Here is a 406,842-nt window from a genome sequence, read left to right on the forward strand (position 1 = left end):
ATGTTGGTGAATAATTGCCATCATATTTGTTGTATAAGGCCATGATGAGTATTATCCAAATTGCTAATAATTAATTGGAAAAGTGCGAGAAACAGACCCTTTCACGGAATATTTCATCCTACCTCATGGGTACTGTTTCATGAGAAGATCAAAGGCTCAAATTTAACCACATATATGCGGGGTCCACCAATTCATATGCGGGGTCCATCAATTTTTTTAAAATCAACTGCCCAAATCTTGTGGGAGCACTGCCCCATAGATAGCATCGACAGAACCCATTTCACCACCATATATACCCCACTGCCAACTCATCGAACATATCCCAAACCAAACACGGTCAAAAATAAGAAACAATGATTTGTCGTCATAAACAAACCAAAAGTGGTTTTTATATTTTGCCTAATTAAACAGCCGGCAAGTCCGAAGCGGTTTCAGATTTATAATAATAATAAATCAATTATTTTTTTCAATAAATATAATTGATAATGAATTTCAAATCTCGATTATTTGTATTTTGAATCATTTTAGGTTGTGGTTGGATTAGAAAAATTGATTTGGACTGAAGAATTTGAATTAAAAGAGATTTGAAAAATAGATTTGAAATGATGTTTTCATTATATTATTTTTAACTTTCATTCAATATAAATTTATTCAAACCATTAAAGAAATTTAAAATTTTTAGATCTTAAATTCATATTTCAAAATCTTTCTTTCCAATGCAACCTTGAATATTTTGTTCAGGCAACGAGAATTTCTCAACCTGCAATACTCACGCCTTCTATGTTAGACGTTTAATATCTATATCATTAATTAATATCAATATTTTACTCAATCAATTAGTTATATTTTTAATTAGTAATCAATTAATAGAGGAAAAGGCATCCGAACAAATGTTTTTCTTTACAATTGTTGACAGCTCATTCGTTTGATTCTTGCAATTTCTTTCGCTTACAAGAGAATCAGCTCTTTTGCTTCCCGATTCTTTCTTTTCTCTTTTGTAAATTCGTTCATTTCCCTATCAGTCGCGGATGGCGGTGTCGCAGGATAACTTCCCGGCCAGAAAACGGCGGCCCTCGGCGGGCGCGTTCGTCTCGCCCGGTTACTCCGATCAGAAGCTTCTCCGCTCGCTCTTTCTTCTCTCTCAGGAAGTCTCATCTCTCCAGCCCCTCAAAGTCCTCCTCAACACAAGCTCCGCCTCCGTTATCAGAAAATCTCGACTCATTTCCATCGTTTTTGAGGACCTTGTTTCTACTCATGTAAATATTCTCTCTCCTTCTGCTGCTTTGTGCTTCGAGGAATTGTATATCGTTCTGCAACGGATGAAAATATTGGTCGAGGATTGCTCCAGCTGCAGCAAGATGTGGTTGCTGACGCAAATTCACTCCATATCCATTTCTTTTCATCAATTGATAACTGAATTCTCCACGCTTCTCGATATTTTCCCTTCCAAAGAGATGAAATTGAACGAGGATGTCCAAGAATTGCTCGATTTGATCACAAAACAGTGTTCAGATCAAGCAGCAGATTGTGTGGATTGCGGCGCTGAAGATCTTAGAGCCGAGGTTCTGAACATGCTGGAAAATATCAAAAAAGAGATCGTTCCGGATTATCGCAACCTCTCCGAGATTTTCAAAGCATTGAACTTGAACGACTCCACAAGTTGCAGCAACGAAATCGAGAACCTCGAGGATGAAGTTCAGAACCAAAGGGGACGACAAGTCAAAGGCGGACGTTATCGCGTTGATAGGACTCGTACGCTACGCAAAGTGCGTCTTGTACGGCGCCTCGACGCCGAGAAACAGCCGGATGCGGCGGCAGGCCACGGGCGAGGTGAATATCCCGGCGGATTTCAGGTGCCCGATCTCTCTGGATTTGATGAGGGATCCGGTCGTGGTGTCCACAGGGCAGACTTACGATAGGGCCTCGATATGCCAGTGGATCGAATCAGGACACGACACGTGTCCAAAGACAGGTCAGACCCTCACCCACACCCAGCTCATCCCCAATTTAGCTTTGAAGAATTTGATAGCGATGTGGTGCCGGGACCAGAGGATCCCGTTTGAGTCAACAGAGAATATCAACGCCACGCCTAACGGCGTCTTCCTCAACAAAACCGCGTTGGAGGCTGTTAAGATGACTGTTTCCTTTCTGGTCAACAACTTAACGGCGTCACAGACGACGGAGTCAATCAATCGCGTGGTTCACGAGTTGCGTGTATTGGCCAAGACCGACTCGGATAGTCGGGCATGCATTGCCGAAGCTGGAGCCCTCCCTCTGCTGGTCTTGTTGTTGGGCTCGGAGCATCCTAACCTGCAAGTCAACACCATTACTACGATTCTGAACCTCTCTATACTGGAGGCGAACAAAACGAGGATCATGGAGACCGACGGACTCCTCAACGGTGTGATAGAGGTGTTGAGGTCTGGTGCCACATGGGAGGCCAAGGGGAATGCGGCGGCAACTATTTTCAGCTTGACTGGCGTGCATGCGCATCGGAAGAAGCTGGGGAAGAAGACAAGGGTTGTGAAGTCCCTGCTCGATTTGGCCAGATTGGGTCCGACTTCTCCTAAGAGGGATGCCATGATGGCTATCTTGAATTTGGCGGCAGATAGGGAGGCGGTTGGCAAGTTGATTGAGGGAGGAGTGGTGGATATAATGGGAGGAGAGCAGCCGGAGTCGCTGTTGGAAACGGCGGTGGCAGTGCTCGAGGTGGTGATGAAGAGGGGCGGATTGCTGGCGGTGGCTGCGGCTTACCATGGAAACTTGGTGAAAAGGTTGACGACAGTGTTGAGAGAAGGGTCAGATAGAGCCAGAGAAAGTGCTGCGGCTACACTTGTGATTATTTGCAGGAGAGGGGGGTCAGAGATGGTGGCGGAGGTGGCGGCCATTTCGGGAATAGAGAGGGTTGTTTGGGAAATAATGGGGAGTGGAACGGAGCGAGGAAGAAGAAAGGCAGCTACTTTGTTGAGGGTTCTACGGCGGTGGGCGGCTGGACTGGTCGGAGAGCAACTCAACAATCAACAGCACTCTACAATTGTGGATACGAATTTAACAAGGATAGTGGTGCCAGCATAAAATTTCACTGTACTTTTCCGTTTTTGTTTTTTTAAAAAATATAGTTTTAGATTGAAACATTCATTATTTCTTCCAAGTTCATTTACCAAATGAAATTCTTTATTGAATTTGTGATTGTTTTGAATCCAGCAGTGTAAACCAACTTCAAGTTGCTATCATGATGTAATCAGATAATCAAAAGTAGCTTCTTTGCCCGTAAAGGCTCCTCCTTTGAAATTGCATTAGTACAACAAAACAAATCCGAATAAAAGGAGAAATGCCACAGTTCAGATCCTCATCAGAGAACGAAATGGGAACTCTTTGCTAATATTTTTGGAGTTTTCTTATGTTTCTAGTTTAGATGGTATTGGTTGGGCATGAGTATTTTATATTTTGTGATATGGAGGGCAAGAAATTCTAAACAACATGGATCAAGTTCAACAGTCGAGTGTTGATCGGTTAGAGAAAAAAATATCCCTAAATTTTTGAAGTCATGAGAATCTGAAAGTCCGGCCAGCTCGGAATTGCTCAAGTGTATATATATCAAGAAGTTAGGAAATCACTAGTGAGACAAATGATAATTCCGTGGTGCATAATTTGATGGACTACTCGAACAGGAAGAGAAGACAAATTGTGCAAAAAGAATTTTGCAGAATTAGGAAAAAGATCACCTTAAAAGATTATAATTCCCCACAAAGATCTCTCGGCCGTTTGACAAGGAGGATTCCCTAATATTCTCATTTTTGGAAGAGATATTGGGTTTGAGTCTCATTTATGTGGGTGTATGTCTACTTATTAGGAGTTGGTTGTAATTGGTTATTTGATGGCATTTTTGAATAATTTGTGATGAATGGTACTCTATTAGTCGGTTGGTATACAAATATTGAACATGGTAAATGTAACAACTAAAAAAATTGATGTTCGTTAATTCTAAAAATGTAGGTTTTTTTTTTCCCTAAAAAAATAGTCAATGTAAGGCTTTTTTTCCCAGTTATTTTGTTCCTTTTAAGATTGGACATTGACGGGGGATTTGATGGTTCGCGAAATCAGTTGCGAAGGGACAGTAGTTCGAGATTCACAGGGTTTGTTTTGGGTGCTAAGGCTTCCATTATAAGGTACCCAGACTCGGTTAAAGGTGCAGAGTTGACAGCTTATTAGATTCAGTATGGACTTCTGCGTGCAACATGAGTTTACCAATGTTTGCATCTTTTCGAATTCTCGTTAGATGGTTCAAACATTAACACTCCGTGTCAAGAATCTTGGACCTGATGACCTTTTAATCTTGGATTTCGGATCACTTCTGGACTCCACAAATTTCCTTCCTTAAAACACATCAGAAGGTCGGCAAATGGAGATAATCACTTCATGATATCCGCATACATTTGTATTATCATGTGGTAAAGCAACCTCCTTTCGTGTTCTCTAAACTAAACATAAGGATATATGGTTTCTTAATTTGATTAGATTGGTTACAATCATCGAGTTACTTAAAAAAAATTTCAAATCTCCAAGAAGCTTAAGAATATTCACTTAGTGAAAGAGAGAAATGGCAAGAAGAATAGAGTGAAGTGGGAGTAATACGGCCATGTACACGATTATTTACATATAGCTATGTTTGTCTTACTAACAATCCATTTTGCATTTGTTTTATATTAGTCAGTTGGTTATAAATATTTAAGTTCAGTTTGGACAAGTTATTATAAAAGTGTTTTTTACAAAAAATTTATAAAAAATTTTAAAATTTATTTTAAGAATAAATATTCGTTGAGACGACTATTCTATTAATAAAATATTTTTATAGTTTGATATTATTAAAAGTTGTTTGTATATCTTTTTATCTATTATATAAAAAGTAGGTCTCTTGTGAGATAATTTTATGAATCTTTATCTGTGAGATGGATCAACTCTACCGATTTTCACGATAAAAAGTAATACTCTTAACATAAAAATTAATATATTTTCATGGATGACTCAAATAAGAGATCCGTCTCACAAAATACGACCCGTGAAACCATCTCACACAAGTTTTTGACTTAATTGTAATTTTTCTTCTTGTTTGCGGATTGGGATTGAGATGTTTTTTCTTTTTCTTTGTACTTTCTATTTGTTCGTGATTGATTTTCTTTTCTTTTTCTTTTTTCATTTAATTCACAATTAAATGTAAAAAAATTTAAACATACAGATTCTCATTTAAAATGTTGAAAACAAAAAATCGTAATTTAAAATAATTTTGTTACAACTATCTATAAAATAAATATGAGAACTTCATAAATCACATATATAAACACCTTGTGGTGATGATTGAATTTTTATGCTGACAGTAACCCTTCAAACTCGTTGTACTAAAAAATTATATCAGCACACGGGGCATCAATATTTCTTTAGAAATAACAAAAACTCGTGTGAGATGGTCTTAAGGGTCGTATTTTGTGAGACAGATCTCTTATTTGGGTCATCCATGAAAAAATATTATTATTTTTGTTAAGAGTATTACTTTTTATTGTGAATACCGGTATGATTGACCCGTCTCACATATAATGATTCGTGAGACCGTCTTACAAGAGACATGATCTTAGAAAAAGTTGAAGGTTTATATCTAATTAAGGAAATATGCATGAGACAAAAACCTATTCATCCTTTCCAAAATCTCGTTGAAGATTTACATCTAATCTAGGTATATATGAGACACAGGTGCAAACTTATTCATCCTTTCAAGAATCCCGCTCGCTTTCCTCTTCGCCCTTGAAGTTCCTGTTTGTGAAACCTAAGTGAAAATTTCACATGCATTGTCGAACCCCCTAATCTCCCACAACTTTCTCATGGACAGCGATCCTACCCTGCAAATAGATCAGTGCATGGATTGGCATGTTGCACGAGGGTCTTCGGTGAGATTGCCCTGCAAAAAAGGTATTAAGAAAAGACGATCCTAAGAAAAAATGTTGTAGAAACAAATGAAATTGTGTAAAGGGAGTTAATCAAACCTTATGGGCATCGATCCTAAGACTGCATCACTGCAGTCAACCAAAACTGATAAACGGCAAGAGAAGCTGGGGCCAATAAATGACATCGAACCTAGAATTACCAACAAGAGAGCAATTTTTTTTAACTCATCCACCAAATTATATGCAAAATAAAAATTAAAAAAAAGATACTAATATGGGAAAATGACATTATGGAATTGAAACAATGAAGTTTAAAGATAATCGAGTTGAAAGTTAAGACCATCAATATCAAATGAACTTAATTACTTGCCACCAGAAGATTAAAAAATTAAGACAATAAGGATTTATCGACAAACATCTGAAGTGCCTAAGGAGTAAGTTATCCATGATCGGCGAACCGAAACTAGCGGAAAAAATATCGCCAAACAAGCTTAAAACTGATTTCTAGCAAGTTAACATGTAATAGATTTTTCGATTTCAGAATAGTAATGGCCCAAGGATATTCCGACTGAGGCGTGAATTGATAAATCACCGTAAAGGCCAAACTTCTGTAACAAGTTTATACCTCAATGTGATTTCGAAAGGCAATTACCTGTTTATAATATGACACACGTTTGACCAATTTTGACATGCCTTTTAATTTAAAAACACCAAAAACCATTATTATTTGTTCTTAAAAAACTGAGCTTGAAAAGCGCATTATTTAAATTATTTGCATTAAATTTTAATAAAATCTTGTCCAAACACAGAGTGTTTTTTTACTTGTAAAATACTAAATATAATTTTAAATTGTGTTTAAACATAATTTTAGGCACTTCAATTAATTTGAGCAAGCTCTTGTGATATTATATTGTGGCCTTTGAGATATTGATTGGGTTAATTGGTACGATGATGATACTGTGACGCTACAGATTCGAGATTATCTCCATTGTACTAAAACGAATCTTTCCAACATATTTATGTCGTCATTCACACACACTAGGAAACTTCTCAGGGTTATCCATCCCAAAATTGCCCAAAGTCAATCATACTTAACTTTCGAATTCTTATGTGACGAACTCCTGAAAAGAAGATACAAATTCTTGATATGTGTAGTATCTATAACATCTTTTAATCACTTTTCAACTACACAGTTTCATACTTGAACGATTTTGAAATCTTTCTCATTTTGATGTGAATTGGTTCATTCATGTTTCCTTCACCTAGAAGTCTGCTAGGAGTCGCTAATTGTCTGTGCAACCTCATGGCACCGACGATCATCCCCGCTCTCTTCGACCCCGGGGATCGGATCACTATACCCACCAGCTTCCGCTTGGTTCATCCTCGAATCACACCGTACTAAGAGATGTTGGCTCTTTTCGGGAGCTCATTACATAAAAACTCCAAAGTGAAGCGTGCTTAATTTGAGATAATTTTCAGATGGATGACCTCTTATGAGTTCCTAGAGTGCGTGTGAGTGAGGATACAAATACGCTGGTGAAACTCATCTTAATACAATAGAAAGAATCTTCGAATCTGGAAATACACTTGTTCTTTGTGATCTCTTTCCAGTTTTATCTCTAAAGTTGCAAACAAAATATCAAACTATTGTTTAACCATCGTTTTCAATTATTATTTAAGATCGTTTTAAGAATGTGCATGACTCAACAAGATTTAACATTCAAAGAGATTATAAAGAACAGGTGTTCATATGGTTTTATATATATATATATATAAATTCAAATTATTTTGTTCGATATTTCAGAATTAACTTTAATATTTTATTAGTTCAATATAATAATATATTAAATAAATATATTTCAAATTTTTATTTTTAACTTTCCAAGAACATTTTTAATTATTCGAGTAACCCTTAAAATCCCGATAATAATGATAGCCATTTGCTTTCTTAATTTGTATGGACACTTTTTCTTCATTCGTGGACCCCAAAATGTCCCACTTCTCTATTTATTCTCTCACCAATTCTTCAGCAACTCTCGAGCAAAATCAAAAGTTTCTTCCATTCTCAAATTTTATCGGGTTCCTTTTTTTATCTGGAAAGAAAGCATACTTCATATTTTTCTGCTATGGGTAATTACAGATTCAAATTATCAGACTTGATACCAAATTCCTGGCTCTACAAGCTCAAAGAGATGAACAAAACAAGAAAAAACCAGCACAAAATCCAAAACAGAAAGCACACACCACCGTCATCTTTGTCATCATCATCAACTAGCGCAGGAGTTGCAGAGCCCCAACCCCACCAATCTGATCAAAGGAAATCCTATTATTTCACAAGGTACCTCAAGAACCAAAACTTATCAGTAGAACCGCCGAGAAAGTCATCCAGAAGAAGAAGAAGAAGCACCAAGAGGAATCGGTCGCCACGGAGGCTAGTTTCTTCGTCTGTTTCTGCCGGTTGCAGCTGCCGTGCAACTATAGAATCAGTATGGACTAAGCCGCCGGAAGCCTACTCAAATTCTCTTCTAAGTCGAACTTCCACCTCGGACGACGACTCCATCTTGCCCGAATACGGCTCGGACCGCGGGCTGATGACCCCCGACACATTTGACGGCATGATTTCTTGGTCGAACTCCTGTAAATGCGGTGCTGACAACGACATGGAAAGTATCAACGACAACGACAAGAGACCCTTCCAGAATGAATTTGGCGCAGTTTCAGAGCAGAAACGTCTCCCTCCAATCATCACGAGCAAAGAAGACCCGACCATGATTCAGAGAACCTCAGCTGAATTTTCGGAGGAGAATGCGTATGGGTCCCTGTCTGTTAAGGTTGTCAAAGAAGACACTTTAACGTCCAATAGTTCCAAAGATCATCATCATCAGCCCAAGAAAAGTAGTGCGAGTCATCCAATCCGACGATATTCGCCTAATTCACCCTCAAATGGCGTCAAACTCCGCACGAATTCTCCGCGAATAGCTAACCGTCGGATTAATCTTGGCCGTAAGAGCGTGAGTTCGAATTCAAGTCCGGGTTCACGATGCAGCGTGGCGGAGAGTTTTGCTGTGATGAAATCCTCTAAAGATCCTGGGAGAGATTTCAGGGAATCAATGGTGGAGATGATCGTGGAGAATAATATCAGAGCCTCCAGCGATTTGGAAGAGCTTCTTGCTTGCTATCTGTTGTTGAATTCTAATGAATATCACGATCTCATCATCAACGTATTCAAGCAAATTTGGTTTGATTTTCTCCATCTTCGTCTCAAGAAGTAATTTTTCTTTTTTTTTTCTTTAACTTGTTGTTTAGAGGTCAATATGTAAATATCATATAATTCAATTGAATAATATATATATATATATATATATATATATATATTATATTTGCAAGATAAATTTAAAGGAACAAGTTTCTCATATATATATAAAGTTGATTTCTTTTTGCCGTTGCCGACAGGTAAACTTGGACATTAATATTGAACTTGTACCTGATTTATTTGATTTGTTAATGCATGCACCATTTCTTTAATCTTTTCTGTTTCCAAATAAATTATTCATTAGATTGTTATCAGTGGCCGGTAGGTCACGTTAATTATGTTGTCTAAAATTGCAAAAAACATTTCAGTACTATCTTTCAAAATATCTAACACCCCCATACATAAAATCATTTAATCTAAAACTTCATTTATTTTTAAATTTGACACTGAAACGCTCTATCAAAATTGAAGAGTTAAAGCTATATACATATATATCACATTAAATTCAATAATATTTCATGTATAGATGATGCCTCATCGAGAAAAATAAGCATATATATCTTTGAAAAATAAGCATATATATCTTTTATAATACTATATATATATATATATTTAAAAAAATAAAATTATGTTGATTACTTTTTTTGTTTGACAACAAAACTTTTAATTTTATTGAGATAGATCAATAGTTTCAAGATTTATTAACCATCAAAAAACTCGTCATTCATCCACATAAAAGATGAATTGTAATAAGAAGAACAATAAGCAATGTTACGAGCTACATTATTAGCCAGTCTATTCTCATGAATAAAATCCGCAACTACGGGTTCTTTTACGAGGTCTATGATTTCTGAAACACGTAGACCTGCATAACCAATATTGTCTTTCAGTCTTTATTAGAGTTCGTCACTGTTTGCACCGTCAATAAAAAATATGTTGTTACTTGAACATCATGAAACAGTTTATCATATAATATCTTGATACCTTCTTAGATGGTTTCACCTATAAAAATTTACATCACACGGGAATCTTATCTTAGTAAAATTTTAACATATATGACTTTTGATTCAAATTTCAAAATAAATGAAGTTTTTACCTCATTAATCTGTTCCGTACTTTTTACACAAGAAACAATCTATCCAACTGAATATTCCTTCTTCTTTGGATTTTATCTAAATATTCTAAAAGACTATAATATTAGCTTTTATTTTTGTTCCATATTTAATTTAGAAAATTTGGATTTCATAAATGTTTCGAAAATGTTTCAATAATATTTGGATTATCAAAAGTTGAAACAACGAGTTTTGTTTTTTTTTTGAAAATATTTTAGTATTTTCTCTTAATATTTTTTAATTAGAATGAAACGTGAATTATCAGTTTATGCACTAATATAATTAGCCTTTGCATAAAAACCAATATAAAGATTTGAAATATAAGTGTCCACTGATTTAAATTTTTATGTGTATGAAAAGAAGATATCCTTTCAAGGACAAGGTTCAATTTCAGTATTATGCAATTTCTCCAAGTACTATATATTATATATATAATATTTGAGCATGCTTTGGTTGTACATATGCTTTTAAATGATAAGATAAAGTATAGAGAAAAGCCTGTGATTGTGGGAAAAAAGGGAAAAAAACATATGCATAAAAGAAAATTTTCTATTGTGAAAAAAGATTGAGGAAGATTCAAAGTTGAATTGGTGCAAGTTTTATAGATGTAATTTTATTTGAAATTTGTGTGCTAATAATAAAGAAGCCTTTTGGACTTTGTTGTACACTTTGTGTAAAAGCTAAATGAATGGTACTGACTCTATATATATTTTACATTTTTGAATATCCAAAGTCAGTACCATTCATTATATTATATATATAAAAGTTGGAAATAAGAATAGGGCTATGGGGGCTATTATTTGAAAATTGGATGTCTTCTCTTACAGGGAAAAACGATGGATTAATTAATTCAGGTTAACTATAGATGAGAGTCTTATCGAGTTAGCTACTGTCCCAGTTATAAATGAAATTTAAGATGGTATGATTACATGTCTTCAGATCTCAAATTTATAATCTTTTGAAGGGCCCGTGGACCTAGATTCTGTGGGGATCTCGTCTGTTCCTTGTCCATCAGTTTTTTTTTTTTTTTTTAAATTTGTCATATTTTGCCACTTAATTTTCTGTTTTTTCAACATACTTTCCTGCCAACACTACACTTAAAATAGACATCTTGTACATTCTCAAACAATTTTAATAAAAAATTTGAGAAACTACTTGTCCTTTTCCAGACAACGCACAAAAGATATATGTTACACCCTTAGACCGAGGTTAGTCAATACCGACAATATTCAACAATCACATAATCTCTAAACAATAAGTCTCGTAATTCAGCATAAACCAAAACCAGTATATTTCATCATTAACTCAAAATATTCTTGTCTTACAGCGATAAATTCTAAAATGAAATAAAATGTGCGGAAACGTTGTACAACGTGAATCAAAACTTAGGAAGAACGTCATAAGCGAGAAATCTTCATATCTCGAAACTTCATCACCAACCTCGAAGCATGTCTTATTCATCGCCATCTACTTGATTTTCGTTCTTATCTAGGGAGAGATGTAAGGGGTGAGTGAGCAAGGGGGCCGATCGATTACCACAAGTACATATAAAGATAATTTAAAATCCATATTGCAAACAAATTTTCAAAACGTAGTATATCATACAAGATCAGAATCGAAATCGAAATGTGAAACATAGATTATCAGACAATTCAGAACAGAACAAATCAGAACAAACGAAAACACTGTTATTCATCTCTTTTTCCATGGTCAAATTGTCCAACATATATGTTAGTCCTCTAAGGGGTGAGACCAGAACACAGTTTTATATCCATTGATGGAGGCCGATAGAACACAGTTTTATACCCACTATAGAATTCACAATCGTCGTTTCATAACCCACTTGAATCATAACAGTGCACCACAGAGTCAGATGTATCAAACAACACTTATCGGAATTTTTGAATGAACTTAGCAGAATCAAAGAACATCGGAAATAGAATGAACATATCGTACATCGACGAGATTATTATGAAATATATAATAGAATTTGTGGGAAATGATTTGACACACATACAAGCATTTCATGAAATACTTATACATAGTTTAAATTACAAAGAAATACATATTAAAAGCCCACTTAATTGAAAGATTGTTCCAAAAATCTTGGAATGAACAAGTTGGAGTTTGAAACTGAAAAACCAGTCATCTTGAAAAAATGTTTATGACTAATTGAACCGTTGGATCGATCTAAATTTTGGATATGTTGCTCAAAACACGTGTATGTGTATTTTGAACGGTGGAGATCGGATTTGAAAATGTAAAATATTGAGTAAAACTTTCTAAAATTGGGCAGAATTTTTGGTATTCGAATTTTACAACTTTTGGAGATAAATTTTGATATTGTTTTGGTGTAATTTCACTCATTCTTTTGCCACATTTATAGACATCAATGTGACTTTATACCTTCCCCCTTCATGCCAAATATTGCATGATTTATTGCAAGTAATTTATTCTCCTCCATGCCAAAGGTTGCATGCACTACAACAAAAATGACTTTTCGCAGCGCGCAAATTCTCTTTCCGCGGCACACATTGCACGCTGCGAAGTTGCAAGCTGTTGAAAGTTCAAGATTATCTGCAGCGTACATGTGCACGCTGTTCATACTATTATCAACGGCGTGCATATGTACGCCGTTAATACAACTATCCGCAGCATGCAATGTAGCCGTTAATATTCAAAAAACACTAAATATTAGCGACGGTTTTTGACAAAACCCTCGCTAATTGGCGGCGTTTCATAACCGAAGACACCGTCGCTAAAGTAGCGATGATGTATAATCCGTCGCTAAATTAACGACGATATTTAAATTTAGCGACGGTTTCGCGACAATTGAAAAACCGTCGCTAAAGTTTGCGTAAAAATAAAAAAAAATTACTTTTATAATTTAATAAATTTTAAAAAAACTATAATACAACTATGATAAATTGACTGATGATCTTAGCTAACACTTAAAAAATTAATCAAAAATTAAAACAAAAAAATGTACCTAAATCGAAATTAAAATCGTATAAAAGAGAAAAATTTTAAGTTTTGTGAAGTGGTGTGGAGGAAATGACATGCAACAACAAACATTAGCTTTTGAATAAACGATAAACATTCAATTCTAAAAGTATTATAATATACAAAGTCACATGTTCGATTTTCACGAGTTATAAGAAGTAACTAATGTGACTTAGAGGCATATTGAAAAGACCATGTCTGTTTTGTACAAGTATGTATGACCAAGAACCAGCTTTAACTCACCCGGCCACACATATGTATAGATGACTTAGATTCTTCCAACTTGTACAATATCGGATGAACATTGAAACTGACGCTAGTTGTACTAGTGTAGATTTATTTTTACAATTTTTCAATTTCTGGTTTTAATCCCTTAAGTTTTCTAATTTTGATATATTAACTTTTAATTTTCCATCATTTTGGTTCAATTGATGATCGATCATTGGGAATACAATATTTGTTTATATTTTAATTATTATCTCCCCACTAGAGTTAATTGTTGGAACTCATGAATAAATGCAAAATTACAAATTGAATGCTGAAATTACCCAAGAAGCAAGGTATTCACAAAGTAAGAAATCTTGGAGGTGGTGTTTGTAGATTTGAGTGGGGTACTTGATGGAAACTAGTCAACTCTATACATATATCCATCGCTTTCCCAAACATTAAAACACAAAAAATATTTAGTGTTGTCGAGTGGAATCAAATAATCCCATGTCATCCTGATAATGCTCATTGCATACAAGTCTAAATTAGTTTATATATAATGCTTTTTGCCCCTTAAATCTTAAAAAAAGATTATTCTTCTTCAATTATTGTACCCTCTATCACACACAGTAACAATTGTCAAAGTATAATGATTGTGTTGCTCCAAATAATTTAATACATAATGTAAATTGTAAGGCCTTGTAAATAAAACTTTTACAATCAATTTTTTTTTTTTTTTAAAAGAACGATTTTTCTTTTTAATTAGTGTAATATTGTCTGTAGTTAAAAGCTTAGCCAAGTTGCATGGAGGAGCATTTATGGTAGCACCAGTACCCAGCTTAATTCACTGAATGAGATGAGAGATTGGGTGATGTACCCATTGCCTAACTACCAATAATAATAACTAGTCAATCTCCACATTACAATGATTGAAAAAACCAAAGTTACTTTGTGCTAAAAAAATAAAGTTCTAGTCTAAATTTGTGATGTTAAAATAATAATTCATAAGAAAACTTCAATGTTCAGGTACCACTCCACTAGCAGAAAAGTTCACTTCTAGAGAAGGTCACCTGATTTTCTGGCAAAATTTGGTGAGTTATCATCTTCTTGGTTCACCGTAATGGTCGCGAGGATATCGTGGAGTTTACTGTTCTAATTTCATGCAAATCTCGTGAAATGGTCGGGATTATATTTAAAAATAAAAAAAATTAGAAATTCTGTAAAGTATTTAATGAGAAATAAGATGTTCCATTCTGTGACAGCCAAAAAATTGGTGATATTTCAGTAAAAAAGATATTATCAGCCTAGAACTTGGCCTGGACAGCTGCCATACCGTTCGGGATTCTGCAGGAATTCGTCATGCATTACGCTATAAGAAATCATCAATCACAATAAACACGCACTCATCTAGCTAGGTAAGGAATTTCAGGGATATATTTGTAGTATTAAAACATATCTAAAAATGATTGTACGTGCTAGAGAAATTCAGGTGCTGGATTCACTGGACACAAATTAATGAAGAAGAGTTAGCTCAAAGTTAGAAGCCCAGCTGCTCTGTATGAGTTTCACGTTCACTTAAAGTTTTGGATTATTCCTAGTAAGGATTGCCACAACTTTTAGGTTAAACTCTAAAAGTGGATTTGTCATAAAAACAAAACCTTTATTACAAAATGTGTAACATTCTACATGTTTGGTGTATGCCCAACGTTGGCACGTCTAGCGAACTGAAGCAACTTTTTAAGGTTCAAACTCGAATATCACACCACACGACAAATCAAAAACAACAAAAAATCATCACACTGAGAATCTTAATGGGAATATCACCATTTGAATTCCCTCGTCCTGCTTTCCCAGCCACGGCTCCTTCCACCACGATCAACTGGCTCATGGTAACCGATATGCTCGATCGCCCCCACGGTCTTGAATGAGCGCCGCCTGCTCATCTCCTCCACCAGTGTTTGATGCAACAGTTGGGTACGCATATTCATCAGTGATTCGGCCCTCAGCATTTTCTGCCGGTGCTTGGAGCTACAATCCACCTCATTATATGTGTTCCAGTTTCTGGCCCTACTCCCAGCTTCAGGGCAAAATCTTGTGCTTTGTTGGGCCTTTTTGTGAGAGATTGATATATGATCATCCTCATTTTCTGAGCAGTACTTTATATTCGAGTAGTTATAAGAGTAAGATGAGCTGTGAGAGCTGGCATCATCATGATATTTCGACTCCTCTGCATTAAGATGACATCTAGAAGTCAGATAAACGAATATAATTCTATACTTGTAAGCTAAAGGAATGGAAACAAATGAAATTGCCATGCCTTTAAGCCAATCATGGAATGCACTTGTTGTCTCATATTGGATGGGAGGAAGACCTGGCAGGGAGACCTGGGAGGAAGATTGGGATGAGGACGAGTAAAAAGGATGGAGGGGAGTGCTATTTTCGTCACAATCATCATTATAATTGAAACTATGCTGCTCATGGATTTGAGCTGAGATGGAATCTTTCCAGGATGGGACCAACGCAGAAATTTCTTTATCAATCATATCAGCAATCTCAAATGGCTCCCAATCAGTTATCTCTAATTCCTTTACCATTTCTATGGCAACATCCAATGGAGTGTCGCTTGTAGTGTCGAACGGGAAGTTTATATTTCTAGCCAGACCTGTGAAATTCATGCCACAAAGTAGTGTTAACTTGGGAAGTATAATTCAAGGTGATTAAGCGGAATCTAAAGTTTTAATCAGAAACAGTGCAATATACCATCTTTATCCGAAATCTGTACATCGAGAAATATGGTATCATCTGCGGAATTCATAGTCCCCTCGATCGTCATGTCATTGTTCTTCGTACCAACACCCGATGGCTGTTTCAGATCCTGGGCTTTTCCGCTCACTGAAACCTTCTGAGCAGGAATCTTCATGGCTGGAAGTTCCTCTTCCTCTTCAGTTGAAAGAAAGGGATCCATTAAGAGTTGGCTCGCAGATGGTCTATCGGGAGCTTTCTCCAAGCATCTCCCAACAAATCTCTGAGCTTCCTCATCTTCAATCTGATAAAATGCACTGGGCAGCTTTCCCTATTCCCACAAGGCATAACAAGTCATGCGAGCTACCGATAAATTGACCATTTGAATCAAATCATAGCTTACCGAAGTGACTTTCTTGTAAATTTGAGCAGGGTTGGAGCACTCGCTGTATGGATAATCAGAAGTAAGCATTTCAAGAACACATAGACCGAAAGAGTAAACGTCAACCAGCTCATCATAGTCCTCTTCATATAATTCTGGTGCCATAAACTCAGGTGTACCTGATGGTTTTCATAAAAATCATATTATATATTAGTATAATTTCTTCACCAATTTAAGTTTCACTTTAAGTATAAACTGTAACGAGAAAAGACGGAAAGAATTGCCTATGACACTGTGGGCATGGTTTGATCCTTTTAGTATGGCCGCGAGCCCCAGATCACCAATCTTAACCTGACCAAGATGTCCATTCACAAAGATGTTGTCGCATTTGAGATCCCTATGAATCACTGGAGGATCATGACTGTGCAAATACTCAAGCCCCTCGAGGATCTGGCGAGCCCAATCCTTAATTGCATGAATATTCACTCGCTTATATCTCTTCCTATATCTGCATCCCAACATGTTGAAAAAGTTATTAGCTCATAAAAAGGCAGAAGACTATACTACTATATCATTTCAAAAAAAAGATTGATGCGTGATATTACTCTCTGAGGGAGCCGGATGTGAACATTTCAGTAATGAAGTTGAAAGTTCTTCGATCAACATCGATCCAGGAAGCACAAAATTTCATTATAGAGTTGTGATTGAGATTCTTGAGAAGGTGGACTTCAGAGTAAAGCCTCTGTAACTCCTCAGGTGACTTAGAAACATTATCAAGTTTCACTTGATTCCATGCTACTTCTATCCCAAGAAACTCATCGAAGCCCCTATACACGGTCTTCATTGCTCCTTTACCAAGAACATCCTTAAACTGAAAAGATTGTAAAAAAATCAGCATATGAGTGATACATAGATCCTGATCTTCAACGACAATGTTTCGAAATCATAACGATTGCTTGTGCTGGAAAAGGCTCTACACCACATAACTGAGGTATACTAATGCTTAACTTTCTAACATCTGAGTGACCGAACTTGTCATATTATATGTCAAGAACTATATATCTCTTCGTTCAGCTAATCACTTTTAGCCGTTGAGAATTCGATCGCCAAAACTTGCTTAATTTGGAGTATAAAAAGGTCTATTGAGATTGAAGAAATTCTCACATGAGTAAATTAGCCATCTAAGAAGTGTCTGTATTTTTACAAGTACCCATTTTTGTTTTAGCCTCAGCAAACCATGAAATAACAGGAGGACACCTTATATAAGGCAAAATAAAACCAACGGAGAAAAGATCAGAAGTTGCGAAAACTTACTCGACCATATCTTTCAGACGGATCCATCTCTACGTAGCACATCTTCATATTTTCTTCGTCGACAAGCACCCTAACTTTATACATGATCGCGTAATTTAAATATTCGAAGTTGTGATTCCTTATGATACTACTACGGACGTTCTAGCTAGTTCTACACACGCACGTACTTGAATTTCTTGAAATATTAATGAATGACACAGAAATATATTAACTAAAGAGACGCTAGATCCGCGGTTTTCCTTCGTGATTTTCATATGAGAAGACACCAAACAAGAGCCAGAAGAGCCTTGAGTAATCAATCCTCAGCATGATCCAACCCGTTGCCATAACCGAGCGGGGAGATTGGTATTTGTGATCCGAAATCATTTTCGACGAGATATTATGCAAAGGCAACTGTTGTAGGTGGAGATGATGGATGAAAAGGAGAATAATTTTTATCAGTGGAACAAATTTTCAGAGGCTGCAATGATGAGAAAGTGGGGTATTCCTGAATTTGAAGAATCGGTGTCCAAGGTTTTTGATCTCCATCGATCACACAATGACTTGTGTTCTTGTGTTTGTTTGATGCAAGCTGGAAGAAGACTTGTATTCCTTCTTGATTAACTTTCTGGAGTCGAATGAGTAATTTATACACGAAAGGGCATCGCTGCAAATTGGATATATATATATACAAATACAGTATGTTGTTTAAAATGTCCATTGGGAACCCATAATGGATGTGCATAAGCAAAACCAAATATATTATCGAATGAAAATGACAACATATTTGACTTTCCAGCTGTTGAATTTCGTTAAAAAAAAATAATCATGATGCAACAAAGCCAATCAATATTAGAGTAGGTATATCTCACGAATCTTTGTCTGTGAGATGGGTCAACCCTACCAATATTCACAATAAAAAATAATACTCTTAGCATAAAAAACAATATTTTTTCATGGATGACCCAAATAAGAGATCTGTCTCACAAAATACGATCCGTAAGACCGTCTCACACAAGTTTTTGTCTCAATATTATTAGGATTGTTCACTGGATTGGATGATATTCAAATGGGTTTGGATTTTTAATATTTGATATCCGCAATCAATGGAGTAAGGGAAAATGGCTTCTAGTTTGTTTTACCCCTTGGAGGTTGTTGACCTTTTCCGAATATTATACTAGCGATCACAATTGCATGGGTTCATCGAAGCTTAAAGTGAATCATTTTGGACCTCAGATTAAGTATTTTTATACTTCTTTAATTGTAAAGCCTATATTTCATCGGCAATCTAAAATAGCAAGAAAAAAGTCAACTATGTGAAAGCTTCAAATCTACTTTCAACTCAAAATCGTGTATCACAAGCATAAATGTGTTGAGCAAATTTAATTCGGAAATTTCATTTTCCAAATGGGAGAGTGCATATATGGATTATGATACGCTACACTCGAAGTAGGTAAAATATTAGACATTAGATCATTCGAATTTATGTCGATTTTAATGAATATATGAGTGACTCGTATTATCTAATAACATTGGAACAAAGAAGAATCACTCCTGATATAATATACTAACTATGTATATATGGCTCTAACACAATAGAAAATATCTCTCGTCTCTAAACAAAACTCTTAAGGTATCATTTGGTTTGTGGCATGAGACAAATAGTATGGAGATAAATAATATTTTTTAATAATAAAATATATACAAATGATAGTTAATATAATGTTTGATTTGATTGATTAATTTGATTAAATTTGAGATAATGTGATATTACTGTTTTGTCATTTTGAAAATATTAATAAAATATTTATAATATTATTTATTAAGGGTAATATTGTAATTTCAATTCAATGATTTGATTGGTTTGAGATAAATAATGGTTATTTGATTAATGTAGTATAAATGATTGATAGATGGATAAATAATATGGTATACCAGATCAGATTGAATAAAAATATGAATAAAAATATTGATAAATAATATAACGAACTAGATTAGAGATGTCAAAATGTAACCTGTAGATGGATTTATTGACAATTAACCCGCCGTAACGACGACCGAAATTAGTTAGATCTGTCAGGTCGGACGGTCATGTCAAATATGTTATTGAACTTTCATATAAATAAATTTAATTAAAATGACCCAATGGGTTTAGGCCCATGATTGAAGCCCAAATATTGTATTTAGTTGTCACACCATTCGAAATAGCAAATTTCCCCAAATCACTGACTGAACTGTAGCCTGAAAATTGCAGAATGGCCGTCCCAATGGTGATGGTGGTTATGCTCTTACTAAGTTCTGCGACTACGATTTCATTCGCTTATCGGCCGGGAGACATCGTTCCGATGAGTCGGAAGTGGCAGTACCACTCTGTATGTCGTTCTCTGTTTGGTTGAGGTGTGAATTGATTTATCAAGTATTGTCACTTCATTTATCCACGGTTTTTGGATGCAAAAAATTGTAGGAGAGAACGATGTGGCATGATATGATCGGGAGGCATTGCCCAATCTTCGCTGTTAATCGGGAGGTAATTTAATTTTCATTGATTTTACCTATATTTTGCTAGGTTTAATTTATTTCTTACTTTATTTCGCTTTTGGATTCTTTTACATGGTTTATGAAATCGGAGTTCATTTCGGTGCACAGGCGTTGATTCCGCTACCTAAGCCGACGGGATACACTGGAGCTGATCCGTACAAAATGTGTGCCATATGTGGTTTTATTATTTCGCTTTTGTTGTTCCATTGGGTGTTTTGTTGTTCCTTAAATAAATGACTGTTGCCATCGCTTCCCAAGCTGCTAAATTAGTACCTTTTTTGCTGACAATTAATTAGCTAGACCTTAATTGTATACCCTTGTGGCATACGTGAGTAAATGTATAGTTCTTTTAACGTGATTCTGAGGCGGATGTGTTACTCTGGCACGCCCAAATTTTCAATGGCATATCTCCTGGATATCTACTGTACATGTGAGGTGGTGTGAGAAACTGTCTATAGGAAAACTTTGAGATATCAATGTGCAATGGTGATGTTTTTTGGTTTTGAACTTTGACATCGAGTTTAATTTATATTGCCAATTGGCGACATTATGTTTACGTTATTTGTACAGGTTATTGTATTTATTTGAATGATGATTGATGTGCAGATCATTTCAAGTTGGAAGAGAAAAATTTCATATTCCATGGCTTTTTGTTATTAATCGCAAGAGCTCAGAGGTCCCAATGATCGAGATGCATTTGGTAAGGCATCTGTTCAAATAAATATTGTTTATATGGCTTGAAACTGATCAGCATATCCATGCCATATGGAGCTTGACAGTTTGTTGTCTTTATCTGCTAGTTTTTAACTCAGAGCACCTTAGTCTTGTTGAAAATTATTGTACAAGATTACCATAATTTTAAGTATTAATTGGCATGAAGTATTAAAAAACCTAAAGAAAATTAGCTCTACTGTTGAGTTAAGAGACTGGTGCTAGAACCCACAAACAGTTGGAAGAACCACATCTAACAGAATAGAAACTTTCAAATATTAATCTAAATTAAGTTTTAAACAACTACTGGAAAATAACTTTGCCATTGAATTAGTATACTGGTTGTAGAACCAACAGATAAAAATCAAATGTGGCAGTCAACTTCAAATACTTGACTGGTAAGAGTCTAAATTCTAGTGGTTGGTCTAAACACAGAAGCAAAATAGTAACATTGAGATGGTGGTGAAACAAGCCAAGTGAAATAGGCAATACTTCTCAACTATGGTTTAGTAGAGAACCAAATATGGTTCTTCGGTTTCTTAAACCCAGTTCAGTAGAGGTTAAATGTATTTTAATCTTGTAAAATAAGTAAACAATACCGAGGCTTGTGTGTTACAACAAATTGGTCATTTACATGATGGTGCCTTTTAATGGGACACAAAACTAAAAATTAGTAACAATTAAGCACAAATTGTTACATCAGGAGAACATAACGCATAGGGAAGCAAGGCAGCAACTTCAGGGATAACCTACAATGAGATTATTCCCATCAATAGCCCCACTAATTCCAAATTCAAAGGCATTTAGAGCCCATTGTCTCCTAGTGGACATGAACTAACAATTCTCCACTGCCATAAATACTATAAACATTGGATGAAGCGTCAACTCTATGAATAGCAATCAAATTCAATTACGAAATCGAATGGTTCAAATCATATCCTTGATTTATTTCTCAATTCAATCACAGCCCCTCCCATATCTTATGGAATTCAAACTACAATTTTCATGCACACAAGTCTAATTTTCATTAAGTTTGTATGCTTTACGTTTATTTATGAGTTTATTAGGTTGGTTTGAATGTGATTGAAAGTTGTATTCATGTTTCCCAGAGGTATTCCGGGGGAGATTTGCATGGTGTCACCGCTAAAGTCGTTGATATGCCTAACCACTGTATGTTTTACTTAACCGGCATAGTTTCATCCCTTGTCTATTAATCTTTGCTGGTTTTTGCGATAATGATGACTAGTACCATTTTGAAGTGCAAAACTGTTAAGAAGTAATTATATTAAATATCTGGATGTAATATCAGCAAAATATTTATTATATTCTGTTAAATATGCTCGCTAGGTCTAGACTCTAGAGGGCTCTTTGTGACCATTGTAGTTTCTGTCAATGCCATCGAATCAGCGTGTTTTATTATTCCAAACAAATGTAATTTCATGGATATTACAAAGCTTTTCATCATTAAAATAATATGAAAGAAGGAAGATGGAACTCTTTAATATCACCTCATTATGTATGGACAAAATCATCCTAGGGAGTTGTTGTTCTATACTTGTCCAATACTAATTAATGCTCTTCTTGAAAAATGACCTCTTCATGTAATTTAGGTTTTTTGGTTTCAAGTCTCACATTTTCAGGTCATATACTTTAGTCTTAACATATTGGGACTTGTTCTTTTCCCTGTCTTCTAAGCCTCATAAAGCATGTTGCAGTAACATTAGATGGTGATAATGATGTCATGTAATCATCATATGCTTAATATGATAATTTTGGTTGCTTGGCAATAAATTTGTTTGATTGAACCATGTTTATCTATAGTTTTATTTATATTGCGTTGTCTATGAGTCTCAAGCAAATAGCTTGATAGTTCTAGGAAAAATATCTCACGTATCCTAACATTGAACAGATGTAGAACTTCATCCGGATATCCGTAAGCAATTTTGGGATCAGCAACAATGGCCAAAACATATTCTCGTGAGATACACATGGTAAGTTTCTGTTTGTCAATTGGCTCGTATTTATGGATGATGTTATCAGGCATAAGGTGGTGGTAAATATAGAATCTGTAAAAATGATAATTCTAGTATGATGATAGCTGCCTACGGATTATGCTAATGAGTTCGATTTAGTCAGCTTTTCATGCCGACACCTACTTGCTTTGCTTTTATTGTGTGGTAGATGTTCTGAAACTGACAATCGATTTTATTTGACGGAAAATATTCGCTCTCGTTCCAATTTTGATATCTGTGATTTGGCTAATTTGTATGTCAGATAACTTTAAATTGTGGCATGTAGATATTTTGCAACACTCAAATCAGTGTTTCGTAATAAAGTGAGAAATTGTTCCTTGATAAGTTTAGAGAATTTCATAGATTTATATTAAAGAAGGTAATTATTTCTTGCTGGAATCTGCTGTCCTCTACTGTAAATGTTGTGTATTACTCATTTCCTTTTTTCTTTTTTGGTATCACAACGGAATATTTTTTCTGATTTCAGGGAAGAGCAATCCGAAATAGATGTGACTTCTGGATTCTATGTTCTGTTTGGATCAGGTACATAGCATTCCCTTGAAATGGATGTGCTACTTGCTAGTCATACTAAGGTTAAGATGGTTTTGAGTTTTGAGGTGCTGTTTGAATATATCTTTCCTTGATGTGAATATGATCATGATCAAGTTGAGTGTCATTCCACATTTACTGTAGCATTTCGTTGGTACTTTCTTATTTACCATGGATGCTGAAAGTATGTTACCATCATGTCTCTAAAACTCTCAATTTCTTTGCAACCAGGGGTGATACTTGCTTTTATTCTTGCAATCTATGTATTACAATCTTCTCGGGATAAATTCGCCAGGTGAATATCACGATACTCATTCTATAATCTTTATCCATCAGTTACTATAAGATTAAAAAAGGTTCCGGGATGCTTGAACTTGAGATTGGTCTTGGCCACACACCTTATATGCTGATTGTTCGAATGCTACTCATAGGTTTGTTAAGGAGACAGTAGCTGAGAGCAGCATGCCTGCCGGGGGTGTTGCTAAAGTTGAATGACCTTTTTTATGACACTTGCAAATCTGTAACAAGTGAAGGGTATGAATAGTGGGAAAAGTCGGGAACCAGCTAAAAGAAGACTTTGTAGTGCGTCAAATATCGGTATCTTTTCGCTCAAAACACGTGTATCACCGCGTTTATTATGGTCTGTTGATTCCCAGCGCTTGTAGTTGATTAAAACGTCAATGAAGTCATACTCAGAATCAGGAATGAATGTATGATATTTTGACCTGATTGATAGCAATTGAATCGAGCCTTAAAAGTACTCTGCTAAATTATGAAAAGATATTGTAAGAATATGTACATCTTTTTCAGTATATTCTATAGTGGAGAATGGATTTCATGCGTACCTTTGTGATTTTGAGGCAATCCACATTATTCTATAATTTGATATCAGTTTCCTAATTTGGGCATCTTAAACTCGCGTTAATTCCCCATAGAGTGGAAAAACTCTCTTATTGTTATGTGCGCTAATTTTAAAGCAGTAATCATAAAATGCACGTTTTTGTTTTTGTTTTTGTTGCAAGATATATTTTTCGTCATAATAATATATGGTGGGAGTGACTGACATAACCATCAATAATAATTAATTTAAATTAACATATTTCCTAAAATTTAGAAAGACACGTTAGGTTTTCAAGGAACGTAATTCCTTTTATCCTTTCTGTGTGTCCAGAAATCGTTAAACATACCATACATTTATCTAGGCCAATTCCAAATTTAATAAGGAAAATGCTGCGTATATAATAAAAATTACAAATTGGATTATAAAGTGCATTTGAAATTATGAAATTATATTCATATTTTATTTGAAAAAATCTTTCAAAAATACAATAATTTTATCATTTCAAATACAATTTGTAATTTCTTTTGTACATGTAGCATGACCCGTTTAATCATTATCCAAATCCAAAACTAAAAAAAAAAAAGAGGTTTCCTTACGCATTTCCTTGACCAAATGGAATGTAGATATCTCGAATAATTCGAACATTACTGTATATATGCAAGAATATCTAATATATATGTCCTAGATTTAATCATTATGAAATATTCCTTATCCAACGTCCACAACAGTTATAAATTAACTGTAAGTCTTTCATTGCAAACTCATAATATATAGAACAACACACAAGCTAGCCTTATATTTTAATTCGAATAATGGAGTCTTTGATGAATGATAAGGTAACTATTCGTGTTCTTATGTTTCCATGGCTTGCTTATGGTCACTTATCTCCGTACCTAGAATTAGCCAAACGGCTTGCTGACAGAAATTTCTTCATTTATTTGTGTTCAACTCCTGCAAATCTAAGCTCCATAAAGAGCAAAATTAGTGAAAAACTTGCTCTCAAAATTCAACTGATTGAATTGCATTTGCCTGTTTTACCCAATCTTCCCGCGAGTTATCACACTACAAATGGCCTCCCACCCCATCTGATGCCAGTCCTCAAAAATGCCTTTGAGATGTCAACCTTAAAATTTTCGTTTATTCTCAAAACTGTCAAGCCTGATCTGTTGATATACGATTTTCTTCAACCATGGGCTCCTCTAGCTGCTGCAGCTATTAAAATCCCTGCGGTTGAGTTTATTACCAGCAGTGCCACGATGACTGCCTTCATGTTTCACTTTTTCAAGACACCAGATGTCGAGTTTCCGTTCCCTTCGATATTTTATCGTGATTATGAGTTTGTTCATCGCGCCAAGTTGCTGGAGTCGACGGTGGATGAGCAAGTGAAAGAGATTGCCTTTCAAGGGATTGAGAGATCGAATGGGATTGTTTTGGTGAAAGGTTTCGAAGAAGTTGAAGGAAGATACATTGATTATCTTTCTAAGTTGCTTGGGAAGAAAGTTGTTCCTGTGGGCGCTTTGGTTTCTGACCCTAGTGTTGAAGTGGATGAGACGTCCGAAGTTATGGATTGGCTGGACCAGAAAGGTGAGAAATCCACAGTTTTTGTTTCTTTTGGTAGTGAATATTTTCTGAAAAATGATGATATGAACGAACTTGCTCATGGTTTAGAGCTGAGCAAAGTGAATTTCATATGGGTCGTAAGGTTTCCTAAAGGAGAAAAAATCGAACTCGAAGAATCTCTACCAGAAGGGTTCTTGGGGAGGGTTAAAGGAAGGGGTTTGGTGGTTAGGGGATGGGCTCCACAGAACAAAATCTTGGGGCATGAGAACATTGGCGGATTTATTAGCCATTGCGGATGCAGTTCAATACTAGAAGGCATGTATTTTGGGGTTCCAGTCATAGCCATGCCAATGCACCTTGACCAACCTATCAATGCTAGGCTAATTGAAGAATTAGGCATTGGATCAGAGGTCGTGAGAAACAAATTCGGGAGGCTCGACAGGGCTGCAGTGGCGGCGGCCATACAGAAAGTGGTCGTGGATAGTGGCGGAGAATCTATTCGGACAAACGCGAGAGCGTTGAGCGACAAAATGAGAATGAAGAGGGATGCGGAGATTGATGACGTTGTCCGTGAGTTTGAGAAACTTTGTTCCGACAGTAAACGTGTGTCGCAGTGCTGATAATGCTAGCTGTTTTTACGTAATGTTCGATTTTATGTTTTTAGATATGTAAGATCGAATGTTTTTGGCTTGTTTAGGTTTGTAGCATGCATGCATGGCATGCAATGGAACCATCGAATTTCAGTCGTCACAAATAAATTATGTAATTCCCTTTGAGACGTCTAAATATATATTAATTAATACTCAGAAATTAGTTACTTACCATCAATTGCATTTCATGTCGAGTCTTGAATGGAAAACTAATTTTGGTCGCTTGTTTTGATTCGCAAGTACGAACTTGACTAATTATTAGCCTATATGTGGAAATTAGCAACTTGAAAAGTTATTAATCAAAAACTAAATCAAAGTATCTAATTGGATTACAAGGGGAATCTTGTATTTGTATATCAAAATAGAAATATTTATATGGTATGGTAAATTTAATTATATACTTATAAACCAATCTTCAACCGCACTCTAAGATAATGAACGATTCTCGATTTATGAACCACCCAAATTAAATGCGGGAAAAAAATTATTTGGGTAATTGTTAATTAAACCATATGAAATTGCTTAATCACTTCCAAATCCAAAAATTTATTATATATTAACACGAAAGAGAACATATTTTTTTCCTTCCTGATTTTCAATAAAAATATTTTCCGAGCTTTTGGGTTTGTGCCCAGACATGGTACAACATAATCAATATCAAAACCAAAATTAAGACAATCTTCCCAGAAACATAAATGATCAGCAAGAGCTAGAGCCAGAAGCTTATGTCACAAAATCCAGAATGAGATTCTATCGACTTTTTAAAAATATTTCCATCCTTCCATGAAAATGTCAAAAAACCAACTTTATTATTGTAAAGATTATGATATATATTTTAAAAGATCGAATATTAATATTCAATCTTGTTTGATAGTGGTTTCACAAGTCTGGAAAAAATATTGTTGTAATAAATAATAAGATTATGATATTATTTTATTATTATTTGGTAATTGAATATATATGTATGATAAAATAATAAGATTTGATTGTGGTTTCACAAGTCTGGAAAAAAATATTGTTATATAAGTTAAAAGAAAATCAGTCTATGGGAAAAAAAATATGACAAAATGAGGTATGGTATACCCGGAGTAACATTTCACATATTTTTAATTGATTATCCCGTGAATCCCGTATATTTTTATTTTGAATCGATAATTATCTAGTGAACCTCGCATATTTTTATTTTGAGTTCAGACGATCAATCTAACACATAGGAATCTTGTTACTCCAGATGAAGCTCAGACTCAACTAACAAAATGCTCCGAGTAATGTTGATGTTTCTCTACAATAATGATCATGACTAGTACGTTATGTCCTGTTAAATATGTTCATATTGCTATTTAATATAACTGGCTTTTGTAGCTGTTGGTAAAAGTTGAACATTTGCTTCAATTGTGGGCTTTAGCAACGAAATCTTTTTATTGAATATCTCCATCCACTAAAAAATAAAGATACAATATTAATAAAATTATTCCCCACCAAAATAACGTGATAATATCACAAGGAATAACATAAATTAAAGTTTCTCGTTTTTAAATTTTTTTTCCAACGACTATTCGATCTCAATTTTTCGGGAGATCTACTATTGAATTTGATTATTAAATGTTGTTGCATGATATGATCGAGGAGGAGATGATTATTTATAATGCATGCTACAAGAAAAACATGGATTAGAGACCGATAAATCAGTCTCTATGCGGTTTCTAAAGCAAAATAGAGACCGATTAATGATTGATTTGGTTGGTATCAATAACCTTGGTCGCTAAATGCGAGAGAACGATATGATTAATCGTTCTCTAAATTAACGACCACATTTACTTCATCGGTTTCTAAAATAGATTTGGTTTCTTAAGTGTTTTTGGTTCAATTTAAAAAAAAAATATATTTTAAAATATCCATGGATTGGATTTCCATTTGGGTATTTGCAAAAAACCAACTACTTTGAGTTGACAATTAAAACAATATTATTTAATATTAAAAATTTATATTTCTTATTTAAAAATATTTTTTATTATTAATATCAATACTCATATATCATTTATCAAGAACAATAGTTTATTTTTGAACTTGAAAATATTTTTATTGAATTGATTTTTAACAAATGAAAACATGTAATGTTTATGAAGAGAAAATTTAAAAATAAAGTTATCAAATTTTATAAATTAGGTTTTTAGTATTAAAAAGAATAAAGTTTTTCAAGAAAATGAAATATTTATAAAAAAATTTAATATAAAATATTTTTAATTGATTTTTAAGTGTGTGTAAGGCCCGAGAATTTGATCACCATAATCTGATATGATTTGTGGATAATTGAGATGTGATTATAGACAGAACGGATCAGACCGGGGAAGCCGGAAAGAAGTTGGAATTATGTGTGAGGAAAAGACCTCGCACATATGCGCCCGGCGGAAAAGACCTCGCGCATATGCGCCACCCCGCCGGGCGCATATGCGCGAGGCAGGCAGAGAACCTCACGCATATGCGCGACATGGATCCGCGCATGTGCGCGAGGGTACCCGAGAGTTGTGAAGAATGGTAAGGGACCTCGCGCATATGCGCCGAATGAGGGCGCGCATATGCGCGATTTACCGTGAAGACACGCGCCGAGACATATTGTCTCGCGCATATGCGCCGAGTGATGTCGCGCATATGCGCGAGACGTGCTGCACATAGAAGCAGCCACCTAGCCTTCACATGCATGATATATATATCAAAATCGAAATTTGGCATTCAGAATTTAGAAAACGGAAAAAGGCCGAGGAAAGTTTGCCAGAAATCCTTACGCCATTATATTTCGATCCGTCCGTTAGATTTTCAATCCGACCTCGGTATCGTGTTTCTATTGACGAGAGCTTCAACTGGACGTAAGTTTTATTGAATTCTGATATCGTTTGAAATTATGATATTGCCAGAATCAGATATGATTGGCATATGCTGTTCTTGACATAGTAGAAATCGTATAATTGAAGTCAGATCGAAGAACGGACTTTTTATATAATTGTTATGATTTTTCAGAACTAATATGATCGAGATTGTACAGATTTGATATTATGGCCTGTTATTATTGAAGATTATGATTTGTATTGATATCGATTATGAGTTGTGGTATTATATCTGTAATGTTGAGATTGACGGGGTTATCAAGACTGTATTGTTATGCCGTCGAAACATCAGTAGATTGATTTTAATCAGATTCAGTATTGATTGAGATTGTATCATGATATCGTTGATATGGATCAGATTATGTTTGATTTGAGTATTGATCAGAACAGGTTTTGAATTGAGTTATACATTGATACAGTGTATTCGATATTGTTATTGCCAGATTGATTTGACAGGCAGTGAGTTTGAGACTTCGACAGAGTCAGATCGACAGAACGAAGCGAAAGGTATAAATTGATGTTGATGCGGGATTGCACAACTCGAGTTAGATTTGACTTGAGTTTCCCAAAATCACATACTTTACCTTATTGCATTGATAATTGCAATTGAATGAGATTGATATCTTTGGTCTACTGATTTATGTATTGAGTCATAGGCGGATGCGCCTAGTCGTAGTCTATTGATCTCGTGACAGAGGTGCCCGATAGTGATGGAATCGTCATTGGGCCATTGCACATTGTCACAGAGGTTTGACAGATATGCCAGGGCGATGTGCCTAGTCTGTGGATGATTCGCCAAGACGCCGGATGTTTGGTTATATCGAAGTGAATAGAATTGGAGTTTCTTCTATTACTGATATTCGATATGGAAAGAGCCAAAGTCCGTGAATAAGAACGTACCACCACCCCGATCGGGAGTGTAGGTGGGTGTATGTTCTTACTCCGATCGGGATCCTTAGATTAGGATGAGTCGAGTCAAAGTCTAAGAATCACGGAGTGTGATTCAGAGTTTGTATTGATTCATGTTTCTGATTTTGATACATGTTATGAATATTTGTTTCATGCTGTTATAATGGTTTATATAAAATGCATGTATACATGATTTATACTGGGAATGCAATTCTCACCGGAGTTATCCGGCTGTTGTCTTGTTTGTATGTGTGCTTGACAACAGGTGGGACATGATCAGGATCAGGAAGAGGATGATAGATTATAGTTAGCGTGGAGATCCGGGCCCAGAAGCAGAATAGGATTCAGCACTGGATGTATAGTCGTTGAACCTAGTTGAGAGAGAGACATGTAGTACATGACTTGTACTTTGATATTGATATGTATATCAGATAAATTACTATTACGTTTCCGTATTTATATTTTAAAAAGAAAAAAATTTAGTCCCAACTTTCTTAATTGTTATATTGACATTAATAATGATTAAGACATGAATTAGCGTCCGGGTCCCCACAGTGTGTGTATATATATATAATATAAGTGTGAATTAATAGTATAGATTTTTAAATAAATAATATTTTATAAAATTTGAAAATATCATATAAATTTATTAGCAAAAATAATATTATTTATTTTTTTATAACTCAAATCCCATTAAATCTCACCAATTTTGTAAGTTTTTCCTTAGTTAAATTAAATCTTGTAAAATACTAATCTCATTTTGAACTTTAATTGTTGGGTACAATAACTATTTCTGCTGACTAGAACAATCGAAACGTAGTGCTTTAGTAGTTGTATGATTTAAAATATTTGAGTTGCACCATTACCATCATATATAGCTTTTGGTAAAACAACAAGTGTCCGGTCCTATAATTAGTATCAGAGTCAATGTCACGGGTTCGATTCTCATTGATTGCAAGGAATGTAATTTTTGGGATGAAGATTGTTGAGTGCAATAATCGCCCATGGTTAAAACAATCGAAACGTGGTGCTTGAGCTGCTGTACGGTTTAAAATATTTGAGTTGCACCATTATAACCAACTATAATTTATGGTAAAATGATATGCGCTCGGTCTAACATTAATATTGCCAAATACAAAAGATATTTTCAATTCCAAATTCAATCAAACCTCATGCTACCAAACACAATGAAATCCCTGTGAGATGATCATTTTAATTATGAGCAGGTCTCTTGTGAGATGATCATTTTAATTATGAGCAGGTCTCTTGTGAGACGATCTCACGAATCTTTATCTGTGAGACATGTCAACCCTACTGATAGTTACAATAATATTCTTAGCATAAAAAGTAATACTTTTTCATGGATGACCCAAATAAGATATCTGACTCATAAAATACGACCCGTGAGACCGTCTCACACAAATTTTTGCCTTTAATTATACATATACTAGTTACTATTATAGACTTTTCACCAACTTCATCTGAAACTTTTAACCGGAAGACAATATATAACTTTGATAATTCAATGGTATATTTGGATTGAAATATTTCAAATCAAATCAATTTGATTCTTTGAATGAATTTATAAGGGTATATTTCAAATCCATAATTAGTTGAATTTAATTAAATCAAAATCATTACCCAAATTAAATCTTTCTTTTAATCAAATCATTTTATCCAAATACAGCCATGTGTGTGAGGGTTGATGTGTTAATTAAGCCAAGTGCAATCCTCTCCTACACTTCCTCCTACATTTCCTCCTACACATTTAAATTTAGTAAATTAATATGTTATATTTGCTATTACTCAAATTAAACATTATATCTCTCTCACTTCTTGCTTTATAATATCTAGTATTTATGGAAATATTGTGAGATAATAAATATTGTTTCTTTAAATAAATTTTATTTTATTTAAAATTTATTCACACTATAATAATATTCGTGCTTTTAAATACACATGTATATTCGTACATACATTCATAATAAAAAAATTAGAAACATAGATTAAAATTTAAGATATAATTTTTTTTGACTAAACTAACTTCTATTCCAATTAAACTTATAATATTAGAACTATGCATAATGGATATCGAATTTTAAATTTGTTATTAAAATTTCTTAAATTAAATTTTTTTGCGGAAAAATCTTCATACATCAAATTAAATTCAAAAAAATATCAAATTTCAACATCTAGAATATCATTACCCATTGTATGCTTACTAACATCAATTAAATTATCTTAGAGGAAAAAAATTAAATTCAAACATGTGGAAAAACCAAAGATATAAAATGAATGAATACCACATGTCCGATTATCGATTTTTTAAATCACAATAACTTGGTTAATCCATGAATTATTAACATAAATATAAAATATAATTTCAAAAATGCCTTTATCCTAATAATAATATAATAAATAAAACACATCAGCAATTCCGATGTTCAATATCCTATTTTTCGGGCCAGTATTGGTATTTATCTTGGTTGCCAGCATCTTCTTCGTCCATGCATGCATCAAATTTCCATTATGATTATTGCAACTAAACTTATAATAAAATTAAATATTATAAGAAATATTTATTGATTTTAAATTTGTTATGAATATTTCTTAAATTAACAATTTTGCTGGAAAAAAACTCATCATGCATCAAATTTCAATTCTATTACAATAGTATCAAATTTCAACTTCAATAATATCACTACCAATTTTACGATTAATAAAATCAACTAAATTATTTTAGACGAAACATAATAAATTCAACATATGTTTAAAAAAAGGTATAAAGTATATGTTACCAAATTTAAGAGTTTAATTATTTCTTATAATACTTTATTGTAAGTTTGATTGCAATAGAAGTTAATTTAGTTAAAATTTTGATATCTTAATTTTACTTTTTATTCATAGTATATTATGACAAAAACTTGTGTGAGACGGTCTCACGGATCGTATTTTGTGAAACAGATTTCTTATTTGAGTCATCTATGAAAAAATATTACTTTTTATGCTAAAATTATTATTTTTTATTCTGAATATCGGTAGGGTTGACTCGTCTCACGGATAAATATTCGTAAGGCCGTCTCACAAGAGAACTACTCTAATATTATTATATCTCAATACTCCTGTATTATAAAAAACGAAAAAGTGAAAGAGATATTAGTGATTAATAAGAATAATAATTAATATGAAATATTAGTAACTAAATTTAAATATGTAGGAGAGGGGACTGCAATTGGTGTTAAGCCATTTACGTGAGAGTGAAACATTGGTACCAAATAGAAAAGAGGTGTGTGTGCTCAATTTAATAAATATAAGTAATCATATTTAATGGGATGTCCACCTGAGATGTTGGCCATATAATTTGATAAACTTCCTTTTTTGCTATGGTTTACTTTTAATTTTATATATGTAAGGGGAAATTAAATAAAAGCTTTATCAGATGTGGTAAAAGAAACAACCAAAAGTACATATTGCTTGTGATCACCACTTCATCTCATCATCATCACACCTTTAATTAACTATTTATTAATCATATCTTTTTATTTACTTTTGTGCACTTGTTACCCCATATATATATATATATATATATATATATATATATATATATATATATATAGACACACACACAGAGAGAGAGACACACACATACACATATATGTGTGTATATCATTCCGGTATGAGATCAGTTCATTCATGTTCTTTTCACCTAGAAGTCTGTTAGGAGCCGCTCATTGTTGTTGCAACCTCACGGCATCGACGATCACTTCTTACCCTCTTCGGCCCTGGGCATCACAATAGTGCAACTCAAATCGTTTACATTGTAAAACAGCTTAAATCATGTCATGGTTCGATCACTCTGCTCAACAAAGACAATTATTGTACTACAACAATATATATACAACCAAGTACAAAAAACTTTTTTTTTGGGAAATAAAAAAACGAACGAAAAGCAACATACATAATAATAATAGTAATAGAGATGCGATTATTATATGAACATTAATATATGAAAGTTCAATCGATTATATAAGGGTACCTTTCAAAATTAATTGGTCTCTTGCTTTGGTACAAGTACTTGATTATTCAGATTATATAATGGCCAACTAACTAGTGCATGCAACATAAGATAGTTAGTAATTTGTCGAGATTTAAAAAAAAAAAAAAACCATGAAGCAGAAGAATAAAACTGGTGACTAATGGAAATTAACATCATAGATTAGTGTAATCCAGCATGCATGTGGTGAAATTGTAATTGGATTACGAGGAGAATCTTGTCACGATGTAAAATTTATTTGACTCCTCAAGTACCCCATTAACCATTTTTAATTTAAACTCTTTAATCCACACTTATCAACACCCCAAAAGCCGCCTTTCAAGAAATTATTGCAAGAGTTAATTTGTACCTAATTTTCCCATTTCAAGGGATATGACATTTTCGTGGAAGATTGAAAAATTAAAATGTCAGAAATCTCTGTTTATATGAAAAATATTTTATATTATTTGATCACGTGCAGATTAAGATTATTACCACTTAGTAATGAGGAGAGAAACATTTTTTTAGTAATTCACACAGATGAATAATGGTCGAGTCTGATGATATCTGGTAATTGTATACAGCTGATTAAATAATAAAATAAATTGTATATATGCAGCACATTTGATATTACAACTAGGTCTTGCCACACTTGACAAAATTTCCCTAATTTATTTATTGATGTCTGATTTATTTAATTTTGAAGTGATCGATAATGGCTCTTTCCCCAGTTTTCATGGCCAACCACCACCATTATCTAATATTTTGACCTCTTGGATGACAAGAATCAATTATTTGCTGCATTAGATCATATATATTTGTGATTGATTATCGGCTAATTAATATTTTTTTATAATTTTAGAAATTTTTAAATAATTTTTTTATATATCTCATTCTATTTGTTGTTTAGGATTCCATTTTATTTTGATACTATAAAATCTATTTATAAAACAAAATATATACAAAGTGATGATGACTGTATCCGAACTTAAGAGTCCAACAAGATTTAAAAAAAGAAAAACAAGTAATTATATCTCCACGATTATGACGAAGTTTTGTTATAACATAATCTTGAATCTCCAACTGATGAGGGAGTTTTGTCACAACAGAACTTTGAATATGAACTCGAACATCGTTCTAAACTTGAGATTTTAGTATCATATAAGTTATAATCAATCGACTGAGAAGGATGCAGTTAAATAACGATTTATGAATTGTTTTCCCGACGAAAAAACTAAATAGCAAATTATTAAGCGGCAAGGTGGAAATTCTTTTTAATTTTTATATATATATATATAGATTTGCTTTTTCCATGTATATACCAGATTGGCGTGCGTGTACATACATAATATAATATATAAAAGTTGTAGTGTTTGTTTTTTTTTTTTCCTTTTGACGTACTTGGAATAAATCATCTCGCCAAACTCGAGAATTGGTGGATCTTAATCTCTTTGTCTTTCCTTAATATAACTATAAAATATTAATTATAATTTAAAAAACATAATTATATATATACTAACATAATATACATAATATAAGCAATGGCGACAATTTCCAATAAAGTATTTGCCCACGACTTTCAATTCTCCTTGTTTTACTTCACACGCACATATATATATATACACATATTCTCTTGCAATGTATTGACTTTCCTTGTACTGACTAAATTTTTTGCATGCATGCAAGAATTCGTTTTATAATTAATAATTATGGAACTTTTAAAATTATTATTATAAACGGGCAATTAATTAAAAATATAGCTACCTAGCTAATTAATTATAGTGTTAATATTTCCCAGGCAAATTAGCAGGAGCCAAATTAATCTTGCAAGGATCCATGAGAAGTCTTCAATAAGTGACCGCAGCAGACATATTCTTTTAGATATATAAATAAATAAATAAATAAATTATAATTAGTGCTGGTCCCAAAAAAGGGAAGAGGTAGAGCTAGGACCCTGCTATGTTATCATAATCAAGATTAATATTTACCCAGAAAACTCAATCCCCTTCTTTTTTTTCAGTTTCTTTGAGGTGTTAGAGGGCATTAATTTACATATATATTTTGTTTCATGATTAACATGCCCTGATTACTAGTAAGTAATATATATATGTTCCACTTGCAATTCATAAATTTTATTAATTAGCATGATTTATTCGTCATTGTGCATGTAGGCTAGCTACTAAGCAAGAAGACAAACGAGGTTGTAAGTAGTTAAAACCAGAAACAAATACTGATCTACATTATTCTATCAGACAGGTGAATTAATATATTCCATATATACCGACAAGGGAAAACTGTGTTTGCAAGAAAAAAAAACTACCTTTTAAGTTCATTATGTGATTAGGAAAAAGAAAAGAAAAGTAAATTAAACCTGCCAATGGGTTAAAATCCTTCGCCTATATATACGCATATATCACTTATACTCTGTGGTGCCATGGCTGAGAAAATAGAACGACTGATGGTTTCCATGAGTAGTGACTGGATTTGCAGACATTAAGGTTGGCCACATTATTTATGTATTTGATTTGTACGTATAACTAATTAAAATATTTACCATTTGCATGATAGTTTAATCAGAATTAACAATAACTACAAACGTTTTAATAAATAGTAGTATATATATATTCAGAAGTTTGTATTGTAGTTCAATTTCACGTTTAATTTGTTGATCTGTGTATGCAATGAGACAGATAGCTAGGTAGCTAGACAGCCATGTGCAAAATGAATGAATCTTCAGAAATCCAACTCCATGATCTTGGTAGTGCTCCTGATGAAACGAGAAATAAAGCGAGAGACAACGAACAAAATAATCATCATTTTTTCAGACAATTGCACTGGAATGAGGTATGTTATATGCACATCATCCTTTTGCCTTTTTCGTTTTCCATCACTAAGAACATATATATAAAGATGCGTATGAGTACGTAGTACCGATTGGTTTCTGTCAAAAATTTCTGCTCCGTTCATCATATATAAGCTAGCGACTACCGATAATCTATCCGAAATATATATATACTTTCATTATCAAATGCATAATGATGAATATTATATTTGATATACACGAATTAACAGATCCATTAGTGGGAAGTGGCTTCTGGGAGAGACCAAGACCTGGTTTTGCATTTTATGGCATTGTGTTTTGACTTTTTGTGGTTAACATCTATCAGATCCTGATTTTGATGGTTTGGCGGTGCCGAAATACTCCATCTCCAAAAAAAGTAGATGGCGACATTTATATTTAAGTCTCTTTCAAGCACGCTAATGTGACACATGCATAAGCTTTAATTTAACTTGTAAATTTCTTTTAGTTTTCAATTCATGCATCACATATATTAACTTAGTGATCCACACGAGCACCATATTCTTCATTAATAATATATTTTGATGTATTAATTCTCCTTACCCTCTCTCTCTCTTTTCTTGCATTGACATGTTTATTTTAAAATATTTAAGCTGTATCATCTAGATAAAAAATCAAGACAATAACATGATTTATAATTAAGTTGAACATGTAGATGGGGAAAACATTTATATGAACTGGATCCATATGAAATGGGCCGTTTGGTTCAATTATATTGCCTTACTTGGCTTTGTTTGCAAATGCGCAGGTAGTAGAAGAGCTCATAACACTGGGGAAGATAGCTTGTCCAGTGGCGCTAACAACTATGCTCTACTTCTCCAAAACCATAATCTCCATGGTTTTCTTGGGCCACATGGACAAGCAAGAACTAGCAGGTGGCTCATTAGCCCTCGGCTTCGCCAATGTAACCGGTTTTTCAGTCCTCAAAGGCCTCTGCTCTGGCATGGACCCCATCTGCTGCCAAGCCTTCGGTGCCAGGCGTTGGCCAATTCTTAGCCAAACATACATCAAAACAGTACTGCTCCTCCTCCTTGCCACCATCCCTATGGCTGTGCTATGGCTAAACGTCGAACCCGTATTCCAGAGCCTTGGCCAAGATCGTGTCATCGGCAAAATCGCCAAAACTTTCCTCCTTTTCTCTTTCCCCGAACTGTTAAGTCACGCTAATCTAAATCCTCTTCGCACATTTTTAAGAACTCAGGGGTTAAACACACCGAACACCATCATTGCCACATGCGTCTCCATCCTTCATTTGCCTATAACATATTTTCTTGTCACCTATTTGAATTTGAGAGTTAAGGGTATCGCATTAGCCTCGGTTGTATACTCAGTGAACATGAACATCGGCTTACTAGTATACCTGTTATTCTCTAAAGTGGCGATAAAACCATGGAGAGACGCAACATTTGGCTCGATTTTCCACAACTGGGGACCGTTACTGCGCCTGGCTTTACCGAGCGTGTGTCAGGTATGTCTGGAATGGTGGTGGTATGAAATAATCCTCTTTCTCAGCGGCTTGCTCACGAACCCGGAATCGGCAGTGGCTGCTATGGGAATCTTAATCCAAACTACAGGCATAGTGTACGTTTTCCCCTTCTCCCTCAGCCTGAGCATATCACAGCGCGTAGGCCAGGAGCTGGGAGCCGCCCAGCCAGCTCGTGCTCAGCTGGCATCCATGGTTGGAATCTTGGTGGGTCTGGCCTATGGACTCTTGGCATTCGGGCTGAGTTGGGCGCTGAGGTCATTATGGGGAAAGCTATACACCAGAGAGCCGCAGGTTTTGGCTTTAATTTCGGCCGTCCTTCCTATCCTGGGGCTGGCGGAAATAGGAAATGCTTCTCAGACGGCAGCTTGTGGAACATTGACGGGTTCGGCCCGACCGAAACTTGGCGTGCGGATAAACATAGCGTCGTTTTACCTGGTGGGGTTGCCATGTTCGGCCATATTTGCATTCAAACTGAAGATAGGGTTTGCAGGGCTTTGGCTGGGGCTAGTGGCAGCTCAAGCTACATGTATATTGATGATGCTTTATAGTTTAGCTAAGACGGATTGGAAGCACGAAGCAAAGAGGGCGGAGGAGCTGACAAGTTCAGTCGTCGATAAGGAGGATTCCGCCGGGACGAACCTGGTTCCGTAGCTAGGATAATTAATTAATTAATTTGTTCTTCTCTTTACTAGGAAATTAATATGGAGTGTAAATGATTTTTGTCAACGAAATTGAATTTGATGCATCCTTCTTTCAAAAAAAAAAAAAAACCATGAAAAAAAATGGATAAATATACTAACGTTTTGGCTTCTGAAATTCGCACGACCAAACACACTTGGTTATTTTTAATTTTGTATTTATATATTAGTATTTGAATATATGTATACATGCTAACTTACAGGTTTTATAATTTAAATTTTATGTATACATTGATTGCTTTGGAGTATTCGGTATACTCGCACATATTGGTATACTTGGAATGAAATATGGAGAATTTCATTTTTTAAATCTATATATCTTTGCGATTTAAATTTTTTATATTGTTAGATTTTTTGAAAACAAATTAAATGTAAAAGAAATCTAACTAGGAACAAAATTTGACTGTAATTAAGATATAATCTCCTAAACAAGTAAATACACTAAAAATACAAGAAAAGAAAACAAAAATAACACTGAAAATTGAAGAATAAACTTCTGACGACATGACTATATATTTACAAAGCATAAGAAATTCACACACACACAAAAAAAAAAAACACAAAAACAAAAAATACATTAAAAGTTGCTTGAAAAAGGACTGAAAACGATAAAAAAAAAATATATATTTGAAAATAGAACTTGAAAGATGAAATTTAAAAATGGTAGAGTTGTTGATAAGTTGTTCTTCTGTGCCAGTTCTCTTCTCGTTTTTTTTGGATGCTTGGATGTTTTTTCCACTTCTAAGCAACTGGCAACTATCATTCCTTACGACGTCGTCTGTCAGCATGATTCGAATTATATATCTCGTTAAATCCTCATTTTATACTCACATCTTAAATCACATTTTATCACTTTTTTTTAATCAAATTTAAAATACAGTTTTGTTCTATCTTTATATCATATCATAAAAAATAAAAATGTTAATATTTTATTGAGTAATTTATTAACTATAATTTTTAATCAATATTTTATTTACCCACTTTAAAATAATATTAAATAATTTTTCCTCACAGCTTAAAGCTCATTACAACTTATAAGATATAAGAGTTTATAAGCTGTTTTAAATAAGTTTAGTCAAACACACTCTAGATCTAGGGAAAATAACTTATTTGTTTGACGAGGGAATAATTTGTTACAATTGAGTATAGAACTTGAGACATCGCCTCAAACATAGGATTTTGTACATAAACATCGGCAAAAATAATATTTTTGGTTCATTAACTTCTTCAATCCTAGATTTCATCCACGAAGTATTCATAGTTTTTTGTTGGGTTATTAACTTTAATTTTTCTTCTTTAATCTCATTTTGTCGGAATGTTGACTTAAGTGTCATATTTGTGTCAAGTCAACATTATTTCCACGTCGGATAAATAAACAAAGTTGAAAAAAAAAATAAAAGACTAAAACTAAAATTAGACAGTTCAATTATTCAAAATCGTAAATATATAAGACCAAAACTGTAAATTTTTTCTTTATATCAAACATAAATAATTTCCTTATATATCAAAAAGAGAAATTTGAGGCATTGTGTGTTTGGTTGGAGAAACCAACCAACTAAAAGTACTTTTTAAGTGCTTTTCTTAATAAGTATAGTATTTGGTAACAATTTTTTTTAATAACACTTATTTAAGTTTTTTTAAATTAAAATCCGAAATTTTTTATTTTTTGACTTCTGCTTCTATTTCTATTAAAAATATAAGCAATATAACTTTTTAGTATTTATCAAAACGTAAAAAAATAGAGCACTTTTAAAAATGAGGCTTCTTTACTTTTTTAAAAAAAAAATAAAATTACAACTATCGTATCCAAAAACTCGCACTATTTCAAATTTGAAATAACTGATAATATAATTTTCTTTAATTGGGCCCAGTAAATGACAGAAGCTTGAATTTAATTCTAGTTCAAAAATGTTGGCCTAATACAAAAGCCCCAAATTATTTATTTATTAAGAAGGAAAGGAAAATCAAAATCATCAGTTCATACCTATTTAATGTGACGGCCCGAGCTTTCTCGACCCAACAAATTACTTCGGCCCAAGACCATATAAAATTATACCCGAGCTTTCTCGACCAACAAATTACTTCGGCCCAAGCCCATCTAAAATTATACTCCATCTTTAATATATTAAAATGTTCATCACATCATTATGTTTCTCTACCTCCAAAAAAATATCTACGCTCCAAAAACTCTCTCAAAACAAAAATTATAGAGACACGTGAGGAAGCAACTTGAATGTTCAATTGGATTGATGAATTTGATTTTTATTGAGAGATTTGATTTGGACAAACATTTAAGATATGCATTTCAAATTATATCTATCTTGGACGTATTTGAAATCCACCAAAATTATTATTAAAATTGCACGATTTGATATAAAGTGGATCTGAATTTACTTCGATTCTAGCCATCCAAGCAATGTTGCATTTAGATTTACGGATTTAAATCCATTATCGAATGAATTTCAAATCTCAAAAAAATTATTTTTTGAATAATTGTCGTTGATTTTAAACTCATCATTATCGAGTCATTTCAAATCTTTTCTTCAAAGTACTCAAATCCAAATTATCTAATTCAAAACGCAACCTTGAGAATTCAAAAAGACATGACCTAACGAAAACTTTGCAATACTGCATTAATTAAATGCAAAATTAATTATTAAATAAGCATTTATGGGTTAATAAATAAGTTTTAAATAACTGTTCGATAAATAGTTTTTAATAAGTTCAGCAAAGAGTAGTTGAGCGATCAAACGTCGTCTTGTACGTCTAAATGATTAATTTATATGATTTGTGACGAAGGAAACCAAAATCAAACAATTCTTAAAAAAAATTATAGTAAAGATGATGTCTTAAAATTCAAATTATATTGAATGGTGTTGTTTGGCAACTTTAGAAGCAAACAATATAATTGCTAAAAATAATAATTCGAGTTCCCTAGAAGAAATTAAACTAGCTATAGGCTCTACTCATGATTTTTTGAAATTTTTCTTGTAATGGGGTGGGTGGAATCCATCAATTCTCCATTTATGTGAATTGTAATTTATTAAACACAAATAATTAGGTAGCTTAGTGGTTATTTTTGTCAATTAAAAAGTGTACAACTCAGTGCATTGTTAACATTTATTGATTTAGATTTTATATTTTCTTTTTATTATTTTATTCTATCTAGAATATTTTTATATATCATTAAATAATTTATTTTCTTTTTATGACACGCATGTCAATATATACCCATAAAAAAAGTTAACAATGTTCGATGATCATTTTCTCGTGCCACATCAACAAATAAAACCAAAGTTAGTACATGAAAATTAATGGACAGAACAAATACAATAATAATAATAATAATAATAATAATGACAATAAATGCATAAATATTTGACAAAGAAAGGGAGCGACACGGTTTAGCAGATGGAAGCTCAGACAAATAGACAGATGATGCACATGGCCACGGGGGCATAGTCAAAAAAGGGCAGCAAGAAAATGTTGCCATTATTAATAATTAATTACTACATCCATGCAGGCATGACTTTGTCACTATATAAATGACTTCTCACCAAATTCTTGTACCCTTCTTTTTTGTTAAAGAAATATAGTTCGTTCACAAATCACTGATCTTACTATTATGATTGTCAGCATTAAATCCACTCCAACGACCAACTAATTGGTTAATAATCACCGCCTATTAGTAACTTTTTCGGCTATAAAAACAGCATTCCATGGCAAGCTAAATTATTAAACTACGCTTCTAGCTATCAATATCATAACACATAGATTATTATTTCAATGGCAGGGTTTACTAAGGCAGTGTGCATGCTAGTCTTGGCCACCGTAATGCTGGTGGCAGTGGCTCCCCGTGGAGAGGCGGCGATAGGATGTGGCACAGTTGTTTCGGACCTGACTCCATGCCTCCCTTATGTAACCAACCAAGGACCTCTAGGGGGCTGCTGCGGTGGGATTAAAACCCTCTACAGATCCGCCGGGACCACACCGGACCGCCAAAGCGTGTGCGGCTGCCTCAAATCCCTAGCAGGGTCCTACTCTATCAACCTCGACAAGGCCGCCGGGCTCCCTGGACTTTGTGGAGTCAACATTCCATACAAGATCAGCCCTTCCACTGATTGCTCCAAGTCTGTACTACCACCACATAATACCTATTTTGCTTTGGTTCTTGATGATGTCTACACGTAAATGAATATTAGGGTATTAATTACTTAATTTATGTTTGTGTTTGCAGGGTGCGTTGAAGTTGACCCGAAGGTTTGCGATTTCTGTGGCAAGCAAATGGATGGACCTATATATATAATATTTATGTTTTAACCTTAAATAATAAACAAAAGAGTCTTTATTCAAATTATCTTGCTGGCCGTGGCCCCTGCTTTAAACCAAGTCAGTGAAATCAATGGATGTTGATCTCTTTTATCTTTCAATATTATGATCAGATTTTTTTATAGTACTTGATCTAAGTTCTAAATCCAAATATATAACTTTGGTTGGTAAGAAATGTTGACTAGCTAGGATTCAGACGATATGAACAAGTTGATCAAACTTAATCCTAGGTATATTTTGTTCGGATTAACCAATTTGATCGATCATGATCCACATTAGACAAGGTAACTAATTATCTACATAGACCTTCAAATTTGAGATAAATTAACATTATAGCCTCTTGGACCATGGGAAAATCTGTTATCTTAAGGAAACTTTTTGAATAATACAGTTAAATTTTTTTTTTCCCGAACTTTTAGTTTAATTTTAATATTTGTCACCGTATATATATAACAACGTCGAAGATATATAGTCACGATTTAATGTATCAAGCTGTTGATTGTGTCGTGATGATTCGACAATATATAAGATGTGCATACAACCTAGTTATCTTATTTTAATGAAGTACTCTCTGTAATAAATATTATCAATAGATAAATGTAAACTTATTCATATAGCTAATTTGTATTATTTAACATATATGCATATATTTTTAAATAGATTTTTATAAAAATGACTTAGCATTTGAATATATGTGTATAAACATGCATATACAAATATAAATCAGTATACACGAAATATTATAATAAAAATATAATTACTAAGTATTTTTTTAAAAAAAATTAACCATTATACTAGGAAAATCCTGGTAAAAAAACAAGTGTCAAAACATGGAGAGAACGTCATACACAATATTTATCCATAAATTAACCTCTTAGTACGCAATGTGAGGTTTGTTTTTTTCCCCGAATTAAAGTGGAAAAATCAGGAACTGGTTATTGAAAAAGATTAGAGAGAAATAGGGAATAATTAAGGGAAAACATAGAACACATAAAAAAAAAAGGTTATAAATCCGAAAGAGTATCTAGAAAATCCTTAAGAAGTCCACAAGAAATTTTGTTATGCAGATATATGTATATACATTTTAAGTCAGCATTATTTAATTTGCCTCAAGATAGCAAGAACACTGTCACTATTTTTGGTGGTCGCTCAAGTGAATGGTGTTCAATCATTTCCAAAATAAATAAATAAATTTTGCAGTATTCATTCAGAAATTTCAAAAAATTTCTAACATAAAATTTTTAGATAATGCGATGTACACATTCTGTAAGGAAATAAATCACATGCATGTAGATTTTTTTCAAATGATTTTAGAATGATCAAATAATGCATATTTCTTAAGAAAAATTATATAATAATGATGCAATAATGTTAAATGAACTAGCTAGCTTTGCTTGTTGAGTACTGGTATGATCGATTCATTAAGGAATTCCAATGGAAGGAAAAGCATGAATAAATCATCTCCTTCTAACTAGGATGCCATAAACCTCTCCCGCATGAAGTAAACATTTCTCGTACTTAAAAAAAACTTCAACACACAATGACCTACTAATGTACAAGACGTACGTGGACTGGAGCATCCACTTGCATTCCTTGGTACACACACTCGAAAATTTCTTTCTCACGCTCCACTTTTAGTACTATTTACTAGCGTATTGATACGCACATTTATATTAAAAAAATTTGTCAAATAATTTGTGCGAAAAATCTAGAGTTTATATTAAAATTTTAAAAAAAATTACAATGATTTTTTTATATTATTGGTGATATGATCATTTAAAAATATAGATACAAATTATTAAAAAAAATTTATTGAGATAGGGTAGTTGACTACAAATTTACTAAAATAGGTGACACGATACTTGACAAAAAAATGTACGCCAAGAGAATATTTTACGTGAAACCATACCATTTACACACCATGAAGATGCTGGAAAATGACTACAACTTGAATCAAAGCAAGGGAATATCCGGATTAGTGGCTTTCTCTTCATTCAATGTCCTACCTTCCTCGTGCCCTTGAAGAGTAGTGGAAAGACCATGGTCTTCCTGTGCGGTCTCCCCAGGTGAAATTGCTTGTTGCTCTGAGTTCACTAACCTAGCAAGACCATTCTGTCTCAGGTATGTGTCCAAAGGCAAGCTTGCTTCGTGAAGCAAACTCATCATGCTGGTGCGGGATGGTGCTGCTGCATGTTCTTTGCCTGGACAGCAATTCAAGTCCAATCCTCCTCCATTCAGAACTTCTGCATATTCTTGAGATTGACCATCGCTCTGGCAACTGAAAAGTGGTTCACTTTTTGATCTTCCATTATCAAGTTGAGATATCACGTGACTAGGGATGCTATCAACCTCTACTTCGTCCTTATCAGCAGATGCAAACTGATTCCTCTGAGCAATTTCTGCTTCAAGCTCTGACTGGCGTTTTTTCTTGCGCATCATCAAGGTCTTGAAGCGTCGTTTGACTGTCAAGCAGACATTGCAAACGCATGTGGGCTTGTGTTTCCCTTTCCCGCTAGGAGGCTGTATGCACACAATGCACGAACACCCTGGACGATGCCTAGGGTGTTTTGTGGTAGTTGCTGCAACATAAGTTGGCTCGCTATCACCATCAACACCTGCAGCATTAGCTAGAGCTCCCAGGTCCTCGGATGCATCTGCCTGCGGTGATTTCAGGCTTGCTGCAAGTCTTTGTTTCTTGAACTCTACATGAGACAATAATTTTTCTGTTTGTAAGAAATTCTTTTAGTAAACAAAGTAAAATTAACAATATGCCTCGCACAGTTTTTCTAGCAGCACTTAGAATACAAGCATGTGTACATGCACACAACAAGCAACTTCAGTGATAGGCCAAAAGGCCAGAGAAACAAAAAGGGTGTTGTGCATTAACACATGTATCAATTAGATCAGTACTTGTGAACATTCCAAAAGCCATCACCCGTCCCTCCTTTCTTTTAAAATTCTTGGGCCAAAACAGGAAAGATAATATAGCATCTCAAAAGCAGCCTGTTTGTTTAAGATCGTGGACATAAATACAATACCCTTGTTCATTCTGAAAAGACTTTCAAGTTCCCTGAAGCCTAATTCATCTGGTGCAGCACATGAGCATCTGACCCAAAAAAAAGGAAGTCCCATCATAAATTTCTGATTATCGCAATCAGAAAAATTAAAGCCTTCTTAATTTCTGTTAAATAAAGATCAGAAAACCCCACCAACCTGGTCAGATCTTGTACATTGTCCTTACATGTCCATTTGGAAGAGAGGAGGAAATCAACAGACAGTTTTCTCCATTTAAAGCAGCTATCACACTGAGCCCACTGCTCGTGCTCCCTGGATAGATCATTCAAACCTTTAGATCCACAGAAAAACCGAGTGCAATTTCAAATATCAAAACGGTAAAACCACACCTGAAGCAGTAGTTCAGATTTCAGCATGCTTAACTACATTATTGCTAATTCAATATATGTTGGTTGTTACGCACTTACGGGGGCTCCAAAGATCAGAAGCCTTCAGTCCAACAAATAATACCTCATTCAATTTTTGTTCGTAACAAATTTCATGAGCAAATTACTCTTGATAATTTTTGTTCGATGGACCGAACTATGTCAAGTAGTTATTACAACACCTTCGTCCTTACATTGCTATTATTAATCTACGATTTATTGGGATCTGACTTATGCAAACTCTTGGGTTAATGAAACAAGGTCGTACCAAGTCTGCCGAAAAAGGATAAAAAAAAAGAAAGAAAGAAAAAAACACGTGCGCGCACACACATGCAAAGAATATCGAAAACATCTTACCCAGATACACGAACAATGAAAATACTCCTCTTCCCAAAAACAGGTGGTTCCTGATAGTTGGCATCAATATAATCAAACCTGAGATTCTCAACCATGAGGACTAATAACTTGAAATTTGGAAGGTGTAAAGAATATTCTTACTTCAAATTCTTCAAATTCGTGGTCCTCAACCGTGATCGTGCTAGGTGTCACGCTAGGTGGTGGACATAGCATATCCTGTACCTCTTCCCATGACAGTTTTAACTCCATAGCATCATGGCCATCAATTAGCAGCCTCTTACTCTTCAATCCAATATTTCTGTTTCTTTTGCGCTCAGGAAACAGCTGTGTCTGGGGCAACAGATTATCTCCCAACATGGATTCATTATTCTCAGTATTGTAGGCATGCATTGACAACATAGCCACTGAAGAGTTCTTGCTTCCTTTCAACGGACAAAGAAGGCTAGAATAGCCACTCATTATGTTTGGATTTTCAGCTGCAGTTAAAGGAGGATCACTTTGAAAAGGACCCCTATTCATCTGAGATATATATGAATCCTGCTAGGTTAGCATCACATATTTCAAAATATCAATTCCATGAAAATCACCATCTACCATATAAAATTAAAAGAAAGAACTTTTGAGATTATATTTTTAGTATTCCCGAAGATAAAGAAATATAGATAGCTAGCTACCTGCTGTGCTAGAATATTGTTCGATGCTTTACGGAACCCCATCAAAAGTTTTCCTTCTGGTTCGATCCGACTGAAAGTTACTGACAAGATATACCATAACAAGATGAGAAACTGTAAAGTAATTTTTCATTGTGACCATAGTTAACAAGAGAAATTAGATGTATTCACAAATTTCAGGACTGCAACATTGATCTCAACAAAATAAATCTACAATGGCACGTTCAACGATAAGATACATAACTTACATGTGTTTCAAAAGGAATTTTATATTTTTTAAAATACCTGTATCTCCAGCTTGTAATTGCATTGACTGGATGCAAGGAGTCACACCCTCTAAAACATACATTCTGCTATTATTATTTGGCCAAAATCGGAATTGGAATACCCATTCATTGCCCTTCACATCCTGGATTCTCAGAGGAAGCCCCTCTGGTTGAGATATTAGTGGAAAATATGCCTGAACAAAACATGAAAATTAATTGGTAACAGATAAAATAATAAAATATAATTATCCAAATACAATGATTCTTTGATCTCTCTTTTTTGTTTTATCAATTTTTCTTTTTTCATTTTCTTTTTTCCTTTGTGGGGTTCTGAGATGACAACTATATAATCATATTCACAAATGAATTAACTCTGATCATTGCCCTTTAACATAGTAATGTAACATTAAAACATTAAGTAACCAACTTACTTCAGCACAGGCTTTAGGCAGAACCAAACGGCCAATTCGACCAGCATCACTGGCACTTAAAACCTTTTCAAATAATGGAACAACAGTAGAATTTGAGCTTCAAAACGTGTAAAAAATTAAGGAAATGGACAGCTTAAGAAGATGTCTGTTGTTTGACTAAGCTTAATATAAGTGTTTTAAAGAATTGGTTTCCAGTAAAACTTTTTATCTCTAAGGATACTCTCCAGATATTTGCTGCAGCTCCAGATCTGTTATTCGAGGCCAGTAACGAGGAAGCAATTGATTTTTAACTCGTCCTTCCACCGGTGGTCTTGCCACACGTAATTGTGAAATACTACCGGAGCTTTTTTCTATTCCTGCTGCAAAAACGGAAGTTGGAAGGCTGGGTGAGAGATGGAAAGGCTTAGACACCTGCTTCAAGGGAGTAATCGAGGTACAAAACTCCCTTTCTTCAGCAATCAACCGAGGTAATGGATTTGAGTTCGATGAAGCAGACAAGCCAATACTCAAGTTTGTTTGAATCATACATTCTTGAAATGCTTCAAAATCCTTTGGCAGGTCAGCAGATGATATATTAAAACTTGATAATGTTTCATGCCTTATTTCTCCACGACGAGGAAAATATTCTTCCGGTTTCATAGCAGTTGTATCGACATTTTGGGATGGGGGCAAGTGCTCTAAGCAGAAGTTTTTGTCATCATCACCAGAATGTTTAGATGGTATCTTGTCCATGCATTGATTAATACCAGCAGTGGAAAGGGCACATACTTTAGTTTTTTCTTGACATGGTGTCTGCATAAAGGTTTGGAAGAATCAGAGATTACACAGATCTCTATAGAAGGAACTAAAAAGCTTCACATAGTTAAGCATTTGAAGTTTTATCATTGTTTGATACCTCATAATACAAACTAACCAAATACTTGACTTTGTAAAATGATAATCCATAAATTACTGTTATCCTAAAAAAACTACAAAAGTATGGGATTTATGAATATTTTTATTTCTTATGATATTTAAAAAGACCAACCATAATAAAAAATTTAAAGAAAATATATCCAAAGAGATAAAAAAAATGGCTCAGTATCAAGGACCTCCAAGCTGCTTAATATTCCGCCTATTGTAGAGAATATGGTTTTAGTTTAAGATTTTATTTTGAGAAAAAAAATATTGCCCTCACCGAATAAACACTCCAAAAACAAATATTGAATAAACAGAGAGTTGTCAGGTGCTCCAGAAAAATGTTAAAAGGATAAAGCATTGAATGTACAGTGTTCACATTTTAAGCATTCAGATAATAATCTTACATACGGAAGCTCGGAACTCTTGGTGCAGCCTATACAAGTTACACCACCGGTGTCAAGTGCTTCCAGCAAAGAACTAGAAGCAATGCATCCACAATGAAGACGCTGCCAACACAAAACAGTTCACTTCTATCAATAAAAAAATAAACAGGAGTGTCACCCAAGCAATCCACCAGCTCACCTTCCCACACACACTGCACTCTCGCCAACCAGTGTCCTCTGAGTGGAACATTTCACAGAAGATTAACTGTTTATAGGCATCCCTGTGGTCAACCCATGTAATAGTGCATAATGAGTTTATCAAGTTTTATAAATGTTACTGTAGAATTAAAAATGCAAATCTACCAGGTGGCATTCATTTAATATCACTTGTATTTATTCTGCAATTTTTTCCTTTCCACATAATTGTAGATAGTGGCACCATGGTTTTTGTGTGATTTGTCAAACTAAACAAGATGGTAACCCATCCCGGGAGGGTCGTGTCTTGAAATGTTTATCATCAACATTAACCCACGATCAGAATTCAGATGATGACTCAGATAAGAAATTATCGTGAGGAGTGCAGAAGTATATCAAAGGCCAAAGCTTGTATTCACTCCATAGCATCAGATAATGTTTTCAAAAGAATAATCTAAAGGAGGAATATTGTTTAGTCGCAACTTGTTTTACAACGAAACATTACTGAGAAGCTTAGTTGATTCACAATGGCTAGCCTATCATATGACGTATGATGAGTCTATATTCGAAGAGTTGGATGTAACTCAATCTTCTAAAGCCGGGATCGGGAATGGAGAAAGTATTGAGGTAAAAGGGAAAGGTGTGTTACCCATTAAGCATGATACTGGTGCAAAATTTATTTATGACCTTTAATTTGAGCCTTAAATAATCCTTAGTATTGGGCAATTGCTCGAGAAGGATTACTAGGTTGTTTCAAAGATAGAAGTTTGAAACGTAAGATGTAGATGGAAGTAATCTTTTTTGCATTAAACTTCAGAAAAGTTTTTTTCTCTGAATTGGCAACAAAGTAACTCTTGTTCATCGGCCAAATTGGAAGGTAAATCTGAGTTCTGTCACAAAAGGTTGGGTGTTAGTTGTGCAGAATTTATCCAACATCGAAGAAATGAGTGCATTTTTTAAATGTATCAGCAGAGCAAGCAGTCCAGCTTGCCATTTACAAAGGAAATACATGGAGATCAACAGAAAAATTGCAATTGGGTCATAAAGATGTTTTTGGCCAATGAAGGCACCTTTCATAATAGTAGCATGTTGTTTATTAAATCACTATAGAAAGAGTCTCAATCTGGATACTAGCCTTCAACCACTGGGTACAAAAGGGGTGCAAATAACTCCAAGTGGTTTGCAACAATGAGTAAGGATGAGTATGGTTGAAAATAACTCACATTAGGACACTATTTAATAGATTACATCATTAAAAAATATTGAAGTAAATATTGGAGTTTGCAGAAAAAGTAGCAAGGAGAAGTATTTAATATTTTAATTGCATGCAACTCTATGTAGATACTAAAAAATGGCAACACACAGTGTCGGATACTCCTTGAATGTGAACACAAACGGACATAGTTTGGATTCGACTGGTGAACATTCGAAAGTAAGATCAATATAAACATACGGACATTGTATCCAACACAATGGATAAACGGGTGGATATGACGGCTATTTTATAACTCCAAAGTCCGTGATATGGATGTTTCATAATATTTAAGGATATGGTAGGGGCCTTTTCGCAAGTGTCTAAAAATCAGATTTTTGTTAATTAAAATTTATTGAATACACATACACGCAAACACACATACACACACACACATATATATAGATGTATATAGTTGAAGTTATTAGCTAAGGCAAATCGAACTTATAATATGAGATAAATATTATGTCTCTAATTGTATGATTAATTTTTATTATTAAACCCAAATTATTTTTTCATAATCTTGATTGTCATCTTTGTTATTTTCTTGTTCATTTCAAATTTGAAAATTCAATCAATATTGTTAATTAGTAAGCTTTGTTTTCTCTTTGAAAACTGTATTTAATGAAGATCGATGTCAGACTTTTAGTGGTTTTAATTATTATCAAAACAAGGAGTGAAAATTATTTCCCATCATTTGCATTTGATCTACACTTCTTTTCTTTCCAGTTTCCGCGCCATTCTTCATTGCTGCATCATTGCACTTGTTCTTAGCCACAAATTATGATTTGTTGAAACCAACAGATAAGGAAAAAGTTTTCGGCTTATCAGTAAAGTGAACGTGATTCAGAAAATAGGAAAGATATCATTCATTTGGTTTATAAAAATAAGTTCTTGAGCAACCCAAAACATCCAAAAGTTCAATAAATGAAATTTGCTCCCAATCAATTGCTAAAAATTATGATTATGGTGGTGATATGCGTAAACTGAAAAAGTAGTTCAAATATTCATGAGAATAAAGAGAGGCCGAGTTACGTTCATACCCACAATTATCACAGAGTGTTGCCAATTCACCAGATCGCAAAGACCAGCCCTTTTTCCACACCAGTGAGTTTGACGAAGCACAGGCCCCATTCATGCACACCCTATCCTCCATTTTCCACACTTGAAAGAGGCAATAAAGAATCCAAGAATGAGTACGTTGCAAAATAAGCACACAAAAAATATATAAGACACACACGTATAGACCATAAATGAAAAGAAAAGAGGTGAAGGGGGAACTTACCAACTTAGAGCAGGGAAAAAGAAATCATTTTGCGCGACAAGTAGAGGAATGGGTTGAGCTTTTGGACGCCGGAGAGCAGCGGCAGCGGAGACTCGTTGGGTTAAGAAAAGGTTGATGGAGCAAAGAGAGGCTTTGTGAATTGTGGGGGATCAATGGGTTATACTCCATACAGTACATATGAATTAAATGTCAAATCCCTTCATATACTAAATTCTTGATTTTACCTCCTAATGTTAATGATTTTTTTTAGCCTAAAAAAAATATTATTAAATATAATTATTGATGAATGTGAGAGTGGAATGGTGGCGCCCACTGGCCACTACTCTTCTCAACTAAGATTCCAATGATGTCCCAGAATTGTGAAGTCCTGTTAGTGTTTGGTGCACGCTCGCTTTTATGTTCGGTTTTGAAGCAATCAATCATATCATTACGTTGCTTTCTTTGTTGGTTTTATTTCTTAATGTAATTGATCAATTGCAGCTGACGTTCCATACGCTTCACGATGACGTCATCGTTGGCAAACTTGTGGAAAGTTGGCTTAACAATAATAATCCCAGCCGGCCAGCAGGCAGTAGGTTCATGTACACTTGATGGGCGAAAATTTCATTGCCGGTTTCCTTTTAGGCACCACCCATCTTTTCAATGCCGCACCATAAACATAGCAAGCATCGAAAGACCGATCTTGTCCATTCAACTCACTAATCACTACATCATAATGATTAGCACAAGGCTTGTGCAGCTGCATCAAAACAAATTATGCCTTGTCAACATCTCTAGTACCAAGGTGAATGTCCGAGGAGATTGTCCAATCTTGACCATCTCAGTCAAAATCTTGAAAGCTATGTCCAACTTCTTTCCATTGTTCAAGGATTCAACCACCAGATCATACGCACAAGGATAAATAGTGTATGGGCCATTCCTCATTTCATCAAACAAATCAGACGCTTGTTTCACCAGCTCTCTCTCTTCCGGAGAACGTCTGCATACCCCCCTCAACAAGGTGTTCATCAACCTCTCATCGGCTCTAAAACCAATTTCAATCATTTCCCTATGGACCCCCCAAATCTGCTCTAATCTTTCCCCATTTAATCAATCCATGGAACAGTGTGCTATAGCTTATGTAGTCCGGCCTGCAGGTTTCTCTCCTTCATTCGCTCCAACAAGACAATAACACTTAAAGGCCTTCGTTCTTTGAAGAAGCCATTCAACGGTGTTAAAAGTAACCACATTGGCAGTCAAGTCCATTTGTAGAGCTTCATCCAGCAATTCCAATGCCTCATTTGACCTGCCCACTTTACACAAACCATTCATCACTGCAGTGTAGGGTATAAATATCCAGTCTGAAAGAAGATCTTTTGAAGTTCGTCAGCAAGTCATAAGCTTCTTCTACTTTCCCAACATAGCACAACCCTTTGAATAAGCAATTGTATGTATTTGTTGTTTAATACGGCTGATAAGAAATAGATCAGTATGTATACCTTAAATAATAAATATTTATGAAATTAGAGCTTAGTTCAACTGATTTTACACGAAATTATCTAAGTAATCGAAATTCCCCAACTCCCTAGATTTTCATCATATTATAAAAATAGCCTGTGAACTCCGAAAATTTTCTTTAATTTTTTAATAATGAAAGCTTTCACTTGATATGTTAAAAAAAATTATATTTTTTTCATGATGTTATTATCAATTTCCAGTTTGGAAAAAAATATATTCAAATGTGTGGACATGAAAAATTACATTTACTAATAAAATCATGCCCCAATTCATACTTAGGAAAATTTTAATAAATATTGAAAATCTAAATATTTTTTTAGCTGGAGTAATTATAAAGCAGTGAGTAGTCACCAGTTCATTTGTTCATTTCATTTGTTTGTTTCGAACAATGAACTCAATCCCAGGAATTCAACAGCTGGAGGTCGAGATCGAAAGATGTCGCAAAAAAATCATAGAACTGTGCGGACAAATCGATTCCATCAAATAATTTCTAGTTCGACACGACAATATTGTTGCCTTCAGCTACGATGGTTTGGAGTTTTCCTTCACCATCCCTGGATTCAATGGAATGTTGTACACTTCGTTTTCAGTAAGCAAAGAAGAACTTGCAACTTTTTAACCATGAGAAATGTATAATTACTGAGTTTGGTCCATTTTTTGCCACGCTTGACGATGCTGGAAAGGATGCTGCTCGAGAGGATGCTGCAATTGAGTAGGTACTTCTTATATCTAGTAGGTTCTTACGTATTTATATTCTACAAAATATAAGTGTATTATAGAATAATCTAAATCTTACATCAATTCTTCACATCTTGCTAGATTGTCCCAAAAAGTCAGAAGTTTCTAGACCCAAACTTTTCCATAACCTTCTAAGTCATTCCACAGTGAACTTAGAATGTTTAAATTTTGTTCACGATGTTCGAAGAACTTTTGCACGAACCTAAAGCCTTCAAATTTTTATGCCTTTTCAACTTCTATGGAATATTCTTTCGACTTCAAAGAAATGCTATAGCACTCAAGAAGATTATGTATGTCGCCAAGCCTCTACGACACATTTCCTTCCTAAAATCTTTGTGTATTGCACGTTGAAACTGTTGGGTCGTAACATTCTCTCCCACTTAATTTGACGTCTCCCTCGTTGCCTTGGAACACCGGGTCGCTGGAACACTGCAAGTCTTCACCTTCCAAGTCCAATGTAGTTCGGTAGTTGGGTTTCTAATTAAACAATTTCAATAATAATTATAATTATAATGTATTTAAATACATCTAGACTTAGAGATGTAAATATTTCCCAAATCAAATACATCCCAATTAATATTCCATATTTTGATTATTTTTTAAAAATAATTAATTAATCGATAAAGCATATCCTCCAGTTATTTTTTTTTTGTTTAAATAGAGAAGGTGATTTCAAACCAGGCTCCGTGTGTAGTTTAAGTATAATTAAGGGGTTATTTTTGTGTTTAACACGATTATTTAGCTTTTCCAGATTACGGGTCTCAAGTGGCTTCCGCTTCGAGGGGTATCGTCAGATTTTACGTAGTCAAGTCTCGTGAATAGCTTGTGAACAGAGTCTTGAGCGTAATCACACGTTATTCTTTTTATTTTGTTTTTCGTCGATATATATTTTTCAAATCGTCTTGGTCTTTTTTGTTTTTTTCTCTTTTGTTTGTGTAAGCTCAAATTTTGGAGTGGATTTGCGACAAACTACCATCGTTTTGGGTGTCCCGCGATATCTATGATTTGAATCTCGTTGATCAGTGTTAAGATTCTATTTTGCATTAAGAAATGTTTTGATTTGTGTTGTGTCAACGGAAAACAAGCGGAGTCTTCAAAAAGAAGTAAAAGGGTTGCTCGGATTCATATTTCTTGATCTGGGTCAACCGACCAATTTTGTTCCATGCTTTCCTGATTGAAGGGAAAATAAGATGAGGGAATTCTTTGGACTTTTGGTGTGTGTTTGGTTTGTTCTTCTTGGGTCTTGCCTGGGAAGATTTGTTGTGGAGAAGAACAACTTGAAGGTGACATCACCAGACTCATTGAAAGACGTGTACGAAAGTGCGATAGGGAATTTTGGGGTGCCTCAATATGGTGGGACATTGGTAGGTTCTGTGTTCTATCCAAAATCTAATCAGAAAGCATGCACGAGTTTTGAAGATGCGGGTATTTCATTGAAGAATAAGCCTGGCGGCATTCCTATCTTCCTTCTTGCTGACAGAGGAGGTAAAATTCATTTATTTCTTTTTCTTTTTTATGCAAAAGGTAAATTGAGTTTCATTTTCTAGCTTTTTTCACCTTATGTTATTATTTTCTTGTGATTGCTAGTTGTAGAGAGAAGAAATTCTACATGCGTTTCCTGTTAGTAAGCTCTAAAAGTTAATAATGATGCTCGTTAGATTATATGTTCTAACCATAGGTGACATCGGAAGAATATCATGGTTTTGTATTTTCCAAGCAAAAGATGGTTGGTGCACTTGTATTGTCTACTTGATTACATGCATTTTGTTATATTTGATATTTTTCGGCTACCAATTCTCTAATAATCTTCACGTTGAAGATAATTTAAGCACAACCAGGCCAGTTTGTTCCAGCATTCCTTGTTAAGAGTTCATCTCAATGACTTGATAAGGAGAAGTACAAATTCTCTGTGGAATCTCCCAAGGATAAAATTTAGAAGTTGGCTATTGATCCATTGTGCTTGTTATAAAGAGAATTTTAGGGCTGTAAGTCCTGAGTTTCTCTTAAGCTATTCCCCTTTATCTTATGCCATATGTTTGTATTTTTCTTACATATATGTGCTTAGGTTTTAATCATGTCTGTTCGTTTTTATAATACATTCTTATGCTATTAGGTGTTAATCTGGGTAGTTCTCTAGCTGTTATGATAAAATCTCGCTTACTAGCATTCTAAAATATTGTTACCTCACCTCCATTCGGTATATAATCTTTATTTATTTTCTGGCAGATTGTTATTTTACATTGAAAGCATGGAATGCTCAGAATGGTGGAGCTGCGGCTATTCTCGTTACAGATGACAGGGTTGAGCCTCTTATCACAATGGATACTCCTGAAAAAGAGGATGCTAAGGCAGATTATCTACAAAACATCAGTATCCCATCAGCGCTTATTAGCAAGGGTCTTGGGGACAAAATAAAAAATGAATTATCTAAAGGACAAATGGTCAGTATAAACCTTGATTGGAGGGAGGCTCTGCCACATCCTGACGAGCGTGTTGAATATGAGCTCTGGACGAATAGTAATGATGAGTGTGGTCCCAAGTGTGAAAGTCAGTTAGATTTTGTGAGAAACTTTAAAGGGGCTGCCGAGATTCTTGAACAGAAAGGCTACACACAGTTTACTCCTCATTATATCACTTGGTATTGTCCTGAGGCATTTATTTTGAGCAAACAGTGCAAGTCCCAGTGTATCAATCACGGTAGGTATTGTGCACCAGATCCTGAGCAAGATTTTAGCAAGGGATACGATGGTAAGGATGTCGTTGTGCAAAATCTACGTCAAGCCTGCTTCTTTAAGGTGGCAAATGAAAATGGAAAGCCATGGCAATGGTGGGACTACGTTACTGATTTTTCAATTCGATGTCCTATGAAAGAGAAGAAGTATACTAAAGAGTGTGCTGATCAAGTAATCAGATCACTTGGTAGGTCAATTTATTTTTGTGCAACTTATCTTTGGAAGAAATTTTAATGTTATATGTATTCAAAATGCACTAATAGACAACCGGGGCTATGTAAAGGTGACAGTTACTATATGGCACTTTTTGACAGTTACTATATAGCACATTTTATTTTTCACCCATATAGAATTGCTTTTTATTTTTTTCTGAGAATATTATGAACATGTTAATATCTTCTCCTGTGCGAGCTTATAATCTGCTGTTTATGTGTATTTTATTCATTATCATCCTGGAGGTCTTTAATGTAAGCAGCCTATTGTTTATAATTGTTGTATGTTGTATAATCATCTTAATGTCAATGGCCTGAAGTCTTTGGCATATTCGTGACTCTTGATCATGAATTAATCATCATCACGACACAGGAAACCCCTTCTGTTTCTGATTGATGTGGTTTTTACTAGGATTACGGACTTGGCTAACATTCTGTCACTGTTTTTTATGTATTTGATGGGAGAGTTGGATGAATGACCTTATACAAATTTGAATTTAGAAAAATAACCACCGTTTGTTAAAATATCACTGCAAAATGAGTTCCATGTGTTTTTTTTAAAGGTCGTTTTTTTAAATAAACATAACGGGAAGGTTAGAAATTTAAATGCCCCGTATTTGATTACCGACTTTGAGCTAGTGAAACTTTTTTTAGTGATGGAGGTTCTGCCTGTTCTTCATCGACTCTCAATTGTGGCCCCTGTCTTCTGAAAATTGCCTTGTAGTTTCATCTTTTACATACTTTAGTTAATGTCATAAATAAGTCTCCATGTTTTACAAACCCAGGCTACTACTTGCTCAATGACTAATGGTTTCTCCACAGGAGTTGATGTTAAAAAGATTGATGAATGTATTGGAGATACTGAAGCAGATGTTGATAACCTAATACTAAAAGCAGAACAGGAAGCACAGGTTTAATTTCTTAAAACCCTTGATATATTTTATAGCATTTTGGTGAGAGTTTAAATTTGAGCTATTAACCGATGATGCATTTCATTCTCAGATAGGGAAGGGTTTACGAGGAGATGTTACTATCTTGCCAACTCTTGTTGTGAACAACAAACAATATAGAGGTGAGAACTTTTAAGTTAAAACCCCCTGCTTCCTGAGTCATACCAAAGAAAAATAGGAATTTTCATGTAACCAAGTTTGATCTTCAGGCAAGCTGGACAAAGGAGCGGTTTTAAAGGCCATTTGTTCGGGTTTTGAGGAAACTACAGAACCTGCCATTTGTTTAACTAAAGGTCATTGTTTCTACTCAATTTCCCAAATTTTTTCGGGAATATGTTCTGTATAAATCCTCTATCAGTTAAGTATGTAAGATTTTGAAACATTTACCCTAATTGTACCGCAAATATTCCCTTTCTTACTATCTACGTGCTAAAGTTGCAATTTAATGTGTTCTTTTGGGGCAGATATGGAAACAAACGAGTGCTTGGAGAAAAATGGTGGATGCTGGGAGGATAAGACTGCTAATATTACTGCATGCAGGGTAGTCACATTTTTTAGAAGTTTCATCTTTCGACTGTTAGTTGTTGTCTGATTGGCATAAAAATTTCTTACAGGATACGTTCCGGGGAAGGGTGTGTGAGTGTCCCATTGTGCAGGGAGTGAAGTTTGTTGGTGATGGTTATACTCACTGTGAAGGTAATTATTACTGCCCTTTACATCCTGTCCACTGCCCTTTAGGTCACTGTAACCATCTAATCTGTGCACTCTTTTTTTAGTTATCATTTTGAGCCTTTATTTTTACACAAATGTTTCTTTCACAGTCAGTTTTCAATATCAATTATACCCATTGATAATAGAGATGAAAAACTCTTCTATTTAATTTCATTTGTTATCATATATTAGAATTTATTTTTAGTTTTCCTGTGTTGCTTTTAACTTCTGTTATGCATTCATAGTATTTTTGTCTTGGTCTCACAGCTTCTGGACCATTGAGATGTGAAATAAATAATGGAGGGTGTTGGAAGGGAAGCAAAGGTGGGAGGACTTACTCCGCATGTGTGGTGAGTTGACTGACACCCAACAGTCAAATGGTTCTTTTCTTCTGCGTTTTATTTATTTATTTTGTTTTTTTTTTTGGGGGGGGGGGGGGAGGGGGGGGTGATTCTATCCTATTTTTCTAGTTCGTTTTAGGGCACAGTGTGGCAAAAAGTTAAATGTTTGATCACAATTTTCAGGATGACCATTCAAAAGGTTGCAAGTGCCCACCAGGATTCAGGGGTAATGGCGTTAATAATTGTGAAGGTAAAAAACATACTAACATGGAGGAACCGTCCGCAATTTTATTTCAGAGACTAAGTTGGGTTGTTTGGTTTAGACATTGATGAATGCCAGGAAAAGTTGGCGTGCCAATGTGCAGACTGCAAATGCACAAACACCTGGGGAAGTTATGAATGCAGTTGCCGTGGGAACTCGCTGTACATACTTGAGCTTGACACATGTATAAGTAAGTAGTTCATACATGCAACAAAAGTTGAAATGCTTGTGATGCTTAATGATCATAGTATTTTTAGCAGGTAAAGATGGTAGTAGCGAAGTTAGGTGGGGCTTTGTGTGGTTTGTGATGATGGTTTTGGTTGTGGCTGGAGTTGGAGGATATGCAGTGTACCATTACAGGATCCGGGTATGTGTATTGATTTACTACCTAAGTTTGGTACTTGTTTCTTACTTTCTGATTGAATGAAACATTATTTACGCAGAGATACATGGACTCAGAGATCCGGGCTATCATGGCGCAGTATATGCCATTGGATAATCAAGGGAATAATGATGTTTAGAAATTCATTACAATTTATTTATTTGTTTGTCAAAAGGTCTTGTCCAATATGTTGATGTAGCATTTTCTTACATATGGAAACTGAAACCATAGGTACTGGTCAAAAGAATATAACTGAAACTGTGATTCTTACTGGCTTCAACTCTATCTGTCTGGATGTTGTTCAGCAAAGGCATTGACTGTATTCAATACAACACCATCTATTTTACATTTGATTCTTAAGATTTAGAAACCGTATGCAGGCAGGAACATAAACCTTCTGTCCTTACCAAAACGGGATATCTGTCTGTATTTGCTAGCCGAGTAGTTTTTACAATACTGACATAATTATATTTACAAATATCATAGGGGTTATTTTTCACCAACGTCTACATCCATTTCCAATCAAGGAAAATTTTCTCGAAACCAACTGAGCTCTAGGACTCAGGGCTATAATTTGTGTTCAATTAGGAAAACTCGTGTATGCACCGGATAAAACTTCGATCTAATTTAGTAGTCTGCAAATCACGTCTGTCAAGTAAACCATACTGGACATGGAAACTTGTGTGATATAGTTGCCCGAGAAAATGTGGTTGAAAGAATCAAATTCATGACAATTTGTCAAATATTCACTTAGTCCATCAACCTGAGCATCCTGACTCGAATATTATTTTGTTTTTTGGTCTCTGCAGTTTTTAGCTACAGGGACGTCTTGGTCTTATTACCTTATTTCTATGTTTATTATATTATTTTTCGAAAGAGAAATAAATGGACAAAAACTACCTGCATGGCCATGCCACTACAATATTAACTAAACCACTGAAGTCTGTATAGTAACAGTAGTACTAAATAAATGCATATTGAATGAATCATTATTCTTCGACCCAACACGCGTTAGATGGTTTCAAAAAGTTGGCACCAACAGCCATTTGTGCAATAAATTAAAATTTGAAAATCAAATTTTAGCAATTGCAGCTCTTATTTTCGCTGTTTTTAAGTGATTGCTTGTCTTATGGGTTCTCCAGTGTGGGGGCAATATGCTGCTAACAAGTGCTTCCGAATTATGACTTTCTTGATTCTTGTGGACTGAACACGCATCATCATAAAAATATGTTAAGTTACATTATTGTCAAGAATCTGTAGGCTTCCAAATTGGTGGCAATGGAAAAAATGGAATCTGCGATTTCTAAGAGGTTTGGTGATGAACAAAGCACATTGCTAGACCAATACGAGAGGCTGTCCTTTGAATTGCAACTCAACCAAGCCATGCTGGGGCGGAGCCTGTCGAAGTCACGATGCCTAGCGCAGCCACAACACATGGGAAAGCATGCGAAACCAGTGAGACGTGGTTGGAGTTCGGGTTTTCAGGAGGCAATAAGAAAGTTGTTGAGACCAATATTTCATGGTAAACATGGAGCGAGAAAAGATGGTGCAGATCCAAGGACCCCAGGATTTGGTGATCAGTGGGCACGTACTCTTCAGGAGTAGCAAACTGCTAGCTGTACTAAACTTTCAGATTTTTTGCATACTAATGTTGGAGCTTCATATATGTAACAGAATCGGGATTTACATCTACTGCCCCTGCTTGCCAGTTTCTGAACATGTTGGATGTTGTGTTATTAGCTTGGCCTTTTAATTTTGAGAATAAAAAATTTGACTTGAATTCCAAGGCTGTGGTATACATCTATCTATCTGAACCTTCATCCTTGATAATTAGTCATGAACAACCTGCTTTCTCCTCCATTCTCTTAGTCGAATACCCGTTTCCCACTCATCAACAATCAACCCCTCTCGTAAAAAAAAAAAAAAAAAAACAATCAACCCCTTGTCTCTGACATCTATTCTTGCAAGTGTACCAGAGTCAATGATTTTCTTGATACTGCTTCTTCATAAATCCTTGAAGCTATCGAGATTTTCCCAAGAAGTGGAGGATTGCCAACAACCTTAACCAACTTTAATCGGATGCTTATGTCTTTCATTACGTTGGATAAGTTTGAAATGGCATTGAAACTGATGTCCGAGTTACTACCTTTGGGTTAGCTACAGATAATTGGACTTGTTCAATTCTGGTATGCCTTTACCGTAAGCTTAACGAACCGATGGAGGCCAAAATTTTCTGGAGCGCATGTTGGAAGATGGGTTGGAACCCACTATCGCTACTTTCACTACATTGAAAAATTCATTTTGTAAAATCGGAAGATTTCTAGATGCCTTGTAAGTGTTTGACGCTTTGGAATGGCTGGATGAAGCTCTACAAATGGACTTCCAACTGTGGTTACTTACAACACTTCGTTGAATGGCTCTTCTTCAAAGAAGGAATATTGGCTTGTTGAAGCGAATGTAGGAGAGAAATTGCAGGTCGGACTACAAAAGCCATAACACACAGTTCAATGAATTAAGTTAATTGCATCACAATTCGAATCTTATTTGATAATGGCGCACTGCGGACGACACCATTCCACTCGCACATTCATCAATGAATGATATAATAATACTACTAATTTCATTCATTAGTATTATTATGTTAATAATAATTATGATAATTTGAATCAAGAATATAGCATACAGGAATATATAGATAGGAACAAAATAGATACCGCCCAAAAAAAAGGTTTCAGCGGCAATTCAAAATGAAGAAATACCGAACACAAGAAAAGTAACTTCATTTACAAAACCATCGCAACTGTATGACATCCATGTACCATGTAACATCGGATTCTCTGAAGTTAATAAAAAATAAGAAAAAAATGGTCGCTATGGACATCCAGAAGCCTTCAACACTGGATCAACGTACACTTGACGCCGATGATCTCTGGTTGCTTTCTTGTCGATCAGTTTCTTCCATCGACAGCGTAGACGAACATATTTTTGGAGGTAGAGCCAAGGGCCGTGCAGACAGCCTAGTAAGAGAAGTAGATGCTGCAATTGTCGGGGGTGGAGAGATATTTGATGTTGGAGCTGGAGTAATAATACCATTCAGGCTAGGTGATCTTGACATGTATTTCCCACTTACTGCTCTTGGTTCTTGCAGAGGGAACCGAGAGGTATACTTCATGTCTTGGATGGTTTTGAGATGCTCCACAATTGTTCTCATGGTTGGCCTCTCTGACGGATCAACTTGGAGACATCGTTGAGCAACATCAGCCACTATCCGAGCAGCTTTGAGCGGGTAACGACCCTTAAGTTGCGGATCCATGATTAGAGACAATCTACAGTTATCTGCCAGGAAAGGTCGACTCCATTTGACTAAATTTCTCTCCTCCTTCGAATGCCTACTGTCAAGGTTTTTCTTGCCGGTGAGCAATTCAAGAAGCACAATTCCAAAACTCCAAACATTGCTCTTCGGGGTTAGCAACCCTCGTTCGAGTGTCTCCATTGAAAGATTTGCCATAGCCTGAACAAATATTGATTTCGGCAAGGTGACGATTTTGAGGGGCATAAGGAGATGAGTCAGAAAAACAGCCCCACCCACAACAGTGCATACTAAATTATATATCATACAGAAAGCACTAAATTATATATCATACAGAAAGAGGCATGAGAATTATGTTACAAAGCACATGCAAAAAAACACTTACGACTGAGCTACTGGATATGTCTGTTTCTGGAATATGGCCAAGGCAACCATATCCAGAAAGCTTTGCACTAAAATCTTTGTCAATCTGAACATGTACTGTTGAAAATTCATGGAACATTGCCTGTTCAGAAGCCAGATACAAGTTAATGAAAAATCTCAGTGCAAACCAAAACCAGTGCCAGCAACAAGAAACAATCAAATAATATACTGTACTCGAACTATACAGGCGTTTATTAAAATTTAAATGGTTTAGATAATCTTGATTACCTGAAAGGGCCCTTCCTCATGCAGAAAGGTAAGACCTTGTGCAGCAGAAAAAGCCACTTTCATTCTGCTGTTCCAGTCAATAGGTGGACCATCAGATCTTCCATATAGAATCCTATCCAAGCTTCCGTAGAATAACCTTTCATACACCAACATCCTGTGATCAGAGCCTTCGCGTGCATAAAAACCAACCAATTTACAGAGGAAAGGATGCTGCAACGATGCCAGGCTATTCACATCATTGACAAATTCCTTCCAACCCTGAAAAAGCAAAATCAAGTTAACTCAAAATTACCCAAGATGTTAGAAGTATCTTTAAACTGATATTGTGCAGAATCAGGTAGAACTAAAGTTAAAATGGGATAAGAGGTTAGTTAGAAACTTAGAATTCAATGAGTCATTACTTAGATGAAACAGAAAGACATGTCCTTGTATCAAAAAGAGAGAGACGCATGTCCTAAAAACCAGAAATGGCAAGCATGGACGCAAACAGTATATATAAACTTCAGTGTGGAAGAACTGTAATGAAGCGCCAAAAGTTCACCATTTATGCAACAGTAATTATCAGAATATATGAACTTTAGTAAGGAAGGACAACAGCCAATGAAGCACCATAAGTTCACCCACTTATGTAACACTAATTATATCCCATAATGAGATGATGACTTGTAAGAAAGATCAAATAGAGATGCTGAACCACCAATTCAAAATATCAGCACAGATATGAACGAAATTTAACCTGGTTGGAAGACTGAAGTCGAGTAACTGTGGCTTCAAACTTCCTTGAACCTGAAATATCATCCCCAAACGAAGCTCGATAAATGACAGAAGAGAGACCCTCAGACATGCATCTCTCCGGAGAGAAGTTGTGACAAGCTGATGCAATTTCATCATATGAGAAGTTAATAAGCAATCCTTTACCCGGTAGGGTTAGAGGAACTGTAGGAGGTAGGGGAAGTGGTCCAGATGTATCAAGTAGGCCACTGTTATTTATCATCTTAAAACTTGATGTAGTCTTCAGAACATTAGTGCCATTGGGTGATGGAAGAGGAAGTGGTTGAGGAGTGGGAGAATTATATTCTTTAATTGATCCAATGCGACTGGTGGGCTGCTCTTGTTCCTCACATTCAGCAGATGTTAGTGCTTCTTGTTCTGTAGCATCAAGACTTGAAGGGGCCGACAATGCCCGTGTTCTACTACTGCTAATAGCATTATTTGACGGGCTTGGTTTTACTCTATTTCTAAAGCTGGGTGGTGCAGACTGCAAAGATCGTGTCTCAGTTTGGGGTTCAGGTAACATAGTTGGTGAATGCTCCTGAGGCTTCACACGTTTGATATAGATAGTCTGCTCAGATTTTTTTTTCTTACTCTTAAGTACAGTAAAACATCCCATATTGAACGTGAAAAGATCCAGATTTGAACCAGGTACGATCAGTTCCTGCAAACAACAATAAAGACAAATTATTATACAACAAAACTGTAACACGACGGATTCAGTATCATAATCCTTGCATAACTAAAAAAATCTTAGGGAAACCAAAACCATTTTGAACTAGAAAATGGTGGGGTGGGGGTGCTCCCCCAGCTGAGTCCCAACTTTTATACCATATTGCCTCAGGGTCAAAAACTACTGATTTCCCAGGTACAAGTCCACTCAATTGTCACATATCATTAAAGCCTAAATTAGGGAAATCTAACAGCTGATGCTATTTTCCTCCTCCTCTAATGGTATCCAAGTAAATGCCTAAAAAAACAGGACAACACATCGACAGGGTAGAAATATCATACACAATAAACATAGCCAGGATTTATAATTAAAAAAAATTCCATGTTGAAGTTCCGCCTTTAGTTTGACGAAATCCAATCACATAACATACAGTTGTCGAAGCATAAATAAACAAAGTCGGATCCAATAATTCCTCATGTTTAAACAAAAAGAGATGAATCACTACTGATTTAACCAAAATATGTCTCCTAATAGCTTTTTCAACATTTTATTGCAGACTCCCAATTCATTCAACATAGGCAAGATCACATACCTGATGGCGCAATCAAGCTCAACCTTCAATGTTTCAAGGTTAGATTTGATATTTGCAGGTTTTCACATATCAATACCAAATAGTGGCGAAAAAATTCAATCTTGATATCAATGAATAAAATTTTGGTGAGAAATGAGAACTCTAGGGGAGAGTCAAATTAACAAAAAAAGAAGAAAGGCAATGGGAGATTTTTTTTTGAGAGATAAATACTTACTATTAATTTTATTTTATTAAAATAATAGTATAAACACTAATCAAAAAATAGATAAATAGACAACACATATAAATAATAAATAAAAGAATATATGTAAATATAAGCAGATAAGCAATTGTCAAACGTAAACCCAAGGGGTGTGTAATAATTAATTACTAGCGCACGAAGCACACACGTTGCATGAGTGGAATATAATGTGCGGATATAATGTATGCATATGTAATAAATTTTTAGTTTTATATTGCTTGGATTATGTTAAGATCCCCATGGACGTATCGTGCACTAATGTCAGAATATTTTCCTAAATATTTGACATTATTTCTCCATAACATAGACTTTCAATAAAACCACAAATCAAATACACACAACACAACGCATATTATGTAGATATAAACTTTACCAAAATAAATACAAAGACATCACAGAGTTTCGTTTCTCTTGACATCCAGCATAAATGAAAGTGTTGTTTTGTGCTTTCAACACCTGAATCGTCACCTATACTTTAGAGCCTGCTCAATACCGATGCGTATTTCATGTGCACCACGGCGAAACAATTGACCCTCTATCTAAAAAACCTCTAATAAAAAAAGTCACGAAAATCCAATTAGTTTTGCACATAAACAATTCTTTCAATTTTCTGATCTATATCTTTCTCAACAGAAAACAAATTAAGATGACGGTGAAAATTTGGTGCCCGAAAAGGATGTGGTCGAAGGGTCCTTTAGAAGACTGAAAACTCAAGATTTCGTAACTATCGCAACTTTATTACGGGAACCCAACACGGATAAAAATAATTTGCAGAAATCTTGCCTCACCTCATAACAAAAGGACGTTGAACTGATGGTGACGGAGGTGCGGCGGCTGTCGTCGTTACTCCCAATTGTCTATTTTTTCATAGATTGGGGCAGAACAAAAAACACAACAAAATTCTAAGTTGGAGCCTAAAATGAAAGTAAGCTGAATATTGAAACAATCGCCGACATACCTATGTGTTCGAAGGCGGAGCGACGTGAATGGAGCGAATCAGAGGTGGTCAGATTACCATGGGTAGATGAGAGATTGCGGGGAAAAATGGAGTACCGGGGGTCAGCATTCGGCGGATTTGATTCGAACGAGTAAAATTGAATTACTCGAGATGTGTTTTATTTTTTATTTTTTTACAGATTGATCGGATCGGATCCGATCGGTAAACGAAATAACCCGACAATTGAAAATATTGTTAAAAAATTTCAAGTTTTAATTAAAAAATTTAATCAATTATTTGTTAAAATAAAATATTTTTACTTAACTTTCTATAGCCTAATTCTTTTAATTATAATTGCAGAGTATTATTTACATTCAAAAAATATTAATAACACTTCATTTATCAAATTATTATATTATTAGATTGTCGTAATAGTATCTTTCCTTATATAATGAAATCTCAATTTATCTTAAAAGAACCTCAATTAAAATAATTTTGTATGGCAATAACTAATATTTTACTTTTTATAAAAGTTTTTCACGATATTTTATCATATTTAAATTAAAAGAACAAAAAAATTTATTTTAATCTTAAAATATTTAAATTTGTCCCAAATTTAATATGAATATACAAAATATTGGACCATTTTTCGCACATAAATATATGAAATACGTGATTAAAAAATTGAGTAGGTCTCTTGTGAGACGGTCTCATAAATCTTTATCTGCTAGACGTATCAACCCTACTGATATTCACAATAAAAAGTAATGCCCTTAGCATAAAAAGTAATAATTTTTTATGGATGACTCAAATAAGGTATCTGTCTCACAAAATACGATCCGTGAGACCGTCTCACACAAGTTTTTGCCTAAAAAATTTTGATTTACCAAAAATTATTTAATTTTGTTATAAAATTCAAAATATCTTAAAACATAGGACTAAAATTAAGATTCTGTTGTGAAAAAGTAAAAATTTATGGTAAAAAGTAAAAGTCTCAGACTCTCAAAATTTACCAAACTACACACTTTATAATATTTTTCTCTCTACTCAATTGTGATTTTCTTCACAAATGAGAGATCTATTTATAGGAAATCTTTACAAATAATCCAAAAATAAAATACATCATTACCTACATCATCACACACTAATTTTCAATATTTACAACTCTTATTTTCAACATTCAAATATTCAATACACACATTTTAAATATATTTTTCAACACTCCCCCTTGTGATGATGATCATAATGATTGTCTTCATTACGTGTTTTTATACTGCCTCGTTAAAAATCTTACTAGGAAAAACCCATTGGGATAAAAACCATAGCAAGGGAAAAAGAGTGCGGTCACGTAAACCCCCCCTCATTTTGACACGAACAATTCTTCACAAATTTCGTAGATTGTGCATCCCAATATTATATATATGCTTTCTGAATATTGACGTAGGAAGCGCCTTTGTGAAGAGATCTGATGAATTTTCACTTGTTTGAATGTGACGAACATCAATACATTTATTCTTCTCAAGCTCCTTGGTGAATGCGAAGAACTTAGGAGGAATATGTTTAGTTCTGTCGCTTTTTATGTATCCTTCTTTCATTTGAGCAACACATGCAGCATTATCTTCATATAGTATCACAGGCTTCTCGTCGAATGATAATCCGCATGAGATTTGGATATGTTGGGTCAATGATTTTAACCACACACATTCACGACTTGCTTCATGTAGTGCAATAATCTCGGCATGATTTGATGAAGTTGTTACGAGCGTTTGTTTCTGTGAACGCCAAGAAATTGCAGTGCCTCCACGAGTAAAAACATATCCAGTTTGGGAACGTGCCTTGTGTGGATCAGATAAGTATCCAGCATCAGCATAACCAATTATACTTGGATTAGCATCTTTTGAATACAAAAGTCCCAAGTCTGTCGTTCCTCGTAGATAACGGAATATATGTTTAATTCCGTTCCAGTGTCTCTTTGTTGGATATGTGCTAAATCTTGCCAACAAATTTACGGCAAAAGATATATCAGGCCTTGTACAATTTGTAAGATACATAAGGGCACCGATAGCACTTAGATATGGTACTTCTGAACTAAGAATATCTTCATCATCTTCACATGGTCGGAATGGATCCTTTTTTATGTTTAATGATCTAACAACCATTGGAGTACTTAAAGGATTTGATTTATCCATACTAAAACGTTTAAGGATCTTTTCTGTATAATTTGTCTGGTGAACAAACATTTCACATTCTTTTTGTTCAATTTGTAAACCCAGACAATATTTGGTTTTTCCAAGATCCTTCATTTCAAATTCTTCCTTCAAGTATGACACAACTTCTTGAATTTCCTTATTCGTTCCAATGATGTTTAATCATCAACATATACAGCAATAATTACGCATCCGGATGTTGTTTTCTTAATGAAAACACAAGGGCATATTGAATTATTTACATATCCCTTTTTCATCAAGTGATCACTTGGTCGATTATACCACATTCGACCAGATTGCTTTAACCCATATAATGATCTTTGTAATTTCAAAGAATAACATTCTCTGGGTTTTGAACTTTGTGCTTCAGGCATCTTAAATCCTTCAGGGATTTTCATATATATATTACTATCAAGTGATCCATATAAGTAAGCTGTAACAACATCCATAAGACGCATTTCTAAATTTTCAGATACCGCCAAGCTAATCAAATACCGAAACGTAATTGCATCCATCACGGGAGAATACGTTTCTTCATAATCAATTTCAGGCCTTTGAGAAAAACCTTGTGCAACAAGTCGAGCTTTATATCTCACTATTTCATTTTTCTCATTTCGCTTTCGAATAAAAACACATTTGTATCCAACAGGTTTTACACCTTCAGGTGTAAGGACTATAGGTCCAAAAACATTACGTTTATTTAGCGAATCCAATTCAACCTGGATGGCTTCTTTTCATTTTATCCAATCCTGCCGATTTTTACATTCACCAAAAGATTTTGGTTCATGATCTTCATTATCATTTATGATGTCGATTGCCACATTATAAGAAAATATATCATCAATTTCTTCTATATCTTTTCGGTTCCATATTTTTCCAGTATTAATGTAATTGATAGAGATTTCATGATTCTCGTCAGTTTGTGGTTCTGACAGAATATTTTCATCATCATGTGTTTTTTCAGGAACACCATTCTCTATTTTGTGATCATCATGTGTTTCTTCAGGAACATCATTCTTTATTTTGTGATCATCGTGTTTCTCTATAAATTTTCTTTTTCGAGGATTTTTATCCTTGGAACCGACTGGCCTTCAACGCTTCAGGCGTTTAATGACATCATAAGTATCTTCAATTTGTTTCTTTGAAATTTCAATTCAAGCAGGGGCATTTGCAGCATGTATATATGATTTAGTTACCCCTTTTGTGTCAGCAAATGCATCTGGTATTTGATTGACTATTCTTTGCAAGTGTACAATTTGTTGTACATCTTTTTCACATTGTTTTGTTCTTGGATCCAGATGTAACAATGATGATACATGTCATGTAATTTCCTTTTCGGTATGTTTCTGTTCTCCCCCTAACATTGGGAAGATTTCCTCGTTAAAATGACAATTAGCAAAACGTGCTGTGAACACGTCGCCTGTCTGAGGTTCAAGATATCGAATGATTGATGGACTATCATAACCGATATAAATTCCAACCTTTCTTTGAGATCCCATTTTCTTTCGTTGCGGTGGTGCAATAGGCACATACATCATACATCCAAAAATTCTCATATGAGAAATGTCTGGTTCTTTACCAAATGCAAGCTGCAATGGGGAGTATTTGTGATATGCACTTGGTCTGATGCGAATTAATGAAGCAGCGTGTAAAATTGCATGTCCCCATATAGAAATAGGGAGCTTTGTTTTCATAATCATTGGTCTAGCAATCATTTGCAGACGTTTAATCAATGATTCAGCCAATCCATTCTGTGTATGTATATGAGCAACATGATGCTCAACAATGATTCCCATAGACATACAATAATCATTGAAAGTTTGGGAAGTAAATTCACCAGCATTATCAAGTCTAATTTTCTTGATTGTATAATCGGGAAATTGATTCCTCAATTTTATTATTTGAGCAAGTAATCTTGCAAATGCAACATTTCGAGTTGACAATAAACATACATGTGACCATCTGCTGGAGGCATCAATCAATACCATAAAGTATCTGAATGGTCCACATGGTGGATGGGTTGGTCCACAAATATCACCCTGAATACGTTCAAGAAACATTGGTGATTCAGTTTGGATTTTGGCTGGTGATAGTCTTATAATAAGTTTTCCAAGAGAACATGTTTTACATTGAAACTTATTATTCTGAAAGATCTTCTGGTCTTTCAGCGGATGACCATGTGTATTTTCTATAATTCTTCGCATCATTGTTGAACCAGGATGTCCCAATCGATCATGCCAATTGGTTAATATTGAAGAATTATCAACTACCATGTTTGATTCAATCGGACTTATATGTGTATAATGCAATCCAGTAGGGAGCATTGGTAGTTTTTCAATCACATATTTCTTTCCTGATTTATATGTGATAAGACACATATATTTCTTATTCCCTTCATTCATTGTTTGAGTATCATACCCATGGGAATATATATCATTAAAACTCAACAAATTTCTTTTCGATTGTGGTGAATATAAAGCATCATTGATCAAAAATTTTGTACCATTAGGTAACAAAAATTGTGCTTGACCACATCCTTTAATCAAGTCTACAGGACCTGATATTGTATTCACCGTTGTTTTTGTTGGTTTTAGTTCCAAGAAATATCTTTTATCTCGGAGGATAGTGTGCGTTGTACCACTATCGTGTATGCAAATTTCAGCTTTGCTCATAGCATTTTCCATTTTTTGAACTTCAAAAAATATGCAATGAAATAAAATTACTAGCAATATATATTTAAATATAACACATATCATAATTATACAATAAAATATTATATGGATACATGAAAAATAAATTATTGTACATTTATATTCTACCACTATATTGTTCATTTTCAGAGAAATCATTGAGGAAATCTGCAGCATCAATATTGTTCATTTATATCCCACCAACATATTGATCATTTCCAGAGAAATCATTCATAAAATCACCAGCATCAAAATGAGTTGAATCACTCAAATGGTCACTGCGTTCAGTGAAGTTGGTCTCTTTTTCTTTCCCCTTTAATGATTCTTTATAAAGTTTACAAAAGTGCTCAGGGGCTCGACAAATTTTGGACCAATGTCCTGGAGTACCACATCTGAAACAAGAACTTTCATATCTTTTTGAGTGATTCTCATTAACACTTGTATTCTCATGATGCCTTTTCTGTGGATGGTTTGGGACGCTCTTTTGAGATGAATTATAAAAATAACTATCTTTATTGTTTTCAAAACCACGGCCTCGACCACGACCACGGCCAATTCCACGTCCACGTCCACGACCTCGACCTCGACCTCGACCAAAACCTTGTCTTTGAATTTGATTTTGGTTTCCAGGTTTAAATTCATTTTTACTTACAGCATTTACTTCTAGAAATGCTGTTGATCCAGTGGGTCGGGACTGATGATTTCTCATTAATAGCTCGTTGTTTTTTCTGCCACAAGAAGACAGGCGATGAGTTCAGAATATCTCGCAAATCCACGTACTCTATATTGTTGCTGTAGAGTAATATTTGATGCATGAAACGTGGAAAATAATTTTTCAAGCATTTCCGATTCTGTGACCTCTTGTCCACAAAATTTTAGCTGCGAGATTATTCGTTACATCGCTGAATTATAATCGCCGACTTTATTAAAATCTTGGAATCTTAACATATTCCATTCATCACGGGCGGTCGGAAGTATAACTTCCCTTATATGTTCAAATCTTTCTTTCAATCCTTTTCACAAAGCCATGAGATCTTTTTCAATTAAATATTCACATTTCAATCCCTCGTCGAGATGTCGACGCAAAAATATAATGGCTTTTGCCTTTTCTTGTGATGTCGATATGCCATTTTCTTTTATTGTCTCACTTAGACCCAATGACTCAAGATGCATTTCTACATCGAGAGTCCATGGCATATAATTTTTTCCCGTGATGTCGAGCGCAACAAATTCGAGCTTTGTCAAATTTGACATGGTGGTACTAAAAAAAATTACGATGCATTTTATTAGTTAATGAATATTGCAATACAAAGTAATGGATAAACAACAAGTACAAGCATTTGTAAAAATAAAGAAAACACACGAGGAGGATATTCTCCGATAAATAAAAGACTCGTGAGTATGATAACCAAAATAATTAAAAATAACCTTGAGAAAGCCATCTTCTTTTTTCTTCGAAAATTTAGTGAAGAATAATTTTTAGAGAAGAAGAGAAAGTTGGAGTGATTGAATGTGTTTATGAGATCATATTTATAGGGCAAAAACTAGCCGTTTTGTTACCGTTTATGACCGTTGGTGTATAAAAAAATAAAGGTATGTATTTGTATAATTTTATGGTAATAATATGGTGTATATAATATTAGACATATTTAAATAATTATGTATATCATATCATATTATTATAATGATGTGTCATAATATATTTTATTTAAAAATCTTATAGTCTTTTATACTTGTCGTATCCCTTACCGGGAGTGTGGGATGTCGTCTTAACATCCTCCCAGGATTTATAACAAGTTTTTGAAAAAAAAAATTTTATTATTAATAATAACATTATATTATATATTAAATATATACACAATAAATAAATAACAGTAAAATAAATATTATTACTTTTGTTACCTTTTTCTTCTGTTTGGAGCTTGGAAAAGGATGGAGGACTTTTAGAGCTTCGTGCTGATAACGTGTTGTGAAAAAGTAAAAATTTATGGTAAAAAGTAAAAATCTCAAACTCTCAAAATTTACCAAACTACACACTTTATAATATTTTTCTCTCTATTCAATTGTGATTTTCTTTACAAATGAGAGATCTATTTATAGAAAATCTTTACAAATAATCCAAAAATAAAATACATCATTACCTACATCATCACACACTAATTTTCAATATTTACAACTCTTATTTTCAACATTCAAATATTCAATACACACATTTTAAATATATTTTTCAACAATTTCTATGTTATTTTATATTTTGTAATATATCCCCCAATGATTAACAAAATAATTTATATAATATAATTACTTTACTTATGTTATGTAGATAATTAGTAATTTTATTTTGCTTTTTTATTTTGAAAACTGTAAATACATGCACAAATATATTAACTCCAAATTCGATAAAAAAAATTAAAAAACTAATTTTTTACAACTTTTTAAATATATTATGATTAACTAAAATTTAATTTTTATAATTTTTAATATTTTTTTTTACATTTAAGGACTAACAAATTTAAATATAATTTTTTGAGTAATTAACATTTTAGATAGTAATTTTTGGAATTTTCCATTGAAATTATTAATAAATTTACTAAAAATAAAATCAATCAATTAAAGGTATCATTGTCAATTTTTATTGTCAAAGTTGAAGAAGAGTGCACTTAACAAACAAAAAGTGAAATGTAAATTTCACTTCTCAGTATAACTGTTAAGAGTTAAAATGTTATTTAAGAGTTGGATTTGATAATTAAAAAATATATTATTTGATATAAAAAAATCTATATCACCCAATTTTTAAATACCTTGATCGTTAATAACATTTATGTAAATACTTACAGAAGAATAAATTATTATGATCTAGTAGATATTTTAAAAGGAGTGAATAAACTCTTGTCAATTAGTATAAGACTTTTCTCTAGTTTCTTTTGGGTTAGCAACCAAAAGTGTTTGAGTAAGTATCTTGTGAGACGGTCTCACGAATCTTTATCTGTGAGACGGATCAACCCTACCGATATTCACAATAAAAATAATATTTTTTCATGGATGACCCAAATAAGAGATATGTCTCACAAAATACTACACATGAGACCGTCTTACACAAGTTTTTGTCAAAGTATTTTTATTAATCATGACCGATTAGTTGAACTACTTAAATGTGATATTAAGTGTGGAAATCGGTTCAAACAAATGCGACGCAACATATTACTCACACTGAAGGCTGATTACATAATAACAGTTTATGAATTTGAATTATTTAAGATATTGTTATGGAAGTTCGAATACAAATATTTTTAAGTCTCTATTTCTTTCGATTTTTGTAAAAATTTACTAAAATATTTTATTTATACAAACTCAACTTAATTGAAGTCACACTTTCAAATGAGACTGCCAGCAAAACTTCTATTCAACAAGCCAAAAATAAGAATTCAATTACTGTTATAAATTTAGTAGAGAGAATGAGAGAAAAACAAGTCCACCTTATTACAACTAAACACCTCTATTTATAATGTAGAGAGGTTAGTCTATAAAAGGAACATTACAATCAAATCAATCACCTAAATATCATATATATATATAACACTCCCCCTTAGATGATTGATGGAGAATCCAATGTTGTCTCGTTAAAACCTTGTCAGTAAAACCAAGTGGAAAAAACCCGAACGAAGGAAAAAGAGTACAACAACTAATACTCCCCCTGATTTCAATCACCGAAGATCTGTTAATTGATGCATCCCTATCTTGTACACCAATTTCTTGAATGTTGATGTTGGTAACGCTTTTGTGAATAAATCAGCTACATTGTCACTATAAACGAATTTGTTGTACATCAATATCACCTTTCTTCTGAAGTTCGTGTGTGTAGAAAAACTTTGGCGAAATATGTTTCGTTCGATCACCTTTGATATATCCTCCTTTTAGTTATGCGATGTAAGCAGCATTATCTTCAAATATAGTTGTCGGGCTATCTTTCATTGTTGGTAACCCGCATGATCTTTGAATATGTTGGGTTACGGACCTCAACCACATGCATTCTCGGCTTGCTTCATGCATTTCAATGATCTCAGAGTGATTAGATGATGTCGCTGTTAAAGTTTGCTTTGTCGACTTCCATGAAATAGCAGTGCCCCCTCGTGTAAACACATAACCTGTTTGGGATTTGGCTTGATGTGGATCTGAAAGATAGCCTACATCTGCATATCCTATTAAAGATAAATTTGATTTTTTCGAATAAAACAATCTCATATTAGTTGTACCACGAAGGTAACGAAATATGTGTTTCGCACCATTCCAATATCTTCGGGTTGGAGAAGAACTATATCTTGCTAGGAGATTAACAGAAAATGCTATATCTGGTCGAGTGCAATTTGCAAGATATGACAATCCACCAATTGCACTAAGATATGGTACTTCAGGACCAATGATTTTTTCTCCATGTTCAAATGGGCGGAAAGGATTTTTATTAGCGTCGAGTGATCGGACGACCTTTGGTGATGCTAATGAGTGTGCTTTGTCCATGTAAAAGCATTTTAATATCTTTTCTGTGTATGAAGATTGATGAACAAACATTCCTTCGGATAAATGTTCAATTTGCAATCCAAGACATAACTTTGTTTTTCCCAAGTCTTTCATCTCAATTTCACTTTTTAAATAATTGGCAGTTTTGGTGAGCTCTTCAGCAGTTCCTATAAGATTTAAATCATCGACATATACTGCCACGATTGCAAAACCCTCATCCATTCTTTTTGTAAAAACACATGGGCAAATAACATCATTTGTATAACCTTCTTGTAGTAGAGACTTGCTAAGACGATTGTACCACATGCGTCCAGATTGTTTTAATCCATATAATGATTTTTGCAATTTTATTGAGAACATGGTCTTGGGGGTTGTATCACTTGCTTCTAGTGGTTTAAATCCTTCAGGGATTTTTATGTATATATCGTTATCAAGTGAACCATATAAATATGCAGTGACCACATCCATTAGTCGCATGTCCAAATTTTCTGATACAGCCAAGTTAATCAAAAATCGAAAAGTGGTGGCATCCATCACAGGTGAGTATGTTTCCTCATAGTCGATTCCAGGTCTTTGAGAAAAACCTTGAGCTACAAGTCTGAATTTGTATCTTACAATTTCATCATTTTCATTCCTTTTTCGTACAAACACCCATTTGTATCCTACAGGGACTACATTTTTAGGTGTTTAAACTACGGGTCCGAACACTTTACGTTTTTCTAGAGAATCTAATTCAGCTTGTATAGCTTCCTTCCATTTCGGCCAGTCATTTCTTTGTTGACAATCTTTAACAGATTGTGGTTCGGGGTCATTAACACCTTGCGTGATATCAAGGGCCACATTAAGAGTGAAAACATTGTCAATGTTTGTTTTTCTCCGATCCCATATTTTACGAGATATCAAATAATTTGTTTTCATGAGTAGCGGTCTTGCAATTAAATGCAATCTTTTAATAAATGATTCTGCAAGGCCATTCTGTGTATGAACATGAGCAACTGAATGCTCAACTGAGATCCCAATTGATATACAAAAATCATCAAATGCTTGTGATTTGAATTCAACAGCATTATCAAGACGAATTGTCTTGATTGGGTGATCAGGGAATTGGGCTCGTAATTTAATAATTTGACCAAGTAGCTTTGAAAAAGCTATATTTCGAGTTGCAAGCAAACTAACATGTGACCACCTAGTTGAGGCATCAATTAATACCATGAAGTATCAAAATGGTCCACATGATGGGTGTATAGGCCCACAAATATTCCCATGGATTCTTTCCAAGAATGTTGGAATTTCAATATCAATCTTCGTTGGGGAAGGTCTTATAATGAGTTTGCCTTGTGAACATGCCACACATGAAGAGTCATTATTTAAAATAATCTTTTGGTTCTTTAGGGGATGTCCACGAGTATTATTTATTATTCTTTGCATCATTGAACTCCCAGGGTTACCAAGTCAGTCGTGCCATAATATGAAATTTTTCTTGTCAACAAACTTCGTGTTTGTGACTGTATTTGCCTCAATTGCTTTAATTATTGTGCAATACATTCCAGAGGAAAGTGCACGTAATCTTTCTTTTATTTGCTTCTGGCCGCATATAATAGATGTAATACAAAGGTATTCAACATTGTTTGCATTCAATGTTTCAATATGATATCCATTTCGGCGGATATCTTTAAAGCTAAGAAAATTTCTATTGGATTTGCTAGCATATAAAGCATTTTCAATATATAGGCTTGTCTCATTTGGTAAAATGAATTTTTCCTTTCCATGGTCTTCAATAATTTTTGATGCACCCGATATTGTTATAACATTATTTTCAGCTAATGTTAATTCTAAAAAATACCTTTTGCTTTTAAGGATGGTGTGTGTTGTACCACTATCAGCTAGACAAACGTCTGGATATTCCCTCATTAATCTAAAAATAAATGCATAATAAAGTAAGTTATAACTCTAAGATCCATAAAATAAAATTGTAGTTAAACAAGGTCCTCAAAGTAGTTATCACTTATTACAACTCAAGAAAAACCTTAAACCAAGATATAATAATGCAGACATTCTAGAAAAAAACATAGATAATTAAAAACATTGAGCTAAGACAAGAAAAAAATACTAGAATCAGAATTTGATCAATCTATATTTTCTAACACACCACCCCCAATCAAATGATCAATACTCTCATCCGGTTGTGCAAAGAAATCAGAGACATCTAAATGAGTTATATCGACAGGGCCACCATCATCAGCAAAATTTGTCTCTATTTTTCCTTTTCCTTTGATTGAATTTTGGTAAAGATCTACAAGATGCTTTGCCGTACGACAGGTACAAGACCAATGCCCCTCCGTTCCACATTTGAAACACTTATCTTCATATTCTTTTGGTTTTCCAACTGATTCTTCATTATTCGATTTCCACGGCTGGTGGTTTGTTTTCTGTCTCTTTCCATCATGTTGCTGATAATTTTTCCTTTGACCATTGCCACGTCCGCGTCCACGCCCACGCTCTCTTCCATAATGAGGGATTTGGGTTGAGTTGACATTCACTTCAGGGAATGCTATTTCATTTGCTTCAGGAAATGGTGTAGAGCCGGTTGGGCGCATTTGATGATTTTTCATCAGTAGTTCATTGTTCTGTTCAGCAACTAGTAGACATGAAATAAGCTCAGAGTATTTGTTAAATCCATGTTCACTTTATTGCTGCTGCAGGAGCACATTTGATGCGTGGAAAGTAGAGAATGTTTTTTCAAGTAGATCTTGATCAGAAATATTTTCTCCACAAAGTTTGAGCTTGGAACAAATCTTGAATAATGCAGAATTATAGTCGCTTACAGATTTGAAATCTTGCAGGCGAAGGTGGATCTATTCGTAGCGGGCTCTTGGGAGAACTATAGTTCTCTGATGGTCAAACCTTTCTTTAAGATTTTTCCAAAGTTCTTGCGGGTTATTCACAGTGAGATACTCGGCTTTCAATCCATCATCGAGATGGTGACGAAGGAAAATGAGTGATTTTGCAAGATCCTGCAGGGATTCGTTGTTTGTTTCTTTTATCGTATCTCCAAGATTTTTAGAAATAAGATGAAACTCAGCATCCAAAATCCATGACAAATAGTTTTTTCCACTGATGTCAACTGCTTCGAATTCGAGTGGTAATATTTGCCATAGCAACTGTTAAATGAAGAAATTTAAGAAAATTAATAACGAATGAAATTTTAGAGACATTTTTTTTGGTATAATATTAAAAATGTTATATAATATCACAAAATTTAATCATGTCCATATTTAGAAACAGATTTGATAGATATATTAACATATTCAATTATAGTAAAAGCATTTATCAAGGAAAACAATTAATCAATATTTTTCAAAACCATGTAAAATCCTAACTAGTACTAATATTGCAATATAAAATCCAACAATAATTAACTTATTAAGTGCAATAAGTCACTAATCAATTAGTATATACGTAGAGCTGAGAAAAAAAATAATAATAATTAAGAATCCATCACGTTAATGGTGAAAATGTAAAAGCATATAAAGTAAATGTATTTCTAATTTGTATTTAGTCAATATTCTTCAGGAATGTAAATTGAAGATCTTGGATAATATTCTTCAGGACTATTGATAGATATAAGATCTTGAATAATATTCTTCAGGAATATTGGTAAATTTAAGATCTTGTAACTATCACGATTATCAACATAAAAATATGTAGTGCTGCTTTAAGAACACCAACATAAAATAAGAATTTGTGCTTCTTCAAGAGCATCAATATAAACATAAAATATTGTTCTACTTCTGGAGCATTAATATAAAACTAAAATTATTATCATAAGATCATATTTGATATTTCGAGAGCACCAGTATGAAATCTACATATTGTGCTTCATCGAGAGCATACATACGAAAGAAAAATAATTAATGAGTTTACCTTTGAAGAACACTCGTGCTGATAACGTGTTATAAATTTAGTAGAGAGAATGAGAGAAAAACAAGTCCACGTTATTACAACTAAACACCTCTATTTATAATGTAGAGAGGTTAGTCTATAGAACATTATAATCAATTTATAGCTTTTAAGTTGTGGCTCCGATAAACTCCCTGAAATAAAGAGAGTAAAAGAAGAGCTTTTAATGAAATCTTTTCCATGCATGACTGAAGAACGTTTTTCTCATAGTTCCAATACTATTTGTATTTATGTTTTGTTTATTGGATTTTGTACCATTATTTATCTTAACAACAACATTCATTTTTAAATTTTCCCCTCAACCCATCGAATACAATTATAGTTCTGATATGATGTTAACTCATTGTTAAAAACTTAAAACAGCTATGATGCCCGAGGTCAAAGAGAGGGCTGTGGTGATCGTCTCATGAAGTTACATGGACAATGAGCGGTTTTTAGCAAGTTTTTAGGCGAAGGGGAACATGAATGAACATATCTTACGCCGAAATGAGAGGGATTCTAAAACTGTACATATATGAGATTATTTAGTTGAGAAGCGCTTAAAAGATTTGATATGAATTACTCATATCAACAATATGTATTTTTTCATAAGAATACTAAAGTTATGCGTGCTTGACTTTAAACAATTCTAGGATAGGTGATCTCCGAAAAGATTCTCAAGGTTCGTGTGAGTGAGGACATAAATACACTAAAAAGATATATATTGGTACAGTGGAGACAATTGTCGAATCTAAAACGTTACAAGCGAAATTAATGCAGATTTGCTCTAAACAATGGTAAAAGTTATTGATGTAACCTTGCTGAAATGGATGAGCCGGGTAAGAGGCTCCAACAGATCAAATCAGTAATTTATAGTGTTTGGAGATTTGAGTGAAGGTAATGGCTTGGATTAACACCTGCAAACAAGAAAGTATTTCGTGAATGGGCGCCGGAGGGATGTCCGGCGTAGTCACTCCGATGCTAAAGTCATCAAGTGGAAGATGAACACAAGCAATATTCGAGAGAAAATATGTAAGTGCTTAAGAGTTCAAAGATTTAAAAATCTATAAATGACATCAATACCTGCTATTTATAGTAAAAGAATGAGGTAGGTACCTCGATTCTCGTGCCACCTACTAAGTATGGCAAGTCGGCTGCCCATACTTGTAGCTTCTGATGACTTATAGGACACTCCAAGCTCAAGTGGTTCTGGCAGATTAGACGGCATGTACCAATCATACTCGAGTATGGTGCAATTTTCAAGGTGGCCCGGGTAGTAGGGTACCCGGTTTTTTGCTCGAGAGCCCGGGCTATGAGGGATTACCCGAGAAGAAGTGAAGTGCCCGGGTCCTGCGGAAAGTGCACGGCCTGGTGGCTCTGTTCTGGACTATCCAGTAATAAACCGGGTTAAAGACAACCCGATCTTTTCAGCAGGTATTGATGTCATTTATAGATTTTGAAATCTTTGAACTCTTGAGCACTTACATATTTTCTCTCGAATATTGCTTGTGTTCATCTTCCACTTGCTGACTTTAGCATCGAAGTGGCTACGCCGGACATCCCTCCGGCGCCCATTCACGAGTTACTTTCTTGTTTGCAGGTGTTAATCCATGCCATTACCTTCACTCAAATCTCCAAACACTATAAATTACTGATTTGATCTGTTGGAACCTCTTATCCGGCTCATCCATTTCAGCAAGGTCTCTAAACATTTGGGATTTATTTGGGTAAGGACTTGTTCAATCTTGTATTTCAATAAAAATGAGATCAGAGGTCTTAATTTTTGCGACGATTGTTGTTTTGAACCATGTCAGAAATGAAGGCCATCGAAAGGATATCCTATATTTAGTCACTCCTATATTTAGTCACCATAAACTTGATCAGTTGTGGACCCTCGATCTTACTCCGAATTTCTTGGAACAATCAAGAAACAAGTTTATTCGATTACCAACAAACGAGCCCGATTCCTTCTCTACGCTTGCTTAATTTTCTCAAAATACATTAATTATCATTCGTCTCATGGTTGGGATCATCCTCGTTCAGGTCCCGTGACATGGGAGATCAAACTCCACCACAGACGCCCACCTCGTCCTCCTCCTCGTCCTCCGCCGCACCACCGCCCCAGGCTTTAACTCTCCTCCAGCCCTCTTCCAAGAAGACAACCAAGCCCGTCAAAGTATTCCGCGTCTTCCGCTCCGTCTTCAGATCTTTCCCCATCATAACCCCTGCCTGCAAACTACCTTCCCTGCCCGGTGGCCGCCTCCCAGACACACGCGCCACCGCTGGAGCTCGAGTCACCGGAACTCTCTTCGGATACAGAAAAGGCCGCGTCAGCCTCTCCATTCAAGAGAACCCCCGGACTCTACCCACGCTGGTATTGGAGCTGGCAATGCAGACCCAGGTTCTGCAGAAAGAGATGAGCCTGGGCATGGTTCGCATCGCCTTGGAATGCGAGAAACGGGCGGAGAAAGACAAGACGAAGCTGGTGGACGAGCCTCTGTGGACGATGTTTTGCAACGGGAAGAAGATTGGGTACGGCGTGAAGCGGGAAGCGACGGAAGAGGACTTGCATGTGATGGAGGTGCTGAAGGCGGTGTCGATGGGGGCGGGGGTGCTGCCCGGGCGGTCGGAGGTGGAGGGGCCCGACGGGGAGATGGCGTACATGCGGGCTCATTTTGAGAGAGTGGTGGGATCCAAGGATTCGGAGACGCTATATATGTTGAGCCCAGATGGAAATAATGGACCTGAATTGAGTATTTTTTTTGTAAGGATATAATGAATTTATAATATATATATATATGTATAATAAAATTAATATTAGGTTTTTCATTTCTAACTTGGAAATGATAATTAGTTTGTCCATATAGATGAATATTTAATTCCATTTGGGATGATTTAAAATTCGAGTTAATAAATTTGTAGCACAAAAGTAGATGCATGATTTTCAAGGTTTACACTAAGCTGTGGCTCTTCCTTGCATTTGACAAAGAACACTTTAATTATACTGAAGCTGCTACTCCTGAAGCTAGAGCATTCATTTTCTTTCCTCTGACATTTGTGAGCAATAACCTGTATAAAAAGCCTCTAGGTCCATTTACAAAAAATAAGCCACCATTTCCCTGATTTTCACACACACTCGAGAATTTACTTGAACTGCACCAAATAATCATCCTTTGAGATTTGTATAGACGTTTCTTCTTATATTTATCGAAAAAATGTTTCATTGTCAAGAGATACTCGTGGAAGATCAAAAAAATCAATGTGTTTTCCCATGTTTTCTAAAGTTATATTTATATTTTGGAGTGTTTTTGAGACTATCAACTATATACAAATCTTCATACATTGCTTCCAAGTATGAATTACATAACAATTTCACATCAGTTGGTTCACAACACACCAAAATTGGTGCAAACAATCTTGTGAGGCTTGGAAAGCAACAACTTCATTCAAACATTCAAAATTACTTGGTCAGATTCAAGTAATCCCCTTGATTGTGCCCTTTGATGGATATAAGATTTAAGGTTCGGAGAGCCGCGTATTAAGTGACGACAATGTATAGCAATGTTGGATCTACCAATTTCCTATGGTGTTGCCAATTTCACTTTTTTGACTCTAGGTTTATTCTTATTTTCTTAAAACTTTATGTTTGAATATGAAAAATATAAAAACAAAAAGAATTGAGAACTAAATGACATGAACTTTGAGTCTAAGTGAAAAAAGTCACAAAGAAAAAATATTTTTTAAAATTTTCAATAGTCACGGAGATCTGCCACTACTAAAGAAATTAAAATTTAACTTAATAAAAACTCTAATTTTTTTTCATTTTATAATTTATTTTTAAAATTTAATGTAAAATACATAAGAATTATTTTTACTAATTTTTAGAATTTTTAATACGAAAACAATGAATTAAAATAAAATTTAAAATTAGGTTTTAGTTTTATGACAAATGTTTTCACTTCACGTCAATACATAAAAAAGATAAAAGGTAATTCAACTCAATAATAGAGATCGAAATTGGCTTAGCTGACCAATTAATCCAATAAGTCGAAGACAAAATTTTTTTAAAAAAATGGTTTTGGTTTCATAAGAGATGTCCCCAGTTAACGTTAATATATAAAAAGGCAAAACTTACATTCAACTCAATAATAGAGATTGAAATTGGCTTGATTGACAATTTAATCCACTAAGTCCAAGACAAATAAATTTTTTCATAAAAAAAATACTTGAATTGAGGGGCTACACTTGGTATGTACAGGGCCCCGGTCCTAATAATATTTGAGCCTGAGTCTAATTTTTAAAAAGAAGCATCTGAATCATAATGTATGTTTATTTTTTTTTAGTTCAATAGCAATTTTTCAAATTAAATCAATACGTTAAAGACAATATAAAAATTAAATGAATAAAAATATCAAACATGTCCAAAATGATCACTAAAAAACAACTCGCCTAACAGTTTTAGAGCTAAAAATACTAATCAAGTCTGTATAATCAAGTTGTCCAGTAATTTCTTTCTCAATCGATAACATAACTAATTTATTCAATCTTTATTGTGACTTGATTGATCGGAGAAAAGTTTTGATGATCTTTAACTTTGAGAAACTTCGCTCTATACTTGCTACTGTGATCAGGACAGTCAACAAGATTTTATAAGTAATATGAGCATTTGAGATTAAATGCAATCATTATTCATATGAGTATCACATAAAAACACGTTGATGATCAAGCGCAAACAATCTTTAGCCACATTAATAGTTTGAATGAATCTCTCACTTTTTACACAACTAAATAACTGGGAAATGCTGTCTTACTCACCAACCGAATTCAACATCAAATATACATATCAGTTATAGCCAATCATCACATTCTTGATACGCCCCACATACACATTTTCAACCTTTCACTTTTGAATTTTGATCTTAGCTCGACCTGATATGGTGAACGAATGGACTGATTCAATGAGGCCATTAGGGATTTCAATTTTTCATCTCGTTATACTTTATATATATTGATATTTGAAATTTTGAATACATATTTTAAGAAATATTTGGGTTTTTTTTATGCACTCTCAAGCAAAGTTTCATAACAGGAGATTTCATGATTTGAAAACTTCCTTGTGTATGTATTACAAAAGCAAAAACAAAAGGAAAGTCTCAAATCTTGAATCTCCGCCTCAGAAAGAGTGAATAAATACAAGTGATTTTTTTAATAATAAAATTCATGTTTCGGCCGCATTAATTCTTCACAAACTGGATTTTTCATTTCGCTTCCATAGATGCATATGTGGGGGCTATCTAGTATTATATATAATAATTTTTTTAAAAAATTTTTGGGCCCTAAAAAAGGATGGGCTTGAGTCATTAGACTCATTTGACTCCAAATAAGCACGGTCCTGAGTACGTATAAATACGCAAGAATCCAACCATCTAAGCTGTACACCAACTTATTTGCTTACTATGTTTATTATCATTGTAACACTAAAATTTTAAAAAAAATTTGGCCCCCAGGTCTCCACATAGATCCGCCCCTGTTTGTGCCGATTCTTTGAAGGTAAAGCAACGATTTCCATTAACAATTAGCAAATAGTCAAAAGAAGCAGGTTCTCTTAAATGACTTAGTAGAAGAATAGTATATCTCTCGGATTTGCGGCATTTACATGACCATTAACTTTTCTTTTGTTCCTCTCGTATCAACATTTTCTTTGGTTGTCCCAAAAATAATATTCAGGAAACTCCGAGTACAAGAATGTTCTTGCCTTTACACTAACTGAGCAAGAATGAAAAAATTCAGTTAACATTGTTTTTTAGTTGAGTTCTTGTCGCAAAACATAAATCTAAAAGCTTGTTCCTTCATAAAGTAACAAAATGCTTGTTCGACAAATTTAGTGCTAAACTAATGACAGCTGGAGACATTTCATCCAGTTTAAACTCAAAAATTCGCCACAATGCAATTCGATAATCCAAATTAAATCATCCAAGTTCTTTCACTTTGAATATTGTCTTACCAAAGATACCTTTTTTTTAATATTGGCTCATTTCATGCAGGGTATATGTACTTTCGGAGAAATTTATATTTTTAGTCATGTATATTTGTTGCATTACGATTTTAGTCCTCTGTGTTATCAAATTTTAGTTTAGTTCATTTTTTTTATTTTATGCAGTTTTAGTCTTTTTTTTATCGAGAAATGCCGATGTGTCATTTCGCATGTCAACGCGAAGTGTCAGGTCGGAAAATTTTTTAAAAAAATTGAAGTTAATATCTTGTATTGTTATAGATGATTTATTGTTGTAGATGACTATTCTTATTTAGTTAGATTTGTCATCGAAATAAAATATGTAAATTTTTTTATTATATTATTTTTCCTTATAAATAGGATGATTGAGTTTAATAAAAATTGCACATAAATATTGAATCTTATGAATTCTCTCTATTCATTATAGATCTATTTTCTTATATGTTTTATAACACATTACAAGCACGACGTTGTAACCAGTTGAGAATTAAAACAAATCTCGTTATGTTGATGCTCATGAAGTAGCATAATGTATTGTAAATACTCAATTTTAAATATATTTATTGGTGCTCCGGAAGTAGAAAAATTACAATTATTGATACTTTAGTGTCCATGAAATATTATGATGTTGATGACTTTAAAGTAGCATAAAATTATTTTATGTTGAGAGTTCAAAGATATTGATGATTAAGATCTAATATACTGAGGATCTAAAGAGACTCCTGATTAAAATATGAATATTAAGAATCCAAATAGATACATGATAAAGATCTGATATGAGATCTAAAATCTATAAATATTATTGAATGATATAGATCTAATATCAAATAAAAAATAATAGTAAAAAGATGCAAGATTTTAGATTTGTTTATATTCGTGAAAAGTATTAATATAAGATCTAATATCCTATTATCATCTACAATTATATTTTTTCAAATTCAAATTATTTCGATGAAGCTAATGATATTTACCAAATTCTTAAGAGAACAATAAAAAAAAGTTAAAATAAAAATTAGCAAATTAAATATCGTAGAAGAATTTAAAAAAATGTTATAAATAATGACAAAAACTTGTGTGAGACGGTCTCACGGATCGTATTTTGTGATACAGATCTCTTATTTGGGTGATCCATGAAAAAATATTACTTTTTATTGTGAATATCGGTAGGGTTGACACGTCTCACAGATAAAGATTCGTGAGACCGTCTCATAAGAGACCTACTCATAAATAATTTCTTTCAACGCCATTTTCCTACAAAAATATCATAAATTCTTTATAAGATATGAAAATTTTCCCATGGGTTCGAGATCCCGCAGATAAGACTCGAAATGAGACGAGTTCGAAGGGGTGTTATCGGGTGTGGGTATGGGATGTTATTAGCCAACTCCATCTCCGAATCTGTCACGATGATGATGCTGATGATGATGATGATGATAATAATAATAATAATAATAAAATAACATTTCTACTTACTAAACCATAAATTATTAATATCATCATATGTGTATTGTTTAAGTTATATTAATATTTATTTATGTAACTGAATTTTTGTACCAATATTGTTCAAATAAAATTAAAGATGTTTTTGATCAACTCAATGAGCATTTGAAGTTGTGTTGGGGACGAGGATGATGATTTAATCTATGTGAGATCGGGATTGAGACTTCTCTATTAGATAAAACCGAGAATGGGGATGTTGATATAATATGGGGCCGAAGATGGGGATGACAAACCCACCCTACTCCGCCTCGCCCCTCTTTGTTCCGTTATCATTTATACTAATAGTTTTCTTCATTTCATTTAACTATCATTATTGAATAAAATAATATTATAATCAATATACATATGTATTGTAATTATGATATATATTATATTTTAATCGAAAAGCCATCATCTCCGAACCCGAAAATCCCCAATCTCGATTATTTAATCTGGTCTAAAAAATATCTCCACAACTTATTTCATTCAAACAAGGTATTAGATCTTTCAGTGGGTTCAGATGTAATTATCATCCCTAACTATCATGAGGATGGTACCCGCATGACAGATCCAATAGCCCATAATTGTTTGACAAAAACTTGTGTGAGACGGTCTCACGGGTTATATTTTGTTATACGGTCTCACGGGTCATATTTTGTGAGACAGATCTCTTATTTGAGTCATCCATGAAAAAATATTACTTCTTATGGTAATAGTATTAATTTTTATTGTGAATAGTGGTAGGGTTGACGCGTCTCACAGATAAAGATTCGTGAGACCGTTTCACAAGAGACCTACTCTTATTATTTTACATGTGGGTTCATATATTTTTTTTAGTAGACCTCATAGGCAACAATAATTTTGGATAATTGGATTCTATCATTTACCCTCATAATAATACGAAATAATCCAGAATATTGGTAAATTTATTCAGAAAGTTGATTAGAATTAATTTGGTTCGGAGCTAAAAGAGGACACATGAAAGTTCATATGTTAAGTGGGATAATACATGCATGTGATTTGCTTAAAGATAATACATGAATGCGATTCAAATATTTGATTTTATCAGATTTGATTTGAATTAAAGAGTTTCAGGCATTTCAAACACCTGATCAAACTTGGATGGATTAGTTTCAAGCTTAGAGTTTGAAACATGGCAAGATATTGAATACTAAGGTTTTTTGATATAGATCCATTCGCCCACCAAACATAATACTTTTATTTTTAAAAATTATTTTCATCACTCATTCAACATAACTGAAAATTAAAGAGATTGTACGTTTATTTGAGAAAAAGCCCTCAAAAGCTTTATAAAGAAAGGATATATATCACGATTAATCTCTTGTGTTACACGATACGTGTGTATAATATAATATTATATAAGAAAGATTTTTTGATTAATTATAATTTTACATCTAAATAATATATAAATAAACTGAAAAGGTATTTATCCTATTTATAATAGTCAGTTGAGAAAAAGATCAATAAAAAAAATTTGAGTAGGTCTCTTGTGAGACGGTCTCACGAATCTTATTTGTGAGACGCGTCAACCCTATAATAAAAACATATATCTTACTCAAAATGCATAATAATTGAGTAATTAATATTATTTGACTAATAAAAACATATATCTTACTCAAAATGCATAATGATTGAGTAATTAATATTAATCACGTATAATTAATAATTGAATTTTTTTCACTAGTAATTTGTAAGTATTATTAATTTAAAAAAGAAGGGAAAAAGTAAATTGAAGGAAGATCAAGAAAAGGACATAAAATAGTATTGCTACAAAAGATAAAGAAATGAGCATTATAGTTGCCCCTTGCATGTTGACACATTGTGGATAGTGATGGTTATCTGATATTTATATAATATAATACTACTTTTTAAAACTAGTATGCATATTGGGTTGGTGATTGAATGATATGGTCCACGTTGAGGGCGCACCCATCCGAGTATATGCATTTTAACGATATATATATATATATACCCTGTGTTTGATGACATGAAACTCCACTACCTAGCTAGCTCGTCCAGTATATGCATATATATATGTGTGTGTGTAGAGCTGCTACCTATATTGGCAATTATGGGCGGTTGGAATATTAATGTTTACCTGGATACGATAATAGTTCCATCCAGTTTGTTTTTCACCATCGGATACCATGCCTATCTGTGGCATCAGTTCAGGCACAAGCCCATTATCACCTCAATCGGCCTCAACATGGTGAAAAGAAAGGGTTGGATGAGGGAACTGAACGAGGGCGATGATAAAAAGGGTATGCTGGTTGTCCAAACACTGAGAAACACGCTCATGTACTCCATTCTCACCTCCACCATCACCATACTCATCATCCTCTCTCTCGCCGCTCTAACTAGCAACGCCTTCAACGCCAAAGACATCTACTTGATGGGGTCACATGAGTCGAGTCGGATCATGGTGCTCAAGTTTGGTTTGGCCTCCATATTCTTGGTTGCCAGTTTCTTGTGCAGCTCTATGGCGGTGGGTTACTTGGTGGATGCAAATTTCTTGATGAACGCGATAGGCATAGGAGTGGAGTGCTCCAAGTCTGGGGTAGTGCTGGAGAGGGGATTCATGCTAGCGGTGGTTGGGAACAGGGTGCTGTGTATTGCTTTTCCATTGTTGTTGTGGATGTTTGGACCCTTGCCGGTGGCTGTCTCCTCAGCGGCGCTTGTTTGGGGGCTTTATGACCTGGATTTTCCTGCTGCTCATAAACTGATGCCACACTCCTCCTCGACCACTTATGCATAAATACGTGCTTTAACCATCTGATTAATGAATATATATTACTTCTATCTGCATGTGCTACATCTATCAAAAAGGTTTCACCCATAGACCATTTCATCCATAGACCATTATGTATATGTAATATTTCAATCAGTGAGTGTGTGCTCTCTATAATTACTATATATCACCATGCTATGCACTTAGGGAGGTTAGATTGTAACATCTCCTGTGATCCATTCCTAATCTTGATTTAGGCTGGATGAAGATCAATGAACCCTCTGCTATTTTCCCTCAATTTCTCCAGAAAAGCAAAAATTATATTATTTTCGGTTCATCTGTAATCATGCTATTAGATAGAGTTATAAAAGGCAGATTTTGCCATGGGATCTGATTTGGTTGGTAAAAGAAAAGAAGCATACAGCATAGATCATATTTCAAAAAAATCTGAGTTGAATCATAGCATATACATGTAACCAGCCACACATATTTTCTAATATCGTTTAACCGCGTTAATTCATTAATTATATCATCAAAGTATTTATACAGCCGAATTGGTACAACTTAGTAACTTCAAAGATTTTCAATACAACACTGATTCACACATAATGGCACCAATGTAATCTTTTATTATTGTTTTTTTTTTTTTTTTGCTGATATATGCATATATTATAGAAACATTTAGAAACATTGTGCTGATAAACTCATAGGAAATCAGCCAACTACACATAATTAGCATTTAAATATGATCTCCACAGCCATATATATTACACCATGCTGCTGCTGCGTATATATTCTAATATATGTCAAATAACTTCTTCACCTCTACATAGGTAGCCCCTCTTCTCGGATCGCTCTAAATAATTCCTTCATAGAGCGCAAGAATATCATCAAAAATCATATTGTTGGTCTCTGTGGCAGTAGCACAAGAATACACATCCCCCGCATAATCTGATGCTGATGACGAAATAGCTATGAAATTATTGTCAATGCATCTGAGCTGGTCGGGGGAAGTATCGAGTACAACGGATGAAGAGGATGATGTTTCTGACTTGCTAGTGTTTTCTCGTTTGATCATAGACGACAAGAGTGAATCGAAACTCCATGTGATGGAATTAGAATCGGTGTCCATGATAATTTGATTGGGTGAGTTGAATGAGCAGGTATGATGAGCAAGGTATGTTGTCTTGAATAAGGGAAATGGATCGTCTTGAATTTTCTGAACTTGTTTAGTAGCTTGGCATCCCTGGTCAAACTTGTGGGTGCATCTGTAGTAGTTTCTGCGATCAAACACAAAAATAATTAGTACTCACCAGTCTCAAAAAATCAAGTCTTGCTCTGAATTCAATATTACCTACCTGGGATGCTTGGCATTGAGTATAACCTTTTGACCATATTTCCTCCACGCGTGACCGTCTTCAACCAAGCTAGTGGTCTCTTTAATCAGTATTTCCGAAGTTTTCCTGAACCAACACAAGATAAATCAAAATCTTTAATTTGTCCAACTAAGTTCAATGCAAACAGCTAATTGTTACCTTCTCTTATAACATCCTCTCCGATCTTTATGTATGGGTAATGTTTCCGATTTCAGTGGTAGTTGGGAAGTCGGGAGTATGGAAAGGGAGTGAGTGAAGGAGTGGAGGATTTTTTCAACCAAACAGGCTCGCACTGGCACTGGATGTGTCGTCTCGGAGCATGGCCAACAGTTGATCTGCATACCGGCGACCTTGACTCAGCTCCTCCATCACTCGTTCGTTGCCTTTATCCAAACTTACACTTGCTGCTGCCTCCATCTATCTATGTACTGTCGATCGATGTATCTTCTTCCAACAACAAAATCCAAGGATAACGTTTTACTCAATAATTTATATATATAGCAAGAAGGAATGTACTTTTGGGTGTAAAATTACTAAACAAATTCAAGGAAACATCAAGGAAATTCATGTAGATGGAGTCCCACGCGCATAACTGGATTCGGAGTCACGCGCACAACCAGAAGAAATTTTATATTTCTCGTAATGAGGCGTGGGAAAGTAAACATGTTTGAGGAGCGTGGCCTGGTTTTCTTGCGCATTGGTGATTACGTACAACTGCCTTGTCATTCTCTACGTCATTCCATGTGCCACTTCAAATCTGACCCTTCACTATAGATTCTGCTCTATCCAACGTTCCAAATATTTATTCATTTAAAGACAATTTGGCACTATATCAATCAACAAGATCAGGAAGCAACGCAGGTAACGGAGTAAGATTAATAAGAATATCGGGGGCAGGTCACAAGACTTGGGGCGTGTTCAAACTTCACACTCATTCATGCCTTTGTTTTACCTTATATTATTATAAAATGATGTGCTTTATTTTTGGGCAAAACTTGTGTTACGGAGACGGATCTCTTATTTAAGTCATGCATAAAAAAATATTATTTTTTATTTTAAAAATATTACTTTTTATTGTAGATATTGATAGGTTTGACCAGTCTCACAGATAAAAATTTGTGAGACCGTCTCACAGAAGACCTACTCCTATTTTTGCTCCACGTGTTAACATGGAATGCACTTGATCAAATTAACAAAACTTAACACCTCCCAAACTTTCTTCTAATCTTCTTGGTAATGGGCACACTCTTTCTTTCTAGCCATCCTCTTCACTTACTTTTTTAAAAACATTTTTACATGAAAAAACAAAACAAAACAAAACAAAACAGAAGAGAGAAAAAGATCCACGGCTTCTCAATTCACTGCTGATATAACAAATACAACTCTTCTCAACAAATTTACCCTTCTTTTTCTTCACTTGGCCGATAAAACACCTCAGATATTACGAACTTCTTATAAAAGTGATTGAAAATCACTACATATTCTTTACATAAACTAGTGTACACTTTGATATATCTCTCCCTTCTCTCGGCATCTCATAATTTTTCTCACACAACCACAATTGTTGAGTGATATTCAGCTATTAATCACATCTAGTAGGAATCTTGCAGAAGAACCAGCCAGCAGGCTTATTTCCGTTGACTTCAATCTCCCTTTACGATTAACACAGCCTGGCTGTGAGGTCATACTTCCTCTCCCTCTTTGCTCCGGTTAAATTAGCATAATATCCAATCCACCTTTTTTGCTTGTTCCACTACTTTTCTTTCCACATGTGGGTAAACAGTGCGCCAATAATCTGAAGCATTTAAAAGAAAAAGCTTCAAGGATCCATGGGAGAAAATCCAGAAATAGTTATGATGTGTCCAAGAACATTCGAATCTTTGCTTCTGCAGGATAAGTCAGCCAAGTATGCATTATAGATCAATCCACAAGCTACGTAAGTGGTAATAAATTTCACATGTACCACATAAAATTTAAATGATATTTGTAGTGTTTACACAAAATTCATTCTGAAAAGATTCAACGTTCTATTATCGAATGTTCCTTTTCATTGTAAAACTCTATCAACATCAGCCACTTCATCAAAATCAATCCCAAAGTTATACACAGATCTTGAAAAATCACAATTTATATAGTAGAAATTTATCAAGTTGCTCAATCATGATTGGACAATTCATTCAAAAGCATTTGGACATTAACCCTAGCAGTAAAAGAACCCTATAACACTTGGTTACCATGGCCAAATCAGGTATCATCTAATTCAAACAATTATAAAAAAAATATTTCAAGTAGTGAAGAACCTAAGAATGGCTGATAAAAGAACAGCTCATGCAACAAACTGCGAGCCATATCCAACAGCCATCACGGCCACGACTGCTAGCAAATCCATGGGATATAAAAACTGAAAACCCAAACATGGAACCCGACGATCAAGAACAAGACAACATGATCCAAGACCCAATCAATTCACGGGCGTCAAAAGTATAAGGTCATAAGTACGTTACACATGCCATTGTCTATAAGTATCCACGAGCTATTAACAGAATATGATAGATACTAGTGGATCGCCACCTTGTGTTGAATATGCACATCATGAGATGAGCCGTGTCAATAACACAGAAGGGAAACCATGAACTTACAATTGGGTGGCAATGCCCAATGGAAGATGCATCTGGAAAAAGTTGAAAAACTTAAGGTTTGTTGAAATAGAATAAAGTAACCGGTCAGCTTCAAACTACACCAACCTATGATTCAAAAAACCTTTGCCGCTTTCTCAATATTTCAGCCTCTCTAGCAATTTGGATATCTGAAGGCCAAAAAATCTGATGGAAAACTTTGAAAACAAATCGAGGGAGCAATCCTATAACTGTTATAAGCAAAATGGAGAGCCAATAAGTTGGTGACTTTCCCAGGTTGTATATTGTACTGCACAAAACCGAGAAAAATTCCAGTTATGAACAATAGAGAAACAATGAAACATAACAAAAATGTCTGATTTCAACAAACTAAATCACTTTGCAAACTAACCCATAATTAGGCAAGACGGGAATAGAATCAAGCACCACCATGCAACCATATGTTACAATTATTGATCCCCACGTGGCCATATGAGTGATAACTACCCAGCGTTTAATATCCATTGCCAAATGCACATTGACTAAGATTACAACAGCAATTGTCCACAAGCTGCCCATGCTCCAAATGTCAATGGTGCTCTCTTCATAGGTGAACAATGGGATATAGAAGAGAACAAGGCTCTGCCATAGCGTGTCCACCATTGTAATCCAGAAGAGGAACATATTGTAGCTCTCTTGTCGATGACCCGCAGCGTAAAGTTTTGGATATTTAAGTAATGTCTTGTGACTTAAATCCTTGTCAAGAATACCAACAACTATAGTAGGTACTGAAGTATATATAACAGAATAAAAAACACTACTCCAGTCTGTCAGTGCAGATGTAGTTGAGAAGGCTGTACACAATATATACCTGAAATTTAATTTTAATAAAGAAAGGCATTAGTTCGAAAGAATACGCCACAATACAATTAAGTGAAAAATTACAATGCAAAATCGAAACCGAACAAGAGATTGTCATTTTTCATCAGCATTGCCAATGTGTGATTAACATGTACACGGGGTCAAATATTGCTAAGGAAAAACGATAGTACTATCATTAGTCACTACAAAATACCGTGACCTATGCTGCTGTACATTCAACTCTACTTTTTATTGATGAGCACAGAGAATTTGAAAGCCTTTATGGGAAATAGACAAACTCACAGCAGCTAATGCAAAATATTAAGGCCAAGAATGATAAGCATACCAGAAAAGCATCAATACGAAAACAGCATTGCGATAGAAGTTATATAGGACCAGATAACCAATTCGCTGATAATTCCAGTGTCCATGCACCAAAAGCAGTCTTTTCAAAAATCTGAATTGTCCCATAGCAAAATCTGATGCCATCACTGCTTGTCGACCTTCTTGACCACAAATTCCGACACCAACATCCGCCATTTGAATCATTGAAACATCATTAGCCCCTGCAGATACATTGTACATCAATTGTAAGCAAAAGTAACCTAAAAACCCTTATTTAAAGATGCAATTTGCAAAGAGCCTACACACACACCACTTTTTTAGGGTATGAACATAATTCACATTAGAAAGAATCTGCACAGTCAGGATACAAAGGTTTCTGGGGATTAACCTGGAAAAACAAATGCAATCATCTCCTCCCACACCCAACCTCCCAAAAGAAAGAGACCAAACGAAAACTGCATTATTATATCTTTAATTTTACATGAATTCAGTGAACTTACTCACCATCACCTATGGCTAGTGTCATGTCATCGGTGCGGCCTTTAATCATGTCAACAATTCCAGCCTTCTGCAACGGTGCAACGCGACAACACAGCACTACCCTACACAAGGTTGCAAGGTCGAATAGCTGTTACAAAATACAAAGAAATTTGTGAGAAGCAGGGTGAGTGAGTAGAGGACAAAGCATTCTCACAGTCAAAGATCAAAATGGGCCATTCAATAACCAAATTTTAGCAATCATACGAGCAAAACTAAATCAAGAGACCAAAGAAAACAAAGAAAATCAAATTACAACAAAGATAGAGATGATGCATGCATGCCTCGGACTCCAGATCTTTCTCTAATATGTACACCAGACTATTCCCATCAATAACAAGTGCCAGCGGTCTGGAAGTAGGTCCATCTTCCTGTCCTGCATGCAGCTGTGGTGAAGCTGACTTTGTATTAGAAGGGATTTCAAGATAATCAATTTCGGCACTTTTCTTCCGTTTAGGAATCTGATCGCTACAACTTGCGGACTTCAGAAAATATCCGTCCCTAGCATCACACAGAAGTTTTTTGCATTCATCCTCTGAATTTCCATTTATGATTATCTGGTGCATATCCGTGGTCAAGAGTCTGCAAGAAAGACCAATAGATATCGCTGTCTCCTGCTTATCCCCAGTGAGAACCCACACCTTTATTCCAGCTTGCCGCAGGGACTCAATGGCTTCTGGTACTCCCTCTTGTAATTTGTCCTCAATGGCTGTGGCCCCAAGCAGGGTCAAGTCACGTTCAATAAGAGCTGCAGTTTGGCGCAATTTTATTGATCTGTCAGTTAAAGATGTGCTAGCATCTTCATACATGCATTGCCACTCCGCAAGTTGTTCATCCGTAAGGTCTCGAGCAGCAACAACAAGAGTGCGCAAACCTTCAGCAGAATATTCATTCAAGTGAGATTGTGTTGTGCATATTACAGGATCATCACTGGCGTGGCTCTGCTTTAAAATGCTAAACATAGAAGTATCTGCCCCTTTCACCAATACTTTTACAGTATCATTTGGAAATCTAATAACCACAGACATCCTTTTACGCACACTATCAAATTCATGCAGACCCAAAACATCCAACCTGCATTAGAAGTGTATACATTTGAGTATTCAAAGTAACTTCAAATTTGATAGAAAAGGTAATGCCGGGGTTTACTATTTTAGATTACATATTGAAGAATATAGCAGTTGATTCAACTTGATATCCTTAAAAAATTCAACTGAAATGGATGGTGTGTATGCGTTAAAGGAAAAAATAAAATAAATAACATATGCTGCAAAAGAGGAGACGGTCGTCCATAATAACAGCACACATCACTCGGAAATAAAATTCCAATGAGACCTACACTTTCTCGAAGTAAAGAGAGCCTTCTAACCTCAATTTCTCACCATTGGCATCAATGACAATATGCCCAGATGTACGTTCAAAAAGTGTATACCCATAAGCTGACGCCGCAGCAACCAGAGCCTGTTCATCTGGAGATTCGCCTTGATATTCGACAGATTTATGACTGTCACCTGGTGTGCAGTCCAGACCACTTGAAGGGCATTCAGATACAATAGGAATCACTGTATTACAGGCTGCCAGAGTCAGAAAGAAGTCATGTGCTGCAATCTTTTCTTCTCCATATAGATCTTTGTACAACAGTTTCACGAGTTCAGAGTTTGGAAAGATCTCAGATTTTAGCCTCCATTTTTGTTTATAAAACTTGGCATCTTCCCCTGCAGAGGTATGTCAACCATTAGCATATATATACAATTGTATATATAGTCACTTGATAGATGTGATAAAAAAATCAAAGCATTATTCCACCTCAGTCATTGCAAACATTGTCAGGCACGCATACGTATACAGGTATTTAAGGAAAGCAATATATTAAGTACATCACTATTGCAGATATTGAAGGTTGAAGAAAGCTGTATAAATTCAGTAAAAGCTATAGTTGTTAAAAGCATGCAGTGTGTGGGGTCTAGGACCAATCTTTATGTTTACAACTCGGCACCCTTTAAAAGCCCTTCTCCTACACGAATGAACGAATGTAGGCTATGTGAATTCATGGTGATACAGTCATTCACATTTCCTGTAGTCTTGAACATCAATAAATTCTGAGAGCCTGATTTAATGTATAGGAGAATCAACCACCAGCTTTAATTATAAAACCTGGAAAGTTGCACTTAGATATATACACATTCAGACGCATGTGAATGACCTGAAAAGCAAAATGCTTATAACAATTTGATATATCATGATGTGTTCTATACATATAAATTCAAGCAGATTCATGGCGTATACTGATACCACATTTTGCAAGCTTAACTATTGGGGGCAACGAATTCAAACTTACGGTATTACCTCCATTCCTAGAATGCAACAAAAAAAACACAGCAATATTTTTTAAAGTACTTAATCCTCTGGAGCGTCAAAAAAAATTGAACAGAGCCACAATATTATAATTTTTACTATTATTATCATCAAAAAGTGAAACAGGACTTGACTTATACCTTCAACACCTGATGGGCCAGTCAACGAGAGTCTGCAATCATAATTCTTTCCCCAAATGCTAGCTTTTTTGAATTCCATCTTGTTTTCTGTCAGTGTACCAGTCTTGTCCGAAAATACATATCTTATTTGTCCCAAATCCTCATTAATATTCAAGGATCTACACTGAAACTTGGAATTAGTACTGCTGTCGTACATATCCCTGTCACCGATCATAAAATATGATTGTCCCAACCGAACAAGCTCCATGGTGATATATAGAGATATTGGGATCATTATTTGGAAAACAATAATAGAGCTTAAGAATGAGAAAAAGGTTTCCATAGGAATTCCATAATATTTGTATTTTTTTCCAACTTTTCCCTTCTCAAAGTAACTTTTCCTGTAGTAAGGCAATGTATCAAGCTCGGGCTCATGACGCTTTAGCCATAAACCCATCCCAAAGGCTACAACGAGGCACATGATCAAGAGGAAAACAGATAACCATAAAGTCTCCCTGTTCATGTAGGTTTCCAGTCTACTTCGTTTAGAAGGAGTCATTGCGCTATTTAGCATAGCTTTTGTCTCCTGTCCAGCATAAACCACAACGCCAACAGCCCATTCTGTATTCTTGAGCTGACAACCACGCAAAATGATGTTTGATTGGCTGAGGGAAAACCTATGCCCTTTCAACTCCATGTTCGCGGTGAATTCATAAATGTTTCGGTTTGGCTGCTCACATCTGACAATCCCTGATATTGTTGACCCTTCAAGTACCAAATTGTTAGTTTCTTGCCGAGCATACCTTGTCTTCAAATTTGACTCGCCATCTAAATTCATCGTCAGTATATAAGCAATTCCACTAGGATCACTTGTGCTCAGCAACACCATATCGCAGGGAATAGACTCATCAGAATGGATCTTTATTACATCCCCAGCCTGTATTTTTTTCCACCTTTTGGGATAGTACTTATCAGATTTCAGCACTAGAGCCTCCCGGTTGTTCTCATTCCTATCTGACCTGTGTCTTCGCCAATCTTCATAACCATCTTTTACAGCTGTGACAGTGAGTACAAAAAGAAGCGGGAAAAGGGAAACCGTTCTCCCAAAGACAGCAAGAGGGGGAAGTTGGTTCAAAGCAGCAATGGCTAGAAAGTACAAATAAGCAACTCGATGGAACTGAATAAAAAGATTCTTAGGCAAAAAATTAAGGAATGTATATTTACTGGTCCGGATCTCATTCCCGGAAAAATCATCCTTTTCATTCGTCTTTATTGGATCATTGACATGGATCAACCTGGGGTTATCATGATGATTTATACTCTCAGCAAGCTGCATGCTTATCTGAAGGAATCTTTCAGACCTTCGTGACTTGTTCAAGTTGTCCTGCACCCGAGAAGAAGCACCAGAAACTTCCAGGGCACTAATATCAAGCCATGAATCCGCTACACCACCCCATGACACAAGGCCTTTCCTCTTGCGTCGGGGGCATTGCAAATGAAGCTCCGCCGACCGATATTCCTTTCTTTTAGGCCAGAAAGCAGAACCTTCACGCGAGTTCCTTGCAACAGTAGTAGTTACAGTATCTTCCACCACCTCCTTCAGATCATACAGATTGTTATCTAGTGTTTCGTCAGCAATAGAAGAAGAGATTGATGCGTTATGGCGCAGGCATCCCAATGAGCTGATAGTCAAGGAAGAGTGACGGTTATGGTGAATGGGGTGAGGCTGTGGAGCAGAAAGGGGTCCAGATTGAGACAACAGCGGCTTGCCAGAAGACATAAAGAATCCACCAATGCGAAAAACACATTGGAGAATGGCATAGCTAATCCTTAAGCAAAACAACTGCCGAACTTATCAAACACAATTGGTACCACCCCCAAGAGTATATGTAAATCTATACCTTTTCTCAACCCAAGGAGTATATGCCCCGCCCAAACCAACAGTCAGAAAACGAGGTGCCCAATTGAAGGTCTGCTCACCGAATAATTTTTTCCTCTAAATATTAGCCAACATCAGGAAGATGATAAAAATACAATAAGCCGCACTACCTAATGTTCTCCACCAAAATAATTAATCTTGAAACCCCAGCAGAAAAAAGACTGTACCTTTTGGCCTTCAAACATATAAAAAAAAATCTTTTCGCCTTCAAACAGAAAGAACACCTACAAATGCGTGATTGCTCCAGGAGAAACCAAAAACGTCCAAGAAATGCCAGAACTGCAAAAAACAGAGACACAACACAAAGCCAAATCTGAATCAAGACTTATATATTGGTCGGCCAAATAAATGCGAGCGATATGAAATGACATTGGTGATTGAAGATGGGAAATTGAAAGCAGAGAGAGAGGAGGGTCTCCCTCATTTGTTTACCGTCTCGGAAAAGGCTAATCGATGTCAGATTAGATTCAGATCTGCTGCCTGCCTTCTACCCCCGTTTTTGGGCTTTTTCTATCCATCCAACAACAACAATTCTATGAAAATACAAAACAAATTGCCGATTAATGAACAAAATTTGAACGTGTAATTGATGATGTTGACACAAAGAGAGAGAGAGACGAGTGGAAGAGCACGACTTTTGGCTTTCCTTCTTTTTTATTATTACAAGAGCTCGGTAACTAATATTATTTTTGCTGTGAAAAAATAAAAATTTATGGTAAAAAGTAAAAATCTCAAACTCTCAAAATTTATCAAACTACACATTTTATAATATTTTTCTCTCTACTCAATTGTGATTTTCTTCACAAATGAGAGATCTATTTATAGGAAATCTTTACAAATAATCCAAAAATAAAATACATCATTACCTACATCATCACACACTAATTTTCAATATTTACAACTCTTATTTTCAACATTCAAATATTCAACATTCAAATATTCAATACACACATTTTAAATATTATTTTCCAATACTCCCCCTTGTGATGATGATCATGATACGATGATGTCTTCATTACGTGTTTTTGTACTACCTCGTTAAAAACCTTACTTGGAAAAACCCATTGGGATAAAAACCATAGTAAGGAAAAAAGAGTGCAGTCACCTAAACTCTCCCTGATGTTGACATGAACAATTCTTCACAAATTTCGTAGATTGCACATCCCAATATTATATATGTGCTTTCTGAATATTGACGTAGGAAGTGCCTTCGTGAAGAGATCTGATGAGTTTTCACTTGATTGAATGTGAAGAACATCAATACATCTATTCTTCTCAAGCTCCTTGGTGAATGCGAAGAACTTAGGAGGAATATGTTTAGTTCTGTCGCTTTTTATGTATCCTTCTTTCATTTGAGCAACACATGCAGCATTATCTTCATATAGTATCACAGGCTTCTCATCAGATGATAATCCGCATGAAATTTGGATATGTTGGGTCATTGATTTTAACCACACACATTCACGACTTGCTTCATGTAGTGCAATAATCTCGGCATGATTTGATGAAGTTGTTACGAGCGTTTGTTTCTGAGAACGCCAAGATATTGCAGTGCCTCCACGAGTAAATACATATCCAGTTTGGGAACGTGCCTTGTGTGGATCAGATATGTATCCAGCATCAGCATAACCAATTATACTTGGATTAGCATCTTTTGAATACAAAAGTCCCAAGTCTGTCGTTCCTCGTAGATAACGGAATATATGTTTAATTCCGTTCCAGTGTCTCTTTGTTGGATATGTGCTAAATCTTGCCAACAGATTCACGGCAAAAGATATATCAGGTCTTGTACAATTTGTAAGGTACATAAGGGCACCGATGGCACTTAGATATGGTACTTCTGGACCAAGAATATCTTCATCATCTTCACATGGACGGAATGGATCCTTTTCTATGTTTAATGATCTAACAACCATTGGAGTACTTAAAGGATTTGCTTTATCCATATTAAAACGTTTAAGGATCTTTTCTGTATAATTTGTCTGGTGAACAAACATTCCACATTCTTTTTGTTCAATTTGTAAACCCAGACAATACTTGGTTTTTCCAAGATCCTTCATTTCAAATTCTTCCTTCAAGTATGACACAACTTCTTGAATTTCTTTATTCGTTCCAATGATGTTTAAATCATCAACATATACAGCAATAATTACGCATCCGGATGTTGTTTTCTTAATGAAAACACAAGGGCATATTGAATTATTTACATATCCCTTTTTCATCAAGTGATCACTTAGTCGATTATACCACATTCGACCTGATTGCTTTAACCCATATAATGATCTTTGTAATTTCACAGAATAACATTCCATGGGTTTTGAACTTTGTGCTTCAGGCATCTTAAATCTTTCAGGGATTTTCATATATATATTACTATCAAGTGATCCATATAAGTAAGTTGTAACAACATCCATAAGACGCATTTCTAAATTTTCAGATACCGCCAAGCTAATCAAATACCGAAACGTAATTGCATCCATCACAGGAGAATACGTTTCTTCATAATCAATTACAGGCCTTTGAGAAAAACCTTGTGCAACAAGTCGAGCTTTATATCTTACTATTTCATTTTTCTCATTTCGCTTTCGAATAAAAACTCATTTGTATCCAACAGGTTTTACACCTTCAGGTGTAAGGACTATAGGTCCAAAAACATTACGTTTATTTAGCGAATTTAATTCAACCTGGATGGCATCTTTCCATTTTATCCAATCCTGCCGATTTTTACATTCACCAAAAGATTTTGGTTCATGATCTTCGTTATCATTTATGATGTCGATTGCCACATTATAAGAAAATATATCATCAATTTCATCTATATCTTTTCGGTTCCATATTTTTCCAGTATTAATATAATTGATAGAGATTTCATGATTCTCGTCAGTTTGTTGTTCTGACAGAACATTTTCATCATCATGTGTTTCTTCAGGAACACCATTCTCTATTTTGTGATCATCATGTGTTTCTTCAGAAACGTCATTCTTTATTTTGTGATCATCGTGTTTCTCTATGAATTTTCTTTTTCGAGGATTTTTATCCTTGGAACCGACTGGCCTTCCACGCTTCAAGCGTTTAATGACATCATGAGTATCTTCCATTTGTTTCTTTGGAATTTCAATTCGAGTAGGGGCATTTGCAGCATGTATATATGATTTAGTTACCCCTTTTGTGTCAGCAAATGCATCTGGTATTTGATTTGCTATTCTTTGCAAGTGTACAATTTGTTGTACATCTTTTTCACATTGTTTTGTTCTTAGATCCAGATGTAACAATGATGATACATACCATGTAATTTCCTTTTCGGTATGTTTCTGTTCTCCCCCTAACATTGGGAAGATTTTCTCATTAAAATGACAATCAGCAAAACGTGCTGTGAACACGTCGCCTGTCTGAGGTTCAAGATATCGAATGATTGATGGACTATCATAACCGATATAAATTCCAACCTTTCTTTGAGGTCCCATTTTCTTTCGTTGCGGTGGTGCAATAGGCACATACACCATACATCCAAAAATTCTCAGATGAGAAATGTCTGGTTCTTTACCAAATGCAAGCTGCAATGGGGAGTATTTATGATATGCACTTGGTCTGATGCGAATTAATGAAGCAGCGTGTAAAATTGCATGTCCCCATATAGAAATAGGGAGCTTTGTTTTCATAATCATTGGTCTAGCAATCATTTGCAGACGTTTAATCAATGGTTCAGCCAATCCATTCTGTGTATGTACATGAGCAACATGATGCTCAACAATGATTCCCATAGACATACAATAATCATTGAAAGTTTGGGAAGTAAATTCACCAGCATTATCAAGTCTAATTTTCTTGATTGTATAATCGGGAAATTGATTCATCAATTTTATTATTTGAGCAAGTAGTCTTGCAAATGCAACATTTCGAGTTGATAATAAACATACATGTGACCATCTGCTGGAGGCATCAATCAATACCATAAAGTATCTGAATGGTCCACATGGTGGATGGATTGGTCCACAAATATCACCCTGAATACGTTCAAGAAACATTGGTGATTCAGTTTGGATTTTGCCTGGTGATGGTCTTATAATAATTTTTCCAAGAGAACATGCTTTACATTGAAACTTATTATTCTGAAAGATCTTCTGGTCTTTCAGTGGATGACCATGTGTATTTTCTATAATTCTTCGCATCATTGTTGAACCAGGTTGTCCCAATCGATCATGCCAATTGGTTAATATCGAAGAATTATCAACTACCATGTTTGATTCAATGAGACTTATATGTGTATAATGCAATCCAGTAGGGAGCATTGGTAGTTTTTCAATCACATATTTCTTTCCTGATTTATATGTGATAAGACACATATATTTCTCATTCCCTTCATTCATTGTTTGAGTATCATACCCATGGGAATATATATCATTAAAACTCAACAAATTTCTTTTCGATTGTGGTGAATATAAAGCATCATTGATCAAAAATTTTGTACCATTAGGTAACAAAAATTGTGCTTTACCACATCCTTTAATCAAGTCTACAGGACCTGATATTGTATTCACCGTTGTTTTTGTTGGTTTTAGTTCCAAGAAATATCTTTTATCTCTGAGGATAGTGTGCGTTGTACCACTATCGGGTATGCAAACTTCAGCTTTGCTCATAGTATTTTCCATATTTGAACTTCAAAAAAATATGCAATGAAATAAATTACTTGCAATATATATTTAAATATAACACAAATCATAATTATACAATAAAACATTATTCTATGAATACATGAAAAATAGATTATTGTACATTTATATTCTACCATTATATTGTTCATTTTCAGAGAAATCGTTGAGAAAATCTACAGCATCAATATTGTTCATTTCTATCCCACCAACATATTGATCATTTCCAGAGAAATCATTCATAAAATCACCAGCATCAAAATGAGTTGAATCACTCAAACGGTCACTGCGTTCAGTGAAGTTGGTCTCCTTTTCTTTCCCCTTTAATGATTCTTTATAAAGTTTATAAAGGTGCTCAGGGGCTCGACAAACTTTGGACCAATGTCCTGGAGTACCACATCTGTAACAAGAACTTTCATATCTTTTTGAGTGCTTCTCATTAACACTTGTATTCTCATGATGCATTTTCTGTGGATGGTTTGGGACGTTCTTTTGAGATGAGTTATAAAAATAACTATCTCGATTATTTTCAAAACCACGGCCTTGACCACGACCACGGCCAATTCCACGTCCACGTCCACGTCCACGACCTCGACCTCGACCTCGACCAAAACCTTGTCTTTGAATTTGATTTTGGTTTCCTAGGTTTAAATTCATTTTTACTTACAGCATTTACTTCTGGAAATGCTGTTGATCCAGTGGGTCGGGACTGATGATTTCTCATTAATAGCTCGTTGTTTTTTTCCGCCACAAGAAGACAGGCGATGAGTTCAGAATATCTCGCGAATCCACGTACTCTATATTGTTGCTGTAGAGTAATATTTGATGCATGAAACGTGGAAAATGTTTTTTCAAGCATCTCAGATTCTGTGACCTCATGTCCACAAAATTTTAATTGCGAGATTATTCTATACATCGCCGAATTGTAATCACTGACTTTTTTAAAGTCTTGGAATCTCAATGTATTCCATTCATCCCGGGCGGTCGGAAGTATAACTTCTCTTATATGTTCGAATCTTTCTTTTAATCCCTTCCACAAAGCCATGAGATTTTTTTCAGTCAGATATTCACATTTCAATCCATCGTCGAGATGTCGACGCAAAAATATCATGGCTCTTGCCTTTTCTTGTGACGTGCATATACCATTTTCTTTAATGGTCTCGCTTAGACCCAATGACTCAAGATGCATTTCTACATCTAGAGTCCATGGCATATAATTCTTTCCCGTGATGTCGAGCGCAACAAATTCGAGCTTTGTTAAATTTGACATGGTGGTACTAAAAAAAATTACGATGCATTTTATTAGTTAATAATTATTGCAATACAAAGTAACGGATAAACAACAAGTACAAGTATTTGTAAAAATAAAGAAAACGCACGAGGAGGATATTCTCCGATAAATACAAGACTCGTGAGTATGACAACCAAAATAATTAAAAATATCCTTGAGAAAGCCATCTTCTTTTTTCTTCGAAAAATTTGATGATGAATAATTTTTAGAGAAGAAGAGAAAGTTGGAGTGATGGAATGTGTTTGTGAGATCATATTTATAGGGCAAAAACTAGCCGTTTTTTACCATTTATGACCGTTGGGGTACAAAAAAATAAAGGTATGTATTTGTATAATTTTATGGTAATAATATGATATATATAATATTAGACATGTTTAAATAATTATGTATATCATATCATAATATTATAATGAGTGTCATAATTTATTTTGTTTAAAAACCTTATAGGCTTTTATACTTGTCGTATCCCTTACCGGGAGTGTGGGATGTCGTCTTAACATCCTCCCAGGATTTATAACAAGTTTATGAAAAATTTATTTTTATTATTTCTAATAATAACATTATATTGTATATTAAATAAATACACAATAAATAAATAACAGTAAAATAAATATAATTATTTTTGTTACCTTTTTCTTCTGTTTGGAGCTTGGAAAAGTATGTAGGACTTTTAGAGCTTCGTGCTGATAACGTGTTGTGAAAAAGTAAAAATTTATGGTAAAAAGTAAAAATCTCAAACTCTCAAAATTTACCAAACTACACACTTTATAATATTTTTCTCTCTACTCAATTGTGATTTTCTTCACAAATGAGAGATCTATTTATAGGAAATCTTTACAAATAATCCAAAAATAAAATACATCATTACCTACATCATCACACACTAATTTTCAATATTTACAACTCTTATTTTCAACATTCAAATATTCAACGTTCAAATATTCAATACACACATTTTAAATATTATTTTCCAATAATTTTTAATTTCTTCTTTTGTCTCTCTATCTCTAACCACCAATCAATATACAAAACTAACAGACAAATATTCATTTCTCTTTTATAATTTTATTTCTTCCTATTTAATTCAACTATATTTCTCATACCAGAATAATAAAAAATTAAATTTCCAAAAAATAATATTTATCTTTCCAAAATGACCCAATTCATAAGTTAATAAAATATTATATAGTTCTACACATATCTTCTTTTAATCTATCCCTAATTATTTTCATAATTAAATTGATTAAAGATATGATAGCTATATTTTATTCTAAATTACTATTACTAACTTAAGTTTAGTTCGATTGCGCTCGTCTACGCACATTATAAAAATATTTTTTTACATATTTTTAAGTTTTATTGGTAATACAAATACAAAGTTCACAAATAATCTTCCCAGAAAATATAATTTGTTTAAATGGTAATAGAATAATTTTTCAATTTCAAACTTATTATTGTTTAATTTGACAAAATTATTTTTATCTATTCAAGGGCATTTTGGTGAATTAAAATGATATATCTTTATGTTTTGGATTTTTCGGCAATAATTAATTATTACAACGGGTTTGTAAGGCAAAACAAAAATTACTTGGGATTTTCACCAAAAAATCAAATATAAATATGTGGAGTGTAATTGCCCGCATGCATGCATGCATAAATTTAATCATCCCGCTGCATATGTATATGATCGTGCCTTCTATGGCATCCCCATCGGCATTTCCAGGAGCACAAGGAATTGAAGGTCTTCAACCTGGTGGACTGAATAGATATGATATTCGAAGTTGAAGGGGACTTGGAAAGAACGACTGCATATCCATCGTCCATGTAATCCGTTCTCTCCGGAAACAGCTGCCACAAAAGGCTTCCTCCGCCACCGCCCCCCTTCTTGGAGGAGTTCACCAGTGTCTTGTACACGCTACTAATCAGGGTGTCCCTATAACTTGCGTTGTAGCCTGGATCTTTTGTCGACACTCCAAACTCAGAGAACAGGACCGGCATGCCTAGGAAGGTCTCAGCATCATCGATGTGAGATTGCATCCAAGATTTTGTAAATTCGATGTGTGCATCAGTTATTGATTGAGAAATCCTTGATCATGCAATAGAATTAATTAATTCAAAAATTAATGCATACTTCATTACTTTGTTTATTGCTTGGAAAAACTCTTACCAAGAATCTGGATAGATGTGAACAGAAGCAAAATCAACCCCAAGAACTTGATGATTGCGGATGAAGTCAGTGCCAACTTGTTGAGCATAGGTATTTGGGTTATTTTGAACCTTATGAGGTGTCGATGGACCGTAGAACCCTTCGAGTCCAATCTCTACCAAATGCTTTGGATCAATGCTTTTCACATACACTGTCATTTCTTCTATCCAACTCTATAATCAACTTTTAACCAAAATGTTATATACCTGGGAGGCATGCGTATAACTAAATGGAAGGATCAACAGCACACAATTTCATTATGAATTGCCAATATCATGCATGCTTCAACAGATTACTCATAACAATTAGTTCAAAACTGAAACTAGACCTGCAACTTATTTCCTGAGGGGTCTGATTCACACCGCGGTTCGTTCATCAGTTCCCAAGCAAATATAGTAGGATCATCCTTGTACGTTATGTTGGTTATGGTATTTACTCTGTTTAGAACTGCCTGTACATACATACATACATATATATATATATAAGAGCGGAGGAGCTAGAGCCAACGAAACACGGGAACAACAATACAATTCTTTCATGCAGTTTAATTACCTTAACATGGGATTTGTAATAGTTTCTGATAGTTGGATGGGAAAAGAAGTCATCGTCGGAAGTCAAATTAAGGCCAGCTGCAAGACCCCATTTCACATACTGCGGTTTTCCACCGTATGCTTCCCAGTTGTTAACTAAGGATAATATCAGTCTTATCTTATACTTCTTTGCCTCACTTATAACAAAATCCAAGCCCTGTAATAGTTAGTGAAGAATCAAATACAGAAACATCGTTATACGAATCCAGAAATTAAAAATGATGATTGGGTCACCTTGAAAACTTGCTCGTCATAAATAGACGGGGACTTCTGAAGAGCTCTCCATTGTCCGTCATTGAAAGCCCAGGTCCTGCACACCGTTAGCCCAACAGATGAGGCCTGTTGAAATACCTCACTCACCTTTCCTCTAGTTGATTCATCCGCTGAAAAAACCATTAACCAGTAAGTGTTGAATCCATTAACATAAAATGGTTTCCCATCAACCGTGAATTGGTTCCCGTTTCTCTGCACCATACTCCATGCATCTTCACGCATATCACATAACCTGATCACCATAAATTCTTTGCTAAGATTTATCCTCATATATATATGTATATAATCAAGCAGAAACTATACGAAACTTGGGCTACCAACCCGGGGTCTGTAAAGCCACAATAGGATGATAAAACATTCCCTGCAGTAGTGAATTCCTCCATAATTAGCTCGGCATGAATATGTTGAAATATTGAGTAATTAAGAAGCATTGAGATAACGAAGAGCGTCACTGGATAAATGGATTTATCGAGAGGACTATATCTAAAATCCATCGTTTTTACAAATATTTGGAGCCAGCCCATTAAACTTAATTAACTCAAGCTAGCTACAAATAAATATAATTGGGAAGAAACTTCATGATTCATAGATGCTTAAGATAGAGAATTGAGTTGAGTTACCTTCAAAGCAAAGATGACCCCACATCCTCACCAAATTTCTTCTCTTACTTCCAAACACAGATATGAATATGGATATACATGTCACGCTCTCATTATAGAACATGGTATCGGCGATACATAATCTGATAAATTTCTAATAAAACTTTCAAAGCACATTAAACTCATAATACAGAAACTTGCAAAACCAGTCTTTCACTTCATCAAAACAAAAGCATCTCCTGTTACAAATGAAATACGTTCCAAATGATTTCTTGGAAACTTCTCTCTTTTGAAAAACAAGATATATATATCATCAAAACCATAATAAAATAACACAAGCGAGACCTGAGACGAGACATAAGACGTTGTATATGGAATGGGGCTAGCCCGGTCTAGCCTACACGTACATATATAGGTACGCCCTGGAAGGGTGTTGAGTTTCATCCTCAACTTGGATAGATGTTAGCTCAGCTAGTCAAAATAAACTTATTACTATCTTAATTAACATCCCATGCATTCTCCAATATATATTTCTGGAGGTCGGGGTACTTGGTATATTTTAGTCTGTAAAATTGATTAATCTAGCTAGTAATGGTCTTGGATTACACAGAAGAGTTGGTCAATAGCTGGATTTTTTTTTCATTGTCGATTATCTATATTCGGACCTGATACAAGGCACATGATGCCATTGCCTCATGCCCAAATCCAAGCAGAGACGGTTTTAGCCTACTTTTTCTTCGAGAGTCAAATCTGATATCAAAAACCTTCTTGATCCGAAGAAAAAAATTAAGAAACGTGCAACAGCCAATCCTCTACTTAAACCCATATGTCTCCTATTTTATTGAAAATACTAGCCACACTTGAAATTTTGGTAAAAAACCATTAAGTTTTAATAAACTGTTGATTTTTTGCACTCGGAAATTTATAGTACATTAGATAGATAAATTTCAAGAAATTAAAGTGATTTGAGATGAGTATATCCACTTATCGCGTAGTTTTGTCATCCATTATTAGTCTTCATATACATGCACACACATACATAAACTAATGTAACATCTTTTTGTTAAATTTTTTGTCATTTTTAGTTTTGTGATTTCTTATAATAATTTTTTAAATAGTAAGAGTTGTATAATTATTTAAAATTTCAAAAATCAGGATAAAAGATAAAGAAATATTTTAGCAATTTTAAAACTTATGGAAAGTAGATATGATAGTTATAAAGGAATGCATGAAGCTACCGAAATATATTTTTATAAAATAAAAATATTTTTAATAGGGTATTTTTGGTATTTTAAAAAATCATCAATACACAAATTTAGTTATCATAAGCTCATCAATCTTAATAATAACTAGTACATCGATGTACGCATTGCGTGCTTGTATAATATTTTTTATAATTCATTTGATTTATATTTAAATGAGAATCAAAATTAATTATAAGAATTAACGAGGGGTTACACTACAATTACTATAGAAAACAATTTTGGTGAATTTGTCCTTGATGGAGGGCAAAAATGGATATACATATTTTGGTCTCTTTCCTTGACGGTTTCTATCATGTGCTCGACTTTTATAAAATAGAATAGGATATAATAATATATGCATGGTATAGTATAGTATATAGTAGGTCTCTTGTGAAACGATCTCACAAATCTTTATCTATGAGACGGGTCAATCCTACCGATATTCACAATAAAAACTAATATTCTTAGCATAAAAAAAAATTCATGGATGACCCAAATAAGATATCTGTCTCACAAAATACGACACGTGAGACCGCCTCACACAAGTTTTTGCCTATAATATATATATATATATATATATATATATATATATGTGTGTGTGTGTGTGTGTGTGTGTGTGTGTGTTGGAGATCACATAGTGCATGGGTGACATATATACAAGTATATTGTGACATTGTGTATATTATCAATTACTATTGGTACATAGAGAACAAGGTGTGATTGATAACTTGAGCATCTAAGGAGTCAACCATTTCCCCAGACACAGCTAAATCGATATTGAAAACTGGAATATAATCACAAAACTTCATAATATAATTTGCAACGATAGGATGCCTCGCTCATTTTCTGTATGTCGTTTTTTTTTTTTTGTTTACCTCGTGTGGCTATTTTAATACATGAATTATTCCAAGACCTGTCAGAATTCGTCAATTCTGCTTTTTTTTCTTTTTCAGGTGGCAAATTCGGGTTTCTTTTTTTTACATTTAAGAATATTTGTGCCTAAATGTGAAACCGAAAGCAAAAAAAAAAAAAAAAAAAATGGTCGTGCGGTACGTGCTAGTACTGTATCGCCTTAGTCGAAACTTGCAGTAATTACTGTCTATTGGATTATACCTAGGACTTGGATGATATGGACAAAAAAGTTTCCTGAATTAGTCCAAAAAAGCGGTCTACTTGATTCATATTTAATCTAAGAGTAATCTCTTGTAAGAAGATCTAACGAAATCTCAGAAAATATGATCTGTGAGACCGTCTCACACAAGTTTTCGTATTTATCAAAATAGAACAAACCAAAATTTGTCATGTACAATAACATAACGAACACTAATTTAATGCTACCGTAAGTTGACATTTAATCGGGGAGAGAAAATTATTGGAGATGATTATGAACATCCAAGTAATAATTATTCAAACCCTCGTATTTAATAAATGTATTCATTAATTACAAAAATATAACATTCGGATGATATTAATATCAATATAATACAAGTGTGTCATTAAATTAGTACTAATCAAATGCGCACTGATTACTCGAACAATTAAATAAAGAGGAGTGTGGGCAGCACCAAAAAATAAAAATAAAATAAATTGACATAAACTCTCTAGTACTACCTCAACAAATAATGATGGGATAACTAATCCATGTACTCAGCAAAATGATTAATTATTAATTCATTATTCTTTATTTCGAGAAAAGTCAATCCTAAGATAAATATATGAATTAAAAATAAGGTTTTCATTTCTCTTTCGTTTGTTCCAAGAAATAAATAAATAAAATGGGATTATATATAATATAATATAATAAACCCATGGACAAACTTATGAATGGTCAGCCGCAGCAGTTGTCAAAGACCTTTGGACTTGGTAATTAGTGAGTATATACTAATCATGCAGAAGTCATTGAATTTGAACGATGCTTAATATTTACGCCTCAGGAAACCTTCAACTTTTTATTTATTTTTTTGGTGATAAGACTGTTTTCATTAATTAAATCGCCAAGTTGTTGCAGAATATATTTTGGTAATTGCCGACCTGAATTGGGAGTCAATTGTCGATTCCTTGGATGGAAGCAATTGTTGATCCAGTACTTCTGTTTGTCTGTTTGTTTGTTTTTCTTCTTTATTATCTGCATAAGCACCAAATTACCTTTTCACATTCGGCACACTTTTAACAATTGTTTATTATTTATAATAATTGATTTCCTCAAATCTTTTGACTAGCTCCCCAAGTCCCACTGGCATATATATATATATATATATATATATATATATATACACACACCACTTGGACTTCAATATAATAATCTGACTAGGAAATAAAAATAACTCGTATCGTTTGTTCTTTTTTCATCAATCACAATGAAGTAGAATTCCGTTTTCAGATTGTGTGAACGTACAGTTATGCGAATGGATGAGAAAACGGTATGGGTTGTGGGGATATTTCTTACTATCTCATTATGTTGGTGGTCTTCTCCACTTGCCTATGGGCAAGTTACTGATCCAAATGAAGGTTATGATTTGTTTTGCTCTGATTGTCTTTGCCATTCTATTCTAGTTAACTTCATATAAACTAAGCCTGCCTCTGATCCGCTGCAGTGACTGCGTTACTAGGAGTTCGTCGTAAATTGAACGACCGCTTCAAGTATCTAAATTGGAGCCAGAAGCACGATCCATGTAACTCACATTGGACTGGGGTGAAATGCTTTCTTAATCAAACTGATGGTTTCATGCACGTCCAAGAACTGTACGTGGTTAATTTTATTTTCTTCTTGATTTTTTATCCCTTTAATTAGTTACTATATATCAACTTTGAAAGTGTTCTACTTTCAAGGATCTCTTGTAACAATTTTCACGTTACTGCTTAACTATATCAGGTTTAAAATGTTAAATGACTGATAACATTTTTTAGTCTAATTTTATGATTGCCTGTAATTTTAATAATCAGAAAATCGGCACATGGAAAAAGATAAAAAAGAGTTGTTAAAAAAAATTGCAACTGCGTGTTTATATTTGAGTTCTTGATTATAGGTTTCGTTACCCTCCCTCTGATCTCCCGAATATGTAACTTTCAGGCGCTTGATGAGATTGAATCTCTCTGGAACATTAGCTCCAGAGCTTGGGCTGCTACAGAATACAAAAATTTTGTTAGTCCGTTCTCCACCACTTGTATTTGTTTGTTTTATGTTCTTAATAAATTGTTTGTGCCTAGCTAGCACCGTTCACTCATCACTCATCAGTGCTAAATTCATTGACATTACAAGCGATGTTTGCATGTACCAGGGACTTCATGTGGAACAATATTAGAGGAAGCATACCAAAGGAGATTGGCAATATCAAGGCACTACAGCTCCTGTATGTTTTATTTCAAATTTCATGTATCTTTGATTGTCCATCCTTCAGTAAAAATGAACTCCCAAAACTTAAAGCTAGCAACCCGGTCTATTGTTCTCCAGTTTACAATACACAAGAATTAAAGAACCAACCACGTTCTGATTCCTGCCCCTGCCCCAGAAAGAAAATTTAAAAAAAGATGTAGATGAGACCCATGATAATTTGAAACTACGCAAGCAAGTTCCTCTTCACATCATTTAAACGTCGATCCAGCCAAAACAGTACTATTATGAATTCAATATGCGTGTTTCTGTGGCTTTTCTTAACTATGATGAATCCCTTTTTATTGCATTTTATTTTATTTTTAGCCCAAGAGACATGATACAACTAATGTCTGCATTTTAGGCTTCTAAGTGGGAATCAAATATCTGGTCCTTTACCGGATGAACTTGGTTATCTTCCCAACTTGACAAAGTTTCAGTTAGACTTGAACTTCATATCTGGACCTATCCCCAAGTCATTTGCAAAATTGGACAAAGTTCAGCATTTGTAAGTATATTTTCTTATTCAACTCAGAGGATGTGATTTTGTAACATGCCTACTCTCCACACTTACCGCTATAGGTGACTTGTTTAGCCACATGAACGACAATAATTTCAGCGGTCAGCTTCCACAAGAGCTTTCTACGCTTCCTCTACTAAAACACGTGTAAGCCCTTCACACATTTCATCCATGCTATCCATATACATCATTAGATATATGCTCACAGATTGATTTTATGGGTTATGATGTTGACAGCCTGCTAGATAATAACAATCTATCTGGGTATCTTCCGCCGCAGTTTGCACTAATGCGTAGCCTCACGATTCTGTATGTCATCTTCTGCTTCTGATATACAGAGCAGCATGACCTAATTAATTTCTTATTGACTTCAATTTTTATTTTATTGCAGTCAACTTGATAATAACAACTTTGCTGGAAGCGTGATTCCAGATTCTTACAGCAACATGACCAAGCTCAGGAAGTTGTATGTCCTTTCCTTTAAAAAAAACAAAAAAAAATCATTATCATGAAATTTTTTGATGAAGTCTTCTCCTCCATGATGATATATAACAAGTAACAAACATCATGCCCTTGTGTATGCTTGCATCACTAGCTCGTTCATCCTGAATGTAGATGTTATTTTGCTATTCTGATACATGGAAAATTTCATTATACGTCTTAGTCTCGAATCTTTCAAAATTTTTGTAGTTTTAGTCATTTTATTTGCAATTTTAGTCTTTTTTAAATGTGGAGTTCTATTATAGTGTCAAACACATCTACAATAGTCAGTTAGCACTCCCACAAAAAATGACTAAAATTGCACAAAAAAAAGAAAAAAACAAATATAGGAGACTTAAATGACAAAAATCACAATGAAGCAAACATAAAATTATAATATTTCCTTTTGATACAGGTGAGTTTGCAAATAGATCATTATACATATTTATTTCTTAATGTATAAAAACTGGCCTGTTAACCGGAATCAATGCATTCTTGAAGTGGAGCAGCAAACCAATCTCTACTTGCCAAGGTTATACAAGATTATTACCCGGCCTCACTGACAAGGGCTTGTTAATTTCATTTCATTTTAACAGGAGTCTAAGGAACTGTAGTCTGCAAGGAACAATACCTGATCTTACCGCCATGAGAAATCTTCTTTACTTGTATGTCTGTAAGTTTCCCTTAGAAATATTATTTTGAGTAGGAGTCTTTGTATTTGCTGCATGCATGGAGCTATAAAGATTTATGCATTGTTGGGTACCAATACAGTATAATAAACTAAGCTTCAAAACTATGATGAAATTGTAATATATACATGGTAAGAAAGAAACTAAATGCATATGGTACATTAAATGAGCATGTGACATTAGCCTTCGCGCCATATGAATGAAATTGCAATTGTCTTGTGTTTCTGAAAGACCAAGAAATTCGCTTTACACCAATATAATATGCATCTCGTTGTGTTTTTCCTGTTATCAATTGATCTAGCCTAGTCACTATTAATGTAGCCAATTAGGTTGTTTACATTTTCTTTAGCACATTTGATGTCATCTACTCTTGTTCCTTGCATATAACGTACGTACTATTCGCTTGGCAGGATCAAAATGACTTTGACTGTATCCATTAAAGGATTTACAACAGAATATTATGTTTTGATTCATATAATTTTCACATTTCCATTATTTCATTTTGTCAAATTGCACATATGTCAAAATTTTTAATTTAATTCAATTGATTTTTTTTATTAAATAGACGATATGCATTCGATTCATCAATATAACCAATAAAAGCACGTTTTCACTCTTAGTCATTTTTCACCTGAATGCCTATGTGGTGTCGACATATCCCTAAGATGATAACTTCTTTAGTTTGCAAGTCATACGTTACATATTTGTCCACCATGAATAAGCCGACTTAGACTACTTCATGTGGGATTTGGTCGCGGCTTAGTAGCTTTTTCAATCTCAAATATTAATTTGATTGTATAAGATTACCAGTTCTTCAAATTATCGAAAATCTTTACCATTTTAGAAGAAACTTTTTGAAAAACTCAATTTTTTTTATTTCTATTAAAATTCAAGATAATTTGACATATGATCTATAGTTCTTTTAGTCCCTCTAGTTAATGGAGTTTGTTTTACAGGGATCTTAGCATTAATAAACTTACTGGAGAGATACCCTCAAATAGGCTATCGGATGGTATCATTACCATGTGAGTAACTCCTAAATGCTCCCTCTTGATGTGAGTGACTAGCTAATTTGTGACATAACCTTTTATATTTTCAGTATTCTGTCGAAGAACGAGCTTAACGGGTCGATTTCTTCCAATTTATCTGGGTTTTCCAATCTCCAGAAATTGTAAGGAAATTATCTACTATGATTCTCCCAAAGTATGTATGTAGTATTCATTTACAAATTATGTTTATTCACATTATCTCTGATCATCTTGTTTTAATATAGGTATCTGGATCACAATTCATTGAGTGGATCTCTGCCAACCACTATTTGGAAGAATATAACCTTCAGTTCAGAAACAAAACTTGATATGTATGTCAAAAACCTTTCTGAGTCTTTAATTTCAATGTGGTTTAATCGAAAACTTTGACATGGTATATATGTATGTGTTAAATTCTATCCCCAAATGAGTTGTGCCATGTCCATTTATTCATCTAGACAGTCACTCTCTAAAGTTTCACCATCTCTAAGGTTTCCCTGCTACTACATAAAAAATGCTACATTAACCTTATCTAGTTTTAATTTGTTGTTTCTTGCAGAAATTTTGAAGATAATTTACTGTCCGATATTTCAGGCATCCTTGATGTTCCTTCAAACGTTACACTTCGGTATGTCTAATTCGTGCTCAAATATTTATGTCACATAAGGATCAGTTCCTCCTATGAACAGTAATTGCATTATATTTTATGAGCAAGGGTAAGGAGCAATATCATAACTCTTATCTCGACTAAACCAAGACAAAACATTTTACCCAACAGATATAAAATTGTTTTCCAAATATGTAATTTTTTATAACTACAATTTAACTTGGGTGGATAACCACCTACACCTACCATACTGCGAAGCTTAGTAGTTTAACTCAGTTGTTAAGCCAATTTGACTGTCTCAAGTTTCTCCTTGAACAAATTTCATTTGAAATTAGAGAATATCTCAAAATTTGGTATGTTAGTTTTTTTCCCTATTTCTTTTGACTGATGACTCCACAATCAAATTTTAGGCTTAATGGAAATCCTGTTTGTGATATTGCAAACAAACAAAACATCAGCCTGTTTTGTGGAACTGGTTATGGAACTGATGCAAGGACAGAGTACTTGAAGAAGCCAGTGTTAACTTGTAAACCCGAGGATTGTCCCAATTACTATAAATATGCACCAACTTTACCAAATAAATGCTTCTGTGCAGCACCTTTCGGTGTCGAACTACGACTCAGAAGTCCTAGCATATCCATTTTCCTTCCATATCGTGAACAATTTCATTACTTCATATCATCTAATGTGTATCCAAAACCAAATCAATCATTGCATCTGTACCAGCTTTATGTTGACTCCGTCCAGTGGGAACCAGGTCCAAGGCTAAGAATTTCCCTGCTCTTCTTTCCCGAGGACACCAATGATTCTAATATATATGCCTTTAGTTCAGATGAGATTCTAGCAATAGCAGAGACATTTGCGACCTTCACCATACCGGGAAACGACACGTTCGGCCCTTATGATTTACTTGGTTTCACTGCCGAGGGTCCTTATTCTGATGGTAAGTAGTTTTTGAAAGTTAAAGCATTTTTTATTTACCATGGTTGTGTGACTTCAGAATCAACATAACTAACTGAAAAGGCGAGGGGTGACAATTTAGATTTTCTGTAACCTGACCATATATTTTCAATATTTTGATATACTGATAACTCTTTGGAGTACAGTGTTACTTCCTTCTCTTAGCCGTGGGGGCCTACGTAAAGGAGTGTTGGCTGGAATTGTGGTGGGATCTATATTGGGTGCAAGTGTCGTGCTTGTGGGCATACTGCTTGTCTATCGAAAACTGCATCCTAGGATGCAAGTCGAAGTTGGCAAAAAGGAACCACGTGAGTCTACTTTTACCTTCGTTACAACCATATTCCCTCCAACATTTGCGGCTACTATTATGATCCTTTAAAATGAGAGCAGTATTAGTTCTGGATTTGAGGAAGTCCCAAGTTCTCAATGAAACTGCAATGCTCATTGTTCCAGTTCATCTTAAATACCTGGAAACATAATTAATATTTGTATGCAGATCCAAAACTTCCAATGAAAATGGATGGAATTAAGGCGTTTAGTTTCGAGGATTTGCAACTGGCAACAAACAGTTTTAGCGTTAGTGCTCAAATTGGTCAAGGAGGGTACGGAAAGGTCTACAAAGGGGCTTTAGCAGATAGTGCAGTTGTGGCAATAAAGCGTGCACAACAAGGTTCCTTACAAGGTGATAAAGAATTTTACACTGAAATCGAAATGCTTTCACGATTACATCATCGGAATCTGGTTTCACTGGTTGGATATTGCGATGAAAAAGAAGAGCAGGTAAGACTCAATATCACCGCTATTCGGTCCAATATATATATCTTGGTACACCCTCAGTTTACACATACCATGATACATATTCTGAGTCTGTTGTCCTTTTCAGATGTTAGTGTATGAGTTCATGCCCAATGGCTCGTTACATGACCTACTATCTGGTAACTGATTTTTGGTGCACTTAGTTGATTGTCTTTAGTGCTTCTCATCTTGAGTTTTATAGGGCTTTAATTTATGTTGATGTTTTAATCATATATGTATAAAAAAAAATCAGACGAGAATGAGTAATTATCATGTATGAAATTTCTTGAAAGTTGTTGTAGTTAATTAATTGTTTTGTTAACAGCTAAATACAGAACATCTCTCGGTTTTGGGACAAGATTGCACATTGCTTTAGGTGCTTCCAGGGGCATTCTATACCTTCATACGGAAGCTGATCCACCTATTATTCACCGTGATATCAAGGCAAACAATATACTGTTGGATTCCAAGTTGACTGCCAAAGTATCTGATTTCGGGATTTCAAGGCTTGCGCCTGCGTCATGTGATGAAGGAGATACAACTGCACATGTATCCACCAACGTTAAAGGAACACCAGTAAGACAAATAGACTAACAATTTCCGGATTCGATTTAACTTTCGAAATTCTCAAATACATAATTGTGAAACAAAAAACCATGGTAACCATGGTACATTTCAGAAATCATAAAAATTCAAGATATTGTAGCACAAATGCGTAACAATATTATTTTTTAATATCATGTGATTGGCTCTTGATTTTGAAGGTAAGTTTACACGTATTGGGTAGAACAAATTATGGAGCAATATAGTTTTACTGGAGTGATGTTTCTGTAGAATCTCATGTCTTGAGGCTTTGATAACTGTCGTACGCTTAAAAGATGCATTAGTTCACAACTCTAGATTATTCCATAGAAAAACTGAAGTTTGATGTTGCAGGGTTATGTGGATCCAGAATACTTCCTGACACACAAGTTGACGGAGAAAAGCGATGTATATAGCCTTGGAATTGTATTCCTGGAGCTCTTAACAGGGATGCAGCCTATATCTCATGGAAGAAACATTGTCAGAGAGGTACCAAAGCCTTTATTTATGCTGTTATTAGTTGTTGTCCATCCATAACACTTCCAGGAAATGAACGAGAAAAGATGGAATACTTAAACATGTATATTTTTTAAACAAGGATTTGATTAGCTTTTTAATAGGTTGCTTGCGGTTATTTATCAGGTCAATGCAGCGTGTCAAAGTGGGATGATGTTTTCCATCATCGACAGGAGTATGGGGCAATACCCTTCCGAGTGTGCGAAGAAATTCATGGCTTTAGCCCTCCGATGCTCTTTGGATGAGACCAAGGATAGGCCATTAATGCTGGAAATTGTAAGGGAGCTGGAAAACATATTTGCAATGCTTCCGGAATCTGACAGCCCGGCCTTGGAATTGAACTTAAATATGTCGAGCTCTGGAACTTCATCTACCTCAATTCCAACCTTGTCAGATCGGAGGAGCACTTATGGCACTATGGATCTGATCCCTGGAAGTGACCTTGTTAGCGGTGTCATTTCTACCATTAAGCCTCGCTGATGCCAGACTTGTGAATCTGTCTGTCCACATGTGTGTATCTATATATCTCGTGCATTGATAGACCGCATTAGGCTCATCAACTACAAAACTGCCACCGCCTCGAAATGTGTGGTCGTTGTCATCAATCATTAAAGTCATCTTTTACTGAAAATTGTCTTGGAAGATGGCATACATGTTTTGGTTTCCCTCTTGTAACTCGTTAAAGTTTGGATCTTAGTATAGTAATTTTTTTTCACTTGTAGTTTTTTCTTGTGAATGTTGACGTTGGGCAGGAAACATCAGCAATGTCAGACACCAGATCATTAATCAGCAATATCCGATTCCCTCCATTGTATTACACATATAAGAATGGCTACTGGTGTTTTTTAAATATGGTTGTGGTTTGCTACGATGAATGTGTGTAATAATTGCTAAAACATCTAATGAATTAACGTCAAATAATGCAACTTGGTAACATAAAAGCGATTCTGAGATTGAGGAATGCATTATAGCATGTGTTTCTGAATAAAACTACATATTGGAACTATGCTGAGAAATGATGGTATACAAATAAATTGCTAACTGCGTATGATGACCCAACGCTCCATAAAACGAGTCCAGTGCGCATTTTGTTTTGTCCTTTTTTTTTCCTAATTAATTCACCCACCTATACTACTCCCAAGTCTACTACTACTAATTGTAGATTTATAAAATCCTTGCATCTGCTGCAGCCTTGCTTTCAAAAAGGGAATGTCGAATGTGAATCGGGAGGTTAATGGCGTGCATGTATTCTTGTTAAAAATTATCTCATCTTTACCCCATACTGATGCACTGCTTTTCTTGTTTCTTGACTGATCAGCATCAACATTCTTTATATTTCTTGTGTGATGATTCTCTAAAGCTAATATTACTGGCCGCCGCGGTTGATCATCTTTGGCACCATCTTTGAAACTATCAGCTGAAGGACGCTTAATGGCTGAACAGGAATCACCGCTGATGATAATTTCATTTCTCGGTACCACACCACATTCTTCTTCTTTTTGTAATTTATTATTCGACTCTTTGAAATATTTGTCAGCTTTGTCTTCTCCCTTGTTATTAGTATTATTATTCGTTGTTATTATATCAATATTGTGGCAGAAGGTTGCTAATCTTGGTCGACCTTGCCCTTCTTTTTCAATTCTTTTACTCATTGTTCTGCGGAAGGGACAACCACCCAATGATGTTCCAAATGCATTGGAATCCGCATGGTTAGAAGTTACTGAAATAATTTCATCATCTCCTCCCAACGCTAGCTTCCTCTTTGCAACCATTTGCGCCACCGGCCCCAATTGTTTCGCGAATGACATCAGACTATTCTTGTAGCTATAATCACCATGCTCGTTCAACTACATAAGTAGAATTATTTACACAAGAATCAAATCAAAATTCAGCATCATGAAGTTTGTTGATGCACGCATAAAATTAAAAGAAAAACATAAGTTATTTCGAGAATCCTAACCATCATCAGTGGTTTACAGTTGGTATAACAGGCAGAATGATCACTAATCTCATTGTGCAAGGCGGATGATTTCCAAGACAAATATGTGCGACGCCTATCCGTTGCTCCTCCTTCGCGTGAATTGGATACTCTCCTACGACCTACATGCACAAAATCTTAATGATCTACAAAATTTAAATAACGTGTTGACATCTACTAAATGTACGAACTTTACCTGTCGAGAAATTTGTTGGGATCTTCCTTTTCTTCTTCCCTTTCTTCTCGGTGCTGCTACATATTACCCGGCCTTCAGAAACAGTGGACATTGTTAAAGCTCCCTTTAAAGCAGAAGACACATCACTACCCGATGTTTTGGCAATGTGACATCTTGTTGAATTCTTTGAATCGTGACTCTTCACAGCTTTTCTCATTGATCTTCTTCTCCCCCCCGAAAATTCCAAAACAAAGTTTTCAGGATTTGTTTTAAGAACATGAAAAACCTTCTTAGCTAATTCATGTATTGCGCTGGCCTGCATATCATAGATATATACACAGATTAGCCTACGCAAAATGGAGAAAATATTGACATTAATTGCTGTCAAAAGATTGTACACACTAACTTACCTGTCTGAAATATATGGTGGCTGAGGAATTGAAATGCATTGCATTTTTTGGTATCAAAAACGCATCATGCTGCAACGTTACATAGCGGGAAACCATTAATAATAAAATGCTCTAAGAACACGATTTATTATATCGAGTATCTTACTATTGATTCAATCAGGGTAATGGAAACTGGAAAATTATATACTTAGGAGGGAAGAAGCCGGCGAATTAACCTCGAATTGTTCAAGGTTTTGGTACATTCCTTCATGGAGTTTAGCCCTCATTGTGCCAAAGTCCATAGGCTCTTTAATGATTTCATAGTAATCCTCAGCCTTATTAAAAAATATATATAATAATTTGGGTTAGTTATTCAGATTATATAATTATTGAATGAAGTTCACACATCTATATCAACATATATACTCTATCACACCAGCTAGGTATTGAACATACCTCATCCGGGTCAACTGGTTCAGCAAATATTTCGTATCTGTCTCTCCTAAATTAAACAAATGAGGAAGACACTTCAAATTTAAGAGAAATATTTCCTCAATGTAGTCACTCGTATGTAAAAAAAATAGTAACCTCTGTAGCGTATCAAGAACGAGCTCGAGTATATGCTTGGCTGGCATTGTGGATGATTTACCTGTGAAATGGATACATAAGTGATTTCAATTGGTATACTAGTTCATAATCTTTTTAATCTGAGTATCACAACTTATCAAAAGTTAGGTGTACATGTACATAGAAACCAACCATTTGAAATCGCACCATCAACATCAATTGTACAGCTTCTCCATTCTGTTGATACAATCATCAAACAAAATTATACTCCACATTTCCATATATATATATAGACAAGTATGTTCGTGTGCATACGTATATTGATCAAGTGGCGACTGACCACATTCGATGGTTGAGAGATTGTGTTCATGACTCTGTGGGTTGTCTCTACCCTGCATTCACAATGTTTATACAGGTATGAATCCAGAGCAAGCACGCTGTATTGCCAATTGTAAATATATATCATGCACGAAAAAGAACCTTCCAAACTTGTTTGGCCAATTTGAAAGTGGAATGAAGAGAAGCAAGTTGGTGGTGATGATCGTCATCAAATTTTGGTCTCTTGATTCTGCTTCTCAGGGTTCTTCTCTCTTCCCCATCAACTTCAAGGGACAAGATTTGCATGCTTTCGCTCGATCTCCTCGCCGACCTGTTTTCTTTAGTTGTGCTGCATAAGCCCATATAACCACCCTACTGTTACGAATAAAGTTGGCATAATTGCATTGCAACCAAGAACAAAAATCAAGAAATTGAAAGAACCAAATATATTTTGCAGATAGAACATGGATCGATATAATATAAGCATGTGTGTGTGTCTACATGTGCATTGAACTTTATATAGGAAGAACAAGGCAAGAAACTAAATTCAGGAGGATGATTCAGAAGAGGAATTTGGATGATGGAATTGATCACCAATATACGTATTTAATACCTCCGGTTAAGAAATTTGTGATCACGTATTTACTACCTCCAATTCTTAATTAATTAGTCCGACCATTTTCTATTTAAAAGCATATTTCGATTTAGATTAATGTGCTACTTAAGAATTGTGTTTCACGTTTAAATTATGATGAATTCCATATTTTTTTTATATAAAAAAAATATTTAGCTAGCCAGAAGCTAGCATTAATACATATTTGATTTAAGATATTATTAAAACCATGTTATAATTATGTCATTCAGTACCCAAAACATTTTTCTATAATTAACTTTGGTTTTTATTTATATTGGCCAATTTATTTTTAGCATTTACTTATTGTATAATATTATCATTATATTTAAATATTTTTAACAATGACTAATTTGGTTATTAATATAATACATTAAATATGATTATTGCATTACATTCAAGTGCATTATCAGTTTCTTGTCTCCATATCACTTGCAGACAGTCTATGCAGAGAGTGATTATGACAAAAATATAAAAGAAAATATTGTCTTCAATAAAGTTTTTCTTGTTTAATTCTTAGGTTATTAATTATATCTTAAAAAGTATTATTTTATATTAGTTCATAGTTATATCATTATTTTTTAGAATTCCTATCCTAATTTATTCATCTTTTTTAATTGCTCATTTAGTCATCTTATTATTATATATAAATGATAGTTTCACTAAGTATTATTTTATGGTAATTATTATTATTATAATTCTCATTCTAAATTTTATCATATTAAATAAACATTTTTTATGTCTTTCTTTTCTTTTATCTTCATTCAATATATAATATTTTTAATTATTATTATCATTGCTAATAATAATTGTACATACTATCAATTATATGAGAGAGTAATCATCTTTCATAAAACATTTTTAAGGCTTTTAATTGGAATTAGGGTGAAAATTAAAGAGAATGTTTAAATGATCGATAGTAATGGTATATTGTAAATTGCATAATTAATTGAGGAAGAGAAAAAAGAAATTGTTATGATGGTGAAATACAAATAATCGATTGGTTGAGCATAAATATTTTTAATTATTATTGTCATTACTAATGATAATTTTACTATCATATGAGAATAGTAATAATCTTTTATAATTTTTAAAAAATTTAATTTAATTTTATAATCTAACAAGAATTAGGGTGAGAAACTAAAGATGATGTATAAATTATGGTAAACGTATAATGAAAAGTTGCATAATTATTTTAGATTATTGACCAACTCAAACAAAAAAATAGCTATTAATACAACTTTATTGGGGAAAAAAAAAAAACAATGAATGGGGGAAGTTAAAAGGTTGAGAACCATTAATGATAATTTTAAATGGCTTTAAAAAATATTATTATTAATCAAACCAGATATAAATGGGATGATTACCAGTCCACATTAATTGGTAAAGAAAACAACTATGTTAAGGTTATTTTATCTTTAACAATTGGAAAATATTTTCACTATTCATACTTTTATAGATATATAATATATAATATAATATAAATACTAGAAAAAATCAAGTTATTTTGATACGAATTAACTACCCAAATGAATTAATATAATATATATTTTATTTATTTTGTTTCAACGTTATTATAACAGATGTAGTTGTACATAAACATTAACACGTTAAATTTTTATACATAAGACATACATGACATGTTTTAAAACATATAATTGTTTTAAATCCTCTTTCATTTATAATAACTCGATCTTTTTATATGTTTCTTATTTTTATATATTATTTTTTCATTATATGAAATCGTCTTTTCATCGTCTTTATTTTAAATGTTTGTAATTTTTTTATATCAATCATTTGTATTTTTTTGAATGTTATATTTTCATCATTTTCATTTTCATTTTACATTTTTTTTTGGTTGCTCTATCATCATTTTGGATGTTGAATCATGTCCTTTTGTTTGAATATTTTTCCTTTTTTGAAAATTTGCAGTGATTTGTCAATGGCTTCATGAATGATATGAGAGATTTTGTTATGAGTTTCAATGCTTTTGGTAATTTTGAATAAAAAAATATTTCTTCTATGTTTTCTAGAGACATGTTCTTCATCTGTCTAATCTCGAAGAATTGCTGCACCTTGCTTAAGTCATCGCATGATTACCACCGAGAGTGCGCTAAAGTGGTATATGAAGGCTGGCAGAAGCACCTTGCGTCTGTGCTTCTAGCACAGAAATGCTAGAAACTCAAAAAAAATTAAGACAGTGAAGCAAGTTTGGATAGGTTTTTTATTAGAATTTAATTGCATATGCTTTGTTGATTATATAAAATATATTGTCACGATATACCTTTCAGAATTTAAGGGTGTTGATAGTTTGACTTGATACTAATCGCCTCTTGATATGCCTAATATATTTTTACATACCTGTTTTTATTAGTGTACTTGTTCAACTGATAAAAAAAATTACTGATTAGCTGATAGCTATATTGCACCATAATTCAATGGGCGTGACAGTAATTGATTTAGCTCTGCTGTTTGACGTTGAAATAATAAAATAGGAAGGAACTACAGATTTCCTTCCATGCCTTGCAATTGTAAGGCCAGTTAGATGGACTTGCCACAAGTAAGCATAATGATCACACAACCACACGTAGTGCATAAATCAGATCTATTTACATAAAGCAAGATCAAATGATGAAGATGATAGTAGTCTCCTCAACAATAAAATAATACAGTGTATTATAATTAACAGATATAGTAATGAAGTTGAAAATGTCACCAAGATGATGAAATCTTTCCAAGAGTGCTAATAAACTCATATAGAAATCAATCAAGCAAAGATGAAGATGACCTTTAACACTTTCATAAGGAAAACACTTCAGAATTGAGATTTATCCAAGCTGTCAAAGTATGGGTGATCAAGAGCAGCTTTTGCTGAAATCCTGTCAGCTGGATCATATGTAAGCATCTTCTGCATAAGCCCAAACAAGATATGAACACCCATGTCACAATTTTTATTAAAAGAATAACGGTCAAACCATGATGGATATGCTTAAAAAGAATATAAAATCAATTCAAAGGACTGAGTGTGATGAATCATGAATTGCTCCAGTTTTTCAAGCAAAGCAATCATAAAGATATATGAGAAGCTTCGAGCACTTCCATCATTTGTCTTAGACCAAAGACACCCAAGCATGCATGCACAAAATACAAGAAAAGCTGGAAGTTCAAGAAACTCAAAGATCATGTCACTATGACCTTCAATATTATTGGAAAGTTGAAAGGAATCTGTGTAATTTACTAATTTATATACTAACACAAAATTTAAGTCACCAGCACTTCAAGGATAAGGAATTTACCGATAAAAGGTCAACACCATCAGGTCCCAGTGAGGGAACGGCACGGGCCAAGTTCTGAGGTTCCCATTGTGGATACACATGCCAATCTCGCAGTGACCTAACTCCTGGCCACTGGTTCTCAGTTGGTGTCCCCAACAACCTGCACGATGCCACTATCCTAAGTCAATTAAAACTTTTATGAAACGATTTGATGGTGACCAGTTTGTGATTTTTTATTGAAAGATCTTTAGGTCTAGATTGAAGAAATGTCCATAGGCAAAATATTTTTTTAACACATGCATTTCATGTGTGTTCCTTCGGTCACCAAATAGAACAGTTATGTGATGGTTAGATTACAACATAAATACTATAATGCATTGAACTAGCTGCGACTAGTTTAATAACCAAAGGGCCATAATATAGCAAATCAGCTCCCAAAATTAACTAGAACTTTGATTTCTTTATTTCCTTACTTATAGTGGGTAGTGAAATTTTAATGGGTTTTGCCAGCTTTCCAAGGGACAGAGAGAGGATGATACTTCTTACATGAATATTCTTCTTGATTTCGAGGACATTTTGATCGAAGGAACTTGGTTATTTATCTTGTAAAAAAACATTTAAATTATATGAGATTGAAATCCTTTGAATCTGACATTTGTTATGATTTTGTTATTGTTCTTTATCTTATCAAGGAAATGTTATTTATATCAACTGACTGGACCTGCCGATCCAGTGGAGGAGAAAGAAACCAGGACAACAACAAGAAACGAGGCTAAAAAATAATCCAGAGAGGAGGCGCTGGTGAACGTGGAGAGGGATAAAAAACACATGATCAATTACATAAAATTGAAGAAACAAAAGAGACCATGCATCAATCCATCACTTACCAGCTGGGAATGAAAACATTAATGGAGTGTCCCATCTGATCAAGGAACATGGGACAAGATAACCAAAGCACAGGAAAGGAGGATTTCATTCAAATAGGAAGAGGAGGATCAAGCAACCAAAAGGTGAAGGAAGATGAGGCAGCCGAGTGAAGATCGTCGGCTGGGCAGCAACAAAGTGAGGCAATCCGTACGGAGGGTGGAGCTACCAAGCTTTGAGGGATAGTACTTTGAAATTCAGGAAATTAGGATGGACAATAGAGTCCAATTGTGATATGTATGGAAGAGGAGTTGTACACGGGTGTTGATGGGTTAAGATGAGGATACCAGATATAACATGGGATGGATTTGCTCCGAAATTCATAAGATGATACAGGTCCCAAAAACTTCCACCCTATGAACATAGGATTCACCCCAGCAAGGAGATCAAATGGTGCAGGATGTAAACAATTTGAGTTGTTGATGGCCATGCTTGGGGGATTGTGGGAGGAGAAAGTATTAGGATATTTGTTAGTGAGTTAATTATGTGTTGAGGATGAAAACTCATGGACCAAACTTACAGCCCACAACATCAATACCTGGGCAAATCCTTGCGCATCACAATTTTGGCTAAGAACGAGGATTAACCCACGTAATGATGCCAGATCGATTGAGGAAAAAGTGTCAATAATGGGATATTGGATGCAGAGTCGGATTGAAGGTTGCTCAATTCCCCTTACATTCTGCGAGGAGATGCAGCCATCCTCGAACTATGAAGATGGGGATAACTATGGGAGGAACACCTCCATTATTGATGGCAGATAGTAGCTCAAGCCACAACTTTATTTCAGAGAAGTCAGTCAGAAGCATGGGATTAAAGGTGATTGACGGAGAGGATTCTAGGTCAGATTAGGGTATGGACAATCAAATAATGCCCAGAGGGTCATCTGGGAGTTTAGGATGGATTAAGGGGACTGTGAATCAAGGTTGATGCATATTATTTTGGGTTGGGGCGTGAATCTTATTTTAGAGGTAGCATAGTTGCAAACATTAGGGGAAGTTAGGGTGAATTGAGGAAGGAAGGATGAGCATAGAACTTTTGAAGACAGGCGAGCGGAATAACAGCGAGATTCTTCATTTACTTAAGCACCCACCTCACTCTGCTCAATCTCTAAGACAAATGATGAGAAGTTTGTAAAATGGTTGGGAGATGAATTCAGAAGGCTCGGCAAGGGTAGAGGGTGAAGTATGTGCCACCGAAGCACATGCGGAATCTTGAGGAATTGCTAGGGGAATTCAAGGAAGTGTTTAAAAACACAAATGGAATATGACCCATGAAGAGAACTGGTCATGCAATTAATATTAAGGGAAAGAGCAGGTGCGTATGAGGCCATATATATATATACTTATTGATGAAAAGATGAGACTGTTTAGCTAAACGGGGAAATGTTAGCAGCATGTATAATACACCAAAGTTCCAGCCCAAACTCGATCCCTGCAATCCTATTTAAAGAAAAGATAAGAGTTGGAGGTCATGTGGAGATAACAAAGAACTGAATGATGTCACAATGCCGAAAAAATACCTTATTTCGGTCGTTAATGAACTACAGAACAAACTACACGGAGTTTTGTGTCTTTTCTAAGAGACTTATGGTTTGAATTCCATTACATAACAGCGTGACAAAAGGATGTGTCAAAAACAGCGCTTTGTACTCATGATGGCATTATGGTTTCCTATTCATGCCATTAAGACTCATCAATGCTTCCTATTCCATTGAAAGAATAAGAGTGTGAGAGAATGGCTTGTGCCATGCTCATTCAAACGAGTGTAGGGACCTTGACAAACAGGTGTAATATGAACTGCTAGCTTGCAATTGAACAAATTAGATTAAACTGAGTCCACAAGTTATACCCGTTCACTTAGAAACTACAGGTACGAGCCGATATTCATTCCATTATATGCAACTGCATTTACATACATTTTTCTTTCTTTTTTCTCTCTCGTATCTATAAAGAGGGATCATAGTTTTAGTTCTTTGTAATTAGTGGATGAGTTTTATATTCCCTAAATATGATGTAGCACAACAATCTCAACTTTAAACGACATTCTGCGCAAACTACAGTAATCATTTCCAAATTGCATCCAATATTTTCAAGCTTTGATAATTCTAAAATTAAGTAAAATGTACCTAAAGATATGCAACAGTTGTTGAAACTCGGAATCTCCAGGAAACAAAGCTTGTCGTCTGACCATCTCAGCTGCAAAAGGAAAAAAAAAAACCCAAGTGAAGAAACTTGGCTAAACACAAGCTGTTTCGTGTGCAAGTAAAGAAAGGAAGACTTTCTCACCGAAAATACACCCAACAGACCACATATCAACAGCAGTAGAGTAATTAGTTGATCCGAGGAGGACCTCAGGAGCTCTATACCATAGAGTAACGATCTCGTGAGTGTAGCTCTTGAGAGGTACAGTAAATGCCCTTCCAAGACCGAGATCGGCGATCTTAAGAACGCCTTTGTCTTTATCAAGAAGCAGATTTTGGGGCTTGAGGTCACGGTGAAGAACTCCGTGACTATGGCAGTGAGAGACGCCCTTGCATAGCTGGTAGAGGAAGCTCTGAACCAATTGTTGGGGGAGCGGCCTGGGGTTGGGGCCTTTGCGGTGGGAATCGATGAACTTCTTGAGGTCGGTGTCGAGATACTCGAAAACCAGATAGAGAAGGGGCTTTCCGTTCTTGTTATCAACGTGCTCCACGCAGAGCAAACGCACCACATAGAGGGATTGGGACAGCATCTGAAGGAGGGACACCTCTCGAAGTGCGGTCGGCGGAACCCCCTCTTCATCCATCTCCAGCCGCGTTTTCTTCAACGCCACCACCTGCCCCGTCGCCTTCTCTTTGGCCTTGTACACCTTCCCGTACGTCCCTTCCCCTACCTTCTCAAGCTTTTCGTACTTGTCCATTCGGGAAGATCTCTATCTCTATCTCTATCTCGCTTTCTTTTTCATTTTTTATCGGAGTTTTCCCGCTTCAACCTTTAAATTTTGAATTTAGTGGGACAGAGCAGAGCCTCAACTTTCTGCCCCACCCTAGCTGTGACCCCAATTCAATTATTCCACACAACACATCATCCCTCCCTCAATTTCAGATTCACCCCCTTCATTTTTCAAATATAATTTTTTTGTTATTTAAGTAATATATTAAAAAATTATACTAATTAGAAAATACAATATAATCAAAAATCAATTTCTCCCAATTCTTATATCGTTATTTATCTTATTTTTATATATCCAGTTTTCTACCGATCAGTTCTAAGCTCTTATCATTTTGCATTATTTTGTCTTTATAATCGATCAGTTTACTTCTTCGCTACAAACAAAAAATTGAACGATTTAAAATATATGAAGAAAATTTTGGGTTTTTATTTTTTAGTTTGGAGAGGTTTAAGAATATTGGTGATGATAGTTTGTTGACATATGGTGAAAATTTTGAAATATCTTTATGTCATACTGACAATGTTGATATTGTTTATTCACGGAGTTAACCATTTTAAAAGTCTTCTATACCTATTGAAACAAAATAAATAAATAAAAAAACAATTAATATGTCATCGGAAGAAAATTGATGACGATTATCCAAATTCTTATGTTGTTTACAATATATTGTCGACTATATCAATTACAGTTGCATCGGCGAAAAAAGTTTCTTTAAATTAAAATTGACCAAGATTTATCTCTGATCAACTATATCGAAATAAAGATTAAATATACTGATTATGTTATCAATTCAAGAAAATGCTCCAACATCTTGATTATGCAAAAATTGTTGATACATTTGTTGATAAAATGACAACACGAGTATTATTTAGATCATTTTAGCCTTATATTTATGATTAATCACGTTATAATTTTTTAGCATATATATAATTTGTTTTTATAATTGAGTTAATACTATGAAGTCCTCTTTAACTTACAAAATTCGATTAGTACATCGAGAATACTTTTTTCAAATTAATTTTTTTGTCTAAAAACTAAATATTAATATTGTGCTAGCTATCTTGCAACGAGTTTACCATTGTTTGAATTTATCGATTATTATTACGAAGTCTTATATGATATTTTTTGTTCTTTCGTAGAGCTATCGCTTCTATTTAATATCAATTCAATTCCTACGTTGAATGAGAATAACTTCAAGGATTGGAAGGAATTGTCCTGAGGTGCATGGACTTGGACCTTGCGCTAAAGATTGAACAACCCGCTACTCTTATAGATAAAAGTTCCATTGAGCAAAAACTTCGAGAAGTGGGAGCATTCAAATCGCACGAGTATAATGATAATGAGACGAGGAATTCCGGAAACTTTCAGGGGCACTATATCTTATATGGTTATCACTGCCAACGAGTTTCTCAAGGAAATCGATAAAGGATTGGTCAAGAATGATAAGGTTGAAAGTAGGATGCTTTTGGCGAGCATGATTTCATTAATGTATGAGGGCAAAAACATCATAAGAGAGTACATTATGAATATGTTTTATTTTGCTTCAAATCATTTATCAAAGATTTGTTCGTGAATTTGTTTTTTTTTTTCTCTTCATGTACAGCTCAGTCATTTTAAGGTTAGTTATAACTTTCAAAAAGAGGAATAGACTCTAAATGAGCTCATTCTATATTATGATATGGATTCTTGTTGGATGTGCTATATTTTGGAAAAGTGCTGAGCAGACACTCATAACCTCTTCCACATGGCAGCAATATTCATAGCACATCACCAGACATCCAAATATAGAATATGATTGCGAAATTTTGTCATGTGGCTGCAGGTTATGGATGATGTTGAAAGACTATAAGATATTTTGTGATAATAATTTAGAAGTCGTGTTCTCCAATAATAATAGGAATTTGTCAAAATTGAAAAACATCGACATTAAATTCGTTGTTGTTAAAAGAATGTTGTTGTTAAAATAATGGTATAGAGTGACTAACTGTTTATAAAACATTTTGGAACAAATTCAATTATTACGTACCTGGTTACTAAGTTTAACACTCACAGTGTTTCGTGAGCATGTTATTCGAATGGGTGTAGAGATTCCTCAAGATGTTCAGTCTCAAGGAAGTTTATACATTAAATGCTCATATTAATTATTATGTGATTTGGAACTTCGGTAAAGTAAATTTTGGTTTATTTACACTTTGTTATGATATTTGACCTCGTTAGGTATCGTTGGGTTCGTGGTATGAGACAAATAGTATGGACATAGGTAATATTTTTTAATAATAAAATATATAAAAATGATAGTTAATATAATGTTTGATTTGATCGATTAAATTTGAGATAACGTAATATTTCCGTCTTGTCATTTTGAAAAATTAATAAAATATTTATAATATTATTTATTAAGGGTGATATTGTAATTTCAATTCAATGATTTGATTGATGTGAAGTAAATGATTGATGATTCGATTGATGTAAGATAAATGATTGATAGATGGATAAATAATATGGTGCACCAAACATGATATTAGATTTGATAAAAATACGGATAAATAATATAGCGAACCAAACGGTACCAAAGTTTAAGGTATGACCAATTGAAAATAGACATGTTACATAACGTTGCATATAATTTGAATATCACACGTCCATATTTGATCTATGTCGTTCAATATATTTGTATTTGTGACGATTGAAAGGTTTAGTTGCACTTTAATTATTTTCTAAAAGAGACTGTTTTTTGAAAATAGAAAAGAACGTGGACTTGAGGCAACATATGAATGTGTTTATGAGATTCAAGGAAAAAATAATTTTAAATGTATTTTTATCGGTCCAGTGGAATGTAAGATAAATTTGATTATTTAATAAGAATTTTTTTTAATTGCAAATATTATTATGTACTGTCAGAATATTTCGGGTAATTTGAGCATCTAATATTATTGGATTATTTTAAAAATCTGTATGAATTTAAATTATAATATCATAATAAAATTATTTCTGAAAATAATATAAACATAGAATGAGTAAGTTTCTTGTTAGACGATCTCACGAATCTTTATTAGTGAGACGGATCAACACTACCGATATTCACAATAAAAAATAATACCATTAACATAAAAAATAATATTTTTAATGGATGACCCAAATAATAGATCTGTATCATAAAATACAACCCGTAAAATCATTATATACAGATTTTCGTCGACGTGCATACGTGAAGATGTGGAAGTACTAAAGGACACTCCATCAACACAATTATAGAGGCATCTACCACTGTTTCACCTATCTTCGCAATTTAAGGACACCTCCCCAAAGTCCCTAATCAATGGGATAAAGTTCCCTGAAAAGGAAATTGCCACGTGTATTTCCAATTCAATTCAATATTTAAAGTAAGAGAATTGAGATCCATACCAGCACCGAACGGTATTTTATGACATACAAAAACTTATGAGAAAAGATTTAATAAATTTATTTTGCTGAGACAAATCTTCAGTTTGATAAATATAGACCTAATTAACCTGTATAACGAATGTCAGATCGTCTCACAAGAAAATAGCGTGACATGAACCTAATCATGAAACTCGAATGACTAAAAGAAAAATATATAATTATTTGGCCTCTGACATTTGACTCGAACTGTTGACGCATGAGCCTGCATTTTTCAATTATCTAGTATCATGTAAATGAGATTTGGTTGAACAACCAATAATCCTCCTATCAATCACAGAGAGCACACCTCAAATGTTAATTATCATATTTGTTAAATAATATTGTTCATACCGAGTATGTTTTTAATCATAAATTTAAAAATTTTATTGCATGAACGGAAATCAGAAAAATAAAGTTTGATATAAAAAAGGAAAATAAACACACGGGAAAATGTATGGATAATGTTTAACAGACCAAAGTCTAAACTGTCCTTGCCTCTCTTTTCCTAGTCTTCGGCCCAAAAAAAAAAAAAAACGAAAAAGGCAAATTAATTCAACAATTAAACGCACAGTTTCCCTCTCATACTACTTCCAAAGATAGAATTTAACATGCGTCGTCATATACTAACATTTTTAATTATTGAATTTACTTGTTCTACAACTTCTAAGACTCCAAGTAAGTCAGAATAAAGATAATTTTACAACTGCAAGAACTATCTTGAACATCTGTAGAAGTTCACAGGCCACAGCAGCTGATAGCACATATTTATCAAAGTAACCGACAATCTGAAAATGGTAAAATTAGATCCACAAGTACCACAACCACCAGCAAAAATTACCGGATAGTGGCAAAAATAGATGGTTTCATGCGTTTACCTCCACTATTGTCAAGTCAATCAGTCACCCAAAACATAAGATTTATCTTCATAATACCTTCTCTCACTTTCAGCCTTTTTCTCATTTCGTCTCTGCGCAATAACAAGCCAGCTTCTTGTCACGTGAATTTGTTAAAGAATCAGATTTCATAGAACTCTCTCATCTCTTGAAACAATATCAGAAATAAAACCTGGTATGCCTCATGATTTGATACAATCCTCTTGATTATTGTGCTAGTCGTAATGTCCAGAGGACTTTCCAAGAGCTTGAAAATACCAAGGCCGTTTGGGACAGAATAAGGATTCCTCTTCTCCTATAAATTCAGCGACCATGAATAACTTTTGGTAACTAACATTATACCGCCAGATATCAATAGACTACAACACAACTATACCTTCTGAAAATCATTATCCTCTGCTACAGTTCCATGCACAACCAACGAGATATCGAAGGTGGTTATCTACAGCAACAAGAATTTCGAATGAGATTGAAACTGAAACAAGCGTGCATGCTAGGAACATTTGTGATCAGGATTTGATTACACGGAGATATTTTTACCCTCCCCGTCTTTCCTACCCCCAACATTTTTTTGGGGAAAAAAATGAACAAATATCCCTTGTAAACACATGCACATGCACATAACTTTGACGTGAATTCATGGTAACCACAATTGGCGGAAGTGGTTAAGCCATTCATTTTCTTTCATGCAGCACACTTCATGACATGAAAACAAAAGCTTAAGCAAAACTATAACTGTTGACTAGCAAAACGGTAAGCTAGGTCAACAACATTCTTCGAGTCGAATTTTACCCAACTGTTCATAATTTCTGTAATGCCCTAACAATCCAAGCTCATAATTAGACTGTTTATCATATGCTTATGCGCAAAAACTGGCTCAGGTCAACCTGAAAAACAATCATAGGTTAAAAGTATCTCTTGGGTGTAATTACTTTGCCAAACTGAGTAATCAAACAAACTCGAAACAAAAAGCACGAAAACCTACTTTGACACTAACAGATGAGACACCAAGGAGAAAGCAAGACAGCGTACACTATGAGAAACCGGACAAGATCATGCAACACATTGTATTCAGACGCCTGAGATGTGAATTGGTTAGATGAGAAATTTACTGCAGCAGATGTCACATTCAAAGTCTTGGACAAGATCCAGCCACGACATGAAAACGTCGAGGAGACCACCCAAGTCATGTCAGCTTCAACACTAACAAACCGAGCGCCAAACAGCCGGGCAGTTGGACTCAGAATTTATTTCTATAAATAATGGCTTCAACTTTCACTAGCATATGAAAAAAAATTTCTTCTTTACCTCATATATTTCCTTTGAGGGCCTTCCGGGATGTCTTTTAGTACTTTTTGCAGGTTCTGCCGTGCTTCTGCCCGGGACCTTGTAGCGGTTATAAGGTAGGGGGTCAAAGCATCCAGGAAGTAACCTGCCTTTTCTTTGAGCTTTGTTATTTTTGGTATAAGCGTGCACTAGTCTTAGTAATACTCTTGTAGGTGCGTGTTTGGGTTTAGTAATACTCCTGTAAGTGTGCACTATGCCTAATTTGTCGTATTCGTACTTATTTGGCTTTTATCTGTCCGATTGTAGCATTTATTTGGTTCATTTTCATAGTGCGCAACGTTGACAGCATATTGGAAAAGAAATGAATAAAAAGAAAAGTCAAAAAAGAAAACGGCACGTAGAGTCACTCTCGAGATTACACCATCGAAATTGGAGGATAAAAGTGAGCAAGAATCGAAGCACAGTCCCACGTATAGGGTCGTGAATGCCATGTTTAGAGAGGAAAACTGAAGTGTAAATTAAGAAGCCAACAAAGAGGCGAGCACAACGTCGGGATACATGGTTGGTGTTGTCAAGAGATAGAACTTAGAAGCACGGAATGGTTTCGTGTGTTGTGTCATGTAATGCATGAAAGAGAAAAATGTGAAGAAAACAATGAAGCAAGAATTTGGAGAAGCACGACTTCATGCAATACTTCGTGTGAGGACCATATATCATGTAAGAATCGATGAAAGAACTATCAGTGGTATGCACGCTGCATCGTTTAGCGCTCCTTGTCCAAACTGTGTGTTGTACGCACATCGAGATATTAAACAATGAATGGAACACAAAGAAAGGAGCAAGATTAGAGATGAACAAGCTAGCATCGTGGGCCGGCTTGTCCAAACTGTGTGTGCACATTAAGATAGTAAAGAATGAATGAAACACAAAGGAGCAAGGGTGGAGATGTCAGAACGGGCTAGTGGGTCGCATAGTTTTTAATGGCAAGAGGCGCAGCCAGGCGCACCCCACGCGCCTCGGTAACCATCCAGGCGCGCTGAAGCGCTCGTATTTGGCCAGGTGAAAGGCCAGCATGAGGTGTAGAAAAGCGCCCGTCATGAAAATTGTCTGCCAGCTTGTGGTTTGGTTATCAATAAACCAAAGTCCAACCAGTTTTGAAGCCCAATTACTAAACCCGTAACTATTTATTTAATAAAAAACCTGAAATACATGTTTCTATGTGCCAGATTTTTTATCTCCCTGCCTTACTCAAACTTCGAACTCTTAAGTATACGCAGTGGAAAATCAGCAAAATTAAGCGCAAGTTTGGTTTCTCACTTTCTACCGATTCCAATCAAGCAGCAGGCCCCCGTTATTGTTCTTTTTCTTTTTTTTTCCCCAACTCCTCTAAAGCCAAATGATAAAGTTGAGGAGGATGACGAGGGGTTTTTTCCTTAGCATATTATGCACTTATGATGTACAAATGAATTTTAAATGTTTGAATATTCTTTATGATTTAAACTACATTATTTATTAATGTAAATATATTTAAATTCAGGTAATATTGTAGTAATCACTTTATATATGTGGATTCTCAAAATTTATGTCAAATACATTTACTTATATATGTGGATTCTCAAGCTCTTGGTACAAGGGAATGAGGTGGAATTAGAATGGGCATTCCTAACTCATTCCATATACACATACTCGCCCATTCCCATAGCAATGACTATTCTCTAGTTCATTGGAATCGTCATTCCACCCATGTTAGATGGGTATAGCTATTCTCCCTCTCTATTTTTCTATTTTACAAAATTGTTCTCTTTCTTCTATTTACTGTAACCTACCTAAAACCTTGGCATATTGTCGTTTTAATGATGATGAATTGATGATAATAATTATAATAATAAAAATATAATTATTACAATCAATAATAATCATTATTGTTTAATGATGTAGAAACTAATTAAATAATAATAATGATAAGAAATAAAATGATAATTTAATAATCATTGTAATAATAATAATAATAATAATAATTAATAATTAATAAATAAATATGTAACAATAAATAAACAATTATTTAATAATAATAATAATTTATTTCATAATAATTATTTTAAATAAATAAAATAGTAATAAAAATCTCATTATATAAATTTATTGGCAAAGTTTTTTTGGTTTTACAAAATAACTATTTTTTAAAGCATTTGATACAATTTTAAGGAGAAAAAAAGGTAATAACTTTAAAATTATATTTTAAATAATTCATCATCTTTTAAGTTTATTGTGATTTTATCCTATTACATACAGACAATTTTTCTCCACATTAAGTATAGTAGAAAAATATTAAAATATTATTTTGAAAAGGAGAAACATTAAAATATTAGATTAACACATATGAATTTCTATTCATTCATTGCACACAAAAGATTGCTAGTATTGATAATAATTTCTTAAATAATTATTATTTAAAATTTTTTAATTAAAAAGTGATTTAGGTATTAAAAATAATTCTATTCGATTTTTCGTTTCTTGTCACACTGATCATAAGAATGGTATAATCTTACCATTCCATCCTTGTCTCTATTCTATTCCAAAGACGATTCTATTTTTATCTTATCCCATTACAACATAATAATCATGGTGGCCTCAATGTTTTCTTTAGAAGACCCTTGCCTTCTTATTAACCTTGAATCAACATTAGACACGAAAGAGTATAATACTTTAATTTAAAATCACTATTTATCAACATTATGATAAACCATACTGACCATATCTTTAGAAACCTCCCACGGAGCACCAATTATGACCTCATCCGCATAGCGACAAGCCAAAACACTTAAGCTTCGTTCGTGTAGATTCATAATTGGACGGTGTGCTCCTCTTTTTGAACTGCAGAATGTAACAGTAGTAATATGTCAAATATACCCTCCAGTTGCATAAGAAAAATGACAGTTTTTTTTAATATGGCTTCAGTCAACGACCAAAAATGAAGACAACAAAGAAAATCGGGATTGTGTATAACAATCAATGTATCATTTGCCTCAAAACAATATTCATTAGATTAATAAGTACTAGGGAGATCAGTTAAGATTCAGAATTTAACTTTAGCAGCTCCCTGAAACCCTAAAACATTGACGAAGTCATGACCCAAGACAAATCTACGCAGACCAAAGAATGGATTTAGTTCTCAGACTTTCCACTAAATCTGAAATTTTCCATTGACGCGTTAGACAGAAAACTTCAAATAAAGCTGAAAAGGTCGATACCAATTTTCTCCAGCATTAAAAAATAAAGGTTAAAGCCAGATGACACGCTCAACCTGCATCAAAATATACACATCCACACCACATTTTGAGGCCACGAGATATAATGACGATGAGACTAATGACGCAATCAATGGTGACCAGATCCAGTCATCATAAATCACCTAGCTGGTATTAATTTTAATATGCTGAGAACGAATCCATTCTATTGTTTTGGAAAAAAAACATGCCAGGAACATGAAGAAAAACTTATAATGGAAAAAGGTCAGAAGTTTGTGGAAAACCTTTAAACAGAAAATAGAAATAGCCATGTTGATCAGTTGAAGCTAGCCATTCAAAAGATCATGTATCTAGAGCAAATTAAGTGTTCTTACTACCAGCAACCTCGTATCTCTAGAAAGAAAGATCAGGGAAATATTGATGTGAAATGGAACATTGATGTCCTGACAAAGATAAAGAAATGAACAGGTGCTTTCATTGGGAGGAAATAAAGGTAATTCAGGGAAATCTGATACAAAGGAATCTCTAAGTAAGTAGACAAAACACGATCAGCCAAGTACATTCGCCCTGGAATGTTGATTTTCATAGAATGGCATGATAACATTGTGTTGAGCTATTGCGTGATAAAATAGCCTTGAGCTATAGCGTGCCCAGTCGTAAGGCACAAAACATCATGAATATAGTGAAAATCATGGGACAGAAAATCTGTACGGGCCTAGGGCTTTAGTGATTTAATGGACCGGGTAATTACAAAATAATAATAAGTGAATCTAGAAGCCAAGGGAGAGAGTGTGTCTTGCAAGTGAGAGAGGGGGATAAAATGTGAGAAGAGGGTTGTTATGTCATTCAGTTTTCATATTTTGTGAGAAGAGGGAAATCTCTGGGTTTGTCGATCTTCCTATCAATTCATATGATTTCAGCATCAATTTCGTGTTCTTGTTTGGTTCTTGTGTATCTTTTTGTGTTAATAATAACAAAATCACATTCACTCGAGGAAAAGGAAAATTGGGAAAGGTAAAAATAAAAAGCATCTGAGAAAAGTTTCCACCTGACAGTTTGGTCAGTATGGATACCAACAAGCAGAAAGTCACCAAGCCCCCGGGCAATCCTAAGTATCTGTAAATATGAGCATACAGAGTAAACAAAGAAAAACCTTGGCAAGGAAACCATCACTTTTACCAGAATTTATACATTATGGTAGGCATGAACGGACGATATGAAATTTTCTAAAAGCATAAACAAACTCTTCAAGCACATAGAAGAAAACTCATAAGATATAACCACTAGACGGAAAATAAATAGCCACAAGTGTCAGCCATAAAAAACTAACGAGGATGCATGCTCATTTCACAATTGTTTCCCACAACAGAAAGACAACAAAACGGGTTATAACAATTACCCACCTCCACATGTCCAGCATGGAATAGATCAAATGCACCGTCTATATAAACTATACGAGCATCTTGTCCAGGCCCCTAAAAAATAAAAAATTTTAAACTTCAGATATTAAGCAACATGGTTCAACATTTCAATAAGAGTAGAACTATATATCCTGCAACAGAACAGGAAGACACGTGTTGTTAGCTTAAAATAAGGATCTCAACATTAGTCCAGGTTAAATTCAAAGGTAGAAATGAATGCAGCGGGGAAATTAAATGGATGAAGCAAATTGTGCAAAAGAATCCACAGCAGAATTATGAGCTACCTTTTTCAGTTATAATTTGGGTGAGTCTAGTATTAATATCCATATAATATCCTGATACAACAGGTAAGCCACAGCTTAGTCCAAACTGGCTAATGGATAACACCAATTAGACTGAAAGTTTTGCTTTCTTGGAGCTTATGCAAGAAAAGGCAAAGATAGTAGGATAAGGAAAATGGCACCATAAAGTTTTTTTTTGTCTTTATGGACAGAGAAAAGCTAGAATGGCTGAAGATGAAGAAAAGTTACTGCTTGCTCAAAGAAAGAATTTTTGAATGATTTTAGTACTATAGAGAACCTCGTAAATAGCTAGAGCTACGGTTCTTTGGATACTTTTCAGAATGATCCAGCAAATGTGTACAGATACAAAGCATCATTCAGTATACATGGAAGGCACTCCTTGGTGATTTATGGTACCTTTCCATTGGAAAATTGGACAATCCTGCGAGATGTAGGCAAAAAATGTGATATTCTTGTTCCACTACCAGACCCACCATCTTCAGATTTGTGGCTATGACCATGGCTGAATTGTCTTTGCAGAGAAGAGTGGTTATGACCGTCACCAGTTGACCTCTCTCTCACACAGAGAAGCATACGACCTATTATGCAAAACCACAAAAAAATACTTTAATTTGTAGACAATTACATGAATAACATCCAGGAGTCGAATGTTAAGTTTTACAATTGACCAAAAAATATAATGTTACAGGATCTGTCTCCAAACACTAGCGGTAAAAGAGCTTCTGCTGAAGAAGTGATATCATTGTGTGAAAATAATTTTTCTTGGAAAAACACTATATGAAATAAACCATCCAGCATGCTCTTAATTCCATTAATCTATCTATCTATATATACATAGAGATAGATATATATATATATATATACATAGATATATATATATATATATACATAGATATATATATATATATTCGGAAATATATTAATGAATAGTCACATCACATGCCACTAAATCAATGAGAATTTGCAAGAACGGACCAACAATATCAGTACTTGAGACCCCTTCAGTACGCTTAATCTGTTTATATCGTCCAACCTTCTTGGCAAGGGCATAAGCATCAGTCCCATCTGGAAGAATGCAGGGATCATCCCCATGGATAATATAATCTATATTGTACTCATCAAACAGTTTTCTCATGAAATCTTCAGTGATAGCATAGGGAGCATCAGGAATAACTTCGTCCACCCATTTTACAGCACTTACCATGATCATCCTATGACAAGTAAAATCACAAAAGCGCAGATGTTAGCTGGTTTGAAAAGATGCATCGCAGGAGGCTACTCGGAGAGATTGACAAACAAAAGTAATGGGACTGACTTAATGAGCTGACGAAATAAAGGAAGTAACACAGTGATCTAAGGAAGATGAAAAAAGTGTAGCAATAATGGATGTAGACAACCCATAACTAATTTCTAGTACAAAGCAATCAAGCTACCATGAAGAACAATCACATGAGTAACGATGAATAAGTCCACAGCATAGCTAACCAGCTACTCATGATTAGTCGCGTTTTAAGCTACACTTGATCCTAAGACCTAGGAACAAAGCCTTGTACACGTGAGGGTAAGATGCTTGGTGTATAGAAATTCATCCCATCATGACGCGGAGCAAAAACAGAATCGATAATCAAACAAGGCAAGAAATTCAATGTGTATGCAAATAGTGTAAATATAAGACAAATTATCGATAAAAGATAAGCAGCCAATCCAACGCCAGTATGTAATGAGAGGAAAAGGAAGAGGGTCTGAGCTCAGACCTCTCACTAAGAGGCGTGACTGGAGGGCCTTTGTTGGCAATAATTTCAGCATCGCTTACAACGCCGACGACCAACTGATCGCCGAGGGCTCGAGCCTGACGAAGGGCGTTGCAGTGGCCGTAATGCATCATGTCGAAGCACCCATCCATATACACCCTTATCGGCTTCTTCTTCCTGTTCTTCGGCAGGGCAAAGTTAAAACCTAGAAATGAGACCCCAATTACCAGCCCTCCAATTAGCCAAGATGCCAGAATCCGCGAGCTCGGCTGGCCATTCTCCCTCTCCGACACCATTTCTCCACTTGTCTAATCAAAACACAATAACCATTCACCAGCCAACAAAAACCCTAATTTTTAAGTCTTCCACGACAACCCATACGATTTCTCCTCTCTGTTATCATACCATCGGGGATGACATAAGAAATCTCGACTTTTTTGCCATAAAAATATACTAATTGCAGAGACATGGAAGAAAAAGAACAATTCTTGAGATTTGTGGCGGAAGAAAAGTACCAACTCTTGAGATCGGGGGTGGTGAGGCAATATATGAGAAAAAAGAAGAATTTCGAGGATCAAAATGATAATAATAAACAACAACTAGTAAATAAACAACAACAACAAACATGAAACACTTACCGTGTGGATCGTATATTTTCTCTTCCCAGTCAATGACTTTATTATATTATTTATATTATATTGTATAATTTAAAAGTCTGATTAAAAATATCTACAAAATTATAGACAAAATTAATGCGTTTTAAAAATTATTATTATTATATATTGTATCAAAACAATATAGAACGTCTTCAAAATCAATGACATATATGTTGCTATATATAAATTCTTCTTGTCAAAGACATAAGATAATGTATAAACAAACCGAATCAAGTCGTATAGGTTCAAAATTTGAAGTTTGAATTCAGCTCAAAATAGATTTATTTAAATTCGAGCTCGATTCGAAATTCAAAACTTTTGATTATTTTGTTCGAGCTCGGCTCGAAAGATTCAAACATATTCGCGAGTTATTCGAACTTTAGCTCGAAATATGTTTATATAATATATAATTATATATCAAGGCTCGTGACAGCTCTCGAACAATATAACGATATAATACAGGCTCGGCTTCAACTTGAAAAAAGTTTGAACATATTCGAGTTCTCGAGTACGGGAAATTCAAATACAAATCGAAAATTTTTTTCGAGTCAATTCGAAAAGTTCGTGAATCGGTTCATTTATACATCTACATAGACCTATATAAACTTCGTGTTTTCTCATTCTAAATCAATGATATATGTTACTAGTCAAGACCTATTGTATCTTGAAGCTTAATTCTCGTAAACAGAAAGGATTTTTTGACAGAGAAAGAAAATTGCGCTGAAAAAATAGTCGACATTTTATTTAAAAAGAAAAATAGTTGAAATTTTTCCCATCCCGGCATAATTCTGAAAAAAACTTCCGACGATTTTGATATAAATTTTGTACTCTAAAATCCTTTTTATTTTAATTTTTTTATTATTATGCAAAATATGATGTATTGAGGTGTATTTGTTCTGCATAAGTGAGTATGTTAAAAGTTTTATACATATATTTTTATTTTAAGATATTATTTATTTCAAATTTAGTATTTATTGACTAAGTTATAAAATTATTAGAACACATTTTATATGAATTCATTTCACCCTTAATGTCAATATAATATGCTATATACTTTTCCGTGATTATACATATGCTTCAAACAAAATTTCACCTAGCATTAGATTTTTGTAGCGACGCCCCTGGATCGAATGACCCAAGCTATCGTCCGCACCTTTGAAAGGACATGGATTAGGAATTCTAGAGCTTAAAATTGTTTTACCCCATGTAGCGATCTGTACCATGTCGCCTACAAATCAAAACTTAATGACATGAAATTAGCTTACTTAAACAAATAACAATGGAAACTTAAAATCGTAAAATTGTACCACGTACCCATCTAAGTCTAAAATATTACTTACATGTTATACAATTAAATCGGATAAAAAGCTAAAACAACATAAATTAACCTCATCTTTTTAACCATGTTGTGGCTCTCTGCCTGCTCTCGCCGGGTCTGTCCAACCTAAGACACGTCCAGTGGAATGGAGTGTCGAAAAAGTAAAAATCGAGGGCGTGAGCAATGAATGATATGTTTAGCCTGGAGATGACAAGGTGTGTGATACGATGCAACATGAGGTGGCTCCCATACCAAAATTAATCATGGAGACAAGGCAATGAGAAGTTTGTCGTCGAAATTCAAACATAAATTATATTATGAATAGACAAAATATTGGACGATTTTTTGACGAAAATATATGAAATAATGTATAAAAAAATTTTGATATACCAAAAAGTTATTTAAGTTTGACATAAAATTAAAAAGATCTTAAAATGTAAGACTAAAATTAAGATTTCTTATATTCTGTAATACCTCTTCCAGTGATTAACAACATAATTTCTATTAATATAAAGATATTATTTAAACTTTACTTATGTTATGTAGATAAATACCAAATATTAATTTATGTTTATTTTGTTTTTTTATTTTGAAAACTGCTAATACACAAAATATCAACTCCAAATTTGTAAATATTTTTTTTATTTTAAACTAATTTTTAATACTTTTTAAAGATATTATGATTAATTAATTTTTTTAATTTTTTTTAAGTTAGAACAAATAATTAAAAAGACATGGAATATTAGTAATAAGAACTGAACATAAAAATTTTCGGATATTTGAATATACAAGTAAAATTTAGTTTTTAATATTTATTTTTACATTTAATGATAATAACAAATTTAACTATAATTTTTTGAGTAATTAACATTCTAGATAGTTATTTTAGGAATTGATGATTGAAATTATTAATAAATTTACTAAAAAGAAAACCAATTTATTAAAGAGCATCATTGTCAATTTTTAGTGTAAAAGTTGAAAATGAAAGTACGTTTTCACAAAAAATGTTGTGTAAATAAAATTCCCATATAATATCATATATATATATATATATACATATATAGATAGATATGTGGATTATATATGTAGATAGATATATGGATTATGGGTACGGTTCAGAATGGGAGGGTCCTTATGGGCGGGCGAGTTCACAAAAAAGAAATAACGCCCACTTTCTTCGCCAACTGCAGTTCTAAGCAAGCATCACATCTCCCCAACTTGGGGGGATGTTACAAATCAGGTTTATGGCCGAGAATGGTAGGTATCCAATGGAGAATTGGGTAACAAAATTTAAATGGACTTGTTTTTTCGAAGTTAATGACATAACATACGAGTGGGTAAACACAAATTGTAAAAATACGCAAATGTCATTTCATTTACTGGATCAACTAATATTTTTCATTGTTGCACGTGCAATTTTCTAGTGAACATAAAATAATCACGCAACAAAATGTAAATTTTGTGTCAATTTGGTTTTCTCCTCTTGTTTGTTTTGGAACCCTTTACTTGCTTATTTCTCTTCCCCTCACTCAGCTTCTCAATCTTACTTTTACTTGATCTTACGCTAAAATGACCACCAGACAGAGCCTTTCCACCTCCATTTTGCAAGGCAGTCTCGAAATCAACTTCTTTATCTACAATTGCATACTGTTGTAGATGTTCAGGGTTCAGCATACCATCTGCCTTTGCTTTCATCTCATCCTGGATACAGTACGAGGTAAGACCGAAACAAAAACGTTAAAAAATTCGAATTGAAGAATAGTAACAAGAAGGTCCACAAACCTCAACTTGTTTCGATGCAGCATTGAGATCTTCTTCCACGGAAACTGGATGAGGTTCCATGGCAATCTGAAAACCAAACACACATCAGTAACATAAGTTCTTTCTTGCAAACAGTAGTTTAGTAGTAAACTTACATCTCTCAAGTGAGGAACACTACAATGAATCTCGTTTGATGCCAAATCACGTAAGAATTTGTAAAACTTCTTCATTACTTTCATGTACAACGACATTATTTGCTGCCTCTCTATCTCCATCTCCGCCTATAAACCAAAATGAGTAACAGAAACGGTAATTAGATCATTATCTCTATGAGATTAAGAAATTCAGAGGCCAAAATGTTGATGAACAGTTTCATGTCGACGCCATGCTTTGGAACCAGATGTTCCGCCCACATCAATACATCTTTCGGCCCTATAAAATTGCGGGAATACTAGGGCAAAATATAAATCATAAAGCTAAATATGAACAGCTCTAAAAACTCATGAATTGGATGTAATTCTGCTTCCTAGAGTGGAGATTCTGCTGAGTTCAGAAAAATTTCATTGGACACAGATGCAAGTCACCAAAACCAAATTGAAAAATGACAAGTATACCTCAATGCAGGAAATATCTTTTCCCTGCAAACCGATGCAGAGCAGAACAGAAGCCTGGGCATATGACAAAGTGATTGGCATCTTCTTCCAGAAGTATGCACGGGCAAGATCGTCTACAAATGCTGCAGTCTGCCATATGCATGATAATAGGCAAATCACACTGGTAACTCAAAAAGCAATGACATCGTAAAGGGACATAGACTCCTAATAGTCGGTTTTATATTCAGATATTCAGCCAGATAATATAGTGGTAACCAAAAATTGTGATCAACTCCGAAAATATAGAAGGTGCAAAAAGATTCTATCATGGAAAAACTAAAGAAAACAACTGATTTTAATGATTGATAGTCAGAGATTAACTCACTGATACATGATAATAAAAATTTCATAAAAGTAAACCATATCCGTAAACTTTTTCTTGAAGTGACCATGTCAAAATTGTTATAAAATTCAATGTGAAAGTCAAAACACAGGATGCTGTATATATTCTTATTAATTATTCATAATATAATTAAGAAAAGGTTCTAATCGTTCAAACGAAAAGCCATAGGAAATATACAATCAATTAATAAAATTTCCTCGAGACTACTGACTGCTATACTCCTTCAATCATTTAAATAAGATCCTACCATGCGATAGTCTACAAGATTATTAGTGTATGCTTCCAGGCGTTCCATAGCAAGGGGTGATATGATCCCACTAATTGAATTTAAAAATCCACTGGACGAGGACAAATCCACCTCTGAGAACTTTATCTTCGGGTCCAAGACACTGGCAAAAAATCCAGCAGCGTTAGAATATTGAATTACGATTTAGATGAACACCAGAACCATACCTCATGGCAAGTTTGTATTCCATTCGACGAAATGTACGAGCCAACAATTTAGTGAAGTCCTTCCTGAATTCTGAGAACTTAAAAATGATCATTATTCTCGTCCAAACAGATCAACTTCTAATTTGAAATAAAAAGGTTTGTCTTAAAAAATGCAACAGAGCAAACCTTCAGAAAATGGACTGAAAAAGCCCAAAGAATCAGATCCACTTGTTTCAAAGTCATCATTATTTAATGGTTTCAGAACCATGCAGGAGTGTTCACCAGTCACATTATTCTGTTGAATGAAGTGTCAGAAAATATGCTCGTATCTTAGAACATTTAGAAAGTAATAAAAGAATAAAACAAAAATCAAGGGTTGATTCCTTATAGAGAAGTTACCATCTTACCGGAACTGGGCTAATGTAGAACGGAGCAAAATTATGTTTCTTCCAAAAGCCAAAAAGGTCCAGAGTAAGCCCAAACGAGACACCAAGATAATGGAGCTTTTCTGGCCGTCGTTCACGGAGAGCTACAAGCAGTGGAGGAAGGTCGGTTCTTGGGTTTATATTTTCTTCCAGCAACGAGGCCTGCAGTCAATGACTTGTAGAAATTACAACAAAGACAATAAATAAATATTCCCGGCCATAAATTCAACGAGACTGAATGAACAAATGAAACATCACATCCTCAACATCACAACTTCATATTATAACAGAAGGCATTGATTTAACAGTTTCTGCCGCACTTAAGTTGCAATTCTCATGCTTCTCTCTTTTCCCCATTAGAAATTTAATTTGTGTCAACTAAAACAACTTCATTTTAGCAATGAGAGTGTGGAGACTGAAATTTATCCTCAAGTCTTTGGAATCAACTTGAAAAAACAAGAGGCCCACTATCATAGCAAAACAGCAAACCGATCACAATCCCGCAAAAACATTTGATAAGATGTACGAGATCCTCACCAGAAAAAGAAACAAAAAGAATTAAAAGTCAAATAACCAAAAAAAAAAAAGAGAGAAGGAAAGGAATGGAATTGTGAAGGAGACCTTCTCTGCAGCATCAATGATTCTGACTGGGGAATTCTCTGTGAGTTCCTCAACTTCTAATTCAGATATTGGAGTCAGCTGGCCCTCAAAATACCTATAAGCAATACATATATAATCATTACATCCAATATCCAGGTAAATGAATCATTACAGACAATTGGCAGCTCATTCTACGACGCTTGCGCGAGGGATAGAAAAGTGTATTAAACATACCTTCTAAAGACAAAATTACTTAACCGAGGAGATGAAGATATGAATTTACCTCACTACATTTCGATATAAACTTGTAAATAAAAGGCAAAACGAAAAACTAAAATCAACAAAAACCAATATCCTTATCTGTATTCTTTTAAACATATAGGTAGTTTGGCATGTTCAAAGCTACTAATAATAACCCTCAAACAGCATTGAGGAATGCAAGTCTTTATAAATATAAAGGTGCCTCATTTTCACATTTGCAGAAATAAGCAAATTATGAATTATGTACGGACATTTTAACGCAGTTATTGCTATTTAGAAAAAGGGAAAAAACACTAGAGGTAAGTTTAAAGTAGCTGCATCAGCAGTTTGGAGGTTCCTATGCAGATAAATCGACTACAGAGACCAGACCCCAGACACAGTCATCATAACATCGGTTTCAGGAAATTTTGTTGTGGAAAGTCCATAAATGCAAGAGATGGACTAGAAAACGAACAAATTTAGTTAGAATTCACAAAACCTAGAGGACTCAACAGAACATTTTAGACGATATATTTATATTGATCTTATTACGAGTTGTTGGCTGTCACAAACCGCATATTCTCCTAAATCACAGTACATGAAAACGCAAACATAACCCCCAACCCACCTACACGGACAACCTAGAACTTCCATCTTCATCAAAGAAACCAAACAAAGCAATCAACCAAATAGAAAATGAAAGAACACCAGCATGATGAATTAATATTCTTTCTTAGGGGCTCGAGAATCTTTATCATTAAAAATGAGTGGTAATAAGTGAATACTTTAAGAACACGTACGTAGAATGAGGTTTCTGTTATACAATGCATAAACAGGACAGAAACTGATGCATAAACAAGATGATCATGCCTCAGTTTTGTTTGATTCATTGGTGGACTACACAGCTTAAAAGTAATGCATCCAGTACAAAGTAATTATAAAGACCTACATGGGTAGAATAATAGTTTTGGAAGAATATGAACATACCTAACTAAAAGTTCAACAGCTGTAGAGCCATATTTAAGCTGCAGCAATTGAAATATGTTATTGATGAAGAGGGTATACAAATACTTCATATGTATCAGAGCACTCCAGTATTACCCTCATTGCACTTGGATGTGTGGCAATGCGTACAATACGAGCACCTGAAAGACTGGGAAAATCTGTGTTCCGAAACTGCTCACAAAATTTCCACGGAATTTGATCTCCGAAGGGCTGATGACCCTCACTTAAGCTTTTAACCACAGATTTACGAGAAATTTCTCCCTCAAGAGAGACCTACAGATTGTATTAACATGCAAATACTTTACCATCAGCATAAACAAGACCATCATTGTTTTGTAAAAAGTAGATCTCGTCGTGTTGTTAAAGAAGGCCCAGGTTTCTTTAATCATCTACAATATAATTTTAAAAACCGAAAACTGTATCTTAGGATTATTATTGCTCATATATTAGTGAAAGATGGCTAGTGGATAGAGAGTGCAACCGATGGAATTTTCAGAATCGAAAAAAGATTGCATTTTGATAATCAAATTGCAACAACTAGGCTAAAGACTGGATTAAGGAAAAACCAGGTTCCAAACCTGTCATTCTACTATAATTCATATAAAAGTCCATCACAAAAACTTGAAAAAGCACAGAAGTTGTCTACATTGGGAAGCACAGAAGTTGTCCAGCAGGCTAGATATAGAACATTTATTCATAAAATGAACTTCATAATTAAATAAGAGCATCTAGAACTAAAGGTCATGAACACATTTTTTAAGGTGGTAGCTTATAAAGGAATTCAGACCTGGACTACACACAGAATATCAGGAAGATGGTTTTGGGACTCATCAATGGGACCTGCAAATATGATCAGTAAATATACAGCTGGAGGCAAGTAGGTAAAAAGTACCAAAAAAATATACCAAGTAGCACAAATAAGTGATGTGCAGGAGCATCAGCCATCAATTGCAAATCATTGGGAGAATTCTTGTAGTGTGAAGCAACATACAGAGCCATCATTCGCTGCATAAATGGTCATAAATCAAACTTAACCACCAGTTAGATAAATACATAAAAAAGGAACTCATTAGCATCATCATCATCAAATAACCAATCAATGGAAAGCTTTTATCCCACTAGATGTGGCCGGGCTATATGGAAGGAGAGGTCCGTGCATAAAAAATTGCCAAGGTTTTATAATTACCTGCAAAAATAATTCACTGTCCTTATGATAGGAGAACAATGTATCTCGATTGACATAGTAGAGATCGCATTCGCCAGGTGAGGGTAGCCTGATAAAGAAAGAAGAGACCTCAGTGGAGATTAATGTTTAGCTTCTCTTTTGAATAAAATGTTGAAAATAAAATTGCAACCTGTTAATATTAGGGATGGATTTTGTAGCATCAAGACATAGTAAACCATGAAGCCATGATTCAATTGGATCACTGGAAGCATATCTGATAGATTCACTCAATTCAATCTTTTTGAAAAGCCGACCTAAAAATAATGACAAGCCAGCCTAAAGATGAAGTTACTGGTACTTGACCAAGTTGACCAAGCAAAGTTTTACAGTAAAATTCATAAGATAAACACATCACTGAGGCTTCCCCACAGAAAGGATAAAAAGCTAGAATGGATATATAACTAAAGTTGTTGCAGCATTCTAGAATCTATCCAATGAAGAAAACCAACAAAGCAGAGAACAGTGATGAAGCAGGTTTAATTGTATCTTTCTGGAAGCAATAATGTAAGATTTGTTACATACTCAAAGAAAATTGATAACACGGCCATCCTAATGCTCAGCTTTACTATTTATCCCATATTTCTATATCATACCCACTCACATATGCCTACTACTACATCAAGAATTGCTACAAGTACACATTCAGATATAAGCCTCTGCGGTGACCTTATTTTTCTAGAAGTGACACGAGTTCTTTTGTATGCAGACCGATTTGACTTAAATATGGGACTTACACACTAGGTTCTGGGATTAAAGTACGGAATGTTCTCACATGCTAGCACCATATTTGACTTAAAGCTGGGAATTGAAGCTTTATCATACAAAACATTCTCATACGCGCATATCTATGAGCGTATATCACATGCAAGATGCAAACGAGCAGCGTTTATTGTCATGCCTCCAATGTTGAGTAGAATTGAATGGATATATATACACCACTTAGGAATGTAATTACTTTGTTTGGATGACAATTGACAAACTCCTAGCAAGGAATTTGATAGATGTGAGATTTTGGGTGGGTCCCAAATATTTCTCGATCTCACAAAGGGCACATTCCCAAGGAATACTTTTTTTTACAGACAACTTACCATTATGCATTCATATCTTGGGTAACGCTGGTTTAAAGTGAGGTAATCCAATCGGCTTTGATGCATGTAAGAGTTAGCAAAAAGTAAACTATAGGGATTTAGTTATGTTTACAAAGCAAGCAACTTAGGTTAATGGGTCAAAATATGCCAGGCAGCAAAATTAGCAAAATTGCTTCACACCACACTCTTTGGCCCTACCCCTGAATTATCCACTAATAGGTCTTTCACAATCAGACCCGCCTATACAGTAACGATATTTAATTATGAAAATTAGCTGGGTAGCCGACCCTTGTAGTCCGTTAAACAAGTCATGTAAATTTGTGCATGCATGTTTACCGTCACTAATCAGTATTAAAAATAAAGATCATATGACATGAAATAAAAAACTACAACTAGTAAAACTCCAAATGCAAGTGTCTCTTTTATGCTAGGAAAGAAAATAAGAACTTAAAACACCTGAGACAACAGACTCCGTGCTCTTATTTGACATCTGACTTTGTTGCTCCAGTTGCTGCAGAAGTTTTAGAGATAATGACCGTCCTGTACCTTCATAGCTTAAAAAGAAGGAAATCAGAAGAAAACATCAAATGACAGCATTTAGTTATGAAAATAATGATTCCTTCAAGAAATCTACAATTCCAACCAATGAGGGCACTCATGTTATAGAGTATTAACAGAATCCGCAAAAGAGCGTCTTTTACCCATTGACAGTAGATGAAAGGAATACAAGATAAGGACCAAGCAAGGACTTCACAACTGGTAATGGGATAGCTGCTGCTTCATCAACCACCAACAATTCAACTTGGGAGAGCTTCTCATGTTCATGTGGTTGAATATACTGCACAAACATTGGGATGCAACTTATTTCTCCAAATTTCTTCATTCAAAAGTATACAATGGCATTCTTAACCTATCATTTCAATTATTTGGTATAAAAAATAGCTTCAAAGAACCTCTAACCAATTAATTAATGCACTTTAAAGCAACCTTCATGTTCTCTTTTGAGTAGGTAACAAAAGAAGAACAAAAAGTTTTTCTTATTCCTTCCACGTGAATACTTTAATCAATCAATGATGGAGAGATCTCTCTCTTACACAAATCATTCCTCAATAAATGAAGAGTTGGTCAATGACTAAAAAAATGATATATTACTCATCTGATAGCCCAGAAAAAAAAAAGCATAGCAAAATAAAGTTTGTGAGAAAAGTCCTTGAAGCATGGTTAAACTTAATACTGTTGTCCGTAAAGGAAAAAAAAACTACAAAATCTACTAACCTGAATTGTTTGTCTGTGTTGTTTGTAGATATTGATTCGCACAGTGGCTTTCTTGAAATCGGGATTTGCACTTTTCACCATGTCATAATTTAAGTGTTCCTACAAATCGAGAACAATATGTTTCAGCCAAATAATGAATATTGTTCCTGCAACTTTTTATAATAAGAGGAAACTCTATAAGATTTTATTTGATTAAAAATACTTTATAACACTCAATACTAAAAAACACAAACTTCTCACACAAAATCACTAAACACATTTGACAATTCAAAAACACAAAAGTCCTTACCACAATTTCATACGAACGCATGCTAAAAGTGACTAGCTTTGACACAAAAATTAAAGCATGAATCCAAAGGATGACGGGGAAATTTTCAGCACGTAAAAAATAACCTGGAAATAGTCGAGCCTAACAAGGAATTTGTGTCGAACAACCGCTTAAATAAAAAACACTGATTTGTTTTCATTCACCTCGCACAAGAAGAGGAACGGACCATACCTTGTAATCAAGTAAATCAAATCCCTTGCTTATAAACTCAAACAATGTTTTCAGGTTCTCTGGGCTTGGTGCGGTTACATAAATATTTGAATACCTATTATGGAAAATATTTAATCAGCAAGCAGAGAAGCTAAAAAAGTAGAGGAATAAGGTTAAAGCTTGCATGCAATGTCCTGCATTACCCAGTAGCAACCGCTCCAGCAATTGCCAGACCAAGAGCAGCAGACTTCCCACGGCCACGAGCAGCAAGCAAAGCTACCGTTTTCCGAAGGCTCTTGTCCAAAATTGCATCAAGGAAAGTAATTACAGCTTTTCCCTAAGTAAACAAATAGAGTTCTTCAAAATCAGAACATGAAAAAAATAATAGTTCATTCTACCAAGCAACCTTTACCTGATCCAACGTGCAGCATTTTCTAATCAGAGGACCCACAGGAAAATCATCATTGAGTTCTTCTTTCAAATTCTTCAATTCTCTTTCAGCTTCTGAAAGCCCCTCGGAATCCTTGCAAAGTCAACAGAAAATAGCCAATCATACGTAAAGCATTCCAGACATATTTTGGTTTACTAACAGCAAAAAAAATATAATCCACAAAGCAGAAGTCCCGTAGCTCAAAAAGGATTTGCAATAAGTGTGGCAAGTACTTCAAGTGTATACATTATTTACAAACAGTAGTTCTCCCTCCAGTATTTTACACACTACAAAATAATGTATATTGAAATTGGAAAACTGAGAGATGCTGCTTAGCTTCATTGTAAGCAATAAACATGGTGTAATATTGCTCCACCTGGTAGAACTTAAGACTACCCTAGAAATAAAGAAGCTCACCTCTCGAACTGCAACTGGGGCAATTGTTTTCATATGCGAAGAAATTGGTAGGATGTTGAGTTCATCATCCATGACAACACAAGCTTCGCACGAAGCAACTGAAAGCAAGAAACGTTCATTAAAACGCCCAGTAGCCTGATTATGAGATTCTGTACGAAACCTTTCGTGAACATCCTGAGACAGTAAAGCCCAATAAGCACAAAAGACAATATTAAATGGAAAAAAATCATCTTATCTTATCTTCAAAGCAAAATTTGTATCATCAGAATTCAGAATTATCCTCCATTGAAACTATCATATGATATAATTAAGAGTTGAGTTGACATTACCATAACCATAGTGTACAGACTAGTGAGTGAGGAAAGAGAGCGCAGAAGCAATACTATCAATCCACCACCTTCAACAGTTTCGATAGTCCTTGCTAGAAGGTTTGGTGTCAAAGCTTCAAAATCCTTACAGGACATAAAGAGTGCTAAGTAAATATTCCAGATGGATAATGAACGCTCATAGCAAATGCTGTAAAACTAACAAGTATTAGGCAACTAAAAAATTCATGTTTTACCTGTAATACACACATGCCAAAAGTGTTCCCCAGAATTCTCTCAGAATCTCTGTACAAGCAATAGGTTATTCCTCCCGTTTCAACAAAAAGCGTGAATGGATCAACTTTCTCAGGATCCAGCTGCCCCCTTTGCACTAGCTTCTTTCTTTGTTTGGCTCGCTTTTTTTGGTGGCTACAGTACCAAATATCGTAATATAGTGAAACAAATTTCTCTTCTCAGAAAACAAGATACTGTTACAGATTCAGATTTGTACAAAATTATAAATAACAAAAGTAAAAATCATGAAATATATGGAGAGGCATCAAGTAAAATAGAGGGGTATAATTTTTATCATTCTTTATAAATAATTTTTTCTCCTTTCCATATCCCCTAATCTACACAAAATGGACGGAAGTATGCCACTAAGTAACGGTGTGATACATCGAAAGTTGACATCATCAACAACAATGTAAACTTCATCGCCAAGTGATGTTTGGGTAAAATCATAACAGCTTGAAATCCAACGTTTAATCCTATATCATAAAGACATAAATTGAATTTCCAATGCATAACTTCTAATTTGCATATTGCTAATACTTGAAAAAGAAAAGGAACCTGCTAAGCTCCAGCTTGTCCTTGTAGCACCACAGAACACTCGGCCTCGACTTAACCACTGATTTGCTCAGCATGTAATGCAAATTCGCTATCTGTTTCAAGAAGAAAATTTGATGATAAATTTCAGGTCACCTTCTCCAAAAATGATCAGATTATGCATGAAAATGTGTTTATACGTTTTTATACCTGGTCACGAGACTTGTCACCAATTATGACAAGCATAGAGCGGTGTCGGGACTTGACTCCATTTTCTATCAAAGTTCTGATGCGTTCGTCGACTTTTTTCCTCATCTTTCCTTTATTTCTGCTTCTTCCACTTATTTGAAAACACTAGCGGTAAAGAAAGAGAATTTGAACGGATAATTCATCAAGTGCTCGAGGAAAGTGGGGAAAATATGAAACGAGTCGGCGGCGGCGGCGTCTAGCGGACGATATTCTGAGCTGAGCGGCGGGCCTCAGTTCTCTGTCCAATTTATAGTCATTTGGGCCCAATGCTAAATATTATGGAAGATCAACTCCAATAGGCCCAGAATTTCGGCCCGTTATCAAACCAATCATCTTTCTTGTCCTATTTTACAACCCTTTTTTTTCTATTTATGTATTATTAGTTTATATTTACTTTAATTGCTTTTGAATAATTTTGTATTTGCATTGATCTGGTTTTATTGGCCTTTTATTTTAACTTCCCTTAAGTAGGACATTGCACGACTTTTGCATGACTTGATTATGTGCTTGCATGCTTGATGTTTATTGGGAGTCCTATTACCAACGAGATATGTGGTTTGGCTTTTAGTACAAAAATAACTACATTATGGCAGTGTTTGATAGAGGTGATAAGGTGGGTTTATTAATTTTTAACATACCTTATCCCTCGTTTGGTACGATTTTTATTTAATCAAATCAATCACTCTTATGAATGATTAGGTTATATTAACTGGGATAAATTAATCACTCCTCACCCCTTAGAATTATCTATCATACTTTTAATACATCCTATTTTTCCAATTTTATACTTCTCCTAAATCCAAACTCATCATCATTTCCTCCACCGACCGCCGGACGACCACCCCCACTGCCGGCCGACCACCGCAGACCGCCGCCGATCGTTGCCGACCGCCGACCCCGCCAACCACCATTGCCGATAGCCGAACCACCGCCACAAAACTGGAAGAGCAATTTTGTCAATTTATCAAAAAATTATTATTTATCTCATTATTAACAATCATATCAAACATAATATTATTTTATCATTATCTACTTCAATCATTTTTTTAATCATTTCTCTCTTAATCATTTCATTATTTTATACTCCATACCAAACATAGTCTTTATAATACTAATATCTCAATTTTCCACTGCATTGTATAACATAGAAAATTAGTTTAACGGATCATATGCAGTTGTAATTGAATAATTAAAAAGTAATGTGTATATATATATATATATATATAATTTGTAATTATTATCCACTACACTATATAACTACATGATTTTAAAGTAAAATTTTAAGGTGTAAAATGAATTTATAGATAATAGTACTTCTGTTTACAGCTTAAAAAGGATAATGGTTCTTCCACCGTCGATGCTCTACCATCCATTCCATGCCCGCTTCATTTTCCCAACGCTCGAACTCTCCGTTCTACACGCAACCAATGAATACAAGCCACGACTGTACAGCCCACCGGCTTTCTTCATCGCCAAATCATTCGGTTTTCTTCCGAGTCACCGCCTTTTCTGCCATACAAATCTATTGATCCGAGGCACAAATTTTCGTTGTTGTTCCACTTCAGCTGCCATGGACGAGAGTACGAGTCCGGTGAGAATAGTGGCTCTTGTCGGCGAAGGTAGCGTAAGCCCGCTTAAATCCACACCTTGGTCGGACGTCATGCTCCACACAGTGAGTGTGTCTTTCAATACTAATTTGAACTTGGTAGAGGATCGCTTGGGTTGGATCACGTTCGATGATTTAGTTTTATTACACTTTCCTCTCGGATTGGATGACATTTTCAAAGTTGAATGCTTATTCATGAATAGTAAACCATCTCTATCTTTAAAGGCTTTGAATGATTTTACCTGTGTTAAATGAAATTTGCAATCAAGTTGATAATTCTTGGAGCAATTGATCAAATGGGCTTTCGTGCATGGTTTTTTATTCTCTGTCCTCTTGTATATCAGAGTCTTGCGAAACTGTTCGAATAAGTTCTGATTTTCTCTAATTTAACGTCTTATGTGAATGATCATCGATCATGCTTCAACAGCTTAAATGATGAATCACCAATGCCTCGAGAATCAAGTACTTAGAGAAGCGTTATTCAATTTAAGTTTTTTGAATGTCAACTTCTCCAATCTATAATTTTGCATTTCTTTGGTATTTTTTTGAAGTTTTCTTTGGTCTTATATTTACTAATGCTATAATGCATCAATTGCCCATTGATTTCAAGACTGATTATTGCATTTTATGCATCTATTAGTGATCTTATTTTGTTGGCTGGGAGTGGTGAATGTGAGACCTCTAGATTTTTCTAATTAATTCTGTATCCCCAGGCTGAAAGATTGCAATGGATTGATGAAGGGTTTGAAATGCTTGTTTTCACGGATAACTTTAATCAAGCGAGTTATGAGTTCATAGGGATGAAAATAGATCATGCAAATATTTTGATGATTGTTGCTGTAGTGGATCAAGAATCGGTTGAATGGATCCAAGCCAATTGTCAACAGGTCTCAAATGTCATATGTTTTGATTCATCTCCTGCTTTGACAAACAAGTTAGGGGGATATCTTGTCCAAACTGAGGCAAAAAGAAGTATATTCAGATTTTTATCATTGCCTCCACAACGAGAACTGAAGAAATCAGAGGAAGTTGTTCGAACTGTGTTTGAGGCCTGGGATAGGCATAATGCTGATGATATACGGTTCTGTCTGCTAGTTATAATAAATGCTTATATAAGGCCAGTTTCGACCCTGAAGAATCTCAGAGCAAAAGGCTTTTCGACATTGAATTGCATGGTGAAAAATTGTGGGCCTCAAATATTGAATTGTCTGTTGGATCCAAATTGTAGGAAAGCTCTTCAATGCTTGAATCAATGTAGTCCAGTGGACCAAGTATGCAACTATTGTTGCATTGCTTCATACGAGAGTCCTAAACTCGAAGAATTTTCCTTATGTGTACTGCAGAAGCATAACTGTCTTCAATTGGATGCCAAGATTCCAGAGAAACCTCATGTGATGCCAATGGTTCGGTTTCGAGGGGAGGATTTGAGTCATGAAATAAGTGAAGATCTTCTTGTGGGTTGGTTAGGGAGGTTGGGTTGGAGTTGGCGTGTTGTTGCTGGACAAAACCCCGCTTACGATCAGTTCCCATGCCAGTACCAGTTATTCTACCGGGGAAAGGCAAGAGGGTCATTTTGGTATGAACCAGTTTTTCAAGTGAAAACACTTGGAGGGGCTTTGGTGTGGAGACGAAGAAAATACCGTGTTAAACGAGGAAAGATACCTGGGACATTTTACTTCAGTGTATTGGATAATGGAGTGGTTTCAAATGAATTTTGGACGATAGTGGATGTGACAGATGATTTTACTTGGGGTCTGTTTCACTACCATGGAGCTGCTCGAGTTGCGGGACAGTCGTACAGTGGGGCAGTTCTTGTCAGCCCAGATGGCACATACCCAGACGAGAGTCAGAGGCATCGATTGGAGTCTGCGTTTGATAGATGTAGAATCAAGGAGTGGGAGCTATATTTTGTTGATAATTCTTGTTGTCAAAATCCACCTTTAGGCCCGCACGAGGGTTAATGTTTGCATCATAAGTTGGAAAGATTTATTCCTTGAGATTCTTGGAAAAGAAGCCAAACCTATCGTTACTCCAAATCCATAACAACATACTTGACGTTTCTTCAATGTCAAACTGTGGGATAGGATCTAAAGCTGATTACAATATGGTTGACATGAACTACTCCCAATGTCTATAAAAATATCTAAAACCACGAGAAATTGTGGGTTCGATCAACAAGACTGCGGGGTTTTTTAAGCTTGTGAAATCCAAAATATCAGAATATGAAATTCATGTACCCACGCATAAAAATAGAAATAAGATCAATCTTTTTTTTCTTATGACAACTATACGTTCTTCAGCCGATATTTTAGTACTCATATTTCCGTACTGAAATATTTCTGGTCTCTAATACATTTCAACGTGACATTTTCGGCTGTTAAATTTTCTAAAAATGTCACATTTTTAGTTCCTACCGTTATTTTTAATTACAAAATTAACGGACAAAGACTAAAACATAGTGATAAAATTCACTGTTTATAATATAAATCCATTTGTTTTGCCATTTCAACAAAATTTCGTAATCATGGAATTTTAACATAGTAAAAAACCATAGTAATTAATATTATGATATTTCAATATAACATTTATAGTCCCTAAGTTCTAAAAAATATTATGGTGGTTTTTTTTTACTAAATACAACATTAAAATATATAAAACTATCGTAATTAAATAAATAATTAAAATTTGGCATCTATACATACAAATTTTCTATTTTCTTTATAAATTTAAACAAATGATTTTTTTAGAAAATAAAATGATCAATTATTTTAAAAAAAGATGAATCAATTACTATTTCTAAAAATAAAAACTCTCTTTTTCAAGTAATGGTGAACCGGTCCATGGGGACCCAGATTTTTTAAATAACACGCAGGGGTCTCCGCCAGGCGCCAACATAAACGGAGTTTTGCGTTTGTACCTTATTTTTTTCAAAAAACCCTAAATTCTCTATCAGGAGCGAACAATGACTGGTTTCTCTGGCAGAAAATCTACCGTGAAATCCGTTAGACAACAGAAAAGAAAGATTGTTGAGGTTGGAAGAAAGCAAGACGAAGGTCCTGCAAAAAAATCTGCGAATATAACTGGTCGGCGGTATCATGAAGCCACAGGTTTGGAAGCTTACTTGCATTTTTTTTTTTAATTTGACTGTCTTCTGCAAAGATGATAGCCCTGTTCCACCCAGCAAGATACGACTCAACATGTTGCCGGTACACTGGCTTAAAGCATTGAATTAATCGAAAGCCTATCACTTGCTAGGAGGTTATGGATTCAAGCTGAATCTATCTAACGAACCAATAAAATAGGGCTTAGCGTCTTAAGGTGCATGTATGCCATTAAATTTCGGCTTATTTCCTTATTACTTATGTTGGTAATTTTGTGGTTGCAACAATGATTTAAAAAAATAGTGACTGCCTCTTCGACTTTTTCATTCTCTTTGTATTGCATCTGTGACTGCATTGTGGTCGATTACAACAAGTTTCCAATTTAAAAACAAAACTGTTGCGTTGGTTCGTGTAAATATATCAGTCCGTATCCTTTTACATTTTGAGACCCAAAGCAATTTCTACTAAAGTTTTAAAAATAATTGCTATCTGTCTTCTTGAGTTTGCAGATGTTTTCACCCTATTTCTCTTCACCCAATTTCCACAGGAAACCAAAGCATGAATCAGTTAGCTAGTTAAAGGATTTCATATGGTTATTTCTGTATTGCAGAAAGTATAGGGATTACTAAATTGCAGCCTCCGGCTCAATTGCAGATCCCATCTGCAAAGATTAAACTGCAGCTTTTCCCAATAAATGAAAGTACTCGCTTGGGATTAGAGGAGGTATGATTGTCAACTCCATAAGGGCAAGTTGTTGCTTGCCTCAAAACATTTGTTAAAATTGTGTTGTTGCATGGTGTCATTTTGTCACAGCATGGCTACAATCCATTTCTAGAACTCACTCTAAGTGCTCAGAAGAAGATATCATCAGTGGTCAGACATCTGAATGCAAAATGGAGCTGTTCAACTATTGCAAGAGGACAACTCATGCTTTTCCCCTACAGTACAAAGTCAGAAGCACTAGATACATGCCAAAAATGGACGATAAATGACAATGCCATTACTGCAGAGGAGGTGTATGTTGCTGCGGAGAGTCCATCCCTTTTCCGCCTAAGGTAAAGCCTATTTCTTCTGTCTTCTGGAAATCCATGTCCTGTAGTTCTGTCATGCTACTTGATTTTCTTTCTAGGTATGGCTGGTACTCAAATATCCAGCATAGCACGAATGAGAGAACCCCTACATTTAATGAATTTGAGGCTCATACAGATTTTGAGGGAAAGATCAGCCTCTGCAGTAGATTTATGGATATCACAAACCAGCAAGAAGCTAAAATAGTTGAGGATAGTGAGGATGTTCAAAATCTGATCAATGTGAGTGAAGTTTCAGATTCAGTAGTGAATGAAATGAAGGTTGTGGATGCCATGGAAGATCGCATGGTAAATTTGGGATTCAGATTTTGGCTAATCAGTTTTCTCATGCTACTTTGTTTAACTGTGGATGATTTCACTGATAATAGTCTTGAATATCTTTCCTCGGTAACAGCGAGTGTATTGTGACTTAAATATTTGTGGGAAAAATGGCAATCGTCAGTTGTTAGGAATGCTCAATTGAATCAATTATATGAAATGAGACTAAACCGAATATTGATTTTTAACCTGATTTGCCAGGTGGAAGGAAGATCTTGTGATTTCCAAAATGCTGTGTCTTAGAGTTTAGTGTGAACAGAATTATGTGGATGTGAAGTTTACAGTCCTTGAAATGTATGTGCATTATGTTCATGATGACATTATGGAGATAGACCCATAACGGTCTTGGACGTAAACTTCTTGGAAATCATCAAGGTTAGGCTGCATATAAAGGAACTGCTGTTGAAAGGTTTATTTGAATACCCAAATTTAATGATATTGCTGCCTTTTGAATACGTGTTCTCCTAACATCCTACGGTCTCCTTTGAGTAGAGTTTTTATGTGCTTCATATGATTTTTCTCTCTGACATATGAATACTCTTATGGCCAGGTAGATCATCTTTCCAACTGGTATTAACTTCTATGTTTTATTTAACCAATGCATCTTGTTCTTGTTAGGATGATGAGGTAACCACTGACGTCCCTGCACAACCGACAATACTTTGGGATGATACTTTCACCAACTTGAGCATTGGAGACCTGCTATCTGAAATATCTTTGCAGGGAAATATCAAAGACTCTGATCTCAACTCCATAAATAAATGTATCATGCAGCCAATTGGTTTACTTTCTGACATAAGTGTTGGGGCCCTGCTGTCTGAAGCATCTTTGCAGTCCAAGATCAGTAATTCAGGTGTGAAATTGGAGACTGAGTCAACCTTGCAACCTATTGTTTTGACTTCAGGTGAAAGAAATGGAAAGTTACTGTGTGATGTGTCTCCACACCCAGATGAGAGCAAGTTGGATGGACAAACAATAGAAAGGAAGCACACAAAATCTCAATCTCCATGGGATGATTGCTTTACTACCTTAAGCATTGGAGGCTTGTTATCTGAAGTATCCTTGATGCGTAAAGCTGGGTGTGAACCAAAAGAGAATGAATCAGGCTTGCAGCATGGTGCACCCTTGTCTGATTCATTTGATGCTTTTGTCACAGCGCAACTATGCCAAAGTTCTGAACTGCAAAATCCATCATGTGACAAGTCGACTTTATCTATATTGGATGCTGAAGAAACGTGCCATGGTTTTCCTATCCAGAAACTTCGACCATTGAACATTACGGATGTGATTTCGAGTGAAAGAGCTAGCCCTGGTGGATGCTACCTTGATACTAGTGGAAGACCATTTTGGTCCCCCAATGTCGGAAAGGTTTGTGTGGACATTCTTTTTATGTTGAATTATCTTTAAGTCTGAACAAGTCCCATTTAAGCGATTAGTATTTGGAATGTGTTGATGTTTGAATATCCGGTAGATTCACTTGCATACCCAAATAGAAAGGTTGGCTGTTTAGGTAAAGATCTGCAGAGATTTGGTGCAATGTGCATCAAAGCTATTAAGTAGGTGTATCTATACTTTATTTTATTGCTTGGAGTGCTGTTTATTAAAAAAATTCAGAGTTCTGGTTTGCTTCTGATGGGACCGTATAGTTTAGCATTCCTAGCTTGTTCACCTGGAATTGCTTATTACATTCCTTGTCAACATTCCCTCGTGAGGAAAATGAATATATTTTGTTTGTATTTGTAGGAGAAGAATGAAACAGTGTTTTTTAAGGATTCTTCGTGTCAAGAACAGAATCCTTTGACTTGCTCTGGAAACGAGTTTGATTAAGATAGCACCCTTGGTCTGTCAGGTAATCTCTTTCTGGATGTTGGCCAAACTAATTTCATTTCATCAGTAGAGTGAGTCTTTTGAACCCCTTTACTCTTGTTCCAGCGCAGCACTCGTGAATTTGTCAGGGTGCTAGGATTGATCCTCATCTTTGGTACAAAGCCATACAACATTGAACATATGAACCGTACTGCGCAGAAGAGGTCATCGAAACAAGAGACTATAGACAATGTGAGGGGAAATGTTTTGGTTGCATGTTAAATAATTAAATCATTATATACAAAGCGATACATTTGGTCGAATTTAAAGTAGAAGATAATTTTAGGTGATTTGGATGTGATATTAATGTTCGATTATGAAATAGAATAATTATTGTCCTTTTTCCCTTTGACCATTACCAAGCAGCACACATTTTGGTACATCATATATATCAATCTACGGAGCAGTAAAGGGTTGTTTTGTTTTGTAACCTTGGTAAACATTTTTTTAAAAAAATAGCCTCATGTAGTGTATTTGGGGAAATAGATCTGGTCAACATTTTTTTTAAAAAAATGACCTCCTCATCCTCATGTAACTAACAAATATATTACATGAGGCTATTTTTTTAAAAAAAATGTTGACCAAAGGTTACAAAACAAAACAACCCGATGACATAGAGATAAGTAAATAATAACCCAGCCTACTAATCCTATGTAATTTCCTAACCCACTAAGTAACATTATTTACCATTCCATAAATATTGTCCTATTATCTCATCAAGTCACCCAATCAGATTGATCATACATAAAACATCAAAATTATGGTTGTAATCATTATACGAACTTCCCGCCTGTCATCTCTCATAAGACCCCATTAGAGCCTTAAATAAGACAGGCGATCGACTACATTCACATACATTACCATTCAATCAAACATGACAGAAATTCCAATTTTGGTCGTCTTAAAAACATCGACGGTAATTTAATTAGCAGTATAAAACAAAATTACACATGCAAAAGCTCTTCTTTTAATATATAACGATAATGATGATGTTGGTGATTCGGACAAAATGTATCGGGGGACCAACCAACAGCTTTTTGGGAAACCCCTTAATCCGAAACAATGTAATGTGGCACACAATTTGATATAATAATGGTATGATATAACACAAGTCAAAAGAAAGGAGCAAATCAGCGATGGTGCCTTCCCTGAAAGCCACTTTTGTTCTTTGCAAAGAAGGCATTCTTTGGTTTCGGGATCTCATGAATATCCATCACCTGAATTGTCCTTTGCTTTTTGGCTTCACAAACCAACACAAACAGATGCCAATCAGTATAAAAAGAAACATCTCTAAAAGGTGCTGCTACATGCCTACATCTTCTATTACTAAGCCAAGGGGTAAAATCACACCATTCTCAGCTTCTTGGTAATTCTCTTGAAGCCGCCTCCTTGCTGAATTAAGTCTTTCGTCATCTATCACAGATTCCCTTTGTGCTCTCTGCAAAAATTCCATTTTGTTCATTAACACCTAGTCAAAATACCTTGGACTAAAATCTTTATTCAAAACGAGCAAGCTCCTAAATAGGAACTTGACAACATAAATAAATGGCTTCAACATTTCTGCATCAAACCGAAACTGACAAGTTCATGATTCACAGTTAAGGTGCACACAATTATGATGCCAATTTTTTAAAAAAGTTTGGGCTCAGCTTCAGATACATTAGGAGGAGCAGAAGAAGATTTTGGAACTGAGTGCGGTGGTCTTGTTGCTTCTTTCCGAGGTACAGTTTGAGGTGGCTTAGGCTTTGGCTCATATTCTGCATGATTTCTTTCCACACTAGAACTCCCATCTGTAAATTAAGAGAGGAGATTAACAACATATATCAAATAGAAACAAAAAGTGAAATCACAATCTGATTTGATGCTTACTTTGTGGATTTGGGGAGTAGCCAAAATCTGGAACCTGAAAGAACCAAAATTTCATCTCAAATAATATGTAGAATCCCATTTCAGATTCTCTTCATTTTCTTTCCAAACAATATAACCAATTAGACAAACTCGGTTACCTGGTGACGACCATTTTGCTGATTTTTGGGTATGTTGTGCTGAGGTGAATCCCCATCAGCTGTCACCACCATCACCCACCAAGAATTAGCAATAAATTCTCTTATCTACTTCAGATTATTCATTAACATTAAAATGAAGTAATTTTAGCTAGCCTGTTTAGTAATTATACAATAGAGATCACTTTCTAAATTTGGAACGTCTAACAACTTTACCTAAGAGGTTTGAAGATGTTTGTGGTTGGTTCACCTTGACCCATTCATCCACAGTTTCTTTCCATTTTCTGTGCACCAACGAAGCCCCCAAAAAAACATCACCAATGACCAAAGGCACAAACACCATCGTAATAAAGTAAAAACAAGAAAAAGAAGTATATCAGATAAAGAAGAAAGCAAAAACCTGACAACCATCTTGACCAATCTGCGAACTTCGCCTGATGGATGCTTCCTCAATCGATTCACATGCCTCCCGATATCAGTTTCCTACAGTAGAAACACAGATCCTTTCATCTTTTGTCCAACACTTGACGTAAAAAAGGTCTGGTAAATTATAAACAACTAGCTGGAAGATGGCTAAAACTAATTCTCACCTTGAGAGCTTGGAACGTGATATCCATATCAGCCAGGATTTGAAGCAAATCCACCACAGCATCTTCGCTCTACACTCGAGAAAATATTCATATACAGCGGCAGCTGATTTAAAAAGAAGCGAAAACTACGTAAAAGAGAAAAGTGGAAAACCTGATGTGGGTCTTCAAGCTGCTCTTTGATGGTGAGAATTTTGGTTTGCTCATCGTCAAACAAGCCCCCATAGGGATCCAAATCTTGCTCGTCTCCTCGACTGAAATCGGGGTTGTTTGACTCGGGAGTCAGCGGACTCTTGCTAAAATCCTCATTTAAAATCCTAGTACTATTATCATCATTAGATTTATTACTAATAGTGTTGGTATCAAGGTTGTCGTTAAAATACTGATGCTCCTCAACAACGTTGCTGTTGCAGCTTCGACAAAGCTGGGATGGCGGGGTATAGAGAGCCTCGACGATTTTGTCGCGGCGACGGCGCAGTTCCTCCGCAAAATCGGAATTAGCTACTCGAATGGCCGTCTCAATAAGCGCCCATATCCCTACCCTCGATCTGGATAGAATCGCCCGAAACTCTTCGGAATCCATGGCTGAATAGGTAATCGTGAGGTTACATCAGCAGATCTGAGGAAAGTCGAGGAAACGACAGAGGATTGGCCATCTGATAATCTCACGCTGATCAGGCGGAGCCAGCGGAAGAAGATGACAAATTATATTCTTATTCTTTTTTTTATATTAATTTTTAATAAAAGAAGAAATAGTGGCGAGAGGGATTGGTGAGCTGTGAAGCAGCAACACAACACTAGTTCAGTTGCTTTACTATTGGCTTCTTGTATTCATTTTTTCTTTTTTATTTATTTATTTATTATTATTATTATTAGTATCAAGGAAAAATCGTTGAGTTTTAAAATAAATTATTTTTAAAAAACATTATAATTCATCTTATTAATTATTATAAAAATGAATAATAAAACGTAAAAAACAAGAATTTCAGGTAGAATTCCCACCCTTGCTGTTTTTTTTTTCTGACTGTTGTATTTCAAATCTTAGTTGTTCTCGTACAAGTACAACTCTTTCTTTGTTAGGTTGCTTTTTCTTGCTGTTATCAAATGAAAGAACCCATTTTATCGAAGATGTTTCCCGATAATTTTAATGGGATTCACAATGATGGATTCTTTAGATTGAATTATACCTCTGGTTCAATTTCCCGATGAAATGGGTTTTTGGGTAGAATACGAAGTGAAGGTTGTGCTTTTTGTTGAGGCTTGATATTGTGTTTCTTCGTTGGACGTGAATTACCAAGGCGATTATTTTGGATTGTTTTTCCCTTTTTCTTCGTGTGAAGAAATTTTAGTTTGAGGAGCTGCTGAAATATGTTTTGGAAAGAAGGAAAAAAGAGAACATGGTCTTTGTCCAATGTTTTGACTTGTCGAACACGCTTTAACAAAGTTTCCTGGAAGACACAATAAAATTCTGCATGTTGATTCCAACAAGTTTACACAATAGACGGAAATTCTGAACTAATACTCCAAAATGGCTTGTTTATTCTAAGGAATATTAATTAGGTCTCACACATGTCCTTAAAAAGTCCCCGCCTAGGCACTAATCCGACGTCTAACTAGAATTTTAGAACCTTGAATCCATCTGAGACAAATGACCATCACTTCCTCTCATTTTTTCGGACAAAAAATAAGGAGTGCAAACGACGAAGCAAAGTCCGGGAGTGATGACGAAGTCCACGAGTAAGATTTCCATAGAATCCATTAAATCGCCATCTTTGTCATTCTCCCGAAGCAACCACCAAATCAATATGTCCAAGCCCGAAACTCTGTATATCCAGTTTCAACTCCACTTCGCCCTAAACTGGACACGACAAAACAATTATGAAAACCAATTTTAGTTAGCAAACTAGCAGCTCGAGATCCTTTTAGCTTTGTTTCAGAGACAAAAACCAAAATCCGGGAACAATCCCGGATAGCCATTCGGAGACGATTGGCAGCCCAATGGTCCACCAGTCCTCGAGCATCCAGCGTAATATCTTCATGGTACGCGGTGTGGACGCGTCGTTTTAAAAAAAAACTAAATCATATCTTTACAAATAAAAGAAATAATCCTCAAATCAATTTTCCAGAGCCGCCACTACATTCCCGTTCCATTAGGGACACAACCAACCATGAAAAAAGAAGTCGTCCGAGGGGAAATTACCCAAAAGGGGACGGAAATTGGTTACATGCATGTGCAACTCAACAATGTGCAACTCAACAAAAATCACAATCATACCGAAATAAAGTTTTCCAATGCAACAATAAAATAATCACCAAAAATACAAAATCCCTTGGTATTACCGGTGATAATTTCAGGTGACAATAGACAGTTTTTCTTTCCAATCATTTCTAAAAAAATTAACCTATATCTGTTTGTGCAGCATATATACAAATACACAATGTCAGCTTTCCAATCATTAGTTCCATCTTTTAGCATTCTTTAATCCTTTGGATTTCTGTTTAGCAGCTTGAAATGCCTGCATTTTCTGTTTCTTCCTCACTTCCTTTTCCGCCTATCACAGACAAAAGAAGCCCATTCTATTAGAACAAATTTCAAAGTACCTAAAGATACTGAGCTTCACTCTAATATCACACATTCACCTTGGACATCTTGGATTTGGCTTTGGCTTTTGGTGACTTATCCTCGATCTCCGCCTCTCTTTCAAGCTCCCTTTCTCTAGCTTCAAGATTCTTCTCTAAATAGTACTGTCATCTCAAACAATACCACGTCACCAGCATCCATAATGTGGATAAAATTGCACGTAAAAGAACCATTAAAATCTAAAATATTGAAGTGCACACTCAGATCGAACTCATATATATTTTCTTTCTACCAGTTTAAACTAATATTTGATCCATGGAAACCCAATGCAATGCCTAAATTTAGAGTATTCTGGAAACATTAGACAACCAATAAACATAATTTGAATGCCCATAAAATATATTCTGTTGTAAAGCTAGGACTTACATTGTAGTCTCCAGCATAGTCCTGTAGCATCCCATCTTTCACTTCCAAGACTCGATTAACAATTTGCTTTATGAAGTACCTGTCGTGAGATACTGTAATAACAGTTCCCTGGTACTCGTTTATCGCTTCCTGATACATGACATCAAGTGAATAAAAAGAGAATACCCTTAGTTGTATTAATGTCGCATCTGAAAAAAGTAGGGAAATAAACTATCAGATGTCAAACCTCGAGCATCTCTTTCGTAGGTATGTCTAAATGATTTGTCGGTTCATCCAAAACAAGAAGGGTTGAAGGTTGAACCATGAACTTGCAAAAGGCGAGTCGAGCCTGCACAAGGGAAAACAATAATATATATATATAACAAATCCGTATTTTTTTTAATTCTTCCTTATTTTTTATTCCATTTCTACTTTATATATATATATATATATTAAGAAATGGTATGGTTATTCGATAGAAGAAAACAATTCATTTTTAGTAGTTACTGGCAAAACATGATCATGACATCTTCAAATTGAACTCAAACATTTTGTTAGTTAATTAATATGATAATATAGATGAAGTTCAATAGTTTTGAAGGAAGTGCAAATTTGTGCAAGCATGTACCTTCTCACCACCACTTAGAAAGGAAACCTTCTGTTCAAGCATATCTGCCTTGAAGTTATAACGACCTAGGAGACCCTTTATGTCATCAAGTCTCCACTCTTGCGCAACTTCAGCAACACTTTCCAGCACTGTTTTATGCAAATTAAGAGCCTCTGCCTGAAAAAAAGGGTAACAAGTAATTTCAATCACGAAAGGAAATAAATAACACACAGAACCTTTCAGATCATTGGTAACAAATATTAGAATTAGAGCTAAGTATCACAAGGAAACCAGCAGCACTAGCAATAACCAACCTGATTCTGCTCAAAATAGTTTGGCAGTACATTGTGATCCCCAAGTAAAATTTCTCCACTTGTTGGCTTTTCCATGCCCATAATCAGTTTAAGTAACGTACTTTTCCCACACCCATTTGGACCAAGGATAGCAATTTTCTCTCCTCTTTCAATGGTCAAATTTGCATTCTTAAACAGAACCTAGAAAAAAGTGAATGTGATAATGTTGGGTGTGCTAGCCAGTAAAAAAGAAAAAGAAACTTCATGGAGGCAATCCTTTGTTAGGGAAAAAATTAGATTCTGAACTTATCTTTGTCTGCAAATCGATAAAATCTATAAAATTAATTACATGAGTACCCTAAAAAATTCCTGGTACAAGACCCTAGTATTTACGTGACGGAATAATGTAATATGAAATTTTAGATGTGGTATAGAAAGTCGATTACCATGTTCTCATAACCAAATACTAGGTTCTTTATTCTCACAACTGATCGACCACTTTGTCCACGTTCTGGAAACCTGATCTTCATTTGCTTCCGAATAAAGGGTTTCTCAACTTGTTCGTCATCCTGGAGCTTCTCCAGCTTCTGCTCCAACCAGAATTTAATAAAGATATCCAAAGGCAAGGGAAAAATCGTAAGTATAACTTTGAGAGACTCCAGCAGCACCGGCATAGAGGAAAAAATAGGCAATTTATTATTAGGAAACTAGAAAAGAAGTGAAGTAAATTTTTTAACCTAAATTGGTCCTTCTGTAGGTAGCAGGAAGATGACTCCATCGGACACAAAATTTAACAAAGAAAAGCTAAATAATGTTCAGATAACAGCCAAATCAAGTATGACAGCTGTTAAAAGTCTAAAGATAAATAGGAACAACCAAGCCTTGGGGGCCTCATGGAAGCAGCATGAGCTCATTTGGATATAGAAGTGCTAAATTTTAAAGAAAAATAACTAAGCAAAGCCTGAAGTGTTCTCACAAAAAGTAGTGGTACTATTGCATTTAGATAAACAACAATTTCCCACCAGAAAAAAACATTCAGATAACTATCGAACACATCAGAAACTATTTCTCATCCAAAAAAAGCTGAAATCACGATGAACGCAAAGACCATTAGGCAATGAATTATGTACTGCAGTGGCTCCAGGGAGAACATAGAGCAAGACAGAAGCCGAATCAAATAGTACAATTCCCAGACTGTTATTTTGACAAATAAAAAACACACATACACGATGTAATGTAACATATCCTGAGTATCAAGTGACCTATGCATGAATAGTACTAATTAACAAGATTATTCAAGTTTAACTAAAGTACAAACAAAGGCTGCATCATTTATTCAGGTAAAGCAACATAGAAGCACACTATCAATCACTACTACTCGGAATCATGAAGGATAGTTCACCCCACTGCACTTTTAAGACTTAATTTGAGTTCCTAAAAGATCTAGTTGAGGCTTGAGCCTTGTTTGTACCCTTTTTTTCCCTAGAAGAAACAGCATAAGAATGAACAAAAAAAGCTTCAAGGCAAGGTTAAGTTCTAAAATATTTCAAGCTCCTGCTGTATGCTTTTTCTTTCAGAAACCACAAAAGAAGGAAATGAAAATGTGGGAGGCAAAGACTAAAAGCAAAACCGGGTCATGATCTGAAATGAGGTCGTATCAATGTCACGTGCTTTTTTTTTTTTTGGAGTTGGGGTGAGGGGTTAGTTACAATTCACAACCCCAAAACCTCGTCCCAATTAAACAGTTTTAGAGCACACGAAGGCTAATTTTTTATCCTTCATTTCTCGAAAAAGGGAAATGCATCCATGAGGAAAGAGCGGACCCACACTTCCAAGGACAAAATGCCGTCAAATTTAGGAAATCTTTGGAGAAGTTGAAGTATTAAAAATGTTATAATAAGCCTTTGGTCTCCTAAATATTTAACGAGAGCCAAATGTTCTTAAATCTGAACAAAGAGAATTCATAAAGAGTAATGAAACACAGAACAAGGTAGAAGTAGGTTAAAAAAGAAAAAAAATACCAAACTTTCTCATCTAACACAAGATCAAATTTATTTAAAACTTGTTGTATGGATGGACAGATAGATAACAGAGAGATCGAATAATTAAATATAGACCTTTTCGGCAGAAGAAGCACGGCCAGTATTTGCTCCACCACTTAACCTGCTTATAAGGTCCCTAGTCTGTTCAATCTCTTTCTGTTGCTTTTCCCATGCTGCAAACTGAGTTTCAATCCATGCTGCCTTTGCAATGATATAATCAGAGTAATTTCCTTCATAAGTTCTCGAAACACCCATATCGGTGTCCACAATTTTTGTGCACAATTGATCGAGAAAAGCCCTGTCATGTGATATGATGACCATTGGCACATCCTGCTTATTTAAATAGCCCTCAAGCCACTCGATGGTATCAAGATCAAGATGATTTGTGGGTTCATCCAAAAGCAATAAATCAGGATCCTGCAAATAATTTCATAAATATATGATAAGTAAACAGCACAAATAACAAACACAAATCGAGTAATCATAATCTGCATCAAAATTGTCATATGTCTGCCATCATCACGTGAAGGTCATAGCTCGTACCAGCAATTCGGAAAAAAAACGTATACAAAACTTACAGAGTAAGTAGCGTCAGGTCGTTCATTCATGACTGGGAACAAAAATCACTACACTTGAAATCAGCTAAAAACCAATCCACCTGACACTTAAATCTATTTTCGTACGTGTATCAAGTCCAAAGAATCATGTAAGCGATTAAATTTTACCTGTAATAGAATCTTCCCGAGCGACATCCTCATTTGCCACCCTCCACTAAATGATGCAACAAGTCTATCCGCATCCTCGGGCACAAACCCAAGCTCAGGCATCAACTTGCTGATCTTAACATCTACCTCATCTAAGTCTACAGCTTGCGCCCTCCTCTGAAGCAAATCAAACTCATCCAACAGCCTCCCCATCAGCTCCAAATCATCAACGGATTTCTCCATCGCCTTCTGTACTTTCTCCAGCCTCCCCGCAACCTCCATTTCCTCCCTAAAAGCGCTCAAGAATTCTTCTTTCACCGTCCTAGTGGACACAACCTCGAATTCTTGGTTCAAGAACGCAATTTTCATGTTACTTTTTGCCTTGATTACATTCCCTGAATCCGGTTGTTCAAAACCGGCTATAATTCTCATCTGGGTTGTTTTTCCTGCGCCATTTACACCCACTAACCCAACCTTTTCTCCTTTCTTCACTTCCCAGTTGATGTTCTTCAGTACGGTGGCTCCCTTGTAACTCTTACTCACATTTTCCAACCTCACGCCCGAGGAAATGGCGGACGCGCCACTGGAACCCTTATTAGGTCGTTTGAAGCTAACTTGGGAAGCTTCGGAATTATAATCGGAGAAAAGGGCCTCTATATCTTCATCCTCTTCTTCAAAAACAGTGGTGGAGGCAGAAGTTTCAATGGCCACGGATTGTAGCTTGGAAAAAATTAGAGGAGGAGTCTTTAGGAGAGGACTGTGGATGGCGGAGGTGGAGACAACAGCGACGAAGCGGCAATGGATAGGGCGGCTAGTGGTTGAAAGTGGAGAGGCCGCGGGAAGAAAAGAGGATCGAAGTTTTGATGCCAAATCCATTTCTTTCTTCCTAGAGAGAGATTCTCAGAGAAGATGGTTAGAAATAGCAATGTGAGACTCTCCTCTTCTTTCCCTCGGGCTCTCAGCTCATCAAAGACACAAGGAGGATGACCAAGAGAATTGTGCTCCAGTCATATATTTATTTCTAGATAGATTATAATAAAATTAAGATTTTTTTTAATAGAAGGAACATTTTTCCGACTTCTTCCAAATAAATAAATAATTTACATGTTTTTTTATTGGACTTCGAGAAAATAAAAACAAAATCTTTAGATAGATAATATTAGTTTACTGAGAGAGAGAGCGAGAGAGAGAGATTAAGTGGTGCCAAATTCATTTTGTGTGGTGCAAACTCTGTTACCTCAATCCTCCAGTCATCTTGTGCCACGTACACAAAACAATTCAAGATGCTACATCAACCACGCATTTTGTGATTTGTATGTATTTGTTGGTCAGACTTCAGAGTTCTATTTATAAAATTTAATCTATGAAAAAATAAATAAGCCTTAAACCATCACCCATTGGGCTTCGGGCAAGCCTGTTTTGTGGCAATAATGTAATTATCGGATGCATGTGTCTTTTTCCCCAACAACACCATTTAAACTTCAGGTTTGAATTGTATTTCATTGCACTTACAAGAACAGTGCAAAACATAGACAGAGAATACGTCAGATGGATGATCGTGCAGAAGGGTTCTGTATCTTTAAAGATAGCATTCATGTAAAACGAGCGACGTTTATGTATGTATGGCACAGGCAAGGAGGAGCATCTTCACTTCTTTGCCAAGGATGATCTTGATTCCTCTTCCTCTATCAATGCCGACAGTGGCACAGCCACATGCATGTATATCCGAGCTAAACACTTTTTTTTTTAAATTGTATGTAAATTTTTTATAATTTTAGAATAATATGATATTAGTTCACTTAGATCAATTTAAAATATTAAAACATTTTAGAGTTTAAAATTCTAACTCGGACAGAGTCATATTTTTGACTCCGCCATTGAATACGAGCATACTAGTTTATGTTATATTCAATTCCAAGAGATGATAAACTCGGTTGAATCATTATTTTGAATGTCATGTTTTGTATTTTCTCGTTTTGCACAAATAATCTGTCCACATGTGATAACTGTATTCAGTGTCTTTCATAATTGCATATATTAGTAGTTATTATGAATTTCAGATGTCATCAGACGTCCAATTCATCTATTCTACATTGTACATTAAGTGATTGTGGATGATAACCTTTCAGCTATAGATGGATTGGATTTTAATTGAAGGGAAATATTGAAGAGAAAATAAACATCTCTTGAACACCGAATAAGGTTTCTGATTATTTGATTTTATACAATTTGTTTAATATCCATGACCATCAGCATCTGTCGTGAGTGTTATTTGTCAAATGCAAGGAAGAGCCGCACCTGACTACTATATATCTCTCAATAATTTCATACAAGTAGAAACCCCGTTTGTAGCTGCATCTACACTATTAACTTGAATTTTAAAATTATGGAATATTATCCATTTCCACATGTGAAATTCAAATTATCGTGCAATTATGCATTTGCTCTATCAAGTCACCGGACTTTCAGCTGGCTAATACCTAATTGGCCCGTCCAAGCTCCCCGATGCAAACTGAAAACAGATGAATGTCAACTACTCATTCGGGAAGGTTGTATTCTTGCTGAAACTAATGATTATAAAAACCAGTTGGATGAAAAGTTATAAAAAATATCTGAACTTGAATGATATTCGAGTTGAAAAGTGGCATCATGAAATAGTTTTTCCTTTAAACTGAGGTTCACCTGCTGGACAATTGGATTTGGTGATGAGCAGAACTCTTGAGTCACTCCTTGCCACACAACCTTTCCTTCGTACAGAAATATGAGCCTAGAAAATATCAAACAAAGTAGCCATGGTAAAGGGAAAAATAAAACCAAAATATTTGCTCTTTAAACAATCCAGTTCATACCTATCAACGGCTCTATTAATTGTGCTGTGTTGATGGGTGACAACCACATAGGACGCAATCTTCCCGAGATTCCCCACTGCATCCTCTCCTTTCATATGGACAGAACGGATGAGATCCTCAACTACTGTGGATGCAATTGGATCAAGTCCAGCAGTTGGCTCATCATACAAGAGCACCTGCTCGGTAATTTGAATCGCCATCAGTAAGAAAAAGTAAACTTCATCATACAAGAAGGAATACTGATATAGTAAAACAAGAGACGTACTACAATCACTAAGAAGCAAGTCCCATTTATTATTTTCCTCAAGTAACTTCCGTACATAATACTCGACTTTGAGATACCATCTTTACATTTAAAAGCAACATTTATCTTACTCCAGTAACAGGTAATTTAAAACTTTCAAAATTAGATAAATGGAGTCCCAACAAGTTCTAACTATTACATGTCCATGACTCAGTTTCATACGAGTACTGTAACGGGCCTATACCGAAATATGAATAAATAATACCAGACTACGCCTATTATAACTATCACAAAAATATCAGACTCCACCTGTTATCCAGATAGGATTATCACAGCAATGACCAAAAAAGAAATGCATTTATAATTTCTCGAGGACAACATGAACGGAAACAACTGCAGACAAATAATTTATGTCTCAAAAAGGCTGCAAGTGAACTCATCAAAATCTTTTAAAATCTAAGTTCATGAGAAATTCAAATGACTCTATTATATATAATCCAAAAAAACAGATAATGCATAACATAGAAAGACAAGAAACAACATGGAAACCCCTAATACTATACCTCAGGCTCTATTGAATCCTTTGTGGTATCAAAAATTATGGATCGAGCCAAAGCAACCCTTTTTTTCATCCCACCAGACAATTCAGATGGCAACCGGTCTTCAACTCCCTACAAACAACATGCATTTAATCCTCTTCAAATAAGAGCATATCAAGGAGAAAAATAACTGGACACGGATAACATGAAGTCATGAAAAACACTTCACAGACTATCCAGCTTCTTTTTATTTATTTGGCCTAAATAATATCTGGTATACGGGTTAGCTTGTTTCAGTATACAACAGATTGCTCCATGTGTTTTCCACCTCAGCAGGCATCTTAAAAGTAACTTTGATGCCACATAAATATCATTGCATATTAGTTTTTTTAAAACAGTCGAACTAAGAATACATAGACACTAGAACTAGTTATTCCTGCTTATCCACAAAAATAGAATCAGTATAAAACTAATTTGCTATTGCTAATTAAGTTTCCAAACAAACCGTTGCTCATTAAATTTCCAAACAAACTGTAAGTCGAACGAGACAGACGGAGATTAGATTGGCAAATTCCTACCTTCAAACCAACAGCTGCTAGGGTCTCTGCCACAAGCTCTGAAATGCGATCATCGGGCATGGTTGAATTTTCATATCTGATATTTAAAAGATACAGGGAATTATTCAGAATTATACACAAACAAATAAATTCAAATTCTAATGGCTGTAGGATAAGGAATAATTAACATTTTAAAAATGTAGCCTCCATAAAATCTTACAATAGGAAACCAACATTGTCTCGAACGGACAAAGAATCAAAAAGTGCTGCGCTCTGAAAGACCTGTCGCGATACAGAAATAGAATTAAGGAACTGCAAAGAATCACCGCTGTGCACACAAGATTGACTAAAGTTCAATCTGCTGATCTTTTGAGCTGATTATGTATATCTTACCAAGCCAATTCTAAGACCAGATATTTCGTCATCGCAGATTAATCCATGCCGCCTTCTACCTCGAATCAAAACCTCACCCTAATCATAAACCAAAATCTTTTTAAAGATTCACAATGTGTCAATAACAAAATCAGTCTTTCTGGAGCATGTTTGTGTTTAAACAAATTCAGAGATAAGATAAATGGCCAAAATGAAAGTATAAACTATAAAGTAAGAACTACCTTATCCGGAGCTAGAAGCCCAGCCATGATCTTCAAGATGGTTGACTTGCCAGTTCCAGATGGCCCAATAATTCCAACAGCCTCTCCATGCCTAATCTACAAAAGACCTTTTTATGAAATTTAACCTTGAGGAAGAATAATGTTTAATAGGTGAAATTTTTGTGATTAACGGTGAATTCAATTGTAAAAACTAATGAGTAACTTATCATTTCAACCTGTAGAAAACAGAAAAAGCACACTGAACAATTAACAATCATCTACACTTCCACTGATTTCTTAGTTGTTCTCATCCTCCAAATGAAAGAATATTGTAACTCTGTATAATTTTTCCCCTATCAAATGGTAGTGGTTCTGTCTAAGATGTTAATAAATCGTCATTTTAGCCAATACGAACAAACTCGTCATTCTGTGTAGGGTATATCACCATTTCCTTGTAAGCGGGTAAACTAAAATGAACCAGAAAAACAAATTAGATTTTGAATATATGCATGCATGCTTCTAACTTTTAAGTAAGTTATGTCATAATTAAAGAAAGTCACCTCGAAGCTCACACCTCTTAAGATGTGTTTTTCCCCAAAAGATTTATAGACATCTCTGCATTCAATAAGCACATCAGAATCATCCACCGGCTGCTTCCCCACCTTCAAAGTTTCTGCTTGATGAGAACCCTGAAGAAACAATAATTTAAAAAAAGGAACCATAAAGAAACACACAGACAGTGCCTTCTCAACATACTCTGATAATTATGAATTTTAGTGGTAGCAGAAAAGCAGAAGGGAATTCCGCTAATAGTTTCCTCGGTGAAAATAAGCTTGAAATGCCATAATTTCAGGATACCTCTATCCTTTTGTAGTCCCTTTAAAATTGTCGGCATAATTGCAGAGCATGCCAACGGCAGCAAACATATGAAAGAGAAACTTAAGAATCACTAGCAACAAAGAAGAAAAATACATAATAGCAACTCCATACAGACTGGATGATGATTTATTTCTGCAACGATAACTAAAAGGATTGGCTCCTATGTTACACCACAAATTCACGGGGAAAAAGCACAAAATTCATCAGGAGAAGATGATGCTCGGAGTATGCATAGCATGCCAAACAAAATTGACATATGACATTTGGGGGGATATGGACCAAAAACTGAGGTAAATATACTCCTCCCAAAACTGAATAACTTACACATACGACCAAACTTTTTATTGATATATGCTCTATTCAGAGCCTGAAGGAAACAGTCCGGATTTTAAATTCACACAGATAAGTTTATCCACTTAAACCCAATTGAAACCAATAAATAAAGAAAAGTAAACGGCATTGTTTTGAGTAGAAGCATACATTGAATTTGGCGGGTGTTAGGTCCTTAGGCGGAGCCACCCCACAAGCACAAATAACCGAGCTCTTCCTCGTTGCGTTATCATTAGCTTCGGAAGAGTAAGAAAAGGTTGGAAATGGGTGGAGGAAATTGGAAGACCCATTGCGTTTGAAATTGGATGTGAATGGGGTACAAGACCACGAAACCACTGAAGAAACCATATCCTCCTCCTATAATACTTTTTAACGATTTTAACCTTAACAACATCTAGAGGGAAGTTGGGTCCAGATGAAATGGAGTCATCCGATCCAAATCAATTATATAAAAGGAAACAACTTTCTTGACAAATACTTCTTCCGTAAACACCACACAAGTGATACAAACAATTAAGTAACAATCCCGCCGCAATTGAACATATACACTACGGAGTGGCCGAGTGCGTAATCCGCAAATAGCGGGCAGATTCTTTCTAGGGTTGTTCCAGAAGTAAGATTTCTTCAACTCCCATTGCCCCCGAAAACGTCGCTTCACAGTGGAAACGATCCGATAAAATTTATATTACCTTTTATAAAATAATCCGCTCAAAAAATAATAATCTTCCCATATTTTTGTATGAATGATTCAAATAAAATATATGTCTCACAAAATACGATCCGTAAGATCATCTCACACCAAATTTTTGTCAAACAACTTGGATATCCTCAATAAAACTAAATATTTTATATTAGTATCCACATATTAAAATTTTAATGTTAATAATTTTGTGTAAAGTCTAAAAATTGTATTAAAATCTAAAAAAAATTCAAAATTGGTATTATAGTTTATATCATGAATTCTCTCAATCTTATTTGATTGCTTTTTGAGTTGTTTTTACTTAAATATATTTTTAACATTTATCTATGTAAAATTAATTTAAATATTTAATTGTACAAGAATAAATTTTATTCTTGGAAACTCAAATATTTTTTTTGTCAATTTTATATAGATACAAACTTGTATAATTATTACATTTAAATTATATAGACAGTCATACTTATGAGAAAAATATCAAATACATTTAAAAAAAAACATAAACAATAATAAATTGTTGTACAACTTAATTGTTCGTTATACGTTAAATTAGTAAAATAAAAAAAATTTAAAATATGTTGGGTCAAAATTTTGATTAGTAAAAATTTGAGTTTTTATTTATCCTTTTCCTCGTATTAAAATTGAATACTTATTTAATAGAATATTAGTTCGTTTTCTTCAATTTTATTTTTGAGAAAAAATTATTAAATCGTCCGCGCCTTCTAAATATCGAAGCTATATACTAAACCGCTCTCTATTGTTTGAGTATAACACCATGAAATCAAAATAATCTCTAAATTTAGCAAATCATTAATAATTAAGTGTATCTGCTTAATTTTTTTTTAAAAAAAATTGTATTTAACCTTTTTCATAAGTGTGATAGTCCAAAGAGTTTTAATTGGGTAATTACACAAATTTGTATTCATAAAAAATTGAAAAAAAAAATTAACTCGTAATTTTAAATTTAAATTTTTAAAAGTAAAGACTTAAACTAATCTGATATAAATAGATCAAAAGAGTATTTAAGTAACCAGAAAAAGTGTCGAGGGATGAAAATGAGATTTGAAAGGTCGGAGATTTTCCCATGGGACCAAAAATACATTTATTAAAAGTACAGGGACCTAGGAAAATCAAAGCATCCACATTTCTTCATTTTTTTTCCTACGATGACATTTTACAACGTGATTTCCCATGGATGCCCCTCTCGTCCGACGCCACCATCCTAAAGCGGTAGCTGAAATACAAGGCGGCGCCGGCGAATCGACGGCAATTAACGGCTCTACCATTTCCTGTAGAAAAACGAAAAAGAAGAAAAAGCTAGCTTCTGACTCGGTATCATCAGCGTCGTCTGCTTCCTCTAACAATTGCGTCTCTGCAACGTTGTCTTCGAAAAATGGCTTCAAGATTTTTAGAAACGCGAAAAGGATCCGGGTTGGATCAACGACGACCCGGGAACGTGTCGGCCCTAGGGATGTCGATGCGCTTGGCCTTCCTCTTGGAATGTCTATCGCTGCTGTAGTTGCTCAGGTTTTTGGATTTTTTTCTTTTCTTGTTCATGTCCTGGAATTTTTTATTGCTTGATAATTTTGATTCATTATGTACATGTCTCCCTTTTCTCTTTCGTTTTTCATCCAAAAAATGGACTTTAGGGAGTTCATTTCGGATTTTGAGTAAAGGTGAGTTCTTTGGGTACACTTTATTCATTTTGGATTTTGAGTGAAGGTGAGTTCGTTGGGTACACTGGTTGAGGGAATTTTTTATTTAAGTTGATTCCTTTTTCGGTGTTTGTTTTATGTCATAAAATTTGAACTTTAGCGACGATGCTTTAGTTTATGTGAGTACACTGATTAGAGGTACGAGTATCCATTTGGATTTCGTCGTATTTTTTCAGTTTTGTGGAAAATTTTGAACTTTTTTGGAGAGGGTTTGCCTGATTTTCTGCTAGTATGCATTTTTTGTGGGTAGTTTTTTTTTAACGAGTTTTCCGATTTCTTGGAGAATTAAGCCATGGAATTATTAGTTGATGTGTGTGTGTGTCCTTTGGTGAACTTTTTATTAGATGATATCGTGAAAAGTTTTCAGCTTTTATTGTATTGAAAACTATTGATGCATAAACTTTTGTTGATGGAGTGGTTTGTTACAAATCAGGTAAGGGTTATATTTTTAGCGCCTTTCTTGTGTTCAAAGGGGTTTTGTCAGGGAAATTCTATAATTGGCTCTCATTGGGTGGTCTTTCCATAAGAATAGAAATGGAATCTATTTTCGATCAAACCGATATTCCACAATAAAAATCAATTTATTCAAAATCTATTAATGTTACACATTCAAACACTATTTTTACTGATTTTTTACCAATCATTGAAGTGATTTATCTTTTCGTATATTTGTTACTCAACACACTTAATTATATATTGCACCATATTCAAAAAGTCATATAGAAGCACCACTTCAAAAATATATGAAACTTTTTGTGTTGTAGGGGAAAATATCACAACCAAATGTTAACAAAAAGCATACACTTTTCGTGTTATAATATATTTGTTCAAGTTGAGTGTTATAGTTTCTTGAATTAATGAAATCTCATTGAACTTCATCTTGTGTTATCCATAGTTGGCTTGAATGAAGTCACTTTTATGTGATAATGTTGCGACTATTGAGAGAATGAAACAGCTCATGTAAGTTATTATTCCCGCTCCCTCCACCCCACATCATATGTTTGTGGACTTTTTTCTGTGATGTAGTGTGATAAACTCTTCAAGAAATGTACTTATTCAAATGACATTTGTCTGTTGGTAATATTAACCTTGAATTATGCTGGTCGTTTCATTTCCATTTCTGTTAAGTGATTCCTTGATATATGTTTTCTGTTGCTGAATGATTCTTTGATGTACTTTCTCTAGGCACTTAACCCTGACTTTGAAGACTGTTGTTACTTCTGAAAATTTCAGGCCATCATCTGTACTTTTGCCAAATCATTGATTGGATTGTTATGCGCTTTTCTTCATATTTTCAATTTGAAATATGAAGTGTTAGCCTTGCTTATTGTAGGTTTTGGAAAGAAAAAATGCTAGTGGAGAGAAGATTTCTGATGATTATCTGTCAGGTGTACGTTTTCTACCTTTCTCAGTATGGTTTTATTAGCTATTTGCTTCTTAAGCTTAATATAGAAGGGTATTTATATTCTAAAATCATTTTTTAAGTTTGCTCAAGGACATCTAGCCAACAGATCTGAAAAAATCTGTCTGGTTGATTTCTTCCAGCTTAAGACCAATTAAACCAGGAAACAAATTTGAGGTGTTCCTTGATATACTTAGGCAAAACAAACCTTTAATTTTTAAAGGATAATTAAAAATCATTTTGCGTACTGAAATATTCTCTTTCTGCCTTATTTCCTGTATACATTTGTTGACATTCCTCGTCTCCCTGCTCGCAGCTCTGTATTTTGGCAGTCAGAGAGTCTTTATCAAATGTAAGCCTAATCTAGATTTGTGCTGATTCTGATAGTGTGGTTTGATTTCCACTAGTCTCTTTCAATTTGACCTAGTCAAGGTTGTGTTTTTTATCCCTTTGATTGCTTGTCTGAAAGCAGGTTTTTGGAAACAAATTTGATAGTTTTGTGACGAACTTCGAAAAATCTTTCCGTAGTACATTGATGACTCTGAGATTAATCAAGGAATCGTCGCAAAATGCTGAAGAAACACGCCAAAAAGCTCGATTTAGAGAGAGTTCTTGTTCTGCAGCAAGAACACCATTATCACTTGACGGAAAAGAAGATTCTACACGCTCTTCTGATAATAATGATGGATTTGAATCATTTTCCATTAGAACCAGAATTGAGGGATCATACCTCACTAGTGAGCAGATGGAAGATAATACCCAGATGGATTTGATGAATCGGCAGCTTGTCAATTCTCTGCATGATGAACAGATAAAGCAGCTATTGCCTGGTGCTTACACAATCACTAGCCCATCTAATCCTTCAATAAATAAATTTTCCATGCTGAGCACTGTAGAAAAATCTGTAATGGAGCAAACACGTTCTAATGACCTGAAGACATTCGAGATTGGTCTTATCATGAAAAAGTTGCAACTCAAAGAAAGACAACTATCTCTCAATTCTGATTCAAATTTCCTCGAGAGATGGAAATTATCAATGGGTTTCTCTAAGGCATCTTTCAAAGCCGAAAAATTTAAAACTCAATTACGAGACACAAGAGAAACGGAGCTGCTCAGGAAATGCTTGGACTTTCTTGTTTCTGGTCTGATCATCATGTTGTTTGCCCTCGCATATGGAACTTATGTTTATTCTCACAGAAGAATAACTGAGATTACTGAATCTTGCTCTCCGCCGAAGGTAATATCATACTCTTACTCTTTGCCATATCATTTGATCCCATTACTTAAGTGTTAGTATGACATATCAATTCTGGTATTTGCAATGCCTTAATTATGTAAGCTTAAAACCATGTGAAAGGGCTTACAATAGTTAAGCTATAATTTAATTTAATTTAATTTTGGCAGATTGTTCTTTTCTAGACCAGAATTGTTGTGGGGGGATGTGGGGATTTCACATTTGTTTCAATGCTAATATAGCTAGCTATTTGAAATTTTTTTAAACATTTTTTTACACCACGCGACCACTTGACTAAAAAAAGTTTATCCATTGAGGTAGCAAGTAAAATCTATCTTTTTTATCATCACATCAATCTCTTTAATTTTCATTCTTCTACAGTTGGCTGGTGCAAGGGTTCATTTATTTTGTTTGAGAGAGCACATGTTAAATGCTATGAATAATGGTTTTCAACGACTCAACAGTATTCATGATTCTGTATTTTTTGTTTAATTTATTTCTGAGATAAATATCAACTCTTCTTTGTTCCAGGAATCCAAGTCTTGGTGGATGCCAACATCCATGTCAACTTTCACCTCTGGCCTGCAGATTTTTAGATGCCAGATTCAAGTATTAAGTCGCATGCTATTTGGCATCATATTGATTGGGGCAATCACGTTTTTACTTATCCAGCGATCATCCACTACACATCAGACAATGCCCATTACTTTCATCGTGTTACTCTTAGGCGTCGGCTGTGGTTATGCAGGAAAGTTTTGCATCGACACCTTAGGAGGTAGTGGGAACCACTGGTTAATTTATTGGGAGGCTATATGCTTATTGCATTTCTTCTCAAATGTGTTTCATTCAACTCTGTTCGTTGCTCTAAATGGGCCTGTTACTGCCGTTGAAAGTTTGGAAGAGAAAACTATGTTACCGTATTGGGCAAGGAGGCTGATTTTTTATTCAGTTCTGCTATCTTTGCCGCTGTTGTGTGGTTTGATGCCTTTTGCAAGCTTTTGGGAATGGATCGATCATTTTTCGTCTCTGGCTGTGGCTTTCAATGATGAATTTCATTGATGATTTGTTGAACTTTCCAGATTGTAATTTAAATACGTGACCACCAGATTACATTGCATCATGTGTGAGCTTTTCATGTATAAATCATCTGGTTTTCTGGACGTATATGGTTTTCTGGATGTATATATGAAACGTAATCTATCGACTTCTCTTCAAGTCGATATCTGTTTGTGCTTATGCTTTTGAAGCATGGATTGTGTCGAGGACAATGCGTTGACTCGACCCTTCAAGTTCCCAACCTGTCCCGCCTTAATGTAGCTGTTTCGGTTGATTTCATTTCGCTCACATCATTATGAAATTTGATTATTTCTACAACCAGTGTAGCAAGAAGTTCGTTTCTTGCAAAATCTACCTTCAAAAATAACCCTGATCACGGTACATATCTCAAGAATTGAATAAATCGTTTCCACAGGTTGCGCTTGGTCTCGGATGATTGAACCATATTGGGGAATGGTGCAGCTTCATAAACCTTGGAAGCGCGAGTTTTGAATAAGGTAAGTTACGTCACGTCCAGAATTTGTCCTTGGAACGTCACATGACTTTGTGAGCCTTTCCATAGTATCGATTGATGAATGGTGCCTGCAAGGAAGGTTTCAAACACATAATCCGTCAGATTCTATCCTGAACTGTTCAAACATTGTAGTTTTTCATTTCTTTGTGAAAACATAAAGCTCAGACATGAATTGAAGCTTCCCACCCAAAGCAAAAGTTCCTTGGGAACAAAACACATGGAGCAACACAAACAATAATAATAACAGTAGTTATTCACCTTGACATTGGATACATCAGGAGTATCAGGTGTAGATACAGGATAGAATTTGTAGAATTTCATATTCTCAAAAGCGGCCTTTGTTTCCTCACTCATTTCCTCCAATGCCTTTCTACGTGCCTCCCTGGCCTCACGATTAGCTTTTTTACCTTCTCGGACTTTCTCTTTCACAAAATTCTATACAAAAAACCAAGTGACTGGTCTTCCTTGTACAAGGAACTTTAATATTTGGGATATGAACCATGTTCACATATTTAAGAATATGTTTTTTTAAGGGAATTTACGAGAAATTACCTTAAAAGGTTCTTTCTGATCTGTAGATAATTCTTCTTCCTCAATAAGCTTATCAGAGAACTCCTGAACAGTTTTACCAATCAAGTCAGGAATTTTCTGGTTATATTCAAATCAACTAATGCACTTGTTTTGGAAATTGAACCAAAAACATCCAAAAGATGAACACAATTAGCAGATATACCTCTAAATCATCAAGTTCCCAGTCAAACTCACAGAAAACCTGGACACATAGTTCAAACTATGTTAGTTTGTTGCAGCCATTAAATAATCCAACCTATGTGCATCATCTGAAGATTCTGAACATTGGCTTCTTAATTGTCACCTAGATGAGCATTCATGCTGGTATTAGCATTAGAAACTTACCGGTTTTGGGTCAATAGGAAACAAGATTTGAACCACTGTGCTCTGTTCAAGTTCATCTTCCTGAAGAGGCTGGTAGAAGTCTGCCCAAAGATGAGATGTAACGTAACATAAATTTCAGTAAGTGAAACCAGAAGCAACATCGACATGGTTACTAAATCACGATGCAATCTGTATTCTAAGAACAACGGTGTTCATTAACTAAACATAAAATAATGTGTTGATTTTTTCTAGATTGCACCGGAAAGCATCCCAATAGAGAAGCAGGACAGGGAATAGAGCTTGAGTGAATGTGCTGAGTTTGTTGCAAGGGTTTAACTGTTAAATAATCAATCTTGACTACATATAAGAAAAAATAAGCAGCAACTGCTGATCTACAAGACAACTAATCATAAAGAAATCTATTGTTTCAACACTTGCAGCTTATGCGTGTCTAATTCTGACAAGGAAAAAGGCTAAGAAATAGCTCTATCTAAAAAATTTTTTGGGTATAAAAGGTATGCATGTGACTTTTCAAGGTTGTGTTTTGTAGAGCTAGTGATGAATCTGGAACCACCAGTTTCACTGCATATATTCAGAAAAGGAATATGAGGAGGTAAGTATTGCTAACAAGCAATTGGACAATGTGTGCATTGCCTTGCCGTCACATATAGCTAGATAAAATCATCAAAGGAAGAAAGGGGCCAATGATTCATATCTTGTCCTTAAACTTTAAACTCTTTCAATCAACAAAATATCGCCTCGTAAAAATATATTGAAGCAGTTCTACAATAGCCCATTGTGTTTGTCATTATAGCTCAATCAGGCTCTAGATCAGCGCATCTGAAAAGACAAAGAACTTCATCCCATCTGTAGTGTCGGTGGAACCAACCATGACATATGCAGTCCAAGCAAACCTCAGACTTTTTTTCCCCTGGAGTCTATTGTTTAACAAAATCCAATAAAGAAATCAACTAAAAATGTAAGGCACTCTTTTTACATAGTTTCTGCAGAGACTACAAAAGTAAAAAGCCCCATAACCATGAGAGTAACAGAATGCAACATATAAGCAAAGGACATTTAGTTGAAGGAAAAGGGCGCTGTGTTCACTCACAGGGCAAGCAGTACTCGAACTTCTTCAAGCGCTCAACCTTCATTTGCCGCAAACCTGCCCTGCAATAAATAACTTTCAGAATGAATGTTAAAAGTTCGATGAGGTCCTTTTATCTGATCCCTCTGCACCATGTTTTTCTTCATATTCCCAAATTGATTAGCCTACACTTAATTTAGATGAAGGAATTAGTTCAACTGGAAGAGAATGATAATCTGAGAGCAATCAAGGAAGCCGGTTTTTCAAGCTTATTCTTAGTAAAACCCCGTAGATTATTCCTCACCCAACATCAAATGTATCATCAAACAAATGAGTATGAAACCATCATCATCCTAAGGTTTGAGAGAATTGATTGCTATTATGCCTTTCTTGTATTGAAAATTGCTACAGTTTCAACAGCAAAAGAATTTCATGGCATTAGAAAACTCCTTGTAATATTCAAATAACATGAAAAACTTTTGGACTGTCCATAGATAAATGACTAAAAAAAACTAGAATTCAAAAAGAAGATAGACATTTAAGACAATAAACAATTTTTGCACCAAAAATGTAAAAAAATGCGCAAACTGAATAAGCTTAGTAGCTTACTGTGTCAATGAGATTAATTGACATTTCCTATTCACACCTGACAGAATAGATTACTAAAGGCAGGCCAAATAAAAAACGCAAACACAAAACATCTAGTTCTTCAACCAAGTACATAGAAAGAAGGGAAAACAGGTAATATAGCATACCTTCTCTGAGTGCAGCTCATAATGAAAATTTGGGATTTGAGTCTTTCAACTTGAGATTCCCTGTGACCATATGAAATTAAATAGGTTTCTACAGTTTGAAGAAGAAAAGCACCGGGTAACAGAATCAATGACGATTAAAGACCTATTTTCAAATGGAATATATGGAACCCAGTCCATTTTCATCTGCTTCATTGGCACGATTTCTTCAGTCTCCCTCTGAACTGATTTAATCCCGATTTTGTCAGAAGGAGGAAAAGGTGATACCACCTGTTCAAATTTAACATATTCATGAAAAAAACAGTAAGTGCTACGAATATCACATAGAAAAGTGTTTAACGCAACAGCCAACACTTCAATTCACATTGTTAAAACATACTATGATAACACAACTTCATCTTCTGATGGCATAACAGAACTAATACCACACACAAAATGTGCATCCTAGGTAGCATTATCAAACTTGTTTGTACACCTTCCTGCCATTCAGCAAACTGTAATACACAATACAAAAGAATTCCAAGCAAAACTCAAAATACCGAAGGTCTAAATCGTTAAGATTCATTGTTTGAAAAATAACGCCACATAACAATAAAAATTGAACCAGAAATCAAAATAAAATAAACTTGAGGCTTTCAAAAGGAGATATTAGAACTACCGTTGAAATTGATGGCAGTGTTCAAAATACATGGTAACTTAACTCATAAAGGCAAGTGCAGCGAAGCACAAACCATCCACTGAGAATGTATGGAGTGTAGAGATTGTGTGTAAAGTCAACACTTAAAAGTATCTCATCAAAGCAACACCCAATCAATTACATTAAGTATGATCAATCAGACAATTCAAAAAAAGAACAGTGAAAAACAAAGTGCCATAGGATGGTTAATTGCCAATCGTCATTATACAAAAGAAAGTTCAGGGCTTACGGCAACAACAACAGGTATCATTGTAACTTTCCCTTGACCTTGAAATGAGACCAATTGAGCTGCAAAAGTAGATAGCAAGTACCCAATCATCTGAGAGTACAAACATGGCTATAAAGAAAATACTATTAAACAGCAGTTAAAAACACAGGCTATCTTAAAAAGCCTTTGATTGCATTGAAGTAAGATGCAAGTGAAGCAAGTAACATCTACGACCAAAACAAAGTAAAGTGGTAAAAACATGTTCATGGACTGCCAAACACTGAACTCCTGCCAGAAAAGTCCTTCTGGTCACAATAAAAGCTCTCATTCGAATTATAAAAAAAACATAAAGTTTAAATGCGAGAGAGAGAGAGAGAGAGAGAGACATTAATCACATATGATATTTTCAACACAAAAAGAAGAAGGGGACTTACGCTCTGTACAGCCAAAGAGGTAGACTTTTTTATCGTACAATTCCCCACCTTCTTCAAATGCATCCTGCCACAATATCAACACTATAACTCAACTTCTCTACTTGTCTTCTAAGTCTAATTTCCACATTTTTGATGCACCAATTCCAGAGACGAACAAATGTACATTTTATACCAGGGAAAATAGCGATAGTACGGCAAAAAATAGGGTAACTCACTTCTAAATTAGAAAAGTTCCATTTGTACTGATAAACCATGTCCAACTGATCCCACTGATCATCAAAACATCAAAGTCACTATAGCTAGATTAGCATGAAAATTTATTATAACCACCAAAGTTTATAAATTATTTTCTAACCTCGGTGCCAACAGGAAAAACTTGTTGCCAGAGGTCTTCCTGCGAAAGATTAGCACAAAAACTTAACATTAACACCGCAGTTCCAAATAGTTACCCCAAAATAACAGCTTTACACACAATGATTCAAAATTCAACCCAATTTACTGAAAATTATCCAAGCAATTTAATTAGAACTTTATAACCGCAACATTACCGTCTGCCTTTGAATTTGTACGAAAATCAATCACATTACTAAAGAAATCAATAAGCTACAGACGTGTAGCGCAAAAAATAAAGGTGTAGCAAAGAGCAGATAGTAAAATCATTTAGCCAAATAAACACGAGCATAAAATTAGGTAATTGCATATTTACCAAGTTACGTTTTTCGGGGAAGTACTCTGGCACGACTTGGGGGTTGGAAGCTCGAGATCGTTTAGGGCGACCTTTGTTGGTCGGCTCGACGTGCTGATTTTTCTGCAGAGGCGGCTCGCTGGGCTTCTCCAGCAAGTCGCTTTTGTGAGATGTCTTCCTCTTCGTACCTCTCCCCATCGCAAGGAAATTTCTAACAAATGAGATAGGGTTTTCGGAGAGATCCAAATTTTTGAATTTGAGAAAGAAGAAATGGTATGGCGGAAACAACTGATGTGGTCGTGAACGCGTGTACATATACATATATATATTATTAAAAAATTGTTCGACCGGAACTCGACCAACCCAAAAACTCCGAACTCAATTCAATCCGACTCAATTTGGTTTTGATTTTAATTTTGTTTTTTTAAAATAATTAAACAAAAATTAAAAAAGTATAATATTTTCATTTATGCACATAATAACAAAGTTTCTCTATATTATTTAAATTTGAACTAATCAAAATAATTGAAATAAAAAAGTATAAAATATATATTAAATGATAAAATTTATGATATAAATATATAACAATTTTTTTTTAAGCATAATGAAGCCAATATTTAATAATTATATATTTTAAAAAAATTATAATTTTCGAGCCAACCCGGGTTGACTCGAAACCGATTACTTTTTCAGGTCAGATATCGGGTCTAACCCGATCTGACCTGAACCCGAAAACCCCAAACTCAAACCTGATTCTTTCGGGTCAAACCGGGTTGGTTTGTCGTGTTATATCAAATTTTGGCATCCCTATTCAGTGACAATCTCTGTACCAACTAATGAGATGTCATTCGTCTATTAGATGTTAATTTAGATATGTTTTATCATATCTAACATATGAGTGGCACCTCGTTAGTAGTTACGAAAGTTGACACTGTTGATGGACAACACATCGTGTATATATATATATGTGTGTGTGTGTGTGTGTTTTGGTGGATGTATAGGGATTGAGTCCTACTTTTAATGTGTATTCAGATTGGAGGATGTATTTCATTTTGGAAAACAATGTTTTGTCATATTAACTGCACACTAATTATTGTTCTACGTTTTTAATTTGTACATTTCACTTAAATAAGGTATGAGTATAGTTAGTCAATTCAAGCATAAATTGTTCTATTTCAGATACTATCATGTGATAATCAAGCATCACATTACCCTTATTTGGAATAATTAGTAACTCCAACCTTAAAAGTTTCACAAATATGTTTGGATTTTGTATCTCCAACATTAAAAGTGGATCTTGTATCTTCAACCTTAAAAGTTAATTGATGTATCAATGAACATTCATCACACAAATATATTTGGATTCTGTATCTTCAAACTTAAAAGTGGTATGAACACAATACAAATATGTATGGACCAAACAAATACCGTTAAGAAATCTTTAGTACAATGATACACATGAAAGTCTCATAAATATGACAATTGTATAATTTGATTACTGATTTAAGTTATATCCAATTAGTTTGAATCAACTCATGCGACTTAACTTGTTTTCAATCAAAATCATTACGCATCTAACACTTAAATGTCATATTGATGTGTCGATAGACATTCATCACGAAAATATGTTTGGATTTTGTATCTTCGATCTTAAAAATGGTATGAATATAGTTCGTTCTTGAACATATTACCCTATTTCATGTATTGATTTGGTATCATGTTGTCTTGTGTATAATAATCACATATTGGGTACCAAGTTGTTTTTATGTTGAATAATCATTCCTCAATGAAAAATGTGTTATTATATGTGGTTAATATGTGTGGAAAAATATATGATTAAATACAATGCAGTGGTGTATGAATCAATCAAACATTGTTGAGAAATCTTTAGCACAACGATACACTTGTAGTCTCGTATGGATGAAAATTATATAACATAAGCATTGATTCAAGCGATGTCCAATTAGTATCAACCAATCCACATGACTTAACTTGTTTTCAATCAAAATCATTATGTATCTAACACGTGAATTCCATATTGATGTGTCAATGAATATTTATTACACAAATATGTTTAGATTTTGTATCTTCAAAGTAGTATGAATATAATTAATTCCATAACTTATTACCCTATTTCATATATTAATTGTTAATAACGGGGTACCTATTTATCCTTATGCGAAATAATCACCCAATAATGACAAATGGCTGATTATAGGTGGTTATTATGTGTGAGAGAATATATGATTCAACACAATATAATGATTTATATATCAATAAAACATTGTTAAGAAATATTTACAATGATATACATGTAGTCTCATATTGACGACAATTGTATAACTTGAGTACTGATTCGAGTGATATCCAATTAGTATGAACCGACCCATACATCCTAACTTGTTTTCAATCAAAATCATTATGCATCCAACACTTGAATGACATATTGATGTGTCAACATATATTCATTACGCAAAAGTTTTACTACCTCGAATCTTTTAAAATTTATTTGATGCCCTCAAATCAATTATGCTCATCTTCAAACACAAATGAGGATTTATTATGTTACGTACGTCATTTTCGTCTTTCAAAGTCACTGCAAATTTCTCATGGGAGCAATAAATTTGATAGGATCGATTGAAAAATAATCATTGAGCTACAATAGTCAGTTCTTGAAATATTGAACACCGATGAATTAAACCGAGTTTGCTTTTCAAACCAAGCGAAAAATATTCAAAATAATCCTTCGTAGAAACCGATCCAGCATCACCCATTCTTACCATCGGGAAGAATCCACTAGAAGATTTTGACTTATACAACTCTTTGTATAAATTCATTTCAACTTAGAACTTATCTTTTGCCTAATTAAAAATCCTAGTATACTCTTGATTGTAGGTCGCAACCTCACAATCTACATAATGTTTAACGTCTCTTCTGCCAATGCTATCAACACAATCTTTAATATCTTTGTGTGAAGACTCACTCAATTAAATTTTGAAATTCAACTCTCATGTATATGTTTGAGTAATTGTATGTGAGGATTTAATCATATACAATGTATTTATCTCTAAAATATATCATCACATATTAAGTTTGCTCTTATTCCAGTTAATTTCTTTATGTAGGCTGCTCATGCTTTAAATATCCATCCAAACTCCAAAGCTTGTATTTGATATTTAAGATATTGTATGTATAGGCTCCATGAATGATATATATGTCAGAAACAAAGATTTTCGGGCAATATTTTGACTTGTAATTATAATTATTTTGGATAAGTGATTGCGAAAATATTAAATTTAAAAAACCAAAATACGAAAAAAATACTCCAAGCTCAAGTGCGGTCAAAGAACTCACCAAATCAGCCGACTTTCTTCATAAATTTAAATGCTAAAAATCTTCTTAAAGTTAGCAGCAATCGACACAAGAAGCGACGAGATGTATGCAGATGGTGAGGCAAATTAATTTCTGTAATAAGTGACCATGTGTCTTTCATGTGTCAATAAAAGGCAAACCTGTAATTTTATAGATCAAGATAGCGAAAACAATAAAAAAAAAACTGGGTCAGAGAAGTGCACGCACAAAAAATATATGTGAGAACTGAATCCAAACAGAACTTGTGTAGAAAGATTTTAAATCAATTAACCCTCCAATCTCTCCTATCGACAATATTTATTTATTTATTTTTATTATGATTAAAAACCTGTAAAATAAATAAAATATGTGAGATTTGAATAAAATGTTTAGCATAAAAAGTTAACATATACTTGATGAACACCTAGAAATATTTATATATCTATATGTCTGTACTGTCAGATAAATTTATTTAGACATTATTTTTGTTTCAAAATTGCCCCCAATATTTTAGCATATTTGCAATTTTTATCTATATATCAACTGATTTCTCATGCTCCGTTCCACTCAATCAATTATTTATCTCCATTCCATCAATCTCTCCATCAAACAAACATTGTCGTCCTCATTTACAGATTTCAATTCGAAATTATTACCATTCATGATATTTATTATTATCTGTCCGAGAATATGACCAATGTTATAAAACTATTTTATTATTATTTAATTCAGAATTCGACCAATAAATATCCATTTAATCATCTTTCTCAGTAAAAAAAAAAATACTATAAATAGAAAAGTAAAAAATAGTGATGATCATTTCTTAATTTACCATCTTCCACAGCGTACAACTAATCATAATAATCAAAGAAATAACAGTAATTTTTTTTGATAGTTTAGTGTAATTAGTTTGTTTGCTAAATCATTTACTTTTATATATACCAGTATACGTTATTTTTATATAATCAAATTATATCATACTCTGTTCTAAAAAAAAACTTATATCATACTTTATGTATATTTTTTAAAAAATATTTCGTGGAATGTCATTTTAACTTTATATTTATTCTCAAGATATCCTTCAATATATACTTAATAATATATATATATATATATAACATATTAAATGTTTTAATAAATATGTGAAGACTTGCCAACTAGAATAATTTAGCTGAATTCAAAAAAAAAAAAAAAACGTATTAGGATTTAATTGGCAATGGGAATCAACCAACCAATCAGAAGCCACCAATACTGATACTCTTGACGCCCATCTCTTTGCCCTTTCCAAGTGGCACCTTTCTTCTTCTGAACCTCAAAAAAAAATAAAAAAAATAAAGTTAAATTTTTGAAGAAAATGCACAACTGAGTTGCATTCTCCACCACTACTCTTGTTCTTCCTTACCACTTGAAGTTCTTCTCAAAGATCACAAACTTTGAAAATGAGTTATTGTGGTTGCTGAGAATCAAGAAACATGGCAACCTTTTCAGCTTCTCTCTGTGCTCCATCTTTACCGGAATTATTCTTTCTTTCTCCTAACTACCCATCAAAAAGACTGAAACTTTCTCTCTTTGGACCCACTTATCTTGAGCCTAGAACCAAATTCAGGAATATTGGAACAAGAATTAAGTCTGCTCCCAGAGAGGAAAGCGCTGTGCTTGATGAAAAAGACAGAGAGTTATTTACTAAGCTGAATGGTAGTGTCAATGGGAATGGGAATGGGCACTGTTAATGGGGATTATAGCTTTGGAAATGGTTCGGTGGAGAATTATTCGAATGATAGTGTGAAACCCGTGAGTGAAAATGGGAGTTTAGACAAGTATGTGAATAAGAATGGGAATGGGAGAGCAGCTGTAAGAAGTGAAGAGGAAAAAATTGAAGTAGTAAAACCGGAGGTAGTGATTACTCGCAAGAAGACAATAGAGGAGATTGGACAAGAGGAGGCGTGGTTTAAGCAACGATTGCAAGATCAAGTGGAGGTATTTTATCACTACTATTATGTACCCGATTTTGTACATATTGCTCGATCTAAGTTCGTAAAAATAGTGTATTTGATTTACTTTTACTAATTTTTATGATTACACGAGAAATTCCATTTCTGTGGATGCTTATAGTACAAGGAGCTAATTGAAACTGTCGAAATTTCTTCCTGCAACTTATTACATCAACCACAATATGCAACTTATTACATCAACCACAATAAGCAACTTATTTATAGCATGAAAATATCAGTTATGATGGAGAACATCATAACTATTATGATGTGATGTTTAAAGACGTAGAATCCCTTCTTTCTGGGCCATGTTATCTGAGTAATGCGCATATTTTTCCCCAATTTCTTATCCTTCATGATTTTCTTGAGTGTCAAATTCCGATTTTTGGAGAAAGTAAACATTTAAGTGTCTCTGTATTGGATGAAAATTCTTTTTAAGTCATGCTTGTATGCTGTCGGTGGTTAGCCTCTGAAGTCATATGATATTTGATTAAAATGGATACACCTAGTTGTGGTTTATTGTGTGGACCAGAGTTGATACTTTGCCTCATTGTCTGGGTTTTTGTAGGTATCTGTTGCTCCTGGTGGTCGTTGGAGCCGGTTTAAGACCTATTCTACAATTCAAAGGACTTTGGAAATATGGGGATTTGTCCTGACTTTTTTATTCAGAGTTTGGCTGAACAATCAGAAGTTCTCTTACAAAGGTTGGCCATTTACCAAACTGATTCTAAATGAACGTTTAGTGGGTGACATTACTGTATCATGTTAACATGCCATATGCATGGTATGCAACCTAAGAAAAATGACGTAGAAAGCTAATTTATCGGCAGTCCTTATATCACCATGACACCTATATTCTCTATCATACGGCTACATCAATGTGTGTATCACCATTCCGTATTAAACCTATGTAAGATTAACTAAACTGTCTTCCAGAATAGAACAATTGTGAACATTGTTTTTATTTTACTCTTTCCCCTAAGGTTTTATCTACTCTTTACCAATTTATTAGCTAATGGATTTGGAAATGCACCTTATTAAGGGGGAATGACAGAGGAAAAAAGAGTTCAGAAGCGAAAGGTTCTTGCCAAGTGGTTAAAAGAAAATATTTTGAAACTTGGCCCTACATTTATTAAAATTGGTCAGCAGTTCTCCACAAGAGTAGACATACTTGCTCAAGAATATGTTGATCAGTTATCAGAACTACAGGTAAGTTCTGTTATTTATGAAATACTATCAGTCATTTTTTATTATATTGGGCTATATTCAACAATTTATGAAGTACTACCTGTCTTTTCTTCACAACTTTGAGTTTTTGTCTTATATCTCGACTTTATTATTTTTACGCAGCATTGTTTCCTGATAACAACTTATAATCTGAAAAAAACAGTCTGAGAAAAAAACAAATAAATGTATTGATTCTACATGCAGGATCAAGTTCCTCCTTTTTCTTCAGAAACTGCCGTCTCAATAGTTGAGGAAGAACTTGGAGCCCCTGTAGATAATTTATTCCAAAGATTCGACCGTGAACCTATTGCTGCGGCAAGTTTAGGTATTCTTTATCCTCTCAATACAGTAAGTAAGATATTTTATTTATTAGCTAAGTACATATGACTTTTCAGGGTACTGATTCTTGAATGCAGGTCAGGTACATCGTGCAAAGCTGAAGGGACGTGAAGTTGTCATTAAAGTACAAAGGCCTGGTCTGAAGGATCTATTCGACATTGACCTAAAGAATTTGAGGGTGGGTTGCAAATTTTAAGTTTCTCTAGTCTCATTTGCTCCAATGCTGGAAATGTCTTGTCCTCGTTATTGAAAATAATTAAAAATTTAGCAAGCGCTTCTTATTTTGTTGTAAATTTCAAGGGAAAAAACTACATCGGTCTATTTTACTAATGATTTTGTTAATTTACATTGACATACTTAGGTATACGTTGACCATCTTTATTCACTAACGTTTTTAATTTGTGGTTTCCCTAGGTAATAGCTGAATACCTTCAGAAGATTGATCCCAAATCTGATGGTGCAAAAAGGGATTGGGTTGCTATTTACGATGAATGTGCAAGTGTCTTATATCAGGTTATGAATTGCCTCCGATGCTACATATGACATAAATTCACTATATTTATTATTTAATATTCCAACACTTTCGCTAGTTTATTATTAAACCATGGTGATGGTTTGTTGGAATAATATATTTCAATTAGGGTGCATTTGATTGATGGATTTGAAATTTGATTTGTTTAGATGATAGAAATTCAAGTAAATTTCAAATACACTCTATATCAAGTTGAGCATTTTCAATAGTAATTATGATGATGGGCGTCTTTTGAAATCCATCCATAAAAATCATTTCTCAACTCAAATCCTTCCATTCAAATCTCAAATCAAATTCATCAATCCAAATGCAACATCAAAGAATCGTTGGCTGCAACTTAGAGCCAAATGTTGTCTCGAGTGTTTGTATGTATTTGTATTGGGATGAGGAAGACCGTTACAAAAACCCATTTATTGCTAAGTGTTAGGGGATATATTATAAACCTAAATCTTTTGGCTCGATGTCAAATAACAATTCTACTTCCAGTTCTCCCTACAAGCTGTAAAGAACTGAAGAACTTGAGCGCAACTCAATGAGCTGAAGAAGAATTTTATTTCAGTTGGTGAAAATAACCGTTGTACAATGCTTATATACAATACAAGAGAGGAGCTAAGAAACGTGTTTCCAAAGGCTACACAATACAATCGTGTTGCAGTATTTAGTACAATTAACACTCTCCCTTCAAGCTTGGCGTGGATGTGAACACAAAGCTTGAACAAAACAGAAATATTAAACTATGCAACAAGCTTGAATTGGTATGACTCCCCCTTCAAGGTTGATGCAGGTCATAGACACCTAGAAGCCCGAGTAAGTAAGCATGTGGAGTCTTCCCCATACTTTTTGTAAAAATGTCGCCAGGTTGTTGATGTGTAGGAATGTATTGAGTGCGTATAAGGCCTTCTTTGATTTTCTCACGAACCAAATGACAATCAATCTCGATATGTTTGTTCCGTTCATGATATACTAGATTTTCACCAATGTGGATGGCGGCCATATTATCACAAAACAACGTTGTAGGTGCACGAATCTTAATTCCCATGTCACGCAAAAGACCAACATTCCAGATGATTTCACAAGTAGTGGTTGCCATGGCACGGTATTCTGCTTCTGCAGATGATCGTGAAACATTGTTCTGTTTCTTGGATTTCCAAGACAGGAGGGATGCCCCGAGCTTAACACAATAGCCAATAACAGAGCGACGGGTCATGGGGCAAGCAGCCCAATCTGAATCACAATATGCAGTAAGAGAAAAAGAGGTAGAGGGCCGTAACATGACACCTTGGCCTGGATTTCTTTTAAGGTACCTAACAACTCGAATGGCAGCATCCAGGTGAGACTTCTTCGGAGCAAGCATGAATTGGCTTAGAGATTGGACCGCATAACAAATGTCAGGTCGAGTTATGGTTAGGTATATCAACCGACCAACCAAGCGCTGATATTCATGCAGATCAATCAGTAAAACATCTTCAGAAGTACTTATGCGATCGGGTTGCAGACTCGAATCCAGCTCATGGCTAGTGAACTTTCTGTTTTGCTCCATAGGTGTGTCAAATGGCTTAGCCCCTGCCATGCCCGTGTCAGCAATAAGTTCCAAAGCATATTTCTGTTGATTAAGGTAAATACCTTCTTTGGAAGAGCAACTTCAATGCCCAAGAAATATTTGAGAATCCCAAGGTCTTTAAGTTGCAACTTGGAATGAAAGAACTCTTTTAGCTCTTGGATTGCTGTCACACTACTCCCTGTGATGACAATGTCATCAACATATACTACGAGCAAAGTAATTGAAGCATCATCATGTTTAAAGAACAATGAATGATCATGTTGAGATTGACAGTAACCACACTCAACCATTATATTTGAGAACTTCATATTCCATTGCCGAGAAGCCTGCTTTAAACCGTATAATGACTTATTCAACTTGCAAACCTTGCTCTCTCCCTGAACTTTGTATCCCTGTGGAAGTTTCATGTAAATATCCTCATCCAAATCCCCTTGGAGGAATGCATTGGTCACATCCATTTGGAAGAGAGGCCAATTCTGAATCACTGCCACATTGAGAAGACAACAAATAGTCACAATTTTTGCAGTGGGAGAAAAGGTGTCATGAAAGTCAATGCCTGGCTGTTGAGTGTATCCCTTCGCCACCAACCGTGCTTTAAATCTCTCCACACTTCCATCGGACTTGAGTTTGATTTTGTATACCCATCGGCACCCAATGGGTTTCACTTGTGGTGGTAAATCAACGACTTCCCATGTGTGATTTCTCTCTAGAGCAGCAAGTTCTTCATCCATAGCAGCACACCATCTAGCATCAGTGACTGCCTCATGATAGAATTGAGGTTCTTTGATAGAGGACAAGGCTGTTAAAAAGGACTGTTGTGGCTTGGAGAAGTGATCATATGTAAGGTGGTTAGCCATGGGATATAAACAAGCATTGGGACTGGGTTTGTGGATAAACGAACAAGAATAATCATGTGTCCAAATAGGAGGAACTATAGTTCTACTGGACCTGTGCAATGGAATGGCTGCAGGTGTAGAACTAGTAGTAGCTGGTTCATTCAAAGGGATAATCATTGCTGGTTCTTCAGTGGCGAGTGAGGGATCCACTGTAGCAGAGGATGGATTAAAAATAGGAGGAGATTGGCTGGTGACAGCAAATAGAAAGATGTGTTCATGAAAAACCACATCTCTAGAGATTAGTGTCTTTCCTGACTGAAGATTAAGGAGCTTATACCATTTCTAGAGATTAGAGTAGCCAATAAAAACACAAGGAACAGCTCGAGGTGAGAATTTGTGGCTTATAGGTAGGACAGATGCATAACATAAGCACCCAAAAATTCGTAGGTTAGTGAAGGAAGGGGTCTTGTGAAATAATAATTCAAAAGGAGATTTATTTTCAGTAATGGTATGGGGGCTCGATTGATTAAGTATACAAGCTGTTAACACACAATCTCCCCAATATTTGAGTGGTATAGATGATTGAAATCAGAGTGCTCTCGCAACATCAAGGATGTGCCTATGTTTTCTTTCCACTATGCCATTTTGTTGTGGAGTATATGGGCAAGAACTATGGTGAATCATGCCCAATGATGAAAAAAAGAGGTTACACTCAGTTTTAAAGAAGTCAGTGGCATTATCTGTTCTGATAGCCTGAATTTTCTTAGAGAATTGTTTGTCTACCAAAGCAAAGAACAATATAATCAGCCTAAGCATATCCATCTTAGATTGCATGAGATATACCCAAGTCCCCCTTGTGAAGTCATCAACAATGGTAAGAAAATACATTTCACCGTTGTGGGTGGGAGTATGAAATGAACCCCAAATGTCCATGTGGATCAACTGGAAAGCAGAAGAAGACCTGGACAAACTAGTTTGTGGAAAAACTAACCGGCATTGCTTTGAAACAGGGCACACGGAACAATACGACAATGAATTCATTTCTTTGTATAAAGGGTAACAATTGCATTCTGGATATGGACATATGTCCTAACCTTCTGTGCCAAGTATCAATGCTAACATCCTTACAAAGATCAGTAGCAGAACAAGAATATAGACTATCCGATCTAGGTATAAAAGAATGAAAATTTAAACTATCCTTGGGAGATGACTTTGAAACTGCCTTTGAGGTGAAATGGTAGAGTCCATGCCTTTCCTTACCAATCCCCATTACTCTCCCAGTCCTGAGGTCCTGAAACACACAAAAATGTGGGTAAAAAGTGACAAAACAACTATGATCTTTGGTGAATTTGGACACGGACAGGAGATTGAATTGAAAGTGGGGTATATATAAGACATGTTCAAGCTTAATGAAATTTGTTAACGGAGCTGAGCCAGTCTTAGTAACAGTGGCTTTACTACCATTTGGCAATCTTACTGCATTAGTGGAGTCTACCACCGATTTAGAACCTTGCAATAGAGAGACATCACCAATCATATGCTCATTAGCTCCTGTGTCAATAATCCATTCTGAACTGAAATTGTGTGAAGTAGTACCCGCCATATTCACTACTGGTGCACATTCATTTTGTATGTTATTATTGCCCAAAAGCTTTAAGATTTCAGCATACTGATCAGGGTGAAGATAGGTGGAACTCCAGCTGTTATTTTTGGTTGATCAACATTGCTTTCTTCTACAAAGTTAGCATCTCCTGACATTCTTCTTTGCTTTCCGTTGTCTCTGTACATCTTCTTGTTCAGTCCCTTATTCGGAGCTTTGTACAACTTATGCCATGGAGGGTAACCAACAAGCTTATAACAGTTTTCCTTGGTATGTCCACCCGAACTACAATGATCACAAAATAAATTCACTCTATCCTTCGCTGAATTTCCTGCCTTTGTCTGGTTAGTGTAGAATGCTGCTATGGGAGTTTCAACTGATGATAATGCCCTATGAGATTCTTCCTGAAACAGCAGTGAAAAAGCTTGTCCCACCGTAGGTAATGGATTCATCAGTAAAACTTGGCTCCTTACATTCATGTAACTGTCATTAAGCCCCATTAGGAACTGAAGAAGCCTCTGCTGCTGTTCGTGCTCCAAATATCTTTTAGCAGCATCACACTCACATGAAGGCAAGATCACAAGAGCAGAGTATTCATCCCAAAGTTGCTTGAGCTTACAGAAATATGTTGAGATAGTGTTATTACCTTGGGTTAGTCGACCAATTTCTCTACGCAATGAGAAGATTCGCGATCCATTGATCTTGTCAAATTGCTCCTTCAGATCAATCCACACTGATGAAGCATCTCATGCGTAGATGCTTCCGCCGAAAATCTCCTTTGAGATTGTATTCATTATCCATGACAATACAAGTGCATTGCATCGTTCCCATTGAAGAAAGTTGTGGCTATCTACTGGGGGTCTTCGACAGCTGCCATCTATCAACGCAACTTTGTTCTTCGCTCTTAGTGCGATCATCATAGCTCTGCTCCAAACACCATAGTTTTCCACACCAATCAGCGGATCACTGACCAAATTTATGACTGGAGTATCCGATGGGTGAATATGCAACGGAACATTGAAGTTGCAATTGTTAGCCATCAGCTCTCTGGAAGAAATCAGAGAGAAATTACTGCAGATTTGCTTGTGAATTTACGCAACTGAGCAGCAGATCTAAAAAAATTGGTGCCCTAGGATGAGTCCTATGTCTCTGATGCCATGTAAAGAACTGAAGAACTTGAGCGCAACTCAATGAGCGGAAGAAGAATTTTATTTCAGTTGGTGAAAATAACCGTTGTACAATCTTATATACAATACAAGAGAAGAGCTAAGAAACGTGTTTCCAAAGGCTACACAATACAATCGTGTTGCAGTATTTAGTACAATTAACACAAGCCATTTCAATAAATGTATAAACATATGAATGCATGGTCACTTTGATGGTTTATTTGATAGAACGAACTTAGAATCAAAAAGCTGTAATACGATTGCCAATAATTAATGCTTTTGTTGAACTCAATTCTTTTGAAAGGAGGACCTAAGTTTTCAATGAAAAAATTGAGCCTTGGTAGCTTTCTAGCTGGCCTTCTAAAGTTTACCAAATAATTTGGGCACGTGATAATTCACTCACTGAAATGCACCTAACATGTCTCCATGACTCATGAGTAGGACTTTTGCTACTAAACGTGGAATTTAAGCAGATACTAGTACTACTCTTCTATAAACAAACTTAAAAATGTCTAATATCCTTTACTTGTTATGTAGAGATTCCAATAAGGTATTAATTAGACATTCCTTGCCATGTTCAGGAGATTGATTATACTAAAGAAGCTGCTAATGCTGAGAAATTTGCAAACAACTTTAAAGATATGGATTACGTGAAAGTCCCAACAATTGATTGGGAATACACAACCCCACAGGTTCAAACGTGTGGAAAGCATAAAATTTCAGTGTTAACTGCACTATTCTTGATGAAATATTATTAATTTGCATAGCTTCTCCATGTTCCATAGATTCTAACGATGGAATATGTTCCTGGAATCAAAATAAACCGGATACAAGCTCTAGATCAGTTGGGTGTTGATCGCAAACGGTATGATTCTTGTAAATTAAACTTCAAAGCAGACTTATTCTTGCACTTCCATGTTCAATTCTCACAGTGATTTTTATGTATAATGTTCATCAGGTTGGGCCGTTATGCTGTTGAATCTTACCTGGAGCAGATTTTGTCCCATGGGTTTTTCCATGCTGATCCAGTGAGTGGTCCTCAAATCTATTCATTCTTGAATGCTTTGTAAAGAATTTCCTCTCACCTCATTAATTACACTATGCTTATGAGTACTTGCTTCGTATAATTGATTTTCTTAAAAGTTGGATTTCCTGGCATCACCTATTTCTTCTCTAGTATTTTGGGTCCATATCCCAGAGATAGATTCTCTATTGCATGCACCCATATAAATTTTCTGAAATTACTTGCTTCAGGATCAACCTTGTGAAATTACTCCCTGTTTTATCTACGATGTCAATTTTCATTCTTTTTGCAGCATCCTGGAAACATTGCTGTGGATGATGTCAATGGTGGAAGATTGATCTTTTATGACTTTGGAATGATGGGAAGGTGAATTTTCTGTCGTGCTTTCTGCATGTAGAAATATGTTTCCTGGCTTAGAATTATCAAGTCAATGTGATCTCTATGGAAATATGATACCCTGGCCCTAACTTTGTGCAGTATAAGTCCAAACATCAGAGAAGGCTTGCTGGAGGTTTTTTATGGAGTTTATGAGAAAGACGCTGAAAAGGTGATTGTTCTAAATTTTGCGACGTGTTGTCTCTAATTATGTGCCTGACTGTTAGCTAAGAGAATGCATGACAGCTGATTATGTATCTTGTTTGTTCCATTGAAGAAAATGCATGAATCTGCTGCAGGTTATTCAAGCAATGGTTCAAATGGGTGTACTAGTACCTACGGGAGATAAGACTGCTGTCAGACGAACTGCACAGTTCTTTCTGAACAGGTTTTTGTTGGCTCATACATAGATCTTTTTGTTTTTTGTTTCTCTGATTTTTTTCAAACCTAAAAGCACACATATATTTCCTTTAGACTCTCTTGTTCATGTAGCAGCACCAATGCCTCAGTAAAACATTTTACCAGAAGCTGAAATGCAAGAATTCCACCATCTTAATTTGAGTTTAAGACCATTCAAATCTTAGCCAGATAATATCAATTGCTTGGCTGGAAACTAGATTTCGTTTGATGCTTAATATGATGAATGTATTGCTCATAAGCTTGTCATATTGAAAGATATGCACGAATGACCCAACAAGAAGTTGAGGACTGTGAATTGAGCTTTGTGGTTGATTCACATGTTGGACTTGCATATTTTATGAGAGATTAAGTTTTGGGTTTACTAGTGGTGCATCTTTTTTTCAGATGTATGTTTTTTGCCATTTATGGCAAAAGATTTTATGACTGGTGTTTGCCTCCAATAGAGAAATTACATTATTGTAATACTATGCGTTGTTGCTATCGGTGTTTGCGTATGTATACCTTCCTACCATGTGATAAGCCGGTATCTTGGGCACAACTGTTTCCTGGACTTCCAATGAATTAATCAAAGAAATTTCAGTTACAAATACCTTTTGCAGCTTTGAAGAGCGCCTTGTGGCACAAAGAAAAGAAAGAGAAATTACACAAACAGAAGTTGGATTTAAGAAGCCATTGAGCAAGGAGGAACAAGTTGAGAAAAAGAAACAGCGTCTTGCTGCAATTGGTAACTCTTCTGTTAGGTTAATTGTTTTCACACCTGTAACATACTGATTTATTTATTATAATGGAATGCAGAAGTTATTTTGGTTCTAAAATGTGTTATCTTTTTTAGTATTTTCTATGCATCTATTGGGACTTCATTTGTGTTCTTTTTTTTGTATTTTTAATAGGCGAAGATTTGTTAGCCATTGCAGCAGATCAGCCCTTCCGATTTCCTGCCACATTCACTTTCGTTGTCAGAGCTTTTTCAGGTATTCAGCTCTTATTTCATATACTGTGCTGCCCTTCCCAGCTCATTAATTCTGATTTCTCAATCGCAAACCTTTCATCAGTGTTGGATGGTATTGGAAAGGGGCTCGATCCTCGATTTGACATCACTGAGATTGCTAAACCGTAAGTTTATCCTGGGATTTATGGGTCAGACATTAAAGAATATTGCATCTTTCTTTCGACTAAATGAGTTTCATGTACAATGCAGTTATGCTTTGGAATTGTTAAGATTTCGCGAAGTTGGCGTTGAAGTTATCCTAAAGGCAAAGTTCTCCAGGCCTTAGCTGACAAAAATATTTCGAATGTGGTTGATGGTAGTCAAAAAGGGAAGGCTTTTCTTCTGAAACTTTATCTTTCTTGTGTTCAGGACTTCAGGAAGAGATGGGACAGGCAATCCCGTGCATTTTCGAATTTATTTAGGCAAGCTGATAGAGTAGAAAAGCTTGCTGACATTGTCCAGCAACTGGTTGGTGATTTGGTACTCAGAAAATATACAATATTCTCTAGTAGCATGCTTTAAATATTTCATTGATGTGTCTCTTCACAGGAGCAAGGCAATTTAAAACTTCGTGTTCGAACTTTGGAGTCTGAGCGGGCTTTTCAGCGTGTTGCAGCTGTTCAAAACATGGTTGGGAGTGTAAGTTCCCATGATTCAAATCGTAGTGCCAAACTATACAACAAATATTATGCAAGCAATTTTATCAGACAAGAATATAATTTCCTTTCAACTCTATTCCCTATTTAAAAAGAAAAGTGCACAAGTTTCGGTTCTAATTTACAGGCAGTTGCTGCCGGAAGCTTGATCAACCTTGCAACGATTTTATACCTTAATTCCATAAGGGTTAGCCTTCCAGTTTATTTCAAGTGACTATCAACTGGATCAGTTGTTGTCCAACTCTCGTTACAATCCTTATTTTCTTCTGCAGATGCCTGCAACTATTGCATATATCTTCTGTGCGTTTTTCTGCCTCAAAGTTCTAATTGGCATAGTGGGAGTTAAGAAATTAGATCAAATAGAGAGGCTGATCACTGGAACTGCTTAAATATATGTATGATGCACTACTCTTCTTAAATTTTCTATGTTTCTGTCGACTTTATTATGCCATGATACAAACTCCGGTCTTGCTACAGAATCAGAACCATAAGTTATAAATGCAAGGCGAGTCGTTAACCTTGGAAATGCTTCTGTCTTCTGCATTGTGAAATTTGGAGGGATTGTCTGAATCCATGGCTTGGAACTGCATGCTTTTAAGAACCATGCTAGATCCCTATCTTAGGCCCAAACCGCAGTTTGCTCTCACATTTTGACATCTAAATGTGTTATTTTTTGCCAAATCGTTGTGTTCTGGCTGGAGTTCACCATTTAAGTTCATCAAGCAGGCCACCCGTCTATGTGCATTCATGATTTGTTGTAAAGATCGGTGTGTGCATCTTGTATACAGTTACTTTTATGAAAATTTTCCAGAAAAATAAGTGAATACACTTTGTTATGAACTTTTTGTATAAATAAGTAATTCCTTATTGTATAAATACTTTAATGAATATAAAGCAAAATGGATTTCATGTCCATGTAGACCCCGCTAGCTAGGGGTTATGAGCAATGAGCAGATCCAAGTATGGAAATTGAGATTTTTCTAATACAAAAAGAGTCTATGGTGTCTTCCTGCTTTTGCCATTTATTGGCGATACACAGGAGCATAATACGGAATCGTTTGACTGTCCTAAGACTAGCTTTGAAATTTCCAACATGACAAGGTTTGCACACACTGTAATTACTGCTCGTCAAACGATCCAAACCTTCTTGATTTTTCATCTTTTTTAGGTTCCTCGATAGTCAATAATTGTTTTTTCCGTTGGTTATAGTGTTATAGAAAATAGGTTCATTTATTTTTTAACGTTTACTTGATTTCTTGAAAGACCTTTGATAGTTCGCTATTTCCTTTAGACGTAGCATGCATGTATAATAAATTGATTTTTCACGCCATTTTTCTTTGTTTTACAAGTTTCATCAAGCCATGCATGCATGCGTGCGTGCGTGAAGTATCACTAGATAACAAACAATTTTTTTGTGTAATAACTCACAAGAAATCTATTGAAAAATTAATGTCTTCTTGCTCCAATTCGGAAATTGTAATAACAAGTCAATCGATGTAAACAAATTAAACGTTGACAGGAAACGAGATGCACCATACCATATGTGTACTTAAAAAATTGCCCTATTCCGTAAAAATCTAATTATGGCCAAGCAATGTCTCACAAGAGATCTACCGAAAAAATTATGTCTTCTTGCACCGATTCGGAAATGGTAATAACAAGTCATTTGATGCAAAAAAAAATCGAACTTTGATAGAAAACGAGATACACCACACCACATGCTTACTTAAAAAAAATTGCCCTATTTCATAAAAGTCTAAATATGGCCAAGCAATTCATCACATGGTGGTACAAACCCGAATAGTACCAAGCTATACACCTACGTTTTAATGCAATCCCAAGTCTTATTACACTATTTAATTCACACACGCGGTCGGGTTTCTGGGTACATGTATTATAGAATATAGATACACAAATTAACAAAAAAAATCACGAGCTCGTCAACGCAGAGTGTCAGACAACTGGGCAGGCAACTCAAGGAGTCCGCAGTTGGGCAAGTTGAGGGACAAATAGATTCTTGCTTGCTTTATGCATCACCCTTTCACACTAATTACCTTATATCATGGTTTGATTTTCAGACACTACAATTGATTAAATAAATTCCCATCTCCTAACACCGTACAACTCCAGCAAAATTCTGATGCGCTCCGGCGACTCTTTTTATTTTAAATTGAATATCAAACTTACCAAGTATAAGTCTATTCTTTAGAAATTTAATTTCCAAACTTTGTTACGAAAATATCAAAAGATAATTTAATGGTGACATCAAATATTTCTCTTTATGTAGCCCCGATTTAGGAAACCCGATATGGGTGATTTCAACAAAATCCCACATAAGAACAAAATTATTCGTGGATGAAAAATAGTGATTGTCTGAGAAAGCTCTAATAACAAAACGTTGCGTCAGGACTATGATAACATTTCGTTTAGCTCTCATACATACATACATACATATATACATACATACATATATATATATATTCGTTTTTCTCGTAAATAAGCGAAAAGTTTGATCTTTGTCGACATGTGCATCTTTTCGTGACTGATTAAAAATATATAGGTAATGTTGTCCAATTCGCGAATGAAAGTAATGAAAGATGCTCTTTTGAAATGAGGAGAACGTGAAAAGGACCATATTGACATACCATAATGTAATAGTAAGTAAATAACACTGAGCAATCTCCGTGTGTCAGAGAAAGTGTTGGTAAGAAAAGACAAACTCATGATCATTGACCAAACAATCACCTAGTCTATCAACTCGAACACATACCATTGTTTTGTATTTAAGTCACATGCTCTATTTAAATAAATAATATTGTTCATAAAATGAATGAAGTGAAATAGAATACTGTGATGTAGAGCTGGCTAAAAAAATAAGAAGAAAATAAATAGAAAGAAGATGTTGGTGGGATCCTCAACTCATCCTTCTTCCTCCCAGTCAGTCAGGCAGGACAATTCCTTTACAACTCATTTCCCACATATAAGAACCCTAATTTCTCCTCATCTACCTGTCTCTCACACATTTGTTCATCTTCCCCAATTACAGAAACCCTAATTTCCCCCAAAACCTGAAATGTCTAATTCCTAAAACCTCTACTTTACTTTCCCTCTCTCACTAGATGACTACCCCTCCCATTCTCACTCTATTCCTCACCTTCCACCTCCTCCTCCCCCTCGCCTACGCTGCTGAGGAAGAAGTTCGATCGCTTCTAGAATTCAGAAAAGGCATTAAATCTGATCCCTCCAATCTCGTCTTCTCCACTTGGACGCCTCCCTCCAATTACTCTGCCTGCCCTGATGCTTTCCATGGGGTTGCCTGCGATCCCTTCGCCCACTCCATCGTAGCCATTTCCCTAGACCACCTCGGCTTATCTGGAGACCTCAAATTCAATACTCTCATTCCGTTGAAGCTCCTGCAAAACCTCACTCTCTCTGGGAACTTTCTTTCCGGCCGCCTAGTTCCTACTCTAGGCCAGATGTCTTCGCTCCAAGTCATGGATCTATCAGGAAATCAGTTCTATGGCCCCATACCGGCTCGGCTTAATGATCTCTGGGCTCTGCACTATGTTAATTTCTCGAATAATAACTTTTATGGGGGGTTTCCCGCTGGAATTAGGAATTTACAGCAGTTGAAAGTGTTGGATTTGCATTCGAATAACCTTCAGGGGAGTGTGGCGGAATTGATTCCTGAACTCAGGAATGTGGAATACTTGGATTTGAGCAGGAATGCGTTTTCTGGATCCTTGGAATTGAGTGTCGACAATGTATCCAGCTTAGCTAACACTGTGAAGTATGTAAATTTAAGTGGAAATGGTTTAACGGGCGGCTTTTGGAGGAGCGATGCGATGATGTTGTTTCGGAACCTGAGAGTTTTGGATCTGGGTGACAATGGGATCGGTGGCCAGTTACCGGACTTCAGGCAATTACCTAATCTTCAGGTACTGCGGCTGGCAAATAATGGGCTTTATGGGTCGGTGCCAGAGGATCTCCTGCAGGCGGTTGTACCGTTGGTTGAGTTGGATCTCAGTCTTAACGGATTTTCGGGTAAGATTTGTCTTTTTAACTATCATTTTTACCCTTTATTTTTAACGGGTTTTCTCATTTCGCATTGATTTTAGTTACTTTAATGTCGAAAGAACCTGTACACGATTTATTTGTGTTTTTGTTTTGTTTTGTTTGTTTTTGCAGAATTCATCACTGCCTTTTATTTTGATAATTATGGTTGTAGTCAGGAAGTTTAACTTTTATGGATCTTTTAGCTACATATGGAACGTGATATTTGCTTATTTGTTGGGGTCTTCAAAATATCATTGGTTTATTTTACTTGTTTCTTTAATGATTATTCAGTATTACTTCTTTATGTCAAACTTTCATCCAAATACTGTCTCAAGGTCCTACCAACTTTTTTCACTGCATGCTACATCAATATCAGTTTGAAAATATTTCAACTTCGATAGCTCTTCAAATATACAACTCTTTTTGTCCAAATTCTTGAGTTGGAACGCGTTGAGAGCTAGCCGAAGCTCACATCTTTTTCTCTAATCTATTATTTTATTTTTACTTTACTTCCATCATCTTTGTTCTATAATATTGTGGTCTTGAGTTTATGAAACATCTCTAAAAACAATTATTAAGGACTATTATCACAGAACATGATCTCTATCGTTGAGAAATTTGAGTACTCTATAAAATTAACCGCTGATTTTCTTTTCCGTTCAAAGGAATGTGATACCAGACTACCGGTAGATATGTGGTTGTTTATGGTCATTTGGATGCATGTGGAAGACAGAGTATAGAATTTTATTTGTGTCCTGAGAAGAATACTCAGTGTTATTGCTAATTGCATCGATTATACGCAATTCATGTAGTTATGTTATAATTCCGTCTCATATCTTTTGCAAAAATATGCAATCCTTCCCTTCATAAATGGCTTGGTGTGTCTTTGATAGCTGTATATATTTCTCTTTCAAGTGTTTTCCTATCCATCACAAGTAGTTAGTTAAGGTTCTTTCATCTGAAGAAATTATGACAAGTTTCATCTGTGTTTTTAGGTTCCATTCCGAAAATCAATTCGACAACTTTGGATATCCTGAATCTTTCATCAAATTCAATCTCGGGCCTGTTGCCACCATCATTAGGGAATTGCAGAATTGTTGATCTGAGCAGAAACCTTCTATCTGATGACATAACTGTTCTGAAAACTTGGAATGCCAATTTGGAAGTTTTAGATTTGAGCTTCAATAACTTGACTGGAAGCATTCCCAACGCGACACAATTCCAAAGTTTGACAGTTCTTAGTATTAGAAACAATTCTCTATACGGTATTTTGCCTTTATTGTTGGGTTCATATCCGAAGATCACCACAGTTGATCTCAGCTCTAACAGACTTGATGGTTCTATCCCACCGAGCTTCTTTACTTCTACAACCATGAAAAATTTGAACTTATCCTGCAATCAATTGACTGGACCAATTCCTCTTGAAGGTGCTCATACGAACGAATTGTTGGTTCTGCCATCTGTTCCACCCTATGGAGTTTCTCGATCTTTCAAATAATTTGTTGATGGGTGAGTTGCCTTCCGATATAGGTAACTGGGGGAGGCTTAACTTACTGAATCTTTCATATAATAATCTATCTGGACTGTTACCAAATGAATTGAGCAAACTTAGTGGCTTGGAGGTCCTTAATTTATCCCACAACAACTTTAACGGTCATATACCTGATAGACTACCATCCAGCATGAAGTTGTTTGACGTGGCTTACAACAATTTATCAGGAAACATTCCCGACAACTTGGAAAATAAGTTTCCCATTTCATCATTTTATCCTGGGAATGGGCTTCTTGTATCTCGCAAAGGCTTCCCCAATGGCAATCATGGCCCTGATGGAATTCAAGATAAAGGAAAGCATCACAGCTCGAAATCGAGTATCAGAGTTGCCATTATTGTTGCTTCTGTTGGAGCTGCTGTTATGATTGCGTTTGTTCTTTTAGCTTATCACCGGGCACGTTTTCAAGAATTCCGCGCTCGAAGTGGATTTTGTGGCCAGACTGGTGGTAGAGACGTAAAAACCGGAAGATTTAGCCGGCCTTCACTTTTCAGTTTCCATAGCAGCATGGAGCCTCCTCCAACTTCATTAAGCTTTTCTAATGATCATTTGTTGACTTCGAACTCAAGATCACTGCCTGGGCAAATGGAATCTGGTTCTGAGATACCTGAGGGAGTGGCAGCTGGTGCAGTGTCCATAAATCCAAGTCTAGAAGCTAACCATCCAACATCATCTGGGAGGAAATCTCCACCAGGGTCTCCAATAGCATCCTCACTCCATGTGGTTGACACAATAGAACCTGTTTCGCTGGATGTTTATTCTCCTGATAGGTTAGCTGGAGAACTGTTCTTCTTGGATGCCTCACTAAAATTTACAGCGGAAGAATTATCTCGAGCTCCAGCGGAAGTACTTGGCAGAAGCAGTCATGGCACAATGTATAAAGCTACGTTAGATAATGGACATATGCTAACTGTGAAGTGGTTGAGGGTTGGCCTGGTCAAACACAAGAAAGAGTTTTCAAAGGAAGTAAAAAAGCTAGGATCATTGAGCCATCCGAATATCGTTCCTCTTCGTGCTTATTATTGGGGGCCTAGAGAACAAGAAAGGCTTATTTTAGCTGATTATGTTCTGGGGGACAGCTTGGCTTTGCATCTTTATGGTAAGGGCCCTCAACATTGCTTATTTGGTTCTTGGTACTATCCTTCCATAAAATGAGCGAATGAACTCTAGCTTTGGTGTTCTTGGTATTTGAATTCGACTGCCTATTTGGTTCATGGTACTTCCATTATTTTTAACCATCTTCTAGTTCTTGGAACTTTCCTTCCATCAGAGTGAATGGCTTCTAGTCTTGCTACATTTTTCCTTGAAGATTTCAATATCTGCCTCTTGTACGATTGCATGGGTGAATTAAATTGTACCTCATAGTTAAATGGACGTCTATGTTATTTTCCTTTTGTATAATTTTTTTACTAGTAGTCTTCGTACTCTGCAGAGACAACTCCACGAAGGTACCCTCCATTATCATTCAGCCAAAGGTTGAAAGTAGCAGTTGATGTTGCTCGGAGTCTTATGTTTCTTCATGACAGAGGCCAGCCTCATGGAAACCTAAAACCAACGAACATACTCATAGCAGGCCATGAATACATTGTTCGGCTAACTGATTATGGACTCCACCGCCTAATGACACCCGCAGGCATTGCAGAGCAGATACTGAATCTCGGAGCTCTTGGGTACCGAGCCCCAGAACTAGCCAGCACAGCCAAACCCATCCCATCATGTAAAGCTGACATTTATGCATTTGGTGTGATCATGATGGAGATGTTGACCCGCAGAAGTGCTGGTGATATCATATCAGGTCAATCTGGAGCTGTTGATCTTACCGATTGGGTTCGTTTATATAATCAAGAAGGACGTGGAATGGAATGTATGGACAGAGATATTGCAGGTGGAGAACAGTCGAAAGCCATCGATGACATGCTTGATGTATCATTGAGGTGCATTCTTCCTGTGAACGAAAGGCCTAATATCAGACAAGTTATTCAAGAACTCTCCTCGATATCAGTGTGAAATTTTGTACATGTGCTTTGGAATTCTTTGTTTTATGTGACGTGTATTGTTTTTTTTTAAAAACAATTATTTGTCCAATTCGATTGCCTTCTAATTTGGGCTAAATCTTCAAAATTGTCTAGTTTCTGTCCCTTCATTTTTTGTGTAAAGGGATACGCTTAATTTATTGATTAATTGAGAATTTCCAATTTGATCACGCGTTTTGATGAGTCCAGAATTTTTGGATTTTTTTATTTTCGGCATTATAGCTTGGGCAACTTTTACTCTTCGTTTCTGTACTTATTTAGAAGTTTGTATGTGGTTCAAGAAATTAAAGATAGTTAATTTAAGTCATTATTAAAATAAAATATCCATTTTTTGAAGTTTATAAGATGCAATATAAATATACATATATAAAATTTTGCGAAATCGTGTCACAGATCAATTTTTTGAGACGAATATATGATTCAACATAACCCATGAAAATGATTACTTTTTATGTCAAAATATTATTTTTACTACCAAAATAACTTTTTTTTTGTTAGTTATAAGATAAAAACATAGTGTAATATACTGATTTGAGTAAAAATATTACTTTTATATCAAAAGTAAATTGAACAATATACAGTGATTTGAATGAAAAATAATATTTTAATGTCAAAAATATTAATTTTCACTGTTAGCATTAACATGATCGACTCGTCTCACGAATATAAATACGTGAGACTATTTCACCAAAGACCTACTCATAAATGTAGCTCATATTGCATATGAGAAGATTTCATTCAAGAAATAATCAAAATATGATATCTGAATTATTTATGTGGGCTCCCTGAATCGAAATATCATCATTAACTTATATTTACGGTAGCAGAAACATGTACAATATTTGATTTTACAACTTATAATCAAATTATATCAGTACGATTTCGAATAAAAAGAAAAGAGTAAGTTCACGGTCTTGCTAAACCGACATTTCTATGTTCTAAATTTTCATTCTATTCGGAATCATGAAATCATGTATCTGGAATTTACCATTAAAGAAAAAAAAGTTAAGTCTTTGGGACTTAGTGAATGAATAAAATTGAGATTATATATTTATAACAAGTCAAATGATAATATATCAATGCATGCAGTAATTCAATAGAGATGATATATATCAGTAATAATGTATCGTTATAGAAATATTTTGTCAAATGAAATTCACTGACTGTTAAAGATTCTGAAGTGAACATCGTGTGCTCAAGAGGTGGCTCCCACCAGCATTTAGTGCAACATTTTCCCCCACATACTCAACCAGAATATGTGCAATCGATCATTTATGAGCCAAAGTAAATTCATATTTTCGAATCGAAGTCACGTCTCGCATTGTTCAATGAACTAGCAATCCGGTATGTAGATTGTTGTTCAGGCTCAAGTCATTCAATTAATAATAGTCGATTGGTAAACAGCAAGAACCAATAGAACCATAAATTCAATATGATGTACAATATGATCAATAAATTAAAAAGTGCATAATATGAAGCAATATATTAATATCTCAGTAGTTATGAAACTTATGGTAAATTTCAGGCTAATTGTCAAATTTTATTATTGAAAAAACTAATAAAAAAACCTCAAATCCATAGCTTACTTCTCGTCATGATTCAATTCCAAGTCATGATAATTTTCTATAAATATAATTCGAGTTATTTTAAATTGGTTAATACAAGTATTGGGTGTTGGATCCTTTAAAAATCATTTTTGTACAAAACTTGTATCGGCTATTTTTGAATAAAACTTTAAAAATTCATATTAATTAAAGTATATAACAAAAATTAACAAAATTTCCAGGAATTGCTAAGAATAGTGTAGAAATGATTGTTCATCAAAATCCCGATCATTGGAGAAGTGCGTGAAATTCACACATCGCTGTGCCCGCGCATGGTAGAATTCCAGCGAACACACATGGCCCGAATTTTTACAGTAATAGTTCTTGGTTCGATCTACAATTTTATGTTTTACACTTTTCAAGTTCTGACTGGATCAATATTAGATTTTAAAAACTAGAATGATGATCATGCTCAATTCCGAAGATCAAAATCTGTACTTCCAGTGACTGTAGAGAAGATCGGCCAACACCATTGTAAACTAAAAAAATATTTTGGACACTATTTTTTTTAAAATCAAAGTGAAAATCTTTAAAGAGAAAGGAGTATTATAGGCTGAAATGAGCAACCTTAATCACAATCGTTAATCTTAATTTTCTGGGCAAAATATTTTGACTGTTTTGTTACACCACCTATAGTTGCTTTGTGAGTGAAAGAGGAGTGTTGTATAAATTTTTTGTAATTTTCAAAGGTGGTTTGCTAATTTTTTTAATATTTATCTCTATTTTTGCTCCTCATTATTTTTCTCTAAAAATCACAAATTTTGATCAATCTAATGTGATAATATGCATTATATCAAACAAGACCATGCGTTTTTAAACAGTAATAATTATTTAATACTATTACATTAAATTTTGTGTTTATTATTCTATTTGTTCTATTTTTTATATAAAAATTATTGTAAATATTTATTTTTGTACTTCAAGAATTATAAATTTAACTATTTTAGCTTGGCTAAACGTGTATATAAATTATGAATATGCTTTCATAAAATATTTATAAATAATTTATAATAATATATGAAGTTTAAATAAGATCTGATATGAAATAACATAATGATCGGTGAGACAGGTAATTTTCGGTAGTTCGAGTTAAATCAAATGGTGCGGTAAAAATTATTAAATTTGATTCAGAATAAATTGTAATTACTTAGGTATAATGACATTTTCCATGTCAATTAATTGTTATTAGCTCATCAATGCAGTGGTATCTTTGGCTCATCAATAAATGACGAGGTATGAGCTAATAATGAGATAGTAATAAGAATGTATAATCAATTCAATTATTAATTAGTAATCGCGATGGAAGTATCATTTGCTTCAGAGTTTCGGTTTCTCCAGACAGGAATGCACTGATATGTTTAAGTCGTCAAAAGTGGAATTATGTTCTTTTTACGCAAGCCAGTTCTTGTCATTTTCTGGTCATTTTGTCTGACACAGCCTGGATAAGGGTTCGGATCGACCCTACCCCTGCGGGACACTGCCTGCAGGGATCGATCCAACGACTCAGATTTTTTCGAGCCAATTTTTTTTTTTTTTACAGGGAGGTGTGGAGTGATCCGGGCCGTTCATTGCCCGTGCAGGCACTAGGTTGAAACAAACCCTGGATAAGGTCCACTCCTGACACTGAAGAACTGCTGGCAGCTAACGAGGGTCGTGTTTTTTAATCATTAAAAAAAAAAGGTCTTGATCTTTCAAAGAGGACGAGTGCATGCCAGCATATGATCAAGTTGTTGAACTTGATCATCAAAATTTTACCGCAAAAGCAAGAAATTTAAACTCCAAAAAAAATCCCTGATAACGATTGAAAATATTTCAATTATTCAATAATTCGGTTTTAGTAGTTTGATTGACATAACAATAGTGAAAAAGAAATCTAATTTCTAAAATGCCTCGACACCACCATGATTTCCAGAACCAAGTCAATCGCAAACAGCGTCGAGACAAAAACTCACTCGGGAGACCAATATTCATTCACTCGGCCAGAAAGAGTAGTGTTTCCTGAAAGAATCCAACATCAAACAGCATATCCAAATCTATATATACAGTAGACTAAAAGGTGGATCAGCTCAAAATACGGTCATCGTAACATGCCCCAAAGCCAAGTGAAGTTGCAGTTAAATCGGAGTTTGAGTTGAAATGGCATAAAGTTTGGCACTGACACAGAACAGAACATCTAAGCACTAGATAGAACAAAACCAGATGTGAACCTGATGACTGGCCATGGAGGTAGATGCTTAGTTTAGTTCATCTTCGAGATAATTGTACTCAAAAGAGAAATCAGTCTTAATTCTCTGACACCTGATTTGAGCCCAAGAATGCAAGAGTCAACAAAATCAGAGATAGCTCAAATAACGAAAATCATGTAAAAACAGTTGTAAATTCAAAGGTAAATTTGCTTGGTCAGATATCAACTTTTATCCTCATTTGTCAAGAACTAAAGCTTAATCAAACTCAAAAAAGAGGAATAACCATACCATCCGTGCTGTTCCTCATTGGCTATATGGAAATCAAAGTACACATATGTCCCCTGTTCAAAATCATCGGTGGCGACTTTTGGCTCTTCATGTCGTTGGAACCATGTGTTATATTTTCTGTGGTATCTCCAAGATTGTTTTTTCAATTCTCTGGCCGCCAAATATTGTTGGTAAGTGTTCTGCAGAAAAGGGTCCAATAAAGAACAAGATAAGCGCACTTAATCATGACAACATGAAGGAATCCCCAAAGAGACAAGATTTTCAATTAACCTGCTGGTAGTAAAATGAAAAAAAGAGAGTATCAGTGCCATAAGTATCAGATCCAAGCCGTTCCCAGAAGGCAGGATTATTAACTATTGGTGCTTGAACTTGAGGATAGCTCGGTGGGGTAACAGCAGGATGTTTCTGTACGTAATAAAAGAAAACATGAGAAAGTGAACAGAGTATCAGGCCAAACATTAATGTCTAGTATGAGATGGTTGCATACTGGAGTATAGCTCTTCGCACGCTCAGAGTCTTTGGGTTGAGGAAGCCTATGGAAAGCACCCTCAAGCATCTGCAAATTATACAATTGATCATGCATCCCTCCAGAATTTGCAGTTGATGAAGTTATATTATCACCAATGGCACCAAGATCAGATACACTTCGTCGACCAATCACACCAAGACTTCCAGTAGATGCACTGGGTTGCAACGGCTGCCCTGGAGATAGGTCAATATCCCTCGTCACCTGGGAAGGTTCAGCAATTGAGACAGCAGCCTGCTTGTAAACAATTTGACAGGAGCATGAATTAAATGAACTATTGAGTAAATAGATTAATAGATCATCATGGCACATTAAACACCAAGAAAAACATTGCCACGATGAAACTGAGTTCAGGAAATAACTTGGAAAATCATAATTTATGTATAACTTGATCTAACTGACGTGTTTTATTTTCACAAGTGTGGGAGGGAAAAGGCATAAATATCCACATAATTAAACAGCATCATATCCAACACCACCAAATTTTAAATTTCATCACTTCCCAGTCAATGTGCTCAAATAAAAAGCGTTAAAAACAGATCTCCACAAATTTAAACATAAACAAAAGATTGCACATATACTGAGGTATCCAAGGTGTGGGAAGCCTTAATTTCATCCTCTTGCACAAGACTCTTTCCAAGTCCAGGATTGGTAGCAGAATCCACTGATGAATCTTCAGTTATGGGCTGTTGCTGCAGTAACTCCTCAGCTTTTGCAAGACCACTTTCTACACGTGCAAGATAACTTCTCCATTATTATAGTGATACAATCCATTCAGAATATTTATGGATGACATAACACACTGAAAATTATGGAAACCTTATGATTTAAATATTAAACGCATAATTTTCTACTGCGGTCCAGATTCTGTTGACAATAAATAATAGGTTGACACCAGAAATGCATCCAGTAAGTTCATATTCTGCTACCGTAGTATTTCTTTCCTCTCTACAGATTGAGATATTTTTATAGCACGTTTCTTCTACAGATTGAGATATTTTTATAGCACGAATATAGCAAAATAACAAGGTGAAAAATTGGATAGGAGTTTTTTACTTTTGGTTTATCCACAGGTAATATGCACTGAGGCTGAACAAAAGATCACACGTATCATTCACATGCACATACAACATGGACAAGCATTTTCATCGTATTGACTAGCTATTAAATGCAAATAAAACAGATAAATACAATAGTTCATTTCTGCAATAAGTTTTGGATGCAACCACAATACCACATGTAAAGGAATTCCATAACTTCAGTATTGTTAACCAAAGTTTAGTATACCAATGAGCAGCATATAATAAGATAGTAATCTTCTAGGTGAAAATAGGCATGTGCGGTATTACCAGCCTCCCTAGATGTTGTGGGTATCATGATCTGCTGATTAACTGATTGGTGGATTGCGCTCTGTGGCTGCTGTGAAGCAGATGATGCAACACCATTGAGTACGGAACCTTGGATTCCAATTCCCAATCCCAGTTGAGGCGAGAGAGATGAGCTTTGAGCATTAAACTGAGAAAATAGATTAGAAACAGGCGAAAATGTATTGATTCATGACACAAGTATATCTTAAAAGAAGTTGTAAGATACCAAAACACAAGTATATCTCAAAAAAAGTTGTAAGATACCAAAACGTATCTATTGGCACTATATAAGACTTGAACAAGATATCAAACAATTCATTCACACGCAGGTGTGCATACTGACAAATTTTCATCAATAAGAAGTAGCTATCAGACCTAAATGTAATCAAATAAAAAGAAACTACCACGAGTCTGCAATCCACATTTTAAAGATAAACAGTACAGCCTATTATCCGAATGTGGTTAATTCTATAAATGATGTTCGTGTTTCAACTGGAAAATGACAAACATGTTAAAGATTCTCAAATGTTGAATCTAAAGAAACTTATGCACAGTAAGTCAGTAACAGTGTGTGATGACTACTTGACTAGGGACTAGCAAACGTAAAAGAGAAGTTAAACAATGAAATTTGAAGGGAGTGACACCTGCGTCAAGAGCGGATTTTGCTGCTGGGCAGAGTATTGTTTCCCTCCAGTAAGAGAGGTCATACCGAGAATGTTAGTCTGGCCCTGTTGCTGCACCTGCTGAAATCTTTGTAGAAACTTCTCCCTTTGGTCAGGAGCAATCTCAGTTCGTCCACGAAACTGCCCCTGGAGATTCAGAAGAACATTATTCCGAAGTGAGGTACTTCGCCAACAAATTGAATGTGTGGATGAGAAAGAGAGAAAAAAAGCTGCTCTGTGTGTGTGTGCACGCGCGCGCGTGCAAATGTGTGTTTCACACGAGTCGCTGGTACAAAAAAGTAAGAAAAATGTGTGGGTTGCATTTAAGTTGCATTCAAAAGAGATCAATCCAAAATAACGTCATTTACAGTAAACTTTAACTTTCAATTTTCAACATATAAATAAAAATGAAGATAAATATATCAGACAAAAAGTTTTTTGAATTACCAAGATTAATGAGTCAGTTAACCACCCTCTAGATTGTTAGCTATTGGTAACAAAGGCATTTGGTGGTTTTTGACGCATTTGGTGGTTTTTGACGTCAATCTCATTTTTCTGTTTGCATTCCCAGCTTGCTTCTCATAGATGTTAAAAAACAGAGAACAAAGAGAAGATGGAAAATAGGAAAGAAAAGTGGGTTGAAGAGAAAGGTGGTAACAGCAATAATGGCTACTTTTGGCACAAGCCAACGACATGTGTGGGGAGCGGTAAAGATCAGAGGGTGGATGGTTGAAGGTATCGGGGAAGATAATAGATTAAGGAACACAGTGAATTTATATTTTCTGAATTCAGAAAATTAAACAAGTTTGAGGTCCAAACCAATCCTTGCTAAATTGATGTTAGACCAGATACAATCACCAGGAATTTGGTTCACATGGCCAATTAATGAATGAAATCGGAGATAGCAATTAGAACATGTACGTTCGAAGACAAATTTTCAAACCATGCGTAGGAACCTTAATCAAACCCACCACATTATCATTCAGTAATATCACTTCAATGTTTTCCACCCTTTTACTTTTTGCGCCACACTTCACCAAATTTATTGACTTCTTAGATTCACATTCTTCACTCTAGCGTCATATTTCTCCTTGTTCTTATCACTACTGTGGTCATTTCATGGATCTAAGGATTCATGTTAAGTTCATGATGTTTCAGACCAACAAATATTGAACTTTAAAGTCAAATGGTACAAACAAGAAAATGCGGCTAGTCTAAATTTTTTAACCCTCAAGGACGAAAACCTAATAAGAAGTTAGACAAAGTATTAAAGCTGGAGAAAAAAACGCGAGGATAGCCAGCAACATGAACAGAACATTGTTCCATACCGTTTCATTTTGGTTTTGAAAGGAACTTCCAGGCCTCCATTGCATACCAGGAACCACAGGGGCGGTGAAAACTCTGCTACCCATTATTGCGGAATCACCGGCAATTACTAAATCGCTTGCGCCAAGTCCATCACTTGCCTTGGAAGCTTGTGGCAAGATTACTCTATTACTTAGAGGAGATGCAATGGACGGTGTCATTCCAGTACTTGCTGATCGGTCATCAGATACCAAAATATTTAATTTTCCAATTTCTGAAGCCAACGGCATGGCACTAAGGGATCCGTTGTTAGAAATCGTACTGCTAGCACTAAGAGCAATTGTGGAAGATGGTTGACTAGGAAGACCGCCTCTACTGATGGGCCTTAATCCAGTTTCGGATAGAGCAGGAGATAATTTGCCACCAGAGAAGTTACTGATATCCTCTTCTTTGGTGGCACTTGACTCAGTTAATAATGATGAAGCAGTGGCAACACCTACATTGTCAAAAGCACAAAAAGAAACTCAGGGAGAAAAGAATAGGAGATGAACCGCTACTCACAAAGTTACAATCGAACAACTTGATACCTAGAGTACCATGGCTTGCCGCTGGTGGTGTTTGTGGTGCAGAAGAACTAAGATTATTACTCTTAGGAGGTGGGGTTCTTGCAACTGCATCTGAATTACTGTCTTGAGAAGCTGTTTCTTCCACTTGGTCTGGAGCGGAAGCAACCTGTGGTGTGGAAGATAATGTTGTCTGGAGATGGTGGCATCCGGTTATAAGACATATCATAGACATTGCCAACATTCATAAACAATTTAAAATGGAAAAAAACCCAAGGACTTAGAAATGAGAAGTCCAAAAAATAAAATAAAATTCAGGATTCAACATATCTCTGTCATCTCTCAAGATGTTTCAAAAACATTTCGTGCCGAAGAGAGACATTACCTATGATTTTAGGATGACAGCATGGAATTGTGCCTTTTGCTTAAAAGAAACAACTAAAAAGACCCCCCAAAATGAGAAGGAAAAGATAAATCAATATAGTTATGTGATTAAATGAATTGTGCACTCAATAAATGAAGTGAAAGCTCAAACACCATCAGCCTTGGAAATAAATTTTAAGATCAAATAAATTCATGGTAAATAATGCAGACTACTTGGAAGTTAATAATGTAATTCACAAAAGAAAAAAAATGCCGCTACTACATATCCAATTTTTATCTAATAATTGATTAATAGTACTTCCATTTGATAAGCTACCTTTGAAGGTACTCGCATTTTTAATCAAAATCATTTCCAAATGTCTGAATAGAATCAATTTTTTCCTAAAACTGCGTAACAGCCTCAAATTTAAAAAGGAATATCCTCAATGGACAGGAAACACCAAATGATATCGAGTAAAAAATATTGTTCCAGGAGTATTTTATAACCTTATTAATGCAATCAAAAGTCATGCAAAACAGAAACTGATACAAATATTGTCCTCATGTCCATGTATTTGGGGGATAATATTGGATTATTTTTATATCACAGCTATACAGATTATGAGATCTTTTTTAAGAAATGGGATTAGGAGATTAATACGTATTTTTACTAGTTATACCAAATCATATAAAATTTTGTTTGGTAAACGTTATTAAATAATATTTAAATTGATACATGTACCAACGAGTATTTGAGTGAGGAATTTTAAATTTGTTACATAAAAAAGAATGGTAGAATATTTTTGGGAGTGGTATAAATCTGGCTTAAATGTAATAATTTGTTGGAAAGTATAGGAACTGAAAAAATAGACTTCTGGGAAAATGAAAAAAGATGTGATAATAGTAGATGGTTTTATTTTGGGGAAAGGAAGCTGGTTTAAGAACTAAAACCAAACACTGCAATAAATATATTCCTAAATTCTAATATTAAAAAATTGATCATCGAATTGAAACCATTCACTCAGAAAAGATATTTGAAAGGCTAAACCTGGAATGTTTCCCTGTAAGACACTGAATTGTTCTGCACAATCAATTGTTAAATAACTATAACCAAATTGTTTTGTTGCCAGTAGTTTAACACATTAAGTTTTAAATCAAAAGCATTTCTCAATTCCACCCCATCGGATGAGAGAGGTGGGTACAGTAAGAGAAAATTCAAACTCATACATACCAGAGCTGGAGAGGGTGTTGCAGCCAAAGAAGATTTCAAACTTAAAACCGTACCAGAGGCACCGACACCCTGAAAATAATAGAAAATGCTATAACACGACATCATGATGTTTTGCATTCTTATCAAGAGAAAAGGGAAGGGAAGGGAAGGTACAGACATTAACTCCTGCTGTACAATTCTGGTATGATTTATATTTGTCATTTGTATATAATATAGAGATGGTGACTGGTGAGGACGGGGTGGGTCATCGGGGAATACTGATAGCTCATCAGACATAAAAACTTATTTGGAATTGGGCATTAACTTGCCTATTAGCAAAACAATTATTGAGAAACTAAAACACTATATCACATACAAAAAATATTATATAATCAACCGGAGAAATCATATAACCTTCACAAGATTAGAAGGACCAACTGTCACTAGATCTTCAAGAGATTCCACCTTGTCCAAAGGCAAGGAATTGTAAAGTTCATCGACATCACTAAATTCGTCAAAGTTCTCCTGCCAATCATATTCCAAAAGGAAGAAGATTAAATCAATTTTACCACCATTTAATCTACGTATTGTCCAGAATGACAACCACACAAGATGTTCAAACAGAAATCTTATTGTTTCCCATTTGAAAGATAAGAAACAAATAACACCCCATGAGAAGCCAAATATTAAGGGAAAAACATGGTCAACATTTGTTTAAACAAAAAAGGTTCAAATGAGAAGAAACAACTTGTTTTGGACTAGAATACCTGATTTCTTTCCACATAGTCATCCAGGAAATCCTTTACATCATTGACTTGTTCTGGACTCAATTCGTCATTGTCCAATAGCCTTAGAATCAATTCTAACTTCATAATATGAGCCTTATGCCGAGAAATGGATGTCTCTAGATGTGTCTACGAAATTTTTAAAATTAAACATAGTAAGGCGAACAGAGTATGCTGCATAGTCAGGAGCCTTTCCTCAATGACATACCAGTCTGGGAGGCCTTGACTTCCCTTTCTTAACAGAAAGTCCCTCTACTTCCGCTTCAAAGCTATCTATTTGACTTTCCAGTTCACCAACCTAGCAAAGTGGCACATACATCCTCAAGACGATTCATAAACTATTAATAACTTATCTAAAATGATAACAATGACATGCAAACTACTTAAAATAATGATTTATGCCACCAACTGTCAACTCCTTTGAAATTGCAGAGATATGGACACCTAAAGTTTCACTTGTCATACATAATCCCAGACTCCATCACGGCAAATTGAATTATTGTAGGTCAGATGACGTACATAAGTAGTTGAACCAAAAAATGACAGCAATACAAAGATAACTGCAAAATCATACTAAGAAGAGAGATAGAGATGATTCCATAAATTAATCGAAAGACCAAAAATTCGTATTAGCTTCCCATTCTTCAGCCTCACTTCTTTAACAAATTTGTTAGCAAAGAAATTTGATATAATAGACCTAGAATAACAGGCAGCATCAAGAGAGATAATTTTACATGCTAACCCCCTAACCCTCTGGATTATGGAATCCCGGATAAGGAAACACAAGAAAAAATTCAAGAGCATACCACATTATTCAACCAATCCCTGGTCTCTGATTTAGCCTTTTCTTTCGGATCCTACAGTGAAACAGAAATCACATATGCGTGCTGGAAGAAGTTAGAAACTAAGAAATTCCAAACACATAAGAGCAGGACTTGCATTTTATATTGATTACAACAGACAGGCCATACAATCAGAAAGCTCGTCCAACTTCACCAAAACTACACAATTAGATTATTAATTTTTCATATCATATTACATCAAAGAGGTAGATCCTCACCATCATGGCATCATCCAAGGTAGAAATGTTTCACTGATGGCATCAGATGTCTATTTGAAATCATTAGACTAATCATATCATTTCAAAAGGACCAATTTCACCTTTAGTAAACCTTAGTTATATTTTACTTCAGAATAAAGGAAATAAAAATCAGGGGACTTCCTGAGCAGAACAACCTACCGTTTTGGGTTGTTGGCCCAATCCTTCTTTGGAGAATGCTTTTGTCTTAGTTTCTTTCTCACAAATTTTAAATCGTTCCATCTCACGCTCAATAAGCTTGCGAGCGTCCACTAGAGCTTGCTCATAAGAGGCACTAACCTACGTCAACAGTTATGAAGAGAAAATCCTTCGTTAGAGTTGGAAATAGGCAATAAACAAGCTGACGATGTGGTTAACCTATCACTGAAGATAACCGAAGATAACCGAAGATAACGTGATTGAATTACTACAAGAGAAAAAAGAGAGAAGATATATGGACAAAAATTAGTGAGAAAAGAGTAAAATTAAGCATGAACATGTACATAATTAGCATGAGAAGCACATTTTTTGAATCAGGCACCAGTGGAAAAAGTTTCAGATAAAAATGGTCTCAGTACTCAGTAGTGACTGACACTTATTAAAGTTGTTAAACTCTAACTTTAAAAGCAGCAGGTTTACCTTCTTATCCTTTATTTCGCTTGATTGTATCCAAGTCTTGATCTGATCTCTGTATCGCTGCAACTTCTTTATCTCCTTCTTCAAGTCAGCCTCAAATTTTTCCTTCTGATTTGCATTATCAGTATCATAAACCTAAAAAACAAATTAAGCACAAAGTTTATACAATCCAAATCCAAACCCTCGTCACAATAAAACACGAGAAAGCAAGCGACCTTATTCCAAATGCTATCAAATACATCGACGCCCTCCTGAACTTTCTTCAGAACGCGATCTATCTCTCCCTGTAACTTCCGACTAGCTCCCATTCTCAATTTCTAGAGAACGGTTTAATATTCCCAGTCCTAGCAATCTCTAGGGTTTTGTTTTGCGTTGTGTCAGAAATAACACGGACATGATTACGCAGAGATTGTTGGCTGTGAGCGAATCAAGTTCCTCTCTTTCCTCCAACATGGGCTCGTGGTGGGCTTAAATTTAATAGTCAGCTCAAAATTTGTAAAAAAACCTGAGCTGGGCTTTATAGTGGACTTCTGTTTAATGTTTATAACTGGGCCCAAACTTGCAGTATTTTGTATAATATTTATTTTAATTGTATATATCATTCAATGTATATCTACAAGTTTGGAGTTTGGACTCAATATATGTTGATACGATGTTTATCAACTATGCTAATCGTTAAACTAACGTTCAATTATTGAATGTGATGAATCGTAAATATAAAATTTAAATATATTTCATTACAAAATATAATACGACATTTTTATGTATTTATCGTAGCATTTAGTAAAACCCAAAATATAATTAATATATATTCCATTTTATGAAGGAAAATTGACATATCATGATAGAATTATATTTTTAGAAAAAATTCATTTCTCAACTTAGTTAAAATAATTATAGATTATTATCAAATACTTGATATAAAATTTTAAAAATAACATGAGTTAATTAATATTAAAATTTTAAATATTTTTGAGTTATTCTTTTAAATTTGCTTAACATCGAAACTTATCTTAATTTTCATATTTAATTAATTGTCAAAATACAAATTTGATATAACTTATTTCAAATGACATGAGTTAAATAAGACCATACATAAAATAAAATAATTAAAATATATGAGTTTATAAGTTATTTTAAACTAAGTTTAGTCAAACGAAAATATTATATAATTTTCTAACAAAATTGAGAAATAATAATTTAGTTCAAAATATATACTTGTACATAATATATTATTTTTCGTTTTGTACGACGGAATATATAGTAATGATGATTTTTTTAACTAAATATTATATTAAAATTGATTAAACTATCACCATTTTTATAATTAATTTATATTATATATGCAACATCAATGCACGTGCTTTCTTGCGAATGTATCTAAAAACAAGTAAGAGTCAAAAGACATAATCAAACCCCTTTTTCTAAATCAGCTGCCTAAGAAAATATATAACAAGCAAAGTTATTTATGAAAGAAAAAAACAAGAAAACAAAAATGTATTGTATATATCTACATGATAGTCGATTAATCAACCAGTACTGGTACTCGGCCGTGAAGACCAAAGAGAACTTAAAGCCCGGAGGCGTTGCAAATACTCCCCTAAGGCAAGGAGGGCGAGAGCTGTTTTGCGGGTTGTAAGTATTCGACATATCTGCTGAAGGGTTTCTCCACGAAGATGATCCGCCTGCATGCAGATCGATCCATTGGATTACGTACATTTTCCACAACTAGCTTAGCTAGGTAGGAGATTTAACTTCGTACCTGGCCTACAAACCTCATCAAAGCTTCCAACTTCTCCCTGGCATCACCTATGTGTGAGAGGTAGTTCCCTTCGCCGTCTAGCAAGCCATCGGCTATGGTTTCCGACACAATCTGATGGAGTTTTAGCATTCCCTGTGACAGAGAATCTTCTGCTTGCTGACATGATTGTGTAAGATTACAAACGTCCACACGTTGTTGTTCTTCCAGTGGCTCCAGATTCGGTGCCACGACCTACACATAGATACAAGACACAGATGAAGTTCAATTTTGTTTGTTTTCTCTAAAGTGCTTTACAAAACCACCTTGAGGAATTCTGAAGGCCGAAAGCCACCAATCCAAAAGAATAAGCGCTCGGCACAAGTTTTCCACGTGCCAGACATGATGTAAAATGCATCAGCCTTGGCTGCTGATTGTTTCATTTTGAAGAGATTGAAATAGTGCCTCATCCCGCTATCAACAAATCTCCGCAATTCCACTTCTCCAATCCCACAATTAACAGCATTCTTCAATTCCGATATTTGCCTATTTTGTTCTTCCACCCACTGTCCATACTCAATTTCAAATGTAGCAATACCTAAGAAGAAATATAGGTTTCAAGAGATGCAAAATACATCTGCTCAAGAAAATATCATAAGTTTATAATATCATTAGGTACAGGCCTGGGTTTTTAGTTTCGGAGGAACGCAGCAGATTTGTATCTAAGCACACACCCTGAAAATGGAAGAAATTTCAAGTTGAAAGCTTCTTTTAGGGAATGATTCTTGGAATTCATCTGTCGTTCTTTGTCTAATAGAAAAATATTTAAAGCAAAAAATACCTGTTGCCTTGATCGTTCAATCTCTTGTTCTATCTGAATTAGTCTCAGTTTACTGTTTTCTAACTGCTGAACATAAGCCTGCAGACAAAAATTAGATCCAACCAACTTGCTGTAAACTCTATTATCATGGACTGATTTATTGTACATTGACTGCACATTTGTGAAGTAACCATAGTACCTTTTTCCGCAGACGACTTTTACGAGCCGCCTCACGATTCTGTGCAAGTCGTCTCCGTACCTATAAATCAAACTCTAGTTTTGTCAACAATAAAGATCACGTTGATAGTCCAAAACAGAATAAATGTCTATGATGATTAGAAGAGATGAAGATTATATCAGTTTTGGTTCTTTACTCGTTATCAGAAAGAAATACAAGCCATGGAAAATATATATACGCGGCCTCGAGCATTTATAGTTGCTAACTAATTAAATCCAATAAAAGCAAGTGAAAATTCCATTCTAATTTTACCTTGTCAGCTGGTTTGCTTGATTCTTCATCGTATTTATACGAAGGTTCGATGGTTTTGTGGGAAGTGTTTTCTGACTAAACACATATACACGATAATAAGTCAACTAAGCTGTGGGATATAAGTCTAGCCCACAACTTGATCCGCACACACATATATATGGTAACTAAATTCTATTATTGGTGCGTACCTCGTTGTCTTGTTTACCACTGACATCAAGAGTCATTGAAGGAGATATGTCAAAACAGTTGTTTCCTTTAAAATCTCCCCACATATCCATTTGAAGCATTTGGTCGTATAACCCCATCCGTCTAGTCGGCACAAACCGAGTCGATGCTGAATTCATTCTGTTTAAACCATTTAAAGTTTTGAATTAGTACTTCCGGTTGCTATATCAATGAGGTACAATCCGACATTTGACAGCAAAAAAAGAATCAACAAAGGCCATACAATTCATAAGCGTTGTCTTTTAGGCACCTGGTTTGATTTTAAGACCATATATATAATTGAAATTTGAGGAAATTAAAGGCTTACACAATAGATTCATCTCAATTCAAGAATTAAGCAATACCATTTCTTGTCGTATCAGGAAAAACCAGCAGAATGTAGGGAGTACTAGTAACAAAAATAGTCCACATGACTAGGTAATTTAAACATCTGTTAAATCAAACTTTGCAAAGATACTGATGGCAGAAATCAGAATCAGATTTCAAGATAGGTAACTATGAGGTTCTGGCTCGATTCATGATCTCTTTAACAATCCCACATGGCATCATATTTTACGGCCGCATTTCCATGATTCAGAAGAATGAATCAAGAACCATTCCCTTACCAGGGATATGATAGATGGTGTTTGACGGCCTTTATGCTTCATAAATACAATCCATCAAACAAGAAACGCAGAAAAGAAGCCAACATATAGACGGAGCCCAGCTTAGCTTCACACAACACGAACGAGACACGGGCTATGAAGAAAATGGATACATGTTTCAGTATATATGAGTTTTTTGTTGCCATCTTTGACATCCAAATAATACCAAAGCTGACACAAGTTTGCTCAACCAGTTCCCTTGCTTTTAAAAAGGGAAAAAAACCAGAGAGAGAGAAGTTCAAAAAATAAACCTTTAATGGAAATCAGAAACAAGCACTGCACCCACTTTGAGAATAAAATTTACGAGAAAATTTGCAAGCTAAAGAAGTGCTCTTAATCCCGTCTTTCAGTTCTGAACATGATGAAGAAGAATCGAATAACAATATCTTCATGAATCATGTATTTCTACTCTAGCTCGAATTGGAATTTCTTTCATTGCAAGTGCGTCATAACCTGTCGGTTGATTGGTCCGTGTCACTGCAATTTTATTATATATATATATATATATATATGTTCAATCCAAATATTTTAGTTATACTCGTTTATTTTTTACGCTTCAAACCAAATAGTTAATTATTTATCAAAAATCTTGTTTAGCCAACAAATATAAGCCCAAATCATGAATTGTTATACTCAGATCACAGCTTCTAATAACAAAATCGACATAAAATTAATACTTTATTCGTCTCAGTTATATAGTCTATTTTGTTTTTTTATATATTTGAAGAATGTTATTGAGAAAATAAATTATTTAGACAAACTTTATAATACACTTTTATTTAATGATATTGAGAAAAAAAATTATAATCATCAATAATGAAAGATATTAAATAATGATATATTAGGATAAATTAAGATTATTAAATATAGATTATATATTTGAGACATATAAATAAGAAATATTGACTATATAATTAAGACCGAAGGAGTACAGAATATAACGGCTAAAGTGATATGTGCTAGCTGACATTGATTTTACAGAGTATGGATGCTTAATCTAATATTCTCTAAATTTGCGTGGAAGAAATTGTACAATTTTTAGGCAGCTGTGTCGTATGATACAGTCAAACGGAAATCTGAATGCATTATTTTGTAATTAACAAATGATCAGTTTTAGTATTCGGATTTAAGGATGACAATTTTTCGAGACGATGATTCCAATATTTTCGAGTTCGGGGATTTTTAAAATTTTCGAAATAATTTGGGGTGAGTATGAAGATATAATCTCAATCTCCATATCCAAACAGAATAATTATTTTTAATACTAATAATAATATTATTATTAAAGTTATATTGATATTAATTTAATAATAATAATAATAATAGTATAATAATAAGTTCTCGAATCCTCCCACCGCCCATTCAATATTTTTGAAAAGAAGATGAGAGTCGAGACGAGGATTTGATCCCTCATGTTCGAATTTGAGAAATCTCCGAACCCGAAAAAACGAGGATCGAGACGTGGATAAAATTCAGAGATAAAAATAAAGACAGACAAACTCATTTCACACCGTTGTGATCCCTATTCGGATCGGACATTCCCACTAATATATATCTATAAACGTCAAAGCAACCAAGGAACAGTACTGTTTTTGTGCTTACTTTGAATATTGCGCACCACCTCAATTTCACTACACTCGTACACTTGACTATCACAATAATTTATTCAGGTAGTCAAGCGCGTGCACAATATATATATATATCATAACTAAATTAATTTTCATTTTCTTACATTAATTAGGAAAATAATAGTTTGATTTGTATCTTCATTATAATACTCATAATAAACATGACACGTTTTAAATGTACTTTTGAAAATATTTTTTCCAAATAAAATACAAGAATAAATTTGTAATTTCAAATATATTTTGTAACTCAAATTGAACATATAACATTTTCCTTTACATGAATTTTGTCCAATATCTTTTTCTTGGAAAGATATCTGTCTAGGAATATTCATATGTGATTAGTTAAACCTTAAACGTTTCCTGTTAATGACCCTTCAAATCCTCAAGGAGGCATAATGTAATATTTAACCCCCGTCCATATATAGAGAGACCAATTAAATACCAAGTATAGAAACTTTGGCGATCAATCTTAATTCAAGGGTTCATTCACATGCCCCACACACGCATATATTTATTATTTAATTTTAAAATACTTATTTATGGTATTTTTAAATAATAACATTTTCCACTGCCTTAAGTATGGTATGTTGATTGTGGATTGTGAAGGTGCATGGTCCACCATTTTCATATTCTAAATTCAACTTCATACAAAGTGCTCGACCTTGTTAGTGCAAGTTGGCCTTTTTGCTTCCATTTTCATTTTTGGATTCTCTCTCGCACTCAATTATTTATTTACACTATACATGTACACGCTCACATGTGTATGTATTGTCGCTAATATCATGTTTAATTAAATTGCAGGTGCTGCGAATAGACAATAACTTGTGTGAGACGGTCTCATGGATCGTATTTTGTGAGACGGATCTTTTATTTTGGTCATACATAAAAAAAATATTACTTTTTATGCTAAGAGTATTACTTTTTATTGTGAATTTTGGTAGAGTTAACCCGTCTCACAGATAAAGATTCGTGAGATCGTATCACAAAAGACATACTCATACGAATAAGAAAAATAACAGTTTATATAACTTACAATTCATTATAGAAATATTACGAAAAATACTTTGTATAAATAAATTCATCATTTTTCTTTATTCATGTCTCTTGAAATCGAGAATATTGAATGCAATGCATGTTTGGGACAAACCCAAAAGTCACAAATTTACACGGAAGAACTAACTCGTGCAAGCATCACATACATATACATATATGTCTATGAAGAATCCAATCGCCATAATCTATAATAGGATATTTACATGTACACAATATAATAGTGCAGAGGTTTATCCACTTAAAAAGTAACAGGCATAATTGGGATAAGGTTGAGAAGAATATATTAATTCTCAAGTGATTTTCCTTCTCATATTCTTTGTCGACCTATGCAAGTGATTGAATATAAAATCAAGACGTACGTCACGCAACAAACTTGTTTTGTCATATTCTCATAAAATTATACTATACAGAGAAGTGTAAATAAAATTAAAGCATGGTATTTGCCAATTCGATAACAACAACATAGGAACCCCAAAAGAATCGAATGGCCACATAAATTTATTCATTTTACAATTTGCTGTGTTCTAAAGTGCTTACCCACTAAGGGAGGCTAATGTGTCGTAACGCTGATAACTTGAACTGGAAGGAGTATTGAACAAGATCGACCATGCGCAAACGTTCCATATTTGTTTAATTGTGATTAATTCCATTCCAAAAAAACAAAAACTAGTGAAATCCTTTATCAAATTACTAAATTAAATAGAGAGCAACCATTTTAGGAATTTTTGATTTCTCCCGGGAGGTGAAGAGTAAATTTTTAATAAAGGGATCAAAACGTCTATTACAGTTGAGTTTAAGCTACCATAAAAGATAATATCTTTAACAAACTTAATCATCATATTTTGTCACGTTAACTTTATCAACATTAATATCGTGAAATGAACCATGAGACACCACCCTAAAAATAACATCACGGCATCGAAATTTGGCGCATCTGTTACAGGCGCAGAAAACCAAGTCTGAGAATCCCAGGGCAAGTATAGCATTTAAATCTACAACTGATGATCTTATAAAACCAAATAACCCTATAGATGGGACAAACGTATCCAACGTATAAAAACACATGGTTGTAAAATACCAAAGTTGTTTTATGTTTTTTCTTTAATATTTCAATACAAACAAAAGATGAAAAAAAATCCCCAAAACAAATATGAAACATTCAAAATTATAATCAAAATTTATAGTAATACATCGAACACGCTTTCAATTAAGTTGAACTATCAAGCAACATCTCCCTCCCCGGTTGGGAACTTGCCCAGAGACTTGAGTCAATATATATATAGAGAGAGAGAGCCGGTAATGGGTGGAGGCAAAATAATTGTTCTAAACAAAATCCCTTCGAGGAAAAATACGAAGGTAACATGTGAATAGAGGAAAATCAACAGGAGAGCTAAATATGAAAGAACATTCAAGAAAATAAAATTATGATCTATAGAAAAAATCATAAAACTCACATGTAAAAATAAATGTGAATAATTCGATACACACCGGGTCAGCGCCCTAAATGGAACTCAACCAATAAAAGGATAATAGGACAGGTCCTTTTCACCATTGACTACTAGATCTTTATATGATTAGAAAGGAAATTCTTAGAAAAACCCTTTCCACCAACAAATGTACTCACAGATCTAAACTAAGAAGCCTTTATTACGTGTTGATGCCATATTATCATGCATTGCAACATCAAGCCAGTCTTATGGAATCAACATCTATAATTCGGTATTCCGAAATAGTAAGCATGGATAAATAAAGCTCTCTAATGAACTTAAAAAGTGGCTCTTAACAAAGGCCCCGCCCGAGAATTCTAAGCAGTAAAAAATAGGAAGAGTTGAATAAAAATCTCAAAAAAGTCGAGCCAAGGTAGACATGCACATGGATTGAAAAATCAAATACAAAATGTTTGGGTGTGGTTTAACAGTTTAGATTCAATATGATGGAAAACACCAGAAATAGATTACAAGTAAATATTAATATGTTTTATATCTAAATTAAAATTGAAGAAAAAATATTGTCCAAATTTCATTAAGTACGATAGCTTAAAAATATTAAAATAACTCGTAATATCATCCTTCAGAAACTAAAGTGACGAGACAAAAATCCTGAAGCAAACCATCAAGAGTCCATGTGGCAAAACAAAACAAAAATGAAGACAAATTACATGGAAATAAAATCCATAACCACGGCCCAAAGTTATAACATATCAACTTCAAGCACAGTATGAGAGGAACAAAGGAATCAAAAGAAGAAGAAAAAGGAAGGAACATCAAAAAAAAAAAAAGCAACAGCAGCAACAGCAAAATGGCGATCAAACATAAAAGGAAGATACAAAAAGAAAAATGAGAGACCAAATAGAATTCTACAAGCCATGATAAAATCATAACAAATTAAAAATAAAAAGGTTTACCAGTAAGATCATAACTGGATATCAGTTTCACTAAAAGACTGGCCAAAGGTGTAAAAGCTAAGAAAAGAAGTGGAATACGATGAGAAAAATTCAAAGTTGAAAAATGAAGCCATAGTATCATATTCCACCATCAAGCCCAAAAACCAAGATTAAACCTTTAACCATTCGGCAACAACACCATGGATTTTGCTATTCCATTTCAATTGTGATTTTCTGCAGTAATTGAAAAAAGTATGTCAAAGGAATCAGCACAACAACAATGTTGCAATATTATCTACATTTATAACCTTGTGAACAAAAACTCCACCAAAAAGTTCTACTGACTAAAGATAAGTTGATTGTCCCACCACAATTTTGTCAAACATTTCCCAATTCCCATTGATCAGCAAACCCAAGTCTGTCTCATACTAATATACATTTGGGGATGATCAGTGGCAATTGATTGCACAAATCATAGTTAACAAAATTTCCATGATGGTCGTCATACTCCTGTTAGAATGACTGTCATAAAGTCCATCAGTTTCCCAATATATTACCACAAATACAATTTCCACGATCAATGAATTTATGCCTGATCGCAGCCATCCATCCTAAGTATTACTCTCCTCCCTCTAGACGCGTCACATACCATCATCAACCTTCGGCAAATTAATTTACTTCAAATCTCATTCACAACTCTTTCCTTGTACAAGTCACATTGAAATTAGTAGAGTATCTATCATAGATTCATGATCACTGAACAGATATTCTAGCTCATAGTAGTGACTGGCGAATAATGATCCAACCCTGCAGTCCTACGACAATTTATAATATACATTTGCATTCCTACCCTAAAGTGCTTCAACTGAAATTTTGAACTCCGAGAGTCAAAATTAACAAATAATAGATCTGTGATACACAATGTGTTAGAAGTAGTGAGGGTAACAACAAAGAAAACACTTGGAGTTACCAAATTCAAACCCCCTTTAAAGAAAGTACGAACAGCATAGACATAGATAATTATAAGAAAAACATGGGTGCACTGATCATACCAAAGACTGGGAAAATAGCCACTGTCATCAGTCCTCGAAGATTTAGCTAATGACGAAGAAGTTTGCCCACTCTGCTGAGTTGGATACATATGCGACAACCCTTGAAGCATAGCCCCACCGGGCACACCAGTACTTGCGCCAGCGCCGGCATAGGAGCCAACTCCAGGAACTCCGTAAGCACCCAAACCGAATCCCTGCATTTGTCCACCCATCATCCCGTAATAACCTCCCATCAACGCATTCCCAAACAGTCCAGAACCATACAAAGGATTCATTAACCCCATCTGTTGCCCAAACAAAGCCATATTCTGCGCCTGCTGAGCCGCAGCCACTTCAAGCATCTGCGGGTTAACCGGCTGCATGGCCGTAGTTATTGAAGCTGCGCCCCCAACTCCTTTCCCCTTCCCTTCATTGGCCTTCCTACAATGCAACTGACTTCCTTCGAACATCTTATCCGGCTCCTCTAAAACTTTTTTAGCTCCTTCGACGGTTTTAAACACAAAAATCGCATACCCTTTAAATTTCCCAGTATTTGGATCCAACCCCGTTGGCCCGTGTTCAACCTCTCCGAATTTCTCAAAGAAACTCCTTAACTTTTCTGGACTGGCATTCATTGGTACATTGTTGACATAAATTTTGCGCAGAGGAAAATCAGCAGAAAAATGCTGATGAGAAACAACCCCAGAAGCAGAGGTGTTGGGACCCGCGGATGCAAGATTGCAAGTCATCGTACGATTACCAATTTGAATTCTAGGGGATTTCAGTAGTTTTTGAGCAGATTTCCTCGTTTTGAAAGTCACAAAGGCGTAACCTTTGCATTTCCCCGTGGCGCGATCCATAACAACATTCAAATCCTCAACTTCACCAAAAGCCCCGAAAATGGAGTGGATTGACTGGCGCGTGGCATCCCAACCGAGTCCGTAGACGAAGACTTTCCGATGGGAGATGTCTTTGTCGGCCGTGGACTGGATAAGGTCGAAAAGTGAATCGTGCGATACACATAGGTCGGTTACGAGATTGGTGAGCTGCTCCTTGGAAAATGGTTGCAGGAGGGTTTGAAGTTTGGACCGTGGATCGGAATCCGAGTCGGATCCAGATTTGGGAATTCTAATTTTCTTCTTCTTCTTTGTCTTGTCGATTGTGTTGATGCGCTTTGGTTTCTTCTTCGGTTTGGTTCTCGCCATTCGCAGGCGGCCGATGCTGCAACCTCAAGGTAGGTAGGTGAGCTTGCGAAGAAAATAAAAGGTCTAGGAAAGGATTATTATTAATTTGGATCGGCCCATCAACCAGCCCATTAAAGCCTATGCAGGCCTAGGGGTATACATGGTATTACATTTTTATTATCATAATATTACAGGGAGTAACAGAAGAAACAAGGGGTACACTGGTCTGGCGCGGAGGAGGAAGATTTCTCCTACGCTTGCTTGGTGTGAGCCAAGCCAAGCCTAAGTCCAAAGTTATCATCAATCAATAACTGCTTCTCCTTTTGTAATCAATTCATTCCTCATTGACTTTTTATATGCATGGATGGTGATCGGTCTGACTCGTTGCCACTCACGGCGCCGGCTCCGATCACTAACTCTTCTGAGATAGATCTCGAATTGGGTCCCGAAGAGCAAATTCAGTGCCGGATTTGCCTCGAAACTGACGGTATGATATCTCCATCCTGTCCCTTAGGGTTTGATTGATGAAAGAATCATGTAATCTTTTAAGGTATCTAGGTTTGTTCCAATTATTCTGCGGGTCATACAGTTGATCGCTGTTTTTGTGATCTGCATTCTTTCATTGATGAATGGATTTATTTATTTGGTATTGGTATATACGCCTTTTGTTTCATTTCCCAAAAGTAATTTATATTAGGTTTAACAGCGGGCTAATTAGTTTGATCTAATTGCATTTGCATCATAATTCTTCATAGGCTGCACTTTTCTTTTTCTTTTTCTTCAGGATTTTATGTTGCCTCAAGGAATTTTATGATGCATTAAACACGCATTTTCGTTGATGACATTACACACTTGATTAAAGTACTGCATTCAGCATTGGAATTTTTGTTTGTTTACCAGGAAGGGACTTTATTGCTCCTTGCAAGTGCAAAGGGACATCAAAATTTGTTCACAGAGAATGCCTCGATCATTGGCGTTCTTTAAAGGTTCTCTCTTTTTTTTAGTTACTGAGAAGCTATTTTTATTCTATTTGAGTTAATAATATGGTCTAAATTTCTTAAATTATTAGCTCCTGACTCTATTCTTTCCGCAAAGCATTATTCCTCATACTGTATCAGTTTGAGTCATTTAATTTTTTTTCCCAATCCTTTTTACTTTTTGCAGGAAGGCTTTGCCTTTGCTCATTGCACAACTTGCAAGGCCCCTTATTATTTGAGAGTCCATGTCTTTGCTGATAGGAAGTGGCGAACTTTGAAGTTCCGATTCTTCGTCACTAGGGATATTTTATGCATCTTTTTCGCTGTTCAGCTGGTTGGAGTCCTTTTTGTTCTATTTTATTTTCTTATCTGCTCTTGCCTTTTATTATGTCAATAATGATGCATGAAAGTTTAAGTATCCTTCAAGTACTTGTTATATTCTAATTTCTAACACCTATATTATTTTTACAGATTATTGCTCTATTGGCATACTTGGGGTATCTTATTGATGGCTACCAAAAATATTGGCTTCGCCGTTCTTGGGGTTTCGATAGCGAACTTAGTTTCTACTACATATGTGGTAATCCTTAGCCTCACATTACCCATCTATGAATTTCTTCCATTATTGGCTGTATCTCCCAGGTTGTTCCTTATGCTGGTTCAGGACAAAATGTTATGAATTTGTAAAATACTTCCACGTGGATATTTTGATATTAACTGCATCTTTAGTTTTTTATTGGTCAAAGTATATATATTTCAGAACAAAATTAAAAAGTGAAGTATTGAAAATGGTGTCAATTTCAATGTAACAAGAAACAGACTATCCATATTCCTTGGTTCAACAGATAATCCGTATTCCTTTTTGGTTATTGGCATTATGTGATGTATATATCGATTTCTTTCAAGAAACTTGATCCGTTGAATAGCTTGGAGGGTTATCTCAGAGAGAAACCATTCACTCTGTTCGGTGGAAAATTTAATAATAGAAAAAAAGGTTAAAAATTTTAATATGCAGAAATATTTAGTTTAGATCATCTATCAGAGGTTAAAAAAGACTTGTAACCTACTTATCTAATTATTATTGTTTATATCCATATTTATCCAATAACTCCTCTGTAAAAGTTTCAAACTCAAAATCAATAGATTTCCTACTCTTTATCCGATAAAAAATATGCGAACAATCTTTTTAAAAAGTTAAAAATTAAATAAAAATAAAAAATTCAATATATTAAATTAGGTGGCCGTCTAGACGGGCGGTCGATTTTTTTAATAGCACTCAGAGACATCGCCTTTCTAAAAATATGAGAGGTTGGCGACCGCCCAGCGCTTAGGTGGTCTTACACTGCGTCTTTCAGAACACTGATATTAGCACATTAATTTTAAGAGATCAAGTATATGGCAATGAAATATATATTCTTTTCCGTCTGATGTGCCTGTTTGGAGAACATCATTATGTGTTCTTCGACATTTTTGTTGATGTCTGGACTCTGATGGATGATGTGTTAGACCCATTGAACTCTTTCCGCAGGGGCTCTGTTGTTTTTTGCTTTGCTGGGCTTATCTGGGTGCGTCATTACTTGTTATGACAGAAGAGTGCGCAATGATCTAGCGCAGCCATGTCGACAATTGTGTCTTTGTTGTTGTCATCCTGGGTATCCTCTCTCTCTCCCTGTTTTTTTTTTACATTGATAGTAGCTGAAAATTTAATTCAATGTTTTTTCTTTATTCGAGCATTTTACCTATCTATCATGTTTGTTCAAGTCTGCTTTTATGTTTCTGTAATGTTCAAGTCTGCTTTTATTCTACTTATTACCGTGTTTTGGATTTCTAAGTGCTATTAGCGAGTGTTATTAATTGCAATCATCGTTATGGCATTTACCTCTTCATTGACGTGTGTTTTAACATCTGAAATTTGATTCGTTCGACAATCTTCATATTGCAGAATGTGTGCAGATTGCCATTTACCCGGCACTCTTTGTATGTGGACTGATTGTACCACATGCTTTGAAAGTTGTGGCAGCGCAGCTGGTGAATGTGGTTGCTTGGGAAGTGCTGGTGAAGCTGGATTGCCATTATTATTAGTAATGGCTTTAGTAGTACTTGGTTTATTTACTGTGATTGGTGTATTCTATAGTGTGTTGGTGGCCACAATGGTTGGACAGAGGATTTGGCAGCGTCACTACCACATACTTGCAAAAAGAATGCTAACGAAAGTGAGTATTACATTTTGTCTTTTCTTGCATTATTTTATCATGACCATTAAATGCCACATGTTATACGATATCCTTCCTATTTCTGATGTCCTCTTAATCCAGCACATGAAAAGAAATCACTTGAAAATTTTTTATGACGTCTGGTTTCATTTTTTGCTACTTCTGTAGAAAATTTCTTCAATACTGTCCCTCTTCATTATAACCTGCCTTTTTCCTCTAATAGATGACTGATGGCCCATACCCACTGTTTGCTGCCAAGTTTTACTGTAAGAAAGATTTTAGTGTGAATCTTATACCTTGGTTTCTGGTGTGCAGATTTGCAATTCGAGCATCTTAAACATATAGTTTTTGTATTGGTTATTTTAGCAAGTTCCCCTCCAATTAAATTACTAGAATGCGGTGCTGTTCTAGAAACATCAGTTGATCTTAGAACTCTTGATTTGCTAGTCCTATCTTTCCGCTGATAGTGATTCGCGTGATTGTAGTTAGGTTTCTTGATGCAATAAATATGTAAGCAATAATTCTTGATAAAAAATAATCGAAAACGTTCATGAAGCAAGAAATGATAGAAATTTTCATGAGTTATAAATCTAAGGAAATACATTCTCCTACGTTCACGTTCTGTAGTCTTTCTGTCTTTGTGGGATAGTGATTTGCGTGTTTGCAGTTAGTTTTCTTGATGCAATAAATATGTAAGCGATAATACTGGATAAAAAACAATTGAAAATATACATGAAGCAAGAAATGGTAGACAAGTTTTAGGAGTTAGAGATATAAAGACATGCATTTCCTATGTTCACCTTCTGTAGTCTTTGTAGTGGTTATTTTAGCAAGTTCCCTCCAATTTAGAGCTGTGCCAAATTATTAGAACGTGGTTCTGTGCTGTAAACATCAGTTGATCTTAAAACTCTTGCTTCAATAGTCTGTCCTATCTTCCCATCTTCCCACTGAGGGATTTGCGTAGGGGTGACAATGGGTACGGGTAGAGCGGGTACACGACCCGAACCCAACCCGTTTGGGTAATGTTAAATGGGTATGGCTGGGTAACGGGTTTTGCAATACCTACCCATACCCTTTCTTTATAGGCTTAGTTATAATGTGGCCATGCCCATTCTATTATATGGGTTTCAGCCCAACTGCTTAAATGTCCAGTTAGTTTTTGAGATTGGTAGATCGCGTTTTCTCCCAATTGTATCTTGCGTCTGCATTTTTTTCTTTTAAAATTATATTAAATTGGAACCATAAATAATTTCTCTCGACGGTTGATTAAGTGGAATCAACGAATTCACTGTGTCCGAGTTTCGACGATTAAGTCAAATTCTAGAATCAATAAACCATATTTTGTATATTTTGCTCCGTTTTCCACTTCTCTGTGAGGTTATTGTTTCTACATAATATCAATTATGGCTTTGCTGTGTCGGAATTTGGTTTCTAAGTTGTTTTCCAAGATTTGTATGTTGATTAATTTTTCTGGACGTCTCATGAATTTGTTCGTGCCATGAAGAATATATAATTACTTGTCATATTCCTGTATTTTAGGACTTGATTCTAAGTTGCTATTATGAATATTTGTGTTCGTGATCCATCTCATCTTGCGGTTTTCAATAAATGCGTTTTATTAGTGTGGGGTTTTTCTTTCGAGTTGTTTTCAGAAATTTCCTTGGAGTCTCAATTTAAATTTCGAATTTTTTATTACTTTTCATGGCTTTGTTCATGTTGTTCTGAGTTGCTAATTAATTCATCGGTTGTATTTAATTGGATTTATTAATTCAATATATTGGAAGAAGTGAACATATCCTTAAGTGTACAAAATTCAAAAATCTGATTTAGCCCAATCTAAACCAAAATCCTGGTTCCAGCCCCTGGTTTTACGAGTTAGAAATCTCCGCATACGTTTTCAATTATGTCCACCTTCTGTTGGGGAAGAAACATTCCTCAATATACTTTATGACATGTTTTTTTAGGAATATGTGGTTGAGGATGTTGATGGTGAGACGACTGGAGCAGATTGGTCACCCCCACCTCTTCCTCCAGAGCATATTCAGCAACTAAAATCGCTTGGACTTCTGTGAAGATTCGACAAGAAGTGTCCTACGTAGAGGTTAACCGACTCTGTGGCTTTGTAGGTTTGTATTTCTGCGTCGATTAGATATCAATCTGTATTGTTAATGACGAGGAATGATAAAGGGGATATAATATCGCCGATGCTGTTTGTAATTTTGTACGATAAGGAAGTATCTCTTACTGATACAATTCACATTCGATGCAATTTATATGATGTATTAATCAAGAATGAAAGAAACATTTGATTGTATTTCTTCTCACTGTATATCTAATACTTTTGGGATGATTGAAGAAGGATAAAAACTAATTTATCGGCCTTGTGCGACTGTGCAATGAGATTAGGTAGCAACTACTTCGTATCAATTATCGTCTGCAAAAATGGTGAAGTCGAGTTTCTATACAAGTTCATTATAGACTCATTCACCATTCAATTTTTATATAGATGGTATGTGATTGATTCTACGGTCACTCCTTCAGGAGGATTTCAAAAATGTTGTAAAAAAATATTATGATGGCTATGTTGCTCTGAGTTTATAAATGGGATATGTTTGTAATTTTGATATTTTATATCTTTCTTTTATTGATTTTGATCTTATATTGTTAAATTCTGATCTTAGTTATATATATTTTAAATTTTGACAATTTATTTATTTTTTAATGGAAGTGTTAAGTAGCATGATTAAGATTATGTAATTATTAAAAACAAAGGATATTACCTACTTGTTTTTATAAATATAAAATACAAATTGAATTTTTTTATATATTAATTCAAATGATACGATAAGATATTGATGAAACACGATGATTTTTTATATAATTAAATATGTTTGTTGGAAAAAAATAATTTTAAAATAATAAGTTATTTACTTATTGATTAATTAATATTTTTTAAATTATTAAAATTTGATGGTCCTAGCATTAATAATTATAGAAGTGTCTATATATATATATATATTGTTTGACTTCATTTTAATTCCTATCTTCATTTATTACTTTGTCATCGATATTGTAAATAAGTCTTTTTACCCCACACACACACATTGAATGAAGATAGGAACTGAAATGAAGTCACACACCCTTTTGTAATCCAATTGCAAAACCCCCGCCCCCCACCCCGCCCCCCAATTGGCCCCAAGTGTTCCCCAACCACTTCAGAGATTCAGTCTAAAATTAAAATAAATTAGAATAGTAAAAGTCAGATGCTAGTTCATAAAGCTTATCAGATCTTATTTGATTAATTTTATAGTCGCTGGATTCATTCCGCCAAACAGATGTGGCTAGCTCTTCCAGAACAGATGCACAATTATTATCAGGTAATGTTTGGAAACCACCAGCATTGTATCAGTTCAAATTGGATGTTGTTGCAGAGTTTGAATAGACCAGACAAAGATTTAGTGTAGGAGCAGTGGTTCGAAACTCGCATGGAACAGTTCACGGGAGCAATGGCTTGGATGATTAGACATTCCGGTTCAATGGAAGGCGCTGAGTTAATTGCGATAAGAAGTGGGATGAAATTTTGTTTGCGGCTAGACATCACTGATATATACATTTTCTCCGATTCTGTGCAATCAATTAATTCCATAAACGAATAGGACGAGAACTTGGGATAAAATGTTATTATAACGCAGGCTATTCACAATCTTATGGAGTCTGGCAATTTCATATCTATACAACATATAAGAAAGACTGACAAACAACGTTGCTCATTAATTAGCTCGTAAAGCTTTTGATATTTCATCTTACTATTCGGAAAAATTTCGAGTTAGATCCAGTTTATTGTGATTCAGGATAATTTTATGATCTAAATTTATAATATTTTCGTCAAAAAATAAATATATATCGTCGTCAAGTTACATAAATATCACCCACTAGTAGAAAACACATTTTCAAATTCTATATTGTAATATGATATAATAGTGCTATATATACATTATATACCAACTAGGCTCCTGTCACACTATATGTATTTGATTGAATGGACATAGGAGCGATTCAAACACTTGCATGCAACTTGTGTTGACTTTAGAGTTAATGGATGCAGGTAGGGGTTGATATACACAAGAGGGCAAGACATAGATTTATTAAATTTAGGTAATATATAGCTTCTTCTTTCCCTTGGCATGTAGCATGTGTATATCAGGATATGCATGTATCTATATTTTATTTTATTAAATAATTCTTGCACATGAAAACAAAGACTATATACAAGAATTTCTAATGAAAATTTATGGTGTTTATATTGACCAGATAATTTTTGATAAAACTGAGATAATTTCATTGCACTACATTCAGTATCTCATTGTGTCATGTCATGTCCAGTCAAGTCAAGTCAAGTCAAGTCAAGTCAACCCTTTAAATTCAAAGTCTTCGGGTATTCTTACTTTTCTTTCCCATTTAATTGCTTGATTTTTAATGTCATATTGATATAATATATATACATAGACAGTAGACACACCCACTGACAAGTTGGCCGATTACATGATTTATCAACCCCATTCCATATATCTTACCTTAGCTACATGACTAAAAGCTAAAATGACCAGATATACTCTACCAATCTCTCCTTTATTCCTCTAAAGAAGCACATTATACTCTAAAATGGAAAACTTTGTTAACAACAAAACCTATTTAATTTAGAAATAATGTGTATATCACCATGCAAAGCATGCATACAACAAGTTCTCAAGTTCTTCATCACTGTCATCATTTACGCCGTGCCGATAAATCTGCCACCTGACCATCTTGGCCACAGATCTGTCCGGAAAGACGACGCTCCGGCAGAGAGGACACGTGACGAGACCTTGATGCAGCCACGTGTCAAGGCATGCCTTGTGGAATATATGCTCGCAACTCAATCTCCTTACCTCATCTCCCTCTTCATACATGGACAAGCAAACTGTGCAGCACTCGAAACTACTTTGTCCAATTTCCGATCGGGTTTCATATCGTTCTGACGGGTTTTTCTCTTCCACCAGTGAGAGAAACTTGGGAGCGGTTTTGTGGTGGTTGTCGGAAGTGATTCGGGAGGCACAGCATACGAAAACGATGAGTTGGAGGAGGAGGAAATTGTACAAGAATTGAATAGATGATGAGAAAAGATGAGCCAAGAATTTGAATAATGCCAACATGTTAAGAAGTATATTTTGAGATACAAATAAAGTCGTGAAGGGAATTTCATTCCATGGTTTCAATTTATAAAGCAATATGATCGTGTGAATACATTTGTTTGACTTACAAATTTAATTGCTTTAATTTGGTGATATGAAATCATGGAAAGAGGACCTACATGGGATTGGATTGATTTTCAGTTTTTTCTTTTTACGATTTAATATTAATTTCAAGTTACATTTTAATTATTAATTAACATTTTCAAGGGGAAAAAAAAACATTTTTGAACCTAAACAATTTTAATTGTTTATATTGTATATTTAAAAATTATAATTACAGCGTAATTAATTTGAGTCGAAAATTTCTTAATACGTCCATTCAAATTAATGTTTAATTACTTACAAAATTTAACCAGAGGAGACAGTGGTTGGTTGTCCATATCTAATATAACAGGATTCCAATTGCATAGAGTTCCACACACACAATAATGCACTAATGTGCAATCGTCGAAGGTAAAAAAGTTGGATTTGTACGTGTAGCAGCATTTCAAATTTAGGACAAAAAGGAAATTGAATATTGAAATTTTTTGATTTGTCCGTAGTTAAAATGATCAATCGATTACTTTGTGCAAAATTAACCAGTAAATGCATGTAGGAACCAGACATTTTTGTAAGTTAAAGCATATCCATCGTTAGTTAACTTTCGGATCACCTAGTCCTACCTACTTTATGTTGTGAAGACAAATGTCCAGTCATTAACATATTTTCTACCCTTATTTTTTGAGTTTTGGCTAAATAATAAAGCTTGAAATCGAGATAGTCTTTTGCATTGAATACGCAAAAAATAAAGAAAAAACCTCTTCATACATATATTAATTAAGTTAGATAGTTGTGAATGCTACGAGGGACATGGAAAAAAATCGACCATAGATTAGCTGCGAAAACATGGGATGCTCGGGAAACGTTTCCCACTGTACGATACACAATAATTTTCGTATTTTTTATAAGAAAAGTTATTCGTTTTATTTTTTCGCTACAACATCAAAAATTATCACAACAAAATTTTGTAGTAATTATAATTTACAGATGAGTTTTTTTAGATATAAAATGAATAATATATTTGACCAGATTTATATTATAAGTTGGATATTGATGTTTTATAAATATTTAAGATTTTATTTTTCAGGAAATTGTAAAAAAAAAAAAAAAAAACTCACCCAACCAAATTTGTTAAGCCAATTGCACACTTTGATCTTTTGTGTCGAATTTTTTTTTTAAATAAAATATATTATAACATGAACTAATTAAATAATTTTTATTATACAGATAAAAAAGTAAATTAAATTAAATATGCTTATAGATGTTAGATAAAAACGATCTCGGACCAGAACCCATCTCCGCCTTTTGGGGCTGAGTCCTTCTTTCAATGCTATATTTGAGTTAATAATTAAGAGTAAGTCTCTTGTGAGATGGTCTCACGAATTTTTTTATTTGACGGGTCAACCCTATCGATATTTAGAATAAAAAGTAATATTTTTTCATGGATGACCCAAATAAGAAATCTGTATCATAAAATACGATTCGTGAGATCGTTTCAGACAAGTTTTTTACAATAATTAAAACGATGATAAAACCAGGGAGGATGTTTGGTTTCCCTTTCACGTCATTCCTTGATCTGTTGTTAGGTTCCAATCATCAACCTTTCTCGATTAATTGTAGGTATTTAATAAGTGTTCTTGGTTAATACATAGGTTTCATCAAATTAATTAGTTCATCTCTCCAAATATATATATATAATTTTATTTTTTTTTCAAATAGAAAAATAGTTGAAAAATCTAATTTACAAAATATTTAGTTAATGAGAAAATTTTAGTCATAAACAAAATAATATTAAAATAAAAAATGAATTATATATTTGAGACAATCGAAAAAAAATCTATGTAAATGGGATGGAGAGTGTGACATTATTTATAAAAATAATAATTACTTATAAGATTAAGATATGATATTTACAGCTCTCCTAATTATTGCATTCCTAGTCGTTGCCACTTGAAATTAATTAGTTGAGCATATGTTAACAAATATGATAATAACTGAATTAATTAATTATTAGGTGCCTTATAATAATATATATATAATATATATATATATATATATAATTAGTTGGCCATGTTTTTGTATTGGCTTATGGTCGGTCGGGTCAGCTAACCCACATCAAGTTAACTGCATGGCTTCCCAAAATTTAGAAAATCTAATTATGAATTATATGGTTTATTAATTTCATAAATTAATTAATAAAAATATATATATTAATATTTATTTTTTTAAAAAAAATTATCCTAAAAAAGGTACTCGATTATGCTCTCAATTCAATTTGAAGCGAAACTAAAAACAATAAATAAATTAATCGAGTACAGATAAATAAAAATAAAAAAGAACCGAGCCGAGCCGACCGAGCCGACCAATGAAGCCGGTCAAAACAAAACACTGTCGGTGTTTCAGCCCGGCCCCACACCCACTCAGTCTCCAGCTAGCTAGCTATGTAACTTATGTTCTCCGCTTCTTATTATCAATTGGCATTCTTAGGGAAAGAGAGATACAGAGCTCTCTCAAGAAACCACGGCATCACCATTCTTGAACTGGATGTGCAGATTTGGTGTTCTGTAGCTCACTCCAACACAGGTTCCCCCATTTCCGCTAGATCTATCACGTTCCACTGTTTTTTCACTGGCCTCTTTATGTAACTTATAGAATGCAGGTCGGTTTATGATTGAATTTTTCGCATTCTGAAGCTGTCGACTTTTCTACCTGGGATCACTCGATCTAGGGATTTTTTTTTGAAAGATAACATTTTGGTGGGATTTTCAATGGGTTTGCTGTATCGGTGTATTGGGTTTGAATTTAATCGATATTGCATAGTTATGATCTTTCTGTTACTCCTTGAGGGGCCTATCGATCATAATTATTTGCTTCATGCTTAATGTCTATGATTGATGCTGCACTATATTTGATTTGCAAACGTGGGTCTGATCATTTTTTTCGGAGTTGGAGTTCAGATTCCCGGCATTATTCAACAAAGATTTTCGTTTTTTATTATTGACTGGGGCATTTTGTTTCAGATTTTAAAATTCTACTAGTGATTTGGTTAAATACTGTGTCCTGTGGCTGATGCAGGTTATAGCTTTGGCTTGTCTGGGTTAGATCCGAAGTGCAGACCTTGGATCACAGCAAAGCTGGCGACAACACTAGCTTTTCGCGTTGCTCCTTCAAATGGAAGCACACTTCCCACCAATGAGTTGGTAATATGCTTTTCAGGCTCTGGTCAATTGTCCATGTTTAATCCCTGAATTAATATACTCAAATATTCTGATCGAGATAACTGGGGTAGAAATTGTTCCCTCTATTTTATTCCGTGTTTGGGGTCACATGTATTGTGTACCGATATCTAGCATCTGATAATATAAATGTTTCTTGCTTGGTCTGATTTATTGCTCGATTGTTGTGATAATTTCAATGGCAATTCAAGAATCTCGAGTGAATGATCATGTAAATTACGCATTTGCTTGGCACGGTGCATTTGAGAAGGGGCACTTAGCATCTCTTTTATGCTTGAAATATGGCGTGAAGATATCTCAAAAAGAACATTTGATCATTCTAAATCAGGGCATCCTCTTTTCCGTGAATTTTCTTGAAACAATTTTATGATAGTTTGAATATGAAGAGCACTGATTTCCCGTTTTCGTTTTTCTAAAAGCATATTCTTGAAACCTAGATTGTGTATATTTCCTAGTATGCTGTGTACCTCTTATGCTTTTCTTTCTTCCAAAGAGATCATGATTCACGAGATACTGGCTGACTAGTGAACTATCTTGGCCAATAGATTTTCCCACTCCAGTCACAACTTTATTGTGTGCAATATTGTATTTTCTGTATGTTCCACAAAAAAACAACACACTGTTATTATTACAAGATTTTGTTTTATTATGTGCTTATGTTGAATTCTTTGACGCATCTCTGATAATTTTGTCTTAATTTATGTCCTTTTCTTCTGTAGGAGAGAAGTAGGGACGTTAAGTCTCTGGACTCCGAACCTCCAAGTCCACATCTCCATATGAAACTGAACTCAAGGTTGGTTAGAGTAGCAGTTGACATGCAATTAAATGTTTCAGATTATGTCTTACTTATGTTTTTGCTAAGCGATGGAACTTGATGTGGAAACCGTTGAAATATCCCATTTTCCAAACCCACCAGAGAAAGTCAATGGTCCGCGTACACTGATTGCAGATAGTAACTGAAGTTGGTTCACATATTTTCTTTCTCCTTTTACGATGATCAAGATATATATATCTCACCTTTACATGGTCTTCACCCATCAATTCAGTAACTCAACAATAGAGTAATTCTAGTACAACGAACAGCGTTGAGTTACAGAATTGATGGGTGAAGACCATGTAAAGGTGAGATATATATATCTTGATCATGGTAAAAGGAGAAAGAGAATATGTGAAGCAACTTCAGTTACTATTTGCAATCAGTCAGCAATAGAGTAATTCTAGTACAACGAACAGCGCTGATCTAGAATCCTAGATGGGGGTTTACTCAAGTTTATGAAACGATATGGAAGTTACTCAAAGCTCGACTTCTCATGAAGTTCTTTAGGGAACTCACTAGTCCCTCCTACATTTCGAGATGCCATGCAGCATTTTATATTGCAGCTACATGTTTCCTTAAATGTAACTAAATTTGGGTCACTTGATCTTTAATATTTCTTATGTTGGTAAAGTATCATTGTTAACTTTCTGTGTATGAAGACACATGCTATTAATGGGTTGCCACTACTTGCAAATGCTTTACATTCCATAGTATTTTTAATATTTCATGGCATGATTTAAATTTAGATGATGCTAATTAGATGACAGTCGTGAAATGGCTTCATGTATATTTTATGCTTGCAGAGATCGGAGTAGCATGGAGGACCCCGATGGGACATTAGCAAGTGTTGCCAAGTGCATTGAACAATTGCGGCAAAATTCCTCCTCACATGAAAAGGAAAATTCCCTGAGGCAATTACTTGAGCTAATTAGCATTCGGGAAGATGCTTTTGGTGCAGTTGGATCACATTCTCAAGCAGTACCAATTCTGGTGTCTCTTCTTCGTTCTGGATCACTCGGGATTAAGATACATGCTGCTACTGTTTTAGGTTCACTGTGCGAAGAAAATGAATTGCGGGTCAAAGTATTACTTGGAGGTTGCATTCCACCATTGCTAGGTCTTCTCAAGTCAAACTCAGCAGAAGGCCGAATAGCAGCTGCCAAGACAATTTATGCTGTTTCTCAAGGTGGCGTCAAGGATCATGTGGGGTCTAAAATTTTTTCAACGGAAGGAGTCGTCCCTACATTGTGGGAACAATTAGGGAAGGGGTTAAACAATGGAAATTTGGTTGATGATTTATTGGCTGGAGCTTTGCGAAATCTTTCTAGCTGCATTGAGGGATTTTGGCCTGCATCAATTCAAGCTGGCGGAGTTGATATCCTAATCAAATTGCTCAAAACAGGAGAATCAAGTACTCAAGCAAATGTGTGCTTTTTGTTGGCTTGCATGATGATGGAGGATGCATCTGTTTGCTCTGAAGTATTGGCTACAGAAACAACTAAAGTGCTCCTTAAGCTACTTGGAGCTGGTAATGAAGATTGTGCAAGAGCAGAAGCTGCACGGGCTCTTAAATCTCTTTCTGAACAGTGCAAAGAATCCAGGAGGGAGATTGCTAGTTCCAATGGTATACCAATACTGATAAATGCGACGATAGCTCCTTCAAAAGAATTCATGCAGGGTGAATTCGCCCAAGCTTTGCAAGAGAATTCAATGTGTGCTCTTGCAAACATCTCTGGTGGCTTGTCATATGTCATCTCAAGTCTTGGTAAAAGCCTTGAATCATGCATCTCTCCTGCACAAGTTGCCGACACATTGGGAGCTTTAGCTTCGGCTCTTATGATATATAACACTGATGCAGAATACTCTAGAGCATCAGATCCCATGGAGGTGGAAAAGACACTGGTCCAGCAGTTCAAAACTAAGATGCCATTTTTGGTGCAGGAGCGAACAATAGAAGCCCTTGCTACTTTATATGGGAATGCTGTGCTAGCAAGCAAACTTGCTGCATCTGATGCAAAAAGACTGCTTGTTGGGTTGATTACTATGACAACCAATGACATTCAGGAAGAGCTGATAAAGTCCCTTTTAATTCTTTGCTACAAGGAAGGTAGTTTGTGGCATGCTCTTCAAGGTCGTGAGGGAATTCAACTTTTGATATCTCTTCTCGGTCTTTCATCAGAGCAGCAGCAAGAGTGTGCTGTTGCTTTACTTTGCCTTCTATCCAACGAAAATGATGAAAGCAAATGGGCAATTACCGCCGCTGGTGGCATTCCTCCATTAGTTCAAATCCTTGAGACCGGCTCTGCGAAAGCCAAAGAAGACTCTGCAACAATTCTTGGAAACCTCTGTAATCATAGTGAGGATATACGAGCTTGTGTTGAAAGTGCCGATGCTGTTCCTGCTTTACTATGGCTACTAAAGAATGGAAGTTCCAATGGGAAGGAAATTGCTATTAAGACCTTAAATCATTTGATCCACAAGTCAGACACAGCAACAATCAGCCAACTCACTGCATTGTTAATCAGTGATCTACCTGAATCTAAAGCTTATGTCATAGATGCATTAAACAGTTTGCTCTCTGTGGCCCCTCTGACTGATATGATGCGAGAAGGTAGTGCGGCAAATGATGCGATCGAGACACTGATAAAAATCTTAAGCTCTACCAAGGAAGAGACTCGGGCAAAATCTGCGCTAGCTCTTTCTAGAATCTTTGACCTCAGAAAGGACTTGCGTGAAAGTTCCATTGCTGTGAAGACTCTATGCTCAATCATTGAACTTCTAAATGTCGAGTCTGAAAATATCTTAGTTGAATCTTGCCGTTGCCTTGCCGCAATTTTTCTTTCAATAAAAGTGAACCAAGATGTAGCTGCTATTGCTAGGAATGCATTGCCTTTGTTGCTGGTGCTTGCCACCTCTTCGGTGTTGCAAGTTCAAGAGCAAGCAGTGTGTGCTTTGGCAAATCTACTCTTAGATGGTGAAGCATCTGAAAAAGTTATGCTGGAAGAAATTATTGTGCCAGCGACCAAAGTTCTACACAAAGGCACGAATGTAGGCAAGATTCATGCTGCTGCAGCAATAGCCCGGTTTCTCCATTCTCGTGAAATTAATTCTGCTTTAATTGACTGTATAAATTGTGCTGGAACGGTGCTTGCTTTAGTTTCATTCCTCGAAACCTCTGACAGTGGATCTATCGTTGCATCAGAAGCACTCGATGCTCTTTCCTTCCTCTCAAGGTGTGTTGGAGGTATTGGACACGTCAAACCTCCTTGGGTAGTTCTTTATGAATACCCAAGTAGTATTACTCCAATAGTTTCATGCATTGCAGATGCCACACCGATGCTGCAGGACCAGGCTATTGAAGTATTATCCCGGCTCTGTCGGAGCCAACCTCTTGTTCTTGGTAACACAGTTGCTGGTGCCACTGGATGCATTTCATCCATTGCAAGAAGGATAATCAGCAACTCAAATGCTGTGGTCAAAATTGGAGGAGCTGCTCTTCTCGTTTGCACTGCAAAAGTGAATCATCAAAGGGTAGTTGAGGATTTAAATAGTTCAAGTTCATGGACGTCTCTCGTCCATTCTCTTGTTGGGATGCTAAGTTCTTCTGAGTTTTCTCAATTTGGAGATCAGGGCAATGAAGATACCATAAGCGTCTGCAGGATAGGTGAAGAAGAGGCTACTAGCCAAGGCTCCAAGAGAAGTACATTAGTTATTAATGGTACCAATATAGCTATATGGCTCCTTTCTGTGTTTGCAGCTTATGATGGTAAAAGTAAAGTTGAGATCCTGGAGGCTGGTGCAATTGAAGTTCTTACTGAGAAAATTTCTCAATCCTTTTTGCTGTATACACAGGTGCTAAATTTATGGTCTTGTATGTTTTTACAACGATAATATCTGAATCACTGTGCACCTATCTTAAAAAATTTCTTGGTATTGAGAAAAATGTTTTTTTTTTTTTCGCTCGCATTGTCTCTCAGAATGCTTATCTTGATCTCCTGTAATGTTCTTATCAATGTCGTGAACTTTGCTAGGCTGAATTTAAAGAGGATGGCAGCATATGGATTTGCGCCCTTTTGTTAGCAATCTTATTCCAAGACCGAGATATCATCCGTGCTAATGCAACGATGAAAGCTATTCCAGCCCTCGCAAGATTGTTGAGGTCAGAGGATTCGGCTGGCAGATATTTTGCTGCCCAAGCTGTGGCCAGTCTTGTCTGTAATGGTAGCAGGGGAACTCTTCTATCTGTTGCAAATTCAGGGGCAGCTGCAGGACTTATTTCGTTGCTTGGTTGTGCTGATGATTTTATCAATAACCTTCTGGAATTGGCTGATGAGTTTGGTTTGGTTCATTATCCGGACCAGGTGGCTCTTGAAAGATTGTTTAGGGTCAATGACATCAGGGTTGGGGCAACCTCGAGGAAATCTATACCAGCCCTTGTTGACTTGCTTAAGCCTATCCCGGATCGACCAGGGGCACCTTTTCTTGCATTGGGACTTCTAATCCAGCTTGCTAGAGACTGTCATCCTAATCAGATTGCTATGGTGGAATCGGGGGCCTTGGAAGGGTTGACGAAGTATCTATCTCTTGGCCCAAAAGATGCATACGAGGAAGCTGCTACTGATTTACTTGGTATTCTATTCAGCACAGCTGAGATAAGAAAGCACGAATCTGCACTGGCTGCTGTCAGTCAACTCATAGCAGTTTTGCGTTTAGGTGGAAGAGCGGCAAGATATAGTGCTGCAAAAGCCTTGGAAAACTTATTTTCTGCTGATCATGTAAGGAGTGCTGAATCTTCTAGACAAGCTGTTCAACCTTTGGTGGAAATTCTTAGCACCGGCTCGGAGAAAGAGCAGCATGCTGCTATTGCTGCTTTGGTTACTCTACTGAGTGAGAACCCGTCTAGAGCCCTTGTGGTAGCTGATGTTGAGATGGATGCTGTTGATGTGCTATGCAGGATTCTTTCTTCGGATACTTCGTTGGTGTTGAAAAGGGATGCGGCTGAGTTGTGTTTTGTTCTTTTTGGCAACACAAGAATCAGATCTACTGTAGCTGCTGCACGTTGCATAGAGCCTTTAGTGTCTCTCATTGTTTACGAGTATAGTCCCGCTCACCACTCAGTTGTCCGTGCGTTAGATAGGCTACTAGAAGATGAACAGCTGGCCGAACTAATTGCTGCCCATGGGGCAGTAATCCCTCTTGCTGGGCTTTTTCATGGTCAGAATTATTTGCTCCATGAGGCTACATGTAGAGCTCTAGTTAAGCTAGGAAAAGACAGGCCTGCATGTAAAATAGAAATGGTGAAAGCTGAAGTGATTGAGACGGGGCTTAGTATACTCCATGAAGCGCCAGATTTCCTATGTACTGCATTTGCCGAACTGCTCAGAATACTTACAAATAATGCTGCCATAGCAGAAGGTCCTTCTGCGGCGAAACTGGTTGAGCCTTTCTTCTTATTGCTGACTAGATCAGATTTTGGAACAGATGGACAGCGGAGTGCAATTCGTGTTCTCTTGAACATTTTAGAGCATCAACAGTGTGGCGCTAATTATACCCTGGCGTCTGAGCAAGTGATAGCGCCTCTCCTGCCTTTACTTGACTCTCCTGCTTCAGCAATTCAAGAGCTGGCCGCTGAGCTTCTGTCTCGTCTTTTTTTAGAGGAGCATCTACAGGGGGACCCACTAACACAACAAGCAATTGCTCCATTGATACACATTCTTGGTCCCGGTACACCCATTTTGCAACAGAGAGCCGTGAGGGCTCTTGTCAGGGTTGCAGGTACTTGGCCAAATGAAATTGCAAAAGAGGGTGGCGTGAGTGAACTGTCCAAAGTCATTCTTCAACCCGATTCTTCACTACCTCAGGTTTTGTGGGAGTCTGCTGCTTCTGTGTTATCCAGCATCCTGCAGTTTAGTTCTGACTATTATTTGGAAGTACCCATTGCTGTGTTGGTTAGGTTGCTTCATTCAGTCTCAGAGGGTACGGTTATTGGTGCTCTGAATGCTCTTTTAGTGTTGGACAGTGATGATTCTACAAGTGCTGAGGCGATGGCTGAAAGTGGGGCAATTGAAGCACTTCTGGTACTTCTTAGACGTCATCAATGTGAGGAAACGGCTGCCCGACTACTTGAGGTGTTATTGAACAATGTGAAGATCAGGGAATCTAAAGCTACCAAATCCGCTATTTTACCACTATCCCAGTACCTTTTGGATCCTCAAACCCAAGGTCAGCAGGCAAGGTTACTGGCGACTCTTGCCCTTGGTGACTTATTCCAAAATGAGAGCCTTGCTCGATTAGCTGATGCTGTTTCAGCCTGCCGAGCTTTAGTGAATCTGCTTGAGGATCAACCCACAGAAGAAATGAAAGTAGTAGCTATATGTGCACTGCAGAACCTTGTCATGTATAGCAGATTAAATAAAAGGGCTGTAGCAGAAGCTGGTGGTGTTCAGGTTGTGCTTGATCTGATTGGCTCAAGCATCCCCGAAACATCGATACAGGCAGCAATGTTTATCAAACTTCTTTTCTCTAACAATACCATTCAAGAGTATGCTTCTAGCGAAACTGTTAGAGGCTTAACAGGTACATAACTGATAGCACCAACCCTCCCCCACCACCCCCCCCCCCCCCCCATCTCTCTCTCTCTCTCTCAAGTGTGTTTATTCAAGGCATATTGATGAATGTACCGGTTTTCACAGCTGTGATTGAAAAGGATTTGTGGGCCACTGGCACAGTAAACGAGGAGTATCTGAAGGCTCTAAATGCACTATTTGGCAACTTTCCACGTCTAAGAGCAACAGAACCTGCAACTCTAAGCATTCCTCATCTTGTCACATCTCTTAAGACAGGATCTGAAGCCACTCAAGAAGCTGCATTGGATGCACTATTTCTTCTAAGGCAAGCTTGGTCAGCTTGTCCCGCTGAAGTTTCTCGTGCACAATCAATTGCTTCTGCGGATGCGATACCTCTTTTGCAATACTTGATCCAGTCAGGCCCACCTCGATTTCAAGAGAAGGCAGAATTTTTGCTGCAGTGTTTACCGGGAACATTAGTGGTGATAATCAAGAGAGGAAACAATATGAGGCAATCTGTTGGGGTACCAAGTGTGTACTGCAAAGTTACCCTCGGAAATAATCCCCCTCAGCTAACCAAGGTATGTATATATGATAATTTTATTTTCTAATTTGGTTCCGCGGTCATTCCCTTTCTGATTTTGGTGACATTAATCTCCTGTGCACCATCATATAATATTGAAAATGGGCTCCTGAAGGGGCCCAAGTAGGCTTGCTTTAATTGGAAATTTTGTGATTCATGTTCCTTTATCCCGTGCATGAACTGCAATGCGCACGTCTTATACTTTGGATGTTCAGATTTCCCTGATATTAATTGATGGATTACATGGTTACCTGCTCCAGTAAATGTTGATATCTGGTTGGGTTTTAAGATAACTAATGTGCATACTTTAACAAAATGGTTTTTGCTTTTTCAGGTGGTATCAACTGGTCCCAACCCTGAGTGGGAAGAGAGTTTTGCGTGGTCCTTTGAAAGTCCCCCAAAAGGTCCTGAAACTTCACATTTCTTGCAAGAACAAGAGCAAAATGGGAAAGGTAATACTCATCCTTCTTTCCATTAAACCTGCGCCAAAGCACGCATCCTCTAATTACTTCCTCATGTAATGGCAGAGCAAATTTGGGAAGGTAACTATCCAAGTAGACCGTGTAGTCATGTTAGGTGCCGTTGCCGGTGAGTACACGCTGCTTCCCGCAAGCAAAAGTGGCCCGCCAAGAAATTTGGAAATAGAATTTCAGTGGTCTAGTAAGTAGCAAAATTCGCGGAGACTTTTGATCAAAGACACAGGTCTCTGCCTGCAAAGTTTTAACACCGTGCATTCGGAGGTTGGTTTTTATAAATTGAATATCATTGGTGATAACTTTTTCACTCCGAGGCAGCCCCTTGTATATGGTTCCAAATCTATATTATATGTATTTATTGGTATGTTGATGTATATAGATTTGATAATGTGAGTCGGGAAAAGGCTCTTTTGATGTATCATTTCGTAGATTTTAAGAGGAACCATATGAGGTTGAGATTTTTTCGTCCAAACATTTGTTGTATGAATTTGAAGATTTAGAAAAACGTTTGGTTTAGGCTTTTTTTTTTCTTGGGAAATGTTTTCTTGATATGAAATGGAGTCTTATTTACGCTATATCGAACTCTTTTCTCCTCTCTTTTTTCATTGTTGCAAGATTTTTCTATTGATCGTATTTTGTTTTGTAAACACTTGATGGATGTCTTTTCAATGCTTCGAGCCTTCTAGTCTTCGACGATGATAAGAATATCTCATTGTATATTACAACATTTTGTCTAGTTTAAATTCAGAAACTGTGATCGTGATTGTTTGTTCATTAAATATCCATTTTCTATTTAAAAATTTTAATACGAAAATAATTTTGATTTGACCCGAACTGTCACACGATAGTATATGTGGGGTTTTAGTTTGATGAGTGTCTCTCTATATATTGATTGGATATGGACCTTATGATAAAAATAAATATAATCTTATAAAGTTTTTAAAATAAATGAGGAAAAATTGACAACTCCAAATTAGCACCGTTGAATTGGTATTCGAGCTCGCAATACGCGTCGCAAGGTAATCCATTCTCTCTGTCGTTGGCAACTGTCATTTGTCTGTACACATATTGTTGATGTGTTTATTTGATTCAAATTATGAAATCATTCATTTATATAATGAGAAGATAGCAAAACATGTAATAAACTTATAAATGAAGTAAGAAGAATCCACTTCTTCTCATTAACTTTTTCCTAAAGACTCACTTTTTATATGTAAAATGTCTTTAATTCTATTATTATGATCAGTTGAATTAGTTGGTACATGAAAAAAAAAAAGGGTGTTGGAGCAACTCTGGAGTACATAATGAGCAGCACCGCAGGTCACAAAAAGCAAAAGAAAAAACAGTTGCAGACTGTAAATCTAAAGGTCAGAATGGATTGTGATGGCTGCGAGCTTAAACTCAAGAAGGCTATGTCTTCTTTAAAAGGTAATAATTATTTAGTCATCTTCCTTCATTATATATGCATGCATACATACGTAATTGATATACATATGGATCGTTGGACGACAGGAGTGAAATCTGTGGAGATAAACAGGAAAGAGCAAAAGGTAACAGTAACAGGATACGCGGACCAAAGCAAAGTGTTGAAGAAAGCAAAATCAACGGGAAAGAAAGCCGAGATATGGCCGTATGTGCCCTACAATATGGTGCCTCAGCCATATGCTCCGCCGGCATACGACAAGAAAGCACCGCCAGGTTTTGTCAGAAAAGTCGATGCGGTCACAACCGAGGACCCCTACGTTACAATCTTCAGTGACGAAAATCCAAATGCATGTTCTATAATGTAGCTACTTCTTTCAACATTTGTGTATATATAGAAATGCTTTATGTTAAGTTAATTTAAGCCTGTCTTCTTTATACAACAAACATTTGGTCTGGATCGGAGAAAGGTATAATATATGGTACGCTTGTGTTGGATTGTGTATGGTTTTGAATAATAATATATTAGTATTTCGATTGGTTGCCAAGTTTTTTTTATAATTCTTGTTGGATTTCGACATTTTAAAATTTGATAGGGTTGAGGGATCTAAATAAAAAAGAGAACAAGTGAATAAACAATAAACAATCTATATATATGTATGGATTAATTCCAACTTCTTTAATGGCAATCGTTTTCTTAGCTTGGCTCAATATCGTATCCCCGCAAGACACGTACAAATTTAGACGCCATCGTTCATTCAGTTGGCTTGCAAGCTTTTACTAGATGTTAGTATCATCAATATTATACAATCAATGAATGACATCAGACAATAAAAAAAGTAAAAAAATAAAAATCAAAACTTTTTTCCCTCGAGTTACGTACGTAGCTAGCCTTTGGTTTGTCCGCAACCCATGATAGATTTAGGCAATTTCCCCAGTCTCTCCACCCCTTCTTCGAAAACAACCCCCATTCCCATGTAGAAATGTGACTCTATGTGACAATGGAAAGCCCAAGTCCCTGGATTATCAGCTCTGAATCTCAATGCTGTCCACCCATATGGATGAACTGCCACCGTATTCTTCATTATTGGATTCACATAATTATAGTTCTTCGGGTCACTCGATACATTGAACTTCCCCAAACCATACCCCATCACCCAAAAATCATGCCCATGAAGATGCCACGGGTGCGTCTCGCTGTTGTTCGGGTTCATAGTATTCGAATTCTGCAGGATCACATCCACAGTCGAGTTGAACTCCAACCGGTACGCTGCATTGCTGGTCGTGGCGTTCACGTTTTTTGCCACCGTATATATATCGTGGCTCGGGTCGTATCCGTCTGGTGGCGGTGTCTTGTCGAAAGCATGCAAGAGTTTTTCCTTAAACGCGATCAGATAAGGAGTGTGGGGCAGGCTAAACGACACGTTATTTACGGACCACCGGACGTATCCGTTGATCCTGTTCTGTGTGTTGAGCATGACTATGACCCTGTCGGATGTTTGCGGAGGAGGGTGGATGTATCCAGACCGAGCTCTGGTGGCCAAACTCTGTGAAAGTCGGGGCGAAACATCGTTCCATCGCGGTCCGACAGGAGGAGTCGAAGGAGGATTTCTTCGAGGATGGTTGGGATAGTAGTTCAAGATAGCTAATCCATCTGGGGTAGTGTTGTTCCTGCTGACAACTTGTGCGGAAGCCCAGTAATTTCTAGAGGGGTCCTGATCGGCCCGGATCAGGACGGAATAGGTTTCGCCAGAGTAAATGAAGAGATTTTTTACCTCAAATGGCTCCACATTGTGGCCATCTGCTTCGACTACGAGCATATTGTGGGCTTCGATTTGGAAGCTTAGTGCGGATAGAGCAGTGAGACTGCCGATGCGGAGACGGTAGGTTTTGCCCGGGATAACCGTGAGTGAGTATGGGTTGCACTCTGGATTGGTGGCGTTGCAGAGGCCGGATTGGATACCGGGTGTGTTGCAGTTGAATTTACCTCTTCCTTGGATCAGAATGGACTGGACAATACTCCAACAATATATAAGCATTAAACTTTGAGAAATCCTCAAACTTAACTGCATCAACAGTTTATTTTGGTTCTTCTATGATCAAATTATATATAATTAAACTCTTATGTACAGACTAACTCAAAATCCTAGATTACCATTGTTAGAAACCATCCTAATGGAAAAGTCAGCCTGACGTACCAAATCAACATCCTATTTAATTACTTACATGGGGTAACATCTAATTAGAACCAGTCCACAGATCGATTAACGGTGACTGATCCATGTGCTTCATGATCAACTAGTTTACAAAATAAAACATATACAACGGAACGAATATATAGTCCAAGAACCATAGAATCAAAATCCTATATATCATGTATTTAAGAACAACTTTAAGATTAAGGGTGATCGATCTATACATGTAAATAAATTTACTATTCTGTAGCTACAAGTCAGAAAGAAAATTTTTACCTGAGGCTCTCCAACCCAAACAAAGGGGAGAGAAGAAAGGCCAGTAGCTTGCTCGTTTGTGCTCTTGTGATACCAATCAGTGAGGATGATGCTTCTGTCGTAGTCATAGCCGTAGGGCTCCTTTTCCCCATCCGGTAACGATACCCGGATCGACCCGTACAGCCCTGCTTCTCTTTGCATACCATAGTGAGCATGATACAAGTATGTCCCTGCCTGCAATCCCTCATGTATAATTAATGCATGGTACTTAATTAGTTACTGATTGAATGAATATTATATGGATAAAATTAGCTTACTCTATCCACAACAAATTTGTACACGAAGGTGTCACCAGGCAGAATCGGACACTGAGTCACCCCTTCTGTTCCATCCGACCAAGGTGTTCCTATCTGTAAACACAATTAGTATCATACATGTATGTATGATAATTGAAGATAACGAATAATTAACGTAATGACAGATGATGATGAGTACGCAAGTACCTGTCTAATTCCATGCCAGTGGATTGCAACATTTTCGGTCAGCAAACTATTGGTAAGCTCCACCACAATGGTGTCTCCTTGCTGCGCAATGATGCTTGGTCCTGGAGTTCTCCCGTTTATCGTTATAGCCAATTTCTTGTAACAATCCGGAGACTTGAACTCGTACTTCACCTCCCATTTGTAATGTCGAACTCTTGCGCACTCCACGTTTACGCAACAAACCAACACTAATATGATTGGTGTAATGAATATTTTAACAGGTCGAAGCATGTTTAGTTAAAGCTTTAGATTTTTCGATCGTTTCAGATATATATTATATATATATATATATAAAGGTGTAAATCCCTTTATATAATCTTCTTGTTCTGAAGGAATTGGTTTTCCTGGAAATTTCTGATGCAATCCTCTAGTCAACTTCTTTGATGGATCTGATTGTTTCAACGCGCAAAATTTAAATTTAAATAAAATAGTTGAATGACGAGGAATCCAAGAAGTTTCTTTATGTTTTTTTTTTTTTTTGAAAAGTCAAGTAGCCAACATAGTATCATTCAAACCAATTATGATTATGATTATGATTATGATTATTATTATTATTATTATTATATATTATCCGCGACAAATTCAAGAGTACTAAATCGATGAAAAGTCAATATATATCTATAAATGAGCAAATCCTGGGTACTAATTATTTTGAGATTCAATAATAATTAAATGGTGTGATAAAAACTATTTAATTTGTGTTATAAATAAAAATTACTTAAATAATTTGTCTTATAAATAGTAATTAATTAATGGGATGAAGGAACACATCATCTCATAATATTATTTAAGAGTAAAATGCAATTTTCAGACAATTTCGTTTTCAGTAGCCGTCAAAGACGGGAAACCCTATGGGATGAAATGACCGGGAGTTATACTTTTAATAATATTTTTGCTAGCTATTTTTTTAAATGTGAATTTATTAATAATTTTTATACATTTTTTTTATTTTTTCATTAACTTATTTCTAATTTATTTTAAATTTAAATTAGCTAAATTAATTTTATCTAATCACTAATTATTATATCATAATAAAATAATATATATTTTTTAGACAAAAAATATCACACACAAAAAAGAACTTACCGTATGTCTCGGAACACTAAGTATATTATATATGGTAATAGTCCAAAATAAATTAATAGTATCCATGAATTTCCTCTTCAATAGGTAATGGGCATCATCTTCCCTGACCCGTCACGTGATCGTCTGCCGACCGAAATTAAAATCTCTCTTTTGTGAAAATAATTAATTAATTTTCAAATACTCGGTTGATTTTTTAAAATGATCCATGAGTAGGGTTGATTTTTTAAAATGATCCATGAGTAGTAGTAATTTGGTTTGGATTATATTCATATATATATATATATAAATATTCAAGTATATATATATATATATTTGAGGAAACATGCATAATATATACTATTCGAAGAAATGATAAGTAGCTATATATATATATATATATATATGACAAACAAAAAGGAATTAAAAAAATTAGATATTTTATGAGACGATCTCATTGATTCTGATCTTTATTTATGAGACGAATCAATAATATACATATTTGGAATAAAAAGTAATATTTTTAACATAAAAGTAACATTTGTTCACATGCATCTAAATAGAATATTTATCTCATAAATAAAATATAGGTATTTTATGAGACAATCTCACTTATATTTATTTATAAGACGAGTTAATCATTTTCAAATTTACAAAAAAAAAATTTTTTTGCATAAAAAATAATATCTTCTCGCTAATGACCTAAAAAGAAAATTTTTCTCAAACAAAATTGATAAATGATATCGTATCAAAACAAAAATTGTATGTTCAAAGTTGGCCTGATGTATGTATGTGGTTGACATTTTATTTTTAAAACTCGGTTGATATTTATATTAGCGTCCACGAGGTTAAGCCCCTGAAATAGTGGTGTGTACGTTTCCAATAAATATAATTTAATATACAAAGATAAGATTCATTATTGATTAAAGATATATCAATTCCAATCAATCCTAATTCCTACCCATTATTTAAATCTTAAATCTCATTTTAGTAATTCTGACATTAATTAAGTTTTCAAGAAGTTTAAATTATGGAACATAATATTTCTTTCTTTTTTTTCCCTCGGATTTTATTTTATATTATTTAAAAAGCTTGACAATAATATTCTTAATTATCATCCGGTCAACATATCTCACGAAATCAAATATAGTACATAAACGGTCAAACTTAGAATATCACGAAAATTAACATGAAATTATTAACATTTAATTGCACAAAGTCGTTATAAAAAATGGGAATTCAAGTATGTGGAGCCCCAACATACTTAAAAAAAAATTAAAAAAATGAGTCCACTTACTAAGAAATGTGCTTTCGTTGTCTATCTCCTGTCATTCAGCGTTTTTGCATCGGGGGCTCGTTATCAAATGCATGTCATCAACAATCTTCCGAATGGTTCCCCTTCGTTATTTGTTCATTGTGCCTCCAAAGACGATGAAATTTACAACAACACACTACCGATAGGTGGTGATGTGCCATGGAACTTTAAGGTCAATTTCTCTAGGTCCACCATGTATTTCTGTCGTTTCCGATGTGGTGAAAAAGATAAAGCCTTTGAGGTTTTTTACAAGGACTTGGCTGATTCGTGCACATTTGAAAAAGCCAGTATGCGCAAAATATGTGCGTGGTATGTTCAACAAGATGGATTTTATTTCACTGATAGGGTTCCACCCCGTGACTTGCGCTTGATATATGGTTGGAAATAATAATATATAATCATGTGTAAGGCTCATTTATTGAAAATTATTTAATTCCATGAGTATTGTTTTGTTATAATGCGACGATTTCATTTTCCTTTTATAATTTCAAATTTGCGATATGAATAAAATAACGGGGTGCGACAAATCTTAAAAACTCGATATGGGATTATATTATAACAGATTTAGACATAAAATGCTTGGTCGATCATGCTGACTAATTTCATGATATTTTTTAAAATTTAGTTTACATATAAAAAGGTTTAACGTTGAAAATGAGTTCATAGACCAAAAAAAATTTAACAATAAAATATAGAGGGATAAAATTAGGTTTTTTGCCATTTCGACGGGATAATTAGCAAGATAACTTGATCAAACTATTTTTTTTTTCCAAAATTTTCCCATTTTGGTATCGTCATGCATGTATTTTTTTTAAAAAAAAAAAAAAAAAAACTGGAAATATGCGTGTGTAAAAAAAATAGAATTATATCAGTAAATACAACATCTACAATACGAGTAAGGATGACAATGAGGAAGGACAGGAGCAGTTTGCCATCTCCATCCTTGTCTCCGAATTCCATTGCTACCCCCATTTGCATCTCATAAATTTAATATAAATATTTAGAGTAAACTCCCAATTAAATTGGTAACAAAATCTTCCAAAGTAATATTTCAAAAGATCTTGTGAAAACATTAGACCAATATATAATAATTGAAAAATAATAAATTAACGTAAAGTAGATTCATGAAATGGCAGAAAGGAATTAGTTAATATACTTTTGACTTTTTTGCATTTTGGAAATAAGAATTGGAGAATTGAATCACGTAATATACAGCTAGATTAGTTATTCTTGATCGATAGTGATAATTACAAAGAAAACAAAAGGTAATCCGAGGTCTTATGTTAAATATATGCTACGTGGTCAACTGCTTTAATTTCGAGAGATATATAAATATATTTCCATGTTCATCCAAATATATAATACACTTTATTATATGATAGTCAAAATCTTAGATTATTAAAATCATATTATAAAAACGATTATGGCTATCAATATGAGAATATCTTTACTAAAATAAAGTAGACAGTCTTGCTCTCTGCATGCTATAAACAACCTAAAATCACATGTTTTTTCAGTACCAGATATAGATCTATTATTAATTAGCAATGAAGAATACTTTGTTCATCGTATGCCTGATATTTTCATTGAGAAATTTCGTGTCATATGCAATATTTCATCAACTGTACGAGGTTCACGTGACCAATCATCTTCCTTACTGCAGCCCCCCATTGTTCGTTCATTGTGCTTCTAGAGATGATGAAGTTGTAAACGGTACTCTTGCTCAAAAAGGGGACGTGGGTTGGAAATTCGGGATGAACTTTGTGAGGAGGACTCTGTTCTTCTGTCATTTTTGGTGGGGAACGAAAGATAGAAGTTTCGAAGTTTTCAATAGAGATTACGAGGATATATGTGTGTACGATGAGCAAACAACGCATAAAAAATGTATCTGGATAGTGAGGAAAGATGGGTTTTATTTGATAGTTGAAGGGGCACCTCCTAACGACAAGAAGAAAATGTACACTTGGTAATATTAATAATCATGTAATTCATGACAGAATATGATGTGATGCCATCTTATCTTAATAAATAAAGTAATAATATCTCAAATTTAATTAGCGATGCAAAATTGCGGGGTAATACCCAACTTAGTCATCAATGTTTTGGGCCATTTCTAATTGATCAGTCTTCTTTCTTTTTAGAGGTTTGAAATAGTTTGAATTTCTTTACGATTTTATTTTTTATTTACTTTTTTTGTTTCAAATTTTTCTTTTTTTTGCACATCATGTTAACCTCGTCTGATTATATCTATAATAAGGTTTTACAAATACTTCTCACGGTTTATTAATCATGCAGTCACAACCGATGATTCATGTCGTAGATTATTTCAATAGCTCCTAACACGGCTATATTTCGTTAAATACCTCGAGGACGTAAACTAACAGATTAAATTTGTAAATAGTTTTGAAAAAAGATGGGTGAAATGTCAAGTACTTTTATGCATACATCTAAATATTAGAAGATGAGTCTACTTGTTTAGGTATCTTGAAACACAATACGCATAAAGTGAAATATTACTAATTGTATGCATGTTGAATTATAAGCTCTTTTAACTGTATTTTTATTCACGAGGTATGACTTGTTTTGTTTGAAAATTTCACTATTGCTGTATTTAAATCGTTTGACTTGTTTCGCGTAAAGGAATCTTTCGTTTCGAGGTTCTAAATTTATCTTGGAATCTTTTACTTTTTTGTGGCTCCGAGGAAAACATGTTTTGTGTAGTCTTCAACCGTTTGGACTTGTATCTGCAAGATGATTTCGGTCAGATCTTGGTCGAAAATCATTCATGATTTCTGATTCTTTCTAATTTAGGTATTCCGGACTGATCACTTCTGACCATACTTCAATGTGAGTCATATTACAGAATTTTCGGAAAGTCTACTTGCTCCCTGACAATTTTCTACTTCACATAAAATTTCTTTATAATTCTTTCTTTCAAATATATCTTATGCAAATAATATAGTTTTTCATGTCATTGTATTTAGCAGAAAATATTTGTTAACTAAATTTTGTTAAAATTTTAATGGAAACTTAACATTGTCCATCTCTGTGTGACACACTTGTAATCCCAGGCTTTTCTAGTAGAGATATCATCTTCAGTAAGTGAATCAACAAGGGAAGTTTTATTTACGGGAGAATCTTTGATGAATTTCTAGACATTTATATATGGTCTACTTAAATGTTGAAATGGAAAGCCTCACGAGCTTTTTCCAGCTAGTTCTGGTGCTGCACTAAATAATTATAGCTCCAGGAGTGCGATTATAATACTCCTTAATTTTTGTAGTTCTTTTGTAATGCTATCAAATGACATCATTTTGTCAATTTTTCTTTAAGAAAACATGTTCTCATAGCCAAAGTATCTTAATTTCCAGGGTTGTATTTCTTTATTAGCATTTCTCTCTAGGAACTTGGCATTTTGGGAAAGATAAATTGCATTGATGTACTTTGTTCTACTTCTGAATTTCATTTATATTTAGTAAATAACATAATGTATTCATCCGCTAAACAGATGTCATGCAATTTAAGGTTATACAGATCTTGAGTATATTTATTCATCTTCTATGTATATTGACTATTAAAATAGTCAACACCTATGAATTACACTTTAGATAAGGTAACATTTTTTTTGGCTATCTCGCTAAGAGATTCTCTGATTAAAATTGATTATTTGGTTTCTGACGAAGTCATGCCCCAATCAATGTTAACTGAACTCGTAAGACTTGTTTGTAAAAATTTAATGAATCATTATTTGGTGAAATCAAGTGTTCCTGCTATGGTTTTCAGAGCCGATGTCCAATCATTTACTGAGGTTTTCTTTGTTTTTTAAATTCGGTACATCAAGCTTAGTCATAACCTTCGTAAATATCGGTTTTAAAAGACTAATTTTAGAACGTTCAAAAGAAAAAATTCAAGCCAAGATTTTGTTAAACATTAAGCATCAAATTGAGTTTTTGTCCTAAACTGCTCTTAATAATTAAATACATAATTATGTATCGTCTTTTGAATTTCTCTAATATTTTTCGAGATTTTTTAAGAACCGAGACTATTTCTATGTATCTAATATTTTGAATCATTTTTTATCTTAGTAATATGATATGTTCCTAGTTTATCATTAGATTTTACTTTAGTTAGATTTCTTTATTTTAAATATTTCAATATATTGGAATAAAACATCTGAATAATAAATCTAAAGCGTGTATTGGGATTTATAATTTGATAAATATCTCATACTCAGCCAAATAAGTTAATAAAATTATATATCTAAAATAAATAAAATTAAATAAATAAAATTATGCTATAATATTATTTTCATGACATTTTTTATGGATTTTTTAAATAATAATTAAATCGGGTTATTTGGGTATTTTCTGAAAATATTTATGTTTAAAAGATCAAATCCAGAAAATTTTTAAAAGATAAAGATTAATTTAATAACGTTCAATTTAAAAAATCAAATCAATGTTTTTTAAAATACCAAGCATCAAAGTGAGTTCTTGCTCTAAATTTCTCTAAGTAATAAAATATAGAATTATGTATCATCTGTTGGATTTCATTAAGATTTTTCGGGAGATCAGAGGAATCTGAGAGTATTTATATGAATATAGCATTTTGAATCATGTTTTAGCTTAGTAATATAATATGTTTCTAGTTGTTCATGACATCTTATCTTGGTTATATTTCCTTGTTTTAAATATTTCAAAATATTGGAATAAAACATGGGAATAAATAATATCAAACGTATGTTCGGATCTATAATTTGATAAATATCTCAAATTTAGCAACATAAGTTAATAACTAATGCACCGACGCATGCGTTGCATGCTTGTACAATATTTTTTTATAATTCACTTGGTTTTTATAATTCAAAATATAATTATAAGAAATAGTGAGGGACTACAATGCAATTTTGATATATAAATTAAAAAAAGTTAAATAGAAAAAAGATAAAAATAAAAAAGACCCCACCTACAACTTGATGCATAAAAAACAAAGCCTCTATCAGCGGAACTACATATGGTTTGGATGAAAATTTTAGCAGTTTGTTAATATATTTAATTATTAAAACAGACAATGACATCAAACGTTAGTTACTCTAAGACGTAAGTGTTTCAAACTTAATAATATAATATAGATAGTATATGTAATAATTTTATATATCTGAAATAAAAATTATGTTATGATATCATTTTCATGCAATTTTCTACGGATTTTCCAATAATAATCAAACGGGAAAAAAAACCAAACATTCAAATGCAAACAGATATAATTAAGACACTTTCACTTATAACACATGATTAATAAAATTCAGAATGTACATGAATGAAATCACAATACAAAAATATACAATTAAAAAGTACATTTTCATATTAATTTATTTCCTAAAATTTGGCCCATCAATAACAACCATATTCAACTTCTCATTTTCTCGACTTGTTTCCATCTCCTTCTCATGGTAGGCGCACGCCATCCAGACCAAATATTAGCAAAAAGTGAGACTGTGAAAAAAAGCTTGTCGAAACGGATGATTGAGGCCTTTGGAAACTGTCATTTCAAGTTAAGGTGCATGATATGTTTCGAAGAACAACCAAACAAAGTAAAGAAATTAAAAGAAAGGAAATGTGAGCGTTATTATCCTCTTTTTTCAATTCATGTTCCATTGGTTTAAATTGCAATTTAATATTTGGTCATATCACATACCAAACAGTTGGTTTGGGTGCCTCAGCCTTAATAAAATAAAAATAGATATATAAATACATCTCGCTCAGTGAGATCTTTCCTTGTTATTACTAGCATAAGAAGTATTTGTTGTGTGCTTGTATTGTATTTATTTTAAAAAAAAAAAAATTGGAGTTAAATTTTTATTATTATTAATTTATTTTATATTAAAATAAAAATAATATCATAATTATAAAAACTAACATATTGTAATTTTATTTGAGGCCAAATATATATATATTTATTTAATAAAAGATCGAACGGGCTTTCTAACGTGGATAATATGATACCTTTGTCTGGAAAGATGGTAATAGATTATGGAATAAATAATTTCAGTTGGGTGTTTCAAAATTTTTTTTGAGAGAAAAAATTCACACCACGGCCGGTATGGACAGCACAACTGAATCGCCGCCGCCCGTAGACTCTTCCTTCTCCTCAGCTGCTGTGCTCGATCTGGCCGACGACCCACTGTCCGACGATCTCTCCGCCCTTCATGACCTCGCTTGCCGTGGCGCGTGGCGCACCATACTCGACAAGGTGGCCCGTGCACGCTCTCTCTCCCTCCTCTCCAAGCCCCACGAGCACCTCATTTACCTCACCTTCAACATCCTCTCCCTTCTCAAGCTCCGCCGCTTCTCCGACGCTCACCAGGAGCTCCAAACCCTGGACGACTACGATCTCGATAACTCCGCCCAGTATTTATTTGAATCTTATCCGGATCATTACCCGAATCATAAATCCGGATCCATGATCCCTTTTGCCCTCCGCTGGTTCCACTCTTACTTGCCTTTCACCCTAGGCAACCGCCAATTGTCCCTCGATCGTCTCTACGCCCTCCTTCATTCCATCCGCGACAAGAAATTATCGCGAAATCGCGATGAATTTAGTGAATTTTCGTTGAATCTTTGGAAGAGACGGGAGAGTTTGGTATCAAATACCATTATTAGTCACCACTTGAGCCAGAAGGAGTTCGGTGTTTGTTTGGCATTGTTAAAGGAACAGCTTAGGCGAGAAGAGAATCCCATAATGCTTTCAAAATTGGGCTATGTGCAAATGCAGTATGGGGATTTGGACGGGGCTAAACAGAGTTTTGAGGTAGCGGAGAAGATGGTGGCTGAGGGAAGCGAAGATGGCAATGTGGGCTTGAGGAATTTAATCGGTAGGAATAAGGCTTTGATGTATTTAGTGGCCAAGGACTATGTGTCTGCGGTGAGGGAGTACGAGGGATGTATAGAGAGAGATGGTTCGGATGTAGTGGCGATTAATAACAAAGCTATCTGTTTAATGTATCTAAGGGACTTGTCGGATTCAATCAAGGTGTTAGAGAGTGCATTGGAGAGGATTCCAACAATGGCGTTGAACGAGACGCTCGTGGTGAATTTATGCAGTATGTATGAGTTAGCTTATGTAAACCACGCGGATACAAAGAAGACTCTAGGTAGTTGGATCGCAAGAGTGGCTCCTGATGATTTCGATACTTCATGTACGAGAATATGAGGTGTGATTGTTTTGAAAACTTAATGATACGAGGGAATATACATGTTTTGATTGACCTGTATATTGATTGTTTCTCAAGTCTTTGTCCAATTCTTTTACCATTGCCCTTATTTTTGTTCCGTTGCAGGATTTTCTAAGTTGTTAGTCGAATTCTTTTTACTATGCCCTTACTTTTGTTCAGTGGCAGTATTTCTTAAGTCGTTTGTTGAATTCTTTTTGCGATGCCCTTACTTTTGTTCAGTGGCAGGATTTCTTTCACGTATTTCATTGCTATATCTTTACAAATGTCGAGTATAAATTACTAAAAAAAATGTTTATCTGGTACTTGGAATCTTCTAAAGGCATGAGTTCGTCAACTGCCTTGCTTTGGCAAATGATTGGGCAATAATATGTAACGTGTCTCAGGTCTGCCATCGATTTCTTTAATAAGTTGATCGCATGCTTATGGTACTTAATGGTTGATCCATTTCTCAGTTATGCACAATTGCATCTGCTTATTAATGTCTGAATTGTGGGTAGACGCACATCTCCATGATTTTTATTTTTTCAATCTTTCAGTGAACTGAGGATAAAGTCGACATTCTTGTCTTTTGGCGAATTTGTGATTCTTAGGATCATACCATGGACATGCAGCCCCTTGCTGGAGTTATTTTATACAACTATATGATTTTTCTTCTCAGTTAATCACATAATAATCTTGGGGTTAGTCAATGAAAAAATCCCAATATTTCTATGTGATACCTAGTTGAAGCTTTTGATGGTGGCTTTGGTGATGGGTCGGTGTTTTGATAGTATGTCATTCGACCTGCTTCGTGTAATAGATTAATTATAACCTTGGGGTTCCAACTTCCAACAAGCAAAACCCCTAACCGAATATTATAAATCTCATGCTCAATATTGTAGATATTTTGGGGTTGGGTTGAGTTGAGCTTCAAAGTAGAACCATTCAGTCTCATTTCACTTGGCTTATTGCTGGAGCATGGTAGTAAACTTGCTCGTTCAGTTCCTGTGCTTACTCTTATAAATATCTGATATTTGGATTATATTCTTGAATGGTTCTCGTGAGTATAGCTTCAAATATTTTTATCAAATCACAACCTAAAAAAATTTATGTAGTTCAAGCATATATAAGTTTGATAACCCCCTGATAATTTACACATTGTATCACGTTCCTGAGTTATTATTGAATTGATTCAATCCATGCAACTCAATATGCTTTGTTGGATTTGCGTTCGGGTTCCCGTGTAGAAGAAGCAACCGTGATCTAATCCAAACAAAGCGCGCGAGCAAGAAGACAAATACGAAGCTGACAAGTTACCTTAAGGCATAGAGTCTTGTTTGGATGAATGCGTGCCCCACTTGCGTATCTATCGTATTTCGCATGTAGTAAACCTCACCAAATCCAACCAAATACGGACCATCTTAATATCATCATCTTTGAATTTGGTATACCAAAGATATCGAGAAATCGCATGGAATAAAGCAAAATATTATATATTTTTAGGGGTGAAAAATCTGACTTTTCCAAAAAGATAAAAATGAGACAACCGTTTTACTTATTAATAACACTATATAATTATAGCTTTTACATGTAACCTTGTCAAGAAGCGAAGGACAGCTTTGTCCAATAGCCTAAACTAAATCGTAACTTGAATTACAATCCAATCCATCTCCAATTTTGACAAAGAATATTATTGTTCTTAAATGCCCTCATGCATTCATCCATTCGTTCAATCCTCATGTTCTTCCATCTATAACACGATCAGAATAGTCGCCATTATATCCACACGACAACCTTAAAATGGTTATTTCGAGTACGAACAACGGGGGTCCCTCGGAAATTGTGTTCTTCGATTTGGAGACCACTGTACCAACCAAAACCGGGCAAAGGTTTTGTGTCCTGGAATTTGGTGCCATAGTTGTTTGTCCAAGGAAGTTGGTAGAGCTCGATAGCTACAGCACACTGATTCGGCCGAGGGACTTGTCAGCTGTCGCGTCAAATTCAGGGCGTTGTGATGGAATAACACGAGATAAAGTAGGCACAGCACCCACATTTGAGGAAGTAGCTGATAAGATATTTAGTATTCTTGATGGGAGGATATGGGCAGGACACAACATTCAAAGGTTTGATTGTGTAAGGATTAAAGAGGCATTTGCTGAGATTAATAGGCCAGCACCCGTCCCATATGGGATCGTAGACTCTTTGGGGTTACTGACTCAGAAATTTGGCAGGCGGGCTGGAAATATGAAGGTATACTTGGAGTCACCAAAAATAAAACTATATTTCCCTAAGATCAATGTGCATATAACTTTATATTTTGATCATGAATGTGTAGCTCTAGTATTGAATGGTGTGGATTTGTTATCTTGTTTAGATGGCTACGTTGGCAGCTTATTTTGGTCTTGGTCAGCAGAAGCACAGGTATTTGTAAATTTATGTAAAACTCGCAACTTCTTGAATGGGGGAGCCTACGCCTCCTGCTTCTGATATCGTGAGAAATTATTTTATTGGAAGTGAGAAAATCAAAGCAAAATTACGTTTTTATATTATATAGGAGCCTAGAGGATGTGAGATTGAATCTGGAGGTCTTGAAGCATTGCGCAACTGTTCTACTTCTGGTATTCACCTTGCACATGTTTACATGCATTTATTTCACATTTTCCTAAAGTTGTAGATAGTAAATACATGGAAAATGTACGTATATCTCTAGGAATCAAGCCTCCCTTCAAGTGTTGTGAATCAGCAATGGTGCAGTGTAGCAACAAGAAGCAAAAGCTCATTGGTAAGGAAAAATATCATATATTTTTTGTCTTCATTTACCCGGCTATAGCATGTGAACTAATATATTATGGTCTCTTCCTGGTCCAGGGTTCTTCAAAAGTGGAATGCAGCGCAAATATTCGAGGGAAATTGATTAACCGGAAGTCGGCCCCATCAGCGAGGGTGAGGCCTTACGCTAGGGAGACTAGTTATGGAAAGGTTTGTAGCGAATTGCATGTAATGGAAAAATTGTATATTGAATCAGGTTCGAGTTGTTTACGTCTAAAAACAATTGTGAGGTGAAATGATTGCGAGGCTCAAACATCTAATATAGCTGAATATGACAATGTATTTAATTTCGAATGCTAAAATTATTTGAATGTGCAACAACCAACATATATATGAGTCGAGGAGAGTGAAGAATTTATTGTACAACGCCAAAGCAAATGCCAGGCCAGGCCTCTGCATTCGATAAGTGAAGACAAAACGGAATATCAATGCGAATGCTAACATTCTAAATTGCCACCATAAAAGTCTATCAAATTCATAAAAATCTATCATTTAAAAAAATCATTAAAAGTTATCAAAATTTTGAATTGAATATATCCCACTTAAGTTCAAAATGAACAATTATCATTCCATGGCACTTGGCCGGACTTAGCACATTCCATAATTGTGATTTGACGGTTTATGGAAAAACCGTGGAAAATTCACTGGGAAGCACTAAAATGGACTACAAGATACCTCAAAGAATCTACAAGCCATGGCCTACTGTTCCAGCAACAAGAAGACACTACACAACCAGGGGTGGGATTTGTGGATTCTGATGGGAATTTGGACACAAGAAAATTAATTACCGGCTTTGTCTTTACAGTATGTATGAGACATCAATATGTTGGAAACATGATTCGCCGAAACGGGAACAGAACGGCCGGAACGTCAGCAACCTTGACGAGGTTCCGGGGTGTGTGGGTTGATGGCCTGTATCGGCGTTTCATATATCAAAAACGGGTATTTAACGGTGGAAAACGGGGATATAACGGTGGAACGGAACCGGAACGCAATTCGCGACGATTTGTTTTGAACTGTCGCTACTAGCGACGGTTTTATGTATGTAGCGACGGTTTTTATTCAACCGTCGCTAATTCAAACCGTCGCCAAATTAAAATCGGCGACGGTTTTTATTTAACCGTCGCTAAATGTAGCAACGATTTTTCATAAAACCGTCGCAAATTCGAATCAGCGACGGATTTAATAATGCACGTATCTTTGCTTTCTAGTACAAATAATGCAATTGTAGGTCCTATTGCACGTCGTATCTTTGCTTTGTAGTACAAATAATGCAATTTTGAGCACATGCATATGATATTTATTTTAATTTTTATATTTTTAAATATTTTCCAAAATTTTTAATTTTTATATATTTATAATATTTTTTTTAAATACTCGTTCCGCGAAATTTCATTGTAACTGAAACGGTAGCATCCGTTCCGATCTCCACAACCGCGACAGCGAACCATGGTTGGAAAGCAATGCTACAGTCGGTGGTGGCACTTTCAACAACCGAGGAAGAATATATAACATCTACCGAGGGGATAAAAAAGGCAATTCGGTTGAAGGGGTTGATCACTAAACTTGGTATAAAACAAGAACAAGTGATACTTCGTTGTGATAGTAAAAATGTCATGCACTTGTCCAAGCACCAGTTCTTTCATGAAAGATCAAAACATATTGATGTGTATCCATTCTGTCGGAAATATAATTGCAAAAGGGGAGATCAAGCCGGAGAAGATCAGCACCGAGGACAATCCGACAGATGCAATGACCAAAGTATTACCTCAAGCTAAGTTTAAGCATTGTCTAAACTTAGTTGGGATAGAGGAAAGAAACTAGCTCGAAGAGCAAGGGGAGAGGAGACAACCAACTTTCAGACAATGTCGAGATTTGTAGAAGGCGTGTCTATCAAATTGGCTTAGATGGAAAGCTTATTGGACCATAACTGAAGTGGATTGTTTTTGTTGTCATTGGTCACGATCTCAAGTAAAGTCCAACAAACAACTATAAAAAGGCCCAACAAGAGAAAGCCCATTAACCTTTGTTTAGCCGTTGGGGAGAATAAGTAACCAATTCCCGGCATTTCGAGCGAAACACTAACGCACAATCCACAAAGCAGATTCGAGGGAACTAGAGCAGGAGCCAACAAAAGAGGCGGAGGCAAGAAGACTGATTAGAGGATAAAGAATGGTCAATCTGTAATCTTCTTTTTTTCAATTAACTCTTTTCTGGGCATTGCTTGTATTGAATACTTGAATTTGGTGAATGAGAATTGATGCTTCCCTGTGGACGTAGGCAAGTTGAATGCCGAACCACGTATATACTGTCTCTGTTTAATTTTGCATTGTTTCTTGATTGGTGAATGCGTTGATAGTTGAAAACCAGTGGGGTGCGTTTTGTGTTCTATTAGAGTTGGTGGATGAATTGTTGTTCTCTGATTTTGCTAGAGACACGTTTATCATTAAGGGCTGTGTGTGCTGTGACACATTGCCGCTGCGGTTTCGAGACTGAGGCTTCTAAATACATCACCGGTAAATAATTACTCAACTCTCCACCGGATTTCCCGAGCCTTAATGTGTCTTAGTTCTTACTCTCACTAGCTATATATGCTTTGATTGATACTTTTGCTCAAATGGGCTGCTTTGAATTTGCTATCTTTCCGAATCATGATTTGATTCATTCAAAAGATATATAGTGAAGTGCATATGTTAGTAAATAATATATTAATATACATGGCATGGTTCGCTGTTGCGGTCGCAGAGATCGGGACGGATGTTAACGTTCCAGTTACAATGAAATTTCGCGGAACGGGTACTTTTAAAAAATATTATAAATATATAAAAATTAAAAATTTTGGAAAATATTTAGAAATGTGAAAATTAAAATAAATATCATTTAAATAGATTATTTGATGTAAATAAGAAATTAAAATATTTTTAAATTTTTATTAACAATTTATTGAACACAATTTATATCGTCATTATATTTAAAATATTTCCAACCATATCAAAAAGTAAATATACTAATAAAATTGCTCAAAATTGCATTATTTGTATTAAAAATCAAAGATACGTGCATTAGGACCTACAATGCATGTGCTCAAAATTACACGCAGATTTTTTGTTCTTGTTGCAGCTGTACAAATCCCTCCCGTTCCGTACCGTTCCGCGTGTCCGGTTCCGTTCCGTCGTTAAATCCACGTTTTCGGTATATGAAACGCCGATATAAGTCATCAACCTACACACCCCGGAACCTCATCAAGGTTGCTTGCGTTTCGGTTCCGGAATGCCCATTCCGGACCGTTCCGTTCCCATTTCGTCCAACCATGATACATGATCAAGTTTCTTATACTGAGGTGTTGAAGCAGGTGTCTTAAGTATGTTGCATTGTTGATGCTTCACACTCATGATTGAAATCGCAAGTTATATATCTTTTCAGATGATTTTGTCAGAATCAAGTGCAGAAACAGGGTCACCTCCAAACTAACCAACAGAAAGAAACATGGACCAATTCCTAGGGGCATTACACCGTGCTAGTGGAGATGATTACTGTGACGGAGGTGCTTGTAAACAGCTCGGAACCTAATTGCAGCGAGCCCAATAAAGGGCGTGACCGGCCCCGCGTCATTCTCACCGGAAACCAATGGCGGAACCATATTGAGCTAAAATTTTAAACTCTAAAATCTTTTAATATTTTAAATTGATCTACCAGAACTAGTATCATATTATTCCAAAATTATACAAAATTTACATATACATTTAAAAAAAAAAAATTGGGTCACCCGGGACCATGTGGCTCCGCCTCTGCCCGAAACAATGGTATGAGTTCCAGCACTCGATATGCCAATGCCATGGGTTTCCTTGCGAGTAAACCGTTGCCTAGCTGCGGATCGATCCTGCAAAAGTACCAGAAAGCAGAGGAGGATTAAAGGTCCTACAAATGGGATCCGATATGATATACTTGATCGCTAAAATGGTTTTTGAATGTGTTCTGAACTGAATCCATGATTCTCGGTTTAACCAGTAAAACCGTCCGCTCTATTTTGAAAACATTGCCATACACAATGTCTTTTTTTAATACATATTTATAGATATTAGATTTCAGGCAAATTTTTAAAAAAGTATATTTATATACATTTTTTTAGCTTATAAATTTGAAAGATATATTTTTTTTATAATTAATTGGAATAATTATTCGACTAAATTTTTATATATAGTTTTAAAATTCATGGTGTTGTGTCGTATTTTTCGAGACCAACTTCTATTTTGGAGAGAAAAAAGATAGTCGCACGATTAGATTTTAAATTTGAAACTTCATCTCAAATTTTTGTGTTATAACTAGTTCGTAACCGCTCCATCAAGTCTAGTTTTGAACTGGAACCCACTCAGACCGTTAAGAATAATGGTTTGGGGGTCGTTCCTTGTAATAGGAACCATAAACAATCCGATTTAATTTTTTCTTTTTATTTATTTTAAAGAGAGGATAACAGTTGGAATTGAGCTGGGCCAAAAACTTGTGTAAGACGGTCTCACGAGTCGTATTTTGTGAGACTGATCTCTTATTTGGATCATCCATTAAAATTATTACTTTTATGCTAAGAGTATTATTTTTTATGAATTTGTCATATATATATAGAAATAGGAACAAGCCTAGTGACATTGACATATGAGCTACAAGCTATTGACCATCAAATTCCTACTTTGAGAATCCAAGTAGTGATATTTTGTCCGAGTGAATTTTATTCCATGTAGAATAACAAAAGCGTCAATTATGTTAGCATAGATTTTATGCACCTAATAACGTTTTTAAAAATTATTATTCTGTGTGATAATCATTTGGCTACCTCTTCTATCATTACAGTAAGCGTGTGATGTGGCCGCCCAAATTTCGGAATTCAAAAAACAAAATAGAGGCCCTTTTGAAAACCCACCCATTTCCCCACAATCGCATCTCCAATTTTCCCTCCCTCAAAACCCTACGAAAATTCTCCGAAATCTTCGTCCGATCCGGTCATTTTACTCTTCTGGCACTCGCGTAATATAGTTTTTCAGTGCAATAACTTCGTAAGTCTGTGTATCTTTGTTTGCGTAAGGGAAAAAGGTTGTGGTTCGCTGAATCGAGTGAGTTCCGATAATGTCTGAAGGGAATGATGCTGGTGGGTTTAGTAAATCGAGGTCGGTTTTAGGTGATGTTACTAATCGGCTAGGTAAAAGAGGGTTTTATGAAAGAGAGAAAAGTGGGGTCAAGAGTTATAGTTTGAACGATAAAGATAACGTCAAGCATGTCCGCGTTTCACCTCGCCAATGTACCGATCTTGATTTGCTGAAAGGGGATGTTTTATCGAGAATTTCAAAAGTTTCCGCTGAGAATAATAAAGGCCTAAATGTGAAAGATTCGGATAGTAGTTTTGCGTTTTCTGAGAGATCGATTGATGTTGAAGCTGAATTGACATGTGGTTATGGAAACAGCGAGGAAATTAATGGTGAGAATGCTGTCAAACTTATTGAAAGGAAGGCTGACTCCCCAAGTGTTAATCCCATGTTTGCGGCTGATAATGTGTCGGTAAATACTATTGGAGATACCTCGTCCTCGGTGCATGAGGAATTGACAATGAGGGATAAGATAGGTAGTCGAAATGGTAAAGGTTCTAGTTTCACTGACCTTGAGATGGGTAGGATTATTAATTTTGTTGACTCCGAAGCAGGTGGTAGCCTGCCTTTTGCTAAGTTTGATTCGTTAAAGGGTTATAAGATGTTGGAAATTCCTAATGTAGTCGCTGAAAAGAGCAATGTGGTTGAAGTTGCAAGAAAAAGTTCCGGTGATGTTGCCTCAAACATAACAAAAATATCCAAGAGTAGCTATCTTAACCTGCTGGATCTTGGAAGGGGCAATGCTTTTGAATGTGCCAACATTAAAGCTAAAAATAAATTAGGTGACGTTGCTTCTGCTAATACTTCAAGCACAGTGAGTGATACTGGTAGCGATTGCCTTCTTGACTGCATCAATCGTGATGCTGGTGAAGCCAAAGTCAGTTTAGAAAGTACTCAAAAGAACTTCGCCAACCATCTCAATGAAGTTGAAGGTCACAATGCTGATAATTTTATCACGAGTCAGTTCGACGCTATTAACTGTGCAATTTTCCCGGACTCACAGGAATCCAAAATATTTGGAGTTGAAAAATCCTCTGAATCAAAGAAGAAGAAATATCCATATATGGGTGGAGGGGTTGATGCAATAAAAACCTGCTCGTGTTCCTTTTGCACAAAAGGTATTCTGCCTTTCGATTTTTAATTCATTTAGTTGCTTGTATCTGCAAGCTCTGTTAGTTTTAGAACATTTAACTGTGTTAATTTGTTGCCCATTTTACCGACTTTTAGTTGATATAGTTTGATTAATCCATGTATGTTGTTTTGACATACAGCTGCTTATATATGGTTGGACCTCAACTACCAAGACATTAAGGGTCGAGTATCAGGTCAGTTGATAGAGTTTCCAATGGTTAATATGTACCAGTGAGTGGAATTTTATTTCAATCTTCCATCTTATCTAATTGCAATAATTTAAAGTCTTTAGCAACGAGAAAGAGCCAGAAAGAAGCCAGCATATTGGCCGAAAGAAGTCGCATGACTAAGGGAACTGAGAAACATGATTCTGAAAGGTCTGCCAGGATATCTAAGTTAGAAATTGATCTGATGCATCAGTGGAAATTCCTGTTTCAACACATGGCAGGCATATGGGGGCAAGAGGGAGACCACCTAGTAAGTTAAATATTTAGACGTCTCATTTGTGGTTAAAGGAGCAGTTTCCTGAACATCCAAGGTGAAATATTTTGGAAATGTTAGGATTCTACTACTCGAATCTTAGATGGTATAAAGTAAATGTAATCTTTCTTGCTTGTTTGATAGTTGACCATGATTTATTAAGATATTGTGGTTATTCAAATTTCCTTTTAAGTACCCTCCTCCTCATTACTTATTCACACACAAAAATTATTTTCAAAATGAAAACTTCTCAAACTTGCATTAGAAAAATTCAGTCCTTAACTTCCTTGCTCTGGTATTTTCATTAAAATGATTTTTTTGTAGTCCTTGCAGTGATACCTGGTATTGTATTTATGTATATATTATGCACATATCAAGCGCGCATCATGGCCACTAGTGTGCATGAATTAAAAGTAACAAGCTATCAGTCACGTTCTCTTATCATTGTCCTTTGTTAAGTATTTTTACCTATTGAATCGAGTGGAAATTTCTCACTTGATAACTCTATAACAATTTCAGGAGACTACTCTATCACCACTGACTGATTTGAGAGAGAAATGCAAAAGAGATCTGGGTTCCGATTGATGTTTCACTATTTAGAAGGATCAAGGCTGCTTCAAAGCCATGTAATATTGTAAGATGATTGTTTTACTCTAACGATCAGCCATTTTGTATTACCTCAAATTCCAATGCATAATCACGTTAATGTATTGCTTGTTGTTTCTAGATACTGTCCCAACAATACTTTCACTGTGGGCATTCAGTATGAATCTTTATCTTGTTGTCCAGTTATATGATGAAAGAATAGCTTACTTATCTTCTTGCGCTATATAATTAGATCAATTTTGTTGTGATAATTGCTTTTACATTTGGACTCTGATTTTGCCTCAGTGATTGTTAGATTTTAACATTCATTCCGGTTAAACTCATTTGCAGCTTGGAAGGTTTTTCTAATTACAACTTTTTTGATAAAATATTGAGCAATTTTTTCCCATGAGATTTCTCGTAGTGTAAAGTTACATCAGTCATGACACGTTTGTTCCTACAGAATTAATCATCAGTTTCTACTCCTCCATCCGAATGGTCTGGCCAAAATGATGTTGGTGGATCACAGAAAATTTTCCATCATCTTCCAAATTTACCTCAATCATGAACAGGGCAAACCCTGGACTATAAATTCTTGAATCCATCTCAACACAAGCCTACATGAAACTTTTGATTGAGCTCTAACAAATCATCTGTCCTGTGCAACTTCTCTCATTCTTGTATGTTCGAAATGTTGACAATGCAATTATGCAATTATTTCTGCTGTCTTCCGCTTCAACCTGGAAAAAATTAATCATTCATTTAATGTTAATTCTTTCTACTTGAGTGATCTTAATTCAAAATTTGCTAATTTCATGTAGATATAGACATAGCTTACGGAATTTAACTGATAGATATTTCTTGTTGAGTCGTCCCATGAGCTCTATAATCTCATTTCACTTGTCTTATTGCTGGAGTATGGTCGCAAACTTGTCCTTATAAATTTCTGATATTTGGATTATATTCTTGAAAAATCCTCGTGAGGTTTAGTCTGATATAAACGAGGTATGGATAAGTCGATTAAAAGAATGCTTTCTTCTGGACTGAAAATGCTATTTGATGTAGAATTTAAGAGGATGATAAAACTAATGGCAACATGTTATATTTAGAAACAAGATAGGAGGGTAAATGCATCGGGAATCTATGGTACTAGAAGATGGATAAAAGTTCATTAAAATAATAAATATGAACTTCCTATTATTCCAAAGCTCTCGTGGAAACAGACGCCTTTAATGTTGTTAAAGTTATTCATCGCCCTTCACATTTTGCCGATGAATCTTTTGTTCGCCGTTTCTGCTCCCCCGCATCCTCCTTGATACTTCAACACTGTTGATGAACCACAAACAAAGTTGCCCATCTTCTGGCATTTAAAGGCTCACATTATGGGGAACTTCCTGAGTACCATGACTCTTGTCCCATTTTTTTGAGCCCAGTTATACTCCACTGTTTGGAAGTTTAACGAAAATTTATTTTATCCTAAAAAAAGCTAAAATTTATTATTTAATATATCTATTAAATTTCAGAAGATAGTCGAGAATACAAATATATTTTAGTTCAGCCTTCCTTTTCTTTCGAGTTACTGGGGATAACTGGCAGTAATCACCGGGCGTTCCCTCAATTCTCTGAAAAAGAATGATGAATTCCCTTCTACTTCGATCTTCTTCTCATTTCAACAAGCTTATCATGCAAAAGAAAACCACTTCCCCTTCTTCCATCTCCGAACTCAAACTTTCAAGCTTCTTCTCCGTCTTCGATTCCCCAGGTTTTAGCTTCAACCTCGCAAGTGACATTGGATCCATGGGCTTCCATACGACATGAATTGTGTTTGCAGTTGGATAGTTTGCTCACAAGATCCGTATGAGTTCGACTTAGCATTGGATGATGCAAAAAGAGTTCAGAAGTGAGGAATATGGCTTAGCTCTTGCTTTAGGTGAAGCCAGCCCAGGCCATTTTCGCCATCAACGAAATAACGAGGATGTACAGTGTGGTACAGAACAGAATCCATCATCTGGATTGGAGAGCAAATTAAACTAAAATCAAGATTCGAGTTCCAATAATATTCTCATCTCCATACATGAAAAATTATTAATTAAATTAATGCTGCATGTGGATTCCTTGGTTTCATTTTCGTTGATAATGTGGCCAGCTTGGGACGGGAGGGTCCTATTTAGAATTTAATTAGATGTGCTCTTCTTGATGCCTCTTTTTTCCTGTCAATTCATCAAATTTAAAGAAATTAGTATGACATTTGCTTCATCATTCCAAAAAAAAAAAAAAAGTTTAAAAATGTAAATTATTAATTAAGAAGGAAAAAATTATAGGAAGAAATTAAAAGCATTTCATGAAACATGGAACATGTGACCGCAATTTAAAATGGTTTAATCATTGTTTTCATAATTGCATAATTGATCGAACCAATTCTATATTAAAATAGTGGTTCATTCGGTTAGACTGAAACACTATCGTATCATATAGAATAATAATATAGCATTCTAAATAATATATTTTAAATTATAAATATCTTGCATGTAAATAATAAAAATTGTATATTTTTTATTTTTAAAAAATCAAATGAGCTCTAATATCATTAAAATAATATTTTTAACGAACTTCAAAATCTAAATATATATATATATATGGGTATATATAATTAAAAAAATTATGAACCGATTTTAGATCGATTTTGACTTGTTAAACATATTAAATATCGGTCCAACCAATTCTTGATCTATCCGACCAATTCTTGACCTAATGTTGTTTGGCTCTCTAATTTAGACATGTTACCGATTTTTGATCGATCTTATCCGATTCTGAAAACACTGAATTCAATGGCATGTCAGTCCAGATATTTAATTATTATTAGTTTTTTTGTATATCTAATTACTCATTTTCATACGAATTCGTTAGGAAAAAAGGAAGGTAATGTTGACTTGCATTTATCAGAAGAGGACTATAGCATGTGGTCAATAATTTCAACTACGAAGATCCAAATATTCTGGATATTCATTTATTTATTAATATTAATTAATTAATAATATGCACCCGTCCTGGATTTTTAATAATACGGTGAAACATAATTTTTATTATTATGTGCAACAAAACATCGTCACATACAAATCCAATACATAGGGCAAACCATTATATGTTTCAATAAATACAGGTTTAGAAAAAAATACATACTTTCTCGGGAAAAATAAGTAGCAGGAAAAAAAAAAAAAGATGTCCATAACCTTTTTCAAATTTAATATTTCATCCACGTGTTGATTAAAATAAATTTAGTGAAAAAAATCCAACGTAAAAAAATTGGTAAGCGTAATCTAGTGAACAGTAATTTAAAATATTTTAATTGGACGTGAATTGGATTATTCAAACTTTATTAAACGATAAGTTTGACATGATTCAAAAAGTAACGACGATATGAAGTCATATAGTGGGCTCATCAAGAATAATAATACAATAATAATAACTGAAACAACCAACTTTTTGCCACAAATAAAAATTAATACTTGTCAAACTACGTTAATTGGGACGTTTTTATTATCGTGGTTACGGTGATGCGTTGCACAGATATCGGACACCGACGCGTGAAATCCGGGTTTTCCCAAAAGGGGTGGGTTATACTTTGCATGTAGTATTGTAGTTATAGGTATCAGATCCAATTTCCTTTAAAAAAACCCATAAAGCATGAATCATCGACTTACAACAGTACAAACCACCGTAAATTTAAACTCTTAAAATAGTGTAGTGTGTGACAGTGTGAGCATCTCCCTATTTCACACCACCTCTCCAGATTCAAATGGAGCTCTTGTAAAACCCCTTGTTGGATCTTCCGACTGAGAGATTTCAGTACATTTTTTTCTAAAATGGCTCCACTCCAACAAACCTGCCGCGATAACAAGGTACCTTTTCTTTGTCTACTCTTCCTCATTTTCTTCGCTTCAACTTTGGTTTCTGCATACACTCAAAACCAACCAAAAACATCCCAGAGAAGAAGGATGTTATCAGAGATAGAGGATCAAGATGAGCCTCTTGTTATCAAGAAAAAGACCAGTCTGAGCACAACCAAAAACCAAACAAAATTTGTGAAACCAGCTTCGCTTTCACCCAAGAACCAAACCAAGCTCATCAAAACCACTAACATCGGTGGTTTGTTCAAGAATCAAACCAAAGTTGCCAAGATTTTCTCTGATCCATCCAAAAACAAAACCAAGGTCGCCAAAGTTACCGATTTGGATCCCTTTACAGATTCCGGTCCCACCCTCGAATCCCTGCTCCAGAAACTCAATTCCACCTCAAAAAAATCATCCTCAAACTCAACTACTGCAAAAAGTAGCTCACTTTTGACCAAGAAATCCTCAGATCTACCCAAGAACAAAACAACCAAGGAAACCAAAGCCCTGTTGGAAAAGGGTGTCACCGAGCCCAAATCCAAAATCCCGGGTAAAGCCCTGCCTAATAAGGACCAAAAACAGGAAAACCCTATTTGGATCGATCAAGAAAATGACGACGACCCGGTTTCTGAGTTAATAGACCTCCCATCGAAATTTCAAGAAACTATAATGCCAGATTTGGAAAAGATTTCCAAAACCTCGCAGGTTTACATCACCAAATACAACAAAGAATTCACCAAAGGATTCAAGCCATACGTGGGCAACAAATATGCACCCACCATTGCTTCTTTAGTCTCGTTGGCCTTCATTCTGATCCCTTTAATCCTCGTTTCACTCATTTTTAATAGAATCAAAGCTTATTTCTCACTGCAAAAGCTCTTAATTTTCATCCAAGTCTACCTCTCGATATACTTCACGATACTCTGTTTATCTTCACTGGTGACTGGGCTTGAGCCGCTGAAGTTCTTCTACGCAACTTCCCGGTCCACGTATGTTTGTGTACAGGTGCTGCAGACTCTTGGCTATGTGTTGTACCTGCTTCTTCTGTTGATGTACCTGATTCTTGTGTTCTCGACGGAGACTGGCCTGGGCACCAAGATATTGGGCCTGGCCCAAACATTTGTGGGCTTCGCCGTCGGGCTGCATTACTACATGACGGTGTTTCACAGGGCGGTGCTGCATCAACTGCCCAAGACAAGTTGGAAGGTCCACTCTCTTTATGCCACGTGTTTCCTCGTGATTTGTCTGTTTGGTAGGGTTGATTGGAGGAAGAAGGCTTATTTACACGAGGGAGGCGAAGAAGGTAAAAAGAGTTAGTCAAATGTATTGTTTAATATATATTATATTTATTTAATGGATTGGCCAGAAAGCATAAAAGATTTGCTTCTCCTTTTTTACCATTCAAAATTTTCTAATTCATTTAAATATAGTTAATTAAAGTTTCGATTGTACGTTTAGTAATAATTTTCGATTGTACGTTTATTATAATTATAGCCAACTACACACAGTTACATACATGAATCACGAATATTAACAGATCGAATTAATTCATAAAATTTTGTTATAGTTTTTAATTATTATTTGGCTAATGATAATACAATTATATTAAATATGTAATTTGTAGATATAATATATAAATTTTTAAAATTCTAAATTGAATTAGATATTATAGTTATGAGTAAAATATATAAAAAATATTATTTATTTAAATAGATAAGTTATTTTCGTAAAAACTAATTGGTGTCACAACGATAAATCTCTTAACATTTGTATGTAGTACAAATTATTAATTAATATTAATAACATGACCAGATTTTGGGGTCAGTGTGCGCATTTTATGTTTATAAAATATTTATCTGGAAAATATAATTTTAACTTCAAAATTTGCTGAGGTCGATTTTTATTCGAATGCCCAATAACTGCAATGTTAAAAACATCATGGATAAATTTCATTTATTTGTTTTGGGCTTCAATCGGAAATTGGATTTTCGATGTCCATCTACCATATTTACAGAGAAAATTTTATTTGTAGGTTATTACTTCTTGTCAACAAATATTCCTATAATTTCCTATAATCTAAGGAAATTATACAATTCGTTTGTGGTTGGGAGTTGGGAGCCAATTAGTGGTTTGACAAGAGCCAATCAGCCAACATTTAGTTTCTAAATTTTGTCTAATATTATATGTTGGGTAAAATAATTATTCATGTTGGATAGAACAATTAAATGTAATGTTTTAGTTGTAAATTTTAAAATGTTTTGGGTTGTAATTTTATCGTCAATTGTGATTTTTAGTAAAATGACAAATACTTGGTTCTATATACGCTGTATGTACTTCTTTCTTATGAATATATATAAAAAAATAAAAAAACAACATATACCAACATCTATAAATAATGAGCACAATACGATGGTATAATATTGATTATGTCTAAATTAAAATTCGTGATAAAAATTATATTATGATAATGATCGGGTGAATTGAGTTTGAGAGCGGTGAAAATAACATTGACCGGGTTGCTTCCTGCCCTGATATATCAAATCTTGGATGAGGGATGTTTGGGCTCTGGTATGTTTGCACACTTAAGACAACGAAGATCGTTAGTAAGGCGCCATAATATTCTTTGGCCTAGCCACTCCAACGCTCAAATCAGTCAAAAAAATGTATAGAGAGTATATGTATGTATTAAAAATATCTGAATGAATTAATATTAAACAAACATGCTATTTATATGAGAGAAAGTCAATGATAACTTTGTTTTTTGTGCCCAACTACTACTCATGGCGAGATAGTCGCTCATGCTTCTGTAGACTGATATTGTATAATCTGACAATTTATACCTATTTCATCCTAGTCACATCACCCCACCTGCGCTGAAAGACCTCCCAATTATGATCAAGACAGGGCGCACTATATATGTGAGATCCTACTACCCGGGCTGATCTTTGCGTTGGTGGGCTTTGCTCGACCTTCCCTGGTTCTTGACTATCTAAAACTGCTTCTTGACTATCTAAAACCCAAACTTAAGATAACATGTGTATCTATTTGATGCTCCGTATATTTCCGAGATTTATTTTAGTGAATCTGAATTATTATACATAAAATCAACTTCAAGATGTTAACTTGGTCATTTAAATAAGTAATATCTGCGCATTGAATCAACTAGTAAAGAACGTGATAAAGTGACCAAGGTTAAGATCAAATACATCTTGATTTAGGTCATAGATACCAAAAACGATATTTTTAAAATTATGACGTATCATTCATATTATATTATTATAATATAAAAGTACTTGTTATTAAATCATATATCCATTACATTTCAAGTCAATTTTTGTTATTATTCTTATTTAATTCCTTATAATAATAATTTACTTTAGTTATTCTATATATAAACTTATAACTTTAAAAATATAATTTAAGAAATTTTTAAAAAATATTAAAAGGAGGCGCACGAAACTTTTCAAGCGGCCGGGATTTCCTGCAGGTTTACTTACTATTTAATTATTAATTATAAAAACAAAAATAAAAGCCCAAACAGAAGAGAAGACTCAAAACGCCCTACCGTCTTTCCATAAATTCGCATTAATTTCTCCCTCATTTCCCATTTTTGGGATATTTGTTTGCTTTTTACGTACAAGCATACAGTTGCTCTGATTTCAGTTGGACTTAATTGTGTTTTCGGACCGATCGATTACTCGAGAGCTGCAGTACGCTGGCTAGTGATTGATTTCCGCGTGGCGGTGATGACAAGCCCTCAGAATGATCGGGTTAGCTAATTTTAGATGAATTTACTACTGTTTTTCAATGAAAAGGCAGGCACGTCAAGTTTTGGGTTTGGTTGATCCATATGTGCTTGGTATCTGAGCTTCAGATGAATTTACGCTTCACTTTTTTTTTTTGGTTAGGCTTTTTTCATGTGGAATTTACTAGTTACTTTTTAGTTACTTTTGATTTTACCTTTTCTCTTTTAACACCGAAATCTGTTCAAAGGCCCTAGAGCGGGGAGAACGTATTATGCTTTCTGTATCAATTCTGTTTATTTTTTTATGACCGGTTTGATAAGTTGATAATGATAGGAAAAGTTTTATTTAGTTCATAAATATTGAACCGCGCGTGCTCAGACTCCTTGAAATATCGTTAGTATTCTTGCAACAAGTGTTGCCGCCAGATAAATGTTATTAACTAGATTTACAATCCGTAGCTTTTGAATAATGCATACACATGCTTCTGTGCTGCATAGTTACATATTTGATGTTGATTTGAATAAGGCCTCTATACTGGGTACCATCAATATTTATGTCTCTAATTTCAGTTTTTTTTTTAACATCACAGGGGATAAACTCGATATAACAATCTGCAACGCAAGTAGACAGTAAACTTCACCACTGGTTTATTGTCTACCGGGGGTTATCTGAAGACATGCCTTCTCTTCAGCTTTTACAGCTCACTGAGCATGGCAGAGGCCTTTTATCCTCAAGAAGGTGAACGACATTCACTGTGATTTTATTTGTTCAAGTATCTAATGAAAGTTCTTTAAAAATACATTATGGCTATTATTCTTTTTAACCATTTGAAAGTGTAAATACTTTTTATGGATACATTCTGGCATTCTATCTTTTATCCTTCTCAAAATCCGCTCACTGTTGAAAGTATTCGAGATGATACCCATCTTTCATTTGGAACACCCCTCCCTCCCACTTAAAAGAAACACACAAAAAGAAAGGAAAATTAAAGAAAGTTGCTCATATACGTACATGGATGGTTACACGTTAGTTTCTTTCTCTTATTTGGGTTCTTGATGTTTTTTCCTTCCTTTTCCCTCGAACATAGAGAGGTAGTAGTATTGACCTGATGTGAAATTTTTTTGTTATCAAGTTGTTTTTCTTTGATGGCTTTATTATTGTTGTTGTGAGTACATGCTGAGTCCAAAGTTGAAATCGCAGCCTTACAACTATCTTGTTTACAAATTTGCTTCTGCAGAAAAGCTCTCCTGCTTGCAGCTGGTATAGTTGTGGCTGGTGGAACTGCTGCTGCGTACATGCACTCAAGGAACAACCGTAGAAGACAATATATTTTTGGTCATTCTAACGGGGACAAGGACTATAAGGAACAATCAGATGAGTTAATGGGAAAAGAGAATAACGTAAAGAAGGGTAGGCAAAAACGAGGAAACTTGAGGTCCCTCCAGGTTTTGGCTGCTATTCTGTTATCTCGCATGGGAAGAGCGGGTGCAATAAATATTTTGTCCCTGGTGGCTATTGCGGTAAAGTTCTTAATTTTTTTAAAGAAGACAAGTTTAATACCTGGGAGTAGCAGTAGAAGTATTTTAATGTTCATTTATCATCTTCTCCATTGCTGCGTCTGCCTTCGGTTGTCACCATTTTCTTCTTGATAGACCAAGTCTATTATCAGTGTTGTAAATGTTGTTGTGTTGCTGATTTCACTATGTTCATTTGTAAAGAGGCTGGATGGACTGACAATTGAGCATTCCATTCACATATAATTACTATTATATTTTCTTTATGAACCAAAGTCAACAAGAAGTCAAGCTTCTTAGCTTGGCACGGGAAACAAATGGTGCTTACCCATTAATTGATCAATTGGCAACAGCCACGGAACTGCTACAGACTGAAAGTATTTCCACCTGACTATTCCTGAAAATGGAATATAGCAAGAGTGTGTCTGCTTGTGATATGATCTGTATACGACTATCCTGACTTTAATCGTAGGTTCAGCCTGAATACGTATGCTCAGTCTAGATTTGACTCCTGAAAGTCATTTAAAAAATATTATAAAGTTCATGATACATTAAATAATATGCTAAAAAAAATCATCATCGATTATGCTAGGCTACACGAGCGGCCTTTTTCTTCTTTGCTTGCCTTGCATTTTCATTCTCATATTCATTTGCTACATTTTGCATCAAATAATTACAATAAAGCAGAGCTAGAATAAAGGATTTTTTGTCAAAATAATGATGCAGATGACACCTTTCAAATATTTGAGTGTGTTCATTTTATGTTAAGCATCAGATTTTTTTGCTTGTCGTCTATACTGCAATCAGTCTGTATCTATTTTCCTCTGTGACTTTGTAGGTTTTTCGAACTGCTGTGAGCAACAGACTGGCTAAAGTCCAAGGCTTCCTTTTTCGTGCTGCTTTTCTCCGACGTGTACCTCTATTTATTCGGCTTATTATTGAAAATATATTTATGTGTTTTCTTCTGTCTACGCTGAGTTCCACCTCTAAGTACATCACAGGGACTTTAAGTTTACGATTCAGAAAAATTTTGACAAAGGTTACCCATGCTCAATATTTTCAGGTATTTATTTTTTGATTTTTTCTGTTAATTCTAACAGAATCGCCACATGATTGTTTGGATTTGTATTAATGCTTATTGCCTTATATGATATAATTTTACATTTGCTTTTGTAGTTTTATATTTTCTCGTCCACAAAATTTGGAAAGTTTCACGCCGATTATCAGTGACACGTTAGATATTGCCCGAAGGGTAAAATCCTGTGGGTAGCATCGAATATAGCAATGTTACCCATCATATTACATTTTCTCTTTACTGATCACTATACATTTTTTATGTGTACAATATCTCTTGCAACTTCAACTTGGGGATAGGCTGTTGTTTAAACTAGTGTCAGAGCTAGGGCTCTCATCTTTGAAACATTGATCTTTCAGTTGTTTGTAAAAACTATGTTTCTTATTTAATGCTTTGGACTTCTATTAGGCTTTAGGTTTTATATTCTTTAACTAAGTTTGGACACAAAAGAATCTCGTCTGTTGTTACATTTGATAAGACATCATGATCTTGCGTTTTTTCTACTAGTGATGATTCTTTAAGGATGCATGATAAACTGCTACATAATGTGTTTTAATTTTATGCATCAAGTACTGCATTGAAACACCAAAAGCCTTGAAAAATTTACTACGTGTTAGTATTTTTATAGAATCTCATGTGGATTCATTAGTTGATTTTGCTCAATTATATATCAGGCATAATTTTTTTTTGTGATCCTAACAACCGTGTTCGCATTTCGCAGTGGTGAAATAATTGTTAATTTAGTAATCCATTTTGCTGATTCTTGAGTTACTGTGACAGGTGCAATCATATGCACAGCCTTTGGATTTCAGTTACTTTTGTTTAATGTTAGCCACATCTGATTTGACCTAATAAGATTTCATCTGATGACAAGCATAATTAAAAAATGCCCCCAAACTTATTGAGTGAATATCTTTTGATCCGGATATGAAGTTAGAAATGTTAACCTGCTTTGTTGGTTGGGTTTCAGAGCATGGTATACTACAAAATGTCCCATGTTGATGGTCGGATTACCAACCCCGAACAACGAATTGCAAGTGACATACCAAGGTTCTGTTCAGAGTTGAGTGAACTTGTGCAAGAAGATCTAATTGCTGTTACTGATGGGATGCTTTACACTTGGCGTCTATGTTCATATGCAAGCCCAAAATATATTTTGTGGATCTTGGTAATCCTATGCCCTGGCACAAAATAATTTATCACTTCGCTTTTGGATCCCTTAATGATTGCATTGTTATTGTAGCAAACAGTTCGTTCCTTACCTATATCATTTACTTTTAGGCCTATGTGTTGGGGGCAGGGGCAACAATCCGAAACTTTTCTCCTGCATTTGGCAAACTCACGTCCAAGGAACAACAGCTGGGAGGGGAATATAGGCAATTGCATTCACGGATACGAACCCATGCCGAAAGCATAGCATTATATGGTGGCGAAGCTAGAGAAGACTTTCACATTCAGCAGAAATTTAAGACTCTTGTGAGGCATATGGGGGTAGTTATTCACGATCATTGGTGGTTTGGCATGATTCAAGACTTCTTACTCAAGTATCTTGGTGCCACTGTTGCTGTTATCCTGATTATTGAGCCTTTTTTTGCTGGTGATTTGAGACCTGATTCTTCAACGTTAGGCCGTGCAGAGATGTTGAGTAATTTGAGATATCATACTAGTGTTATAATTTCATTATTCCAGTCCTTAGGAACACTTTCTACTAGCTCAAGACGACTCAATCGCTTGAGGTACTCCTAGTTCAATTGTTTGTTTCACACTTTATGCCTTTCTTATGGTTATTTTCACTATTATTGCACTGACGAAGTTCAAAGGCTTTAGGTTCTACTAAATGAGGCTTATTGTGCCCTTTGGCCGATAAGTTTATTTCTTTCAAATATGCAAATAGTTTTTATTATTTTCCTGTATTTAGATAATTATTCACGTTTCACAATAGCTATATCTTCATTATGATCTATTTTTGTCAATAGTCATGTAAACTATTACTGCAGGAATTATATGTTGAATAAGTCTAATATGTCACCTTTATTCGAACGGTCTTGGCAACGGCATGTTGATGTGATCTCTGTCCATGTTTTCTTATGATACAAGTGGAAAGATTGTGCTTGTTGGTCATTATAAATTTCAATGTGTGGTGGTGGCTAAATTGATTTTTCAATTTTCAGTGGTTACGCGGATCGTATTCATGAACTCTTGGCTATATCTAGAGAGCTTGCAGCACGAGATGGATCCTCTCAGAAAACTGATGGAAGCAGGAACTATGTCAGTGAAGCAAATTACATTGAGTTTGATGATGTTGAGGTAGCAGGATACCTGGCCTTTTTGACTGTTTAGTCAACCTCCCCATGATCCTTAAACCACATTGGATTTTGCAGGTTGTTACACCAACTGGTAATGTATTGGTTCAGCATTTGACTCTAAGGGTGGAATCAGGTTCTAATCTTTTGATAACTGGTATGTCCTTTCCATCGACAATAGATACTTATTTGCTTACTCGATTATCTAAATTCTTAGACGTTCTTCAGGTATTACTATCCTGTTTTAATTGATTTTTCTACTGGAAGAAAGAGCTGCTTGTCCTTTTTTCACTTTGTTCTAGTAATTGTTTCTAGTATACCTATTTCCAGTGCTTGTCCTTCCTTTCTTGTTGGTTTAAATAAATCTTGAAATATTATAAAATTTTCACTCTTCTGACCAGCCAGACTTAGCTATATTGTCAATGTCGCTAGATCAGGGCGAGGAATAGGATTCTCCCTTGTGGCGACACGGGCATATCAAAGTTTAAAGCTTGTCAAAATCATATGCTGCATTTGATTGACTATATGCTGGACAGAGGTTCTTGGTCTAACCAAAATTTGATCTATATTCGGCATAGAATATTATTCCTGATATTTAAGTTTCAATCACTAGTTCTGACATGTTTCTACTTGGAGATAAGTTTTGTGGTTTTTGGTCCGGAATATCCTTTATCTTCTATTTTATAATATGGTCTAGCCAACCATACAATGCTTGTTATACAACTTTTATTGTGTTGTTAGTAGGTATTATTTCTTTTTTCCCCCTCATAAATCTTAATAATCAAATTCATTGTCATTGGACAGTATCAAAGTATGAAATAATTTTGTTTCCTTCGATTAGTCATTATTCCATCTTTGTTTTATTGTGGCATAAAGGTTGTGATTAATCTGAGTATAACAGATTATGCTCATCGATTTTTGGGATAGCACCATCATGTAACCTTCTGACAATATCCCTTCCAATTTAAGGTCCAAATGGAAGTGGAAAAAGCTCTCTCTTTCGAGTTTTAGGTGGCCTTTGGCCATTATTTTCTGGTCATATTGTGAAACCTGGAATTGGTTCTGATCTAAATAAGGAGATTTTTTATGTGCCACAACGGCCATATACAGCGGTTGGTACTCTGAGGGACCAGTTAATTTATCCTCTTACAGCAGATCAGGAGGTTGAGTCTCTTACACCATCTGAAATGTTGGAGCTGTTGAAAAATGTAAGAGATTCACCCAATCCAATATCTGTTGCGATATATTACGCAATGTGCAATCACGATGATGACACTTTTGACTAGGCTCACTGTTAAAATCCTCCCCCATTTTGTCAGGTTGATCTTGAGTATTTGCTGGAGCGCTACCCAACTGATAAGGAGGTGAATTGGGGTGACGAATTATCTCTAGGTGAACAGCAAAGATTGGGAATGGCTCGTCTCTTTTACCACAAACCCACATTTGCTATCCTAGATGAATGCACAAGTGCTGTGACTACTGATATGGAGGAAAGATTTTGTGCTAAAGTTCGAGCTATGGGAACATCATGTATCACAATCTCTCATCGCCCCGCATTAGTTGCATTTCATGATGTAGTCCTATCTTTGGACGGTGAAGGAGGCTGGAGTGTTCAGTGTAAAAGGTAAGGACTGTGATAGGGGCTGTTTATAGATCATCTACCAAGATGATTGAATAATTTTGTGTATTAACCATTTCATCTAATTTGTAGTCCGGATTCTCCATCTATTAGAGACTCTGACTTCAGTAAGAAGAACTCTGGGACTGAGCGTCAAAATGATGCGTTAACCGTGCAACGTGCATTTGCTAATTCAAAGAAGGTCTGGCCTTCATCTATTATTAAGTACCGATAAGTTCACTTTCTAGCCATCCTCATATTACTTGCTCTTCCCGGTGACTTCAAATATCAGGATTCAGCATTTTCAGTGTCTAGGACGCAATCATATTCTTCGGAGTTGATAGAAGCATCTCCACCCGAGAAATATGATTATCCATCTGCCGTGTTCCCACAACTTCAAAGTGTTCCAAGGATATTGCCTCTGAGAGTGGCTTCCATGTTTAAAATAATAGTAAGTATTATTCACTTCTGAATATCTCTATAGATGCCTTTGTATTGCACTGTCTATCATGTTGTAGATTATCTTTGTGATTTATTAAAATTATGGTGCATGCTCTAAGAAATTGCAAGCTTTGACAATAGCAAGATAGAAACATTTTGGGCCTTGATAGGTGTTTTTAGCTAAGTTTCTTGCATTGAAGTTATGAAGATCAAATTTTTTATGTGTCGTCGTCGTTAGTATGGAACCTGGTTTCACCATGAAGGTTCAAAAAGGAGGACTTAGAAGTTGACTTCACGTTATATTGACAGTTTCATGTTTGGTTCTTTTGTATGTTTGAGGAAGGAATGTAAGACATGATGCTGTGGTTTGTTTGACAACAATATCTGTAGGTCTACAGTATTTCTTGTTCAATTCATATCCCCTTCCCTGGGTCATAGTTTAGAGTGGAATAATTATAAAAGTGATTTGGCTTTTGTTTGTCATATAGTTCAGCAATTATTTGGGATAATATCTGGTTGCCCATTGGTTTCGTGCTTTTTGCAAGACAATGGTTACTGGAGTTTGTGTAATTACCTGTATAATCTTCTTGGTCGATGGATTGTGGTGTTTAGAAGTTCACTTTCTTTAGTTTCATATATCGGTAACTTTATTCATTGGTCATGAAGTTGTGACTGTAGAGTAAACGTTTTATTCAGAAACCAAAATACAGTTTTCTCAGGATTGTTTTCATGGTGCCCGGGACTCTTCTGTTGACCTTTTGTTGGTTTTAGGTTCCAACTGTGTTTGACAGACAGGGGGCTCAACTCCTTGCAGTTGCTGTGCTTGTGTTATCCAGAACCTGGATATCTGATCGAATTGCTTCTTTAAATGGTATTTTTTGTCATCTATTAACATTGAATTTTCGTTTGCTGCTGTAATTTGGAATTATGCTATTATTATTTGTAAACTATATTACATTTTCAGGGACAACTGTGAAGTACGTTCTTGAGCAAAATAAAGCAGCCTTTATTCGGTTGATTGGTGTGAGTGTTCTCCAAAGTGCTGCATCTTCCTTTGTTGCACCATCTTTGAGGTAATTTTATTATCTCCAGAAGATCATATGGACTTGTACGCATTATCTTACTGATAATATTCAAGCAATCAATGACTGCATTATTGACCTCTCTGTATCTCATCCCTTTTGAGCATAATTTTGACCCAACCTGATGTGTCGTCTGTGCAGTATTGGTTACGTAAATATGAATGGTCTTTTATAAAATATACCTGAAAATATTTTTTTAAGATTCTTACATTCTATTATCTGTTCCAATTGTTGTAACAAGAAAAACCAACATGGAGTTCAAAAATAAATTGCCCCATTGTGTTTTACTCTCCCTCCCTCCCTGATCACAGGGGATAGTTAGTCCATCTGCAAGGTTTTTTTATGTTTTCTTATACATGACATCTTAGAAACTGTAAAGCAGAGTGATCATGATAGTTATGGGGTATAAATTGTATAAATACATCAATTCATTATTTAACCTTGAATGTGTATAGTGAATGGAATGGCTGCTCCATGCCCTTAAACATGGTGTTAATGACTGGATAATGTCAAGACTGATTTGCACGACATATAGTAAAAGAGGAAGAATTTTATGAGTTCATGAATCTAATACTTCTTCATGAGCATGCATGCTGTAACTTTTTACTTCTTCCATGCAGTTTGTTCAATGATTCTCTCTTTTATTTTTAGGCACCTAACTGATTTGCTTGCACTTGGATGGAGGATTCGGCTAACCAAGCACTTGCTCAAAAATTACTTGAGAAGAAGTGCATATTATAAGGTTCTAAATTCAATCATATGAGTTTTATTCATACTAAGCTTATGTGCGTAACCGTATACTGAATCATACCATCATTCGACGAGGATCCATTTTTTCCTCCTAAATGGCAACAGAAATTCATGCACATAACATACTCATGTCTTGGATTAATTTATGTGTAAAGTTACATTGTGTCATGGTGCTAACCAGGTTATCATTGAGCAGAGTTCTAAAAGGTGTCGCCTTGGACTGTCTAGACGTTGTGCGGTCGCTCACTGCCTCGATTTTTAGAAGCCGCCTACAGAATTTTTTTAAATTTTATTTTAAAAAAAGATTATTTGACATATTTTTCAATCAATTTGTATCCTATAAAGAGGAAGAATGTGTTATTGATTTTGTGTTTGAATCCGATATGAAGTAATTATTAATACGGAGATAAACAAGAAATATTACATATTTAAGTGAAAAAGAAAAACCGCCTCAGCGACGCCTATGCACCTAGACTGTAGGCGGTGGGTGGTCTACCTCATTTTAGAACACTGCCACTGGGGAACACATCTTTTCAGATGAACATCCCATATTCTCAAATATTCATGAGCTCTTCAAGTTCTAGTGAAATATCCGAAGCATTAAAATTACATATGCGAACACTATAAATATTTTGTATGCTTATGAATATTATAATAATTGATTAAGTAGAGAAACCAAGTGCTTGATTTAACAAGAAGGGAATTTGGTTGTAAATAATTATAGAATAGATTGTTGGATGTGGTAACAGTTAAGCAGCTACTTTTCTTCTCAGTCTATGGTTTTTTATTTAAGAACTTGGATGCCAAATTCAGCAATACAGAAAATGACCATTCATGGATGTTCCATAGGTTTTTCATATGTCACGTGTGAATGTTGATGCGGACCAGAGGTTAACGCAAGACTTGGAAAAGTTGACCACAGATTTATCTGGACTGGTCACTGGAATGGTAAAGCCAACTGTGGATATTTTATGGTGAGCTATTTAAAAAAATTCTTTATTAACAGGATCCAATTTATTTTAGTTTTCTAAAAAGTCCTCTGTTTTCAGGTTCACCTGGAGAATGAAGTTATTAACTGGTCAAAGAGGAGTTGCTATTTTATATGCGTACATGTTGCTAGGTTTGGGTTTCCTAAGGGTTGTTACTCCCGACTTTGGTGATCTTTCAAGCCGTGAGCAACAGTTGGAAGGAACTTTCAGGTCATTTCTTATTTGGTGCTTTTCCATTGCAATTTCTTGTTTGTATATTTTCTAAAATTCAAACTTACTCTATACTTGGTGTGCATGCTAGGTACATGCATGAAAGGTTACGTACACATGCTGAGTCGGTTGCTTTCTTTGGTGGTGGTGCCAGAGAGAAAGAGGTTTTAATCTAATATCACTCTGTATCTTCTGCTGTAAACTTGTATGCATTGCCTCTCTTTAAACTATTTGCCATGGTTTTAAACCATCATCGTGAAGCCTAAAAGTTTGTTGCACAATCTAGGTTAAAGTTTGTCTTTTGTGTGTCAAAGTTCGGAATTCTACCAGCCATAGGCTTGGTTCCATCTATTTCTTTATTTCCCAATGATCAGTTTATCTGTGTTTTTGGAAGTTGGTGTAGTGAAAGTGAAATTAAAGGCAATGGATGATAAAATGATGAAATGAAAGAGCGCCAAGAACTAACAATGGGAACAACTGAAATTCACTTTGCTTTGCTTAGAAGGCATATTAGTAATTTTCTTATCCATCTCCTCTTATTTCTAGGACACCAAGTCAATTTAATATGGTCCTCTTATTTCTAGGACACCAAGTCAATTTAATATGGATTATCGTGTGAATGAATAAAGACGTCACTGATTTTAGAGGATATTCACACCTGCTTTCCTTGTAATATTTGTCATGTACTTTGAAGTCTTATAATATCTGTGGTTTGTTGTCGAGGAGTACCATGAACTCGATAGCTACGGCTTCTTACCTTACTACCCTGGTGGGTGGTAGCTTTTTGGCAATTTTAGCTTTTCTTCAGCCTCCTAGTACCTGACTTGCAGTCTTGAATTCTTGATCAAATCTCCTTGTGCCTACAGATGATTGAATCCAGATTCAAAGAGCTTTTTAATCACTCAATGCTTCTCCTTAAAAAGAAATGGCTATTTGGTATACTAGATGACTTCGTTACCAAACAACTTCCCCATAATGTTACTTGGGGATTGAGCTTGTTGTATGCAATGGAGCACAAAGGTGATCGAGCATTGTCTTCAACTCAAGGTGATAGGAGTCTGGTGACTTTTTTAGATTTTGTACCCGAACTTTTTGTTTTGTAAATGTTAATTATGCACAATTTTATCAGGTGAATTGGCACATGCACTACGATTCTTAGCATCTGTAGTATCCCAAAGTTTTCTGGCTTTTGGCGACATTCTTGAGCTACATAGAAAGTTCCTTGAGCTTTCTGGTGGTATAAATCGAATTTTTGAGCTTGATGAGCTTCTAGATGCTGCTCAACATGGTATATATTGTTTCTTTCTTGTTTTTATGTGATTTTTTACTTGTTATATGATGCCATGCAACTAATAAAGGTATTGATTTTATTTTTTCAGTAAATAGTTTTCAACTAATGGGGCATTATTTGGGAGAATGTTCAACTTCATTCAGTTGGCACATGAACTTTATTGTGGGATGTTGAATTGAAATTCCTTAATAGCTCATTTTCTGAGCAACTGCACCATCTCTTATTGGAGAATTGTATGCTAAAATTGTTTCTTCTTTCATTGTGTTCCCAGATTTTTTGGACTAAAGCACAATTTTGTCAATCTTACAATTGTTGGTCGAGAGGGATTTTTTTTCCTGTAAAGTACAGTTGTGAAAACATGATATTTTCAAGGCGAAAATTGGGAGCCATATTGCAGTTGATCTTGCAGCTTCTTGAACATACCATAGTGATTTGTTATATGACTTTTGCATCTTCTAGTCATATGTATTGGGATAAGATTTTGTTGATATATAATGTATTTGTACGCAAATATTCTGATTTTTTCTTTGTCACAAAATATGATTTTGGTGCTTCAAGACTTTGTTTCTGGCTTCAAAGGTGGTTACAATAGCTGAGTTTACATTCTTAGCTTTTTGTAAAGTTAGTTAGATGTTTATACTAATCAGGCTGACAAGGTTGCTACTTATGCAGAAGAACGTGATGATGGGTCTGCTTTACAGTCTAAACATACTGAATCTTGCTCTGATGATATTATTTCGTTTTCAAAGGTTGATATAATCACGCCAGCTCAAAAAATGTTGGCTAGACAGTTAACGTGTGACATAGTCTCAGGGAAAAGCCTTCTAGTTACTGGTTGGTGGATTGTCACCTTACGACTCTGTCTCTAAAGTTAGATCCCTGCATAAAATTGATGACATCTGGAGTTACATATTTATTTTTTTTGACAAAATTGTCTTCTGAAGGTCCTAATGGGAGTGGAAAGAGTTCCATTTTTAGAGTCCTTCGGGGCCTCTGGCCTGTAGTCAATGGAAGGCTCATCAAACCACGCCAACAGATTTCTGAATCCAGACACAGTCTCTTTTATGTGCCTCAGCGACCATATACATGCTTAGGAACCTTAAGGGATCAAATTATATATCCTCTATCATGTGAAGAAGCAGAAAAAAGGGCAGGGGACCTAATTGAAGAAGGTAATATTATTTTCTGCCCACGGTTTCCAGTTTGCTTATGTATTCATCATGTAATGAAGTATTTCATTGATGTTCTAAATTTAACCACGTGAATGGACATTGATGTTTTGAACTTAATTATGTGGAAGGAATACGTTAACGATAAACTTCACGTGGTCAGTTCTTTACCTGCATTTGAGCTTTAAAAATATACTGTCAGATATATAATTTACAAATTGATCAAATCGATTAACCGGCTGCTGATTCCATGCGATGGCTTCTGTTTTCCTTTTTAATTTTCAGCATTCACATTATTCATCTCTTTATTCAATTCTGTTGAGGTTGCACCTGTACTTCCCCCTAAACTGATTCATTTTGATGCCTTTATTTAGGCCACAAATTTGTTGATGCCAGAAACGCTTTGGATGCACAACTCAGAACTATTTTAGAGAATGTGAAATTACTCTATCTTTTAGAAAGAGAAGGTGGGTGGGATACTAACCAGAATTGGGAAGATATTTTATCCCTTGGGGAACAGCAGAGACTAGGCATGGTAATGCTAATTGCAGTTCTCTTTCCGTGACACTATTTTTGTTCACATAATTCTAGGGAGTTGTGCAAACTTATCAATATTAACTTTTGCTGTTCTACAAGGCACGATTGTTTTTTCACAAACCCCGATTCGGCATCCTTGACGAATGCACCAAGTAAGCAAACTAATAATTGTCTTTCGACTTTTTCTTTGTTAGATTTAAAACCCCATTGTGTTGTTACACTATACTCAAAATTTGCCCTTCCATTACAGTGCTACCAGTGTTGATGTTGAAGAACACCTCTATAAGCTTGCAAATAACTCAGGAATTACAGTTATAACATCTTCTCAGGTAGAGAATCACTCCGTTCTTACTTTATGCAGTGACATTACATGATCTGTAAATATTTTCTCTTGGGATGTTATTTTAGTTATAATTTAACCTAACCCCTAAAAATTTGCATTTTTTTCCAGCGCCCTGCGTTAATTCCATTCCACTCGGTGGAGTTAAGGCTGATTGATGGTGAGGGTGCATGGGAGCTTCGAACGATTGACCAGTGACTTACGTATCCTGCTACATGTTTAACTTCATCATGTCATATCCCAATCCCTTCGAATTGTTGCAGCATTTGCCATTCCTGAAACTTTGGCAACTACCTCAAATGAATTAAACCAAAATTACAGATTACATGATTGTTGTCAATTTAAGCTAAAGTAAAAAAGTAGAGCACGCAATAAATTTCCCATTAGTGGTTCGTTTGGGGGATAGGATGGAGCGCAAAGATCACTAGAATAGAAAACTCTGTACAGGCACAAGAAATTGTTGAGCAATAATGGCCTTTGGCAAAGTTGTAATACTCGGTAAGCAATTTGTTATTTAATCAGCAGTATGTATTCTATTTAATCAGCAGTATGTATTCTCTTACAATAATCTTGGGAAACTTTTCGGGTTAGGTGATATGCTAAATTGTCTCTGAATTTTCTGTGTAAGCGAACCCTTTCGCATGCACACGCATCTTGAGGCAGATCGTGATGAAACTGTTCTATTACGAGTGCACTAATGAATTTGATGAGCATCATGGATCACAAGAAGTAATGCCCTGATCCATATACATATGATCATATATATATGTATTTCTATAGTGATATACGAATTGATACTCACTTTTTGTCTTTAAATTTAAACGTCAAAACACAAATGAAAATATTATAGTTATTGTACTCTTTGTGATTGTCATGATCACTGCTCTATGCTACGTCATATACTGACCTACACGTGTGATATACATAAAAGCAAGTGTTTTTGGGGTCTTGAGGATCATTGCAGCCTTACACCGGGCCATTTGAATTTGTTGGCTTTTACTTTTGGCCTCTCTCTCTTTCATGTGTTCCTTTTAAGTGTATCTTCTCTTTAGATCTGCTTACTTTTTGGGGAGGGACCCAACATTTTTTGGCAGAGGATTATGAGTTGTAAAGCCAAATATTTACACTATTGCTTGTATAATACGGGCCCTTGATCATCAACATTACTGCACTACGTGTAAATCTGATTGTCTCCACTAAATGGGCAGTAGGCACTAGCTAGATGTGGTTTGTTACAATATACAGACGGGGTTACTCGACTGTCTTTATTTTGGAGGATACCCATTTTTAGCTTTTTGTTTGTTTTGAATTCTTTAAAAAATTAAAACATATAAAAACAGTTGATTGGATGTGGTAGCAGTTTCAAATTAAATTTAACATTTTTTTACAAAAAAATTGTTTTTGTATGTGTTTTACTGTAAAAACATTATAGAAAGAAATATATTGTAAAATTAATATTAAATTATTCTTACCGATTATTAATATCAAATCTTTCTTTTCCGAAAGATCAAGTTTACTTGCTATATAAAATAGAATAAATAAGAGAGCACCGATGAGATATGAGAAACTAAATCGTAGTGGAAAGATGAGCTTTTTTGTTAGCGTTACCATTAAGTACTTGGGAGAATCACCCATTAAATCCTCAAGTATCCGCCAAACCACTTTTCTAAGTGGAAAGTGCCATCCGGTGGGGAATATCTCTACCCATAAAATCCAATAACTTCCCACTAGTGTATGTTCTCTAGTGCCCATAAAATCCAATAACTTCCCACTAGTGTATGTTCTCCAGTGGTGGGGAATCCTTCGCTTCCTCAGTGAACCGCTGCAAGTGCTCAAGAAACATCAACCTTTAAGAATTATCCACGAAATCAATGGCTACCACAATCGACTAAATTAGTATTACATTCTCTTTGAATTCCGCTGTTATCAGCCTGGAAAATATTGATCATAAGCCCTGTGAAAACGAAAATAGAATATAACTCCTTCTGAAGAAAAATGATTATATATAACCAGGTGTTCTTCTTATTATTTTTTTTGGCATCATATCCAAATTTTAATTTAAAAAGTGAAATAAAAGTTAATAAAAATAATTTTTTATACAAATTTAAATACATTTAAAATTTTAACTGAATAAAAATTCACAAAAATTATATTTTTGATTATTTATCATTGTATTTTTGTTTAAAAAGAATAGGATTGATAAGTAACAACAACAACAACAATAATAAATCAGTATTGGTCGACTGGTGATTATTTTAATAATAGTTCACTTATTTATGACCATATTTTTATTTCGTGCATATGAAAAAAGAAAAAGAAAAAAAAATACGATTGGTTTTTTCTTAACTTTTAAGAATACACGGTTGTACGTATATGTTTATTTATTTTCACAAAGAGTTTTACGCTCTTTTCGTTTTTTATATATGTGGTAAAAGATATTTTTCCACATATATAGTAATTGTCCTTTTTCATTTAAATATTCATTTTAAAATTTTCATTTTGATTCTTAGAGGCATATTTCCAATTTATTTCATTTTATAGAATTGTTGTTTCTGTTGAAAATATGAAAAATATTTATGCTGAAAATTATAATGTTGAATGTTGAAAATTAGGTAAAATTAGGTGTTGAATATTGAAAATTAGTGTGTGATGATGTATGTAATGATGAAATTGTTTTTGGATTGTTTTCCAAAGAAATCCTATAAATAGGTCTCCATTTGTAAAGATTTGATACAAGTGAGTATAGAGAAAAATATTATAAAGTGTGTAGTTTGGTAAATTTTGAGAGTTTGAGATTTTTACTTTTTACTATAAATTTTTACTTTTTCACAACACGTTATCAGCACGAAACTCTAAAAGTCATCCATACTTTTCCAAGCTCCAAACAGAAGAAAAAGGTAACAAAAGTAATCATATTTATTTTACTGTTATTTATTTATTGTGTATATATTTAATATATAATATAATGTTATTCAGAAATAATAAAAATAAATTTTTCAAAAACTTGTTATAAATCCTGGGAGGATGTTAAGACGACATCCCATATTCCCGGTAAGGGATACGACAAGTATAAAAGCCTATAAGGTTTTTAAACAAAATAACTTGTGACACCGCATTATAATAATGCGATATGATATACATAATTATTTAAACATGACTAATATTATATACATCATATTATTACCATAAAATTATACAAATGCAGACATTTATTTTTTGTACACCAACGATCATAAACGGTTAGTTTTTGCCCTATAAATATGATCTCACAAACAAATTCAATCACTCCAACTTTCAATTATTCTCTAAAAATTATTATTCATCAAATTTTCGAAGAAAAAAGAAGATGACTTTCTCAAGGTTATTTTTAATTATTTTGGTTATCATACTCACGAGTCTTGTATTTATCGGAGAATATCCTCCTCGTGTGTTTTCTTTATTTTTACAAATGCTTGTACTTGTTGTTTATCCATTACTTTGTATTGCAATATTCATTAACTAATAAAATGCATCGTAATTTTTTTTAGTACCACCATGTCAAACTTGGCAAAGCTCGAATTCATTGCTCTTGATATCACGGGAAAAAATTATATGTCATGGACTCTCGATGTAGAAATGCATCTTGAGTCATTGGGTCTAAATGAGACCATAAAATAAAATGGCATATCGACATCCCAAGAAAAGGCAAAAGCCATGATATTTTTGCGTCGACATCTCGATGAGGGATTGAAATGTGAATATCTAATTGAAAAAGATCACATGGCTTTGTGGAAGAGATTAAAAGAAAGATTCGAACATATAAGGGAAGTTATACTTCCGACCGCCCGGGATGAATGAAATACGTTGAGATTCCAAGATTTTAAAAAAGTCAGTGATTATAACTCGGCGATGTACAGAATAATCTCGCAATTGAATTCTGTGGGCATGAGATTACTGAAATGGAAATGCTTGAAAAAATATTTTCCACTTTTCACGCAACAAATATAACTCTACAACAACAATATAGAGTGCGTAGATTTTCGAGATATTTTGAACTTATCGCCTGTCTCCTGGTGGCGGAAAAGAATAATGAGCTGCTAATGAGAAATCATCAGGCACGACCCACTGGTTCAACGGCATTTCCTAAAGTAAATGTCGTAAACAAAAATGAATTTAAATCTGGAAACCAAAATCAAAGTTATAGACAAGATTTTGGTCGAGGACGAAATCGTGGTCGTGGACGTGGACGTGGAAGTGGTCGTGGTCGTGGACGCGACCGTGGTTTTGAAAATAATCGAGATAGTTACTTTTATAACTCATCTCAAAAGAACATCCCAAACCATCCACAGAAAAGACATCATGAAAATATGAGTGTTAATGAGAATCACTCAAAAAGATTTGAAAGTTCTTGTTTTAGATGTGGTACTCCAGGACATTGGTCCCGTATTTGTCGAGCTCCTGAGCACCTTTGTAAACTTTATAAAGAATCAATAAAGGAAAAAGAAAAGGAGACCAACTTCACTGAACAAAGTGAACCTTTGAGTGATTCAACTCATTTTGATGCTGGAGATTTTCTGATTGATTTCTCAGACAATGATCAATTTGCTGGTGGAATAAATATGTAAAATATTTTATGTACCCGTATGATAATGTTTTATCGTGTGCTATATTTTTTACATATGTATTTTATTGTATTTTATTGTCAGTAATTATATTTCATTGCATATTTTTTTTGAAGTTCAAACATGGAAAATGCTATTAACAAAGTTGAAGTTTGCATATCCGATAGTGGTACAACGCACACTATCCTCCGAGATAAAAGATATTTCTTGGAACTAAAACCAACAAAAACAATGGCGAATACAATATCAGGTCCTGTAGACTTGATTAAAGGATGTGGTAAAGCACAATATTTATTACCTAATGGTACAAAATTTTTGATCAATGATACTTTATATTCACCACAATCAAAAAGAAATTTGTTGAGTTTTAATGATATATATTCCCAAGGGTATGATACTCAAACAACGAATGAAGGGAATGAGAAATATATGTGTCTTACCACATATAAATCAGGAAAGAAATATGTGATTGAAAAACTACCAATGCTCCATACTGGATTGCATTATACACATATAAGTCCCATTGAATCAAATATGATAGTTGATAATTCTTCAATATTAACAAATTGACATGACCGATTGGGACATCCTGGTTCAACAATGATGCGAAGAATCATAGAAAATACACATTGTCATCCACTGAAAGACAAGAAGATCTTTCAGAATAATAAGTTTCAATGTAAAGCACGTTCTCTTGGAAAACTTATTATAAGACCATCACCAGTCAAAATCCAAACTGAATCACCAATGTTTCTTGAACGTATTCAGGGTGATATTTGTAGACCAATTCATCCACCATGTAGACCATTCTGATACTTTATGGTATTGATTGATGCCTACAGCAGATGGTCACATGTATGTTTATTGTCAAATCGAAATGTTGCATTTGCAAGATTACTTGCTCAAATAATAAAATTGAGGAATCAATTTCCCGATTATACAATCAAGAAAATTAGACTTGATAATGCTGGTGAATTTACTTCCCAGACTTTCAATGATTATTGTATGTCTATGGGAATCATTGTTGAGCATCATGTTGCTCATGTACATACACAGAATGGATTGGCTGAATCATTGATTAAACATCTGCAAACGATTGCTAGACCAATGATTATGAAAACAAAGCTCCTATTTCTATATGGGGACATGCAATTTTACATGCTGCTGCATTAATTCGTATCAGACCAAGTGCATATCATAAATACTCCCCATTGCAGCTTGCATTTGGTAAAGAACCAGACATTTCTCATCTGAGAATTTTTTGGATGTATGGTGTATGTGCCTATTGCACCACCACAACGAAAGAAAATGGGACCTCAAAGAAAGGTTGGAATTTATATCGGTTATGATAGTCCATCAATCATTCGATATCTTGAACCTCAGATAGACAACGTGTTCACAGCACGTTTTGCTGATTGTCATTTTAATGAGGAAATCTTCCCAATGTTAGGAGGAGAACAGAAACATACCGAAAAAGAAATCACATGGTATGTATCATCATTGTTACATCTGGATCCAAGAACAAAACAATGTGAAAAAGATGTACAGCAAATTGTGCACTTGCAAAGAATAACAAATCAAATACCAGATGCATTTGCAGACACAAAAGGGGTAACTAAATCATATATACATGCTGCAAATGCCCCTGCTCGAATTGAAATTCCGAAGAAACAAATTGAAGATACTCATGATGTCATTAAACGCCTGAAGCGTGGAAGGCCAGTCGGTTCCAAGGATAAAAATCATCGAAAAAGAAAATTCATAGAAAAACACGATGATCACAAAATAAAGAATGATGTTCCTGAAGAAACACATGATGATCACAAAATAGAGAATGGTGTTCCTGAAGAAACACATGATGATGAAAGTGTTCTGTCAGAACCACAAACTGACGAGAATCATGAAACCTCTATAAATTATATTAATACTGAAAAAATATGGAACCGAAAAGATATAGAAGAAATTGATGATATATTTTCTTATAATGTGGCAATCGACATCATAAATAATAATGAAGATCATGAACCAAAATCTTTTGGTGAATGTAAAAATCAGCAGGATTGGATAAAATGGAAAGAAGCCATCCAGGTTGAATTGGATTCGCTAAATAGACGTAATGTTTTTGGACCTATAGTCCTTACACCTGAATGTGTAAAACCTTTTGGATACAAATGGGTTTTTATTCGAAACCGAAATGAGAAAAATGAAATAGTAAGATATAAAGCTCGACTTGTTGCGCAAGGTTTTTCTCAAAGGCCTGGAATTGATTATGAAGAAACGTATTCTCCCGTGATGGATGCAATTATGTTTCGGTATTTGATTAGCTTGGCGGTATCTGAAAATTTAGAAATGCGTCTTATGGATGTTGTTACAGCTTACTTATATGGATCACTTGATAGTAATATATATATGAAAATCCCTGAAGGATTTAAGATGCCTGAAGCACAAAGTTCAAAACCCAGAGAATGTTATTCTGTGAAATTACAAAGATCATTATATGAGTTAAAACAATCCGGTCGAATGTGGTATAATCGGCTAAGTGATCACTTGATGAAAAATGGATATGTAAATAATTCAATATGCCCTTGTGTTTTTATTAAGAAAACAACATCCGGATGCGTAATTATTGCTGTATATGTTGATGATTTAAACATCATTGGAACGAATAAGGAAATTCAAGAAGTTGTGTCATACTTGAAGGAAGAATTTGAAATGAAGGATATTGGAAAAACCAAGTATTGTCTGGGTTTACAAATTGAACAAAAAGAATGTGGAATATTTGTTCACCAGACAAATTATACAGAAAAGATCCTTAAACGTTTTAATATGGATAAATCAAATCCTTTAAATACTCCAATGGTTGTTAGATCATTAAACATAGAAAAGGATCCATTCCGTCCATGTGAAGATGATGAAGATATTCTTGGTCCAGAAGTACCATATCTAAGCGCTATCGGTGCCCTTATGTATCTTACAAATTGTACAAGGCCTGATATATCTTTTGCCGTAAATTTGTTGGCAATATTTAGCATATATCCAAAAAAGAGACACTGGAACGGAATTAAACATATATTCCATTATCTACGAGAAACGATAGACTTGGGACTTTTGTATTCAAAAGATGCTAATCCAAGTATAATTGGTTATGCCGATGCTGGATACTTATCTGATCCACATAAGACACGTTCCCAAACTGGATATGTATTTACTCGTGGAGGCACTGCAATTTCTTGGCGTTCACAGAAACAAACGCTTGTAACAACTTCATCAAATCATGCCGAGATTATTGCACTATATGAAGCAAGCCGTGAATGTGTGTGGTTAAAATCAATGAGCCAACATATCCAGATCTCATGTGGATTATCATTCGACGAGAAGCCTGTGATACTATATGAAGATAATGCTGCATGTGTAGCTCAAATGAAAGAAGGATACATAAAAAGCGATAGAACTAAACATATTCCTCCTAAGTTCTTCGCATTCACCAAGGAGCTTGAGAAGAATAAATGTATTGATGTTCGTCACATTCAATCAAGTGAAAACTCATCAGATCTATTCACAAAGGCACTTCCTACGACAATATTCAGAAAGCACATATATAATATTGGGATGCGCAATCTACGAAATTTGTGAAGAATTGTTCATGTCAACATGAGGGGGAGTTTACGTGACTGCACTCTTTTTTCCTAACTATGATTTTTATCCCAATGAGTTTTTCCTAGTAAGGTTTTTAACGAGACATTACAAAATCACGTAATGAAGACATCATTGTATCATGATCATCATCACAAGGGGGAGTGTTGAAAATATGAAAAATATTTGTGTTGAAAATTATAATGTTGAATGTTGAAAATTAAGTAAAATTAGGTGTTGAATATTGAAAATTAGTGTGTGATGATGTATGTAATGATGAAATTATTTTTGGATTGTTTTCCAAAGAAATCCTATAAATAGGTCTCCATTTGTAAAGATTTGATACAAGTGAGTATAGAGAAAAATATTATAAAGTGTGTAGTTTGGTAAATTTTGAGAGTTTGAGATTTTTACTTTTTACCATAAATTTTTACTTTTTCACAACAGTTTCATATATTTTATCTCTTAATTAATTTATTATTTTAATAATCCAGCTAAAGAGGTCAAAATGGATCGTGGATTAGAAATCCAAAAGCTTGATTTTTCTATCTAGAACTCAGATTTTTCATTCCTCTCACATTTAAATGGGCACATTTCACCCAATTGTAATGCAAAAAAAATGGTACACTTGTAGCTAGCACACCAACGCAAAGCTGACTGAAATTCTAACCAAAACCGATGATATATTTATCATTTAAAAATAACATTACTTAATTTACTTGTAATAAGTACTGTCTGACTCCATCCCCACGTTTTGATTTTGTGAAATCGCACTTACGGTTGAACGATGTTCTCTGGGCCATAGGGTCATTTTTGTTTTCTTATAGGGATTTTAACCCTTCCACAATCCCAAAGATCTCATATTAAATTAAAGAGAATCGTCACTAAATTTTGTTATCCACTTGAGGCGCTACTCCACTCTCCTCTAATCTACTAAAGTGGATTTGATTTTAAGATACTATTAATTAATTGCTTAACACTTATCCTCAACTAGTCAAGGATGCGTCAATTTTCCTCCAAAAAGCAATAATACCATTATACCGTCATTGTTTGTCCATAATGTATAGCAACTATAAATGCCCCATTAAGGCTAAAGCTGGGCACCATGATCACATGGATTCGCAGTATTCTTCTTCGTTAAACTTTGAACTGAGAATAATCCAAGCTAGAAATATCGATCCCAAATCGTCCGGGGACTTGTTCGTGAGATGCTATCTCCCCGCAGGAAACAAACAAAGAATGGTTAAACTAGACACCCACCAGATCTCACCAAAATCCAACTTGGTTTGGGATCAAACTTATTCTTTAAATTGCTTGTCCACCGAAGAAAACTCAGCGAATTTCCTTAAAGAAGAAGAAAGCATCATTTTTGAGCTGCGTAAGAGGAACCCAACACCATTTCTTGGCTCGAAACTTGTGGGAAGAGCTGAAGTTACATGGAAAGAGTGTGTAGAATCATCAAGAAATATGAAGATTGAGAAATGGGTTTTGATGATTCCGAAGAGTGGACGTGTTCATGAAGATTCGAAGCCAGCAGCAGTTCATATTGCTGTGAAAATTCAAGATTCTGTGATAGATCGAGGTTTGAGAAGGTGGGATGGAGGTTGTATTTGCATGGATGGTATTGGGTGTAATTCTTGTTATTTAGATTATGAGTTTTTCGCACTGGGCTCATCTTTGCAAGCAGTGTAGCACGCGCTGATTATATAACGTTCTATTTTGAATTTGACCTCCAACTCTATCGTTCAGATGCTTCTAAAAATGCTTTTAATTTTAAATTTTGGCTGCAATTGATACAAGACTAAGTTCTCATACGAAACTCACTTTTTTTTTACTTACATGAGACGAGTTTATTTGATTTATAACATGCAAATCTAGATTGTTTTATATTGATAAATATAAAAATTAATATTTTTCAATATTTTTTTTAGCAAAAACATAAAAATTAATTCGATACATAAATAAAGTGAATCTGATGGGATGCAATGTGGTATATCTATATAAAACGAGTGTACTAATAAATAAAGTGAGACAGACTCGAGATTTCAATTGATTTCAAATTCATCCCATTGTTATTGTTATATATAATTGTCCCTCTTATCAAGTTCAAAACTCAAACGGCGCAATAGCAAATGGCAATATATATATTGCCACTTTGAGTAGCCGTCGGATGGAATTAAAAAGTTGCTGTTTGGAGGTCAGATTACGGAAGAGGAAGCCGAAATTCTCAATCAATGGTAATTAAATCATATTTTCTTGATAATTTGTCTTTGCTGGATCTTCTTGTTGCAGTAATTAGAGTGTGCATACTATTTATTATCTATCTTGGTTACGAATCACTAACTGCAGCAGTGGGATTATTTGAAATCATGCTACATAATTTCAGCGTCTGATATGGCCCTTGAAAATACTGTTCAAATGGCCGATAAAAGAAAAAATCAATGTTAAGTTGCACGAATAGGAATAAAAATTGTTTGCTGCTTCCAGGAAACCTTGTTCAGGATATAGAATGAAGGAAATGACCGGAAGCAAAAAATTGGAGAAAATGGTAATTCAGAACCAGGTAAATTAGATGGTAATTTTAAGGGCCGAACTTCTGTCCGTATTGTGCAGGTATACATACATATTTTTTATGCTTTAGCCATAATCACCTCGTATATATCAGCATGCGTTGACAAAGGAGGTGCAGGGACGGAGATGATGTGAAAGTTAATTAAATAAATTGGAGGGGATGAAATCATATTTTTGTGAAACACAAGTATAAAAATTCCAAGAGGGTTTTTGGATGGCAACCACACCAGCGTCTGTCGAGCAGTCAAAAAACCAAACCTAAATGTTTTTTTATAACTTTTCCTGTTTCACTGACAGCAAAATCAGGAGGCTTCTGTCTAATGCTAAATGCAGGGAGCTTAGTGGGACTGGCATATTTGGCCCTCCTGCTGAAATTCCACCTCGATTGGCATATGCACGCAATGTGGAACCAAAAGGAAGCAAAGATATGGGCGAGCCTGCTCCACGAGCTTTACGCACTTCTGTCAAAGTTTCTAATGTGAGTCGAATTTATGAGATGTTCAATTTTTTGTTTCCTTCAAATCTCTTGCTTTCTCATCTGCATTTATATGTTCTAATCAGAACTAAATTTCATTGCTCTATTGCAGCATGCTGGAGATCAAAGCAAAATCTTGTTTGGCGAGGAAGCCGAGGTTAAGGTACCTAATAAAATTCATCACCTGAAGTTTGCTGAGTTGACAGGAATACCTAATAAAATTCATGACCTGAAGTTTGCTGAGTTGACAGGAACTGACATATTCAGAGGAGATGTTCCTCCAGGATCTGCTGAGAAGCCATTGAGTGAGTCCAAGTTGAAAGAAATGAGTGGCAGCAACATATTTGAAGATGGTAAGGTCGAGTCGAGGGATTACTTTGGTGGAGAGGAGCAGATAACTTGTTTAGATGATATATTCATAGATACTAAATATTATTACATTAATAATCTTATGTAGAGGAGAAGATAATTTGTTCAGCTATTAATCGTAGCTGAAGATACAATACATATATACTGGAAATAAAATATTACCATATTTATTTGAAAGAAAATTGAAGAGGATGATTGTTGTCTTCAACTTTCTTATGTTTTGATATATATAAAAAGTCATTGATAGATTTGAAATACGGACTTCAGATTTGATTGATAACTTAACATTATTATTGTCAGTTGTTGCGAGTTATTGCCGGTAGCAACTTGTGAAGTGGTACACTTTTCTTTTGTCTGCCGTTCTTAGTAGTGGTCCTACTGGTGGAGTGCTTGAATCACATTCATTTTTCAAATTTATTGGAAAATCTTTTAATTTTTGGTTGTCCCCCAAGGAAAACATGTTTTGTGTGGTCTTTCTCTTTCACCACTTTGATTTGTCTGTACAATATGTTTTCAGTCAGATCTTGATCGAATACTTTTCTCGAATTCTGGCTCTCTTTTTGTTTTGGGCGCTCTGTGTAAATCTCTTCTGACCATCTTCCAATATGAGTCATGCTACAGAATATTATTCAGAAAAGATTTTTTTTTCTTTTCAAATATTTATTCTATAAATCTTGTAGTTTTTTCTGTCATTGTATTTAACAGGAAAGATCTGTTAATAGAATTTTGATAAAACTTTAAATGAAAACTTGAATTTGTCCATATGTCTGAGACAGATCCATAATTATCATGCATTTCTGGTGGAGATGTCATCTTCACTAAATGAACCAACAATAGATGTTTCATTTACTGAAAGATCCTTGATGAATTGTGGACATTCATATCTGGCCTTCTAAGCTTGGTGAAATGGAAAGCCTCGTGTCAGCATTTCTCAGCTGGTTCTAGAGTTGTACTAAAGAAGTATAATTCCAAAATATTTTATTTGGACAAATAATCGTTATTTGCCAATATTTCCTAAACAACTTCCTAGATACATTTTGACAGAGGAAATATTTTTAGGAAACTGGATGTTGTGGTATAGATCAAGACGAGAGCCCTAAAATTATGCCGTGTCTTGACCTCTTTAGGATAGACATTAGGTTTCCTCTCCATCCTTGGATATTTTCCTTCTATGTCAACCCGATATGTAGTTGGGTTAATTCCTGCTTTAGTTTTCAATTTCTCCTAGTTCTATTGATATACTTGGAATGAAAAAATTATAAACTCATTAGTACCAACTTTATATTTTCCCATGTCTATTTGAGTTTTAAGGTTGATCTATCTCTCTTCAATCCACGAGGTGAAAAGTTGACTTGGTGGCTCGAGATAAGCATCCAAAACATCAATTTTTGCTTGAGCTGACTCATCTAAAGATATCTCAACATATCACTTGTGCTAGGGATACTTGTATCTCCTACTCCAGGTATAGAACAATATACTCGAAAACTCTATTTTTGAGAAGCCATTGGTTTCTCAATAGCATGAGAGATAGACTTTAGCAATACAAACCACAACTGAGTATAAACATGCACCCAGCCTATAATTCGATCAGAGATCATCTTCTTATCAAATTGTTATAGCTTACCAACAATTTTTGCATTTAAGGTAAGTTTATTGAACTCTTTTTGAAGCATCTAAAAGTGTTATCTCAAATGTCTCTGCATTTTCATAATGATATTGATATCAATGTTGTCAATCTCTTGTTAGAAAATCTGCAATATTATTTTCATTATATTTAATAATAACAATATCAAATATATAATTTTGACACAAAATTTGTCATTTTAATAGTCTAGCTTTCTCGGATTTAGATTTATTTTTTATTTTCAAAAAAAAAATTTAACATGCCTATTATCAAATTTCAAAATTAATTTCTTACAAGTAAAAATATGCTCATTTTTCAAAATTTTTTTTACTGCATAAAATTCTTTTTCATTGATATGCCATTATATGGGTTTTGCATATGAGAAAAGTTCACTGCAATATATTATTGTTATTGTTCTGGTGTGAGTTTGTAAGAATTGTTGTCAACTGATGATCAATGACATTTGTGTATAATACCATATCATCTTAATCTTGAGGAATAAGCATTTTTTGAATATATTTGTAAATCCTGTTTTAGTTGGCTAAGTCCCTTAGTATGTTATTATGTCCACGTTAATCTTGCGTCTTTCTTCAGTAATGAATTAAATATTGTTCTATATTTTGCTAGATTCTTGATGAACATTCTATCAAAGTTAATAAATACTAATAAAATTCGGGTTTTTTTTTTGGAAAATTTGTAATTTTTTCAGAATGTGTTCTTACAGAATTATTCATGACCCATCTATTTCTATTCTAATAAATTCAATTCCTTGTAGATATGATTGTCTTCTTTTCAGATGAGACAAGTTCTTCTTGTTTACAAATTTTAGAGAAAATATCTAAATGTTTAATATGTTCATTCATATTTTTAGATGTAATTAAAATATTATTAATATAGACAAATATAAATTTAATACAATCTTTAATATATTATCCATCTTTATTTGAAATATTTGATGTACATTAATCAATCTCATTGCTAATATTTTCCAAATAGAATGATCTTGTTGTATGTAAGGCTGGTTCGGTACAGTATACCGACATGACGGTATACCGAAATTTCGGTATTTTTTCCCAGCCCTAGTTGTATGGTGAAAGCTGGAATTTCTTGTTTTTTCTTTCATCTGAATATGATTTACGTTGCATGTACAACTAATTAAATGATCTATACTAAGTATAAAATATCCATCAAACTCCAGAATTTTGTTAATTTATTTATAATTATTACTAACTTCGATTTGTTTATTTTGATCTCACCGTGATTTTTCACCCAAACCTGTACTGTTATATGATGATGTTTCTGCTTTGATCAAGCCAATGTCAAAATATTCTTTGATAATACTCTGCATATCATTTTGATCAACTATGTTCATTAGGATATGTTTGTATACGACAAATTAATATTCTTTGTCTTCTTTAATTTTAAGATTGCCTTGGAGTTAGTTATTTTCTCACTATATCAAGAAATCATATTGTAGTTTTTCAAAGACTCTGTAAGGTCTTGGAGACAATTGAGACCAATTATTTTTATAATTGTCATCAAATTTTTTTCCCGATGATAATTTTGATGAGATTGATAGTTTTTTCATCGTCGGTTAAATATTTTTGTATTACTTTGACCTTCCATTTTTGATATAATAAAAGTTTGGTACCAAAAGATGATGATAATCTGTCTCCCGCGATCCTATTGCTAAAATTGAATTGTTGTTATTCTAGAGTTTGAATATTTGTTTTAATATTTTTCGATGTCATAAGAATTTCTTCTTGTTTTTAAAAGATTTATTCAATTTTTCGTGGTACATGTTATAGCTGGTTTTCATAATTTTGTACTGTCTTTTGGATTCTCTAAAATCTCATGAGAGTTTAGAAGAATCGAGGATTGTTTCTAGAAATCTTGAATAATATATTACCTTAGTAATCTGATCCGTTTTTATTTGCTCTTGATATCTAATTTTTTTTATTAGATTTGCAAATATTCCAAAATATTATACAAAAATATAAAAATAATAAATCTCGAATATATGTTCAAATTCATAATTTTTTAAAAATATATCATCTGAAACATTTAAATTACATAATAATAATAAATTAGGTCTTCACCGTTCATGGGCCTATTAAAAAATAAAATTAACAAGTTATTTTGGAAACATATTGAAAATATTTAGATCTGAAGGACATAATTGAGTAAAATTTAAAAATTGGAGGGATAATCGGTATATAAATATTGAAAGACGAAATCAGGAATTAGCATAAACAACAGGATATAATACTGAATTATCCCCCAACATGCCTTCAAAAAATTCAATAATCAGCGTCATATAATAAAGAATAGAGGCCGGGATGGGGCGGCAGCAGGAGCAAGAGCAAGAAGATACTATGAAGAAGCAGTCCAAATCTTTGAAGACTAAAGCAGCGCATTTTGTATCTGATCTTACCACCGTTTTGCTCAACCCCATTTCCGATAAACCCTCCAAACCTCGCCCACCACCTCCGCCTCCTCATGTAAATTCTTCTTCTACTTTTGTTTTCTGGGAAGTTCGGCTTTCTCATTTGGTGTTATGTTTGTAAATTTGTTTTTTTCCCTTCAATTTCTTGTAGAATTGTTACCTGTTTGATCGTAATTTGTGGGATTCGATTCTGGTTATTATTTTTGGCTTGTGAATATATCTATCTTGAAGTTGATTGTTAGGGTTTTATGGTGGCTTTGTGTCTGTGGTTGATTGTTAAGGTCTCAATATCTCCGTGCTGTTGGTATTTTGGAACATCAGTCTGTGTTGACTGGAGTTAAAAATCAGTGACTATGAACTTACAATAGGAAAGGGGGAGGGATGTTTTTAATTTAACTAACATTGTATTCTCTTAATTCATGGCGTCTGTATGTCATCCTAGTTGAATTATGTATCCGCCATGACTCTCCCTCCTTTTTTTTTCTTAATTTTCGATAGGATGATGCGGATGATAGTGAACATAGCCAGTCAGAATTGGAGGGTTATGTGGAATCTGTTGATGCTCCTGATACATCATCATTTACTGCATTTTTGTATTCTCTGTTAGCATCCTCCGAATCTCAGGATACCAGTGCCTTACGTGAAAAAAGTACTTCTCAAGATGATGAACTGAAGACACCATCCGAACCAATGAGAGAGAATTTCAAAAAGAGAAGTATTTTCTCAAGGGGTAAACAATCCCTGGGCAGAGCACTCAATCGAGCTGCTAAATTTGGCGGCCTTCAAGATCAAGCCCCCAAATCTGGTTCTGTTGTAGCTGTTGGTAACGGGAGTTGTTCTAATGCTTCTGCAGATGAAGGGATCGCCATGCAAACGTTAAAGGAATCTCTGCATCTGGAAAAGCTCCCTGAAACTTCTGAACCATCGATGCTTCTCTCCGAGAAGACACGAAGCGTCCTTTATGCCTCACTACCCGTAATTGTTCAGGGGCGGAAATGGATATTATTGTACAGGTCCGATATCTGTGAACTTGTATTTGATATGCATCTTGTTTTGGTTTCATTTATCAGTTCATTTCGCTTCAATTACTTTATGCTATTAACTTTTAGTACATGGAGGCATGGCATATCTCTTTCAACACTATACAGGAGAAGTATGCTTTGGCCGGGCATCAGTCTGCTGGTAATATTTCATACAAACGACTTTTCAAAGTTCTATGTTGCAGGAAAATTATGAAATGTAAACAAACTTTATATGGAATGAGGTGATATTTGGATATGCATGGGGCTTGTACATGTGTTTATGTTTCTCATTGATAATTTTAGGTTGTTGGGGATCGAAATGGAGCAGTATTTGGTGGCTTGGTTGAGGCGCCTTTGAGATCAATAAATAAGCGAAAGTATCAGGTAGTTCCGAATCTTTTAGCTCTCAGTTATAAACAAAACGAAGTTATTTAATCACTTTCACCAAATTGAGTGCTGAATTTGTAATAGGGAACAAATGATTCATTTGTTTTCACTGATACCTCTGGGCAACCTCTCATATTTCGTCCAACAGGTATCAATTCCTCCATAGTGTCTCTGATATTTAGTGTATGGATGATCCCTTTTTATTTAACAGACTATTTTTGAGCAGTTGGAACAAAAATGTTTTGGTTGGAGATTCTTATATGAGGTGCTGGTATGATTTGGACCATATCATTGAACGTTGGTTATGATTTGTCTTAATATGATCATTTTATATCACTTGCTCTTTGGAGAGGGGAAAAATATGTCTCACAAATCCTATAGAATTTTTATTTACTATCCTACACCGATCACGAGCTGACAGCCGATGTATTCGACTGACTTTTATTTCTATTATTATCATAGAATCCTTTGTCAATGAAGCATCAACACTGAGAACTAACCTTAACATCTAGTACTTCACTCATATGAATTTGTACTGCTTCACAGAATTCTTTGCACCCTCATTCTTGAGGTGAATCTTCTTAAATATAGTATTGTTACAGTTTATGAATACTCTCCTTTCTGGTGTTGTCGCTAATATGGCCTCAGTTTATATGGTGTCTATTATGTTTTTCTGTACTTATTTCTTTTTCTTTTTTTTTTTATTTCTCCTGTTATGAATCTGATGAGGTTGATATTGATCACTCCATGACCGGCTTTGTTATTTTATTCTAACCTGTAAGCCCATAAAACAGGAATAAATCGGTATTTTACATTGTGCAATACGGAGTATTTGGCCTTGGGCGGGGGCAGTCATTTTGCACTCTATTTGGATGGAGATCTGTAAGCTTTCACTTGCTTTATTATTAAAATATACATAACACCACCATTGCTTTGTTCTATTCCTTGCATTCAAATCATCTCCTCCTGATGGTGCCTCAGATTGAATGGATCAAGTTCGTCTTCAGAAACATATGGGAACCCATGTTTATCACGTTCTCAAGATTTCGAAGTGAAGGAGATTGAGGTATTCATTAAACTTGCAGCCCCTCCAATCTCCCCTCGTTTCTCACGCATTCACATGCAATTTGCTCTAGACCTGACTCATAAAAAATGCTCAATGAGGTGGTTGTGTTAAATTATTTTTAAATCATAGAATTATTGTTAAGTCAACTCCATAAGCTTGAGAATTTGAGAAAAATGAAGCATATAATAGAGTCATTCGCAAAATCCCTTTTTTTTATCAAGTCGTCCTTGAGCGCTTTTTGCATTTGCCATTAGCTGATTACCAACCAACATGCTCATGGCTTACATGCAAGGGAATGAGAAAATTATAACACTATAATTTTATTCATCTCTTGCAAGGTCGAGCTTTCTGAAAAAAAGTGATAACCAACTAAAATCATTTTTTGTGTTTTTTTTCCCATAAATAGTTATGGGGCTTTGTATATGCTTCCAAGTACGAAGAGTTGATAGCTTTATCACGAACGGAGTCCCAAGGAATTTGCCACTGGTAAATGATTCTTGATAGAATTCATCAGCTTGTATCTCTCTCTTGATGGTTCTCTGGATTCCACTTTCTTACCCGATGTGATGTGGTTGCCTTCTAAAGACAGCTTTGCAGTTGTACAGATATGTGCGAAGTTGTATTGTACATAAATGGGGCCACTGTTTCTCCTTTTTCCTTGGGTGACATTTATTAAAAGTTAGTTTGGTTGTATACTGTTTCCATGGTTATGCCTCTGATTTGCATCATAGCTTCTTTGTTGGTTTGACAAAGATGTGCGTTAGCCGAGTGAGAACTTACAAGCTCTTTTTGGTAAAAATAAAATTAAAAATAAAAATTTAATAAAGATTTTTATAAGATGGCAAAAGTAGTTTTACATTTTTAAGTTGTTTGATGATATTATTGAATTATTTTTTATGGAATAAAAGGACGATGAATATAATTTCATTCTATGGGAATTGTGATTCAGATACTAACGAACGTTAAAATTATTTTGAAATGTATTTATTTGTTGTTCATTATTGATATATATATATATTACCCCTTGGGATCGAATAATGGGTCAAGGGCAAGCAATTTCACGGATTTTTTTAAAAACAACGTATTCGAAAAAATACCCCTCCTCGTTATTCTATCCCTACTCTCTCCATGTGATTATGTATTTGTTTTATTTTCTGAAAATTGTAATTTTCTGTAAATTGGTAATTTGGATTTTAGTCTTATAATTTATCAATGTTATTGTTTTAATATAGTAATTTGGATTTGTTTTGAGTTAAAAACCATTAACTTCATCGAATATTATCTATATCTACTTTATTAAGTTTGAAACACTTAGAGTAACTAACTTTGGTGTCATGGTCTGTTTTAGTAATTATATATATTAATAAAATATTAAAACTTTAATGTAAGTTATATGTGGTTTAGTGGATAGAACATTGTTTTTTGGGTTTAAATTATAAGTTCAATTCTCACCGAGTTTATTTTTTTATTCTTTTATTTTTCATTTTATTTTTTAATTTATATATCAAAATTACAGTGTAATCTCTCACTATTTCTTATAATTATATTTTGATCCTCATTTAAATGTAAATCAAATGAATTATAAAAAATATTATATAAGCACGCAACGTGTACGTCGGTGCACTAGTTTATATATTGATTATCTCTTACATAGTTCCAAAAATAAACATATATTACTCGTATCAAAAGAAATTAGAAAAAAACCAAAATGACATTTAACATTTCAATATTGAAGACAAAATTATTTTTTCCATGTTATTTTTGTTTACATAATTTTAATTGTATATAATATATGTTTTATTCATATTATAACAATTATTATAAATGATTAATATTTGACGGTGAATGGTCTTAAGCATTGAAAAAAATTATTAGATAAAAATCAAATATTGATAACCTAAAACAGATGATATATAATATTGCAAAGAATGTCGTATTTTAATATTACCTTGAAATGAACATCAATGTCAATTGCGCCTATGTATTAAGAGAGAGTAATCAAAAGCTTGATCTGATTTCTGGAATTGACGTCTATTGTACGTGAAGGGAGGAAAGCGTTCCCTTCTTCTTCGTCGACCCCTCGTTAATGGCGGTCACGAAGATCGATTCTCCGAAGCCTGGGACCAAGGTCTGGCTTTTCTCTCTCTTATTGACGCTTCAGTATGGTGCTCAACCTCTTATCTCGAAAAGTTTTACCAGGTTTTTTTCTTTTTCTTTCTATTTTTCTATTTGCTCACGTTAGTGTTATTGCGGATTACGGTGCTTTTGAAACTTCTGGCTTCGCTTTGCATGAGAATATGGTGAAGTGGGGGATGAGAGGTTGTTTTATTTATTAAAATTTTGTTTTTGAGTTGAACAAACTAGCTAATATGGATAAAAGAGCTTTCACTTCAGTAGTATAATTTGAGCCATTTTGTCTTCGAAGAGAGGTACATATGGATTTTGATGTTATAAGTTGAAGAAATCAGTTTCCCCCCTTTTTAAATATCTTTTCTTGCCCTTATTTTAGTTCATTTAGTGATGGTTATGGTGAAGTTCTGAGATTTGTTGCAATGAAATGATAGCTGGAACTTAATCTTGAATTTCATGATAGCTCAGAAGTGCAATAATCTAAAAGTTTTTTAGATTGTAAGAAATTGATTTTCGAGTCAATTGAGAACTTTTTTTCAACTCACCATTCTTATCTTCATATTTTTCTTCTTCATTTTACAACTCACCATCCTGTGCTTCGCACTTACTTCTTGATGCAGCCGACAAGTTATCGTGACTTCATCTGTTTTGGCATGTGAGGTGGTTAAGGTAACTCATTCTTCCTTCTCCTTCACAATTAGTTTGTGGTTTATAGAACTGTTTTCACATGGATACTTATAAGCGTGCAGGTGATTTGTGCTTTGATTCTCTTAGCAAAAGATGGTACTTTGAGAAATTTATGCAAGGAGTGGACTTTGGTTGGCTCTCTCACGGCATCAGGACTGCCAGCAGCCATCTATGCCCTGCAAAATAGCTTGTTGCAAATGTCGTACAGAAATCTTGACTCGCTCACATTTTCAATGCTGAACCAAACCAAACTGTTTTTCACGGCATTGTTTACTTATATCATTCTTAGGTATTTCTTCATTTGAGCGAGTTGGCTTTTCATACAAGTGTGTTTTGTATACAGATTGTGCTTGATACGATAGTGTAAATCGTCTTGAAAGCTACCAATCCCCTACATGTTCAATTTTAGCTGTGATTGAAGTCTAGAGGAGCATTACCAAGCATTCTGACACTTAATTGATGTTATTGTTTTTTCAAGTTAAACTTTTGCTGATTAGAATTTCCATGATTTCTTGTATCCTCTTTTTTAGGCAAAAGCAGTCAATTCAACAGATTGGGGCCCTGTTTTTGTTGATAATTGCTGCAGTCCTTCTTAGTATTGGCGAAGGCTCGAGTAAAGCTGCTAGTTCTAGTCATCCCGATGAGATCTTATTTTATGGAATTGTTCCAGTGCTGGTGGCTTCTGTACTTTCTGGTCTGGCCTCTGCATTGTGTCAATGGGCATCGCAAGTAAGCAAAATATTTTCATGCTTCCAAGTTACTAATTAATTGTTTATGTCAGATATATCATTGTTTCCTTTCGGGTTTGCTCCATATGAACAAAGGTTAAGAAACACACCTCTTATTTGATGACGGTGGAGATGTCCATAATTGGGAGCCTTTGCTTGCTGGCCAGTGCATACAAGTCTCCAGATGGATTAGCTATCAGACAACATGGATTCTTTTATGGCTGGACTCCATTGACAATGGTACATAACTTTGATGATCATACCTCTTTAGGAAAGTACAGGTTTTCTTGAGTTACGGTTTGTCAAAAATTAATGTGAGATTTTCTTGCCATCAGCAATTGACTATTAACCTTACAGGTAAATTTATCAAACTGTTGCGCCATCATTACCAGATTCGTTAACACACAAACTGAGTGCTTTTGTTTGGAAATATAATTTGTCATCATTCGTATTAAAACTAGCATACTTACATTTTTCTTGTTTAAAACTTCATTGATCTTACATGACATCTCAATCTTCGGCACAGCATAATATGAAGTGTCATGATGGCTTTGATACAGATACCTGTTGTACTCAATGCTGTTGGTGGAATTCTAGTAGGTCTTGTGACAACTTATGCTGGCGGTGTTCGAAAGGTAATTGTAGCACTATAAGCTGTATTAACACACATGTGACAACTTATTATGCTCTCAAGTCTTTTATCAACAATTTATAGCTCTAAAAGCTTTGTGACTTCTTGTAAGAATATCAATCAACCTAGTACTGGCAACAATGACTTCCTTGATTTTCTGGGAGATAGATTTAGGTTACGACTTGAAAGTAATCTTCTTATAAACACAAGTTTCGGATATCAAGTGTACATTAGATCCCCCCGCTTGACTAAATTCTCGCTACATACTGAGTGGCTGTTTACGGGTGCAATCTGTCTGGTTTCCATAATGGTTTACTTTTTTGCAGGGATTTGTCATAGTTTCTGCGCTTCTTGTCACAGCTCTGCTACAATTCATCTTTGATGGGAAACCACCTTCTCCGTACTGCCTTGTGGCGCTACCGCTAGTAGTCACTAGTATATCAGTATACCAAAAATACCCGTATAGTGTTAAGAAGAAGACTTCGTAGGTTGGATGTAATTTGATGCTACCTTGAACAGAGAGTTTAGCATGCCTTGCATTTATGGCATTGGTCAAGTAGCTCATATTTCAAGTGAAGATGGGATTTCTTCACGAACCAATGTATCCTATATCACATTTTTAAAATGACCGAAATACCTTCTCATCATAATATATATCATTCAACAATTTTGAGTGTGGATGTTATTTTTTAAAAATAATATCATATCCACTCGTGGGAATCACGTCCCTTGATGCATGGTAAATGTAATTGTTAATTAACATATGATGATACTATACAATTAATAATTTAAAAAAGGATCCAAACCCTTGCGTATTAACTAATTAATTAACAAATAATTTATTCAATGAATTTTTGGTGGTCCGACGTATATAAGTATATACTATAAATTGTTGTTTCATTCTCTCCTTAAATTTCCTTAAATTACTCGAAAAACGTTCAGATCTCATCATCATCATTTCTTCTTCACAATCAATTATAATGGCGGTGGTGTCACCATTAGCCAAGTATAAGCTCGTGTTTCTGGGCGATCAATCCGTCGGCAAAACCAGCATCATCACCCGCTTCATGTACGACAAATTCGACACCACTTATCAGGTTTCCCAATCTTGATCACAATCTTTCCAAGGATTCCTTGTTTCTTGGTTAACAACAATTTACCCTTTTAAAGTATATCGTGTAAAAGATAATCCATGCATTCTACATGAAAAAAGATATATGAATGTCCATTTGGAATGATGATCCATCTTCTTTTCTCGTTATCTTCTAGTAGAATATTTGAATTATGCGTACATAGACACAAAACACTTGTTTATTATAATCCCTGACCATTTGAATAATTGGTGTTGATTAATGATTTCGCAGGCTACTATTGGCATCGACTTCTTGTCCAAAACCATGTACCTTGAAGATCGAACGGTTCGATTGCAGCTCTGGTACTCACACTTTCTTCTCCATAATTTTTATCAAAGTTGATGCATCAAGTTATGTCTTTCGAGTCGCTTCGAGAATATCTTTAAGGTCTCGTAGCCATCGACACTGTACCACTCGTTTCATTTCATATGCTATCCAAGAAGAGTATATATTTGAATTCTAGAAGAGATTTTCATATTTCACATATTGTCATATCGTTAATGTTCGAGTTCTGGATGCTTATTTCATTTTTACAAAATTTTACTTAATGCTGACAGGGATACTGCTGGTCAAGAGAGATTCAGGAGCCTGATTCCAAGCTACATCAGAGATTCTTCAGTAGCAGTGATTGTCTACGATGTAGCTAGTAAGTTATTTTACTTGCTAAATCGTCCTCCCGGTTCCATCCATAACCCGTGCGACTCACCAGGAACATTGGAAGTCTTCTTGGAAGAGTTTCCATGATGCAAATTGTTCAAAATTTTCTCGCTAGATGCAAGGTGTTAGTGTTACTGATTTTAATCCAGTATCAATTTTTGCAGACCGACAGTCATTTCTGAATACATCGAAGTGGATTGAGGAAGTGCGGACAGAACGTGGTAGTGATGTCATTATTGTTCTCGTAGGGAATAAAACTGATCTTGTTGACAAAAGGTGAGGAAGTAAATGTAACTTATTTGTCATGTACTATTTGTTGGTTTGATGATATTTTTTTTTTTATTATGAATCAAAAGGCAAGTGTCAATTGAAGAAGGAGATGGAAAGGCTCGTGAAGTTGGCATCATGTTTATAGAAACTAGTGCTAAAGCTGGTTTTAACATAAAGGTAAACAATTTTAGATGCTTGAGCAGCTTACTTTCATACATTGTTGTGATTCTCGAAATCCAAAACTTTTTGGGGTGACAATTTTTCATACTTAACGGCGAAGTAAATTAATAGGTTCGAAAAATTGTATCTATATGCCTAAATATTCATCCGTGTTCACTTTGCCATCTAGTTCTAAAGACATTCCTTGATCTTGTAATAATACTTGTTCTGTCAGAGCAGTTTCCTTTTTTTTTTTAAAGTCAGTTTCTTGACGCAAGTTGTGATTCTTTTGGCGTGTGCTTATTGATTCAAACTGTATTGCAGCCTCTGTTCAGGAAAATAGCCGCAGCATTGCCGGGAATGGAAACTCTTTCCTCAACAAAACAGGAAGACATGGTTGATGTGAATTTGAAGCCCACCACTAACACATCACATGCAGAACAACAGCGAGGAGGCTGTGCATGCTAGAAAATATGCTCAGTTCGAGTCACATCAAGTGCATATGCACTTGGAAATTAATAAAAGGAAAATTGGGTAGACAAGGATTGTGGCAGACTTACTTAAGAGGGAAAATCAGAACATGGGAATTTTTCAGTATGTTACTAAATCTTTTCCTAAAAGAGTATCAAGCTAACTATCATCGAGGATGTGATGCTTCACTAGTTCCATCTGTAGCCATCTCTCTTCTTTTTCTTTTTTTTTTCTTTTTATAAAAGGTTAAGACTAATTCCATAATTTCCCTCCTTCAACTTGACACCTACTCATTTGCGTTGAGGTTGCTGAATCGCATCTGTCATTATTTTTATATATCTACATTTACACACCTGAACCCGTGCCCTAAAAAACAAACTCTGTTTGGCTGGTCTTCAGGATATCTGTCGTTGCCTTCAGACAAGGGCTAGTACGTAACTCGAGTCATTTGCACCAATCATTACATATCGAAGTGCCGTCGGAAACAGTTTTTAGATTTCATATCTTGACAAGCTTGTTTGACAAATTATGGGTGGCCAATGCACAAAAATTCCAGCAAAAACAATCATTCACTTATCTGGGCTGGTCGCTACATATAAATCACATACTGTATAATTAGTTATTATTATTGATGTAACACAAACAGTTGATAACAATAGTAAGAATGTCAGAATTTAAAATGCAAAAACAAGTTAAAGTTACATCCTACCCATCGACAACCCAGTCTGAAACTAACAGAACCTTGAAATCTGAAATCAAATAGTTCACGACTATGTTAAAAGTGCTTCTCATTTTTATACAACACAAAAAAGTTCAAAATTCTCCGTCATTCATCACAAACATATTAAGTCAAAACAGGAGGGTCATCAAAAACTGTAACCACTCGTGTCAAGATTGGGAAGTTGAAGTACTTCAAATTGTGAAAAAAACATTGTATATGTATTACCGTTGCACATTCTCCAAACATTGTTCACCACTCCCCCGAACCCTATCCAATTTCAACAAGAAGATTCACAAAACATAGAGCCCGCTATACACATCTGGTCAAAAAGTTCCAAACCCATCATTACCAAAGCTGTAGCTGCATCAAATCCAAACTGCTTTGACCCTTCACCATCTCATGTGTGCCGACTACTTGCTTATTCTACTACTGCTGCCATCCGTACTGCTGGTTTCTGTTTCCCCCCATTGGATTTGAGCCTCTGCCGCCTGAAACTCCATATTGACCACTCTGCGGATAATTAGGGGGAGCTCCGTATCCACCTGAAGCTCCTTGAGGGCCGTTAGGAGGGGCACTATTTCCAGCATATGGGGGCCCTCGTCCATGCGTGGGATATTGCCCACTATTATATGCTCCGCTCTGACCTCCACGATCTTGGTAATATGAACCAGTGGCCCCACTTTGGGGGTATCTATTAGGTCCACCTGGTGGACCACGAGGTTTTGCATACTGATTATGACTAGGAACAGCAGGCAGAGGAGGCTGAGAATTGTTCGTTGGATGACCAGGACCAGCCCAGTGTTGTGCATGAGGTTGCCCCGTCTGTTGGATGGGAGGCAAGCGAGTGTGCTGTTGTGGATGCTGTAACTTCTGTCTTTTGGCAACTTCTTCGTTTTGTCGCTGCTGCTGCCTTTTTTTCTTTGTCTGGAATTCATGTGAGGAATCATATTTTGGCAAACTGTATCATAAGACTTTAGCATAAGAAAAAACATTGCACAAATTCAAGCACGTTAGGAAGCAAATTAGAGTAGCAATACTACAAGCACAACAGGGGCTATCGGACATACCTTTTTGGATCACAAGGTAAGGGGTCGGTCCAAAAATATTCAGCATCTAGGGCATCCTTTGCTGATATTCTCTTTAAAAATTCAGGTTTAGGATGGAAGATATGAAATCAGTGAAACATATAAATGTTTAAAGTAGAGACCAAGAACTTGGAGCATAGTGCGACATGATTGAAAATGGAATCCATCTATCACAAATCAGTTTTCATCATTCCAGAACAAATGGGTTTGACAACTGATTAACATAATTGTTAAATAAAATGATAAATCTCTGAATTTCACAATATGCTTGATACTCCTTTTGGGGGTCAACTAACGTAAAAAAAAACAGAAGTGAACAATTTAGATCTTTTAAAACGACCAGTAAAATACTGACATCCATATCATAAGTTCAAGAAGGTGACATAGAAAATTTATGTCATACTCTTTTAGAAGAAATAATTATCCCCGTGTCTGATTTCATTTCCTACTCGCTTATTATAATAAACAGAATTTCAGCATTTATCACTTTCTATTACATGGCAACAGTAACCTGCATCTCCATGCTCTCAGTGGGAAAAGTTTAAGATGATATTGTTCCCTAATGGTCCTGATCAGTCCCTTGGTCCAAAAAAGAAGTCAATTCTAGTTGCTTCTTCTGCCTGGTCAAAAACTGGTATTCTGTTTTATGGTGCAGGGGTTGGTAAGCAGAGGAGCCGACGTCAAATTGACATGGAGTGAAGCAATGTCACCAACAACTAATTGGCTCAGGCGATTCTTGTCGTGGGGTCAGGTTGGACTCGCCTATGCAGAGATGGAACTGGCTGATGTAGCATGGCAGGATCAACTATTCATTGCTTTTTGATGGATCAAGAAAACAATTCCCCATATAGTTAGCCTTTTATAGAAATTTTAATCCAAAGATAAAGCGCGCCAAAGGTGGCTAGCCAATACGAATCAAGGGTTCAACTGCAGGCATTTTTGGGTTTCGAAAGAAATGCGGGGGTAGGACTAGACTCAAGGGTTCACCTGCAGGCCCTTTAGGGTTTTTACCTTGTCAACAGCCATGGCTTTACGTCAAATCATTGCCCATTTAAGGATTGTCGTATATTGACTTTCTTACTTAGTTGATCATTTAAAATTATATTTTGCAATCTAAACCTCATTCATCAGTTCTTATTTCTTATATTGTTCAATTCCATGAATTTGCAGTTAAAACATTGTGATCACGTCAATAACCATATTACATCAATCAATCATCCAAATTATATCTCTATAAATTATCTCCAGCTGCAGGTAGAATCTCTCAATCAAGGTTGTCCGCTTATACAATTTTGTTGTTTCAATCCTCGGTTTTGAACAAATCAAAATTAAAGACTATTTAGTTTGTCAGGTAAATCAAGCCCACAAAATGAGACATAAATGCATGCAGTTATATTTGAGAATATTAACCAAGTTCATAGTCAAGCAAATACCTTAGCCGGATCTAAAACCAGCATATTCTCCAACAACTCCAGAGCATGACGGTCAAAACTGAAGAGGAGATAATCAACCACAACACATATAATTACGCATAAAAGAAGCTATGTCCTTAATAGGGTATTTATTCCACAACATTAGAGAATATGCTCAACTGTCTAAAAAGCTCTCGAGTTCGCCTTTTCATTTGACGCACAGGCTTGAACTTGTTATACCAGGGGATCTTGGAAACACCAGGCCAATTAACCTCATCAGGGGTCCCACAAAGTTCAAATATCTTATTCAATTGTTCAGGCTGTGACAAAATTTGAAAATAAAACCACCCTCAGGTTAATAGGGGCTAGTTTTCAAAAGTAAACGAGCAAGCAAATTTTAGGAGAATGATACACATTTTTGACAATATTTCAATTTAACAAATCAATTTCAAAGACTAGTCGAGGGAGATGATTCAGGTACAGCACAAAGATTGCCTGATAAAATTTCAAACATGAATTCTCTTTAACTCATCAAAGCAGTTATTTTCAACTTGTCGCTCACTTTATTTCATAGGTTAAATGTATATCTAACCAAGAAACTGGAACTTGGCACGCCTTGAAATGAGAGAACTGTGTAGCAAAGAGAAAGCAATTTGTCGACAGGCATCGAAGTAATGCTATGGGAATGGATCACATAATTTCTTGAAATAGGCCCCCCATGGAGAACCAGAATACAGTTCTTTTTCAGGTTCGAAACAACAATAACAAATTTCCACCAGAATACCATCTCCATGACAAGAAGCTCTGTATTCATCACCAAGGAAGTTGCAAAGACTCCATCGTTATGATCCCAACAAATATATCTTGTTCCTCCAAAATTAAGAAATTGTATTCTGCCTCAAATTATGCTTCAAGTTTGCAGAACACTTGGTTCAACATTGACAAGCAGGGATTGTAAAAAAAATCCTTAAGGGTTAAACATCCTCATATTTTCTTAACAACATCAAACTTGCAAAGTAGGGTTTGTTAAGAAGAGTATGAAAATCCCCCTTATAGATTTCTTACAGGGCTGCAAATTTTACCTTGATTATGTTTAAGAAGAAACCCACGCGAAAAATTTAAAATGGATTGAAAATATTAAATGGTAGATACAAAATACTATGTGCAATGAACAAGAGCACTACATTAGGAGAAACAAGGGAGCTAAACTCTATGTTTCATGCATAATCGCTATGAGAACGCAAAGTCTGTTCATGAAATGCTGGTATTTAACACCAACTAGTTGCAATCGGAGGAATGACAGCAGATTAATATGATGTTTATCGACTATGCTTTCACAAAGAACTTTGTTTCAACATGAATCTCCATTCAAGAATAACTTGAAGACTAAGATTTACCAGATTAATGAAGACTATGACAAGTAAATTAGAAGTGCGAGAAACTGACACTGATTTAGATCAAAACAAGCATATAATCTTCTTTTACTTATTATAATACTAAACAAAAACACAGTAAAGCCTAACCTCATTTTTGCCAGGTAGAATTGGTTTTCCATACAAAAGCTCAGCAAAGATACAACCAACAGACCACATGTCAACGGATGGACCATATTTTGTGGCTCCCAGAAGCAACTCTGGAGGTCTGCACAACGATTGAAGTAAATGACACACAGGGTATATAGGTTAATGGTAAAAATTAATTTCCAACTGATAATAAACAACTGACCTGTACCACAAAGTGATCACCCGATTTGTCAGATTAGCATTGTGGTCATTGGAAAATGAACGTGCAAGTCCAAAATCTGCAAGCTTCAAATTTCCCTCGTTGTCAATGAGAAGATTGGAGCCTGCATAGTGGCTATCCTGTGAATTTGGTGCATTTTCTACATATTAAAATTCACACACAGCATAAGTAAATGCAGGATAACCTTTGATGTCCCTGTGAAGCACTTGATTTACATGACAGTAATGAAGACCAGTAAGCAGTTGCTTCATATAACACTGCAAAACAATATTCAAGTAAACTTTCCTGTGTTTAAAGACATAATGCTAAATATTTCTTCCATAGTAGGAAAGCTTACAGTACTTTTATTTGCTCAATTGAAAATCTCAACCCAGGACGATCAGCAAGGCCAGTCAAGTCATGGTCCATGTACTCAAATACCATGTAAATGCTACCTTTATACTTATTACCATCTGCAATCCAAAAGGAGATGCATTCCCTAAGAGCAGACATCTACTGAGATGGATAAATATAAGAAAGAAAAAATTATGTTACATACCAGGGTTTCCTTGCCCAACCCCTTCACGGCCTTTATTTTGTATTTAGTGTACATAAAAGACGTGAGAGACAAGCATAAAAACTCAAAAAGAAAGGAAATTTTTACTAGATAGACAAAAAAATACCCGGAGATGTCACTATCTCTTTCAATTTAATTACATTGTCATGCTCTAGCTTCTTTAGAATTTTGATCTCTCGGATGGCAGTAATGGGAAACTGCAGAGAAAAGCAAAGCTAAATATTATAACAGAACTAAATTTGTCAATGATATGGCAACAAATAATTATTTATGAGAATAAAAATACCCCTTCTTTTTCATTATCCATGCGTATCTTTTTTAAAGCAACAATTTCTCCAGTATCCTTCTCTCTAGCCATGTATACTTGTCTGGAAAACAAAAATGAAAATTAAGAAGCAAGTTAGCGAAACAGACAAGAAAAACTGAAAACAAACTAATCATTGAAGCAAAGTACATTAATTATCTCTAGTGTGATAAGCTTGGATTGTAACAAGAGTTTTTCTTCACAACAGAAAACATGCAATCAAGGAGGTTCTCTCAACAAGCAAATGGACTCTTTCACATCTGATTATAACAGTTTAATGTTCACGTAGGACTTCGTTCTGTCCCACGGGTAAGTTGGAATTGTAGTTAGTCTTATTTCAGTGCAGTACAGAGAGCTTATAGAGTTTGAAATGCCGTTGGACAGGTCTTAAGTTTGCTCTTGAGTGCTCTATTTTCTTCTTGCCTCGGACAAAACAGAATAAAAGATCCTCATGACATTTAGAATGAGTATTGACTCTTTTCTTCTCCACGCTCAACAGTATATTGTTTTGAGATCTTGACTCTCTTTTCCGCCTATGTTATTCTTCAAATATATTTGATATGATTCTCGATTTCTCTGTAGTAGGGATTAGGGAACATAAAAAAATAATCTGTAACGGTCAATACAGAAATTCTTGTCTCGTAAATTAATTTTAGAGAGTAAACCACGGCAATTTGATGGCCACCCAGGAAGCTTTGCAATCGCTAGTTTCCAACCAACCAATGATCAGACTAAACATCAACATAAGACGAAACTGGAAACTGAATCCAAGTAAATTATTTAAAACAGAAAGAAAGAAATAAAGAAAATGGACATTAGGGAAAATACGCAGCACTAATGCCTAATACAAACAATAAAAAGCAATGGCCTACTGAAAAAAAAAATCAGCTTTTTCAAGATTAACTAATTCAAAATACAAAAAAACGAAACAAATTCTAAAGACAAAAAATTGAAGTCTTACCCGTAAGTTCCTTCCCCAATCTGCTCAAGTTTCTCGAAACATTCCACGCTTCGAGAACCCCACGACGGCGAGTCCTCCACATTTAGCTGATTATTTGTCGCGGCCGCCATTACATAACAATTTCTCGACTCTCTTTCTATCTATCAGGCTGAGAGAATGGTATCGCCTATCGGTGGCCACCAACAACGTCGGGGCTCCTTCGATTTGATTTTTGATTGATAGCGATTCGATCCCGACGGGTGGGCTTTCGGGTTCGGTACCAGCCCACCGTTAATTAAATAAACAAATTTAATAACCTAACGAGCACCACTTTGCAGCATTCTACATTCCGACGGGTGGGCTTTCGGGTTTAGTATCAGCCCACCGTCTTTTCGCTAACTCCCCAATTTGATTTATATTTAAATAAAAATAATAATATATTTTAATTATTATTTGTTCACAACAATATAATTATTTTAAATATATAATTTTTAAGAAATAATGGATATTAATTTATAGAAAATAATTTATCGCAGTTGAATATATTAATATGAGTATTTTTCGCAAAAAAATAATTAGTGTCACAAAATGATATCAAATTTTAGATTTCAGATAATCAATTTAATGAATTTTGATAATTTTTAATTTACTTATATTTATATTTTTGAGAAAATTATTATTATTATTTTGGGGAAGGGAATGGAATGTACAAAAAATGAGGGAGGCGTACGGTGGGTTGACTGTTTCCATTTGGGCGGCTCGGCTGTTTGCTCACTTTCTTAGTTACTTCCCCCGCACTGCGTATTTACCCCCTTTCATATCATTTTCTTTAACCTAATTTAATCACCTGGATATTCCTTTTTGATCTCACGACGAGTGATTGTGTTCTGTTATTAGAGCTTTTGTTGGATCATGTGATGGCAGAGACTCGGAGATATGCACTCAATGCCCAATTAGGTGATCTTTCCTCCGGACTTAATTTTTTCTGTAAATTATTTGTGATTCACCATTTGGAGTTTGAGTTCTTATGAAGCACACTAGTTTATCGATTAATTTCACGCGCCTGTCTGTTTGTATTCAAAATTCCTAACCTTTTGCCTTTTTTATTTAGTTTGTCATCATCTGCATTAAATTTTTCATGTTCAAATTTGCTAGCAAGACTAATTTTATGATGTATGAATCATGTAGGGTTTAGTAAGGGTTGTCATAGCTGTCTAAAATAATAAATTATGTTTTCGGTGGAATTCATTTTGCTGCTGCAAGCCAAATGCTTATGATGCTCTCTGTGTTATCTAGTAATCTAACACTTTAAAGCTGTTTGTTGTTTAGCTCACACCTTTTCGTAACCAGGAGACTTTCTGCATGTTAATGGCTTTATAGTGCTCACCTAGTCTCTGGGAACTGCAAGAAATTTAGAGCCTCATAACGTGCATATTGTGTTAGTTCTGTCTCAATTGCTTTATGCATTCCAATTACTACATTTTGTTTCGTTGAAAACCTGGATGACTTTAGTTTTTTCCAAAAACCTGGATGACTTTAACTGACTGCAATTTAACAATTGAGATTTAGAATGTCAGATTGAGTGCACAAGTATGGAACGTTTCTGCTGTCAGGGAGAGAAAGATATAGGCGTCCATGAATTTTTTGATCTGAGAGAGAGAACTAAGAAGAAGTATGAAAATTATCTTAATAATATGAATCCCCTTGCATATTATGGGAATGTAACTTGCCTGTTTAAAAAAAGGATAGATCATGTGTAGCCTTTGCCTTTTCATGGTGATCCATATGTGAAAGTTACATTCCTTTACCACCCCTTTACCCTCTTTTATGCATTCTTTTGCCAGTATGTCACACAGAACTTTTATTCTTTTCATTCCATAATATAAGTTGCTACATTTATGCAGATATTGATCAAATATTGTTGGAAGCACAGCATCGCTGGCTACGCCCTGCTGAGATTTGTGAAATTCTTCAAAATTACAAACGGTTTCGCATTGCCTCAGAACCTCCTAACAGACCCCCAAGTGCGATTCAATTGTGTTTTACCTTTTGGGATGATCAGTTTAAAATCAAATCTATGATTGGAAAATGAAATTTAATTACACGTGATGAACAGGAAATTTATTGTAACATTTGCGTTGTTTCATTTTACGAAAAATGTGGTGGCTTTTGATGAAAAGCGGATTCACCAGTCAATCAAGTTAAACTGCATTAGGGAATCCCCTGCATACACTCCATAGCAATATAACAACCAATAAAAACTGGAATAAGAAATTCACTTAAACATAACAATTTACCTAGTAATCAAACCATATGTCTTCATCTTCTATTGTTCTCCTTCATTCAAAAGGAAGTCCTTCCGTGTTTTTCTAATGGTTATCTCTACGCTCTTGGTTATGATGGACTCTTGGTTGTTTCAATAAAAAAAATGTCAACGTCATTTAAGAAATTGTTCTTCGGAGAGGGTATGAAATTCATTATGTATCAGGGGATGTGATCATGTAAATAAGTAGTGCCTATTACAATATTCATATAGCATGTGGAATATCCGGCACTTTACTTGGTTAACACGACAACCGTTACAAGAATCAGAGAACCATTTTTTTCTTGTGGAAAAGTTCCATGTAACCAATTTTGTGGGTGATTCTTTGATTCTTGGTGAAAGTGGTGCTAATTTCCTGGTTTAATTTTGTTCTTATTTTATAGTTTCCTAATCAGATCTTTGATGGAAACACATTGTGTTAGTTCTCTAATGATGTGATGCTTTTACTTAAATGTTCTTTTATTTTTGGATGAGGTAAAAACATATGTCATTTATCGAAACAGCTTAATGGCCTGTACAATGGAACACAGCATGCGTACTGCATGCCAGTTACCATGACCTGTATGAAAAGTTAATTACCATTTTGGGTACATACAAAAATAAGAGTTAAAATTTGACTAATCCTGTTCTTTATTCTGCCATTAAAGGATCATTATTAGCTTGAAACAGATAACTTTGCCTTGATGCTTCTCTTAATTTGTGTTCTATGACTCACCATGTTCTGATCTTTGCTTTTTTAAATTAGTGATTACAAATTATTTTGTTGAACTACAGCTTCATTTGAATGAAAATTTGCATCTCTTGGAGTAGATATGCTCAATAGCTGGTTCTCTCATTATTTTTTTCTTTAAATTCTCTTTCCATAAATCAACTTCAAATAGGCTGAAATTTTTATAGTGAGATTTGGTTGAAGCACCTATGGGTCTTTCATGATCACGTGTTGTGGAACTTCAAGTCTGAACTTGTTACAAAATATGTTAAATATAGATTTATCATTACTACTAAATAAGAAAATCAAAAGAGAGCTTGATTGGATGGTTAATCAGTCTCAATATTCCTTTATTTTTATTGTTATATTATATGTATTCATGATTGTTTCACCTTTTGGTCAGGTGGTTCTCTCTTTCTTTTTGACCGAAAGGTACTGCGGTACTTTCGCAAAGATGGACATATTTGGAGAAAGAAGAAAGATGGGAAGACTGTAAAGGAAGCTCATGAAAGGCTCAAGGTAAATTTTATTTGGTGACACTTGTTGAATGACTTTCTGTTTGTGGGCAGGATTCCAGACATTGTCATTGAAGTTTGCTGCTCATTTTATTGGCAGATTATTTAACATAGAAACTGAAGCGTAATAAGATATTTGAAGAGCCATTCTTGTTAAAAAGTTTTGTTGGATTTGACTTCTAGAAGAAAATTCATTTTCAGGCTGGAAGCGTCGATGTGTTACACTGCTACTATGCTCATGGAGAGGAGAATGAAAATTTCCAAAGGCGTAGCTACTGGATGCTTGAAGAGTAAGTTCGAATCATGTGTATCTTGACACCCAATAGAATAAACTATGGTTCAGTCAACTATTCAAAAGGTCTTAATGATTTTGTTTGTAGATCCTTAGGCTCCACGCCCTAGTTGGGATGAGCTGTGATTTCTCATATAGTGTTAAAATTGTTTTATTATGTCCTTCAGGCTTCAGCACTTCCTTAGGTGACCCATGGTTGTAGATCCTTAGGCTCCACGCCCTAGTTGGGATGAGCTGTGATTTCTCATATAGTGTTAAAATTGTTTTATTATGTCCTTCAGGCTTCAGCACTTCCTTAGGTGACCCATGGTTGAGGTGAAGTATTAAACTGTTTTACAATATCATATTGCTGTGATTCTTCTTATTATTGTTATTTTGTCTAACTTCTTCTTCTTCTTCTATGTTTTTTACATGAACTACACAAGCATTAAAGTTTTTCTTACAGAGTTTTACTTTTTTCTTATTTTCTTATCATTATGGAGCTTGCTTGTCAGAGTATGATTTCTTTTTCATATGACTGTTTTCTTTCTCAGGGAACTGTCTCACATAGTTCTTGTCCATTACCGGGAGGTAAAGGTGATGATTCTACAATACCTATCTTTTTTCATATGTTAGGTAAACTCTAGTACAATATTACAGCATCGGTCTTGTGTGTGCTCCCGAAATTTGATCATTGAAATTAGTTTTTGGGTAAAATGGGAGAGAGATTTAATATCAATAAAAGATTTTTGAATGTATTCAATGTGACTTTAACTTTGATAAATATGATTTTTCTAAGTATTTTTCTTTTCTTTATTTTCTTTAATTCCTGGCCTTTTGATTTCACAGTGTTCTGTATTGTTTCTTTTATATCAACTTTACTTTCATCCCCAATACCTAATTTTGTATGAAGAATGTATTTAATTTCCTAGCATGACTTTACTACTGCAATTTCCTAAAAGTCTGTTGTGTTTGTTTTCTCCTCTTTCCCTAGGGGAACAGAACAACTTATAATCGCATCAAGGACTCGGGGGTTATTTCTGATTCTGTCCAAACTGTAGAAAGTCTGCCCAATTCAGAGATAGACAGTTCTGTTGCTTCCGAGTATCAACCTTACGATTATCAAGGAGCATCGCCAGTCACATATACAACAAGCCTTAGCGGTTCTCAAAATACGGAGCATGCAGATGCTGAATCAGGTTTTGTTTTTGGACATTTATCATTTTGTTAACCGTACATTTCTTTAATCTGTAAACTGTGAAGTTTCTCATCATTCTCTGTATCAATAAATTTTGCTAGTGCAGAATACCGGCAGCAATCAAGCCCCGGATTCCAGTCTATTCCGGAGTTAAAGTCACCTGCAGTGCAGAAGATGGAAAGGGGTTCAGTCCCTTACTATCCGATCCTTGCATCAAGTAATGTCTTGTTGTCCTCTCCTTATCACAATCATTACACCTGTTATCTGGTCATAACCATTACTCCTTTGTCCGGAACTGCATCTGGTTTTTGGTGTCGTTTGGCTGTTTGAGTGGTTAAAATATAAATTTTTTATGAGTATTTGCTTGTATTTATCAACTTTTAAATAGTAGTGATTAATTGTAAAGTCAGAACTTTTTATTATTTTTTGTCAGTAACAGTTTTATATTTCGACAGATAATTATCAAGGACAATATTCAGGTACTCCTGGTAGGGTTGGATTAGTTACATACGGAGAAAACGATGAGAGACCTCTGGATAATGGTTTGACATATGAGCTTCATCGAGACCTTGAGCACCCGTCTTGGGAAAATATTGGGGGAAGCGATGCTGGTGGTTATAATTCTGTAAATATTCAGCCTTTACTTCCTACAACCCAACCTGGTACAACCAGCATGATGCTTGGACAAGAAAATGAATCGCTGAGGAAAGTTTTGATTGGTGCCGCTGGTGAAAGGCAGGACTTTGGAGGCTATTTTGATGGCTTGGATGCATGTCAGGTATTTAAATATGAATATTTGCACGTTCATTATGCACCATAACTCAGTTACAGCATTACATCATGTTTACAACTTTTTTTACACTATTTCCTGTTTCCGCTCCACCGCATCCACCTATGTGATGTGGCACAACATTTTGGGGAGGAGCATGTGATGTGGAACAAGTAGGTTTGGTGAGAGTTAGCAAGGAAGACCTTGTGGATGCATAAATTATGAGCGGGATTTATTTCTGTTAGATGATTGGAAGTTAATTCAAATGGCGTTAAACTGCCCTGTGGTTTGTTCCATCATATGGTAGCTTCTTGTAGAAAATTGCCCCATGATTCAGGATCTAGGAAATTTTTCCTGCATTCATAAGCTTCTGTGTGAAGCAATTCTAATTTGTCCTTTGGACATATTAACTGTAGCTGGAAAAATAATCCTCTCAACATCGAAGGGGATATCTGATGCTATAATGTGTACATATTCACTAAAGTTAAATTCTCTGTGAATGCCGTGTTTTGATGATAGCATGATTCGACATCTCTAACAGCTTTTTGAATTTTCCAACTTTAAACAGGTTTCTGATGTTGATTTTATAAACATGTCTAAGTGGTCTATGGATAAGAAGTCCTGTCAGAGTTCTGAATATGATCTTACTTCCAAACTGAATGATGTTCATCAAATGCGACTGTCTGGCAATACGTATCTACCTGAACAAAGTAGACATCCAGTGGAAAATGATCTTCAGATACCAGCTTTAAATGCTGTAGGAAGCTCTCTTACGTCCGTGTCTGATGGCAACCTGAATTTAGAAAACAAAACCATCCACTCAGCCTTAAAACCACCTCTTTTGGATGACGTTCTAAGGGGTGATCTGAAAAAGATGGATAGCTTTGACCGTTGGATGAGTAAAGAACTCGGCGATGTGACTTTGACAAGAATGCAGCCTGATTCTGGGGTGGACTGGGAGATTGTTAGAGCAGAAGATGGAGTTGATGATTCTGGTATCTCTGCTCCCGTTCCCACAGAAAACTACCTCCTTGGCCCGTCTCTCTCCCGAGACCAGCTTTTTAGCATTCTTGATTTCTCGCCAAATTGGGCACATGCTGGATTAGAAATTAAGGTTTGGATTAATGTTACTCTTTTGTCCTTTTAAATGTCTCTTACACCATTTGCTCAAGTATATATTTAAACATTTATGTCTCTGACACTATTTACTGTATATATTTAAATTTTTACTGTATACAAATGCATGAAGATTTCAGTAATTTCATATTCATGTTCAGGTGCTGATCATGGGTAGATTCTTGAGGAGGCGAGAGGAGATACAGAATTACAAATGGGCTTGCATGTTTGGTGAACTGCAAGTTCCTGCAGAGATCATTGCCGATGGTGTTCTCTGCTGCTACACTCCCCCACATGAAGTTGGAATGGTGCCTTTTTACATTACATGTTCTAACCGGTTGGCATGCAGTGAAGTGCGAGAATTTGAATTCCGGACTAGTGTTATTCAAGATATAGATCTTGCAGATATAGGAAGCATCAGCTCTGTTGAAACTCTTCTTCATATGAGATTTGAAAAATTATTATCTCTCGGGCCAGTGACCCCTCAAGCCTGTACCCAAAGCAGTGCTGCTGAAACATCCAATTTGTGTAGTAAAATCAGCGCATTGCTGAAGGATGATTTCGAGTGGGAAGAAATGCTATGCCTTACTAAACAAGATGAATATTCTGAGGATGGGATAATGGATCAACTGCGACAAAAGCTTTTAAAGGAGAAATTGCATCTTTGGCTTCTCCAGAAGGTTACTGAAGGTGAAAAGGGCCCTTGTGTACTAGATGATGGTGGTCAAGGTGTGCTGCATTTTGCAGCTGCTCTAGGTTATGACTGGTCTATACCACCCACTGTGGCTGCTGGGGTTAGTATCAATTTTCGGGATTCAAATGGATGGACTGCGCTTCACTGGGCAGCAATCTTTGGCAGGTAGGAGTGATAAAAATCTACTAAGTTAGTCTTACAATGCTTCTGCTGCTTTAACCTTTTTCATACATGCTTCCTTTACATCAACTATTACGTTGTCTGCTTTGTTGTGTGTTTGCTAAGGATCCTCTAATTTTTATAAAGCATCTGGGTTCAACTTTTCATGAGTATTATGTTTTAAAATTCTCTTTCTTAATTTTAGTAATCAGAAATCTGTGCTGATTTCAGAAGTCGACTTATTATAATTGACAAACTTGTATTCTTTCCTCTGGTAACTTCTTGCTTCAAACATTTACAACGTCAGGGAACGTACCGTGGCTTTCCTTATCTCCCTTGGTGCAGCCCCAGGATTATTGACGGATCCCACCCCCATATATCCTTCGGCAAGAACTCCAGCAGACCTAGCCTCCAGCAATGGGCACAAAGGCATTGCTGGTTATCTGGCAGAGTCTGCCTTGAGCTCCCACCTGTCTTCACTCAAGTTGGATATGAAGGAGGGTAATAGTGGAGTAAAAGATGTAGAAACAGTTTCGGAGAGGATTGCAACTCCATATCGCATTGGTGATTTACACCATGGACTGTCCTTGAAGGACTCATTAGCTGCTGTGCGTAATGCAACTCAAGCTGCAGCTCGGATTCATCAAGTCTATAGAGTACAGTCATTTCAGAGAAAGCAGCGGACAGAGAGTGATGATGGTGAATTTGGAGTGTCAAACGAACGTCTATCATTTCTATCTCGAAAGGGAAACAAGGTGGGGCAGCATGAACCTGCACATGCTGCTGCAGTACGGATACAAAACAAATTCCGCAGTTGGAAAGGCAGAAACGATTTTCTGCTAATGCGGCAGCGGATTATTAAAATTCAGGTGTTATGCATTGTCCCAAATGCTACACGCTTATGATTATTTTTAATGTATTTCAATCGATTGTTAAACAAATTCGCACACAAATTCTAACTTTTGGCTTTTCTGGCAAAAGGCCCATGTGAGAGGACACCAGGTCAGGAAGAACTATAAAAAGATAATCTGGTCTGTTGGAATTTTGGATAAGGTGATTTTGCGTTGGCGACGAAAAGGGAAAGGATTAAGTGGATTCAAACCTGAAGCACCTACTACAGGCTCAAGTATGCAAGAGACCGAATCAAAAGATGAATATGATTTCTTGAAAGAAGGTAGGAAGCAGACAGAGGAGAGGCTGCAGAAAGCCCTTAATAGGGTAAAGTCAATGGTTCAGTATCCAGAAGCACGAGATCAATACCGCAGGTTGCTCAATGTTGTTTCAGAAATGCAAGAAACAAAGGTACAACAAATCTTGGTTTGCTTACTTTTGAATGATATTGGAATCATTCATGTAGGCTTCACATGGAACTAATAAAATGCATGAACATATGTCCATCTCATGACTGATTATTGTGTCGCACTGCATTCCCACATGGTCTTGAAGTGTGATAACTGGGCAAATTATAGACATTTCTTAAGAAATACATGTAAGTTGGATATGCATTTGATCGATACTTTTGCCAAAAAAAAGTAGTTTTGGGCTCATTTTCCATTTTCTCTTGTCACCTCTTTGGCCACAATGTAGCCTGCAAATGTGATTTGTATTGCTGGCGTAATGGGTAAAGATTTGGTGCTACTTGCTATACCTTCTAGTTTCCAATCCTGCGCATTAGTATACTGCACCCTAATTGTTTTTGGCCCCCCAAAAGAGAGGAAGAAAAGAACAAATAAAGAGAAATAAATTCGAGTCAGAACATGGAGAAACATTTAATGATGATCATGAGGGAGTTTATCATTGCATTTCCTGTTTATCTAACTTGAGTTGGATCGTTTACTGATCCAATAGTGGCAATAGAGTATGAATGTGCTGCACCCACATGTCACGTGTGCGAGTGTTTTCTTCTGCCAATTGATGTTCAAAGTTCGATTAGTTGAGATTTGAAAAGAAACAGGCGTCATTTAGTGAAATGAAAATGTAGGACTTTAAATTTTGCTACAGTAATTTATCTGCAGACTCCAGACCAAGTAAATTAATATCTTGGTAAGATTGGGCTGGTGTCTCTGCAACTTTGCATTCTAGCATAACTTAGAATGACCTGATTTATCCTGCAGGCTGCGCATGATAGCATCATGACCAATCCAGAAGTTGATTTTGACGATGATCTTATTGATCTACAAGTTTTGTTGGAGGACGATACCTTGATGCCTACAATATCTTAAATTTATTAATTCAACATATTTTTCAGGTAAAATGACAGTTGATATTTACTTCTTAGTGAACTATGGGATTGGGTTGCACAGTTTATTTTTATCTTGTAAATCAGAGTTGATCAGTTCATACAACCTTTAACTGTATGTCAAGAGTGGCAAGAAGTGATGGTAAAGTTGAATACTAGTGGAGAACTGTTATTTGATACAAGTGGTAGCCCTAATGTGAAAACATAACCTATTTATATGCTATTAAAGTTAGTTTATTGTATGTAATCTTTAGTAATGTGAACTTTTATTCATAATAGCATATGTGACAAACATAAATAACTTTTGTATTCGAGGAGATTTGCAATCATGAACGAAAGTCCAATTATTGGTTGCAAATGCTGCATCGTTGATATGCTCCCTGGCCTTAATATATGCGGGCGAATAAGCATTCACCAACAGCTTTTACGAACATTGATAAAAGTAATTAAATCTCAGTCGGTGGAGACCGTTGATTTTGCTGACACTAACTAGTAAGTTGGATTCAATGATGATGATTGCTGAGAGTGAGACAATTCGGGCATCCACTTGTTTGAACTGAGCTCCTGTAATGTGTGGCATGTTCATGCTAAATTCGATACGACTTGTTAAGGCTAATGAGCATTGGACCGTGGCATATCATACTCATAACCTTGATCCTACCTGGTCGTCTTGTTCAAGTGAAGCTGATGGCCCCATGATCCATTCAAGGAGCAATTGAATAATCTATTCCAGTGTCATTATGGGCAAAATAACACAATAGCAGACCAATATCAAGTAGAGGGCGGAAATTCGTACGGGTCACACCTAAGTCTCAAGCTGCACATTATTTCTGTGAATAAAGGAGTAGTTTGATCACAAAACACAACAATATAAATTATACAAGCATCACCCACACTGCATTTTCTCACCTTATTGAGGGAAGTACATCACAAGTCACCTCAGCCTACATATTAGAAAACTCTCCCGTTGATTGCAACATGGGAGAAAAGAAGATCGAAAATTGAAATAGGAACAAGAAATTAAATAGGCTCAAAATAGGAAACAGCGTCTCGTGATGAACTTGGATCACCTCCTCTCATTTTGGGGTGCCAGCAACTAGTCTTTCATAGAATAGAATATAACCATGATCTGTGTTACTCGAATACTCGTGCACTGATCCAAAGAAAGTCTGAATGGCGGACTCCTCAATCATCTCCACATTTTCATCGTCGAAGAATAACCAATGGTTGTGGCTTTTCACAAGGCTGACATAATGCCCATGATTGGGACCACTCCCAACATGGACGACTATGGCAAATAAGGAATACTCGGCATCTGCATCTTCAACAGTATTACTGAGCTTTAGTTCAATAGGGAATACAACACGATACGAGAGCTTCTTGTACCGGCTGAGCTGTTCAATGTACTTGAATCTCTTCAAATGGATGACCAGTATGTGAGGAGGCTTTTTTATTTTCATTCTCTTTTGGGCCTCTTGCAAGCTGAATATCGATCAAAGCTTATTTCATGGATAACAAAAAAATAAATTAAAAGTTTCAAAAACAAAACATCTGCTATTCTTCTGCAACTCCAGCATCCACTCCAAACCTCAAAAACAAGTGATTGCATTTACAAGCCCATTACCACAATAATAGTCGAGGAGGTTGAAAGTTTCACTTTCAGACAATAGGTAAAATTCAGCTGGATAAAAAAGTTTGTAAGATCATTTAATCTAATTAATAAAAGACGAATAAAAAAAATAGTAAAAACTATAAGGAGCTATTGAAATAACCACTTTATTGGAGACATTATTGACTTGGCTGCTTCTCTCTATTGGGAAATGCCAAGAGTCTACAGATATAACAGTCAATCTTGTAGTCAATCTTGTGATTCCTACAAAATTTACTTCTGTGAAATGAAAATATTAAACCTATTTTTTTTTGGCTGACGTAAGGAATTCTATGGTGAACAAAGTTTTTTACCAAATGGATAGCTTGACTAAAGTCTAAAGATCAAGGTATACCAGATCTAAACCCGTCTTTAGCAATGTAATATAACATCCAACAAAAAGGTAACAGAATTAATCCCAACGCTCAGCAAAAGCCATAATCTTATAAGTAAACTATGCCTAACCTGCAGCATTTGTCACAGAAGAACTTGTCCTCTGCATTTAAAGTTTCCGTGGAGCTAAAGTTCTTCAGACAGCTAGTAATAGAACTGTTCTGTTCTATATCAAGGCTCAAGTCAAGAAATGTTTCGTCTCTTGCTGTCACTGTCTCACAGCAGAGACATCTTGTTTCATTTGTCAATATACCCTAAAAGGTTACAGAAACCTGGGAATAAGAAAAGAAGTCTCCACAGAGCCTGTAACGCATTTAAAGCTTACTTGCTGCATGATGGTGAAAAAAATGAGATCACACAGTAATGATAAAAGCAATATCAGTCAATAGTTTGTCATCACAGAAGAGCCAATCGTAAAAGTAAAAAAGTGGTGGAAATCCCCCTCTTTCAAACAATAAGGATAGGTTTTCAAGAGCAGGCTAGCATTGCATAATGTTCACCATACACAAAACAGAAGTAGTAGATTGAGGATGAATGGCAAATCAAGAGCACCTGAAAATTTTTGTGCACCCAGGTGAACAAAGGTTCCTTTTGAGCACCATTGGAAGACACATTTTTTGGTCCATTAGCAATCTTTTCAGACGGAGAAGAAGTTTCCTGATCAACCTTTGTAGCTCGGGATTCCTTCTCCAGTATGTCAACCAATTCATTCAGTAAATAGTTCAAAAATTCATGGGCATCCTACAGAAGAAAAATACGCTCAACCTACACTGATTTCAAATTGTCGAAAGACCTCTTGACTAGAGTGCAAAATGTACCAAAGTATCAACATATATGTAAATTAAGATGTCAAGGAAGATAAATGTTATGGATTGTAAGCTATGGCACAGAAGTATTTAAATGGTTAAGAGTGGTTGTGCACAACATGAAAGCTTAACATCTGAGGCATAACATGCTAAACCAAAGAAAAGGTTGGAAACTAAAAATACCATAGTTGTTTGGAAATCGCTATCTTTAACTCTCCTTGTTAAAAGATTATTTATCATGTTTAAAATAACCAAGCTTTCCCGGCATATGATAATCGAACTCCTATGAGAGTCAGCCAGTCAAGCAACCATAATTAGCCAATAATAATTTAATGCAATCATCATAGTATGTGTGTAAGGCAGCCATCTAAACCCATAACTTGCTCTTTTCATCAATTTCAACAATCACATATATCCACACATCTCGACCACAACCGCATAATACATTCTGACAATCCTATTAAAATGTAGTTTCCTAAAAAGATTCAATGCTTCTTCCACGACCTATAGTATTCATCCAAGGATAAAACTGTTATAATATGACAAATATTTCAGTTAGGGAATAAAAGAAGAGACCTAATTTTACATAATACTTGCTGTCAGTGTCAACAGCTGACTAACAATGAGAAACGTGCCAATATCAACCAGATCTATATCTCGGTTTCTAATCCTCTATGGTTAAATTAGGGAAAAAGTCAAGAATGTTTTTTAGATGCCGATGTTTTCTGCAACATGCGATCATTAATCAGCATAATTCACAAATGAGACAGTTACTTCGTACCTGGTGCATGTAGCTGCGAAAAATTTCATTCTGCTTCTTCAATCTCTGTACAAAACGCTTTGGAGCAATAACACCTGTTTTTTTCTTTTGTGAGCTTATCTACAAATAAAAACAAGAATAATCATGTAAAGGGAAGCTAAACTGCTAAAGGCCAATTATTATATAAGAAGCTAGAGTAGGAAAAAACCTGCTTTTTGTAGGTTATACGCACACAATCCTTTCATAATTTACAAAACAACGTGATGCGTCATTTTATAAACTTGTAAAATTTATGAGTGGAGAAATAAAATCCAACAGAAGCCTTGTTATGAACCTTTTGAATCATTCACTAGCAGTAAAAAATCACAAAAAATTAACAATCTAAAGTCATACTATCAGGCTAAATAGCTCATACCTGTTTTTTAGTTTCCATCTTAATCAAATAACTAAAAGATACATATTTTCTCAGCAATACTCATTATTTTACATTACTGACTCTAGCTTTAGTTTCTGTATTTTAGAGTAGGAACAATCAGATCAAGGGAATAATCTAGTTAAGAAACACAAACTAATTCTGAAAAACAGAAATTTAAAAAATTATAAAGAAGTACAATCAACAGAAGTAAAATGTTGATCCAACTAGCAAATTCATTCAGAATTTCTGCCAATTTCAATGATAATGTACCTGTACGAATAAGTCTGCCAAGCATGTCAAAAGATTTTCTTCAGCATCCAGGTTTTTGTTATTCGAATAATATTCTAGCAACTGTTCACGAAACGGGACACAGAAATAAAGAGCCTGCATAGAAATGAACGGTATTATTAAAAAAATTCTAGGAAGTTCTTGAACTGTTGAATAAATAATAGGCTCTTCTTTAGCGTTAAGAAAAGCCCAAAGAAACACAAGACGATTTTGTTTTTTCCTTTTTTCATATGGGGAAGAGCTTCTGTAAGTGGATTCAGCTAAATTTTGGTATTATTTTAATACACAGCAATAGTCGGTAATCAAGCGTTAACAAATCCACGGAAAGCATAACTTCGAAGCATTCAAACAACACAGAAACAAATCTGCAGTTGGTAGACCTGAAGCACGCTGTTGCAGTAACAAGTGTTTCCGAAATTTTCGAGGCCAAAATAGCGTTCGCCTTCAGGAAATTGCTCTCCCAATGCTTTCTCCAGCTTCGAACCCGCTGCTCCCATCCGAACCTCACTCCTTCCTCTCCACTTAGTCACTATGCATAACAAAAGTTTGGACTGAATTTTTTTTTTTTTAGGGTTCAAAATTGATAAATATTATTATTATCAATCAATCGATATAACAAAAGTCAATCTTGTGATTCCTACAAAATTTACTTCTGTGAAATGAAAATATTAAACCTATTTTTTTTTGGCTGACGTAAGGAATTCTATGGTGAACAAAGTTTTTTACCAAAAGTTTGGACTGAATTTTCCTCTCCACTTAGTCACTATGCATAACAAAAGTTTGGACTGAATTTTTTTTTTTTTAGGGTTCAAAATTGATAAATATTATTATTATCAATCAATCGATATAACAAAAGTGTTGGCGTCCAATTTGCATTTAAGAAAAAACTCATGCGAAACAATCAGTAAATTTTGTCCTTTTTCATTAAATTCATGTTGACTAATTCCTAAAAAAATAAAATCCGTGAAACAAATAAAATATAATTGTCGAGATATTTAGAAAAATGAATTGATCAATCATTTTTAAAAAAAAAAAAAAAAAATCATTCTAAATATATTTGAAATACCATGAATTAGACTAGATAAATGGGCTATTTTTTATTCCCGGCCCATAATAAACCAGATTATGAATCATTGCTAAATGGGCTTCAAGGTCGACCCACTGGAAATGAATTTACATGTCGCCAACTATTACTTTTTCATTTTAAAAGACTAATTTGGGTAGAAACATATTTAAGCATCTAATTGGCTTCGATTAGTTAAAATCCTTCAAAATTAAGGTATGATTTTGTATGTCTCGTAACTTGGTTAATTAAATACAAGAATTATGGTTCAATTAATAATCATTAAGATCTCATGATTAAACATGTGTAATTATGTATTTCATGGTTTATTTAAAACATTGATAAACTGTTCAAATTTTAATTAAGAAATTTCATATCCAAAGAGAAATTAAACTGTAGAAACGAAAATGTGACATTTTATTGGAGAGTTTGCTGCACCAACTTATCCGCCAACACTACTTTGCTTAAATATATATAAATAAAAATCATTACGAGTACTAGAATTTTAAAAGTTGATTAATTATGTATTTTATACGAATCGATATGGTTCTAGTTTTATTATTGGTTTCGGAATGTTATTTTTTACAAACTAGAAATAGTTTCGATTTGATTTTCATCCCAGATACTTTTAAGACATGCTTAATTCCAACTTTAATTGATTCAAGTTCGGGAAGAATCGTGCATGCCCTATGTGATTATCATGCAAAATATATATTTGTGATGCTGACGAAAGTCATTGCGTGCATGGGGTTGCAATATTGATTTATCTTAATGAAATGTTCATTAATTTATGCATAACTTTCTAAATTTCCCTTCTTGCTTGTTAATTATTTTATTAGCACCCATGGAGTAGTTAGTTATATGTTTGAATATATATAGTACTTGCATATTGAAGAGTTGTGGTTATGGACATACGTTCACCGAGTAGGTCTTTTATGAGACGGTCTCACGGATCTTTACCTGTGAGACGTGTCAACCCTATCGATATTCACAATAAAAAATAATACTCTTAGCATAAAAAGTAATACTTTTCATGGATGACCCAAATAAGAGATCCGTCTCACACAAGTTTTTGCAATGTTCATCAGGAGAACACCACCCATAATTAGTGATGACAATTGGACTAGATGAGGATGGGTCTGGCATCCTCATCTATGTCCCCAAATTATATCCCTATCTTCATATCCATTCTGATCCACATCTTCGCCCTCGTCATCATTTCAAAATATTAATGAGGGCAAGACGATGACGTGTTTGTGGATTTTACGAACCAAAACTTCTTAATAATCAATATTATTAATATTTAAAAATATATTATTGTTAATATTATTTTCGAGACTGAGTTCGGATATGAGAGTGATATACTCATATTCATCCCTAACTATTTCGGTCTAAAAAATTGGAGATCATCTTCTCCGTTTCAGGTAAAAAAATTGTCTTTCATATCCACAATTATTTGATATCAACAAACAGGTGTACAATACAAAGACATTTTTAAAAATACAAGAAATGATATATTATTATCAGAAATTCACTTGATTTTATCCATTTTCATGGATTAATTGTACATATAAATTTTTAATTCAAATATTCCCCATCATAGCAAGAAAGATAGTGAGATGTATATATCACGACTGCTCCAATTATTTGGTAACAGCCAAATTATAAATCACAAGGAAATCGATCGATCGAGTAGTTAATTTATGGGAAGGTCTCCTTGTGATAGTAGGTTGAAGAAAGGTCCATGGACCCCTGAAGAAGATGATTAAACTCATGCATTATATCGAAAAACACGGCCATGGAAACTGGAGAGCCCTCCCAAAGCTCGCCAGTATATATATGTATATATACATACAAATTTTGGGATCCGGGATTGATTAAAAAGCGTTGATTTTGTTTTTGAAGGATTAAATAGATGCGGAAAGAGTTGCATGCGTCGTTGGACCAACTACTTAAGACCAGATATCAAGAGAGGAAAGTTCTCTCAAGAAGAGGAACAAACGATCCTCAATCTCCATGCCATTCTTGGAAACAAGTAATTTATCATTCTTAAAGTAGTGTAGATCGTTAATTTGTGCAGTACCTGCAGATAATTAATCTCAGTATTTTTGATAAATTAAGGACTTAAGGTGTTCTGCAATTGCGACACATCTGCCCGGCAGAACAGATAATGAAATCAAGAATTTTTGGAACACGTGTCTGAAAAGAAGTTGATCCAAATGGGGTTCGTCCCCAGGACCCACCAGCCTAGATCCGACATCTTTTCGAGCCTACCTTCGCTCATAGCGTTGGCCAACCTCAAAGAATTGATAGACAACCCGCCAATGGCTCGGGTCAATCAATACTTGCTACAATTCCTCCGACCCCCCAAGACATTCCAAAACAATGCGACTATTCAAGAATTGTCAGCTTTCACTGCTTTGAATATTAATACATCTGTTTCAGGCAACTTAGAAACGGCTCTGCCACCGCCGCCGCCGTCGTCTCTAGTCACCGAAAACTTGCACGACTCGACAGTTTTCTCCCGTTTGCCAGGTGGGGAGGATTGTTTTGATTTCACGGCAGTTTTAAGTCATAGGGAGAACTCTGCTTCGTCTGCGTGGATGCAAGAAACTTGTATCGCTAGCATGGGGGAAGAATGCAGCTACGGGGGAGGAGCTCAAATTTGGTCTGAACTTCTGGATGACCCTATATTTTGTGATATTGCTTAATCAGTGCCAGTTTGATAATAAGAAATGTGTACATATATTTGTCGTACGCATTCGATTTGAACTTCATCCTTTTTCTTAATTTAATTAATTAATAGTAATGCCCAAAAAATATAATAGTATGTTAAATTTAATTTAAAAAGAAAATTAAAACAACTGTGGTTTAGAAATTTCCAAAATAATGTCTTGCAATATATATAATATTTCAGATGAAACCAAACAGAATAATTTGATCAAATTCAATTACATATCTATTTTGTTAAAAATTTAATACCTATAATCGCACATATATAAGTAAATGATGCTAAGAGCAAATTCTTAAAAAAATGGTTATTTTGTCACATTTATTGTCACGTTACGTTCATAAATTCAAATTCGTAATATACACTTGGAGATATAATCTTATAAACTATCAATTTAACTCTCACATGGCCAGCCACGACCACAAAGAACAAATATGATAAAACAATCTTTTTTAAAAAAATAAAAATAAAAATAAATCAGAAGTCTATTCTATGATAATCGTTTCTTGATTTTTAGAGTAGGGGCGAAACAAACCAGAAAGAAAAGCGCAAAACCCAGGCTTAAACTTCTCGATGCCCTTAACCACCCCTAGAAACATAAGCCTGTAGAGGATCAACATCCCCACCACGACACCCAAATCCAGCCATTTAGACTGACTTGAATCCACTTGCCAAACACTTTTCAGAACCTGTTCACCACTGATGGTACTACTAGTACTGGATGACCCCCCCAATCCGAATTGCCCACTTGGGAATCTCAATCCTAGAAACTCGTTCTTGAAGAATCCTTGATTGGCATACTTGTGGAAAGAAATGTGGTACATGGGATACTTCCAGAACGGCTTCGGAAGATCGTTTACCAATCGGAAAAAGCCTCCATTCAGTATCATCACACCCTGAATTCCAGCACCCGTTATGATTCCCATTAGGAAATCCGGGACGATGCTGGCCACAACCATCATTAGGCTCTCAACTAGCATCATGCACGTGAAGATGAGGGATGCGAAGTAGATGAAGTGATCTATGCTCTTCTGTAGGCCGGCTAAGTAGTAAGCCATTGCTACGGGGACTACGGATACCAACATTATGTAGGGAATGGAGGATAGTGTATTTCCAACCACAAATGCTGTCACACCATAGTGTCCATTTAATCTTTCTCGTGTAAATATCTAATTTGACAGATAATTCACATTAAAAAAAAAAAGAATATTAATAACACTCACATCAAGTGAATCTGTAATTTAAGGATCAAAGGATCGAGCTAAGGCGGCTTACTTTCATATCCTCCACAAAAGAAGGGAATCCTCCGATTGCCATAAATGTCATAAACGATGCGACAAAGACGAGCATTGAACCTCTAGCCTAACCAAACAAAATAAACATGGCATATTCTTCAGACCATATATATTATACTATACGATGAAAAGTCAATAACTTTGTGATATGATCAAGGGGTTTTTGTCATTTCGAACCTGGATAGAACTATAACTGGAGCCAAGATCATAAAATATGGTCCCAATAGACAAGCTTAAACCAATGTAAATAGCGAAGCGCAACCAGTAATATCCAAGATCACGATGCATATTTTTGTAAGATCTCCGAGTTAAAACAAGGCATTGAGTAATGAATCCCGCCCGTCTTTCCTTCTTCTCCAATGCTCCACCAGAATTCTTCACGAACGGCACAAGTTATTTAAAACGATTGATCATGAGTACTTCGATTTGATAACGTGATATATATAACAATATTTACATAAAAATCTTGTATATCGAAGGACAGGCTTATATATATATATATATATATATAGCACACCTGTTGGCATATCTTATCAACACTTCTCTTGACTTGTTGGAAGGTCTCCGATGAATTGTAAGAGTTTATGAGAATATTAATTGCTTCCGCAGCTGTTAACTTTGCACCAAATCCTTGTTCTACATCCTATACTTTATTCAAACGTCCAATGAGATAATAATATATATATATATATATATATATATATGTATGTGTGTGTGTGTGTGTGTGTGTGTGTGTGCAGGTGTTATTATTTATTATTATTGATAGAGAGAGAGAGAGAGAGACATTAATTAATACCACATCAAAGTCTTGATTAATTGTTCTGAGGTAGTGATCGGATGGATTCCTCATAGCCGGACAACAAAACCCATTTGACGAAAAGAACTGCATCAAGCATCAAAAAGTAGTCTCAAGTTTGATCAAATATATTATAAACCAATATTTATGGTACAATATTTGCAACAATGATAATTAAGCATATAAAACCCTTTCTTAATGAATCATGGTTTGCATGCGGGTGAGTTCAAATCAACAAGTATCTAATCTAATTTAAGTAAATACTTGATAAGTAAATAAATTTATCTAAGATGACCTGATTTGCAGCCGAAGCTGACCCAAAATACAGAGTCCTCCCACACGACAGAAGGCAAAGGTTGTGAAACAACTCGAACACCTCCGCACTGGGCTGATGCACAGACGCAACAACGGTCCTCCGATCTTGCTCTGCCAGCTTGATTATGCGACTGATGACATGAAACGAGGCGGCGCTGTCGAGGCCGCTGGTGGGCTCATCCAGAAACAGAAGCTTAGGCCGAGTCAGGAGTTCGATACAGATGCTTACTCTTCTCTTTTGGCCGCCGCTCAGTCCTTTTACCCTCCAGCCTCCGCCGATTCTTGTGTCCATTGAGTCTTGTAATCCCATCTCTTTGATGGCTGCTTCCGCCCTTTGTTTTTTCTCGGATTTGGACATAGACTCGGGGAGCTGGAGCTCCGCGGAGTAGAATACTGCTTCTTTAACTGTTAAGGTCGTGATCAAGGTGTCGTCCTGAGTAACGTAGGCCTGAATCGTGCATTGTAAAATTGTTGGAAATTAGAGAAGATTTTTATTAGGTACTGAAAGCAATAACTGATTAATGTGTTAATATATATATATATATATATATGTGTGTGTGTGTGTGTGTGTGTGTGTGTGTGTGTGTCACCATTATTTTCTTACTGAAGTGCCAAAGGCTAATGGTTGCTTGCGGCCATTGATTAGGATCTCTCCCATTTGTGATGCATTTGATTCTAATCTCCCTGCACATATATAATATTATTGTATCAATTTTTTTATTTATAATTTATCCATTCGTATTCAATAAATATTTTTAATAAAAGGTAAATTTATTGTACTGAACATGCTAATCGGTTAGACACTACTGTAAGACAACTCAAAAGTAAGTAGCTAAATACAGCTGCTATACATGGTATATATACCCACATATTGATATATTTATTAATATTAAACCCAAAATTCCCAATTGAGGCCAGGAAGTTTTTTTTGTTCATTTTAATAATTTGTAGCATATTATATAAGATATCTCTTGACACAGGAATGGATAATTGTATATCCGAATATATATGAACCTGCTAATGCATCAAGAAGAGTGGATTTGCCACATCCGGAAGGACCCATGATGGCCAAGAACTGTCCCGGCCGGACATAACCAGTTAGTCCCCGGAGAATGGGTCGTCGCCCTTCCCTCTTATCGGATACCGTCACCCACAAGTCTTTCCAAGTCAAGATAATGCCGTCATCTCCAGTTTCCATTAGCTCCATTGATTTTGGAGATTGTATGGCGCCTGCTAGCTTACAGAATGCGCAAATCTTTATAATTTTTATATGTACGTTGATGTAGAACTATATAAAACATGATGTTATGAGCGCTATTAATAGTAATATAATTTGAATACGTCGACATGTACCTAAGAAAGTTATATAGTTTTAATCGTGCACGTATTTGACACAGAATGGCGATCAACACGTGATGTGTACTAAAAAAATAAAAACAGCATTGAGTATTGGCATGTTCAGCCATGCAAATGGTCAAATTAAGAACCGTGCTGTATATATCTGAATTACATGATTCATAATTAAAACATTTTAATGGTAATAAAGGAACTACACAATAATTATTATCCGAGAAATCTATGTATACATATAATATGGTCGACGTCGACATTGTTATTGTATATATTTTATTCATGTAAGTTGGTCTTTGACTGTTATTTCAGTAACTTGTCATGGTTTGGTTTCATCCACTAACTTGGTTTTTTTCGTTAGAAGTTATTAAAACACTCATTGAATATTGCTTATTTGGTACTGATGTTATCCTATATAGGTTATGTTCTGAAAATAAACCATTATTACATGTATCAAAATAAATATAAACAAAACGAAGAGGAATAATAATAAAAAAATGACACCAAATATTTCAAAAAGAGAAGAAAAAATATTGTTGATTTTTTCTATATATAGATTTTAATATGTACAATATTGGTTTATTCTCGTCACATAAGCTATGTAGGAGAACGTCAGTACTAAATAACAAATATTTTGTGGATTTAATAACTTTAGGCCAAAAAAATACCAAAATTCAAGATATTTGATGAAAATCAAACATTGACAAAGTACATGACCAAAACTCATATCATATCAAACCATCTTTCTTATATATTATAAGCCAAACTTAATAAATATTTGCGGTGTTCAATTAAATTATGACGTTGAATGCAGTTTAGTTAGTCGGTAAATTTGACGTGACAGATTATGCTATAAATTAATGTATAATAGGAAACTTACTTGGAATTAATGTGAAATTATTAATGTCGACACCACCACACGAGGAAAATACACAAGTCTACAAGCCGAACACTGCCATAATTAAGAAGCATCTATTTTCTTGTTCAATTAATACATAAGTTTTGTTTGTATTGACACCTAAAAGAAAACTTTTCGGGAATGGGTTAAAGTTGATTATAAAACTTTTCTTCCCAAATCCCAACTCCAAAACTTATACGCCCAAAAGAAACTGATTACATTTGTCAAGTGTTTGCCAAAGTTTTTTGTTTTTGTTTTTTTTAAAAAAATTAGTAATAAAGATTCTGATAAAGTTTACAGTGAGCTATTTACATCTTTTAGAAAATAATAATAACAATAACTCTCACTCGGTTGATTAATTTAATTTTTCACTGTCTGTTTTTTTTTCCTTTCCAAACTTCTTTAATTAAATACTAACATATTAATTTCTTAATTTAAAAAACAAGATACGACAAAAGATTTTATTAAGATGAATTTAGTCGCTCTTCAATGGATAAGGGCCAGGAAAATAGAGTAGTCGTAATCTTATTATGAATACTTTTATAAATTCCTAATGTTTTTTTTTAAAAAAAAATTAAAAATTACTTGCATATGCTCTGTTTCGTACTAGAATAATTACCATTATGGATATATACTGATTGATTGTTGTGGCAAAATGTGGACTTATCCAACACCTCCTACTTTTATCTCTTCCTTGACTTCATGATTCGTAGATGTACGTACATTAAATACTTTTATCAAGGAGATTATATTATATTAATTAAATTAAATTAATGTAAGATTCAACACAAATGAGACTATGCTCAAAGGTAGACCCATTGGAAGAGATGAAATTAATGATTTCTTGTTCATTGAATTATCGTGTGAATTCAATTCAAATGTTTGAAATGTTGTGGTCCGCCAGAAGAAAAGAAACAGAGAGTTGTCAATTCAAAAGTCTCCTCTCTTTTTTGGAGCCTAACGAATAGTTTGGACCGACGGATAAAAGACGGCAAAATTGGACAAAGGATCCAAACGTGCGTAAAACGATGAGAATCGTTAGATCAACCACGTAACAGTTGGCATCTCAATGTTATTACAATTACAACAATGGCTCACCGTAATTGACTACCCAACTCATAAAAACATGGTTCAATTTGATGAAAACGGAGATCTTTCCAAAAATACAAACTCTATAAACAGACTGCTGCTGGTTCAATCAACTCTTATTGTTTCAATGTCTTGTTGTTTAGAATCGGAAACATTAACGTTTGCTTCTACACAAGCATTCAAAGTAGAGGAATTGACCTCCGGCTCAGCCACGGACTTGTTTGTAGAGAAGAGAATCGACATTCTTTCCAGCAATTCTTGGCAATCAAGTGCTGTCACCATTACAGTCACATTCGTTCTACCTTTCCAACAACCGATAGCCACCAAATTTTGTTTTTCCTCACAACCATTTGATGCAATGCCATCTGCAAAAACCGTGTGTCAGAGAATGGAAAGTAAAATGAAAAATGACTATATCAAGCGTCAAACAATTCGAACCTTTATTCAGAACCACCACACAACAACCCAGCAGTAGGTTTGAAGCCTTCTTTCCGAATTCCGGATCAACAAAATCTGCAAATTTGATGCTTTTGTATTGTAGTAGATGCTTTAAATCTACTGCAGATGCGTGTAATATTTGTTTGGTGATGTATGGAAATATCAAGGGCAAACCCTCGGATGATATTCGAAATAAACAGGGTGCAGCAGTTCCATCTTTTGACGTTTGCCGTTCCTGAAATTAAACACAATTCTTTTCATATCTCAAGAAGAACTTAAAACATTAGCCGATAAGTAAGCAAGATCGATGGCTCATAGACAGAGAGAGAAGATAAAAATAACTCACAAACATCTTTATTCCAACAGAAGCGATCTTAAGCAGCTGGCCAGCTAGAAAGTTCAACTCGAGAATTTCTTTGACAGAATTTGAAATGTAGTATATTCTTTTCACGTGTTTGCTGTCATTGTTTCTTGTAATAAGACGACCTTTAAATGGAAATGATTCTTGAATTCCAGTAAAATTCCATTATACTGCTCACAGTAGAATCGTCCCTGTAAAAGATAACAGGGTCGACTCCTCTCCATCTCCCTTGGATCTGTAGCTTCCTCTTACCCACAGTAGTTTTAACACCAGTTTCTGCATCGGGAGAAGGCTTGGTTTCCGCCTTTTGATTTTCCAAGTAATTTTCACTATGGTCGGCATCCAAAACGTCACAATCAAGAGTTGCTTCCAAAATTTGATCGTCTGTGCCATTAATTAAATCAGTATCCTTCCAGTTCGAATCGTGTTTCACCTCATTTATCAGATAATCAGCTTCAGCACTGCATGAATGTGTCATTCTAGGACAATTCTCAGATTGCTTCTGTGCGGCTGCAGATCAATCAACACAGCATGAGTATAATATTTTCGATCAAAATTAAATCAGAGATGTAATCATTTCAGTTGTTTGCAGTTTTTACTGATTGATCCCACTGAATTTTTGGATTTGCCCTCAGATGGAACTTACAAGGCAGGGAAGAAAGTTTATGGAAAACAGCAACAAAAAAGGCCCCTGAATTCTGATAATGAGGCACTATCCGCATGCAACGTTCTAAAGGTAGAGTCGAGACTTCTGCCTCTATATTGTTTGTTGGAGCTACAGAATCATCAATTAAGTCAACCCCGTTTTCGGAATTCTCGAGACAGTTCTTGCTCAAAAGTTTACTTGCTGTTTCATCATCATGTTCAGATGTCTCCACAACAGTGTTTCCTGAAGGAAACATGCCTGGAGTTATTACAGACCTGCGGTTCCTTGGGACATCTTTATATGATGCCAGCCATAGCCCTTTATCTCGAACCTGATTAAATTAAGCAAGTATGAGAAACTGCTTGCCGAGAATTATCGAACATCTTCTTTTAACATACTCTCCCTACTTATGCTGTAACAAACAGTCAAAACAGAAGCTTAGAGGATGACAACAACTAACCTTCCATTTCTTGAGAGCTGGTCTACGAATGAGCTCAGGCAGCTCATTGGAGACATCCATGAGTTCAATAGATCCTCCACATCTCCGTAAAACCTGAAAGAAATAAGGCATCAAGAAATGCAAGGATATCAAGCCAATAGGGGTGGGCAATTTGAATCCGGTATCGGGTCAGTTTTCCAAAAAAAAGATCAGGTTTGGGTTTGTGTGCTAGTAATTCGGGTCCGATTTTTTTAAACCACAAATTCTATCTAGGTCTACCTATTTTCCACGCAATGACTGACACTAGCTAGCTTCCTATTTAGACGGAAACACAACCAAGTGGGCAACAACCACAGATGTCGTCAATCGGAGTCAAAGGCTGAGGATTGTGAAGGAATGATGTGAACTCACCGTCCAAAAAAAATACTGGTGAGGCTTGCAATTCTTCGGTTCAGGTTTGGAATATCTAGGTCATCATTTTGGAAGAAAGTTTGAAACAGAAACTTGTGATACCTCGTCAAGTGACTGGTCCAATTCTATTTTTATTTTCTTCGTGTATTGTTTGCTTGTGTCCATGAAGCAAGTAAGAACAGGAATAAACTCACATTCTAGCAAGTACAATTCTAAGTAAATTGTGGCTTTTAAAAAAATAAAAATGGTTCCAAAAACAGTATGAGATTTTGGGTAACCACAAGTATACCAGAAAATTTTCCGGTAACCAAATTTAGAGTCGAGTTTGAGTATTCAAAATCACTACCCGCCCCCCGCCCCCAAAAGCCATGCAAGAACCGGACTTAAGGCTACAAACACATACACAAATGCCCCTATACCAATAAGATCTAAAATTTGTTAATTGTATTTCCATTCTTGATTAACATTATGCATAGATAAGATCATACTTATTTCACCATTTTTTCTCTTCCACCCAAGAAAGAAGCTTAGTTGAAAAGGTTACACACAAAAGACACATTAATCTCCGGATCATATGAACAGCTTACAAGCTTAAAAAAGGTATTAGAACAAATATAAAATGCAGAAAAATGTTCCTATAGATTTCATGATATTAAAAACTTTATAAACTACCTCTGCAACGACAGCTTCATTCTCCACAGGATTCATTGAGCAAGTGGAATACACCATTCTACAACCAACTTTAAGCAACGCTAAACCTGAAATGCATTGTGTTGAAAAACAAAGTTTTTAGGTGCTTTTCTCAAGACAAACCAAAGTAGAGGAGACATCAATAGAAAATATCCACTAGACAGGAAAAAAGCAATAGCTACAGCCTGCAATTCACACAAGTAGAATTTTTCTTTCTTACATCGACACGAGTCCACAACCACTAGCTTAGACGGCATGAAAATGTAAGAGGATGATAAATGTTAAAAACACAAACTATACAATTTTATAGCTTGATGAAACCAAAAAAACTAGAGTTCACAACTAATGTTCCATCTATTTTTTTAAGAATGCTGAAATATTGCAGACGAGAGAGTTTCAATCAATCCCAATTCATATTGAGTCTCTGGTATACTTGTAACTTGGTGATCAACTATGAACATCCCAATCGGTCATTAACTTCTTGAAATGCATGACGTGAAATAAAAAGAGTAAAACCTCCAACTCTAAGAAAAGCTAAGATCACGTCAGTTATTGAGGCTAAAACAAATTATGACAACAGGTACTGCCAAGCCTCGTGCAGAAACATCAGAAAACAGAAAAGGGGGCACCTCGCATCGCAATCTGTACTTGTAGGCCATGGAGACCATTGCCCATTCCCGCATTCCTGCGATGAGTTAAGGCACAGGATATAAAGCCGGATGATAACATAATGCCCAAAATTGAGGAAAAATGACTTAAATGAAGATTGAAAGCAAAAATATTAAAGTAATCACCATTTCCTCCATATGTCCGGAGCCTTACGTAAAGTTCCATCGCCACTACAAGGCACGTCACACAAGACACGATCAAATTGAAGCTGTGTGATACCAATTTCCTTAACAATTCCCACCTCAGAATCAACTGAATGATTCCCTTTAAAATGACAGCTTGGAAAGTGTTGCGCTTCATGGTTAGTAACTATCAAGTTGGCGGTACACATTCTTTTCGTTTGATGAATAAGAAGATTGCATCTTTGGACATCTAGATCATTCGCTATCACCTGTATCAAAGGTACATCATTAACATAGCTGTTCGGACATAGGAGCATCAGAATAAGAACACAGGAGACATGGTTTGAAGAAAATCAGAAACAAAGTCTCATCAGCATTTAATTAAAATTAACAAGTAAAGGAGAATTAGAAGAAATTATACCATTCCACTAGGCAACTTTCCTGATTCAGTCAACATGTGTATCATCTCAAGTAACTGAAATGTTTTTGAACCTGGAGCTGCACACACTGCATTATGTACAAGAAATTAACAGAGTTTGGACCTCATTCATTCTGCGGGGAACCCATAATACAACTATAATAGTAGCACCCTTGGTGAAAACATGACACAGATTTCATTTAAAGTCACAGGTGTAGCTTACTGTCAAGAACAAAATGATGTGGACGTACGTCAAGAAACAATGGAGGAATCTGAATCATAAAATGAAGTAATTAGTTCATAAAGCAAATGAGTGGTTCATACATTTTATTTTAATCACCAAAAGCTTCAATAGTTGGTCCAACTGAGCTGCATAAAGAAGTGTAAATGTGGCCTACCATGCTGACAGCTTCCTGTCTCGTAATATTTCCAATTTCATTTTCTAGCTTCAAGAACTCATGGAACCTGCAAAGTGAGGTTAAGACTATGTACAGATACAGGCATATGACAATTTTAAGATAAACCTTTCTTACGAATTGGACAACACATTGACGTGAAACCCATCATAGAAAATTTACGTGCCCCGTGATAGGAAGCGCTTGTCAGCTTAAAAACATACTCGAGTGATAAAGATATACAAGTACAATTATATAAAACGTGTTGAATGAAGAACACGTCAGATGGTTAGAACATCAAGCCACAGCAACTCATGTTATGAAGAAATAAATCACCAACCTCTCAAGGGTTTGGTTCTTCCGCAGCTGGTTCCGAGAAAAGTTTGATTGCCAAGCAAGATTATCTGGATACCATGGTATAGGCTTTAGTGCCTCAACTTCACATCCATTAGAATCCTGATTAAATTGAATTCAGAGAAGAAAAAAACATTAGCATGAAAACTACATTGAAAGAGCTGTGACACCTCACTTTCATCTGTAATAAAACAAAGTATGAACATGTAAACCACCCTACCTCTGCCTGAAGAGATTTCACGAAGTCATTCTCTAACTGCGATTTAATATCAATATAGAACTGGCTACTGCAAATTTGGACAAAAAAAAGCATATGGGTCAAACAAGTTTCAGGCTTTCAGCTTATTAAATATTAAGTTACTATTTAATGCATCAACTTTAATCAAACAGATCCCCTTCGAAAACATTTCTCTGCCAAGTCAACAACAAATATTTTCTTGTTCCGCGCCTTCCGCCTTTCAAGACTTTTTTAGAACATCAATATCGTTTTCTTACATTGTTTATTGTTTTTACCTAGCCCTTGTACGGTAGAACAGGAAAAAGTTCTTAAGAATTCTCAAATAAATTTTTATGCTGAAGTTGAATGCTAACAATACTGCAATAAACATGTTCCCACAGAAATTCAATTGCACTGTAATATTTCATGAAGCCAAAAGTATCACAGAAAAGCCAAAAGGCGTGGACAGGTAAAGGAAAAATAAAATCATGCCGCGAAATCACTTCAAAAAGGGGAAAAACCTGAACAAAATTTGGATAAGAACCTGGAATTTATTCTGAAAGCAGCAGGCAGTGGTTTCCTAAGATACTCGATGAAAACATCCCATTCTTCAGTCGGCACAATTTCTTGCTCCTACACGTATGAAGCCACAAATTCATTCTCTACAAAATAAATAAGTTACCATTCTAGCAAATTCACGTCTTTCGGCACAATTTCTTGCTCGTACACGTATAAAACCGCAAATTCATTCTCTACAAATAAAACAGTCACCATTCTAGCAAATTCATGTCTTTTATCTATTTTTTCAACTTATTTTACCATGTTCATCAGAACTAGTCATACTAAACAAGGAATTCAAGCTCTTAGAAACATGCTCATTGCACCACGCTAATATGTTTTCTCTGTATATTTACCCATGTTCATATGCTACCACAATTCACACTCCAATAAACAACCCAATAAAGCTAGACACAAGAATCGTTTTTTCAAAACGATTTCCTTTCTTACTTTGTAATACTCATCGAAACCTGGGTTTTGTGTGGTAAATGGCTCCCAAGGGTTATCTCTTTTAGCATCATCTGGTGTGGCAACAGTAGAACCATCGGACTTGGGACGCTTCCAAACGTTTTCTCTGCTCTGGTGGAAGTGTTTTCTCTGGGTACGCGACCTTCCCCTTCCTCCCATTTATGAATTTTGCTTTGATTTCTGCTTCGTCTTTGGTTGCCGCGAGGTTCTGCAACGGCAAGCCAGGGGAAAGAGAAGGACCAGCCGAGCGGACTTGGTTTTGACATTTAATTTTTAGGGTTCAAGGCCCAAATTCTATTGAACAGAGGACCATTTCCAAGTCCTTTTCCTTGACATTGGGCCCAATTGAGAAAGTCCAAACTCTCATTGCCGCATTTCCCGTTAGATTTATTTGATCTTTAAACTAACAAAATTTAAATAATTGATGTTAGATTAGAAACATGATTACAAATTCTCACAATTGTTTTATCAAACATAGAAGACGATGTATATTCATCACACAAATAGATCTTGAGATCTTTACATACAATTTTCTTTGCTCCCCAAAAGGTATCACGGTCTATTAGTGCATAATTATGTTGTAATAAAACTTGCAATCATACCGTTTAATCTCTAAGATTAGATTTGAAAATATTAGTAAAACTTGCAGATTCTAAAAATGATTTTATTAAGTTATCCCATGATATATATCCAATAATATAATGAATTATTGAACCCCCCCTACCCACAAATAATTCCCACACTCGGAGAGTGGTTATTCTCGTTTTCACACAAACCCTATGAACCGTCGACACATATGCCACTTTGCACGACTGAAATAGAACTTACTCGGGCCCATCTCGATTTATCGCGAATCCACAAAAGTTTGGTATACACATGTAATGAAAATGAAATTTGACGTTCATTGGCACTAGATATAATTTAGACCCAAGCTGATTAAAAAACAGTGTCGAAAAGAAAGCCAAAAGATGTCTCCCACCCTTTTCCTCTTCTCCGTCCTCCTCGGCTCCACCATGGCCGCCGCCCAAGCACCGCCGCTCCGTCCGGGATTTTACATGGACACTTGCCCCCAAGCGGAGCTCATTGTCCGGGATGTCATCAAGAATGCCATGGCCAGAGAAACCAGAAGCGTTGCCTCTGTTATGCGCTTACAATTCCATGATTGCTTGGTTAATGTAAATGGAGAGCTTTATTTCTCTTTTGAAAATTTTGGGACAGGCCGGCCATTAGAATTATGCGATTTTGATGTTGCAGGGGTGCGACGGATCATTGTTGCTAGATGATAGTCCAAACATGGTTGGAGAGAAAGAAGCTCTATCAAACATAGATTCTTTGAGATCATACCAGGTCATTGATGAGATTAAAGAAGCTTTAGAGAGTAGTTGCCCAGGTGTTGTTTCTTGTGCTGATATTGTCATCATGGCCGCACGAGATGCAGTTGTTCTGGTAATTTTCACTTTCAATTAATAATAATACTAAATTTCATTCGAAAAATCACATCAAAATAGTCCCTGTAAAAAATATGGTTTTGTCACATAATAATAGTTCGAAAAATTAGTGGAAGGAATACGCATAGAACTCGCCGGAACTTTAGGCTTGCATCTAATTTCACAATCCAATCTCAGAATTTTTATCTGCTATTATAATCTTTTTTTCCGAATTCGAACCAGAGTGGAGGACCAAATTGGCAGGTGAGACTAGGAAGATTGGATAGTTTAACAGCCAGCCAAGAAGCATCGAATGACATAATGCCAAGCCCAAGAGCAAATGCAACTGCCCTCATTCAACTCTTCACCAGATTCAACCTCTCCACGAAAGATTTAGTTGCCCTTTCCGGCTCCCACTCCATTGGCAAAGCTAGATGTTTCTCCATCGTCTTCCGCCTCTACAACCAATCTGGCTCAGGAAGAGCTGACCCTGCCATCGAACCAGGTTTCAGGGAAAAGCTGGATAAGCTATGTCCACTTGGAGGAGATGAAAGCGTAACAGGAGACTTGGATGCAACACCGGAGAGATTCGACAACCAATATTTCAAGGATTTGACAAATGGAAGAGGGTTCTTGAATTCAGATCAAACGTTGTTCACGTATCCAACGACGAAAGATTATGTAAAAACGTTCAGTCAGAGTCAGAAAGAGTTTTTCAAAGCATTTGTTGAAGGGATGATTAAAATGGGAGACCTACAGTCGAGTCAACCCGGAGAGATTAGGAGGAACTGCAGGGTGGTTAATAGCCAGCCCGTGGAGGTATTCCTTGATGCTTGAATCATATGGAGCTATTCAAGATAAAATATTCTGTATGAAATAGATGACATCAACGTGTAGACTACTATAATCCATAAATAGTTTTAGGTATCCAAGCATCCCAAAGCCCAACAAATTAACCCAGTTGAAATTACCATAAAGTTCTGACAGAAAGCTATAGATATATTAAGGAACTCAACATCAACAAAACACCAATTGCTATGCCCATAGGCATTTAATGAACCAAATCACCAAAATCATCTCATCGTTATAAACTCTTTAGCAGCAGAAGCCAGAGATTGCAGTCCAGTAATGGGTCGTACTTAAGCCACAATCGACGGCTTTGAAGCTACAGAAAGTCTAGACCTCTTCTTTGCCAAGCTCTCGCTGCGCCTTTCCCTCTGTTCCTTCAACCGTGTAGCAAGAAGCCTCTGGTAATCAGCAGCCTCCGACTTGGCCTTGGCAATTCTCTTCTTCTTGTCAGCGATTCTAGCCCTCTTCCTCTGCAGTGTCAAGGGAGTCACCAGCCTCTGAATCTTTGGAGCTTTGCTCACTTTCTTACCTGTGGTCAGATACAACTTCATATCAGCAGTTTTTCAGAATCAAGATTCATCAATGCAAAAATGTTCTGGTGGAGAAACTCACCAGCTTTGTTGGTGAATGTACGGCGATAAGTGTTAACATACTTCCTAACATCATCTTCCTTGGAGAGATTGAAGAGCTTGCGGATCTTTGAAGCTCTCTTCGGACCTCTCATCCTAGGCTTCTCAACATCTGTCAATCCAGGCAGTTCATTATCACCCTTTTTGACAATCACCAAGTTCAGAACGGAGAGATCAGGGCTAACAATGCACCCTCGGACAGACTTCCTTCTACGCTCTCCATTTCTCCTACCATGACCTCGGAAACATGGGGTACCTGTTCGGTCACATGTCCAACTTTTAGATATTAAAAAAATAAACCCTAATTAGAAGGCGTCAGAAGAAAATCACACACCTATATGCAGCAAGAGTCGAACACGACCTGGTGTCAACACACCCTGCTTCATTGGGAAACCTTGCTTGTCACAACCCCCCATTATCTTAAATACATATCCCTTGAACTCCTGAAACATCAAATTGTCAAAAGACATGTCATAACCAAGCATCATCACTTGAAAAATGCATAATCATGGCATAACTAGAATTTTTAACTTAAAATAAAATTTGTACCTCACCAAGGGCATCGCCACTGACCTCCTGAGAGATCCTCTTGTCCCAGAACACCCGGCTGCGAATAATATACATAGGGTAAACCCAAGCTAATTTACTCGAGAGCAGGGGCTGAATAAAAAAAACAATTGCTTCCAATATTGGCATATTTATAAGTGCCAGTTATACTTGTGCAATAACCAAGAAAAACAAAACGATTGGCACAAAGACTAAATTACACCTGAAAAAACAATATCAAACCCAAGGGAAATGTAGTGCTGGATGTGGGGGTGCAGCTCAATTTTCCAAAACTCATTCAATATTTCTCGTGGTAGAAAACCATTGTCGTTAGCTATATGACTTTTTCCATGCGTGCAACAAAACGAAAAAAGAAAATAGAACTCATGTATTGACCAAAGCTCATTCAATCAAATGTTACAACACAACTATGCAGCTCAGTTGCTACTCAAATACATCAACTTTACCGCACTGTACAACGAAATTCTTGTAGGAATAAACAATAAAAAGGTAAACAAAACAAACATGTAAATTTTTTTAATTCGCACAGGAACTTGCAGAGATCTAAACCAAAGCAACAAGTTTATCAAAGCATCAACAATAAAGGTCAAGAATATCCATAAGGAATCGAAAATGAATACATACAGCTTCATGTCATCATCAATCTCCAGCTTCTTCTGGCATCCTGTGGTCGGATTTGCGATGTTGAACTGCAAGATGCAAACCAAAGATTATACGATATAAATATCCAGCTTCAATCATATCAATATGTTGTACTAGGGAGAGACTGAAACCTTCATCTTCGACGGAACGGAGAGAAAGCGGCTAAGATGTCGACCGAGTTCAAATGCTCATCGGTCTCTAGGGTTTTGGGGTGACATCGACGCACTAAGTAGCTGCCACATGGCGCATGAATGGGCTTTCAGGGTATCTTCGGCCCAACCTTTTTTTATTGCACTCGCCAAAATCCAATTGGCCCTAATATAATATTTCTGAGAGAATTTAATAAATTTATTTTTGTCAAGTTGTTATACATGGATTAATCGTTGATCAGTGGTTTTGAGAAAATATTATTGAAAGTATTGATTATTTTTTTCCAAATTACATCAAGACATATTTATTAATTTATGTTGACATTTATTTATACTATCTATACTATTTTATTAAGATTGAGACACTTAGAGTAACTAATTTTGATGTCATAGTTTGTTTTAATAATTATATATATTAATAAAATGTTAAAATTTTAATGTAAATTATATGTAGTTCAGTGGGTAGAGATGAATTATAAAAAAATATTATACAAGTATATATATATAGTTGGGTAAATTGGAAAAACCGCACTTTGGTCTTTTTAAATTTGTTAAGACCAGGTACTAAAAATAAATGAGCTAAAAACTATTAACATTTTAAAATGTTGCTATTAAAAGACTATTTCCAAAATAATTGAGGTAAAACCCGATATTGTTAAATTTACATTAAAATTCCATTTGAAAATTTAATCAGCTAAAAACCAATGTGTTGTTATAATTGTATTCAAGATCCCTGAGTTTTCAAGAGCTATACCAAAAAAAAAAAAAAACATATCGAAAATTAAATGCTGAAAAAAAATTAAAAAAATGACATTTTGAATTTAGTGGAAAATTATGTTGTGATTTTTGGCATTTTTTTTAAGTATTTTCATTCATGGAAATATAACCGAACATTATAACATTCTCTAATATAATATTCCACTACTTTATCTTTTTTCAATTTTATATCCTCTATCATTATTTTCAGTTCAGTTTTCAATTTCAAGTATTTATCAGCAATAGTTTACCATTGTTAGACTGTAATTTTTATTGGCACTATTTTTTTTATTTATTTGGTTCAAGAAAATAAAATATATTTGTGGTTAAAGAATATTTGGAGAATTTAGAATATAGTCTATATCTATATCTATATTTTATATATAATGTCTAAGTCATAATAAAACAAAATAATGTTTTGATTTAATTTTTGGGACCTCCAAAATACTTTTTTAACTCCACGTTTCTTTTTTTTCTGCATGTAAAATTAAATTTATGAAAAATATATAGCAAAAAATTTTTAAAAATCAGAAAATTTTAAAATTTTGAATAATATTTTCATTTTTTTTAGTAAGATTACTTATTAAACAAAGATCGGCTAGATATTTACGCATCATGTGCACGTGAGAACTAGTTTTAAAATATTTGTATGAATATTTGAATATGGTTTTTAAAATTTTGATAAAGATTTTGGAATATATTATTTTGAAGAAATGGAAAGATCGGGTGTGAAATTTTAGAAAGATTTATTGCGTCTTGAAACGCAAATGCCGATCTCCAAGCTTTTCAAGCTTAAGCGAGATTAGCACATGCTTAAGCGTGAAAAAACGTTTTTTATTTTTAGTGTAATTGCGAATTATCTCAAATCAATAAATAGATAAAATAATACATAAATATGATAAATTTAAGTCTCATGCATTAATTCTCATATTTATAAAAGCATAAAAATCACAAAATTTCAATTTTTATTTGTTTTTGCAACTAAACAACATTAAAAAATGATAAATATTTGTCAAATCATTATCAGATATGCTGAATCATAAATAAAATTAAAAAAATAAACATATAAATTATAAACATAATTTATTATTTAAAAATAAATAGATGCGATTAACTGTACTTAAACACACATAATTAAATATCCTTAATTACGCTTAATTCGGTCAAACTACAGTTTAACCAGTTTTTCTCCGAAGCGAGACGTTTTTGTCGAGTTTCAAGGCTAAGCGTCGTAAGAAGACATAAATCAAAACTAAATGGTCGGTTCCTAGCATGATTCGATCGATTTTTAATCTTAATTATTACAGCTATGGAAATCAAGCGACTGTTTGTTAAGTTATAGTAACTAAGCTATAATCTATTTATCATTCTGGTTTTCTTGTATTTGTAATGGAACATCGCAAACACAAATTTATTAAGGCAGCGTGCCTATCTTTATCTTTACCCTAAAACATACAAAAACAACATTTGAATATACAGACACAATCCATTTCACAGAGCGCACACAAAATCCCCACTCGTCTCTACATCATCATCTAAATCAACATCATCAATTTCATCAAGATCCATGCTTCCTCCCAACAAAATCCCACCACCTTTGAGAACTTCTCCTGCTTCCCTAGCCTCTTGTATTATTGCCAATGCTTCTTCAATACTCTGAGTACAATAATCGTCTCCATTTCTCGTCTGCAAGCTGCTTTCATCTTCTTCCGTCAATTCTATTGGTAGGTTCTTTATAAACCATGGGTGCTTTTTTATCTCCCGGATTGTTATTCTCTGCAACAACCATTCAATCATAATAGTCAAAAATGTTGCACCTTTGGCCGATGGAAAACAGATCAACTCAAGTGAATCATTAGAAGACACAAAACTGGAATATGTTGTCAAGTTTTCTCAATGAGGAAAATTAGAACTAGACCTTTTCGGGGTCGGCCACGAAAATTCTAGATAAGAGATGCTTGCATTCCTTCGATATTCTGACATAGTCAGGGATTGAATAGTGTACACTAAGTATTCTCTGGCAAAAGGGGAAAAAAATATATTAATGTTAGTTTGATAAAATTAAATGCAAATTATGAAACCAACAAATTAATGTTTCAACTTGGTAAACCATCTCACATTGATTGTTTTCTTGAAATTTCTTGGATCATCAGCATCTTCAAATGGATAAGCACCAACTAACATCACATATAACGTTACCCCACACGACCAAACATCTGCAATCTTTCAAAACCAAGAAGAGTGTTATTGTTAACAAGTTAAGACTATTCGTGATACCCATCGAAAAGGAAAGCTTGAGCAACTATTAAAAAATTTACCTTCCCATCATACTCCTTTCTTGATAAGACTTCTGGTGCAATATAAGCAGGCGTCCCGACTGTTGATTTTGGTTGAGAATGCAACACAGCTGACTGAAATTTGAACACCGAATGAAGAACTAAGCCTTATACAAACTAGCCCTCACATGTAAGAAATGATAGATAAACAACCTTAGAGTATCCGAAGTCACATATCTTGAGACGTGGGGCTGAACTCCCATCCAACAATGTGTTTTCGAGCTTTAGATCTCTGTGGCAAATTTGCTGCATTTGAAAATCATGGATTTTCACATTTTCTCGTGTGTGAATAAAGAAGAACAATTTTGATTGGTTAATTTGGGTCCTAATTACCATGGAGTGGCAATAACTGACACCAGATATCAGCTGTTGAAAAAAGTACCTGGCCTGAAACAGACGAAAATGAATGAGGAGGATCAAATTTAAGTTTCAATATTGGACTAAACAAAAACAACGAAGACATTCATATTTTAAGCTTCAAGATTGCTGGTACGCCATGCACTCGAGATCATAATTCAAAACCAAAATAATATAGTTTATCAGGCGGGAGATCTTTCAAGTTCACCACTTCCACTGAGGGTACGTTGTAAACAAGAGCACTCGTGTTAGGCCATATGCCGGAGCATTCAAGAATCCTAGGTATTCGGTTAAAGAACCCTTAAAACTCACAACCATTCCAACTCACAACCATTCCGCAACTTGCAATCAATTTAATTTTCCATGAGATTTTCCACCCGTCCCTCCCCTGTTTGTCATTTTACCTTATAAACATAAATATGAATGTTTCTTGATCCTTAAATCAAACTGATGGTCATGTTCTTGAACAAAATGTACCTCATCTTCACTGAATCTTCCTGCATTGCATATTCGTTCGAAAAGCTCGCCTCCAGCAGCATATTCCATTACTATGGCTAGATGGGTTGGAGTAAGCAGTACCTGAAAAATGCAACAAGCCACTTCTCAGCTGGTTATTTCAAGAAAAACACAAGATACAAACTGGAAAATTTTCAATTCTGAGATAAGGCATCTTTCCAACACAGTACAGGGATGAAGAAAATCCTCTAGTTTCAAACACATGGTTCGGATGAGTTGTTATACACAAACTTCAACCCAGAAAAGAAAACATTGATGAAGGAGAATCCAATAATCTTTGATGCCCTTCACAATAGCATGTTACGGTTGAATAAGTGGTAAATAATCTTAAGATAGATTAAGTTCCCCTTTATCCAAATTCTTAAGACTCATCTCAGATCAAGTCAAAAATAAAAACCAAGAAACCGCAATTATTCTCAAAGATCAAGAAACCATAAGAATGCCCAGAAAACTTCAATATTCACATATCCTCCTTATCTCCTATGTATACAAGGCATAATATGCAAATTCTTAAAATCAATGTGTTGCCGGCTTCCAGACATTTTACCTCCTTGAATCTAATAATGTTTGGGTGCTTCAAAGACCTGTGATTCATAATTTCCCTCTGTACATGCTCATCAATCTGCAAATAGATCATCAAAGAATAAAACATATTTTCTAAAACACAATTAAAGGCTTTCAATATTAAAATCGAAAGAGGGCATAAAAATGTAACCTTTTTGCCCCTTTCGATGTACTTGACAGCATATAGCTCACCGTTCCTTTTATCTTTCACAAGCTTGGCCACACCAAAATTCCCAGATCCTATATCTTTCACTACCTCATACCTTTCCATTTTTGCACCAAGTGATGTTGCAGAAAACCCTTGAATTTATACCCCTCAGCTCCACTCTTTTACCTTGTTTTTTCACCTCTATTCATATGTGTGGTCAGTTTTGTGCTTGTGTGTGTATATATTTGTAAGTCATAATAATAATAATAATAAAATGTTTGCGTGGGAGAGGTGTCAAATAGTGATATGTCCAAGTCCTGCAAACTGGAAAATTCTTAATCTACTAAGTTACGATTTGCTGATTTACACGGACGACGACAAAAGAATTGTTCTTGTTAGACGTGTACTGATTGGGAGATTATTTTATGACGTGCACATGCCACCTGGAACAATTATTTATCAGCCCAAAAGAAAAGTATTCCCAAGCCCATTTCCAATTAGTGTGGTGTCAGCCCCCATGCTGGAACTTTTATTTTTAAATCAATGATGACGCGGCGTCCGTCGTGATCTCACGTATTGATGTAGGAGTGGTTGTTCGTGATTATGGCTCGAGCGAATAGCATTGATGGCGTTTTTATGATTTCTGTAGCGGAAATGTTAGTTGTTCGTGAGGATATTATCATTGTACTTCAACACCAACGGACATTTGTAATTTTTTGTGCTCGCAGGCCACACGATGGAATAAGGGTATTTTATTTTTTAACTTCAGTCAAATACATTTGAAGATGTCATTTTTTTAAAAAAAATTGGCCGATGTTTTTTAATAAATTTCCCCGTTTAATAATGTAAAAGTTCCACAACCAAGTAGCTAATATATATATATATTTTTTTGTGTGTTTTGCCTCAATGGACACTATTTGACTTTAGGAAGTTTTGTCATTTATTTTTGTGTGTTTTTGCAAATTTTTGACTTGGTTAGTTGATAATAAAATGTTGTTTTCACAAAATACAAATAAAAAACAGAAATTTAATCGGGCCTCATCCTAGAGTATAGGTCCACACCCCATTTCGGCCCAAGTTTGTTTGAAAGCGGTCTAGGCTAAAGCATTCCAGCTCTGATCTTTTCCGCGTAATCCTCCGCCTCTCTCTCTTTGCAGTTTCTCTCTCTAAAAGACCCCCGGATCTCGATGTCGTCCCAGCGCGAGGAATTCGTGTACAAGGCGAAGCTCGCCGAGCAAGCAGAGCGTTATGAGGAGATGGTTGAGTTCATGGAGAAGGTTGTCGGCGCCATCGACGCCGATGAGCTGTCCGTTGAGGAGCGCAACCTCCTCTCCGTTGCCTACAAGAACGTGATCGGCGCTCGACGCGCCTCGTGGAGGATAATCTCCTCCATTGAGCAGAAAGAGGAGAGTCGTGGCAACGAGAGCCACGTCTCAATCATCAAAACCTACAGATCTAAGATCGAGTCCGAGCTGTCCTCCATCTGCGACGGAATTCTGAAGCTTCTAGACTCGAAACTCATTGGATCCGCCGCTAGTGGTGACTCCAAGGTGTTTTACTTGAAGATGAAGGGAGATTACCATCGTTACTTGGCGGAGTTTAAAACTGGAACTGAGCGGAAAGAAGCCGCTGAGAACACTCTGTCTGCTTATAAATCAGCTCAGGTTAGATCATCATTATTTCTTTTCAGTTTTTGATTGATTATTTGTTTATCTTGTTGCGTTTGGGTGTAGAAGAATTGAGATGTCGATTTGACATATCACTGTATTTAGGATTTTATGAATCTAATTTTCCAGGTTTATCATCATCTATTTATCTGCCGCCCATTTCGAAGTTTAAAGTTAGTATGACAACTGTTTTTGGCAAGCCCCTGTTTCATATGGGAAGAAAATAAATTGTTTCTTCTGTTTTGTTGATGGATGGATTTTAGTGAAGTGTGCTAGTGATTCCATGGGGTTAGTTTGATCTGGCTTTTGTTTTTTTTTTTTAGTTTTTATGCGTATGATTGAGCTTTTGTATTCGATGAAATGATGCACTGAAGTTTCGCATCGCTTGGTTTGTGCTTTTGACGTTAATATATGTGGATATCTTACTTAGATTTCAGTTTTTAAGGTGATTGCACGAATGAATATTTTAGATCTGTGTCACTTTTGCATTCACTTTAGTTTGCTGCATACCAATATTTTCATCTTCTGAAGTCTTAAGTGAGTATTTTAAGTTGTCTGCAGGACATCGCTGTTGCTGAGCTGGCGCCGACTCATCCTATTCGGCTTGGGCTGGCACTCAACTTCTCGGTCTTTTATTATGAGATTTTGAATTCTCCCGATAGAGCTTGTAATCTTGCCAAACAGGTCGACCAGAAAGTGTCTATTCTTATTGCCAAGTCTCTGTTTTTTATAGTTAACTAATAAAAACAAAATCCATCATGGTTTTGGTGAAAAATATTTCGTTTGGGCTGATGTCTACTTGTTTTTTTTTAAAGGCTTTTGATGAGGCAATTGCTGAGCTAGACACTCTTGGAGAGGAGTCATACAAGGATAGCACCCTGATAATGCAGCTTCTCCGTGACAACCTTACTCTGTGGACTTCAGATATGCAGGTGTGTTTTTCTGTTTCTACACTTTGGAACATACCATCTACAAATAATATGGGCATGAATGTAGTTATTGATACATGTGACGTTCTGATGTAGGATGATACTTCTGAAGATATCAAGGAAGCATCAAAGCCCGATAACGAGTAGTGAACTTTTGTGGTTTTGTATTTGGGTATTTTTTCTATTGCCGAAGTAGTTTGCCTTTTTTTCCAAATCATTTTACTGGTGTTTGACAGTCTTTGGTCTTCTAGTCTCTTTCTTTGGCATCAATTATGTGTTTCATTTATCTTCTAAATTGACTTATGTATGTTCCAAAGTTTGCTTATATTTCATGTTTAAGAGAGCAAGCCTTTTATAGTTTCATTGGCCCGAGATCAGTACTCTTTGTTATAATTCTTAGTTTGAATGTCAATATTCATTGCATGTCGGGATTTTTTCAAATGTTGTTGTTCCCAATTTTGAAAACGTTTTCAAACATGAGGTTGTATCTTGACAAGAGGATTTGAATGAATTTTGTTGTGTCATGGAAGTCACACAGCTCAAATGGTATAATATTGTCTGTTTTGGACACAAACTCTCATGGATTTGCTTTCGGACTTTATTCAAAAAGCCTCATACACATGGAGATTCATTCCATCTTGTTGACTTGTGATCTTCATCTTGATATTCCTATTCCCAACAATTCTCCCCTCAAACGAAATCCCACCATTATTCTCATTGTGTGGGCCTTCCCTCAAGCCTTGTATGTCATCCAATCGAGGTCACTCTTCTTCACCGCGTTGGGTCATGCTCTTCCAATATTGGGCTTTGGTTGCACAACAATCCTCCCCTTAGACGAAGTTTCACTATTATTCTTATTGTCCGGGCCTCCCCTCAAGCCTTATCCGTCCTCCAATCGAAGTCATTCCTCTTCACCGTGTTGGGTGACACACCTTACACGAAATACTGAGAACAACACTCACCTCGAGAGCTAATCAAAGATTTTTACCGGGAGCCATCACCAACTTTGTTTTAAGTAATCTGAGGTTTCGACTTACATGGCTCAATCTAGACCATTGCTCTAATAATGTTTATTGTGTCATGGAATACGCATATCTCCACAATGATATGATATTGTACACTTTGGGTCAAATTTTATGAGGATTTGTTTTTGGTCTTTACCAAAAAAGTCTCGTACAAATGGAGATATCATTTGATGTTATTAACTCGTGATCTTCCTCTTGATTCGTCAATGTGGGACTTTATTTGTATCACTTATAGTCTTCCCCTCAAACGAAGTTCTTATGGTTTGGACCTCTCTTCAAGCCTCATTCATCATCAAATTGTGGTCACTCCTCTTCACCGTATTGAGGCACACGCATTATATGAAACACTGGGAGCATCACCTCTCAAGAGCTTATCGATGATTTTTCGGGGAGCCCTCATCTTGTTCACTTTTAGTATCCGATGATTTCACTCACGTGGCTCAATCTAGACCATGACTGTTTTAGCATTTGTAGTGTCATGGAAGTAACATATCTCCACAATGGTATGATGGTGTTAACTTTGGGGATAAACTCTCATATATTTGCTTTTGGACTTTACCCAACAGTTCTCATACCAATTGAGATATTATTTCATCTTATTAATATATGATCTTCCAATGTGTGACTTTAGTCGCATTTCCAACAAATTTGAAGCAACTCCATTGTAATATTTGAATGAATTTAAAATCACTCCAAGGTGAGATTATTTTTTAAATTCAACACAATGTTTCAAAAAAATAACTAATTGTGAATTTAAAATTCATTGTAAAATACATTTATTCAATGAATGAATGGATTAGTTATTATGAATTTGATCTGTGGTTTTAAATCCATCAATTCAGAAGCTTGTGGATATCCAAGACCCTTTAAATTTTACGGAGAGCATGTTATTATTTTTTCATGTTTCCATGCCTTTTATAATACAACGTGATTCAATTATGTTATTCTAACTTGTTGAGTAGAATTAGTAATTTTTTAAAACCAGGGTTTAGGGCAGAAATGGGACTAGATGCACATTCAAGCAAAAAATTTAAGGAGAAATAAAGCATGGTCAGCATAATCTTGTTTTCTGAACGCGGCTTTCCAAAATGCATAACGATGAATGCAGTGAGACATTTTTTGTGGCATTCATGAAACTATTTGGAGCACTCTAAGCTAGTGAAAAAAGTGTTAATAATACACTCCTTTTGGCTGCCCCGTCATGGTTTGACAATATTTTTTTCATTGGCACCACCTTAACGTGTAAATAATATATATATAGCAACTATTGCTGGTGGTTTAAGTTCTCAAATATAACATCAATAATCCCCATTATTCACATCCCAGTGGCCTGTGAAAACCCCATATCTGAGCATCAAAGATAAACCTCCCAGTATAAATTTCCATTTCTCGTGTTATAGCTGAACATAGACCAAACTAAAGAAACTCCATTGAAGAAAAACTACATGGATTAAACCAACACGTTAAGGGGACAAGAATCGGAATATGAAAATCTAAGCACGTTCGCCTCTAATCCTGCGAGCTAGCTGGATGCCTTTAGGCATGTTGGTTACACGCTTGGCATGGATGGCACACAAGTTAGTATCCTCAAAAAGACCCACAAGATAGGCTTCGGCAGCCTCCCGCATAGTCAAGACAGCATGGCTCTGGAAACGGAGATCAGTCTGCCACCGTAAAAAGGTATTCAAAAATTATTATTAATATAAAAAAGTTGTTATTTTAGCATCTGACAAAAACAACCACAGTTTCACTGGCAATCAATCCACCTTTAAATCTTGGGCAATTTCACGTACAAGTCTTTGGAAAGGCAACTTCCTGATCAAGGGCTCGGTGCTTTTCTGGTACATGCGTATTCACCGTAAATGGCATTAACATGACCATCAGAAAATCGGTCATCAACAAAAAGAATTACATTACAACAGCATAAATGAGTGGATAACTCACCGCAGAGGAACAGTTCCGGGGCGATATCTCGGTGAGGCTTCTTCACTCCACCCGTAGTTGGGGCAGACTTGCGAGCAGCCTAAAATAACAAAACTGCGAATAGGACACGAATTAACAAGCACAAGACTAAAAATCAAAAGGAGGGGGACCTTGGTAGCAAGTTGCTTCCTCTGAGCCTTTCCTCCTGTTTGACTTACGAGCAATTTGCTTAGTACGTGCCATCTGCAGGTATGTCGAAGAAAAGTAAAAATAAAATATAAAATCTATAAACGATTCTTACACGATAATAATAACGAGGACTAGCAATAGAAGAACAAAGAGACAACATTCTAAGAAACTAAGCACAATTCACATTATCTAGGAAATCAAATTGTAGTTTCTATGCTCACACTTTTAGCTCCATAAAGCCTCGACTCAAGAACATCCATTGATTATAAGACAAACACAAAATGGTTGCGTATCTGAACCTCCAGAAACTAAACGTAAAATCGAACCCAAAATAACAAGAAAAAAACATGTTAATAGCTTCGTAATCATCCCTACACAATTTGAAAAAGTATGAATGAAACCTAACTTCAGATTACAGATGATAACTAAACAGAACCTATCTAATTTATTTATTTTTACTTATATCAACGTAATTATTTAAAGTTGTTACATACTGTATATATCATAGTTTAATAAATAAGTTAAATATATACTATATTATTATGTGTGAGACCCTTAGAATAACCAACTTAGAGAACACCAAAAGCTACCCCAAACATTAATGCTCTCCTAAAATGTGATATACGAGCAAGGACCGCCGTCTTGTAACCTACAGGTAGAAATATTTAATTTCATAATTATCCTTCTTATTTTTCTAAAAATTTTATCAAATCACTCCATAGAAAAAAATCTAAACAAAACTTCAATTTTAAATCGAACAACTCTTCTAAATTGAAAATAATTTCGTTTTAATTGTTTAATATTATTTGATCAAATTAAAAATAATAATAACAACAATACACGCAATCAGTGTGCATCGTTACTAGTTTTTATAAAAGTAAAATCAAAAGTAGACAGTCTAATTTCTTGGTCGAAATCCGATCAAATATATATCAGTTAAGTTGTTATCTATCTTGTACGGATTTACCAAAAGTTTATATAATAAATTGTTTTTTTAATCTCAAAATAAATATTATATGAGTATAATTACTCAAATCAAATAAACATACTTTCCAAAAAAAAAGTCAAATAAAAGAAAATGTATTGAATTAGAGACGAGGCGTTCGTTTGTGATGTGCCCTGCCGACCTGACACCGCCAGCAGCCCGGGCGACGTACCGAAATCTTCCGACGCATACTTTCAATTTCTTGAACGAAACTCATCATTTCCAAATTACCGATCGATCCCTTTTCAATTCGAAGTTTTAATCTTTCTGGAAAATTGGTATCACAAAATGTGGGTGTTCTATATGATCTCGCTGCCATTAACCCTAGGAATGGTCGTTTTGACTTTAAAATACTTCGCCGGTCCAGAGGTGCGGCGATATGTTTACTTCACCGTGGGTTACACATGGTTTTGCTCGATTTCGATCATTATCCTCGTGCCTGCCGACATTTGGACGGTAATTTGTGATTTATATATTTACTTTCAATGTTTTGTAGCTGAATTTAGCTTGTTGGATTTGCTCAAGGTTCTGATTATTTTTTTGGTTTTGATTCGAATGATCTGATTTGTTTTATCGTTTTTCTCGGACTATTGAATTTAGACGTGCCAATCTCTTAAGCATGACTTAGAAGTTGTTTGTGAATTGAGATTTTATTCAATGTCTCAATCTTGTCTAGCCAAATCCTGGAATTGTTGAGTTAGATGTTAACTCGGTTTATTTGGACTCTTGACCTGCATTTGTTTTGTTCCTGGATTATATTTCGAAACATCAGTGGTCCTTGGGAAATTCCATTTTATTTTTAGCTTCGGTTGGTTACTTGATTTAGTCTGTATTTCTGCCGTTTAGTTATTTCTGCTGAGCGAAATTTAAGATGACCTAGGAAGTTGGTTGGTTGGCCTGCATAGTATTTAAGTTTGTTATCATAGTCAACATATTCACTCTAAATGCTTATTTTAAGTTGTGGCGCGGTTTGATGAGGAATTGAGGACATAATAAAATCTGGGACTGTCTTATTTCCACTTTAAATTAATCAACTTAGAGTCGAGTGAAGTGTGAGCTCAAGTCCTCGCATAATTTTTCCATGTTTCTAGGACAAAGCTATGATACATATGTGCTCCATATTTCCTCATTTGATATTTTTTTCTCATGTACATGTCACAGCCTTTTCTACTTAATATTATACCTAAGAAATTGATGGTTCCTCCGATTTATAATCTGCTCGAAATTTTTTGGCAGTATACATCTGTGAATTTGAATAAAATTAATGTTTTTCTTGTCATGCAGACAATAATTGGTCATGATAATGGCGGCATCTCTTTCTTTTGGAGTTGGTCATACTGGAGTACATTTTTGCTCACATGGTATGCTGTTTTTTCAGGACTCTGTGTTCATTAATAATTAGTTAGAATTAACGGCTTATGGTCAGAACCCCATCCTTTCTATCCTTTTTTCTACCTTGATGGTCTTGCGAGTTTTTTTATATTACTGTGTGTTTGTGTTATTTGATTTCAGCTGAGAGTCCACATTTCCGTTAGTAAGTTTTATGTTCTTCAAAGATAAAAGTGTTTTCAGACTTCTTGGCTCATGCTTTTTTTCCATTGTAAATGGACTTAAGTATTCCCAGTCGCTTCTTCATTTTTGTGGCATCTGGCATCGTACTTTAAATTGCATTTATTAAAGGAATCTAATATTCAAACCCTCGGTATCCAACTGGGCTATTTTAAGTTTTTGTTACTTCTTGGAATATTTCACGCACTGCCACGAACTTCGATTCCTTGGGTAATATTGGTAGGAAAAAAGAAAAATCACGGGTGATATGGTGGGAGTGGAGGAATGGTCAGTACTACTCTGTGTGCACTGACTATGTTTTGTTGGTGATTGCTAGTGAACACTAATATGACATTATAGGCGTTTTATTATTTTTAATTGCATGCAGATGCTCATTATATTTATTTGATGGAATCATCATATGCTCGAAATATTTATTTATTATGTTTTCACCTTTCTGAGCAGGCTTGCTGTGCCCCTCATACAGGGTTACGAAGATGCTGGAGACTTTACATTGATGGAAAGATTGAAGACTAGCATACGTGTAAACCTAGTCTTCTATTTGATTGTGGGGTCCTTTGGTTTTTTGGGACTTATTCTCCTCATTACCATGGATGAGAAATGGTTTGTTTTTTCTTCTCGTAAAATAGTTTATTTTCATAACTTGTCTGCTTTCTTCTGTTAGGAATAGCTATCTTGGTATTTTTAGCATGTTTTGGATCTGTTGATGCCTAGTGGAAAATACACTTTCTTCATGGGACATATATAATTTGTGAGGTGTTTAGTAGTTTTTGTCTTGAGTGTACTAGTGTGCTGCTAGTAAACATATTTTTGGCCTCCACTGAACTAGTGTTTGATATAAGTTAGTAATCGGCTGGAATTTACTACAGCCGGAAAAGCCTGCATGTTTTTTCTAATTGTAGTTATTGCTGAGCCGGAGTACTTTCTTGTTTACTGGGATGGAATTGCAATTTTTTTAATCAATATACTAGTTTGATCAAAAATGCTTTCGAAGTTGGAACAGGTTGATGAGATAACAGATAATGAATTATTTCTGTGCAAATGTTTGTTAAATAAACAGAGAACAGATTCTGAGAGTCATTAATTTTGTTCTAGATTTTTGTTAACGGCCGGTCGTCAGACATAAACAGACTAAGGTGATTATGTAGTTTATGCAACTCTGACCTAATATTATTCCTTCAGAATTTTTTTGGTGTCGGTTGATGATAGTTTACTATTATGACAGTGAAGTAGATTAACTGGTTTCTTCAAACTTGAGTTGCAAGTATCTATATCATTATTACTGGCATCTTTGACAGGCGTAAACAAGGTATATTGGGTTTTGCAATGGGATGCTCAAATACATTTGGACTTGTGACTGGTGCATTCCTTCTTGGATTTGGTTTGAGTGAGATTCCAAAAAGTCTCTGGAGAAATGCTGACTGGACCATTCGTCAAAAGATTCTATCGCACAAGATAGCTAAAATGGCTTTGAAACTTGATGATGCCCACCAAGATTTGTCAAATGCCATTGTGGTTAGTATGTCATTAAACATATGCTTCCAATTTGATATACAAGGTCTGTTGGTAAACAATGCCATGTTTCTTTGGATCTGTCCGGAACATAATTAAAGTACTTGGAATCTGTGCACGAATACTGTGTGAAATTTCCAAGTCTTCCTCAACTTTTAAGCTAGATGTGTTTTCTTCAATTAATGATCAACAAACCCACTTATCTGTTTGTTAAGATGGGGTTATGCTGGAACAATTTAGTATGATTTTTACTTTTTTATGTGTTATTTGCTTTTCTGCATTATTAGTTCCAGGTCATTGTTTATGGTAAAACATCTATCTTTAGTGTTTAGTATGTTTCTTGTTTCAAACATAAGTATGAAAATAGTGCTAGAAGACATGGACCCAATAATAATAGAAACTTCTCATGCATAGCTTGTAAAAAACCTGTTAGTCATTGCCCAATTATATGCAAGCTTGTTCGTTAAATTAAGAAAGAGAAAGGGAAAGATAAAATTTGCAAGGTTGGTTAATTCTTATGAATCATAGACAGCTAACCGAAGGATGATTAATGTTTATGAGTCACAGGGACATCTTCCATGGAATAATATCTATTTGATGTTAGCCTGTTTACTCTCCCACAGCCACGAATTACCTTCCCTGGTGGCTTAGTAGGCTTCTTTTAAGTTGCCTCATGCATGGCCTACGATAATGTGAAGGATTTAGATTTTTGTTGTGTTGGAAGTTAAAAAATTGTTTCGTGGAAGTTAAGGGTAATTTTTCTTGCGAGCAAAATAATTTAAAATTCCATTATCTAGAACTCTTATGTTTGACGCAGACAGTTCATTATTTGCTTGAATTAAGGAGCATGAGATGTTTACCCAAATATTTGCCTTGTGATCAGTTTGGTGAAATAAAATGTAGCTGATATTTTGTTCTGTCCCCCTCACGTGGCTATTATCTTCCATTTCAGTGAACTCATAATTATGATCTCTGGTCTCTTTATCTTTAAAATATGTATTCCTTGTTTTAAGTATGTGTAAAGAAAGTTTAAGACATTCACCTATGCATTAAGTTCATTTTTATTTTTTTGGCTATTTTTATTATCTTTTCAATCTTTCTTAATTTCCTATTTCTCTATTGGATTTTCATAGGTCGCTCAGGCAACGTCAAAGCAGATGTCTAAGCGTGATCCATTGAGACGTCATATGGATGTCATTGATGACTTGTTAGCGAAAATGGTACTTTGTTTCTTGCAATGTAGTTATTCCACGTGATTATAATTTATATGTTGTATGAAGTTTCAATTTTTTGTCTGTATCCCAGTTCAAAGAAGATCCTTCCTTCAAGCCACAAGGTGGTCGTTTGGGAGAAAATGATATGGATTATGACACTGATGAGAAATCAATGGCAACGCTAAGGCGTCACCTGCGGGGAGCTCGAGAGGAGTATTATCGATGCAAAAGGTGTATTTATTGTGTGAAAAGTATTTTTAGCGTCTGGAGTGAATTTGTTCCATACTATAATTCTATGTTTCTCTGGTAGTGTCATTTCATCTACCTGTCTTTGTACGCTCCAATCCCTTTTAATCGCCGTTATGATATCTTCATATCATTTCTTGTAGTAGTGTTAATATGCCATAGCTTTTTTCATGGCTTTCCTTTCTCCCACGTCAATGCTTCATGGGTCATTGTGATGCAAATTGTGGCTCTTTCATAATTATAATCTGGATTATATTCCTTGAGGCTTTTGCATTTAACTATAACTTGCTAACTTATCACTATAACTTGCTAACTTATCAAGGGTTTGTTATACTTTCTTGTTTTGTAGTGAGTACCTGACTTATGTCATGGAGGCGCTTGAGTTAGAAGATATAGTTAAGAGTTATGAACGACGCAGCATTACTAAATGGTTTGCACCTTGCCTTCCTACTCGTACATCTTACCAGAATTTAACTCATCAACCACAATTTAAACATTTGAATTACGATACGTCATATATGACGTTTCCTTTTTATACCTGGAAACTAAGGTTTCCAAGTTTGTTAGTGATATTCAAAGAAAAGTTTGTTCTAAACTATCTAATTTCACAAAAGAATCATAAACATGGAGTGCTTGATCTGATAATTGACATAATTTAATCATATTTCAAGCTTGCCAATGATTATATCTGACTTGATTGTTTTCACTCTATAACATTAGCCAGATAATTGCATTAAGACACTATGGGCGACTTAAGAGGAATATCTGAACTTTTATTTATGATGCAGGAAATTTGTGTCGAGCTTGAGACCTGAACGAAGTGGTAAATTAGGCTCTTCCTTCGATACGGCAGGTAATACATTGCTCCGATATGCCACATGTATTTTAATAATAATACTGATAATTTTAACATGTTTCATCCATTTGGACAAAAACAAAATCTATGTTTCATAGCGTGCAAGTTTTGACCTTGCACTGCCTATAAAGATTTAATCTGAATATGAGGGAAAGCACTAAACTGTACTTTATTTAAACTTATAATATTCCTGTCTAGAAGAGTTAGCCAGTCTAATCATAGGCTCCATAGTTTGATGATTGATAGTGTTTTTCTCCTCAGAGTTTGTATGGCAGTGTATCTTGCGGAAGCATCTGAAAAAGGTCTTTGCTGTTGTCCTTGGTTGCATGTCTGCTGCTATACTCCTGGCTGAGGCCACTATGTTGACTAGTGGAGTTGATTTATCTTTATTTTCGGTCCTCATAAAATCTGTAGGAAATGAAGAGGTTTTGGTGCAGGTATGGGTCATGACATCTTTAACAAAGTTATCTTGACAATTGACCTGTGATCTCAGTAAAGAGTCTCTTAACGGTTTTTTTTTTTTATTTGGACTGTTCATTTTGCAAAGTTTTGTCTTGATCGCTGCTGAATACAGATCATGAACTTCTGGATACTATTTTGGCAGTGTCTGAAATTTTATGATTTGAAAAATATTTGTAATTTTATTTTCTGCATTTACCCTTTTTATATTGTGCCAGCATCAGACAATTCATTTGATGATCAATTTTTATCTTTCTGTGGAATGAATGAGGTTGGCTCAACCCGAAGTGGAAAATAGAAATATGCGAAAAAAATTCTTCTAAAGAGCCACAGACACATGGTGGATGTGATGTGGGACTATGTGGGAAACACTTTTCCTGCAGAGCTGTCCGTAGATCAAGAATAACCAAGGATTTTGCAAGAATTAGCCAGTATGGAAAATTTGATGAAATTAGACTTCATCATAGATTGTTCCTTGGAGGAGCTTGTAACTTCTTGTGATAGTTATGGCTATCTGATTTTCCTCTCAGAGTATGATTCACCTTTGTGTAGGTCTTTAGCTTCTGTTATGCTCCCTATACATGTTTTTCACCATGTAACTATGCAACTAGAATTTTTGTGTGAAGTAACTGTCGGTGGTTCATTTTATTTCTCTTTTTTGCATGCTAAATATGTTATGTTTTGTATTATTTTCCTTTTCTCATTGCTGGTACAATTTTTTCCTTTCTGTTGACTTGCACTAAATATCAGTCTCTCAGATTTTTAGAGAGTTTTTTTTGTGTCACATGACTCACATTGATTTTTGTGTCATATGTCTTCTTTTATTGTAACAGGTCTGTGCCTTCGTCCCTCTGATGTATATGTGTGTTTGCACGTACTATTCATTGTTCAAAGTTGGAATGCTAATGTTTTATTCGTTGACGCCAAAACAAACAAGCTCTGTCAGCTTGCTGATGATATGCTCGTAAGGTTTTTATTGTTGTTTCACTGTCGTTATTTGGATAGTTGTAATATTCTATCAGCTAACAATTTTTTAATTTGACTGCCAGGATGGTTGCTCGTTATGCACCTCCAATTTCATATAATTTTCTTAATCTCATTAGTTTTGAAAAACCAAAGAAGACTATATTTGAAAAGGTGAGCTTTATATAGTAATAATATTGTTAAGCTGTTTATGCAATGGTAACATATTTTGTTACAAGGTTCAGTTTTATTATTCTTTTATTCTTGTTTTATTGCTTCATGCATATTTTTTTGCTGACGCTTATTATTTGTTTGCATGGGATCTTCAGCACCATTTCCTACTCCAACCCTTGCTATGCCCCCACTCTCTTGTTGCTATGTGTCCGATTAATTTTGATTATGGATTTTATTTAATTTAAAAATTCTGATGAACTTGACACATGGCACCAGGAGAATGGATGTTGTAAGGAAGGTAGGAAATGGCACAAGAGATTGGAATTGATTTTAGTGTCTCGTCTTTATAACATTTAACATGTTTTTTACCTCACATGGAAATATGGTGCGGTACCCAATAATTTTGGTTAAAATAGAAATTTTACTTTATGTGATTCGACATGATATATGGTTGCAGCGCATGGGGAAGATCGATGAAGCAGTGCCTTTTTTTGGGGAAGGATTTAACAGAATTTATCCCCTTATCATGGTTATTTATACAATCCTTGTGGCAAGCAACTTTTTTGATAGAATCATTAGTTTCTTTTGTAACTGGAAGATTTTTAAACTTCACACGGAAGCAGATGATATGGATGGTTTTGATCCTTCTGGGTTGCTTATTCTACAGAGAGGTAAATAAGCCATCTTACTTGTCCCGTAGCAATGTAATTTTACACAAGGTTCAAATCATATGAAGTCCTGCTCACTGCCCCCTTTCTCCTGTTTTCAGCAATCTAATGTGAATGGGCACAGTTGTAAACGAGAGTTGAAATATAAATTGCTCACAACATATTTACCTCCTCGTTCTTTTAAGTGATGGTGATCTGTTACTGATCCAACATCTCCATAATCTTAATTAGGGTATTTACGAAAGATATTTGCCCTTTAAATAAGAAGATGAAGCTTAAGTCGGGCATGGATAATAGTATTTTGTCGTATTCGTGATATCTCATCATTACTAGGTTGTGTAAATTGACAGAAAGGACCTGGCTGGGACAAGGGCGGAAAGTCGGGGAACATGTTATTCCGCTGGCTCGAAATTTCAATGGTGCAGGCGCAGATCTAGAGGCTGGCTTCGACAACACTGTATGTGATCTTTCTCTTGCAGATTTCCTTTTGGTTAACTGTAAACGTGCTCCTAAGTATCATAGCAGCTTACCCCAAATGCTTTATACCACTCACAAACCTTGTTGTGGTCGTCATACTTATATTTCGCTATGAAATATCTTTTTATAAGTCTCATCTTGAAGATTGTTTCTGTATCACACATGGTTTGTACTCTTTAATTCTTAATAATGATAAGGTAAATCGCATAGGATAACTCCCTCAAAATGAAGACGACATCCGAACTGATCGAAGGGGATACCAAGGGAAGTTCATCGAAGCCTTTAAAAGATGACAGACGGAGGTATTCGGGAAGCAAAGAAGTCATTAGCAGCAAATATGCTGCAATAAGAGAACAAAGCAAATCCACATCCAATAATACTACCCCAGTCGAGACAATTGCTTCAGCTAAAGTCTCATTGCTTAACGATACAAGCTCTCATCCTAGCAACACCTCTGGTGTTCCATTGGGTTTAGCTTCAAAATGGGCATCTATGAAACAAGGTTTCCAGACATTTAAAGCCAATATGGAAGCAAAAAAGCTTATACCATTACGACAAGTTCAAGAAACAAAACTCTTGTCACGTGCATCATCCTCTGAATCCCTCGATGAGATTTTTCAGAGACTGAAACGTCCTGCAGAAGATCATGGACGTTCAAGCGATGACGAGGAAGATGATCATGAATTCAGAGCTTCAGCTCGGAATAGATAACATTTTATAGTCGTGACTATATTAAAGACATTGAATGTATTCACTGGGATCCAAAAAGGCCACAACCCTACCCCATTTTTTGTAGCTATTTTCGATTGTAGATGGGGGCATCATACGAGCTAGGCCGAACAGGAGTAGTTGATTTTGACTATAAAGCCACTAAGAATATTCAAAAGTATGGTCTTTGAATTGTCCTTGTACTAGTAGCTCAATGGGTATAGAAAATTGTAATTTTTATAATTTATCTTGTTTCACTGAGTCCTAAACCCAAAACAAAAAGAATCATATTGTCAATAAGTACAGCATTTGCAAAATAGAGAAGCCTCTACTGTAGGCTCGAATTGTTACAATCCGATTTTCCCCTGACCATATACTCCAAGATTAGTCTGAGTTATTTGTGTCGACTCACAAATTTATTAAAAAACTCAACGTTGAGATCGATCGAATTCTAAATTCAATTATAAATTTTTTTTCCTCGATAAAAAAAAAAAAAAGAAAAAGAAGAAAACTCCCAGCCTGTCTCGTTGGCTGTGGGCGTGAATATATATATCATTCTGCGCTGACAATATATTAATAAGAGTTGGTATTGGTGCAGACTCGCAGAAATGGGGACGTTCACAGCCGCATCGGGATCTGGATTTTATTTATTTATACAAATTATATTATATTCAATTAAAAATTAATTAAGTTAAATGTAAAATCGATTATGGTAAAAATGCTTTTCACGAGTAACTTGATCGATCTCAATTGAATATGAGCCGATTTAAAAAATTCATATACTAAAATATTGCGATTAATTAAAAAAAATATAGGAGTCAAGCGTGAGAATTCACAATTTCTAGAGATTTTGTGTGTTATATTGTTTTAGTTACTTATTTTTTATAATTAAAACAATATATAATTAGGCATCGGAGGAATTTAACTGTTGATAGTGAATTTAATAGGAATGCTAAACTTATTTAATTTAGGCCGTATCTTTCGATGTTATCATATCCTTGATTTTTCATTTTTTTTTAAGTTATAAATAAATTGAACAAGCATATAATAGTTTTAATTATTTTTTTAATAAACCTACTGTCACGTAAAGTAGTAATTCATTGATGAGGGCCACTATTAATTAATGCATATTAAAATATTCAAAGTGTAGACAATTATGTCATGAAATGATTCTTCTTTTTATGTATGACGTTAATGTCGATAAATAACGTATATTTATTAAATATTTTCAAAACTTTTATTTAAAATATCACCTGTCGATTTATCAGAGGTTCACCAATAAATTGAAATAGAGCGATGGATGGTCATCTGTTCTGATAATGATAGTATTCAGAAAAAACAAGAAAAAAGAAAAAGGGGAAAAAAAATCAACTGTAATAACTTGTTATGATTTAAAATAAATATTCTGGCAAAACTAGGAACTTCTATTTTTTTAGTACAACTTGTGATAAGGTCAGGGTGAGGTTTCTATTTTGCAAAAAAAATTATTATGTTATGAATCGATATATTGTTTGGGAATTGTATATATGGAATTGGACAATCCTCAATTCTTGAGCTAGTTTTTGGAGTTGAGTTAAGTTCAAATCTCAATATTAACATGATATCAGATCTCGGACCCATCGTTAGGTGTTGGATTGCCGCCACCCATTAATGTCTTCACGTTTCAACTGTTTATTACTAGACGCAAGGGGGTGTGTTAAGATGTACCTACATCGGTAGGATAGAGTTCATGTGAGTTACATATATGGACTTGAACAATTCGACATTTGTGAGCTAGTTTTTAGGGTTGAGTATATTCAAATCTCAATCTTAATAAATACGAATATCTAAAATAAATTATGTCTTTTCATCTATGCTTTTAATATTGAATACTTACATCATTTCGCCTCCATTACGACCATATATATAAGTTGAAGAAGCGTTTCTCATATTCTGATCACAGCTCTAAAACTGTTGATTTTGCTGCGAGAGGATGGTGAAATCGAAATCATACTGTTTGAAAATAATATTATTTATTGTTTCGATGAAATTTATTATTTTAAATTTATATAGTCATCATCAAAAAATAATGATTTGAAAGAAGCATAGAAATCAAATAGTAAATGATCATTGTCGTTGCAGACTTTAGCACGAAAATCAAAAGAGAGAAAAGGTGATGGGATGTAATTTGTGCATGCACCTAAGAAATGTAACATAAAATGCTTGGCAAAGGCCATGGACACGAGGAAAAGCGAAGCCAAAAAGCAACAACAATTTTTCAAGTCTATTGGCCTACATTAAAGTAGCCAATAAAATAGTGGGGAAAATTTATACTAATTTTAATTTTAATAAAGATCAATTGTTTGTTCCCATAAATTAGAATACAATCATATCAAATTCATAATACCTCGACATATTAACGTGGTAATTATATAGCTTAACAAAAATCAAATTATCCCAATCTAAAAATTTGCTTTTTTGCGAATCATATGAGAAACGTGACATTTAATTTGTGACTACCTGCAATACTTAAAGACAATTCGTGACAAAGACAAAAATTCACCGCAGAAAAGGTTGACCAAATTTTTAATTCGGAAAATTTTATTATTGATATACATATATAGTTATATGTATGTATGTATGCATTTTGTTATCTTGATTGTAATTAAGAAATGATCTGTATAAAATTATAATATTTTTATTGAAATATGTCTTCTCTATATATGCTCAATAAAATTAATTAAATTGAGTATCTAAAAATATTTTTCAAAACCTGACAATTTTTTGATTTAAATAGTCGATGTGACTCCTGGTGACGAGTGTAAGGACATTTTTGTTGGTCCCACATCACATGCCCCAACCAACACCTAAATAAGAAAGACAAAAACTTGGGTGAGACCGTCTCACGGATTGTATTTTGTGAGACAAATCTCTTATTTGGGTTATTCATGAAAAAGTATTATTTTTTATGATAAGTGTATTATTTTTTATTGTGAATATCGATAGGGTTGATCCATCTCATAGATAAAGATTCGTGAAACCGTCTCACAAGAGACCTATTCAAATAAGAAATCCGTCTCACAAATTGACCAGTGAAAATCTTGGTTTTTTTAAAAGATACGATATGTACATGTATTTTTTTCTCTTTCAAAATATTGTTAAATCATTTCTTCCTTAAAAGCATTATCAATTTCAATATATTAAAATTTTAACTCCATCTATATTTGCCCGGCTAAAACTTTAATTTATTACAACGGCTACATTAATCGATGTTTTAATTCATTAAAAAAAACATATATATACATGATAAAAACAAATAATCGGTTATCTAATTTGAAACTATTGAGATACTGTTTGATATTATTTTTTAAAACTCAGACATCATATAAGCTTTAAATTGATCGGCTTGTTATCTATAATGTCGAATTTCACGTTGTTTGTAAGTGGAGCGTCTTCAAAACTTTGAGTAGGTCTCTTGTCAGCAGTTTCACGAATCTTTATATGTGAGACGGATCAACCATACCGATATTAACAATAAAAAGTAATACTCTTATCATAAAAAATAATATTTTTTCATTGATGACCTAAATAGAGACCCGTTTAAAAAAATACGATCCGTGAGACCGTCTCACACAAGTTTTTGCTCAAAACTTTTAGGTTATGCATAGATGGAAAAGTTTTTGTAGATTTGATTTCAAATCCCACGGCTTAAATCTATTGTTTTTATTTGGCTAGAAAATTATAGTAATTTGAAATCTATATATTTGAAGATAATATAAGTTTATATTCTCTAATCCAAAGATATATATGTTTATTTTTCAAAATTTCAAATAAACACGCTAATAAAATTTTCATAATTTTTTTCGAATTTTTATTTCGCATTCCCTATATACCCATATTTTTATATTTAATATTTCGTCACTTTACGTATCTTTAATATGCTTTGGAAAGTAATTTTTGAAAGATATTTTGAACAAAATTAGTTTGATTAACAAAAAAACATAAATCCTTTATTTTAAAATATCTGAAGGGAAATGAACCCCGTGGGTGGATAAATATCAAGGCCAATAATATCTCAAATAATTAACAAACTTTAGATAGTTTGTAATTATTCTTTTAGTCTTAAATTCAATCATTTTCAGCAATCAAATAAACGAGCTAATGATGTTTGTAATCATGATTGAGAAATAAAATCTATGGATAAATTTATAATTTTACTCAAATTTTCACTTGTAGTTTGGAGGTAATATGACATCTAATATCATTCGATCATGTATTATTTATTTATGTAAATTGACAGTTTTTATATGCTGAGATGATACTTATTTAGTTAACGTATAATTTTGACATGTTTCGTCATATTTAATAGATAAGCGTCATATCAGCGATAGCTCAATTGGTATCAAGTCTTTTTGAACTACAAGGTCATCTGTTTGAGACTTGAAGAGGTACCACTCCACCAACCCGTGAGGGAAAAGATCTCAGTGGGAACTCAAGACGGAAAAAAGCCCCCGATAGAGCTCAAGATCGAGATCGTCCATGATTGTTACAATAAAATACAGAAGTGAACTGAGTTTGTTAACAACGTATCAAGACTGTGTGAAATGATATTATTTAATTATGCATAATATTATAATAACTAAAATGAACACATTTTTAGCAAACATAAAATAGCTAGAAAAGTTGAATAAAGATTCGAATTGATTTTATAAAATTACCATGTCTTAACTATTTAACAAATAATTCTTCTTCACTTCTTTAAATTGAATTTTCTGGAACAAAAAATTTTAATTCGTTCAAGTCAAGTCCAATCATAAATGTTTTTTTTATTTTTTCATATTAAAAAATGAAAATAATATATATTTTCAAAAGTTTATTATGAAAAAAAATTTAGACAAAATGATGTAAACTTGGTTCGATCTCTTTTAAAATTTAATGCACAAATTATGCTCCACAAAGTGGTCATTTGATAAGAGGCGGACAATCCCACGATCGGTCCCAAACTTTTTGTGGGAAAGAAACAACACTATGATTGTTGGCATATAGGTGTATCGCGGAAGTGAAAATTTAATTTTGAAAAAAATATTTGGTAATATAAATATAAGTATCTTACATTTGGATTGAAAAATACGTAATATATATCAACAAAAAATTAAATTCTCAAATAATTATTTTTTCAATCATATCAAATTCATCCAATATGAAATTATTTTATATTTCGATCAAATTTAACCTTATCTAAGCGACCACTGCATGTGCTTAATTATGTGGCTTCTATTAAATTTAGTCATTATTTATGAAAATAATTAATTACGAATTCTAAACTTTAATCTTTTTAACTTGTATTTTTTTTATATATATAAAAGATCTTTAATTATTGGTATTAAATTATATATAAAGTTTAATATTTCCCCCACCCGCATTAATTGTCGCCTTGTACATTTCCCCACGCCACCACGTGAAATCTGAAGTCTGAGCGCCATCTGCTGGGCCCCCATGTCTCTGTCTATGTCAACACTCCCACACACATTTGATTTATACATTCAACAGTGTGAGACAGGCACCATCATTTTAGACAATGTACTATACAAAATTGTTGGTTAACAAATTCTTTGGCATAATTTTTTCATTCTTTTTTTTTTTTTGGGATTTTTTTAGCCTTATTTTTCACAGAATCTTATTAAGATTTGAAATATTTGATCTTCAATTCCACTGATCATAGCAGTACCAATGGAGGGTAGGAGCTTGTTCATCAGAAAACAAACTGCTGCAAGACTGATCATGATCCTCACCGAAGAAATTGTACTCCTCCACTTTCACAAACTGCGGCTGGAATTTCTTGTGGGAGTCTCCAATAAAGCTTGCGTTAGTTGCTGCTGCCTTAGATTCATCTCCCACGCTGGAGGATCCGTTCTGAATTTCCAAATACTGATGCGGGCTGTTGTTTTCTTCATTCAAGATTGCACTTGAATCGGTACTGTCTGAAGATCCATCTTTGAAATCAAGAAAAGATGACACGTTCTCTTGAAAATCATGTTCAGTAGCAGATTTTTCACATTTGGCGAGAGAATTCGATGGGGTTTCAAGGCTCTTCTTTTGTTCAGTATCAGACAGTACAATTGCCTCTTCCTTGACACAAACTATTCTCTCATTTTTAACATCTCCATTTTGCTTAGATCTCAACTCCTGAATCTACAAACATATTGCACGAAAGTATATTTTAGATCCAAACATCCATCAAAGACTCCATCTTTTCATAAATATCACCCATGTAGCTAGGAGTTGAATTCGAATAAAAAACGTTTGATCAATATAGCTAAGCAGCCACTCAAAATCAAGCTTGTACGTACATGACATTAGCTAACAACAGACACCAGATTTCATTAATTTCCGGAGTTAAAACCAGCATAGATTATACGTTAATTCTACCTCAAAACATCGTCAAAAGGCTGTTTCCCTCGAGAAATATTCGAAATCTTAATTCAAAACAAGCAAGTAATTAACAACATTGGCTACATGTATACGTATGATTATTACCTGTTTAAGTAAGGCTTGATTATCACTCCGAAGAGTGTCGTAGTTTTGCTCGAGATTATCAAAATTGGCTTTAAGAATCCCGTAATCTCTTTCCAACTGCTTGGTTTTATACCTCGCGCGCCGATTCTGGAACCAAACAGCAACCTGCCGAGGCTGCAGTCCAATTTCTTTAGCCAACTTAACTTTCCTCTCAGGCTCAAGCTTATTTTCAATCTCGAAACTCTTCTCCAAAGCCTTCACTTGATCCACTGTTAATCTCCTCTTCTTCTCCGAAACATGGCCAGATTCTTCAACGCAACCTTCCTCATCTAAACCCTCCAACATGGTCCGAAACTCCCTACTGTAAACGGGATCACTTTCTTGATTCAGTTCATCTACAAAACCCAAAAGCAGCGGCTAAAGAATCAGTTCTAATAAAGGGTGAACGAGGTAGGTAGATGAAAAGTTACCAAAATAAGTAAAAAAAAAAAAGTATGAATCTTGATTTATAAACCGTTGCATCAGGTGGTGAATATCATGGAAATAGGGCTAGGGACAGGAAAACATTACAAGGGCATGTTTGAATCTGTGTAAATAATGTAACATAATCATAATCAATTTAAAACGAACTAATCAAGATATCGGGAATAAAAGGTTTTTATAAATTCTCGAAGTCAGTTCTTCAATCACCTGTAGACATCAAAGCACTCAAAGAATCAGAGCTGCCAAGTCTCTTCATTCTCGGTGACAAAACTTGTAACAAATTATGTGCGGGGAACCCTTCAGATCTCTTCAAACTAGACTTTTAGCGATATTTTGTGTTAAGACACTGTGCCGCAGCCTGTAGGGAAGAGCGTTTATGCCGTGTTTTTTCAGGTGGGTGAGTGCGTGTTCTTCGAGGGCAAGTTTCTTCACTCCCATGAAGAATTGGTGGCCGAATTCCCCATTAAACAAACAATCCAGGCACAGTTTTGTATGCATGTGATATCATTGTGCAGCCTTTTTTCTCTTCTTGGGTGAGCCATAATTAAAGAGAAAAGCAAAAAAAACCCAAAGCCAAATTACAAGTCTTTTTTTGCTTACATGATGATTGCTCAATCAATTCATGAACAGATATTTATGCACAAATTCTGTTCATCGACACAAGAAATCGAGTGGGAGAAAGGGGTGGGGGGGATTAGCGTAGTAGAGTGACTACCCAGCTGGCCGATCACAATTTCAGTGTCATTAAATAATACAGAATGGGTCACCCACATGGTTAAAATCTGACTAAGGTTTGCATTTTGGGTTTGAAACAAATGAAATGAACCCCAAATTCATATCAAATGCAGATTTCTATTTTCCATGGCTATTTTGGTCATTTCGGACTTCATTATTTGTCTTATTCTCTCACTATAAATTGACTACCTTTTATTCGTAAATTATTATCTTTATTTAATGTATGTTAAAGAAAAAATATATATTATGTAATTTAGGTTAAGGTTACTGTTTCATGGGAACAGGCCTCTGGAGATTGTCGGTGATGGGCAAAATGGATCCAATGGAATGGATTGTGAATATGAAATTAATTTACAAAATGTATCAACATTTCATATTATATATATTTTATTTAGCATTTTCAAGCTCGAATTCAACTTTTTTTTTTTGGGGTTTTTCATTGGATATTAATTTATTTTATTAAGCATATCATGGAGCTGTACTTAATAATAATCTCCGACCTCTAACTGCTTATTAGCTTGAATTAAATGATATTTATAAAGGTCATCCTCGGCCTCCATCAAGAGGACAATTTTTTTTAAAAAAGAAATTAGTGTAATTAATCCAATATGATTGCTACTACACAACACACACCATTACCATTAAATAATTAAAAAAAAAAGAAATCTTATTATATAAATAATTATTTAATAATATAAGTTTTGTCATTTTCAATGGCCTCACTCGTCACTCCATCAGAATCACATATATTTAATTTTAAAAAAGTGATATATTAAAATATCTTATTTTTTTACTTAAGCAACTAATTAACTGGATGCCACCGTTACTATCCATCCGAATCAATGTAAGCATTCGTGGAACTGATAATTAATTTAGGTCCCCCTCGATTTATATATATAATATAAAATATTAAATATCCCTTAATTTTGAAAAGCTTGTACAATTTCATGGCAGATTTTTTAAAAATAAATTATATATCTCCAATAATTTGGGTTCAAGAAATTTTAATTTATATATATTGATGGAGGGAAAGGGTTTGGAAGAAGTCTTAAAAAGATATAATATGGAAGAAATTATTGATTCGTTTCACACCCATACATGCAATTCACATTGACATTTCCCTTTTCACGTTTCATTTCACCTGACCCACATTAATTAATTGTCCAAGGGCCTTTTTTTCCCACACACATTGGTGAGGTAGAATGCATTTACTCGTATAAAATGCACCATGGAGAAAAATAAATAATTCCCATAGAAACAAACAAACAGTGGTTGAATTTTTTAAATTTCGATAAAAAAAAAAACATCTCTACTTGAATTATGTGAAATTTTGGTCGTGTTTTAGTTATTTTGGCTATTTATATTGTCAATAATTTTCACTTTAGTATGTTTTGTTTTTTTCTTTTTACAATTTTGGTCATTTTGTGATGCGATTTTCACACAACATCCATGTGTCACTCAGAAGTGTCAACTTAGAACCTTCAATTAAAAAATGACTAAAATTACATAAAAATGTAAAAATCAATTTCGACAATACGACAAAAACAAAATTGCAAAAAAGTTATTAAACGAAACAAGAATTTCAATTTTTTGTTTAGACTTCACATTTATTTCATATTAATTTCCAAACATTTAATGCAATGAATGGATATATTAATATTAATAAATATTTTTTATAACAATTTTTCGGTGGAAACTTTCCAAATATTACAAAAACTATATTTTTATATATAATAATATTGTACTCATGCGATTCAAAGAGTGTTATTTTATTTAATAAATTATTAAAAGTAGTAATTATTAACATTTTAAAATTTATTAAAATTAGTGATATAATTTAATGAATATATTTAAATTTTAAATATTATTATATAAAAATATTTATATCATTTGAAATAACTAGCTTATGTTGTTAAATTGACATCTTTATCTTGGCTGAATGAAACTATTATTAACAAAAAAATAGATATATATAATATATCTAAAAAACCATATATGATTTTGTTTATCAAAATTTTAAACAATAAATAATTTTTTTCAAAAATTCAAAATTTATTATCATTTATTAGATGAATAAAATTTGATTAAAATTTTTAATTATTTTTTAAAACATGTAAAAAATATTTATATTCAAATTATAATTAAGATACATAATAATAACAGCTATCATGGACAGTAAATATATAAAATTTCACGACGATACTCTTGTAAAAATTTGAAAAACATAATATTAATATATAAAAAATACATTTTATTTAATATGTTATAGAAAATTGATAACTAAATATATAAAAGTAACACAAAACTCAAAACCATAGTCGAGATTAAATGAAATAATTTAATCAATGTAAACAATAACTATAATTTATAACTCAAGGATATCATATTCAAATATATTTTTTTTAAAAAAAAGCACTAATACCTACTAATTTTAATAATTAATCACATAAAATAACATTATATGCATCACTCGTGTAAAATACTAGTTAAATAAAAAAATTCCAGTTTTATCAGAGTAATTTTTCGAGGAAAATTAGAATAAAGAGATTTGTTTGAGTTATAATGAAGAGCAAAATAACACATGCATGCATACACACTACTAGGAAGATCAGAAATTAATCATTAATAAAAGTTTTGAATTTTTAATTTATCATCACCGTTAAAAATTTGAATTTTAGATTTAGAATCTAGAATTGGAGCCGGAATTTATTCTTCCAAAAAAATGTAGAGTGGTGAAAATATAATTCAAATATTTTAAATTGTACATCAATTCAAACATCACATTTCGATTGTTTTCCTGGCCGGAGCAGTTATTGTATCCCATTATTTCATTTTTTGCCATCAAACCTCTGACATTGGCTATGATACTAATTTTTAGATCAAAGATTTGCCGTTTTATTAAAAACTATAGTTTATGATAATAGCATAACTCAAATCTTTTAGATTGTACAACAACTCAAGCATCACATTTCAGTTGCTCTCCTAACAGAAATAATTATTGCTTCCAATATATATATAGACATATATATTGGATGGAATTATATTAAAATATTATGTTTCTAGTTATAAATTATGATATAACAATGAAATTTCTGAAAACAGATTTATATATAAATGAATAAGATAATAATATTGCTACTTTAGTAAGTGAAGTGGGCTATTTACGAGTGGTAGGTATTTGCTTTAATTTTCTAAGCGGGTCACTTGGGATGAGTCCAACGTCTAATGGGCTTTCAGTTTTGTCAGTCTATTTTCTGTGACAGTCCTCCAGATTATGCGATCGGTCGTAACGAAATATTGTTTGTTTTTATCCTATGAAAAAAAAGACATTGTTTTGTTTAACTAAAATGCTATTTATAGTAAAATCGGTAAGTGCACGCCTGACAAACACGTGCGAATGTTCACGTGTTACATGCATGCACGTACATTCGATTTTTAATAGATATACATGCATCACTAAAACACTAGTCATGGTAAAAATAAAAAATGTGTGTGAAACGGTTTCACGAGTCGTATCTTGTAAGACAAATCTCTCTTATTTATGTCATCCATGAAAAAATATAACTTTTTATGCTAAGAGTATTAATCGGTACGGTTGACCCGTCTTGCAGATAAAGATTCGTGAGACTGTCTCACAAATGACCTACTCATGATAAAATTGTTAGTTCACAAGTCATATGCACTAGCATCGCTATGTATGTGTTGTGTGCTTTTATAATTAATTTTTAAGAAGAACTAGTGTTACCGTGCATGTGAATAAAATGGTAGTTATAAGAAAATATGCAACACACACTTGGGCACTAGTGTCATGTACATGTATTATGTGCTTATACAATTGATTTCTAATAAGTATTGTTATTGTGCATGTGTTATTAGTATGTACAAATCATTTTTTGTAGATATTTGATAAAATATGTTTTTATAATATTTTTTAATAATAAAAATGATTACAATTCTAAGTTGGTATGGATATTTTTGTAAATTTCAATTTATGCCACATAGTTGAATCGCTAAGATCTCACGTTTTAAATATTAGAAAATTTCTGTAAGAATTTATCGCGAATCAACTTTATCAGACGTATATATCTTATTCTATATATGAAAACTATTACTTTTATGTATAAAATATAATTTTTCATTGAAAATTTTATGTTATGACAAAATATTATGTACTTTATGCTGGTTTGAGTGAAAAAATGTTACTTTTGTATCAAAAATATAATATTTTTTCACAACAGATGCGATGAATCAAATTGACTAGTCTCACGGATATAGATTCGTGAGGCTGTTACATACGAGACCTATTCTTTATATATGAAATATAGATACTAATTGCAGATGCAACATAAAATCTACAAAAAAAAAAATAATAATAATCAGAACATATAAAATATTTGTGTTTCGAATAATTGATTTACAATTTTATTTCAATCCATATCCGTATACCATGGATATCATTTTATAGCCCCTTATTTTAATGTTGAAAGAACAAAAGAACAACCACCACAATAAAAGCCACCAACCTAGCTATTAATTAAATAATACAGCTTCCTAACACAAAAATTAATATCTACACTTGTCTATTAATATCATCCGTGATAGCATATACTTAGCTAAGATTAGATTAGCTAATTTATTTTTTTTATTGTGGAATTGCATAGCTTAATTATTATAAATAAAAATCATATATTGGACGAATACTCCTATGTATATATTTTAATTATAATCCTTTCGAACCCTATCGCCTCCAATATCAACTTGGATGGAAGGAAGAAAACAATCGTATTGAATTATGTTAGGCAAACCGTCGATTTTGCTACCCCATAACAAATAGTTTGGTCCACTTAATTAATTATTGTTTTATTATTATTATTATTATTATTATTATGTGTGTGTGTGTGTGTGTGTGTGTGACAAATTAATTAAGATAACTAAATTAGAATTATAATTTTTTATGTTTATCAATTAAGTTTTTTAGAAAAAATTAATTGTTTTTTAAATAATTGTTATATATATATATATATATATATAATATTATTGCTCAAATCCTAGCTAGAGAGTTTGGCTATGTATAACGAGAAGGATGATGATGAGTAATTAATTATAGCGAGTCCAATCCTGAGGTTGATTAAGCGATACAAAAACTACAACCATACCTGTACTTGTCCAAGACTTGCTTGCACAGGATTGGGGATCCACTGGATTATCAGACTCAGACCCACACATTTTGTGAGATCCATTTGTATATCGTCTGTTGCATAGAATTCTCCATGGTTTTAATACTTTTTAAAATGTATTTTAATTATTATCATTTATAAAATATATAAGCTTGTCTCTCATTAATTAAAATATTGACTCATAACGTATACGACTTTTTTTTCCTTCCCAGAATACGTATGGCTTGTATCTATCTGGTACGGATATTGCAGCATAGCTAATAAATCTCTATCTCCACTTCTCAACCCACTATATTTATATCTTCTGATGAAAAGTCCAGTCAAGATTTCAAAAGGTATATAGACAGACACACACACACATGTGTACGTGTGTGTGTCTGTCTATATATATGTACACACACACACAGATCATTCACTCAAAAGTTTTCAAGATTTAGTATCGATCCTCTTTGCATGAATTTTTATTTTGGATGGCTTCTTATCCAAGGAAATATTTGTTAACATCAACCAACAGTGCTACTACAGATGGAAATACTGAAGCTTGTTACATGTGTTTCGTTTGCCCTGATTACTGCACCAAATCTATTTTGTCGCCTTCACCACAATTTTCACCTCCCCAAAAGTTTCAAATGTCACCAATCTTGATCATCATGCTCTGTATTCTCGGTGCAACGTTTCTCCTTTTCTCCTATGTCATCGCACGGTGGCGATATTCGATCTCGAGAAGTTCCACGGAAAGGAATTCACCCAACCTG

At 34.9% G+C, this 406,842-nt stretch overlaps 57 protein-coding genes, 1 long non-coding RNA gene and 2 pseudogenes across 90 annotated transcripts; 34 read left to right on the forward strand and 26 right to left on the reverse strand.

Moving 5' to 3' along the window:
* Positions 1–846: 846 nt before the first annotated feature.
* Positions 847–3,100, forward strand: LOC142546464 (U-box domain-containing protein 16-like). The gene is given in 2 exon segments (XM_075654189.1): positions 847–1,709; positions 1,711–3,100. Coding segments are annotated over 2 exon segments (2,046 nt in total). The 5' UTR covers positions 847–1,028; the 3' UTR covers positions 3,076–3,100.
* A 4,787-nt stretch (positions 3,101–7,887) lies between these two features.
* LOC142544756 (transcription repressor OFP2-like) lies at positions 7,888–9,374 on the forward strand. The gene has a single exon (XM_075651794.1). It carries the CDS (start codon positions 8,063–8,065, stop codon positions 9,206–9,208), a length of 1,146 nt encoding a protein of 381 aa, XP_075507909.1. The 5' UTR covers positions 7,888–8,062; the 3' UTR covers positions 9,209–9,374.
* A 5,758-nt stretch (positions 9,375–15,132) lies between these two features.
* Positions 15,133–18,614, reverse strand: LOC142546465 (putative serine/threonine-protein kinase WNK5). Its single transcript, XM_075654190.1, has 7 exons — positions 17,950–18,614; positions 17,241–17,506; positions 16,920–17,143; positions 16,657–16,814; positions 16,272–16,584; positions 15,829–16,173; positions 15,133–15,738 (listed from the first exon to the last, which is right to left on the reverse strand). The coding sequence occupies exons 1-7, from the start codon at positions 18,031–18,033 to the stop codon at positions 15,332–15,334; spliced, it is 1,797 nt and encodes a 598-aa protein (XP_075510305.1). The 5' UTR covers positions 18,034–18,614; the 3' UTR covers positions 15,133–15,331.
* Positions 18,615–20,119: 1,505 nt separating this feature from the next.
* LOC142546466 (uncharacterized) lies at positions 20,120–24,584 on the forward strand. Its single transcript, XM_075654192.1, has 9 exons — positions 20,120–20,300; positions 20,393–20,455; positions 20,575–20,630; positions 21,073–21,166; positions 22,287–22,347; positions 23,087–23,168; positions 23,677–23,732; positions 23,970–24,033; positions 24,170–24,584. The coding sequence occupies exons 1-9, from the start codon at positions 20,184–20,186 to the stop codon at positions 24,231–24,233; spliced, it is 657 nt and encodes a 218-aa protein (XP_075510307.1). The 5' UTR covers positions 20,120–20,183; the 3' UTR covers positions 24,234–24,584.
* An 807-nt stretch (positions 24,585–25,391) lies between these two features.
* On the forward strand, positions 25,392–26,759 carry LOC142544115 (beta-D-glucosyl crocetin beta-1,6-glucosyltransferase-like). The gene has a single exon (XM_075651191.1). It carries the CDS (start codon positions 25,392–25,394, stop codon positions 26,757–26,759), a length of 1,368 nt encoding a protein of 455 aa, XP_075507306.1.
* An 11,434-nt stretch (positions 26,760–38,193) lies between these two features.
* On the forward strand, positions 38,194–39,648 carry LOC142544757 (protein DETOXIFICATION 53). The gene has a single exon (XM_075651795.1). The coding sequence runs from the start codon at positions 38,279–38,281 to the stop codon at positions 39,608–39,610; it is 1,332 nt and encodes a 443-aa protein (XP_075507910.1). The 5' UTR covers positions 38,194–38,278; the 3' UTR covers positions 39,611–39,648.
* A 3,795-nt stretch (positions 39,649–43,443) lies between these two features.
* LOC142544116 (non-specific lipid-transfer protein 1-like) lies at positions 43,444–43,848 on the forward strand. Its single transcript, XM_075651192.1, has one exon. It carries the CDS (start codon positions 43,444–43,446, stop codon positions 43,846–43,848), a length of 405 nt encoding a protein of 134 aa, XP_075507307.1.
* Positions 43,849–45,771: 1,923 nt separating this feature from the next.
* LOC142546467 (B3 domain-containing transcription repressor VAL2-like) lies at positions 45,772–53,384 on the reverse strand. 2 transcript variants are annotated; one of them, XM_075654194.1, is made up of 13 exons: positions 53,167–53,384; positions 52,925–53,045; positions 50,634–50,715; positions 50,456–50,557; positions 49,372–49,943; positions 49,152–49,248; positions 48,740–48,914; positions 48,458–48,537; positions 47,925–48,302; positions 47,784–47,833; positions 47,200–47,313; positions 47,025–47,092; positions 45,772–46,688 (listed from the first exon to the last, which is right to left on the reverse strand). In XM_075654194.1, the coding sequence occupies exons 2-13, from the start codon at positions 53,035–53,037 to the stop codon at positions 45,940–45,942; spliced, it is 2,580 nt and encodes an 859-aa protein (XP_075510309.1). In that variant the 5' UTR covers positions 53,038–53,045; positions 53,167–53,384; the 3' UTR covers positions 45,772–45,939. The 2 variants fall into 2 exon arrangements, with proteins under 2 accessions (XP_075510309.1, XP_075510308.1); XM_075654193.1 differs by having other exon boundaries at positions 47,925–48,320; positions 53,167–53,382.
* A 2,741-nt stretch (positions 53,385–56,125) lies between these two features.
* On the forward strand, positions 56,126–61,339 carry LOC142546468 (vacuolar-sorting receptor 1-like). 3 transcript variants are annotated; one of them, XM_075654196.1, is made up of 13 exons: positions 56,141–56,244; positions 56,342–56,886; positions 57,628–58,320; positions 59,168–59,256; positions 59,348–59,417; positions 59,505–59,588; positions 59,760–59,836; positions 59,910–59,991; positions 60,274–60,356; positions 60,531–60,597; positions 60,671–60,799; positions 60,867–60,976; positions 61,053–61,339. In XM_075654196.1, the coding sequence occupies exons 2-13, from the start codon at positions 56,592–56,594 to the stop codon at positions 61,128–61,130; spliced, it is 1,857 nt and encodes a 618-aa protein (XP_075510311.1). In that variant the 5' UTR covers positions 56,141–56,244; positions 56,342–56,591; the 3' UTR covers positions 61,131–61,339. The 3 variants fall into 3 exon arrangements, with proteins under 3 accessions (XP_075510310.1, XP_075510312.1, XP_075510311.1); XM_075654195.1 differs by having other exon boundaries at positions 56,126–56,886; XM_075654197.1 differs by having other exon boundaries at positions 56,128–56,886; positions 60,870–60,976.
* A 2,408-nt stretch (positions 61,340–63,747) lies between these two features.
* On the reverse strand, positions 63,748–68,332 carry LOC142546469 (putative serine/threonine-protein kinase PBL11). Of its 2 annotated transcripts, none has more exons than XM_075654198.1 (6): positions 68,188–68,332; positions 68,018–68,086; positions 65,689–66,387; positions 64,953–65,210; positions 64,687–64,806; positions 63,748–64,502 (listed from the first exon to the last, which is right to left on the reverse strand). In XM_075654198.1, exons 3-6 carry the CDS (start codon positions 66,340–66,342, stop codon positions 63,894–63,896), a joined length of 1,641 nt encoding a protein of 546 aa, XP_075510313.1. In that variant the 5' UTR covers positions 66,343–66,387; positions 68,018–68,086; positions 68,188–68,332; the 3' UTR covers positions 63,748–63,893. The 2 variants fall into 2 exon arrangements, with proteins under 2 accessions (XP_075510313.1, XP_075510314.1); XM_075654199.1 differs by having other exon boundaries at positions 66,989–68,086.
* A 15,143-nt stretch (positions 68,333–83,475) lies between these two features.
* On the forward strand, positions 83,476–84,401 carry LOC142544759 (protein MIZU-KUSSEI 1-like). Its single transcript, XM_075651796.1, has one exon. It carries the CDS (start codon positions 83,571–83,573, stop codon positions 84,291–84,293), a length of 723 nt encoding a protein of 240 aa, XP_075507911.1. The 5' UTR covers positions 83,476–83,570; the 3' UTR covers positions 84,294–84,401.
* Positions 84,402–91,101: 6,700 nt separating this feature from the next.
* Positions 91,102–91,785, forward strand: LOC142544117 (uncharacterized). The gene has a single exon (XM_075651193.1). It carries the CDS (start codon positions 91,102–91,104, stop codon positions 91,783–91,785), a length of 684 nt encoding a protein of 227 aa, XP_075507308.1.
* On the reverse strand, positions 91,628–93,617 carry LOC142546471 (putative WRKY transcription factor 46). The gene is made up of 3 exons (XM_075654200.1): positions 93,294–93,617; positions 93,117–93,221; positions 91,628–93,038 (listed from the first exon to the last, which is right to left on the reverse strand). The coding sequence occupies exons 1-3, from the start codon at positions 93,473–93,475 to the stop codon at positions 92,615–92,617; spliced, it is 711 nt and encodes a 236-aa protein (XP_075510315.1). The 5' UTR covers positions 93,476–93,617; the 3' UTR covers positions 91,628–92,614.
* Positions 93,618–94,464: 847 nt separating this feature from the next.
* On the reverse strand, positions 94,465–102,538 carry LOC142546472 (phospholipid-transporting ATPase 1-like). 5 transcript variants are annotated; one of them, XM_075654203.1, is made up of 10 exons: positions 102,338–102,538; positions 99,988–102,184; positions 98,862–99,207; positions 97,777–98,566; positions 97,460–97,583; positions 96,957–97,176; positions 96,162–96,620; positions 95,879–96,059; positions 95,774–95,805; positions 94,465–94,929 (listed from the first exon to the last, which is right to left on the reverse strand). In XM_075654203.1, the coding sequence occupies exons 2-8, from the start codon at positions 101,744–101,746 to the stop codon at positions 95,879–95,881; spliced, it is 3,879 nt and encodes a 1,292-aa protein (XP_075510318.1). In that variant the 5' UTR covers positions 101,747–102,184; positions 102,338–102,538; the 3' UTR covers positions 94,465–94,929; positions 95,774–95,805. The 5 variants fall into 5 exon arrangements, with proteins under 5 accessions (XP_075510318.1, XP_075510317.1, XP_075510321.1 ...); XM_075654202.1 differs by having other exon boundaries at positions 94,465–95,020; XM_075654206.1 differs by lacking the exon at positions 95,774–95,805.
* Positions 102,539–109,447: 6,909 nt separating this feature from the next.
* Positions 109,448–111,441, reverse strand: LOC142544760 (mannan endo-1,4-beta-mannosidase 6-like). The gene is made up of 6 exons (XM_075651797.1): positions 111,236–111,441; positions 110,876–111,146; positions 110,604–110,798; positions 110,380–110,502; positions 110,013–110,224; positions 109,448–109,931 (listed from the first exon to the last, which is right to left on the reverse strand). Exons 1-6 carry the CDS (start codon positions 111,436–111,438, stop codon positions 109,505–109,507), a joined length of 1,431 nt encoding a protein of 476 aa, XP_075507912.1. The 5' UTR covers positions 111,439–111,441; the 3' UTR covers positions 109,448–109,504.
* Positions 111,442–115,041: 3,600 nt separating this feature from the next.
* Positions 115,042–123,111, forward strand: LOC142546473 (putative LRR receptor-like serine/threonine-protein kinase At1g06840). 2 transcript variants are annotated; one of them, XM_075654208.1, is made up of 21 exons: positions 115,042–115,265; positions 115,352–115,499; positions 115,828–115,899; positions 116,036–116,107; positions 116,492–116,635; positions 116,723–116,794; positions 116,885–116,956; positions 117,039–117,113; positions 117,724–117,792; positions 118,773–118,841; positions 118,916–118,987; positions 119,090–119,176; positions 119,404–119,472; positions 119,862–120,394; positions 120,558–120,719; positions 120,908–121,191; positions 121,295–121,346; positions 121,532–121,782; positions 122,143–122,277; positions 122,431–122,833; positions 122,948–123,111. In XM_075654208.1, exons 1-20 carry the CDS (start codon positions 115,157–115,159, stop codon positions 122,782–122,784), a joined length of 2,901 nt encoding a protein of 966 aa, XP_075510323.1. In that variant the 5' UTR covers positions 115,042–115,156; the 3' UTR covers positions 122,785–122,833; positions 122,948–123,111. The 2 variants fall into 2 exon arrangements, with proteins under 2 accessions (XP_075510323.1, XP_075510322.1); XM_075654207.1 differs by having other exon boundaries at positions 122,431–123,111.
* Positions 123,112–123,322: 211 nt separating this feature from the next.
* Positions 123,323–126,071, reverse strand: LOC142544761 (uncharacterized). Its single transcript, XM_075651798.1, has 10 exons — positions 125,894–126,071; positions 125,754–125,805; positions 125,606–125,650; positions 125,435–125,495; positions 125,303–125,348; positions 125,083–125,181; positions 124,868–124,936; positions 124,479–124,773; positions 124,265–124,404; positions 123,323–124,151 (listed from the first exon to the last, which is right to left on the reverse strand). The coding sequence occupies exons 1-10, from the start codon at positions 126,035–126,037 to the stop codon at positions 123,423–123,425; spliced, it is 1,680 nt and encodes a 559-aa protein (XP_075507913.1). The 5' UTR covers positions 126,038–126,071; the 3' UTR covers positions 123,323–123,422.
* A 2,955-nt stretch (positions 126,072–129,026) lies between these two features.
* LOC142546474 (cell division control protein 2 homolog C) lies at positions 129,027–133,591 on the reverse strand. Its single transcript, XM_075654209.1, has 4 exons — positions 132,850–133,591; positions 132,690–132,759; positions 129,659–129,797; positions 129,027–129,270 (listed from the first exon to the last, which is right to left on the reverse strand). The coding sequence occupies exons 1-4, from the start codon at positions 133,460–133,462 to the stop codon at positions 129,178–129,180; spliced, it is 915 nt and encodes a 304-aa protein (XP_075510324.1). The 5' UTR covers positions 133,463–133,591; the 3' UTR covers positions 129,027–129,177.
* Positions 131,250–132,338, forward strand: LOC142546475 (uncharacterized). Its single transcript, XR_012820474.1, has 2 exons — positions 131,250–131,359; positions 131,404–132,338. It is a non-coding gene; the product is annotated as an uncharacterized LOC142546475 (long non-coding RNA).
* A 3,219-nt stretch (positions 133,592–136,810) lies between the features above and the next one.
* Positions 136,811–146,406, reverse strand: LOC142546476 (ethanolamine-phosphate cytidylyltransferase-like). 4 transcript variants are annotated; one of them, XM_075654214.1, is made up of 10 exons: positions 145,824–146,406; positions 145,045–145,280; positions 144,466–144,647; positions 143,750–143,821; positions 143,395–143,462; positions 141,852–141,972; positions 138,188–138,253; positions 137,984–138,106; positions 137,794–137,885; positions 136,811–136,829 (listed from the first exon to the last, which is right to left on the reverse strand). In XM_075654214.1, the coding sequence occupies exons 1-9, from the start codon at positions 146,114–146,116 to the stop codon at positions 137,814–137,816; spliced, it is 1,233 nt and encodes a 410-aa protein (XP_075510329.1). In that variant the 5' UTR covers positions 146,117–146,406; the 3' UTR covers positions 136,811–136,829; positions 137,794–137,813. The 4 variants fall into 4 exon arrangements, with proteins under 4 accessions (XP_075510329.1, XP_075510327.1, XP_075510326.1 ...); XM_075654212.1 differs by lacking the exon at positions 136,811–136,829 and adding an exon at positions 137,349–137,669; XM_075654211.1 differs by lacking the exon at positions 136,811–136,829 and adding an exon at positions 137,349–137,703.
* A 2,736-nt stretch (positions 146,407–149,142) lies between these two features.
* Positions 149,143–159,775, reverse strand: LOC142546477 (RNA cytidine acetyltransferase 1-like). Of its 2 annotated transcripts, XM_075654215.1 has the most exons (26): positions 159,510–159,775; positions 159,324–159,415; positions 158,729–158,900; positions 158,496–158,618; positions 158,167–158,340; positions 157,732–157,842; positions 157,523–157,656; positions 157,341–157,434; positions 156,842–156,940; positions 156,268–156,404; positions 156,023–156,120; positions 154,609–154,732; positions 154,440–154,527; positions 154,159–154,258; positions 154,041–154,093; positions 153,350–153,526; positions 153,236–153,273; positions 152,030–152,123; positions 151,391–151,570; positions 151,170–151,278; positions 151,005–151,074; positions 150,799–150,940; positions 150,170–150,298; positions 149,711–149,836; positions 149,577–149,642; positions 149,143–149,495 (listed from the first exon to the last, which is right to left on the reverse strand). In XM_075654215.1, exons 1-26 carry the CDS (start codon positions 159,612–159,614, stop codon positions 149,259–149,261), a joined length of 3,072 nt encoding a protein of 1,023 aa, XP_075510330.1. In that variant the 5' UTR covers positions 159,615–159,775; the 3' UTR covers positions 149,143–149,258. The 2 variants fall into 2 exon arrangements, with proteins under 2 accessions (XP_075510330.1, XP_075510331.1); XM_075654216.1 differs by lacking the exons at positions 158,729–158,900; positions 159,324–159,415; positions 159,510–159,775 and having other exon boundaries at positions 158,167–158,264.
* A 1,073-nt stretch (positions 159,776–160,848) lies between these two features.
* LOC142546478 (violaxanthin de-epoxidase, chloroplastic) lies at positions 160,849–163,296 on the forward strand. Its single transcript, XM_075654217.1, has 2 exons — positions 160,849–161,220; positions 161,868–163,296. The coding sequence occupies exons 1-2, from the start codon at positions 160,888–160,890 to the stop codon at positions 163,113–163,115; spliced, it is 1,581 nt and encodes a 526-aa protein (XP_075510332.1). The 5' UTR covers positions 160,849–160,887; the 3' UTR covers positions 163,116–163,296.
* A 741-nt stretch (positions 163,297–164,037) lies between these two features.
* On the forward strand, positions 164,038–167,871 carry LOC142546479 (uncharacterized). 2 transcript variants are annotated; one of them, XM_075654219.1, is made up of 7 exons: positions 164,038–164,261; positions 164,866–164,978; positions 165,069–165,310; positions 165,385–165,631; positions 166,280–167,029; positions 167,405–167,510; positions 167,599–167,871. In XM_075654219.1, the coding sequence occupies exons 1-6, from the start codon at positions 164,117–164,119 to the stop codon at positions 167,486–167,488; spliced, it is 1,581 nt and encodes a 526-aa protein (XP_075510334.1). In that variant the 5' UTR covers positions 164,038–164,116; the 3' UTR covers positions 167,489–167,510; positions 167,599–167,871. The 2 variants fall into 2 exon arrangements, with proteins under 2 accessions (XP_075510334.1, XP_075510333.1); XM_075654218.1 differs by having other exon boundaries at positions 167,594–167,870.
* Positions 167,872–168,471: 600 nt separating this feature from the next.
* On the reverse strand, positions 168,472–170,910 carry LOC142546480 (putative mediator of RNA polymerase II transcription subunit 26c). The gene is made up of 9 exons (XM_075654220.1): positions 170,272–170,910; positions 170,121–170,189; positions 169,931–170,013; positions 169,747–169,814; positions 169,534–169,592; positions 169,397–169,430; positions 169,187–169,317; positions 168,878–168,965; positions 168,472–168,767 (listed from the first exon to the last, which is right to left on the reverse strand). The coding sequence occupies exons 1-9, from the start codon at positions 170,698–170,700 to the stop codon at positions 168,658–168,660; spliced, it is 1,071 nt and encodes a 356-aa protein (XP_075510335.1). The 5' UTR covers positions 170,701–170,910; the 3' UTR covers positions 168,472–168,657.
* Positions 170,911–172,423: 1,513 nt separating this feature from the next.
* Positions 172,424–177,742, reverse strand: LOC142546481 (ABC transporter F family member 5). The gene is made up of 9 exons (XM_075654222.1): positions 176,771–177,742; positions 176,121–176,462; positions 174,450–174,590; positions 174,025–174,204; positions 173,732–173,887; positions 173,351–173,452; positions 173,125–173,253; positions 172,758–172,862; positions 172,424–172,669 (listed from the first exon to the last, which is right to left on the reverse strand). The coding sequence occupies exons 1-9, from the start codon at positions 177,623–177,625 to the stop codon at positions 172,574–172,576; spliced, it is 2,106 nt and encodes a 701-aa protein (XP_075510337.1). The 5' UTR covers positions 177,626–177,742; the 3' UTR covers positions 172,424–172,573.
* A 1,166-nt stretch (positions 177,743–178,908) lies between these two features.
* LOC142546483 (protein TRIGALACTOSYLDIACYLGLYCEROL 3, chloroplastic) lies at positions 178,909–183,433 on the reverse strand. Its single transcript, XM_075654223.1, has 10 exons — positions 182,891–183,433; positions 182,092–182,220; positions 181,553–181,648; positions 181,332–181,409; positions 181,159–181,220; positions 180,960–181,035; positions 180,406–180,513; positions 179,599–179,774; positions 179,432–179,516; positions 178,909–179,261 (listed from the first exon to the last, which is right to left on the reverse strand). The coding sequence occupies exons 1-10, from the start codon at positions 183,086–183,088 to the stop codon at positions 179,223–179,225; spliced, it is 1,047 nt and encodes a 348-aa protein (XP_075510338.1). The 5' UTR covers positions 183,089–183,433; the 3' UTR covers positions 178,909–179,222.
* Positions 183,434–184,579: 1,146 nt separating this feature from the next.
* LOC142546484 (protein CPR-5) lies at positions 184,580–189,022 on the forward strand. 2 transcript variants are annotated; one of them, XM_075654224.1, is made up of 5 exons: positions 184,580–184,964; positions 186,486–186,563; positions 186,871–186,906; positions 187,027–187,791; positions 188,320–189,022. In XM_075654224.1, the coding sequence occupies exons 1-5, from the start codon at positions 184,629–184,631 to the stop codon at positions 188,845–188,847; spliced, it is 1,743 nt and encodes a 580-aa protein (XP_075510339.1). In that variant the 5' UTR covers positions 184,580–184,628; the 3' UTR covers positions 188,848–189,022. The 2 variants fall into 2 exon arrangements, with proteins under 2 accessions (XP_075510339.1, XP_075510340.1); XM_075654225.1 differs by having other exon boundaries at positions 184,581–184,964; positions 186,486–186,542.
* A 50-nt stretch (positions 189,023–189,072) lies between these two features.
* Positions 189,073–194,414, reverse strand: LOC142546485 (protein HEAT INTOLERANT 4-like). Its single transcript, XM_075654226.1, has 13 exons — positions 194,137–194,414; positions 193,786–193,824; positions 193,646–193,699; positions 193,431–193,494; positions 193,018–193,076; positions 192,237–192,361; positions 192,095–192,154; positions 191,364–191,422; positions 190,274–190,353; positions 190,092–190,130; positions 189,911–189,973; positions 189,617–189,793; positions 189,073–189,426 (listed from the first exon to the last, which is right to left on the reverse strand). The coding sequence occupies exons 1-13, from the start codon at positions 194,311–194,313 to the stop codon at positions 189,379–189,381; spliced, it is 1,044 nt and encodes a 347-aa protein (XP_075510341.1). The 5' UTR covers positions 194,314–194,414; the 3' UTR covers positions 189,073–189,378.
* Positions 194,415–198,798: 4,384 nt separating this feature from the next.
* On the forward strand, positions 198,799–211,017 carry LOC142546486 (protein ACTIVITY OF BC1 COMPLEX KINASE 8, chloroplastic). Its single transcript, XM_075654227.1, is given in 22 exon segments — positions 198,799–199,181; positions 199,183–199,443; positions 200,026–200,161; positions 200,500–200,666; positions 200,889–201,009; positions 201,101–201,201; positions 201,438–201,536; positions 207,300–207,410; positions 207,504–207,583; positions 207,677–207,746; positions 208,035–208,108; positions 208,220–208,289; positions 208,417–208,505; positions 209,137–209,261; positions 209,428–209,508; positions 209,590–209,650; positions 209,736–209,790; positions 209,895–209,993; positions 210,075–210,164; positions 210,309–210,368; positions 210,454–210,576; positions 210,659–211,017. Coding segments are annotated over 21 exon segments (2,310 nt in total). The 5' UTR covers positions 198,799–198,938; the 3' UTR covers positions 210,571–210,576; positions 210,659–211,017.
* A 2,059-nt stretch (positions 211,018–213,076) lies between these two features.
* LOC142546487 (putative inactive receptor kinase At5g10020) lies at positions 213,077–217,992 on the forward strand. Its single transcript, XM_075654228.1, is given in 4 exon segments — positions 213,077–214,225; positions 215,233–215,705; positions 215,707–216,886; positions 217,220–217,992. Coding segments are annotated over 4 exon segments (3,153 nt in total). The 5' UTR covers positions 213,077–213,300; the 3' UTR covers positions 217,795–217,992.
* A 3,193-nt stretch (positions 217,993–221,185) lies between these two features.
* Positions 221,186–230,847, reverse strand: LOC142546488 (uncharacterized). 6 transcript variants are annotated; one of them, XM_075654230.1, is made up of 18 exons: positions 230,609–230,847; positions 230,397–230,528; positions 229,920–230,057; positions 229,486–229,536; positions 228,888–228,977; positions 228,662–228,808; positions 228,309–228,419; positions 227,916–227,984; positions 226,346–226,514; positions 225,782–226,254; positions 224,436–224,600; positions 223,774–223,939; positions 223,006–223,151; positions 222,386–222,658; positions 222,169–222,303; positions 221,899–222,077; positions 221,632–221,722; positions 221,186–221,422 (listed from the first exon to the last, which is right to left on the reverse strand). In XM_075654230.1, the coding sequence occupies exons 1-17, from the start codon at positions 230,699–230,701 to the stop codon at positions 221,659–221,661; spliced, it is 2,601 nt and encodes an 866-aa protein (XP_075510345.1). In that variant the 5' UTR covers positions 230,702–230,847; the 3' UTR covers positions 221,186–221,422; positions 221,632–221,658. The 6 variants fall into 6 exon arrangements, with proteins under 6 accessions (XP_075510345.1, XP_075510346.1, XP_075510347.1 ...); XM_075654231.1 differs by having other exon boundaries at positions 221,186–221,457; XM_075654232.1 differs by having other exon boundaries at positions 221,186–221,722; positions 226,346–226,490.
* Positions 230,848–231,776: 929 nt separating this feature from the next.
* Positions 231,777–234,781, reverse strand: LOC142546490 (transcription factor TGA1-like). 4 transcript variants are annotated; one of them, XM_075654236.1, is made up of 9 exons: positions 234,562–234,781; positions 233,630–233,786; positions 233,442–233,516; positions 233,151–233,210; positions 232,973–233,050; positions 232,815–232,866; positions 232,458–232,729; positions 232,156–232,386; positions 231,777–232,078 (listed from the first exon to the last, which is right to left on the reverse strand). In XM_075654236.1, the coding sequence occupies exons 2-9, from the start codon at positions 233,783–233,785 to the stop codon at positions 231,923–231,925; spliced, it is 1,080 nt and encodes a 359-aa protein (XP_075510351.1). In that variant the 5' UTR covers position 233,786; positions 234,562–234,781; the 3' UTR covers positions 231,777–231,922. The 4 variants fall into 4 exon arrangements, with proteins under 4 accessions (XP_075510351.1, XP_075510353.1, XP_075510354.1 ...); XM_075654238.1 differs by lacking the exon at positions 234,562–234,781 and adding an exon at positions 234,272–234,543; XM_075654239.1 differs by lacking the exon at positions 234,562–234,781 and adding an exon at positions 234,011–234,265.
* Positions 234,782–239,262: 4,481 nt separating this feature from the next.
* LOC142546491 (UBP1-associated protein 2B-like) lies at positions 239,263–241,674 on the reverse strand. The gene is made up of 2 exons (XM_075654240.1): positions 240,427–241,674; positions 239,263–239,608 (listed from the first exon to the last, which is right to left on the reverse strand). Coding segments are annotated over exons 1-2 (1,185 nt in total). The 5' UTR covers positions 241,611–241,674; the 3' UTR covers positions 239,263–239,607.
* Positions 241,675–241,794: 120 nt separating this feature from the next.
* Positions 241,795–247,103, forward strand: LOC142546492 (uncharacterized). 2 transcript variants are annotated; one of them, XM_075654242.1, is made up of 8 exons: positions 241,795–242,076; positions 242,490–242,575; positions 242,754–242,900; positions 243,038–243,146; positions 244,095–244,218; positions 244,509–244,621; positions 244,701–244,779; positions 246,744–247,103. In XM_075654242.1, exons 1-7 carry the CDS (start codon positions 241,950–241,952, stop codon positions 244,772–244,774), a joined length of 780 nt encoding a protein of 259 aa, XP_075510357.1. In that variant the 5' UTR covers positions 241,795–241,949; the 3' UTR covers positions 244,775–244,779; positions 246,744–247,103. The 2 variants fall into 2 exon arrangements, with proteins under 2 accessions (XP_075510357.1, XP_075510356.1); XM_075654241.1 differs by having other exon boundaries at positions 244,509–244,779.
* A 5,381-nt stretch (positions 247,104–252,484) lies between these two features.
* LOC142546493 (protein CELLULOSE SYNTHASE INTERACTIVE 1-like) lies at positions 252,485–262,302 on the forward strand. The gene is given in 9 exon segments (XM_075654243.1): positions 252,485–252,632; positions 253,125–253,249; positions 254,005–254,078; positions 254,906–257,954; positions 258,134–260,678; positions 260,795–261,249; positions 261,586–261,660; positions 261,662–261,703; positions 261,779–262,302. Coding segments are annotated over 9 exon segments (6,639 nt in total). The 5' UTR covers positions 252,485–252,499; the 3' UTR covers positions 261,920–262,302.
* A 545-nt stretch (positions 262,303–262,847) lies between these two features.
* Positions 262,848–263,697, forward strand: LOC142546495 (heavy metal-associated isoprenylated plant protein 23-like). The gene is made up of 2 exons (XM_075654244.1): positions 262,848–263,155; positions 263,240–263,697. The coding sequence occupies exons 1-2, from the start codon at positions 262,990–262,992 to the stop codon at positions 263,515–263,517; spliced, it is 444 nt and encodes a 147-aa protein (XP_075510359.1). The 5' UTR covers positions 262,848–262,989; the 3' UTR covers positions 263,518–263,697.
* An 80-nt stretch (positions 263,698–263,777) lies between these two features.
* Positions 263,778–266,423, reverse strand: LOC142546496 (L-ascorbate oxidase). Its single transcript, XM_075654245.1, has 4 exons — positions 266,103–266,423; positions 265,917–266,009; positions 265,621–265,833; positions 263,778–265,158 (listed from the first exon to the last, which is right to left on the reverse strand). Exons 1-4 carry the CDS (start codon positions 266,370–266,372, stop codon positions 264,037–264,039), a joined length of 1,698 nt encoding a protein of 565 aa, XP_075510360.1. The 5' UTR covers positions 266,373–266,423; the 3' UTR covers positions 263,778–264,036.
* Positions 266,424–274,541: 8,118 nt separating this feature from the next.
* LOC142546497 (uncharacterized) lies at positions 274,542–275,927 on the forward strand. The gene has a single exon (XM_075654246.1). It carries the CDS (start codon positions 274,621–274,623, stop codon positions 275,728–275,730), a length of 1,110 nt encoding a protein of 369 aa, XP_075510361.1. The 5' UTR covers positions 274,542–274,620; the 3' UTR covers positions 275,731–275,927.
* A 1,433-nt stretch (positions 275,928–277,360) lies between these two features.
* LOC142544762 (protein NEN4) lies at positions 277,361–278,929 on the forward strand. Of its 2 annotated transcripts, XM_075651801.1 has the most exons (6): positions 277,361–277,854; positions 277,963–277,981; positions 278,106–278,152; positions 278,286–278,349; positions 278,442–278,513; positions 278,600–278,929. In XM_075651801.1, the coding sequence occupies exons 1-6, from the start codon at positions 277,532–277,534 to the stop codon at positions 278,792–278,794; spliced, it is 720 nt and encodes a 239-aa protein (XP_075507916.1). In that variant the 5' UTR covers positions 277,361–277,531; the 3' UTR covers positions 278,795–278,929. The 2 variants fall into 2 exon arrangements, with proteins under 2 accessions (XP_075507916.1, XP_075507915.1); XM_075651800.1 differs by having other exon boundaries at positions 277,367–277,981; positions 278,600–278,925.
* Positions 278,930–283,396: 4,467 nt separating this feature from the next.
* Positions 283,397–286,121, forward strand: LOC142546498 (uncharacterized). Of its 3 annotated transcripts, XM_075654249.1 has the most exons (5): positions 283,398–284,477; positions 284,568–284,813; positions 284,967–285,020; positions 285,119–285,303; positions 285,826–286,121. In XM_075654249.1, exons 1-5 carry the CDS (start codon positions 283,679–283,681, stop codon positions 285,889–285,891), a joined length of 1,350 nt encoding a protein of 449 aa, XP_075510364.1. In that variant the 5' UTR covers positions 283,398–283,678; the 3' UTR covers positions 285,892–286,121. The 3 variants fall into 3 exon arrangements, 2 of the variants coding, with proteins under 2 accessions (XP_075510364.1, XP_075510363.1); XR_012820475.1 differs by having other exon boundaries at positions 283,397–284,813; positions 285,112–285,303; positions 285,826–285,884; XM_075654248.1 differs by having other exon boundaries at positions 283,400–284,813; positions 285,826–286,119.
* Positions 286,122–289,550: 3,429 nt separating this feature from the next.
* Positions 289,551–291,238, forward strand: LOC142546499 (uncharacterized). Its single transcript, XM_075654250.1, has one exon. The coding sequence runs from the start codon at positions 289,755–289,757 to the stop codon at positions 291,096–291,098; it is 1,344 nt and encodes a 447-aa protein (XP_075510365.1). The 5' UTR covers positions 289,551–289,754; the 3' UTR covers positions 291,099–291,238.
* Positions 291,239–293,305: 2,067 nt separating this feature from the next.
* LOC142546500 (ABC transporter D family member 1) lies at positions 293,306–307,384 on the forward strand. 3 transcript variants are annotated; one of them, XM_075654252.1, is made up of 26 exons: positions 293,306–293,551; positions 294,097–294,265; positions 294,765–295,047; positions 295,880–296,104; positions 297,087–297,284; positions 297,398–297,852; positions 298,288–298,423; positions 298,498–298,576; positions 299,389–299,627; positions 299,739–300,043; positions 300,131–300,239; positions 300,330–300,488; positions 301,250–301,349; positions 301,443–301,551; positions 302,212–302,302; positions 303,160–303,284; positions 303,360–303,509; positions 303,601–303,673; positions 304,376–304,556; positions 304,639–304,797; positions 305,473–305,634; positions 305,745–305,972; positions 306,344–306,504; positions 306,606–306,658; positions 306,757–306,835; positions 306,958–307,384. In XM_075654252.1, exons 2-26 carry the CDS (start codon positions 294,204–294,206, stop codon positions 307,042–307,044), a joined length of 4,008 nt encoding a protein of 1,335 aa, XP_075510367.1. In that variant the 5' UTR covers positions 293,306–293,551; positions 294,097–294,203; the 3' UTR covers positions 307,045–307,384. The 3 variants fall into 3 exon arrangements, with proteins under 3 accessions (XP_075510367.1, XP_075510366.1, XP_075510368.1); XM_075654251.1 differs by having other exon boundaries at positions 294,117–294,265; XM_075654253.1 differs by having other exon boundaries at positions 294,117–294,265; positions 305,476–305,634.
* Positions 307,385–316,124: 8,740 nt separating this feature from the next.
* LOC142546501 (uncharacterized) lies at positions 316,125–316,816 on the forward strand. Its single transcript, XM_075654254.1, has one exon. It carries the CDS (start codon positions 316,140–316,142, stop codon positions 316,770–316,772), a length of 633 nt encoding a protein of 210 aa, XP_075510369.1. The 5' UTR covers positions 316,125–316,139; the 3' UTR covers positions 316,773–316,816.
* A 113-nt stretch (positions 316,817–316,929) lies between these two features.
* Positions 316,930–318,721, forward strand: LOC142546503 (uncharacterized). The gene is made up of 3 exons (XM_075654255.1): positions 316,930–318,129; positions 318,239–318,289; positions 318,378–318,721. Exons 1-3 carry the CDS (start codon positions 317,914–317,916, stop codon positions 318,429–318,431), a joined length of 321 nt encoding a protein of 106 aa, XP_075510370.1. The 5' UTR covers positions 316,930–317,913; the 3' UTR covers positions 318,432–318,721.
* Positions 318,722–322,378: 3,657 nt separating this feature from the next.
* LOC142546504 (uncharacterized) lies at positions 322,379–325,770 on the forward strand. The gene is made up of 8 exons (XM_075654256.1): positions 322,379–322,620; positions 323,064–323,578; positions 323,675–323,747; positions 323,891–323,971; positions 324,059–324,122; positions 324,769–324,856; positions 324,956–325,040; positions 325,447–325,770. The coding sequence occupies exons 1-8, from the start codon at positions 322,459–322,461 to the stop codon at positions 325,528–325,530; spliced, it is 1,152 nt and encodes a 383-aa protein (XP_075510371.1). The 5' UTR covers positions 322,379–322,458; the 3' UTR covers positions 325,531–325,770.
* A 1,238-nt stretch (positions 325,771–327,008) lies between these two features.
* On the forward strand, positions 327,009–329,866 carry LOC142546506 (UDP-N-acetylglucosamine transporter ROCK1). Its single transcript, XM_075654260.1, has 7 exons — positions 327,009–327,239; positions 327,791–327,839; positions 327,920–328,146; positions 328,388–328,586; positions 328,682–328,825; positions 329,146–329,220; positions 329,543–329,866. Exons 1-7 carry the CDS (start codon positions 327,127–327,129, stop codon positions 329,702–329,704), a joined length of 969 nt encoding a protein of 322 aa, XP_075510375.1. The 5' UTR covers positions 327,009–327,126; the 3' UTR covers positions 329,705–329,866.
* A 233-nt stretch (positions 329,867–330,099) lies between these two features.
* LOC142546507 (ras-related protein RABH1e) lies at positions 330,100–332,103 on the forward strand. The gene is made up of 6 exons (XM_075654261.1): positions 330,100–330,313; positions 330,581–330,651; positions 330,907–330,995; positions 331,171–331,282; positions 331,363–331,453; positions 331,760–332,103. Exons 1-6 carry the CDS (start codon positions 330,197–330,199, stop codon positions 331,901–331,903), a joined length of 624 nt encoding a protein of 207 aa, XP_075510376.1. The 5' UTR covers positions 330,100–330,196; the 3' UTR covers positions 331,904–332,103.
* A 574-nt stretch (positions 332,104–332,677) lies between these two features.
* Positions 332,678–339,049, reverse strand: LOC142546505 (cyclin-dependent kinase C-1-like). Of its 2 annotated transcripts, none has more exons than XM_075654258.1 (12): positions 338,689–339,049; positions 337,710–337,791; positions 337,530–337,620; positions 337,406–337,435; positions 337,210–337,319; positions 337,052–337,124; positions 336,850–336,970; positions 336,648–336,765; positions 335,305–335,444; positions 335,146–335,203; positions 333,695–333,765; positions 332,678–333,551 (listed from the first exon to the last, which is right to left on the reverse strand). In XM_075654258.1, the coding sequence occupies exons 1-12, from the start codon at positions 338,796–338,798 to the stop codon at positions 333,038–333,040; spliced, it is 1,518 nt and encodes a 505-aa protein (XP_075510373.1). In that variant the 5' UTR covers positions 338,799–339,049; the 3' UTR covers positions 332,678–333,037. The 2 variants fall into 2 exon arrangements, with proteins under 2 accessions (XP_075510373.1, XP_075510372.1); XM_075654257.1 differs by having other exon boundaries at positions 332,678–333,585; positions 338,689–339,047.
* A 315-nt stretch (positions 339,050–339,364) lies between these two features.
* LOC142546508 (calmodulin-binding transcription activator 3) lies at positions 339,365–348,907 on the forward strand. 2 transcript variants are annotated; one of them, XM_075654262.1, is made up of 14 exons: positions 339,365–339,449; positions 339,565–339,624; positions 340,572–340,691; positions 342,103–342,218; positions 342,416–342,504; positions 343,040–343,082; positions 343,480–343,684; positions 343,790–343,900; positions 344,139–344,461; positions 345,021–345,566; positions 345,730–346,427; positions 346,729–347,290; positions 347,403–347,723; positions 348,536–348,907. In XM_075654262.1, exons 1-14 carry the CDS (start codon positions 339,383–339,385, stop codon positions 348,641–348,643), a joined length of 3,369 nt encoding a protein of 1,122 aa, XP_075510377.1. In that variant the 5' UTR covers positions 339,365–339,382; the 3' UTR covers positions 348,644–348,907. The 2 variants fall into 2 exon arrangements, with proteins under 2 accessions (XP_075510377.1, XP_075510378.1); XM_075654263.1 differs by having other exon boundaries at positions 339,373–339,468.
* Positions 348,908–349,466: 559 nt separating this feature from the next.
* On the reverse strand, positions 349,467–353,587 carry LOC142546509 (ubiquitin carboxyl-terminal hydrolase 4). 2 transcript variants are annotated; one of them, XM_075654264.1, is made up of 6 exons: positions 353,351–353,587; positions 352,953–353,066; positions 352,289–352,387; positions 351,254–351,442; positions 350,774–350,955; positions 349,467–350,142 (listed from the first exon to the last, which is right to left on the reverse strand). In XM_075654264.1, the coding sequence occupies exons 1-6, from the start codon at positions 353,465–353,467 to the stop codon at positions 349,737–349,739; spliced, it is 1,107 nt and encodes a 368-aa protein (XP_075510379.1). In that variant the 5' UTR covers positions 353,468–353,587; the 3' UTR covers positions 349,467–349,736. The 2 variants fall into 2 exon arrangements, with proteins under 2 accessions (XP_075510379.1, XP_075510380.1); XM_075654265.1 differs by lacking the exon at positions 351,254–351,442.
* Positions 353,588–355,806: 2,219 nt separating this feature from the next.
* Positions 355,807–356,744, forward strand: LOC142544118 (transcription factor MYB92-like; annotated as a pseudogene).
* Positions 356,745–357,223: 479 nt separating this feature from the next.
* Positions 357,224–360,436, reverse strand: LOC142546510 (ABC transporter G family member 1-like). Its single transcript, XM_075654266.1, has 8 exons — positions 360,185–360,436; positions 359,775–359,854; positions 359,151–359,618; positions 358,856–358,942; positions 358,577–358,702; positions 358,237–358,434; positions 358,040–358,126; positions 357,224–357,933 (listed from the first exon to the last, which is right to left on the reverse strand). Exons 1-8 carry the CDS (start codon positions 360,375–360,377, stop codon positions 357,250–357,252), a joined length of 1,923 nt encoding a protein of 640 aa, XP_075510381.1. The 5' UTR covers positions 360,378–360,436; the 3' UTR covers positions 357,224–357,249.
* A 1,999-nt stretch (positions 360,437–362,435) lies between these two features.
* LOC142546512 (uncharacterized) lies at positions 362,436–368,952 on the reverse strand. The gene is given in 16 exon segments (XM_075654267.1): positions 362,436–362,872; positions 362,946–363,180; positions 363,292–363,459; positions 363,461–363,816; positions 363,953–364,283; positions 364,413–364,505; positions 365,475–365,560; positions 366,122–366,177; positions 366,287–366,552; positions 366,705–366,790; positions 366,925–366,973; positions 367,100–367,166; positions 367,437–367,552; positions 367,671–367,737; positions 368,212–368,300; positions 368,676–368,952. Coding segments are annotated over 16 exon segments (2,502 nt in total). The 5' UTR covers positions 368,853–368,952; the 3' UTR covers positions 362,436–362,612.
* Positions 368,953–369,604: 652 nt separating this feature from the next.
* LOC142546514 (peroxidase 17) lies at positions 369,605–371,421 on the forward strand. Its single transcript, XM_075654269.1, has 3 exons — positions 369,605–369,868; positions 369,948–370,139; positions 370,364–371,421. The coding sequence occupies exons 1-3, from the start codon at positions 369,662–369,664 to the stop codon at positions 370,955–370,957; spliced, it is 993 nt and encodes a 330-aa protein (XP_075510384.1). The 5' UTR covers positions 369,605–369,661; the 3' UTR covers positions 370,958–371,421.
* On the reverse strand, positions 371,002–373,112 carry LOC142546515 (small ribosomal subunit protein eS6-like). The gene is made up of 6 exons (XM_075654271.1): positions 372,939–373,112; positions 372,790–372,854; positions 372,148–372,205; positions 371,933–372,041; positions 371,582–371,854; positions 371,002–371,498 (listed from the first exon to the last, which is right to left on the reverse strand). Exons 1-6 carry the CDS (start codon positions 372,942–372,944, stop codon positions 371,260–371,262), a joined length of 750 nt encoding a protein of 249 aa, XP_075510386.1. The 5' UTR covers positions 372,945–373,112; the 3' UTR covers positions 371,002–371,259.
* Positions 373,113–375,037: 1,925 nt separating this feature from the next.
* On the reverse strand, positions 375,038–377,955 carry LOC142546516 (serine/threonine-protein kinase SAPK2-like). Its single transcript, XM_075654272.1, has 9 exons — positions 377,637–377,955; positions 377,469–377,543; positions 376,883–376,984; positions 376,382–376,435; positions 376,202–376,294; positions 376,031–376,123; positions 375,831–375,935; positions 375,631–375,729; positions 375,038–375,488 (listed from the first exon to the last, which is right to left on the reverse strand). The coding sequence occupies exons 1-9, from the start codon at positions 377,754–377,756 to the stop codon at positions 375,204–375,206; spliced, it is 1,026 nt and encodes a 341-aa protein (XP_075510387.1). The 5' UTR covers positions 377,757–377,955; the 3' UTR covers positions 375,038–375,203.
* Positions 377,956–378,745: 790 nt separating this feature from the next.
* Positions 378,746–380,592, forward strand: LOC142546517 (14-3-3-like protein 16R). The gene is made up of 4 exons (XM_075654273.1): positions 378,746–379,297; positions 379,862–379,984; positions 380,116–380,232; positions 380,326–380,592. The coding sequence occupies exons 1-4, from the start codon at positions 378,821–378,823 to the stop codon at positions 380,374–380,376; spliced, it is 768 nt and encodes a 255-aa protein (XP_075510388.1). The 5' UTR covers positions 378,746–378,820; the 3' UTR covers positions 380,377–380,592.
* Positions 380,593–382,605: 2,013 nt separating this feature from the next.
* LOC142544763 (histone H3.3-like) lies at positions 382,606–383,420 on the reverse strand (annotated as a pseudogene).
* Positions 383,421–384,423: 1,003 nt separating this feature from the next.
* Positions 384,424–393,454, forward strand: LOC142546518 (uncharacterized). Its single transcript, XM_075654274.1, has 14 exons — positions 384,424–384,807; positions 385,636–385,712; positions 386,365–386,523; positions 387,219–387,435; positions 388,566–388,652; positions 388,738–388,877; positions 389,242–389,322; positions 389,681–389,745; positions 390,010–390,185; positions 391,041–391,171; positions 391,257–391,344; positions 391,802–392,015; positions 392,363–392,469; positions 392,700–393,454. The coding sequence occupies exons 1-14, from the start codon at positions 384,640–384,642 to the stop codon at positions 393,198–393,200; spliced, it is 2,211 nt and encodes a 736-aa protein (XP_075510389.1). The 5' UTR covers positions 384,424–384,639; the 3' UTR covers positions 393,201–393,454.
* A 5,291-nt stretch (positions 393,455–398,745) lies between these two features.
* On the reverse strand, positions 398,746–400,901 carry LOC142546519 (homeobox-leucine zipper protein ATHB-16-like). The gene is made up of 3 exons (XM_075654275.1): positions 400,383–400,901; positions 399,714–400,087; positions 398,746–399,368 (listed from the first exon to the last, which is right to left on the reverse strand). The coding sequence occupies exons 1-3, from the start codon at positions 400,429–400,431 to the stop codon at positions 398,880–398,882; spliced, it is 912 nt and encodes a 303-aa protein (XP_075510390.1). The 5' UTR covers positions 400,432–400,901; the 3' UTR covers positions 398,746–398,879.
* Between the last annotated feature and the right edge of the window lie 5,941 nt (positions 400,902–406,842).

This window comes from Primulina tabacum, chromosome 5 (genome assembly GCF_025594145.1).
Source record: "Primulina tabacum isolate GXHZ01 chromosome 5, ASM2559414v2, whole genome shotgun sequence".
Lineage (NCBI taxonomy): Eukaryota > Viridiplantae > Streptophyta > Magnoliopsida > Lamiales > Gesneriaceae > Primulina > Primulina tabacum.

Bases quoted from the DNA above. Each gene is read 5' to 3' on its own strand.
- LOC142546496 (XM_075654245.1), bottom strand. From the start codon at position 266,372: ATGCTTCGACCTGTTAAAATATTCATTACACCAATCATATTAGTGTTG. The intron at 265,834-265,916 runs GTAAGCTAATTT...GAGGGATTGCAG, and splicing joins ACAAATTTGTTGTGGATAGA to GCAGGGACATACTTGTATCA. The intron at 265,159-265,620 runs GTAAAAATTTTC...AGTATTGTCCAG, and splicing joins TTTGGGTTGGAGAGCCTCAG to TCCATTCTGATCCAAGGAAG.
- LOC142546516 (XM_075654272.1), bottom strand. From the start codon at position 377,756: ATGGAAAGGTATGAGGTAGTGAAAGATATAGGATCTGGGAATTTTGGT. The intron at 376,985-377,468 runs GTAAAATGTCTG...TGCATTTTTCAG, and splicing joins ACATTATTAGATTCAAGGAG to GTACTGCTTACTCCAACCCA. The intron at 375,936-376,030 runs GTAAATTTTTTA...TGGTTTTGAAAG, and splicing joins GAAAGGAGTATGATGGGAAG to ATTGCAGATGTTTGGTCGTG.
- LOC142546481 (XM_075654222.1), bottom strand. From the start codon at position 177,625: ATGGATTTGGCATCAAAACTTCGATCCTCTTTTCTTCCCGCGGCCTCT. The intron at 173,888-174,024 runs GTTGGTTATTGC...CCTTTTTTTCAG, and splicing joins ACTATTTTGAGCAGAATCAG to GCAGAGGCTCTTAATTTGCA. The intron at 173,453-173,731 runs GTACATGCTTGC...TCCCTTGTGCAG, and splicing joins TTCTAAGTGGTGGTGAGAAG to GCTCGACTCGCCTTTTGCAA.
- LOC142546490 (XM_075654236.1), bottom strand. From the start codon at position 233,785: ATGAATTCAGCATCGACTCGGTTTGTGCCGACTAGACGGATGGGGTTA. The intron at 232,730-232,814 runs GCCTGTACCTAA...ATTTCTTCTTAG, and splicing joins CTCCGAAACTAAAAACCCAG to GTATTGCTACATTTGAAATT. The intron at 232,079-232,155 runs GTACGAAGTTAA...ATCTGCATGCAG, and splicing joins TGATGAGGTTTGTAGGCCAG to GCGGATCATCTTCGTGGAGA.
- LOC142546504 (XM_075654256.1), top strand. From the start codon at position 322,459: ATGGGGCGGCAGCAGGAGCAAGAGCAAGAAGATACTATGAAGAAGCAG. The intron at 322,621-323,063 runs GTAAATTCTTCT...AATTTTCGATAG, and splicing joins CACCACCTCCGCCTCCTCAT to GATGATGCGGATGATAGTGA. The intron at 323,748-323,890 runs GTAATATTTCAT...TGATAATTTTAG, and splicing joins GGCCGGGCATCAGTCTGCTG to GTTGTTGGGGATCGAAATGG.
- LOC142544760 (XM_075651797.1), bottom strand. From the start codon at position 111,438: ATGGGCTGGCTCCAAATATTTGTAAAAACGATGGATTTTAGATATAGT. The intron at 110,503-110,603 runs GTAATTAAACTG...ATGTATGTACAG, and splicing joins ATTACAAATCCCATGTTAAG to GCAGTTCTAAACAGAGTAAA. The intron at 110,225-110,379 runs GTCTAGTTTCAG...AGTTGATTATAG, and splicing joins CCTCAGGAAATAAGTTGCAG to AGTTGGATAGAAGAAATGAC.
- LOC142546510 (XM_075654266.1), bottom strand. From the start codon at position 360,377: ATGGAGCTAATGGAAACTGGAGATGACGGCATTATCTTGACTTGGAAA. The intron at 359,855-360,184 runs GTTCATATATAT...ATATATGTGCAG, and splicing joins TCTTCTTGATGCATTAGCAG to GGAGATTAGAATCAAATGCA. The intron at 358,435-358,576 runs GTGTGCTATATA...CCGTTCGTGAAG, and splicing joins TTGATAAGATATGCCAACAG to AATTCTGGTGGAGCATTGGA.
- LOC142546471 (XM_075654200.1), bottom strand. From the start codon at position 93,475: ATGCAGATCAACTGTTGGCCATGCTCCGAGACGACACATCCAGTGCCA. The intron at 93,222-93,293 runs GTAACAATTAGC...GTGTTGGTTCAG, and splicing joins AGAGGATGTTATAAGAGAAG to GAAAACTTCGGAAATACTGA. The intron at 93,039-93,116 runs GTAGGTAATATT...GTTTGATCGCAG, and splicing joins CTCAATGCCAAGCATCCCAG to AAACTACTACAGATGCACCC.
- LOC142546498 (XM_075654248.1), top strand. From the start codon at position 283,679: ATGTCTGAAGGGAATGATGCTGGTGGGTTTAGTAAATCGAGGTCGGTT. The intron at 284,814-284,966 runs GTATTCTGCCTT...TTTGACATACAG, and splicing joins GTGTTCCTTTTGCACAAAAG to CTGCTTATATATGGTTGGAC. The intron at 285,304-285,825 runs GTAAGTTAAATA...TAACAATTTCAG, and splicing joins GGCAAGAGGGAGACCACCTA to GAGACTACTCTATCACCACT.
- LOC142546484 (XM_075654224.1), top strand. From the start codon at position 184,629: ATGGATGCCCCTCTCGTCCGACGCCACCATCCTAAAGCGGTAGCTGAA. The intron at 186,564-186,870 runs GTATGGTTTTAT...CCCTGCTCGCAG, and splicing joins TACGTTTTCTACCTTTCTCA to CTCTGTATTTTGGCAGTCAG. The intron at 187,792-188,319 runs GTAATATCATAC...TCTTTGTTCCAG, and splicing joins AATCTTGCTCTCCGCCGAAG to GAATCCAAGTCTTGGTGGAT.
- LOC142546488 (XM_075654230.1), bottom strand. From the start codon at position 230,701: ATGGGAGCTAGTCGGAAGTTACAGGGAGAGATAGATCGCGTTCTGAAG. The intron at 223,940-224,435 runs GTGTCACTCCCT...CTATTTTCTCAG, and splicing joins AAAATCCGCTCTTGACGCAG to TTTAATGCTCAAAGCTCATC. The intron at 222,659-223,005 runs GTATATGTGCAA...GTTTACAAGCAG, and splicing joins CCCACACCTTGGATACCTCA to GCTGCTGTCTCAATTGCTGA.
- LOC142546465 (XM_075654190.1), bottom strand. From the start codon at position 18,033: ATGTATAAAGTTAGGGTGCTTGTCGACGAAGAAAATATGAAGATGTGC. The intron at 17,144-17,240 runs GTAATATCACGC...GTTGGGATGCAG, and splicing joins ACATCCGGCTCCCTCAGAGA to ATATAGGAAGAGATATAAGC. The intron at 16,174-16,271 runs GTATATTGCACT...TGAATTTCACAG, and splicing joins ACAGATTTCGGATAAAGATG to GTCTGGCTAGAAATATAAAC.
- LOC142546515 (XM_075654271.1), bottom strand. The intron at 372,206-372,789 runs GTATGTATTCAT...TATTATTCGCAG, and splicing joins ATTGATGATGACATGAAGCT to CCGGGTGTTCTGGGACAAGA. The intron at 371,499-371,581 runs GTGAGTTTCTCC...ATCTGACCACAG, and splicing joins TACATTCACCAACAAAGCTG to GTAAGAAAGTGAGCAAAGCT.
- LOC142546477 (XM_075654215.1), bottom strand. From the start codon at position 159,614: ATGAGGAAAAAAGTCGACGAACGCATCAGAACTTTGATAGAAAATGGA. The intron at 153,527-154,040 runs GTCTGAATTCCT...TACAATCTGTAG, and splicing joins ATATTCTGTGTGTAGTCCAG to GTCTCTCTTGAGGGAGAAAT. The intron at 149,496-149,576 runs GTTTGTGGACCT...TACTGTATCCAG, and splicing joins CTGCATCGAAACAAGTTGAG to GATGAGATGAAAGCAAAGGC.
- LOC142546499 (XM_075654250.1), top strand. From the start codon at position 289,755: ATGGCTCCACTCCAACAAACCTGCCGCGATAACAAGGTACCTTTTCTT.
- LOC142546485 (XM_075654226.1), bottom strand. From the start codon at position 194,313: ATGGGGAGAGGTACGAAGAGGAAGACATCTCACAAAAGCGACTTGCTG. The intron at 190,354-191,363 runs GTGAGTGAACAC...ATCTTTGGGCAG, and splicing joins GTTCGAGTACTGCTTGCCCT to ACTTCTACCAGCCTCTTCAG. The intron at 189,794-189,910 runs GTAATTTCTCGT...TTTTTTGTATAG, and splicing joins ATCAGAAAGAACCTTTTAAG to AATTTTGTGAAAGAGAAAGT.
- LOC142546474 (XM_075654209.1), bottom strand. From the start codon at position 133,462: ATGGACAAGTACGAAAAGCTTGAGAAGGTAGGGGAAGGGACGTACGGG. The intron at 132,760-132,849 runs GTGAGAAAGTCT...TTCCTTTTGCAG, and splicing joins GTCTGTTGGGTGTATTTTCG to CTGAGATGGTCAGACGACAA. The intron at 129,798-132,689 runs GTACATTTTACT...GGCATCGTGCAG, and splicing joins CAACTGTTGCATATCTTTAG to GTTGTTGGGGACACCAACTG.
- LOC142544757 (XM_075651795.1), top strand. From the start codon at position 38,279: ATGCTCTACTTCTCCAAAACCATAATCTCCATGGTTTTCTTGGGCCAC.
- LOC142546501 (XM_075654254.1), top strand. From the start codon at position 316,140: ATGTATAGCAACTATAAATGCCCCATTAAGGCTAAAGCTGGGCACCAT.
- LOC142546503 (XM_075654255.1), top strand. From the start codon at position 317,914: ATGTTTTTTTATAACTTTTCCTGTTTCACTGACAGCAAAATCAGGAGG. The intron at 318,130-318,238 runs GTGAGTCGAATT...GCTCTATTGCAG, and splicing joins CTTCTGTCAAAGTTTCTAAT to CATGCTGGAGATCAAAGCAA. The intron at 318,290-318,377 runs GTACCTAATAAA...CTGAGTTGACAG, and splicing joins GCGAGGAAGCCGAGGTTAAG to GAACTGACATATTCAGAGGA.
- LOC142546491 (XM_075654240.1), bottom strand. From the start codon at position 241,610: ATGGCGAGAACCAAACCGAAGAAGAAACCAAAGCGCATCAACACAATC.
- LOC142546483 (XM_075654223.1), bottom strand. From the start codon at position 183,088: ATGGTTTCTTCAGTGGTTTCGTGGTCTTGTACCCCATTCACATCCAAT. The intron at 181,649-182,091 runs GTGACTTTCTTT...GGTCTTTTGTAG, and splicing joins TAAGAGGTGTGAGCTTCGAG to ATTAGGCATGGAGAGGCTGT. The intron at 181,221-181,331 runs GTAAGATATACA...GTATCGCGACAG, and splicing joins CTGGTCTTAGAATTGGCTTG to GTCTTTCAGAGCGCAGCACT.
- LOC142546514 (XM_075654269.1), top strand. From the start codon at position 369,662: ATGTCTCCCACCCTTTTCCTCTTCTCCGTCCTCCTCGGCTCCACCATG. The intron at 369,869-369,947 runs GTAAATGGAGAG...TTGATGTTGCAG, and splicing joins TCCATGATTGCTTGGTTAAT to GGGTGCGACGGATCATTGTT. The intron at 370,140-370,363 runs GTAATTTTCACT...AATTCGAACCAG, and splicing joins CACGAGATGCAGTTGTTCTG to AGTGGAGGACCAAATTGGCA.
- LOC142546468 (XM_075654195.1), top strand. From the start codon at position 56,592: ATGAGGGAATTCTTTGGACTTTTGGTGTGTGTTTGGTTTGTTCTTCTT. The intron at 58,321-59,167 runs GTAGGTCAATTT...GTTTCTCCACAG, and splicing joins TCAAGTAATCAGATCACTTG to GAGTTGATGTTAAAAAGATT. The intron at 59,589-59,759 runs GTCATTGTTTCT...CTTTTGGGGCAG, and splicing joins TGCCATTTGTTTAACTAAAG to ATATGGAAACAAACGAGTGC.
- LOC142546507 (XM_075654261.1), top strand. From the start codon at position 330,197: ATGGCGGTGGTGTCACCATTAGCCAAGTATAAGCTCGTGTTTCTGGGC. The intron at 330,314-330,580 runs GTTTCCCAATCT...ATGATTTCGCAG, and splicing joins AATTCGACACCACTTATCAG to GCTACTATTGGCATCGACTT. The intron at 330,652-330,906 runs GTACTCACACTT...TAATGCTGACAG, and splicing joins ACGGTTCGATTGCAGCTCTG to GGATACTGCTGGTCAAGAGA.
- LOC142546495 (XM_075654244.1), top strand. From the start codon at position 262,990: ATGAAAAAAAAAAAGGGTGTTGGAGCAACTCTGGAGTACATAATGAGC. The intron at 263,156-263,239 runs GTAATAATTATT...GTTGGACGACAG, and splicing joins GGCTATGTCTTCTTTAAAAG to GAGTGAAATCTGTGGAGATA.
- LOC142544115 (XM_075651191.1), top strand. From the start codon at position 25,392: ATGGAGTCTTTGATGAATGATAAGGTAACTATTCGTGTTCTTATGTTT.
- LOC142546505 (XM_075654257.1), bottom strand. From the start codon at position 338,798: ATGGCGGCCGCGACAAATAATCAGCTAAATGTGGAGGACTCGCCGTCG. The intron at 337,320-337,405 runs GTATGTAACATA...TTTGGATTGCAG, and splicing joins GGTTGGGCAAGGAAACCCTG to ATGGTAATAAGTATAAAGGT. The intron at 333,766-335,145 runs GTATTTGCTTGA...GAATTTTTAAAG, and splicing joins TGGTTTTAGATCCGGCTAAG to AGAATATCAGCAAAGGATGC.
- LOC142546497 (XM_075654246.1), top strand. From the start codon at position 274,621: ATGGACAGCACAACTGAATCGCCGCCGCCCGTAGACTCTTCCTTCTCC.
- LOC142546478 (XM_075654217.1), top strand. From the start codon at position 160,888: ATGGTTCTTCCACCGTCGATGCTCTACCATCCATTCCATGCCCGCTTC. The intron at 161,221-161,867 runs GTGAGTGTGTCT...CTGTATCCCCAG, and splicing joins CGGACGTCATGCTCCACACA to GCTGAAAGATTGCAATGGAT.
- LOC142546479 (XM_075654219.1), top strand. From the start codon at position 164,117: ATGACTGGTTTCTCTGGCAGAAAATCTACCGTGAAATCCGTTAGACAA. The intron at 165,311-165,384 runs GTAAAGCCTATT...TTTTCTTTCTAG, and splicing joins CCATCCCTTTTCCGCCTAAG to GTATGGCTGGTACTCAAATA. The intron at 165,632-166,279 runs GTAAATTTGGGA...TGTTCTTGTTAG, and splicing joins ATGCCATGGAAGATCGCATG to GATGATGAGGTAACCACTGA.
- LOC142546473 (XM_075654207.1), top strand. From the start codon at position 115,157: ATGCGAATGGATGAGAAAACGGTATGGGTTGTGGGGATATTTCTTACT. The intron at 117,114-117,723 runs GTATGTCCTTTC...TCATTTTAACAG, and splicing joins ATGACCAAGCTCAGGAAGTT to GAGTCTAAGGAACTGTAGTC. The intron at 118,842-118,915 runs GTGAGTAACTCC...TTATATTTTCAG, and splicing joins TCGGATGGTATCATTACCAT to TATTCTGTCGAAGAACGAGC.
- LOC142546519 (XM_075654275.1), bottom strand. From the start codon at position 400,431: ATGAAGAGACTTGGCAGCTCTGATTCTTTGAGTGCTTTGATGTCTACA. The intron at 400,088-400,382 runs GTGATTGAAGAA...TGGGTTTTGTAG, and splicing joins GAGTGCTTTGATGTCTACAG to ATGAACTGAATCAAGAAAGT. The intron at 399,369-399,713 runs GTAATAATCATA...ATATGTTTGTAG, and splicing joins ATCAAGCCTTACTTAAACAG to ATTCAGGAGTTGAGATCTAA.
- LOC142546518 (XM_075654274.1), top strand. From the start codon at position 384,640: ATGTGGGTGTTCTATATGATCTCGCTGCCATTAACCCTAGGAATGGTC. The intron at 389,746-390,009 runs GTAATACATTGC...TTTTCTCCTCAG, and splicing joins CTCTTCCTTCGATACGGCAG to AGTTTGTATGGCAGTGTATC. The intron at 390,186-391,040 runs GTATGGGTCATG...TTATTGTAACAG, and splicing joins ATGAAGAGGTTTTGGTGCAG to GTCTGTGCCTTCGTCCCTCT.
- LOC142546466 (XM_075654192.1), top strand. From the start codon at position 20,184: ATGGCCGTCCCAATGGTGATGGTGGTTATGCTCTTACTAAGTTCTGCG. The intron at 20,456-20,574 runs GTAATTTAATTT...TTCGGTGCACAG, and splicing joins TCTTCGCTGTTAATCGGGAG to GCGTTGATTCCGCTACCTAA. The intron at 22,348-23,086 runs GTATGTTTTACT...AACATTGAACAG, and splicing joins CGTTGATATGCCTAACCACT to ATGTAGAACTTCATCCGGAT.
- LOC142546517 (XM_075654273.1), top strand. From the start codon at position 378,821: ATGTCGTCCCAGCGCGAGGAATTCGTGTACAAGGCGAAGCTCGCCGAG. The intron at 379,298-379,861 runs GTTAGATCATCA...AGTTGTCTGCAG, and splicing joins CTGCTTATAAATCAGCTCAG to GACATCGCTGTTGCTGAGCT. The intron at 380,233-380,325 runs GTGTGTTTTTCT...GTTCTGATGTAG, and splicing joins TGTGGACTTCAGATATGCAG to GATGATACTTCTGAAGATAT.
- LOC142546509 (XM_075654264.1), bottom strand. From the start codon at position 353,467: ATGGGAGCAGCGGGTTCGAAGCTGGAGAAAGCATTGGGAGAGCAATTT. The intron at 353,067-353,350 runs GTCTACCAACTG...ATTTCTATGCAG, and splicing joins ACTGCAACAGCGTGCTTCAG to GCTCTTTATTTCTGTGTCCC. The intron at 350,143-350,773 runs GTTAGGCATAGT...ATCGATATTCAG, and splicing joins TTCTGTGACAAATGCTGCAG to CTTGCAAGAGGCCCAAAAGA.
- LOC142544761 (XM_075651798.1), bottom strand. From the start codon at position 126,037: ATGCAAATCTTGTCCCTTGAAGTTGATGGGGAAGAGAGAAGAACCCTG. The intron at 125,806-125,893 runs GTTCTTTTTCGT...TTGTGAATGCAG, and splicing joins TGGCCAAACAAGTTTGGAAG to GGTAGAGACAACCCACAGAG. The intron at 124,937-125,082 runs GTTAATTCGCCG...GTAACGTTGCAG, and splicing joins AAAACCTTGAACAATTCGAG to CATGATGCGTTTTTGATACC.
- LOC142546508 (XM_075654262.1), top strand. From the start codon at position 339,383: ATGAGGGAGGCGTACGGTGGGTTGACTGTTTCCATTTGGGCGGCTCGG. The intron at 339,450-339,564 runs GTTACTTCCCCC...TTCTGTTATTAG, and splicing joins GCTGTTTGCTCACTTTCTTA to AGCTTTTGTTGGATCATGTG. The intron at 343,685-343,789 runs GTTTTGTTTTTG...TTGCTAGTGCAG, and splicing joins GCATGCAGATGCTGAATCAG to AATACCGGCAGCAATCAAGC.
- LOC142544117 (XM_075651193.1), top strand. From the start codon at position 91,102: ATGGGCGGTTGGAATATTAATGTTTACCTGGATACGATAATAGTTCCA.
- LOC142544762 (XM_075651800.1), top strand. From the start codon at position 277,532: ATGGTTATTTCGAGTACGAACAACGGGGGTCCCTCGGAAATTGTGTTC. The intron at 278,350-278,441 runs GTATTCACCTTG...GTATATCTCTAG, and splicing joins GCGCAACTGTTCTACTTCTG to GAATCAAGCCTCCCTTCAAG. The intron at 278,514-278,599 runs GTAAGGAAAAAT...TTCCTGGTCCAG, and splicing joins CAAGAAGCAAAAGCTCATTG to GGTTCTTCAAAAGTGGAATG.
- LOC142546500 (XM_075654252.1), top strand. From the start codon at position 294,204: ATGCCTTCTCTTCAGCTTTTACAGCTCACTGAGCATGGCAGAGGCCTT. The intron at 296,105-297,086 runs GTATTTATTTTT...GTTGGGTTTCAG, and splicing joins CCCATGCTCAATATTTTCAG to AGCATGGTATACTACAAAAT. The intron at 302,303-303,159 runs GTTCTAAATTCA...GATGTTCCATAG, and splicing joins GAAGAAGTGCATATTATAAG to GTTTTTCATATGTCACGTGT.
- LOC142546467 (XM_075654193.1), bottom strand. From the start codon at position 53,037: ATGGAGGATAGGGTGTGCATGAATGGGGCCTGTGCTTCGTCAAACTCA. The intron at 50,716-52,924 runs GTATGAACGTAA...GGTTGACCACAG, and splicing joins ACACTCTGTGATAATTGTGG to GGATGCCTATAAACAGTTAA. The intron at 46,689-47,024 runs GTATTGTATTTA...TGTCTCATGTAG, and splicing joins TCTTTTCAGAATGAACAAGG to AGTTCAAGAAACAAAGACTT.
- LOC142546492 (XM_075654241.1), top strand. From the start codon at position 241,950: ATGGATGGTGATCGGTCTGACTCGTTGCCACTCACGGCGCCGGCTCCG. The intron at 242,077-242,489 runs GTATGATATCTC...TTTGTTTACCAG, and splicing joins GATTTGCCTCGAAACTGACG to GAAGGGACTTTATTGCTCCT. The intron at 244,219-244,508 runs GTATCCTCTCTC...TTCATATTGCAG, and splicing joins CTTTGTTGTTGTCATCCTGG to AATGTGTGCAGATTGCCATT.
- LOC142544759 (XM_075651796.1), top strand. From the start codon at position 83,571: ATGGGAGATCAAACTCCACCACAGACGCCCACCTCGTCCTCCTCCTCG.
- LOC142544756 (XM_075651794.1), top strand. From the start codon at position 8,063: ATGGGTAATTACAGATTCAAATTATCAGACTTGATACCAAATTCCTGG.
- LOC142546469 (XM_075654198.1), bottom strand. From the start codon at position 66,342: ATGGGATGTTTTACTGTACTTAAGAGTAAGAAAAAAAAATCTGAGCAG. The intron at 65,211-65,688 runs GTTAAATTTCGT...TTGCTTTTTCAG, and splicing joins GACTTCAGTCTTCCAACCAG to GGTTGGAAGGAATTTGTCAA. The intron at 64,807-64,952 runs GTAATCAAGATT...GCTTCTGAACAG, and splicing joins ATGAGGAAGGGCCCTTTCAG to GCAATGTTCCATGAATTTTC.
- LOC142546472 (XM_075654206.1), bottom strand. From the start codon at position 101,746: ATGTCTTCTGGCAAGCCGCTGTTGTCTCAATCTGGACCCCTTTCTGCT. The intron at 99,208-99,987 runs GTATAAGTCAAG...ATACCTCTGCAG, and splicing joins TGGCCCATCAGGTGTTGAAG to GGGAAGATGCCAAGTTTTAT. The intron at 96,060-96,161 runs GTTAGTTTGCAA...GGTTTTGTGCAG, and splicing joins CCCGTCTTGCCTAATTATGG to TACAATATACAACCTGGGAA.
- LOC142544116 (XM_075651192.1), top strand. From the start codon at position 43,444: ATGGCAGGGTTTACTAAGGCAGTGTGCATGCTAGTCTTGGCCACCGTA.
- LOC142546476 (XM_075654214.1), bottom strand. From the start codon at position 146,116: ATGGTGTCGGAGAGGGAGAATGGCCAGCCGAGCTCGCGGATTCTGGCA. The intron at 145,281-145,823 runs GTCTGAGCTCAG...TACTTGTCATAG, and splicing joins GTCACGCCTCTTAGTGAGAG to GATGATCATGGTAAGTGCTG. The intron at 143,822-144,465 runs GTACCATAAATC...TTTATTTTTTAG, and splicing joins TCCAATTTTCCAATGGAAAG to GGGCCTGGACAAGATGCTCG.
- LOC142546506 (XM_075654260.1), top strand. From the start codon at position 327,127: ATGGCGGTCACGAAGATCGATTCTCCGAAGCCTGGGACCAAGGTCTGG. The intron at 328,587-328,681 runs GTAAGCAAAATA...ATATGAACAAAG, and splicing joins TGTGTCAATGGGCATCGCAA to GTTAAGAAACACACCTCTTA. The intron at 329,221-329,542 runs GTAATTGTAGCA...ACTTTTTTGCAG, and splicing joins ATGCTGGCGGTGTTCGAAAG to GGATTTGTCATAGTTTCTGC.
- LOC142546480 (XM_075654220.1), bottom strand. From the start codon at position 170,700: ATGGATTCCGAAGAGTTTCGGGCGATTCTATCCAGATCGAGGGTAGGG. The intron at 169,815-169,930 runs GTTTTTGCTTTC...GTTGGTGCACAG, and splicing joins TTGGTCAAGATGGTTGTCAG to AAAATGGAAAGAAACTGTGG. The intron at 168,966-169,186 runs GTATCTGAAGCT...GAATTTTTGCAG, and splicing joins CTTCTTCTGCTCCTCCTAAT to AGAGCACAAAGGGAATCTGT.